This window comes from Notamacropus eugenii, chromosome 3, assembly GCF_028372415.1.
Source record: "Notamacropus eugenii isolate mMacEug1 chromosome 3, mMacEug1.pri_v2, whole genome shotgun sequence".
NCBI lineage: Eukaryota > Metazoa > Chordata > Mammalia > Diprotodontia > Macropodidae > Notamacropus > Notamacropus eugenii.
In genome coordinates this window covers 402683584-403232273 of record NC_092874.1, presented here as the reverse complement: position 1 = coordinate 403232273, position 548690 = coordinate 402683584, and the positions used below count along the sequence as shown (strand labels likewise).

The window sequence follows — 548690 nt, the reverse complement described above, 5'->3', positions numbered from 1 at the left end:
AATCTTAGTGGAAGAGCCAAAACTTTTTGTACAGCCGCCACCCCAGTTCTCCTCTTCTCTTCGTACGTGGATTATGGCAGTAGACTTAAGTATCTGCCTTTTTTTATTGTCGACCCAGCTGACAAGTTGATATCCCTAAAGCACAGATAAGCTTCAGTGACTCCATATTTCCTCTACAATAAGATAAAAATTTCTCTCATGTTTAACGCCCTTCTCAATCTGACTCCAACTGTCTTTCCATAATGATTTCATGTATTCCATATATTGTATGACCTACTTAGCTGATCCCTGTACATCCCATCTGTTCATTATAAATGAACTTTACAATGCATTTGCAAAGGCTGTCCCGCATGCCTGGAATGTCCTGTTCCCTTACCTTGTCTCTTGGAAGCCCTAGCTCTACTCCAGACTCAGTTCAAGTGCTACCTTTCCTTATCATGAACTTGGACAGATTTCATGAGGAGGCCCTGGCATGCATGGCATCCATGGAATCCCAAAGAGTCAGACACAATGAGTTATTAGCACCACCTACCTGCCCCTGCCAAAAATACCTTTGATTTGATACATGTGTAGATGTATACATATCTCTATATATGTATATATCTCTAGACATGCATATATCTCAATCTTCAGTATTATACATATCTTTATAAAATATATGTGTATACCATTTGAGTGTGTTAACCCCCAGTAGAATGTAAGGTACTTGGAAACAGTGGTTATTTTCATTTTTGTCTTTGTGTATCTAGGCCAGTGCCTAGGAGTAGCTGCTTTAACGAATACTTTTTGAATCAAATGGAATTAAATAAGATTATCCCATTCCAAAAATGAATTTTGATATAAAGAAATTATTTTACCCTTCTTTTAAAATCTTAGAATTTGAATGTGTTTTTAAAAATGATGTACAAGTGTTATTTGAATTTGTAAGCTCTTTAAAGAAAACAGTTTTAAAAAAGGGTAGTATGTGGGCCTCACAGTTACTTAAGAGCTCATTAAATGCTATATAATTACTAAAAGTATAGCAAATAAATATGTAATAAATAGTGGAACTAGTGAAAGAGGCAATCAGTTTTCAAACAGACCATCAGTGTTATAGTCATTTATAGCCTGTATAACTTTTTTTGTTTACTTTGCTCTGAGATTAAAGAGAAGGGGCAGAAATGCTAGAGAGATCAAATGAAATTTACTGCTTATTTAGCTGTTAAGCTAAATAGACTGAATATAATATTTTCAACTATGGTAGAAGGTCAAAAACTAGAGGAAAGTCACCTTCAAAGGCTTTTGTTGTGAAGGTACCCTGAACCTGCAAAGTTACCCTTGTGAACCATGAATACATGAGACTTCTGTTCAACCCAAGTTAATAGATTCACAGAAGTTAATTCTATTCAAACCTATTCAAGCAGGAGGGGAGGGGGAGCAAGGTGGGGATTAAAAATTAACTGATAAATACAGGGGTGGTTCAATATGAGGAAAAATCAAAAAGCACAGATCATTGAAAGAAAAAGAACAGAAATCATGATTATATCAATCCATGCATTTTGACAAAATCTGTTTTTGTTACCACTAGAAAGAATTGGAATAAATGATCCTTTTCTTAATATGATAAGCAGTTGCTGTTTGAAACTAGGAACCAGCATGACAGAGAATGGAGACAAACCAGAGGCCTTTCCATATTAAGAGCAAGGATCTCCATTATCCAAAGTGATATTTGATACAGTGCTAGAAATGCTATATGTAGCTATAAGACAAGGAAAGACGTTGAGAGAATAAGCATAGACAAAGAAGAAAGGAAATTGTCACTTTTTACTGATTATATGATGGTTTACTTTACCCTAAAGAATCAACTAAAAAGTTAATTGAAACAACTTCAGCTGTTACAGGATATAAAATAAATCAACACGAATAATCTTATTTATTTGCAACAAAACCTAACAGAAAAAGAAAGACGAATTCCATTTAAAATAACTACATAATTTACAAAATACTTGGAAATCTGCCTACCAAGACACACACAGGAACTAGATGAATACAACTACATGGTAGATGATTTTGATTATATAAAATTGTAGAAGTTTTTGTGCAAACAAAACCAATTCAGCTAAAATTAGAAGGCAAACAGTTAATTGGGGGGGAAATCTTTACGAAAAGCTTCCCTGATAAAAAGTCTTATTTCAATATCTATAAGAAACTAATTCAAATTTATAACACCTGTTTCCCTAATTGCCCCTTCAAAGTTCTTAAATTAGGGAAATGCAAATGAAAGCTCTGAAGTTTTACCTCATTAGTATTGCAAAGTTTATAAAAATGGAAAATGACATGTTGGAAAGTTTGTGCATAAAAAGGCCTATTAATGGACTACTGGGTTATGAATTAGTCTGGCCATTCTGGAAGGAGATTTGTAACTGTGGCCCTAATGCAGCTGAACTTACCCTGTAACCCAATTCTACAAGTACTAAGCCTATCCCTAGAGAAATCAAAGGAAGAAGAAAAGGAACCATGTGTACCAACATATTTTTAGTACTTTTTATTGTGGCAAAGAACTGGAAACTAAGGGGGTATCCATCAGAAGGGGAATGGATGAACAAATTATACTGTATGAATATAATGAAATTCTATTGCACCATAAGAAATGATGAAAGAGAGGGCTTCAGAAAAACCAAAGACTTCTAAGAACTGATGCAGAGTGAAATGAGCAAAACTTGGAAAATAATGTTTACAAAAACAACAATGTTGTAAAGACATCAAAGATTGACCTTTCTTGGCTCTAGAGCACCAACGATGAAGCATAATAGCTACTTCCTGAAATAGGAGTGATAGACTCAAGATTCAGAATGAGATAAATTTTTGTACATGGCCTATGTAGGAATTTGTATAATTTGACTATGCTTATTTGTTGGCAAGGGTTTTGTTTTTTTCAGTGGGGGCGGGTAGTGGTGCTAGAGTTAGAAGGGAGGAGGGAAAGAAAATAAATGATGTTAATTTTAAAAATAGAAGCAAAAAAGGAGAGGTAAGTTGATAATAGTAGGCTATAAGTGGGAAAAGGTGCTAGTTGTATTTTTTGAATCTCATTGTTATGTATGTTATATATTGCATATACTATATATTCTATAATGTTATTAACATGTAGTAATTATCAACATGTTTCTACTAATTGAAAGTAACACTATAAAAAGGAGAGGAAATTTCAAGTGGATAAATTTTTTAAAAATTGAAAAATCCATAGGTACAGGATAAGATGCAAGAAAAAATATTTTGTGACAGATAAAGGTTAAGCACATTACTGGCCATAATGTGAAATTGAAGTCAGTTTTCAATATATATACCACATAATTGAATGAAAGCTTAATATTGATTTGTTCCTGATCATTCCTGAAAAGAAGTGGTTAAGGGGAATGTGAGAAATAATCTTGGTCAGTTACACAGAATATGTGTTTGGACCTGTATGGAGGGCTAGCCTTGCCCATCTGGCCCTGAGACCCAGCGGTCAAATTTGGTAAACTTACCCTGTACCTTGCTTGGAACCAGGCTACCACTTCACTTCCAACTAGTTCTAAACTATGCTGCCTCCCCTATGGTCATAACTTCTTTCACCTTTAGATCTATAACTCACTCCCACAGAAGCCTGACTCTGTGAGGTAAATTTTTACTTTACCGTATCCGGAACCAGACCACCATGTCCCTGACCAGACATTTCTACCACTTTTTTTTCAGATTATCCATTTTTAAAAATTTTACTTATCTATTTTTAGTTTTCAACAGACACTTCCACAAGATTTTGAATTCCCAAATTTTCTCCCCATCTTTCCCCTTCACCCACCCCAAGACAGCATGCATTCTGATTACTACTTCCCTCAATCTGCCCTCCCTTCTCTCACACCCCTCCCTTCTCTTATCCCTATCCCTCTATTTTCTTGTAGGGTAAGATAGATTTCTATACCCCAGTTGCCTGTATATCTTATTTCCCAGCTGCATGTAAAAAGACTTTTTAACATTCATTTTTAAAACATTGAATTCCAATTATTATCCCTTTCTCCCTCCCCACCCATCCCCACTGAGAAGGCAAGCAATTCAATATAGGTTTTACATGTGTAGTTATGTAAAACACTTCCATAACAGTCATATTGTGAAAGACTTAACTGTATTTCTTTCCTCCATCCTATCCTGCCCCCTCATTTATTCTATTCTCTCTTTTGACCCTATCCCTCCTCAAAATTATTTACTTCTAATTACTCCCTCCTCTGATTTGCCCTCCCTTCTACCATCCACCCATCCCCCGGTTATCCCCTTCCTCCCTGCTTTCCTGTAGTGTAAGACAAATTTTCATACCAAATTGAGTGTGAACATTATTCTCTCTTTAAGCCAAATGTGATGAGAGTAAGGTTCATTTTTTCTTTCTCACTTTCCCCCTCTCCCCCTCCATTGTAAAAGCTTCTTCTTGCCTCTTTTATGTGAGATAATTTGCCTTATTTTATTTCTCCCTTTCTCCTTCTCCCAATATATTCCTCTCTCACCCCTGAATTTTAATTTTTTAGATATCATCCCTACATATTCAACTCACTCTGTGCCCTCTCTATGTATATGTATATAATCCCTCCAACTACCTTAATACTGAGAAAAGTCTCAAGATTTACAAATATTATCTTTCCATGTTGGAATGTAAACAATTCAGCTTTAGTAAGTCCCTTATGATTTCTCTTTCCTGTTTTACCTGTTCATGCTTCTCTTGATTCTTGTGTTTGAAAGTCATATTTTCTATTCGTCTTTGGTCTTTTCATTGAGAACACCTGAAAATCTTCTATTTCATTGAATGACCATGTTTTCCCCTGAAGTATTACATTCAGTTTTGCTGGATAGGTGATTCTTGGTTTTAATCTTAGCTGCTTTGACCTCTGGAATATCATATTCCAAGCCCTGCGATCATTTAATGTAGAAGCTGCTAGATCTTGGGTTATCCTGATTGTGTTTCTACAATTCTTGAATTGTTCCTTTCTGGCTGCTTGCAATATTTTCTCCTTGACCTGGGAGCTCTGGAATTTGGCTCCTAGGAGTTTTCCTTTTGGGATCTCTTTGAGAAGGTGATTGATGGATTCTTTCAATATCTATTTATTCTGGTCCTACAATATCAGGGCAGTTTTCCTTGATAATTTCTTGAACGATGATGTCTAGGCTCTTTTTTTGATCATGGCTTTCAGATAGTCCCATAATTTTTAAATTGTCTTTCCTGTATCTATTTTCCAGGTCAGTTGTTTTTCTAATGAGATGTTTCTCATATTTGTTATTTTTTCATTCCTTTCACTTTGTTTTATAATTTCTCGATTTTTCATAAGGTCATTAGCTTCCATCTGCTCCATTCTAATTTTGAAGGAATTATTTTCTTCAGTGAGTTTTTGGACCTCCTTTTACATCTGGTCAATTCTGTTTTTTAGGGCATTCTTCTCCTCGTTGGCTTTTTGGATGTCATTTGAGTTAGTCTATTTTTTAAAGTGTTATTCTCTTCAGCATTTTTTGTGGTCTCCTTTAGCAAGCAATTGACTCTTTTTCATAATTTTCTTGCATCACTCTCATTTCTCTTCCCAATTTTTACTCCACTTCTTTGACTTGATTTTCAAAATCCTTTTTGAGTTCTTCCATGGTCTAAGACCACTTAACATTTTTGTTGGAGGCTTTGGATGTATAAGCTTTGCTTTTGTTGTCTTCTCTTTGTATACTTTGGTCTTCCTTGTCACCAAAGTAAGATTCTGGTCTAATTCTTTTTCCTTTTTATTCTCATTTTCCCAGCTATTTACTTGACTTTTGATTTCTTTGTCATGATAATTATCTGCTTCCAGTGGGGGTGGGGGATCAGTTCCTTGATCCCCTCACAATTCGTGGGCCTAGAGCTCCAGAAACAGTTGCTGCCACTGCCCCTGCTGCTTCTGCTGCCATGGGCTCCTCCACCCTCTCTGCCATCCTGGGGCTAGGGCTGGGGCCAGACCACACTACTCCCTCACATAGGTCCCACAGCTTTTTTCCACTTTCCTTCCTATTTGTTCTCTGCATTTTAGGGTCATGAAGAATGGAAATCACAGGTGCCTGAGATTCAGTCCCCTCAAGGCCTGCTCAGGTCCTGTCTGTGCCAGCCTGGCCCATGCTGCATTGCTCTCTGCTGCCAGTGGGATGAGATAGATACTTCCCAGTGACCCTCCAGGCTGTCTTGGGCTGGAGATTTGCTTTACTCCATCATTCTGTGGGTTCTGCAGCTCCAGAATTTGTTTAGAGTCATTTTTTACAGGTATTTGGCTGGGTTTGTGGGAAGAGTGCTAGCAAGTCTGTGCTGTTACTCTGCCATCTTGGCTCCATCCCTATTTCTACCATTTCTTGATGCCAACAAACCATGATGTTGCCTAAATAGCCTAATCACCCTTTCCTCCAACTCTTGCTCCCCTTAATGTACTGTCTTCCTCTGTTAATCCATAAGCTCCAAGAGGATAGGGAATATCTTGCTTGCTTGTTTTTATATTCCCAGTGCTGGGAATGCCTGGCATGTAGTAAATTAAGAACTTAATATTTTTTAAAATTAATTCATTAATTGAACTGATAAGATATTATGGCAAGCATCAGAAAGATTTTTTTTCTTTATCAGAACTTAAGGAGAACTGGGAAATATTTCAGTCATGAAAACTATAATATCAAGGCTAGATAAATATCTATCTCTACCAGCTGCAGTGTGCTTTTCTTATGAATCTTGGTGCACAACATGCCATCTGAGGCGGCTTATAAGAACTTCATGGGAATTTGTACAATATTTTTTCAGGAAATAAAAGTGGATTGTATTAATTGTCCTCCACATGATCTAGATGGTAATAAAAAAGGTATCTTAATACTTGCAAAGAACTAATTGTGAATTGAAGAGAAAAGCAGATGATGACAAAATGATGAAACTTGTTGCATATGATTTTTTAAAATATAGAAATGTAGGACAGGTGCTGAAGAAGGATAAGCCAAGGATCTCTTCCTTCCTTGTTCCATTTGTGTCTGATTGATGAAAAAGGATGCTTCAGAATGTCAATTTTTGGTGTTTACAATGACTAACTCCATGATTTTAATTAAAATATTGCCCTCTGGGATTCTTTTCCTCCAGGCTAATTGTAAATAACACTGCCAATTATTCTTTCATATGCTCAGTGCTGAAAAGTATTTGACTTTTTGACTCTATGGTCCATATATCCCTCTGGCTAAGAAAGTAATACCTCAGGTCAAATATGTTGTTTTTGTTTTAGCTAACGTGCACTTATCACTGGCTCTCTGATCAGTATCAGCTCTATGTGGATGGAAAGTGAGCAAATTGGGGTGCTTTGAGATTGTTTTCTCTGAATTATGAAATAGCCATACCAGTCTGAAATTATGAACTGTGACTGAAAGCAGTTTCTTTAGTTTCATATGGCCTGATGTAGTGTTTGCACTTTGATTACTAAAGATGATAATGTGTTGTCAATGCTCCACATTTCTGCAGAAAAAAGACTCATAACTTTGAATAGCAAAGAAAGCATAAGAAATGGATTAGTTAGTTGGATGTCATGGCTGTACACCTATAATCCCTGCTACTGAAGGAGGCTGAGGCTGGTGGTCACTTGAGTTCTGAGCTTCAGTAGAACTAAAATGAATTGAGTGTCCATACTAATTCCAGAACCAATATAGTGAGTCCTGGGTAGCAAAGGACCAGGCTGCCTAAGGAAGGTTCAGAAAAGAAAGAGGGTTTAGCTTCTATATAGATGACTACTGCACTTAACAACCTAGGATAGCCAGAGCGTGCTGCAAAAACAAAAAACAATTCACAGAGAAGTTTAACCAAATTGTTAAGAGAGCTTTGTATAGTAGCACCAAAATGATTAGAAATGATGTTATAAAAAAATTGTAAACTCTCTTGGATGCAGGTTTGTGTACCATCTATGGTAGGCCTTGGGGAGCAAATAGAATTTTGAGGGAGAGTCCCCAGAATGACTTCTTAGGCTATAGTATGGATATGGCTTCAGGCTACATCGTTTCAGGTATGACAAGCCTTTGCTCCAGGGACATAATGCCATCAGTCTTACAAACTTATGAAAACACCCAGTGTGGGGGACATAGGACTACTCAGACCTGTTGATTTTCCCATACTGGGTCACCTTACTCCATGGGAATAAGAAAGACAGGGGAGGTAAGCACAAACCAGAATTAGCACCTGGACTATGACATATATCCTTGCTTTCTCTGTTCAACAACTGTATCCTTCTAAGTAAACCTACTCTTTATATCCCTTGCTTCTACTGGGTTAGCCATTTATGTCATTGTGGTACCTAAGTTTAGGATAGCTTCCTTGGCTTCATAAAATGATTGGAATAGTCAGCTAGAGGTGGAAATGGTTTCTTGGTTGAAGAAAGGGAGGGGCAAGGATTTTCTCTTTCCCTTCCCCACCTCCAAGGGTGGCCCAGTGGTGCTGACAACACCTGCTGACACAACAGACAGTTAAAAAAAAAGTCTACAAGCGGAATAAAGTGAGGTTCCCCACTGTTTCTGATAGGGCAGTGAGAGGGAGAGAGGAACAGATGAAATTGAGAGACTGACTGATGGCTATTACTAGAAGGGATTTTTAGTGAACTAGAAAAAGCTAAATTAGAAATTCAAGTTTCCAGAGCAGTAGTGCAGAAAGCAGAAGGACAGGAAATATATCTGTTAACAGCCAAAATGAAGGGGAACAATAATACTGTAGGTAGAACTAGGATATGGGTCAAAGACCAGTTTTAACACCTTACAAATCATGGTTGTTAAAGAAGAGATGAATGAGGAGTGAGGATACAGCTATACCCAGGAGGGCTTAGCTGATGGATGCTGAATGGAAGAATAATTGTCTCTCAATGGGGAGATGTAAAAAGGGAGACTAAGATTTAATTCAGGGTTACTCCCTTCTAGAGCTAAGTTAGTTTCAGAAAAAGAAACTGTCCAAATCTTGGAGAACTTTAGTAAAGTGGCTGATTTGCTTGTTTGACAGCATATTGATAATATTAGATGATGAATGTGATGGGGAGGTGGGGGGAGATTGCGTAGAAGGGGTTGTCCAACATATGTGATCTGCCAGAGATCCCTAGCCTAAATAGCTTTTTAAAAAATATATAATCTATTATTTCCTATTAGTCAAGCAACAACTGTATAAGCTGCTCATAGTAAGTTCATTCATTTTATTCCATAGTAACTGAATGATCTTACTGATTAAACACTTTATGGTGTGGTTAATTTCACTTCTGTTTTACATTGTTTATCAAAGCATGATTCTGAGTTCTCTCCTTTTTCTTCCCCATCTCATCTACAGAAGTGGAGTGAGTGGTAATATTATGTGTGTGTGTGTGTGTGTGTGTGTGTGTGTGTATGTGTATGATTGAAAAGGTTCCTGTCTCCTCAACTCAACCAGAAAGCCATGGAATCTCAGAGGTAGAAGGGACCTTAGAGTTCATCTGGTTCAAGGAATACCTGAATATGTTTATCTTCCTTGATTTACGCTATAGCCAAACATGCCTGCTTTCTGTACCTCTCTAAGTGACATTGCTGTATCCTACTTCTATGCAAGCTCTCTTCCATTCCTGGAATTTCTCTTTTTTTCTGGGTCTTTGAAGTCTTCCTGTGGATTACTAGATTCTTTCCACATTAGTATGGTGATGCTTTTATCTTTGTGTAGACAAAATACAGCTCAGTAAAAATTGCAACACAAAACCCTTTCATATTGAAAGTTCTTCCTCCTCCCCCTGCCTTTTGCCCTCCCTAACTCCCTTCAAGACTTGTGCCACCTTCTTTAAGAGGTCATTTCTACTTCTTTCAGTTGTGCATATCCTCTCTCACCAATTACTTTCTATCTATCTTGTATGTGTCTTGTATTTACTTTTTTGTGTTCTACACCTAGCAAAGTCCCTGCCACATAGTAGATTTATCTATCTATCTATCTATCTATCTATCTATCTATCTATCTATCTATCTATCTATTTATCTATCTATCTATCTATAAAATTATTAATTGAACACATGTCCTTTCAAGAGAACATAAGCTTTCTGAGGATGAAGATTACATTATAATTGTGTTTATATCCCCCAAATCTAGCACAGTGCTTGGAAAATGCTTAATAACGACTTGTTTTTTGTTTGTTTGTGTTTTTTTGTTTTGTTTTTTTGAACTGGAATCCTCTCTACAACATCCCTGGCAAGAAATCATTTAGTCTTCACTTGAAAATGTCCAGTGAACTCACTAGCTTCCAAGTGAGCCCATTTCCTCGTGGGACAGCTCTGATGACTAGAAAAATTTTCCTGATGTCAAGCCAAAATCTCTCTCTGTAAATTCTCTTGTTTCACGTTTTGCCTAGTGAGACCCAAAAGAACAATTTTAATCCCTTTTCTGACTGATAATCCTTCAGATATTCATGTTGAAAATAATATTCCCCCCAATCTCCTCTTCTCTAAATATACTAATTTCCTTCAAATAAACTTTATATGGCACAATTTTCAGTCCTTTCACCATCTTTGGTTTACTTCTGGCTATATTTCAGTTCATCATTATCCCTTTAAAACTATAGATTTAGAATTGAATATGATATTCCACATGTGGTCTGATAAGAACAGACTATATCTCCTTCATCTGGACACTATGTTTCTGTGGTTGCAACTCAGGAGCATCACATTACCATTTTTCACTGCCATGTTGATTCATGTTAAGGTAGTACACAAAAATTCCCAGGACTTTTTCACATGGTTGCCACATTTCACCAAAGTAGAACTTGTGTATTTGATCTTTTAATTCTAAGTATAGGATCCTACTTTTATCCTTGTTATATTTCATATTAAAGTCTAGTCTGTCAAGATCTTTTGAGTTCCTACTCTGTCATCCATATCAGTTATCCCTCTTTGTTGTCATCTGCAAATTTGATAAGTATGCCATCTATGCTTACTCATATGCTCATTTGCTCACTCACATCCATGTCACTGATAAAAATTTCCTGTTAGGTACTATTATTATCATCCCCATTACACTAATGCAGAGGAATGCTTTTACTGATATTGTTATTCGATGGTGTTAGAATCAGAATCTCATTTGGGTACAGTAAAAGTGTTAGAGAGATTCCTGGGTCGTTGCAGTGGACAAGTCTATCCAAATTGACATCAATTGCAACTCTCTGGGTCTAGTTATTCCCCCACTTCTGAATCTATTTATTTATATTATCATCTAGCCCATAGCTCTCCATTTTGTTCCTAAAGCTATCATGAAAAACTGTATCAAATACCTTCCTAAAATGTGGTCACAGCGTATTGTATATCTATAGCATTCCCTGATCTACCAGTCTAGAAAAGCAATGAAGTTAATCTGGTACAATCTGTTCTTAAGGAACCCATACTGGTTTCATTGATAAACTCTTTCAAAAGCCAAGATAGCATCTGTTCATTTCATAAACATTGCTTCATTTTTGAGATAATTTTCTTGTCGACCCATAGTGCTATTGTCAACTGTTGACCAAAGTTCACAGAATCTTCCAGGGAGATATATCTGGAGCCTTAGAGCATCGTGTAGGAGGCAGCAAAAAGTAGAAAGGATTAAGAAGTGTGGATGTGTTTATAGATGCATGTAAAAGATACATACATAATGCATATTACATATGTAATGTTTAAATGTTACATTCACAATGTCTAGATCAAGCCCTTTCTTTCCTGAACTATGATGGTCTTACACAACGTTTTTATCCTTTCAAGCCCACAGTGAACATTGATCTGGAAATTGAAGTCAGGAAGCTGAAGTCATATTGGTAGGCAACATGTAGAAATAAATGAACATAGTAGCCTAACCTAGGAACTCCTCTTACTGGGGAAAGGATTCACTATTCAATGGTGAGTTGGGAATTCTGGAAATACATCTGGAAGTAATTATTTTTCACAACAAAACCTCACACTGTATGGCACAGTAAACTCCAAATGAATATAGGACATAAATAGATTAAATCATAAAAAAAATCAAGAGAAGGGAAGGAGAGGCTCTTTTTATTGCAGCTATGAATCATTGTTTAGTCATTCAGTCTAACTCAACAAAGATGGAGAGGATCATAGTGGATAAAATGGAAACTTGGTTAAAAGTGAAAAGATTTTGTGTGACAAAATCAATGCTGTTAAAATTGGGAGGCAAACAGTTAATTGCAGGGGTGCCATGCAGCAAGTTTCTCCTGTAAAAGTCTTACATAAAGATACGTAGGGAATTGAATCAACTATCTAAGAATAAGAGTCATTCTCCACCAGAGAAATGGTCAAATGATACGAAATCGTATCAAATGATATGAAAAAAAAGCTGCTATATCTCTAAATCCATAGGTTTCACCTTATACTCATCAGATTGGCAAGGATGATGAAAAAAAAAAGGAAAGTGACAACAGTTGGAGGAAATGGGGAAGGACAGACACACTAATGCTCTTAGTAGCTCTATGAATTGGTCCAGTCATTCTCAAAAGCAATTTAATACTGTACATCTGCAAAGTTTCTAAACTGTACATATTTGCAAACCCAGCAAAACCACTATTAGACACATACTCCCAAGATGATATTAAAGAAAGGACCTATATATACAAAAATATTCATAGAAAACTTTTTGTTGTAGCAAAGAACTGGAAACTAAGAGGGATGCCTATCAGATATGGAATGACTGAACAAGTTATGCTTCACAAATTATTGCATTAATTTGCATACAAATTGTATACAATTTGTATGCAAATTAATTGTTTATATTGAACAAATTAACATTGTTCCATTAAAAAAAATTATTTGGGCATCCTCACAAGCTGTTAGAGCAGGTCAGGAATCCAGATTTTTGCTTTCCACCCTGCCCTCCACCCCTCTCCGCCTTTCCCACCACCTCTAGCACCCCAGCTTCCCAGCACTGTGTGTCTCTCACCCCTATCCATTCAAGTTGTCAGCTTGGACATTTTTGGGTATTAGGACTCAGTGAGAGCACAGATGCTGCCATGAAACAAAATTCCTAGGATGATAGCCTGAATTTAGTCACCAGCATGTGGCCAGAGTCCAGGCCCAAGGGACCCCCCCCCTCAGAGAAGAAGGAGGAGCTTCAACCACACCTAAAGAAAAGCAAAAAAAAAATAGGGATATGGGCTGTGAGGAGGAGGAGGGGGAGAGAGTGGATAATGTGAGGGAAGACAGTTCTATCCAAGAACAGCAGAGGCTTAGGGGCAGCTCAAAGGCCTAAGCCCTGCTAGCAAAGGGTCATGCTGCTGAATACATATACTACCAAACCCCTGAGGGATACTTGCAGGAGGGGAGCAGGCAGGCACCAGTCCCTGAACAGAGTTGGGTTTCCTGGAACAGAAGTGGGTTTCACAGTAAGTTAAGATCAATCAGTATTGCAAGAATCTTTGGTTCCAGTTGTCTGAAACTCTCTCTGAGGTTGAGGCTCCAGCCTCCTCTCTGAGGTACTCTGGGAAAAATCACTTACTTCCTCGGGGGCCTTCTTTCTTGTGTTAAATGGGAAAGAAAATCTTTGTATACTTAAAATGTTATATTAATGAATTTGAAGTGATTAAATTAAAAAAAATTATTCAAAGGATTGGCCCAGAGAAACTTAAGAAAATTTTTATGAGCTGATGCCAAGTGGAGCAAGCAGACTCTAGGGAACAGTTTCTATAATGACAGGGAGATTGTAAAGAAAAACAAATTTAAAAGGCTTAAGAGCAATGCCCAACCACAACTCTAGAAGACTGATGATGAAGCATACTTCCTGGCTTTTCCTGTTTTTTCATAAACATGTCATCGTTATTAATATACTCTAGAGCAACATATTGCCCTTTTAGTCACTTACAATTTTGACTTTTTCTAAAGCATGGTATTCCATGATTCATAATTATATAGAATGACTGGGAAAATACAAATGTTTAAAGGATGGACATTGGAGGTCAGAATTTTTAGCTTTGTTCATCATCTGTCTTCAGGGTCCATCCAAGATATCAAGGGGTGTGTGTGTGTGTGTGTGTGTGTGTGTGTGTGTGTGTGTGTGTGTGTGTGTGTGTGTGTGTGTGTGTGTGTGTGTGTGTGTGTGTGTGTGTGTGTGTGTGTGTGTGTGTGTGTGTGTGTGTGTGTGTGTGTGTGTGTGTGTGTGTGTGTGTGTGTGTGTGTGTGTGTGTGTGTGTGTGTAGATGGACTAATTCAATAGGCTGCCCATCCAAATGCATGCCACAGTCTGTGGGGAAATGCATTTTTTTCATCCGACTGAAGTGGCTGTGTAATGTTCTGAGAACTTGATCCAACTGGCATGGTGTATTCTGCACACAGAAACATCTGGAATACCTACTGTCTATATGGAATCTGTATAATACTGGCAAACACTTAGGTGCGCATATGTGCCAAAAAAAATTAAAAAAAGAAATAAGGGATGTATATGATCAGAAAAGGATGTGGCAACAGTAAGGGTCAACAGATGACTGGCCTGAATGATAAAGAGCTGAGCTATTAACCTGAGCAAGTTACTTTATCTCTCTCAGCCTCAGTTTCCTCATTAGTAAAATGGGGTAATAATAGCATTTACTTCACAGGGTTGTTATGAGTATCAAATGATCCTCACAATATAATTCACTCTGCAAATCTTGAAGCGCTACACAAATGTAGTCATTACCATTATCTTTATTATCAGTGTCTACAAAATAGTAAAAGACCTAGGAGGAGGTCTTTGACATGTTGATAGACTTGGTAGAAGATTTCTGGAAGGACATAGACAAGATAAGAAGGCATGGATGGTGAGTTGCAATTTAAACTACTGGGGGAACTGACCACACAAATGAAATCATGAATCTATTACAGTAGGTCAAGGGAGGTATTGGTATTGGTAAATTGACAATAAGTTGATTGAATGGATAGGATTTTTTTTGCATATGTCATCTACCATTAAAATTATTACTATAATTACCTTTAATTATAGTAAGCTACAATAGTTATAGGGAAGTTTGTAGCTGATTATTGATTGAGTCCTAAAGCTGGGAGTCAGTCCAGCCACTAGTCATTCTTGGTGGGGGATGGATATGAAAGTTTGTAGCAAAGCACATGCTGTTTAGTTTCAGAATAAAAGAAACCTTGACTTGTAATTTGTGAAGCAGTGTACAAATTCCTACTGATGTCAAACAACTGCTTTTTATCAAACTCATAATAAATAGAAAGCTGATGGGAAACTATGGAAAGGAAGTTCCCAAGCTCAGAATGTTAGGTAATTTACGCAAGGAAGTAAACATTTCTCTAAATTCAAATGTCAATGACATGCTCGATATCTTTTTTTCACTTGATGAGGAATAGAATTTAATATTTCATTTTTCCCCTCTTGACAAAAATAGAAATCCTTGAGCTAGTAGATGTACTATTAATTGTACTCTATTAGCTTATTCTAATGCAATTCTATTTTTGTATGCTGTGATGCCAGGAGTCATTGGAAGGACTCTCAAGAAGCTCTGATAACTTGACTCATAACCACCCTGTGAAATCAGACCCCTTTCATCAGGGAGGTACATTGTCAACAGAAAATGGTAAGTCCCTCAGTCTTTGTAATGATATTTTGCCCATACTATGCCCATCTTCTATTTAAACCATATTCCAATATTGTTCAGGCCTTTGAGAATTAGGATGAGATGTAATGAGAACCTCTTCTACACTACCACACTTCTCCCCAGCAAACAATGTTTAGGTGAGTTTTCTAGGCATTTCTTTTCTCTAATGACCTAAATAACTTCAACCTCACAATTATAAAATAGCTCAACTAGATGTTCGTTAAATAACTATGAGCAAATTGTTTGCCTCAGTAATCCAAAGCCTTATTATAATCAAAAAAGGCAGATGATATAATTTTTAGTAGTTTACAACTTTTGGAAACAATATTAATGAAAAAAACCTTTCTATTATCCAGCAAACTTTACCTCTGGGTCTTGAATCCTTTCTCCTTATTTCTTCTACTAAAGGCCAGTGAAATCCTGTTTTGTATTGCAGGGCATAGACTAAAAGAAAAATAATTACTATTTAATATGTCTGGAGCACTCAAAATAACTGTAGACAATATAAAATACTTGGGACTCTATTTGAGCAAATTATAAAACTCCACACAAAGTCATGTCTAAACAATAGACTGAGCCAATATAATAAAAATCACAATACTATCTAAATCACTTTATGTATTCATTGTCATAGTCACATGAAAAAAATGCTTCAGATCTCTTTTGATTAGAATTGCAAAGTAAAATAACTCTGAGGTGCCATTTTATATCCATCAAATTGGCTAAGATTTCAGAAATAGAAAATGAGAAATACTAGAGGGAATGTGGGAAAATATATCCCACCAATGCACAGTGTAGGGGAAAACTAGTCCCACCATTTTGGAGAACAATTTGGAACTATGCCGATAGAACTGTATAATCTCTGACCCAACATGACCACTACTAGATCTATAATAACGCACGCACGCAGACACACACATTTCTTTCTATCTATCTTTCTGTTTGGACATGGACAATACAGGAATTTGTTTCTCTCATTTGTCACAGAGATTTTGTTTTTATTTTTTTGAGGGGTAGGCAAGAGAGGGTATTGGGACAATTAAAAAAAATAAAATTTAAAGAAAAAATGAGTTTGGTGAAAATAAAGTCTTCAGAAGTGTGGTTTTGTCTCTGGCATTTGGATATATACTTCGGCTAGAAAATGTTTGAAGTCCACTATTTTCCTGGGTTACTTCTTATACTTTGATTTGCAGAGGCAACATTTATCTGTAATTACAGGCCATACCTCTTGCATATGACCTGTATTTCTCCCTCTAAAAACAAAACAAAATAAAACAAACACAGCCCTTTGATTTTCTGGAGAGTCACATAAACTGAAACCTCTGTAGGCTAAATAATTATTGTTCTCTTAAATAGTCCCTTTGAGGTGCCCACATTAGAAATCCTAGGTAGGTCACACTAGTCCTACCCTACATAGCATTTTTTTTCCTAATCAGATGACTCATTGGCACTGGAAAACAACATACAGCCATCCTCTCTGTTGACAAGGAATGCAGTTTATTTGCACAGAAATGAGGATGGTAACCTAGATTTTCCCAGTATAGCAACAGACCAGAGTTGACAGTTTGTTAGAAGCTTTTAAAGGTGGGAGTGTTAAATACAGAAAGCCCCATAGTCAAAGTAGGTGTGTGTTAGGCAAGTTGGTGGGCTAAGTAGGTAAAAGGAGTAATAATCCCCTTTAGGAACCAGTTGCCACAGCTGCTTTTTAAGTATCATCTTCTAGTACTTTGTGTAAGGTGTGTCTTCTCTGAATGAGAGGCTTCTGTTTAAGGTAGGAGGGTCAATCTTTGATACCAACCAAATGAAGATATAACTTCAAGACAAAACTTCAAGAATGTGCTTGTGGGCAAAATGGAGAATGTTTTCATTTGGTTTTGCTCTGGAGTTCTTATTAAAGCTCGAATTAAGTGGGTATTGGAGGGATTGTATATAAAGGAGAAGGGCTGGAGGTTTGACCATAGGAAATTGATTCCTACCAACTGAAACCTGGCTTTTAAGCTTCTTCTGTGTCCAGTTTTTCCATTATTACACCAATCAATCAATCAGTCAGTTGATCAGTATTCATTAAGTCATTTTACCAGGAATTGTGCTAGGCACCGGAGATATAATGAGTTAAATCCACTAAGGAGCTGACATCTGACACAAGGACACAGATACAGAATACATTATAAAGTGAATAAGGGGTTCAGAAAAGATTTCATGTAGAAGGTGATGTATAAGGGCCAACCTGAAGGAAAAGAGAATTCTATCAGCTTTCCAAATTAAATAACTGATCATCTACTTTTCCCCAAACCACACTTTGCCCGTGCAAGTACACAAATAGAAAAATCATTCAAATGACTTGGTTTACTATTCAGGGTAAATCATTACTTACTTTGGATCAGTTACGTTTTTCCCCTCAAAGCTGCTCTATACAATGAGACAGGGAAGTGAGAACTGCTACAAACTGGAGATTCTTTTGGTGATGTCAACAACTTACTCAACTTGGGTTTGTTTGTTTTCCTCCCCTAACTACTAGAATAAAGGCCCTTTATTTAAATCAAAGCTGCTTGTTGATGGCTGCCAGATGTTTGGGAACCTGCAAACAAAACTGAGTTCTTATCCTGGAACTGATTCACTAGCTCCAAAGAAACCATTATATTCTAGAGAAGGAAGGACTGAATTATTTTCTAACCCTTGCTATGGTAAGTCTTAAAGACAGTATAGCTATTTGTGGTGGGAAAAGTCTGGCCCATTATTATCCAGGCTGGCATACTTACATAGCTTGGCATGGAAATGGAAAGAGTCTTGGACTGATAGTCCTGAGATCTGGCCTCAAGCCCTTCCTCTACCATTAATTTGCTGTATGATTCTGAATTTCTTTGAGTCTTGGTGTAGTTGTCCTATTTCTTTCACCATCACTGTGAGAATCAAACAAGGAAATGAATTTGAAAAGTCTTTGAAAAATCTGACATTCTATAGTGGTGCAAAGCAGAGGCCTCTCCTGGCATGTTTGGTATGCCCCAAACAGTACCTCAACTTCTCCATTGGTTGTCAGGGATGGTGATCGACATCTCCATTAGTCTGAAATGTGACTTTGCAGTGACAGTACTTGTGGTACAGACTACTTGACCTCTCTGAGCCTCAATTTTCTTATCTTTAAAATAGGGATAATGTTACTAGTTGTACTACTGCCTTTGAAGGTTGTTGAAAGGAAAGTGTTTTGTAAACCTTAGCCCTGGGTAAATGTGTTTTCATGGATAACTTGGTGGGGAGAGGGTGTGGAGAAGAGGAAAGTTCTTCGAGTTTTTTGTTGATGTGACATAGTGCTTTTCTGCTTCTACCCCCTCAGGTATAAATACAGAGAGTTTGGGACAGAGCCTCTCTGTCTTATGTCCAGGCCACAATCAGGCTTTTGTTGAAATTCTGCTTTGGGTAGGGGAGGAGGAACCTACCTACTTTCCAAGCACTTGAAGACTCAGCATTATTTTTACCCAGCATTATTAATGAGGCATTGACAAGCCCCATTCCCCCCTACAATGCCTCCCCTATACCCTTATTGAAGTTCAAACTTTGGTCCTGTCTCAATAAATTCCCTAATTGTGTGAGGATCTTGTGCTTTTATTATGAAAAGCTTCCTACTTTTTAAAAGGCCACTTTTCCTGTCAAGATTGGATTCTTTTAAAAAGTTATTATTATTACTTCTATTTTAAGATTGCTTCTGACATCAACTATGGCCCTTAATGGGGGCCCTTTTCAAAACTGTTTTACAGTTGGGCTATTAGCCCAGCCTAACTCCCCTGGCCCCTTCCTCCAAAGTCAGCTGCTGCTTTCTTGGCTAATCTTCAACATGTTCAGCTTTATTTTATATGACTTCCCCTCTGGAATTCTGCAGTCAAACAAAATGTCCTTCTTTATAGCATGCTCTATCTCCTGTCTTTATGCCTTTGCACAGGCTGTCTCTCATAACTGAAGTGCAACCCCCAAATCACTATTGTTTAGAATCTCTTGGTTCCTTTAAAACTGAGCTCAAGCATTACCTTCTACATAATCCCATTCTGATCCTATCTGGCTCCCTAAACTACCTTATATATTTTCTTATATATCTGTGCAAAGCTATGCACATGTATGTGTTACTTCCTCTGATAGAACATTAAACTCCTTGAGAACAGGAACTATTTCATTTTTGTCTTCATATCTCCAGCACTAAATAATACTCCATGCCACATAATAGTGGATTCAGTAAAATCAGAGTGTTGTTACTATCATGCACAAGGGCACAGAGATGGCCTGTCTTGTATGTGGAACAATTAGTGGGTCAGTTAGGGATGGCTTGACGAGCTCAAGGAGAAAACTGGATTCTGTGATATTACATCACATAACCTCTCTGGATCTGAATTTCTTAGGTTATCTGTAAAATGGGGGGGGGGGGGGCGCTGTTTTTGAATTAGAAGATGTTTAACGTCTGTAGTTTTAAATCTTTGTAATAAAATTTTTTTGTTTCTATGCATATTAATTTTTTGTTAGGTGTTGTATTTAGAAGAAATCATTTTAAAAAAATTCATTTCTCAGTACTTGCAGTGATCCTCAGATGTTTCCTGCTGCAAATGTGTAGCTTTTAAAGCATGAATATTCTTTTGGTGATGCTGTATGACCACCAATCATGGAACATGTGACCTCTGGAGAGTCATAATTACAGATAATCCAAAGGACAATGGAAAATTGCATGGTATGTGTAACCAGGCTGTAGTATTTTACCCATAATGACTTGCACAAGGGAAGTGGAACAAAAGATATCCTAAAGGACATGTGTAACTGGAAAAAAATCTGGGGAACTCATGTGGCACTAATGATGACTGACATTTATAGAGTGTTACTTTCATATTTACGTACAGCACTTTAAATCTTACAAGGCATTTCAAGTACATGACTTATTTGGCAATTCAGAAAGTAAGAGGGCAGATGGGCAGGCAGTGTGAGGGTTGCACTGGTATTTACAAAACAGTGAAGGAACTAAAGGATGGCCTGTGGTATGTAAGGAGGATCCTACTCTATGGTGAATTTTCAGAATGTCATAGACAAGAATCATTCAGGATGACAGAGCCTGCATAGGTTTGTGGTCTGTGCTTGTGAAGCAGAATCCATGGTGATGAGACAATGGACCCATTGGGAGAGTAGGATTTTATTTTAGGACCTGATTATTCTTCTTTTTAAAAAAATTATTTTTAGTTTTCAACATTCACTTCCATAAGATTTTGAATTTTAAATTTTTTTCCCTTTCCTCTCACCCTTCCCCAAGATGGCATGCAATCTGATATAGGCTCTATTTATGCTATATAAAATATTAACATTTTCATATTAGTCATGTTGTAAAGAAGAATTAGAACCAATGGGAGGAACCACAGGAAAGAACAAACAAAACAAACAGAAAAAGAGAGCAAATAGTATTCTTTGATCTGCATTCAGACACCCAAGTTCTTTCTCTGGATGGGGATAGCATTTTCCATCACGTGTCCTTATATTTCTGAGAAGAACCAAGTCTATCAAAGTCAGTCATCGCATAGTGTGACTGTTCCTCTGTACAATGTTCTCCTGGTTCTGCTCACTTCACTCAGAATCAGTTCACATAAGTCTTTCCAGGTTTTTCTGAAGTCCACCTGTTCATCATTTCTTATGACACAATAGTATTCCATTACGTTCATATACCACTTGTTCAGCCGTTCCCCAGTTGGTGTTCATCCTTTCAGTTTCCAGTTCTTAGCCACCACAAAAGGAGCTATTATAAATATTTTTGTGCATGTGGGTCCTTTTACCATTTTTATGATTTCTTTGGGATACAGCCCTGGAAGTGATATTGCTGGGTCAAAGGGTATGCACAGTTTTATAACTCTTTGAACATAGTTACAAATTGCTTTCCAGAATGTTTGGATCAGTTCACAAGTCCACCAACAATACATTAGTGTTCCAGTTTTCCCACATCTTCTCCAATATTTATCATTTTCCTGTTTTGTCATGTTACCTAATCTGATAGATGTGATGTGGTACCTTAGAGTTGTTTTGATTTGGATTTTTCTGATCCATAGTGATTTAGAGTATTTTTTCATATGGCTACAGATAGCTTTAATTTTTTTATCTGAAAACTGACTTCATATCCTTTGACCATTTATCAATTGGAGAATATCTTGTATTCTTATAAATTTGACTCAGTTCTCTATATATTTTAGAAATGAGGCCTTTTTCAGAGACACTGACTGCAAAAATTATTTCCCAGCTTTCTGTTTCACTTCTAATCTTGGTTGCATTTGCTTTATGCAAAATTAGTATCATCCATTTTGCATTTCATAATGTTCTCTTATCTCTTGTTTAGTCATAAATTATTCCTTTCTCCATAAATTGATAGGCAAGCTATTCCTTACTCTCCTAGTTTGCTTATAGTATCGACTTTTATGTGTAAATCATGTACTCATTTTGACTTTATCTTGGTATAGGGTATATCACATTGGTCTATGCGTAGTTTCTGCCATACTATTTTCCAGTTTTCCCAGCAGTTTTTGTTAAATAGTGAGTTCTTGTCCTAGAAGCTGGAGTCTTTGGGTTTATCAAACAGTAGATTACTGTAGTCATTACATGCTGTGCCTTGTGTACCTAACCTATTCCACTGATCCACCACTCTATTTCTTAGCCAGTACCAAGTAGTTTTGATGATTGCTGCTTTATAATACAGTTGTAGATATGGTACAGCTAGGCCACCTTCCCTTACATTTCTTTCCATTAATTCCCTCGATATTCTGGACCTTTTGTTTTTCCAGATTAATTGTGCTATTATTTTTTTTAGCTCTACAAAATAATTTTTTGGTAGTTCGATTGGTATGACACTAAATAAGTAAACTAATCAAGGTAGAATGGTCATTTTTGTTACATTAGCTCAGCCTATCCATGAGCAACTAACATATTTCCAATTATTTAGATATGACTTTATTTGTGTTGAAAGTGTTGTGTAATTGTGTTCATATAATTTCTGGGTTTGTTTTGGCAGGTAAGGTCTCAAATATTTTATAATGTCTACAGTAACTTTAAATGGGGCTTCTTTTTCTATCTCTTGCTGTTGGGCTTTGTTAGTAATGTATAGAAATGCCAGTGATTTATGTGGGTTCATTTTATATCCTGCAACTTTGCTAAAGTTGTTTGCTATTTCAAGTAGTTTTTTACTTGATTCTCTAGGATTCTCTAAGTATATCACATCATCTGCAAAAAGTGATAGCTTTGTTTCTTCTTTGCCTATTTTAATTCCTTCAGTTTTTTTCTTCTCTTATTGCTAAAACTAACATTTCTAGTACAATACTAAATAACTGGTGATAATGGACATCCTTGTTTGAGACCTGATTATCCTTATGGTATTTGATTTACTTACCTTTCAAATGTGTACTTAACTTTAGTCTGCTGGGCCTTCCAAGTCTATAGCCTCTCTTAACAGGAACATTTCTGGTCCTTTTACGTCATAACTGAAGACAAAATTTAATAAAAGCCAAATTGAGCTGTGATAGTGTTCCCAGCCTACGTAGGCTGGGGGATGGTAGGCAAAAAGGCTTATTTGAAAATGAAGGTACTATGGATGCTGATACTTGAAAAAAAAATTTTGTTGTTGTTTTTGTCTATCAGTATATGCAAGAAATCTTTCCCAGGGAGGAAGATACTTTGCAGCTACAGGGCTCTGGTAACCATGAATTATGTTGCAAGTTGGTGGGCACAGATTGATTTGCAAAATGCCTATTATTGGATCTAAGAGGGAAATACCAGGTGCTATAATAGTTCAGAAAACAGTAGTCCAAGACTCTGATGAGGCATATGACACAATGCTGCCAGTGGTAGAACTGTCTTTTCCAGCTTGGTGCCCTTTCACTTCTCACGCCACTCTTAGTTCCTCTGGCCTAGAGCAGAGGTTCTTAATTTGGGGTCCATAAAATTGTAATATTTAATATTCTGATAATTGTATTGCTATATATTAATAACTAGAATTTATATAGCATCTACCATGTGCCAGGTACTGTGTTAAACCCTTTACAAATGTCATCTCGTTTGATCCTCATAACATCCCTGAGAGAAAGGTGCTATATTTATCTTCATTATACGGATGAGAAAACTGAGGCAGACAGAAGTTAAGTGGCCCAGGGTCACATAGCTAGTAAGTGTCCAAGACTGGATTTGAAATCAGGTCTTCTTAACTCCAGGCCCAGTGCTCTATCCACTGTGCTACCTAGCAACTTTAATATAATTGGATTCCTTTATGATCTTGTGAATTTTATGTATTTAAAAAAACTATTCTTATATTTAATATGATGGCACATGTGATTGCATGCTTTTTTGGGGAGGGGAGAGAGGAGGAATAATTAGAATTCAATATCTTTGACTTTGATTTGAGTGAGGGAGGGCTGTACAAGGTCATCAACCTCATTTTCTTCTCCTGAGCCATCTGGGTCCAGTGACCTGATATTCATCAGGACTACTGGAGATGGCCCCGATTGGCTATGAGAGACAAGAGAAAGAAGAAGTAAAAGATGACTCTTGAGGTTATGAACACAATAGGTTGAGAGACTGGAAATATCACTGACAAACATAGGAAGAAGGGTGAGCTTTGGGGAAAAGTTAGTAGTTCGATAACCTGTTGTCTCTTATGCAGATGTGATGGTCTAATCCATAGTGAATGAGAAAGTTTGACCAGACACACATATTTTTGTATCCTTTGGTAAAGGAGCTATCTTATCTCCTACCAGTCACAAAGGAGAGAGAAAAGAATAGGTCTCTGAAAATTCTGTTGAAAGGGCTACTTGATTCACTGTACTAACCTGTAATTTACTGGTGATCCTGCCTATTGCTTTCTATCTGGATGTAGCAAAGTCTATATTTACCTTGCCACCTGATTATTTAGGCAATGTTGTTAAAGGGGTGGGGGATTAAATTTAACTTGGCAAAGGCTAAATTAGGTTGCTGGGGCCATTTGAAAACTGCTGAGGCTGCCAATCCAATACTGATCCAGAATGTTGCAAAATAAATGGCATAGAGGGATGACTCTAGCAGTTCCTGACAAATAATTGCTGAGAGGTCAAGACCTTAAAGCACTCTAAGCCACATTGTACAGCCTGACTGAAACATTTAGCTGGATGCACAGGACAGTTAACAGACTTAGAAAGCATACAGTCTCAAGAGTCAAGCTACACACAGGCTGTGTGAACTGATGACATTGCCTGGGGAAGGCATAAGGAGGGGGAAGGGAATAGAGGTATTCTTTTTTGTAAATTTGATTTTATTTTTCAATGAAAAAATCTATTTTCTCTTCCTCCTACCCCATGCCCTGTCCTTCATTAGAAAAAAAAAAAAAGAAAAGAAAAAAAATGCTTGTAACAAATATGCATGGTCAAAACAAATTCCCTCAAAGACTTGTTGGCCAATTCCCAAAAAGTTCTGTCTCAATTTGCCCTTTAAGTTCATCACCTCTTTGTAGCATACTTCATCATTGGTCCTCTGGACTGTGATTGGTCACTCTGTTGATTAGAATCGTTAAATCTTTTAGAGTTGCTTGTCGTTACAGTGCTATTATTGTATAAATTATTTTCCTGGTTCTGCTTACTTAACTATGTATCAGTTCATACAGGGCCTCCCAGGTTTCTCTGACATCTTCCCTTTCATCATTTTTTATGACAATAGTATTCCATTATATTTATATAGCATACTAGGTTCACCCATTTCCCAATAGATTCCCCTTTAGTTTCCAGTTTTTGCACCACACAAAGATCTACAATAAATATTTTTGTATATGTGGACCCTTTTCAATAAAAGTATTCTTTACAAGTTTTTTTTTCAGAATTTTTTGGTCATTTCCAATTGTAACAAACCTATTCACGAAAGATAAAATATCTTTGCTCTTATGTGGAGAACCAAGGATTAGATGAGACACATTCCTTGCTCTGTTGAAGCTTTAGAAGCTCATAGAGGTATCTGACACACACAATGACCATAATTCAAAATAGTACATGAGTATTAAGGGGCAGAGTGGTGACATAGATAAAGGGTTGGTCATGGAGTCAGGAAACCCTAATTTCAAGTTCATTCTCTGAAATGATAGCTATATGACTATAGTGTTCTTTTAAATCCCATCCCTAGTCTATTTTTTATATGAACTCTATAACTGTTAATTCCTATCGCCTTGTCATGAGATAAAAATTGTAAAGCACTGAGTACAGTGCCTGGCACATAGTAGGTGTTACACCTTAATGTTAGATATTATTATTAAATGTTAGCCATTATTCATTGAATATATGTCCTGTTTTTCCATCTGTTTCCTTTTTCCCAACTTGGAAGGATCTGTCTTTGCCTCCTAAAATCCTATTCCTCCTTCTGGGCTTAATGCAGGTACTATCTCTTCCATTAGATATTTCCTCATTCCAGTTCATTGTAAATTCATTCAGGAGGGACAGTTTCAGTTTTGTTTGTCTATTCCCAAGTCTTAAAACATAGTAAATACTTAATAAATGTTTATTGAATTAAACCACAGTACAAGAGAATTCTCTCAGGGATTTTAAATTCTCAAATGCCATTAACTCAAGTGACCACTGGTTGTGTTTTCCCAATATTTTGGTTCTAGTGACTAGCTAGTGACCCAGTCTCATGTAATCACTAATCTCAATTAGCCTTTAGAAAGGAGTTGCTTCAAAGATTTAGCAATAACAAAAAATACAAACATTTTCCCCAAAAACCTGAGGGATTCTTCCCCCCCATATAACCTCAGTTTTGGGGAGAGTGAACTTATGCTCAGTCTAATTTCTACATAATATCAAGTTCATGTCCAGATGTGGCATGAAAGACAGATAAATATATGTCTCAGCTAGCTAATATATGTCACTGGCCTGGTTCCAAAAGTTGCTCTTGAAGGTCACTCCTTGCTTCTTGGGGCAGTGATGTTGCTCTGCCTGCAGTCACACTCTCAGATTTCTGGAGATTTGCTCTCTAGACCTTTCAAACTTCTAAGGTCAAAGCCTCTGCATTAATCTCTTTCACCTAAATTAAAACACTTGCGTAATCTAACTTGTGTGATCTTGAAAAAGTCATTATAGGTAACTAGGTGATACAGTGAGCAGAGTGCTGGACCTGGAGTCAAGAAGATCTGAATTAAAATCTGGCCTCAGATATTAACTGTATCACCCTGGGCAAGTTATTTGATGTTTCTGTCTTAGGTTCCTCATCTGCAAAATAAGGATAATAATAGTACCTAGTTCCCAGGGTTGTAATGAGGATACCATGAGATACTTGCAGAGCATTCTACAAACCTTAAAGCATGATGTAAATCCTGGCTATTATTATTTAGTTATTCCACATATATTTGGCTCAGTTTTCTCATCTGTAAACAGGCAGGCATTGAATTAGATAAACTCTTAAGTTTCCTTCCATTGCTAATATTAGACTTCTTTGGCTTCTGATTGCATAAGAAAGGTACATGTAGAGTGCTTTAGTGAGATAGGAGGGAATGATCAGAGTGGGCTTCATGGAAGAGGAAGTGCTTGAGCTTGTTTTTAAGGGATGGGTAGGATTTCAACATGTAAGGAAAGAATTGGGTGAAGAGATGGTGTTCTATGCATAGGAAATGACATGAGCGAAAGTCTACAGGTGGGAGAATGAGATTTGTGTAAGGGGAATGACATATCAGCCAAGCTTGACCACAAAGCAGAGAATATAGAGAGTAGTTGGAAAAGAAAAGACTAGAAAGGGGGCAGAGCCAAGATGCTGGAGTATAAGCAGAGACTGTCTTTAGCTCTCCCCCAAACCTCTCCAAATACCTTTAAAAATGACTCTAAACAAATTCTAGAGCAGTAGAACTCACAAAAGACAGTGAAACAAATTTCCAGCCTAAGACAGCTTGAAAGGTTGGGTGGGAAGGTCTGTTGCACCAGGATGTGAGAGGAGCATAGTCCAACCACAGTCTGTGACAGCACAGCTCTGGCCCCAGGAAACTAGGAGCAGGCCTTGGGAGTGACTGAATCAGAAGTGGCAGTGAATGCTTCTAGAGCTCTCAGCCCACAGATGGTAAAGGTGTTGAACAATTGGTCAGAAGGAGATTACAGGAGTCTTTACTAGCACTGAGGCAGGACTCTGTTGCTTTGCCCATACTTGGTTCCAGGTCCTGGGGGTGGCCCAGGGGGAGGAGAAGGAGCATTGGGGTAGCAGACTTTGTAGCCACAGCAGAATGAGGGATCCTCCTCACAATTCCAGGGCAGAAAAGAGTGCTTGTGGACTTATAGAACAGAGCACAGGCCAAGAGAGTAGTAAACACTTTTCTTTAAATCATATGGTCTTGGAAGAACTGAAAATTTATAGGTCCCTAGAAGTATCTCTGAAAACAGCTTCATAAAACCCCTGAAACTTGGAACAGTGTACCCTCCACCCTGGAAGCTCAGCCCTATTTTAACAAAGACTTAAAAGCCAACTAATAAGCTGGGAAAATGAGCAAACAATGGGAAAAAAACTCTGACTATTGAAAGTTATCATGGTGACAAGGAAGATCAAAACACATACTCAGAAGAAGACAACAAAATCAAAGCTCCTCCATCCCAAGCCTCCAATAAAAATAGGAATTGGTCTCAGGTCATGGAAGAACTCAAAAAGGATTTTGAAAATCAAGTAAGAGAGGTAGAGGAAAAATTGGGAAGAGAAATGAGAATGATGTAAGAAAATCATGAAAAATGAATCGGCCACTTGATGAAGGAGAGATAAAAAATACTGAAGATAATAACCTCTTAAAAAACAAAGTCAAATGATAAAAGAAGTCCAAAAAGCCAACGAGGGGAAGAATGCCTTAAAAAGCAGAACTGGTCAAATTGAAAAGGAGGGCCAAAAGTTGACTGGAGAAAGTAATTCCTTGAAAATTAGGATGGAACAAATGAAGGCTATTTCTCTATGAAAAATCAGGAAACAATAAAACTAAACCAAAGCAATGAAAAAAATAGAAGACAATGTGAAATATCTCACTAGAAAAACAACTGACCTGGAAAATAGATCCTGGAGAGATAGTTTTAAAATTATTAAACTACCTAACTGGAAGCCATGTTAAAAAAAAAAAAAAGAGCCTAATCATCTTTCAAGAAATTATTGAAGAAAGCTACTCTGATATTCTAGAATGAGAGGGTAAAAAAGAAATTAAAGAGTCCACCAATCACCTCCTAAAAGAGATCCCAAAATGAAAACTGCCTGGAATATTGTAGCCAAATTCCAGAGTTCTCAGGTCAAGGAGAAAACATTGCAAGCAGCCAAAAAGAAGCAATTCATATATTGTAGAGCCACAGTTAGGACAACACAAGATTTAGCAGCTTCTTAAAGGATTGCAGGGCGTAGAATATGATTTTCTGGAGGGCAAAGGAGCTAGAGTTACAACCAAGAATCACCTACCCCACAAAACTGAGTATGATACTTCAAGGGAAAAAATGGATATTCACTGAGATAGAAGACTTTTGAGTAGTCTTGATGAAAAGACCAGAGCTGAATAGAAAAATTGACTTTCAAATATAAGACTCAAGAGAAGCATAAAAAGATAAACAGGAAAGGGAAATCATAAGGGATTTAATAAGTTTATAGTGTTGACATTTCTACATGGTAAGATATTTGTAGCTCATTGGATCTTTCTCATTATTAAGGTAGTTAGAAGGAGCATATATAGGCAGAGGGCACATGTGTGGGTTGAATATGAAGGGATTATATCTAAAAAATAAAATTAAGGAATGAGAGAGTAATGTACTGGGAAAAAGAGAAAGAGAGAGGTAGAATGGGGGTAGATTATCTCACATAAAAGAGGGGAGGAGGTGAGGAAGAGGGAGTGAAACTTACTCTCATCAGAATTGGCTTAAAGAGGAAATAACATACATACTCAGTTGGTTATAGAAATCTATCTTACCCTGCAGGACAGTAGGAGGGTAGGGAAATAAGAGGATGAGGGGAAAGGTTGATAGAAGGGAGGTCCTGGTGGAAGGAATAGTCAGAAACGAAGGAATAGTCAAAAGCAAAACACTTTTGAGGAGGGACAGGATAAAAGAAGAGAGAGAACAGTATCAATGCTGGGTTGGGGGGTAGATGGAAGGAAATACAATTAACAATAGTAACTATGAAAAAATTTTGAAGCAGGTTTCGCTAATAAAGGCCTCATTTCTCAAACATATAGAGAAGTGAGTCAAATTTACAAAAATAAGAACCATTCCCTGATTGATAAATGATCAAAAGATATGAACAGTTTTCAAATAAAGTAATCAAAGCTTAGATAGCGATATGAAGAAATACTCTAAACTCACTATTGATTGGAGAAATGCAAATTAAATAATTCTGAAGTACTACCCCATACCTATTAGATTGCCTAATAGGACAGAAAATGTAAATGATCAATGTGGGAAGAGATGTGGGAAAAATGAGACTTTAATGCACCGTTGGTGGAGTTGTGAACTGTTTCAGTCATTCTGTAGAGCAATTTGGAACTATGCCCAAAGGGCACTACTAGCTCTGTATCCCGAAAAAGATTAAAAACAGAAAGGAAAAGGACCTGTATGTATAAAAATATTTATAGCAGCTCTTTTCTAGGGATGAAGAATTAGAAGTTGATGGGATGTCCATCAATTGGGGAATGACTGCACAAATTATACTATAAGAAGTGATGAGCAGGATGCTCTCTGAAAAACATGGAAAGACTTGCATGAGCTGATGCAAAGTGAAATAGACTGTGTACAAAGTAACAGCAATATTGAAAGATGATCAGCTGTGAATGACTTAGTTCTTCTCAGCAGTGCAATGATCCAGACAACTCTGAAGGACTTACGATAAAAAATGCTCTCCGTCCCCAGAGAAAGAACTGTTCGTGTCTGAATACAGAGTGTTCATGCTTCTTTTTTTTTTTTTACTTTATTTTTCTTGAGGTTTTTTTCTTTGTGTTTTCTTTAATAACATGACTATTATGAATATGTTTTGCATGACTACACAAGTATAACCTATATAGAATTGCTTGCCTTCTCAATGGGAGGTGGGTGAGGAGGGAGGAAGGGAAAGAATTTGGAACTCAGAGTTTTAAAAAATGAATGTTAAAATATTTTACATGTAACTGGGGAAAAGTAAAATACTAAATAAAAGTGTTTTTTAAAAAAGATAAGACTAGAAAGATAAGGTGATGCCAGATTGTAGAGCACCAGAGTGAGGGATCATTTTTTTAAGCAGTAGACAAAAAGGAGCTATTGAAGTGTTTTAAAGAAAGGAATGACACAGCCAGACCCATGCATAGGAAATGTTAACCTAGCCATGGTTAGGGAGAAGAGAGTAGGAGTGGAAATACTTGTAAAGAGGTCTTGCAGTAATTCAAGCCAGGGAGAATGAGGATCTGTGGTAGTTTGGTAGCCATGGGAATAAATACTCAGGCAATCAATAAACGTTTATTAAGGACCAGGCGCTGTCCTAAGCACTGGGGATACAAAGGAAGTTTTTGAAAGATAGATCCTGCTCTTAAAGACTTCACAATCTGGGGGGGGTGGGAGGCAGCATGCAAAAACTATATAGAAATGATATACATACACATATGTGTGTGGGGTGTGTGTATGTATATGCACACATACATATAGTACACTTAATATAGTATATTCTATATAACAGATGTGTATACATATACACACATATAACGTTATGGGGAGACAACATACACACAACCATGCACCAACTCTATGCACACATATATATCAAGTATGTACATATATAATATATACTGACATACTTAATATATAGTTATATAAGTATATAAAATAATATTTCTAATATTAAATATATGCAACATATTTAAAATAAGGTCTATCACATAAGTATGTGTAGTATATTATTTATGTAGGTATGTATTATATAAGGATATATGTGTGTGTATATAGTGTATGTATGTATGCTTCATATAGAGTGCACTATATTATATTATTGTATTGTACATATTATGTTAGGATATATCGTATACGCCTTGCACATTATAGAATAGATATATCAGTTAAGTATATATTATTTAAAGTATGTAAGTATACTTATATATTTTATACATGATTGTAATATATGTCTATATATACTTATATGGCGTATGTGCCATATGTAAGATATTAGATAACACATAGAGCATTAGATAACATATATAATTATCTGATATATAGTATACATACTTCCATATATGCCAGTATGTAATATTATATATTAAATATATATATTATATTTTGTTATGCCATATAAATATAATGTATAAATAATATAGAAATAGTTTATATTTATGTCATCTGTGCACCATTGCTTGCATGTTGTCTTCCCATTTATTCACACACATGCACACAGTCACCCACCTGCTGTATTTAGAATCTAATAAAATGGAGACCATCAGCTGAGGGAAGCCACTGGAATTAAAAGAGATTGGGAGAGGCTTCTTGTAGAAGGTAGAATTTTAGCGAGGACTTGAAGGAAACAAGCCCAGGAAGTCAAGAGGACAAGATGCAGAGAAAGAGCATTCCAGACTTGGACCGGAGTCAGAAGAGGCAGGTGGAGAGGGATTGCAGAAGTAGAATAAAAACTTGCTAACTAAAAAGAGGAAGGAAGAGAAAGAATCAATGATAATTCTGGGTAAAGGGTGGTACCACTTATAGAAATAATCTATAAAGAATTAGGTTTTTAAGGAAACACGAGTCACTTCTAGCTTGAGATTTAGTACTATCAAATTTAGAGCTAGATGGGGATCATCAAAGAGGGTTACTCTCTAGAGCTAGTGTCCTTTCCAGTAACTAGATCTATCACCTTGTATTCTATTTTACAGACAAGGAAACTGAGTCCAAGAACTTCAGAGCTAGTATTTGAGCTCAGGTCTTTTGACTTGAATTCAACATTTATCAAACCCCTACATTGTACTAATTATTATGTTATGCACTCAAGAAACAAAGAAAAAAAATAGTTCTTCCCTTCAAGGGACCTACATTGAACAATTCCAAATCAATCACTCTTTCTGTTATACCATAGGCAATTTAAGGTTCAGGTACCCATGGGACATCCAGGTAGAATAAACTAAAAGATACCGGAGTTACAGGCACTGGGCTAGGAAGAATAGGTGAAAGATTTAGAGATAAAGATTTTCAGTAAATGAATTACAGAATATTGTAGTTGGAAGGGACCTCTAGTCCAAGTTGTTCATGTATTTATCTGTCTTATCATCCCTACTAGCTCATAAATGTCTTGAATAGAGGGATTTTGTGTTTCATGTACTACCTAGCACGATTTGCACATAGTATTATTGAATCTTGAGAACATGTGAAAAATAAACATCATGTGAGGAGAGATGGACAGAGACAAGTGGACAGTATATACTTGTCGAGTCTCTGGTGGAATGTGCCATGGCAGAAATGTGGCAATAATGATTGGACACCTCAGGTCAAGATCAGCACTGACAAGGAGGAGAAAAATGTGAGAGTAGTTCTTCGAAGAAATTTTTCTTGCCTCAGATGGCAAAAGGGAATGGTCAGAGTTCATAAGGTGAATTTAGACTCTAAACTCCAGCTTCCTTGGGGCTGTTTCCATTCTCTCCCTCCCCTCCTCCAACCGCATGAAAAGCAGGCTTGGCAAAAGGAAGAACTTAAGCATTCTTGGCCCCAGTGGTAAAAATCTGGGGAAAGAAGGCTTTCTTATTTTTGCAAGCCTGCCTCTTTTCCTATGACTTGTTTTAATTGTGGACTTCTAAGATTGTGTTTCAAACAGGACAATCTACTTAAGTAATCCTCTGCTAATTGCAAAAGAAACTTGCTTTAGTGGGCTCCCCTGCATTGCAGGCTTCTTGAGTCTCTTGACGTTTATAATAATGTACTTCTAAGCTCACAGCATTTTACTCTCCTCCTTGGTGACCACTATGACAGAAGCTATATTCCCTTTACCCCCAACTTAGCTCCCTCTCTAAATTTCTTCTGCTTCCTCAGCAGAAGCCTTCTTCTCCCAAGTCCCTCCCCTTCCTTTAAATTTTCCCCCATTGAACTATTAGTTCCTTGAAGATAGGGGTTATCTTATTTGCTTGTACTTGTATACTAAACCCTTAGTATAGTGCCTTGCACATAGGAAGCACTTAATAAATGATGTATGTGTGTACTAATATGTGTGTATATGTATGTATGTATGTATGTATGTATGTATCTACACCAGAATTATCTAGTACAACCTTCTAATTTTATAGAGAAGAAAACACAGAGGTGAAATGACATTCCAAATTCCAGGCCTCCTGACTCCCTGTTTTCCTCTCTTTGCCCACCTCTCTCCTTGTTGTATGTATCCCAGTTGCTTTCTTATATATAATCTCATAGTCTCCAAGAGTTAGACAGGACAGGTGCTGTCATCCCCATTTTATACATGGAAAAACTAAGACTGAAGGAAGTTCAATCACATTGGAATCACTGGTGAAGCTAAGACTCTATGCCAGGCCTCTTCACAATTATAGCCATGTTTTTTTTCTATTATTTCATGCTGACTTTCCCTAGGAGCTGACTTCCTTATGTAGCGTGGATGAGTGAAGACAGCTATGTCAGTTAGGCAGCAAATATTTATTAGGCACCTATTGTATTCTTAGTCACTGTGCTAGATTCTGGGCAACCAAAAAGAATGAAATGATCCCTACTTAAATGGAAGTTACGTTCTAATGGGGAAGACAAGAAGCATGTGTGCGTGTGTGTGTGGCAAATATACATACAACGCGTAGATATATAAATATGTGTGTGTATCATAAATATAGATATATGAAACAATTAAATTCAGGATTGCTGGGGGGGGAAGACGCTTGTGGTTTGGAGGTATTAAGAAAGGCTTCATGTATAAGATAGTGGTTGAACTGCATCTTGGAGGAAAAAAGTGACTGTCTGAGGTGGGAACAGAAGAGTGAGCTGGCCCTCCCTCAGGAGCTAATGCCTCTCTGGTTAGCCATGACAGAAGAAAACACCAGTTTCCTTGTCCTTGTCCACCCAAAAGCAGGGTTCTGGCTTTGGTCAGATCTCATGTCTCAGCCTGTCCTGAAAGGATTCCTAGGGTGTGGTAGAGCTTTGTGCCTCTGGCTTTTGAGAAGGGCTTATCCAGACAGAGTGTGAGGGGCTCTTTCCTCCTTGAGAATGGGGCTCTTTCTTCCTTGAGAAATTGGACCTAATTCTGCCTGTGACTGAGAGGCCCATTTCTCAAACTGTAGAGGTACGTTGGTGATGTAGTAGATAGACCTGAGTTTAAATCCAGCCTGAGACATTTAATGTCACATAGCTTTGGCAAATCACTTAACCCTGTTTGCCTCAGTTTCTTCATCTACAAAATGGGCTGGAGAAGACATGGTAAAGTATTCCAGTATCTTTGCCATGAAAACCCCAAATGGGGTCACAGAGACAAGTGACAGCAACAGCAAAGCAAGGGCGTACCTGTTGCTTGCCCTCCCAGCCTGTAAGGCCCACACCCAGGAGTTGCATAACTACCAAACTACCATCCCAGATAGTGTAGGCAGGAGAAACTGTAGTAGCCTGCAAAAGCATCTTCTTGCCTCAGCTGAGAATATTGGATGGCTTCAGCTGAAAAGCCACAGCAGGTCCTAGCCCTGAAAGACCACACATAAGTGTTCATGCATCAGTAAGCCATTTGGAACATCTACCCTTTTCTTTTTGTACCTTAAATCTTTTCTACTTTGAAAAGTTCAGATTTGGAATTTGTTAATTAACTTTCAATATGTTCTCAATTGCAAAAGACAATAAGAACTTTCTTTAACATGATCCTTTACCAGAAATCATTGGATAGTTGACCTGAGCAACTGAAGAATGTCACCTTGTCCATCCCCCTTGCCTATGGTGAAAATGACATTCTAGAAAGAGAATGCAGAAAAAGGCCTTTTTGGGTGGTTTTACTTTTACCCATCTGGGGTATGGGAACTTTGTATATTTTATGAGTTAAACAGGTGGATGTCTCTGCGAATTTTTTCTGGTATCAGAGATTATACAGTTAATAATAAAAATGTTACCAATATTCTCCTTGTAATGTCCTATGGCTAAAAGTAATAACTATAAAAATCTCAAAAGAATTACAATTATGGGGCAGTTAGGTGGCATAGTGGATAAAGCACTAGCCCTGGAGTCAGGAGGACTCAAGTTCTAATCTGATCTTAGACACGTATTAGCTGTGTGAACCTGGGCAAGTCACTTAACAGTGACCTCAAAAAAAATTACAATTACAAAAAAAAATCTTAAAAGGCTATGAAAGGTTTCTAGTAGAATTCCTGGGGTATGTATGTATATGTTTGTATATCTGTATGTGCATTTGTATGTATATGTATGTATACATATGTATTCACACTTGTGTATATATAGAACTGTGTATACACACACACACACACACACACACACACACAGAGGTCGCTTATGTTATTAGTTACAACTTGTTTATAAGAAGCATGTCACCAAAAGACATTATTGAGAATAGGTGGGACCAGAAAAGAAGGTGGGTAAGTCATGTAGCAGCAGTGACAGAACAGATCAGCAACCTGAGTGGTAAGTCTGTAAGTAGTTAGTAATAGGAACTGCCTCCAGTTACTAATATATTCTCCCTCTTGAAATGACTTTTACTTAGATACTTTATATTTATTTGTACGAGGATTGCCCCCATCTTCAGCTGAATATAAATTCCTTGAGGCCCAGAATGGGATTTTTTTTTTTTTTTTTTGCTTACTACCATGCCTTACACATATGGTTAGGGACTAGACTTGTGATTTCATTGGTATATGGAATTTCTGGATGAAGAAACTCTCTGTGCCCATATCTGGGTCAGCACCTTTTATGTAGCATTGAGCTCCTCAAATAGCAAGAGATCCCTGCCACCCTAGAAAACTTGTAAAATGGGGGTAATAATAGAACCTCCTTCCCATTTGTGAAGATCAAGTGAGATAATAATTGCAAAGAGCATCCTGGATTACTTTGGGGAAATTGTGATATTACAGTGAGCATTGTGATATTGAATTTTTATTTATTTTCTTATTTTTCAGCCCAAACTCAGAAGTCTTATGATTTTGAGATCTCTGACTTAGAGCATTGAGTAACTTATCAAGGCTCACAAAGCTAGTATGTTACTTGAATGTAGGTTGTCCTACCTTTGAGGACAGTTGTTTAGTCCTTCTGCCATGATGTTTCTTAGTTCTGTCATTTACACGTGATTAAGAAATGTTCGTCAAGTTGATTATCATGGTACCAGCTAGACAGCATAAAATTGTGCCGGTAATCCCTCTAAATGCTTTAGAAGTTCAGACAAAAAGAAAAAAGAAAGGTTGAACTTCACAGAATCATAGATTTAAAATGAAAAAACACTTTGGATGTCATTTACTACAATGGCCTCATTTTATAGTTGAAGAAAGGGGCTCAGAGAGCCTCAGAAATTTAGCCTAGGGTCACATGGCTTATCAGTGTCAGAGGTGGGATGTGACCCCAAGTCTTTCATTTCAAAGCGAACATTCTCTCCACAACATTTCTCAGTTGTCAGAGGAAGCTTCCTGTATTGCCTGTTCTTTGTTGTCTGTCTAGAAATTGTACAAGATTAAAACATGTCCAGTTGAATCAAATGCCTCCTCTGTATGCATTTCAGCTTGTCTTTACCAGAGTTTGAGTTTTCTTTGTTTCATAGTGCTCAAATTATATTTCTGTAAGGGATAGTTTCCATATGTCATATCCCTGGGGATTTGAGTGGTTACTTGGATGATGGAATTGGGTAACTCAGGCCTCAGTGATGGGTGCCAGGGGGAGTGAATCTCAAAGAGAAGTCCTGAGTCATCTCAGGTTCAGCATAGTAATAAATAACAATAATAAAACAATTATAATGAAACAACAATAAAAACAACATTATTTATATGGTGCTTACTCGATGAGAGGCACTGGGCCATTACTATTTGAAATTCCTTGTTGGTTATATTTTGCAGCAGACATACATCTACCATGAGCCCTTCTCTGAGATGCTCATCTTGAAGTCTTCTGGGGGTAGTAGTATTTCAGATTTTATTGTCATGTAGCAATGCTAATAAAATGTTTGTATCTAAAAGATGGGCCTTTGATGTTATGGGGTGATTGGGGTAAGAAAAAGTACCTTGCAATTTCCCCAAAGCAATTCAGGCTGTTATCCTCCTTTTTCTCTACATTTCTTTATCCATTTGGTTTTTCCTTTGTGGATGGACAGGACAAATTCCTTTGATTGATTACAGAGTTCTTATAGAAGACTGCAATGCCTTGAGGCTTGATGCAATCATGTACAAACAAGAACATGGAGGACATGACCATTGACAGGGTCAATGGTCCTCCTGGACCTGGACTCAGCACTGGATCTCCTTCACCACACTGATGAACATTTTTGGGGAGCACATATCTCTGTTTTATGTTTTACCTGATGTTTACTATCAGAGAATGATTGAACAGGCTTATTTCTGTTATTATATCTTCTAAGGAATCTTGAATGATCATGAAATATGAGGCTGTTCGGTGCCATTTTGTTGTGTTGAAACTTCATAACCCCCAAAATATAAGCATAATAATAGGTTCTTATATATTCTACATCTTTCAGGCACTTGTGAGGTGGTGAAAATGTGGTCCCTTGTTGAAGATCGCTGGCAAAAACGGGCTTTTCCCCTACCAATCCTCTGTTTTCTAATTTAACTAATTAGTCAAATTAATGTTTAACTAATTTCCCTGTTTCCTACTAATCCTTTTATTAAGAATGCCTTCAATTTTTGTATAGATTACCTTCATAGAGTTTTTGTATAGCTAGAAGAGGTAGGTATACAGGTTGAAAGTTGTTGACGTTTTCTTGGTCACCTTTTAAAATCAATTAGGTCTAAATATTTTCCCATGCCTTTGGTGACTTTCCCTCCTCTGTTTTAGACATCTTGGAAACTCAGTGTCCCTCAGTGTGCTCACAATTATATTGCCTCCAGCACTTATCTTCTCTCTATATATTTGATTCAATTTTTTGCTTTTCCAAAATTTTTCTCTGTTTAGCGACATTTCTATTACGATTGTGATGACTTCAGACACTGTGATTTTAGGGGTTAGGGGCTCTATCTTTGATAGAAAAAACATTTTGTTGTAATAATTTTTACAAATCTTTTCCATTTTTTTATTTGTCACTCTCTCTTTTTATTCATGAACACTCTTGTATGATTTTGAGTATTGTATGTCTTGCCAGTCTTTATTTAGACTGGCTTTTGTTCACCAATGCTTTCTGCCTTATGAGACAATACTGTTTATAATCATCCATCATATTCTCAAGATCTTATGAAAGAGTTCAAGATATTATGGAAGAAACCTCAGGATATATCACACATTTAAGATAACCTGAGACCCACTGCATATGGCCTTTATGTCTGTCATCAAACCCAGGGTTTTTCATCAGCCCAACTTGTACCCCTCAGCTCTCTTTTATGCCTTCTTCTCTGCTAGAGTCCTCTGCATTATTCTCCCTTTCCTTTCTCCAGTTCATATTCTGGTGCATGGTGGGCAAGGCTCAGAGGCTGTCCTTTGTTCTACACATTCGTTCCCCAGGGGACCATGGTTGGAAAGAATGTTTCTCAGTGATACTGTTGTGCAGTCCTGCTCTAGGTAACAGAGGGAGCCTGGGATAGGAATTAGGGCAGAGCTGACCTTTGGCAAAGTTGGGAAAGAGAATATTTGCCTCTTTCCCCATTTCTGCTCCAGGCATTCTCTCATCTGGAACTTGCCTAAACTGACAATTTCTACACCGGCTCTCTGGGATTTGTTGTTTTGTCATGTTCCGTTCCTTCAAGAAAAAGTAACTTTCCTGAATCTTTGGATTTGGAGGCAGAAGAGTGGGATTTGACTCCCTGCAATCCTACTTAATAGTTATATGACCATGAGTATTCACTTACCTCTCTGGACCTCAGTTTTCTCTTCTATAAAACTGAAGGGGTTGACCTAAATAATCTCCTGAGACTCTTTCGGCATCTAAAATTGTACTGTCAGTGATTGTCCAACTCTTTGTGACCTCATTTGGGGTTTTCTTAGTAAAGATACTGGAGTGGTCTGCCATTTCCTTCTCCAGTTCATTTTACAGATGTGGGAACTGAGGTAATCAGTGTTAAGTGACTTACCCAGGGTGACACAGCTTAATAAGTGTCTGAGGCCAGATTTGAACTCATGAAGAGTCTTCTTGACTCCAGGTCCAGCACTCTGTGCGCTGTGGTGCCACCTAGCTGCTCTGAGGACAGCTTGGTATAATATAAAGAATACTGGGTCTGAAGTTGGAGGGCTAAGGTTAAAATCACTTGACTTCCTTGGGCTTCTGTTTCCTTTTTTTTCTTTATTAATGAAGGGGTTGGGGAAAAAATGGTCTGTGAGGTCCCTTTTAGCTCTAGAACTAGGATTTCTTTTTTTAATTTTTTTTTAATTTTAAAAAAGAAGTATATTTAAACAACTGGATTTTTGACTTGAAGGGAAAACTATCTAGTATCGATTTCTTTATAGTAATTTATCCCTACTGAGAGACAGAGCTTGCCCGACATGTAACAGCTACTTACAAAAAAGTTATAAAATCATCCTTGGTTTTACGGTGATAAAAGAAAAACATTAAAATTATCCAATCAAATAAGGTATGCAAGGATTTTTTTGTGGTTTTTGTTGTTGTTGTTGTTGTTGTTAAATAGTGAGAGCAAAACAGCTTACTGGAATATAAAGGTAAAAGTTGAATGAGCATACCACTAATGGAGAAAAGGGATATTTTCACAGAACCAGTTTATTTTTTACCCTCTGCATCCGTATTTGATGTTGATCAAAACATACCATTGACCATTTAGTTAAAAAAAAAATCCAGATAATGCCTGTGCACATACACCAGTTACTTTATGTTTAATAAAGGAATGGGGGAAGGAAATTTAAAAAGAGAGAAAACTATACTGAAGTAGTGAGGATGTGAATGAACCAAATCTTGGTTTTCTAATTGTGAATGTATTGTTTTCCTTGGGAGCACAGTTCTGGAGTAGAGTTGTAGATTCTCTTTTTTAGTAAGCACCTTCCTCTCTGCTGCTGGAATACATCAATTGTATCTTCATTCTCCATTTCCAACTGTGCAGGTGTGTCTGTTTCATTTTTTTCATTGATTTAAATCAGAATCTGATCTGCCTCATTGACAAACGCTGTCATTCACAATAGACTTTCTTTATTTTACTAAGTGGTGTGTGGCTCTGAATATAAAATCACTCCACCAAACCATCTTGCCCTGCCACCTTCAAATTAATGTGGTCATTGTTTTCAGTCTTGACTCCTTCCTTTGGCTTTTCGTAGGCCATGGGGAGTCCAGGGGGTCTCCTCAGCTGCAGCTTCACAAAAATGGCACCAGGATGGTCTACTCCCAGAGAAGAGGGTGGGGGAAGGGGGAGGGGAGAGAAGCAACAGCAGCAGGAGCAGAAGGAAGAGGAGGAAGAGCTAGAACTATGATTTCTGAAGGCCCCAGTTCTGTCTCCTGCTACTGATGTTACACCAGGCAAACCATTCACCCTCTCTGGAGCCTCTCTTTTCATCTGTACAATGATGAGGTTGGACTTAATGATTTCTAAAGTCCCTCTAAATCACTTAGCTGAAAGTGATCTCTTATCCCCTGGAGCTAGATGAATGATTGGACATGTAGCAGATGACTTAAAATACTCTATTCTTTCCTTCACTGTAAAACAGGATCTTTGAGACTTCCAAGGGGACAGTGGACTCATCTGATGCACTCCATGCATTTCCACTGGGCTACCTCAACCCTGGTTTACCATACTCAGAGCCTGGCTTACATTAGAAACAAAAGAGGATTAGAAAATGTGCCACATGGAACCATAGAATGTTTGCTTTGAAAGGATCCTCCTGTTTAGTCGTTTATCAGTCACCTCTGAATTTTTGTGACCCCTTTTTGAGGTTTTCTAGGCAAAGATACTGGAGCAGTTTGCCATTTCCTTCTCCAGCTCATTTTACAGTTGAGGAAAATGAGACAAACAGGGTAAAGTGACTTACCCAGGGTCACCACTAGTAAGTGTCTGAAGCTGGATTTGAACTCAGGTCTTCCTGACCTGAGGCTCTATACACTACTCTTACCTAGATGCCAGAAGGATCTTCAGAGGTCATTTAATCAAAACCCTCACTTTATAGGATGAAGGAACTGAGGGTCAGGGAGGCTGTGACTTGTCTAAGAACATGCATTTAATTTTTTAACTTTAATTTTAAATGCAATTTGTTATTTTTTATTAGCAAAATCTATTTTTTCTTCCTCCCACTTTCTCTCTCCACTGGGGGGAAGAAAAGAAAACAAAACAAATATCCATAGTCAAGTAAAACAAATTCCTCCCTGACCATGTCCAAAAAAGATATCTTATTATCTGCATTGGGCCCTCTTTCAGAAGGTGGGTAACATGTTTTTTCATGAATCCTTTGAATTCATGGTTGATTGTTGAACTGAAAAGAGGTCTTATGTCTTTCAAATTTGTTTTTACAGTTCTTGTTTCTGTATAAATTGTTCCCATGGTATTGCTCCCTTTGCTCTGCATCAGTACATACAAGTCTTCCTAGGTTTCTCTTAAACTGTTTTTCTTTTCTTAACAGTATAATCTCCAATACATTCACAAGGCATAATTTGCTCAGGCATTTCCTAATTAATGGAAACCCCTTTAGTTTCCAGTTCTCTTTGCCACTACAGAAAAAAATCAATGCAGTTAATTAAAGATAGAACTGAGCTCAGATTTAAGTCTCATGACTTCAGCCTAGAATTCTATTACAAAGCACTTTGAGGAGTCTTAATCTGCTTTTATAATCATATTCCATTGCTAAAGGAAGATAAGAGATGGTGCATTTTTTGAATCCCAAAAGATGATAAATGTAGAGAATCTAGCTCTTGTTTTTCTTTGACAAAATTGAATAAGTTCAGAGAAGCATTGAAAATGTCCATAATTGAAAATGTATTTTAGTTTGCCCAAAGGAGTAGGGCATAATGAATAAGGAGTTAATTTTGAACTCAGGAATAACCAGGTTTAAGGGATATCTCTGACCCATATTTGTCCCTGACCAAATCACTTAATCTCTCAGTGTTCTAAGTAACTCTCTCAAAGAAGGTGCTGGCCTACATTGATACGGCAGTTTTTTCATCTGAAAATTCCTTATATCACTGAACTCACAGGTCCAATCTCTACCCCTCCAGTTTTGGTATTGCCAAATGGTTGGCTGGCACTCTTCATCTTGGAAAATAAATAATTCAACATGTACATACAAATGGATATTTAACTTTTTTCAGTGCTCTGTTCTGATGTGATAATCAGTCACATAGGTCTGTTTTTATACACATGTGAGAATATGGCTTTCATTGGGGGAAAAGTGTGTCATGAAATCAATGACATTCTGTACTTATGTCAAAGTTGCAAACGCATAGACTGTGAGAATATTAGGAAGAAACCTTTTAATGTGAAATATGAAGAATTCAGAGAAGCACGTAAAGATGTATATGAATCGATGCAGAATGAAGAGGCAAGAAAACAATAAACTCAATGATGGTAGCAACAAATAAATAAGCAAAACATACGAAACTGAAATCTATGTAATTATAATAAACAAGGCTGCCCCTAGAGTAGAGTTGAGAAAATTCCTTTCCCACCCCATTTTGCAGAGGTTAGGGGATATAGTATATAACATTGAGCACATCTTATAGTTTAATTTCTTTCTTCTCTTTTTTTGTCTTCCTCCTCTTGATCATTTTCATATGCTTTACTAAACTATCCCTGCTCCTCAAGTGCTTAATATGCTCAATATGGACCTTAATTCATTTGACTAGAATCTTGCCTTTAACCGTTTTGTTTACAACAATGCCTGTATCACACTGAATAACATTAGAGACCCATCCAATCTTGCCATGGTAACATTTATGATGCATTCTCTGAACTGTGCTCATCCCCTTGATAGCTACCCCATCACCCTTCACATATATGGAGCCAAAGCAACAATACTATATTTGCGAAAGAGCCTAGAGGATGTGTATAATGCCCCTGTCCTCTTTTCTTTTGTCTTAGTCCTTTTGGTAAGTCACTGGAAGGTGATGGTGCCAGCCAGGGGTAGGGTTATTATAAGACTGCAGTGTGTCTTAGAAGTGATTGTCCTGTTTGAGGAATGAAGGGAAGAAAGAGCCAGGAATGAGCCAGAGCAGAATTCTTTGAGCTACCTGACCCAGATTCAGGCCTAATTCAGGCCTCTGCCAGAGGTGAGATAAACTGAAGGTCTCAAGATAGTAACTAAAACTAAATAAATTTGATTTTTCCGTTCTGACCTTCCCCACACTATGCTTCTATCTTGTATGGTCTGTGGTGATGGATTTGTAGCAACTTGGTTTAAAAAAAAATCACAAAGATTCAGCTCTGCAGAGCTAATGAATTCTTTCCTGATGTCCAGAAGTAACTGACCATGAGCTGTTTGCCAGTTAGGCTGAGCTATGAAACATCTGGCTATTAGCTGCTCTTTATTCTTCCTCATATTTTGTTTTATTTTGTTGAATGACTTTGGATGAGGCTGGCATTCTTCCGTGTGGGGGCACAGGCTCTCATCCTCCTGGAGCTCTGGACTCAGCTGTTCCTCCTACCCTTTCAGCCTGGAGCCATCAGACCTGCCCAGTCACCTCTTTTCCAGGACTTGGCACCATCAAAAAGAAAGGCCTAAGAATCCACTGCCTCTGTCAGATGAAAGCTAATGGCCATCTTAGAGCAGCCAAGTTCCCACCCCTTGGACAGTGCCAGTCAGAGAGGCAACAGATTTGGGATAGAGGTGTGGGGAGGGGAGCCTTGTGCTGGAGGAGGGTTTCCCTAAGCATGCAGCCTCTGAGCACACCAGCAATGTCCTCTTCTCTAAAGAATACAGTTATGTCAGCTCCTTGCAGTGACTGGTGGGGGAGAGGGTGGGCAGAGATAACCTGTCTGTTCCTCATTGTCAAGTAAGCTGACCCAGAAAACAGCAATGCAGTCCTTTCCCTGTCCCTGTCCCTGTTGTCTACATCACTTCCTTATGTGTCCCTTATGCATACATGGTATTGTCCCACTCATGGAGGTGGTTCAAGAATAATAGATGTAAGGATTGGGTTGAGTTCTCCCAAAGTTACTTACTTTGTAAGAACTTACAAAGTTCTTACAAAGAACTTTGATAATTAAAATTCAATGTTCACTAAAGTAGATCTATGTTGAAAATAAGCAATTTCAACATTTCCCATTAGAGTGGATTCCTACCTCCCCTTCTTCCCTTTCTCAAAAAAAGATGTTAAGTACATTGCAGGGGGAGGGTAATGAATGAATGAAAGGTGCTACCTGTTCCAGTGGTGTGTGTATGCATGGAAAAAGAGAGAAAAAGAGAGCCTTCTTCCTTTTCTGCCTTTTATTATTTACTTTTAGCATTCTTTTCTTTTTAAATTTTGAGTTCCAACTCTCTCTCTCTCCTACCTCTCTCCCACCCACTGAGAAGGCAAGCTTCACAATACATGTGAAATCATGCAAATCATATTTCCATATTAGCTATATCACAAAAAAGCAAAAATAAGCAGAAAATTATACTTCAATTTGCATTCAGAGTTCATCAATTCACCCTCTGGAAATGGATAGCAATTTTTCATCATGAGTGCTTTAGAATTGTCTTGGACTGTTGTAGACAAGTCTTTCACAGCTGATCACCATTAAAACATTGCTGTAATCGTGCACGGTGATTGCCTGGTTCTTCTCACTTCATTTTGCATCATTTCATATAGGCCTTGCCTCTCTTGTCAAGTCTTATAGCACAATAGTACTCTCACTTAGAAAATGAAAACCACTCAAGTATCTTTTCCAATAAAACCCCAAATGCAGTCAGGAACAGCTGAACAGGGACTGAACAACAACTCTGTCACAGTCATATATCACAACTTAGTCAGCCATTCCCCAACTGATGAGCATTCCCTCAATTTCCAATTCTTTGCCATCACAAAAAGAGCTATTATAAATATTTTAGGACCTTTTCCTTTTTCTTTGACGATGTTGCAGTGGTTGTTGTTTGTCCTTAGTTCAAGAAGAGGACCAATGACATCATGAACGCAATGTCTTGACTTTTGAGTGAATTGGATATAAGTGAGGCAGAGCTGTGCCAAGTCACCAGCCTCACTGTCTCCTCCAAAGTCATCGGAGTCCAGTGACAAGACAAAAGTCAAGATGATTGGTGATGGCCCAGCCATTGTAGTAGTATTGCTGGGTCAAAGGATATGCACAATTTTATAGGTCTTTGGGCATAGCTCCAAATTATTCTCCAGAATGGCTAGACCATCCACAGTTTATTAGTGTATTGATTTTCCCTCATTTGTCATTTCTGATAGGCATGAGGTGGTACCTCAAAGTTGTCTTAATTCGTATTCTCTAATCAATAGTGATTTAGAGCATTTTTTCATATGACTAGAAAGCTTTGATTTCGTCTTTGAAAAATGCCTGTTCATATCCTTTGACCATTTATCATTTGGGGAATGGTTCTGATTTTTATGAATTTGACTCAGTTCCCTATGTTAAATAGAGGCTTCTGAAGACAATGTCCCAACTCAGACCAGTAGTAGGCCTCTATAGGAGATTTTTTTTTGGAGGGAACAGGTAGAGACTTACTGGTGTCCCTCAGATCACATTGCCTTGTCCTATTATGTTTACCGGTAAGGTGGAGATATATACTGTTCACCCATAACTAGGATAAATACTTCAAAAAGTTTGATAATATTGTCTTTTCGCATTTGAAAAATACTTCTCTCTCCCTTTTTTACTTACATTTATAGAGTGCTTCAAGGTTTGCAAAATGCTTTATGTATATTATCTCATTGGATTCTCCCAACAATCCTGGGAGCTAGGTGCCATTATCCTCTTTTTACAGTTGAGGAAACTGAGACTGAGTGAGGTTAACTGACTTGCCCAGGATCATACGTCTGAGGTCACATTTGAATTCAGATCTTTCTGACTCCAGGCTCAGAGTTCTATCCACTGCACCACCTAGCTCCCTCATCTCTTGCGTACTACTGTCCACCACAGGCTTTCACTATAATACAGTGATTTGATTTATAATAGGAGAGCAACCTCTGTGTCACAGAGAGCAGATTTTTATGACATGAAGAACATATGCATTTATAAATATTAAAACTGAAGAGTGTCCACATTGAATCCTACTGTGATACTCTTTATGTTTACCAACCATCAATAACTGCCCCCTTAAACTACTTCCTCTTTTGGTATCCCTACATCAGAGAAGACTCCAAAGAAATTAGGTTACAAATCAAGACATTGAATGAAATGGAAATCATGGCTAAGGGATACATCAATTTCTACAGCCAACCAATGTATCAGTATTACAAGGTGCAGAAAGATAGTCTGAGCTGGAGAAGATTTGGGAGTTAATTAAAAGAAAAAAACGGTATAAACTTGTGGGTGTATATTTCACTTGAATGTTACCGTTCTTGTTACAGTTATAGTTCTTGTTCCCATAGATTCATCCTACCAATATAGGCTTCACACTTGATTATTTAGAGCTAGCTTTGATTCCTCAGGCACACAGTGCCTGTCATGAAGAAGGGATAAGGTAAAGAAAGTCTAATCCTTTACAATTCAAAAACTCACAATCACATACCTGTCCTCAGAAAGTAAAGCCAAGTTTATTTGGTTTATACAATTCTGTGGTTTCTACACATGCTTCCAAGCTGCCCTTCAACTGTGAGTCCTTTGCTATGTTTGTTTGGGATGCTGCTTTCTAGAGAGTGTCTGATACTACTTCATACTGTTTTCTAGACTTTGAAACTTTATGAGTCAACCTTTGGATCAAATTCCAAAATCAATATTGACTTCAGAGGCTTTCTCTAATTCTAATAGCAGCTCATTTCTACTGGAGAAATCCAAAACTGGGTAGTTACTGCTTTCCAGATAATCTTTCTTTTCAGTATATCTTGCGGTCTCCATTAGACATTATGGCCACAGCCTCCACCACATTAACCAAAGCCCATGTTTTTCAGTTCCCAATTTAAGAAGATAAAACTGGGAAGAAAGCATAGTCTTCAAAACTGTTCAAATACTTCCTCTCTCTAACTGGAACACAGAGAAAAACTAAAAAGACATATTCTTGTGATAACCATGATAACAATAATAGCTCCTGTGCTTATAAGCACTTACAAGTCTACAAAGCATTTTCCCTATGGCAATCCTATCCCCTTCATTTCATGATCTCCTTTTACATATCAAGGGGTAGAAGACTGGGAATTTACTCTCTAATCTCCAATTCGTTCTTACTTTTGGAAGGGAATAGGAGAAGGAATGCTGTCTCCTCAGGAGTCAGCCTGAAAAGCTGTGGCTCCTTTCAAAGAACCTAGAGTGAGACTTTGTCTATCTTAAGATACCTTCTTCAGTCCAGAAATGTTGTTTCTGTAATTGTAAATTTTCTTTCATATCTTTTGTTTTTACATCACTTTCATTTCAGAAGGAATTCTTCCTCCCACCTTAGCAAGGTGCCCCACAGCAGCAACAAAATAAAAGCAAAAAAATTAAGAGAAAGAAAAAAAACTTATCAAAATGAAACAGTACTTGAACTTTCCGTCTTTCCTCCCTCCTTCCTTCCTCCCTTTCCTTTTTTCCCTCCCTTCCTCTCTCCCTTCCCTCCTTCCTTTCCTTTCTTCATTCCTTTCCTTCATGCTTTCCCTCTCTTCCCCTTCCCCTTCCCCTTCCCCTTCTCCTTCCCCTTCCCCTTCCCTTCCCTTCTCTTCCTTAGACATTTACCAGTTGTGTGGCCCTGGACAAATCAATCACCCTCTCTATGCTTCATTTGCCCCATCTGTACAATGGGGATAATACTAGCACCTTATGTCTGAGAACTGTTGTGAAGGTAACATGAGATAATATTTGTAAAGAGCTTTTCTAACCTTAAATGCTATTTATTATAATTGTTATTATTGTTTTGTTAGTAGCTTCTCCTCCCTAACGAGGGCTGTGGAGAAGCCATCAAACAAATTCTATATGTCTGCCCAACATCATTCGTTCTGCACAACTGTTTTGTTTCATTTTTCTTTCAACTGAAGACAAGAATTCCAGATTGAGTATAGGGAGATAGGTGGCACAGTGGACCGAGTGCTGAGTCTGGAGTCAGGAAGACATGAGTTCAAATAAAGCCTCAGTCATTTACAAGCTCTGTGATCCTGGGCAAGTCACTTAGCCTCTATCATGGGGCAGCTAGGTGGTGCAGTGGATAGAGCACCAGTGCAGGAGTCAGGAGGACCTGAGCTCAAATCTCACCTCAGACACTTGACGCTCACTAGCTGTGTGACCTTGGGCAAGCCGCTTAACCCTAGTTGCCTCATCCTGGATTTATGTATCAAGTCGGACAAGGAACATATAATTAATTACATTAAGTATGGGGACGCTGTTTATATTTATTTACAAGGCTTCCTGTAAACAAGTTCTGCTTAAAGCACATAATCAACAATATTGTCCTCTGGTTCTGAAGTTGTTCTGTGAACAGGAGAGGGGACGTGAGTTGCCTTTCTAGAGGTAAATCGGTTTGGGCCAATCCATCTGTGCGCTTACCCTCGCTGTGGAACAAGCCAAACCTCGCTGACCCTTTCAGAGTTCTCAGGTGTTAACATCATGTTCTAACCACTGGGTTATAGCTGCTTTGTGTGTATTTGCTTGCAAGTTGTCCTTCCCACCCTTACCCCCAATTAGATCATAAGCTCCTTTAGAGCAGAGACTGCCTTTTGCCTCTTTTCGTATCCCCAGTGCTTAGCACAGGGCCTGGCACATAGTAGGTAGTTAATAAGTGTTTGTTTAACTGAAGCAATTCACTGCCCCACGACCTGCTGAAGTCAGACTTAAGAAAGAGGGAAAGTGCTCAGTACAGGACAGGATAATGGTGCCCTGATCAAATCATATCTGAAATGCCACCTTCAGGTTAGGAGAACTGCATTTTAGGGATGTGCATTGGCAAACCGGCTTACGTGCAGAACATGACAGAGACAATGAGGAGGCCGAAGACTATGCCATGAGAGGACTGGATAAAGAAACTTGGGATATTTAGCATGGACGGGGTGGGCAGGATAACTCTTTTCAAGTATTTGAAGGTTTGGGGGATAAAACTTGTACATTTAGGAACAAGGAGTGATAGTTACAGAGGTAGCTTTGGACTTTATAGAGTGTGTCCCAAAACTTTTGGTAGCTTAAATAGCTACTAAAAACTATTAAATCTTAAAACTGCACTAAGACTTTCAGGACAGTAAGAGGGGTGGGAGTGGGGGACTCTTGACCCATTAGAGCTGTCCCCAAATGGCATGAGCTTCTTTTGGAGGAGCGAGTTTGCCATCACTTGACATCTTCAAATGGAGCCTGGATAATCTCTTGTCAGAAATGTTGGAGAGAAGATGTCCTGTTCAGATACACACCAGATAACCGCCAATGTTCCTTCTAATGCTTAGATTCTGTGATGCTCTGATTGGAATAAAGGACTGGAGTTCTTTCACATTTCTTCTAAAAATACTTTCTTCTTCCCTTCAATCAAACCTCCTTTGTCTTTTCTTTCTGGCTGAAAGTATAGAGCTGAGTTCTTGCCCTCACTCACCAAGTTGGCAGCCCATGAAATGATCACACAGAGGCCCTTTTCTTCTCACTAGCTCTTGGTTTGAGCTTAGTCTTTCCTTCTCCCTTTTTCAGCATCAGCAGAATAGTTAGCAGACAACATTCTGTTCACTGGACAAATATTTTAAGTTTTCTGGGTCCATTTGGAAGAAATAATCTCAGTACTGGCTAAGAACAGCTCAAGAATCTTTGACGTCTGAGCTACCCACTGTACTTGACATGAGGGTAAATTTCCCAACAGTACTATCAACAAGTAGAAGGGGCTACCCCATGAGGTAGTGAGTTCCCTATCACCCCAATTGTTTAAGTGAACTTTTATGATTATTTGTTTAAGCTCTTCGAAGGTTGGGACTATTTCATTTTTATCTTTGTAGTCTCAGTAATTTGGCAAAGTACTTGGCATATAAATATTGATAATGGATAACATTTATATAATGTCTACTCTGTACCAGGGACTGTGAGAAGCACTTTACACATGTTGTCTCATTTGATCATCCTATTATAACTGAGGCAAACAGAAATGAAGTGACTTACCCAGGGTCACACAGCAAGTAGGTGTTTGAGATCACATTTCAACTCAGGTCTTCCTGACTCCAGCCTTTCTGCTCTCTCCACTATTCCACCTAGCAGTTGCATGTGCTTGTTGATTGATTGAGATTAAAGAGGTAATTCCTCTCAGGTATGGTTTAGACTAGATGTCTTCCTTTGTCCCTTCCAACTCTGTGATTCATATGATTTTGAATGAAGAAAACTTTTCTTATGCCTGACTCATAGAAAGAACTGATTATATGGATTCTAATAGAAAGGCCATTGGATGACACCATATATCATGATATTAGTAACTATGGCAGCACCAATATTAACCCTAAATAACCAATTTCTACAGTACATTGACAGCTTATATACATTATCGCATTTGACCTTCACAACCAGGTAAGAGCTATTATTGTCATCCCCCTTTTAAAAATTAGGACACTGAGGCTCTGAAAAGCTAAGTGACTTGACCAAGGTCCTATGGCTAGTGTGTGTCTGAGGCGAGATTTAAACCCAGATCTCCCTGTCTCCAGTACCAGTGCTCTATCCATTACTTTCTCCCCAAGAAACTATGACTAATGAATCAATTTCAGTTAAATCGATGCTTGTGCCAAACACTCTTATGCTTGAATCCCTAGGTTATCCACAATATACTTGTTCTCGAAGGTGGGAGAAGTGGAATTTTTCTGTAGACTCCTCTCACCTGTCCTTCCCTTCTGCCAGAGGGAGGAGGTGCTTTCTGGGAAAAGGCCATGGGCAGGGAGCAGGAGTAAAATGACTGAACAGAGGTGAGGGGTGGGTGAATGGATGTAGAAGTACTGTGGTGCTGAGCTATCTGTGTAAAGTGGCAAGGATTTGACATCTTGAGACGCAGGAGTAGCTGAGCCTCCTACCTCATTTCTTACTCCATGACAAGGCAGAATGCAGCAAGATGAGAGCCAATTGCAGAGCTGACATTAAGGAAGGGCAAGGTAAGGAGGTGCTTAGGTCAGAAACACTCCAGGGAGTGAGTTAGGAGGAGCACCACGAGAAGAGAGACATTGGATTACTTTGTATAAATATACATTGATTAGTGATAGAGATATAATCCTAGAAAGATGGGCAGAACACTTCTATAGGGTTCTCAACAGACCATCATCACTCAGTGCAGAAGCCATTGATCTCAGGTAGAGGTCCATCCTTCCCTAGCTGAAGTTCCAACTGAAAAAGAGGTTTTGAATGCCATTAGGTTCCTTACGTGTGGCAAAGCACCTGGTGCTGATTCTGTTCCAAGTGAGGTTTATAAGATAGGGGGTCTATTGCTCATACAAAAGATGACTGAAGTTTTCCAGGTTATACAGCAAGAGGAAGTTATCCCCCAGGAGTTCAAGGATGCCTCTGTTGTCCATTTCTATAAAAGATCAACTGTTCCCAACCCTTTCTGAAGCCATGCTAGTTCCAGGTAGATAACCATCTTCCAGTTGAAGGATCAGCCTATTAAGGAGGACTCTGGCAAGAATCTTGCCAGCAATGACTAAGAGAAAGACTCCCCCGCCCACTGTGATTGTCACAGGACAATCTACTGCTTTTTCCTTTATAGAAGTCATAAGGGGCAACATAAGGACATGCTCAAGGTCTGTCTTAAGAACTGGCAGAATAAGGTACTAGACACTGAGGTCCTTACTTAAGCTAAACTGCCAAGCATTCAAACTGTTTCAGAGAGCATGACTCCAATAGGCTAACCGCGTTGTTTGAATGCAAAATGTATGCTTGCCAAAAAGATTATTTTATGGAGAACTCACACAGGCCAAGCATTCACATGGTGTTCAGAAGCGATATAAGGATACTCTCAAGGTCTCTCTTAAGAACTTTGGAATTGAGTGTGTGAGATGGGACACACTGGTACAGGACCACTCAGCGTGGCATGCTCACATCAAAAAGGGTGTTGTTCTCTATGAGCAAAGCAGAATTGAGACAGCTCAAAGGAAATGCAGAACGCTCACATTTGGAGAATCAACCCCAAATGTTCACATGGACCCAACCTGTGTTAGAGCATTCTGAGCTCATATTGGTCTGATCAGCCACAGTCAGACACTTTGAACCCCGACTCTAGCACAGTGATGTCATGTTGGTCCTCTTTGACAGTGAAGGACAACAACCAAATAAATGTACATGTAACTCATGGCCCAGTGTCCTCCAAGGTTCTCAAATTGCCTGGGTCCAGACCTTAGGGGTCTGATCCAAGTGGCTCAATTTCTCTCTTTAGCTCATTCTTCTTACACTTGGGGTACTCCAGGAAAAATGTCTAGATATACTCATGTGTTAGCTTGCTTCTAGGTTTCCCCAGATGTGAGTAAAAAGATCCTTAACCCTCACATAGGTGCTTAAGGTATAAATACATATTGGGTAGGGACAGTCTTGATTTTACCCCTATAACAAATGCATAAGTTGCAAAGGATTCACAGGAGCCCATCAGCATTTTACATAAAGAACCCTGACTGTGCCCAAGCCAGTGGGCTACAGATGAGATCCTACTCCTTTAACACTATGAGGGGCCCCTCCAATCTGGACCCAAACATGCAATATACACCAGGTTCAGTTCCAGGGAAGTCAGATCTTTGATGAAAGGATTAGATATCCTTGTGATACACCATTCTCACCCTGACACTCTAGAGATGTTTACTTATAGCTTGTAGCTCATATCTAGGTTTTCCCCAAAGCAGGAAAATTGATAGATACTCGATATATACTTTCCCAATGATTTCCATGAGTCTCAACATGGTTAGAAATAACAAAACCACTACCTTCAATTTTTTATTGGTTGCAAAACCAACTTATAAGGACTTATTGACTTTGCTGACTATGAAGACCTGAATGTCTTTTTATATGGTCAGGGGTAAGGGTGGGGGAGTGTTGTGCAGTAATTCTATGTTCTGGATTGTAACATTGAGTGAGGCATGGTTTACTTATATTCCGTCTTCCTACTCTCAAGTCAGTTCCCAGAGAGTCCTCTATTTCCATAAGACTGAATTTCCTTGCCTGTGTGTTCTATTTCTCATTCCTTCAGCATATTGATAAACTTGATTTCAACACAACAAATGCTGGACAAACAATTAAACCTTTCTACAAAGTACAGTCCCTGAAAACAATGATTATGATGGGTAGTATGTGAAACCTTCTACTTTAGCTGTTTGCTATGTTCAGAGTGAGTGGGGGTGGGCAGCTAATTGACACTAGAGCATGGATAAAGCATGGTCTCTGAAGTGAGAAAGACCTAAGTTCAAATCAGACCTCAAACACTTGCTAGCTATGTGACCCTATGCAAGTCACTTCACCCTGTTTGCCTCAGTTCCTCATCAATAAAATGAGCTGGAGAAGAAAATGGCAAAGTACTTTAATATCTTTGCCAAGAAAACCCTTCACTGGGGTCACATAGAGTTGGACATGAATGAAATGAATTCAGCAACATATTCAAAGGGTCCATGGTTTGAATGAACCAATTGAAATGACTAAAAAGGAATAGACTCGCCAGTTTTCTGACTGTACTTTTCCTAAAGTAATTGTCCTAACGTACACACACATATGTATGTATATATAAAGAGTGTATGTAAATATATGTGTGCATATATAAAAAGTAGGTACATATATAGTGGGCATATATATACATTTGTGTTTATGTGAGTATACATACATATGTGTGTATGTGCCTACATACACATACATATATTTGCTAGGAACACTAGTGGTTACAAAGAATAAGACTTAGCCCTTGCCTTCATGGAAATTTTTTTCTTGGTGGGAAAGCAGAAGTCAAATTAGCTTTTAATAACAGGAGTGAAGGAGATCATTCCACACCACTCTTGTGTTGGAAACAGCAAAAACAATCCTCACTGCATCTGTATAGCACTTCATGTTATCTCATTGCTTCTCACTGCAGTGGTATGTTGGAGGAAGAAAAAGAGTCAATATCTCCATTTACAAGTGAGGCAGTTTAGAATTAGAGAGCTGAAAGGACAGCCTTTCAAGATAACCCTGATAGATGGTGGCGGAAGTCATGGCTTCTTCTGTGGATTTCGAAAAGACATACTATGGTCTACTGAAGAGATATACCCAGAGTTCACTGGGTGAGAGGGAATTGATAACTATAATAACATATACTATATATATGATTTTATAGCATATTCTATACTTTATGACTATAATAACATCACTATTTAAAGAAGTATAAAGAAGTATTTATATATTTTTCTAGATGCAGTAGTAGAGCAGAAAGAAGAAAAGCCTTTTTCAGTCCTCACACTCTCTGGCTCTATAGTAGATCAGGTGATCTACCAACCTCAGCCTACCCTCTGCAACGGGGATGACAGGTTTGTATTACTCTAGTGTAACTTTGATGTTTAGCCTGGGTGTCCAACCTGAAGCATATTGGTTAAGACTTGGAGAGAAAGATGAGGTTGAAAGAATGATTATTGTCTGCCTTCATGAGAGGCAAATATGACTTGAGAGCTTTGGAAAGGAGAAGCAGGGATGAAGGATGTCTCTCCTCTCCAAAAGTTTTGAACCAACTCTACAGATATGCATTATCAAATCATCGGTCTCTCAATCAATGAAGAGAGTCTTAGGCAAAATGTTTGACTCCTGAGTTTTATTTCATAGATATAAAATCTTTCTCTGATGTCAGGTAGTAGAACTAGCAGAAGTAGAAGTAGCAGAAGTAGACACTGGGTTCTTGAAGGCCATGCGAGTGGCTGGCAATTCCTATGAGCTTTATTATTTTTTTTTGACCCTGACTGGTCATTGAGCAGTTTATGTAAATGGAGGAGGGTAGGACTGGGTTCTCTGAGCTTTCTATATCCTGAATGTTTGAGAATCTCTATTTGGACACTATCAAATCTTCCCTACTTAGAAGACTTCAAAATTAACCAATCGATACAAACATTCAATTGAAAAATTATTGATAAAGCAGCTACTATGTGCAAGGCATTATTTTGGGTCCTGGAGGTACACAGACAAAAACAACCAAGTCCCTGCCCTCAAGGAGCTTACCTTGGGGGAAACAATAGACAAATAGACAAACAATAGACTTTGTGTCTAAGTAGACACAAAGTATGCTTAAGTAAACCCGATGTTGTTTGGGGTAGGTGAAGTATGAATAACTGGGGGCGTCAGGAAATTAAGTCCTCTCTTGAGCAAGCCTTAAAAAGAGCTAGGGGTTCCAAGAGGCAGAGGTGAGATAGAAGAATATTCCAGGCATGCAGGACAACCCATACAAAGGAGTGGAGGCAAGAACTGGAATGTTGTTTACAATCTATGAATTCCAAGTCACTAGTTCATAGTCTGATGTTGGATTAAAGCACCCCTAAACTATAATTTCTTTAGTATCTCTTGAGATGATTCCTAGATTATAACTCATCGGTGCTGTGAAGGTATCTATCATATCCCAGCCTGTCCTTTTAAAAAGGGGAGAGGGGAAAGTGGGACCCTATAAGAAAGAAGAGTTGTAGGACCAATTGATCGCATGTATGTGATTTTAAGTGCTAGAGTCAAATTTAATTTCAATCTTAGTTCATGCTTTATATGGTACTTCAGAAATTTAAACCACTCTGGACTCTTTCTTCACTCCCTGGTGTGTAAGAGGAGGAAAGATAATGACCATTTGCTATTTCAGGGAGGCACTGGGGTAGAGGTTTCATTGGCTGTTCCCCACTCCTCCAGGACTTTCCCTCCTTGTCTCCAGCTCCTGGCTTCCCTGATTTTGCTTCAAGTCTCAATTAAAATCCCGCATTCTGCAAGGAACTTTCCCCATCTACCTTTACCTCTGTGCCTCTGACACTACTCCAAATTTATCTTGTTTATACATACTTGTCTGAATGCTGTCTTTTCCATTAGACTGTGAGTTACTTGAGGACAGAGACTGTTTTTTGCCTTTGTTTCTCTGGCTCTGAGCTATAGTCCTGCCACATAGTAGGTATTTAACAAATGTTAGTTGGCTGAGTATAACAAACAGAGCTCTGAACTGAGAGTTAGAACCCTTGGTTCTGCTGTGGGCTCCTGCACAAATTACTTAAACTCTCTGAGCTGAACTAGACCCCTTGTAAAAGTCCCTTCCAGCTCTAACCTTTTATGACTCACTCAATTTACTGACTTGGCAAGAGTAGGGTGGTGGTTAGAATAGGGTAACCTCAGAGTCTGAAAGCCTGAACATTAGAAGGATAGTTCTGGTTCAGATGAGTAACTCTAAAGCAATGTATAGAATTGGCCCTTTTATAATTAGAAGCTTGAAAAAAAAATATGCATACATTAGACCAGGGATTCTTAATTGGTGTGTGTTTGTGTGTGTGTGTGTGTGTGTGACAGACCATTTTGGCAATTTGGTGAAGCCTGAGTATCCCTTCTCAGAACAATGGCTTGATGCCTACATTTCTAACCAAAGGAAATGCCAAATTTCAGTTCAAGGTTAGTGAAAATTAAGATGATTTCCCTCCCTCGTTAAATTTCACTGACTCCCTGAAATCTTAACATGGACCTCTTAAGGGTCCATGTGCCCTAGATTCAGACCTTCTAAATTGGAAGCAGATGTGGTTGATATCTCAAATTTAGAGCTGTAAGTGACCCTACTGGCCAAATTCCTCATTTTACAGTTGAGGAAACTAAGGACTAGGGAGGTTTGATGATTTACTCCAAGTTCCATAGGGAGTAGTATTAGAGGTTAAATTTGAGCCCAGGTACTCTGTTCAGAGCCTGCATTTTAAAAATGAAGTCTTTCTTGATCCCCTGTCCCCACCCCAATTACTATTTTTATGTTGTGCATATTTATGTAAGTTCTTGGCATCTTCCCCATTAGAATGTGAGCTGAATGTGAGCAGTCATCATATAAACTAAGTGCACCTAGGTGACACAACAGATAGAGCGCCAGACCTGAAATGAAGAAGACCAGACATTTACTGGCTGTATGAACCTGGGCAAGTCACTTAACCCTGCTTGTCTCAGTTTCCTCATCTGTAAAATGAGCTGGAGAAGGAAATGGCAAACAACTCCAGTATCTTTGCCAAGAAAATCCCAAATGGGGTCATAAAGAGTTGGTCACGACTGAAATGACAAACAAACAACAAAATCCCCAGCATCTAGCACATAGTGCCTAGCACATAGGAAGCATCTGATAAATGCATCTCTTCTGTTACTGGTTTTGGCCTGCGGTATTCAGTGACAGCTTTGGATTACATTCTTTTTTTAAAATTTTAATTAATTTGTTTTTAGTTTACAACATTTACTTCCATAAGCTTTTGAGTTTTAAATTTTCTCTGCCTCCGTCCCCATACCCCTCCCCAAGATGGTGTACAGTCTGATAGGGGCTCTCTATATGCATTCTTATTAAACATTATTCTGGATTGTATTCTTCTGTGAAGACCCTTGAAAGAGTTATGAGAGTTGCCCAGGTGACATCATGCTCACAGCCTACTTCTCACATTGGCACTGTGAGAACAATGGTAAGTAGGGAAATCTAATCTCTATGTAGCTTATTAAAAAGTGGGCAAGGTTCTGATTTCATCAGAGTTGCCCATGTTTTTTTTACGTCTCAGAAACCAAACAGGCAAGATAGTGGAGCAGTGAGGTGGAGGCATGGCTTTTGGTTAAAGACAATGTGGACACCTGAGATCTAAGGGACTGATTAACTTGTGCAATGGATGGGTGAGCCAAAGATGACACCTCCAGGAGTGCCGGGTATTTTCCCTATGAGCTAGAACTCACTCTAAGTTCTCATTGACTAAATTCTTTGAGAGATGAACAGGCCAAGTTATTGGGGATTTGGTTTCTGAAACTGGTCTCTTGAAATTGGCCGTGAGACAAAAATCAAAGAATAGACAGTGCATACCACTGTCCTTTGTTTCATTGATTTGTAGGGTGGAAAATAGAGGCTTGAAGTTAATTGCCACCATGCTATCTGAACAGAAGGCCTACTTCCAGTGTGTACAAAGAGGGAATTAACTGTACATACTAGGGATGCAAAAAAAAGGGAAAAATAGTCCTTACCCTCAAGGATCTTTCAGGGAGAAAACATGATGCGTATTTTTTTACAGAAGATTTTTATGGGATGGTTGGAAATAATCACATAAAGAAGGCACTAAGACTGAGGAGCTGTGTTACCTGATTTCTTCCCTTCTTTCCTAATGAAACAAATGACAATAATTTTTACTACATCACAATATATAACAATGTTCCAGTAATCATCAGTTTTGTCTCCCTTGCCTCCAGGGGTCTACTATAAGCATTTAGTAGCAGAGATTCCTGGAAGATCAGGGTTTAACTCTTCCATCAGATAATTACTCACTACATAACTGGGGGAAATCACAATCTCTCAAGCCTTAGTTTCTTCATCTGTAAAATGCAGGGATTAGTGCCAGGCATGGTGGTGTAGCTTCGAATCCCTGCTACTGGAGAGGATGAAGCCAATGGATCCCTTGAGCTTGAGGAATTCTGAGCTGTAGTAGCCCTGAGATAAAAGGGTGGGGTGGGCGTCAGGCCGCCCAAGGAGGGGCAAACTGGTACAATTTGGAGATGGAACACCTTATGGCTTTCTTGGGGATCAACAACAGAAAATTGAGCATGGGCTAGAGAGGCTTAGGACAACTAGGTGCAGTGCATAATGTTGGGATCTGGCCTCAGATACTTGTTGGCTGTGTGATCATGCCTCAGTTTCCTCCTCTGTAAAATGAGCTGGAGAAGGAAATGGCAAACCACTCCAGTATCTTTGCCAAGAAAACCCCCAAATGGGGTCACAAAGAGTTGGAAACTGCTGAAATAACTGAACAATAACAAAGAGACTTGGCCTCAAAAAACAAAACCAGCACCATACAACAAATGAATGAATGAGTAAACAAATAAATAAACATGAGAGGTTGGATTTGATGGCCTCTAAGGTCCCATCCATCTCTAAATCTTTGTGCCAATGAGCCTAAAACAAAATGGTTCCTGCCTCTAGGGCAGCTAAAGAGGACAGGAAGTGGGGAGTCACCAAAGTAGGAGGGAGACTATGATAATGGTCCATTACTAGGGTAATGGAACACTGTTTACATCCATTTTCCTATATAGTTGATATGATGGGTGATTTTGCTGAACTGTTTGTTTTCCTACTCTTTTATACTTTGTTGAAAGAGTAAGAGAGAAAAAAGACATATTGTGAGATGAAGCTGATGTCAAAACAAAAAATTGTAACAAAAGCTGAACATACATACGTATGTATGTGTGTATGTACACATGTGCATTTACGTACATACACATACATATATGTGCATTTTTTTAATCATAAGATTTATTATCCTGTAGAGAAGGTTACCATGCAAGGTTTGTGGTGGAATCTTTTCTCCTTGAAAATCCCCCCCTTAAAGTCATGGATCAGGGGGCATTATCTTCAAAGGGTCACACTTTTAAAGTGAACACAGTAGATCAAGCTTGCCCCCCACAAAAAAGATGAGAAAATGGACCCCCTTCTCTTTGCAGAGTATAGGAGTAGACTATTGAATACACTATCAGACTGAATTCATGAGTTGGTGAGTTTTGCTGAATTGTTTTTTCCTCTTCGCTCCTTTTTTCACTCTTTGTTATGGGATAACTCTTAGAGTAGGGTAGGGGATACAAGTATATCTGTATATAATAATATATAATGCACATAAGGAGGGCCTCAAGAATTTTACTTCAACTTTTCCTAATAGTCAATCAGTCTGCAGTTTTTCAGCCTTGCTTTCTGAAAGTAGGCAGACAGCCTAGTCCCTGAGATATAGGACAGATGTTTCAATGGGGTGGGGAAATGGAAGCTAGTAGCAATAAGACTTAGTTGCCCAAGGGAGAAAGTGGGTAACATGAGGGGGGCATCAAGCCAGGAAGGTCAGGCCCAAGAAAATAGGACACCCAGGATAGATATGGTGGTAGTGGTGCTTCTGCTGATTGGGAATCCTTTTAAGGGAGGGGCCCAAAAGTTATCAGTTTTGCTTAGAGCCAATGCACATGCACAAGCCAGTCCAGGACCTCCTGGAAGGGTGTTACCTCAGCACTGCATCCTGTTTTTCAACTGATGTTTAGGCTTCCTGAGAACTTGATTCTGGCCAAACAAGTTTCTGTCTGGCGGTAAATATTTTACTCTGAGGGAAAACACTAAGTGGTCATGGAAATCATGCCACATTCTCCACTGAGGACTCAACCAAAGGAAGGAGGTTTTAGTTACAGCAAGAAGGATTTGGTTTAGCTAAACAGCAGATATACCTGATAATGAGGCTTTGTTCTCAGGAGAGGGTTACAAGAGCCTTCACTGAAAACCCTTAAAAACCGATCAGGTAAATGGGGGCACTTTAGGTGTATTCTTGTTCTGGTCAAGGACATGCTTCCAAGGAAACCTGGTGTTTGATAGCAACAGGGCATTAGCCCATTAGGTCCATTTTTTTTCATCTCTTTAGTAGCCAAACTTGGTCTACTGTATTCACTTTAACAGTATGACCTTTTGAAGACAATGCCCCTGGCTTTGTTTCTGATCTATCAGTGATTTTAAGGAAGGAATTTTCAGGAGGAAAGGATGATTCCACCTCAAACTTGCATGGCAATCTGCTCTGGTGGATGATAAATAATAGGCCTAAAGTATATATGCATATATATATGTGCATATATATGTGTGTGTGTGTGTGTATGTGTAAATGTATATATAGACACATATATTTAGTTTTTATTACAATTTTTTGTTTTGAAATCAACTTCATCTCATAATATGTCCCTTTTCTCCTTCACCGTTAAAATATAAAAGAGTATGGGAAAAAAAACAGTTTAGAAAAGTTACCCATCATATCAACTATGTAGGAAAATGTATGCAAGCAGTGTTCCATTACCCATAATTCCCCTCATCTTCAAAAAAGAGAGAGAATTGAATTTTCTTATCTCTTTTTGGGGGCCAAGCTTGATGATTATATACTTTATGAATAATCTAAAATTCCTTTGTGTTAATTTCATCCTTTCAACAATATTATTAAATGTTTACCTTTTGGAGGAACCAGAAACAATATGGCATATGGATAGACAGTCTCAGATTCAGGAAGACATGGGCTCAAGTTGTACTTTTGACAAAGACTTTAACCTTTGAGTTTCCCCAGGCAACTCACTGAGATTATAAATTGCAGAGCATATGTGGCTCCCCGTTGATAAGGGGAGTTCTCTATATTAATTAGATCACATGTCATCAGGTCATAGGATTGTAGATCCAGATCATTAGAGGCCAACCCCTTCATTTTACAGATAAGAAAATTGAAGCTCAGAGCTGCTAAGTAACTTGGTCAAGGGCCATACTGCTAAAGTGCACCTGAGGCAGGATTTGAACTAAGTCTCCATTACTCCAAGCCAAGAATGCTGTCCACTTTGAGATGTAGTTAAAACCAAAACAATAAACCCCAAAGTCAACATGGAAGTTGAAAGTCAACATAGTAGCTAGAAGGTCAGACTTGAAATCAGGAAGACCAGGGCTCAAGTTCTGCTGCTCATAATATGCTATTGGATGAGTTATTTAACCCTCAGATACCCTCAAGGACTATAAATGACAGTCATACATTGAAAATTGATGAGAGGAGTTTCCACACCAAGAAATTCCTCATATTAGAAAAATCATGGATTTGGACAGTTTATAGCACTCTGTACTTACTACGTACTGGACTTGGGTTGTGAAGTCAACCTCCTCTCCACCCCCCATCTCCCTACCCTATCCAGAATGGGCAGATGAGAACAGTTCATTCCAACAGCCATGAAGGCAGCTGAAACAGCAGCTGTGGAGTGCTTAGAGCTTGTTCAGACTCTGAAGAAGCCAAGGTCATCCAGTACATCCTGGGCCATCACCAGTCATGCTGACTTTTGTCTTGTCGCTGGACTTCGATGACTCTGGAAGAGAATGAGGCTGATAACTTTGAACAACTCTGCCACACCTAAATCCAATCCACTTGAAAGTCAAGGCATTACCCTGTGATGTCATTGGTCCTTTTTGAAGACAAAGGACAAATGACAACAACATATGCTAGGCACGATTAAGCCCTGGGGATTACAAAGAAGTGAAAAAAAGATCATCTCTGTCCTCATGGAGTTTGTGGTCTAAAGGGAGTGATATGTGTATATAAGTGAATAACTTTCAAGATTTATACAGCGTAGCTAAACCTTAGAAGGAAAGGCTACAGCTACGTACAGCAATAGCGAGAGCCAGGATGTCCTCCTACCTCAGACACTTACTAGCTGTGTGACCTTGGGCAAGTCACTTTAACTTCTGTTTGCCCAAGTTTCCTCATTTGAAAAATGGTGACAATAATGACACCTACCTTCCAGGGCTGTTGTGAAAATTGAATAATATTTGTGAAGCACTTAGCACAGTGTCTGGTACATAGTAAATACTATATAAATGTTGGTAGTAGTAGTAGTAGCAGCAGCAGCAGCAGCAGTAGTAGTTAGCTGATGGGAGGGAGGGGTGGACAAAGGAAAGACCTTCTAAAAAAAGGGTTTCTAAGAAGTGAAGGAAAGAAAACATTCTAGTCATGGGGAACAGCCAGTGCAAAGATATAGAGATGGGAGATGGAGTGCCTGTCTCAGTGAATAGATGTAGTAGTGGTATCGTTGGGCCAAAGGATATTTGCACAGTTTTATAGCCCTTTGGGCTATAAAGTTCGAAATTGTTCTCCATAATGGTTGGATCAGTTCACAACTCCACCAGCAATGCATTATGATGCCAATTTTTCCTGGATTTGTTATTCATTTGAGCCAGCTTTTAATTAGGCAATAGAGAACTGGACTAAGAGTCAGGAAAACCTTTGTTCATGTCCTTTTTCCTGGCACAAACTGACAATATGACCCTGGGCAAGTCACTTAACCCCTCAAGGATCTAGGTAACCCTCTAAGACTAGAAGTCACAGAGAAGTTGCTGGCTTGGTTTGGTAGAGGAAACTTCCTGATCTGGGAGTTCCTTATATTAATGAAATCATACATAGGCATCATACCTGGGTACTTCAATTTACAAATAATCTCTATGGTTCCCAGTTCTTCCTCCTTTTCCTCAATTCCTGTAATAATTCATTCCACACAGAAAGATGATTTTGTCAACGTTCCCCCCCCCAACTCAGAGTTCCTCTATCACCAACTCTGCTCCCATTTCTCTCTGTGTCTCACTGCTCCTGAACCTGTTCTGTGTCCTCTCCAGAACCTCTAGTCTCCCTCCCCTGCCTGATCCTGCTTTCTGAGGCTTTAGTGTCACTTTCCTGTCTTCAAAACCTTGAGCTGTTAGCTAAGTGGTTTGACTACCATGTTCTAGAATCTTGAGTTCTTCGCTCTGTTTGCCCTATTGTGGTTCATTCTCTTGCAAAAACTCAACCTGAATAACTCCCAATAAATCCTTTCTTTTTGTAGTTTTTGTTTAGTAGTATCTGACTCTCCATGACTCCACTTGGGGTTTTCTTGGCAAAAATGCTGTAATGCTTTGCCATGTCCTTCTCTAGCTCATTTTGCTGATGAGGAAAATGAAGCAAACTGGGTGAAGTGACTTGCCCAGGGTCACATAGCTAGTAAGTGTCTAAGGCTGGGTTTGAAATCAGGGCTTCCTGACTCCAGGGCCAGTGCTCTATCCATTGCATCACTTTCTTTATGCTTCTACATTGGAGGAAATGACACGACAGCACTGGAAGTGTCCACTACACTGTGTGTTAACCAGTTTCAACCATGTCCTCACTTCTGTACAATAGTCCTACTTCTCCCTGATGAATTTTAACGTAACCTGCAAAGGTGTTCCAGAACTCCTGTCCTCAAGCAAATTACACCAACACCTTCCCACCTCCCTCTTAGTAAAGGCTTCCTTCACTGAAGAACTGAGGCCATCCCATCACAGACTCTGGCAGTATTGTGAACGATGAATTGGAAAAGGAGAGCTTGGATCCAGGAGGACAATCTGGAAAAATATTGTGGTGGTCCAAGCAGAGGCAAGTAGACTGGTGGTGGTATGAATAGCAGGAAGACAGCATGGGCTAGCAGATAGAGTTTTACATTTGGTATCAGGAAGGTGTAGGTTCAAATCTTACCTCAGATACTTATTAGCTTAATAAATAACTGTGTGACTTTTTAAGCTACTTGAGCTCTGGTTTCCTAATATGTAAAAGGAGGTTCAGAGATCCACATCTAAACAGATGATGACATGATCTTCACCTCTGATTGGCTTATCAGATCACTTTCCATTGTGACCACTATTGGGATGGGAATGAGAAACAGGAAAAAAATCATCAGCTGAAGGGGCAGAGGGAGGGCAGCCTCATGTAGGATGCTTACTCAGAAGTTGCTTGGAAGTATGCGGGAATAGAGGGAGCCAGAGATAGATTCTGAAAGATGAAGTGGAGGGAGATAAAGAGGAACTTTATCACATTATTCATTATATGTGGCCCATCATCAAGGCCATGCTGAAGCCAGCATGAACTGACTTGTGAGAACTGATTGCTACATTTTCAGCGTGAGCCTTTGTATCTCAGAAATTAGCAGATACTACAAATCAGGACTTGATTTCGTTTATTGTTGTGGATTGTCTAGGTTTAAAGAAAGTGATGGAGAAAATATTGATAATGTAGATTAAACTTAAAGAGTGCGATGCATACACCACCCCCTTCCAGAGAGCTGCTTGTTAAACAAATCCCAGCACACCTCTGAACATGGCTCACAATTTTGCTCAGACAATTCTGATAGTATATTCAACGACAGATCCCTAGAAGCTGAAATCTTCATTGTGCCTTTTTCTTTGCTGCTTCATCCTTTGTCTTTCCGCAGATCCACCCTTCACCTTATTCTGAATTCCTGGTAAGAATCCTTAAAAACAGTAGTAACAGCTCACATTTATATAAGGTCTACAAAACACCTTCCTCACAATAACCACCAACTAATTAACAAGCATGTAATTAAGCACCTACTATGTGCTTTATATTCCAGTAGGAGTATAAAGGGAAAAAAAATTAAAAATTCCTGTTCTCAAAAAGCTACTTTTAGAAGAGACAATGGATGCCTATATAACTGAATTTAAATATATATGTATATACATATACACATGCATATATATATATATATATATATAGATAGATATACACACACACAAATATATGTGACCACTATGTGCTAAGCACTATATAAATATTATCTCTACTGGTTCAGTCCTGTCCAACTCTTTGTGATCCTGTTTGGGGCTTTCTTGACAAAGATACTGGAGTAGTTTGCCATTTCCTTCTCCAACTCATTTTATGAATGAGGAAACTGAGGTAAACAGGGTTATGCAACTTGTCCAGGATCGCACAGCTAGTATGTGTCTGAGGTCAGATTTGAACTCAGATTCTCGTGACTCATCTCCCCATCCCCTGGGCCATCTAGCTGCCCAAAAAATATTATCTCATTTAACCTCAACTAGCAGTTGAGATGATCAGCAAAAGCTTCGGGTAAAAGGTGATGCTTATGTTGAGTCTTGACATAAGAAGAAGCAGAGGTGAGGAGTAGGAGAAGAGTAGGAATTGGGATCAGAGAATTAAGTGGCTTTCATGATTATACAGTTAATAGAGAGAGCTGGGATTTCATCCTGTCCTTCCTGACTCCAAGCCTATACAGCAAGTTCCGCAACATCTCATCTCTGCCAAAGCAAACCAGAAAAGAACATTTATTCTCAAATTGTTTACTGTCACCTTGGAAAGCACATGGAGTTCTTGAGACCCAGATAAGCAGGAATTGTCTTTGAATTTATATCCCTAGCACTTCACAGGCTACACTTGGCATCAAAGCATTGTCGTTGAGTCTAACCCTTTGTGGCTCCATTTGGGGTTTTCTTGGCAAAGATACTAGAGTGGTCTGCTGTTTCCTTCTCCAGCTGATTTTACAGATGAGGAAACTGAGGCAAACTTAAGTCACATGTCCAGGGTAACACAGTTAGTAAGTCTAGATTTGAACTCAGATAAAAAATATCTTCAAAGACCTTACATTCCAGTGGTGGAAGATAATACATAAAAGGTAGTTGACAAGATGCAAGTGTGTGGGGGGACATGGTAGTGAATAGTGAATAAAGGTTCTGGAAAGAAGTCACCGATGAGAGAAGGGGCAGGAGCAGAGAGAAGGAAGCAACTGAGTTGTGCTAGCCTGAGAATGACGAGTGGGTGAAAGGTAGTGACTGTGAATATGTCAACGAGGGCATTTAAGAGCAAAACAAACAGCCCACCTTAGTTTAGACGGAAGCTATGAAGTTGGTAGCCCATTATTAACAAACAGTTAAAGTCCACTGCCTCCCTAGATGCCTTTCTTCCCAATCACTTGTCTTCACTGCTTGGCTTAACCATTTTGTTAGGTTTTATTTTGCCTTTTTTGGTGGGGGAGGGGTGTGAGGGTTCTGTGTTTCATTTTCTGGTTTTATTTGTACTACTTTCTCTTGTTCAGGTAGAGCTCAGGCAATATTGCAAATTAAAAACAGATAGAAAAACATGCAAAAAGATGTTACTTTTGAGACTTTAAGAGCTTAGAATGAGGCCCCCCTCTCTATATATATATACTTTGCCCTTTTCAAATCTTAACTGGCAACACATACACATGGAAAAGCAAGGAATTCACTGAATCATAAGCACAGACAGCAGTTTTTACTTCTGGACATAGAGTACTTTCTCTACCTTTTATTTGCTCATGTATTTACATGGACAAGAGGTAGAAATTCTGAAGTAAACACTGGAGGAACTCTGAACATCAAACATTTTGGTGGTGGAAATGACCATTGCCTGGGCTCCAGAGAAACAAATTCAGGAATTATATGAATTAGTCTCTCTTAAAGACAGCTCTCTAAGACTATGGAATTACAGGGAAGATGCTGGTCTGCTATATTTAAGATAAGTCCTCACCTGGAGCTCCCTTATATAAAAATTATATTTTTTTTCATCATATAAAGATGAAACTAAAGGTCTGGTCAAAAAAAGTAGGGGTTTTTTGGGGGAGAGGAGGTCACCATAAGATAGAGTGAGTCCTCTGAACAAAGATACCAGGCTGTACCAGGAAGGAATGTGGAAGAAACACAGACCAAGCCTGAGGACAATAGCTTGCTTAGACTACCTTGTTCTGTATTCTAAAGGTTTTGGCATTTGAGGCTGAGTCTCCTTCTTAAGTGATAGGAAATCTTTAAGCCAAAACCCTGAGAGAACAGAACAGTAGGAAGCTTCTTCTGATCCTGGGGTCAGGTGTCTGCTTTCTTGAAACAAAGGAAAAAATAGAATTAGCTAAGGCATAGGATCAGGTACATAGCAGTAACTTAGCCAAGATATTTCAGTGGATCGGTATTCAGTAGCTTCAGGGCCGTACCCAGAATGTCCAACGAAGACTATAAGACAAAAGTAAATAGGGTAGCTGGAAGGCACCCAGCAACATCACGGGTATGAATTGTCCCTCCTATGAGTCCTAGCTACAATGCCACTTTTGGACCTTCTGTCTCCATCCTTCCCTCTGATACTATTCATATTTTGAGGAAAATATCTTCTGAATTTATATGGGAGATAGAATGTTTCTAATTAGACTATTTCAATAAATATCCTTGAGGGTAGAGCCAAGATGGTAGAATAAAAGGAGGGACTTGTTTGTGCTCTCCCTAAACTCTTCCAAATACCTGCAAAAATGACTCTAAACAAATTCTAGAGCAACAGAACCCACAAAATGACAAAGTGAAACAAATATCCAGTTGAAGATAAGCCAGAAGGTCAACAGGAAAGGTCTGTTGTACCAGTCTGAGAGAAGGACGCAGTCCAGAGTGGGCCATGCTGGCACAGACTGAGCCCCCCAGCAAACCCAGAGCAGGCCTCAGGGGACTGAATTATTGGCAGGTATGGCAGTTTCCAGACTTCTCAACCTACAAATGTCAAAGACAATTTAGAAGGTCTGTAGGAAGGGTCTGTAGGACCTGAGTGAGAAAGGAGCATAGTCTGGCCTCAGCCCAGGGTGGTGGCAGTGGCTATTTCCAGAGCTCTTGACCCATGGATGATGGAGGAATTGAGTGACTGCTGAGAGCGGGATTGCAGGGATTTCTTTGCTGACATTGAGGCACGATTCTCTTGCTTTCTTCGTACTTGGATCTGGGTCTCAGTCCTGGGTGGTGGTCCTGGGGCAAGCAGGTGCACTGGTGTGGTGGAGCCTGTGGTGGTGGTGGAGAGAGAATCCTCCTCACAATTCCAAGGCAGAAAAGAGTGCTTGTAGAAACTCACAGACCACAGCACAGACCAGGAGAGGAGTAAACACCTCTCCTTTGATCATACCACCTTGGAAGAAGAGAAACTTTACAGGTCCCTAGAAATATCTCTGAAAACAGGTGCACAAAACCCCTGAAGCTTGGGACAGTGCACCCTCCACACTGGAAGCTGAGTCCTACCTTAACAAAGAGCTAAAAAGTCAAGTAATTGGCTGGGAAAATGAGCAAATAGTGGAAAAAATAGACTATAGACTCTTAAGGAAGATCAAAACATACAATGAGATAGAGACAACAAAGTGAAAGCTCCTGCATCCAAAGCCTACAAGAAAAATATGAATTGGTTGTAGGCCATGGAAGAGCTCAAAAAGGATTTTGAAAATCAAGTAAGAGAATTAGAGGAAAAATTGGAAAGAGAAATGCAAGAAAATCATGAGAAATGCAAGAAAATCATGAAAAATGAGTCAACAGCTTGCTAAGGGAGACCCCCCAAAATCCTGAAGAAAATGGTTGGTTGGTTGGTTGTTGTCCATTTTTCTTGAGGAGGACCAAAATGACATCACTGTATTAGAGTCAAGTTTCAATGTGTCTGACTGTGGCTGATCAGACCAATACAAGCTCGGAATGTTCTACCACAGGTCAGGCACAAATAGTCCATGTGAACATTTGGGGTGGATACTCTAAATTGGCACCTCCTGTGTTTCCTTTGAGCTGCTTCAATTCTGCTTTGCTCATAGAATACAGCACCTTCTTTGATGTGGACATGCCATGCTAAGTGGTCCTGTGCAGTGTCTCCCATGTCACACAATCAAGAGAAATCTTGAGAGTGTCCTTGAATTACTTCTTCTGACTACCATGTGAATGCTTGCCCTGTGTGAGTCCTTCATAAAAGTCTTTTTGGCAAGTGTACATTTTGCGTTTGAACAACGTGGGCAGCTCATCAGAGTTGCACTCTCTGAAGCACAGTTTTGAGTGCTTGGTAGTTTAGTTCAAGTAACCTCAGTGTCTGGTACCTTATCCTGCCAGGTGATCTTCAGAATCTTTCTAAGACAGTTCAAATGGAAGCAATTCAGTTTCCTGGCATGGTGCTAGTATACTGTCCAGGTACCCTGGCATACAACAATGAAGCATACAACACCACAGCTCTGTAGGCTTTGTTTGGTAGTCAGTCTAATACCTCTTTTCTCCTACATTTTCCTTCAGAGCCTTCCAAACACCACACCAGCTCTGGCAATGCATGCGTCAACCTCATTATCAATGTGTACATCCCTGGAAAGTATACTGTCAAGGTAAGTGAACTTATCCACAACATTCAAAACTTCTCCATTTGCTGTAACTGATGGTTCCATGTATGGATAGTGTGGTGGTGACTGATAGAGCACCTGTGTTTTCTTAGTGTTAATTGTTAAGCCAAAATTAGCACAAGCAGCAGAGAATTTATCCATACTTTGTTGCATTTCAGCTTCAGAGGCTATATTGAATGCACAATCATCCACAAAGAGAAAATTATGCACCAACACTCCTTCCACTTTGGTCTTGCCTCGTAGCCTTTTCAAGTTGTAGGATTTACTATCAGTGTGGTAGATGGCCTTGATGCCGTATTCATTCATGAAATTGAAAGCATTTTGACAACATGGCTGAAAACATCAGGCTAAAGAGTATGGGAGCAAGCCCACAGCCTTTTTTCATTCCATTGGTGACTGGGAAGGCACAAGAGCATTGTCCATTATTGGAACCTGGGCAAGAGTATCCTCATGAAATTGATGTACAATGCTGATAAACTTCTCTGGGCAACCAAATTTTGACATAATTTTCCATAAGCCCTCACACCTAACACTATTTAAGGCCTTGGTCAGATCTACAAAGGTTGTGTACAGACCTCTGTTCTGCTCCTGGCATTTCTCCTGGAGTTGTTGGGCAGCAAACACCATATCAATCATTCCTCAGCCTTTTCTGAAGCCACAGTGGCTTTTAGGTAGATGACCATCTTCCAGGTGAAGGATCAGGTTATTAAGGACTCTGACAAGAATCTTGCCAGCAATGACTAAAAGAGAGATTCCCGCTTAAATTGTCACAGGAAAATCTACTTCCTTTACCTTTATAGAGATAGACAATGGAAGAATCCTTGAACTCCTGGGGAATAACCTCTTCTTGCTGTATAACCTGGAAAATTTCTGAAGAAATTTGCTGAAGAAAATAATACCTTAATAATGTCCTTGGTTTGAACTACTTGCATCCTTTCTTATTGTTGGAAGTATAACACGCTAGTGGGGGCTCTTGAGCTTCAATTTAGGTAATGCAGATCAACAGAATACCTTTAACCTGGGAGATCTGTCCTTCAGGGGTCCCAAATTACAAGAATGAGTTGCATATGGTTGCCCAATGCTACAAAAGGGGGAATCATAGCAGGAATAAAATGATAATACCTAACATTTATATGTGCCAGGCACTGTGCTAAATGCATTATAATTATTATCTTACTCGATCCTCACAACAATCCTGGGAGGTAAGTGCTATTATTATCCCCTTTTTTACAGATGAGGAAACTGAGGTAAATGGACATTAAATTATGTCCAGGATCACACAGTTAATTAGCGTCTGAGTGGATTTGAACACACATGTCTTCCCAACCCCAGGCCGAGTCTTCTGCCCACCGTTCCACCTAGCTGAGAGTGCAGAAAGTAAGTCTAGCAACAGTAAACATGGACTTTAGTTCAGGAGCTTGCCTGAATTTATACTTCCACATGTTGAAGAGAGGCTTGCTTTTGAGAGGCTGATGCTAGTTATCACTCAAACAACAGGTCCTTTCCTGTAGCTCCATTTAGTCTAGTGATGGCCCTAAACAAAATATGAAGGGAAATTCTAAGTGTTCCCTTTTGTGAGGCTGAAAATTTACCTCTATATTTTTAGCTGCTGAAAACTGCTGAGAGCCATTGGCTTTCCATTTTTTTGGCTAAAGCCATTAGGGGTGGAGGAAGTAAAGTTTTTCTAGGCCAGGGGTGGGTAGCCTGCAACCTCGAGGCCACATTTGACCTACTAGGTCTGATTTGTTCTGGGAAGTCTGGATCTGTGGCCTCAGGTTTCTCACCCTGTAGGTTAATACAATATAAGGAACTATCTTTAAACCTAGTCTTGGGAGATTTCCAAGTTTATTAATTTCATCGTCACAGGATGTTAATCAATATTCTGTACCTTTGACAGTCTGTCTATTACAACAAGGACTGAAAGTGCAGATCAGGGCTTGGCAAACTATGGCCTGTGGTCAAATCAGTCTGCTTCCTGTTTTTGCACAGCCCATGAACAAGAATGTTTTTTGGCTTTTTTTATACTTTAAAATAAACTTTAAACTTATTTTAATAAATCCTGGGGACAAAGGGCAGTCTGTTATAGAATTTCATAGTTAGAAGGAACCTTAGGGATCACCTGAAAAAGGCTCCCATTCCCATGCTGCTGGGGGTGGGTGTGGGAGAGTGCACCAGCCCTTCCCTCTACCCTTCAAGGGAGAGACTTGAAGGGGCCTGATTCCTTAGCAGACAGAAAGAAAGAGGAAGCATTTGTGGAGCCCTTTTCCTGACTCCTCATCCACATTTGGTGTCCACGTGTCACCCAGTTCTCCTTTGTGGCTCCAAGAAGCTATAGCACATACAGTGGCTAACCCTCAGTAAAAATATCTGCAGATGAGCTAACCCAGGGTAACTGAGTAGTCTCAAACTTATCAGTGGTTAAGGGGCTGTCTACCCAAGCATGTGAAGATGTCTGCCAGTGGAACAGGCAGATGAGAACAATTTATTTCGACAGCCATGTAGGCAGCTGAAGCAGGTGCTGTGAATTGTTTAGATCTTGATCACACCCATATGGAAGACGCCAAGGCCATAGCCAATTGTCTTGACTTTTGTCCTGCCATTGGATCTCAATGACTGTGGAAGAGGAGTGAGGCTAATGACTGTGTGACTCTGCCTAACTTAAATCCACTTCTCACACAAGTCAAGCTATCACCTGTGATGTCACTGGTCCTTTTCAAAAATGAAGGACAAACAGTAATAATGTCCTCTCTGCTCTATTCCCCTTTACTATTTCTTTCTTTCTTTCTTTTTTTTTATAGATAAGACTGCCATCGACACCAGACAAACTGCAACCCATGGGCCAAATCCTGCCAGCCTCTTCCTTCCATGCAGCCGAGGAGCTAAGAAAGATTTGTTTAAGGAGTTTGTTTTATGACGTGCTTTCAGAATTTTTTCTCCAACCTCTTTCCTCTGGATTCAATTCAATTTAATTCTTCAAGGATTTAATGAGTGTTCATTATGTGCCATGCACTATGGAGGGTCCTGAAATCTCAAAAAAAAAAAAAAAAAAAGGAAAAAATGGAAACAGCCCCTGTTTTCAAGCAGCTTATACTTCATCTACGTGGGAAGGGTGGTATATCATTTTATGGTTTACTGGTAATAAAACAATGACGTGGTGCTTTTCTGGCATTTGTCATAAAACAACTCATATTTAATCCCAGGGCTACTTTAGGTCATTGAAAGCTTCTGGGCCCTGTCCTCTATCTTTATTTATTGGGTAGTTGTAAGGTAACTTCAGTGGGGAGGGGGAAAGTCCTAACAAGTGGCAAGTTTAGGAAATGGGTCTTACAGAAGCTGAATAATTTGCCCTGAACTTTGAAGGGACCTGACTGATCTAGGGATTCCAAAAGGCAGAGGTGAGAAGAGAGCATTCTAAGCATGGAAGCCAAAGGCAAGGAGGAAGGATGTTGAACTGGAGAACAGAAAGTAGGTCAGTTGGGCTAAAAAAACCAAAAGGCTGGAAGCAGACTGTGATGAGTTTTAAATTCTAACCAGAGTTTGTTTTTTTTTATCTTAGAGGAAATAGGGAGTCATTGAAGCTTTTTCAGGAGAGGAGTGGCATTGTCAGACATCTAGCCTACCATCTACCACTAACTCCAGAAATCCAAAGGACCTTTTTTCCTGACTTTCCCAGACTTTCTCTATGATGTATGCCACAGAAATCTCCTTACCCTGGAAACTCACTTCACTCCTGGACTTCTCATGCTAGAAGAACCCTCTGCCCCCGAGGTTTCTTCCTCTGATGGTCTGGTTCTTCCCAGAACCTCCATTTTAACGAGATCCAGGTAGGTCATGTCCCTCTTCAGGCTGAGCTCCTTATGTTGGGCTTTCTTTACTGAGCAGTAAAGGCTTGTTGGTTAATAATAAACTGACTGACTGGCTTTATACACGATTGACTCCTAGACTTTCCTTAATTCCTTTATCTTTTTGAGATTCAGTACAGTAGAGCACCCAGAACAAAAGGGACCCAGAAAAGCCTCAAAGTAAAACAAACAAACAAAAACTCAGTCCTCCCTTTCCTTGTGTCATAGATACATCTTATCCAAAATGGCTATCTTGTGTGGATTACAAATAGGGCAAGGAAGATCCTCTGAAATTCTGTGGTTCTAGAATAAGGAATAGCCATCTGAGAAAATAAGCTGGTATCCTCAGGTAACAAACACAGATCTCAGACAAAAGGTGCTGCCAGTAAGTAGCTCTAGTTTCTGAAGGGTACTAGGTTCTATAACTCTCTGTATCACAGAATGGTTGGTATTAAAAACATATCTTTTTATGGCACCTGTACTTTAGTACAATCTATCTTTAGGTCTACTACAGGTAACAGTTCCTTTGTGTCCCAGAAATGTGAAAAGAGTTCGGGGCTCAATGGCAGCACAAGACTTGGGGTCCAGTCTCAACTCTACCATTAACCAAATGTGACCTTGGATCAAAACTAGCATCTATTGCCACACTTATTTTTCCTCCTTTGCAAAAGAAAGAGATTGAGCTCTTTGATTTCTCTTGCCTCTAAAGTCCCTCAGTGTAATCAAACATAAGCTCCTTGAGGGCAAGCACAGTTTCACTTTTGTCTTTGCATCCGGAACACTTAGCATAGCGCCTGACACATAGAGATGCATAATAAATGTTTCTAGATGAATAAGCAGTAGTCAAATACTTAGATCTATGAATGAATCAGTTTGGAGGTTTCTTCCAATGGTGCAGGTCACAGCCCAATAGCACCTATGCATCTTCAAGGACCCTTGTTCGTGTCTTCCCATACGTTTATCACAGGGGGCTCACTGTGCTGGAAGCCCACCCTGCTATCTCATGATAGTATAAAGCTACCAGTAGACTTCCCTGGTTGGCCACCTGCCCTCACTTACTGTTGACAAATGACCAGCCCATCTTCTCTTTTCATGCATTTCCCTGATGGTATCTTTTGCCTTTTGTCTTCTCCTTCCAAGTTCCTCAGTGTTTATATGTTCACATCCTAAGTTTAAACAAACCATATTCTAGTTATGAGATTTCATAGCAATTTTGAAAAAATAGGAATGAGTTTTCAAACATGAAATTATACCGTGGAATTAGACTTGTACATAGTATATAATATATGTGTATATGTATATAGTATATATTTATACATACATATATATAAAATATGAACTTGAAAAACATCAACAAACATGAACATTCCCATACACAAACAACAGAAAAGGAAAATTATACATGAAATCATGAATTGATATTACACACAATGCTATACTAAGACTTTGGAGACATCCTGTACAAGTTTATTTTCAAGTATATATTTAAGTAAAAGGTCAGCGTCAGTAGTGCCCTTCTAAGTTTGTGTCCCCTTCTGAATGTTCTTCTGCTCTATTTTGTATATTATTAATCTTTTATTAATACTATTTTCTTGCTTTTTTTATATCACTGTCATTCATCCCATTGACCTTTGACTCTCTCAGCCCTCAAAGTAAAAGCTCTCATAAACAGACTTGTAAAAATGTATTTAAGGCTAAAAGAGGAATGAGACATGAGTATACTTGGAAATCAGTTCTCTGGCTCCATATAAGCAGCTACTTACTGTGACAAGTCCTTCACTTAAATGATTATTTGACAAGATATAACTGTAAATTTTTTTGTGTATTGAGATCTAGCATTTCATTGGTATGGAGGAACTCCTGGTGTGGTAATTCTCCCCACCTATACAGATCAGTGTTACCTGAACATCTAATTTGGACATGAAGAGCTTAATTGATTTGCTTGGGGTTCCATAGCAAATATCAGAGCTTGTTCTTTTCTGACTACTGCCCTTTCTTCACTAGGCCATACTGCATTTCTGATTGTGACTATACAAGAGAAATACAATTTTATGCACTAAATATATGGAGAAGTTACTATTGTTCACATAAATTATATTAATTCAATCAAATTTTATGCCCATGTCCTAATGGCTCAAATAATTCCAAATCATTCTATTTAATGTGGTATAGTTTACTGTGCCCTGGGAAAGAGGATAATTTTATTTTATTCCATAAGAGCTACAGGAGCTTTGTTGTTCAGTCTTTTCAGTGTCCAACTCTTTGGGTTTTCTTGGCAGAGATACTAGAGTGGCTTACTATTTCCTTGTTCAGCTTATTTTTTTTAAATTAATTAAGTAATTTATTTATTTTTCTTTTTCAACACTTTTATGAGATTTTGAATTTTAATTTTTTCCTCCCTCACTCTACTCCACCCTTCCCAAGATCACATGCAATCCTATTTAGGCTATATATGTATGATCATATTAAACATATTTCCACATTAGTCATGTTGTGAAAGAAGTATCAGAACAAAAGGGAAAAACCACAAGAAAGAAATAACAGAAAAAGAGAAAATAGTATACTTTGATCTGCATTCAGGCTCCATACTTCTTTCTCTCGATGTGAATAGCATTTCCACCATGAGCGTTTCAGAATTGCCTTAGATCCTTGCTCGGAAATGGTGTCTAACAAAATCAGTCGTCTCTCAGTGTTGCTGTTATTATGTACAATGTTCTCCTGGTTCTGCTCATTTCACTCAGCATCAATTCATGTAAATCTTTCCAGATTTTTGTGAAATCTGCCTGCTTACCATTTCTTATGAAACAATAGTATTCCGTTACATTTATATACCACAACTTGTTCAACCTTTCCCCAATTGATGGGAATCTCCTCAATTTCCAATTCTTTACCACCACAAAAAAGAGGTGCTATAAATACTTTTGTACATGTGGGTCATTTTCCCATTTTTATGATTTCTTTGGGATACAGATCTAGAAGTGGAATTGCTGGATCAAAGGGTATGTATAGTTTTATAGCCTTTTGGGCAACCAGATTTCCAAGTTGCTCTCCAGAATGGTTAGATCTGTTCACAACTTCACCAATAATGCATTAGTGTTCCCATTTTCCCACATCTTCTTCAACATTTATCATTTTTCTGTTTTGTCATGTTAGCCAATCTGATAGGCATGATGTGGTACCTCAGAGTTGTTTTGATTAACATTTCTCTAATCAGTAGTGATTTAGAACATTTTTTCATATGACCCATAATTCTAATTCCATGGTATAATTAATAATCAGTGTGTTGTTTAGATCACTTGGAGGTTAAATGACTGCGTCAAGGTCACACAGCCAACCTGAGTCAGAGGTATGACTTGAACATAGGTCTTCTTGGGATAGATAGGTAACGCAGTAGATACAGTGGGGAACCTAGAGTCAGAAAGAACTGAATTCAAATCTTGCTTACTAGCTGTTGGTCAAATTACTTAACCTCTGTCTGCTTCAGTTCTCTTATCTATAAAATGGAGATAATAGTAAACTCCCAGAATTGTTTTAAGGATAAAATGAGATAATATTTATAAATGTTCTAGAAACCTTAAAATACCATATATATGCTAGCTATCATCATTATTATTCCTAGCATTGAGGCCAGCTCTCTATTACATCATCCATTATGATACATACAAACATTTATATCATTTTGTTAACCACAGATCCAATCAAATGCTGACAAAATGGAATCACAGATAAAAAGAATCCATTACAGCACACTCTTTCATATGGGAACTACCTTATGCTATGTAGGCCTTTCTCTGAAGATAGTGAAAGGCAAGTCAGTATTCTACACTGATGACTGTCTCCTTGTCTATCCACTGTGCATTATTCTTGGGAATTCATGAACTATTAATTTAAGGCCATTAATTGGAGAGGCCACTGATCTGTTGGGGGCAATTAAAAATTCCCACTCCTTCCCATCAATAACCACTTCCCTCTCTTGATTTGGTTCCATTTCTCTCAGTGGAGAAAAATCAGTTGTACACAACAACACTCTTGTCAGCTGCTTCCAAGAGAACTTTGTCTTTTTATCTTTAGACTTTTTATCTATATTGTTCTCATGAATGATCAGACTGGAAAACCCACTCCATTCCATTAATCTCAAAGTTGCCATTGCACTGTACTTCTCAACCACACAATTGGTTCTGAAAGTTGCGAGCCCCTAACTCTTGGCTCAATTGCCCCATTTGAAGGGCATCCACTGGGCCTACCCCTAGGCCAGCTAGGTGGCACAGTAGATAGAGATCTGGGCCTGGAGTCAGGAAGACTATCTTCATGAGTTCAAATCCAGCCTCAGACACTTATTAGCTGTGTGACTGTGGATAAGATACTTTACGTTGCTTACCTCAATTTCCTCATCTGTAAAATGAGCTGGAGAAGGAAATGATAAAGCACTTCCATAATCTCTGCAAAAGAAAATCCCAAATGGGGCCACAAAGAGTCAGACACCATTAACATGACTGAACAACTACAAAGAAAGCCCCCACTTTGGTCGGAGGGACTTGAAGGGAGGCTCAGTTTCCCTCCAATCTTAGATTTAGAGTTGAAGTGGACTTTAGAAATTACTGGGTACAACCTGCTTATTTTATAGATGAAACTTAGAGAGACTAAGTGATTTAACCTCAAATCACATGCTTCAAAAGGGAAGAGAAAGAGTTCATTTTTTGTTCCATATTCCATATTCAACACTCTGCTACACCAGAGACTTATAACTGTCACCTGGTCCTTCCTGACTTCCTTTCTCCATACCCCCCCCATCCTTTTTTGTTATTCAGAGGAGGGGAAGGGAATGAGTATTTATTAAGCGCCTATTGTATTCAAGGTACTGTGCTAAGTGCCTTACAACTATTATTTCATTTGATCTTCATACAACCCTAGGAGGTAAGTATGATTATTATTCAAGTGTAAAAACACTTGAGGAAACTGAAGCAGAAAGTGACTTGCCCAGATTCACACAGCTAATATCTGAGGTCAAATTTGAAGTCAAGTCCACTAGACTCCAGGCCCAGCATTCTACCCACTGATCTACTTCTCTGCTCCAAAGATGGGTCATAGGTGTAAGAGAAAGAAGCCCTTTTTCCCCAGAAGTCTACATCCAAGAAGGGGAACAATATTGCCAATTTAATAAATGGATTCACATGAATGATCTCAAATTGTTTATTCCAACCTCCTCATTTGCATAATGGTTAAGTGTCCAAGGACATAAAAGTAACAAGTGACAGAAGACGGATTTGAATCCTGGGCCTCTGACTTCTGATCTAATGTGTTCTGCCCTAAATTATTTTGTTCCCTGTAGGTTTTTTAGGAAAACACTCAGAATCATTCACTTTTCCCCTGCCATGGTCTTTTGGCATGAAACCAAAAGACAGCATGAAGAAGGTTGAAGCTCATTTTGCTGTTCAGTTGTTTCATTCATGACCCATACTTTGTGACTCCATTTGGGGTTTTCTTGGCAAAGATACTAGAGTGGTTTACCATTTCCTTCTCCAGCTCATTTTACAGATGAGGAAACTGAGGCAAACAGGGTGAAGTGACTTGTCCAGGGTCAAACAAGTAGGAGGTGTCTGAAGTCAAATTTGAACTCAGGTCTTCTTGACTCCAGGTCTGGAGTGCCACCTAGCTGCCCCAAGTCCAAGTTCACACAGCAAATAAACAGCCAGGTATGCTTTCCTAATAAAAATCATTTGGATTTTGAGGCGGAGTTCATTTCAAATCCAAGTACTGGCACATATTCTCTTTAGACAAGTCACCTGGTCTCTCTGAGCCTCAGTTCTAAATCCTAAATCCACCAAGACAGGGCCTTGGCTGATGACTATAGGACATGATGGCAGCAGTCCCGCTGTCCCCACCTTCTTGGCAGGTAAGTGAGATTCTGTTAACAGGAAACAAAACCCTTCATTCTACAATTAGATATCAGACTTAAAATGGAAATACTCCAAGGAGAAGGAGTTCAAGGTCTTACATTCATATAAGAGTCCAAGTATGGGTGTACTGAAGTCAGCTCAAACCAGCTGGCGAGAATCCGCTGTTAAATTTTCAGTGTGGGCCTTCATACTTTAGAAATAATGAAATGCTAAAAAGTCAGAGCTTGATTTCTTGGTTTGTTGATTTAAGAAAGTGGCAGAGAAAAATGTTAATAGTGCAGATTAAACTTAAAACTCTGTCAGAAATAATTGTTTTCCCTAGGTTACTGTCTGGGCATTCTAGAAGGGCACTGAATTGTACCTCTTCCTCAAACCATCCTTGTAGCAGCTCAGTCTTTTACATTATTTTAGCTTAGAAAGGTTTGACATTTTTTTTAACCAGGGACAGCTCTCTGTAGGGCAGCAAGGTAAGTAAGAAAGAGAGCAGAAGCTTCAATCAATTAATCCACCAGCACATATTGAGCGCTTTCCATGTTCCAGGCACTGTACTAAGCAAGTGTTGGGGATACAAGGACAAACATTATTGGGTATAAATGATTTCGATCCTTCCTAAGAAGTTTTGGGGAGAAGAAAGAACCGGGCCACCTATACGCTGAAGAGACGATGAGTTAATGAGTTGGATTTCACTTTGGGCTCTTCCCCCTCACAACCTATGCAGTCTTGTGCCAATCACGCACATAACCTCTCTGTTGCTTCGTCGGTCAAATGATGGACTTCGATTGGCTGAACTCCAAGGCCCTTGAAAACCTCTGTCATCTGTGTTCTTGTGGATACAGGGAGTGGCAGTACTGAGTATGGGAGCATTCATAGTATCCTCAGGGAAGGTGCGGATCACAGATTGAAGATCCCAGAATATTAGGGCTGGCAGGGGCTCTCAAGGTCACCAAGTTCAACCCACTTTTCTTTTTTAACAAAGAAGAAAAACTGAGTTCCAGAGAAGGGGAAATCATTTATCCAAATCCATACAACTAGTTACCCATCACACAGGGATAAGCAATCTTATTTTGTAACCCTTTGTAAGCCCAGCACAACGTCTGGCACAAGTCATTGAGGGAAGATGGCAGATTCATTTTTGTTTCTGTATCACCAGCACTTGTTCAGTACAGTGCCTAGAACATAGTAGGTGCTTAGCATATACTTGTGGATTAACTATTTGCACCTTCTGCTCTTTTTCTTACTCTTATACTCTCTGAAGAACTTTAGTATCAATTGTGAGACATAGAAGACAATGACACAGGACCACCCAGCATGGCTATGTTACATGTTGTTGTTGTGTCTGTCCTTCATTGCTGAAGAAGACTGTGCCATCAGAGAAATAATGACATGACTCGCACTTGACTTTGTTTTGAGTGAGGGAGGGCTGTGCAGGCCACCAGCCTCACTTCTCCTCCAGAACATCTGAATCTAGTGACCAGATATTCTTCAGGATGACTGAAGATGGCCCAGGATGCAATGGCCCGAAGGGGCCAAGGTCTATTTGGACACTCACTTAGGGTGAGGTAAGGCAGAGGCCTATGATCAAAGTAGAAATGAAGTAGCACAAGGGAAACGAGATGCAGAAATCTAAAGACATCTCCATCCCAAATGTTCAGATGGATTATTTGTTGCCTGATCTGTGGTAGAGCCTTCCAAGCTCACATTGGACTGATTGGCCACAACATACTGTGCCTCATCCCCAACGTTGTGATGCCTTTCTTCCTGTTCAAGTACAAAGGACAAACAAGTCTTGGCATTCTATAGACAGCTGTTCTCCAGTAGATAAGGTCAGCCCACTCTGGGAAATACCTTTCTAATCTAAAGCAATATAAAAGCATGAGCTGCTGCTCTAGCTATGAGGACAATACATACAATTCAGTGCCCTTCTGGAACGCCCTGCCTGCCCCTACTGACTGAGATTAAGTTGCATACCAAATTACACCACTGGGGCCACTCCCCATGACCTGGCCCATCCTTCTCCCAAAACACCAAGGGAGCCACAGTTGGGCTGATAACATCTACTGGACCCTGCCCTCCTTTTTTATTTAAATTACATCAAGACAGAATTTACTTGTTCTAAGTCTTTGGATTCAGGACTGAGGTCTGGGTACCTTTCCTTCAAACATACATTGTTGGGCTCAGTCCTTCAGTGGTTCACATCTGAGCAGACATGGAGGCCAGGATGGAAATCTTCTTGAAGTTCATCTGGTTTTATTTTCCTCAGAACTGTTTATGGTCCTGCCTCCTTTGTTGACTAAAAAGCCCAACTTCTTGCTCCCATACTTTTCAGCCTTTCTCATTGCTCTTATATGTCTTAGTACTTTTTAATATCTCATCTCTTTTAGACCCACAGTTCCGTCAGTCAATGAGTCAACAAGTACTTTATAACACTTACCCTGTACCTTGAAGGAGCTTTTATTCTATAAGGGGAAAGACAATATTTCTAGCTGAAAAGTAAGGGGGCAGGGAGAGGAAAGTGCACAAGTGGGGGCATATTTGCAAAACTCAGAGTTAAAAACAATGCTGAAAAAGGAATGGAAGGTGCTGGCCTGGGCCCTTCTTCAAAATGGAGGTTCTGGGAAGAATTTATCAACAGGAAAAGGGGGCCACAGGAATGGAGGGATGACCCAGGAAGGCCGCAGGGAATAAGGATCATAGATTTTGAACCAGAAGGGACCTCACAGGTTATCTAATCTCTCTCATTTTATTGATGCAGCATACAAGAGATCTAGGTTCTTTCTTTTTCCCTCCCTTCCCCCTCTCCACCTTTCTCCTGGGTGTCTCACAAGTCTTGCCTGATCCTTTCTGCCTTCTCCATTCTCCTGCCGGCTTTCTGTGTCTCAGAGAGTTGGTCAGGAATATTAGAGAGGGCCCTTTCTGTAATGCAGCAGGACAGGCCTTTAATACCTGGATTTACATGAATGGTCTCAAATACAGCGTGAATACAGCGTGAATACTTCCTCCCCCACCTGGTGATCCAAACTGCATTTCTCCAGGACTGACTTTTTCCTACAAGCACAATAAGAGATTTTAGACCCTGTGAACTTCCTGTCTGTTTCTTGTCTTTAACAGCCAAAGAATGATGTTTCCTTCCTTCCTTCCTTCCAGGTTCTGTTTGGAAATCCCATATTCTTCTTCCAGAACAGCATGGTCTTCCTCCTCTCCTCTCTTCTCTCTCTGTCTCTCTCTCTCTACTTCTCTCTCTCTGTCTCTCTGTCTGTCTCTCTCTGTCACTCTCTCTCTCTCTCTTTCTGTCTCTCTCTGTCTCTGTCTCTCTCTGTCTCTCCTACAGATCTTGCCTCAGCCCATTTACCAGGCAGTCATCCTGAAAGTCTGGGAAACACAAGAAGTACGTTGTCCCTGTGTTTTGAATGCCTTTCAGCTTTCCATGATACAATGTTTATCCGAAATGACAAACATCACAGAACAAAAATACTTGTCTTTCTAAAAGTCATGTACTTGTTTAAATTATCCCGACAAGGGATGTAAATCTTGCATTTCTTGGAACAGAAGGAGTGTCCAAAAATAAGCAAATGCCAGTTTTTTTCAGAGCCATGGGTGTCCCCTGAGGGAAGACTCTAAAAGTTGCAACCTGCTGGAGGTTACTTGGGTTCAGGCCTTCTGGCTCCTTGTAGAGATGTGAGCAGAATTTCTTGACTGCAGGAAGCAGAGACTTCTAGCCACAAATCCCTCGATAGGGTCCTTAACTGGAACAAGGATCGCTACACATCTCTAAGAACAAGCCCTCCACAGGCAAACAAAGGCCCCACCCATTGTCAACTGATCTCTCTTTTCCCTGAACCAATGTGCCTGACTGAAGAAGTTATTTCCTTTTGTTTTGTCTCCTAAGATGAGTTTTCCCACCTGTTAGCCAGACCTAAACTGTTCTGTGTCAGGCACCTTTGAAATGAGGGAACGATCATACACTCAGGGAATCTTAGAACCAAGAGATCAAACATTATGGGACAACTTTAGTGCCATGGAAAGCATATTGGGCCTACTGTTACAGCACCTGGGTTCAGAACCTGGTTTATACTTTATACTATCCGTGTGGCTTTGAGCAAGAACATAAACCCCTTAATTTTCTCATCTGCAAAATGGGTGGAGGAGAGGTTTCTGCTAGACCTCTGAGGTCCTTTGCAGCTCTCAACCTGTTAAAATTACATCTTTCCTCCTTCTTGTCCCTTCTCCCTTGCTATTTCACGGAATGGAAAGCCCAGAGAGGTCCAACAATTTGTCCAAGACTGCATGGCTGATTCATGGTAGAACTGACTCCTGGTCCGGTCTTTTCACCGTCCATGCAGGTACGGAGACTTGTCAGATAGGTTTATTGTGAACAAACCTACTTATTTCCCTATGACCACCAAAACTGTATGGCCTATTTTCTGAAAGTTTTCTGGTTTGTTTCATTTCTGTACCCAAAAAGAGACATTTCAAATCTTTTTTTTTGTCAGTTCCCTTTTCACCCACTCACATTCCCTGACCCAGATTTCCCCAACCTGCAAGATATTTGGAACAAGGACAAAGTATGTGTTTAGGAAAGAGAAGGGAGGGGAGGGAAGGGGAGATTAGGAGACTTTGTGGCTATCACAATCAGAATTTTAGGTCTGTAATAGATATTAACAATAATCTAGACTCTCAGGGTCCTTTTGCTTTACAGATAGGAAAATTGAGACCCAGAGAAATCACTGGACTTGCACAAAGCTATATATAGTCAAACCTTTATCCTGACCAAGACCAGAATCTCAGACTCTCTCCCCTGGCCTCCTAATCCTTTCCACTCTTCACCTCCAAATGCTTTTTCCTTGCAACTTTTTGAGTGTTGCCTTAACCTCAGAAGGCTAGTGAGCCAGCATCAGTAAAACCTCTAAGGTGCAGGTGTTCACTTGCTGGCAGATAGGAGACCAGTAACCTAATCACTCCAGTCAAATGAAGGCACAACACAGTACCAACTGGCCATTGAATAGGACTTGAACATTCGCAAAGTACTTTAAATGCATTTGATCCCTACAGAAACCCTGTGAGGCAGATGCTACTATTACTAACTCCATTTTACAAGGGAAGAAATTGAGACAGAGATATTACAGGACTTGCCCAAACTGAGGCAAGATCTGAACCCAGAACTTCTTGCCTTGAGGTCTAATACTCTAATCACTGCACCATACGACCTTACCAGTGTTCATTGGTAATTAGCTGGAGGTGAAACTGGCAATGGGACATTGGACCCCCATGCCAAGGAGCCTACATATATAGAGATGAGAAACCTGGGAAGGTGCTCTCCTACCTAGATGCTCCAAAAGAAAGAGAAGAAGGGAAATACTCATTCTAGACTAGACACTGAGCTGGGAGAAAGCAGAGCGTGATGGGAGACAGAAATGAGGCTCCTATGTGGAGTAGAAGCTTTCCAACTTGGACAGTGATATTACCCAATTGTATGTTTGTTTGGCATTATATTTAGACAGCTAGATGGTTCAGTAGATAGAGTCCTGGATCTGGAATCAGGATGACCTAAGTTCAAATTTTACTAGCTGTGCTACCCTGGGTGAATCACTTCTGTCCACTTCAGGCTCACCTGTAAAATGGGGATAAAAATAACACCTACTTCATAGAGTTGTTGTGAGGATAAATTGAGATAATATTTGTAAGGTGTTTATAAACCTCAAAGTGTTATATAAATGTTAGCTATTATATTGTTGTTATTGTCCATTTCCAGATCTCTCACATGTATCATTTCATTTGAACCTTACTACAACTTCATGATAGAAGCAGGGTGGAGATTTTCATTTTCATTTTACAGCTAAGAAAACAGATAGTAGCCGTGATCACAAAGGATAAAGTTGTTCTCAGCTGTCAAAAGCACTATCAAGGTCTTCTGTCAACTCAGGGACCCTGCATCGGTCCCATTTTCCGTCCCTCAAATAGCTCCCAGTGACTTTTTGAGCATCATGAAAGAGCAGTATAATGCAAAGAACACTGGCTTTGGAGTTGAAGGTCTTAGGTTTGAGTTCTTGCTCTACAAATTACTAGTTAATCACCTAATTTCTCTGAGCTACAGTTCTTTTCATCTACAAGATGGGGTTACTACTATTCTCAATGCATGCCTGAGTATATCACCAATGTGATACCCACAGCAGCCACTAAGAATATGCAATTGTATTTCCAGGGTTGAATCATGAAATATAACAAACTCTCTTCCTCAAAGATGAAACCAAGATATTTATTCAGATATCAGAAAGCCAATACACATCACCAATCCAGGGAGCACTCATATCCCCAAGCCTTCCCTCCATTAGGCCTCCCCACAAACAAACTCCTTTAGGCAAAATTCCTCCCTCTCTCACTCATACTAGCTGCTCTGCCTCAGCCCTGCCTCATTCTCTCCCAGCTCTGCCTCACTCTTATTTCCTGCTCCACCTCTCCTACTCCACCCTTTCAGCAAGTTCCTCCCACCGTGGACTCCATGTGACTCAGACTCTGTGTGACTCAGGCTCCATCACAGCAGTCAGATGGGTCTGAGCTCAAAGCAGGTCACATGGGCAGGAAAGATCTTCTCATTCCATTAACATTACAATGTGTGATTTCCAGTTTTTTTTGATAATGCACCAACTACTATTAGTAAAGCATTTTTTGATCGTGCACATACATGTGTACATATTCAATATATATATTTTATTTATAAATTGTATACATAGCCTTCATTCTACTACTACTATTATTGTTCAATCACATTTAACTCTTCATGACCTCATTTGCATTTTTCTTGGCAAAGATAATGGAGAGGTTTATTATTTACTTCTCCAGCTCATTTGACAGATGAGGAAACTGAGGAAAACAGGGTTAAATGACTTGTCCAGGGTTATATAACTAGTAAGTATCTGAGGCTGGATTTGAACTCGGGTCTCCCTAACTCCAAGTTTGGTGCTTTTTCCATTGTACCATCTAGCTGTCCAACAATAAAAATCATTTATTTAGTACTTACTATGTGCCAGGCACTGTGCTAAGTGCTTTATAATTAGTGTCTCACTAATTATATCCATTATATTGGCAAAGTTTTTTTAAAAAAAGAAGAAAAATGGCAATTGTTGGAGGGGTTGGGGGAGGAAAGGCTCATTAATTCATTGCTGATGAAACTGTGAATTGATTCAGCAATCCTGGGAGGCAGGTGCTATTACCATTCCCATTAGGAAACTGAGTTGAACAGTTAAATGACTTACTCAGGGTCACGCAGTTAGTGTTTGAAGTCACATTTGAACTCAGGCTTTCTTGACTCCAGACAGAGCCACTGTGCCATCTAGCTGTCCCCCAAATACTAGGTCTTCCCTCCTGATGGGGAAGTAACTTTGATCTGGTTCCTAAGGGTTGGCAACCCTTAGGAACCCTCCAGGACCTGCTCAAGCAGCATGGCCAATATGGAACATTTTGAAACTTCTGCTCCGCACTAGAGGAAGTGCTTTGCTAGATGCCACCATGTGGCCACCTATCACCTGGCAGCTGGGAAGTGGGGGAGTCTTAAGCCCCCACTCTTATTGCTAGACAGAAGGAGCTGTGTTTGTGGCATTCTGATTTGGAACTGCAAACGCATTTTCCCACAGAAACAATGTTATGAATAGTGTTTTGATGTAGTTAATAATAGCTCATTTTAAAAATGATACTTTGTGTCTTATGAAGAAGCACTTTCTGCTCAGGTTATTGCTTCTCCTTTCTAAGGCTTTTCTAACTCACAGTCTTTATCTTCTCTACCTTCTCATTTAGAGATTTCAGTATACCTACTGACATCTTCCTGAACATTCTGGCCTGCTGGTTCATCAGACTTCTCAGCTACCATGACCTACATCTTTTATTAAAATAAGATTTTATTACGAAGTTAAACACCAAGCATTTTCATATACAAAGCAGAATATAGCAAGTGGGTTGTGCATGAAACTTCTCCTCTTAAGTATTTAACTTCAACATGTAACTTTCCCTCTTATTTCCCTCTTCTTCCTTTTGGATATCTTTCTATTCTCCTTTGAGTATTAAAAAGTTGCTTCGATGTATCTTTAGCTCTTGGCAACCCTACTACTAGCCCTTCTCCTTATCTGTAACCTTTCCTCCTTCCAATTTAGAAAAATGGGGGAAAGAAAAACAAATGTTTTATAACAAATGCATACTCAAGAAAAAAAATTCCCACACTGGCTGTCTCTTAAAATGTGTACCTAATTCTGCACTTTGGATCCACCACTTCTCTGTCAGGAAGTGAGCAGCATTCTTCACTGGTTCTTTGTGGTAATGGTGAGTCAGGTCAATGTTAACCTTTCTTAAGTCTTTCAAAGTTATTTTCCTTTATAGTTTTGTTATTATTGTATAAATTGCTATATTCGTTCTGTTCACTTTGCATCAGTTCAAGTATGTCTTCCTAAATTTCTCTGAAAGCATCCATTTTTTATAAACAATAATATGCCATTATATTCATATGCCATACATAACCTGTTTTGCAGTTTATGGTTATCTCCTTAGTTTCTAATTCTCTGGTAAACAAAAAAAGTACTATAATTTTTTTGTGTGTTTTTCTTCTCTCTTTGATCTCTTTGTCAGATAGGCTGCATTGTCATATTGACCCTTTCGATGGGCCAAAAGGTATGAGTTTCGGGCCATAGTTGTAAATTTCTTTCCAAAATGGCTGAATCAATTCATAATTTCATCACCAATGAATTCATGACCTTTTCCTCCCCCAACTCCTCCAATAATTTTTCTTCTTTTTTTTAAAAAAAACTTTGCCAATATAATGGATATAAGGTTTCTACCTATTTTAATTGTTTTAACCTCAGGTTGTTTTAATTTATTCTTCTCTAATTTTTAGTGATTTGGAATATTTTTATATGACTGCTGATTGCTTTAATTTTTTCCTGTTAGAATTATCTGTTTATATCCTTTGACCATTTATCTATTTGGAAAAGGTTTCTATTCTTATAGATTTTTATAAGTTTATTCAAATAGCTTGGATATCAGATCTTTATGAGAGACACTAACTGCAAATATTTCTCCAGTTAATAGGTTCTCTTCTAATTTTGCCCAAACTGGTTGTCTGTGAAAAAACTTTTTAATGTTATTTCAATTTTTCCACTGACAAATTTGTGACCTTCTATGAGTTTTGCTATTTTTTGTTCAGTCATGAATACTTCCCCATCCATAATAACAAATGGTAATTTCTTTCTTACTCCTCTAATTTTTGTTATATTACTTTTTGTATATAACTACATCTACTTGGAGCTTATCTTGGTAGAGCGTCTAAACCTAATTTTTGCTTGGCTGTTTCCCAGTTTTCTCAGGAGAATTTGTTGAACTTACCCTAGTAGTTGAGATCTTGGCTCTAGTTCAGCCAGTCAGTGAGAAGTTGATATTTTTGTCTCACTATCACTTATCACTGCCTAACCCCAATGACCTCGAATTCTGAAATGCCTTTCCCTGATCATAATTTCCTGTCATTTCTTCTCTCCCTTTGTTACCACTCCTTTTAATCCCATTTTCTACTCTCAACATGTTCTTTCTACCTCTCCTATGCTTCCAGTCCATCACTTCTCCTTTACTCCCAATTTCCCATCCCTATATTCTTGACCCTATAACTCAACTCTGCACTGCCCTTTACCCTTGAATCCCAAGCCCTTTTGTTCCATTTCTACTCATGCTCTCCTTGTCCTCAACTCTGGGTCATCCCTGCTAGCTAGTCATTAATAAGTGTTTATTGACTGACCGCTAAAAAAATATAATCATGCCAAATGGTTTCATACAAATTCATAGTATCTAATCTAAATTGGGCCCTCACTGCTGTTGAGAACTTTTATTCATCTCTGGTTTACTTTTTCACATTTGTCACAGTGACTAGTCCAAACCTTCTTACCCGTCCTCAGGCCTAGCACCTTCACCCCTCTGTCTTATAGCAAATGACCATTAAATTGTAATTAATTAATTAACTTAATTAAAATTTCAGTCTTTACCTAAGAAAATTGACCATCCCTTATGAACTCCTTCATTTCCCAGCTATACTCAAGGCACAGTGGCATCTGCATGTGTCCTTTCTTTAGCTTCAGTCTCTGAGGGAGACATTTAGATTTTATGGTTTACAAAGTGTTTTATGATCTGCTATCATCCCTTCTCCCAGGTTCTAAATACCAACCCTTCAGTGACAACTTTTGGCTCTGTTCTCCAGACTTGTTTTTAAAGTTGTGGTTTCCCAAACTAGACACAAAACTATGAAACTGACAAAGAAGCCCAACGTGCTCTGTTAGTGAGTCCTTTAACTCTTTTTAGTCATTAGGGCTCTTATATTTCTCATAGGTCCTCAGAATCCTTTGACTTAGTATCCCACTAAACCTCAAATTCAAGATCTTCTCTCTCTTTCTCCCCACCAAAACTTAGTTGTTCTCATATGGAAACAAATGAACATAGTAACATATTGTTTGATAAACCTAAAAATCTGAACTACTAGAATAAGGATGCAGAATTTGATCAAGACTGCTGGAAAAATTGGAAAGTAGTCTTTCCAATTTAAATCAAGACTAGAATCACACACTATATGCTATAAGCTCAAAATGGATACATGACCTACATATAAAAAAGGCCACAACATAAATTAGAAGAACAAGAAAGGGATCACCTTTTGCATCTGTGAACAGGGGAAGAGGTGGTGACTAAAAAAGTGCAGTCAGTCAACAAGAATTAATTAAGCACTTACAAAGTGCCAGGTAGATAGAGGATCACACAAAATGAAATAGAGTTTTGAAATCAAAAAGATTTTCCCCCACAAACAAAATAGATGCAACTAAAATTAGAAAGGAAACAGCTGGGGAAAATACTTGCAGCAAGTTTCTCTGATAAAGATCCAATATCCAAGCAATGTAAAGAAACTGATTCAGATCTACTAGTATGAGAGCTATTTCCCCAATAAATAAGTAGTCAAGGAATATAAACAGGCAGTTTTCAAAGGCAAAAATCTAAGAAATCAACAGCTATATGAAAAATATTCCAAATCACTATTAATAAGAGAAATGCAAATTAAGACAACTCTGAGGTTCTACTTCACACTTATCAGGTTGGCAAAGAAAGTAAAAAGAAAAAAGGAAAATGAGAATTGTTGAGGGGTAGGGGGAATAGGAAGAAAGGCACACTAATGTACTACCAGTAGAGCTGTGACATGATCCAGTTATTCTGAAGAGCACTTTAGAACTATGGCCCCAAACAAACTCAGACCCTTTGACCCAGTGATAGCAAAAGTCACTAAATAGTACATATTATTTAGCCCAGTAATATCACTCTATATCCCAAAGAAATAAAAGTCCCACATGTACAAAAATGGTTATTGCAGCTCTTTTTGTTGTAGCAAACTGGGTAATAATTGAACAAGTTGTGATACATAAATGTAATAGAACCATAAGTGCCATGAGAAATTATATATAAAAAAAGAAATGATCAAAGGGGTTATTTTAGAGAAACCTGGGAAGATTTGAATAAATTGATGCACAGTAAAGTGTGCAGAACCAAGAGAACATTTTATACAGCAACAACAGCGTTATCAATAAAAAAAGTACTTAAGAACTCTTATCAGTTCAGTAACCAATTATAACTTCAAAACATTGATGATGAAATATTTTAGTTTCCTTCTGACAAGGAAATACTAAAAGCAAAGTACAGAACGAAATGTGTAGTTTTGAACATACCAAATGTATGGATTTGTTTTACTTGACTATACTTGTTTGTTATAAAGATTGTGTTATTCCATTTTGATTTGGAGGGGAGTAGATTTTTTTTGAGAGAGGAGTTAGTGATAAACTGACCCCCCCACCCCAAAAAGAATGAAATAAATAAAAGAATCTTTAAAGAATCTTAAAATGTACAGAGAAGGAAAAACAGAAAGTTCAGAGGGAAACATAAGCAGGATAGTTTTTAAAGTAATGTTTTGAATTTATTGTATGTTTCTCAAAAAGCAAGTTGAACATAACAGAGATTCATGATTTTACATATATAATCCTCTTTTTCCTTTATTATTAAGTACCTACTATTTGCCAGAAGCTATGCTAAATGCCGAAGACACAAATACAAAAAAAGAAAAGAAAATAGTCCCTGCCCTCAGAATGCTTCCAATATAATGAGGGAAAAGTACTCATACAGGGGCATGATGAAGAAGTCTAAAGGAGTACAACCAGGTTAGAAACAAAGAGATGACTAGCCTGAACCTCTCCTTACATGAAAGTTTTAGAAAGAGCTCCCCACCCCATCCTCCAGATGGATCCCAGGAGCTGGAGGTACTGATGACGTGTTAAAGAGTGGAGTAAACTTGCAGAATGATGAGGTTCCTGGGACATGATGAAGAAAATCCAAAGGAGTGTACTAGGTGGGAAATTGGGAAACAAAGAGATGGGTGCCCTCATTCAATGTCTGTCTGCCTGTCTCTCTTCCTTGTGTGCACAAGCATGCACACATGCACACACACACACATACACACACACACACATGCTTCAAAAATCCTTTAAACTTAGTTGCTTTATATCCTGTTCTCTTGGATCTTTCTGCTCTGCTTTCCTCTGCTAATTTGAAAACCTAATCCTGGCTAATGTATTAAGAGGGCCTCTTTTCCCAGGTAACATGTATTGTAGTAGTAATCTTCTGGAGACAGTCACTAATTTTATTTGTATTTATTCATTAAATGAACAAATATTCACTTTGTCTGTTACATGTAGAGCATCATTTTAGGTACTCTGGTCTCTACCCAAAGATGAGTAGAAAACAGGTATTCCTCCATCAGCATTGTCCCAACCAATCTCATTTCACAATCACGTTGTGAAGACATCCAAAACAAACCCCGCTATAATATTCCCGACCTCTCTCTGATGTTGGACCAATCCCTTATCTCCTCTCCAGCTTCCATTTCTATCTTCCCTAGACTGATTTCCATCTTTCCAATGCAGAGTACTTACGACTTCCTCTGTTCCAGTCCCACTAGAGAATGTCTGATTTTGTTCTTGTTATTTTTTAACTAGGATATATCAAGTAAATTTATTTATGTAAAGTATTTTTCAAACTTGGCTAGCTATTCATTGTTACTGTTGTTATTAGCTGAGAATAAGCATTTATAATAATAACCGCTGTTTGCTAGGCACTGTGCTAAGGGTTTTACAAATATAATCTCAGCTGATCCTCACAACCCTGAGAGGTAGGTGCTTGCTCTTGTTGTCTCCACTCTATAGCTGAAGAAATTGAGACAGATAGGGTTAAGTGCCTTGCCAAGAGTCACACAGCTAAATTTGAATTCAGGTCTTCCTAACTCGAGGCCTACCACTTTATCTGTTGAGGGCCAGGGTGGAGTGAGGTTGACAAGATCAGGAAAGACCTTCAGGGAATGGTTATTTGAGACTTGCTCATTATCGTCCGGAATGGCTCTCCTTGCCCCCCAGATGTGGCTGTCTCCTTGAGACAAACAAGAGAATTACAGAAAACAAGGGATATGTAAAATAGATGCCCTCTAGGCTCACGGTCTTTAAAGACAATAAGACTGGCCAAATCACTGGGACAGGAGACCAGCAGAATGTCATGTAGACTTGTAGTTTCTGTCTATATATACCCTAACCCTCGGATCAATAAACAGAATCTGTCTATCTTTTCCTGCCTCCTGTGTCTTTCTTCTTCACCACTTCACCAAGCCGTGTGGGGACACAGGCCGTCCGCTACATTTATCTGTATTACTACTGCTGTTGCTGCTACTACTACTACTGCTGCTACTACTACTACTACTACTACTACTACTACTACCTACTACTACTACTACTACTACTACTACTACTACTACTACTACTACTACTTCTATTACTGTTCCTGTGGAAATAATGTCCCTATTTAAAATGTCATGTTTTTGTAACCTTTTAAGGTATGCCCACAGGGGAACAAGATGAGTAAAAATATGTCATCCAGTAGGAATGTATTTAAAATAGGCAGTTACCTACTACCCTTACTCAAATAAATACTTGGGACAAGGAATAATTTTGATATGGTTTCATCTTGACAGCAATAGTTATGTGTGTAGATATTTCAGTGTTTCTGTAGAAGATGATTCATAATGTTTGGCTTTGATCGGATGAAATTGGGTTGAACTGGCTTTCCCACCTTAAGTTAGTTTCTCAATACTGGATTTTGTACCATACATGTGTTTCGTGGCTGTCTTTTGCTGTGCTTTTAATTATGCAGTCACTAAACCTGAATATTAATCTAAGGAAATTTGCAAAAGTTGTAGCTTTTCAACAGCACATTTCGATGATTGTTAAAGATGTTGCAGCGGCCATTGGTGAGGGTAAGTCATATACTGCTAAAATAGTTTTCAAGTGCCCAGTGAAACAGTGTCAGCCACACCAAAGCACAAAGGAAAGTGTAGTCAAAAATGAAAAGTAACATGAAAACGACTACAATCTATTGCTTAAAATAACCTATTTCATCTTCGGAAAAAAAGCAAAGATGCTCAGAGGGAAGTCACAGCTGTTGGAGTGGTTGATGATTCCTCTATGGTGCCACAGAAGCTTCTTCAAATTGGAAGAATTGTAAGACCAGCAAAAACAAAAACAAATAAAACAAAACAAAAGCAAAGCAAAGCAAAACAAACCAAAAAAACCCAGTTGTTGACTGCTACTGTTAGGGGGGCCGTCCCTTGTCATGGGCAAGACAATACAAAGACTACATTAGATTCTTGAAGACTGGATAAGGGTACTTTTGAATAATATGTCTAAATTAACTTGAAAGACTTTGATCTGATGAAGACATCTACCCAAAAATGTTTTGAGCATTTGTCGGTTCTTGAAGGCCTGTCCCCATTGAGGTAATGATGAACTTTGATGAATATAATGATATCCAGAGAAGCAAATAGATCTGGGATTACAGAAATTCCCAAATGGAGATGGAACATTGCATTACAACTTTGCTCTATGCTGTGCATCACAAAAAGTTAAGAAATTTATCTAAGAGATAGAAATAAACATGTCTCCATGGCCTGGGAAATGGCCTGGTTTAAATAAATATCCTTGAAAATCTATGGACTGTAATTGAGGCTAGATGTGGAAAAATGGACTGTTTTTCAAAGGTATGTGTAATATCCAATGTGATAAAGATGTAGTTTCAAGATGAAGAATTAAGGAATACATATCAAAATCTTGTGAACTTGGTGCCAAGTTATGTGAAACATATTAATTGCAGCAAAAATAGACATTACACACGCAAAGTGTTTTTTTAAAAGATACAAAAAGTTGCATATGTATTAAAATTATTTCACTTTCCTTGTCTATTCACATGCAATGACTATAGTGTCAGTTTTGACTGGGAATCCTGATCCTAAGTTCTTTTCAAAAAACATACCACAACTCATTCAAGTCTTATTTCTTCTTAAGCAAAATCCAGACAAAACTTCCTTGTGAATATCTACGGGATGTTTCCATTGGGGCAGTGGTGTTTTGGGAGTAAGAAGGAAGACAGGGTTGGAAATGAAAGGGGTAAGTAGCTCCCCATGTATTCTTCAAAGGGTTCAATCCATATGTTTGGGGCAACAATACAGAGGTAGCTTTAATCCAATTCTTTAATCCCAGAGATTGTTTAGAAATTGCCAAACTAGCCAGTATATGTAATCCATGTTGTTGTCCATAGAAAACACTGGCACGTCTTTTGGAATAAAAGGGAGTGACATACTGAGAAAACCCAGCAGGCAAGCCCTGGCACGTATGTCAAAGGGTGGTGTGCCAGATGGGGATGGACATCTGTTTTTGCTACCCATCAATCAATCAACTGATAATTAATGTCTGTTTAGAGTCTTGTACTATATGGTGTAAGAAATAATAAAACAAGATTCTTCCCCTTAAGGAGTTCATCATCTCTAATCTTAACAGCTAATTTGAACAAATTATTTTTCTTACTAGTTATTTCAACAAATGAAATGAATAGATGAAGATTTTTTTTTAAAAAAAGGAGAAATACATTGTAGCATGACTTAAGAGTTGTGCTGGCTACTTTGAGCTAAGTTTCTAGCCTGTCTGTGCTTTGCTGGAAACAAAAATTAAGAAGGTCATTAAACAAGTTAACAACATGAAGTGACATCTTCTATGACTGTTTAGGACTATGGTGTTATACATCTGATTTTTTCTGTGACGCCACAGTGGTTCATCATTCGCTAAACCATTTGCCATTTCCTTCTCCAGCTCATTTTACAGATGAGGAACTGAGGCAAACAGGGTTAAGTGACTTGCTCAGGGTCATATAGCTAGTGAGTATCTGAGGCTGGATTTGAACTCAGATCCTTTCAGGGGCCAGTACTTCATCCACTGTGCCACCTAGCAAAAGTCCTTCATCTTGAACCAGAACACATATTCCAGATGTTCAGGGGAACTCAAGTGAGCTCCATGGGCTTGCTCATTCATACCTCATGCTCCATGGAGTATGTGCTAAACAGAACAAATCAGAGGGAATGGCTACTGATTACCTCTGTCACACTTGTAACAAAGATTACAAAAGAGGAAAAAATCTTTTAAAGGTACTCACAATAACCAACATGTCAGCTATGTCTGATCCATGCAACATTCCATATCCTTGGTTCCTCACCTTTGCGATGAAGGAAGATAGATACATTTTCTTAAATTTTCTTCAAAGCCAATCTTGATCCAATAATTCTTTGTTTTTTTCTATTTAAAAAAGTCATGAAGTCATTTATTCTTTTATTCTACATCATCTACAGATTAAGAAAAGCCACAGTAGTTTTTCAACGTATAAACCCTTTAAGAGTGGAGGGCATTATACAGACAAGTATCAAAGTGAAGTCCAGTAATAAAGGCATATATCCAGTGCAGTATTTCAGAGGAAAAATAAAGCAGATATCATGGCCATTCTTATTTAGCTTCAATCTTTTTACAAAGTTCTACTTACAAAAATCTTTTTCAGGAATTTGACATAATTGGGCTATCATTTTCTTGTAGGATATACAGAAATGCATGAGTGGGAGCAAGACATACAATAGACTACAGTTTGGTTTTCCCCATTAAATTCCAGTCATAGGAAACTCTTCAGAGGGCAAGGACCATCCCTATTTTTGACTAACTCTTACTTCACTTTTCTTGCCTATTGAGAAAAAAAACCTAGCATCTCATATACTTCCAATTTCTCAGTGCATGTTCAAATGAGGGGATTCAATCATTCTTGAATTTGACCTCAAGGAGTATTTTGGCTACAGGAGCATTCCATTCAAATAAATTATAAAACAAAACCTCTCCAAAAATGGTGAATGAGAGGATAACATTTACATGCAAAATGAGCATTATTCAGTCTTGCTGGAATTTAGTCTTCTGGGTAGGTCCTCATGACTAGGAGATGGCAACAAAAAATGTATTTTTGCAGCTTGAAGTACATTTCTCAGGGAAACCAAAAGTATAGGAATAAGTAGACTAGCAGATTCTAAAAAAAAAAAAAAAAAGCAAATACTCATGATTTTTTGATATTTCTATGTGTGACTAGAAATTTCAGTGGTTCCATGATCTTTTTGATATAGGTACTTCATTCATTGTTGTAGTTCCAAATTCATGAAAGTAGTAGCTCATGCTCGTATAACGCTTTAATATTTGCAAGGCACTGTGCATATATTATCTCATTTGATCATCACGACAACCCTGTAAGGTGAATACTATTATTATTTCCAGTTTATAGCCCTTCCTAGGGTCATATAACATATAGCTAGGTGGTGTGGTAGATAGAAGGTTGGACCTTGAGTCAGGAAAACCTGAGTTCAAATCTGACCTCAGATCCTTACTAGCAGTGTGACCCTGAGTAAGCCACTAAACCCTGTTTGTCTAAGTTTCTTCATCTGTAAAATGAACTGGAGAAGGAAATGGCAAATCACTCCAAGAAAATGGCAAACCACCTTACCAAGACAATCCCAAATGGTGTAATGAAGAGTCAGACGTGACTGAAATGACTGAACAATATTTGAGGTAGGATTTAAACTTGGGCCTTACTCCTAATCCAGTTTGTCTATGTCATGCCGACCAAACCCATCCATGTCTTCTACATAGATGAGGAAAATGAAGCCTCGAGAGGTGGACTGAGTTACCCAAGTAGCTGGCAGAACCAGGATTTGAACTCAGGCTCCATGACTTCAAGTTCAGCATTCTATGTATAACGTACTACATACCCCTAACACTTGCTGTGCCTCTCTCCATTGCCTTTGGTTGAACCACAAGATTAATTCTTCTGAGACACTGTTTTTCTATGACTCAAAGGTATACAGTTTTACTACAAGAGTATTGATGTTAAAAGATAGATCTTTGTTTCAGGGAGAAGTCGAGAGTCTTTAAAGGCACTGGGCAATTTTCCAGAGGCAATCCAGACTGCTCTTTACCTTGCTCTAATAGTTCCTTTTAATAACTAATACAAAAAAAATAAAAACTAGGAATAGACAGTCTCTTTGCACTCTGTGCACTTTGCACTATACTCCTGTGTTTCAGTGCTGTCAACCCAAAGTCAAAGTTTCTTTCTTCTCTGGTGACATTCACAAAAGGAAGCAATCTATCTTTATTACTATGCTCTGCACTGAGGAAATTGTTTCTCTTTAAGTAGCAGGAAAGACATTTTGAAATCGGCTTTTTTTGGCTTGGTCACAGAGGGAAAAATCAAGGGACAAGGGAATTTTATAGCTCTTTGATTGGCACATCCTCTTCTCCCTGACCTGCTCAAACTATCATACTTTTACACAGTCACACTTTGGTTCAGGTTGGTGGACTCAGCTGCAGTCAGCCTGGGCTTCCCATCCTGACATGGTGAGCCACCAAATGCTACTCTTTTACATCCCCATCCTTTATCCTGACCCCTTTCCTTGTAGGACTCAATTGGGGTCCATTCCAGTTTTCACCCTTCCCTCTCTTGCTGGCACAGACCTAAATGAACCTTTAAGCACAGGTGAAGAAGAAGTAGAAGAGGAGGGGGAAATGAGGTGTGGGACTGGATAGAGAACAGGGTGATAGTTCAAGGTTATGACCATTCATGTTCCATTCTATAGATTATGGACTTGGTGGAAGAAGGGAGTACTTTATAATTATACCCAGATAAACTAAATTACTATGGACTTTTGAAAAGCAAACATTGCTGCAAGTCAATTATTAACTCTCTTAAGGAAGTGAATGAATGACTAACCATTAGTTTTTATTCCATTTCTGATATCATAAGGTAACTTTTACACTGTAATCCCTGTACTATGATGAGTTTGGCAGATTGTAACAGCATTCATACAACTTCCCCAAGAGTCTTTTTGACCAAGTCTTGATCTGTTGGCATAATTATATGGATTTTTCTCCCTTACCATTTAAAATGCTTATTTTCTCTTCTTGATAGCAGAAGCAGTGTAGCACAATAGGAAGAGGACTAGCCTGGGAATCAGGAGACCTTGGTTCAAATGCTAGGTCTGCCACATATCCGTTTAGGAGCCTAGGCAAGCCATTCAACTTCCAGAGGCCTCATCTGTAAAATGAAAAGTGTTGGACTAAATAATCCAGCTCAGAATTTGTATTTCTATATCTCTCATATCATTATGCTTATGAACATACTTCCTTTTGTTGAATGAGTAGGGAGGCATAAAGGCAGCTAGGTGGTGCAATGGATAGAGCACCAGTGCAGGAGCCAGGAGGACCTGAGTTCAAATTTCACCTGAGACACTTGACACTCACTAGCTGTGACCTTGGGCAAGTCACTTAACCCCAATTGCCTCATCCTGGGTTATCACCAGTCATCCTGATGAATATCTGGTCACTGGGTTCAGATGGCTCTGGAGGAGAAGTGAGGCTGGTGACCTTCATAGCCCTCCTTCACTCAAAACAAAGTCAAGTGCAAGTTATGTTATCATTTTTCTGATGGCATGATCTTCTTCGGCAATGAAGGACAAACACAAACAAAACAGGGAGGCATAAGGAACATATTATAAATCCCAAAGAAGGATTCAAAGAGGGAACACACCAGGGGATGAGAGACAGAGATAGAGAGACATACACACAAAGACAGAGAGATAGCAGATGTACCAAGACACAGAAAGAGAGAAACAGAGAGAGAGGAGAGAAAGGGAGACATACAGAGAGAGATGGGGGTGGATAAAGAGAGACAGTGCGTGCCTGGGAGAGGGAGAGAGCTGATCAAGAAACTAAGAATACTAAGAAACAAGAAGGCAATGCAGTACACAGAAAGAGCCCAGGCTCTGGAGTTAGAGAACTATCCGTGAAATTCCAATGATATTTATTACCTATTTAATTTTAGACAACTCACTTAAACTTTGTGGATCTGTAAAATAAGGGAGTCAGACAAAATGGCCTCAGAAACTTTTCTGCTCTGGATTTGTCACCCAGTGACTAAGAGTCAGAAGTTTGTTGTTCAGTTAGTCATGTCCAACTGTTCATGACCCCATTTGCAGTTTTCTTGGCAAAGATACTAGAGTGGTTTACCTTTCTTTCTTCAGCTCATTTCACAGATAACAAACTGAGGCAAACAAGGTTAAGTGACTTGCCCAAGGTCATACAGCTGCTAAATACGGGAAGCTAGATTTGAACTCAAGGAACATGAGTTTCCCTGACTTTCAGCCTAACTGAGTCAGAATACCCATCTCTAAATTCTGACTTTGCTTCACTTGTAGTACCTTTGTCATATCAGCTAATCTCTCTTTAAATCTAAACTTCCTCATCTGTAAAGTGGAATAATATTTGCACTACCTGCCTTATAGGGGTGTTTGGGAGTTCACATTAAATAACGATGAAAAATATTTTGTGACTTTAAAGAATCACATAGATGAAAATCATCTAGTACTAATTGTAGTAGTAGTAGTAGTAGTAGTAATAGTAGTAGTAGTAGTAGTAGTAGTGGCAGTAGTAGTAGTAGTAGTAGTAGTAGTAGTAGTAGTAGTGGCAGTAGTAGTAGTAGTAGTAGTAGTAGTAGTAGTAGTAGTAGTAGATAATGGTGATGGTTTGTGTGATTACTGATAGTAATAAGGGACAATCAGTCCCAGATTCTGTCAGCCCTTACTGAATAAACTCAGCTACCTCAAAGGAACTGCTTTGGAAAAAGGGATAATCTGATCTCTTTCTATATTAACTCTCCTGCTTTCTTCCTGGCTGAGCTTTAGACTCTTGATTTGCCAGCAGTACAGTATCTCTTAAAACCATAGGACTGAGGAGAGAACATTCTTGCCAAGTAATTCTTACCAAGGAAAACCAATGTATTAACACAAAGAAGGGATGACAGCTTCACCTTGCCCCCTCTCAGCATCGAGGGGCAGAAGACAGCGAGAAGAGGGTGGGTTGTCAGTGTCTACAAGTGACGTGAAGGTTCCTTTAAGCAGAAGCAGTATGGTGTAAGGCAGAGGGGTCAACCATGTTGCCAGCAACACTCCCTGGTATAGCCTAAACTGGATTAATCGAGAAAGAGTTCACAAAATAAATAAAAATACAACAAAACAGATAAAGTTAACATGTGGTTTTCAAAGTCAACATATACCCACAAGTATCTTTATGTAAGGCTTAGTGGCCTTATTTCTATTTGATTTTGACACTACTGGTGTAATGGATAGAGAGATAAGCCTTGGAACCAAGGTGTGTTTCTGGCACGTATAGACTGTGTGATCCTGGATAAGTCACTTAACTTCTTAGTACTCTAGACCAGTAGTGTCAAACTCAAATAGAAATAGCAGCCACTAAACCATACACAAAGCTCCCTACATATTGATTTAGAAAACCACATACTAACATTATCTATGTTTTATATTTTTATTTGTTTTGTTCAATATTTCCCAATTACATTTTAATCTGATTCAGGTCCCTTGTGAAGTATTCTGTGCTGCATTTAAGAATGTAAGTTGTAGAAAAGGTACTGACTGAATAGATAGAAGCAGTTTGCTCACCTGGAAGTCCTCAGTGTGAATGAGTCACTGGCACAGACTACATTCTTATCCCACTAAATTGGGATTTGGCTGCTATCTTGAATATAATCCAATCTTTCTCTAAAGTCATGAGGAAAAGTCATGTGATAATGCTGTTTGATGATGTTATACATAGACCTTGTCCACTGGGGTGATCCATGATGATCTTGACTTTCAGAAGGTTGTGTGGAAAACTCAGTTCCCTCTACATAGAACTGGCACTTAGGGGAGAAAGTGATTTAGGTAAATGACATTTCCCCCTCAAGTGACAGTTTTAAAGGTATGAGCAGTAAATGATCTATCCTCGGGTATGAGGGGTGGCAAATGCTCTTGTAATTATGGATAACTAGGGGACAGCTGACCAACTTAGTGGCTGAATCTTCTCTTAATTTATATTAAGAGGCAAAGGAATATAATCTTCTTGGGCTATATGCCCAGACCCCATACATGGGTGAGGATGTTTTGTGGTTGTTGTTATGTTTTTTGCCAGTTTGTTGGAGGGATATTAGGTGGGGTGGGGTTGCTACCATCTCAAAATTCATTAACTTTCTCAGAATTCACACACCTGTGTCATCTTACGAAGGTCGCTGAATCTCCATGGCTCTCAGTATCCTTATCTGCAAAATGAGGGAGTTGAAGTCATTGGCCTCTTGAGGTGCTTTAGTAGCAACTAAGTAGGCTTGGCACTCAAAAGTGTAATACCTTTCTGATTGTGTTGGCTAGCTATCACTGCCACTGAGAGTAGGAAGGCACCAAAGCCCTTAACCTCCTCTTGTCCTCAAGGACACTCAGAGGAAGAACAAATGGCAGTCAGCTGCTCAGTAAAGATATTTGGGTTCCAACGGGGCAGTGGCTGCAGCTGGTAATTCTACAGGGGTGACCTTACCCAGTCATTCATTCAGCATTCATTCAACAAATATTTATAGAATCTGTGAGTGACAACCGGAAAAACAAATGAGAGGGAGACTCCTAATATTCTCTTGGACGAACAGCAAGAACCTAGTGGAAAAATTCCACTGTGAAAAGAAAAGAGATCTGGCTGGCTTCACCACTTGGATGAATCATTTCACCGCCTGTGCCACCACATGGGGCTTATGCCACCTACCTTGAACTACACAAAGGGATATTGTGATGATAAAGAGGACAGAGTGCTCAAAGTGGATTTGTCACCTCTGAGCATCACTTAGGTTCCACTTGTTTTCCTTTGTCATAGAATTTAGAGCCTAAAAGGACCTCAAAAATCCAGGGATTCCCAACCTTTTCTTCTACCCTATCTCCTGGACTTTCAGTGGATTTTTCAATAAACTTCTGCAATATGAAAGGCAATCAACTCTAGAGTTTCCTACACATATGCATGTAAGAAATAAAATTAATTAATTTTTCATAAAGAAAATTAAGACTGGAATATGCTTTCCATAGCTTTATTGAATGGAAATAAATTCCCCAAAATCTCTGGGCAAGTCATAAGTCAGCTGATCTCAATTTCCTAATCTGGAGAAGAGGAATAAGAAAAGCACTCATCTCCCAGAGTTGTGAATATCCGGTAAGATAATGTTTGTAAAGTGTCTGGAAACTTTGAAGTTCTGTATAAATTAGTATTATCCTCTGGGAGTACACATATGGCAGGTAGGGAATTCCTGATCTAGTCTAATCCTCTCATTGTATAGAACTGGCAAGTGAGAATCAGAGAGATTAAGTGACTAGTCTCAAATTGCACTGGTGGAAGAGCTGGGATTGTAAACTAGGTCTGACTTTAGAGCTAGGTCTACTTCCCTCGGGTAGGCTGCTACTGTGATTGTGATATAGGGTGGAGGTGAAAAGTGGGCAAGTGAAAAGAAGCAGGATCATTCATGTAAATACAAGTACCATAGAAATCCTTGCCAGTGATCACAATGAGTCAAGAGTGGGAAATTCCGACTCCTAACAATTTACATTATCTCTAGTTGTTTGCAAATCTCAGACACAGCCCATAGAACTTCCTGCTTCACCTTGAGACATCTCCAGGAGCATTTCCGGAATGGCAATGACCTCTACTGGAGCAGCCCAGCATGGCATGCTCCATACTAGAGCAAATCTTAGAAGCAATTCCGATCAGTTTTTGTAGTTTTTCTTGAATGGTTGGTGAATTTTATTTGTTTATTGACTTGCTGTTAGTAATGGGCATTATGCCCTACCTGGATTAATTGAAGATCTTATAACTAGGAAGCAATATATTTCTGTACTTTAAAAAAAAAGAAATATGGAATTTGTTACTCATTTGATTTTCAAAGTCACTCAAATTATTTAATGAATAAGAATCTTGATTCAAGAATATGAAGGTTTACGCTAGGGTGTTATGCACTCTGTACTCATCTCCAGCTCTTGGCTTCCCTGGCATGCTTCCAGTTCTAGCTAAAATCCTACCTTCTGTAGTAAGCCTTTCCCAGTCCCTCTTAATTCCAATGCTTTCCCTTTGTTGATTATTTTCTAATTATCCTGTACATAACTTGTTGTATATGATTATTTGCATGTTGTCTTTCCCTCTAGACTGTGAGTTCCTGGAGAATAAAGACCACCTTTTACTTTTCTCTGTATCCCCAGGGCATAGTACAATGCCTGACACATAGCAGGTGCTTAAAAAATATGTTTATTGACTGACTTTGAAGGATACCTTAATGAAATACTGATATGATCCTATGCCTGAAACAACTTACAATCTAATTGAAGAAAACCTAGTAGAATAAGCAGACAGTTCAGTGTAGGAGGAAAAGTGTTTATAAGGGATAGAGACAGGAGCCATAAGTTTCTTAATTTAGGTAATTCTCCAGTGAGGAAACTCCCTTTACCAAGACAAGTCAGCACCTTCCTTGCAATTTATAGTCTTGGAGAATTGCCTAGGGTAGTGAGAAGTGAAGTGACTTGCCTACAGTCACACAGCTAGTTGTATCAGAAACAGAACTTGAATGTAGTTCTTCATAGCTTTAACTCCGGGTCTTTATCCATTATTCCACAGTGCAAAACAACTTTGGGTTCAAATTCCACCTCTGGCACTCACCAGTTGAGTGACCATGCCCAAGTATCTTCATATCTGGGAGCCCTAGGTTCCTAATCTGTAAAAAGAGGGCTAATAAATACTCATGTACCTATCTCACAGACTCGTCATGTGATGCAGATATGATATCTGACACTGCTATCACTCTGGTGCTGGCCCTCATCAACTCAATAGCCTTGATTTTTGCAATAGCCTTCTGGTCTATCTGTCTGACACAAGTCTCTTTCCACTCTAATCTATCTTTCATTCAGCCACAAAAGTGATTTTCTTAAAGTTAAAGTGATAGTACAACCATAATACCCACCCTACTCAATAAACTCCAATGGCTCTCTTTTACTTCCAGGATCAAATACAAAATCTTCTGTTCAGTATTCAAAGCCATTCATAACCTAACCCCCTCAGTTGTGGAACACCTTACTCTCCAACAGGTACTCTTTGATGCAGTGACACTGACCTCCTTTCTATTCCACAAACAAAATAGTCTCCCACTTAGTTCCAGACATTTTATGTGACTGTCCCTTATGCCTGGAATGCTCTCACTCCTCATCTCAACTGGCTTCCCTGGCGTCCTTGAAGTCCTCACTGAAATACCATCTTTTATAGGGAGCATTTCCCAACCCTCTTTAATACCTTTCCTTTGTCAGTTATTTTTTTTAATCCAGTACAATAGCTTGTTTGTACATAGCACTTTGCTTGTTTTCCTTCTCATTAGGCTGTGAACTCCTTGAAAGCAAGGACAATCTTTTGCATCTTTTTGTATCCCAAGCCTTTAGCACAGCAACTGATATACAGTAGGTGCTTAATAAATGCTTGTTGACTAATAATAAAAGTTATAAGCTGCTACATAAATATCAGTTATTATTAGAAAGCAAATATCTCCTGGATGTAAAGGTCTGTGTCCTCAGTGCCTTTACGTATTGTTGAGTTGTTGAGCAAATGAAATACTTGGAAATTAGAATTAGAAATTAGAAAATCAGAATTAGAAAACAAGGTTTCCTCTGCATGTTGTTGAGTCAAAACACAATAAAAATTCAGAGGAGCCTGGATGGTGGAGGAAAGCCTGGAGTTGGTCCTTGAAGGATGGTTGGGATTTGGATAATTAAGGACTGCAGAAAGGGTGTTTCACTTAAGACAAATGGAATAAAAGATGTGCTGGAGGCAGAATGGAGCATGACTGGTGTAATGGATCATGAGAAGAGCAAAATGGCAAATAAAACAGGGGAGGCTAATTTAGGGAGGAACTTGAAATTTTTGTGAGAGTATATGCTGCGGACTGATTTGGTGTGGTAAGTTAAAGGGAACAAGACCTTGAATAGGTAAGTGATGCTATTCTAGGGAGGTTATTCTGGGAGTGGTATATAAAATTGTGACAACAGAGTGTACTATGACCAGTATTTAAGAATCAAGTAATAAGGACAAAAGTGCCAATCAAGTGTTTGCTTCCAACTCTCCTGGGGACCTACCACCCAATAGGAGATGTGACTCTGGGATATCAGCCTATGTCCTCATGTTTCTTTGAGACTGTCAGTGAGGTAGCTCCAATTTGAACTTTGTTTCCACCCTTTGGAGAGTTGTGGGCTAAGCTTCCCTTAAATTGGACCCATGGTAACTTAGGAATGAAATGAGACACTTGCGGGTCAGTCCAACAGTTAATAAAAGGAGATTTACTTAACCATAGTATAAAAAAGATATTCAATAAGGATGCATCATTCAGCTCTGGTAGATGTGGTCATTCCTTGTCTCTATCCTTCCACACAATATAGGTTTGGTCTGTTTGGCAGATTATGATGTTGGACTTGGCAATGGACTTGGCACATCTGCCAGTTCTGAAGAGCCCTAACTGTATGTGGTTGAGCCTTTTTATACCCTTATGTGACTAGAAAACCACATAAAATAGGCTTGAGGTCACCAAAAGCTGTGTCAATTCAGACTTGTCTTGAACTTTAGCCTCCTGGGCTACTCAAGTCTTGATGATAACTGTCTTGTCTTTTAGGACAAGAACTGACTTGTATATTGTGTATCTAATCTGTTCTGCTAATTTGTTTTTAAACCAGTACCAAGTTATTTTTACCTATTATTGCTTTGTAGTAGTACTACTGCCTTGAAATCTGGTAGTACTAGGCTCCTTTTACTCACACTCCTTTTTCATTATTTCTCTTAAGTTTTTGACCTTTTTTTTCTGTTCCAAGTGAACTTTGTTTTTTTCTAATTCCATAAAGTCATCTTTTGGTAGTTTTATTGCTATGCCATTGAATAAGTAAATTAATTTAGATTATATTGTCTTTTTTATTATCTTGATTTGTCTTATCCATGAGAGCAATGATTTTTTGTATAAACATTTGTTTGTAGTTGTATTTATACAGTTCTTGTGCATTTTCTCTTGGAAGGATATCTTATAAAGTATTTTATGCATTATACAGTCATTTTAAGTGAAATTTCTCTTTTTATCCCTTCATCCTGGGATTATACAGGCATTAGCTATTCTCATGATTTGAGTGGATATGTTCTATACCCTGCAAGTTTTCTGATTTTGTTAATTGTTTAAATTCATTTTTTTAGTTAACCCTTTAGGGTTCTTTAAGAACATTATCATGTTGTCTTCTTTACTTGTGGTTATTCTCTCAATTTCTTTTTCTTGTTTTATTGCCATAGCCAGCATTTCTATGATTATACAAAATAAAAGTAGTGACAATGGACATTCTTATTTTAATCTTAATTTATTGGAAAGAATTCTAACTTCTCTCTGTTACAAGTAGTGATACCTTTTGGTTTTAGATGTGCATATATTAGTTATCATTTTAAGAAAAAGTTTACTTGTCCCTATGTTTTCTAATTGTTGATTTTACAAAAATGGGTGAATAAGTTGGGAGATATAAATATGATGGAGTTAGTATTGTGCTATAGTAAATAAGGAAATAGTTGATTTAAAAAAGACATGGAAAATCTTATTTGAACTGATTTAGAGCAAAGTGAGCCAAAACAAAGCAATTGATATCATACAATAACATGCTATTATAAAACACACAATTTTGAGAACTTTTATAAGCTAATGAAGAAGGAAATGAGAAGAACCAGGAGAACAATATATGCAATAATGACAACACTGTAAAAACAAAAACTTTGAAAACTGTAAGAACCATGATCAATACAATTATCATCCATGATCCCAGAGAACTGATGAAGAAACAGAATGAGACATATATTTTTGTATACAGTTAATAAAAGAATTTGTTTTGCTTGATGATGCATGCATATTTTTACAAGAAATTTGTTTTTCTTTGTTTTTTTCAATACGGTGGGAGGTGAGAGGGAAAGAAAATAGATTTCACTTAATTAAAAAATAGATATGGGGAGGCTGGAATATTACATGTGCTTTTAGATGAAGTCACTATTATTAATTTTACTTAACTGTTTTAATTTTTTACAAGAGATATCCCCAAATGGGAGCAGTCTGTAAATATCAGTAATGTAAAAACAAAACATATCAATAAAACAGATTTTTAAAAAAGAACTAGTTAGACATACATGGCTAAAGATGGGATGGTATTAATCTGGAGATGTAGGAACCTGGCACAAGAGTGGTACCTTGTTTCTGTTTTTAGTCTAGGTTTTGGTGGATTATCTATGGCTTAGCTCTCATTATATTTAAGGAATTCTTCCCTTACTTCCCAGCCCTACTATGCTCCTATTGAAGTTCGTGCAGATACATCATTATATAGAACTTTTAAATCAGAATGTTAGAAATGAATAAAAGCTAATAACATCGGTGGACCTTCCACAATCCTAAGCCCATGTAATCAGCCCATCAGTGATAGGCAGATCAAAATCCATTAGGTTCAGTCTCTCCTTCCCTATACCTCATAATTCTGTGGGAAGTTGCTAAGGACATTTGTCCAGGGATTTTTCTTCATGCAAAAAACTCCATACTGGATCACTGTCTACTCTGTTAGGATTCCCATAGATGCAATGCAGGAAAATCAGAGCTCCCAGTTTTTCTCTCCCAAGTCTGGCACAGGTGACTGGTGAAGCAGATTTGTGTCCAGAGTTGACTTTGCTCTCAGTCTTCTGATCTCTTTGGTGTGTGCTTTTAATTTTGTCTATCCCTTTCATAGCAGCCAAGTCTGATGGGTAGAATTCCTCCCATAAGACACAAACTGCCTGGGTCTCACAGTCTAGCCCAGGCAGAGGGAGGATGGTAGGCTCTGCCAGCTGGGTACCATCTGTTCTTCTTTCCATCCTTCTGTTCAAAGTTAATACTTTTTAAATGCCTCATCCCACCTTCTTCTGTCAGCACAAGAATATGTATACTCTTTGACTGTACCCAGACCTGGAGATGTATGTGGAGATGTTACACATGTGCTGGAGGGTCGAAAGATCTAGCATGAAGCTATTGAGCAGTGAGATGATGGAGGCCTAATTTAGATTAATATCATTAGGAATAAAGAGGAAAGGACAAAGACAAGAAACTTTTTAAGGGAAAAAGTTATAGGACAAAAAATGTGGATTTAATGGGAGAATAAGAGAAGAGGCAAAGATGATTCTAAGATTCCTACATTACTGTAGGAATGTAGGAAATGTCATTTGTCATTTGCATATATGGCCCTGGCAAAGTTACTTAAATTCATTCTCAATTTCCTTATCTGTAAAGTGAAAAAATTAAACTAGATCAAGAGTTCTTAACCTTTTTTTTGGATTACAGGCTCTTTTGGTAATCTAGTGAAGTCTATGGACTTCTCAGGATACTTTTAAAAAATGAATGAAATAATACACAGAATTACAAAGGAAATCAATTTGTTAATTGTTGTTATCAAAATTTTTTTTCAAAAAAAAAAACCCAACCAAACACTTCATAGACCCGAGGTTAAGAAGCCCTGATGATCCCCACAGAGCTAGAGAGAACTTCAAAACTCACCTAGCCCAAACCCTCATTTTACAGATAAGGAAATTAAATGACCTGCCCAGAGTCACATAAGTTATAGGATTCAGGGGAGGAATGTGAATTATTTAAGTCCTCTAATTACATATTCTTTCCACACTAACATGCTACCTGCCCATAAGACAAGAAGGATGGTAGGACAAGGGATAGAAATGAAATAGCTGAGAAGGGGATCCCATCTGGAGCAGAACAGGAACATGATCATTTAGTTTCAGACATATTAGATTTAAGATGATAGAAGGGTAGCCAAGTGCAATAATTTATGTCACTACTTGGAGGTGAGAATTCAGGGGCAGAAGTTTTTGTATGTAGGAGACATTTTTTTGCGGCATTCATAATTCAAGATGTCACTAAGCTTGATGTGAGTTTTCAGTTTGTATCATATATTATATTTCAGCTTACATGTATTATGTATAATATGCATGTATACAAATTATGTATAAACTGTTTTCAATGTAAATTTCCACTTTATATTCTGTTCAGTTTATTTTTATATTATACAAATGTGCCATAAGCACAAAGAAAGAAAGAGATCCCATTCTTTTTAGCACAATGACATTTCAGAGAGGCTTTCTATCTGAGTATTAACTCAACCTAAAGTGCCATCTTCTCTTGCCTAGTTTGAAATCTTACTGTCATATCTGCAGATTCCTATAGTGGTGGTCAGAGTGGTGGTGATGGGGAAAGGGACAGAGAGAGACAGAAAGGGAGAAGGAGAGGAAGAAGGAGAGGCAGAGGGAAGAGAGAGAAAGGGAGGGGCTCAGGTGTGGGAACAGGGGAGATAAGAGAACCCTAAAGCGCTAGAATTGCAAAAGGTATTCCATAGGACTATATGAATGCCCAAAATAACAAACCCTTGCAGAGGCATCTACTATGGATAGTCTTCTCATTAAGAATCTTGGTCATTTTGTATAAACAAAATATCCAGTAACTGTGAATTTGTTCTTTATCACACAATCACAGAATATCAAGAGTTGGAAAGGACCTCAGAGGCCTGTAGTCTGGCATTGAACGAGAATCTGCTCTCTAACATCCACGGTCAGCTGATAACTAGCCTTTGCTTGAAGATTTTCCATTGAGAGGGGAAGCCCTATTCCCCAAATAGTTCATTATACTTTGGACGCTTCTAATTAGCAGGCATTGTACCTTACATCCATCCTAGAATTGTCTCTTTGCAAGTTCCACCCATGATCTTTAGCTCTGCTTTCTCAGGCCAGGCAGAATAAATCTAATCCCTCTTTCTCTGACAGCTCTTAAAGTACTTGAAAAGGGAAATAATATTAATAGCAATTAATAATATTAATTAATTATATAGCCCCTTTAAAGGGCCAAGTACTTTATAAATGTTATCTCATTTGATCATCACAATAACCCAGGGAGGTAAAAGTGCTTTTAATATCCCCTCTTGAATCACTTTAAGGGTTGTCACATGGTTTACTAATGAGAATCAAATCAGATGAGATAAGACATATATGTTTTACAAACTGAAAGGTGCCATGTAAATGTCAGTTACAATTACTTTCATTATGGCTGTCAAAATCACCCAAAATTGTGCTTTCTCCTTCATCTTGAACTCTAAAATTCCTCTCTGAACGTAACATCCCACCTCTTCTTTTGCCTCAGTCCTTTAAATCTCTACAACTCCTCTACACCTCAGTTCTCTCAGACTCTAAACCTCCACTAAATCCCTAAAATTTGTCTTCCCTGGGTCCTGCACAACATACACCTTTCCTAGTTCTCCTGGTCCATCATCGTATTTCCTTCCTTCCCAGTCTCAAAAATTGCAAGTATATACTATTCTCTACCTTTAAACTTTTTGCCCCAGTGTCCCTACTTTGCTGCTAAACATCAGTCTTGAGATGCCTCCACCATGCCATTTCATTCCCATGCTGTAGCCTACTCAAACCAAAGTCCTGACTGACTCCACTTCACACTGCTGTCATCTTATCTCAGCTGGGCCCTCCTCTGGTGTACAGGCATTCTTTTATTCTTCTCTTATGAAATGTTCTCATCCTCCCTGTAGGAACAGTGAATTGGAGGTGACTCTGCTCCAAGGTAGCTTAAAAGTCATGTTGGCCAATTAAGTCAGTGCGAAGGGAGGCTTTTGTGGGGTCACACAGGTAAGGAAGGTCCACAGAGTCATAAAAATAGGGAGTAGGGACTTGATTTGCAATTTCATTGGCATACGGAAATTTCAGGTGAGCAAACTACCAATGTAGGTTGGCACCTTCATTGAAACATACAGTTTTAGAGAATTACCTGGAGGATTAAGAGGTTAAGTGGCTTGTCCAAGGTCACGTAGTATGTGTCATAGGTAAGACCTGAACCCAAGTCTCTTAAACACAAGGAATTGCAGTTGGAAAGGAAACTGAATATCTGGGATGGGGGTGTCTAACTGGAGTCAGGAAACAATAATTGGCAAACTACAAATCAGAGTTTGATTTATTATTTTGTTGGTTATCTAGATGTAATATAATAGAGAAAATTTTAATAATGCAGACTAAACTTAAAAATGTATTGAGTATACAAATTTACAACTTTTCCTAATAATTTTTCAGAGTTCCAAACTCAATCTGAGATGAATTGGATATCATTTTTGGATGAGTTGGATGAGTACCACCACCACCACCAATTCATTCATCATCATTATTATTCATTCAGTCTTTACTGTCTCACAAGGTTTTAATTATCATCTCTATGTCAATGACTTACAAATCTATATCCAGCCCAGATCTCTCCCCAGAGCTTCAGTCTTGGATCACCAAATGCCTGTTAGAAAGTGAAATTAACATCACAGAGACATTTCTAACTCATCGTGTCCAAAACTGAACTTGTCTTTTCCTCCAAACTCACCCCTCTATGAAATTTTCTGTTCTCCTTGAAAGCACCAACATTCTTCCAATCTCCTAGATTCATTACTTTATTCTCCAAATTGATCCCTCCCTGTCCCAATCACCCCACATATCCAATTAGTTGCCACATTTTGCCATTTCTACATTCACACCACTTCTCAAACCAACCCCTTTTTGCACTCACATAGCTGCCATCTTGGTTCAGACCTTTATCATCTCTCTCCTAGATTATTGCCATATTGGTTACTGTATCTCAAGTCTTTCACTATTACAGTTAATCCTTCATACTTTTTACCCACATATTTCCTTTAACACAGATCTGACTGCATTACTCCCTTCTAAATCAACTCAAGTAAATATATAGGTCATATAGTTTTGACCAGAAACAGAAGATCTTAGAGATACGGATGATGTTCTCATCATTGCTAAAACCCCTATCTTCAGGGTTTCAGAAAAGGGCACGTCTAGGAAGTAAATAGCCAGTTCCTGGTCTCTGAGGATGGATTTCAACTTGTTGATTTAACTTAAAATATGAGAATTAGTTACTCTTTGTCAGTACTGGTAGAAATAAATTGATCTAGTGTCTTGAGCAAAGGGACAAGAAAATGTAACAAAGAAGGTATTGAGTATATCAATACCTTCAAGTATTCAAGTATCAAGTAAGGTCAAAGACCCCTGCCAAGTCACAGTATATAAGATACAATATGGGAGGAAGGCTAGAGAGGGCAGCTATGCTTAGGAGACAATAAACAAGAGAAGAATCCACAAGACATCTCTGGCCTCAGACTTCTACATAGAAAACATAAGTATGAGCAACAGACATAGGAAACTAGAGGTCTTAGCACAAGGAAGTGAATTGATCTTCATAGGTACCAAGGAGGTTTGGTGTGATAGCACTGCATATACTAAAGACCACCTGGAAAGATGGAAGAAATAGATGCCCTGACACCCCAGTGGGCATAGATCAGTGCATGTGCCATATCCCCTCCTTGGTTTGTCATGCTGCTGGTATTTTGGGAATGTATATAATTGACCTCTTTTCCAATGGGTGCCCTATTAAGTATCTGAGAAGCAGCAAAATACTAACCAATTCCCTCATGACCCTGATAGATATCCAACTAACAAGCTGCTTCATTCACTAGCCTGAGAGCTCTGGAAATATCTTTCATCTCCAAAAAGCCAGATCATTTCTGCTGTAATAGGAAATTTACTATATTTACTTTTGTAATTTCCCCCGTTTCCTTGCATCTGCTTTAGAATTGAAATTGCTGCAAAGGGGAGGATAGAGTGGTAGTGGGGAAACCATGGGGTAATATGACACAAATTTTGGCAATTGGGCATATTCACTTTAGAGCCATTTAATGTTATAAATATGAAGTACAAAGAGACATGGATCTAATACTGTAATCACAGAATAGAGAGTTTATTGTTGTACCATCAATAGCCACAATCCTCCTTGGAAACAAGCGTTCAAAGCTGACTAAAGGATGTGGGAGGGGGTGTAAACAGTTTTTGGTCGGTTTTCCATTTGTTATCAATAAACATTACTTAATAACTCTTTGACCACTCTTACCAAACCTTCAGATCTGCAGCTGTTGAAAATCATAGGCAACCAGTTTTTACTTGGGGTGAAACAATTACAAACCTTCCCACAAATGAAGCACACAATTAAATGTGGGCTGACAATTGAGCATGCTTGATACACATCATTCATGGCCTATATTTTTTCTAGTTCAGATGAAAACTTCAAAACAGGAAGGCCAAAATTCCAGATTGGAGCCACATCCTGAATCACGTTCCTTAAACAAGTCCCATCAGGTTTGTTTTGGGTGGTCAGTTGAAAAAGAAATTCAAAGCCCGGATAGCGTGACTAAATATCCTGGGTTTTATGGGGGGCATTTTCTTTCTTTTTTTGACTTTTTTTTTCTCTCTGTTTTATTTATTTTGGCCTTCAAAGGAAATGAACACACATTTGATGCCTCTACATGCAATTTCAAGAAACCCAGGTTGGAAAGTGAGTAAGAAAAGCAGTTGAAGGGGTGAAAACATTTTCTCCAAATAGATCACCAAGGTCCAACACCATGGTTGTGAGTCATATGAGATCCCTGGTTTCATGGAGGAACCCAAATCAAAACCTCAAGGTGTTTTCTCGGTGCACTCTGGGAAGCAGAGTACTGCCTATTATAATGAGTGTTTTGAACTGTTTAGAGGGGGTTGGGCCACTGGACCTACAGTGAAAAAACAGTTTTGATCCTGACTTTCTCCTGAATTAGGCAAATTGCTCAACCATTCCGAGTCTGTTTCCTGACCTGTGAAATGGGAATGAGACTTCTTGCACGACCTACCTCACCAAGGTGTTGTGTCAGAAAGAATTTTGTGAATTCAGACGAAACAACAAATCACTGGAGAGGAATTAGATTTTTGGAGGCTACCATCATCCTGTTCCATTCCATTTCCCACCTCTACTACACAGAGATCACAGAGGGGTCAGCTTCACCTGTCTAAATGGCACTTTGAGGCTGTTAAATCTGGAAAACATCTCTGCCTACTTGATACTCCCCTAACAGACCTTCAGCTTACATCTTATCATTAATTCCTTAACTCTTGGTATCGAGGTGCTTACTCCTTTGTATTTCTCTGTCTCTCATATCATTATGCTTATGAACATACTTCCTTTTGTTGAATGAGTAGGGAGGCATAAGGGCAGCTAGGTGGTGCAGTGGATAGAGCACCAGTGCAGGAGTCAGGAGGACCTGAGTTCTAAACCTCACCTCAGACATTTGACACTCACTAGCTGTGTGACCTTGGGTAAGTCACTTAACCCCAATTGCCTCATCCTGGGTCATCTCCAGTCATCCTGATGAATATCTGGTCACTGGATTCAGATGGCTCTGGAGGAGAAGTGAGGCTGGTGACCTGCACAGCCCTCCCTCACTCAAAACAAAGTCAAGTGCAAGTCATGTCATCATTTCTCTGATGTTATGGTCTTCTTCGGCAACAAAGGACGAACACACCCCTAGTAACAATACCAATAACTAACCTTTATATATTGCTTTAAAGTTTGCAAAATCTTTTACATCTATCGTTGCATTTTATATTAATAACAAACCTGTAAAGCAGGTGGTATTTTTATCCCTATTTTATAGATGGGGAAACTGAGTCTGATAGAGGCCTACAAGTATCTGAAGTAGAATACGAACTCAGGTCTTCCTGACTCCCAAGTTGCCCCCATCCCCTCTCCCGCCTAGTTGCCTCCATTCTTCTACTGCTACCCTTTCTTCCCTTGTACTGGGAAGTCATAGAATTTTTTTTTTGTTTTTATTTTAAAAGAGATTAGTAAAATGATGTGGGGGCAGCTACGCAGGGCAGTGGATAAAGTGCTGGGGCTGGAGTCAGGAAGACTGCTTTTCCTGAGTTCAAATCTGACCGCAGACACCTACTAGTTATATGACCCTGGGCATCACTTAACCCTGCTTGCCTCAGTTTCCTCGTCTGTAAAATGAGCTAGAAAAGGAAATAGCAAACCACCCTAGGATCTTTGCCAGGAAAACCCCAAATGGAGTCACAGTGTCAGACACAAGTTAAATGACTGAACAGCAAAAAAACACTGGCCTCAACCTGCCTTATTTGTTTTTCCAAGTGGTTTTTCAGCAAAAAGTATGCTTCTGGAGGGTAGGGTGGGGAGGCCCCTTCCCCCCCTCCCCTTGCAGGAATCAATTTACAGTTTTAATAAGACCAACTTTTCATCTCTACCTCTGTCTGTCTCTGTCTGTGTCTGTCTCTACCTCTCTCTGTCTATCTCTGTCTCTGTCTTCCTCTCTCTCTCTCTCTCTCTCTCTCTCTCTCTCTCTCTCTCTCTCTCTCTCTCTCTCTCTCTCTCTCTCTCTACTTCTCTCTGTCTCTGTCTTCCTCTCTCTCTTTCTCTTTGTCTCTGTCTCTCTGTCTCTGTCTCTCTCTCTGTCTCTCCTTGCTCTTCCTTTCTTTGATTGCCTCCCTCCCTCCCTCGCTCTCACAGTCTTGGACAGTTACCCGGAGCACTCAGAGGTTAAATGGCTTGCCCAGGGACACACAGTCAATATGTATCGAGGATAGACCTGTAAGGAAGCTCTGTAGCCACTACACCATGCTGCCTTTCATATTTTGTAGAGAAATATCTATCTATCTATTTTTAAAAGTCTTGGTAGGTTAATAATGCTTAAGCATTTGATATATTTTGTCATTATTGTCAATTATATTCGTCTTCATTAAAAAATTCTAATTTCTACCTTTTGTCAATATTATAGTCATTCCTAGGGAACTCTCCTCTCCCCTTCTGAACCCTCCATTGTTTTAAATTTTTTCATCAATTTCCTACAAGTTACGGATTGCCAACTTTTACCAGCAATATTTGATATAACTATTTTCTGCACGTTACATTTTATATATATGTATTTATGTATATATTTGTGCATGTAAAAACCTTTTTGATTTTATCTAATTGGAATTGTCCGGCCTCCTATACTCTGTTCGATTAAGAAACCTCCCTCTACCTACTGTTTGAAAAGTCCCTCCTCTTGTTCTCTAATTTTAGAGGCTGTGAGGCTAGGGAAAATTTCTAGCATGCCATGTCTGGTCTTTTTGCTCATTTGGCCCTACCTCTAAAACAATATTACCTGTTACATTGAGGTTGCATATCCATTTTGAACATATTATACATAAGGTGTTGATCTATCCAAATTCTACAAAATTGCTTTCCAGTTTTCCCCAATTTTTTTTGTGGATATGGAAAACTTTATCCAGTAATAACTCCTAGGATTTATCAAATTCCAGATTACTGTTTTTGATTGCTTCCATTTCTTATTTATCTCTTTTATCCCTCTTTGTAGTACAATTTGAAGTCTGGTCATGCTGCATGTACTCCTTCTATCTGTACTTTTGCTCATTATTTTCCTTGAAACTCCAAACCTTTGTCTTTAAATGAATGTTGTTGTTGATTTGCTTAGTTCTATGAAGTATCTGGGACAATTAGGTGACACAATGGATAGAACATTGGGAAACCAGGAAGACTAACTTTCCTGAATCAAAATCTGATCTCAGACTAGCTGTATGACCCTGGGTCAGTCACTTAACCCTATTTGCCTCAGTTTCCTCATCTGTAAAATCATGTGGAGTAGGAAAGGGCAAGCCACTCCAGTATCTTTGCCAAGAAAACCCCAAATTGGGTCATGAAAATTTGAACATGAATGAAAATAATGTATCCATTTGATAATATTGATATAGCACTCAGTCTTTAAATTAATTTATCTTGTATTGATATTTTCCTCCCTGAAATGCTAACCCACTTCTATTTTCTACTACAGTACCAATTTTCACATTAATATTGATGCCAATAATAATGCCCATTTTCACATGCCAGTTTCACAATTACATTGATTCTTTGGCTCATTGATGCTTTCTGTTCCTTCAGCATTGCTCAATGTGTGACATTTATTTTTAAAAAATTCAAGTAATGAACAAACAAACAAAAAATGTCCCATCACATATTACCGGTCCTGTCTATTCCCAGCCACATGAAAACAAATATTGAATTTCTTAAATATTAAGAAATCATTTTAAGTCAGTTTGTGTGCTGAATCACCCGTTCGTCTCTTGACTCTTGAAGGAATGACTTGAATTCTTCCCTTTTGCGGAATGCCCAATTATTTTCTTTGATGCCTAGGTTCAGCTTTGCAGGCAACACATTTAGGTTTGTCAACCAACGTTCTTTTATTTTTGGAATATTATATTCTAATTTTCTTTGGCCTCTTATAAACAGGGAGTTACCCTGTTTTAGTCTAACACAAGTTAGTTCTCCTTAGGTTGTAAAAGGAATTTGTTGTTTGATGTTGGAATTCTTAAATTTGATTATAATATGTTTTGTTGAGTTGAATTTTGGATTTGTTTCTGTTGGTGAGATTTGATAGTCCTAAATTATCCTTCTTCCTGGTGGGGAATGTACTTAATGGTTATTATTATCTATATTATTAATTACGATATTGTTTTCCTAACATGAACCTGATAAAAAGCCATCTTCCTCTACACTTAGGAAAGCTTTATGAAGCATTGAGATTATTTTGTTGTTTGCATATTTGACAGAGTTCACTTACCAATCTGTTTGGTCCTGCTGTATTTTTTTAAAAATAGAACTCATCAATGCTGTTAAATTTCTCCTTCTAAAATTAGTTGATTTAAATTGTTTCTTATTTTTAAATTTTTCCTTTTGTTATTCTGAAGTTGACAGATATCAACAAATAATCACATTTTCACATACAAAGAACAGAAAAAGGAGAATATATATGCATATGAAACCATAAGCCTCTATTATATACAACTTTTTAAAAAGTATATATTAAATTTAATAAGATATTTCCATCATGGTCCCGCATGTCAGGATGTTTTTCTGTTCTCTTTTGTGGATTGTTTAAATGTTTCATTGACATTCCTTTTCTTTTTTCAATTCATTTTCACTTTTCCCTTCTTTCTTATACCCTCTACCGCTTTACCAATCGAACAAAAAGGAAAGCCTTCTTTTTAAGTATAGTCAAACAAAAGAAATCCATGTCGTGGCTTTTTCTGTAAATGCTGTCTCCTAGTCTAACACCTCTCTGTTAAGAGGTGGGAAACACTCATCACCAGGTTTCTGCAGCCGTGGTTAACACTGTATATATCATAGGTCTTCAATCTTTCAAAGTTGTTTTTTTTTACCATGCTGTTCACATTGTATATACTGCATAACTTAACTCTTCTCATTCTACTCGCTTCACTTTGCTTCATACAAGTATTCTTAGGTTATCCTAGATCGATGTCTTTGATCATTTCTTATAGAGCAATAAAATCCCATTGCATTCATATAATTTGTTCAATCATTTCTTGATGGAAGTGATGGGAACTCACTTTGCTTCTAGTTCTTTGCTATGACAAAAAGTGCTGCTATAAATATTTTTGTTCATCTGGGTCTTTTCCTTCTTTCTTGGGGGAATAGGTTTATTAGAGGTATTCTTGGGTCAACGAGTACAGCATTTCTCATTTTGTCTACTGAGGTATTTTGTATTTTTGGTAATATTAATTCATTTCTCTTAGATTCCCTGTTTTGTTGGTACACAGCCATGTACAGTCTCTGATAATTTTTGATTTCTTTTGCTTTCGTTGTGATTTTCCCTTTCTTCATTCCCAATAGAATATGAACACTGTGAGGGCAGGCACTATTTTGTTTTATATTTTGAATATCTGTTGCCTAACACAGTGCAAAACAGGAGGCACTTGAAACTCTTTGTTGAATTGAATTTCCTATTTTTTAATGTGATTTTTATAACTCCTCTTTTTTGACAAAATTTAGCTGATAATTTTTTCAGTGTTCCACTGATGGTGTCCCTGTGAGTGTATGGGGTGGTGGTCCCTTGTGTCCTCATTCCATCTAGCCACTAAAAGTCAGATTAGCTTTTACACAGAAATATTGACTTCAGAAGAGATAATTATAAGCATACACATTTACTCCTAGCATGTGGAGCTTAATCCTTCTCCCATTTTGGCCTACCTGGGTCTGAGGAGGAAAAGGGAATTAGATTGCAGAGTTTAGCTTGATGCCTATGGAGTACAGTCCCAGTGTCAAGTCCAAATACCCCTCAGGCTTGAACCCCTGCCTTCTCAAAGTCTCCACACCATCTGGCTGGCTATACCATCACCCTACAATTCTGACTCCAAGTCCAAACACCCAGTTTTATGGGGATCACCTCTGACTCCTGAAACTGAAACGAAAATCTCCTAAGCCCATTTCTCTGGGCAATGGTATAAGGAAGAACAGGGAAGGGAATTCCTTTCCCTATCATCAGCTCAGATCATGGCACTCATGCTCAGGGCGAAGGTGACCTTCCCCATTTGGACACAGCAGAGGAAAGAGATTAGCAGAAAAGGAGATTAACCAAAAACGAGGAGTCAAAAAAGCAGCAGAGAGAAACCAACCAGCTCAGTCTCACCACAGGGAAAACACTCAAGGAGGTTTCATGCCTTATCCACATAGTAGGGCATGCAGAAGACTTCATATTAAGTAATCTGGACATGGTCCAAATGTCCTACAAGGGCACCTTCATGTTAGTAGAACGGGGCATGGCCAGACTAGCTTGGGTTACATGTGCGTGCACACACATGCATGTGTACCTGGAGTCAGGAAGACCTGAAATCAAATCCTGCCTCAGACACTAGCTCTGTGACATTGGCAAGTCACCTGACCTCTCTAAGCTTCAGTTTCCTTATCTGCAAAATGGGAGTAATAGCAGCATGTACCCCACAGAGAATCAAATGAGTTACACACACACACACACACACACACACACACACACACACACACACACACACACACTCAGTACAAAAACTTCAAGCGCTATATAAATGCTAGATGCTCCCATCATCATCATCATCATCGTTACAGTGCAGTAAAATCCTCTTATATTTGCATACTATAATTAGTAGGGGACTAGAATAGTGATAGGGTCCAAACCCAAAGGAACGTTGCTAATGGTGGCGTTTCATACACAGTAATAGGAGAGGTCCAGGCCACTAAGAAATATTTTGTGGGAGGTGGCTTTCCCAGTGCCCCTCCAATTTTGTTACAGAGACAGCTATTTCACCCACTGGATAGGCTTGGCAAGCCCAAAGATTAGCATTTCCCAGAGTCCATTGACTCCTCTGCTGTGATGGGACTTAAGAAACTGGAAGCAAATTAAGGATTTCCCAAGGTAAAAGGTGTTGCTTTCAAACAACCAAGGGACAAGTTCCTCTATTTCTTCAAATCCAAGATAAAAGAGGCTCAGCAAATAGGATTATTCCTGTGGTTCATTTCATTCTAATAAGAATCAAAATTGCCTTCTGAAATTTTGCAGCCTAAATGGACTAGGTTAAAAGCTAGAAGAGGCACCTTGGAAACTACCTAGTCCATTCCTCTCATTATAGAGATGAGGAAATTGAAGCGTTGAGAGGCTGTGACTTGCCCAATGTTACAGAATAACGAGTAGCAGGACTTGGGCTTGGATCCAAGTTCTCTGACTTCAAATCCAGAATGCTTTTCATTGCATAAAACAATTTCCAGAAGCCTCTGTCAAATGCATCTAGAAATTTGGCATTGTTGTTTAGAATTTAAGGCGTCTTACACTTACAACCCCTTCAGGGCTTCTTAATCATAACTCACAGTTTAAGAAGCATTGGATGACACTCTAACTTCTTTACATAAGATTACATGAGTTTATAATGATATTAATCCCCTATTATAAGAAGCCTGTTTCACGGTAAGCAAACTCTCCTTATTTCATCAGCTATTTTACATGGTATCAGTGGCAATGACTACTGACTTAAAGGGAAATCTTACTGACTTTATTTAAATGGAAACATGAATCAGCCCTAGCCTGTTGAAAGGTGATTTCCTTTTGGTGATGCCTGCTAACCAAACTCACCACAAATCTTCACCTGTGTTTCAGATGAGGAACTATTGCAGAGATTTCCCTCCCATAGCCCTATGCACATTTAACAGGAAGGAGACCAATCAGATCTACCTGGCTGAATCACTTATTTCACAAGAGAAAATGAAAAGCTGGGGGATGGACATGTAGAGAAGGGGCAAGAGCAAGAGAAAATTGAGACAGTGAGACAGAAAGCAACAGATAGATGAAAGAGAGAGGTAGCCAGTGGGAGAGAGAGAAACAGACTTTTGAGGGGAAGTCACACAAATAATAATGGTCATATGGCTCATTAACAGAGCTTGATACAACGGGAGTTGATTACTCAGTCCAGGACTAGGCTTTGGGAATTGGACACTGGGGAGCATGAGGAGACTTGTCATGCAATAGGTCCCAGAGCAATGGTTCTGTTTCAACCTCAACCTTGGCAAGACATAAGAATTAGGCAATGAAATCAAAAGCTATGCTGGGTTAAGTAGAGAGGCCTAAAATGTGAGCAAGAGGCTGCTGAGTCTCCCAAGAAGGATCCTCATAGTCAGGGCATGTCTATACTCTTTTAGGAGAAGTAAATGCCCACTGTAAAAAAATTGCCATTCTTTATTTTTTTATATTTTTGAAATTTTATTTTTAAGCAAAAAATATTTTTCTCTTTTCCAATTTTCTTCTCCCCCACAGAAGAAAAGAAAAACAAACACTTCTTGCACATATGCAAAGTCAAGCAAAATAAATTCCTGAACTGGCCATGCCTAAAAAAGTATATCTCATTCGATTTCTTTTCTTTATTGTACTAAGTAATCTAGGAGTTACCAAGGAGCTAGAGTTCACCTCGTAATGGATTAATACTTTACCTCATTAATATTCCAGGCAAATCTGCACCATGATTTTTCCATTCCATCTCTATTGAGTTTACTTAATAAACATTCATTATGAAACCTCCATGTGCCAGGCACGGGGATACATGAACAGAAAAGAGATAGACTGACCTCAAGAAGCTTGTATCGTAGTATGTTATAAAACATGTGTACAGGTAAGTAAACATTAGGTAATTTGAGGAGAGAAAATAATAACTGAGGGGATGAGGGAAAGTTTTACAAAAGAGGTAGCAACTGACCTGAATCTTGAAGTGCACATGGGCAGAAGGGGACCTTTGTGAAAGATAATAGGATATAGTCAGCCTGATGAGTCTAAATGAAGATATTCTGTGATCTTATACAGCAGGTAGCTGTGCTGGAGTATTAGAAGGACTAGATGGGCAGAAAGACAATTTAGGTCTTAAGTGTGACCAATGTGTGACCTTGGGTAAATAATTTCCCTTCTCTGGGTTTCAGTTATTTTATTTGTTAAAAGAGTTTGTGTACTAGATAGCAAGGGTGTTGTGAAACTTAAATGTGATAACAGATGTAATACAGTACTTTCCAAAACTTAAAGCACTGCTACATCAATGCCAGTTATTTATTATGAAAGATTCTGAAAGGGAGATTTGAGGAACAGGTGTATTGCAGACATGGTGGACTTTGCTTGAGCAAAGGCACATAAGTTAAGAGATGATATTTTCCTTTTGAAAAGCAGGAAGGCCATTTTGGCTGGAATATAGCACACATACTATAAGATAAGGCTATAAAGGTAGGCTACATCCAGATATTGGGAGGGTCTTAAATGCTAGGAGTCTAGAGGCAGTTAGGTGATGCACTAGGTAGTTAGGAAGACTCATCATTCTAGAGTTCAAATCTGCCCTCAGACATTTACTAGCTGTGTGACCCTGGGCAAGTCATTTAACTCTGTTTGCCTCAGTTTCCTCATCTATAAAATGAGCTAGAGAAGGGAATGGCAAATTACTCTAGTATCCTTGACAAGAAAATCCCAAACAGGCTCATGAAGAGTTGGATATAGCTAAAATGAATAAACAATAAACAGCAAAGACTCTAGGCCTCTCTTTCCAATATGCAGTATTTTCCTTTTCTTTTTATCTGTCCCTATACTCCCTGCATCTGCCTTCTTAAACCAGTTTTTTGTTTATGAATTCCTTCCCCAAACTTTCTTAATTCTAATGCCTTCCATTTGTTAATTACTTCAGAGTTATTCTGTCCATAGCTTATTTGTACAAATTTATTTGTTTGTTGTCTCCCTGTTAGAATGGGAGCTCCTAGTCAGCAGAAACTCTTGCCTGTCTTTGTATCCCCAGACACTATGCTGGGCTCATAATAGGCAGTTGATAAACATTTATTAACTGAGTACATTAGTGACATCAAGATGATGGAGTAGGGTGGAGAATAAGAGTGGAGGAAAACAGGCAGATAGAGATTACGAAGAAAAACTTAAATTTGGGGAAACAGGGATCTGATGCTTAAACACATGGAAATGGAGAATATGGGAAATGGGAATGTTAAGCTTCACTCATCCATTCCCAATCCATAGGTTAGGTATAATGCCCCATTTACAACAGAATTAAATTCTATTTATCATTGTTGATTCATTTCTTACAACGAGTTTGCATGAATCAGGAAGCCCAAGTATATGACCAAGTCATATGTCTTGGTCATGAGTTCAATTACATAACCCAAGGCAGAATTAGTCCATCCTAAAGATTTAATGAGTTCCTTTTACATGGTGTGAGAAATTGCTGGAAGGGTGGCAAGTATTAAGATAACCAAGTTTCTTCTACAATTCCTGGCATATGTTGTTGCTCAATCATTCAGTCCAATTTTTCATGAACCATGCACACTAGGTCCTTCCGTCTTCTAACTCTTGAAGTCTGTCCAAGTCCATGTTCATTGTTTCCATGATACTATCTATTTCATTCTGTCATCCTCTTTTCCTTTTTCCTCCAATCTTTCCCAACATCAGGGTCTTTTTCCAATGAGTTCCCAACTTCTCATTATGCAGCCAAAGTAGCTAAGCTTCGGCTTCAGTATTTAAACTTGAAGTGAATAGTCTGAGTTATTTTCTTTAAATATTGGCTGATTTGCTCTTCCTGCTCTCCAAATGACTGACTCCCAAAAGGTCTTGTAAGAACCACAATTTGAAAGTGTTGCTTCTGTAGCATTCAGCTTTCCTTATAGTCCAATTCTTACAGCCATAAAACAATACTAGAAAAACCATAGCTTTGACTATAAGGACCTTTGTCAGCAAGGCTTTGTTTCTGCTTTTTAATATGCTATCCATATTTGCCATAGCTTCCATTCCAAGGAGCAAGCATCTTTTAATTTCATGGCTGCGGTTGTCATCTCCAATGATTTTTTAGCTCAAGAATATAAAATTTGATACTGTTTCCATTTCTTCTCCTTCTATTTGCCAGGAAGTGATGGGACCAGTGGCCAAGATCTTAAATTCTTTTTTAAGTTTCAAGCCAGCTTTTACACTCTTCACTTTCACTGTCACTAAAAGGCTTCATAATGACTCTTTGCTTTCTGCCATCAGTGTTCTATCATCTGTATATCTGACTGTTGACATTGCTCCCAGCAACCTTAATTCTAACTCTTGATTCATCCAGTCTGGCATTTTGCATGATGCGCTCTGCATATAAGTTAAATAAAATGACAAGCCTTGTCCTATTCCTTTTCCAGTCTCAAGCCAATCAGTTGTTCTATGTTTGGTTCTACCTGTTGCTTTTTGGTATGCCTACTGCTTCCTTAGGAGACAAGTAAGCTGATCTAGAACTTTCATCTCTTTGAGACCTTGCCACATTTTGTTGTGATCCATACAATAAAAGATTTTAGTGTAATTAATGAAGTAGGACAGATAGTTTTCTGAAACTCCCTTGGTTCTCCATAATCCAGCGAATACTGACAACTTCATCTCTACTTTCTATGACTCTTTAAAAACCAGTCTGTTCTGGCAATTCTCAGTTCATAGATTACTGAAATCTAGCTAGCAGAATTGTTTTTTTTAAAAAAAATTTAATTAATTAATTAATTTTTAGTTTTCAATATTCACTTCCCTAAGATTTTGGGTTCCAAACTTTTCCCCATCTCTCCCCTCTCCTACCCCAAGACAGTGTGCAATTTGATATAGTCTCTACATATATATTCATATTAAACATATTTTCACATTAGTCATGTTGTAAAGAAGAATTAGAAACAATGGGAGAAACCATGAGAAAGAAGAAACAAATAAAAAAAGATAAAAGAGAGAGAGAGCAAATAATATGCTTCAATCTGCATTCAGACTCTGAATAGAACAGCATAGTTCTTTTTTTTGGATATGGATAGCATTTTCCATCATAAGTCCTTTGGAGTTGTCTTGGATCCTTGTATTGCTAAGAAGAGATGTCTATCAAAGTTAATCATTGCACATTGTGGCTGTTACTGTGTACAATGTTCTCCTGGTTCTGCTCAATTCACTCAACATCAGTTCATTCAAGTCTTTCCAGGTTTTTTTTGGTCTGTTTGCTCATCATTTTTTTTATAGCACAACAGTATTCCATTACATTCATGTGCCACAACTGGTTCAGCCATTCCTCAACTGATGCGCAGCCCTTCAATTTCCAATTCTTGGCCACCACAAAAAGAGCTGCAATAAATATTTTTGTACATGTTGATCCTTTTCTCATTTGTGTGATATCTCTGAGATACAGATTTAGAAGTGGTGTTGCTGAGTCAAAGGGTTTGCACATTTTTATAGGCCTTTGGGTATAGTTCCAAATTGCTCTCCAGAATGGTTAGATCAGTTCACAACTCCACCAACAATTCATTTGTGTTTTAATTTTCCCATGTCTTCTTCAGTGTTTATAATTTTTCTGCTTTGTCATGTTAGCCAATTGGATAGGTGGGAGGTGGTATGTCAGAATTGTTTTAATTTGCATTTTTATAATCAATAGTGATTTAGAGCATTTTTTCATATGACTATAGATAGCTTTAATTTCTTCCTCTGAAAACTGCCTATTCATATCCTTTGATCATTTGTCAACTGGGGAATTAGTTGCATTCCTATAAATCTGACTCAGTTCTCCATATATTTTAGAAATGAGGGCTTTATTAAGGATGCGGACTATAAAAATTGTTTCCCAGCTTTTGACCTCCCTTCTAATTTTGGTTGCATCGACTTTGTTTGTGTGAAATCTTTTCAATTTAATGTAATTAGAATTATCCATAATTTCATAATGTTCTCTGTCTCTTGTTTGATCATAAACTTTTCCCTACTCCACAGATCTGACAGGTAAATTATTCCTTGATCTCCCAGTTTACTTATAGTTTCACCCTTTATGTCTTAATCATGTACCCATTTTGACTTTATCTTGGTATAGGATGTGATTTTGGTCTATGCCTAGTTTCTGCCATACTGTTTTCCAATTTTCCCAGCATTTTTTGTCAAACAGTGAGTTCTTATCCCTGAAGCTAGAGTCTTTGGGTTTATCAAAAAGTAGACTGCTACAATTGTTAACTACTGTCTTGTGTACCTAACCTATTCCACTGATCTGCTACTCTATTTCTTAGCCAGTACCAAGTAGTTTCGATGATTACTGTTTTATAATACAATTTAAGATCTGATATGGCTAGGCTACCTTCCCTAGCATTTCTTTTAATTAATTCCCTTGATATTCCAGACCTTTTGTTCTTCCAGATGAATTTTGATGTTACTTTTTTTAGCCCTATAAAATAATTTTTTGGTAGTTTGATTGATATGACAATAAATAATTAAATTAATTTAGGTAGAATTGTCATTTTATTATATTAGCTCAGCCTACTCATGAGCCACTGATGTTTTCCCAATTATTTAGATCTGACTTTATTTGTGTGAAAAGTGTTTTGTAATTGTGTTCATAGAATTCCTGGATTTGTTTTGGCAGGCAGATTCCCAAATATTTTATAATGTCTACAGTAACTTTAAATGTGATTTCTCTTTCTATCACTTGCTGTTGGGTTTTGTTAGTAATATATAGGAGTGCCTATGATTTATGTGGGCTTGTTTTATATCCTGCAACTTTGCCAAAGTTGTTTATTATTTCAAGTGGTTTTTCACTTGATTCTCTAAGATTCTCTAAGTATATCAACATATTATTTGCAAAGAGTGATAGCTTTATTTCTTCTTTGCCTATTCTACTTCCTTCAATTTCTTTTCATTCTCTCATTGCTAAAGCTAACATTTCTAGTACCATATTGAATAACAGTGGTGATAATGGGAGCATCCTTGTGTCACCCCTGATTTTATTGGAAATACCTTCAACTTATCCCCATTATATACAATGCTTGCTGATGGTTTTAGGTAGACCTACTTATCATTTTAAGAAAGACTCCATTTATTCCTATGCTCTCTTAGTGTTTTTAATAAGTTGTATTTTGTCAAAAAAATTTTCCTGCCTCTATTGAGATAATCATATGATTTCTGCTAGTTTTGTTATTGATATGGTCAATTATGCTGATATTTTTCCTAATATTAAACCAGGCCTATATTCCTGGTCATACCTGGTCATGCCTAGTCGTAGTGTATTATTCTCCTGATAAGTTGCTGTAATCTTTTTGCTAATATTTTATTTAAAATTTTTGCATCTATTTTCATTAAGGAAATTGGTTCATAATTGTCTTTCTGTGTTTTGACTCTTCCCAGTTTAGGTTTCAGCACTATATTTCTATCATAAGAAAAATTTGATAGGACTCCTTCTTTGTCTAGTTTCCCAAATAATCTACATAGTATTAGAATTAATTGTTCTTTAAATTTTTGATGGAATTCGTTTGTAATTCCATCTGGCCCTGGAGACTTTCCTATGAAGTTCATTGATGGTTTGTTCAGTTTCTTTTTCTGAAATGGAGTTATTTGAGTATTTTATTTCCTCTTCTTTTAATCTGGACAATGTATATTTTTGTAAATATTCATCCATTTCACTAAGATTGTCAAATTTATTGGCATGCTATTGGGCAAAATAATTCCTAATTGTTGTTTTAATTTCCTCTTCATTGGTAGTGAATTCACCCTTTTCATTTTTGATACTGGTAATTTGGTTTTCTTCTCTCTATTTTTAATCAAGTTAACCAAAGGTTTGTCTACTTTATAGGTGTTTTTTTTTTTATAAAGCCAGCTTTTAGTTGTATTTATTAGTTTAATAATTTTCTTAATTTCAATTTTATTAATCTCTCTTTTGTTTTTCAGTATTTCTAATTTGATATTTAATTGGGGATTTTACATTTGCTCTTTTTTTAGCTTTTTTAATTGCATGCCCAATTCACTGATTTCTTCTTTCTTTATTTTATTCATGGAAGCATTCAGAGCTATAAAACTTTCCCTAAGAACCACTTTTGGTGCATCTTGTAAGTTTTGGTATGTTATATCATTATTGTCATTCTCTTGGATGAAGTTATTGGTTGTTTCTATGATTTGGTGTTGGACCCACTCATTTTTTTAGGATTCATTTGTTTAATTTCCAATGAATTTTTAGTCTATCTTTCCATAACCCTTTATTACATATAAATTTTATTACATCATGATCTGAAAGGGATGCATTTAATATTTCTACTTTTCTGCTTTGAATTGTGAGATTTTTATGCATGAGTTCATGGTTAATTTTTTGTGTAGGTACCACATACCACTGAGAAAAAGGTATATTCCTTTCTATCCCTATTCATTTTTTTCCAGAGATCTACCTCATCTAACTTTTCTAAAATTATATTTAGCTCCTTAACTTCTTTCTTGCTTATTTTTTGTTTAGATTTATCTAGTTCAGAGATGAGGAGGTTGAGGTCCCCCACTAGTATAGTTTTGCTCTCTATTTCTTCCTGTAGCTCCTTTAACTTCTCCTCTAAGAATCTGGATGCCATACTACTTGGTGCATATATATTTAGTAATGATATTACTTCATTGACTATGGTACCTTTCAGTAGAATGTAGTTTCCTTCCTTACATCTTTTAATTAGATTTATTTTTGCTTTTGCTTTGTCTGAGATCAGGATTGCAGCCTTTGCTTCCTTTTTTTTTTTTTTTTTTACTGCAGCTGAAGCATAATATAGTCTACCTTTACTCTGCATGTATCCCTCTGTTTCGAATATGTTTCTTGTAAACAATATATTGTTTTTAATCCATTCTGCTATCAGCTTCCATTTTATGGGAGAGTTCGTTCCATTCACATTCACAGTTATGATTATTATCATATATTTCTCCGCATTCTATGCCTGCCCTTGTTTATGCTTTTTGTTCTCCCTTCTTCCTTTCCCTCCTCACTAGAGCTTTGCTTTTGGTCACTGCCTCCTTCAGTCTTCCCTATCTTCTATCTCCCATCCTCTACTTTTCTTTCCCCTTTCTCCTCCTATCGCCTTTAGGGCAAGTAAGATTTCTATACTTTAGTATGTTATTCCTTCCTTAAGAGAAATTCAATGAACATAAAATTCAGATAAGACTCATTTCCTTCCCTTCTTTTCCTCCACTATAATATGTCTTTGTGCCTCTACATGTGATGTAATTTACCCTTTTCTGCTTCCTCCTTTCCTCTTCTCTCATTACAATTCTTTTTCATCATTTAATTAAGCTTTTTATCATCACATCAAAGTCACTTTAAACCCACTCCCTCTGTCTATGTATATCCCTTTTAAATGTCATAATAAAGATAGAGTTCTCAAGAGTTATAAGTATCATCTTCCCATGTAGGGATGTAAAGAGCTTGTCCATATTGAATAACATGTTTTTTTCCCTTTTCTGTTTAGCTTTTTATGCCTCTCTTGAATCTTGTATTTGAAGATCAGATTTTCCATTGAGCTCTGGTCATTTCATCAGGAAGGTTTAGAAGTCCCCTATTTCAATGAATGTCAGTCTCCTGAAAGATGAAAGATTATGTTCAATTTTGCTGGGTAGTTGATCCTTGGAGAAGTCCAAGTTTCTTTGCCTTATGGAATATCATATTCCAAGCCCTCTGATCTTTTTTATTCCTTTGCCAAATTTTATTACTTTTGTTAAATGCTCAGTATCAGAGATTTTCCTCAACAGCTGAGCTTGAATTTGATGTCATTCAGATTTGAACCTAAGGGCTACTGATAGGACAAGAGGATATTAATGTATAGTCCTTAATGTACGCAAATAAACCAGCTTCCATTCTGACCAGTCCTTGTTCCAGACTTGGGTCCACATTTTCTGGTGTTGCAGTGGGAGCCACACTAATGTTATGACTGTTCATTTGCTCACCCTCACGAACTGTGTTCCCTGAGTCCCTACACACTTACATTGCATGGCCCCAAGCAGGTTCTCTGTCCTCTTCACTATAGAAACTTTCTCTAAATCTTCCTTTCCCTCCTCTACTTTCCCCCATAATCCTATTCCTTCACCTCATACTTTATTTATTTATTTTTTTAATGTTCTACAATTACTATCATAAAACTTAGATTTTTACCCCCCCACACACACCTACTCCCCACCACCCCCCTCCCTCCCCAAGACACCATACAATTCTATATACTTTCTTATTGAATACGTTTTCACTATAGTCATGCTGTGCAGATGAACTAAAATAAATGGAAGAAATCATATAACAAATCAAAACATAATACACACACACACACACACACACACACAAACATGATCTGCTACATTCTGTGAATGAATTGCATAGTTCTTTCTCTGAGTGTGGAAGGCATTTTGCCTTAGAAAACCATTGGGAATTTTTTTTTTTAAGTTCTAGTGTTATTATGAAGTTCCAAGTCTACCAGAGAAAACTCTCGCACGCTGTGGTCGTTGCTGTGCACAAAGTTCTCCTGGTTCTGTTCCTTTCACTCAGCATCAGATCATATAAGCCCTTCCAGGCCTCTCTGAAGTCTTGTTCATCATTTCTTATGGTGCAATAGTACTCCATTATATTCATATACCACAATTTATTCAGCCATTCCCCAATTGATGGACATCCCCTTGACTTCCAGTTTTTGGCAACTACAAAGAGTGCTGCTATAAATATTTTTGTACATGTGGGACCCTTTCCCATTTTTATGATCTCTTGGGGATACAGTCCTAGTAGAGATATTGCTGGGTCAAAGGGTATGCACATTTTTGTAGCCCTTTGGTCATAGTTCCAAATGGCTCTCCAGAATGGTTGGATGAGCTCACAGCTCCACCAACAATGAATTAGTGTTCCAACTCTCTCAGGTCCTCTCCAACATTTATCATTTTCCTGTTCTCTCATGTTAGCCAATCTTATAGGTGTGATGTGGTACCTCAGAGTTGTTTTGATTTGCATCTCTCTAATCAAAAGTGATTTAGAGCATTTTTTCATATGATTATAGATATCTTTAATTTCTTTCTCTGAAAATTGCCTGTTCATATCGTTTGGCCATTTATCAATTGGGGAAGCCCTCTGATCTTTTAATGTAGAAGTTTCAAGGTTCTGCATACTCTTCACTGTGGGCCCATGATATTTAAGTTGCTTATTTATGGTTGTTGCAGTATTTTCTCCTTGACCTTGTAATTTAGGAATTTGACTACAATGTTGCTTGGCATTTTTAATTTTGGATCTCTTTCAGGAGGTGATCAGTGGATTCTTTTGATGACTATTTTACCCTCTGGTTCCAGGACCTCAGGGCAGTTTTCCTTGATGATTTCTTGAAAGACATTGTCCAGGTTATTTTTTTATCATAAATTTCAGGTAGATCAATAATTCTTAAATTATCTGTCTAAGATTTATTTTCCAGGTCAGTTGTTTTTCTGAAGAGGTATTTTACTTTTTCTTTTCTTTTTTCACTCTTGATTTTGTTTGACTGATTATTGATGTCTCATAGGGTCATTAGATTCCACTTGCCAATTCTAATTTGTAACAAATTGTTTTCTTCAGTTAGTTTTTGTACCTACTTTTCCATTTGGCCAATTCTGCTTTTTAAAGAGTTGTTTTCTTTAGTGTGCTTTTTTTTTCATTTTATCAATTGTATTTTAAAGGACTTGTTCAATTTTTCTTCTACCTCTCTTATTTGATTTTTAAAATCCTCCTTAAGCTCTTCCAAGAAGGCTTTTTGGCCTTGAGACTGGGTCATATTCCCCTTTGAGCTGGAACAGTGTTCACTTTTAAAGTTGATCTCTGCTTCAGGGGTACAGTGGACACTGTTCCAGGCTTCTAGTGATGAGGACTAGTGTCCTGGTTACTGGTTTTGCGTACTCAGGTGCTGGCAGCTGGAGGATGGTAGTTTACCTGGTACTGAACTGGAACTGGTGGTGGTGACTGGTTTGTACTTGATGTTGGTGCTTGCCTGCTCTACCACTTTGGGCTCAGGATCCTCCACTGGTTTGCTGAGGTGGAGTTTGCCACTGGCTTGCTGGGATGACTCACATCTGGTCTCCTTCAGTCACAGAAGGAAGGAACTTTCCTTCAATTCCCCTTGCCTTCCAAGCTAAAAGATTATTGTATGTTATCTTTTTTGCTGGCTCCTATTTCAAGACTTTTCCTGGGGTAATATTCTCTGGGTTTTTCAAGGTCAACAAGGGAGGGTAAGAGTAACTGACTGTTTACTCTGTCATTTTGACTCCTGGACATCCAAATAGGAGACTTTAACACATTCAGTCTGTGGGCTGATAGCGTCAGGAGCAGCCACTGCTATTGCAGCTGCCAATTCGGTCACTCTCAAAGCCTGTTCCTGGTTTGCTGGGGCTAGGGCCATATTGGCGTGCCTTACCCTAAACTACAGTTCTCTCTCACTCAGTTCTGACAGACCCCTCTCACTGACCTTCTAAGTTGTCTCTGGCATCTGTGTGCTGAGAAGTCTGGAAACCACCACTGCTCCCAGTGATTGAGTCCCTGAGGTATGCTCTGGCTTTGCTGGTGCTGGGTCTGCATGGAGCCGCCTGTACTACATTGCCCTCCTCCCTTAGTCCAGTGCAACAGACCCTTCTTGTCAACTTTCCAGGTTGTCTTTGGCTGGAAATCTGCCTCACTCTTTCTCTTTGCAGGTTCAGCCACTCTAGAATTTGTTCAGAGTCACTTTTTAAAGGTATTTGAAAGGGTTTTGGTGACAGTTCAGGTGAGTCCCTTTGCCATCTTGCTTCCACCCCTCTGCTACCAGGATCTTGAGGAGAATCTTGTTAATGTGTGAAATAAGTGGAATTGTTTGGCAATTTGATCTTTCCTTGACATTTTCTTTCTTTAGTACTGGAATGTACACTGGTCTTTTACAATCTAGTGGCCACTGTTGTGTTTTTCAAATTTGTTGGAATATTGACTGCAGCACTATAAGAGCATTATCTTTTAGGGTTTTAAATAGCACAGCTGGAACTCCACTACCTTCACTAGCCTTGTTGTTAGCAATGCTTCCTAAGGCCCATTTGACTTCATTTTTTACTACGTATGGCTTTCAATCAGTAATCACACCATTGTGGTTATTGGTAATGTTAAGATCTTTCTTGGATAGTTATTTTGTACATTCTTGTCACCTCTTTTTAGTCTCTTTTGCTGCTATTAAATCACTACCAATTTCATCTTTTATCATGCCAATTTTTGCATAGAACCTTCTCTTGATATCACTAATCTCATTTTTCCCCAAAAGAGGAAACTGAGGCCTCTGGAGGTTAAATGTTTAGCCCAAGGACACACAAGTAGTAAATGCCAAAGGTGGGATTGAACTGAGGTGAACCAAACTCTAAGTCCAGAACTCTTTCTACTGTACCATTTGGTTTCTCTGGAGGTTATCAGCTAGTTCTCTAGTACTTTGTAGCGTATAGGACTGTCCTAACAGTACATCTCACTTAGAAGATTTCTCTAGCAAAGAAATCACTTTTCCAGGAAAATATTTACTAGCACAGAACAATATGCTTCAAATCTGTCTTAGAGAGATGGTGGAAGGGGTAGTTTTTCTGCTTTGCAAAGATTTTTCCCCATAGTCTTAGACTTGGGATATCTGGCTTCCAAGTTCAGACATATCATCTTTGAAGTAAAAAGTGAAGCTGAACTAAAAAGAAATAACTTCTGTCTCCCAACAACTCTAGCTAATGCCCCAGTTTCTAGACTCTTCCATAAGAAAAACAGTTTACCACATGTGGTATTTCCCTTAGGGTTAATTCACAACAAAGAAGGACTTTGATCATGACACATACTGCCTTTAACAAAGGCCAAAAGTTTCACTTAGAAAAATCTTTTTTGATCAGGAAATATGTACTTTGCCATGATTTAGTGGAGTCCTTTGAAGAAAATGTTCATGAAGGACAGAACATCCAATGACATGGCTCATTAAAGTATTTTCACAGGAAGGTCAATGACCTGAGATTCAACTAGAATCACTCATTGTGTAGCTTATTCTTTGTTCTAAGTAGGAGACTTTATTCCACTCATAAACTTTTTCTATGAAAAGTATTTTGGAATTTTTGTTCTTTTTCAAGAGTGGGGTCAAGGATTGGGATGTCAGAATACATGTAAAACTTTTAAGGGTTTTTTTCATACATTACTATACTGTAAACCTATAAAGTAAGTGTCCTAGAATTTATCAGAGCTAAAGACGGTATTATAATTCCCATTTGATAGAGGAGGGCAGTGAATAGGGGTAGATTAAATGGCTTCCTCATAGTCAGACAGTTAAGATAGGACTAGAGCACTAATAATCTGACACCCTCACTTTTTTCACCAGACCACAGGTTAGAAACCTTTCCAAAATAGAGTGGCAACTTGATTTTGAGATGGAAGTTGGGAGCAGCCAGAGAGTATAAGTAGTTTTGAGGATGCCAGGGACTCCACTGAGTACTCAGAAAAATCCCAAAGTTCAGAGGAGGGAGAGGGTGAATATACTGAGTATTTTATGGTGAAAAAGTGATACAGGTCATAAAGGGAGTAGAAGCAGAATTTCATGATAAAAAACACTGAGCACATCTACCTCTAAAATTCCATGATTTTTTTCCCAAGGGCTCCCATGCTGGGGTTGAATAAGATGGCAATTTAATACCCACTTTTAGCTTCTGTTCAGCATTTTTTCAGCACTTGGTAATTCTATATCTAAATTAATACTGACAATATCATGGGAAGGAGCTGGATAAAATCTCTGAAGTCAACATTTCTATTTCATTGATGGAATTACAGACTTATTGGAAAGAAAAGGCCTCTAGCTACGTGGTAGCAGGTTAGCCTCTTCCATGATAGAAAAATTAATAATTTCCTGGAGGGTTTGTACACCAAATATGCCTCGTTTATCCAGCACTGTCTAGGAAGTCAATATTCTACATAAGTGAATTTTCCATAAATCTGAAACTGACACCTTTAAGTGTCAAACCTTTTATGCATTTTTCACGAAAATCTTTCTGGAAAGACACCTCCTTTGTCCCAGCAATCCTGTGAGATAGGTGCTACTATTATTCCCACTTTATAGTTGAGGAAACTGAGGTAGAGATAAAGTGATTTGCCTAGGGTCACAAAGCTAGTGAGTGTCTGAGGCAAGATTTGAAGCTAGGTTTCCCTGATTCCAGGTGTAGTGCTCAGACCACTAAGAAACCTAGCTGCACCTACTCAGAGAGTAAAGCCTATGAGCTTTTCGTGCATGAGATTTCTGACAGTGATTTCAGCTGCTTACAAACATTTTTTTTTTTACTTGTTTCTTAGTTGTGTCTTCCAGATAGTTGAGGTTGCCCTAAATCTAAACTCGGGATACATGGTCACTTGGAAGACATTTTCGATAGCAAAGGCAGGGCCTTAATTTACATAATCTCTCGCAATATCCTACCTTCTATGTAATTAACAGAGAACATGGGATCCACCTCAAGTTCATCAAGTTAATCTTGTTCTGTTTTCCGGTTAATCTGACCACACCCCCATGCTGAACGCTCCATTATTTTTAATTTCCTGAACAGTCTCAATAATTTGAACTATATTCTCCGGAATTTGCTTATATTCTATTAATTCAGTGTTTGTCATGACTGATAATTAGATTGCAAGAATGGTCCAATGGAACAAGTCCTGGAATGAGAATGGGGAGATGAGGACTCTGACACTGACAAGTCACACATCCTTAGGAAAGAGATACTTGGAATCCTGGATTCTGGAGCTGGAAGGGAATCCTCCAATATATGAATCCTTCCATTTTAAATCAGAAGGTTGAGGCTAACACTGCCAAAATTAATTCACACTTTTAATGCAAATAACCAAGGGAATATTCATAGACCTTGCTAAAATAATAAAAATTAATTTTAAAAACAAAAGATTTAGAATATCAGGGGAAATAATGAAAAAAAAGTAGGGACAAAGAAGAATCAGCACTTCCAGACCCGACTTATATTTTAAAGCAGCAGTCACCAAAACCATCACTAGATGGTTAGTTAAAAAATAGAGATCAATGAGTGGAACAGACTAGACAAAGGAAAATCAGAAAGAATTGAACTCAATAACCCAGAATTTGATAAAGTGGAAAACCTAGAGAAAAGCTTCCTATTTGATAAAAAAGCAAAAACCAAAACTACTGGGGAAATTTGAAAGCAGTCTGGCAGAAATTAGGCTTAAATCAACACCTTACACCATATTCCACAATAGATTCTAAATGGATCTACAATCTTAATATTAAAGAGCATACTATAAGAAAAATTAGAAGAGAAACATAGCTATGAGTAAGAGATATTTTTGACCAAACAATAATTAGAAAAGATAAAATAGATAATTTTGATTACAAAATTCAGAAACAAAATTCTCAACAGACAAAATTAGCATACCTAGAATAAGAAAGGAAGTGGTTGAATGGGGGGAGAAAAAGAAAGGGCACTGAGTTAGGAGGTGGAGTATCATGAGAGAAACAGCAAGAAGGCAGTTATTTCTGTATTGTAAAGTTCTTAGAGGGGAGTATTGTGCAAGAAGACAGGAATGATTGTGAAGGGCTTTGAAAACCAACAAGAGGATTTTATATTCGAACCTTGAGGTAATAGGGAGCAAATGAAGTTTTTTGAGGGGAAGTGTATATATGAAAGGGTTAGCCCTGTACTTTAAGGAGATCACTTTAATAGCTGAGTGAAGAATGGATTAGAGTGGGGAGACTTGAGGTGGGGAGACAAATCAGAAGTTTATTGCAATTGTCCAGGCATGAGGTGATGAAAACCTACACCAGAGTAGTGGCTATGGGAGTAGAGAAAAGGGAACAGATGTTGTCAAAGTAGAAATGGTAAGATTTTGCAATGGATTAAATATGTAAAACAAGTGTGAGTGAGGAGTCCACGATGACATTGAGGATATAAGCTTGGGTGATTAGGAGGATGATAGTACCCTCAAGAAGTTCAGGAAGCCCAGAATACAGGAGGGTTTGGGGAACATGCTAAGTTTGAAATGTGGTAGGAGATAAGGAGTCTGAGAGGTAGAGGTAAGGACAGAGTGCATTTTAGGCATAGGAGGAGGTGGACTGTTTGAATATAAGAAGGTAGGTGGTAGAATGTAGAGCTAACAAGAGTAAATGTCAATTGGGACAGAGTGCTTACAGGGATTCATTCCCCTGTGTAATGGGCAATAAAGATGGAAAAGTAGATTGGGGCCAAATTGTGGAGGGTCTTAAATGCCAGACTGATCTGAATTGTATTTGCAAGCAACAAGGAATCTCTGAACATTTTTGAGAAAAGGAATAGTATGGTTAGATCTGTTCTTTAATATTTTTTTTTTTTTGGCCACTGTGTGACAATTGCATTGCAGAAGAGTACATTTGCCTACAACAGCCATAAAATAGATGACCTTTGACCAAGAACACGCATGTAGCATGTCATCATGTAGGTCTTTCTAATGTCTCCATTAGATGGTAATCATGGCAGAGTGGACAGTACTTTCCCCTGAAATTCAGAAAGTCTGGGTTTTAGTCTGGCCTCTACTGTTGTGCTATTTCACCATTATGTGACATTTCAACAAATCTCTTAGACTTTTTACAACTAGTAGGATCAAAGAAGTTCTATCTGATGAGTATTGAGGAGAAGGTTGAGGTCTGAGAAAACTCCACCTTCTCTAGGAAGTCCTTTCGTTGCATGTGTCTTGGAGAAGCTTGCTTCTAAAGATGAGATGGAAAATATGGGTGAGGGACAGCATCACACAGAATGAGGAGCAACATGAAATAATTTTGGAACAGCAGGTGAAGGACTTTAGATGCCAAAGAGAGGAGTTTGTATATGCTCCTAGAGGTAGGCTGTAGACTGACCAACTTCTTTCTGCCACCCAAAATCAGTGTGATAGGAAAAGACTGATGATGGCTCAAGTAGAATTTGGACATGGGAATCTATAGAAGGTGCATTCTAGGGCCACTGCAGTAATCATCCCATGCACATGTGTATGTATACGTAATTATGATGTGTGTGTATGAATAGGTATGTATGTATGAAAACCCATCTTCTGTAAGAGGTTTTTCTGTGTACTTTTTCCTCCTACGCTACTAGTGCCTTCTCTCTAAGATCACTTTTCTCTCTTATATGTACAAATATACTTATACACACACAGAGGAGAAAAGAGTTTATTAAGTGTCTACTATGTACCTAACACTGTGTTTACACATACCTCATTTGATCCTCACAACAACCCTGGGAGATGAGTTCTATTCTCATCCTTATTTGACAACTGAGGAAACTTGAGACAAAGGGTAAGTGACTTGCCCAGGATCATGTAGGGTCAAATAATGGTGTATATACCAATCTTTTTACATGCTGTATTCCTCTTAAAAGAATGTAAACTTCTTGAAGGTAGGATTTTTTTTAAAAAAACTTTTTGCTTTGTCTTTGTATAACAACACTCAGTCTAGATTCTTTCACATAGCAGGCATTTTAATGTTTATTGGAATGATTTGGATCACTTCCCCGCTTTGGATTTCACAATATGAACCTCAGAGTCCATCCAGTTCAACCTCCACCTTTACAGATGAGGAACTTGAGACCCAGGGCAATTAAGTAAATTTTTCCAAGGTCCCACAGGTAACAAGAATCAGAGGGAGAAGAGGAACCCAGATCCTCTGAATGAACCCAAAGCTAATTTTGTCATCATAAAATAAGAGAACTGAACTAGGTTATCCTTCAGGTATCTCCCAAATCTAAGTTACACAGAATTTCATGACTCACCTTTAAATCACCCTTAAATTTTATGAGTCACCATAATTACTTTTGCCACTTTTGGGTTTTCCGCCTAACTAACTGATAGTAGCTAAGCCAATTTGCAAAGCAAATTTCTTCCTGCAGGAATAAGTATATTTTCTTTTGATTCAATAATGAATTCTGAAGTTTCTTGCTGATGAAAATTTTTATGCAACTTTTTATCAATGTGTAAACAATCAGAGAAAAGCAGGCAACATAGACAATAATTAAATTACTTGTTCTCTCTGTAACAGTCCCGTTCTTTGTGTGCAAAGATTTGACAGACAATTCATTCTATGATATGAGCATAATAATAGCTACCATTTATATAGTAACTCAGTCAAAGAGAGAACTCTGAAAGACCTTAGCTTAAAAAGGCCACAGTCCCCCACTGCATTCCGGGCCATCTCCAGTTGTCCTGACCTATATCTCACCATTGGACCCAGATTGCTCCAGAGGAGAAGGTGAGGCTGGTGACTTTGCACAACCCTCCCTCACTTAAATCCAATTTCACTTGCATGTCATGGCTTCACCTCCCTGATGTCATGGTCCTCTTTGAGAATGAAAGAGTAACCACAGTCAAACCAGGCACTGTGCAAAGTGCTTTGCAAATATTGTCCTATTTGATCCTCAAGACAACCCTAGGAGGTAGGTGCCATATTATTTCCATTTCGCATTTGAGGAAGTTGGGGCAGACGGGTGAAGAGACTTGCCAGGGCCAGGGACATAAAGTAAAAGCACATATTTGAACTCAGGTCTTACTGACTCCATATCTAGTGCTCTACCCATTGGGCCACCTTGCTGCCTCAAATAATATAGCAACAACATGATATACAATCTGTTTTAATGGAAATACCCCTCCACACATACGGACCTGAACCATACCAACCTGGTTCTTTAAGTTCCATAATCTCTACTGACAGATCCAGCTTATATGTAGACTTGAAAAGGTTGCCTTTAGGATGTTCATATAAAGAGTCTGCAGGACCATGTTGTTCCTCTCTGTCTGTCTCATCTTATTATTATAAAAATACAATCTCCTACTGGTCTACTTAATTCTTTTACCTGATACTTACTCATTACCACACTCGGTGCCTCAGATGATCTTTTAATCATTCATTCCTTGGCTCCCCATTGCTCATGCCTTTCCTCTGAGATTACCTTCCATTTACACCATCCTTATGTTGCATATATACAGTATATACTTTGTATTTACATGGCTATTTGCATGTTGTCTCACTTATTAGAATGTGAACTCTGTGAAGGCAGGGATGATGTCTTTGCTTCTTAAGCATACGGTGCTTAATAAATGCAATTTTATTTGACTATTTTTAATTTTTTCCTCTAAACTTAATTCTTTTAATTAGTTTTCAAAACTCTTCCTGGTCATCTGAAGCAGACAGATGTTAGACCTGGCAAATCTATTCCTTATATCTGATGATACTTGTTCTACTTACCTCACAGATTTATTAGGAGGATCGTAGATTAATAAATTTAGAGCTAGATGAGACCCCAGAAGTCATCTGACCTACCTCCCTTGTTTCACAGATGAGGAAACTAAGTCACAGAGTGGTTAAATGAAATGGCAAAGGTCACACTAAGCTGGGATTTCAACTCCGGTCCTTTTATATCAAAATCAGAAAACGGTTCACTGTACAACACCATTTTTTCAATAAGATATTTAAGCTTTTTGTAACTATGACCTCATTTACCAACATAAGCTCTTAAAACTGCAATGTTATTGTTATTCTAACTCACATCGATCATGCCATTCTACAAGTTCATCATGATAGAATATTTAGAAAGTTCAGACTGTGGAGCACTTGCAGCATTTGCTTCTTCGTAAAAAGATGGGCACAGTAATACAGAGTTGGTGGCTCTGTGAATTAGTCCAACCATTCCGAAAGTCAATTTGGAATTATGCTAAGGAAGTGCCTAGAATGTCCAGACCTTTTGATCTTAAGATCCTGTTGCTAGGTCTGTACCCCAAGGTCAGTGATAAAAGAAAAGTTCTCTTATTTTCCAAGATATTTATAGCAGCACTTTTAGTGACTGTGATTGCAAAGAACAGGCCACAAAGTAGATGTTTACCTGTGGACGTAGTAGCTAGGCACATTATGGTACATAAATGCATTGGAATATTACTGTGCTACAAAAAAAAAAATGATGAACGTGATGGCAATAGAAAAGAATTGGGATTTTATGAACATGCAAAATAAATTAATCAGAACCAGGAAAATAAAATACCATATGATGACAACAATGGAAATAGAAAGAAAAATAACAAAGTAGAATACTGTGTAAGTATAATCCCCACATTGGATAAAAGAAGATCTTGGCAACCTTGTTCGCAGACATAGAGGTCTATGGAGTGAAACACTGCAAATAATGCCAGAAGTTTTTTTTGGTATGTTGGCTAGTTTTGCTGAACTGTTTTTTCCTCTTATTTTATTCTTTGTTGCAAGAGATCGAGTATTATAAGGAACATATAGAGAAATGTGGATGATATGCAAACTAAATATGTCAAAATTTTTTCAAAGGGAAAAAAATGGCTTTTTCCAAAAGGAAATAACTTGTGTAGTTATAATGACCAATCTTGGTCCTGAGGAAGAAAGGAGAAAATGTTCTTCCCTCCTTCTCTTTATTTATATGAACATCACCTTATTTCAAACCCTCCTCACCTCTCTCCTAGAGTATTGCAATGGTGTCTAAATTGTTCTCCCTGGCTTGTCTCTGCCCTTTGCAGTCCATTTTCCACATAGCTGCCACAGTGATTTTCCTTAATTGAAGATCTTACCACATCACTCTGCTACTCCAGGAATTCTAGCAGCTCCCATGGTCTCTACCTCCTTTATTTGACCTTTAAAGCTCTTCGTGACTGTCTCCAAATTATCTTTGTAGCCTCATCTGATATTACTCCCCTTTCTACATTCTTTGGTCCAACCAAACCAATCTTCTTTCTGCTCCTTCATACATGCCACTCCATCTCCCATCTTCATATCTCTCCATTGTCTATTCTAAATGCCTGCCCTTTGCCTGTAATGCACTCTTTCCTCATTTCTACCTCACAAAATCTCTATCTCATAGAACTCAAGCACCGCTTTCTAAATGAAGCCTTTGATTCACCACAGATGATGGCGGATCTCTGTGTGGTATATAACTTCTTTGTATTTATTCATTCTCTATATACAGAATGTCCACTGTGCCACCTAGATTTGAGCCTCCCCAAAAACCTGAAATGAGTACCACCATTATCCTCATTTTACAGATGAAGAAACTGAAATGGAATTTTAGTTAATTGCTTAGAATTGTCTTTATAGATGTATATGTGTGTATATATATACACACATATATACATATGACATGATATGATATGACGTGATGAGATGTGATGTGACACAATACAATATGATATAATACAATAATTGTAGAATCTTCAGCTAGGAAAACTGTTCTTGACTATTTTTTTCATGCATTCTTTCAGAAATTTAGTGAAGCAAATGAACCTCTTTGCAGAACAATAGCTTTAAAAAAAACTTTATAATTGAAAGAAATTCTAAATTTTATTTAGAAGCTAGGAAAAATAAAGACGTGATTTTTCCCCCCATTCAAGTTAACATATTATCCATGGACTATGGATCCAGGTTAAGGACCTCTAATAGAGAAGGACCATCGAGGCCATCTAGATGAGGAATATGAGGCCCAGGAGGCTAAGGGATTCACTTAAAGTCACACAGGCAGTTGTGCTGGAATTGAACCCAGGACCTCTGACTCTAGAACCAATGCTAATTTGCACATACCATGCTCCCTTCTCTAAATGCTCAATAAATAATTTTTTGATTGATATTTGTATATGTTTGTTTCCTCTGAAAGAACAGAAGCTCTTGAAAGAAGGATTGTTTCATTTCTTTTCTACTTTATTTTTTGTATTTGTATCCCTAGAGACTACAACAGAGCTTGAAACTTTAGTTACTGCTGTTGCTGAGTCATTTTCAGTCATACCTGACTCTTCATGGCCCCATTTGGGGTTTTCTTGGCAAATACTGGCCTGGTTTACCATCTTATTCTCCCTCTCATTCGACCGATAAGGAACCACGGCAAACAGGCTAAAATGATTTGTCCAGGGCCTCACAGCTAATAATTCTGAGATTTGAACTCATGAAAATGAGTTTTCCTGACTTCCGGTCCACCACTCTATCCACTGTGCCACCTAGCTGCCTTGAGTCACTTAAGCAATATTTGTTGATTGATAATATTCCCATTTTACAGATGAGGAAACAAAGACTCAGAGAGCTAACTTTTCCACTGTCACACAGCTAAACAAATGTCAGAAACTGAGATTTGAATTCAACTCTTGTTGGCTTTAAGACCAGCACCCTGTTCCTATACCGCATCACGAATACACTTTCTAGTCTAAGAAAAAGCATCAATGAGGGCTAAATGAAATCTAATAACACAGGCCATGTTGCCAGCCTCTATGTGGCATGGCTAACGCCCCTTGTCAGGGAAGGCCTCCATTATATTGAAATATGCTAGGAGTTCAAAATGCTAATAAGGCAGAGATTATACCAAATACTTTCCTCACCAGCGTGCAGGTATATGGGATTGTACCTTTAACACCCCATTCCTTTAACTTAAGGTGCTGGACCCTGTTGAGATGCTTTGCACACTTTAGAGTAATGATCTTTTACAATCATCATTTTATGGTTGAGAAAAACAGATGATTTATCTGGGGTCACACACCTAGTAAGTGTCAGCTCTAGGAATGAAACTCAAGTCTTCAGATTTCAAGGCCAATGCTCATTCTACTAAGTCACATAGCTTTTCTTTTCATTTCATTTCAATTTTTTCTTTCTTTCTTTTTTTTTTTTTTTTTGGAAATAGGGATTAATGACTTGCCCAGGGTCACACAACTAGTAGGTCTCTGAGGCTGAATCTGAACTCAGATCCTCCTAACTCTGGACTGGTACCCCACATGACTTTTCATAAACAAACAGATATCACTTCCAAAGCAGCAGTTTTTAAGAACATCTCTATGAGGCATGTTAGAAAAGGGGGAAATAAACTGTGTTTCATTCCCTCCATCTCTTAGATCTCCACCTCTCCACCATCCACCTCCTACAGTTGTACTAGAGGGAGCTGAAGTGGTAAGGCTTCAGCAGTTTATTTATTTATTAGCTTAATTGCAGTTCTTTTTTTAAATTAATTTTATTTATTTTCAGTGTTCTGCAATCACTACCATATAACTTAGATCTTTTTCCCTCTCTCCCTCCTCCTTCCCCCCTCCCTCCCCAAGACAGCATACAATTTTATATAGGTTCTGCATATACATTCCTATTAAATACATTTTCACTATAGTCATGCTGTGTAGAAGAATTAAAATGAATGGGAGAAATCATATAACAAACCAAAATGTAATACACACCCAAAAAAGTGATCTGCTACATTCTGTGATTGAATCCCACAGTTCTTTCTCTGGATGTGAAAGGCATTTTGCCTTAAAAGACCATTGGGAATTTTTTTAAGTCCTTGCATTGCAATGAAGTTCCAAGTCTACCAGAAGAAACTGTCACACACTGTGGTCGTTGCTGTGTGCAGAGTTCTCCTGGTTCTGCTCCTTTCACTCAGCATCAGTTCATATAAGTCTTTCCAGGGTTCTCTGAAGTCTTCCTGTTCATCATTTCTTATGGCACAATAGTATTCCATTACATTCATATACTATAACTTATTCAGCCATTCCCCAATGGATGGGCACGCTTTGATTTCCAATTTTTGCCCACCACAAAGAGTGTTGCTATAAATATTTTTGTAAAAGTGGGACCCTTTCCCATTTTTATCATCTCTTGGGGATACATTCCTAGAAGCACTATTGCTGAGTCAAAGGGTATGCACATTTTTGTAGCCCTTTGGACATAGTTCCAAATTGCTCTCCAGAATGGTTGGATCAGCTCACAGCTCCACCAACAATGAATTAGTGTTCCAACTCTCCCACATCTTCAACATTTATCATCTCCCTGTTCTGTCATGTTAGCCAATCTGATAGGTGTGATGTGGTATCTCAGAGTCGTTTTGATTTGAATCTCTCTAATCAATAATGATTTAGAGTATTTTTTATATGACTATATAATTTCTTCCTCTGAAGAATAATAATTCTGAAGAATTTCCTCTGAAAACTGCTTGTTCATATCCTTTGACCATTTATCAGTTGGGGTTGGGCAGTTTAACTGGTGCCATTTTATCCAACTCATCTTGCTCCAGTTTTCACCAATTCAAAATACCCAGCAAAGTCCCTGTGCACTGTGGGACATGGCCCTCTGCCCATGCTACCTGTTTTTCATGGACAGTCACAAGTTTGCTAACACAATGGAATTTGCTTTGTAAACCCTACCAAATCATGAAGAAATGGAAACTTCCCTGAACAGTACCCCCACCCCATCACAGGAGAGAATCAAGAACAAAGGGGCTAAAATGGATCCTTCCCTAGCTTCACTTGTCAGAATCAAGAGTACATCCTTCCTAGCTAATGTCACTTATGTAATGGAAGTTATTTATAGAAAACCTAACAGATAAATCATAATAACAAGGACACAAAGTAAGTTGACTTCTCTTTTCAACTCTGAAACCTTTTGAAAGAACACATTTGTATTTGAATCAGATCAAGTGAAAAAAAGACAGTTAAATGACGAGAGTCCGTGAGACCATAAGGTTCCCCCTGAACCCCTGCCACTTTGAGGCTTTGTACCAAGCTTATTTAACCTTTATTTAACTTTTTAAAGAAGGAATGGGTACAAGTGCAATAACAATAGCTTATATTTATGCACTGCTCTAAGGTTTTGCTGAAAGCAGTTTACACATATTTTCTTTGTTTTTCACAACTTTGTGAGGTAGTTACTATTATTATGACCATTTTACAGATGAGGAAGCTAAGACTGAGAGGTTAAAATGACTTGGCCAGGGCCAGAATATGCACTTCAATCTTTCTGACTGTCATAAATCTTCTTTGGTCAATGTCCTATTCATTTATTCATTAGAAATGAATATATTAAATGTCTAGGCATTAGAGAGATAAAAACAAATATAAAGGGGCCCCTGCCTTCAAAGAGCTTATATTCCACTGGGCAGAAACAATATGTACATGGATAAGTAAATACAGTATACGTGCAAAGTAGGGTAGCTCAGGGTCACAGTGGATAGAGTGCCAGGCCTGGAGTCAAGAAAACTCTTTTTCTGAATTCTTCTTAGGGGAAAGGAGCAATTGCTTTTGTATTATAAAGAATTTTATGTATTTCTGAGAAACATTATTTAGGTACAAATAGTCACATTGTATATTTTTTAAGCATTTTAATAGTCATAATTTATATGTAATTGGTGATCAGAAGCTGAGATCTAACAGTACTGTATCATGAATGGTTAAAATTCTATCACTATATAATACATTATTTTACACAGTTAAGGAGTAACAAAGTTAAGAATGCCTATTATTATGGAAGTAGTTTCTTTACATTTAAATACTGTATTTACCAGCAGCCTAATACATACTGACAACCATGTCATCTTGCCATAGCTTAGAGCTTGTCTAATTAGAGAATTTGTAAAGTGATCATAAAATTACTAGGAAGTTGAGATTGATTTGAAGCTTTTAATGATTATCTTATGTCAAAGAAACCATTGTTTAAAGCCTGGACCCCCTCATACATTGAAGAAGTCCTGGCTTTATGGCTGCTCTGGAATGTTCTGTGTCTTCTACTGACTAAGGAAATAAACAGGGGTTCTGAAGAGGAGGAATCTGTGGTCATGGTGTGTGAGGGGATGATTAAAAGCTTTGTGTGCTAAAAAAAATTTAGTAGCTGTGTGACCCTGGGCAAGTCACTTAGCCCTGTTTGCCTCAGTTTTCTCATCTATAAAGTGAGCTGGTAAATCACTCCAGTATCTTTGTCAAGAAAACCCCCAAATAGGGGTAGTGTTGGACACAATTGACATAACTGAATATCAACAACAGGGAATATGCAATGTAAATATTAATTGCCAGGAGGTAGGAGAAGGCAATCAGCAATGGGGGAAGCTCAGGATTGGCCTGTATAAAGACTGTTTGCCAGGGATCCCCAAGTGGTACACTGGTCCAAAAGGGAGTGAATGACATTCTTTTCCTCTGTCCAACCCATCTACTCTTCTCCAGCTCAGCTGTACCACAACCCCATCCATATAGTTTCTCAGGTGAGTTGAGGAAAAATTTCTAGGAGTCACCATCTCTTGGTGCCATTTCCTTCTTGTGCAAGATGAAGGCAAAACTTTCAGAGTTCTCATCCTCTCACTTGTGCCAACATCTCCTTCTTTCTGGTTCTTTCCTTTCCACATCAGAAATCAGTTACAAGTTCTAATCCTCTCCCTTTCATAGTTCCTCCAGCAAGGATGTTCTCATGTGCCTGTCATTCTTATAAGACTTATGACATGAGTAAACAGAGGGAATAAGAGGAAGAAATGAAGAGATCTACCAGGCTACAGTTAGATACCTTAAGCCAGTGATATTAAATTGAAATAGAAACAGAATCCCTGATGATGGAAATTAACTTAAAAAACCACAAATTGACATTTTCTCTCTTGTATTTTATTTTGATTTATTTTGCCAAATATTTCCTAATTACATTTTAATCTGGTTCCACAACTCTTGGGAGCTTTGTTGACCCCCTTTCTGCTTAAGATACAGTCATGTGGCACAATGGATAGAGAACCAATGTTGTAGCTAATACAATATGTCATTAAGTTCAAGGTCCTCCTCTAACATGTAACTGAAACATAATCCTGGGCAAGTCACTTAACCTTTTAGTTCCCCCAATCAACTCTCTAGGAAAATAGGTTGCAGAACAGTTATAGATCTTCATTTGGAGGGAGAACAGCAGCTGCCAACACCAGTGAAATCCCAGGTCTAGATCCTCCCCAAAAAACCCTATAATAATAATAATAATAATCAGTAAGTTCTATTATTAACCCCTATTTTACAGATGAGTAAACTGAGGCCTAGAGTGGTTTAAGTGACTTGCTGAGGGTGACATGACTAGTGTCTGAGGATGAATTTGAAATTAGATCTTCCTGACTTCACTATACCACTAAGCTGTCCATAGTATATCCAGTAGCTAAACCTACGTCTGGCTTAATTTTCTAGGCCATCCCTCTCTCCCTACCACCCCTATACCACACTATCCTTCTCCTCACCACCACACCCACATACCATCTCCCTATGAAGAAGTAGGATATCTTTGTGAGCTCTGGGGATGCTTAGGATTTCAGTTCTATCATAAGCTCCTATCCAACTTTCTCCTCCTTTTACATTATGCTCTGTGGAGTTCTAATTCTGTTCTAAACAACTGCCCTTCATCTGAGATTTCTTCCTTTTATGTTCCCCTCATCTCCTGTATTTTCAGAATTCTGATTCTTCCCTAAAAATCCAACATTCCTGGCCACTCTTGCTAATAGTAGATATAGAGCACCTTTTCTCATGACTCCTGACACATTCATCCAGGACAGAAGTAGATGTACTTTTTGATGCCGTTTCCAAGTCCATCCCCTTCATTCAGTGGCCTCTCTTCCTTTGGGGTTTACTCCATTCAGACATCTCACCCTAGCTATATCCTAGGAGTTACTATATTATTTCTCAAGGAGTTCTCTTCCTAGGTCATAGCCTATCACTCTTTTCAAGTCCCTGAACTTCATGCCTGGGGCCCTCAACTTACATGTGGATGTCCCTCCAAATTCCCTTGCCTGATTCAAATTCCTCAGCTCCTGTGAGCTCCATCTTCATTCTAACTCAATAACAATGGTCATAACCTTCATCTAGTCAACATACACTAATACATAGTCTCCATAATCCATAGTCATGAAATTACTCTTTTGACCATAAACTCCTGTGATCTCCCAGCTCTCCTTGCACCTTATTCTTTCTTATTCTCTCCATCCTCTACCCTAGCTTAGATCTTCCTGATTTTCCAAACCATCACCTCCTTATAGTCCTCCCTTCATATCCTAAACCCATTAGTTAGCTGGTTCTGTTTTACACTGCCTCTTACCTTTGAATCTGTAATCCTATTTTCCCATCTCCATTAATCTCTTTCCAACCCCCCCCCCCCAATAAATTACTCTTACAATCTTGTCTTTTCTGCTCTTTCTCTGCATAGGTGGCACTGGAGAAAATAACACAACTGGATGAATTGGATCCGCCACAAATTTATGTTATTCAACATCAGTTGGGTCCTTCTTGACACATGGTCCTCTTCAAGAACAAAGGACAAACACAACAACCTGTCTAGTATCTAGTATTTAATATTTAGTACACAGTAGTCACCTAAACACATTTGTTGATTGATGTGTATATCAATATTAACATGATGTTATACTTTAGGTGATAGACCTACTATACTCTGCTTCAGATCACATCTTGATATTCCATTCATTTCCAGACACCTCAATGTAAGAAAGATGTTGGTAAACTGGAAAGTAGACAGAGAAAGTTAACCAATTTGGTGAAAAGTCTTGTGCCTTATGAGGATCAGCTAAGGAACTGTGGCTTTATAGACTACAGAAGAGAAGACTGGGTGAATATGATACCTATCTTTAAGAATCAGAAAGGCTGTCATTGTTCTATTTCATGTCAGCATAAATAATGAGTGAACATTGAAAATAATCAAATTTAAGCTTGATGTTAAAGTGAACATTTCTAACAAGTAGAGTCAACCAAAAGTATAATGAAGTATTTGAGAAATAGCAGATTTTCCCTCAGTGGAGTTCTACAGAGGTTATATAACCACTTATTGTGTATATGATACTGAGGATACATTTTCAGCTTAAGGAAACAAGGGCAGCTAAATGACACAATGGATAGAGCTCCAGACCTGGAATCAGGAAGACTTCTCTTCCTGAATTCAAATCTGGGTCTCAGATACTTACAAGCCGTGTGACCCTGGAAAAATCACTTAACCCTGCTGGCCTACATTTCCTCATCTACAAAATGAACTGGAAAGGAAATGGCAAACTATCCCAGACTCTTTGCCAAGAAATCCCCAAATGGGGTCAAGAAGAGTCAGACATGACCAAAATGACTGAACCACCACAAAAGTCAATGAAACTCCTTCAGATCATGAAATTCTGTCTGGGTGACTCGTACTTTGGTAAAAATTTTAGCAGTGATCACGTAAGTATTTGTCAAAGGAAAGGGAAGGGAACAAGGGACCATTCAAAGCACTTCAATCCTTTGATGCTGAGCAATATGTGGCCAGTCAGAGGTAGCTAAGGCAACTCACTACATGGTCCATGTACCAAACAAGAGACAGAGAGCATTATGGAATGTAAAATGGATAATTTTTATTACATTACGTTAAAAGGGGTTTGTACAAACAAAACTAATGCAATTAAGATTTGAATAAAAGCAGGTAACTGGAGTGGGAGAATTTATAGCAAGTTTGTCTGATAAAGGCCTTATCTCTCAAATGTATAGAAACTGAATCAAATTTATAATAATACAATTGACAAATGGTCAAAAGATATGAAAAGGCAGTTTTCAGAAGAAAAAATCAAGGCTATCTGTAGTTATATGAAAAAATTTCTAAATCACTACTTAGAGAAATACAAATTAAAGAAATTCTGAGTTATCACTTCACACCTGTCAGATTGGCTAATATGGCAGAAAAGGAAAATAAAAGGGTTGGAGACAATGTGGAAAAATTGGGACACTAATGCACTGTTGGTGGATTTGTGGATTTCATTCTTGAAAATAATTTGAAACTGTGTCCAAAGGACCCATGTGTACAAAAATATCTCTTTCTGTGGTGGTAAAGAATTGGAAATTGAAGTGATGCCCATCAACTGGGGAATGGCTGAATAAGTTGTGGTATATGATTGTGATGAAATACTACTGTGCCGTTTGTTATATGAAATGATTGACAGGATGCTTTCAGAAAAACCTAGAAAGACTTACATGAACTGATATGAGGTGAAATGAGCAGAACCAGGAGAATATTATACACAGTAACGGCAGTATTGTAGTGATAGATTGTGAATGACTTGGCCATGCTCAATAATACAAAGATCCAAGACAATTCCAAAGGATCCATGATGAAAAATGCTATCACTCTCTAGAAAAAGAACTGATGGAATCTGAATGCATATCAAAGCTTACCTTTTTTTACTTAATTCTTTTCTTGTCTGTGTTTTCTTTCACGACATGACTAACATGGAGATATATCTTTCATGACTGCACAGGTACCACCTTTATCAAACTTCTTGCCTTCTCAATGAGTGAAGAGGAAAAGGAAGGTGGGAGAGAATTTAGAACTCAAAATTATTAAAAACAAAAGTTAAAAATGTTTTTACATGTAATTGAAAGAAATAAAATATTTAAAAAATTTTAAAAGAAAATAAAAAAATAAAGTTCTTTGAGAGCAAAAATAAAAGAAAGAAAGAAAACAGAAAAAACTGAGATTCATAAGGTTTAAGTTATTTCCCCAAAGGCACACAGCTGCTCACTCAGCCCTCAGTTCTGATTTTAATCAAGTTCCATGTTTTTTTCACTATGCCATGCTGTCTCTATAATCATAAGTCAATTCTGGGTCTGAAGACCATGGTAAACTGCAGCCTGATATTATATCTAAACTTAGGGTAGTTTAGTAAACCACAGCAGAAAATGTGTGGTTTCTGAATCTGAATGTAAATATGTAAATACTAGAGACTGCAGGGACCATCATACTCAGGTGCTATGTATCTGAATCCCTCATCTATCTTTATTTCCTCTCTTTGTTTATCTTTTGCAGGAGGACCTGGTCAGATTCACTAAAGTAACTAGGTAAACAAGCCTAAGATAGAACATACCCTGAACTACTAGCAGCTTTGGAAAATTTTTCCTGTTCTTGTTCAAAAGGGTCAGCCTCTTTCTTAATTTTATGATGCAGACCCTCATGTGATCTGAGCCCCTTGGATCTGATCAGTTTCTTTTTGTATTTAAAACCATCCATGTTTGGAAAAAGATAGGCAGCTGGTGTGGTTATTTTTAACTTTACAAATAATCGTGAGAAGCAAATGCTTTGGGGGAAATTAGTCACGGTTTGCAAAAATAATCTTGGTTAATGAGCCTCTGAGCAGGCCAGTGGCCAAAAAAGAAAAAAAAATACCAATAATGAGGTATAGAAATGTTCACAAGCTCAGGAGGAATTCATTAACTTGAATGCTAAAATACAGATGTCACATGAGAAGGGAGTCTTACATCTGATATCATCTACAATCCGACATGAAGTGTGTTTCAGTCTAATTAGTATTATGTGTTGTCTGAGAGAATCAAGGCAGTTACGTGGTAGATGAGCAAGGATCAAAGCTGGAATTTTGAGGTCTCTTGTAAGAGATACTGCATATAGGAAATCTGACTGCTTCCAATTAGATAGAAGCAGTGTGATATCGTAGAAAGAAACAAGATTAGACAACTGATTGGATATGTGGGGTTGAGGAGAGTGAGAAGTCAGAATGACACTGAGGTTGCAAACATGGGAAAATGGCAGTCTTTACAATGGAAAGGTAATGAATTTTATTTTGGGCATGTTGAATTTGAGATGTCTAATGGATATCCTATTTGAAGTATCCAACAGTCACCCAACAGGTGATGTGGGATTGGTGATCAGGAGACAGACTAGAGCTAAACATCTCAGAATAACTGCTGAGGGATTATAATTTAACTTATGAGAGCTAATGAGATGGTTAAGTGATAGAGTTTGTTGAAGAGAAGGCCAAGGTCAGAGGTTTGCGGTACACAGAGAGTTAGTGGGCATATTATGAATAACAATTCAGTAAAGAAATCTGAGGGGGAGAGGGAGAGAAAGAAAGAAAGAGAAAGAGAGAGAGAGAGAGAGAGAGAGAGAGAGAGAGAGAGAAGAATATCCAAGAGGGGAGGGTGATTAATAGAGTCAAATGCAGCAGAGAAAAGGAAGAAAGTTAAGAAAAAGGTCTTAGATTTGCCAATTAATATATCATTAACAACTTTGGAGGGAGCAGTTTCAGTTGAATGATAACGTTGGAAGACAGACTGGATGAAAAGGAGAGCAGAAGAAATGGAGGCAGCCAGTATAAATGGCTTTTTGAAGCAATTTAATTGAGAAGAGGAGAGATAAAGCATGACAGCTAGCAAGGATGATAGATCTAGTAAGAGATTCTTTTTTTAAGGGTAGGAGAAACTTTGGCATGTTTTTAGGCAACAGGGAAGAAAGCAGTAGGTAGGGACCAATTGAAGGTTACTAAGAGAGTAGGGATGATTGTGGGAGCAATCCACTGGAGAAGACGAGAGGGGATGAGTTGTGGCCATGGCAAGGTGAAGGTCCACCAGAGACTGGAGTGAAGGAAGAGAGAGTAGTGGATGATGTCAGAGGGATCTGAGATGAGAAGGATAAACAAGGCAGTTAATGCATAGCAAAGAATGAGGTAAGGTGACCAATTGAAAGGGTAGATGGTAAAACATCTTCATAACTTGTAAAGGAATGGCAGTGTAAAAACCTTTTCTTTCCATGTTCTTTAGGAATTTAACACCAACTTTTCTTTGTCATTACCCCTTACCTATTGTGATTCTGTCACCCAGTGTTGGGGTGAGCGAAATCAATTCATTTAGGTGTCTTAATCTTTTCCCCTCCCTACAGTCAAATTTAAGGCTTAAAACAAGTTTTTCCCCCCCATAAGTTTGACCACAGGGCCATATTAATCTATATAATAATTCTAGGAAGCCTTGGCATTTTGAATAGAGTTAGTCTCAAACCAACTTGAAGATTTGGGTTCAAATTCAACAAGTCTGACACACACTGGTTGTCTAACCCTGACACAAATATCACAGTACCCCACTCAACCCTCTAAGACTATCAGTTGTAAAGTAGGTACTAATTTGCATTGGTAAAAAGTTTTCTTAATGGGAATTCCCCATAAGTATGAGATCATAAGTCTGGTTCAAAAATAATTCTAGAGAATTATCTGATAAGTCAGAGAGGCTCTGTGAACTGTCAGTGGACAGAATGGCCACCAAAGTTGTAAATAGGGTAAAACAATCAGGGCTTTGACTAGGGTGTCGAACTTTAGAGAGCACTGTCAGTGTCTCCACTCTTTCAGCAGGTAGAAGTAGCTGAGTTTCCCAGTGAGATCTCAAGAATAATTAGTTAAATTTGGTAAAAAATAGTTAATTTGGTAAAAAGTAAGCCACCAGATAGGCCATTTTTCTCCCTACCTTTGTTTCCCCATGTTACTAGAATAAACACCCTAGAAGAGCTCTTTAATGATTCTGACCCTATCCTACTCCATCCTCTGCAAACAGCCTACCCAAATAGGGGCTTAAGGGAATGAGGCTGGTAAGTATGAGTGTGTGAGAGGGGGCGCTGATCAATCTTATGTCCCAAGAACTGAAATCTCAATCCCCCAAAAGTTATTTGAGGGTGTCTTTCCTTTTGTTTGGCCCAGGAATGTCTTTGTTGTCCACATCACTGAAATTAAAGATCTTTGAAGTATTCAAGAAGTAATTTAAGAAATTAGAATGACAATAAGTGGAAAATTACATTAACACAGTGGATAATTTATGTAGGAGAAGAAGCAAGAGGTAGTATTATGGAGTGGGATTCAGAATCTGAGTTCTAGTCTTGGCTTAAAACCTCAGTTTCCATATCTGTAAAGTTAGAAAATGAAACCCCTTCTAACTCTTACATGTATGAATTCATGACTCTCCTCTAGAATCTCTTATTTGGAAATTTTTGCATAGGTTCCAATTCACAAACTGATTTTCTGACTTTATATCATAAGGGAGTTTTGTGTCAAATCTTAACCAAGTTATTTAATATTGACCAAAAATTTTACAAATGAGTATCATGAACCTTCCTGGATTGTTGTGTGTCAGGGATCTTATTAAATGCAAGAGATTAGGAGTAAGCCATTAGGGATTTTGAATACCATAATTTCCTGAGAGAACTTAAATCAATGACATGATAAACTAGCTCATAATCTAGACTACATTTGTTTTTTAACTAGTTTTGTAATTTTACTGTGATAGGGAACTTCCCGGGGAAACTTCATTTACCAATGCAAATCTACATCTGCTCTGCAAGTTAGTCTTAGAGAGTTGCCAACATTTGTTGTTTTCTTTCTTTGTCAAATTTGCCAATCAGATGAGTATGAGATGGAACCTCAGACTTGCTTTTAATTTGTATTTCTCTAATTGTTAGTGATATGGAGCATTTTCTCATATGGTTTTTGATAGCTTGGATTTCTTCCTTAGAAGACTGTATGTTCACATTCTTTGAACATTTATCAACTGGGAGATAGCTCTTAATCTCATAAATTTGAATCAGTTTCTTATATATCTTGGAAATAAGATGTTTATCGGAGAACTCAGAAAGTTTTCTTTTTTTTTTTTTTTTGTTTTTTTGTTTTTTTTTTTGTTTTTTTATTAATTTTTTTATTTTTTTAATGTTTAACAATCACTGCCATACAATTGCGATTTTATCCCTCCCCACCCACCCCCCACTACCTCCCTCCCTCCCCACGACTGCATACAATTCTGTATAGATTCTACATATACTTTCCTATTGAGTATATTTTCACTATAGTCATGCTATGTAGTCAGACTAAGATAAATGAAAGAATCCGTATAACAAATCAGAACATGATACACAAACAGATACACATACACAAACATGATCTGCTACATTATGTGAGTGACTTCCATATTTCTCTCTCTGAGTGTGGAAGGCTTTTTGCCTTGAGGTCCACCATTGGGATTTTTTTTTTTTTTCAGAAGTTCTTGTGTTATTACAAAAGTCTAAGTCTACCAGAAAAAACTCTCACACACTGTGGTTGTTGCTGTGCATAAAGTTCTCCTGGTTCTGCTCCTTTCACTCAGCATCAGGTCATATAAGTCCTTCCAGGCCTCTCTGAAGTCTTCTTGTTCATCATTTCTTATGGCACAATAGTACTCCATTACATTCATATACCATAATTTATTCAGCCATTCCCCAATTGATGGACATCCCCTTGACTTCCAGTTTTTGGCAACTACATAGAGTGCTGCTATAAATATTTTTGTACATGTGGGACCCTTTCCCATTTTTATGATCTCTTGGGGATATAGTCCTAGTAGCGATATTGCTGGGTCAAAGGGTATGCACATTTTTGTAGCCCTTTGGGCATAGTTCCAAATTGCTCTCCAGAATGGTTGGATGCGCTCACAGCTCCACCAACAATGAATTAGTGTTCCAACTCTCCCACATCCTCTCCAGCATTTATCATTTTCTTGTTCTGTCATGTTTGCCAATCTTATAGGTGTGATGTGGTACCTCAGAGTTGTTTTGATTTGCATCTCTCTAACCAATAGTGATTTAGAGCATTTTTTCATATGATTATAGATAGCTTTAATTTCTTCCTCTGAAAATTGCCTGTTCATATCCTTTGACCATTTATCAATTGGGGAAGAAAGTTTTCTTTAAATTAATTTTATTTTCCACTGTATCTCTGCTTTATGTGATAATACTGCTCAAAATCATCTCTTGTCCTTCACTTTACAAGTGACTATATTATAATTTGGTTTTTAAATTTAGCAGCTTACACTTTCCATTTGGCAAATTAACTGTTAGTGCTGATTGGCACTTCAGAGCTCTTTTGGCTTCTTTGTTGTGGCAATTAATGACCGGCAGTGATGTCATTTTAGTTGTCCTTTCCCCATTTTTGATGGGGAATTACTTGTTTGAATAGTTCAGGTTTATTTGTTTCAAGTATACACTAAATCCTTTTCTTGTTATTCTTTCTTGTTTTCTTTTTTGTTTTTTTTTTGTTTTTGTTTTTTTTTTACTAATTCTGTTCTTTGCTCTGACAAAGCAATGGTTTATTAGCAGCAAATCTTTTCTGTTAAAGTATAATTATTTTCTTTTTTTCATATAAATTTATTTTCAGTTTTCAATATTCACTTCCACAAAATTTTGAATTTCAAATTTTCTCCTCATGTCCTCCCTACTCCCACCCCAGGACAGTGTGTATTCTGATTGCCATTTCTTCCAATCTGCTCTCTCTTCTATCACCCCCCTTTCCCCCCACTTATCCCTTCTCTTCTGTTTTCCTATAGGGTAAGATAGATTTCTATACCACATTGCTGATATATCTTATTTCCTAGTTGCATGTAAAAACAACCTCTAACATTCATTTTTAAAGCTTTGAGTTCCTCATTCTCTCCTTTCTTCCCTCCCCATCCACCCTCATTGACAAGGCAAGAATAGAATTCTATAAAGGTTATACATGTGTGGTCATGCAAAACACCTCCATAACAGTGATGTTGTGAAAGACTAACTCTATTTCCTTCTCTCCTGTCCTGTTCTCCATTTATTCAGTTCTCTTCTTTGACCTGTCCCTGTACCAAAGTGCTTGCTTCTGATTACCCCTTCCCCCAATCTGCCATCCCTTCTATTATCCCCCCTCTCTTATCCCCTTCCCCCCCGCCACTTTCCTTTAGGATAAAATAAACTTCCATACCCAATTGAGTGTGTATGTTATTCCCTCCTAAAGCCAAATCTGATGAAAGGAAGGCTCACTTATTCACTCTCATCTTCCCCTTCTTCTCCTCCATTGTAAAAGCTTTCTCTTGCCTCTTTTATGTGATATGATTTACTACATTCTACCTCTTCCTCTCTCTTTCTCTTAGTACATTCCTCACAACCCTTGATTTTCTTTTTTATGTATAATCCCTTCATATTCAGCTCATTCTGTGGCCTCTCTCCTCTGTCTCTCTGTCTCTCTCTCTTTCTCTCTCTCTCTCTCTATATATATACACATACATACATACACATGCACACATACACACACATATATATGTACGTATATATGTATATGTATTCCCTCCAACTATCCTAATACTGAGAAAGGTCTCATGAGTTACAAATACCATCTTTCCATGTAGGAATGTAGACAGTTCAACTGTAATAAGTTCCTTATGGCTTCTCTTTTCTGTTTACCTTTACATGCTTCTCTTGATTCTTGTATTTGAAAGTCAAATTTTCTATTCACTTCTGGTCTTTTCAACAAGAATGTTTGGAAGTTCCATGGGAGACAATTCTTGGTTTTAATCCTAGCTCTTTAGACCTCTGGAATATCATATTCCAAGCCCTTTAATCCCTTAGCACTGAATCTGCTAAATCCTGTGTTATCCTGATTGTATTTCCACAATACTTGAATTGTTTCTTTCTGGCTGCTTGTAATATTTTCTCCTTCACTTGGGAATTCTGGAATTTGGCTACAATATTCCTAGGAGTTTTCTTGTTAGTATCTCTTTCAGGTGAAAAGTGGATTCTTTCCATTTCTATTTTACACTCTGGTTCTAGAATATCAAGGCAGTTTTCCTTGATAATTTTTTAAATTATATAATTTATTTATTTTTCAGTTTCTAACATTCACTTCCACAAGAATTTGAATTATTGTATGAACTCTGTATGTTTTAATCTTCCTCATTACCAATGACTTAAGATCTTTGCCAAGAAAGTAAAAATCTATAGTCTGTTTCTTTTTCCCCATTTTCCCAGCCAATTATTTGACTTTTGAGCTTTGTTAAGTGGAAGGCTCCAGAAGCAGACTCTGCTTCAGTATGGGCTGCAACCATCCTGGGGCTGGGGCTGAAGCCAGGCAAGGGATGGGATTGGACTAGGGTTAGGGCTGGATCAACCTCCCATCTCAGCTAGGTGAGAGTCCCTTCCCACTGGACTTTAAAGCTGTCTTTGCCTAAAAATGCCCCAAAAGGGGGAAAAAAATAAGACTATAGAAGGTTACTTTCTTGGTGAACAGGTATTTTCTCCCATCCTTTTGGATGAGGAAGAACAATGCTTACCACCAGAGGAAGACATAAAAGTCAAGGCTTCTGCATCCCAAACATCCAAAATAAATATGCAATGATCTCAGATCATGAAAGATCTCAAAAAGGATTTTGAAAATCAAGTAACAGAGGTGGAGGAAAAATTGGGAAGAGGTGAGAGCGATGCAAGAAAATCATGAAAAGCTAGTCAACAGCTTGCTAAAGGAGACCCAAAAAATGCTGAAGAAAATAACACTTTGAAAAATAGGCTAACTCAATTGGCAAAAGAGGTTCAAAAAGCCAATGAGGAGAAGAATGTTTTAAAAAGCAGAATTAGCCAAATGGAAAAGGAAGTTCAAAAGCTCACTGAAGAAAATAGTTCATTAAAAATTAGAATGGAACAGATGGAAGCTAATGACTTTATGAGAAACCAAGAAATTACACAGCAAAACCAAAAGAATGAAAAAATGGAAGACAATGTGAAATATCTCATTGGAAAAACAACTGACCTGGAAAGTAGATCCAGGAGAGACAATTTTAAAATTATGGGACTACCTGAAAGCCATGATCAAAAAAAGAGCCTAGACATCATCTTTCATGAAATTATCAAGGAAAACTGCCCTGATATTTTAGAATCAGAGGGCAAAATAAATATTGAAAGAATCCACCAATCACCTCCTGAAAGAGATCCAAAAAAAGAAACTCCTAGAAACACTGTAGCCAAATTCCAGAGTTCCCAGGTCAAGGAGAAAATATTGCAAGCAGCTAGAAAGAAACAATTCAAGTATTGTGGAAATACAATCAGGACAACACAAGATCTAGCATCTTCTACATTAAGGGATTGAAGGGCTTGGAATATGATATTCCAGAAGTCAAAGGAACTAGGACTAAAACCAAGAATCACCTACCCAGCAAAACTGAGCATAATATTTCAAGGGAAAAAATGGTCATTCAATGAAATAGAGGACTTTCAAGCATCCTTGATGAAAAGATCAGAGCTGAAAAGAAAATTTGACTTTCAAATACAAGAATCAAGAGAAGCATGAAAAGGTAAATAGGAAAGAGAAATCATAAGGGACTTACTAAAGCTGAACTGTTTACATTCCTACATGGAAAGATAATATTTGTATCTCTTGAAATTTTTCTCAGTATCTGGGTAGCTGATGGGATTACACACACACACACACACACAGACACACACACACACACACACACAGAGCTAGAGAGCACAAGGTGAGTTGAATAGGAAGGGATCATATCTAAAAAAGTAAAATTAAGGGGTGAGAGAGGAATATATCGGGAAGAGAAAAGGAGAAATGGAATGGGGCAAATTATCTCTCATAAAAGAGACAAGAAAAAGCTTTTTCAATGGAGGCAAAAAGGGGAGAGGGGAGAGGAAAAAAGTGAAGCTTACTCTCATCACATTTGGCTCAAGGAAGGAATAATATGAAAACCTATCTTACACTACAGAAAAGTAGGGAAGAAGGGGATAAGCAGGGGTGGGGGAGATGATGGAAGAGAGGGCAAATGGGAGGAGGAAGCAATTAGACATAAACAGTCTTGGGGAGGGACAAGGTAGAAGAAAGAATAGAAGAAATGGGGGGCAGGATAGGATAGAGGGAAATATAGTTAGTCTTATACAACATGACTATTATAGAAGTCATTTGCAAAACTACACATATATATCCTATATTGAATTGCTTGCCTTCTAGGTGGGGATGGGTGGGGAAGAAGGAAGAAAGCAAAGTTGAAACTCAAAATTTTAGGAACAAATGTTGAGAATTGTTCTTGCATACAACTGGGAAATAATAAATACAGGTAATGGGATATAGAAATTTATCTTGCCCTATAGGACAAAAGAGAAGATGGGGATAATGGAAGGGAGGGGTGTTAGAAGGGAGGGCAGATTGGTGGAAAGGGTAATCAGAATGCATGGCATTGTGGGGTGGGAGGAGGGGAGAGATGGGGAGAAAATTTGGAACTCAAAATTTTGTGGAAATCAATGTTAAAAACTTAAAATAAATAAATAAATAAATGATGTTAAATAACTTTAAAAAAATAAAGCTTTTGTAACCTGGCAAAAAAAGAATAGAGATGCAAAACATAGTAACTAGTAGATCCTATTGTATCCTTAATGTTTTTGTAATGGTGATGAAGCTCCTACTGTGCATTAATAATTAGAAAGACCAGGATATTAACATTTTGTGTTGCATCTCCCTTCTCTGGCTCACCAGAAGGGCAAGGGTAAATTTAATAAAAATCTAAAATGCTGACATAGTTGCAGATGGACCATACAAAAGGTTTTAATGAGCAATCCCTTCACAACCTTGACTTCACTGTGAATCCATTTAGGAAGAATGAAATTTCATTGATGTTCAGTTATTGACAGAATTAGTGTCTGCTTACCAATGTTAAAATGCTTGGTCCCAGTGTAGTTATATGCTTAGTGTTTCTAATATGGTAAAAGTCCCAAGTGCTTAAGAAATAAGAAACGGTTTATCTCATTTTCATCACCTCTTCCTCTCTGAGGATGGCAAATAGGTTACCCTTTTTAGCTATTGAGTCAAATTCTTTCCCCAGATCATGTGTCAAGTGTGCGCAACTGGAAAATAAATTCTTCATCCTCTCAGCTCCTAAGGTATATAACCAGAGCTAGAGGAAAAGAAGAAATAATAAGAACTAAAATTTACTTAATAATAAAACTTCAGACTTACGATAACAGGATATGTTGAGGAAAGTAAAGCTTTCATCACATATTCCAGCAATACTGTGTCACTTTAAATGTTTACACATCAAGAAATAAGAGGGCAAGGGAGAAGTAAAATAGAAAGGAAAGGACATTTCCTTTTTAAAAAATAAAATTTTATTGATATCTTTTTTATATTACCTAAATTTCTTATTGTGTCTTTTCCCCTTCCAGCGATCCATTTCATACAACAAACATGTTGAAGAAAGAAAAAAAGGAAGAACAGGAAAAAATTAGGAAAAGAAATCATAGGAATGGGGATGGGGTTGTCTTTTCATATCTCATATTTAGAGCCATGTCGTTCTTTGTAATTTTACAATATTAATTTTTGATGTGTGTGGTTCTTATTCTTTCCATTTACATTGTTGTAATCACTGTGTATTTTGTTTTCATGGCTCTGTTTACTTCACATAAGCTCATGTATGACTTTCCACATTTCTCTGATCCTTTATGTTCAACATTTCTTACAGTACAGTAATATTCCATTACATTTATATACCCAAATTAGTTAAGCCATTCCCTAATAATGATATCTACTTTGTTTCCAGTTCTTTCTGGTTACAAAAAAAAATGGTGCTATAAATAATTTGGTGCATAGAAAGGTCTTCTTATAGGCAGTTGGGTGGTGTAGTTGATAGTGCAACTTGACGTCTGGAAGACCTAACCAACTTTCTAACTGTGTAATCCTAGGCAAGTCACTTAACCTCTGTCTGCCTTATTCAATTAAATGGGTTTAATAGTAGCATTTACATGCCAGGTATCTTGTAAGGATCAAATAACATATGTAATGCACTATATAAACGCTACTAGCAGCCGCACCAGCAGCACAATCAATTATTTCCTTGGGGCACATGTCTAGTAGTAGAATCTTTGGGTCAAAGCATAAGAACATTTGAGTCGATTTATTTGCATAATTCTAAATTAGTTTCTAAAATGTTTATAATGATTCACAACTGGAGAACATTTTCAAGCAGGTGATCATCTTGCAGATTTCAAAAGTCTAATACTCCATCCAGTGAATAACACTGGGAAAATGGTAAAGATCTCAGCTAAGTTGATATCATTGAACTTCTAAGAGAAATAAAGGAAACAGAAAGCAGCCTCCTAAAGGTGTTTCAGACAGCAACATTTATCTAGAAAGCATCATGAAAACAGTTACAGATAAGAAGGAGAGGGATATATTGTCTTAGAAGTCAATGGCAGCTGTTTAATTTTTAATTGGCCAATATACTTGTTGAGAACGCCATAAAATTTCTACCCTTCATCAAAATCACAAGATAATAGACTTAGATTTGGAAGCGACCACTAGAGGCCATCTGGTCCATCCTTCATTTTATTGATAAAAATGATAATAGTTTACATTATATAGTACTTAAAGTTTCAAAAAGCATATTACAATCTCATCTGATAAAGCAAACCTGTGAGGTAGGTGCTGTTCTCACCTTCATTCGACAGATGAGAAAAATGAAGCCAATAGAGTTTAACTGAAATTCCCAATGATACACAGGTAGTGGACCTGACATTTAAGTGAGCTCAGTCCCTATGTGTAGAATTTACCTAAAACGTGTTTTCTTGCAGTCTCTCTTCCTATGCACTGTCCTTTTCTTTCTCTTCCTTTTCCTCTTTCCTGGCATTCTTCATGGTAGTGATCAAGATGGGCAGGTCCATTGGAGGGCAAAGTAAAAAGGTTCAGTGTGACTAAAGTTACAAATTCTCTGAATTCTAGTCTACTCAGTTCATCATGCTTTAGTAGGCTACCACAATCCAAGTCAGAAGATGTCCAGCTAACATGGGTTTTACTGGCTAGATTCTTCCCTTCCCTTCCCTTCCCTCCCCTCCCCTCCTCTCCCCTCCCCTCCCCTTCCCTTCCTTTCCCTTCCCTTCCCTTTCTTTTCTCCTGTCCTGACCTGTCCTCTCCCCAAACCTTAAACCCACTACACTCTGAAACTAGGACTCCAATGGGCCCCTGCCTAAAGTGATTATCAGTACTAACTGTTGCTGTCTCCCTCCCAGCCTGATGTCTTTCTTTTGCTTGATCTCATTAAAGGGACCATGCCCTGGTTACTTCTTAAACAGGCCTATTCAATAAGTGAGTGTTACCTCACCCTAAGTGAGTACCTGGAGGGGACCAAGGTCTTCCACTTCATCCTGGGTCATCTCCAGTCTCCTGATGAATATATGGTCACTGGATTCAGATGGCTCTGGAGGAGAAGTGAGGCTGGTGACCTGCACAGCCCTCCCTCACTCAAAACAAAGTCAAGTGCAAGTCATGTCGTCATATCTCTGATGGTGTGGTCTTCTTCGTCAACAAAGGACAAACACAATAACAATAAGTCAAATATTTGGTAAAGTCTTTTCCTCAGAATCATCTCTACTATTTCCTAAATCAGAAGTGTTAAGTTTGATAGATTAAAATTAATTGAAATATGTTTAACAAGAAAAAATAGAAATACAATATAGATTATGTTAGTTCATGGTCTTTTAAGTCAATTTGTGGGTTGTAAATGTCAGTTTTTATTTGTTTGCTACACTGTTCTAGATGGTTTGGGCTCTACAGAATAGTGAAATGGTAAGCTCCAAGGGGAAAGTGATCATACACTCAAGTTCACAAAGTCTATATTTTCCAGTAGGAATTTTACAAATTTTTTTTTAATGAATTAATCAACAAGAATTTGTTAAACATCCATTCTGTGCCAAGCACTGTATTTGGCATGGAGTATACAAATACATGAGCAACATTACCAATTTCCCTCCCACCTTCTCCACAAATTCTAAAGCAAACTGAGCCATAAATTTGCATCTGGGATAAATACCACAAAATCCATTGGGACAAACAGTTTAGGGCAGAAAGAAGAGAAAAAACTTGAATCTTGGGATACAAAGTCTTGTTGGGACAGAGAACCACCGGAATTAGGACACTGGCCTCCATAGACATGTTAGAAACCATAGGACATATCAAGTCTGTGACTAGGGTGACTACTACATGTAGAAGGAGCAAGGTATGTTGGATAATCTGGTAGTTTCCTCTTTTAGTTCATTATTACTGCTGACTAAACTCTAAGCTCAGTTATTTCCCTCTCTTGAAGTGCATATGTCCCCAAGTTCCATTCACACCAGCCTATTAATGGCTCTGTTCCCAAGACCATCCCACCTCCACATAATAAAATCAAAATTTAGGATTAACAGAGAATCTCAAAATTGCAATGCTCTCAGAGGTTATCTCCTCCTACCTGAAACATGATTTCCTTCCACTGTATCTCTGACAAATGGTCATCTAGACTTTATATGAAAACCTGCAGTGACAAACTCACTTCTACTGTAAAACAGTTTTAGTTGTGAGTTTTCTCTCTCCTATCTTCCTCCATATCCTCTGTATTAATTTTTTTGTATACCTAGTTATTTACATGATTTCTCCCTCAATAGAATGTATGCTCCCTGAGAGCATGGATTATGTTTTTAAAAAACTTTTTTTCTATGCCCAGCACAGTCCCTGACATATGGGTAAGAGATTAATAAATGATTATATTGAACTGAAATCTGTCTCCTTTTACTGCTGACCAATGATTAAATCTTTCTGCTTGCTGGAGCTAAGCAGAATAACTTTATTCTCCTTTTCCTGTGGCAGCCTTTGAGATAGTTGAAAGCAGCTATCATCCTTAAATGAGAAAGGTAATCTGAAGACCATGTTTTATTTTGAAAGTAACCTAAGTCACAGTAAACCTCTTTTCTTCCCCTCAGCTTCTATTGAATTTGGCCATCTTGATCATTTATTGTCCAATTATTCCAACTGACCAGAGGTAGAGAACCTGCAGCCTTGAGGCCACATGTGACCCTCTAAGTTCTCAAGTGTGCCCTTTGACTGAATCCAAGCTTCATGGAACAAATCTCCTTAATAAAAGGATTTATTCTGTAAAACTTGGACTCAGTCAAAAGGCTGTACCTGAGGACCTAGAAGACCACATGTGGCCTTGAGACTGCAGATTCCCCACCCGTGCCATGGACTATAGCATGCTAATATTATCTGTGAAGTTTCCTTGGCAGAGACACTGAAGTAATTTGGCATTTCCTTCTCCAGTGGATTAAGGTAAACTGACATTAAGTGACTTCTCCACAGTCACATAGCTAGTAAATATCTGAGGCTGGATTTGAACTCAGGTCTTCCTAATGCCAGGTTCAGCACTGTATCCACTGAGCCACCTAGCTGCCTCCTACTTTAATCACTACCATTATGTGTGTGTGTTTGTCTTTCATTGCAGAAGAAGACCATGTCATCAGAGAAATAATGACATGACTTGCACTTGACTTTGTTTTTGAGTGCAGGTCACCAGCCTCACTTCTCCTCCAGAGCCATCTGAATCCAGTGACCAGATATTCATCAGGAGACTGGAGATGACCCAAGATGGGGCAATTGGGGTTAAGTGACTTGCCCAAAGTCACATAGCTAGTGAGTGTCAAGTGTCTGAGGTGAGATATGAACTCAGGTCTTCTTGACTCCTGCACTGGTGCTCTATCCACTGTACCACCTAGCTGCCCTAATCACTAAAAATTGAGGGAAAGAGAAAAAGGAAGGGTAAGAAAAGGACAGGACAGAACATGAAAGGAAAGGGAGAAGGGAAGGGAGAAAGTCTCCTTCAGTACTTTCTTTATCTTTCTCCTTGGGCCAGTCAAACTTCTTGGAACTAGAGGGCAGTTAACCAGAGACTATCTCTACCAACACTCCATGTTTTTCTTAGATAAAATTTTTCTTATATTTTAAGGTAGAAATTACATGGTCCAATGAATAGAACACTTGAGTTGGTATTAGGAAAACCTGAGTTCAAAACCAGTCTCAAACATTTACTAGATGCGTGACCCTGAGCAGCAAGTCCCTAAACTACTGCTGCCTTAGTTTCCTCACCCATAAAATGTGGAAAATAGTGACTCACCCCCCACCCCTATGTTGTTGTGAAGAACAAATTGTTAGATGAGATAGATTAGTTTCCTAAGATTTCATTTTGTTTTAGTCTGGTTGTCAGAACCAAAAAATTGAAGGTTCTCTTTCAGGATTTTGGCTGTTACCCAACTTAGTGCCCAACCTCTGAAAATCATATATAGCTTTTGTTATCTTAGTATAGTGAGAACAGGCTGGGGGAGTCGATAGAGAACTGGTCTTAGTTGCAAGAAGTCCTGCCTGACACGAGTTGTGTGATCCTAGGGAGTCAATTAGTCTCTCTGTGTTTCAGGTGACTCCTTCAGACTATACATCAGAAAAGGTGCCATCCTGCATTTATAGAGGAAGTTCCTCCCCTGCATCTTCTCATACCAATGCAATCAAAAGTCTAGTCAGAAAGCCTTTTCTATTTATTATCCTTGATAAGCAGCAGGGGAAAGAATGATGAATCAGGAGTTGGGAATTTTGAGTTCTAATCCTGTGCACATGTAAAATAGAAAGGAAGGACAGTTCTGGAAAGGAAACACCAAAGAAATCTATCATGATTTCCAGCATCATTTCTCTGAGCTTGTCCTGTCCGATTCATTCGAGTGAATGAATTCAACAGACAACACCTGATGCCTAATAGGATGCCTGGTGAATGGAAGATGTTAAAATCCTGACTTCAAGATTACTCAGAATTTCTGGGTGCAAGTCCTCAAAAAGCCTTCTCAGTTCAGTGCTACAAAGCCTGTTCCTGGGCAACCCATACAATGATACAGTTTCCCTAGAAGTTTAAGTATATGAGAGGAAAGTGTTCCACATGGCAAAGAATGCATACCATACAATGCTTCTGGGGCACCAGTCAGGTGAAAGTAATGACTGAGAGAGAACAATGTACAGGTCAATCAATGCTGAAGATCTTGGGTAATATGGGGCTGTAGGATTCGGTCATGTCCCAAAAAAGCACTCACGGAGGCAAGATGGCTTAGTGGGAAGAGCACCAGGCTATGAATTTGTAGGGAAGGAACAAGCATTTATTAAGCATCTACTATGAGCCAGATACTGTTCAAAGTGCTGGGGATACCAATAAAGGCAGAGGAGAGTCCCCATTCTCCAGGAACTCACAGGATAACGGAGGAGGCGACATGCAAACAACTATGTGTAAATAGTTAACAGAGGGAAGGCGCTAGAAATAAGAGAGGTTGACAAAGGTTTCCTGTAGAAGATGAGATTTTAGCTTGCACTTAAAGGAAGTCAGGGAATCAAGGAGGCAGTGAAGAGGAAGGAGGGGAAAATGCCTGGAGTCTGGAGATGGAGCATTTTGGTCATACTGTCCCTTAGCAAAACTGCCTCAAGCTAGATGCAAGCAGGGTCTTGCGTTTTTGCATCTTTTTCTTTTTGTATGATTGTATAACCCACTGTTGAGAAACACTATATAACTGGAATAGCATTGAATGGAAAAAGCTGGCCCGAGTAAGAGACTGAGGATCTGAAATCCTCTTCCCTATATTACCTACCCTGCCAGTTTCTATGTGACTCTGAACCCCTACTCCACTTTTTTTCCCATGATTTTCCTTTCTGACAAGAGATAATGATAATACTGGCTAGAATGGTATCTAATACTAATCTAATCAAAGCAGGAAGTGTTTGCTACATCTCATGGATCTGATTTTGTTTTTGACAAATCTCAAGTACTGCAAGACAGCAAATTTCTTGTCTCTGTAAAATTTGCATCCAGCCTTTGGTTTCTTGATTTCTCTTGGTCCCATTTTTAATAGACATCAATCAAAATGCATTTTTTAAGTGATTACTATGTCCCAGGCACTATGCTCTCAACAGTCTCTTTCTTCAAGGAGTATACATTTTGATGGGGGAGGAAACATCCAAATAACTAGACACAAGATAGACACAGAATATATTAAAAGCAAGCTCAGAGGGAAGGCGCTAGCAGCAAGAAATTGTGGGAAAGATGGACTCCGTTCTGCTAGGATCTGAGTTGAGACTTGAAGAAAGATGGGGAAATTAAAAAGTGGTGATAAGGAGGGAGAGTATTCCAAGCATGGGGAACAGCCAATGAAAAGGTGCTGAGTTCCAAACAGAGTCGGGAGATGTGTGAGGAAAAGCAAGGATGCCACTGTAGTTGGATTATAGTGTTCTTGACGGGGAGTAAAGAATAAGAGTGGATAGGTAGGATGAGGGCCAGAGGGACTGATATTTGATCCTGGTGTGACAGAGAACAGGAGATCTCTATGGTTATGGAATATTAGAACGAAGAAAAATCTTAGAGATCATCTAGTCCAACTCTAACTCTGCATGTAAGAAATAAGGAAACTGGGTTCCAAATAGGGAAAGGATTGATCATCTGTTTCTCATTGTCACATCTCAGGCAATCTTTTAATTAGACTGGGACAGGAGAAGAGGAAAAGTCAGGGTGCCTTGCCCAATTTGGGTTTACATACACAATTCTTTTTTAATTTTATTTTTTATTACAAGTAAAAACATTTAATGCTAAAAAGAATTTGAATTCCAAATACTCTTCCTGCTTTGCTCTTTGAGAGGGCAAGCAACATGTAGTCAATATATACCCAATTCTTAAGGGGGCCAAAAAGGCAGAGAGAATTCAGCAGCCAAGAAGGCACACACCCGTTGGTATGCTGATTTCTTAAAGACTTATCTTATGACCTCGTAGTCATGCTGAAATTCTTCCAAATTCCCTCTCTGGCTTTGCCAACTCAGTATCAAGTTCCTGGTCATATGATTAAATTACATTACTGTAGGTACATTCTTTCAGTTCTCATGATATATCATCTGAAACTTAGTTGGAACAACTAAGCAAAAAAAAAATAATAAGGCAATACTAAAGTGCAGATCCCAACTCCACCCTTTATGCCTCTCTGCCAACAAAAATTGATTAAGCTTGCCAAGCATTGTAATAAGCACTGGAAATACAAAGAAAGGCAGAAATATGATCTTTAATCTCAAGGAGACAATATGAAAATATGTATGATATACATAAAATTATATATATGAATAAAAAATTGATTTTAATTTAAAATTTATATTACATTTAGTTTAATTTTAATTTGAAGTTTGTATATATATATGTATATTATATGGTATAACAGAGTAGGTAAAGATAATCTCAGAGGAAAGGCAGTGGTTGGGAATAGGGAAAGGAGAGGAGATAATGATACATCCTGAAAGGTCTCAAGGTTGATGTCTCAAAACTCAGATCAGACTAAACAGGTGTCCTGATTGGAGCAGGGGTGGGGGTGGGGTGGGTGGGGAAGCATGGAACAAGGAGATCTCTTGTATAGGAAAATAAATAAGGCAATCTAGTCATCTGACCTGGCATGAGGATAAATTAAGTTTGCTAGACCTGGAACCAGATTCCAAACCTCTATATTCATAGAAGGGAAGACCATAATCTCATGATCTGTAGGATTTTTTCTCTTTTATTGAGAGCATGTTCTTCTTTCAGAAAAGGGTGCAAGATGAATGGATGGAAAAAGGGGGAAAGAATGACAACTCAACCTGAAGTCAGGGAATACAAAGTCCCAGAAAATGACTCTTCCCTATGTTTCCTTAGCTACATTCATCATTTAGAGCATTCAGCATTTAGAGTGAACATTTCTTTGTGAGACCTCACCTGACCTTCATTATCGCTTCATACTAGATGTGTGTGAATGTGTGCACACATTTGAGAGCATGTATGTGTGCTTCTCTCTATCCCTACTCTTAGTGTAGGGGGATATATATGTATATGTATATGTTCCCTCAAATATTAAGACTTTCCAGTCATCGAATCTCTTCAACAATCCAAACTTTCTTTGCAGTTTGGGCACTGAACAGGGATGGTCACACCCTTGAACTCCCTGACTTACCCAAAAGTGTCCCTGAATTCAGAGATATCTTTTTCTGTCCATCTCTATCTTTGCCAAAGGTATCCATTTTATAATCTCCCTAATTCATAAGCTCAGAATTACTCTCAACTGTTCATTCTTGCTCACCCCTTAGATCCAATAAGTTTCCCAGTATTATTTTTTTCCTTAATCCACAAAACCTCTCTCTCTCTCATTTGTCCCCTTCTCTCCATTCACAGAGGCACCACCCCATTTCAAGACCTCTTCACCTCTCATCTGGATTATTACCTTCTAATGGGTCTCTTGATCTTAAATCTCTTTCCTCTCTAATTCATTCTCCACACAGTTCCCTGGGATATTACTATTTTAAAATGGGTAGGATTATATCACCCCCTTTTCAAAAAGCTCCCGTATGTTCCTATTGCCTCTACAATGGAGCTTCAGCTTATCTTTCCAGGCTCATTATATATTGCTCTCCTTCATATAATCTACATTCCACTCTTTTCACTTTGCCACCTAGCCCCACTCATGTATTTGACACTGAAAGTCCTTCACAGCGCAGCTCCAAACTAACTTCCTCAACTTCTTATAAATTGATATAAACACTTTACAGTCTGGCCAGGCTTGTCTTCTTGTTGTTCTTTGCATATAGTTTTCCTTCTCCAGGCATTTCTGTAGGCTGCCCCCAGTGCCTAGAATGCAATCCCTCCTCACTTCAGACCCTTGGTGTCTCTAATACCTTTCAAAGCTTTGGTTCAAATGCGACCTTCAATCTAGGGCTTTTCTTGACACCTTCCAGGCTCTGCAACTAGGACTTCCTCATTAAAACTTACCTAGTATTTATTATGTATCCGTGTCATTTTCCCTTTAAAAAAATGTAAGATCCTTGAGGTCAGGGGCTGAGTTTTTGTGTCTTTACATCCCCTGTGCCTAATTCAATGCCTGGCACATCACAGATGCTTACTAAATAATTGCCTAATCTTGCTTTAAAAATGAGGCCATTCTCTTCATTTCCCTTTTCTTTTAGTGGTGGTACTATTTCCACAACTTTCTAGACTTGTAACCTCCCTAGACTTCTCTCCCAGATCCCCCATATTTGTCACCAAGTCCTTTCAAATTATTTCATAGTATCTTTTTCATAGCTTGTTTTCTTTGTATTCCCCCTTCCTTAGTTATCTCAAATCAACAGCTTTTTTGTTTTGCATGCTCAACTCTCCTCTTCCAATACATCCTGTTCAGGGACTGCCAGATTAGTCTTTCTCCAGAACTATTGCCCTGCTTAAATACCATCAATGATCTTTTTGGATAATTATTGGATAAAGTTCAAACTCCTCTACTATCTGGCCCCAACTTACTTTTCTGATCCTTTCTTGCTCCACTAAATTGATCCTAAATGTCAGCTCATCTAAACTATTTGTCATTGCTTGTTATCTGACATCTTACCTCCATGTCTTTGCATGTGTCATGTCCACTGCTTGAATTGTCCTCTCCCATTTCCACCTATTAAAATCCATCCTACTTTTCATTCAAGGAGTAGATCAAATGCTACTTTTTCAACAAGCCTTTCCTAGAACCCCAAGTTGGTAGTGATTCCTCCATTTTCTGAACTCCTATAGCTTTTCTTTTACTGTTCCTTTGACATATATATATACTCCATCCTTTTATAATTATCTATAAAGGTCTTTATCACTTAATAGAATATTGGCTACTGAAATGTTTTTTTCACAGATGTGTTTTTTTCAAGTTAATGCAAATACGAGACTGTATTATAAAGGGAATAATTTCCAGGATGAGGGAAGTGATAATTTTCACTCTATCTTGCCTCAGTCAAGGTAGATCTATAATATTGCAATCCATTCTAAGTGTACCATTTCTTTCTTTTTAAAAATATATTTATTGATATCCTTGGACATCATCTTACTTCCCTCCCTTTCTCTTCCTGCTTTCTTTCTCTCTCTCCTTTCATTTCCATTGCTTCCTTCTTTCCTTTCATGCTTTCTCATTTTCTCTTTAAATTGGATCTCTATCTTATTCAAGTTAGAAGTACAGTGGTCATTCTTGGGCCCAAACCCACAGAAGCTTTGACCTGCTCCATCTCTGACCTGAGCCTTTGGTCAGCCTGATTCCTCTCCCTACTTTAGATCTAGCTTATCAGGCCACTGGACCCAGATGGCTCAGGAGAAGACAGTGAGGTTGATGACTTGCGCAGCCCTCCCTCAGTCATCACTCTAATTCAGTCCCCCATCATTTTTGACTTAGAATATTTCTGACTTGCAACAGATTTCTACTTGGATTTCCATCTTCAGTCCTCCTGCCTCTTTTATCCATCCACACAGCTGCCAAAATAATCATCCTAAAGCACAAGTCTGACTTTGTCACTCAAGGACCTCAGTGGCTCCCTATGTTAGGATAAAATGCAAACTCCTCTTGCATTTAAATACCTTCATAATCAGGCTCCAGTCTACCTTTCCTGTCTTATTTCATATTAGAATAAATTCCCTTCATGCATTCTATGTTCTGGCCAAACTGGCCTGCTTGAGGTTCCATATACAGAACATTCCATCTTTTACTTGCAATCTTTGCATAGGCTGTCCCACATACCCAAAATACAATTTCCTCTCACCCCTACCTTACAGAACCTCTACCATTTCCCCCCGCTCCTTTCCTCTCCTCATTCTTGCTTTATACTGGGCACCCCTATTCTTCCTATCTTTTTATACTGTGCCTTCATACTTCTATGACACCTACTGTTGGAAAACCTTCCTAGACTTCCCTAATAAGTGTTCTTTCCCTCCTTCTCAGATTATCACATAAATATTTATTTGTTTATCCATTGTATCTTCTTGGTAGAATGGAGCCACTAGAGTGATGGGAAAAGTTTGTTTCTCTTGTCACTGTATCCCCATTATCTAGCACAATGCCTTATATTAGTGGTTTGTGGTTGTGAAGTCAATTTTCAGTCGTTTCTTCATGACCTCATGTGGAATTTTCTCAACAGAGATAATGGAGTGGTTTGCCATTTCCTTCTCCAGCTCATTTTACAGATGAGGAAACTGAGGCAAATAGGATGAAGTGACTTACCCAGCTTCACACAGTTAGTAGATATCTGAGGTCAGATTTGAACTCAGAAGAAGTGTTCCGGACTTTAGACCACCTAGCTGTCACTAGTTTGTAGTAGGGGCTTAATAAATGCTAAAGAGATCGACTTAGATTAAATTGAATTGAAAACTACCAGAAGATCTACAGAGGCGAAGTTTCCTCCAATCAGCTTCTCTCCTTTCCTGTTCTTGGCTTCTAGCCAAGAGCATGTTTGCATCTTGTTCCAGATGCAAAAATTCCTAATTAGAGTTCTGTGTCCAGGTTACACCAGATGGTCTCTGAGGTCCCTCTAACTCTGAAATGCCATTATTTTGATAACAAGCCCTAATTTCTTGAGAGTTTCCCTGATTTATTCACTGGTCTGACAGGCTTAGGTCCTGTCACCAAAAGGGATCATAGCAGGAATTCCTGTTGAGTGGAACAGAATGTTACTGCACACACAGACAAATTAAGACAGGGAGACATAATTTAAGAAGGTGGGGGTGGATCTGACACTAAAAGCCAAAGAAACGCTAACAGTTGATGCCAGGCTAATTCATTCTGAGTAGCTTCTTTGGTTCTGACATGACCGCAAACATTCACGTGGGAATGGAAACTTTAGGGAGCAACATGTCAAAGCAGCTCCCATCCCTGACATTAGCCAATGCTTTCTATCAAGTTCACAATCAGTGCCTTAAGTAAAGAGGTATTCTGCAGTCTATTCACCTTTGTCTGGACGATGTGTTTGCAATGGACTCTCTGGATAAATCCTGTCTAATGGCCTTTAGATGAATCTCTGGGTGGCCAGGATGTGGGAGAGTCAGCAAAAAATAACTTGGGGTTCACTATCTAACAAGGGAGCAACCTGAGGTGGATATCATAAGATGCTTTAACACCTCAGGCTAAACTCAAAAAATGTAATTCAACAAGTATTGGCGAAGCACCTACAGCAATAACAGTGATCTCTCTAGATTATGCAGGGAAATGGTAGACACTGTACAATGCACCACTGCAAGATTTAAAATCTAGGACCTGCTGAATATCTAGCAAGATATAGTCTGGAGCTTAGAATTATATACCAGAATGTAACTATCATCCATGCACTGACATGGCAAAATCTTCATACTACAAATTGAGAACTCAAAGTACTATGGGGAACTCAAAAAACTCTACTGGCACCAAAGCATTAATGAAGAGGGAATTGTTGTCATCAGTTCCCTGGACATAACATTGATTCATAAAAAATTAAGAACATTTCCATCCTAAGTACTCATAATCTCCAAGAAATATGCAAAGAAAAGCTTTTAAAGTATAAAGACATAACCCAACCAGGTGGCACAGCGGATACAGCTCTGGGCTTGAATTTAGCCCCAGAAAAAGGATCTTCTCTGCTATAATTAGTCCTTTTTCAGTGCCTTTTGGATGCCTACATAGGTGGGTAAGATAACTGCTTTTAAAAACTGAGTAAATAATATTAGAATGTAAATTGATCCTCCCTAACTTACTGAAAGAAACTTTGTCACAGAAACAGACAAAGTAGCAGAAGTGCTATTAGCCTTATCTTTTTATGTGTTTTGATCTTTTGAGGGGAAAGGAAGGGGATAGACTTATAAGTGTCTACTATGTGCCAGGTACTGTGCCAAGGTGCTTTACAATGATTTTCTCATTGGTCCTCACAATAACCCTGAGGAGTAGATGTTATTATTATCCCCCATTTTACAGTTGAAGAAACTGAGTTATGTGAAGACTAAGTGACTTGCTTAGAGTCACAAAACTAGTTTGGATTTGAACTTAAGTCTTCCTGATTCCAGGTCTGGCTCTCTAGCCACCTCACTGCCCAGTTAAAATAAGAGATGAAACTGGAAAGCTACTAAAGTGTGAAGAAGGAAAATATTTGCAAATCTTCACTTAACATCAAGTACAGAAATTATACCTAATGATGAAACATGATAAAAACAGCATGAATATGTCTAATGATTTTGTAAAGGAGATGGGCCATATTTAGATGAATTGCAGAAAGCTCTTTTTTTTTTCAGTTGGACAGTATCAATCAACAAGCATTCATTAAGCTCCTACGACAAGATGACCAATTACACTATAAAGAGTAATTTTTTTTAAACTTGGATTTGCTCTATGATGAACAATAGACGTAGAAATTACAAAAACACTTCTGGACCTCCATATAACAGTATGTGTGGGATCATTTCCTTGGTATGAAACATAGGAGAAAGGGCAGAGTGGCCAGAAAACACCCTTAAGGACAGAGATCAAGCACCACTATGGCAGAGGTGGTTTGAGAGACTGAGGATCTATGGAAAGACTTTAAAAATTACCTCAGTATCTAGCTGATATACACAGTAGATCACTTAAATCCAAATACATATTTATACATTAAAGGCAACAAAAATGAAATGTGGGGAAAAGAACCCATAAAACAAGAGTATATCAGAAGTACTAGCTTTCCCTTCATCAGCAAAAGAAAGCAAAAGTCAAAAGTTTGAGGTGATAAAAGCAGTCAAAGCAGCACAGAGATCAAAATATACAAGTCAACCCCAATCTTACACTTTATGATAGAGGCTCAAGAATTAATGAAATCAGAGGTGAGAGACAAAGAGTGACAAAGGATGTGGAAAGTGACACGGTTTCAAGAAATCCACCTAAACGGAAATGCAAGCTGGATCAAACAAGAAACAGAAAACGTGGGCACTGTTAGCACAATCAACCCCAGAATAATACCTCAAGTGAAATGACTGAAATTCTATCATCTCTACAAAACTGGAAAATAGCAGGCAGGGTCAGATAAAATTAATGATTACTGGATTAAACATTTCACAGTGGCACATGAATAATAATGATCATAATATTAACATATTTAAAATAAATTACATTTATATTTATACACTTATACATATAATAAATTAAATTATATATTTATATATAATATAATTATATTTATTTATATCTAATATATATTATATTTATGTTCTCTATATAATGTTATAATCATATTAATAATATTATTTATAATAACTATTTATAAATTAAAATAATAGTAGAAATAACCAATATTTATATAGCCCTTATGTGTTAGGGACTGTGCTAAGTGATTTACAATTATGATCTTTGATCCTCACAACAACTCTGGGGGGTAGGTGCAAATCATTATTGCTCATTTTACATGTGAGGAAACTGAGGTAAACAGAAGTTAAGTGACTTTCCAAGGGTCACCCAGCTATTAAGTGTCTGAGGCTGGATCTAAGCTCAAATCTTTCTGACTCCAGGCCCACATATGTGAGTCTCATGATTGTTTCACTCACAGAAGAAATAGCTTTTCAGACCTGAGTGCCTCATCCTTTTTCCTGGTCTTATCCTGAGATCTGGGTGAGGTCATTTTATTTTGGATTGCTTGGCAAGTAGGAAATATTTAAATGCGTATTGAATAGAATCGGAGACTTGTAGGTCCAGCAATTATAGCCAATTTTGCTTGCCTAATGATTTGGAAGTCAGTTGTAAGGTAATTTCATCTATCCCACTCACAATATTTAATATGTGCTATAACAAATAACAGTAGGAAATTGAAAAGTGAGGCGACTCACAAAAAATGAGTGGCAGTAGGAAGGACTTAGTTGTAGTTCAGTTTTAAAGTAAAACCCTAAAGAAGGAGGGTGCCTCGTCCCTTGAGGAAGTCACTGATCTCAATTACTTTTCTTATATATACCTATTTTAAGATGTGTTAAGCCACATTTTTGAAAGACAGCTATCTTTCTCTGCCATTGAAAAGTGAGAAGAGAATTTTTGAAGTAAAATAGTTGTCTTTCCCACTAAATTATATCCTTACTTAAGTGTACTGATATGCTGGTCAATGTTTAACACCTGACTCTCCAAAAATGCAGGACTCACTTTCAAGTTTAATGCACCTTATTAATATTTTCTCTTTTACTTTCTTTAAGTCCTAAGATAATCCACAAAACAATAAATCAAGCCAAAAAAACAATAAATCAAAGCTGGATTTGTGGTATAAATGCTCACACTGAAAATTTAACAATCATCTCTTGACTTTGCTCCAACAGACCCCTGCATCAGATTCTCCTTATGTTTTCTATGCTTAGGGCTAGATGTAAGCAAGGAGGAAATGCATGGGAATGTAGTAATACCTTTGTGTTTTTGTAATCTGAATTTCTCTGATTGTCAATAATTTTGAACACTTTTCATATCAGCATTGCTAGCTGTCATTAAAAAAAAAACTATCAGCTCATATCCTTTCCCTCCATTTCTATTGGGGAATATCTCTTAATTTTACTTGATTTGTCAATACTGTATTGATTTTGAATACCAGATCTTTTATTTGTATATATTATGTATATTTGTATCCATTTTTAATGTGAATATTCCCCCTACCCATCCATATTTTTCTTCTTATTCTAGTGGCACTGATTTTGTTTGTGCAACAATCTCTCAGTTTTAGATAAATAAAATTGCCCATTTTGCCATCAGACTTCAAGCCATTCCAAGGGCCATCTCCAGTCATCCTGATGGATATCTGGTCACTGGATCCAGTTGGCTCTGGAGGAGAAAATGAGGCTGGTGACCTGTACAGCCCTCCCTCACTCAAATTAAAGTCAACTGCATCATATCATCATCTCTCTGATGTCATGGTCCTCTTCAAGAATGAAGGACAAACCTCAATCACAACTTTCTTCCTTTTGAAATCTTGACCCTTTAGTTAAGCACTTTCATGTTACACTGGCCTCTACCCTTGAATTCCTAATCACCACTTTTGCCATGACAAATCCAGGCTCTAAGTGGTCCAATTTGCTGCTTCGAAACATAGGTTCCCAAAGTAGGGGATACTGCCCCTTGGGGGGCACTGGAATGATCCAGGGGGATGGTAGTAGCCACAGGTGAAATTGGGGGGCATTGAATAAAAATAAGGGGGTGGTGGAAGCATAAGGGAAGAAGAGAAGAGAAGAAAATTTTGAAAAAAAAATTCATACGTTTCATCTGTTGTACAACAGATTTAAAGTCGTAGTGATTACTTCATTTTCCAAATAAACACACAAAATGCAAAACACAAATGATGACTGGTCAGTAGTCAAGTCCACCAACAGGTCTTAACAAGCAAGTGTTGGCAGGCAAGGCATTGCCAGGAAGCCCGGCATTCGTTGGCCGAAATATGTGTATGTAATGACTTGTTTACAATGTCATACTATACAGTTAGCAAAATTTCAATGCAGGAAAAAACCCACAAATTTACAATAAATTATTAAGTTTATGATGAGTCTGAGGTGTAAAGAGCCAAAGCCTACTGTAAAAAGAACCTGACTATTCTTTCAGGTGATCACGCTCCCCAAGGACCAAATCTAGTTCAAGTTTAGGGATTGAGAGAGTGGCCCCTAATTTGAGAGGAAGAGGGCAAGCGTGTCAAGTCCCCCTAGCCTAGCACTGGTTGATATTTTCACATTATGACTTGTGTAAAATTTTGACTCCTTCATTTTGTTCCTCTCATTATTTAGGATATTGTTGGTTTCCATTTTGTTTTTGTATCTTTGTTTATATTTTCTGTATTGGTTACAATTTTTGAGTTATGTTCTGCATGGAATTTATTCAATATTTGAATATTTTTGAATGTTTTTATGCCCTAGAATAAGATCCATTTTTGTAAAGGTGGCATGTAGTCATAAAAAATGTACATTTTCTAAGATTCTGATTGAATTGCCTCCATAGGGCTATCAAATTTTTTCCCCAAAATTTTGTTCAAATCTATTATTTTTTCTGTCTTTTTTCAATAGTTTAGATCACAGCAAAACAGTCAATAGCTGGGATATATTCTGCGTATGTCAACTGTGGTACCAAGTAATTCAAGGGAATATTCATTTCCTTGGATCCAGTCTATTTCCCAGTTTCAAAACCATCTTAAACAGCCAGGAATCTGTATCTATATTGCCATCTTCAGGACACACATTGTGAGACTGCCTTTTACTTTATTTTTTATTTTGCATTGAACAACCAAAAAATAAAAAGCATTTCTATATACAGAGCAGAAAGGTAGATAAAAGGACTGTATGCAAAAATGGTGAATCTCCTTATCTTATCACTTGTAGGCTTTAAAAATATATATGATAAATTCTACACATTACTTTCAAAACCATCCTACTTGTCTTGTTTCCTCCTCAGTGTTCTTCTTTATTCCTTTATGCATTTAAAAATGTTGCAACAGAGCTCTTTCGAGGGACATCAATATTGATGACTCCCCCAACCCCCTTCCATTAAAAAGAGAGAAAAGCAAAACCAATTAAAAAAAAAACACTTGAAACAGATAAACATAGTCAATTCAAACGAATCTATACAGGACCATGTCCAAAACTACGTCTTTCTTCAGTTTGAGTCTATATCATCTCTGCCAGACAGTGGATAGCATTCCTCATCACAGATTCTCTGGAGATGTGGTTTGACATTACATTAATCATAGTCCTTCAAAGTTAATTTTTTTTACAATGTTGCTGTCTCTGTGTAAATGGTTCTCTTGCTACCCTCTGTATCACCCTGTACTACACAGGATTCTCTGATATTGTCTCCTTGGTGATTTCTTATGTCACAACAATATTCTATTACATTCATAGTCATTCCCTAATTGATGGAGACCTTCACCTTGGATCCTAGTTCTTTTCTTTTTATCCTTCTCTCTCAAAGACCAGAGTTTGTTTTGTTTGCAACTATTTCCTTCTCAGTGTCATCCTCCCTTTTAACTACTTCCAGACTGCCTTCCAAAGGAGTCAGGAAGACTTAAGATCAAATCCAGCCTCAGACATTCACTAGCTGTGTGACTCTGGGTAAGTCACTTAATCTGTTTGCCTCAATTTCCTCAACTGTAAAATGGAGATTTCATATAGCACCTACCTCAAAGGGTTGTTGTAAGAATTAGAAGATATAATTGTAGGGTGCTCAGCTTGGCACACAGTATATTATATATAATTATAATAAAAAAATAATAATAATACATAACATATGTAGTATATAATATACATAATATATTCATATGTATATTTCTCTCTTTCTTTCTCTCTCTCTCTATATTTATATATGAATGTTAACTATTGTTACAATTATGGGCCCTGAGAGCTTAGAGTGTGTGCAAATAGCAATTGTTTCTGTTTTGGCCAGAAACCCTGAGGGTCTTCTGGACTAGATAAAAGAGGCCATTCTCTACCTCATTTCTTATCTAGCCTTAAGCACTAAATGGGCACTGCCTCAATCAAACTGAGACCTGGGCAAAACCATAGCTTAAAAAAGCCAAGCTCCCCTTGCCCCTAGCTACGTCCTGGGCCATCTCCAGTCTCCTTAATCTATATTTTGCCACTGGACCCAGATGGTTCTGGAGGAGAAAGTGAGGCTAGTGACTTTGCACAACTCTCCCTCACTTAAATCCAATTCATTGTAAGTCATGACATCACCTTCCTGATGTCATGATCCTCTTTGAGAATGAAGGATAAACAGCCACTAGTAGTTGAGAAGGAATAACAGGTCCTCTGCACATGAGTAACTAACCTCCTTGGATACTGTACAAGATACATGGTAGAAACAGCTTAGAGTGAACCTGAGACCACCATATTGTAGCAAGGTGACTATAATTGTACTACCAACTCAGATCTGTATTAACCTCTGTAGGAGCAGCACTCAGGGAACTCTGGTTTCATTCTCCTGATAATATGTAAATATGGTGGGAAATATGACAGGAAAATCAGTACATCTGAAGTCAGAGAATCAGAAAGTTCTAACACTTACTATCCATGTGACCTCAGGAAGTTCAATAAACTTCTTTAGGATACAATTTCCTTATCTTAAATATTAAATATTTTCTTATCTTAAATGCCAAATGAGGGAAGGTAGATAGGATGATGTCTCTGGTCATTTCTAGCTCCAAATGGATTTTCCTATCAAACCACAAAGCTTATGAGCCCTGAGGGAAAGTCATCTACTTCAGGAGAGAAAGTTGACTAGTAAACAGGTAGCAGGCATTCATGAGTTGGCCACTTATTGGACGTCAAATACCTCCAATTAATTGAGGTTACAAACTCGATAGTTTCCTTGTTGACAGGCAAAAGGAAATTGCTTTGGAAACACACTGGAAATCTCCAGTATTTTGCTGTCAATTCATGCAACCTAGATCTGGGAGAGATGGAACATGAAAATGTAACAGAAAGTAAGAGAAATCATGAGAGTTGAAAACATTAACTGAAAGAAAAGCTTTGCCTTTTCTATTGCTTTGGGCAGGTGGTGTTTTCATTGGGGTATAAGCTTTTAAAGATTTTCCAATAAGCAATAAGAAGTTAGTTTTTTCTCAAACAAACAGGTTCATTCCACTGAGCTGTGGATGGTACGTGGGATGCAGAGGGAGATGGCTGCCTACCTTTTTTTCTTAAGGCTTAAAATATTTTATTTGTAAAAATGTCATTGTAATGTAATAGACAGGGATACAGTGGAAACAACTCGATTGCCAGGGGAATCAGAAAACCTGCTCTGTCCTTTAATTTCCATTTCCCATTGCCAGTCACAGTCTCTTTGGATCTGTTTCCTCATCTATAAAGTAAGGCGGTTGGACTAAGTGGCTTCTAAGTTCTCCTCTGTTCCTAAAACCTGGGATTCTAAGAATATTATCTAGCCCACCAAGCTTTTCTGTTAGAAATGCAGAGTCCTCCCTTCCCTGCCCTGCTGCCTGTAGGAGATGAGTGATAATGACATGGAGGAGGAGGAGAATATTGCTATCTTTGACAATGAGCCGATCAAGAAGAACAAGGCTCAGTCCTCTGAAGCTAAAAAACTTATCATGAGCCAGCACGAAGAAAATGAGGGATAGCCTTGGCCCCACTACACAAACACTATCTGGATAAACTGATAGAACAGAAGTTCATTCTCAGGAAGGTGCCATTTATAATCTGAGCTGGTAAATTTCCATGGCCCCAGGCACTCTTTGGGCTCCCAGCACCTGCACAAATCAGAATCCCCCAAAGCACTGCTGATGGGAGTCTCTGGTAAATATACTGAAAGCCTTGGATGTGACAGCAAATTACAGAGCAGCTGCTTTGGAAAATGGAGATGAAAATGAGGAACCTAATTAAAAAGACAGATAAAGGAGACATTGTTTGGCAGTTGCCAAGGCAGCAAAGAGTCTGTTCTCTCAACCACTCTAAATTGCTAGAATGCTGTTTATAGTGACTGCCAAAGAACAATTTAAAATTATTTGCATTTCCAGTTGTTTTAAACACAGCTTATAAACCATTCTGCGTGTGTGTCTATCTGTCTGTCCATCTGTCTCTGTCTCTGTTTGTCTGTCTCTTTCTCATTATCTGTCTCCTCTTTGTCTGTCCCTGACATGGTGGTCTCACTTCCTTCCTCCACACCCTGCATGTATGCACCAAATCCAAGCCAGCTATAATAATGAAAACCATGTTTATTCAAAAAACAAGACTGGTTATACTGCAACTGGAAAATAGCACGAGAGGAGTATCCAACCTGTGAGACAGCTAATAAAATGAACAAATTATTATAAAACATTATCACCATGAGCCAGACCTTGAGTGTTTATTTCCTGTGGAACAGGGAAGCCAATAAAGGGATCACATTTTACATTTAGATAACACTTTTCATCAGAGAGTGCAATTTTATCCTTCCAGTCCTATGATTGATGAATTTTAAGAAATAAAATAAAATAAAGGGTATCCACATCTTACTATCAGTGCATGTGGAGGATGGCAAGGACTGAGACCCAGATTAGTGTCCAGTAAACTTTTACCTGGCATTTATGAACCACTCAGATAACAAGAGATATTTTTATATCCTTAAAAGCAGTGTCACCCAGTTGAGTTTAGAGACAAAGTATTTTAATTTTCTGGTCTCTAGACCTCATTTGAAGGTTCTCATCTTTGGGCCTTCCTTCCCTTCTCCTTCCTTTCCCTCCCCCTTCCCACACTCCATTTTCAAAGGGAGGGATACCACCACAAAGAAAGGCAAAGGCCCTCAAGGAACTTAGATTCTAATGGTGGGGACAACATGTTAATAACTAGGTAGCTATGGAGTAGATGGAAGGCAATGTTAGAAAGGAAAGCATTAGCACTTGGTGGGCCTGGGAAAGAACTTCTGAATAATGGAAAATTTGAACAGAGATAGGAAAACTAAGAGAAAACATGGGAAACAGTCATTGCAAAGGTATGGAGATGGGAAATCAAATGTCACGTTGGACAATAATCAACAAGGCCAGGGCAGGTAGATTATAGAGTTAATGGAGGGGAGGAAAGTGGAAGAAGACTGAAAACGTTAGAAAGTTAAGAAGAGACAAATGATGAACAAAGTGGGTATTAGAAAACCACTGAGGCTCATAGAGTAGGCAAGCAACATGGTCAGACATGTTAAAAAAAATCACTTTGGCAGCGGAATGGAGGATGGAACATGGGCAGAAGGACAGATGAAGTCTATCTGCCTCAAAGTGGCTCTCACTGCAAGTTACTTAACCTTAAAATCTCCCCTATGAAATCCCCACCTATCAAGGAGTTGTCCCATGGTGGGGAAGGGTGGGAATCTTATCCAGTAATTCTGGGAGAGAACTTCTCTTTCTGTATTACAAGTCCTAAGGATGGAGATCAGGATCCAGAGGAACGAAAACTAGGGTGCTCTCATGGCGAATAACAATCAAAGACTTAACTAACAATTTTTGTGCCCTGGGCAAGGGGTAGGAAACATACCCAGGTAGGAAATGGGTCTACAGGTCAACTTCCTAAGAAGAATTCAGTTGTGAAGGACACCCTAGGACAGAATGGAGTTGGCACATTCCACCATCATTTCCAGAACCTCCTCTCCTCTCCTCCCATCCCTCAATTTTCACTCAACAATTTCTCTTGCATTGAAATTCAGTCAATTCTCATTTATCATCTAATCCATATCCTGGTGGCTGTAATCTACCAACTGTCAGATCATTCTCTCTCCATTCTCAATACATTCAGTGCTTAGGTCACAATCTTCTTTTCTATCCCCATTCCTTCCTTTATGTTAGAAAGACATGGGTGTTTTCTCCAACACCCTAAACTTCCAGTTCCTCAATCTACTCATCATACACATATGTATACATATATAATATATATGTACACACACATATATACACAATACATATATAAACACACATTTTATATATTTATATATGTATATAACATACACCCCACACATGTATCCAAACAATTGCCAAGTGTTTCAGTTCTCCTTCCACAACATCTCTCACTTCCATTCTCTTTTCTCTACATACACACATGACCCTAACTGTGTCCTCTCATCTTTTGGCCATGCTATGGTAATACTCTCCTGATCAGTAGCTCTGCCTCAAGCTTCTCTTCACTTTTATCCATTTTCCATACATCTACTAAAGTGATTCACTCCCCCAAACTACAAGTCTCTCTCTCTCTCTCTCTCTCACACACACACACACACACACACACATACACACACACACCAATCACCTGGTAACTATTTTGCATGTATTTTGTATGTAGCTATATTTGTACAAACTGTCACTCCCAGTGGAATATAAGCTCTTTGAGGGTAGGGACTGTATCAATAGACTTCAGCACCCTCCTATTACCTTTAGCATCAACTACAAACTCTTCTGTCATTTAAAGCTCTTTACATGTTTGCCCCAAAATTTCTTTATAGCTTTATTACGTATTATTTTCCTTCGGGAATTCAGTTGACTAAATTAACCTTCCTCATGCACCTTCTTTTGTCCCTATGCCCTTACATTGGCTGTCCCCAGTGACTGGTTCTCTCTTCTCCTCTGCCTCTTAAAATCCATATATTCCTCTTGTTGTGGCTTTTCCTTCATTTTCAAAGAGGGTCATGGCATCGGGGAGGTGTGCCATGACACACAGGAGAATTGGATTTAAGGGAGGGAGGCTCACTTTCTCCTCCAGAGCCATTTGGGTCCAGTGACCAGATATAGATCAGGGTGACTGGATGCAGTGGGGGACCTTGGCCTTTCCAAGCTAAGGTCTTTCCCAGGTCTCAGTTTGACAGAGGCAGTACCCATTTAGTGTTTAAGGCTGGGTAAGAAATAAAATAGAGAATGGTCTCTTTTACCTAGTCCAAAAAAACCCCCTCAGGGTTTCTGGCCAAAACAGAAACAGATGCTGTTTACATTCACTCTGAGCCAATCAGGGTCCAAACTATGACCAAGTAGGGCTTGGCCTGGCTGAGCTCAAGGACCACCTTCTACTTGAGGCCTTCACTGCAGTACCTTCCCAGCTGCTAGCCTCCCCCACCTACACCCCCCTCCCCCCCACACACATACACAAAATCATCTGGTAACTATTTTGTATATATTTGTATGTAGCGGTCTTTGTACATATTGCGGCTCCCAACACAGTGTAAGCTTTTTCAGGGTAAGAGCTGTTTCATGTTTTTCTACCCCTGGCACCTAGCACAGTGCTGGACATATAACAGATACTTCATGAATACTTTCTGATTGTCTGATTGCTTGAAGAAGTGGGTAGAATAGAGCTGGGGGCCTCACTTGGGCAGGAAGGGGTGGGGCAGAAAGCCTGCTCTCAGAATGTTTCCTATTTTAATTGTTCTTGCTCCATTGTCCATCTCTATAAAGGTAAAGTGAATAATCACAGGGGACTCTCTCTCTCTCAGTTACTGCTGGTAAAATTCTTGCTAGAGTCCTCCTTAATAGGCTGATCCTTCACCTCGAAGATGGTCATATACCTGAGAGCCAGTGTGGCTTCATAAAGGGCACTCAATATGGTGTTTGCTGCCTGACAACTCCAGGAGAAATGCCAGGAACAGAACAGACGTCTGTATACAACGTTTGTAGATCTGATCAAGGCATTCGACACTGTTAGTCATGAGGGTTTATGGAAAATTATGTCAAAATATCATTGCCCAGAGAAATTCATCAGCATCATACGTCAATTTCATGATGGCATGTTTGCTCGGGTTCTGGATAAAGGACAAAGCTCTTGTGCCTTCCCAGTCACCAGTGGAGTGAAACAGGGCTGTGTGCTTGCACTCATGCTTTTTAGCATGATGCTTTCAGCTACGTTGTCAAATGCTTTCAATGAGGATGAATAAGGCATCAAAGTCAACTACCATACTGATGGTAAGTTCTTCAATTTGAAAAGGCTACAAGCCAAGACCAAAGTGGAGGGAGTGTTGGTGCATGATTTTCTGTTTGCAGATGATTGTGCACTCAGCGCAGCCTCTGAAGCTGCAATACAACAAAGTATGGATCAATTCTCTGCTACCTGTGCTAATTTTGGTCTAATAATTAACACCCAAGAAAACACAGGTGCTCTATCAGCCACCATCACATCATCCATATGTGGAACCATCAGTTGCAACAAATGGAGAAGTTTTGAATGCTGTGGATAAGTTCACTTACCTTGGTAGTATACTTTCCAGGGAAGTACACATTGACAGTGAGTTTGATGTACGCCCTGTCAGAGCTAGCTCAGTGTTTGGGAGGCTCCGAAGAAAAGTTTGGGAGAGAAGAGCTATCAGACTGACTACCAAACTGAAGGTCTACAGAGCCATTGTGCTGACCTCTTTGTTGTATGCCTGTGAAACATGGACAGTCTACCAGTACCATGCCAAGGAACTGAATTGCTTCCATTTGAACTGTCTTAGGAAGATTCTGAAGATCACCTGGCAGGATAAGGTGCCAGACACTGAAGTCCTTGCTCGAGCTGAACTGCCAAGCTTCAAACTATGCTTCAGAGAGTGCAACTCCATTGGGCTGGCCATGTTGTTGAAATGCAAAATGTACACTTGCCAAAAAGACTATTTTATGGAGGACTCGCATGGGGCAGGCAATCACATGGTGGACAGAAGAAACAATACAAGGATACTCTCAAGAACTTTGGATTTGATTGGGGAACCTGGAAGACACTATAACAGGACCGCTCAGCATGGTGTGCCCACATCAGAAAAGATGCCATCCTCTATGAGCAAAGCAGAATTGAAACAGCACAAAGAAAACCTAGGATGTGCAAATTTGGAGTAACCACCCCAAATATTCACACGGACTATCTGTGCCCAATCTGTAGTAGAGCTTTCTGAGCTCATATTTTTCTGATCAGCCACAGCTGGACACACTGAAATCTCACTTTATCATGGTGATGTCATTTTGGTCATCTGAGAATGAAGGACAACAACTAACCAACTATTCTCGCTAATCAGGTGCTAAGTTCAGCTGTTTCTACACCATCAAAAAACTGCAAGTGTGTCCAATTCCTCTAAATTTTGACATCATGGGACTATCATCCTGTCCAAATTATGACTTTTATAAAAACCTTATATAGCGCTTTATTATAAATAGTGTCTTTTCTCATGAGTCATTCTCTTGTGTGATCCTCATAAACAACCTGGTAAGACAATGAAAGTCCCATTTGGCAGATAAAGAAACTGAGGCTCAGAAAAGTGAAATGACCTGTGTGAGGTCCACACAGCTAGGAAATATTAGAACTGGAATTTGAATTCATGTTTTTTGCCTACAACTATTCTTTTCCATGTTCTTTCTGCTCATGTCTCCAGGGTAGAGTTCTTTGGCCTCCTGAAATTCAATTACAGTGCCCCTGCTAGTGGGGAGAATGTGGAACTCTGGTACATTGAGAAAAGGTTGCAGCTTTATCCCAGTACTACCAAGGAGCTCTTCTAGAAGATTGGGACCATTTCTTGATATTATCTCCTGACTGAGGCAGTTTGGTATAGTAGAGAGTCACCTTGAGTCTTGTCCCTGACACATAATTTCCTTGGGAACCTAGGGAAGTCACTTAATCTCTCAATTCTTTAGGCTACTTGAGGGAGAGAAAATGCTGATCTGCCTTAGAAAAGGGAGTTTCATTGTTAAGAAACAGTAAGTACCTACCAGTCATTGTATAAACCCTCAGGATAAATAAAAGGGGCAAAAAACAGTCCCTGCTCTCAAGGGGCAGTCTAATGGGGAGACAACATGCAATTGTGTACAATCCATGTATATATACGGGATGAATTAGAGATCAGCTCAGTGGGAAGGTTGAGCATTAAAGAAATCAAGAAAGACTTCTTGTAGAAGGTGGAATGTCTTGCATAAAGAACAACAAGGAGGTTGATATCCTGAGATTGCAGAGGACATGGAAAGGGGTAGGGTGTAAGAAGACTGGAAAGTTAGCATTTCTTTTTATCCTGGAAGTAATAGAGTCACTGGAGTTTACTGGAGTGCTGATGTGATCAGACCTTTTCTTTAGGAACATTGATTTCACAGCTGAGTACAGGATGAACTCACTCTGTACCAATAAAATCTTTAGTCTGATCTCCAGTCTCACCTCCATGCTCTATGAATCCTTCTTCCAACTTTCTGCCAAGCATCTTGCCTCCCTAGTAACCTTCACTACTCACTATGACAGTATTTAATAAATGTCCCTCCCCTCCCAAATTGTTAGCAACCAGAATTACATACACAGTTACATACACAGTACACTAGACCAAGTTTGTCTTTAAACGTCAGTTCCCCAGATATGTGCTATTGCTCTTCCTGGATGAGTTGATGACTCTCTATCTGTATCTAAAGTTGCCTAGAAAGTTTTGCTCTTTCATAGAATTGTGACCAAGGATTTCCTTTCTTGATTGTCACCCTTGAATGGTATGGATTCATTTTGGTCAGATCCTGCTTGTCATTTTCAGCCTGCTTCACTTTCAGGATGCACTTGAGGTAGATTCTGTGTGATTCCCAGAAGAGATTCCTGACCCCAAAGCTGGTTGATTTTCTGGGAAAGAAAAAGAGAAAAGCACATGAACCTAGATGGCCATACTTATTGACCTGTCAAGCCTTTATCAAAGCTGCACTCCTTTGACTCCCAGGAGTTAAGTGAAAGGGCAAATGGATGTTCAGAGCTCCTGAAATATAGCTCATGGTATTTAGATGAGACCTCAACCTTTTGCAGACAAAGCTAATGGACACTTTATATAATCTGTAAACCAAATGACCTCAGCTCATTTTCCTTTACTTTTCTGAGATCTCAAGTAATCATGCCAGTAAAAACAAACAAGCATTCCCATTTTATGGTACTCTGGGAGGAAACCATACTTATCTCTGGATGCTTTGGGTTTTAAGAATTCAAGTTCCTTGAAAAAATAGAAGTGCTTCAAGGGGGAAAAAAAGAAGAAAAATATCTGAAAAAGAAAAAAAGAGTTCCTGGTCTGTGAAGGTAGGATGTTAGAAGAAAATAACTAGAGAAAAGGAGGCAGAGGTAGGATTTCTTGAAGCTTACTAATAATTCACATGGAAGTACTGATTTCTTGGACATCAGTAGGAGGGTCAGGGACATCTCTGCTACCAAGAAGTTGGGGACAGAAAGGGTAGCTTGAATACTTTATGGGCAAATCGAGACTCAAATAATGATAGATGAAAACTTGACAGACCGAAGGGTGAAAGGCAATAAAATGGTGAATTTTCATTAATTTTGAACTGCTTAGGAGAAAATGGCAAGAGCTATAATTTAGGAACTCTTTTACCTGGGACAAAAATGTTAGAGGTAGAATCGGGGGCCAGTTTGATGGGGTTTACATGATAGGAATGCAAGGACAGTCCAATTGCAGACACAATCAATCCAGGAGAGGTGATCCCTTCTATCAGAGTGTTGGACTGAAGACTGAATAACTGGAAAAGGCAGTAAGCAATAGCAAAGAACCAACAAGAAGAGGTCATGTCAGACTAGCCTCATTTCCCTTTTTAACAGAAAATGACTTGTAGATCTCCTAGGAAGATGCTATAGGAACCTTTTACATAGATTTCAGCAAAACATTGAACAAAGCCACTTACATACTCCTTGTGGTTAAGTTGCAGAGAGATGGGCTAAACAACAGGATAGACATGTTCAGAACTGGATGAATGATTAAACTCAAAGAACAGTCATTAATGATTCATGTAATCATAAAATTAGATGTGAAAGAAGCCTCAGAGAGTCATCTATTCAATTCACTCATTTTAAAGGTGAGGAAACAGACCCAGAGAGGCGAGATGACATAGGTTCTAAGGAGCAAAGCTGGGACTTAATTTCAAGTTCTCTCCAAATCCAGCATTCTTCCCATCATCCCATTTTCCCCTCACCCAGTTGCACTCCTCTGAATCTCTCCATTATGCTTCTGCAAAACCTTCCCTCACCTTTTTTGCCTCCTCTTTTGTGTGGCTTCTCCCATTATAATGTAAACTCTTACAGGTAGCAACTGGCCTTCTTTTTTGTATTTATATTCTTATTTAGCATAGGACATGACTGAAACAACTGAATGACAACTGTCTGGATATTTGTAATATCTTAGAGAGCTGGATGTCAGTATCATGCATCACATGATTCAAATCAACAAACATTTATTAAGCACCTACTGTGTGCCAAGCCCTATGCTAAGTCCTGGGGATACAAAGAAAGGGAAAAAAAAACAACCCAGTTCCTGCTCCTACAGTGTAATCAACAAATATTTTAACAATCATTTATTAAAAGCTCAGATTTATTAAATGTGCAGAGCACTGTACTAGGCATTATGGAAAGATACCAGAGATAGGTAAAACATGGTTCCTGTTCTAATGGAGGTCACAAATCAAATAAATGGATTTTTGTCTGAAAATGTAATACTTCTGTTATATTATGTGTATATCTATGTAATATATATTGTATATTTAATATGTAATAATATACAAAATATAATAATATAACATATATGGTAATTTTGCTATAAGAAATAGCAAGAGAAGCAACATGATAAAATAAAAAGAGCCCTAGCTCTAATGGAGTTTGAGGACCTGCATTCAATCCCATCTCTGAGATTTACCAAATAGGTAGTGAAGTAAATAGCATGCTGGATTTGGAATCAAGAAGAGCTGAACCAAATTCTACCTCTGACATTGAGCTGTGTGATCCTCAGTAAGTCACTGAAGCTCTGTTTGCCTCGGTTTCCTCAAATGTAGAACATGGCTAATAATAGCACCTACCTCACAAGGTTGTTGTGAGAATCAAAAGAAATAAAATTTTAAAGTGCTTCACAAACTTTAAAACGCTACATAAATTTTAATTTTTTTTTATTATTATCACTATCACTTTTCAGTATATCATCTTGGAAAAGTCACCATTTCCCTGGGACTCAATTTCCTTATATGGAAAATGAACAAATTTAGAGTAGATGGCCTCTAAATTCCCTTTCAATTCGAAATCCATGATCCTGCATTCCTTATTTCTCTACTATATTAGCTATTTAGGCCTGAGGTTCTACATATTGATTTCTCATGTCCAATTCTATAGAGAGAAATCTATCTATAACATTCTGAGAGAATCTCTTTGTGGAAGACTGTGGACCTTCACATAGAAAGATTTCAAATTTTGTTGAATTATTGTGATATTAGCACTAGTTTGAAACAAAAGCAGACCTGGGATTTAGCTCCACAAATGTTCTTTAGAATAGTATAATTATGAGAGGAAGGAAGGAAGTAGACAGTTAGGACAAGAAACTCCTTTACTGCATAAGGAAATGGTCTTCAGTTTTGTTTAGCAAGAGATTTACAAAAAGATGTTCTGTGGTCCAGTCTTGCTTTTCTCTTTTGGCGTCTCTAACGGGGAAAGTGTTTTTGTCGTATTTAATATCACAGACATTTTTCATACCGGCTTCCTTCAAAAAGCCTTGTGGTTTCATGTCATAGAACTGTTCATCTAGACCTAGGAGAATAACCACAAATGCTAACATTTGTAAACCTCTTACTATGTGCCAGGTCCTATACCTAAACCTTTACAATTATCATCTCATTTGACCCTTACAACAATCTTGGGAAGTGGATGCTATTATTATCCCCATTGTAAAATGGGGAAACTGGGGCAAACAGAGGTTAAGTGACTTGCTCAGGGTCACACAGCTAGTAAATGGCTGAGGCCAAATTTGAACTCAAATCTTCCTGACTCGTGTCACTTAGTGGTACGCTGGTAAATATTTAAAAACAGGCTCACCAAAAAAAAAAAAAAAAGCATTAATCTGTATTATTAACATTTTCTGTATTACTTTCTTAAGTCTAGACAGTCAGAAAAACAATGTATCAAGCCCTGATTTGCTAATTTCCAAGGTGTAAATGCTTACACTGGTAATTTAACAATTGGTTCTTGCAAGCCAGTTAGACCTGGCTCCAGCACACCCTGGACTAGAGGCCATATCCCTTCCAAATGAGGAAACTGAGGCAGAGAAAGGCTAAGTGCTTTTCCAGGTAGTAAAGGGCAAAGCTCTGACTCAAAAGTTACATCTTGTCTATGAAACATACTGCTCAAGACCTGTTGTATCCACTCCAAACCTGACTCTGTCTGCCTTTCTCTTTTTCTCTAATTGGGAAGGTATTTCTAACATTTAATGGCCTAGCCATCCTTCATACCTACTTCTCCTGGAGAGACATGTAGTTTCAAGACAAAGCAACATTAAGCTAGACCTAGAATAGCAATGATGATGATGAAGATGGCAGCTAGTAGTGGAATTGTGGTCAATGTTTTCTTAAATAATATTTTATTCTCCTCCACTTACCTGTAAAGACAATTTTTCACATTGATTTAAAACATTTTTTGAGTTCCAAATTTCCTCTCTCTTTCCTTCACCTCTCCCCCACACCCAAGATGGTAAGCAATTTGATATTGGTATACAAGTTCAATAATGCAAAACATATCACCATATTATTCATATTATGAAAGAAGACAGAGACCCAAAGTGGGGAAAAAACACACAAAAAATACAGAAAGTAAAAAATAATATGACTCCATTGGGGGTATTCTTGGCAAAGATACTGGAGTGTTTTGCCATTTCCTTCTCTAGCTCATTTTACACATAAAGAAACTGAGGAAAAGACGAGTGATTTACCCAGGGTCACATAGCTAATAAATGTCAGAAGCGATATCTGAATTCAGGAAGATGAGTCTTCCTGACTTCAGGCCAAGTACTTTATCCACTGGACCACCTAACTGTCCATGTCTGGACAACAAACAGCACAAAGCTTTTCCAGGAACTATCATTATAGAACAAGGTGATGCCTATGTATAGGAGAATTCCTGTGGTTCAGGAATGGGATGTCTTGGATTGAGAAAAGTATTGTAAAACTCTGAAAGGAACTCTCAGTAAACATACTGTTATTCCTATACTTTAACTCCCTTAAGATACCATTGTGGTGGCCACCATAGAATTATAGGTTTCAGAACTGAAAGAAACCTTAGAAATTAACTTGTCCCACTCTTCATTTGAAGTTTAACTTCCCTTCCTTTACTCTCCTTCCCTTACTTTTTCATTGGGCGAGTCACTTAACCTTTGTTTACCTCAATTTTCTCAACTGTAAAATGGGGTTAATAATAGTATCTCTCAGGGTTGTTGGAAGAATAAAATGCAATTTCTTTTTTATATTCTAATATATTTATATTTATTTGTTAAATGTTTTCCAATTTTGGAATTAAGATATGACCTGTAATGAATTTTCCAGATGACAGAACCCTCCCTCTTCTGAATGGCAGAACATTATTTTTTCCATTTTACTTGTTCTGAAGCAAAAAATTTACTTCTTTGCCTTCTGAAACAAAGTATAACAAACATCAATTGATTTCTTCTTGAAGTCCTTTGGTTGTAATTCTAAACATCAGTTATTGTAAAGTGTCACAACATAGCCATGTCCTTAATCGCATTTTTTTCCTTTTATATGTATTTATTTTATTTTTAATTTGTGGAATAAAACAAGCATTTCTATAGCACAGTATAATGAAAATGATGATTGCACATGAAACTGCAAATCTATTATGTATAACTTACTATTCCTCTTAAATATGTAATAAAGTTATCATGTAAATTTCCTTTTTTTCTTTCCTCCCTCTCCCACCCTAGAGATGGTTACCACTGGACACAAATAGGTATATATGTATATACATGCACACACACATATATACATATACCTATATGTATATGTATGTATGTGTTAAATAAAATGTAATGTATACATTATTATATATTATAAATGTAAAATTATTCTATACATACTTCTATTTATCAATTCTTTCTCTAGATGCAGATAGCTTTTTTCTTCACATGTCCTTTGTAGTTAATTTGGATATTTGTAATAGTCAAAATGACTTAGTCACTCATAGTTGTCCTTAAAACAACATTGTTATTACTGTATACAGTGTTCTCTGGGTTTTGCTCATTTCTCTTTTCACGCCTTTCTAAGACCACTGAGCTCATCATTTCTTACAGCACAGCAGTATTCCATCACAATCATATACCACAACTTGTTCAGCCATTCCCCAACTGACAGGCATCCCTGCAATTTCCAGTTCTTTGCTGCCACAAAGAGAGCTGCTATAAACATTTTATAACATATAGATTCTTTTCTTTTTTCCCTAATTATTTTTGGAAATAGGCTTAGTAGTGGCATTGGTGGGTCAAAGAGCATAGGCAGTTTAATAACTATTTGTTCATAATTCCAAATTGCTCTCCAAAATGGTTCGATCAGTTCACAATTCCACCAATAATGAATTTGCATTCCAGTTTTTCCACATCACCTCCAACAGTTGTCACTTTCCCCTTCAATCATTTTTAGCCAATTTGGTAGATGCAAAATGAGATCTCAGGGTTGTTTTAATTTGCATTTCTCTAATCAGTAATAATTCAGAGCGTTTTTTCATATGACTATAAATTGTTTTGATTTCATGAGGTTTCCAAAATCCTCTAAAAATCCGAAAGTACTATATAAACCTTATCATTTTTATTGTTTTTCCTCCTCCTTGACCTTTTTTTTCTCCTTGTTAACACAATAAGGAAGGAAAATCATCTGAGTTATAAGGGTTAAACAGGCAGTAATCACTGCCAATAGTCCCTAGGGAGGCCACCTACAGTAAAAAAGAAAAGCCGAGTGAGGGTGCCTTATATTGCAGTTTCAGAGCTGAGAGAGAAAAGAAAGGTATGGGGTGGGGTGGGGTGGAACAGAGAGGCTGGGAGAGACAAGTCTAACGAGGCAGCTAGGTGATGCTGTGCCTAAAGTGGTGAGCTTGGTATCAGAAAGATCAAAGTTCAAATTTTGCCTCAGACACTCATTGGTTGCATGATCCTGGCAAGACATTTAATCTCTCAGCTTCAATTTCGTCATCTGTAAATGGATGCTAATAATAGCACCCGCCTCAGAGGGCTATTTTGGAAATCAAGTGAGACAATGAGAGCTCTGTAAACCTAAAAGAACGACATAAATGTGTGCTATTATTAATAAGACTTGTGTAACAAAGCAATGCAGCCTTGATGTCTGTTGTCCCTGGGGAGTCTTCCCTGTACATCTCTGTGATCTTTGTTATGTGTGTCCTTGGGGAAGTTTTATGTACTTATTTGTGCTGAGAGCTGCATGAGGACTTGGGCACAGAGAACAGTAAAGGTTTTGGCTGATGACTGTGCAGGGAGGTCAGTGACATCAGCATCCCTTGGATACCTCCTGGAATCTCCTCTGTTCTCTTCTGGGAACTTGTTAGAGTCTGTTTCAGGAATCAACATTCTTCCCCTCATAGTCTTTCCACCTCTGAGCCACATTTCTACCATCTCAGTTTTCTCAGTCACCGCTGTCAGTGACACAATATTAGTAAGGGGGTAGTGAGAATAACTGGTGAGAGGGGAGGCTGGATTAGGATTATGTCAGGGGCAGTGGCTCCTGGTCAGATTGTGCCAGATTGCTTCATTATAGAAAGAAGTAAGAAGGCTGGCTAAAAGAGGATTCACAGTTGGGAGACAAAGGGGAGCTGTGAGAGATGAAAGGATTGACTCCCAGAACCTGACTGACTCTCATGGGTAGACAATGAGAGTAATCAATCAATCAAACACCATTTATTGAGTATCTATTGAGCCCAGCATTAGAAGCTATACCAAAACTATACAACATGATTCTTGAACTCATAAAACTTCTGATGAAGTTATGGAAAACTGATTAACAAGATCGATTAAAAAAACTGGAGGAAACCGTACAGGAAAAATAATTGACAAGATCCTCACATCATAAATACAGAACTAGAAGAGACCTTATAGATCATGTAGTTTGACTTTACAGGTAAAGAAATAGAAGATCAGAGAAGTTAGGTGATTTACTTAGGTGATTTTCATAAAGACAGCAAGCTTCAAACCCAGGTCTTCCAAGTTTAGTAATTAACCAACATTTAATTAACCAACATTAAGTACTTAATACATGCCAGATATGGGCAGCTAGTTGGCACAGTGGAGAGTTGGATCTGAAATTAGGAAGACTCATCTTCCTGAGTTTAAATCTAGCCTTAGACACTAACTGTGCAACCCTGGGCAAGTCAGTTCATCCTGTTTGCCTTAGTTTCCTCATCTGTAAAATGAGCTGGAAAAGGAAATGGCAAACCACTTCATTATCATCACCAAGAAAATCAAATGGGGTCATAAAGAGTTGAACATGACTAAAAAAATGATTCAACAAATCACGTGCAAAGCTTCCTGCTAGGCATCATAATTAAGTGCTAATGTGGTAGAGGGACAGATGGTGGTAACTGGCTGTTCAGTGATGAACATGTAGAAATCAGACATTAAATATTTGATATTCTAACATATTTATTTTTATATTTAGACATTTTAGAAAAATCTATAACAGTGCACCCAGAGGAACTCCCCAGTGTGACTTGAACCAGATTAAAATTTAATTAGGAATTATTTAATACAATAAAAAAATACAACAAAACCTAAATAACATTAATATGTGATTTTCTAAGTCAATATACAGCCCATGGGGATCCTTATGTGTGCTTTATTGGCCGCATTCCTATTTTAGTTTAACTCCACTGGTATATCCTACAAAAGATTTCTTAGATTGCTTCAGGAGGAAGAGGGTAATTTTTATTTTACAAGTAGTTCAAAGAATAGCAGCCCAGCAAACTGCCAGGCATTGTGGGAATTTTCCCGGGCTGCTTTATGAAGGTCATCCAAAGCCATCACCTTGTTCTCCTCCTCTCCAGTTTTGGCTGCCATATCCCTTCCCTTATGTGGACTGATGAGGGAAAGAGACAGAATCTTGTCACCTCTGAAGGAAACTTGTCTTAAAAGCAAGAGCCAGCTGGCTCTAATATTAGAGCAGTTGATCCTTTTAGATCTTAGCAGACACAACCAAAAATCCAGAGTAAAATTGCCAAAAATAAATAGACTTTATAAAAAGCCCAGAGGGTGTGTCTCAAAGCAGGGTAAAAAACCTAATTATTTAAAGGATGAAGTAAATTTGTTCATCTAGGAGGCACTGTGGTATAGTGGAAAGGGCACTGGTTCTGGAATCAGAGGACCTATGTTGAAATTCTGCCTCTTTTACTTAATGTTGGCTCGTTTGGGGAAGCCACTTAACTTGTCTAAGCCTTCAGTTTGCCTCATCTATAAAATGGGTTCCTTCCAGCTGTAAATATATTTTACATTTATATGTAATTATATATATGTGTATATATTTACATATAGGCAAATATATGTACATATATTTACTTATCTATATTTATATACATATATTATATTTATATATATACATACATACATATATATATATATATATATATATATATATATATATATTTACCTCTCTATATAGGTAAATATATGTACATATATTTACCTAGGAAGGTAAACTTGGGCTCAGGAATAATGGAGTAAATAAAGAATTTGTGAGTTTGAGCATGTCATCAATCTATGGATTCAGATGGAAATCAAATCACATCCTTGCAAAAGCTCAAATGTCAACATATATGTGGGTAAGAGAGGATGCTTTTTTCTCATTTTAAAACAAAAAATAGGGGGTGGAGCCAAAATAGTGGAGTAGAAAGATGGACCTGCTCTAGTTCTACCACCATAGCCTATAAAATAGTGGTAAAAATGACTAAACAAATACTAGAGCAAGAGAAGCCACAAAACGACAAAGTGAAAGAGATTTCCAGTCCAAGACAGCCAGGAAGACCAACAGGAAAGGTCTATCATACCAGGCTCAGAGTGGAGCACAGCCCAGCCTTAGGTGTGTGGTGAAGTATGGACAGGACTGAGGCAGGTTTCAGGGTGCAGAATCATGGGTAGCACCTGAGGTTCCCAGATTTCTCAACCCACAAATGCCAAAGACAGCTCAAAGGTCAGGGAGAAAGCTCTTTCACCTGGGTGAGAAGGGAACCTGGGCTGGCTCTACCCCCAGTCCCAGGGTGGCAGCAGCCACTTTTGGACCCCTTGGCCTAAAGACCCTAGGGGAATTGAGCAGTCAATCTGAGTCTCAGTTCTGAGTGGCAGTCCTGGGATGAGGAGGAGCACTGGCATGGTGGAACTGGTGGTGGTTGTCGAGAGGGAACCCTACTCACAGTTCCAAGGCACAAAAGAGTGCTTGTGGTTGCTCCCAGACCAGAGCACAGGCCAGAAGAGGAGTAAATTCCTCTTCCTTGATTGTGCCACCTTGAAGAATTGAGAACTTACAGGTCCCTAGAGTACACCTTCCACTTGACAAAGGACTCAAAAGTCAAGTAACTGGCTGGGAAAATGCCCCAAAAGGAGGGAAAATAAGACTATAGAAGTTTATTTTCTTGTGAGAAGGTATTTTCTTTTGGATGAGGAAGAACAAAACATACCATCAGAGGAAGACATCAAAGTCAAGACTTCTACATCCAAAACCTCCAAAAAAATATACAATGGTTTCAGGCTATGGAAGAGCTCAAAAAGGATTTTGAAAATCAAGTAAGAGGTGGAGGAAAAATTAGGAAGAGAAATGAGATGCAAGAAAATCATGAAAAGTGAGTCAACAGCTACTAAAGGAGACCCAAAAAATGCTAAAGAAAATAACACCTTTAAGAATAGCCTACATTCTACAGTATAACCATACTCGTCTTGCTGTTCTTCATTCACAGTATTCTGTCTCCTACCTGTATGCCTTTGCATTGGTTGGCACTCCCTGCCACAATCCCTAGAATGTATTCCCTCTTCTCCTTAGAAATCTTTTTTTTCCCTTCAAAATTCCACTCAAACCTCACTTTCCACAAAATGCTTAATATGAACCTCCAGGTTCTAGTTCCTTCCTATACTTTAGAGTTGTCTTGTATTTATTTGGTATATATTTTGTGTATTAATTTATAATAGGTATACATGTTATCTACTCTGATAGACTATATCCCCAGCATATAGTGGCAAACAGTAGGTTCTTAATAAGTTAAGGGCAGCTAGGTTGTGCAGTGGATTGAGCATCTGTGCAGGAGTCAGGAGGACCTGAGTTCCAATCTCACCTCAGACATTTGATGCTCACTAGCTGTGTGACCTTGGGCAAGTCACTTAACCCCAACTGCCTTATCCTGGGTCATCTCCAGTCATCCTGATGAATATCTGGTCACTGGATTCACATGGCTCTGGAGGAGAAGTGAGGCTGGTGACCTGTACAGCCCTCCCTCACTCATAACAAAGTCAAGTGCAAGTCATGTCATCATTTCTCTGATGGCATGGTCTTCTTTGGCAACGAAGGATGAACACACACACACACACACACACACACACACACACATACATACACACATGGGTTCAATGTCATTTCTATGCAGATGATTTTCAGATCTATTTATATCCAGCTCTAACTTCTCTCCAGGACAGGTCTATGGCACAGGGTTCTACTTAGGCACTGGTATGAACAAACATGTTGGGGTATAAAAGAAAGCCTTCTTTCCTGAAGTAGTTTACAATTTGCTCTTAACATGGTACTTAGAACTCTGACTCTTTCTCTTGTAGTCTTGGAACAAAGACCTGTGAGAAAGAAAAGGGAGGAGACATCAATGGAATTTAACACTGCTAGTCTTGGGCTTATAAAAGAATCAGTGCATCCACCCCCACAAAATATACATAGCCTGCTGGGAAAGCACACTGTAGAAGCATTCCCCTGGGCATTAGCAGATGGCTTTAATTACCACTTAGTTGCATCATCAGTGGAATTCTTCAGCCTACTATTTGGGATTCCAGCCCTCCAAACAATAGCCAAGTCTCTCTAGCTAGTGGTTAAAAGAAAAAAAATCACAGGGCACTGGAGATGGTAAAGACTTTAGGTATGGCATGGTAGCTAATGAGACAGATCCCTGGAAACTTGTAGGAAAAGCCACCAAAACAGAAGGAGGAAAAGTAAACTAAGTGGTGGACACTTTCGTGGGTTCAATCAGCCCCTAGGCTGTTAGACAAGACAGATTTCTAAGAAAGAACCACATTTCACATATATTTACTTTTACTTATTTTTCATTGTTTTAGAACAGTTGACAGTTCAGTACTCTTCTATGAAAGGGTCAACCACCTTTCTGTCCTTAGCTGGTTTTGTCTTTTCCTTTTCTCTCCGTTCCCTCCCTTGTTCCCCTCCCCCAACCCTCTTAGCAAAGATTGTTTGAAATTCTTGGTTTGGATTTCTGCTTCTATTGAGAAAGTCAGTTAACTTCTCTATGTTATAATCTACCATGAATGAGATATTATTTTGTACCTTATGATCCATGAATTTGTAAGCTGTGATTTGAAATGGAAGTGGAAAGGTGAGCTGCCATTTTGTATCATAAGAAGTATGAGAGCATTCAGAGAGAAACTGGATTTCTTATCTTTGAAATACCTTGAACTGCTTATTACTTAAAACATAACTCAGTAGTCCCACAAGCTTCATTTTGTCATGCTAAAGGTGAAATGTTCAACTTTCCATCAGAAGACAAAAACAGGGTGATTTTTGCCCCCAATTCCTTGGTGAGAGTACAATGCCTTACTCTGTTTAGAGGCAAATTCCTATTTGTGAATATTCATGCCTCACCTTTTCTTTCATTAAAGTTATACAGCAATCATTTGCTTGGCAGGTGAATCTTGGTCTCTGACTGTGAGTGAGTACACTTTCCAGACTGAATGGACAGTGACTAATTGAGAGAGAATGTTGTGTTTAATGTACCCCAGATGCTTGGCTGTAGATTGTAAAGCTAAAGAAATGTATAGTGAACCTAAACCTTACACAATCAGAGCTGGGAGACTGAATGTTAACTTTGGGGAGAGAAATTACTAAAATTATTTTAAAATAGAGTTTTGGAACAGACAGAACACTAGATTAGGAATTCAGTTACTAACAATTATCTGGGGCCTTGGGAAAGTCACTTTGCTGCTTTGGATCTCAGTCACCTCATCTGTAAATTGGGGTGGGACTAAAAAGTTGCTAAGGTTTCCTTCAGCTCTAATCATCAGGTCATCTAGTCAAACTTTCCCCCTGCATTCCAAAATTTCCTTTACAATATCCCTGCCAGGTGGTCATTTCACCTCTTCCAACATTAATTTTTACCTCAACACAATGTAAATTTCTTTCCAAATGAGCACCCCAACTGCCCTTTGCAATTCACTAAACAAGACCAAACTGAAGGTTCTACTGCACTTAATTTTCTCAATTAAGCCTTCTGCAAAGTTGGTGAAACTCTTCTGTTGAATGCCAATATACAGGATGTCATAACAATGGGACTTGAGGGCATACCAGCTTTTTTGTATGTTTCAGAACCACAGAGAGGACATTCAAGATCTCTGAAAACACAACCATATTATTGTTGGTGTCTAGTTTATATACGTTCTTCCATAGGGGCCTTTCAAAATCTCCAGGAGAGGAGGCTACTTGTTTCTCAGGGGTACAAAAAAATGAAATTAAAATAATTCATAGAAGTTGCACATATCCCAACACTAACAAAGGGAGACAGAACTGAACTCTCTTATCTCCCTCTGGCTCGAATAACAGCAGAATTGCATTATAAGACTAATTTCTAGGGAGAAAAAAATGCATCTTTACTTAGAAGCACTTATCGTATTATAATGTCTTGTGTTTCTGCGAACATGATTTGACCTGTACCATGACTATACTTGTTACGACAGTGTTACGATGGGGTAGAAAACCACCCTTCTAACAATAACAAACATCATTGCTGAGATGATTTCATTAAATATCTCACATGGAGGAATGCATCTAATTGAAAGTTAAACAAGAAACGTCACCTAACAATGAAATAGGTGCATTTTCAGAGACAACTATACTGTATCAACACATTACTAACAGCCTAGTGGATAGGGAGTTTGCCTCAAAGTCAGGAAGACCCAGTTTCAAGTCCCATCTCTTACACATACTGTGTGGCACTGACTAAGTCATTTAATATCTCACTGCCTTAGCCAATTCTCTAAGACTATATGTTGCTGACTAAGTACCAATCTGCATTGATAGAGGGAGTTTCCACACCAGAAAGTTCCCTATACCATATAAATCACAGATTCAGTCCAAAAGGAAATCAACATGTAAGTGTACTGTCCTTCATGTTCAAAGACAGGTTCATGAAGCTGATTAGAGTGTCACGTATTCTTAAAATCTCACTATTTTCAATGCCATGGGGTCCTGCATCTTAGTCAAATAGGGAACCTGGGTCACTGAAGGTTAAAATTTTGGTGTACTAAAATATAGGAATATCATTTTTTTGGAAGGAGGAAAGGCAAGGCAATTGGGGTTAAGTGACTTGCCCAAGGTCACATAGCTAGTAAGTGTCAAGTGTCTGAGAACAAATTTGAACTCGGGTCATCCTGACTCCAGAGCTGGTGCTCTATTCACTATATCACCCAGCTCCCCCAGGAATATTTTTAACAGACCACTTTGAGTGTAACCCTCATTTGGGGTGCTTGAGGACATGGAACTCACCAAAAAGCCCCCAATTCATCCAGAATTTGTGATTCTCTCTCCAGAGATGGGTACCAAGAGCTCTGAAGTGGCCAAAGAAACTTGCCCTGCCTAGTCAGAACTCTTTAAGGTCTAAAAAGGACTTCTTAAACTTTTTTACACTCAAGACCCTTTTAGCACTTCTTAAACTGTGGGTTACAACCTTATGATCTGAAGTTTAAGGAGCACTGGTCTAAAGGATAATAGGTCTAATAGCCAGTTAATCCACTTAGCAGCTCTGAACTGCTTCATTATATGTATAAGGCCACTCAAAGCCTAGAATGATTGTTGCCAGTCACATTTACATATCTTTGTTCACCTTACAGTGTCTCTGTGTATTATTTGTCTTGACATCTCACACAATAAGTAGCACAGTGGTTTATTCATAATAGCTACTCAGTAAATGTCTGTTGGGTTGAACTGAGATCAGGGAAATCTGCCTGTCTGCTCTGCAGAAACTATAAAGGTGAATTCCCATAAAATACCATAAGAATGTAGTATAATATAATGATTTCATGTACAGCATATAGCTGCAAGATCACAACCAATGGAAGTAAAAATGGACATCACACAACTGACACACTGATGAGGGCTGGAGAGATAGAGTTACAGGAACTCCAAGAATGAAATTTCCTGCGTAGGGCATCTGGAAAAGAATTCACGGATTCAAGCATTGTTGAGGTCGAGGTAGTAAAGATTTATTATGTTTTTCAGTGGGCAAGAGTTCTTAGGGAAACTGCGATTTGAATGGGGTACAGGTAAAGTGTATATAAGGTATTCTGTAGTAAAATATGTGCCAAATATGCTAACTAGGTGATTCAGGGCGGGATTAGGGAGTGGTTAAGGAATGATTAGTTCTTAAAGGAACATGCACTTTTGGTATCTAGTGTGCAGGTATTTTACCTAGAGTTCATTGGGAAATGGCCCAAGGAGGGGCTACATGGAGGTGTGATTTTAGGCCTGAAACATCACTAAGTCATCTAATGGTCTGGGCTGACCCAGGAAAACCAGGCTGCTCTCATCAATGTCTTGTTAGACAACATAAATGTAAGGTAGTATACATAAGTCTAAGTCTAGGATACATGTGATTGATCAGTGAGTAGTAAATGTCGTTATGACCCAGTGCATAGTCAACTCAGCCAGTACACAGCTGGTTCAAACTAATAAATTCTGCAGCTGGCTACTGTAGCAAGAAGGGAGATAATGGTTGTTGCTGGGGCAGACTGTCCTTGGACTGGGAAGAAACTGACTGGGATTGTGTTTTAAGGCTAGGAAGAAATATGATTTTTAAAGAGAAATGTGATTTTAGAATTGGGGTCCAAGCACATGCACCCAAACACCCCACCAACTATATCATAAGGAAACATGAACTTTGAGATATTTTCTTATAGAATTTGATTGCATTAAAACACCTACCTCCTTTCATATAATTTCCTATCAGACCAACACCATGAATCTTTGAGGTGGGTAGGAAAGGGCAAAACTTGGGACAAAACAAAGCTAACTAGTCCCCATGGGGATGACCTAGTCATTCACACAGTGCTCTGATCAACTCAATTCACAATAGAGGTGACAAACCGGGCCCTCTCTGCCATAGGAACTTTTGACACTAACAGAATTTAACATGAAGTTAGGAATTGGATGTCACTGAATTGAAGCCCCAGAAAAACTATCCAGACATTCCAGACACGAATTATTTCTCTTTCCCTTTATACCATCACAATAAATAAATCAGTTTTTGAAAACTCAGATGACACTCAATTAGCAAAGATGATAAAAGAGAAATAGTCAATACCAGAAGGGCTATGAGAAGTTGGGAACATGAAAACATTGTTGGTGGACCTACGAATTGATCAAACCATTCTGGAAGCAATTTGGAATTATTAGAGATAATTAAACTAGTAACATCCTTCAACCCTGTGATACGAGGCATGTATGCCAAAAAGGTCAAGGACAGAAAGAAAGATCCCATATATATTAAAATACTCATTTTTATGGTAGAAAAAAACAGAAGACAAAGTAGCTGCCCCATCTATTGGGGAATGGTGGAAAGAAATAATGCTATATGAATGTAAAGGAAAACTATTACATTGATAAGAAATAAAAAAGAGAAGGAAACCAGAAAAGCATAGGAAGAATTGCTAATGAAGAGTGAAATAAGCAAAACCAGGACCATACATAAAAGCTACAATAATGTAAATGAAAACTATATTAAAAAGCAATGAGACCTGTAATCTAGGTCCACTGATATGAAAATATGAGATGCTAATCCAGAATCTATCAGTTATTGACACTGGACAACTAGAGTTTCTGAAATTACTTGGTGGAGATTTCTGAAAAGAAAGCATTTGAAGGAGAGAAGCTGGGTTAAAAATGGTTCAGAATTTGCCTTCCATCTCACAAACACATCCTCTGCCCAGCCTGGGATGAGATGATGGCACTGTTGCTAAATTGGTGACGGGAATATTTGCTGCACTGATCAGATCATGTTTGGTAAGAGAGCCCAGCTGCCCCTCAAATGCAACTTCCTTTTCCTCTAGGAAAGGAAACAGCTGTCATTAATTGCCTTACTCCTCCAGGGTTTCATCTCAACTCTTCCTAAAAAGACCCTAAAACAGGAAAAGCCAGTTCTGGTTTTAGGGTGCTTAGTTGACAGCAGCATCTACCTCTACTACCTACCTCTCATTCTCTCTCCTCTTGGCTTTCTGTTCTTTTCCTTGATTTCACTTACTTCTTCTTATATAAAGACAATAGCAGCTGCTAATCTGTGTTCTATGTTTAATGTTATCAGGGCCATTATTTGTTTGTTTTGGCTTTTATATCCCCAGCACTTAACACGGTATCTGGTACATAATAGGCATTTAATAGATACTTGTTTACTTGACTTGGGTAAATATGGGTAAAACAGAAGACACATCCAGCTTCTTTGAGAGGAACAGGAAGGGGCCAGAGTAATCAGAACTACAAGTCTTATGGCGTTTATTTGAGTTAATCTTTAACCAGATTAAAGTGGATTTATAGGAGAGAGTATAGTGATTAATAATTTAAAGTGAATCAAACCCTTTGAAGTGGTAGAAGAGTATTTTTGATCCGGTGAGAACCTTACGTGCATTTCCACATGTACCGTATAGGCTCTCTATCAGATCCTTTACTCGTGAATGCTTTGTTTTAATCAGTAAATAAATGTTGATTAAGTGCCGACTCTGCCAGGCTCTGTGCTAAGTGCTGGAGATACAAAGAAAGGAAAAAGACAGTCCCTTCTCTCAAGGAGCTCACAGTCTAAATGGGGGAGATAACATGCAAACAGTTATGTACAACCAAGCTACACAGAGCCAACAACCCACAGAGAGAAGGCACCCCCTTCCACTTTACAACAGGTGATGGAGTCAGCAGCAGCAGCTTAATAACTAATATTTACATAGCACTTACTTCATGCCAGGCACAGGGCGATGGTAATTATTTTACATGTTCCTCACCAGAACCCTGAGATGATCACTATTTTATAGATGATGAAACTGAGGCAAACAGAGGTTAAGTGTCTTTCCCAGGGCCACACAGCGAGTAAAATGAGTGACTGAATCTGAATTTGGTTCCTCCTGACTCCAAGCCCGGAGTGATATCTACTGCACCACTGAAATGCCCACATCTCTCACAAATATCTATATTACTCATAGGGACACTCTCAAAAATACATACATTCATAAATGCAAATACATGTAAATATGTACATATTTACATACATCTGAATATAGGTATAATATATTACATGCTGGTAGATATCTAGTCACTATTACAAGAGAGCTGAGGATAAAGCACATTTCCCTCTTTGTAGAAAAGAAGGGGAATGCAGGTGCAAAATGTTGCATATACACTAGAATATGGTTATTATGGTGGCTGGTTTTTCTTTATTACTGGGAGAGTTGGTTGGGGATGGTATGTTTCAGGAAGTGACTACAACTTAAAAAACAAAAAGCATGGATTTTTTTTAAAGAAAGTAAGGATACTAAAAACTGTAATGAAATGGGAAAAATTAAAAGTCATATAGTTAAAGAAAGTACTTGAAGATTCATTATTTTTTATCTGTAAGTCATCTATAAGAAAAGGTATGGTTCTTTCACTTGCTTCCTGTGATATTTGCATCTAAAAGCAAACATCAGGCAATTCAAAGGAAAGTTTTACTGTGGACAACAGAAGAATTAATATTAAAGGCAGTATTATCATTAATTAGTATTAAAAGCAGAGATGGCCCTCAAAGTGCTTAATTCAGATTTTCACATAAGCCTTTATCTAAAACTCACTAGGTAGAGAAAAATAAAGTAATAATAGAGAAATAAATACCTAATGATTTCCTCTCTATGGCCATATAGTTTTTCTGTTGTTTTTTTTTTCCTTTCAAAAACCAAATAGTTAATATAGTGGAAGGAGGAGGAGGAATGCTAGATGTGGAGTCAAAGGACCTCATTTTGAATATCACCTCTACTACTTACCATCTGTGTGATCTCGGGCCAAGTTAGGTCACCTCTCTTAGGATTTAGTTTCTTCATCTGCAAAATGAGGGAGTTGGACTGCATGACCTGTAAGGTGTCTTTTATTCACACTCTCCTTAGTTCTCCGCAATCTGGCTATCTCATTATTCAACGGAAACTTCTCTCCAAAGTTGCCAATTCATTCAAATGGTCTTTGATCAGTCCTCACTCTTGTTTTCTCTATTGCCATATTTGAGATTGTTGACCATTCCCTCCTTCTTTTCTGATTTATATTCCATAAAGAAATTGAAATAATTTTGAAATAAAAACACAAGAGTCAAGAGAAAGGGATATTATAGTCAAAATATGGAGCTTCCAAATAAAAGAAGAAAAAAAATCCTGCAAGCAGTCAGAAAGAATTCAAGTATGAAGAATCCACAGTTAGGCATCACACAAAGCAACCACCATTATAAAGAAGTGGAAAGTTTGGAATATGATATTTATGAAGGTAAAAGATCTTGGCTTACAACCAGTAGATTATCCAGAAAAACTGAGTATGATTATATAATGATGAATCTTTAATGAAATAGAAAAATTCTAAGCATTCTTGATTAAAAGATCAGAGCTGTGTAGAAACTTTGAAATTCAAAGACAGGAGACAAGAGGAAAACAAAAAAGGCAAAAATTAGTCATAAATCATAAAGGAATCAAATTTTAACATGGGAAGATGATACACATGCCCCCTCAGAACTCTTATCTTCATCAAGGGTCTCAACAAGAATCTGAATTAAAGACAGAGGGCCTAAGAATGATTTTCAAAGTAAAGGTAAGGAGAAATGAATATACTTAGTAGGGGAGGAAGAGGGGAGAAATGAAAGGTGATAAAAATGTTCTCACATAATCCAGGTGCACACATAGAAAACTATACAAATGAGGAGGAAAGGATGGGTAGTATACTTGAACCTCATTTTCATCTGAACTGGTCAAAGGAGAGAAAAATACGTATGCTTAGCTGGACACAAAAAGACATTCTGACTCAACAGGGAAACAGGAAGGAAAGAAAATAACTAAGAGGAGGGGAGAAAAGGGAAGGTACCTTAGTCCTAGCAAAAACGCATTCTAACTTTAAAGATGGATTGTGTAGGAAGGAAAGAAGAAAGAAAGAAAGAAAGAAAGAAAGAAAGAAAGAAGAGAAAGAAAGAAAGAAAGAAAGAAAAGAAAGAAAGAAAGAAAGAAAGAAAGGAAGGAAGAAGAAAGGAAGGAAGGAAGGAAGGAAGGAAGGAAGGAAGGAAGGAAGGAAGGAAGAAGGAAGGAAGAAGAGAAGAAGAGAGAGAGAAAGAAAGAGAGAAAGAAAGAAAGAAGAAAGAAAGAGAAAAAGAGAGAAAGAAAGAGAGAAAGAAGGAAGGAAGGAAGGGAAAATGAAGAAGGAAAGAAGAAAATCTATGAATGAGTTGCAGGTAAGGAGAAAAAAGAAGAGAGGAAGGAGAATAGAAGCAGAATGAATTAAACCTAGAGAACTGGTGTTGAGACAACTCCCTCTCTCTCTTTCTCTTTCACTACCATTTTCTTTATAATGAGGGGGAAGGAAACAAAGAGAAACTAAACTATAAGCAAATTGTATTACAAAAATATGCAGTCATGATTGCAGATGTAAATGGGATGAATTCACCCACAAAATGAAATAGGATAGGAGACTGGATTAGAAAAGAGACTCCAACAATGTTTTTTTTAAAACATTTGAAACAGGAAGATGCATAGAGTCAATGAAGGAACTGGATAAAAATCTATTATTTTTCAGTTTGAGTAAAAAAGGCAGGCATAGTAATCATGATTTCAGATAAAGCAACAGCAAACATGGACTTAAAAGTTAAACAAGAAAATTTATTATGTTAAAAAGTATCATAGATAATGAAATATATCAATACTAAGCCTATGTGAATCAAATGGCATAGAATCTAAATACTTAAAGAAGTTAAGTGAATTGCAGAGATAAATAGAGAGTAAAATTATAATATTTGAGTACTTCAATTTGTCCCATTCAGAGCTAGATAAATTTAACTAAAAGATAAACAAAAGTTGAGGACCTCCATAGAATTTTAGAATTTTAGAAAAGTTAGCTTTACTAACTGAATGGCCATAGAAGAGAGTATACTTATTTCTCAGCTTTGTGTGGGCACCTTTACAAAAACTGACCATATTAAGGCATAAGATACTCATAAACAAATGCAAAAAGCAGAATTATTAAACAAATATTTTACAGAATACAATTCAATAAAGTTATATTTAATAAAAATTAAAGAAACACTAAAGGAATGATAAAAAATTAACTGGAACCTAAGTAATTTAATCTTGAAGAATGAAGGGGTCATAGTATCAATTGACAATTTCATAAAATGGGACAGGTCAATTAATTAGGCATGGAACCAAAAAAATTTAGAAAACAAGAATTAAAATTCCACAATTAAATAACCAAAAAAAGGGAAGAGATTAAAAAAAATTGAAAGTAAAAAACTTCACTGCATTAATAAATAAAACTAAGAGCCAATTTTTTAAAAAAATCAATAAACTAATAAAATATATCATTAGTTAATTTGATCTCTTTAGAAAAGAAAGGAGAAAATCAAATGACCACTATCAACTGTAAAAGGTCTATTGACAAACGATGACATATAAAAGAAATAAATAGAAATTATTTCATCTAATTCTATGTTAATAAAAACTGGAAATCTAAACAAAACAGACAGACATTAACAAAATATATAAAGGCCCACATAAACAACCACAATGATAAAGAATTAAAGGACTTAATCTCAGAAAAAAAGAAACTTAATAAGCCATAAGTAAGCTTCCAAAGGAGAAAAAAATCAAACAAACCTGGGACTATATTGATTTATGAATGGATTCTATCAAACATTTAAGGAACAACTAATTCCAATACTATAAAATCTGTTTGAATCTGGAGGACTATATTATCAAGAATCTTGAGAGAAATCATGAAAAAAAATGGAAAGGAAGGGACCTAGACATTCCAGATATCAAAGGGTACTACAAAAGTATAACCAAACCAATGTGGTGCTGGTTAAGAAACAGAGAAGTTGATCAGAAGAACATATGGGTACACAACATACAAAAACAAATAAGTTCAGCAGTTACAGAAATGAAATTAAAACTACTCTGAGATTCTACCTCATACTCATCAAATTGACAAGGCTGAAAAAAAAAAGATGACAAATGATGGAGAGACTGTGGGAAAACAGCTACATTGATGTACTGTTGGTACCTTGAACATAGTAGGTGCTGAATTATGTCCAAAAGTTATTAATCTGTGCATACCCTTTGATCTAGTCATACCACCTCCAGAGTTGTGTCCCAAAGAGATCAAGGAAAGAGGAAAAGATACAGTATGTGCAAAAATATTTCTAGCAGTTCTTTTTTTTTTTTTTTGCAGGAGCAAAGAATTAGAAACTGAAGGAGTGCCTATCAACTTGGGAATGGTTGTACAAGTGTTAGACTTTTAAAACTTCTTTATTACCTGATCCCTTCCTACATTTCCACTCTTTTTCCACCATACTCCCCTCCACATATTCTTAGATCCAATGACACTGACCTCTTTACTAATCTTTGAACATGATACTCATATCTCTCAACTCAAGAGTTTTTTTTACTGGCTATCCCACATGCCTGCAAGTCTCTCCTTCATCTCTACCTCCCGACTTCCTTCAAGTCTCAGCTAAAGCCACATTTTCTGCAAGACACCTTTCCCAGTCATCCTTAATCTTAGTGCTTTCTTTCTAACACTACCTACCCCTAATTAATTCTATATAGATAGAGGGTTTTTTGTACCTGATTTTTGCATGTTTTCTCCCCATTAAAGACCTTACACAGTACACATGGAAATGTACGTCAGTTTCTGGCTGCATCAGAAATATTCTTTTATCACATCATAGGGTTTGATTCATTGTAAGCTATAAATGTCTTTATGCTTATGATGGGGTGCTTCAGTGCACATGCTTAGAACCCAATTCTGAAATCCCATTTCTCTTTAAAAATCACATTTCTCCCTAGCCTCAAAACACAATCCCAGGCAATTTCTCCCCAGTCTGCCCAGCAACAACCATTAACTCCCTTCTTGCTATTGTAGCCAGCTGCATCTATAGAATTTATTAGCCTGAACCAGCTGTGTGCTGGTTATGGGGTCATAGCGACATTTACTACTCATTGACCAATCATATGTGTCCTAGACTTAGACGTACGTATATTCCCTTACATTTATCTTGTCTAACAAGACATTCATGAGAACAGCCTGCTATTCCTTACTCAGTCCTGACCTTTAGTTGACTTAGTGACATTTCAGGCCTACAAGCACACCTCCATGCAGCCCTCCCTTGGGCTATTTTCTGATGAACTCTGGTAAAATACCTGCTCAGTAGATACTAAAAGTGCATGTTCATTTAAGAACTAACCACTCCCTAATCCTGCCCTGAATCACCTAGTTAGCATAATTTGGCACATATTTTATTATGGAATATCCTATATAAACTTTACCTGTACCCCTCTAAGGTTCCCTAAGGACTCTTACCCACTGAAAAGTGCAATAAATCTTTACCTTGACCTCAACAATGCTTGAGTCACAATTCATTGCAGGTGACCTGGTCCTATAGTCTTTGGAAGTCTCATCCCTTGCCCTCCAGCCCATATCCCTTACACTCTCTCCTGAAGTCCACTTTGATTTAAAGATTAACTTAAAGTGACACCAAAAGTTGAGAGCAGTTCTTTGTTCTATTTTTCTTTCCTTTCTTTGTGTCCCTAGTGAGTAGGACTGTGCCTAGTACACAGCAAGTGTTTAATAAATCCCAATCGACTGACTGACAAATATACTGATTAGAATATTATTATGCTTTTGAAAAAGTGATAAAGATGGTTTCAGAAAAATCTGAGGTTTAAATGAACTGGCATAAAGGGAAGTGAGCAGAACCAGGAGAACCAGTTACAGGATAACAACAGTATTGGAAGGACAAATAACTTTGAAAGACTCAGGAAATTTTGATCAATACAACGACTAACAAGAACTCTAGGTGACTCACGATGAAACGTGCCACCTACTTCCTGATAGAGAAACGATGGACTCAGAATGAAAAATGATACATATTTTTCTGGATGTAGCCAATGTGGGAATTTGTTTTGCTTGACTACATATGTTTGTAACAGGTTTTATTTTTCTTTCTTTTTCAGTGGGGGTGAGAGAGAAGGGAGGAAGAGTAGGCAGATTTTCATTGATTGAACAAAATAAAATTTAATTTAAAAAAACTAAGCAGTTCATTATCAGAACTTCAAATGTTATTTACCAATTGTATGATGTCAGATGAGTCATTTCATATTTCTGGACCTTACTTTCCCAATCATAAAATGGAGAGGTTGGACAGTGATCTTTGAGAGGCATCAGAGTACCAGAGAAAGAACACTACTGACTCCAGTCAGAGGATCTGTTTTCAAATCCTACCAATCACCTACTAGCTCTGCAATCTAAGCAAAATCACTTAATCTCCTTAAGCCTTATTTTCCTCATCTGTAAAATGAAAGGATTGGATTAGATGGCCTCTAATGAGTATCTAGTCACTTTCTTTCAGTCACTAAGTCCTGTGATCTTGATAATCACAGTGATGTTTTTGTGTTTTTAATCTTTCATGGAAAACTCAGTATTGCTATTTCCATATTTCTACATCTGTACCTATAGGCCCCTGGGAAGTGACTATCTTAGGTGTTTATAGATAGGTTTCTATATATAGGTGGCACAGTGTATAGAACACTGAGCTGGCAATCAGGAAGTTTCCTCTTTGTGAGTCTGAATCTGACCTCAGATACTTTCTAGCTGTGTGACCCTGAGCATGTCCTTTAACTCTGTTTGCCTCAGTTCCCTTATCTGTCAAATGAGCTAGAGAAGGAAATGGCAAACCGCTCCAGTATCTTTGCCAAGAAAACCCCAGGTGGGGTTCACAAAGAGTTGGACGTAACTGAACCGAACAACGTGTGTGCATCTATATATATATATACGTATACTCATATAAGCACAACACATACAGAGATATTAGAGATATACCAATATGCTACTTTAAGTGCATATGTTATTTTTAACAGTGTATATATATAGATATATTTTGCATATTGAATGTCATATATATACAACTATTGAGCAGAAACAACTAAAACTTTATAAGGAAATGGGATTTCCCATTTATTTAAAACTGTTTTTCAGTTCCTTTTCTGATCGTGAGAACAGATTTCAGATACATGTTATCATGTAAGAAGGCTACATGGGGTTATTAATAAATGGACTAATATTTGTAAGGAGTGAAAGCTATATAAATAAATATACTTTGTTTTATTGTGCTGGCAAAAGGTCCTCAAATTCTATTTCCACTTTGGACTACTGGCACATGTCACAGTCTCCTCCTGTACAGGGCCCAGCTTAAGTTACACTTATAAAGGTTAATGATTTGACCAAGCTCATTGTTATGAAGGTTGGCAACCAAAAGGAGAGACTTTTTTGGTACAGTCTCTTCCTCCCATACTCCCAAAAGCATTGGTTTTAGAACAGGGAGTGTGACATGAGGGAAAGCCTGGTGTACATTAAGTCAAAAAAATCTGAGTTGAAGCCATGTCCTTAGCATAGAGGTCCCACTGTTGTTTCCTACCCAGGAAGGCTGGGAAGTTGACCTATGGCAAAATTAGGATTCAAAAGTAGATTGACTCTACTCCTATCAAATTGACAGACCTGCCTTAACCCTGAAGTCCTCATCCACAATTGTAATTGCAAACAAGCTAGAAAACAAAACATTGTTTAGGATATCAGGAAGGAGACAAAGTCACCTTTACTACTCAGTGGACTAGAAGATTATTGTCCTGAGGGGAGGGGACAGGAGACACACACACAGATACACATATGCACTTGGCAGAAGGTTTCACTATGCCATTATCAGGAAGACATCAAGGGGAGGGATAGTGTATAAGCTTATGGACTGACCGCTGAGTCAGACTAAGGCATGTCAGGCAGAGTCATCTATGAGCATATCAGCACATTAGTGCCAGGCAGAGAGAGGGAAAACCAGTAGCTGCATTAAAAATACTAAACACTGAGAATTAGATTGATTCAGACAGATGGTTAACTTTCCCACTCCTCTGCATTTTCAGTTCCTGATCTGGTCCTGATTTCCAGCACAGGATTCTGGTTTTTGCAGCTGGTCTTTCCATTCATCTCAGTCCCTTTCATTTAGGGACCACAGATATTCATACTTTACTTTCTGGTTCAGAGTTGTTATCTTCACGCTTCAGATCTACTTCCTCTGTCTCAAGGAGACACTACCCTCCTCTCCCAACCTGTCCCCTAATTTGCCTGTTCATTGACATTTGTCAGTATGTCTTAGGCATCTTTCATCCCTCAAGTATCTGTGATAGCTTCTGTCATAGATATTTCCCTATACACCAAAGACAAGATCATTGGGCATAGACTCAGAGCTGGACAGGCTCCTTAGTAGGTTGCTTAGTCCAGGTCCTTCTTTAACAGATGAAGAAATAATAATGACCAATGTTAAAGTTTTGCCAAGTTCTTTGCACATGTTATCTCATTTGAGCTTCACATCAGTCCTGTGAGACTGTTGTTATTGTTAAATCATTTTCAATTATGTCCCCATTTGGTGTTTTCTTGACAGAGATATTAGAGTGGTTTGCCATTTCCTTCTCCATCTCATTTTACAGATGAGGAAACTGAGGCAAACAAGGTTAAGTGATTTGCCCAGGTTCAGTGTCTGAGGCCAGATTTGAACTCAGGAAGATAAGGCCCATATCCAGGCCCATTACTCTATCCACCATGCCACCAGCTGCCCTGTGAGATATGTGATATTATTAGCCCCATTTTGCAGATGAGCATACTGAGGTTAAAAGCAGCTAAGCTCAGGGTCACACAACTAGTATATGCCTGAATTGGTCTAGTCTTCCTAACTCTAGGTACAGCTGAAGGTGCCACCTATACTAGGTAAGGTAATATTTACTCACCTGGAAGTTCCCTGTACTAAAGAAGTCATAAATCTAATCCCTATGAAGCTAAGATGGCCAACAGGAGGCAGTCTAAGTCATGTCAGTACATCCACCATGCACCTTATTTAAAACTAGGTGTATGAGAAGCAGAGTGGCATAACAGATCGAGTATAGGACCTGAAGTCAGGAAGAACATGGTTCAGATCTGACTTCTTATATTAGCCATATGACAATTCACATAACCTCTCACAGAAAGGAAGAGCTAGAAGGGACTTTGCAAGTCATCTAGCCTAACCCTCCCATTCTGCAGGGAATACACTGAGACCCAGAGAAGCTGAGGCCAAGGTTACATAGGCTAATTAGCAGAACCACCATTTCAAATCAGATTGTCTGACACCAAATGTATTGTTTTTTTCCATTATACCACATTATAAGCTCATAAATGCTAGCCTGGCTTTAAAGCATACAGGAAAAGAATCTTTGTTTTGAGGGCTGACATTTCTGCCAAATCTGGCAAATGAAAGGAAAAGTTGGAGGACTCAAAATGTAGTCTAGGCATATACTACTCCAACAAGCGTACATACTTCAACAAACTCATTGCAATCTATGTAACATCTTGACCAGGAAGAGTTCAACTACACAATCTGGACAAGGGGTGAGAGGAAATGAGGAAGGCAGAAGAAACATACCTTCCCTTCCCCGTTATTTCCCTAATGTAATTATCTCATATGAATGCATATGCCAAAAAAAAGGAAGAATAACTCTAATTTTGTTTATGATCTGTGAGTCCTTTGCATCTTCTCCATTTTTTGTGGGGTAAAATTAAGACAATCTTGTGTCTGATCATATATGATTGTATAGGAAAATGGTGAAGAACATGTGTGTGGAATAGGCCTAGACATGTTAGCAAGTCAACAAACATTTATTAAGTATTTACTATGCTTCAGAAGCTATGCTAAGCCTTAGATATAAGCTATATTCACTGATTTTCCTAGAGTAAACTTTGGGTGGGCAGCTAGGTAGCACAGTGGATAGAGAGCTGTGCCTGGATTCAGGAAGACTCATCTTCCTGAGTTCAAATCTGATCTGATATTTAATAGCCTATTTAATAACCCTGGACAAGGAACTCAGTTTCCTCATCTGTAAAGTGAGTAGGAGAAGGAAATGTCAAACCACTCCAGTATCTTTGCCAAGAAAACCTCAAATGGGGTCACAAAAGAGTCAGACACGACTGAAAATGAATGAGCAACAAACTTTGGGTGTAGGCCTAAAAAGTTAAAGAGAACCGTTATTTTGAAGAAGCCCTTTGAGATGAACCCTGGACCATTGTGGGCTCTGGGTTTCACAACCCACTGGACTGCATCACATTCTTTATGGTAACTGTGTTATTCATAATTTTCCTTCATGGTTCACATAAATCTAGCTGTTCTATTCCCCTTCTTCAAATATTCATGTATATATTTACCAGTTACACAGTGTATCCCTCCCCCTAGCACAATGTAAGCTCCTTAAGATAGGAACTATTTTACCATTTTGTTTTCATACTTATCATTGCCTCGTATAGTACCTTGCACACAGCAAGTGCTTAATCAATGCATATTAGCTTGGATTGGATTATCAGGTCTGTGAAAAGCCATCACTGCTCCCTTCCTCTGTCACACACTCCTTCCATTCCTTCTAATTAAAAGTCAATTCAACAAACTTTCATTGAATACCCACTATGTGCAATGTAATATGCTATACATAGGAGGATAAAATGTTCAATAGGCTACAGTAATTCTCAGGGGGAATGGAAGGAGGCAGGCATTTATTAAACATCTAGTATGTGCCGGACACTATACTAAGCACTTTATAAATATTATATTATTTGATCCTCACCACAACCCTGCAAGGTAAATGTTATTATTATCATCCCCATTTTACAGTGGAGGAAACCAAGGCAGACTTGCTCAGGTTCACACAGCTAGTAAATGTCCAAAGGCTGGATCCGAACTCAGATCTTCCTGATTCTGGCTCAGTATTTTATCCAATGAACCACTTAGCTGCCTCAGGGGGTTCCAAAATATGAGGAAAACATGTACACAAGTGTCTAGCATACAGAGTAGTGTGAAAGTACAGGATGGGAACAAACAAATACACAACCTGAGTTCAAAGGAAATCACTTCTGACTGGCAATCCAGGAAAATGACATGGAAGAGACGGAAACATAGGTAGACTGAAAGATGGGTAGTATTTCCTTAAAGGAAGATAGTAGAAGAAGGCATTCCAAGAGTACAGAAGGGTGTGAGCGAAGTCACAAAGGCAAGAAATGTAAGGACATGTTTTGAAGAATACCAAGCAAATTATATTGACAAGATTGTAGGGTACATGACGCTATGTAATCTTTTTTTTTTTTTTTACCATTGGTTTGATTCCACCCTTTATTTCTAATAAATGGACTCTATTCTAGTCTCTCCTTCATTTTCTTGGACAAACCTCCCATTAGACTGTGAGCTCCTTGAGACTACAGAATGGCTTTTGATTTTCTTGCTATCCCCAGCATTTAGCATAATGCCTGGCACATAGTAAGCATTTGCTGAATAACTTCCCATAACAATTCTCTACATATTAGAAGAAAATTTAGTAATAATATCTACTATACCAAATGTTTATATGTTAAGCTCCAACCTGTTTCTCATACATACCATGCTACTAAGAAAGACAGAAGGACTAAAATGACCACAGCAGCCACGGATGCCAATCCCACACCCATCATCTGTGGCAAAGCGAGAGATGAATCTGGAAAACAAAGGCACAGACATAGTTGAGCATCAACTAAATATATAAAAATTCAATGTATTACTCAAACCACTCAAGATAAAGAACTCACTTATTGAAGACAAAGAAATTCAAGGCAAGATTCCTACTCTCAAGGAACTTATCATCTATTTGATAAAGCAAGAAATGATGAGATTATTTTTCAGATACAAACTTGTATATTCAAATAATCTTTCAAAGTTTCGTCTTGGGATATAAGTGCTACAATGTTGCCAAGATTAAAATATTTTTGGAGCATTCCTTTAGGAATTGTGCTAAGTATTATTGCTATCTGTGTTAGTCCCCCTACAAAAGAATAAGAAAGAATAAGACTCTTGAGTGCAGGAATAATGCCTTATCTACCTTTTATATCTCCCCCAGGATCTAATATATTGCTCTCCATGCAGTGGGTGCTTAATAAAAGTACTGCATGTTGCATATTCTCCTCAAGATGGCAGTCTGAGAGGAAATAGAACATCCCAACTCTCTCTAGCAAGAATAAAAATAGAAAATAAGAATGAAAAAAAAATCGAGAAACTACAGTAGCTACATTTGGTTAGCCCATGTCTGCCTACATATACTTTCAAAAATGTTTAGCCAAAAAGTCCACCCCAGACAGAGCACAGAAGCTTTCTAGCACATGGACCAGGGGCAAGCCAGGAACTATACTCTAAAACTCATGAAACTGTTTGTGCCCTTTGACCCAGAGATATTAAAAGTCTGTATACCAAAGTGATTGAGGATAGAGGAAAAAAAGACTCAGAAGTACAAAAACATTTTTGCAGCTCTTTCTGTTATAGCAAAGAATTGGAAACAATGGGAGTACAGACTAATTGGGAAATGGCTAAATAAAAATGACATACAAATGTTTGTTAGGTGCCTAATTGTGTGCCTGTAAAAGTGTTTTTTAACATGACCAATAGCTTTGACATTGCTTCATCGAGTTATCTTCCAGGTCCATCACTTTAGTTTGCAGAGATCTCAAGGGTTATTCAAATTTTGTAGTTTGTTGTTGTCATTTTTAACTCTGTTTTTCTCCCACAGTCACATGTTAGGGTCACACAAGATTTCTTACAAGTTCAACCACAGAGTGACTGTTTTGTCTTTTTGTACCCAATATCTAGTGCAATGACTTTGTACAAAGCAGGAACTTAAGAAATGCCTATTTCAACCATCAACCAATCAACCAATAGCCTAAGCACTGGTGATAACATCAAGTTAAGTATTAAAATGGGAGATTCATGCTCTCCAAAGATGTTTGCTAATGGCTTCTGCTACAGAAGCTCCAAATGTATTCTCTAGATGTACTGACTGCATAATGCATGATAGCATTATATATGTTATATAATATCTGTATAATACCAGACATGGTGCCTGCTAACATCATAGGGCTTTTTCAATAAGTATTATTAAGGAGAACAACCTAACAGAAAAAAATCAAATGGATACATATGACTGTAGTCCAGATTATGAACATCTGACAGTCAGTCCTTTGAGTTAATCGAATAGCATATATATTTGGTACAGGTACAACTAGACCCAGAAGCGATCTGGAAGAAGAGGAGGAAGAAGTGATAAATTTGAGAAAGTGCAAAGCTCTCTCAAAAATCCCTAATAACTCTATTGTTAAACTCCAGCTTTTCAACATAAATGTTTTCTTGGCAATACTGTATGGCTACCAATCTTGGAACATCACAATCTCTAAAGTAGTAGTTCTCAAAGTGAGGTTCTGAGACCTCTTTTAGTTTTCATCATTTGCAATATCTTTCTGTTTTGAGGTGATGAGGATGCACTTTGGCTTAAACCCTACCATGTCACTGAGAAAATTAAAAGAAGATGTTTCAGGCTCTGAAATACAGATTTGAAAGTCATCTACACAGAGGTGATAGCTAATTCAATGAGTAAATGAATAATCTGAGTGGGTAGATGTATCAACAAAAAAAAAAAAGGATAAAGATAAGGACAAAGATAGTCTTGGGAAATGTTCATAGTTAAATGTTAGAAGAACAATCAGTAAAAGATCATAGACTTAAAGCTAAAAGAGCCCTAACAGGTTATCAAGCCTACCTCTTCAATCTATAAATGAAGAATCTGTGGCCTGGAAATGTTAGCTAAATTTGAGATCCAGAAATGTTAGTTGATTTTCCCAATATCACGCAGGTAGGAAGGGATCTAGCAGGGACATGAACTAGGGACTTCTGACTCTAGAATCAGTGCCTTCTCCATGGTACCACATTGCCTCAAATAAAAAAGAGAAACAACTGGGAAGGTAAGAAGGAGAAAGTCTGGATAATACAGAAACCAAGAGAGGAGAGGCATTCGAGAGTGTGGCCAACAGTGTATAAACACTGCACAAAGAAGATTAGCAAAATGGTCTTTGGGTTTGGTTGGAAGGAAGCCATTGGTTATGTGAGGAAATTTAATTCTTTGGAATATAGAGTAATAGAATCTGAGAGCTGAAACAGCTGCAGAGGCCATTTTGTCCAACTCATGTCAGTATAAGAATTATTCTACAATTATTCTACAATTCTACAATTCTGATCATCCACATTTTGTTTCTTGGCTTCCTTCAAGACTTAGCTCAAAAGCTACCATCTGCACAAGTCTGTTCTGATCCTCAGTTTGGGGACATCCCCAGTCATTGCCAGTTCTTTCCTCCGATATTAGGTTCTGTTTACACTGTATATGTATTACATGTAGCTATTTCCATGTTGTCTCCCTCATTAGAATATAAGTTCCTGGAGGATAGGGAAAGTTTACCATTTTTGTATCCCTCATGCTTAGTAACATGCATCAAATATAGTAGGCACTTAATGAATGGTTGTTGATTGAATGTTTGTTGAATGGTTGCAGATCTCCAGTGACAGAGCACTTACTACCAACTAAGACAGTTCATTCCACTTCTGAGTGGCTCTAACTTTAAGGAAGTTTCCCCTTACATCAATGCAGAATTTCCCTCTCTGTAACTTCCATGCATGATTCTTACCTATGTCTTTTGTTGCAAAGCAGAGCAAACCTAATCTCTCTCCTATGTAATAGTTTTTCAGATATTACAAGATGCTTCATTTCCCTCCTAATCTTCTAATCTCCAGCTTAAACATCCCAAATTCCTTCAACCATTCCTCACATGATATGATGTGAAAGTCCATCACCATTTTCACCATACTTCCCTAAATGGTCTCCATTTGTCATTGTTTTTCTAATTGGTCAAATGTATATACAGCTATCCCTTTCACATCTGAACTTTCCACGCTGCAATTTTGATATATCATGGGTCAGCATAAGAAATTAAATGGAATTTTGGGGGGAATTTTGCAGAAGTCACAGACAACACGCAAAGGACAGCAGATGACACAGAGCACGTGACCTATATAATCCAAATTTTACAATAAGGTACTGCAAACACTCCATAAAAGAAAAAGAAAAAAAATCCAGACTCCTTCTCTGGTATGAAGGGAGGTCCAAAATATTTTACATGGATTTTCCAGATTGCAGGGACACCAAATCCTTAATTTTCGCATTGTGAAAGGGATAACTATACCTTTTTTTGTTTGTTTCTTTTATCTACTGTGTGTCCATTTCAAAGCATCTACTTCATTTTGACTCTCTGATCAGTAATATTTAGAAGTTCCCTATTTCAATAAAAATCCATTTTTCCCCTACAGGATTATATTCAGTTTTTCCGAATAGGTTATTATTGTTTATAATCCTATGTCTTTTGCCTATTGATGTATCCTATGCTAAGCTCCCCTTTTTTCATAGTTGCAGGAGACAAATCATGTATGATCTGACTGGGACTCTTTGGTACATGAACACTTCCTTTCTGGCTGCTTGCAGTACCTACAAATTGACCACCATGTTCTGGTAGTTTTCATTTTGAGTTTCTTCTGGGATATGACCAATGAATTCTTTTTTTATTTTTACTTTTCATCTGGTTTCAAGCGATCTGAGTAGTTTTAATTTATGATTTCTTGAAATATACTATCCAGGAAATTTTTTAAAGGAGGGAATTGATTTTCAGATAGTCTGATGATTCTTAGATGATCTCTCCTGTTATCTAGGTCGTTTAAAAAAACACACATTTTTTATTTTCTTCTGTTTTCTTCTACTATTTTAATTTTCATTGAAATTTTTGTTGTCTCGCTGAGTCGTCATATTCCGTTTAGATTATTTTAGCTTTCAGAAAGTTCAATTCTTGAGTAAGGTTTATTATCATCTGTCCTAAGGTAATAATTGTCCTTGCTGTTTTTCTTCCCCTTTTGTATCTCACTTCATCTCTCCCAGGAACTCTTCCAGTACATCTTTCTAGGACATTATTTTCCTGAGTCTCTGCTTGAACTTGTGAAGGAGTTACTTACTTCCTCTGGGTTTACTCTTAGTGATATTCTTAGTCCAAGATATCTATTCATTGTATTTAGCATTTTCTTCCATTAATTCATATCCAGAAGCTTCAGTTTCTGGATTGAGGGCTTGTCCTTAGATCAAACTATATTCCCATAGTCCTGGATGTTGTATGTGGGCCCTACCTCAACCTGAAGTCAGTGGTAAAGACTAAGCTCCACCAACTAGAGGAAGGTCTGACCTTGTCCCCTCTTGTGGCTTGGGCCCAGTCTTGGATGTTTGGTTGGGCATGAGCTGTCTGGACTGAGTCAGATGTGGCTGTGCCTAGGTGTTGATCTGGTCCTGTTTCTTGCTCTAAATGGGCCCTTGGGTCACCAACACTGTGTATTGTCCCTAACTCCTGTGTCAGATTAGGATGGGGCTGTACTTCTGCCCTGGTCTACCCCTATGTCCTGACTTAGATGGGACTAGGGTCCCTCAGTATCACCAAAATGGGCAATGGGGTTGACCCTATCTCCTACCTCAGATAGAGACCCCTGAGTTGTCACATCTTGGTGATGGTCCAGCCCTTACTCCTGCCTGGAATGGGGGTTCCTGGGTTGCTCCAACCTGTATGCTGCTCTGAGTCTTTCTTCTGCCAGGATAGGGCTTCTAGGTTTGCTGCACTGTCTTACTCTGGACCTCTGTCTTGCTATGAGACCATCCTATTTCATGCTTCACCTTCCACCTATGACAATTAGTTTCTGTTTTACACTTCCACAAGATTCTGGCAGTCCTGTTGAGTAGTTCCAGACTGGATGGAGGAGTTTATAGCTGATTCTTTTTGGTTTTCTTCATCTTTGTTCCTTCCGATACATTTTTAGATCTTCATTAGGGTGTTTGTGGGAGATCTGGGCTCTTTTAACCCTAACAGAGTGCCATCTTTCCATGTTTCTCAAGTGCAGGGGATTGCTTGAGGATTATTATCTCAAGGAAATTCATGGTCATAAGATAACAAGTCGACTTTCTTTTTATACCTGGGATGGCCATCTTTACGATTTAGCTGATCATCCAACTAACATTTAAAAAAGAAAATTTTGATCCCAAACTTCCCTGTAACAGAGTTGAACCCCAGCACTACCAGCAGTATACTATCAAGGCTGATATTCACAACTCTCCTCAAGTATGAGATTCATGGCAAGAGACTTTTACAACTTTTTGTAATGATTACATTGGTCTCAGGTAGCACTAATGCATTTTGGAAGAAGCAGGGAACTCATCTTAATAAGACCCCTGGAACGCTCTAAAAGCAGAAACTGTGAAGTTATTTATAGTCAAGAGCCTGGTGAAGAGAGAGCCTAAAAACTGGAAACCAATAACCCAGTGACTTAAGGAAGCAGTGAAAATGATAATGTCATGCCTTTCCTATTAGGATCTGGGTCTCTTAACACCTGGGAGAAAAAACTATCTTGAAAGGAGTCAATTTGCTGTGAATATCTCAAATTCAATTTCATTTCCAAGCTGCACCTGCATCTCATGAGACCTCTGCCCCCCTTCCCTGTCCACTTGGCTAGGCTAATATCTTGTATCTAGTAGCAATTAAAGTGAGTCTAGAAATCTCAAGGGGCTCGTTGCAGTACCTCTGAAAGAAAAATATTTCCAAGCTAAGCAACTGAATAACAGACATTATAAGAAGTCATCCCTGTTGAAGAGCTCATGCAAACACCTGAACCCCAAATAGCACCAACGCAGGAAGAAACTTGTGTGACAGGTTCTATTTCATTTAGTGATTTTAAAGTATTTAGCAGAACAAAGATCGGGTCCCTTTTAGAAACCAAGGTGTAAAGTCAAGAAACCATTCACCCCAACGGAACTTTAAGTGAGTTTGAAATGTGTAACAAATTCAGGGACTTTCCATGTATCCATTGGGATCAGGGAATTCAGAGAAGCTTGGAGATCTATGCATTTGGGTCATGTGGTCCTCACAAAGAGAAATAAGAGCCCATTAGCATTAATACTTGGAGAGTGGTAACAAGGTATTAAGAAATCAACGATCATCCTTCTGAATTTATGTGGAGACAAATGGAAGAGTTCAGAGAGACCAGGGATCATGAAAAGGCTCTGGAGCATCCTTAGAGTTTTCAGGGAGATAATGGTCTTTCTATAGGTAAAAAAACGCAAGCAATGTTTACCTAAGCTGAGTTTATAAACAGGAAATACTAAGGGTACTTAATTAGTACACAGGAGTTACTATTTTTATCTATTCTTCTGATAATGTTATTTTAATTGTGAAAATAAAACAGAAATCATTTCTTCTTTTGTTCTTTTGGTGGTAGAATGTTTATATTTGTGTAGTGAGGGGAGAAGGTGACACTGAAAACTTATGATTGGATGCAATAGAAAGTTTACATGGAAGAGATTTTTTTTGGAATATATTTCATCCCCAGTCCAACAGAGCCCAGACTCTGGGAAAGCTGTTTGTAATGTTTTGTTGAGACTTGAGGCTTTACTGCTCATCACATTCTCTGGGACTTTAGTCAATCAATCAATAAACATTTGTCAAGCGCCTACTATGTGCCAGGTACTTTGCTAAGCACTGGAGACATAAAAAAGAGGCCAAACAAAGTCCCTGTCCACAACAAACTAAAAATCTAATGGGGGAGACAACAAACAAACCTATCCTCACAGGCTAGATACAAGATAAACAAGGAAATAATTAATAGAGGAAAGGCAATAGAATTAAGAGGGGTTGAGGAAGGCTTCCTGTAGAAGATGGGATTTTAGTTGGGGCTTAAAGGAAGCCAGGAAAGCCAGGAAACAGAGAGAGTCAAGGAGGGAGAATATTCTAGGCCTGGAGAAAGCTAGGGAAAATGCTCACAGCTGAGAGATGGAGTATCTTGTTCATGAAATGTTTAGGAGGCCAGTCACTGGAAAAAAGTATGTGGCCATTGAAAGAAATATTCTTCTCCTTGTCAAAAACATATTGCTCCATAGTTTTGCCTGTACTTTAGAGGAGTAACACATCATTATGGGGAAACCAGGATTTATTTTTCTTTTAGTATTTTTCAATGAAGTCTTTGCATGCCAACCAAGGGCATAAGTGGATATGAATCTCCTTCAGGTCTTGGGTCATCTTGAACCTAAGATCCCATGCTACAGCTGCCTCCATCTTCCCCAGTTTCCCCAGAAATCATTTCTTGGGGCTTACTTGGGAGAAGTAGCATCCATAGTAGGAAAGAGCACTGGACTGAGAGTCAGAAAGCCTCCTTCAAATTCTGACTACCATTTATTATTATCTGTGTGACTATGAGCAAGTCACATTCTGCTCAATTTTTGTATTTTTTAAAGCAAAGAAAAAAATAACATTATTCCAAATTTTTGTGAGGTTTAATTGAGATAAAGTATGTAAAGTGTTTTGAAACCCTTAAAGTCTATATAAATAGAAGGTTTTTTTTAATTAATCAATATATGTCCAATGTCTTAAATGTAAGAGAAGGAAAGTGTATTTACCTAAGACATAGGTCTAATTATGAGACCTATAGTGCTGAATTGTCTACCTTGAGAATTTATGTGTCTAAGGCATAAGTTTGCTCAAAATTACAAGATAACCAGTTACTTAAGATCTACTCAGTTCAACAATAGCAGTTACTTATTGTATATGGCACAAGCCAGAGAACACTGAAGTGAGTGGAGGGACACAATATGCCTCAGTGATTTGGAAATAAATAATTGGATAATTTATAAGTCAATAATTTGAAAAATATGAACACCAGAATTTTTCTGTGATTATAGGACTAATTTAAGTTACCTGATTGTCAAAACAACATGAGAATTGGTTTATTAAGCTTAAGCTAAGACAGGGTCGTTCCCAGAGAGGAACCGGAATCTGAACTCAGAAAGATGAGAGAGATGAAGTGGCAGAATTTAGAGTTGTGTTATAGAGAGGTCATGATATTACTGAAAATAGGTTCAACTGAGCAAAAGAACAGCTTGGAAGCAAAAACTTAGAGATGTCACCCAGCAGATCAGCTAGTCTGACAAAGACATGCACAGCACGGTGTTAGAAAAGCACAGCATGGACCAATTCAACTTAGCAGTGGAAGCATCTGCTCAGCAGAGAGGTTATGTTCATCAAGGACACATTTTATCAGCAGCCTGAGAAGAAAGGGAACACTGACACTTGCAGTCGGGAGTTGTGAGTTACCTATCATATAACTGTTCCTCATTTTTGTGTTTCCCTGCCAGTTTTATATAAATGTATATTCACTTTCCCCCCACAGATAGTGTGTTGGTAGGAGAGTGAGTTCCAGATTTATGTATAGACTGTGATGTATTTATTATTCATGAGCTTCTCATATGAATATTTATGGTGCTATTATTACTGCTTTCACCTCATTGTTAAGTAAATGGTTATATTTGAGGTCCCAAATGTGTCATCATTATGAGTAGCTGGTTTTGGGTAAACAGGAGCTGCTAAAATGATCTAGAATAAATGAGTTGTGGGGAAGCAGGGCTGAGACAGTTTAAAACACAAAACAGCTTCCAGGTCAATCTCTTCTTTCAACTTTAAAGTGTACATGTCCAAGGTATATATGTTTGTTCAAGAAGTTAGGAAGTTCTGGATCCTGTGAGAAAAACTGTCAGCAAGGGAAGCTTCTTCATGGGAGAAGATAACTACAGACATGAGAAAGGGTCCAAAGAGCCAGAAGACATGAACTTCGAGGGAGACAGTGCAGAGCTGAGGTGAAATTTAAATGCCTAATCCATAGGCCTGCAAACTGCTTTGTGTTCTGATGCAATTTGAATTGCAACTTAAATTATAGCAATTTAAAGTTCTAAATCCTGTTTAACATTTATGTTCAGTTTAAATTGCTAAATCCTTGTTCTGTTAATGGACACTGTCTTTTGTCTATCATTAGCATTGCTTTTGTTTATAGGAAATAAATAGATCTTCAAAACCTGCTTCTTATTGTACCTTGAAGACTTCTGCACTTCTTTTCTGGGTAAATTCTAGGCACGAACTACAACCGAAACTTTAAATAATTTGTCCCCAGGAAATTGGTAGGGGGGTTTAAGGAACTGAAAAATGTGAGAAAAGAAAACATAGCTCTCCTCTCATAAGAGAGCTAGCTCCCTCAGTATTGAACCTAGTATCAAAAGCATGTGTAGGCTCAGAGTAGAGGATCCCTCTTAATGGATAAGGGAATGAGAGCAATGTCCCAACTCTCAGGGATGAGTTTCCATGTCTAACATTAAAGAAACACTGCTAGGTCCAAAGGCAATGAGCACTACAAGAATGGTGAGTTCTTAATGCTTAGTTATTAGTTCCTAATGATAGGACAAATGAGTTTAGTTCCAAATGAAAGTAAATGGTCATTAACCACCCCTCTTGCAGACCAATTTTTTAAGCTTTTATTTAGTATTTTCTTTTCTTCCTGTTGTGTATAAAAACAATTTTTAACATTCATTTTTAAAACTTTGAGTTCCAAATTCTCTCTTCCTCCCTCCCACTCCTCCCCCCATTAAGAAGGCAAGCAATTTGATATGGGTTATACATGTGTAGTCATGCAAAACATATCCATAATAGTAATGTTGTAAAAGAGAAGAGACAAAAAAAACTCAAGAAAAATTAAGTTAAAAAGCATACTTTCATTTGTATTCAGACACCATCAATTCTTTCTCTGGGGATGAATAGCATTTTTCATCCTAAGTCCTTCAGAATTCTCTTGGGTCATTGTATTGAGGACAAGAGCTAAGCCATTAACAGGTGGTCATCTTACAATATTGCTGTGACTTTGTACACAGTACATTTCACTTTGCATCAGCCCATGCAAGTCTTTCTAGGTTGCTCTGAGAGCATCCTGCTCATCATTTCTTATACTACAATAGCATTCCATCATCATCATATACTACAACTTGTTCAGTGATTCCCCAATTGATGGTCTTCTCCTCAACTTCTATTTCTTTATTCCCAGAAAAGAGCTACTATAAATATTTTTTATACATACAGTACTTTTCTTTTTTGGTTTTTGGTTTTTTATCTCTTTTGAGATTCAGACCTAGTACTGGTCAAAGGGTACTGCATGGTTTTCTAGCTCTTTGTACGGTTCCAAATTGCTCTACAGAATGGTTGAATCAGTTTACAACTCCACTAATGATGCATTAAAGTCTCATTTTTCCTCTCTCTCCTTCAACATTTGTCATCTACCTTTTCTGTTCTATTAGCCAATATCTAAGAGGTATGACGTAGTACCTCAGAATTGTTTTAATTTGCATTTCTACAATCAATAGTGAGTTAAAGCATTTTTTCATATGGCAATAGATAGTTCTGATTACTTCATCTGAAAACTGATCATATCTTTTGATCATTTATCAACTAGGGAATGGCTCTTATTTTCATAAATTTGACTCAGTTCCCTATATGTTTAAGAAATGAGGCCTTTATCAGAGAAACTTGCTTCAAATTATTTTTTCACAGTTATTATTGCTAATTATATTTCCCTCCATCCTATCCCCACATCCCATTTATTCTATTCTCTCTATACTTTCACCCTGTCCCTCCTCAAAAGTGTTTTGCTTCTGACTACCTCCTCCCCCAATCCGTCTTCCCTTCTTTCACTGACCCCTTATCTTATCCCCCTCACCTCTTCCTTACCTGTAGGGTAAGATAAATTTCTATACCCAATTGAGTGTGTATGTTACTTCCTCTATGAGACAATTATGATGAGAGTAAGGTTCATGCACTCCCCTTCATTTTCCCCCTCTTCCCCTCCATTGTAAAAGCTTTTCCTTGCCTTCTTTATGTGAAGTAATTTACCCCATTCTACCTTTCCCTTTCTATTTATCCTACTGCATTGATCTGTGAACAATTGATTAAGGGTGAGAACCTCTTAATTTTATTTTTTAAATATCATCCCTTCACATTCAACTCACACCTATGTGCACTCTGTCTATATTTACTCCTTCTAACCACCCTAATAATGAGAAAGGTCTTATGAGTTACAGGTACCATCTTTCCACGTAGATATGTAAACAGTTTAACCTTAGTAAGTCTCTTATGATGTCCCTTTCCTATGTACCTTTTTATGTACTTCTTTTGAGTCTTGTATTTGAAAATCAAATTTTCTATTTAACTATGATCTTTTCATTAAGAATGCTTAAAAGTCTTCTATCTCATTGAATGTCCATTTTCTCCTTTGAAGATTTATACTCAATTTTACTGGATAGGTGATTGTTGGTTGTAATTCTAGCTCCTTTGCCCTCTGGAAGATCATATTCCAAGCCCTGCAATCCTTCAACATAGAAGCTGCTAAATCTTGTGTTATGCTGACTGTGGCTCCATCATACTTGAATTGTTTCTGTCTGGCTTCTTGCAATATTTTCTCCTTGATCTGGGAACTCTGGAAGTTGGCTATAATATTCCTGGCAGTTTTCATTTTGGTATCTCTTTTTTTGGAGGCAATTGGTGGATTCTTCCAATTTCTATTTTACTCTCTAATTTTAGAATATCAGAACAGTTTTCCTTGATAATTTTTTTGAAAGATGATGTCTAGGCTCTTTTTTTTGGTCATGACTTTCAGAAAATCCAATCATTTTAAAATTTTCTCTCCTGGATCTATTTTCCAGGTGAGTTGTTTTTCGAATGAGATATTTCATATTGTCTCCTATTTTTCTTTCTTTTGGTTTTGTTTTATTGTTTCTTGATTCCTCATAAATTCATTAGCTTCCATTTGCTTCATTTTAATTTTTAACCTTAGTAAGTCTTTTATGATTTCCCTTTCCTGTTTATCATTTATTTTCTTCAGTGAGGTTTTGGATTTCCTTTTCCATTTGGCCAATTTTGCTTTTTAAGGCATTCTTCTCCTCATTGCCTTTTTGGACCTCTTTTTTACCATTTGTCTTAGTCTGTTTCTGAAGGTGTTACTTTCTTCAGTATTTTTTTTGTCTCCTTTTACCAACCTATTGACTTGTTTTTTATGATTTTCTTGTATTACTCTCATATCTCTTCCCAATTTTTCTTCTATCTCTCTTATTTGATTTTTAAAATACTTTTTGAGCTCTTTCATGACCTGAGACCAATTCAAATTTTTTGAAGGCTTTGGATGTAGAAGCTTTGACTTTATTGTCTTCTTCTGAGTTTGTATTTTGATCTTCCTTGTCACCATAGTAACTTTCAATTGTCAAGTCTTTTCCCATTGCTTGCTCATTTTCCCAGTATGTCAGTTGACTTTTAAGTCTTTGTTAAAGTAGGGCTCTACTTCAGGATGGAGGCCTTTGTATTCCAAGCTTCAGGGATTTTGTGCAGCAGTTCTTCCAAGGTGGTATGATCTAAGGAGAGGTATTTCCTACTCTTCTGGCCTGTGCTCTGCTCTGTGAGTGATCACAAACACTCTTTTGTGCCCTGGAACTGTGACAATGATCCCTATTCCACTGGGGCCATAAGTTCTGGTGTGCTAGTGTTCCTCCTTGCCCTAGACTGCCACCCAGGATTGTGACCTGGACCTGAGTATGGGAAAAGTAACAGAGTCCTGCCTCAGTGCTACCAAGGAGACCCCTGTAATCTCCTTCTGACCAGTTCTTGTATGCTCTTGCCATCTGTGGGCTGAGAGCTCCAGAAGCAGCCACTGCTTCTGCTGATTCAGTCATTCTACAAGGTCTGCTTCTCATTTTCTGGTGCTGGGGCTGTGTGAGTGCAGCCTGTGCTAGACTGCTCTCCACTCTCGCCCAGATGCAGCAAACCTTTCTTACTGACCTTCTAAGTTGTCTTAGGAGTTTATGGGCTGAGCGGTCTGGAAACCACTGCTGCTGCTGCTGATTCAGTCACTCCCAATGCCTGCTCTGGTTTTGCTGAGATCTGACCTGCTCTGAACTGTGCTCCTCTCTCATCCTACTATAACAGACCTTTCCTGCCAAACTTCAAAGTTGCTGTGGGCTGAAAACTTGTTTCACTCCATCCTTTTTGGGTTCTGCTGCTCTAGAATTTGTTTAGAGTCATTGAAAAAAGGCATTTGGAAGGGTTTGGGGGAGACCTCAGGTGAGTCTCTGCCTTTACTCCACCATTTTGGTTCTGCCCCCTCAGTCAGACCAATTATTTTAAGCTTAGGCTGTGACTCATATCTAGGGCTCCCTGAAAAAAAAGTGGGGGGGGGGGGGTAGAAAGGTACTCAAGGAATTAAACTTCCTTAAGCCTCAGTTCCATCACTTGTAAAACAGAGGATACTAGTAACTAGAATGGACAGCCCAGAGGTGCAGTGGATAAAGTATCAGGTCTGGAGTCAGGAAGAATTGAGTTTAAGTATAACCCCAGAAACTTACTAGTTTTGTGACCCTGGACAAGTCACTGAACTCTGTTTGCCTCAGTTTCCTCATCTGCAAAATAAGCAGGAGAACAACTCCAGTATCTTTAACAAGAAAATCCCAAATGACGTCAAGAAGAATGGGACACAGCTGAAATAACTGAACAACAGCAGTAACTGGAATGCCTTCATCACATGGTTATTGTGAGAATCAAAAAAATTCTACATAAAGCATTTTGCAAACCAAAAATCATCACTATATCTCTACATAGTCTGCTAAGTGGTACAACAGATGGAGCAATGGACCTAGAGTCAGAAAGACCTAACTTTAAATCCCTGCCTCAGATACTTCTTAGCTATGTGACCCTGGGTAAGTCACTTAACCTGTCTGCTTCAGTTTCCTCAGTTGTCAAATCGGGAAAATAATAGCACTTACCTCACAGGGTTGATGAGAGGATCAAATGGGATGATACCATAAAACATTTTGCATTGTTGTGGTTGTTTTTCAGTCATGTGACTCTTTGTGAGCCCATCTTGGGTATTCTTGGCAAAGATATTGAAGTGATTAGCCATTTCCTTCTCCAACTCATTTTACAGATGAGTAAACTGAGGCAAACATGACTAAGTTACTTCCCCAGGGTCACACAGCTTCTAAGTGTGTGAGGCCAGATTTGAACTCATTTGTTCCTGACTTTAGGCCTGGTGCTCTATCCATTGTGTCACCTAGCTAACCAAAGTGCTATATAAGTATAAGTTAAAATTATTATTAATCAATCAATACTAGCTATTATTATTTTTCCTTTTATTGGCCTAAGCCCTCCACTGTTACTCTGTTTGAGAGTGCACTAGGACCTGTGAAGAAGGAAGGTTACCATATAGAGCGGGTCAAGAAGCACAGTTTTAAGAAAGAATGTGTTTTGGTAAAAATCATGAAACCTAAGCAAGTTTGGGACAATGAAGGAAAATGGTATCATTTTAGAAGCATATAACAGTAACACTCTCAAATTTATATAATGCTTTGCAGCCTCTCCAACTCTGTTCCCATAACAACCCTTGGATAGGGAGTTTGAGTAACCTGAAACATTAAAAAGAATGAAAGCTGAAATGCATCATAATCTAGAACTCAAACAGAACTCAAATACCAACTAGTCCAACCTGCTCATTTTGTAGATGGCGATAAGGAAACTATGATATAGTTATTCACACTAACTTACTGTGGTCTTATTAGTTGTTTGACCTTGAACTCTAGGCTTCAGTTTCCTCATCTCTAAAGTGGGGATAGCAATGCTAGTACTACCTACAGACATACCTTGAAGACATATAGGTTATGTTCCAAACCATCGAAATAATGCAAGTATCACAATAAAGTAAATCACATGAATTTTTTGCTTTCCCAGTTCATATAAAGGTTATGTTTACACTGTACTAGAGTGTGTTAAGTGTGCAATAGTATTATGTCTAAAAAAACCCAATGCATATACCTTAATTAAAGAATACTTTCATACTAAAAAATGTTAACCATCATCTGAACCTTCAGTAAGTCCTAATCTTTTTGTTGTGGAGTGTCTTGCCTCACTCTTGATTGATCAGGGTAGGGATTGCTGAAGGTTGGGGTGACTGTGGCAGTTTCTTAAAACAAGACAACAATGAAGTTTGTTTGACTCTTCTTTCACTTGAACACTTACAGGCTATTGTAGGGTTATTAATTGACCTAATTTCAATATTGTTGTATCTCATGGAATGGGGAGGTCTGAGGAGAAGGAGAGAGACAGAGAATGGCCAGTCTATGGAGCAGTGAGAACATACACAATATTTAGTCTTATAGGGGTGCAATTCAGGATGCCCCAAAACAATTACAATAGTAAAACTGAAGCTCACTGATCACAGATTATCACAATACACATAATAATAATGAATGTGAAAAAGTCCCATATATTGTGAGAATTATCAAAATTTGACATAGAGACATGAAGTGAGCACATACTATTGGAAAAATGGTGCAAACAGATATGTTTGCCACAGGGTTGCCACAAACCTTCAATTTATAAAAGACACTATCTGTGAAATGCAATAAAACAAGGTATGCTTTCATTTCACAGGGTTGTTATGAGGAAAGTTTTGGTAGTCTTCAAAGTGCTACATAAATGTAAGCTATTATGTCTTTAATCCTCAATTTATTATTATCTTTTTTTCTGGAGGCAATCAGGGTTGAGTGACTTGCCTAGGGTCACATAGATAGTAAGTACCTGAGGTCGAATTTGAATTCAGGTCTTCCTGACTACAGGACTGGCCTGGCGCTCTATCCACTGTACCACCTAGCTGCCCCAATCCTTATTTTACTAAAGCTCAGAGCAATTAAGGAACTTGTTGAGTTATATATATAGTTAAGTGACAGAGCTATGAAATGAACCCTCATCTTTTGAATCTTTATCCAGTGGTTCTTTCCTTTATCACCCCACACTGCATCATTTTCCCAGCACTTACTTTCCAACATTAGGCAAAGACAAAAATTGTGTCAGAGCTTAGCAAAGAGAATCCATACTGGCCCTGAATTTCTCCAAGATTCTCTGATGAATTGCTACCCTGAAGTAGGAGTCACCAAGACATTACTCAAAAAACCATTGGTCATTTGCAAAAATTGGAGAAAAAGGAGTTCTACCAAATTCTTTTTATGATACAAATATGGTGCTTATACCTAAACAGAGAAGAGCCAAAACAGAGAAAGAAAATTATAGATCAATTTCCCTAATGAATATAGATGCAAAAATTTTAAATAAGATACTAGCAAGAAGATTATAACAACTTATCATGAAAATAGTACACTTTGATCAGGTAGGACTTATATCAAGAATGCAGGGAATATTAGGAAAACTATCAGCATAATTGATCATATCAACAACAAAACTAACAGAAACCATATGATTATTTCAATTGATGCAGAAAAAGCTTTTGACAAAATACAACACCCATTCCTGTTGAAAACACTGGAGAGCATAGGAATAAATGGAGCCTTCCTTAAAATAATAATATAATAAAATAATAAGTAGTAGAAGGAATTAGAATAGGCAAAGAAGAAACTAAGTTCTCACTCTTTGCAGACAATATGATGATATACTTGGAGAATCTCAGAGAATCAAGTAAAAAACTACTTGAAATAATAAACAACTTTAGCAAAGTTGCAGGATACAAACTAAAGTCACATAAATCATCTCCATTTTAATATATTATTAACAAAGCCCAATAGCAAGAGATAGAAAGAGAAATCCCATTTAAAGTTACTGTAGATGATATGAAATATTTGGGAGTTTACCTCCCAAAACAAACCCAGAGACTATAGGAACATAATTACAAAACATTTTTCACATAAATAAAGTCAGATTAAAATAATTGGGAAAACATCATTTGTTCATGGGGAGGCCAAGCTAATATAATAAAATTGACAATTCTACCTAAATTAATTTACTTATTCAGTGTCATACCAATCAAACGACCAAAAAATTATTTTTTAGACCTTAAAAAAATCAAAATTCATCTGAAAGAACAAAAGGTCCAGAATATCAAGGTAATTAATGAAAAGAAATGCTAGAGGAGGTAGCCTAGTCACATCAGATCTTAAATTGTATTATAAAGCAGCAGTCATGCTACTTGGTACTAAGAAATAGAGGGGTAGATCAGTGGAATAGGGTAGGCACACAAGACACAGTAGTCAATGAATATAACAGTGATAAACCCAAGGACCCCAGCTTCTGGGATATGTACTCACTGTTTGACAAAAACTGCTGGGAAAGCTGGAAAATAGTGTGGCAGAAACCAATAGACCATATACCATAAACCATAGACCAATGCCTGACACTATACACCAAAATAAAGTCCAAATGGGTACATGATCTAGGTATAAAGGCAGATACTACAAACAAATTAGGGGAGCAAGGAATAGTTTATTTATCAGATTTATGGACAATGGAGAAGTTTCTGACCAAACAAGAGATAGAGAACATTATGAAGTGCAAAATGGATAATTTTGATTACATCAAATTGAAAAGTTTTTGTACAAAGTCAATGCAACCAAGATTAGGAGGAAAGCAGAAAACTAGGAAAGAATTTTTACAACTAGTGTCCATGATGAAAGCCTCATTTCTAAAACATATAGATAACTGAGTCAAATTTACAAGAATACAAGCCATTCCCCAATTGATAAATGGTCACGGGATATGAGCAGGCAGTTTTCAGAGGAAGACATTAAATTACCTATAGTTGTATGAAAAAAATCACTATTAATTAGAGAGATACAAATCAAAACAACTCTGAGGTACCACACCTATCAGATTGGCTAACATGACAAAACAGGAAAATGATACATGTTGTAGAAGATGTGGGAGAGTTGGGATACTAATTTATTGCTTGTGGAGCTGTGAGCTGATCCAACCATTCTGGAGAGCAGTTTGGAACTATGTCCAATGGCCTATAAAAATGTGCAAACCCTTTGACCCAATAATACCGCTTTTATATCCCAAAGAGATCATAAAAATGGAAAAAGAACCCACATGTACAAAAATATTTACAGCAGTTCCTTTTGTGGTGGTCAAAAAATGGAAATCAAGAAGATACCCACCAATTGGGGAACGGCTGAAAAAGTTGTGGCATATGAACGTAATGGAATACTATTGTGCTATAAGAAATGACAAATAGGTGGACTTCAGAAAAACCTGGAAAGACTTATATAAATTGATGCTGCTCAAAGAGAGCAGAACCAGGAGAACATTGTACACAGTAACAGCCACAGTGTGCAAGGACTGCTTTTGATAGACTTAGATCTTCACAGGAATGCAAGGACTTTAAACATTTCCAAAGGACTCATGATGCAAAATGACATCCACATCCAGAGAAAGAATGAAGCGCACAATTTTCTTCTCTGTCATGTTTTGTTTTGCTCATGGTTTCTCCCATTCATTTTAATTCTTCTGTGCAACATGATTAATGTGAAAATATGCATAATAGGAATGCATACATAGAAGCCATCTAAGATTGCATGTCATCTTGGGGAACAAAGGGGAGAAAATTTGGAACTTATGAAAGTGATTGTTGAAAACTGAAAAACAAATAAATTAATACATTTGAGGAAAAAAATCATTGGTCAGCATCACAGATTTAGGGCTAGACGGGATTTCAGAGGTCATCCAATCTGGTCCACCTTCCTCATTTTACACCTGAGGAAACTGAGGCCCAGAGAGGCCAATTAATTTCATAGGTTCATAAGTTTACAGAATTGTACAAGTAAGTTGTAAAGCTAGCACTGGAACCCAGGTTCTCTGACTCCAAATCTGATTCTCTTCCTACTGTACTCCTAACAAGAGGTCAAGTTGAGAGGGGTGGACAAACATTGATGGTAATAGAAACAACTAATACCTATGCATCTCTTTAAAAATTGGGGAAGTTCTTGACACATGCAGCATCTCTTTCCGCAGAACAAGGAGTCAGTTTGGTATCTTACATTTAAAAAGCAGTGGAATTGTCTTCAGAAGATATCAATCTTTTAGCTAACTTCCTTTTCTTCCACCAATATTCCTAGCCAGTCCCTAGATGGCAGAACCAAGACTATTCCAAAGCCACCTAGAATTTTCACAATAGGCCAGTTTGCCATAAATAAATAAATACGATCAGTACATACAACAGAAAGGTATCATCTATTTCTTCAATAATGCAACAATTCAGCAGGCATTTATTAATTACCGGTTATGTGCCAGGGGTAAGGAAAAAAAAATAGAAAAAAAAGAAATAATATCTGTCCTCAGTGAATTACATGCCATCAGTGGGGTACAAAAGTTTTACAAATAAATAAATATAAAACATTTTCCAAGTAATACACAGTAATTCTGTGAAGGAGAAAATACCAGGAAGGAAGGAGGGGAGCAGATCAGGAAAGGCTTTATACCAGAAGTGGCAGAGGGGGTTGTGCTTTGAAGAAAATCAGGGATTCTGAGGCCAAGGTCGACAGAGGGGGGGGTGGAGGGGATGTATGCCAAGAATGGGGGAAGGAGGACTACTTTCTCAAAACCCAAGGAAATTTTCCTATCCAGTCTGAACTAGTTTTAAACATGCAGAAAAGCTACTACTTAGAAAATCACACATCACAAAGACATAATGAATACTCAGAATTACTTTTAAAGGCTGAGAGATGCTTTTCCACAGCCAAATATAAAGGACCAAGTGAAATGAAGAAACTCCCTAAAATAATCCTCCACCAATTTCATGCCCTAAGGCCAAAGTCTTTTCAAGTAAATCCTTTGGGTGTGACTAAATTTCCCAGATGAATTAGATGCTCTTTTCAACCCTTAACTGTAAGTGCCTCTGTGTAAATGAGTAACAGCAGCACTTAAACTGGAAGAGAATTGGGGGTGGAGGGGAGGAGAGCAGTGGGGAGGGGGAAGTGAGGCAGCAAATGGCCTTACCTTTCACTTCAGCCCACACTACACAGGACTGTCTTCTCACCTACAAAGGAAAATGTATCAGAACAATCATCGTTCCCAGAAACCATTATCACATTGTACCGGTTACCCTGGAATTGTGAGGCATGGCAAATTCAACAGGGGCTATACAACCCTTCAACATAAGTATGCAATCATGACTACATGTACCTCCATGAAGACTTTTGTCAGATCCATGGTACAGTAGATATGTGTCAGACGTGGAGTCAGAGGATCTGGATTCAGATCTTAGCATCTGATATCTCAGTACCTGTGAGACCTTGGATAAAACATTTAACCTCTTGGAGGTTTCATCATTTGTGACATCAGGGATAGGGTGGGGAGGCCCTGAGTTCAAATCCTTCAAACTTCCCTACTTATGTGACCTTGGGAAAGGGATAAACTCATCCTCAATTGTTCACTACTTGTAAAATAAGTGGGTTGAATTATATGGCCTCTAAGGTCCTTTCTACATCAAAGTTATGATCCTCTTACCTGGGCTATCAATTTCCTAAGACCCCCACCCCTGTTTGCTATCCTTCTGCCTAGCAGAAATAACAAATACCATTACTAGGTCTGTTTCCAAAGATGATTAGGGAAAAATGGAAATGAACCTACATGTTGTAGAATGTTTTTTGTAGCTCTCTTTGTGGTGACAAAGAACTGGAAATCGAAGGGATGCCTGTCAACTGGGGAATGGCTGAACAAACTGTCATATATGATCACGATGGAATACTACTGTGCTATAAGAAATGATGAGCTCAATGATTTTAGAAAAACCTAGAAAGGCCTGAACATAATATGAAATAATGAAGATTGAGATGAGCAGAAGCAAGAGAAGGTCGCATTGTTTTTAATATTTTTTATTTTTATATTTATATATATATAAAAATAAATTTATATCTATTTTAATATTTTTAATATTTTTGCATATTGTTTTTAAAACAAATTATTTTGACTATTATAAGTACCCAAGTTAACCACAAAGAACCTATGAAGGAAGATGCTATCTGCATGCAGAGAAAGAACTGATAAATAGAAGTATGTATAGAATGATTTTACATATACATACATAATTGTGTCTAATGGTAGCTATATTCAGGGCAGGGTGGTGGGAGAGGGAAGAAAGAAAGGGAAAAAGTTACATGATACATATTTTAATATATTTAAACTTCATGACATATTTAAAAGGAAAAGCAAGTTGTACATAATAGATTTCAATTTCATGCAAAAAAAAAAGATGCTTGTTGGTGGGGGAAAAAATAAAAAAATAACAGAGGGTAACCAGAGTTCAGAAGACTATTAGTTAAGACAGAAAACTATCAGGTCATGAACTATAACTATTCCTTCTATTCCCTCCAGCTCTGTTCCCTACCCCATTGTAATGGAGACCTGAGGCATAAAGAAAGATGAAAGGATAGGAGTTTATGACCAGTTAGAGAAATATTTCATTTCTTTCTAAATCAAGGAAGCTGAACACTTATAGATTAATCGTGAGATCCAGGGTAACTATCCTTGTTCACAGTTGAGGCAGAGAGGAGAATGTCTTGGTACTTGAGGAAACTGAGGACCTGGGAAGATTAAGGGAGCATCAATATGATCTCTGAAAGGCAGAAATTAGGAAGGAAAGAAGACAGTAAAAGACATGCTGAACTCCTTGAGAAAAAAGGGAGAATGACCTGGAAGCCAGTAGATGGTCAGCACTATGATCTGCATAGAGCAAAAATTGTCAAAGAAGGGGAAAGGAAGGGAATTAGTATTTACTGTAATATATCATTATATATTAATATATTATTACATCATAATTTATGATTTTTATAAGTATAATATTTATTACAATAAGTATTTACGTGCCAGGCATTGTGCACTTTTACAAATATGACTTCATTTGATGTCCACAACAGACCTGGGAGGTAGGAGCTCCCATTTTACCCATTTTACAGTGGAGAAAATTGAGTCAAACAGAGGTTAAGTGACTTGCCCAGGATCACACAGTTAGTAAAGGTCTGAGGTTAAATTTGAACTCAGATCTTTCTAACTCCAGGACCAGTGCCTAGTTACCTTAGTAGAAACCATTCTCAAGGTAGTAAGAAGGAACAGAGAAGCTCAGTGACTTGACCAGGGTCACACAAATGGTAAATCACCAAAGCAAGATTCAAACCCAGATCCTCTAAATCCAAATCCAACGATAATCATTGAGTCAGGAGTGGTTGGGCTCTTCCAGGACTTTTCATACTGCCTTCTTAATGAGAAATCTTCTGAGGTCATTCTTTCACCCTCACAGAGGCCTCCAATCTTTGTCCCCTTCAGTACATCCTCAGATCATTACCCTGCTCTGACTTCACTTCCTTTCTTCCCAACCTTGATCCCAGAGTTAATCAATTCCATCCTTCATCCTTCAATCCCTTACAATCTTGTCCTATTATTACTTATCACTTGCTAAACCCCAGGCTTGTATTATTCTCACCATCTCACTATAGCAAGACAACCATTTTATTCTTCCTTAATCCATTCAGTAGCTCACAAACTACAAAAAGTATTCTCAACTTTCTTTTATCTCCTACACTTCCTTCTGTCTTCACTCTGTCAGCTGAGATCCTCAGCTCTTACTTTACTGAGGAAAATTGAGTCCATTAACCTCTTATTTTTCCCCCTCTCTTCTCAAAATCCCTTAATATCAGCCCCAAATTTTCTACATTCCTTTGATCTTTACTACTGAGGTTACCCTTCTTCCCTCTAAGGCCTGGCCCTCTTACATGCCCTTAATTACATCTCTTTCTGTCTTCTCCAGAAGACTGGTCCTTCAATCTCTCCATATCAACAGATACTGGCTCTTTGCAATTTTTTTTTGGTATCTCCAGCACTTTAGTGTCTGGCACATAGAAAATACTTAATAAATGCTTTTTAACTGATTGACTGAGCTACTTATTGCTTCCTTCCCTACTGCTTTCAAATATACCCAAATTTCTCCCATCCTTAAAAAAAGTAAAAACCTTCACTAGATTGTGCCTTATCCCAAAACTATTGTTATATATCTCTCTTTCTCCTTTCCTCAGTGATAATCCTTGAATTCTCATCCTCTTGCTCATTCCTCAACCCCTTGCTTCCAATCTCATCACTCAGATGAAACTATTCTTTCCACAGATCCAAAGTTCTCTTAATTGACAAATCTGATGGTCCTTTCTTAGTCCTTACCCTGCTTGACCTCTCTGCTGCACTTGACTTTGTTAACCTTATTCTCCCCATGGACATTTTCTTCTTTCTGGGTTTCATACTACTTCCCGTTTTCCTTCCTAACTGCCTAACCATTTCACTGCCACATCATGCCCCCTAACATTGGGAATTCCAGAAGGTTCCATTCTTGGCCCTCTTCTTGATGACCTCATCAACTCCCTTCACTTCAATGATCAATTCCATGTAGATATTTTCCAGAGCTATACATCCAGCCTCAGTCTCACTAGAATTTCAGTTTCACAACACCAATTATCTATTAGACATTTCAAACTGGATGTTCCTGAGACATCTCAGACTTAACATGTCCAATGAATGCAAACATTTTCCCCTATGCCACTTCTGAAATACCCACTGTTCTGCCAAACTTCCCTATTTTGTGGAAAAAAGCTGCCATTCTTCTAGTGTCCCAGGTTCATGACTTCAGTATTATATTCTCCTCACTCTCCCTCATCTCTCATATCCAGTCAGTTGCCAAATCTTGCTATTTCTATGTCTACATAATCTCTTAACTCTGACCCATTTTATCTTCTCACCATCTTGGTTCAAATTTTTATCCCTCACCTAGACTATCCCAATAACCTTATAATTGACCTCCTCACCACAAATCTCTCCCTATTCCATTCCATTTTCCAGTGGTTTGCCTTAGGCCCAGACCCTACTCAGTAAACTCCAGTGGTTCCCTATTACTTCTAAGACAAAATTTAAACATCTCTTTTAAAGCTCATCACAATCTGCCCCCAAACCTACTTTTCCAGGTTCATGGTATATCACTTCCCTTTTTACATTCTGCAGTCTAGACATACTGACTTTTTCTCTATTCCCCCCACACATTTCCCCATCTCCTGATCGCTGTGCCTTTGTACTGTCCAGTCCCATGGTTGGAATACATTCTTTCCTCACATTTTCCTTCAAGATACAGCTCAAGCAGCTTCTTCTGCAAGACGCCTTCTCTGATCCGCACCCCTCCCCAACTGGCGTTGCCCTTGTATTTCGTTTTCATATATTTATTTTGCATTTTCATATACATACATATATATAGATATAGATATAGATATAGATATATAGATATACTTGCTACCTCCTCTGTTAGAATGTAATGAGGGCACATTGTTTCCTTTGTATTTGTATCTGTAGTGCCTACCTAGAACCTGATACATAACAAGGACTTAAAAATGCCTGTTTGATTTTTAACAGAAATGTTTTATTTTATCAGTTTACACCATCAATGATTGCATTAGTTTTGTTGTTAATATGATCAATTATGCTTATTATTTTCCTAATATTGAGCAAACCCTGCATTCCTCCTATAAAGCCAACATGGTTAAAGTGAATAATTTTTTCAATATGTTTCTGAATCCTCATTGTTAATATTTTATCCAACATTTTTGCATACATATTGCATACATATTCATTAGAAGTATATCTATAGTCTCCTTTCTCTGTTTCATGTTCATCTGGTCCAGGTATCAGAAACAAATTTGTCTAACAAAAAGAGTCTGGTAGAATGACTTTGTCTATTTTTTGCATACTATGTAACTATAACAGTTAATTATTCTTTGAATATTTGATAGGATTCACTTGTAAATCCATATGGGCCTATAATCTTTTCCTTTGTGAGTTTATGGTTTGTCAATTTCTTTTTTTAAGACTGGGTTGCTTAAATTTTCTATTTTCATTCTCTTAACCTAGATATTTTATATTTTCTAAATATTCATCTAACTATTAAAGAGAGCAATTTTGCTGACATATAATTGGACAAAAATAACTTCCATTAATTTTTCATTGGTTATGAATTATTTTTAATCTTTGATTTGGTTTATTTGATTTTCCTTTATTTAAAATATCATATTAGCTAAGGATTTTTTCTGTGTTAATCTTTCCAAACAACCACTTCTTAGTCTATTTACCAACTCAATGGGTTTTGGTTTGTTTGCTTTCAGCTTTGTTTATCTATTTTTTGATTATCTGTATTTCAATTTTTGTGTCTTTTTAATTTTTTAAACTATAACTCCCAAAGCATCTTTTAAATCTTGACTTTGGCACTGAAGTCATTGGAATAGTAAGGCATACATGAACTTGGCTTGAAAGATCGTATTAAGTTCTTCATACAATTCTATTTTTTTCATCCTTTGCAACAGATGGCACATAAGATTTGATTAAATGTATGGGGGTTTATTTTCTTGTTTCAGAAAGAGATTACCCAGGGGAAGATGAGAGGAGGGAAAGGAGAGAAAAGAGATTGAAGAGGCACCAGACCCCAAAGCACAGATAGTGAGCACACTGTGTACAATATCACCAGAATCATATTTGAAGCATTTCCAGTTTGGAAGAACCTGCAAGAGCTCATGTTTTGCTAGAATAACCTTTGAGAAATAAGGGTGGTGTGGAAGAAATTTTGCAGGGAACTAAGCAATATCATGCATGCACGTGCACATGCACATGCACATACACACACACACACACACACACACATGCACACACAAAACTATATCCTAATAGGAAGGAAATGTTAATGTGTGTTAGACCTTCTAGATCAAGGTCAAAATCAATACCCAATTAGAAAAATAGACAAAAATGAGGATCTAAGATTTACAACCTATCCTGTCTAAGAATTCTGGGAAACAGAAAATGATTGAAAGATAAGACAATGATTCTGTCCTAAGTTCTGAAACGTGTTTGACTGACTCTGCTCATTGCCGGCCCAAACAGCCCAGAAATGGGCTTGCACTGGCAAATTCTTGATCCCTTTGACAGACAACAAAGCAAGGAAGCCAGGGGTAAAGTATTCGCTCATTTGTAAAACACTACAAAGGACGTTAAGAGGAAATGACATCATGTAAATGAGTCTGCTGAAGACTTTATGAGAGACCAGGCTAAGCCTGAGTATCACAAAGGGAGGGATTGATGACAAGTGTAAGCCCTTTGATCCTATTCATATAAAGACACATGCACAAATAAATACAACACAAAGAATTTGCCAAGTGACTCAGTGGATGGAGCATTGAGTTCAAATCCCACCTCAGATACTTATTAGCTGTGTGACACCAGGCAAGTCACTAAATCTGTCTGCCTCAGTTTCCTCAACTGTAAAACAGAGATAATTATAGCACCAGTCACAGAGTTGTGAAGATCAAATGAGGTAATATTTGGAAAGCACTTAGCACAGTGCCTGGCACAAAGTGGGTGCTATGTGAATATCTATTCCCTTCCCTTTCCTTCTGTAAGAGAGGTACAAAGTGAAATGTTAGGATTCCTAAGGAAAAAAGAGATCATTAGCAGCTGGGATGACTTTGAGGGATTTCTACAGAGAGGTATGGGATAGGAAAATGAGTTGTGGGGATGAATGAGATCATGGAGATAGAGAGTAGAAAGAAGATGTCTAGGTAGATAGAATACTAGGCAGTTAAGTGGGACTGTGGATGGAATGCCAGCTCTGGATACAAGGAGACTGACCATCCCAAGTTCAAACCTGACCCAGAAATTTACTAGTTGTATGATCCTGGATAAGACATTTAACCCTGTTGACCTCAGTTTTCTCATCTGTAAAATGAGTTGAAGAGGACATGGCAAACTACACCAGTATCTTAGCCAAGAAAAACCCCAAAACAAGGTCATGAAGAGTCAGATATAACTGAAATGAATGAACAGATAGAATATTTATTAAGCATTTTCGGCCAAGCACAGTACTAAGGTGGGGTAGAAGTAAGGATACAAATGCAAGAAAGACAGTCCCTACTCACAAGGAGTTTATATTTTAATTGGAAGCAGGAGAAGGACGCTGGAACAGTTGGAAGGGAATGGTACCCACATGAGGGCAAAGAAGTTGTTGAAGAGCATGAGAAAGCTAGGGAGTCAAGTCAGGATGGGAGGGAAGCATGGCTGGAGTCTCTCCTGAAATAGTGGACTGGGCTGGAAGTCAATTATCAGGAGAGAGGGCCAAAGATGAAACCTCAGGGAACATTTGAAGGTCTGAAGCAGAAGGAAGGGGAGTCCGTAAAGTAAACATGGAATATGCAGTCACAGTGATAGGAGGAGAAAGAGGAGATAGTCCAGCATTACAGAGAACAACAGACAAGAATATTTCTGGAAGGAGGAGGAGGTGGTTGGCAAAGGTCAGCAATGACTAAAGCTGAATGACACGAGCAGAATGCAGGTCACTGAATTTAGCAGTTAGAAGGGAAGGAGGAGAGACGAGGTAATGCTACAGGAAACATTCTGATATGGAGAGGAGGGGAGAAGCAGAGTTGCCCGTAAGCTAAGATTGCGTAATTGAAGTCAGTTGCTTCTCACAGATGTGTCATGTTATGACCAGATTTTTTTTAGTTTTGATTTTCAGTAATCCTAGAGTTATGAGAACTCATGTTACAGGACGTTATGAGTCCAGTAAAGTAAGAGTCATCTCCTAAGAATCAAGGGGGAATTTGGTGTAATGGAGGAGAGGGAGGGATAAGGGTTTAAAGAATACGGGGAAAGATTCCACAGCATTTCACAATCATTTTTTCAGAAGGATCCCAACTTATATCAGTCACTGACTTTTAATTTATCTGATTTTTTTGAAGTTCCTGACACTTACATATGTGTTTATGTATAACCATCTTCAGCATCCATCCTAAGTGCTGTGAATCTGATCTGTCTGACAAATAAGTTACTGGCACTGAATTGTGTCTGAAATGATGGATTTTAATAAATCAGTGTTTCTCTTTGAACAAAAATCTCCTGATCCCACACTCTGGATATTTCCCTCTCTTCTGCGTTCTTACTTATTACACTGAGCAGAAAGGAAGGCATTACCTTTGATTTCCCCAGTTTTCTGGCTTCTGTTCCTAAAAAATATCATCATCATCTTTTCCACAAAAATAAGCCAAGAAAAGCAAATGACTTCTTTTTTTTAATCCAAAGAACAGTAGCCAGAACCTACTGCAACCTTTCTTTTGAGATGAGGAGATGAAGACACAGGGAGTTTAAACAACTTCCCCACTCCCACAGCTTGGACTGACAGGGGAAATTCCACACATAACGGCAACTATGACGTCATGAAAGTATTTAGAGAAAAGTTTATGATATCCTCTCTCTTGTAACTCACTGAAAGTATGCAAGTATGAATTCCTTATCTGTATAAGGAAGGGCCATGCCTTCCCTCTTGTCATCTGCATGCATATGTATTTTCTATTTCCTGTCAGCTTACTGTGTAGCGACAAAAAGCCTTTTAAATTTGTCAGTGAGCCAGAACTGAACATGCATATGAGTGACTAAATGGAGTGCAAATTTGCTCCCTTCCCCAGTGGCAAGTAAAATAAGAACTGCTTGCTACAGGCACCACGTGGGAGGAGAGAACGCTGCAACAAAAATGGCAGCTTCCTTATTTCCCCACCCAGGAGTCTCTGTCTCTCACCATCTTAAGTGAATTAATATAAAAGATATTAATTGGATTAATTAATTGATTAAATTTAATTAATTAAAAAATTAATGGATAAATTTAGGACCTTTGGAGCTTCAAAAGGTTGATGGAACCACCCGAGGTTTAACAACCAGAATTGCTGCCAAAGTCTTCCAGTAGATGCAGTAAGTCAACAGGAAACAAAGAGCCCTTTGCATCACAGATTTTCAGAAGGAGGCTTACCAAGCCTCCATGTAGCCAAGTGCAGCAGATGATCATGTTCTAAATTCTGGACCCTCATTGACCAATTCTACTCTTAGACCTGTTGATTGTAAGATGGTCTCTGAATTGTTTTGATGTGAAAGGATGAACCAAATGGTCTTTGGTGGCTTCTTACAGATCAACCACCAGGATATCTCTAAGGTCTAAACAGAAATTTAGATCCACTCTAGGTCTGGAATTGGTAGAAGAAAGAACATTACAGATACACAAAGTATTTCTTCCTCCTTGTTGCTCCTTCCCAGTTTTCAAGAAGGCAGAAATTACTGGATCCTCTGCCTAATGGTGTAGTGGAGGGTATCGTGAAGCCTCTCTCTTATCCCATGAGCTTCTTATTTGGCATTGCCACCCATTGGACCCATGTTCTCCACCTAATGGCCATAGGATTATTGGGAGAAAGGAGCCTATATTTATAGCTAAAAGAAATTTTAGAAACCATCAAGTCTAATCTCATCATTTTATAGATGAGAAATATTGTGCCATATAGCTAGTAAATGTTCAAGATGGGATCTGAACCGAGATCTTTCAAATCCTCAGTACCCTCTGATCTTCTGATTGGAGGGAAAGAGGGCAGAGCAAAGAACTCCTCCCAAAGTCTCCATTTAAACAGGAATCCCAGACCAGCAAACACTTTTTTCCCTTTATTTCTTACTAGCTACCTTCATTGAACTGGACACTTCTACTACTTCTTCTCCAACTTTTCTAGCTTTTTAGCTTTCTTGTAGGTCATCTTCCCCCATTAGACTGGAAGCTCCTTGAGGACAGAAAACATTTTTCTTTTTTTGTATTCCCAGAATTTTAGCACAGTGCTTGAAGTAGAGTAGGCACTTGGTAAATGCTTACTTTTGATGATTCCAGACACTAAGCCCAGTGCCCTAATCACTGGTGATGCCCTGTACGCTTAACTTCCCATGTACTTATCTGTGTAAGTGCTATGTCCTTGAGGGCAAGTCTGTTTTGGTTTTTTATCTCAAGGACCTATCATGGTACCTTGAACAAAGCAGGTACTTTTAGTAAATACTAGATATGTTGAATTGTTGAACTTCAGAATTGAATTCTGAGACCTCAGAGATTATTTAATGAGGTTGAATCTGATACTTTCCTCCCTTCCCCTCATTTTTCAGCTTAAAGCTCTCTTAAATTAGATCATCTAGGTTCCAAGCTCTTTTCTTGGCGCTTCCTGGATGTACCACATCCCTTGCCAGGCACCCAACATTCCTGTATATGAAGCAATGGTTCAGAAAACCACGCTACATCCTGTTTTCCTGTCATCTTCATATCAAATTGCTGGCTTCTCAAATTTAATTTCTCTTCTAAATGCCCTATATTACTATGGCATTGCTGATAAAAATACCACGTGTGCCCTCAACTCCTTCAGTTTTCTTCTCAGCTTTAAAACCCTGGAGGTCTGGAGTTTGGAAACAGGACACCAGCTCTCTTTTACAAATTCAGATCTTGAATAATTCATGTCCCAGTCCTCTGATGGTATAAGGCAAAAGGTATTTCTGAATGTAATATTATAATCAATGGTCACCAGATTTCCTAGAAAGGGAATATGGTGCCATATAAAGACCACTGGACCTGGAGTCAGAGGACCTGAGTTGGAATTTTGGCTCTGCTACTTACCACCTTTGAGACCTTGGGTAACTTAGTTAACCTCTCTGAGCCTTAGGTCCTTTAGTTGGATAGCTTCTGAGGTCACTTTTAACTCTAAATCTAAGATACTAGCACATGCCTGACAACCACATTGCCCAGTCAAGACCCTATAACAGATGATCCCACTTAACTCTTCATTACCAGACTAAGCAGTGAGAACTATTTCCACACTGAACCCATGCCCCATAAATAGACAGTGAACAGAAATGTTCAGTATTATGTCTTTGTCTTCTTATGACTTTCTGGGTGGGAAATTTGGATCCACTTTACCTACAGTATCAAATGAAAGAAAAGTACATAGGATAAGAGAAAAGCTTCATTATACCCTCTACTTATTAGTACATTGTATAAGGTAGAGCAGCTAGACAGGTTGGGGAGTTGGGTGGAACAGTAGATAGAGCACTGGGCCTAGAGTCAGGAAGAGTCATCTTCCCAAGTTTAAATCTTCATTCTCAGTTTGATAGGAAGACAAATGATCAGAAAAGGCAGAAAAGGAAGAGGAAAATTGAGGCAGTTGTTAGCACTAACCAGAACAGCTCTCTGATGCTTTCTTCTCTCCCTTCTCTCCTTGTTCAAAATACATTCTTGAGGGTAGACTGCATATGGACAGGAGGAAATGAGAGGCCTACTTACTACAAAACTGTGAGGGCAAGGAAGTATTTACATAGCTTTCCTTTTCTGACTACCTCAATAAAGATGGATCAAGATCGAATTGGGATGTTGAGAAAACACTTTCATTAGGGATGGAAGAGAACTTCTTTAGGTCAGTGTCTTCACAAAGAACCATATGAGGTCTCCTGGGTAATAAAATATAATTATCATTATAGCTCCTAGGAATTTCAAAGAACATTGGAGTAAGTATTAGAAGATCTGGATCCAAGCTTTGGCTACACCACAAAATAATCATGTGGCCTAGGGCAAATTACTGAACTTCCCTTCACCTCAGTTTCCTTAACTACAAAAAAGGAAGAGAATTCTAAAACTGCTAAGATTCCCACAGTACAGCAAATGTGAAAGTACATATCAAAGTCATATGAAACTCAAAGACTGAACATATGTTTCAGGAAATTACAGTGGTTTTTGACTAAGATGCCCATCTCAGATAATAGAGAAGTAAATTACTTTTTAAAAAATCCAGAGCTTGAAGTGACTAAAACAGTAATAACTTTTAACCAAGAAATTCCACTGTTAAGAATATACCCCAAATGTCAAACAAAGGCCCCATATATCACAAAATATTTATAGTAGCACTTTTTGTAGTAGTAAAGAACTAGAAACGAAGAGCATGCCCATAAATTGGAGAATAGGTAAATGTAAATGGAAAATGCAAAAGGAAAGAAAAACAGAAGCAAAACTGAACATTACAATAATGATCCAAACATCTGTCAAGAGGACATGAAAAAAAATGTACCTCCTTCCCTTTGAAGAAGAGATTGCCTATGGATACGGAACATTATGTACACTGTCAGATTCAGTTGAAATGCTAGTTAATTTTACTGAACTGTTTGTTGCAAAAGATGGCTTGTTGGGCAGAGGTGAGGGCTATATTAGAAATGAAGGGGATTGAGAGGATTTTGGGAAAATGGAAGAGTAAGTCAGAAAATTCCAAGCTCTCAAGATTTTTCCCCACTAAAGAGTTAAAATAGTTCTTTAGGGCTAACAAAGTGTGGGTGGAGATAAATAAGAATGGGGCACAACTTGGATCTTCCCGGGGCAATTTGAGAAGATCAGAAGAAAAATCTCAGGAGGAGGTTTGGTCTCTGTGAAGAGTAAACACCTCCACGCTAAGGTCCCTTTTAACAAGCATCAAGCCCTGGGGTTAGTTGGTTTGAGAGGCTGCCTTGTTCCCAGGCACAGAAACTTTCACCCCTGGGATAGTGAGGAGAGTTGGGCATTTGAGCCAGGAAAGATTGAGGGAAATTCTGATGACAAGGAATACCACACCTACCTGTGCTGAGAAAAGGAGTTGGGCAAGAAGGATCCAGCACACATCTGGTGAGTGCAGAAGCAGTGGAACAGAAACCCCCTGGCTGTGGGGACTTACAGGAGGTTGGAGGTTCCAGGAAAGAGAGGAGAATTGAAGACCTAGGGCAAGAGGCACCATTTCCCATACCCCAGGGCTAGAGGTGATTAAAAAAATTAAGCTATTACTACAAAAAATACACAGACAAAGGAGAGAGAATTCAACCATAGAAAATTATTATGGGAATAGAGAAGACTGGAGTTCATCTTCAGAGGAGAATACTGAAGTAAAGAAATCCCCAAAGAATAACATCAAATGGTCACTTGCCCAAAAAGAATTCTTAGAAGATCTTTAAAAAGAGTTTAAAAACCAAATGACAGAGATGGAAGAAAAACTAAAGAAAAAAATAAGAATAATTCAAGAAAAACAAGGAGGTTATGAAAGGAAAGTCAAGCAATTAGAAAAGGAAATCCAGAATGTTAAGGAAGAAAATGACACCTTGAAAATTAGAATTGGGCATAGTGAAGCCAGGGAAATTATAAGAGATCAAGAAATAATTAACCAAAATATGAATAATAAAAAAATAGAAGAGAAAGTGAAACATAAGAAAAACAACAGATTTGGAGAATAGAGCCAGAAGGGAAAATATAAAAATAATCAGACTAAATGAAAGTTATGGTCAAGAAAAGAATCTTGATACAATAATACAAGAAATAGTTAATGAAAAATTTCCTGAAACATGGGAGGAGGGGGAGTAGAAGTAGAAAAACAAATTCATCGATCACCACTTAAAAGAGATCCCACGAAGAAAACTCAGGAACATCATAATGAAATTCCAAAACTCCCAGCTCAAGGATAAAATATTAAAAGCATCAAGATTAAAACAATTTAAATATAGTGGTGCCACAATTAGACTCACACAAGATCTAGCAGCAGAGATATTAGACGACTGCAGGTTTTAAAACATAACATATCAAAGAGCAAAAGAACTAGGGCTCTGGCTGAAAATATCCTACCCTGCAAAGTTAAGTATTATTCTGAATGAAAAAAAAAAATGGACATTTGATCAATTCTTGGACTTTCAAGAATTTGTTAAAAAAAAATCCTGAACTTAATAGAATATTTGATATACAAGAACCAAGAGAAATATAAGGTACATACCAAAGATTGATTATATCAGATTCCTAAGGACAGACTTTACTTTTCATATATATAAAATGCAAAATGTATGTCTAAGATTCTTATTAATAATTCACTAGCTCATAAGTAAGATTGGGGAAAACCTGAGAAGAATATGAATTTAAAAAGTAAAACCATTTAAGAACAGCTAAAAAGAGTATTTTATACACCTCATTTGAATGAGGAAGAATCAATACAGGGGAATTAAATGGGGGAAGAGGACTAGTAGTTCTGGTATCCTACTTTCAACAGGAATGGGTTTAAGAAGAAACAATACATAAATACTTAGAAGAGTAGAAAAGTCTTCTAAATTCACAAGAATTCAGGGCCACAGGGAGTGGGGAGAGGTTAAAGGAGGAATCTTTAGAGGGGAGAGGGGAAGGAATAGGTAAAAGAGGGGTATATAAAGGTGCTTAGATTTATGGGAATGGGAACATAGGGCAGGGATCCTTGGAAGGGGTAAGTAACCGGAGAGCAAGATAGTGGGAAGAAGTAAAGTAGAGGAGGCAGGAGGGATAGGAAACAAGAGATATGCACAAACATGAAAAGACAAGAATCAGGAGTAGAATATGTTTGGGAAAGCATATGTCTATACATGTATGTATATATGTATATGTGTATATATCTGTGGCTATAGAGAAACATATCTAACCTTTATGGTAGACTTCTGGTGGGATGGGAGGAAGTGGAAAAAAGAACAAAGTAAATAGTGCACAGCAGAGAACAAAAGAACTCACAACGAAGCAAAGAAAAGATGGACATTTTTCAACACAAGTATTATTTATCATACAGACTTTCTTGAAATGAAAATGTATTGTTTACATAATTTGAATCCTCTCAAGTTCTGCCATGCACATGACATGCTTTTTTTTTTTAACTTTGTATTTAAGTTTCAATATTTAAATTTATGTTATGTTTTTGATTCTTTTCCATATTTATGTTCTGGCATTTGAGTCTACAATAAAATTTTACAAAAAGAAAAAAAAAAGAAATGAAGGTGATGTAAAAACAAAAAATAACAGTAAAGAGTAACCATCCCCTCAGTGTCCCCAAAATCTCAGAGTTTAGACTTCATAGAAATAAAATCCATAATTTTTGAGGATTCTGAATGTACCTGATTCCATTCACTGTTGATCCGCAATATAATGCAGTAATCATTTCTTGGTTTCAAGGGTGCATTGTAAAACTTCCCATAGTACAGTCTGTCACCAAGAGAGATCTCTCGGGCATCAGGGATGTCTTTGGCCAGGATTTCTGCAGCCACATATCCCTTGGTACTTGAGTCATTGCTAAAGAAAGTGGTATCTTGTATAGAATCACAGGGAAACTTGCTTTGGAGAGCCAAGGGCAGCACCAATACTTGATATGAACTAGAATTAAACAGAAAAGTACATATCAGATCAAAGACCCATCTGATCTTACTAGACCAAACATATTTCTGGGGCTCAGAAAATCCAGGCATTATTTCAGAAAACAGTGCAAAATATTCCTACCAGATTGTGAATGGGAATCAGAGTCAATTCTGATCTTAGATACTAGGAGAGTTTTTTCTTTAACTTGTTTGTGTATTTTAACACAAAATTTACAATGTCTGAACTCATGTAGTCCAACATGAACCTCCTCATAGTTATTAATCTCCTTTTCAGATGCCAAAAACACTAAAATAAGAAAAAAAAACACTCGCCTTCAACAAGTGTCCTTTGTGTTCTAAAGTTTATTTAATTAATAGGTTTCATGTGGTCAGAGAGAAAAGCCCTGTTATAAAAATGGACAGCGTGATTACACCTATCAAGTTGGCTAACATGACAAAATAGGAAAATGATAAATGTTGGAGAAGTGGGAAAACTGGAACACTAATGTATTGTTGTTGGAATTGTGAACAGACTCAATCATTCTGGAGAGCAATTTGGAACTGTGTCCAAAGGGCTACAAAAATGTGAACACCCTTTGATCCAGCAATAGCACATCTACTCCTGTATCCCAAAGAGATCATAAAAAAGGGGAAAGGACTCACATGAACAAAAATATCTATAGTAGCTCTTTTTGTGGTCACCAAGAATTAGAAATTGAGGGGATGTCCATCAATTGGGGAATGGCTGAACAAGTTGTGGTGTATGAATGTAATGGAACACTATTGTGCTATAAGAAATAATGACCAGGCAGACTTCCAAAAAACCTGGAAAGACTTGCATGAACTGTGAGTGAAGTGAACAGAACCAGAAGAACATTGTACATAGTAATAGCAGCATTGTGCAATGAGCAACTTGGATGGACAGCTCTTCTGAGCAATGCAAAGATCTTAAGATCGTTCCAGAAGACTCATGATGGAAAATGCTATTCACATCCAGAGAAAAAAATGTGGAGTCTGAACGTAGATCAAAGCATAATATTTCCTTTCTCTCTCTCTTTCTTTTCTTTCTTGTGGTTTTTCCCTTTTGTTCTGATTCTTCTTTAACAACATGACTAATGTAGAAGTATGTTTCATGTGACTGCACATGTATAGGCTATATCACATTGCATGCCATCTTGGGGAGGGAAAAAGAGGTGAGGGGATTTAGAACTCAAAATCTTATAAAAGTGAATGTTGAAAACTAATAATTAATTAATTGTAAAAATCACAAGAAAAAAGGATAGTGTAGCTACTTGAAGATAGGCAATCATAGGGACTGGAGAAGGAATAGACCTTAGAGAACATCAACTGAATCTCTTCATTTTACAAATCAAGAAACTGAGGCCCAAGGAGGTTAAGTGACATGTTGAAGATCATATAGTACAAATGGGATTCATATTCAAATTTATGATACAAATTCATGCTCTTTATTCTGTATTACATTTAATCTTCCAAAAGGAACTAGTCAATCCCATGGGCTCTGAAAGAAAGCTCAGCATGATCTCTAAATGAGAGGCAGAAGGTTACAGGGAATACAGCCCTGGCCTAGGAGTGAGGAAGATTTGGGTTCAAGTCTTGCCTCCGAATTTGTGACTACAACAAGTCATTTAACCTCTGTAACCCAAGCAACTTTCTAAGAGGATCTGTAATACCCAGAGTTTCTTCCATTTCTGGAAACACAGTTTTTTCTCTGGGGATAGACAGCATTTTTCATCATAAGTCCTTCATAGTTGTCTTGCATCACTGTATTTGATGAGCATAGTTAAGTCATTCACAGTTGATCATCTTAAAGTACTGCTGCTATTTTAGATATGGTACATTTCACTTTGCATCAACTCATGTAAGTCTTTCCAGGCTTTTCTAAGAGCACCCTGCTCATCATTCTTACACCAGCACAATAGCATTCCATCATAATCACATACCACAATTTGTTCATTCCCAATGGATGGGCACCCCCTCAATTTCCAGTTCTTTACCACCAGAAAAGAGCTGCTATAAATATTTTTGTACATATAGGTCCTTTTTTTATTACCAATTTTGGGATACAGACCTAGTAATGGTATTGCTAGATCAAAAGCCCTTTGGGCATAGTTCAAAATTGCTCTATAGAATGACTGAATCAGTTCATAACTGCACCAATGGTGCATTAATGTCTTATTTTCCCCACCTCCCCTCCAACATTGGTCATTTTCCTTTTCTGTCCTCTCAGCCAATCTAACAGATAGGAGGCATGTCAGAATTGTTTTAATTTGCATTTCTCCAATCAGTAGTGAGTTAGGGCAATAGATAACTTTGATTACTTCATCTGAAAATTGATCATATCTTTTGATCATTTATCAACTGGATAATGGCTCTTATTCTTATATATTTGACTTAGTTCTCTATATGTTTGAGAAATGAGGACTTTATCAGAGAAACTCGCTTCAAAATTTTTCAGTTACTATTGTATTTCCCTTCATCCTATCCCCACCCCACATCATTTAATTCTATTCTCTCTCTCCCTTCACACCGTCTCTCCTTAAGAGTGTTTTGTTTCTGACTGTTCCCTCCCCAATCTGTCCTACCTTCTGTCACCTAACCCTTTTTCTTATCCCCTTCTCCTTCTTCTTTCCTGTAGGGTAAGACAGATTTCTATACCCGATTAAGTGCATATATTATTCCTTCTCTGAGTCAGTTTCGGTTAGAGTAAGGTTCACTAACTCCTCTTTATTTCTCCCATCATTATAAAAGATTTTTCTTCTTTTATGTGAGATGATTTACCCCATTCTACCTCTCTCTTTTCCTTTCTCCTAGTGCATTCCTTTCTCACCACTTAATTATATTTTTAGATAAAATCCCTCCATATTCAATTCACACCTGCATCCTCTGTCTATATATACTCCTTCTAATTGCCCTAATAATGAGTAATTTTTCATAAGTATCATCTTCCCATGTAGGAATGTAAATGGTTTAATCTTATTAAGTCCCTTATGATTTTCTTTTCCTGTTTACCTTTATATGTTTCTCTTGAAAATCAAATTTTCTATTCAGCTCTGGTCTTTTCATCAAGAATGCTTGAGTAGGGAAGGTGGCCTAGCCATACCACACCTTAAATTGTATTATAAAGCAGAAATCATCAAAACTACTTGGTACTGGTTTAGAAAGTGTGGTGGATCAGTGGAATAGGTTAGTTACCCAAGACACAGTAGTCAATGGCTATAGTAAACTACTGTTTCATAAACCCAAAGACCCCAGCTTCTAGGATAAGAACTCACTATTTGTCAAAAACTGCTGAAAAAATTGAGAATAGTATGGCAGAAACTAGGCATAGACTAATATCTTACATCATATACTGAAATAAAGTCAAAATGGGTACATGATTTAGATATAAAGGCTGATACTATAAGCAAGCTAGGAGAGCAGGGAACAGTTTACCTGTCAGATTTATGAAGAAGGGAAGAATTTATAACCAAACAAGAGATAGAGAACATTATGAAATGCAAAAAGGATGATTTTGATTACATTAAATTGAAAAGTTTTTGCACAGAAAAGCCAGTGCAATGAAGATTACAAGGGAAGCAGAAAATGGAAAGAATTTTTACAACCAGAGTCTCTGATTTCTAAAATACATTGAGAATTGAGTGGAATTTATAAGAATAAAAGTCATTCCCAAATTGATAGACTATCAAAGGACATAAACAGGCAGTTTTCAGATGAAGAAATTAAAGCTAATTACAGTCATATGAAAACATGTTCTAAATCACTATTGATTAGAGAAATGCAAATTAAAATAACTCTGAGGTACCATATCACACCTATCAGATTGGCTAATATGACAAAACAGAGAAATGGTAAATGTTGGGAAAGATGTGGGAAAATTAGAACACTAATGCATTGTTTGTGGAATTGTGAACTCGACCATTCTGGTGAACAATTTGGAAATATGTCCAAAGGGCTATAAAAATGTGCATAACTTTTGACCCAGAAATACCACTTCTGGGCCTGAATGCCAAAGAGATAAATAAATATGAAAAGGACCCACATGTATAAAAATATTTATAGCAACTCTTTTTGTGGTAGCCAAGAATTGGAAACCAAGGGGATGCCCATCAGTTGGGGAATGGCTGAACAAGTTGTAGTATATTAATGTAATGGAATACTATTGTGTTATAAGAAATGATGACCAGGCAGAGTTCCAAAAAACCCTGGAAAGATGTACATAAACTGATAGCTGACTAAGGTGAGCAGAACCAGGAGAACATTGTACACAGTAATAGCAACACTGTACAATGACCAATTTGGACCAACTTGCTCTTCTTAGCAACGAAAGATTCTAAAACAGCTCCAAAAGACTCATGACAGAAAATGCTATCCATATCCAGAAAAAGAACTTTGGAGTCTGAATGCACATTGAAGCATACTATTTGCTGTCTTTATTTCTTTTTGTTTTGATTCTTCTTTCTTGTGGTTCATCCCATCAGTTCTAATTCTTCTTTACAAGATGATACCTGTGAAATATGTTTAATATGAATGTATATGGAGAATTTATATCAGATTGCATGCTGCCTTGGGGGTAGGGAGAGAGATGAAGAAAATTCAAAACTTAAAAGCTTATAGAATTGAATGTTAAGAAATAAAAATAAATTAATTTTTTTTAAAAAAAGAATATTTGAAAGTCCTCTATTTCAATGAATTTCCATTTTTTTCTCTTAATGATTATACTTAGTTTTGCTAAGTAGGTGATTCTTGGATGTAATCCTAGCTTCTTTGCCCTCCAGAATGTCATATTACAAGCCCTCAAATCCTTTAATGTAGAAACTGCTAGATCTTATGTTATCCTCATGGTAGCTCCCCCATACTTAAGTTATTTCTTTCTGCCTGCTTCAATATTTTCTCCTTGACCTGGGAACTGTGGAATTTGGATATAATATTCCTGGCAGTTTTCATTTTGGGATCTCTTTCAAGAGGTAATTGGTGGATTCTTCCAATTTCTATTTTATCCTCCAATTCTAGAATATCAGGACAGTTCTTCTTGGTAATTTCTTGAAAGATGATTTCTAAGCTCTTTTTTTAACCATAGCTTTCAGTTAGTCCAATAATTTTTAAATTATCTCTCCTGGATCTATTTTCCAGGTCAGTTGTTTTTCCAATGAGATATTTCATACTATCTTCTACATTTCATTCTTTTGGTTTTGTTTTACTTCTTGATTTCTTGTAGTCATTAGCTTCCTTTTGCCCAATTCTAATTTTTAAGGAATTGTTTTCTTCAGTGAGTTTTTGTACCTTCTTTTTCATTTGGACAATTCTACTTTTTAAGTAGATCTTCTCTTCACTGAATTTTTGTGCCTCTTTTTCCATTTGGACAATTTCTTCTCCTCAATGTCTCTTTTGTACTTTTTTAAAACCATCTGGTCTATTCTGTTTTAAGGTGGTATTTTTTCAGTATTTTCAGTCTCCTTTATCAAGCTGTTGACTCATTTTTCATTATTTGCTTGCATTGTTCTTATTTCTCTTTCCGATTTTCCCTCTACCTCTCTTATTTGATTTTCAAAATCCTTTTTGAGTTCTTCCATGGCCTGAGACCAATTCACATTTTTCTTGGAGACTTTGACTTTGTTATCCTCTTCTGAGTGTATATACACTGATCTGCTCTATAGTTCTCAATGACACCAGAAAAAGAAAACAAAAATATTGGCCTTCACCAACTATTTACTGCATAATCATAGATCTCTTAAAACCCAAGTTTCAGTTGCATTTTTTAAAAATTCTAATTTATTTACTCATTTTTGGTTTTCAAAATTCATTTCCACAAGATTTTGAGTTCCAAATTTTCTCCCCATCTCTCCCCTCCACCCACCCCAAGACAACGTGCATTCTGATTACCCCTTCCCCCAATCTGCCCTCCCTCCTATCACAGCCTTCCCTTTTCTTATCCCCATCCCCTCTATTTTCTTGGAGGACAAGATAGATTTCTCTACCCCATTGCCTGTATATCTTATTTCCTAGCTGCATGCAAAAACAATTTTTAACATTTGTTTTTAAAACTTTGAGTTCCAACTTCTCTCCCTTTCAATTACATTTTTAAAGAGGTAGGGGCAAGGAGAAGATAATGGAAAAGCACAGAAATATTACTAGCATCTCAGTTCACAAAGAGTTTTACATGTGTTATGGCCTGTGAGCTTCACAACAACACTTTGAGGTAGCTACCATTGATACCCCTTCCTGTTGTTCTTATTGTTGAGTTGCTCTGTTCTGCACAACTCTTCATGACCCCCATGGACCATAGCAGCCAGACCCTTCTATTTTCCACTATCTCTCAAAGTCTGTTCACGTTCATGTTCATTGCTTCCATTACTTTCTACTCATCTCATCCTTTAACATTGACTTCTCCTTTTGCCTTCAATCTTTCCCAACATCAGAGTCTTTCCCATCTTCTCATTATGTAGCCAAAATATTTAAGCTTCAGCTTCTAGTGAATAGCCTGAATTAATCTATTTAAGTATTAAGTATAAATTATTTGAATATTTAAGTATCAATTTATTTAAGTATATTTAAGTAAGTATTAAGTCTTTAATTTATTAAGTATTTAAGTATTGACTGATCTCACCACCTTGCTGTCCAAGGAACTGTCAACAGTCTTCTCTAGCACCACAATTCAAAAGCATCAGTTCTTTAGCATTCAACTTTTCTTATAGTTCAGCTCCAGTCCCTACATTGTTACTGGAAGAACTAAAGTTTTTACAGATAAGGAAACTGAAGCCTAGAGTCATATGGTAAGTATATGAGGTAGGATTTGAATTTGGGTCTTCTCGACTCCAAGTCTCAGTTTTCTATCCTTTTTATAACCTGGCATTGTACTCATCCCTACTGTGTAAACTACAGGAAATACCATCTTAACACCCATGTATTAGGATTTGTCTGCTGATTGCCATTTTCACAAGGCAAACAATGCCAGGCTTCAACCAGGTAAAGGGAAGCAGCTGTCTTTAATCATAATAACAGCTAGCATTCATAACTTTAAAGTTTGCAAATCACTAATCTTACTTGATCTTCAAAACAACTCTGTGGGGTAGGTGCTATTATTATTCCCATTTTACAAATAAGGAAACTTAGGCAGACAAGGATTAAGTGACTTACTCAGAGATGGCACAGCTGGTAAGTGTCTGAGGCAAGATTTATACTCAGGTCTTTCTGATTCCAAACCCACACTCCTTCTACTATGCCACCTAGTCTTAATTCTACCACTCCTTTAGGATCCCATCTACTTTGTCTTAAGAAAACACTACTCTTGGGGGCAGAGCCAAGATGGTAAAAGGAAAGCAGAAACTTCCTTGAGTTCTCCCCAAAATCCTTCCAAATACTTGTAAAAAAATGACTCTAAACAAATTCTAGAGCAGTAGAACCTACAAAATGGCAGAGTGAAACAAACTTCTGGTCCAAGACAACTTGAAAGGTCAACAGAAAAGGTCTGCTGCACCAGTCTGAGAGAAGAGCTCAGTTCAGTGTGTGTCGTGCCAGCCCAGACTGAGCCCCAGCAAGCATGGAGTAGGCCTCAGGGAACTGAATCACTGCCAGCTGTGGCAGTTTCCAGACTTCTCAACCCACAAATGCAAGACATAATTTAGAAGGTCAGTAGAAAATTTCTGTTGGTCCTGAGAGAGAAAGGACTATGGTCTGACCCCAATCCCAGGGTGGCAGTGGTGGTGACAGCAGCAGCAGCTACTTCCAGAGCTCTTGACCCACAGACAGGGGAGGGATTGAGTGGCAGATCAGAGTGAGATTCCAGGGATCTCTTTGCTCGCACTAAGGAAGGACTCTCTTGCTTTGTCCTTGTTTAGATCTGGGTTGCAGTCCTGGGTGGTGGTCCTGGGGCAAGGAGGAGTGCTGGCATGGTGTAGCTTGTGGCAGCTGTGGAGAGGCAATCCTCCTCACAGTTCCAAGGCAGAAAAGAGTTCTCGTGGCTGTTCACAGACCAGAGCACAGACTGAGAGAGGAGTAAACATCTCTCCTTTGATCACATAATCTTGGAAGAACTAAATATTTGCAGATCCCTAGGAATATCTCTAAAAACAGCTGCACAAAACCCCTGAAGCTTAGGACAGTGTACTCTTTACTCTGGAAGCAGAGCCCTAACTTAGCAAAGAGCTGAAAAGTCAAGTAATTGACTGGGAAAATGAGCAAACAGTGGGGGGGGGGGGGGGGGAATCAGACTACAGAATCTTACTTTGGTGATATGGATGATCAAAACATACAACCAAAAGAATACAACAAAGTCAAAGATCTTACACACAAAGCCTCCAAGAAAAATACGAATTGGTTGCATGCCATGGAAGAGCTCAAAAAGGATTTTGAAAGTCAAGTAAGAGAAGTAGAGGAAAAATTGGGTAAAGAACTGAGAGTGATGCAAGAAAATCACAAAAAACAAGTCAATAGCTTGTTAAAAAATAGACTAATCTAAATACCAAAAAAAGTCCTGAAATGAGGAAAAGAATTCCTTAAAAAACACAATTGAGCAAATGGAAAAGGAGGTCCAAAAGCTCATGGAAGAAAATAATTCTGCAAAAATTAGAATGGAGCAGATGAAAATGAATGACTCTATGAAAAACCAAGAAATTATAAAACAAACCAAAAGAATGAAAAATAGAGGACAATGTAAAACACCTAATGGGAAAAACAACTGACTTGGAAAATAGATTCAGGAGAGAGAATTTAAAAATTATTGGACTACCTGAAAGCCATGATCACCAAAGAGCTTAGACATCATCTTTCTAGAGATTATCAAAGAAAACTGCCCTGATATTCTAGAACCAGAGGGGAAAATAGAAATTGAAAGAATCCACCAATCACACCCTGAAAGAGATTCCAAAAGGAAAACTCCCAGGAATATTGTAGCCAAATTCCAGAGTTTCCAGGTCAAGAAGAAAATATTGCAAACAGCCAGAAAGAAACAATTCAAGTGTTGTGGAACCACAATCAGGATAACACAAGATTTAGCAGCTTCTACGTTAAGGGACCAGAGGGCCTGGAATATTATATTGCAGAGGCCAGAGGAGCTAGGATTAAAAATAAGGATTACCTACCCAGCAAAACTGAGTATAATACTTCAAGGGAAAAAATGATTATTCAATGAAATACAGGGCTTTAAAGCATTCTTGATGAAAAGACCAGAGCTGAATAAAAATTTTGACTTTCAAACAGAAGAATCAAGGCAAGCATGAAAAGGTAAGCAGGAAAGAGAAATCATAAGGGACTTACCAAAGTTGAACTGTTTACATTTCCACATGGAAAGATGATATTTGCAATGGAGTAAATTATCTCACATAAAAGAGTCAAGAAAAGGCTTTTACAGTGGAGGGGAAGAGGAGGGAGGTGAGAAGGAATGGGTGAACCTTACTCCCATCAGATTTGACTGAAGGAGAAAATAACAAGCACACTCAATTGGGTATGAAAATCTATCTTACCCTACAAGAAGGAAGGGGGAAAGGAATAAGAGAGGAGGGATGATAGAAGAGAGGGAAAATGGGGAAGGGGTAGTCAGAAGTAAACACTTTTGAGGTGGGGCAGAGTCAAAGGAGAGAATAGAATAAATGGGGAGCATGATGGAGAGAAATATAGTTAGTCTTTCACAACATGACTATTATGGAAGTGTTTTGCATGATTACACAAGTATAAACCACATCAAATTGCTTGCCTTCTCAATGACGGTGGGTGGGGAGGGAGGAAGGGAGAGAATGGAGAACTCAAAGTTTTAAAAACAAACATTAAAAATTGTTTTTGCATGCAACTGGGAAATAAGATATATAGACAATGGGGTATAGAAATCTATCCCTACAGGAAAATAGAAGGGAAAGAGATAAGTGTGTGTGGGGTGATAGAAGGGAGAGCAGATTGCAGGAAAGGGTAATCAGGATGCATGCTGTCTTGGGACAGAGGAGGGGAGAGATGGGGAGAAATTTTGAAACTCAAAATCTTATGGAAGTGAACGTTGAAAACTAAAAATAAATAATAAAAAAGAGTAAAAAAAAGAAAACACTACTCTCTCCCTTGGGATAGACAAACTGATTTCTTTTTTATCAGAAATGTAATTTCATAAGTATACGGAGCTCCTCTACCAAAGCACGTCCATAACTTCTGGGCAACTTAGTGTTCAAAGGCAATGAGTAGTTCAGTGACTTGCTCAGTATCATATAGTAGATGTTTAAGGCAACACATGAACTTGGGTCTCCTTGATTCTGACTCTAACTCTCAATACATTACTCTGCAATTCCTTTCATGAAATACAAGTTTAACATTGATTGCAAAACTTTATTCAAAACACCTTTGGACATAGACTATCTGTAGACTAATGGAAAAGCAGGAGAAATAAGAGTCTATGTTCCAAGAGGCAATGTGGTACAGAGAAAAACCCGAATTCTAGGACCTTAGTTCAACACCTGTCTTCTACTTATGACTTTTGTGACCTTTGGCAAGTCATTTAAACCTTAAGCCTCAGTTTCCCCTGTTGTAAAATGACACTGAACTAGATCAATGGTAAGAAACTTATTTTTGGAAGAGCCCTATGGGTGGCATATTGACTTAGAAAATTCCAAATTAACATCATATATGTTTTATGTATTTTTATTTGTTATACATTTTTCTCTATTATGTTTTCATTTGGTTCTGGCAACAAAGGAGTTTGGCAGGCCTCTGATATAGCAGCATACAGAGTGTGATAACTCTGGACAATACTAAATCTATAATTCAATCCTGCCTTTGAGACTCTATTTCCCTGGGTCTTAATTTTCTAGATAGCTTCTATACTTCGTTCCATGATAAAATCTAGGATTCTATGATTCTCTAATCCCACACAATGTTCCTATATATCATCCCATGCCTTCTTTCTCACCTGTCAGTGTCATGAGAATTATCACTTAAGACAGTGGTTCTCAAACTCTGTGGTCTCAGGATGCTTTTACACTTTTAAAAATTATTGAAGACCTCTAAAAACTTTTATCATAGATATTATATTAATTGATATTTACCATATTAGAAATGAAAACTGATAGATTTTTAAAATATTTATTAATTTATATCAAAATAACAATAACAAACCTATTTAATGTTAACATACTATATTTTATAAAAAATAACTATATTTTACAAAAAATAGTGATTAGAGTGGCATTATCATATATTTTTTGCAAATCTCTTTAATGTCTAGCTTAATAGAAGATAATTGAATTCTCTCATATGCTACTGTATTCAATCTGTTGTGATATAATGATCTGGTTGAAGTCTACGAAGAAAATCTGGCCTCACGCAGGTAGTTGGAAAAGGGAAGGGTATTTTAATAAACCCCCAAAGCTTTGTATTATTATGAAAACAGTTTTGACCTCAGGAGGCACCTAGATAGTTCAATGGATAGAACATGGGGACCAGAGTCAGGAAGACCTGAGTTCAAATCTAGTCTCAGCACTTACTAACTGTGTGATCTTAGGCAAGTCACTTAACCTCTGTTTGCCTTAATCCATTGGAGAAGGAAATGGCAAACCACTCCAGTATCTTTGCCAAGAAAATCGTAAATGAAGAGTAGGACATGACGACAACAAAATGTGCCAGGTACTAAATATAAACAAAAGGAAAGGCAGTTCCTTCCCTCACATAATTTATATTCTATTTTAGCAAGACAAAACATAAAAGGGAGAGGAAAAGCCTGGAGAGGGGTAATAGAGTTGGAAAGCACCTTGGAGGGAGCTTGGTGAATAGCTGGTTTGGGACAAAATGTAGAATTGGAAGGACTATCAAAAATTAAAACTCCAGTCTCTTAAATCCAGAGTTATTTCATTAAAATAAAGGAGATTATTAAGTATTCCCTCAGAACTTTTATTTGTTATACATTTTCCCCAATTATATTTTCAGAATTCACAATTATATGAATTTGGTGCGTGGGGAAGAGAGCTGCTCAGTCTTCCCTATCAGATAGGGTGCAATATGGGAAATGTTTTAATATTAGCTTTTATAAAGGAATATGGCCTCCATGCTAAGAAATCCTTATTTCCATGGCCCCTAGATATTTATTCTGTGGTAAGTCAAGTGTCATGCATTACAGTAAAGGCTCAAGGCTTCTCCTGGGCAGTAACATGTGATCCAGTACAATTTCAGAACTTGCCTAGGGTGCACAGATGTCTTGTCCTAACCATGCAATATATCATCTGCAGTTCTTTCTGGAGACTGGAATTCATTATCTAAATGGCTCAGAGCAAATACACCACAGGACAGAGATGAATCATATTAACAACATTTTGCAAATCTTAGCAGCTACATTTTGTGTACACTTCTTAGCAGGTGAAATCATGCTGCTAACTCGCCATGCCTTGTTGGCTGACTCTTCAATAGAGATGTTTTTCAGTGAGTTATCCATGGATGTTTTGTTTTGTTCTTGGTGATTTGTTTTGGTTTGTTTATGGCTTTATCCTTTTAGACTAAGCATACTTGGTCAAGCATTTCTCCCATGGTAGGAGACACCAAGATCAAGGGTGAAGTTCAGGGACATGGAACCAAAAAGGGAATTGTTGCACTTAAGATCACTGGCCTACTTAGTACCATTCTCTCACCACTTCAGCCATTTGCTCCAAAGAGCCATAGTTACTGACCTGATGGGTCCATTTTTGTCTTCTGCTTTCCACAGACTCAGGGGTGGTAAAGGACCTCCTTGTACTGCAATAAATTCAATGTCTGGAATGGGAGGCTCTGAAATAAACAGGTGAAAGAATCATGTGTTTACAAAGGGCCTTTCACTGGAAAATAGAGATTAGATTTGTTTGGGTAGCCCAAAAGAGCTAGAAAGTTAGGAGCTGCAAAAAGGAAAATTTAGAGAAGTTTTTTTTCTTTTCTATTTTGACACAGAGAAAAACTTCCTCACTTTCTGACAGATATTGACTCAAGATGCATGAGACATACATTTTTACTGAGAAATTTGTTACAAGAATTTTTTTTCTTTTTCAAAGGAAGAAGGGAAGGAACAAACAAACAAATAAAATCAACTTTCCTTACAGCTAGAACTATCTTAAAGTGGAATGGACTGCTTTGGGAGATTGTGGCTTCCCCCGTCATTGGATGTCTTGAAGTGAAGGCAAAATTTTGTAGACAAGATTCCTACATTTGATTTGAAAAGGGATACCAGGAATAGGAGGCTGTGCTGGCTATTTAGGATGTCAAGGACATCTGTCTGAGGTTGGTAGAGAGACCAGATAGGGCCAGGATTATTTCCCCTCCTTTTTTTGCCCTCAGATAGTATACCCACTATATCCCTATTATGTGCAGACATCAGAGACAGTGCCTGCTCATGAGCCAAGAACTTCCCCCAAAACCTAGCAGCAAAGATCCTGGTGACTGATCATGGGGAACTTGAAGATTCTCAAAAGCAAAGCCTTGGCAGGAATCTGAAGTGCTCATTAACAGCATGTCTTGGGACTATTGGAAACCCACATTATAAGTCATGACTGATAGCACCAGAATATGTGGTGGGCGGGGAGGGAGAGGGATAAGGGATCATTAGACTATTTCAGAGTAGCCAGAGAACACAGAAAAAAAATCAGACCAGTTATTTTAGCAAACGAAACTAAAAATTCTACAGGGGAGAAACAGTTTTTTATTTTTCACACTTAAAGAAGACCAAAATAACATCACCATGATATAGTTTATCTCACCATGGTAATGGGGAAATTAGAACTTATGAGAAAATAAAGTCTAAAAATCTATAAGCATACTCATCAAGTACCTCTAAGAAGGTGATCTATGGCTCAAAAACAGTGGGCCATTAACTGGAAGTTCAGTTTAAAATAATAAGAGATTATAAGAAAAAAATGAAAACATACATAAACCAGCTCCTTTCAACTCTGCCAGATGGTACATATTCAGAGGGAACTTGACCTGACCTAAGATGAAGTTTCTAGAACTCCATGAACAATTTGACTACAATGCAGATGGCCAGAAATTGCCAGATAAAGATGGAAAAACACTTTTTGGAGCTATTAATTTTTTAAATTGCAAGTGTGAGCACAATAATTCAAAATACATAAATACCTGTGAAAACATATAAAAGTACCAGGTGTCTGAAATAAATGTTGCATCCTCTGATTTAGAGGAACTGAATCTTAGACTGTGTGATGTAAATATTTTGCTAGAGACTGACTGGTTAAAGGATCTGTTCTAAACCTGTAAAGGAAAACAAACTCAAATACAAAATGATGCATCTATCAAAGTGAAATTTGTAGAAGAAAATAGGGTAAAAGTATTGCACAACTAGTAACTTATTTTTCTCAGTACCAAGGAAGTTTACTTTGCTGGGATTCAGAAACAGTTTGACCCACTCATTCTTTAGGATTAGTTTGTTTAGTTTCCAATTAATGTTTAGTCTATCTTTCCATGGCCCTTTATTACATATAATTTTTATTACACCATGATCTGAAAAGGAAGCATTGACTATATCTGCCTTTCTGCCCTGGATTGTGAGATTTTTATGCCCTAGTACATGATTAGTTTTTGTGTATGTGTCATGTACTGTTGAGAAAAAGATACATTCCTTTCTATCCCCCTTCAGTTTTCTCAAGAAGTCTATCATATCTACCTTTTCCAGAATTCTATTCACCTTCTTAACTTTTTTCTTTTATATTTTGAGGTTGGATTTATGAAATTCAGAAAGGGGGAGGTTGAGGTCCCCCACTAATATAGTGTTGCTGTCTATTTCTTCCTGTAACTCCCTTAACTTCTCCTTTAAGAATATGGATGCTATACTCCTTGGAGCATATATGTTTAGTAATGATATTGCTTCATTGTCTATGGTGCCTTTTAGTAGGACATAGTTTCCTTCCTTATCTCTTTTGATTAAATCTATTTCTATTTTGCTTTGTCTCAGATTAGGATTGCTTTCCCTGACTTTTTTACTCCATTTGAAGCATAATATATTTTACTCCACCCTTTTACCTTTACACTGTGGGTATCCCCTTTCAAAGGTGTTTCTTGTAAACAACATATTGTAGGATTACAGTTATTAATCCATTCTGCTATCCTCCTCCATTTGATGGGAGAATTCATCCCATTCACATTCATAGTTATGATTGCTATCTGTGTCTTTCTTTCCATTCTATTTCCCCCTCCTGTTTATGCTTTTATTTCTCCCTTCTCCTCAAAAGAGTTTTACTTTTGACTACCACCTCCCTCAATCATCCCTCTCTTCTATCAGCCCCCCTTCACTTTTCTTTCCCCTTTCCCCTCCTACTGCCTGTAGAACAAGTTAGATTTCTATGCTTAACTGAGTACGTTGTTCCCTCCTTGAACCAAATCCAATGAGAATAAAGCTGAAACAACACTCATCTCCCTCCCTTCTTTTCCTCTACTATGTTTTTGTGCTTCTTCATGTGATGTAATTTACCCTTTTCTGCCTTCTCTTTTCCTATTCTCCCATTACAATCCCTTCAGACCCTTTAATTACTTTTTTATCATCACATCAGTTAATTTATACCCACTTCCTCTATCTACGTATATCCTTTTTAAATCTCATAATAAATATATACCATTCTCAAGATTAACAAGCATCATTCTCCCATATAGGGATGTAAACAGTTGCCCATATTGAATAACAAGTTTTTTTTCTTTTTTCCCCCATTTACCTTTTTATGCCTGTCCTGAGTCTTGTATTTGAAGATGAAATTTTCTATTAAACTCTGGTTTTTTCATCAGGAAGGTCTGGAAAACTTTTATTTCATTGAATGTTCATCTCCTTGCCTGAAAGATTATGCTCAATTTTACTGAGTTTTACTTGGTTGTAGTCCAAGCTCCTTTGACTTACTGAATATCATTCAAATCCCTCCAATCTCTTAATGTAGAAGCTGCAAGGTCTTGTGTGGTCCTGACTGTAGTTCCTCAATGTGTGAATTGTTTCTTTCTGGTTGCTTGCAGTATTTTCTCTTTGACCTGATAGTTTTGGAATAGGGCAACAATATTCCTTATCATTTTCAATTTAGGATCTCTTTCCAGAGGTTACAGGTGGATTCTTTCTATGATTATTTTGCCCTCTGGATCTAGGACTTCAGGGTAATTCTCCTTGGTGATTTCTTGGAAGATATTGTTCAGGCTCTTTTGTTCATCATGATTTTCTGGTAGACCAATAATGCTTAGATTTTCTCTCCTGGGTCTGTTTTCCAGGTCAGTTGTTTTTCCAATGAGATATTCTACATTTTCTTCTATTTTTTCATTCTTTAGATTTTCTTTGACTGATTCTTGATGCCTCATAATGTCATTAGCTTCTTCTTGCCCAACTCTAATTTTTAACACCTTGTTTTCTTCAGTTAGCTTTTGTATCTCCTTTTCCATTTGTCCATTGTTCCCTTTTAAGGAGTTATTTTCTCCCGTTAAGCTTTTTATCTCCTTATTCATTTGGTCAATTGTACTTTTTAAGGTGTTGTTCCCTTCAGTGAATTCACTTATGTATTTCTAAAATTGTATTTTTAAAATTATTGGTCAATTTTTCTTCTACCTCTCTAATTTATCTTTTAAGATCCTTCTTTAGCTCTTCCAAGAATGCTCTTTTGCCTTGAGACCAGTTCATATTCCTTTCTGAGGTTTCAGATGTGGGTATATTGTCAGTGCTGTCCTCTTCTAAATTCATATTTTGATCTTCCCTGTCCCTGTAGTAAGATTCTAAGGTCTGATATTCTGATTTGCTTCTTGCTCATGTGATTGTCTTTTTCCTAACTTTTAAAGTAGATCTTGGCTTCTGGGGCACAGGGGGTTCTGTCCCATGTTTCTTGTGCTGGGAGCTTGGGGCTTGGTTACTAGTTTCCTCTGCTGTAGCCTCTGGTTTTGTCAGTTAGAAGCTATAAAATGCTGGAACTTACCTGGTGCTGAGCTGGCTGGTGTGTGCCAAGGCCGAGGTCAAGTGAAGTCTTTCTGAGTTTCCCCAGGGTTACACTGAAGTCCACAGAGTGAGGTGTGGGGGAGGAGTAGTCTGATCACAGGAGGTCTCCTCCTTCCCTAGAGCTGCTCTAGAGCACTAGCAGGTTCAGCAGCTGATTAACCCCATCTGTGCTGGTATATGCCCAATTTCCCTGGCTGTGCTAAGGCATGCCTGGGGTCCTGGTGCTGGTGCTTACCAGCTCCACCCTCTGGGGCTCAAGATCTGCTGGGTAGCTGAGGTGGGGTTGTCTGGGACAACTCCGGTCTTCCACTGGTCCCCTTCAGCCACAACAAGAGTGACTCTTCTCATTGATCTCCCTAGCTTCCTAAACTGAAAGACTGTTGTGCCCCTTCTGCTGATTCCTATTCCTGGATTTTTCTTGGGGCACTATTCTCTGGGTTTTACAAGGTCAACAAGGGGAGGGTGAGAGCACTTACAGTTTACTCCACCATCTTGGCTCCTGGAAGTTCAAGTGACTTTCAAACATTTAGTCTGTGGACTGTTATCCCCAGGAGTGGCTGCTGTTAATAAAACGGGGAGGGAAAGAGGTTCTGCGGTTCTCTTTCACTCAGGTCCGCTAGATTCCCACCTTCTGCTGGGAAGTTTGGGAATCCACACTGCTGCTTCTGATTCTGTCTGCCCAAGCCATTCCCACTCTGCTATGACTGAGTCTATGCTGGTGCAGTCCACATGCTCTGCACTCCCCCAGCCCCATGTAACAGATCCTTCCCATTGACTTTCCAGGCTATCCTGGGCTGGAAATCTGCCACACTCTGTCTCCTAGTGGATTCTACCACTCTAAAATTTGTTCAGATTCACTTTTGAGAGGTTTCTAAAGGAATCTGTGGTAGAGCTCAGGTGAGTCTGTGCTTTCACTCCACCATCTTCCCTCTGCCCTGCCCCCCCCCCCCCCAAAGCAGTTTGAACAGATATTTAAACAGTTCAACATAAAACTGAAAACTGGAGTGGATGCCTCATTCTGGTATGATAAACCATAATTAACCTGAATAAAGGACCACTATCATCTACTAAGATTTAAAGCACATGAGGGGGCAGACAGGCCTTTCAAGGATTCTTACACAAACAGGTGCATGGTGGGTGGCTTTAATCCAAATGCGATTTCTAAAATCCAAATGTGGTTGAGGACTTCTGGGAGCCAAGATGGTGGAGGAAGCAGTAAATCACTCTCACTCTTTTTTACTGACCTCTAAAAAACCCCAAAATAGCATCCCAGATAAAATCCTGGAACAACAGAAGCAGTAGAAAGACAGGGAAAAGCAATCTTTTATTTTTATTTCTTTAATTCATTAATTAATTTTTAGTTTTTAACATTCACTTCCACAAGATTTAAATTTTCTCCCCATCTCCATCCCCCTGCCAAGATGGTATGCATTCTAATTTCTCCTTTCCCCAATCTGCCCTCCCTTGTGTTACACACATACACCCCTTCTCTTATTCCCATCCCCTCTACTTTCTTGTAGGGCAAGATAGATTGCTACATTCCACTGCCTGTGTGTCTTATTTCCCAGTTGTATGTAAAAAACAATTTTCAATATTTATTTTTATTTTTTCTCTTTTTATTATGTTTACTTATTTTTAGTTTTCAACATTCATTTCCACAAAATTCTGAGTTCCGAATTTCCCCCATCTCTCCCCTGCCCCCACCCCATAATGTCTTGCATTCTGATTACCCCTTGCCTCAATATGCCCTCCTTTCTATCATATCTCTTCCTTCCCTTATCCCCTTCTTCTCTCCTTCCTAGTAGGGCAAGATAGATTTCTATACCCCATTACCTGTATTTCTTATTTCCCAGTTGTATGCAAAAACAATTCTCAACATTCATTCCTAATACTTTGAATTCCCACTTCTCTCCCTTCGTTCCTCCCCACTCATCACCACTGAGAAGGCAAGCAAATCAATAAAGGCTGTATGGGTGGAGTTTTGCAAAAGACTTCCATAAAAGTCATGTTGTGTAACGCTAACTATTTCCCTCCATCCTGTCCTGTCCTCCATTTATTCTATTCTTTCTTTTGATCTTGTCCCTTCCCAAAAGTGTTTGCTTCTGATTATTCCCTTCTCCCACTTGTCCTCCCTTCTATCATCCCTCTCACCCAACTTGCTCCCTTCTCCTCTACCCTTCTGTAGTGCAAGATAAACTTTCATACCACACTGAGTGTGCATGTCATTCCCTCCTTAAGCTAAATGTGAAGAGAGTAAGCTTCCCTTTTTCCATCTCACTTCCTCCCTTTTCTTCTCCCCTGAAAAAAGTGTTGTCTTGCCTACTTTATGACTGATAATTTGCCCCTTTCCATTTCTCCCCTTTTCCTCTCAATACATTCCTCTCTCAAAACTCAATTTTATTTTATTTTTTTGTTTTAGGTATCATCCCTTCTTATTAAACTCACCCTGTGCTGTCCGTATACGTGTGTGTGTGTGTGTGTGTGTGTGTGTGTGTATGCATAATCCCTCCAACTACCAAAATACTGAGAAAAGCCTCAAGAGTTACAAATACTATCTTTCCATGTAGGAATGTAAACAATTCAACTTTAGAAAGCCCTTTACGATTTCTCTTTCCTGTTTACCTTTTCATGCTTCTCTTGATTCTTGTGTTTGAAAGTCAAATTTTCTATTCAGTTCTGGTCTTTTCATCAAGAATGCTTGATTTCATTGAATGACCATTTTTTCCCCTGAAGTATTATACTCAGTTTTGCTGGGTAGGTGATTCTTGGTTTTAACCTTAGCTCCTTTGACCTCCAGGGTATCATATTCCAAGCCCTCCAATCCCTTAGTGTAGAAGCTACTAGATCTTGTGTTATTCTGTTATGTTTCCACAGTACTCAAATTGTTTCTTTCTGGCTGCTTGCAATATTTTCTCTTTGACCTGGGAACTCTGGAATTTGGCTATGATATTCCTAGTCATTTTCCTTTAGTGATCTCTTTCAGGAGGTGATCAGTGGATTCTTTCAAATTCTATTTTGCCCTTTGGGTCTAGAATATCAGAGCAGTTTTACTTGATAATTTCATGAAAGATGATGTCTAGGCTCTTTTTTTGATCATGACTTTCAGGTAGTCCAATAATTTTTAAATTGTCTCTCCTACATCAAAAGCCTCAAAGAAAAATATAAATGGGGCTCAGGCAATGGAAGAGGTCAAAAAGGATTTTGAAAATCAAGTAAGAGAAGTAGAAGAAAAATTGGGAAAAGAAATGAGAGTGATGCAAGAAAATCATGAAAACCGAGTCCCTAAAAGGAGACCCCAAAAAATGCTGAAGAAAATAATGCCTTAAAAAATAGACTAGGGGCCGGAGCCAATATGATGGAGTGGAAAGACACATATACTCTAGCTCTTCCCCCACAGCCCATAAAATACCAGTAAAGAAAGACTCTCAACAAAGTCTAGAGCAGGAGAAGCCACAGAACAGTAGAGTGGAGGAGATATCCAGCCCAGGGTGACCTGAAAGGCCAACAGGAAAAGTCTGTCGCAATGGATGTGGAGGGCAGCCCAGCCCAACCTTGGTTGGATGGCGCTGGAAGGAGGACCAGAGCAGGCCTCAGGGGTGTAATCCTGGGTAGCAGCAGCCACGGTTCATAGATCCCTCAACACACAGCACCAAAGATAGCTTCAAAGGTGAGTGAAAGGGCTTTTTCACCTCCCTGACAAGGGAGCAGGGTCCTCCCCTAGCCCTGGTCCCAGGTGGTACAGGGGTGGCAACAGCAGCAGTGGGTGGTGGCTGCAATGCCTGGGCAGGCAGCAGTCAGTATCTATTTTTGGATAAAGCCCCTGGGGGGAACTGAGCAGCTGATCTGAACCTCAGCCCTGAGTGACAGCCCTGCCCCTGCCTAAAGCCCCTGGGGGAACTGAGCAGCTGATATGAATCTCAGCCTCAAGCCTGGACAGGGAGTAACATCTTTCCCTTGATTGTGCCACCTTGGAGGAACTGAGGTCTTACAGGTCCCCAGAGTACACCCTACTTTTGACAAAGGACCCAAAAGTCAAGTAACTGGTTGGGAAAATCCCAAAAAAGGGGGGAAAATGACTATAGAAAGTTACTTTCCTGGTGAACAGGTACTCTCTCCCATCCTTTCAGATGAGGAAGAACAATGTTTGCCATCAGGAGAAGACATAAACGTCAAGGCTTCTGCATATAAAACCTGCAAAATAAATATGCAATTGTCCCAGGCCATAGAAGAGCTCAAAAAGGATTTTGAAAATCAAGTAAGAGAGGTGGAGGAAAAATTGGGAAGAGAAATGAGAGTAATGCAAGAAAATCATGAAAAGTGAATCAACAGCTTGCTAAAGGAGACCCCAAAAAAGGCCAAAGAAAATAACACCTTTAAAAATAGGCTAACTCAATTGGCAAAAGAGGTCCAAAAAGCCAGTGAGGAGAAGAATGCTTTAAAAAGCAGAATTAACCAAATAAAAAGGGAGGTTCAAAAGCTCACTGAAGAAAACAGTTCTTTAAAACTTAGAATGGAACAGATGAAGACTAATGACTTTATAAGAAACCAAGAAATTACAAAACAAAACCTAAAGAATGAAATAATGGAAGATAATGTGAAATATCTCATTGGAAAAAGAACTGACCTGGAAAAGAGATCTAGGAGAGACAATTTAAAAATTATGAGATTACCTGAAAGCCATGATCAAAAAAAGAGCCTAGACATCATCTTTCATGAAATTATCAAGGAAAACTGCCCTGACATTCTAGAACCAGAGGGCAAAATAAATATTGAAAGAATCCACAGATCCTGAAAGAAATCCAAAAAAACCTCCTAGGAATATTTTAGCCAAATTCCAGAGTTCCCAGGTCAAGGAGAAAATGTTGCAAGCAGTCAGAAAGAAACAATTCAAATATTGTGGAAATACAATCAGGATGACACAAGATCTAGCAGCTTCTATATTAAGGGATTAAAGGGCTTAAAATATGATATTCCAGAAGTCAAAGGAACTAGGAATAAAACCAAGAATCATCTACCCAGAAAAACTGAGTATAATACTCCAGGGGAAATAATGGTCATGCAATGAAATAGAGGACTTTCAAGCATTCTTGATGAAAAGACCAGAGCTGAAAAGAAAATCTGACTTTCAAGCACAAGAATCAAGAGAGGCATGAAAAGGTAAACAGGAATGAGATATCATACGTGATATACTAAAGTCGAACTGTTTACATTCTTACATGAAAACATAACATTTGTAACTCTTGAAAGTTTTCTTAGTATCTGGGTAGTTGAAGGGATTATACACACACACACACACACACACACACACACACACGCAGCCAGAGAGCACAAGGTGAGTTGAATAGGAAGGGATCATATCTAAAAAAATAAAATTAAAGGATGACAGAGGAATATATTGGGAAGAGAGAGGGAGAAATGGAATGGGGTAAATTATCTCTCATGAAAGAGACAAGAAAAAGCTTTTCCAATGGAGGGGAAAAGGAGACAGGTAAGAGTGAAAACATGAAGCTTATTCTCTTCACATTTTGCTCAAGGAAGGAATAACATGTACACTCAATTTGGTATGAAAATCTATCTTACACTACAGGAAAGTAGGGGAGTAGGGAGTAGGCGGGGGGGTGATGGAAGGGAGGGCTAATGGGAGGAGGGAGCAATTAGGAGTATATACTCATGGGGAGGGACAAGGTCAAAGAGAGAAGAGAAGAAATGGGGGACAGGATAGGATGGAGGAAAATATAGTTAGTCTTACACAACATGACTATTATGGAAGTCACTTGCAAGCTACACATATATAGCCTATATTGAATTGCTTGCCTTCTTAGTGGGGATGGATGGGGAGGGAGGAAAGAAGAGAAGTTGGAACTCAAGGTTTTAGGAACAAATGTTGAGAATTGTTTTTGCATACAACTGAGAAATGAGAAATACAGATAAAGGGGTATAGAAATTTATCTTGCCCTACAGGACAAGAGAGAAGATGGGGATAAGGGAAGGGAAGGGTATTAAAAGGGAGAGCACATTGGTGGAAGGGGCAATTAGAATGCATGGCATTTTGGGGAGGAAGGGGAGAGATGGGGAGAAAATTTGGAACTCAAAATTTTGTGGAATTGAATGTTGAAATCTTAAAATAAATAAATTTTAAAAAATGGACTAACTGAAATGGCAAAAGAGATCCAAAAAGCCAATGAGGAGAAGAATGCCTTAAAAAGAAAAATTGGACACATGGAAAAGGAGGTCCAAAAGTTCACTGAAGAAAATAATCCCTTAAAGATTGGAATGGAACAGATGGAAGCTAAGGACTTTATGAAAAAAATCAAGAAATTAACAGAAAAAAAGGAATGAAAAAATAGCAATGTGAAATATCTTAGTCAAAAAACACCTGACCTGGAAAAGCAATCTTTTATCTTGGAAAATTTGGAGGATTGACAAGAAAGGTCCATTTCACTTGGAAAAAGGGAACACAGTCTGGGCTGGGTGACATCCCAGAAAGCCAGCAACAAACCCTACCTCATCAAATCAGTGGGAGATACTGAGCCCCAGGGTGGTGGAGTAGGCAAATCCCAACACCAGGACCCCCACATGCCTAAGAGGACAAGGGAACTGGTGGAGTCTAGGTCAAAGAACCACTATGTACCATGCAGCCCAAAGCAGGCAGGCATCTTCCAGTAATCAGACATCCCCCTGCTTCAGCTCAGCTCTAGGTGAACAGATTTCCTCCAGCAGCAGAACCACTCTATGCTTCAGCACAGCCCTGGAGAAAAACAGAAAAACCCCACCTAGCCTCAGCACACACCAGCCACTAGGACCCTACTTCAGCACCCGGTAAGCTGCCAGATCCCAACAGCCTCCAGCTTCCAGCAAATAAGGCCCCAGCACACAAAGTCAGTGACCAGGCCCCTGGCTCCCAGAACCAGAAACTTGAGAAAGTGGTCCAGCAGGAGAGCTCAACTTTATTATTTTATTTTTTAAATTTTAATTAATTCATTTGTTTTCAGTTTTCAACAATCACTTCCATAAGTCTTAAATTTTCTCTCCCTCTCCCATCTCCCTTCCTAAGAAAGCATGTAATCTTATATGGGTTCTACACATACATTCCTATTAAACACATTTTCACATTAGTCATGTTGCATAGAAGAATTAAAATGAATGGGAGAAACCATGAGAAAAAACAAAACATAACACAAGAGAAATAGTCTGCTTCATTCTGCATTCTGATTCCATAGCTCTTCCTCTGGATGTGGAAGGCATTTTACCTCAAGAGTCCTCTGAGATGTTTTAGGTCCTTGCATTGCTGTGAAGAGCTAAGTCTGTCAGAAACAGTCGTTGCACACTGTGGCTTTTACTGTGTACAATGTTCCCCTGGTTCTGCTCATTTCACTCAGCATACTTCAGAGAAGTCCTTCCAGGTCTCTCTGACTTTAAAAGCCAGAAAAAGGCAAACAAAATGAGCTAAAGCAGAAAAGAATACTGACCACAGAGAATTATTATGATAACAGGGAAGATCAAAATACAAACTCAGAAGAGGACAACATTGTCAATATACCTACATCTGAAACTGGGGGCAGCTAGGTTGTGCAGTGGATTGAGCACCAGTGCAGGAGTCAGGAGGACCTGAGTTCAGATCTCACCTCAGACACTTGACACTCACTAGCTGTGTGACCGTGGGCAAGTCATTTAACCCTAATTGCCTCATCCTGGGTCGTCTCCAGTCATCCTGATGAATATTTGGTCACTGGATTCAGATGGCTCTGGAGGAGAAGTGAGGCTGGTGACCTGCAGAGCCCTCCCTCACTCAAAATAAAGTCAAGTGCAAGTCATGTCATCATTTCTCTGATGGCAAGGTCTTTGGCAACGAAGTATGAACACACACATCTGAAACCTCAAAGGGAAACATAAAATGGTCCCAAACCCCAAAAGCCTTCTTGGAAGAGCCCAAGAAAGGTTTTACAAGTCAAATAAGAGAGGGAGAAGAAAAATTGGGAAAAGATATTAGAGTAACACAAGAGAGAGTAAAACCTTGGAAAAGAAAGGACAAAAATAATTTAATCCTAAAGAACAAATGGGTCAAACAACAAATCACAGAACCAATCAGTAACTTCATCCAAGAGAATGACAATAATGAGACAACATATCAAAACTTAGGGGATGCAACCAAAGCAGTTTTTAGGAGGAATTTCCTATCTCTAAATGCTTACATGGATAAAATAGAACAAGAGGTGATTAATGAATTGAGCATGCAACTAAAAATGATAGAAAAAGAGCAAATTAAAAATCCCTAATTAAATACCAAATTAGAAATTCTGAAAATCAAAAGAGTAATTAATAAAACTGAAATTAAGAAAACTATTGAACTAATACATACAATTAAGAGTTGGTTTTATGAAAAAAACATTAAAATAAACTTTTGGTTAATTTGATTTTTAAAAAACGAAAGAAGAAAACCAAGTGACCAGCATCAAAAATGAAAAGGGTTAATTCACCACCAGTGAAGAGGAAGTTAAAACAATAATTAGGATCTAGTTTGCCCAACTGTGTGCCAATAACTCTGATGATGCTAGTGAAATGGATCAATATTTACAAAAATATAAATTGCTCAGATTAACAGAAGAGGAAATAAAATAGTCCCATTTTGGAAAAAAGAAATTGAACAAGCCATCACTGAATTCCTTAAGAAAAAATATCCAGGCCAGATGTGTTTACAAGTGAATTCTACCAAACATTTAAAGAATGATTAATTCCAATACTATTTAAACTATTTGGAAAAACAGGTGAAGAAAGAGTCCTCCCAAATTCTTTTTATGGTACAAATATGGTGCTTATACCTAAAATGGGAATAACCAAAACAGAAAAATAAAAATGGATACACTATTTAGACATAAAAGGTGATATTATAAATAAATTAGGAGAGCAATGAATAGTTCACCTGTCAGATCTATGGAGAATGGAAGAATTTACTAAATGCAAAATTGATGATTTTGACTACATTAAATTGAAAGGCTTTTGCACAAACAAAGCCAATACAATCAAGATTAGAATGGGGGAAAAAATTTTATAGCCAGTGTCTCTGATAAAAGCCTCAATTCTAAAATATACTGAGAACTCGGTCAAATTTATAAGAATACAAGTCATTCTCCAATTGATAAATGATCAAAGGAAATGAACAGTCAGTTTTCAGATGAAGAAATTAAAGCTATCAATAGTCATATAAAATGCTCTAAATCACTATTGATTAGAGAAATACCAATTAAAATAACTCTGAGGTACCATATATATATCTATCAGATTGACTAACATGACAAGATAGGAAAATGGCAAATGTTGGGGAAGATGTGGGAAAATTAGAGCACTAATGCATTGTTGGTGGAGTTGTAAACTGATCCAACCATTCTAGAGAGTAATTTGGAACTATAATCAAAGGGCTATAAAAATGTGCATACTACAACATGGGGGGGCGGAGCCAAGATGGCGGAGTGAAAGCAACGACTCACCTAAGCTCCTGGAAAAACTCCTATGGATATATCTGGGGGGAGAGTCTGACCAGATTTTGGAGGTGTAGAATCCAGTGGGAGACGGACTTTGACAGATTCGGAGCCCAGGCTGGACTGGAAGGTCCACGGGAGGGATCTGTTCCGCGGGGGTAAGACCCCGGCGCACAGCGCAGCGCGGTCTGCACGGCAGGGCGGAGGGGACCAGAGGAGCCCGAGAGTGGCGGGCAAGACCACCGGAGCAGGAGATAAGCCAGGCCGAGCCGGTGAGAGCCGCTGAGTGCCAGACATCAGCGCAGCAGTCCTTGAAATCTTCAGCCTGAAGACGGACTTCGGTGGGTCACTACTTGAACTTCCAGGAACTGGGATGGCAGAGTGATCAGTAAGTGCTCTCTCCTCCCCCCTGATGACCCTGAGGGAACCATAAAATTCTTCCCCAGATTAATCCTGGATCAGCAGGAACAGCAGAAGGGGGCGGGTGGTCTCATAACACCAGAGGCTGGAGAGGTGGCAAAGGGGGATTCTTCCTACCGTGGTGGAGGCTATCTGGAGGGACAGACGACCCAGGGCAGAGAAAAATTCGCACTGAGACCCAAGCAAGCCTCAGCCCGGGAGACAAGCCCCAGGAGGGGCGGGAACACGCATTAGCCTCTAGGCGTGCCCCAGCCCTCCAGGGGAAAGGGAAGACAATAGGGAAGCTGGGATCAGCATCCCCGGACCTTGCCTTTGCCTCAGGCCAGCTGAGGAGATATCCTGAGACCAGACCACACCTCCCACACACCTATCAAGCTAAACCCAGGGTTGATCTGGGAAACAAACAAAAAAAAAAAAAAGCCTGCTTTTAGCCTAGACAAACATCAACTCAACTTAAAAGATCTGTATCTTCTGACTGAAAGAACCAAAAGCTACAACACTCAGCCAACATCATGAATCGGAAAAAGCAGACGAAAAGTGAAAAAACCATAGAATCTTTCTATGGGGATAAGGACCAAAACACAAACACCAAAGAGGTCAGAGCTGAGACTGTGCTTCCATCTGAAACCTCAGATGGGACTATGAATTTCTCGCAAGCACAACTAGATTACCTGGAACGTCTGAAGAAGGATATAAAAGAAAAACTGGCCAATGATTTTAAAACCATAAAAAAAGAATTCACTGATGAGAACATCAATCTGAAAAAGAAAATTGAAGAAATGGAAAAGGAAGTTCAAAAATTAACTGGAGAGAATAATTCCCTAAAAGGAAGAGTTAATCAAACAGAAAAGGAAACTCAAAACCTAATAGGGAAAATTGATCAGATGGAAAAGGAAACCCAAAACCTAACTGGGAAAATTGGTCGAATGGAAAAAGAAGTACAAAAATTAAATGGAGAAAATAGCTCCTTAAAGGGAAAAATTGGCCAGATGGAAAAGGAGATGCGAAAGCTAACTGAAGAAAACAATACGATCAAGATTAGAATTGGGCAAGTAGAAACTAATGACTCAATGAGGCAACAAGAATCAGTCAAACAAAATCTAAAGAACGAAAAGATAGAAGAAAATCTAAAATATTTAATTGGAAAAACAACTGACCTGGAAAATAGATCCAGGAGAGAAAATCTAAGAATTATTGGCCTGCCAGAAACCCATGATGAAGAAAAGAGTCTGGACAATATCTTCCAGGAAATCATCAAGGAAAACTGCCCAGAAGTACTAGACTCAGAGGGCAAAATAGTCATCGAAAGAATCCACCGTTCCCCACCGGAAAGGGATCCCAAACTCAAAACCCCAAGAAATATAGTTGCCAAATTCCAGAGCTACCAAGTGAAGGAGAAAATACTACAAGCAGCCAGAAAGAAACAATTTAAATATCAAGGTCACACAGTCAGGATCACACAGGACCTTGCAGCTTCTACATTAAAAGATCGAAAGAATTGGAACCCAATATTCCGTAAGGCAAAGGAGTTGGGACTCCAACCGAGGATCAACTACCCAGCAAAGTTCAGCATAACATTTCAGGCAAGGAGAAAGTCATTCAACGAAATAAGGGATTTCCAGAGCTTCCTGACCAAAACACCAGAACTCAATAGACAATTTGATCTTCAAATGCAGGTCTCCAGAGAATCATAAAAAGGTAAACAGAGGGGAAAAAGCAAAAACAAAAACTTGCAACTCAATTAGGGCAATCTGTTTACCTCCCTGTAAGGGAAGATGATACCTGTTAATCTTGAGAACTGTGCAGCTATTATGATAAAAGGGATATATGTAGAGGGAACGGGCATAAAGTAAATGATGTCATGTCAAAAATATGATTTAAGTATGAGAAGGGAATGTAATAGGAGGTGTGGAAAGGGGGAAGCAGAAAATGGCAAATTATATCACAGGAAGAAGTACAAAACTATAGTAGAGGGAAGGAGGGGAGGGAGATGAGCATTGTTTGAGAGGTACTCTCATCTGATTTGTTCAAAGGAGGGAACAATAATCTTAAGTAGATAAGCCTAACTAGCTCTATAGGTAGTAGGAGGGGAAGGGGGAAGAAAGGGGAGGGTGGCTAAAAGGGAGGAAAGAAGCAATAAGAGTAAAGGGGACTAAAAGGGAGGGGGGCTAAAAGAAGGAGGGGAAGGCTGCAGGAGGAGGGGGAGAAAAGTGAATACTATTGAGGAGGGGAAGGGAGACGGGAGAGTTAAAAGCACAAATGGTGGGAAAGAGGGTGGAGGGAAATACACAGATTGTAATCATAACTGTGAATGTGAATGGGATGAACTCTCCCATAAAACGGAGACGGATAGCAGAATGGATTAAAAGCCATAATCCAACAATATGCTGCTTACAAGAAACACATTTGAAACGGGGGGATACACATAGGATAAAGGTCAAAGGATGGAGCAGAATATATTGTGCTTCAGCTCATGTAAGAAAGGCAGGAGTAGCAATCCTAATCTCAGACAAAGCGAAAGCAGAAATAGATCTAATCAAAAGGGATAAGGATGGAAACTATATCCTGCTAAAAGGCACCATAGACAATGAAGCAATATCATTACTAAACATGTATGCTCCAAGTGGTATAGCATCCAGATTCTTAGAGGAGAGGTTGGGGGAGTTGAAGGAAGAAATTGATAGCAAAACTATACTAGTGGGGGACCTCAACCTCCCCCTCTCTGAACTAGATAAATCCAACCTTAAAATAAACAAGAAAGAGGTTAAGGAGGTAAATAAAACTCTGGATAAGGTAGATATGATAGATCTTTGGAGAAAATTAAATGGGAATAGAAAGGAATATACCTTTTTCTCAGCGGTACATGGAACATTTACAAAAATTGACCATGTACTAGGACATAAAAATCTCACAATCCAGTGCAGAAAGGTAGAGATAATCAATGCATCCTTTTCAGATCATAATGCATTAAAAATTACATGTAATAAAAGGCCATGGAAAGAGAAACCAAAAATCAATTGGAAACTAAATAATCTAATTCTAAAGAAGGATTGGGTTAAAGAAGAAATCATAGAAACAATCAACAACTTCATTCAAGAGAATGACAATAGTGAGACAACGTACCAAAACTTATGGGACACTGCAAAAGCAGTTATTAGGGGAAGTTTTATATCTCTGAATGCTTACATAAATAAAATAGAGTAAGAGGAGATCAATGACTTAGGCTTGCAGTTGAAAAAGCTAGAAAAAGAACAAATTGAAAATCCCCAAGTAAATACCAAATTAGAAATACTGAAAACCAAAGGAGAGATTAATAAAATTGAAATAAAGAAAACTATTGAATTAATAAATAAAACCAATAGTTGGTTTTATGAAAAAACTAATAAAATTGATAAACCTTTGGTTAATCTGATCAAAAAAAAGAAAGAAGAAAACCAAATTACTAACATTAAAAATGAAAGGGGTGAACTCACCTCCAATGAGGAGGAAATTAAAACAATAATTAGAAACTACTTTGCCCAACTTTATGCCCACAAATTCGACAATCTAAACGAGATGGATGAATATTTTAAAAAATACAAATTGCCCAGATTAACAGAAGAGGAAGTTGAATACTTAAACAACCCCATCTCAGAAAAAGAAATTGAACAAGCCATCAATGAACTCCCTAGGAAAAAATCTCCAGGGCCAGATGGATTCACAAGTGAATTCTATCAAACATTTAAAGAACAGTTAATTCCAATACTACATACACTATTCTTGAAAATTGGGGAAGAAGGAGTCCTCCCAAATTCTTTCTATGATACAAATATGGTTTTGATACCCAAACCAGGAAGAGACAAAACAGAGAAAGAAAATTATAGACCAATTTCCCTAATGAATATAGATGCAAAAATTTTAAATAAGATTCTAGCAAAACGAATACAGCATCTTATCACGAGATTAATACATTATGATCAGGTAGGATTCATACCAGGACTACAGGGCTGGTTCAATATTAGGAAAACTATTAGCATTATCGATCACATCAACAACAAAGCTAACAAAAACCACATGATTATCTCAATAGATGCAGAAAAAGCTTTTGACAAAATACAACATCCATTCCTACTAAAAACATTGGAGAACGTAGGAATAAAGGGAACTTTCCATAAAATAATATGCAGTATCTATCTAAAACCTTCAGCAAGCATTATATGCAATGGGGATAAGCTAGATGCATTCCCAATAAGATCAGGGGTGAAACAAGGTTGTCCATTATCACCACTATTATTCAATATGGTACTAGAAATGTTAGCATACTACAACATGACTAATGTGAAAACGTGTTTAATAGGGATGCATGTGTAGAACTCATATAACATTGCATGCTATCTTGGGGAGGGAAGGAGGAGGGAGGGGGAGAATATTTGAAAATCATGGAAGTGATTGTTGAAAACTGAAAACAAATAAATTAATAAATTTTTGGAGGGGGAAGGAAAAAATGTGCATACCCTTTGATCCAGCAATATCACTTCTATGTCTATATCCCAAAGAGACTATAAAAATGGGTTTTATGTACATGTACAAAAAACATTTATAGCAGTTCTTTTTTGTGGTGACCAAGAACTGGAAATTGAGGAGATGCCCATCAATTGGGGAATGGCTGAACAAGTTGTGATATATGAATGTAATGGAATACTATTGTTCTATAAGAAATTATGGGCAGGGTGGCTTCAGAAAAACCTGGAAAGACTTGCATGAACTGATGCTGAGTGAAGTGAACAGAACCAGGACAACATTGTATACAGAGACAGCAATTGTGTGATGACCAGCTTTGATAGATTTAGCTCTTCTGTGCAATGCAAGGATCTATGACAATTCCAAAAGACCCATGATGGCAAGTTCTATCCACATGCACTGAAAGAACCATGAAGTCTCAAAGTAGAGAGAAGCACACTATTTTCTCTTTTTTTTGTTGTTTTGTTTCTTTCTTGTGCTTTTTTTCCCCTTTGATTCTAATTCTTCTTTACAACATAACTAACGTGGAAATGTGTTTAATACGAATGTACATGTTTGGCCTGTATCAGATTGCATGCCATCTTGGGGAGGTGGGAGGGGAAGAAGAGGAAGAATATTTAGAACTCAAAATCTTACAAAAGTGAATGCTGAAAACTAAAAATAAATAAATATTTTAAAAAGATCCAAATGCAATTTCTTCTCCTTGGCTATTTCAGTAGCTTAAAACCATCTAATATAGCTATAGTCCTGAAAAGATACGAATCTGTGGTCTTCCCTGTGCTTAGCACAGTGCCTGGCATACAGTAGGTGCTTAAAAATGCTTGTTGACATTCATTTCTGGTCAAAGAAATGTGAATCAGTTGCAATTTTTCCAAAGGGAATGATTTGCATCAACATCTGATATTTGGATATGACTATATTTAAACATCTCTAAAAGATTCATTTCCATCTTTGTTTTAAAGAAGAATGTAAAATTAGTTTTGCACAGTAAAATTTTTAGGCATTTATGCAGTATCCAATCATTGGAAGTAGCTGTAATCAATGGGAAATTAACTTCTGGAATTGCAGCCGATGCCTTCATTAAAGATAGCTGTATATCACTGGAAATTTCTTTTAAAATTTTTAAAGGAGCAAGAATCATGCTGCCATTTCCATGAAGATTTCAAGCAAATAATTTTTAATCATCATTGACTGCATAGTTTTATCAGTGATTAACAAATATCAGATTTGGGGCAGTGAGGTGGTGCAGTGGACGGGGCACTGACCTTGGAATCAGGAAGATGCGAGTTCAAATTCAGCCTCAGATACTTACTAGCAGCGTGACCTGGGGCAAATCACTTATCTCAGATTGTCTCAAAAAAAAAAAAAAAGTAAGATTTAACAAATAATTAGTTTAACAGAAGAAAACCAGCAGTTGTTTTGTTGAATTTCAGCTTTTTTATATGGGTAGACTTTGGAACGGAGATTCTCAGGCGTTTCTAGTCTAAAAATCTGTGTTAGAAAACTTTTTAAGTAGTGCTGTCCTTTGAGTAAAGGAAATTCCTGGACATGTTTCACCATAGCAATGCTAGCCTTGAATCATAGAAAGGTGCCTTCTTACATACAGTATCTTCTCTGAACAAGTGTACAAAATCCACAGGGGTAGTCTCTTTCAGACAAGGTTTGCTGTTTCTAGCTCAGAAATGGGCACTGTATACATGTTGAATTTCTTTTTAATCATTAGACTAAACTTTATGGAGTTTATAGAGAAATCAATTTAAAATTTTAAGTTGATTTCTTTTGAGGAATTATGGAAAGGGAATTTATTTTTCTCTTTGGTAAAGGGGCAATTTGGGGTTGTAGTGGGGAGGAAGGAGACAATAAGTAGTGCTAGTTGCTGGTTGACATGATAGGACTGTTTTCCTTCATGAGAAGTATATTCCCTATTAAATGTAAATTCTGTTAACTCTGTCACAGACATAAATTAATATTATTGACAGATATATCTTGTGCATATCTATTTCTTTTGTTTTACAATGAAGTATTTAAAAATGGGTATTATTCACCACTATGTGGACTATATGATTTGTTATATATGCTGAGAACTTTCAGCTAGTTTTTGAATTAATATGCCGGTTTTCAATGCCCTGAAAAATACAACACAACTTAAAATCGTAAACTTATTTGAAATCATTCCTTACTATGTATTTGTATTCTGCCACAACCCTATTTCATTCTTCTGGTAGAATTACTCCTTATGATAATGCATTCTCTAGACTGTGCCTCAGGGTAAATCTTATCTTCTTATTAAAGATATCTGCTAAAAAAGGAAGGGGAGCTGCTTTCTGTTCATGTTTAGATTAACTTAGATGACTTCTGTGTTCTCTTCTAAATTAATTCTGTGATTATTTATTTTGTATTCAAATGAAAACAGCAAAATCTAGAGTTTAGCCTTTCACAGTAAATTCAGAATGATAATAGTAACACATGTATAGGATATCCCAAAAGCCTTCATAGAATTCACTGCACTGATTTTTTGGACACTCTTTATACTGGACTTTGAAGTTTATTTAATTCATCAAGGATTTATTGAGTAGCTATACATGGCAGACACTCCTGTTAAGCACTCTTCCTTTTTCTGAATATCTAATTCCAACATTTTAAATGAATCTTTAGTCAGTGGACAGTATTAGGGTTCATCAAATGTAACAGGTTTGCAAAACATTAGAACTTCTATATTTTTAAAAATTTTGATCATTAATATTCACATGGTTGAAGTCATTTTGCATGCTTTATTCTGAATCACTTCCTATATCTTTGTGTTTTTATTTTTCTTATTTGTCATTTTTTAAAGGACTGTAACATTTCATTATATTTATATGTTACAGTTTATTCAGTCATCTCCCTAACCCTCAGGCATACAAAGAGCAGGCATTAATGTGTCAATATCATTTTGGAGGATGGGATCTGTCCTTGGACCTATATAGTATAACATTTTCTTTGAAGTCTTGAATGAAGGCATGCTTATCACACTTGCATATGACATGATGTTGTGTCAGACAGCTAACAGTGAGTGACAAAAAGATCTTGAATAGGTAGAACAATTTCATTAAATAGGGTGACAATTAAGAGTAAGATGTAAAGTGCTACCCTCATATTAAAAAATCAGCTTCACATAGCATAGGATGGAGGCAATACAATCAAACAACAGTTTGTGTGAAAAAAGACCTAGGGATTTTAGGGGATTGCAAGTTTAATATGTGCTAAATGTGTGGGGATGGTGGCCAAAAAAGCTAACAAGACCTTTGATCGCACTGAAAGACAAGGTGTTCTAAACAGAGGAGATTTATGGAGAGTTCCTCTGTGCTCTGTATAGGCCAGACAAGACCTCAAGCATGGGCTCTTAACCTGAGGTTTCCAGATGTTCACGACGCTCATGAACTTAGACGGGAAAAAAGTCCACCTTAATTTTCATAGAAGAACTTAACATTTCCTTCAATTGGTTAGAAACATAATTCTGAGGAGGGTTCCATAATGAGCTTTATCACGCTGCCAAAAGGGTCCATGCTACATGAAAAGGTGAAAAACTCCTGCTTTAAAGTATAATGATACTTTTCAAACACATTAAAGGAAGAACATTGACAAACTAGAGAATGTGAAGAATTGACTGACCAGGAAGGTAAAGGGACTGGAGACCCAGCTTTGAGAGGATCAGCTAAAGGAACTAGGAGAATGTTTAGCGTGGAGAAGAGAAGACATAATGGGGACATGATGGGTGGTCTTGTTTTTCTTTTTACCTTGTCATACTTTGTTTCTGGTTGGCCCCCAAAAATAGAACTAGGAACAGTGGATCAAAGTTAAGAGGTGGGGGAGGGGAAAAAGGTAAGCATTTAGTCTCCAAGAAAAAAATCCCCATCAACTAGAGCCACCTCAACCTGTCTCGGGAGGGGACAAGTTCCTCTTTACTGCAGGGGAAAACCAAGCAGAGACAGTATGCCCATTTGGCAGTTTTACAGAGGAAACCAATGATCAGAGGGTCTTTTGAATCACCAGTAAAACCACTTACAACTCTGAAATCCTGGTTTTTTTCCTGTTACAAGTGAAGCTGCTCTGATGATTTTTTTAATACAGATAAGGTATTTTTTTCTTTTTCAGTAACAACATGAGATCATATTTCTAGTAGTGAAATCCCTAAGTCAAATAGCATTATTCAGTTGTTGGGTTGTTTTTTGTTTTTTTCAGCTCTTAACTGACTGTACTTCTTCCTGCATAGGACATAAAGGAAATAAATGGTAAATAGAGAAGTACCCTCATTTAGCTACCTAGGATTATAACTTTTGACCTGAATGGGACTTGAGAATTCACTTAGTTAAATTCTCTCATTTTTCGGATAAGGAAACCAAGGACCAGACAGATACCGCAACTTGGCTATGGACAAACAGCTAGTACAAACAGTACTAAAAAGGATAGCTAGGGTTAAATCCCAGGCTCACATAACCAGCATGTGTCAGAGGTAGGATGTGAACCCCAGAGTTGGTTTAAGACCCAGATTTCCTGATGCTAAATCTAATACTATTTCCATTGTACCAATGAATCCATCAATGTAGGCATGCCATCATCAGTGCAGACTGCAACCTATTCACACCTTCTTAAACTGTGCAATCCTTATCAATGTTCTTCCTAAATATTACTCAGAACTAGAGATGTTTCTCTACTTGCAATATTCCATGCAATGCTTTGGCTGTTATCCCTATACAGCCTTGAAAACTGATTATATCTTTTGGTCATTTATTAATTGGGGAATGGCTCTTATTTTTATAAATTTGACAGTTTTTCTATATGATAGAAAAATGAGGTTTTTATCAAAGAAGCTTGCTTCAAATTTTTTTTCAGTTACCATTACTAACGATATTTTGGTTATAAATGTGAATAGTGAATTCACCATAGTGAATATTCACCATTCACTGCTGTTCTAGAATTTGTTTAGCATAATTTTTTACAGGTATTTGGAGGGTTTCTGGGGAGAGCTCTGGCATGTTCGTGCCTTTACTCCGCCATCTTGACTCTGCCTCTCTAGAGTTATTTTAAATGGTGTATTCTTTACTATTTCTTTTTGCAGAGTTTTGTTTGTGATATAGGAATGCTAGATTTATGTACATTTACTTTATATTATGCTACTGTGCTAAAACTGTTTCAACTAGCTCTTATACTCTTGATCCCATGTCTTCCAACTTTCTCCAGGATTGTGCATTAGCAGTCATTCACTGTCTTTTGCATCATCAATTTTCACTCTACTACTAGTTCCTTCCCACTAATGTACAAACATGCCTGGGTCCCCCCTAAATTAAAAAAAGCCTTCCCTTGATGCTTCTAATCCATCCAACTACAATCTCATTGCATTTTTCTCTTCACTGCTACATTTCTTTAAAACATTGTTGAAGGGGTATATATACATCAGTTGAGGAATGGCTAAATAAACTATGGGATATGGATGTAATGACCTCTGCTCCTGACTTTACAGACTTCTTTCTCCATCATTCCCCAGCAATCTTCTCACCCTAGAAGATCTGGGAGGAACTGATCAATTAAAAGAAAGCCTCTTATCTCTCTTCACCAGATGTGGGAGGATCCTCCCTGGGCCCAGGTCTGCCATGTTTACTCCTTCATCTCCCTCTGTACTCCACTCCTGACTCCCTGGACTTCTTTCTCCACCAGCCTTCTCACCCTGGAAGATTTATCAACCCCTGTAACCTTCTCATCCTCGAAGATCCTTTTATTCCTTCAGTTCCTTCCTCTAACTTGTCCATTTTCCCCAGAACTTCCATTTTAAGGAAAGATGTTCACTCCTTCATTAATCTCTTGGCTCTGCTCCTGATTCTCTGGACTTTTTTCTTTACCATGCTCAACTACCTTCTCTCCAGTTTCATTTTAAGTGTTATCTCCTTCTTTTAAAAAGGAAATGTCTTGAGGCTAGGGACTATCTTTCTTTTTGCTTGAATCTGTATTCCTAGTTCTTGGCAGAGAGCTCCATTAGACCAAGGCCAATGTATGAATTTTTTCTGCTTGATGGTTTATAGCTTACAAGAGAGGGTTCTTAAAAACTGAAGGTGGAAGAAGGAGAGGAAATGATGCGTAGGCTACTGTGAAAGTGACGCATTAAAGACAATAAGAGAATCAATACATTTTTTTCTAATGGCATGGAAAAGAACAAAAGTTCAGAGGGAAACATAGAAGTATGAAGGTTTTGGAAGCAATATATTGAATTTATTGTAAACTTTAAAAAGAGCCAATCTGTACATGGTGGAGATTTTTGTTTTCATACACTCTGGTTTTGTTCTTTCTTGAGTGTGGAATTACTCAAGTTTAGAATGTCCAAAAGCTAAAATAAAAAGTCAACAACCGGTTCCTCTACCTCTTCACTACCTACCTTTCTTCAACCTACTGTCTTATGCTTTCTTGCTTCAACACTCTAATTTTGCTCTCTCAAAAGTCACCAATGATGCCTAATAATTAAGCCCAATACAGTAGTCTTTTCTCAGCTCTTATCCATTGACCTTTTGGATGCTTCTGACATTGTTAGATATCCTCATTTTCTAGATAATTTCTCCTCTTTTGGTTTTAAGACATTATATTCTTCCCGGTCTTCTGCCTCTCTGACCATTTCCTTCTTGCCTCCTTTGCTAGCTTCTCATCTTCACAACTGTTTAATCAAAATGTCATTTCACATTTCTATCCCTTGGCCCCTCTTCTTTTCTCTCTGTCCTAGCCTCCCTCAGATTTTTTTTTTCTGCCCTGCTTATTTATTCTTTTTTCCCCCCAAAATGGGACACTTAACTCTTCTGTCTCATGTAGTTTCCATTTATGATTTCTTGAAATAGAGCTCTGGAAAACCAGGTTTGATAAAGCCCACTGGCATTCAAATGGAACTACCTGACTATGCTTTTAAACCCAAATCACTCTGGCTCTCACTGATTGGCAAATGGTAGGTCCTAGCCCAAGCCTCACTTGCTCATTGTTTGGGTTTTGATGCCTTAGAGGAAATGTAAATAGCAATTGTTTCTGCTCTGGCCAGAAACTCTGGGGGGTCTTCCCCCTCCCAGATTGATTTTTTTGCGAAGGAAAACTAGGCCATCTTTTGCCTAGCCTTTAACTTTCTTACCTCACCTTTAATTATTGAATGAGTGTTGCCTCAGACAAACTAAGACCTGGGAAAGACCTTATCTTAAAAAGACCAATGTGTCCCACTGCACCTGGAGCCATCTGCAGTCATCCTAACCTATGTCTTGTTACAGGACTCTGGAGGAGAGATTGAGGCTGATGACTGCACAGTTCTGCCTCACTTAAACCCACTTCACTTGCAAGTCAAGACATCACCCTCCTAATATCACTGGTTCTTTTTGAAGGAAAGAGGAACAGAGAGAACAAGAATAGCTCCCTCAGTTCATTCCCATGGCATTTAACTGATGCTTTTTTATAAACAATTTCCAAGTATATGCATCTGATCCCAACCTCTAAACTTGTTGGTGGAGCTGTGAACTGATCCTACCATTGTGGAGAGCAATTTGGAACTATGCCTAAAGAGCTACAAAAATGTGCATAACCTTTGACCCAGCAATACCACTTCTAGGGCTGTATCCCAAAAGAATTATAAAAATGGGGAAAGGACCCACATGTGTAAAAAAATATTTATAGCAGCTCTTTTTGTGGCGGCCAAGAATTGGAAATTGAGGGGATAACCATCAATTGAGGAATGGCTGAATGAGGTGTGGTATATGAATGTAATGGAATACCATAGGGCTATAAGAGATGATGAACAGGCAGACTTCAGAAAAACCTCGGCTTCCATGAACTGATGCTGAGTGAGGGGAGCAGAACCAGGAGAACATTGTACACAGTAGCAGGCACACTGTGCAATAACTGACTTTGATAGATTTAGCCCTTCTCAGCAAAGTAAGGAACTAAAACAGTTCCAAAGGACTCATGATGGAAAATGTAATCCACATCCAGAGAAAAAACTATGGAGATGGGAATGCAGAGCAAAGCAGACTATTTTCTTTTTTTGTTTCATTTTGTTTTTCTTTCTCATGGTTCCTCCCTTTCATTATAATTCTTCTAATTTCACATGCCTAATGTGAAAATATGTTTAATAGGAACGTATATGTGGAACTCATATCAGATTGCATGCTGTCTTGGGGAGGAGGGAGGAAAGAGAGAAAGAGAAAATTTAAAACTTATGGAAATGAATGTTGAAAACTAAAAATAAATATACTTATTTTTTTTAAAAAAAGAAAGAGCAGTTTACCAACTTTTGGGCATTTACACTGACACATGACCTGATTTCCTATCCTTAGGCTCATAATTTTTATTATTCACTAGGAGATACTACAGCCATAGATAGGGTTGTTGTTATCCTTTAGTGATGTTACCCTCATACTCTCTTTTTCAAAATTTATTTCATTTTTAATTTATAGAATAAAATAAGCATTTCCATAACAATACATTAAAATTATGATTGCACATGAAAATACAAATCTACTATGCACTATTTGCTACTGTTTTCAAATATACAATAAAATTATCACGTATATTTTTTTTCCCCTTTTTTCCCCTCTCTTTCCCCCACTCTCGATATAGCTACAATTACACATAAATAGGCATATCTAGCTATCTATCCACAAATAAGCAGATAAACACACATACATACATGTATATACACATACACACATATGTATGTATATGTATGTAAAATTATTCTATGCATATTTCAATTTATCAGTTCTTTCTCTGGATGCAGATAGCATCTTCCTTCATATGTCTTTCATAGTTAATTTGGATATTTAAAACAGTCAAAATAACTTATTAGCTCAAAGTCATTCTTAAAGCAATGTAGCTGTTACTATATACAATGTTCTCTTGGTTCTGCCCATTTCACTCTTCATTATTTGATGGAAATCTTTCCATGTTTTTCTAAAATCATTGAGCTCATCATTTCTTACAGCACAGTACACATCATAATCACTGAATACCACAACTTGCTGAGCTATTCCCAACTGATAGGCATCCCCTCAATTTTCAATTCTTTGACATCACAAAGAGTTGTTAGAGACATTTTAGAACATATGTTCTTTTTCTTTTTTCCCTAATCATCTTTGGAAATAGACCAAGTCTATTTGGGCTTTCTAATTGAAATTAATTATTTTAATTAATTCTAATTTTAATTAATTAATTCTAGTGGAAAATTTCAATTTCATATTAGAGGCAGCAGCAAAGAAAAGCAAGGAAGAGAAGCCAGAAACCAAAAGTATTTCAGAGGTTCTATATTTTTTGATAAGTAACAGAAAATAAAAGTTACAAGGCTAAGCTGATAAAAAAAGACAAAGTAGCACAGACAAAAAGATGAACACTTCCATATTGAAGAAAACCTTTACTACAGATCTCTGAGAAATAAAGAAATCAGATGTGAAGGAGAATGTTGAAAATGTCTGATACCAAGAAGTCCAAGACAATGAAAGCATGAGCTGGCTCAAGGAAGAAACAGAAAGCTTGCATGCTTTTAATATGATTACATGATTACATCAAGAGAGGTGACTGAAACTCTTATCTTCTCTGCAAAGCTGGTAAGCAGTGAATCCAGATAAGAGCCACAAATGACTGACTTAAATACCTCACAATGGGGCACATATTCCTTTTTTTTGTATTTATTTAGTACTTAATTTTTCCCCAGTTACAGTAAACAATAATTTTCAACATTTGTTCTTAAAACTTTGAGTTCCAAATTCTCTCCCTTCCACCCTTCCCATCCCCCCTCATTGAGAAGGCAAGCAATTCCACATATGTTATATATGGTTGTCATGCAGAATATATCCATTATAGTCATGGTGTAAAAACAAAACATAGATTTAAAAACTCAAGAAAAATAAAGAAGGTGAAAAAACAAAAAACAAAACAAAAAAGTTACTTCAATCTGTATTCAGACACCATCATTTTTTTCTCCGGGTTTGAAGAACATTCTTATCCTAAGACCTTCCAAGTTATCAAGGATATATTGCTGACAATAGCTAAGTCATTCACAGCTGATCATCTTACAATATGCTGTTACTTTGTACCCAGTACATTTCACTTTGCATCAACCCATGTAAGTATTATAGATTTTTCTGAGAGCATCCTCTTCATCATTGCTTATAGTACAATAGTATTTCAACACAATTACAAACCACAACTTCTTCAGCCATTTGCCAATTGATGTGCATCCCCTCAACTTCCAATTCTTTACCCCAGAAAAGAGCTAATATAAATATTTTTGTACATATGTGTCCTTTTTCTTTTTGGTTTTTTATCTCTTTTGGGATATAGATCTAGTAGTGTTTGCTAAGTCAATAGGTATGCATGGTTTTATAGCCCTTTGAGTATAGTTCCAAATTGCTCTATAGAATGGTTTAATCAATTCCCAAATCCAACAACAGTACATTAATGTCTCATGTTTTCCACAGCCCTTCCAACATTTGTCATTTACTTTTTTTCTCCTATTAGCTAATCTAAAATATATGAGGTAGTACCTCAGAATTGTTTTAACTTGTAATTCTCCAATCAATAGAGAGTTAGAACAGTTTTTTATATGGCTATAGATAACTTTAATTACTTCATCAGAAAACTGATCATATCTTTCGGTCATTTATCAATTGGGGAATGGTTCTTATTTTTATAAAATTGACAGTTTTCTATATGTTAGAGAAATTAGGCCTTTATCAGAGAAGCTTGCTTCAAAATCTTTTTTTTCACAGTTACTATTGCCAACTGTATTTCCCTCCATCCTATTTCCCCTACCTCTGTTTAGTCTATTCTCTCCCTTCTTTCATTCTACCTTTCCTTAAAAGTGTTTTCCTTACATTGTCTTCTATTTTTTCATTCTGTTCATTTAGTTTTATAATTTCTTGATTTCTCATAGAGTCATTAGCTTCCATTTGCTCTTTTTTGATCATAGCTTTCAGGTAGTCCAATAATTTTTAAACTGTCTCTCCTGCATCTATTTTCCAGTTCAGTTGTTTTTCCAATGATATATTTCAAATCGTCTGCTACTTTTTCATTCTTTTGGTTTTGCTTCAAAATTTCTTGATTTTTCATAAAGCTAGCTTCCATTTGCTCCATTCTAATCTTTAAGGAACTCTTTTCTTCAGTGAGCTTGTGGCCTTCCTTTTCCATTTGTCCAATTCTGCTTTTTAAGGCATTCTTCCCTTCATTGTCTTTTTGGACTTCTTTTGCCATTTGGTCTGGTGTATTTTTTGAGGTGCTATTTTCTGCAGTGTTTTATTGGATCTCCTTTACCAAGTTTTTAACTGGTTTTTCATGATTTTCTTGCATCACTCTCATTTCTTTTCCAATTTTTTTCTCTACTTCTCATAAATGATTTTCAAAATCCTTTTTGAGCTTTTCCATGGCCTGAGACCAATTCATATTTTTTTTGTAGGCTTTGGATGTAGAAGCTTTAACTCTGTTGTCTCCGTCTGAGCTTGTGTTTTGGTCTTTCTTGTCACCAGAGTAAGTTTCTATAGGCTGAGCTTTTTCTGTTGTTTGCTCATTTTCCCAGCCTACTTCTTGATTTTTTAACTCTTTGTTAAGGTAGGGCACTGCTTCCAGTGTGGAGGGCTCACTGTCCCATGCTTCAATGGTTTTGTGTGGCTATTTTTAGAGATACTTCTAGGAATCTGTAGGTTTTCAGTTCTTCCAAGGTGGTATGATCTAAGGAAAGGTGTTTACTCTTCTCCTGGCCAGTGCTCTGGTCTTTGAGTGACCACAAGCACACTTTTCGGCCCTGGAATTGTGATGAGAGAACCCTCTCCATTGCCGCTGCAAGTTATGTTATTCTAGTGCTCCTCCTTGCCCCAGGACTATGACTCCAAGGCTGGGCAAAGCAACAGAGTCCTGCTTCAATGCCAGCAAACAGACCCTTATAATCTCCTTCTGATCATTTCTTCATCTGTGGCCTGAGAACTCCAAGAACAGCCACTGCCTCTGCCTCTGTCCCTGCCACCACCACTTCCACTGCTATTTCAGTCACTCCCAAGATCTACTCCTGGTTTGCTGGTGCATGGGTTATATTGGGGCCAAGGCTGGATTGTGTTCCTCTCTCACCCAAGACCAGCAGTCATTTCCTATTGACCTAAGTTGTCTTTGGCATTTGTGGCTTGAGTAGTCAGGAAACTGCCACAGCTTCCAGTGATTCAGTCCCCTGAGGCCTGCTCCAGGTTTGCTCTGCTGGCATGGCCTGTGATGGACTAAACTCCTCTCTCAGCCTGGTACAATAGACTTTTCCTGTTGACCTTCTAGGTTGTCTTGAGGTGGAGATTTGTTTTACTTCCTCTTTTGCGGGGTTCTGCTGCTCTCAAATTTTTTAAAGTCATTTTTACAGATTTTTGGAGGGTGGTAAAATGCCTGCTTTTACTCTACCATTCTGGCTCATCCCCCTTGGGGAAGGGGGTATATATGTTACCAGCATTTTACCAGCTTCCTCTCAGATACAAAGCTATTCCCCCCCTTTCTTAATAGAAGGCATCACAAATCTATTACACTCCAAATAGAAGCCAATTACATTTACATGCTTTGTTATTAAGCATTCAAAGTTTGTATCACTCAAAAAATCTATAAACACAAGGAAAAAACCATAAAAGGCTGAGGAGCAAAAAAGATGCTTCCAAAGTCCCAGGAATATAAAGAATAAATTGTTATCTATCAAGTAATTTTTGAATAAGCTGCCCCAAAGTACACTTATTTATTTTTTTAAAAAAGTAAATTTATTCTGCTTTTGCTGATTAATGCAAAACCTCTGACTCAGTTTCATGCTTTTATGACTTATTAATATGCTATAACTATGTATCAAAAACCAAGAATAATGACAATGCTAGCATATTTGATGTCCAGATGGAAAATCCTTTCCTATTTAAAGCATTCCAACTTCATAACAATGCCAAGAGCAATTAATAGAAAAACAGGAGACCCTTTTTCAGGGAGATAGCTTTAGTTCAATTTGGTTTTACCTAGCCTTAAATCCATTATCATTTCTCCTAAGCAGAACTAAGTGTGACTTCTTTTTTATTCGTCACCTGGTATATGTGAATACACTGAGTTATAATGGCTGTAATAAAAAGCAGACAAAGCAACCCACACTAAATAGTTTGTTCATCTTGTAGAATCTCCATGATATCAAAATGCCACTTGGTCTCAATAAGGTGTGTTTGTCCTTCATTAGTAATTTTTTCTATTTTACCCAGGAACCCTGAGGGTCTTTCCCTCCCAGTTTGATTTTTTTTTTTTTTTTGGATTAAAGGGGCCATTCCTTGAGTAACTTAAAGAAGTGTATTCATTGAATGGGCATATCTCACTCAAAGTGAAAATGTGATAAGACCTTAACCTGAAAGCGCCAGGGTCCCACATTGCATCCTGGACCATCTCCAGTCATCCTGATGAATATCAGGTCACTGGACCCAGATGGCTCAGAAGAAGAAAGTGAGGTTGATAACCTTTTCACAGCCCTCTCTCACTCAAATCAAAGTCAATTGTAAGTCACATCATCATCTTGATGTAAGTATAAAATATTTAATGCATACAAAGAAAAGACAGAGACTAAAGACTTTGAGCTTGAAACCAGAGTTTACATTGAATCAGTGGATAAAGGCAACACTTAAAAATACCTTTTTCTTGGGGCAGCTCAAGGAAGATGGTGACATGAGCCAGAATTTTCTACTAAAGAACTTTTTGCATTTAAATAACCAAGATATTGGAGTCTAAATCTTCAAATTTTGAATACATCTTGACTATTTCATGGCATTATTGAACTGGAACTAATGTTAAGGCACACATGTTCTAGGCCTAGTTATTGAGCACTTAATAAAATGGGCCTCCTTTAAAAATAAAACAAAACAAATGAACAAACCTTGGTCTCCTCCAAGGAAGACACACTGAACAGAAAGCTATCAAAGGGAAGGTTGTAGCTGAATACTTTAAGAGGTATACTGGTATCCTGAAATCAAAGCTGAATAGCAAGAATGTATTGAAAGAAATTATGCTTGTGAAAGATTAGTATTAACATACACTTCTGAAACTCTAAAATGGACCATAACAGATTGGGAAAATGTCCTCCCCACCAAAAAAAAAAAACAAAAAACCAAACAACCCATCCAATACCAACAAAATCCAGGACCTATCACCCTCAGGCAGCTCTAGAAAGATGAACAGCTCCTGCCAAAATAGAGGAAGAATATTTGAAAGCCATTCTCAAAGGGCAGGAAAACTAGGTTAAAAACCCATGGAAATACTTTTGAAGCAGGCAGACATTATTTCACTGAGCATATAACAGATACACACCATCAGACTTGTCAACTGCCTCCTATGATTATAGTATTTCTGGATGGACAGTATGAAATGGCTAAGATCCAAAAATGAAATCAACAGGCTTTCCACAGGTAACATCTAAGAAGCATCAATATTGTTGTACATTTTCCAGTTATTATCCAACTTTTCATCCAAACAGTTTTGGAGTTTTCTTGACAGAGACACTGGAACAGTCTGCCATTTATTTTCCAGAGGAAGAAACTGAAACAAACAGGGTCCCAGGGTCACACAGCTAGTAAGTGTCTGAGGCCAGATTTGAATTGAGGAAGATGAGTTTTCCTGACTCTAGGCTCAGCACTCTATCCACTATCCCACCTAGCTACCCATGGATCATAAAACAAATCACTAAATCACATAGCTTTGTTTGTGGATATCAAGGAAGGGAGCAAAATTAAGATGACAATTCAGGACCAGGTCACTGTCATCCAAATTTATAGAATGTTTTTGCTTAAGGAGCCTTGGCATCAGCCAATAGAGACTACACAAGGAAATAGCAAAAACTGTGCGTCACAAGTTGTTAAAAAAAAAAGAAAAAGAAAAAGTTGGCATCTCCTAAATACACAGCAAGTCATGGCATGATGTCTAGACTTATAAATCAGAAGCCTGTACTCCCTCTCATAGATTTAGAGGTGACAAATCCCCATAAACATACGGTCTTCAAACTATCCTGGACAACTCCACCTATGACCTGTACTAGAAACTACTATCATCAGAGTCAGAACCGCTGTGCATAATCTCTCAGACATAACACACACCTACAAAACCTTAAGTATAACATTTTAATTGATTCCACCACATCAAATATCTATAATCTTCAAGATAAATGAAACGAAGAACTTTAAAAATACAGAGAAAAAACAAATTACAGCAAAGTTAAATAAGAACAGAATGAAGTATTTCCCATCTCTAGTGTTCTGTTGCTAGTACATCAAGGATACTTCTGGTGACCCTCCAGATTCTGAGGATAAATCCTTTTTTTATTACAATTGGTACACAATTATAATACATATTACGGGCAGAGAGGTGGCACAGTAGATAGAACACCAGGCCTGAAGTCAGAAAGACTCATCTTAATGAGTTCAAATCTAGCCTCAGACACTTACTAGCTGTGTGATCCTGGGCAAGTCACTTTACCCTGTTTGCCTCAGTTTACTCTTCTGTAAAATGATCTGGAAAAGGAAACAGCAAATCACTCCAGTATCTTTGCCAAGAAAATTCCAAATGTGGTTATGAAGTGTCAGATACTACTGAAAAATGACTGAAAAACAAATTACATATTGCTACTATGTTATGATATTATATTATCATTTCATAATAATCCTTATTACTTTATTCAGCTACAAAAAAAACAGTTATTTTATCCCCTTGTAATGTCTCAGGGCACCTTCAAATAAGATGGTGGTGGCAGTAGTAGTACTGATGATAGTGGTAGTAGTAGTAGTAGTAGCAGTAGCAGCAATAGTGGTAGTAGTAGTAACTGCTTCCTTGTTTGCAAAGTGGTGTGTGTGTGTGTGTGTATTTTAATTCTATTTACAGTCCTGAGATTCTTATAAACTGTAAGTTTTATCTATAAAGATAAAGAAACTGAGGCTTAAACATACCCAGGATCACATAGGTAGAAAGTTTCTGAATTGGGATTTTAGCCCAGGTCTCCTCTGACTCCAAGCAGGGCACTCTTCCTATTGAACTACTTATATTTCCATTGTAATAGAAAGTCTCATATTTGAATAGTGTTGTAAGACTGAAGGAGGCTTTTCTAAGAGGCTAAATGACTTGCCTATGATCACACAGCTAACAAATAAAGCGTTTTAAGCCCAGTTCTCCTGACTTCATGTACTGAGTTCTATACTGCATTGCTTTCTCACTTCTGTCTCTTAGGATTCCTAGCTTCTTTCAGAGATCAGCTCACTACAACATACTGCTGTCCTGTTGACTTAAAGAATTCAACTTCTTGGGAAATCTGTCTTAGAGGAGAACCACCACTAGCTTTCATTCCTGATGTTTGGAAAGTTCTGATTTCCTCTTACTGGGTCTCTTTCTGCCTCCATGCCTTGCCAAAGAGTGGGAGCCACCTGTCAGATTGGCAAAGATGACAAAAACAAGAAAAAGAAAATCACGGAGGAATGGTAGAAAGACAAACATGTCAAGGCACAGTGGCTGGAGCTATGAGCTGGGACAATGCAATGTTGGGTGGCATTAAGAGAGCTCCACTTTCCAGGATTAGGGATGGGATGGTCTCACATCCTAGCCTGTAAACCACACCCTGATCAGACCAAATCTGGGACAGTGGGTTCACATGTGAAGATCACATTTAGGAAAAAGAATGAACATTCAGAAGAAGGCATGCAGAATAATGGAGTGCCTTATGAGGACTGATTGACGTAAACAGGAATGTTTAGTCAGAAGGGATTGAGATTGGGAAAGAGGAAAAGAAAGCAAGAATGATAGCTGTCATTAAATACTCAGAAGTCTGCCAGATGGAAGAAGGAACTGAAAAATTGTTCTCTTTGGCTCCAGGGACAGACCTGGAAACAATGGGTGGAAGTCACAAAATTAGGCTTGAAGGGGGAAATCCATATAATTAGAGCAGGGTTTCTCAACCTGGGTTCCATGGACCACCTTCCCTCCTACCAAGGGATCCACAGATAAATTTCAAGGAAGGAGGTCTTTGAACTTAGAAAGGGGGGCAAAAATCTGTATTTTCATTAACCTCTAAATGAAATTTAGTATTTTCTTCAATTATGAATTCAAAAAAATTATAAGGGGAAACCTTTGCAAGACTGCCAAGGATTAAGAACGTCTGAATTAGAGCTCTCTAAAAGTGGAACAGATGGCCACAGAGCTAGTAGGCTTTCTTGGAAGTCTTTAAGCAAAGGGTGGCTGACCACATGTCAGACATATTATAGTGGGGATTCTTTTTCAGCTACAGGTTGGAATGGATAGCAACTGTTCTCTTCCAGCTCTGTGATTCCCACCTCTGTGATACTACCTATCATAACTGCCACTTACACGTGGCACTCCAGCAAGTCCAAAAACACATTTCACACCAGGTACACTATTAAGCTGCTCTGCCTAACAAAGGGAGGGAATCATGGAGCTAACCCAGAAGACATTTGTTTCCAGTTGACTCAGTCAGGCCCTTCTTCCTGTGATTTGGTCACCTCTCTGTAAACCATATGAGCCAAGGGTGCTAAAATGATCAATTCATTTGAATCCCAGAACAGTCTTGAAAAGAAGCATTTCTAGTAACTGCACTGGTTTAGACTAGAAGAATATAAATAGGATAGAATATATAGAATAAATAGAAATAGAAATCAAAATCTGCCAGACTACAAACGATATGGTTAGCTTTAACCAAGCAAAAGAGCTCAAAAACAAGAAAGGCATTGAACTCAAGGTCCCTTCCTGTCCCAGAAAGGAAGCCCCCTCCAAAGATTCAACATAAAGAGAGTCAGTTCTTCAACATTTACAACAAAACAACAATGTAGTTAGCCAAGCCTTAAACTCATATTACGGGATCTGGAAAGTCCAACAGTTATTTGTACGAATGAAGTGCCACAGAACTTGAACACTGAAAAGGATGTTAGAAATCACTTTGTTGAAACCATACAATGAGGATCCAGAGTGCTGGGTTCCAAACTGAACTTATTTTACCCCTGTATGGTGCATATATGAATATGTACATGTCCTGATTTGTCAAGAAGACATCCTGCTCTAGGGAAAAAAAAACCCCAATTCCCTTAATATTCTCCATCTATTCTCCCTAGACAAGAGCTAAAAATAGATTTATAATTCAGCCTGTGTTTCAAATGTGTTGGTCAGATTGTTCTTATCCCACCCTTGCTAGGAAAGATAAAAGATGAATACAGGAGTAGTAACAAGTAGATATGTCATCTAGAGAATTGTTCAATCCTATTTCCACAACAAATATCTCATCCCTGCCTTTCATTTCACTCAGGCCATAATAACCTCTCTATTAAACTACTGAAAAAATTCCTAACTGGATTTAGCTTCTAGTTTCTCAACTCTTTAATCCATAGTCCCTACAGCTGCCATAACAATCTCCCTAAAATACAAGTGGTGTAGTGTATAAAATGCCAGTACTAGAGTCAGAAAGACATGAGTTCAAATCCAGCCTCAGACACTTATTAGCAATCATGACCCTGGGCAAGTCACTTAACCCTATCTGCCTCAGTTTTCTCCTCTGTAAAAATGAGCTGAAGAAGAAAATGGCAAACCAGTATCTTTGCCAAGAAAATCTCAAAAGGGGTCATGAAGAGTCAGATATAACTAAAAATGACTAAATAACAACAAAATAAAAGTTTTGTTGCCCATAGGATAAAATGCTAACTTTTCACTTTGGTATGTAAGCCCTTACCATTCTGCCTCTAATTTACCTTTGGACTCAGACAGCCCGAGTTTGAATCCTGAATACTACCTGTGCAACCCAGGGCAAGTCATTTTAACCTCTTTAGTCCTTAGTTTACCCATCTAGAAAATGATCAGATTAAATTAAGTGATTTTTAAGGTCCCTTCCAACTCCAAATTCTATGATCCTGTGTTTCCATTCTGATTACACATCACTTGCTTTCACACACTCTATTTCCATCAAATTTTGTTGTCCTTTAGTTGCTTTAGTTGTGTCTGACTGTGACCCTATTTAGGGCTTTCTTGGCAGAGATTCTGGAGTGATCTGACATTTCTCTCTGCGGCTTATTTTACAGACAAGGAAACTGAGGCAAATAGGGTTAAGTGACTTGCCCAGGATCACAGCTAATATGTGTCTGGATTCGAAGGATATGAACTTACAAAGGATTTGAACTTACAAAAATGAGTCTTCCTGACTTCAGGCCCAGCACCCTAATTTACCCACTTGCTATTCCCCAAACTCAATATCACATTTCCCACCTCCATGCCTTTGTACAGGCTGTCCTAGAATGCATGTCCTCTTCACTTTTACCTCTTTAAATCTCTGGCTTACTTCAAGGCTCAGCTCAGGTGCACCTGTCTTGTAAAAGGTATTACTTGGCTTTCATCATTCCCCTAATACTTATATTCTCTTCTTCCTCAAATAATTTTGTTTATCCTTGTTTACAAGGTATCCCCCTCACCCACACCAACCCTTGCCCACATCCCCAGGAGAATGTGTTTTGTTGACAGTTCTTTGCTATGAAAAAAAGTTGCTGCAATAAATGTTATTAGGCATATGAGTTATCCTTTTGTTCTTGACTTCCTTGGACTATTTGCCTAACACTAATATCAATGAGTCAAAGAGTATGTATAGGTGGGGCCAAGATAACAGAATAAGGCAGGGATTTGCCTGAGTTCTCCTCCAAATCCCTTTAAAATGACTTTGAACAAATTCTAGAGCAGCAGAACCCCTAAAAAGATGGAATGAAACAAATTTCCAGCTGAAGACAACTTGGAAAGTTGGCAGGAAATGTCTGTTGTACCAGGGTGAAAGAGAAACAGTCTAGTCCAGGTTGGGTCAGCACAGACCAGACCCCACCAAATTAGCAGCAGGCCTTGGGGTGACTGAATCAGCAGTAGCAGTGACCTTTTCCAGACCTCTCAATCCATAGAAACCAAAGACAATGTAGAAGGTAAGTAGGAAATGTTTGTCACACCAGGATGAGAGTGGAGCACAGTCCAGCACAGGTTCCACCAGCAAAGCCCTAACCCCAGCAAACCAGGAGCAGATCTTGTGAGCCACGGAATTAGCAGTGGCAGCAGCTGCTTCTGGAGTTCTCACTCCACAGATGATAAGTGGGTTGAACAACAGTCAGAAGGAGAGATTATAGGGGTCTTTTTTGCTAATGCTGAGGCAGGACTCTGTTGCTTTGTCCATACTCAGATTGAGGCCGTAGTTCTGGGTGGCAGTCCCAGGGTGAAGAGGAACATTAACATAGAGTTTGCAGCAGTGGTGTAGGGGGACCCTCATCACAGCTCTAGGGCAGAAAATAGTGCTTATGTTTGCTCACAGATCAGAGTACAGGCCAGAAGAGTAGTAAACACATTTCCTTAGATCACACCACCTTGGAATAAATGAAAACCTACAGGTCCCTAGAAGTATCTCTGAAAACAGCTGCACAAAACACCTGAAGCTTGGGACAGTGTGCCCTCCACACTGGAAGCAAAGCCCTACTTTAACAAAGAGTTAAAAGTTAAGTAATAGACTGGGAAAACAAACAAACAATGGAAATAAAGCTCTTGACTATTGAGTTACGATGGTGACGAGGAAGTTCAAAATACAAACTCAGAAGAAGACAATAAAGTCAAAGATCCTACCTCCAAAGTCTCCAAGAAAAATGTGAGTTGGTCTTAGGTCATAGAAAACTCAAAAAGGATTTTGAAAGTCAAGTGAGGGAAGTGGAGGAAAAATTGGGAAGAAAAACAAGAGTGATTCAAGAAAATCATGATAAATGAGTCAACAGCTTGGTAAAGGAAATGCAAAAAGATACTGAAGAAGATAATACCTTAAAAAACAGACTAGGCCAAATGGTATAAGAGGTTTAAAAATTTAAAAATCATACCATAAAAAATAAAAATGACACTTAAAAAAACACAAAGTACACATTTAGAGTTTATGCATACTTTAATGATTTTAGGAAGCCTATTTCCAAATTGTTTTTCAGATAGGTTGAACCAACAGGGTTTATCTCCCCCACATCCCCAACAATTACTGTTTTGCTCATTTGATTATGAAGTAGAACAAGTTCTTTCAATTTGCATTTTTCTTATTATTAGTGATTTGGAGAATTTCTTTTAAAATACAACTGTTTACAGTTTCATATGCAATCATCTTTTTATTATATGATATTATGATCATGTTTATTTTATTCCATAAATTAAAAGATAAAAGGTATTTTAAAGTAAATGTATTCATGTATGTGTGTATACATATATACATATGTATGTATGCATATATATATGTATATAAATTATTGATACCTTGTTTCTCTGCATTTAAGAACTGCCTATTCACATCCATGGACAAATTATGTTTTGGGAAATGGCTCATTCTTATGTTGTATCAACAATTTCTATATGTTGGATTTTAAACCTTTATTGCAGAAATCTTCTTTGAGATTTTTTCCCCAGGTAATTGTTTCCCTTTGATTTCTGACTTTACTTATGCTTTCAGTTTTTTTCAATTTTCTGTAATATAAATGTCCACTTTATCTTTTATGATCACCTCTGTCCTTTGTTCAGGTAAGGATTCTCCTATCCATAGTTCTTAGAGTATCTCCTTCTCTTCTTAGTCTTCTGCAATATGATCTTTTATACTTAGGTCATGTATCCATTTGGATATCATGATAGATGGCATAAAATGTCAGTTGAAACTCAGTTTCTTCCAGGTTAGTTTCCAGTTTTCCTGGTAGTTTGTTTTTTTTTTAGTGAACTAGGAAGTCTTTACATTAGTTAAGTAGTTCGTACCCTTGAGTTTATTGAGCTCTATGCTATTATATTCCATTTGCTTCAGGACCTTTTTGATCTTATCTGTTCCAATGATCAGCTTTTCTATTTTTCAATCAGTACCAAATAGTTTTAGTGATTCCTACTCTCAAGTATAATTTGAGATCTGGCAATATTAATGCTACTTTTTAAAAAAAAAATTGCCTTAAGATTCTAGACCCTTTGCTTCTCCAAATGAATTTTGACATAATTTTGACTACTTCTATAAAATAATCACATGGAAGTTTGATTTATATGGCACTAAATCTATAAATTAATTTAAGCAGTATCATTTTTATTATATTACCACAGATCAACCATGTATATAACCCATGATCATTTCTCCAATTATTTCAGTCTTCCTTTATTTCGGTAAAAGAGTATTCTGTAGTTTATACAGTTATTTAAATCCTGACTGTGGTATGGTAGATGAACTCCCAGATATTTTATATTTTGTATTAATTTGAATAATATTTCTTTTTCTATCTCTTCCTGACAAGTTTTATTAGTGACATAGAGAAAGGCTAATTATTTTTGATTACTTTAAAACCTGATAACTTTACTGAATTTATCATTTCAGTTAATTTTTTAATTGAATCTCTAGGGTTCTCTAAGTAAATTATAACACCTGCAAAATGTGACCTTTTTGCTTTGCCTCTACTTATTTCTTCATTTTTTTGTTGTTTCTATGCTTAGCATTTCTGAATAATGGAGATTTTTGCTTTACCTCTGATATTATTGGAAAAGTCTCTAGCGTTCCTTTACTATAGGTAGTACTAACTCTTAGTTGATATTATTTATTATTTTAAGGAAATGAATAGCTCTGGAAGAGAAAATGAGGCTGGTGACTTTGCACAGTCCTCACTCACTCAAAATAAATTCAATTGCAAATCATGTCATCATCTCCCTGATGCCGTGGTCCTCTTAAAGAATGAAGGACAAACCACAATTTATCCCTATGCTTCTCAGAGATATCAAGGGAATCAATGAAAAAAAAGGGAGTGAGACTAAGGTAGTCAAGTAGATCTCAAACTATATGACAAAGCAGTAATCATCAGAACATTTTGATATTGTATAAGAAATAGAGTGGTTGATGAATGGAGCAGACAAAGTACACAACATATAAAAGCAAATGACCATAATGATCTAATGCTTGATAAATCCAAATATCCAAGCTTTGGGGGGCAAGAACTCACTATTTGATAAAAACTGTGGAAAAAGCTGGCAAGTAATCTGGCAGACCAGTATCTCACAACATACACTGTAGTAAACTCAAAATGGGTACATGATTTAAACACAGAAGGTACCAGGGTGGGGAACTTGCAGCCTCAAGGCCACAGGTTCTCTATGTCTGGGTAATACCATATGCAAATTAAAGAAGCATGGAAGAAATTACCTGTCAGATCTATGGTTAAGGGAACAGTTCATAAATAAGAGATAAAGAGATTCATGAAAAGTAAAATGGATAATTTTGATTACATAAAATAAAAAGGTTTTACACAAACAAAATCAATTGCAGCCAAAATTTAAAAGAAAGTAGGAAACTGGGTTAAAAAAAAATTATAGCAAGTTTTTCTGATACAGGTCTCAATTCTCAAATATATAAAGAACTGAGGAGAATTTATAAATATAAAAGCCATTTCTCAATTGATAAATGGTCAAAGGATATAAAAATGTTCTAAATCATTAATAATTAGTGAAATGCAAATAAAATAAGTCTGAGGTATCAGTTTACATGCATCAGATTGCCTAAGATGTCACAAAATGAAAATGATAAATGCATAGGTACACTCTTGCCCTACCAGTGGAGCTATAAACTAATCTAACCATTCTGGAAAACAATTTGGCCAAAGGGCTATAAAACTGTGCATACCCTTTGACCCTTTACTAGGTCTATAATCCAAAGAGATCAAAGGAAAAAGAGAAAAGACTCACGTGTAGAAAAATATTTGTAACAACTCCTTTTGTGGTAGCAAAGAGCTGGAGACTAAGGGAAAGCCCATCAGTTGGGAAATGGCTGAACAAGTTGTGGCACATGAAACTGATGGAATATTATTGTGCTGTAAGGAATGATGATGGGGATGATTTCAGGAAAACCTAAGAAGACTTGTACAAATTAATACAAAGTGAAATAAACAGAACCAGGAGAACAATAATAGTAATAGTGTAAAGAAAATCAACTGTGGAAGATTAAGTAATTCTGATCAGCACAGTGATCCACCAGAATTACAAAGAACTCATAATATAAAATGCCATCTACCTCCTTAGAGAGAACTGATGGTCTCAAAGTGAAGATTGAAGCATATTTTTATTTCCTTGTTTGTTTGTTTTTTTGGATCATAGCTAAAGCAGAAATGTTTTGTAGGACTTCATATATGTGTGTATATATAAATGTATATGTATATATATACATATATACATATATATGGCACCTTATTTCTTGACTTCTCAATGGGTGGAGTAGTAGAGGGAGCAGAGAACTTGGAAGTGAAAATTTAAAAAAATACAGTAGAGATAATTTAAGAATTATTGGATTATTTGAAAACCATGATCAAAAAAAGAAAAAAAGAGCCTGAACAGCATCTTTCACGAAATTATCAAGGAAAACTGTCCTGATCCCCTTGAACCAGAGGGTAAAATAGTCATTGAAAAATCCACTATTCACTTCTTTGAAAAAGATCTCAAAATGTAATCTTGCAGTCAAATTCCAGAATTATCAGACTGAGAAGAAAATACTACAAGCAACCAGAAGGAAACAAATCAGCTACAGTCAGAATAACACAAGACTTAGTAACTTCTATATTAAAGAATCAGAGGGTTTAGAATGTGGTATTCCAAAAGGTAGAGGAGCTTGGATTACAACCAAGAATTAACTACCCAGCAAAACTGAACGTAATCTTTCAGGGGAAATGATGGACATTCAAATAAATAGGGGAGTTTCAAACTTTCCTGATGAAAAGACCAGAGCTGAACAGAAAATTCAATCTTCAAACACAAGATTCAAGAGAAGCATAAAAAAACTAAACAGGAAAGAAAAAAAATATGTAATCCAATAAGGTTAAACTGTTTACATCCCTATACAGTTAGATGATAACTGTTACTCTTGCGAACTGTCTATCTATTAGGGAAATTAAGAAGGAATAGACATACACAAAGGGTGTGAATATAAGTTGACTTTGATGTGATGATACAAAAAAAATTAAGGGGTAGGGAAAAAAGGATTGCATTGAGAGAAGAAGAAAGGAGGAGGCAGAATAGGGCAAATTATATCACATGAAAAAGCACAAAAGACCTATTGCAGTAGAGGGAAAGAAAGGAGGGGGATGAGCATTGTTTGAACCTTATTCTCATAGGATTTGGTTCAAAGAGGAAATTACTCAAGAAAAGAAACTTATCTTACCCTATTGGGAAGCAAAAGGGAAAAGGGGAAAGAAAAGGGGGCAGTGATAGAAGGGAGTGCTGACTCAGGGAAGCTGTTGTCTGAAGCAAAACTGGTGAGGAGGGACAGGGTGAGAGGAGAGAGGAAAATATAAACAAGGGGAAAATAGGATAGATGGAAATACATAGTTAGCAATAATAACTGTGAATGTGATGTGTGATGATCAACAATGATAAGCTTAGCTCTTCTCTGCAACACAATGTTTCAAGACAATTAAAAAAAGACACATTGATGGAAAAAGCTATCCACACCCAGAAAAAGAACTACAGAGTCTGAATGCAGAAAGAAGCATCCTATTTTCACAGTTTTTTGGTTTTTCTTTCTCATGGGTTTTCCCTTTTGTTCTGATTCTTCTTTCACAATATGACTAATGTGGAAAATATATTTAACATGATTGTACATGTATAACCTGTATCAGATAGAATGGTGTCTTGGAGAGGGGAGAGGGAAAGGTGGAACAAAAATTTGGAATGCAAAATCTTATGAAAATGAATGTTGAAAACTATCTTTACATATAATTGGAAAAAATTAAATACTATTAAGTGGAGAAAAAAGAATTTTTAAAAAATAACCACATCTGTGCTAAAAAACAGTTTTGCCTCTTGGATATGGCTCATCTCATTGCTTAGATAAGAGAAGAGCAGGACTCAACTAATGACGAAGTAAACTACCCAATTCTTGGGGGAAAATAATGGATACAAGGTACAGAATAAGACATGGTTGAATAATATTGATGTGGAATTTATTTTGTTCAACTGTACATATTTGTTGCAAGGGTTTTTTCTTTATCTTTTCTTTCAATGGGGAGAAGTAGAGGAGGTAGGAGAGAAGAAAAAGAAATTCTTAGTTGAAAAAATAAAATTTAAATAAAAGGAAATGGATCCAAGAATAGCAGGAAAAAATGAACTTATCAACTCTCAGCAGCAGCTCTCACTGTCACTTCTTGATATCATCATCCACTCACTGATAAATAACTGAAACTGAGGGACAAGGGAAGAATTGGTGTTGCAGGTTGGCACAATAGGAGCACATGCATGGTGACAGCAACAGGGACAAGGTAATGGCAGCAAGGACTAGATAATTAACAGAAGGAGTTAGACAACAGAAACAGTAACACAAGATCTTGAAAGAGATGAAGAATTACGTAAGATTGAGTCTTACTAACATCCAACATCAAAAACTATTGTCTAGCTACAGTCCTATACTTACTTCATAGTTGCATGGTCTAGACTACATCTTTTTTCACATGAAGTCCTTACATGAAATTGAAAAGACTCTCTATAGGTGTTTGTTTCTTTATTAGTTTTGTTTCATCTTTGCCTTGATCTCCTAGGCTGTTCATTCTACTGCAGAGATTAAACAAGTATGACTTTGTACTTGTTTAAATGATTTAAATCTCAGCCTCTAGATATCATGGATACAAGGGACTCCTCCCTGAAACCCCACTGAAGAATCATCCCACTGATCAGCAGCATGAACAACACTGGAAAGTTGTACTCAGCTGAACCTATGCTTAATCCTAAGTGAACATCTACTCACTTCTATATCCATACCCTGCTATAACTATGTAAATTCCTTCTTGTTAAATATTGGGTGGATTACAAGTATCTCATTTCATTCTAAAATCAGGAGACTGGCCTGAGTTAATCCCAACCCATTACATACATAATAAGCACTATTATGCTCTATTTAGAGGCTGAGATTTAAATCATCAAGACAAAGCATTTGTTACGACTGTGGAATAAGCATTTTATATTTCTACATGTTTTCTGAGAATCCAAGGTAGGTATTGGGCCCATCCTCCAACTGTGATCAGTTTCTCTAAGAGATCTGGAAGAGTTGACAGAAACTCCTTCTACAATGGCACCAACACTGGCTAAGGACCTAGGGCCTCCAGATCACTCAAATTTACAAGACCGTCTCCAAATCTGGACACATTCACCTTGAGATCAATGCTTAGTTAAGAAAAGGCAAAGAGGCAGCCAGGAGCCTGGCCTAGAGCTCAATTAGATAAGCTCCAGGTTTGGCTTGACATGGAAACAGTTGACCTGCTGTTGGAATAGAAAAGGGGCTTCCCTGACATCTCATGAAAAGTCCCAGAATTACAGGGTAACCTATGGAGGGTTGCTCATGAGAAGCTCCAGAATTACATGGTAGCCTGTGGAAGGTTGAAGTAAAATACAACCAGGGAAGGAGTCACTCCTTTTTTAAAGATCTACTGAGTCAATGGTATCTCTCAGCCAATAAAGGGATTGTTTCATCATTCACAAAGTTCTCAGGAACCGAGTCACATATGGCTGGTCAGAATCAGCTAGTAGATAATGGTCCCCTCAAAATGGGAACCATGTGGTCCACTGGAAGTACCAAGGAAGTTCTGAGCATTCTCTGTGCAATTCCTACTTACTCGGGCATAATGGATTTTCTTCTAGCCTTTCCTTCCTGATTTTAATGCAATTTTTTCATTTATTCAACAAACATGTATTAAACAACATTCTAAAAGACCAAAAGAAGGAAAAGTGTCTCCAATGTATTCCTGCCTTAGTGTTGAAGGGGGAACACAGGAAAGAAATCTCCATCAAATACTTTTAACTGCAGTTTGGTTTTTGTTTTGTGATAAAACGTCAGCCTCCAATCATCTCCATGCTGTCCTAATTAAGTCTCAGCTTTACCTTTACATAGTCATCTAGGTTATACAATGGATACACACTGGACTTGGAGGCAGGAAGATCTGAGTTCAAATGCTTCCTCAGACACTGTACTAATTGCATAGCCCTAGACAAGTCATTTAGCCTCTGTAGGCCTTAATTTTCTCATCTTTAAAACATGAGGATGATAATAACATCTGCCTCTCAGGATTGTTGTGAGGATGCCATGAAATAAAATTTATGAAATCCTTTGTATAACTTAAAACCCTATATAAATTCTAGCTATTGTTATCACTATATAACCATATTACTAATAAAATGACATTTTACTATTTGTAATAAAATATTTTGTTTTTCTCATGCAAAGATAAGGGAAGTGTGTGCATGCAGGATGGAAGGGGAGTAGGGAACAGGTGTCAAAGAAAAAGGCCAGCAGATTTATAGATTTGGGTAGGAAACAGTGTGGATACTTTACATGGAAGAATGTGTAACCAGAATCATTAGCTTGAGGAGAGGAAAAAAGGTGTGTGTATCAGGAAGGGCCAGAGCAGTCTGTTATTCACCCTATCAAGAGATATGGTCTGAAAGGCGAGGCATTACAAACCTATGTGGCTCTATCTGGAGTACCCATTCACATGAGAGATGAGTCAGACAAATTAGGACTCAGAATACCTCTCTTCCCTAGTGAATGAAACATCTGTTTCTGTCTTTCAAAATTCCTTAAACTCTTCCTGTCTTGTGATGTCAGTAATAAATCCAGACAACTTGTTTTATTCCAGTTCCTGTCAGCCCGATTGTTGTTTAAGGTAATGAACCGGAAAGGGAAATTGAGTTCACTATTTTCTCCAAATTCCAGTCTCAATTTTTATTTTATTTTTTTACCCAACAATTCTGGTAACATGAAAGAGTTTAAGACTTTAGGAAAATATGTTTATATCCTGGACAATTATGAACAGATAGATATACACATATATGTATATGTACATTTTCAAATATAAATAAAGTCCCAGCAATCCTCCATTTTCTGGCAAAAGTTAATACTTGGAATTTTTGTTTTTAAATTTTAAAGTATTCCAGATTCAAAAAATACCACGGCCAGTTCTTTAGTGAGAACTTACTAAACCTCAGCAACTCAACAGCTTCTCCTAGTGGTGGAAAATATAAATATTGAAACTAATGCATCTAATTTAGGGAGGTTTAGCCAACAAAGTCCAGGAGTATCATAGAACATATTGCTGGATCACAGGAAAATATAAGCCTTAGACCTTGAATCTTGGACATCATCTAGTCCAAAGTCCTAATTTTACAGTTGAGGAAGCTGAGGACCACAGAGGTGGTAAAGTGATCTTCCTAATATCACAGCAACAGTCAAATTAGAACAAAATCAAATTAATAAGCAAAGACGTATAAATAACTCAGAAAACATTGGCACATATACATTCAAAGTCATTCTCTGAAAGTCTAGTCCCATTTTGTCAAACTAGAGCTCAAGTGAGAGGCAGTCTTAGGGTGTTCTCTTTTAGCAAGAACTATTACTTTTCTCATCTAGGCTGAGTTACCCAAATTTTACTATGCTTTTCAACCACTTAATAACCCAAGAGGAAGTGGATTTCTTTTTCCTAATTGCCAATTCCATATCACTAACTATATTGCTGCACTTCTTAAACACCACTGCCCCTTTCTGGTTGTTCTAAGATTAGTCTCTCTGTAGCTAACAAGTCTTTTCATCATCATCAGCATCCAACCAGTAGGTGAATTACAGCAAATGGGAGTTATTGTTTTTAAAGGAGCATCTGCTATCACAACCATGAATGCATTCTCTTGCAGTTTTTGTTAGAAAGACTAAAAGCATGGTAACAACCAAAGGAACACAAGTAGAGCTCCCAAGGAACAACCCTAAAGAGCAGAAGTCAAAACACCATCTTTGCAGAAATGGCTTGAAAAAATTAGTAAAGATTATTGGAAGATTACTGGTCCACTCAGGAGAAAACTTAATCATCTCATTACCCAATTTAAGGTTATAAAAAATAAATATGCAGAATGAAATCCAGAGACCAAGAGAATAGGAGAGAATCTAGATTTTCTTAATTAGCAACTGAAGGCAAAAGTCAATATTTTAATTAAGCAAATAGGAGAAGACAAACTGGCAAACAAAATAAATAAGTTGACATCAATCAAAACCTTAATCCTGAGGAGAGAGAGAACTCCTGAAGAAGTATATGGGGGGGGGGGGAGGGCGGAACCAAGATAGCAGAGTAAAAGCAGGGACTTGCTTGAGTTCTCCCACAAACCCCTTCAAATGCCTATTAAAATGACTAAAAAACTCTAGAGCAGCAGACCCCACAAACTGACAGAGTGAAACAAATTTCTAATCCAAGACAACCTGGAAGGTCAACAGGAAAGGTCTGTTGCACCTGTTTGAAAAGAGCACAGTCCAGCATGGGTCATGCCTGCACAAACAGAGCCAGAGCAGGTCTCAAGAGAATGAATCATTGGTAGCTGTGACAGTTTCCAGATTTCTCAATTGATAAACACCAAAGACAACTTAAAATGGCAGTAGGAAAGGTCTGCAAGACCTAGGTAAGAGAGGAGTGCAGTCTAGCCCCAGCCCCAGAGTGGCAGCAGCCACAGCAGCAGCTGCTTTCAGAGCTCTCAGCCCACAGATCATGGTAGGGATCAAGCTGCTCATCAGAGGTAGAATGCAGGGATTTCTTTGCTGGCACTGAGGCAGGATTCTCTTGCTTTGCCCATGCTTGGATCTGGGTCTCAGTCCTGGGTAGCCATCTCATGATGAGGAGGAGCACTGGCATGGTGGAGCTTATGGTGGTGGTGGAGAAGGAATGCTCTTCACAGTTACAAGGAAGAAAAAAGTGCTTTGTAGTCACTCACAGACCAGAGCACAGACCAGGAAAGGAGTAAACACCTTTTGTTTGATCTTACAACCTTGGAAGAACTAAATGTTTACAGGTCCCTAGAAATATTTCTGAAAACAGCAGCACAAAACCCCTGAAGCTTGGGACAGGATACCCTTCAAACTGAAACCAGTGATCTACCTTAACAAAGACTAAATATTCAAGTAGTTGGCTAAGAAAATGAGCAAATAGTGGGGGAAAAGTTAAACTATAGAATCTTACTTTGGTGACATGGAAGATCAAAGCATATAATCAGAAGACAACAAAGTCAAAGTTCCTGCATCCTAAGCTTCCAAGAAAAATATGAATTGTTCACAGGCCATGAAAGAGCTCAAAAAGGATTTTGAAAATCAAGTAAGAAAAGCAGAGGAAAAACTGGGAAAAGAAATGAGAGACATGCAAGAAAATCATGAAAAACAAGTCAACAACAGGGGTGGAGTCAAGATGGCAGAGTAGAAAGATGCACATACACTAGCTCTTCCCCCATAGCCCATAAAATAACTCTAAAGAAAGACTCTCAACAAATTCTAGAGCAGTAGAAGCAACAGAACAATAGAGTGGAGGAAATTTCCAGCCCAGAGTGATCTGAAAGGCTGATAGGAAAGGTCTGTGGCACCAGACATGGAGCAGAGCCCAGCCTAGCCTTGGCCAGGAGGCATGGCACTGGGAGGAGGACCTGAGAAGGCCTGGGGGCAACAGAATCCCCAGAGGCAGTAGAAGTGGTTTGCAGATCCTTCAAACCACAGGCATCAAAGGTCAGCGAGAGGGTTTTTTCAGCTGGCGAAGAAGGGAGCATAGTCTTCCCATAGCTTCAGCCTTAGGAGGTGGCAGAGGTCGAATTGGGCAGCAGCAGCCCCCACAGCAACCCCCACAGCAACCTGCTTCCATTGTTGGATCCTAAAACCCCAGGGGGAACTGAGCAGCTGATCCCTACCTTAGCCCTCTGTGGCGGCTCTGCCCCCATCTAATGCTTCTGGAGGAATTGAGCAGCTCATATGAATCTCAGTCCCCACTACTGGATTGGTGGAACTGGAGGCCAGGTGGCTGTGGAGAAGAAATTACTACTCACAGATTCTGGGCACAAAGGTTTCTGGTTGCTCCCAGAGCAGTCTACACCCTTCATTTTGCCACCTTGGAGAAACTGAGATCTTACAGATCCCCAGAGCATACCCTACTCTTGACAAAGGACCCAAAAGTCAAGTAACTGGTTGGGAAAATGCCCAAAAAAGGGAAAAAAATAACACTATAGAAGGCTACTTTCTTGGTGAACAGATATCTTCTCCCATCCTTTCTGATGAGGAAGAACAAGGCTTACCATCAGGGAAAGACATAAAAGTCAAGGCTTCTGTATCTCAAACATCCAAAATAAATATTCAGTGGTCTCAGGCCATGGAAGAGCTCAAAAAGGATTTTGAAAATCAAGTAAGAGAGGTGGAGGAAAAATTGAGAAGAGAAATGAGATGCAAGAAAAGCATGAAAAGCGGGTCAACACCTTGCTAAAGAAGACCTAAAAAAATGCTGAAGAAAATAATACCTTTAAAAATAGGCTAACTCAATTGACAAAAGAGGTTCAAAAAGCCAATGAGGAGAAGAATGCTTTAAAAAGCAGAATTAGTCAAATGGAAAAGGAGGTTCAAAAGCTCACTGAAGAAAATAGTTCTTTCAAAATTAGAATGGAACAGATGAAGACTAATGACTTTATGAGAAACCAAGAAATCACAAAACAAAACCAAAAGAATGAAAAAATGGAAGATAATGTGAAATATCTCATTGGAAAAACAACTGACCTGGAAAAGAGATCCAGGAGAGACAATTTAAAAATTATGGGATTACCTGAAAGCCATGATCAAAAAAAGAGCCTAGGCATCATCTTTCATGAAATTATCAAGGAAAACTGCCCTGAGATTCTAGAACCAGGCGACAAAACAAATATTGAAAGAATCTACCAATCACCTCCTGAAAGAGATCCAAAAAGAGAAACTCCTAGGAACACTGTGGCCAAATTCCAGAGTTGCCAGGTCAAGGAGAAAATACTGCAAGCAGCTAGAATGAAACAATTCAAGTACTGTGGAAATACAATCAGGATAACACAAGATCTAGCAGCTTCTACATTAAGGGATCAAAGGGCACGGAATATGATATTCCAGAAGTCAAAGGAACTAGGACTAAAACCAAGAATCACCTACCCAGCAAAACTGAGTATAATACTTCAGGGGAAAAAAAATGATCTTTCAATGAAATTGAGGACTTTCAAGCATTCTTGATGAAAAAACCAGAGCTGAAAAGAAAGTCTGACTTTCAAACACAAGAATGAAGAGAAGCATGAAAAGGTAAACAGCAAAGAGAAATCATAAGGGACTTACTATAGTTGAACTGTTTACATTCCTACATGGAAAGACAATATTTGTAACTCTTGAAACTTTTTTCAGTGTATGAGTTGTTGGTGGGATTACACACATACACACACACACACACACACACATACACACACAAACACAGAGAGAGAGAGAGAGAGAGAGAGAGAGAGAGAGAGAGAGAGAGAACACAGGGTAAATTGAATAGGATGGGATCATATCTTTAAAAAATGAAATCAAGGGGTGAGAGAGAAATATATTGGCAGGAGAAAGAAAGAAATGGAGTGGGGCAAATTATCTCTCATAAAAGAGGCAAGTAAAAGACTTTTCAGTGGAGGGAAAAAACAGGGAGGTGAGAGAAAAAACATGAAGCTTACTCTCATCACATTCGACTAAAGGAAGGAATAAAATGCACACTCATTTAGGTATGAAAACCTATCTTACAATACAGGAAAGTAGGGGAGAAGGGGATAAGCAGGTTGGGGGAGATGATGGAAGGGAGGGAAGTGGGAGGAGGGAGCAATTAGAAGTCAAAACTCTTGCAGAGGGACAAGGTCAAAAGACAGAATAGAAGAAACGGGGAACAGGATAGGAAGGAGGGAAATATAGTTAGTCTTATACAACACGACTATTATAGAAGTCATTTGCAAAACTACACAGATATGGCCTATATTGAATTACTTGCCTTCCCAAAGGGGATGGTTGGGGAGGGAGGAAGGAAGAGAAGTTGGAATTCAAAGTTTTAGGAACAACTGTTGAGTATTGTTCTTACATACAACTAAGAAATGAGAAATACAGGTAATAGGGTATAGAAAGTTATCTTGCCCTACAGGACAAAAGAGAAGATGGGGATAAGGGAAGGGAGGGATGTTAGAAGGCAGGGTAGACTGGTGATGGGGGTAATTGGAATGCTTGGCATTTTGGGGTGGGGGAGAGGAAAAATGGGGAGAAAATTTGGAACCCAAAATTTTGTGGAAATGAATGTTGAAAACTTAAATAAACAAATTTAAAGGCAAAAAAAAAGATTATTCCAAGTGGTAAAAGTGATTGAAAAAGTGAGAAGAATGTCTTAAAAAGCAAAATTGATAAAATGGAAAAGGAGGTTCAAAAGCTTACTGAAAAAATAATTCCCCCAAAATTAGTATGGAGTAAATGGAAGTTAATGACTTTATGAGAGAACAAGAAATTATAAAACAAAACCAAATGAAAAATAGAAGACAATGTGAAATATCTCACTGGAAAAGCAACTGACCTGGAAAATAGATCTAGGATAGATAATTTAAAAATTGTTGGACTACCTGAAAGCCATGATCAAAAAAGAGCCTTAAAAAAAAGACATCATCTTTCAAGAAATTATCCAGGAAAACTGCCCTGATACTCCAGAACCAGAGGCAGAAACTGAAAGAATTCACTGATCACCTCCTGAAAGAGATCACAAAAGGAAAATTCCTAGGAATATTATAGCCAAATTCCACAGTTCCCAGGTCAAGGAGAAAATATTGCAAGCAGCCAGAAAGAAACAATTTAAGCATTGTGTTAACACAATCAGGATAACACAAGAGTTAGCAGTTTCTGTATTAAGGGATTGGAGGGCTTGGAATATGATATTCTGGAGATCTAAGGAGCCAGGATTAAAGCCAAGAATCACCCACCCGGCAAAACTGAGAATAATACTTCAGGAGAAAAAAATCAATATTCAATGAAGTAGAGAATTTTCAAGCATTCTTGATGAAAAGACCTAAGCTGAATAGAATATTTGATCTCCAAATACAAAAATCAAGAGAAGCACAAAAAGGTAAACAGGAGAGAGAAATCATAAGGGACTTATTAAAGTTGAATACATAGAAAGATGATACTTATGACTCATGAGACCTCTCTCAGTATTAAGGTAGTTGGAGGGAATATATACAGACAGAGGACACAGGGTGCATTGAATATGAAGGGGCAATATCTACAAAATAAGATTAAGGGGTGAGAGAAACACATACTGGGAGAAGGAGAAAGGGAGAGGTAGAATGGGTTGAATTAGCTCACATAAAAAAGACAATAATAAGTTTTTACAATGGAGGGGAAGACAGCAAAGATGAGAGGGAATGAGTGAACCTTAATCTCATCAGATGTGGCTTAAGGTGGGAATAACATACACACTCAATTGGGTATGAAAATCTAACTTAACCTAAAGGAAAGTAGGGAAGAAGGGGACAAGAGAGAGGGGATGATAGAAGGGAGGGCCAATTGGAGGAGGAATCATTCAGAAGCAACACTTTTGAGGAGGATCAGGATCAAAAGAGAGAATAGAATAAATGGGAGATAGGATAGGATAGAGGTAAATATAGTCTTTCACAACATGATTGTTATGGAGGTGTTTTGCATGACTGCACATGAATAACTTGTATCAAATTGTTTGCCTTCTCAATGAGGATGGTGGGGAGGAAGAAGGGCAGAAAATGTGGAACTCAAAGTTTTGGAAACAAATGTTGTAAATTGTTTTTACATGCAACTGGGAAGTAAGATATACAGGCAATGAGATATAGAAATCTATCTTGCCCTACAGGAAAATATAAGGGAAGGGGATAAGAGAAAGGGGAGGTGGTGATAGAAGGAATGGTAGATTCAGGGAAGGTGTAATCAGAATGCATGCCATCTTGAGCTGGGGGAGAGGAGAGATGGGGGAAATTTTTGGAACTCAAAATCTTATGGAAGTGAATGTTGAAAACTAAAAATTAATCAATAAAAAAAAAACTATATGGAGGCTCTAGCTTCTCTGCAAAACTGGAAAGGGAGAGGGGGTAAAATAAGATCCATAATCATTGATTGAAATGTGGTACATGAAACACTAACAGTAAATGCAAGCTTCTTCTGAGACTCAAAGCTGATTCCATCTTCATAACAGTCATCACATATCTATTACCAAAAGACCAGAATACAAGTGACTCCTCCTAACAGAAGTCAATTATATATTTGTGTCATAGACTATCACTTTTTAAACACACACACACACATAAACACACACACAATAAAACAATACAATGATCAAGAAACAACAAAAATCTTCCCAATAGTCCCAGGTGTACAAAAAAGCCTAACATTATTGATTAATTCCTAAAATCAAAAGTGTCATAATACTTTTACCATCTTTATTCATTTTTCCAAAGCTTCTGACTTATTTATACACTCTTGTCTTATTCGTGTGTTGAAGATATTGAACACAGACATGAGTATAAAGTGAATGTTAGAATATTTAATGTCCACATAGAAGACTATTCTCTCTTTAAATCAAAACAGTTTCTAGTCAGAAAGACTACATGGATCACTATCCCAGTACTAGGTGCAGGACCAATCACTGTTTGGCAATTCCAATGCTCATTTTCCATGCCAGGGTGCAATTCCAGGAGAGAAAGGAACACTAACACTTGTGGTTGCAAAGGTGCAGGCTCCCTACCTGGGTAAAGACAAAAGTGCACATAAGGAGCACAGTGACCACACATCTCCCCAGCTTATACCACCTTAAAAGCACTGAAAACTTAAGAGACTCCCAGAATTTGCTGTGAAAATACAACAAAAAAGCCTAAAGCCAGTGATTCTCTCCCATACCCCAGGTGAGCAGAGCCCAATTCTAACATGAATTTCAAAGTCAAGAAACAGGTTAGAAAAATAAGGAAATTATTTTTAAAAACCTTGTACATCAAAAACTACTATAGTGACAGGGAAGCTCAAGAAACAACACACACAGATAGACAGACAGACAGACAGAGAGAGAGACAGAGAGAGAGAGAGAGAGAAGGAGAAACAGAAGAAAAAAGGATGAAGGTAAATGCAGAATTGCTTATTATAACTGAAAAACAGAAGTAGACAGCAAAATGGATTAGAAACCAAAATCCAGCAATATGTTGTTTACAAGAAACACATTTGAAACAATAAGACACACACAAAGTTAAAATAAGGAACTGTAGCAGAATCTATTACGCTTCAACTGAAGTAAAAAAAGCAAGGGTAGTAATCATGATCTCAGACAAGACAAAAGAAAAATAGACCTAATTAAAAGAGGTAACCAGGGAAACTACATTTTACTAAAAGGTACCACAGACAATGAAGTAATATCAACACTAAACCTATATGCATCAAATTACATAGAATTTAGATTCTTATAGGAAAAGTTAAATGAGATATAGGAGAAAATAGTTAAATTATACTAGTGGGGAACCTCAATTCACCCCTCTCAGAACAAGATAAATCTTACCATAAGATAAAAGAAGTTAAGGGAATTAAAAAAAATTTTGGAAAAGTTAGATATGTTAACCCTCCGGAAAAAAGTAAATGAGAATAGAAAGGGATATACCTTTTATCAGCTATACATGAGACCTTTACAAAAACTAAAGCAGAAATATTAAATGTACACTTTTCAGACCAAAATGCAATAAAAATTAATTCAATAAAGTGCCCTGAAAGCATAAATAAAAAATTAATTGGAAACTAAAATAATCTACTCCCAAAGAATGAATGTCAAAGAACAAATCATAGAAACAATAATAATAAATAAATAATATATAACATAATATTATTCTATGTTCTATATTATATAATTATTATATATTATGTAATAAAAATACAATACAATAAAAAATTTCATTACAGAAAATGACAAAAATGAGACAAGGTACCAAAATTTATAGGATGCAGCCAAAGCAGTACTTAGGGGAACATTCATGTCACTAAAGGTTTATATCTATAAAAGATAGAAATGCCAGGCCAATGAATTGGGCATTCAACAACAATAAAACCTAGGGGAAAAGACAAATTAAAAATCCCCAGTTAAACCACAACACACACACACATTGGATAATTCCCTTTCCTTGCTTCCAAAGTCATTTGAGGTGAAAATGTTCCTCATCCAAAAAGTAATTAATTATTAAGACCTACCAGTTATCTGGGTCATAAGGGAGACCAACACAGGAAGTCCAGAGGAAGCAGCCATAACGTTTACTGTGTAGTTGGTACCCGGGTACAGTTCCAGGCAAACTTCAGGAGCCTGACTATCAGTAGTCAGGTTAAATGACACTTTCTGGTTAAATTCCTTCTGATACCCTCGCTGACCCCATATGTGGAACTGTAACAGAAAAGTTCAGGAGGTAAGATGCTGACAGTGAGTAAAGTTCCTTATGTTTTGTGTAATGCTTTACACACTTCTAAGTACTTTTAAGTACTCAGGCCCCAATACCACCTGGCAAAATCAGGGGTTCATCATCTGAATGCCCACATGCACACATCCCACTTTTAACTTTTCCTCAGAGGTGGATAATCAAATCAATATCACTATTATTTGAAGGATATGACAATCTGCTGCCTTGTGACTCCACTTAAAACTGTTATCCTAGACTGTCTGGGCTGCCTTGTGACTCCACTTAAAATTGTTATTCTAGACTGTCTGGGCTGAAACTCCCTCCTGTCATCACCACTCCTCATACCCATCCATGTCAGCCCCATTCCTTCCCTATCCCTCTCCCATTCTACCTTACCTTTTATTATACTTTCTGGGCCTTTGGCTTTCTCTTATATTAACAGATGGCCCTCCATATCAGAAATATATCTTCTCCCAGAAATTTGTATGTATGTATGACATACTATACATACACATCTGATATATATACATGTGCGTATGTATGCTATATACATAAAATTGTATATATTATTTATCACACACATACACTGTAATCACCTTGAGGACAGAGATTGTTTCATTTGCTGTATCTCCAGTACCTAGCACAATGCCTGCCACATATAGGTGCTTAATAAGGACTTATTTAACTGAATTCCAAGTGCTTTCACATAAATCATTTCCCTTGATCCTTTATAGCAACATAGAGAAAGGGATGAGGTGGTATTATTGCTGCTGCTACTACTACTTCTCTTTCCTCTTTTCCTTCTTCTTTACCTTCTTTCTCTTCTTCCTCTTCTTCTTAATATAACTGCCAGCATACAGATGAAGAAACTGATACCCTCCCTCCCAAGAGGTTAAGTCACTTTCCAAAATGCAGTAGGTGCCAAGTGGCAGCTCTGTATTCCATGCTTCCCAATCTGATGTTCTTGCCATCATAACCCTCCCACCCTACCTCCCTCCTAGCCTGCCATTATATCCTTTGAGGATATAAATACCTATATAATACCACATACCTATGCATATATGTATAAATACAAATACGCATTCACACATACGCATCCCCTCTCATAAGAACTACAGTTAAAATGTCAGTCATTCAGAGTGTAATGTGGAAGAAAGTGTGCTGGATTTGGCATCATAGGACTTTGGGTTCAAATCCCAGTTCTGCTCCTTACTGCCTGTATGACTGGGCAAGTTACTTAACAACTCTAGGTCTCAGTTTTCTCATCTGTAAAATGGAAATAACATAAAACAGAGATAATGATACCACTTATCTCCAAGGTGTTGTTATAAGGATAAAATGAGAAATATAGCACTTAACAAATCTTACAACACAATATAAATGCAAGTTGTTATTACTGGTCATATAATTATAATAATATATGACAATATAGTATATGGTGTTATCACATACTATAATGTGATATAATATTAATGTAATTGCTGTGATAATAATAATTATGATCATTAACATCTTCACCCTGTATCTGGAAAAGGCAGATCATGAGAGAACACAAGTCCACATCAGGGAAATATAAGCACTTCTCTATTTCTTTTCTGTATTCTCACCCATATCTGTTTCTTACCCCTTATCATTGTCTAAATTTATTTTTAAATTTGTTTTTAAATGTTTTATCTAAAATGTTTAGTGACGATCAAAAATCCAACCATTTAAATTTATAAACAAATTTAAAATACTTGTATGCAAAACCATAAATTCCATTATTTAAAATTCATTAAAGAAAACATATATATCAATTTAATAACAGTAATAAAAATGTTTGCTCTTTATTTTATGATCTCAGTTTTGTTAGCCTGTTACTGTGTATAAGAGTTATGTGTTAGGCTACAGTTGTGCATAATTGATCTTCCCTTTTGTTAGAGTTCATTTCTTTGTGCTTGCCTTGCTCATAGCAATTTGTTCATTTTCTAATTTCTTTATCGGAAAACTCAAGTTATTCATCTTATCTTTTATTAATATAAGTATTTAATCATATAAATTTGTTATTGAGTACAATTTTAAAAGAATCTCAAAACACCATAACCCTATTGTTATTGCATTGTAACCCATTTAAGTTCTTTTGCCTTTCTGATTTTACTTATAACTTCTTTTGTGCTCTTGAACATAATCAATTTTTGCACATTTTTCATGTGTAGTTGAAAAATTGTATATAATACTTTTCCATTCAGTCCTTCCCGTGTCTTACAAATCACGTTTCTTCAGAATGCCACTCCAATCATGATTCCTTTTTTTATTTTAGTGCACAATTCATTATATTCTATTAGTACAATGTTAAAATCTTCTGTTATTGTTGATTTTATACCTATTTCTTTTTTGCAAGTCAATTAAATTTGCCTTTTAATTATTTTACAATTAGGTGTGCAAATGCTGAATAGCAAAATTTCTTGAAGATCAGTACCTTGATGGTACCTTTAATTATGATACAAATTTCTTGGTTTAGATTTTAATTATCTCTAATTTGAATTATGACTTGTTAAATATCATTGCTGCTTTCCCCAGGTTTTCTAGGAATAGTCAAAAAATACTAAATTTTAGTCTATCCTATGGCATTAAAATACATGTACAACTCTTGGCACTAAAAATGTTTCTGTAGGCAATAGGAACAGAAATTTAATCATTTTTTAGATGGGAATTGAATCCATTAACACTTATGGTTTCTTCAATACTTCAAAGATCTGTGGATTCATTAGTATGGGTACCCTCTTCATTACTGCACATAATACTTAAGACTTTCATATTTGAATTCAGAGGCTTGCCGCTCATAAAAAATTCATTACCTTATAGTCAACCTGGTGAATTTGGACAGGCTGGTTCTCATGCAATAGATATTACTAAGACCTCTATTTCAAAACTTTCCAGTTTGCTCAGAACTGTCAGCCCTTGCCCTGTCCTAAATTATAGGCCACATTGAGAACTATCTGTTGGATATCTACTAGATGTCTGGCAGTCATTATTATCAATTCAAGGTCCAAAATGAGCTCTCTGTTTTCTGCCTTAGACCTGCCCCTTCCTCTAACCTTTCTTGTTTCTGCTGAAGGAACCACCCTACTCCCATTTGCCCAGGTTCATAATCTTGGAGTCAGCCTTGATTCTTACTTCTGCCTCACTGCCCATAGTCAATAAGTTGCCAGGTTGCATTGAATCTACTGTCACAATATCACTTGTCTCTATTTTTTCTCACCAATGATACAGTCACTATTCTAGCTTAGGTCCTCATAAACTTTCATCTTTGAGAAGTCCAAATATTGAAAAATTTGCATCAATGATCTGCCTTCTGATCAGTAATCAAACTCAAAAAGAAATGTAAGCCACTAATTCATAAGTAAGGATCCTCGTGGGACAAATATCAACTTATTTTTCAAATGTAATGTCATCTATGCTTTGTTTTGTTAAATATGTCCCAATTACATTTTGTGATCTGCCTGCTTGACAGCCTATGCTCTTGATCTATCATTTTTCTCTCCCAAATATTTTCTAGTAGTAACTTTCTGATTTTTTTTTGCTTATATTGTCCCTTCTACTCACTGTATTCTCCAGTAGAATAATTATGTTGTTGTAGTTCAGTTATTTCAGTCATGTCTGACTCTTCACGACCCCATCTGGGATTTTCTTGGCAAAGATAATGGAGTGGTCTGCCATTTTCTTTCCCAGCTCATTTTACAGATGAGGAAACTTAGGCCACCAACAGGGTTAAGTGACTTTCCCAGGATCACAAAGCTAGTAAGTATATGACACCAGATTTGAACTCACAAAGATGAGTCTTCCTAACTGAAACTCTATGCATTGTGCCATCTAGCAGCTCCAAAATAAGTCTGCTTTTCATAAATCCACTGTACATTTGGATGACTATTCCTTTTTAATACTTTGTTGATATGCCATGTTTTTTAATACTACCTACAGTTTCCCAACATATTTCTCCTTCACCTCCACCCCCCAAACCATCTCTCCTAGAGAGGAAACCTAACAAAGAAGAAAAAGAAGGGAAAAAACCAGTCCAGCAAAACTAGCAAACACACTGAAGAAGTCTAACAGTATATGGTGTTCTGAGTCTGCAGAGAAAGAGGGTTGTAATAAGATACATTCTTCTATCTCTTCTCTGTGCCAAAACTTGGTCATTTTACTTTCAGAGTATTCAGGTTTGTTTTGTTTTGGCTTTTTCCATTTCCATTTTCATTGTTGCAATCATTATACTATTCTCCTCTTCTGCCTACTTAACTTGTCACACTTTTATGTAAGTAAGACAACAAAGTCATGATCCATTACATTCATGCACCACAACTTTTTCACTATTTTCCTAATTAATAGGAAAACACTTTGTTTCTGATTCCTTACTACTACAAAAAAAAATGCTGCTAACATGACTAATGTGAAAATGTGTTTAATAAGAACATATGTATAGAACCCATATAAGATTGCATGTTGTCTTGGGGAGGGAGAGAATATTTAAAACATATGGGAAGTGATTGTTGAAAACCGAAAACAAATAAATTAATTTAAAAAATAGAAAAAAAGAAAAATGCTGCTATTAATATTTTTTGTACATAGGGTCTTTCTTCTTATCAGTGACTTCATTGGCATATGTCTAATAATGGAGCTCTAGGTCGAAGAGTACAGACATTTATTTTAATCTTTTTCTAAGCAAATTCCAAATTGCTTTCCATTGCTGGGTTTCTAAAAAGTTGAGTCTCATCATCTCCTGAGAATCTCTAGTCATATTCACTTGTTTCTTAATTTCTTCTTGTGAATTCTTGCTGGTTTCATTTTTTTTGGCTTAATTGCTTTATTGTGCTTATTACTGATTTGGGGGCACAGTGGATAAAGTGCCAGTCCTAAAGTCAGGAACACTGGAATCCAATCTCAGACTCAGACACTTACTGGCTGTGTGACCCTGGGCAAGTCATGCTTGCCTCATTTTCCTCATCTGTCAAATAAGTTGGAGAAGGAAATGGCAAACCACTCCAGTATCTTTGCCAAGAAAATCCCAAATGGGATCACCAAGAATTGAACACGACTGAACAACAACAAATTGAATTTGTTGCATTTTTTAAAGATCTAGCTTTGTTTCTGGTGCTACTGCTCATATGCTTCAAAATAATTTCCTTCTAGCATTTCTGTCTTTACCTCTTATAATCCACATGTTCTGGTGTGGTTTCATTTTGTAATTGGAGTTCTTCTTCAGTCTGCTCATTTCTTTGGATGGTATTTTAAATTTTCTTGAGAATTGTTGTTAGGTTCAATTCCTTGAGTGTTTCCATTCCATTCTTTTATAAAGATATTAAAGAAACAGGTTTCCATGCCACCTTTCCTCCTACCTCTTCCTAGAAATCTCTGCCCATTCTGCCAGAGATGAGCAATCTGCCCTTTTCTCCATAAACTAACTCCCTTTACTCTAAATTCCTTAATTAGAAGTAATCATCTCACTGTTCTCACTTCTTGCCCCCTTGTTACTAACAGCCCATCTTCTTCCTTCTCTTTTTACACTTTAGACATCCTCAAATAATATTCTCATATCTCTGGGCAACCAGTTCAGTGCTAACCTTGGTAGGAGTTATTAATATAGACCAAAATATTGTTATGAAAAAACCAGTCCACTTAACCTTAATCCTATCCTAGCACATATCCTCTACACACACCCTCACCTTTGGCATTTCTCTATGAAAGTATATGGAAAATACTGATTCTTCATTTAATGAGAGATTGTGTGTGATTAATTTAACACTGTCCTCTGACATTCCATTACCCATTGATAAATTCCAGTGGTTCCCCGTTAGCTCCAAGATCAAATATAAAATCATCTGTTTGGCTCTTAAGTGCTTTAGAACAAGATCAACTCTTTGCTTTTCAGCCTTAGTACACTTTACTTCTTTCCACACACTCTACAATCTAGTAACACCAGCCTCCTTATGGTTCCTCACACAAGATACCTCAAATCCCAACTCCCAAAACTGGGCATTTTCATTGGCTATCCCTCAATGCTTGGAATTCTCTCCCTCCATCTCCACCTCCTGCCTACCGTGGCTTCTATCATATCTCAATTTCAGCTACTACCTTCTATAGGACGCCATTCCCAAACTCTACTAATTCTAGCATCTTCCTTCCGATTTGTTGCTGTTTGGTAGTTTTTTCAGTTCTACCTGACTCTTTATGACCTTATTTGGGGTTTTCTTGGATAAGAGACTGGAATGATTTGCCACTTCCTTCTACAATTCATCTTACAGATGACGAAAGTGAAGCAAACAGGGTTAAGTGACTTGCCCAGGGTCACACAGCTTGTCAGCATCTGGGGCCAGATTTGAGCTCATAAAGAGGAGTCTTCGTGACTTCAGGCCCAGCACGCTATCCACCTCCTGCATATATTTTTATATACAGTGGCTGACTGTGAGCTACTTAAGAACTAGAATTAATTTTGTATACCTAGCACTTAGCACTTAGTCTGACACATAAACACATAGTGCTGACTTGACTTGAATACTCCAGTCCAATGGCTGAAATGGAATTCACAGGATATTTCTAAATTTGTTGATATTTTCCAGGCTTTATTTAATTTTGTAAGAAATTCACACCTCCCACTCATGGCAACATTTAGATAAATTTTGAACTTACTAAATACATCTCCTCTAAATCAGCCATCTTCGCATTTCTCTTCCACCTCAAGCAGGTTTCATTAAGAACTGAAATGTTACTGATGATTTGATTTACTGAAAGAACAAGAAATAAATGAAGAAGCAATTTATGCTCCACTCAAAAACAAACAAAAAACAACAACACACAATTATTCACAATTTTTAATCAAATAACTTTTCAATTAGTTCTACAGGAACAAATTCAGCTGTACAGAATGAACTTGTTTAATTCAGTGTGAGTTGTGTCAGGGGAAGAGATGCGCAGTTTGTCTTTTTAATTTTACTTATGTAAGCTCAGTCTCAGTAAAAGTCATCAGGCTGAAAGCTGTCTATACTGAGGCCCCCTCATCAGTGCAAGCTCCCACCAGGCAGAGTAAGCAGAGGTTCTGTCCAAGACCTTAGACAATCCCTGTTCCCTCAGATGAGAATGGCAGTTGAATTCAATTAAGAACCAAAGTACAGAGGGGATTAAATTCAATTCAGCAGACACAATACATGCCTCTGAAGGGAAACTGCTGTCAAATACATGCTAACTACAGATTTTCAAGCTACTGGTATTGAACACTGCAAGATCACCTCTGGAAGTTGGATCTTTCATTTGGTGCAGAGAGGCAGCAGATTATAGTGGATAAAAAGTTGGCCTTAGAGTCAAGAAGACCAGATTCAAGTCTAGTCTTCAATACAAACGTATCAAATGGCTGTGTAACCCTTTGTTGCTTGTTGTTCAGTTGTGTCCAACTCTTTGTGACCCCACCAGGTACTTCTATCCCCCACTATCTCCCAAAGTGTGTCCAAGTTCATGTTCATTATTTCCATGATACTATCTATCCACCTCATCCTCTGCCATCTCCTTTTCCTTTTGCCTTCAATCTTTCTCAACATCAGGATCTTTTCTAATGAATCCCATCTTCTCATTATGTGTCCAAAGTATTTAAATTTCATTTTCAATATCTGACCTTTCAGGGAGCAGCCTGAATTAATTTAAGTATTGACTGAAGGCATTTAACTTCTCATGACCCCAGGCTTCTCTCTTACATTATAAATCCAATAATAATTGCTAATTTACACTAGTAGAGGGAGTTTCTAAACTTGGAATTCCCTCTCCAGGAGTGGGGAACCTGCAGCCTCAAGGCCACATGTGGCCTTTAGGTCAGGCCTTTGGACTGAGTCCAAGTTTTACAGAACAAATCCTTTTATTCAGGGAATTTAATCTGTGAAGTTTGGATTCAGTCAAAGGACTGTGTCTGTGGACCTAGACGGTCACATGTGGCCTTAAGGTCACAGGTTTCCCACCCCTGCCTATTAATGAAGTCACAAGTCATAACCAAAAATCACAGGGCCTTTCATAGAACAACAACAAACATACTGCCGCCCTATATCTTTTCTGACCACCCAAGCAGACTCTTCTTAGATTCTTCCTTACTCTCTGGTCAGTCGCCCAGAATAAAGATCAGATCCAATGGAGCCTGAAGTCAGAACCAGTCCCTTACCAACCTCACCCACTAGCTTGAAGAAGGAAATGGCAAATCACTCCTTTATCAAGTAAGATAATATTTGTAAAATGCTTAGTAGGTGCATAGTAGGCAGCCAATAATATTTATTTTTCTCTCTTCCTTCTATTCCAATGATATCACCTTAATTACCTTATGTCTATACTACTAGAAGAGCCGCCTAACTCTACTTCTCCCTCCCTGTCCCCAACCCCATTCCCATTTAATCTGTAATATGTATCACTAACAGGTTAGCCTCTTTATGACCCTATTTTTGGGTTTTCTTGGCAAAGATACTGGAATAGTTTGTCATTTCCTTCTCCAGCTCATTTTATAGAAGAGGAAACTGAGGCAAACAAGGTTAAGTGACTTGACCAGGGCCACACAGCTAGTAAGCATCTAAGGGAGGATTTGAACTCAGGTCTTCCTGACTCCAGACCCAGTGCTCTATCCACAACTTGACCTAGTTATCCATATAAATGTTAGCAATCTATTATTATTCATTCCCCAAGGCTGAGATCAAAATGCCACATTTTCAAAGCTGCCTTCTCTGATCATCTCAGTTATCCTTTCACTTTATTTCTCTCAAATTTTATACCATTTCTAGGAGATCATAACCTTCTGCCTTGGAATACTGCATTTTAGTCCTCCCTCACTTAAATCCAATTCACTTGCAAGTCATGGCAAAACCACAGAACCGGACCCTCTCCTTGAAAAAATTTATTATTATTTCTCACATGGTTCATATGAACTGGGTCATACTCTCCATTTCCCCTCTCTTTATTTCTGGGTTACAAACCTGCTGATGCTAAACCAATTTGGCAGAGAAAAATGAAGTACTTCCCATAGATGTGTTAGAAAATACAATACCTTCCTGATGTCATGGTCCTCTTCAAGAATGAAAAACAACCATCTATGAGCAGTTCTAGCTGCCTCACTGGGGACCCAACTGACCAGTTCCAGGTCGGGAATGCATCTCCCTTCCTCCTTCTCTCCCTCTATCTCTCCTTCATTTGTTCCTCACTTCCTTCCTTCCCTTCCTCTTTCCCTCTCTCCTCCCTCCCTCTGTCCATATAGGGTGCTCTGCCCAAAGGAAGGTAAATTTTGATTGCTGAAACCTCACAAAATATCTTGGAGTTTATGGAGTATGATTTGTTTCTTAAGGACCATGACTTAAACCCAAATCGTTCTGGCTCTCGAGAATGACCAACCAGAGGTCCTAGCCACAGCCTCACTTGGTCACTGTTTGAGCCCAGATGGCTCAGAGTGAGTGTAAACAGCAATTGTTCCTGTTTTGGCCAGAAACCATGAAGGTCTTCCTTTCCCATTCTTTCTCTCATTTCTTACCTAGCCTTAATCACTAAATGGGCCCTACCTCCATCAAACTGAGACCGGGGAAAGGCCTTAACTTAAAAAGACCAAGGTCTCCCACTGCATCCTGAGACATCTCCAGTCACCCTGTTCTATATCTTGCCCCTGAACCCAGAGGGCTCTGGAGGAGAGAGTGAGGCTCATTTAAATCCAATTCACTTGCAAGTCATGGCATCACCTCCCTGATGTCACAGACATCTTCAAGAAAGCAGGACAAGCAGCTCCAACAATGGCATACGAGTATAGCTGTCACCTCCCCTGTGTATTCAGTGTTGGAACTGTGTAATGTTCAGCTTCGTGCTACCTACGACAACAGCCTGTATGCAGCAAGCATTCTAAGTGAACAAATGATCCAATGCGAGGAACAGCCGACAACAGATTGCCCTATACTCTGGTAATAGGATACTTCACATCAAACTGGAACTCACTAATAAAGATGTGGGTTCGATGTTCGAAAGCTAATGACCATCTGTTCTTGACTTCCTTACTTCAAACAGGACTGAATCTACTTGGCCAGCATGACATTAAGACTGCTTCTTCCCCTCCCCACCCTGCTCCCAACAGCAAGGATTGCCAAAGTGATTTCCAACACCGAAGCAACGGGGAAAAGGGCTGGTGTTTAAACTTGTTCCGTCCTTGCTCTGCTATGTTCAGAACGTTTCCAAAATTCATTAGGGAACAGTTTGGGCCCCTTTTTGGGGGGAAAAAACCAGCTTCTTAAGAAACAAGCTTCAAAGCTGCTTCTGAAAGCAGACAGGGTTATGTAATACTGAGTTTATTTAAACAATTTTTCCCATGTTAATTAGTCATTAGAGAGGGGGAAGAGATCCCACAAGAGTGAGAGACTCGGTGAACTGAATTTCAGAAATGGAGATCAGAAGGAGATTCCTGATAAAGGAGAAATTTGGTTCTAGAAGCAGAGGGACACAAGATTTGAAAATGTAAGGAAGAAAGAAAATCAGCATTTGTAAAGGACCTATTATATTCTTGGCACTATGCTAAGCACTTTACAAATATTATCTCACAGTACTTGAACTCTTTGACTACTTTAAGTATCCAGCTCAAGAGTTGTAAGTAGTGATTCTGGACACAAGACAAGCACAGTAAAATGTGGTCTGAGCAAGCAGCATGAAAGCAATCTGAAATCAATTGAAGAAGAATTTTGTTGAGGGAGAAAGACGGAGGACTCCCTCCTGGGAGTTTGGGATTAAGACCTCACAGTGAGGAGACAGAGCCTACACGAGCATCACATCCTGTGAATGGAGACTATTTTAACTTTTTTTTTCCTTTCTGAAATTGTTACCTGTAATAAACAAAAATCTAAGTTGATCTTACAAACTGATTTCAAAACATCCTTGGAAAACAACGCTTTCTGCTAAAGATGATGTGTTCTACAAAAGGGTTATGGGAAAATTGCCTGCAAACAAGGCAGAAAATATCCAAAAGAAAACGAATTATTTTAACTATGTGTCAAGTTTAAGTGTTTCTACCTGCTACAGGAGTGCACAGTATCATAGCCCTCTAAATATCAAGACCCTGAGGAAAAGCTCTGACTGCCTTTCTCAAATTATAACTCTACCTACCTCATAGAGATATTTTAAGAACAGTGTTTTGTAAACATTAAAATGCTAATTAAGTGTGCGAGGCAGTTTAGTAGATAGGGAGCTGGCCTTGAAATCAGAAATATCTAGGTTCTAGACTTATGGATATATACCATGTCTGTGACCGTGGGCAAGTCTCTCAATCTCTTGGTACCCCAGGCAACTCTCTTAAAACCTTGAATTGAGGTTGAGTTGCTTATCTGCACAAGTGGAGGGTAGACTCCACACTGGAATTTCTCCCACACCAATAAAATCACAGATCTGGACCCTCTCCTTGAAAAAACATTATTATTTCTCACATGGTTCATATGAACTGGGTCACCCACTCCATTTCCCTTCTCCTAATTTCTGGATTACAAACTTGCTGATGCTAAACCAATCTGGCAGAGAAAGATAAAGCACTTCCCATAGGAGGCATGTTAAAAAATACAAGTACAGTCCGGGGAGGCTCACCTACTTTAGCCAACGTGCAATCACTTCTGGCAGCCTCTCCCCACTTCTGTCCTATCTCAGAAACACACAGGTCAAGTGCTTCCTTTTTTTATCTCTGCAAGGTCAGCCATTTTTTCAGTGCCTCCTGATGTAATATGGAACACAATCTTTTGTTCTGAGAATTCCCTACCCCTGACCCCCCCATTCCCAGAAAAGCAATGAGAAATGAGAAGAAGCCTGCCCTGTGGCTAGTTAGGTCACTGGCCAGCTTTGCCTTTAGGTTTGCATGCTGTGAAGCTGTAAATTTTCTTAAGGTAAACATGTACTGTCTTCAATATTAACACACCAAAGAGGGATTCCTTAGGGAAATAAGTTGAGAAAAAGAAAGGAGAATCTCAAGAGATCCAGGGAAATGTACCCAATGAAACAGAAACTAGAAAAGCAAAATGTTCACCAAAAAAAAAAAAAAAAAAGATAGACTGCATATGTATGTATGTGTGCGTAAGAGAATGAGTCAGATTCTAACAGCTTCATTTTCTATTTAGTTCCAGCTTTCAAATTGGGATTTTTTTTTAAGAGGGAGCAAAAAGAGCTCAAATGCTGGATATAAGAGATCAGGATTCAGGTATGTCTCGAGATTCCCACTATGTGGGAGATTTAGAGGACAGAAACAAATTCCTTTTCATAAGAAACTAAGACTTTGAAAGTAGTCTTTACCAAGCAGAGACAAATGAGGCATCTCTTCACTCTTTCTGTACCCCCAAAACTATATCCTACTTACTTTTCTACCTCTTAACCTAATCCCATGACCTGTTTCACCCAACCCCACTACCCTCCTGTTTACAAAGATCTAATGATCACACCCAATGAGCCTAGCTCCAATCTATGAAAATCACCCTACTGTATATTACTGCTCTACATAGAATTCTTGGACATCAAATTGGCTTTCTTATTGTTCTTCAAACCAAATACTCCATTTCCCACCTCAATGCCTTTTATCTTGAGCTGTCGCCCCATACCTCCTCCTCACAATCATTTCTTAGACTCTTTAGTAAGATCAGTTTTCCCCTAATAGAGCTTCTTTCCTCCCACTCACAAAGTGGGGAGCCTTAACCTTAATAAAAGATAAAACTGCCCTCAGACTGGCCCAGCTTTCTTGATACAACTTTCTGGTCATTGAACGGCATACAATTTCCCAGGCATATTAGGGGTCTGTGTTCCCTGACCATGGTGGTTTTCTGAAAACCACATGAGTCACCATGTCCTTTGCTGTATCCTGTCCTGATAACCATCCTTGGGAGATCCATGGGGGCTGTATCCAGAGAATCTAAATGCCACTTTATTCTTGTTGCATATTCTTACTTTGCTGGGGAAAAATAAACCTCCATTTATTAATCACTTAGTGACTTGCAAGTGCCTCATTTTATTGCAGCAATCAACTTGAACTAAGGCTATAACCACGAGAATACAGGAATTAGAGCCATTCCTTTGTCACTAGTTTCCTTCTGAATTCAGCCCAAGCCTTTCCTTCTACATGAGATTTTTCTTGATTCCCCTAGATATTACTGACTTTCCTAAACTCACCTTGTTTTTCTTTTGTATAGGTATTTTTGTATACATATATAACTACCCTTGTTATCTCCATGGACAGAATATAAGCTCCAGGAAAAAAGGGACTGCTTCCATTTTGCATGGTTCCTAGTACATAGTATAAATTTAATAAATACTTACTGAATGAAGAGAATCCAGTAAGTCTGAATGGTCTGAATTCTTTATCTATTTTCAAGCTGCAGAGCTAACCAAAGAGACAATTTCTAAGCTACCTTAGGTCAAAAAAAAGTTATGTTCTGGGGAAACCAAGAAAGTCGAGTTTATTGCTACCTTCTCCCATGCTATTTGATTTAACAAGCATTTTTTAAACATCTTACTGGTGCAAAGTACTTAGTCACTTGGGGGATGGAGGAAAGATAAGCATTTAATAATAACTGAAGAATAGCTAACATTTCTATAGGACCTACTATGTGTCAGGTACTGTACTTATTTCATCAGCTAGTAGTCAAGAAGATCTGAGTTCAAACTTCCTAGCTGTGTAACCCTGGACATGTCACTTAACTTCTCTCTTTGCTTCAGTTTCCTCATCTATAAAATGGGGATGGTAATAGAACCTACCTCTCAGGTTTGTTGTCAGGATTATGAAATAATAATTGTAAAACATTCAGCACACTAAGTCCCCTGCCTATCACACAGTGGGCACTATAGAAATGTTAGTTATTATTGTTATTACCATTAATATTATTATTATAGTGTTAGGAATTACCTGTAACAAATATCTTTCTTCTGACAACTTCAGAGTGATATTAAGTTTACTTATTCTTATAACTGTTCTGGGGAGATCAATCAACAATACATATGTGCTTGGCACTAGGCGAGACCCAAGTAAAAAGAATGAAACAATTTCTATTCACAAGGAGCTTACATTCTAACTGGGAGAGATGACAAGTACACATAAACAAAAATGCAACATAAATAGAAAGTGAATGAAATACACATATACAGTACTTAAACATAAGATAGATTGAAAGAGGGCACTCACTGTTGAAAGAGATTAGGAAAGGCTTCAGACCTTCGATGCCTAAACTTCATCTTTAAGGAGAAGAAGGACTCCATGAGGAATAGAAGAGGGGAAAGTATGCCCCAGGAATGAGGGACGACTACTGAAGAGGCACTGAGACAGGAGACAAAAATGTTGTGACTGAGAACCAGAGAGAAGATCAATTTGGCTGGATCAGGTGTTCAGGATGGGAAATAATGTTCAATAAGTCTGTAAAGATAGTCAGCAGAGGGCAGGAATTCATGTATTCATTCAATAAGCATATATGAAGTACATAAAGGATGCCATATAAATGTTAGCTATTATTAATATTAATAAATTATATTATGTCTTGTCCCTACCTCCCTACAAATGACTATTACAGTGCTTTGCACCAATAAGATGTTTAGGTGTACACGTTTTGTCCGACAATGGAGATACCAAGACAAAAACAAATACAGTTCTTGCCCATGGAAGCTCATATTCATGATCCAGAATTTAACACTGGTCTGGATTTTTAACAGATTTCTTCTCAATCCTTCACTGACCTTGGCCCTAAAGGTGGCTAAATCTTGAGATTGGGGAACTAAATATTAGGGATAGATAAATTCAGAAGGGCTCAGGAATATTTCATCAAAGCCTATGAGGGCAAGTGTCTTCCCCTTTAAAGATAAGAAATTGAAGGCTGAATTCTGAAGCAAATTTTATTTCCTGATGAGCTGCCCATCAGATTTCTCAATCCCAACAATTCCTGGTGAGAAAAACAACATAAAATTCATATTTAACGTTAGCTCAGAAAACCTCCATGTTTCTTTAGATACTATCATGAGTTACATGTCCCAGAAGTGCATTTTTGTCAAATTCTGATGTAACCACGGTATTTCCTTATTATCAAAATAACTCTTGAACCATGTCAAGATTTCTACTCTAACTTCCCTTAGAAGCTCCATTTCAAAATCTCAGCATGTCAGGATATGTAAATTTGGGAGCAAGCAAAAGAATGTTTATATGAATTATATATTATCTCTAAATTATCTCCATATGGATTATCTCTAAATCTAAATCATCTCATAAAATTTTGGCAAAAAAAAATCTTTTAGCAGTCACGTAGTTCCAACTATCTAATTTTACAGATGAAAGAACTGAGAACTGCAGAGTTAAAGTGAATTCCCTAAGACCAAACAGCCAAACTGTATCATAGCTGGGAAGAGCATTGCATAGTGGATAGGGTGCTAGCTTTGAAGTCTAGAAGACCTGAGTTCAAATCCCACCCCAGACACTTACTGGTTCTGTGACACTGGGCAAATTAACCTCTCTAGACCTCAGTTTCCTCATCTAAAGAAGGAAGAGATTAGACTCTGTGGAATCTAAGTTGTCTCCCAGCTCTAAATCTATCATCGTATGATGCCCTGCATATTACACTATACCACCTTAAACAATTTAACTTCCTGTCATGAGATATACAGAAGAGAAAGATGGGAGCACCTACCTGATCTTGTTGTTGCTATGATGATGTGTGCCGAATATTTTGAAAATGCCTCGGTGGTGATATTTACTGTGTAATAAGTTCTTGGGTACAGATCTAAACACACCTCTGGAAATCTTTCTCTCGTAGTAAAGTTAAATGATACCTCATGATAAAAATTACTCTGATACCATCTTTGTCCCAGGACTTGAAACTGTTATGAAATTGAAAGAATAATGCAATATTAAAATTCTGGTTGATTCTAAATATCAAGAACTCAAGAAAGATGAAGACAAAGCAAGAAAAACATTTCCTTTTCTTCCCACCCATTCAATTTCATTTTCATTGTTGTTTAGTGGTTTTCAGTCATGTCTGTTCATGACCCCATTTGGGGTTTTCATGAGAAAGTTATTGAAATGGTTCACCATGTCCTTCTGCAGCTCATTACAGATGAGGAAACTAAGGCAAACAGGATGAAAGTGACTTGTCCTGGATGACACAGCTAGTAAGTGTCTAAGGCCAGATTTGAACTCAGAAAGATAAGTCTTCCTGACTCCTGGCCCAGCTCTCTACCCACTGCATTACCTAACAGTTTGTTTTTATCCTAGGCTTGTTGAAAAAAAAAATTGGCAGGACCTACAAATATTTTAACCGACCATTGAGATGGGCATCAGGACTACCTAGGTGTAGGAAAGCATGGGAAATTTGTGAATATGAATCAGTGAAGAAGCATGTATTAAGCATGCATAATATGCAAAACAATGTGCCAAGCCCACTCTTGGCTCTCCCAGAGTTCCCTTTCTAAAGAAGGAAACAAGACAAATAGGAGGTGTCAGTTGTAGATCAGAAGGAAAGGTCTAGTGGCCCTTAGGTTTGGCAGAAAGGCAGATAATAATAATACATCTTTTTTTTAGTGTAATTTCCATTAACAAAATTGCTTAAGTTTCTAATGCTGAACCACTTCATGTATCAAGGATTTTGGTGTTTAATGTCCCACAGTATTTGTTAATCTTTCCTTCCTTGCTACCTGTCCTCCTTGTGCAATCATGAGACCAGAGGGATTCTTAAGAAGTTGTTATACAGTCAATCCTCCCACGCACTAACTCTGACTCCTGATGTCTCCACTAAACTGAGTTTCATTCCAACAAATGAGAAGACCAGATAAGAAAATACTTTTTAGTTCTTCTAAGTAATCCATTCTCAGGTACAGAATTTATTCAGATGACAAAGAAAACAGAAAGTGTTTTTCTTCTGGGAAGGACATGAACTGACAAGATGAAAAGGAGCATGGAAAGTTATGACACTTCTCAACAATCAATCAAAAAATATTTATTAAGGGCCTTTTGTATACCAGGCACTATGCTAGGCACAAGGGATATAAGTACAATCTCTGCCCTCAAGAAACTTATATTCTAACATTAACAATAAACAAAAAAAAAAAACCACCCAAAACCTGCCAAAAATTCTTACAAGAAATTTAAAACTCACACCAAAACCATAATAAGCATACCAAGGATGGTTCCAATACAATACACTATTATAATAATGGTGCTGATGACAATGGTGATAATTATGATAATTATTAGAGAATCAAGAAGGAAAATATCAAAAACCACATTTGCAGTGGTAATAGAAATAATTTAAGAATAAGCAGTCAAAAGAAGAATTGAACTCTAATTTTTTTTTAAATCTTGAAAGATATTAAATGCTTAGTGGGGAAGTAGTTGAATGCTAGACTTGGAATTAGGAAGACCTGAGTTCAAAGACCTTGACCCTTGACCCTAGGGAAGTCATTTAACTGCTATGTGCCTCAGTTTCCTCATATGTAAAATGAGCAGCTTCAATTTAAGGGTCTTCAAGGTTCCTTTCAGCTCATGATTGGTGATCCTATGAAACAAAAAAAATCTTGATGACAAAACTTAATAAAGTGAAAAATAATAGAGAATTTTAGGTATTAAAGGCTCTAACTAAAAACAGGATCACATAATAGAAGACAAAATAGCAAATAATAGTTGAAGTGGGGGAAAAACCCAGAAAACAATTCACTTGGGGAAATAATTAGAAGTGATGCAAATGAAAATGATAAATCTGAAGCACAGATAAAGAAGAAAAAAACTCAAAATTGCTGAGTTCCCAGAAAATTTCTAAGAAGAAAATAATTCAGTCACTATATTTCAGGAAACTACCTCCCCAAATTCCCAAAACTATAAAAAAAATCAGTTTCCTAACAAAGCATCAACAGAACCCCAACACAGAAAAAGGCAAAAATCCAGGTACATCCACAAGCTTCAAAGCATAAAGAAAAAATTTATTCAAGAAACAAGAGAAAAAGATAATAATAAAAACATGTCAGGAAATACAGTTTTTCCACCAAAACAAAAAAGCTGGAACATAAAATTTAAGAAAAAAGCTAGCCTTCAATCTCACAATTCGCCTCCTAGAAAATCTATAGAAAAATTCAAAAATAAATCATGGACCACAAAGATTTATTATTCTAGGCACTCTGGTCTCCAGATGTTTCTCTAGTTCAATTGCAAGGCTCTTTTGAGTATGTTTTTCCCCCTTTAAGAATTTTTTTTTTTTATGGTGAACAATAACTATACCACTGTTAATTGTTAAATTACAGGATTGTAAAATTGTTCTTGAAAGAAAAAAGTTAAGAAGGAAAGAAAAGACAAACTATGATTAAATACGTTAAAGGATATAGGTAAACACAGGAAAAAAGAAAACTCATAAAATTAACACCATTAAATATAGGAAAACGAGTTCTTTTGAGTTTGACTTTAAAATAATAATAGCTAACAGTTATAAAGCACTTATTGTATGTCAGATACTGCGCTAAGGGCTTTCCAAATATTATCTCATTTGTTCCTCACAGTACCCCTGGGAGATAGGTGTTATTATACTACCTATTTTACAGATGAGGAAACTGAGGCAAACAGAGATCATGTGACTTTCCCAGGGTCACACAGCTAGCAAGTATCTGACGCCATACTTCAACTGAGCTCTTCCTTAATCTGGGCCCATTAGCAAAACAGAAAAGTTTATATCCAGTTCTGACAAACAAATGAACATTAAAAGAACGGCTAAAATGAAGTTAGATATGACAATTAATATAATTTTTTAAAAGATTGAACTCCCTCTATCAAAAGAGTTGTAGAGGAAAATCAAAACCAGAATTGAACAGTATGTTCTTTAAAGGAATCACACATTCCTCAATTACGGAATGACTGAACAAGTTATTGCATGTGGATGTGATAGGATATTTTTGTGCTGTGAGAAATTATGAAGGAAAGGGTTTTAGACAAAGCTGGAAAGTCTTATATTAACTGATGCAAAATGAAGTGAGCAGAACCAGCAGAACAATGGATATAGTAATAGGAATACTGTAAAAAAAAAAAATCAACTGTGAAAGACAGTAACTGATCAACACAATGACCCATTTCAATTCCAAAGCTCTCATGATGAAAAATACTATCCACCTATAGATAGAGAGCTGGTAGACTAGAGTACAGATTGAAGCATACTGTTTTCCTTTTTTCTTGCTTTTTTGGGGGGCAAGGGGAATATGGCTAAGGCTGAAATTTGTTTCACATGACCTCATATTTGTAAAGGGTTTTGTATTTCTTGACTTCTCAATGGGCTGGGGAGAAGTTGGGAATAAGGAATGAACTTGGAACTGAAAATAAAATAAAATTGATATTTAAAAAAATAAAGGAATTATTCCTAATGCAAAAAGAGGCACATAGATTTAAAGTGAAAGAATAGGTAGTTTTTATATTCTAAAGTTAGATATTTTTAAAATGTGGAGTTGCATTTGGTGATACAAGGATGATATAAAATCCAGAAAACATCAAAACAAAAAATTCAATCATGTTTTAAGACACTATTGGAAATGAGAGCATATTGGTTGTGAATATATAAGCATCCATTATTTTAACAGTTATATTTATAAAAGAAAAGCTCAGTCTTGAAATAAGAAACAAGACTGAAAACAATATGAGATTTTAAAACTCTAATAGAATGTTTTAAAAAATTAAACAAAATGGTAGATTAGAAAGAAGTTGCACACAGTGTTCAAACAAACTTAGAGCAGTACATATATAAGAATTGCCAATGGGGAAAAAAATAAGGAATATATCCCTTTTTTTCAAATACATATTGAATTGTCACAAACTTGATTATATTCTTCAGAGAAATCCTAGGAAAATGTAAAAGGACATCAATTTTAAATGATATTTGAAAGGCTATAAAACTCTAAGTAAACACTAATACTATAATCAAAGGTGATCATATTTTTTGTTTGCTACGTACTTAGAATTTGTATTCTTTAAAAGCTGTAACTGAAATAGTAAATCAAACTTATTAAAGTCTTTTAAAAATACCAATTCTAAATAACTAGCAAACAAACAAAAAAGGAGAAAAATACTAAATTACTCAAAGTAAACGAGACGAAGAAGGGATCATAATGAATCTAAGATAATCAGTCGGTTAGTGAATACCCATTCATTAAGAGACTACTATGTACCAAGCACCGTGCTAAGAGGTAGATATATAAAGAAAGGCAAAAGGTAATCCCTGCCCTCAAGGAGCTCACAATCTAATGAGAGAGGCAACCTGCGAATCATTATGTAAAAGCAGGTCATATAAAGAAAAAATAGGAAATAATCAAGCTTAGAGAAGGCACCAGAATTAAGAGGGATTGGAAAAGCCTTTCTGTAGAAGGTGGGATAGACATCTAGGTGGCACAGGGGATGCAGCACTGGGTCCAGAGTTCAATTTTGGCCCCAGACACTTACTAGCTGTGTGATTCTGGGCAAGTCACAACCCTATTTGCCTTGGTTTCCTCATCTGTAAAACGATCTGGAGAAAGAAATGGCACACTATTCCACTACCTCTTCCAAGAAAATCCCAAATGAGGTCATGAAGAGTTAGACACAACTGAAAAAAAATGACTAAACAATAATAAAATCCCATACATGCCATGGCATGAGACATGAAGAGCTGGCCTTGGAATCAAGAAGGCCCAGACTCAAGTCTCACCTCTAACTGGCCATGCCCCTGGACAATTCACTTAACTTTTCACCACTCCCAAGCAACTCTAAGACTATAAATTGCAAAGCAGGCTTCAAAGTGCAATGCCAATGAAATCACAGGTCTGGGCCAGAAAGAAAAAGACTGAAAGAGAGAAACAGAAGAACAGAGAAAGACAACAAAGAAATCATACTAGACTGTTCTCAAGATAGAGAAATATGTTATCTTCCACCATTCTTTTTATGAGGCTAAAATGGTTTTGAGCTCCAAGCCCAGCAAAGATAAAACTGAAAAAGTATAATGTCATCATCGTTAATGAATGTTAGTGTTATTATGAACATCACATTATTGATACCTATAAAATATTAATTAAAACATTAGAAAATAGTACACAATAATATATTTTAATAAGTAGAATGTCCAAGTAGGAGCTTTGCCAGAAATGCACAGATGATTCAATATAGGAAAACAGTGAATATAATAAATTAAATGCAAGTACTTAAAGGATATGTGATTTCATTGGTATATTTCCCTCCAGATCAATTCCTCTAGGGTCTAGTGGATATATACTATAGAGCTGTCTGAGAGACTGAAGTTAAGTGACTTGCCTCGTAACCCTAGTAACAGCTAATGGAAGAAGTCCCACTGAAACCCCAAGAGGCTTACTCTAGGTTGCCTCTTAAAATAAAAATAATACATCCCATCAACAAGAAAAATCACATCAACAAGAAAAATTATACCATTATGCAGAGTAACAGAAGTAGATTTACAAGAACAACATGAACTACGGTTACATATAGATAACGATGGCAACAAAGCTTTACACAAAAATTGTCAGAAGGGGAAACAGCAAATAAGATATTGTTATTGTTTTGTTAAACTATACACTTTTATTTTATTAAAATATAGTTTGGATTTATGGTTTTATTTGGCATTTTATTTAATTGTTTCTTATTGTTAAAACTAGAATTAAGTTTATGATTAAAAAAAAACTTTTCCTCAAAAAATAAAGAAAACCTCAAGGATCTCCTTGTCACAAATTCACAAGGAGATATCTTCCAAAACAAATTTTCACAAAAATACAGACCAGAGAGTAGAGAAGGGAGAGAAATTTATTCAGTTTCCATGTGCCTTCTGCTGTTTCATAGGATCAAAAATATAGAATTAGAAGAAACCTTGGTGATCATCAAATTAATCCCCTTATTTTGTAATTGAGGAGACTAAAACCCAGATAGGAAAAGTGTCTCGACCAATATTACATCAGTGGACAAATACAAGTGTAAAGTGAGGATTTGAATTCATATCCTCTGACATCATCTTCACTCCACTTCTATTGTATCATGCTGCCTCACTAGCTCTGGCCCCTGGGAAAATACTGATTTATATGACAATGCTTTATGTATGTTATTTCATTTGAGACACTTTTACCTTTCTCTCTCCTGTCATCTTAATAACTCATTTTCTTCTCTGGAACAAGCACAACCACAACAATATCAGAAAAGTCATTATAATTCCCATTGTTTTTGAGATTTGATACCTTTTGGGGGTGTTCTGTTTAATCCTGATCCTGTCAATGAGACATCCATTTTTTTTTAATGAAAATTATTTCTGTTTTGAGAATATGTGGAAAATGTCATGACAATTCAACGCAATTCAATAGGTGCTTCCTATGAAATGCTTTCTACGTGCTAGGCACCATGCTAGGGGGAGAAGGAAACAAGTATTTATTAAGCACCTACTATGTGCCAGACACCGTGTGGAACATTTTGAAAATATCTCATTTGATCCTCGCAACAACCCTGGAAGGGAAGTATTGCTATTACTTTTTCTCATTTATATTGAGAAAACCGAGGCAGTGAGAAGTTAAGTGACTTATGGCATATTTGAACTCAAGCCTTCCTGAATCCAAGTGCAATAATCTATCCAGTGCACCATCTAGCTACCTCTGGGCACTGGGGACATGAAAACAACTCTGTCCCCAACAGGTTGATATCCTACTGACAAACCCTGAGATAATTAATTGGAGGCATTATACTAAATTTGTATCCATAAATCTACAGGGATCCATTACATGAAAGGAGGACCTAACCACAAGAGTGATTACAATCTGATTTTTAGCATGTGGTAGCCTTGCCCTCTAGTGGACATTCCACAAAACGTGCTCATCATCATAGCTGAGTTCTTAATGAAGCTACTTTAAGATTTGAGTATAATAACAAATTTAAGGCGAGAAGGAGCTTTTTAAATTCATCTCATCTATTCCAACACTTCTCCCAAATGGAGGAAGACCTGTGCCTAATACACTTAAAGTCATTACAAACATGAAAGTCGAGGTTATACTTGGAGACACCCCACCCAAAGGAAAGAGACTGCCTAGGAGTTATCCTTTTTGTGTCCAAAGGTCCTTTCCCGGGGGTCCATTTGCCTGTACCTTATAATCCCCTTCAGTAGGCTTTCTTAACCTGGGCTCTGTGAATTTTTTAAAAAATATTTTCATAGCTGTATTCCAATGCAATTGGTTTCCTTTGCAATCCCACGTATTTTATTTATTAGAAAATATTATTCTGCAAAGGGGTCCATAGACTTTACCACACTGCCAAAGGAGTCTTTGACACACAAAAAAAGGATAAAAACTCCTGGTGTGAAGATAGTTTGTAGAACAGAATTTTAAAGGTCTGTGTTCAAAACCAGCTCACACATTTCCTAGCTGTGTGACATTGGGCAAGTTGGTTAACTTCTCCCTGCCTCAGTTTCTTCATCCATAAAAATGGGTTATAATAATAGCACTGGATTGTTACAAGGATCAAATGAAATCATATTAGTAAAGTACTTTGCAAACCTTAAAATACAATACAAAGGCAAGCTATTGTCCATCTCACTTTTGGACAATTCTATATCAGCCATGTGATGATGAGCAAGTCTCAATGCCTCAGACAACCTTCCAAAACTAAATTGTGGGATAATTTGCTACTCTGTACCAATGGATGGAGTTTCCAGGCTAAAGCTTCCCTACATTAAATCACAAATCCCAACCAAATTGTTAAGACATCATTCTTCATATTAATTATAAATAGCCTCTGTGACTTCAGCACACTGACCCTAATTCTTGACTCTGGGGTCACGCAGAGCAAACCTAATCCATCTTCCATGACAGCTCTTCCAATGGTGGAAGATAGCAGCTCTAACACTACAACCCTATGTCCTTCCTAAATCTTCCCTTCTACAGGTTCATCTTCCTCAGGCCTTTCAATGCCACAGTATCTAATCCTTTCACAAGAGATTGTCCTTTGCTGCACTCACTGTAGTTTGTCAATGTTGTTCTAAATGCAGGGTTGCAGAAGTGGATACTATACTGTGATAGTGTCTCCAGGCTGTCACCTTCTTTGTTTTTTGTATACTATGCCTTTAGTCATACAAACTAAGACCCCATTGGCTTTACATTGAACTGATATTGAGCTTAAGCTAATATTGACTTAAGCCTTTCAGTTCAACTTCTGTTTTCAAAGACTGGATTGCACCCTGCCAACACAGCAGTATTCTTACCATCCCTTACTGGTTGCTAGGTAGGTTATAAGGATAAATACACAACACTAAGCAAAGGACCCAGCAGCTAATGAATGATTTTTAGTGGATAGGGATGTCAGCTGCTTTGAATTGCATCATAATTCCACTCCAGTTGCTGTAGTGTACCCTCAGGTTGCTTTCCCTCCTTTGTCAAGAAATTGTACACCTGATTCAACATCTTCCTCACCTCCCGCATTTATTTAATCTAGCGGACTTCAATACTTACTGCTCTCCCCTAACAGCTGGGGCCTCTTGTTTTCTCACTGTGTATTCTCTCTCTTAGTAACCTCAGCAACTCCTATGGGTTTAAATGATCATCCCTGTGCAGTTGACCCCCAGATCTATATATTCAGAACCAGACTCTCTCGAGTTTCATTCCTATCACCAAGAGAACATTTCAAATTGGATATTTCAAAGACATTTCAAATTTAACATGACTGTAATATGATTCATTATCTTTCTCTCTACAACCCACCCTTCTTCAAAACATCTCTCTCTCTGTCAAAGGTACCACCTTTCTTTCAGCTCCTCCCTCGCTCTTATCCCATGCATCCAATAGTTGGTCAATATTACTTTTTCTGTCTTCATATTTCTCTCATTCATCCTTTTGTCTCTTCTCATATAGCCACCATCTTAATTCAAGTGTTCACCACCTCTCACCTAGATGATTGCAACAGCCTATTAACTGATCTCCCTGCCTCAGGTCTCTCTTTAGTATATTCTACAAACTGCTTTGGAAGTAACCCAGCTCAATAAACTAATGGTTCCCTATTGCCTCTAAGATAAGATTTAAACTCCTTTGCCTAATTTTTAAGGACTTTATAAACCTACCTTTCCAACTTCATCAGATAGTACTTCCTACCCCTCCCCCTACCCAATAGAGAGGCCAATAAAACCTGTTTCTCTGTTCCTCACATTTAGCATTCTTCCATCTCCATATTTTTGAACTGGATGCTTGGCATAACTGGAACGCACACCCTCCTCACTTCTGCCTCAAAGAATCCTTCTTTTCCTTCAAAATCAAGCACAATTTTCTATATGAAATTGCTACTGATCCTCTAACTGCAAGTGTCCTCACTTTCTATCTTGTATTTATTTATTTTCATCCTCTTTATATTTATGCTGTATATCTATCTGTCTATATGTATATGTTAATTGTGTATGTTTGTATGTTACTTGTCTCTTTTATAAGCCCCTTAAGAATGGAGATCATTGACAGGGTTGTACTTCGGGAGCAACGATAGCAGAATGAGAAGTAATTCACTCTCACTCTCCCTAGTGACATCTAAAAATTCAGAAAATATTAGCTCTGGAAAAGTCCTAGAACAACTGAGCCAACAAAAAGATGGGGTAGAGCAGTCTCTTAATCTGGGAAGCTTCAGGGATTAATGGGAAAGAGCCTCTTGCTCTGGTAAAAGGGGAGCAGTACAGAAAGGAAGGCATCCTAGCAAGCCAATGGCAAGCCACACCTCAGCAAACCAGGGGGAGATCCTGAGCCCCAGGGTGGAGGAGCAGGCAAGTGCCAACACCAGGATACTGAGTGACTTGGTACAGGCAGGGCAACCAGTAGACACCTCATGCAGCTGTACGCAGCCTCCTTTGGGCATAGTTCCAAATTGCTCTCCAGAATGGGTGAATCAGCTCACAGCTCCACCAACAATGAATTAGTGCTCCAACTCTCCCACATCCTCTCCAACATTTATCATCTTCCTGTTCTGTCATGTTAGCCAATCTGATAGGTATGATATGGTATCTCAGAGTTGTTTTGATTTGCATCGCTAATCACTAGTGATATAGAGCATTTTTTTCATATGACTATAGATATCTTTAATTTCTTCCTCTGAAAACTGCCTGTTCATATCCTTTGACCATTTATCAATTGCGGAATGACTTGTATTTTTGTACATTTGACTCAGTTCTCTGTACATTTTAGAAATGAGGCCTTTATCACAGACACTAGCTACAAAATTTTTTTCCCAGTTTTCTGCATCTTTCCAAATCTTGGTTGCATTGGGTTTGGTTGTGCAAAAACTTTTCAGTTTAATGTAATCAAAATTATCCATCTTGAACTTCATAATATTTTCTATCTCTTCTTTAGTCAAATATTCTTTCCTTCTCCATAAATTTGATAAATACACTATTCCTTGCTCCACTAATTTGTCCATAGTATCAATCTTTATACCTAGATCATGTACCCATTTGGACTTTATTCTTGTGTATGGTGTCAGGCATTGGTCTATGCCTAGTTTCCACCACTCTGTTATCCAGTTTCCCCAGCAATTTTTGTCAAAAAGTTGAGTTCTTATCCCAGAAGCTGGGGTCCTTGGGTTTATCAAACAGTAGATTGCTATATTCATTGCCTACTGTGTCTTGAGTACCTACATATTCCACTTGTCTACCCTTCTGTTTCTTAGCCAGTAACAAGTGATTTTGATAATTGCTGCTTTATAATACAGTTTGAAATCTGGTACCACTAGGCCACCTTCCCTAGCATTTCTTTTCATTAATCCCTTTGATATTCTGGACCTTTTGTTCTTCCAGATGAATTTTGATATTATTTTTTCTAGCTCTAGAAAGTAATTATCTGATAGTTTAATTGGTATGGCACTAAATAAGTAAATTAATTTAGGTAGAAATTGTCATTTTTATTATATTGGCTTGGCCTACCCACAAGCAACTGATGTTGTTCCACTTATTTAGATATGATTTTATTTGTGTGAAAAGTGTCTTGTAATTGTGTTCATATAGAGCCTGAATTTGTTTTAGCAGGTAGACTCCCAAATATTTTATAGTGTCTATCTCTTGCTGTTGGGCTTTATTAGTAATATATAGAAATGCAGAAGATTTATGTGGGTTTATTTAGTAACCTGCAACTTTGCCAAAGTTGTTTATTATTTCAAGTAGTTTTTTACTCGCATCTCTGGGATTCTCTAAGTATATCATCATATCATCTGCAAAGAGTGATAACTTAGTTTCTTCTTTGCCTATTCTAATTCCTTCAGTTTCTCTATCTTCTCTAATAGCTACAGCTAACATTTCTATTACCATATTGAATAATAGTGGTGAAAATGGACATCCTTGTTTGACCTCTGATCTTCTTGGAAATGCATCTAGCTTATCTCCATTGCATATAAAGCTTGCTGAAAGTTTTAGGCAGATACTGCTTATTATTTTATGGAAAGTTTCATTTATTCCTATGCTCTCTAGTGTTTTTAATAGGATGAGTGTTGTATTTTGTCAAAAGCTTTTTCTGCATCTATTGAGATAATCATGTGGTTTCTGCTAGTTTGCTGTTGATATGATCAATAATGCAAATAGTTTTCCTAATACTGAACTAGCCCTGTATTCCTGGTATGAATCCTACCTGATCCTAATGTATTATTCTCGTGATAAGTTGCTGTATTCTTTATGCTAAAATCTTATTTAAAATTTTTGCATCTATATTCACTAGAGAAATTTGTCTATAATTTTCTTTCTCTGTTTTGGCTCTTCTTGGTTTAGGTATCAAAACCATATTTAGCATCCAAATTCTTGGAGAAGTTAAAGGAGTTACAGGAAGAAATAGATGACAAACTCTACTAGTGGGCAACCTCAATCTCTCCCTCTCTGAACTAGACAAATCTAACTACAAAATAAACAAGTTAATAAGTTAAAGAAGTTAAGGAGATAAAAAGAAATTTATAAAAGTTATATATAGTAGACCTCGGGAGAAAAATGAATGGGGATAGAAAGGAATATACCTTTTTCTCAGTGGTACATGATAACTTACAGAAAAAAAAAGTTATCATATATTAGGTCAGAAAACCTCACAATCCAATGCAGAAAGGCAGAACTATTACATGCATCCTTTTCAGATCATGATGCAATAAAAATTACAAGTAATAAAGGACCATGGAAAGATAAACTAAAAATTAATTTGAAACTAAGCAATTGAAGCCTAAAGAATGGGTTGGTCAAAAAACAAATCATACAAATGACCAATAATTTCATCCAAGAGAATGACAATAATGAGATAGCATACCAAAACTTATAGGATGTAGCAAAAGCGGTTCTTACAGGAAGTTTTATATCTCTAAATGCTTATATGAATAAAACAGAAAAAGAGGAGATCAGTGAATTGGGCATGCAATCAAAAGAGCTAGAAAAAAAACAAATTAAAAATCCCCAATTAAAAAACAAATTAGGGGGTGGAGTCAAGATGGCGGAGTAGAAAGACACACATATGGAGGCTGCCCCCACACAGCCCATAAAACACCCATAGAAAGGGACTCTCAACAAATTTTGGAGCAGCAGAAGTGGAGAACAACAGAGTAGAGGAGATTTCCAGTCCAGGGTGACCTGAGAGACCCAAAGGAAATGTCAATTGCACTGAATGTGGAGCGGAGCTTGGAACGTGGAGCCCAGCCCAGCCTTGGCCTCACGCATAGGGCTCATGAACAGCCCTCTGGGGTGGAATCTCCAGTCGCGGAATCCCCAGTCCCAGAAGCAGAGGGTCCGCAGATCCCTCAACCCACAGGTCAGTGATGGGGTTTATTCAGCTGGCCAGGAAGGGAGAAGGGTCTTCACATCAGGCAGGTGGCAGGAGTTCTCAGGGCAGCCCCTACAGCAGCCTGAGACCATAGCTGGATCGTAAAAACCCCTGGGGGCACTGAAGAGCTGAGTCTTACCTCAAATCTGTGTAGACACCCTGAGGCAGTTGTTCATTGTCTCACACTAAATGGAGGCCCTGCCCCCACAGCTTGACTGAATCCCACCCCCACCAGTACTAGCATGGCGGAACTGGAGGTCAGGTGGCTGTGGAGAAGAACCTCTGCTAAGATTCTGGGCACAAAAATCCTTCCCTGCACCCAGACCAGCACACACTTGACTGTGCTACCTTGGAGGAACTGATATCTTACAGGTCCCCAGAGTATACCCTACTCTTGACAAAGGACCCAAAAGTCAAGTAACTGGTTGGGAAAATTCCCAAAAAAGGGGAAAAAAATAAGATCATAGAAGGTTATTTTCTTAGTGAACAGGTATCTTCTCCCATCCTTTCAGATGAGGAAGAACAATGCTTACCATCAGGGAAAGACATAAAAGTCAAGGCTTCTGTATCCCACACATCCAAAATAAATATTCAATGGTCTCAGGCCATGGAAGAGCTCAAAAAGGATTTTGAAAATCAAGTAAGAGAGGTGGAGGAAAAACTGGGAAGAGAAATGAGAGAGATGAAAGAAAAGCATGAAAAGCAGGTCAACACCTTGCTAAAGAAGACCCAAAAAAATGCTGAAGAAAATAACACCTTGAAAAATAGGCTAACTCAATTGGCAAAAGAGGTTCAAAAAGCCAATGAGAAGAAGAATGCTTTCAAAAGCAGAATTAGCCAAATGGAAAAGGAGGTTCAAAAGCTCACTGAAGAAAATAGTTCTTTCAAAATTAGAATGGAACAGATGAAGACTAATGACTTTATGAGAAACCAAGAAATCACAAAACAAAACCAAAAGAATGAAAAAATGGAAGAGAATGGGAAATATCTCATTGGAAAAACAACTGACCTGGAAAACAGATCCAGGAGAGACAATTTAAAAATTATGGGGCTACCTGAAAGCCATAATCAAAAAAAGAGCCTAGACATCATCTTTCATGAAATTATCAAGGAAAACTGCCCTGAGATTCTAGAACCAGAGGGCAAAATAAGCATTCAAGGAATCCACTGATCACCTCCTGAAAGAGATCCAAAAAGAGAAACTCCTAGGAACATTGTGGCCAAATTCCAGAGTTCCCAGGTCAAGGAGAAAATATTGCAAGCAGCTAGAAAGAAACAATTCAAGTATTGTGGAAATACAATCAGGATAACACAAGATCTAGCAGCTTCTACATTAAGGGAGGGAAGGGCGTGGAATAGGATATTCCAGAAGTCAAAGGAACTAGGACTAAAACCAAGAATCACCTACCCAGCAAAACTGACTATAATACTTCAGGGGGAAAAAATGGTCTTTCAATGAAGTAGAGGACTTTCAAGCATTCTTGATGAAAAGACCAGAGCTGAAAAGAAAATTTGACTTTCAAACACAAGAATGAAGAGAAGCATGAAAAGGTAAACAGCAAAGAGAAGTCATAAGGGACTTACTAAAATTGAACTGTTTGCATTCTTACATGGAAAGACAATATTTGTAACTCTTGAAACTTTTCAGTATCTGGGTAGTTGGTGGGATTACACACACACATACACACACACACAGAGACAGAGAGCACAGAGTGAATGGAGTAGGATGGGATCATATCTTTTAAAAATGATATTAAGCAGTGAGAGAGAAATACATTGGGAGGAAAAAGGGAGAAATGGAATGGGGTAAAATATTTCTCATAAAAGAGGCAAGCAAAAGACTTTTTAGTGGAGGGAAAAAGAAGGGAGGTGAGAGAAAAACATGAAGTTTACTCATCACATTCGACTAAAGGAAGGAATAAAATGCACACTCATTTTGGTATGAAAACATATCTTACAATACAGGAAAGTGGGGGACAAGGGGATAAGCAGGGTGGAGGGGATGATGGAAGGAGGGAGCAATTTGAAGTCAACACCCTTGGGGAGAGACAGGATCAAAAGAGAAAATAGAAGCAATGGGGGGCAGGATAGGATGGAGGGAAATATAGTTAGTCTTACACAACACGAGTATTATGGAAGTCATTTGCAAAACTACACAGATATGGTCTATATTGAATTGCTTGCCTTTCCAAAGGGAATGGGTGGGGAGGGAGGGATGAAGAGAAGTTGGAACTCAAACTTTAGGAACAACTGTCAAGTACTGTTCTTGCTACTAGGAAATAAGAAATACAGGTAATGGGGTATAGAAAGTTATCTGGCCCTACAGGACAAAAAGAGAAGATGGGGACAAGGGAAGGGAGGGATGATAGAAGAGAGGGAAGATTAGTGATAGGGGCAATTAGAATGCTTGGTGTTTGGGGGTTGGGGGGAGGGGACAAATGGGGAGAAAATTTGGAACCCAAAATGTTGTGAAAATGGATGTTAAAAATTAAATAAATAAATTTTAAAAAGAAAGAAAGAAAGAAAAAGAAATTGAACAAGCCATCAATGAACTCCCTAAGAAAAAATCTCCAGGGCCAGATGGGTTTACAAGTGAATTCTACCAAACATTTAAAAAATGATTAATTCCAATAATATATAAACTGTATGGGAAAATAGGTGAAGGAGTCCTACCAATTTCTTTTTATGATACAAATATGGTGTTGATACATGAATCAGGAAGTCAAAACAGAGAAAGAAAATTATAGACCAATCTCCCTAATGAATAAAGATGGGAAGATTTTTATTGAAATATTAGCAAAAAAAATGCAGCAAATTATCTCAAGGATAATACACTATAACCAGGTAGAATTTATACTAGGAATGTAGGGCTTCAATATTAGGAAAATTGTTAGCATAATTGAACATATCAGCAACAAAACTAACAGAAATCATACGATGATCTGAATAGATGCAGGAAAAGCGTTTTGAGAAAATATAACACCCATTCCTATTAAAAACACTAGAGGACATAAGAATAAATGGAATCTTCCTTAAAATGATAGGTACCATCTATTAAAAATCATCAGCAAGCATTATATGTAATGGGGATAAGATAAAAGCATTTCCAATAAGATCAGGGGTCAAACAAGGATATCCATTATCACCACTGTTATTCAGTATTGTACTGGAAATATTAGCCTTCTCAATAAGAGAAGAAAAAGAAATTGAAGGAATTAGAAGATGTAAAGAAGAAACAAATTTCTTTGCAAATGATATAATGGCATACTTAGAGAATCCGGTAAAAAATTATTTGAAAGAATAAACAACTTTAGCAAAGTTGCAGGATATAAAACAAAGCCCAACAGCAAAAGATAAAAAGAGACATTCCATTTAACGTTACTGTAGATGTTGTAAAATATTTGGGAATTTATCTACCAAAACAAATCCAGAAATTATATGAACAAAATTACAAAACACTTTTCCCACAAATAAAGTCAGATCATAATAATTGGAAAAATATCATTTGCTCATGGGCAGGCTGAACTGATATAATAAAAATGACAATTCTACCTCAATTAATTTACTTATTCAGTGCCATATCAATAAAACCACCAAAAAATTACCTTATTGAGCTAGACAAAATAATAACAAAATTCATCTGGAAGAACAAAAGGTCCACAACATCAAGGAAATTAATGAAAAGAAATGCAAGGGAAAGTGGCCTAGATGTACCAGATCTAAAATTGTATTATAAAGCAGCAATCATCAAAACTACTTGACATTGGCTAAGAAATAGAGTGGTGGATCAATAAAATATGTTAGTAGTCAATGACTATAGTAATCTACTGTTTGATAAACCCAAAGACCCCAGCTTCTGGATTTAGAAATATTTGACAAAAACTACTGGGGAAAATGGAAAACAGTATGGCAGAAACTAGGCATAGACCAGCATCTTATACCCTATACCAAGATAAAATCAAAATGGGTACATGATTTAGATATAAAAGCTGATACTATAAGCAAACTAGGAGAGCAAGGAATAGTTTACTTGTCAGAACTATGAAGAAGGGAAGAATTTATGACCAAATAAGAGATAGAGAATGTTATGAAATGCAAAATGTATGATTTTGATCGCAATAAATGGAAAAGTTTTTGCACAAAGCTAACACAACCAAGATTAGAAGGAGAATAGAAAACTGGGAAAGAATTTTTTCAGCCAGTACCTCATTCTAGAATATATAGAGAACTGAGTTGAATTAATAAGAATACAAGTCATTCCCCAATTGATAAATGGTCAAAGGATATGAACAGGCAGTTTTCAGAGCATAAAATTAAAGCTATCCATAGTCATATGAAAAAATGCTCTAAATCACTATTGATTAGAGAGATGCAAATCAAAACATCTCTGAGGTACCACATCACACCTATAAGATTGGTTAACATAACAAAACAGGAAAAGGATAAATATTGAAGATGTGGGAAAATTCTAATACTAATGCATTGTTGGTGGAATTGTGGACTGATCCAAATATTCCGGAGAGCAATTTGGAACTATGCCCAAAGAGCTATAAAAAGGTGCATACCCTTTGACCCAGCAACACCACTTCTAGGTCTATATCCCAATGAGATCATAAAAATAGGAAAAGGATTCACATGTACAAAAATATTTATAGCAGCTCTTTTTGTGGTAACAAAGAATTGGAAATTGTGGGGATGCCTATCAATTGAAGAATGCCTGAACAAGTTGTGGTATATGAATGTCATAGAATACTATTATGTCCTAAGAAACGATGAGCAGGCAGACTTCGGAAAAAACTGGCAAGACTTATATGAACTGATGCTGAGTGAGCATCAGCATCATAAATGAGCAGAACTAGGAGAACATTGCACACAGTAACAGACACATTGTGCCATGATTGACTTTGATAGAGTTAGCTCTTCTTAGTGATGCAAGCTTCTAAGACCATTACAAAAGATATGATAGAAAATTCTGTCCACACCCAGAGAGAGAGTCTGAATGAAGATTGAAGAATACCATTTTCTCTTTTTTTGTTGTTGTTGTTTTATTTTGTTTCTTCTTTCTCACTCATGATCCCTCCTATTGGTTCTAATTCTTCTTTAAAACATGACTAATAGGAAAACATGTTTAATATGAATTCACTGTACGCAATCTTAGGGAGGGAGGAGGTAAAAAAGGAGGAGAAAATTTTATACTCAAAAGTTTATGGAAGTGAATGCTGAAAACTAAAAATTAATTAATTTACAAAAAAAAGAATAGGGTTTATTTAATTCTTGTTATTTTTATCCCCAGCACCTAGCAAAGTGCCAAGGGAGGACATAATAGGTGCTAGCTAAATAAATGCTTGTTGGTTGGATTATTGATTCATTTTCAGAGAACAAAAAAGAATAAGAAGGGTAGAATAAGCTTCTCTTTCCCTTTCACCATAGCTTAGCTGGGGCTGGAGTTGGAGCATCAATTGGGACTGGTGAGATTCTTTTTCACTATCTCCAAGAAAACTCTAAATGTGTACCCTTTGACACCATTTATATTCTGGCTAGTTCCTCCTATATACAAAAATAGGAGTCCCTTTTAAAATGAAATTATTCCCCATTTTCTCTTCATCATTTCTCTACATGAAATTTCTGATTTTTTTTTTAAAAGGCACACTTTTATGTGGGCACATAGTCCTTCAAGAAATTACTGAAATTCCAAGTTTAGATGGCTATTTTACAGAAAAATGAGTTATGATCATTCACATGAATATTAAAAAAAACAAAATAAGGAATGTAGGCTCAGAGTTACTGAAATGCAGGAAGCATCTGATTTCCTTGTTCAGAACTCCTTTCTTCAAGGGAATGGGAAACTTCCTAACTTAGTCACTAAGTCTCAATAGATAAGTTTTGGGGAATTGTCTAAGACAAAAAAGTCAAGTAAATTGTCCAGGGTCACGTAGTCAAAGACAGGATTTAAAGGCAAGTCTTTCTGAATCCAAGTTTATGCATGATACCACACTGTGTCTGAGTTCTAAACCTGTTACCAGCTATTAATAGGCATATATGATAGCATTTACAAAATATTTTGAGATTCTCAGCTCCAAGATTTTCTCCTTAAGGGCAGATTATAGGGCATCTTATTTACTTTTGTATCTCCCTCATTATCTAGCTACATGACCTATGGTGGGTATCTAGTTACTATGTGTTGATTGATAAAAGAATGAGTGAATGGCTTATTTTCCAATTAGTTCAAAAGAAGACTATCTTACCTGGTACATTTGCTCTTCTGCAGAATCTCTAGGACTCCTCTCCCATTTCAAACAGGTTTCATTAAATACTGAAACATCAAAGGATCCATCATCATCTGCATAGTGAAAAGAGAATATTTTTAAAAATCATCACTTTTGCACAAACTATCAGGGTTAAGTATTATTCAAACCCATGGCCATTTGTCACTGGAACAGTGACAAGAATTGGCAAAGAAGCACTGCCTCCTTTGACAGGGAAGAGATATAAAGCAAACCACTATTTGTCTAGCTTCCACAGGGTGTCCTCCCAGGTTTGACACATAACTCCAAATTTATATTGTTACCACAAACTATGTGCCTTCTCTTCTTCCACTGAAATGTCATTCCCAATACCTTGGGCCTGACTTGGCATGGCCTCTGGTTTGTTTTCTCATGTATCAAAGTGGAGACAGACCTCATTTTCCCTGAGGAATTCTACTCTGGACCCTGATGACTGCCTTTAATCATCATAACCTGTTGGCTCCATTTTCCCCTACACTCTAAGGCTCTCCTCTGACTTAGTTGAACTCTATAAGAAGGGGGAAAAATCCATCTACATTTTGACCAAGATGAAAACTAGTAACCAATAGTTAAAAGTATATTTACTAGAACCCTCGGAATGGGTTAGTTTTAACTCTCTGGAATGACAGAAATCATGCCAGGTAATTGAATGAAGCAGTACATAGAGTACTGAACTTGGAGTCAAGAAGACCTGAGTTTGAATCCTACCTGACATTTCAATCAATTAATCAGCAAACATTTATTATATGCCTATTGTGTACTACATACCATGCTAAGTGCTGGGAATACAAAAAAAAGGCAAATGATAGTCCCTGCCCTGAAAGAGCTTACAATCTAACAGGGAAGACAACATGCAAACAAATATGTACAAACCACATACAAAATAAATGGGAAATAATTAACCCAGAGAAGGCACTGGAATTAAGAGGGGCTGGGAAAGGCTTCTTGTAGCAGGTAGGATATCCCTTGGAACTTAAAGGAAGCCAGGAAGGTCCTAGGAGGGAGAATGTTCCAGACATGTGGGACAGCCCAGAATCAAGAGATTCCATCTTTTGTGTCTTGTTTGTAGAACAGTCAGGAGGCCAGTGTCATTGGATCAGAGTATATGTCAAAGAGTAAGATATAAAAGGAATGGAAAAGTAGGAGGTGACTAGACTATGAAGGGCTTTGAATGCTCAATGGAGCATTTTGTATTTGATCCTGGAGACAATAGGAAACTGCTAGAGTTTACTGAGTGACATGATCAGACATGTATTTTAGGAAAAATCACTTTAGTAGCCGAATGGAGGATGGATTAGAGTAAGGAAAGATTTGAGGCAGGTAGACCCACCAGCAGGCTATGGCAATAGCCCAGGTATAAAGGGTTGAGGGTTTACACTCGAGTGATGGCAGTTTCAGGGCGAATCTGGGAGATGTTGCAAAGGTGAAATGAGAGGCCTTGGCAACAGCTTGGATATGGGGAGGGTCCTACCCCCATAGTGAGGAGTCCGGGATAACTTGGAGGTTTCAAGCCAGAGGGACTGGGAAGATCGTGTTACCCTCTACAGTAATAGGGAAGGTGGAAGGAAGAGAGGGTTTAGGGCAGAGATGAGGAATCTGCTTCCTCAAAGCCACATGTGGCCTTCTAAGTCCTTGCATGTGTCCTTTTGACTGAGTCCAAGTTTTACAGAACAAATCCCTTTATTCAGGGGATTTGTTCCATGAAGTTTGAATTCAATCAAAGGACTACATTTGAGGACCTAGAGGATCACATGTGGCTTTGAGGACACAGGTTCCCCACCCTTGTGCCTAGGCAAGCCACTTAACTTCTCAGTCTCAGTTTTCTAAACTATAAAACAAAAAGGTAATAATAGTTATGACACCTGCCTTTCAGAATTGTTGTGAAGGTGAGTTGAAAATGTTATGTAGTGATTCACAAAGCCTAAGACGCAATATCAAATGTGAATTATTATTATTAAAGGGACAATGAAACGAGATTCTTTTCCCAGGCAGAGCATGACTCAGGAACCACTCAGCTTTGTACTATGGAAGTAAATCAAGATGAAGACAGACCTGATTTCAGACACAGCATGGAAAAGTCATTTTATGCCTCCTACTAGTCTTGTACTCCCTTTGAATGCTCCATTTTCTTGTCTTTGAGTAGGCAGAACATGGTGCCTGAGTGATGAATCAGAGCAAGGCTGCCATAAAAAAAGCTCTGCAAAGCCCAGCAATCACACAGCTAACACTAACACTGAAGCAAATTTTGCAACAAAGGAACATCACATTTTCTTCCCCAGGTAGAAAACACTTCAATTTCAGCCAAAGACAAAAAATAGATTGGTTTTTTTCCCCAACACCCTGTGTGTTTATGAAAGGTCAAGATAGGATTTTGATCTCTCCATTTTATTCCCTCCATTTATTCTTATAAGGAGAGAGAGACAGACAGACAGACACAGATACAGAGGTACAGAGAGAGAGATAGAGACAGACACACAGACACAAACACAAAGACACAGATACAGAGAGATAGAAAGAGATCAAGACAGAGACAGAGAATAATGACAACAATAAGTCATTCTAGAGACAGAGTTGTCTACAGAATTTTAAATGTGACTAAAGTGGTGCAAGACAATTGCTTAGTTGAAAAGCCACCATCACAGAAAAAGTAAAAGGATAATTTTATTTAAAAAATAACGAATCATAGCAAGTTCAAGTTTTCTCCTATGTCCTTACAACTTTAACATTTTACGTAGGGATTTAATAAAACGATAAAATATTCTAGAACCTATGCTCAAGAATCACCTCTATCTATCTGATTATAACTCATTCATTTCAAACAATATAATCTTTCCACCTTCAAAATTGGAACATTGCCCAAAATGCCATAAGAAAAACTAAAATCTACCATAATCAAGAAAAAGTGCCCTAATTTTCCATATTTCTACCCAAAGCACTCTGTAATATTTTTTTGCTCTTTTATTTTCTCTTCCACTTCTCTCTAGAGAATTTTCTTTTCTCCTCTAGTTTTCATGTTGACCATGTACATTGCTTTTCTGGTTAGTTCATCTGTTGTATCGTTTCAAAAGTTGACTCTTTCGGTTGTCCCCACCTACAACCTTAATTCTTTATAACCTCTCCATTTTTTCCTTTTCTGTCTCATAATCCTGTATTACTATCAGCTTTGGAACTCCAGCTTCCCCAAATGAATGACTTCTCAAACACTTATCACTGACTTTCCTAAAATATGTTTATGAATCTCTTCTCTCTTCTCATAGCTTGCACCAAACTGTCAGAGGAACAAAAAAGTCTAAAACCTAGTACCCCAAAACTAACTCCCAGACAGACATCACTAGCCTGTAATCTAACAAAAGAAAAATATCAAGGTAGCATGATATTTGGGTAGATTTTAAGAACAAATCTCTTTTTTTCCTGTCTTCTTAATGATCAGACTCAATTTCTACCCAACTTATAGGAGCTGAGGGAAGGGAGGGGTAGAGAAACTCTCTCTGTAATAAAATAATCCTAGCAGTATTATTCATAATAGTAAAAACCTGGAAATAATCCAATTTCCAATGATTGGGAAATGGCTAAACAAATTATGGTACATGACACAAACGAAATATCATTATACCATAAGAAATGACACATATGGGAATAAGGAAGGTGAATCATGGGAGTTCCTCATGAAATTGAAGAACTCTCCAAACACCCTGATAAAATTATAGAATATGGGTCATTGTTAGCCCTGAAGAAATTGAATAAGTTTACCAATCAGAGTGATGAGATTACTGGTTATGGACCGTTATTTTGAAGACAGTTTATAGGATACAATGCTTAGCTAAATGATGAGTAGCAACCTTTTCTCATTGTATATAAATGCAAGCTGGCCCAACTCTCCGAAGCTTGTTGGATACTGAATATTCTCTCTAGCTATTCTCTTAGCGTTCTTGCAAAGTGAAACAAAAAAAGTGGGAATTTCTCCTTATCCCCCCAACTTTACTTGACCAGAATCTGCACTAGTAAGTTATAGGAGAAGCCCATAGCAGTGGGAGTCCTGTGCTTGCATGAAGCTTGAGTTCAAAATTCGAACACTTCAACCTTCTAGATGGGGGTACGTGGTGGGGATGAATTCCCTACGTATTTTTATCTTAGAATCCAACCTTTGAGGAGGGAGGAGAGATTGCCTGTGAAGCACCAATTTTGAATAGCTGTCTCATGGATAACTCTAAGCTCAAGAGTTCCTTGGTTTAAGACTCTGACACTGGACCCAAATTCTCTACTGGAGAGATAAAATTTCTGAATGAATCCTGTTCCTTGAATAAGGAATAAGACTGTCTGCATGGTTCTTGTATTGCATCCTACCTGGAGAACAGAGCCAGCAGTTCCAATGAAAAGAGAATGTGCTTGATTATTAAGTTCCAAAGAATGTTTAACCTTCAGTGGGAGTCTAACTATAAGGTGATACTAGCAGTTCTGCTGGGAAAATAACAAAAAGTTACCCTAAAAGCAATCCTAAGTTCAGTTCTCTTTTGAGGGAGGGGCACTGATGAGCTATATGTTTTATGCTTCTATTCATGGGCTCTTGTGAGTCCTTGGGGTTTTATGCATTTTCTTTAGAGAGAAATAAAGGGCCTATAGCCCATAATTATATTGTATATTGAGTACCTATGGAGGAATGAGGGATACTGCCACCCATCTTTGAGATACCCTAGACATGGCTATATCTAGGTTTTATCTGGAAGACTTTCCTGGACCGGTCCAGGTAGCGGCAGCTGGCCAAAAGGATAGGATCTGACTCTTTGGCGTCAAGCTCCCAGGATGAAGATCAATCCATATGGCTTAACTTAAGAAGGTAGATGGGTTGCATGAATAATACCCACCCCCAAAACAAAAGACTTATATGAAGTGATAGAGAGTAAAGAGAGTTGGACCAATATAACCATGTGCATGGACTACAACTAGAGAAACAATTATAACAGCAATAAATTCCAGGGGGAAAAAAATCACATCAGGGAAATTCAGAAGGGGATATAGAAACAAATGAGATAATTTAGGAAGATTGCATTGGAAAGAATGCTGGATCTGAACTGAGGCAAACTGTATATTTTTTAAAATCCTGTCTCTTCTACTTTTTACTTAAGTGACTTGAAATAAGTTTCCTTCTCTAGGCCTCAGTTTCTTTATCTGTAAGATAAGGGGATTGGACTAGATGACTTCTAAGCTTAATATCCTAAAGTATTACCCTGGGAGTAGTCTTAGGAGTTGGTGATGGTTTCTTGTAGTAAAGCTCATGAGGTGCTATTGTCTGCAATGAGTATCCTGGTTTTTCCAAGTCCTTTCCTCCCCTTTGTGAAGTACTAACAAAGTTCTCCTTGTGGGCTTATCAGAGAACATTGAATCTATTTTTTTTTTCATCCTGGCCTGTCTATTCCTATCTCCCAATACAGACACTGCTGCCAGAAACTGCTGTCTCAAGGATACTGCTCAAATGTAAATAAAAAAAACTCCAAACACTCTAATCTTCCAAACTTCACAAGGTCCTCCTCTGATCAAAAGAGGCCAAGGACAAAGCCTTGGCCAAGTCCCTCTCTTCCTCCTCACCCCCAAGTGATTCCTTCTCCAGGGCATGGTTGAAATGGCTTCTACCACTAAGCTGAAAGAAGATTAAATCCCTGGGTTCTGAACTGGCTCATTATTTTACAGCTAACTAGTCCAAAGGGCATGACCAAATTTTCACAACCAATTCAAACACTCTACCTATGTAATGTCACTCCAGTTTATTCAATGACTTTCAAAGATATCTAAATTGACCAAGGATCTTTTCACATTTAATCTAAAGATTATGAGTGATTGATTCCATAGAGATGTGCTCTCCCCTGATAAATGTATCAGGTCACAGAAGTTTTCATTTCCTTTAAGGGAATTAGAGGTGATCTGATTAACTGACTCAGTTCAAATCCTCCATCCCCTTGAGGTGGGTGCATGTGCCATACACACATGCCTGCAACATGCACACACACATACACACACACATGCAGATATACACCAGTATTTAAATATGTTTATTGATGATTCCAGATCTAAATTTATGATCCTCTGAAATGAAATGCAGAAAGGGAAGGAGTAGAAGGTTTTTGTTGTTCAGTCATTTCAGTTGTGTCTGACTCTTTGTGACCCCATGTGGGATTTTCTTGGCAAAGATACTGGAGTGGTTTACCATTTCCTTGTTCAGCTCATTTTACAGATGAGGAAACTGAGGCAAGCATGGTTAAGTAATTTGCCCAGAATTACACAGTTAGTAAGCATTGGAGGCCGGATTTGAACTCAGAAAGATGAGTCTTCCTGACTCCAGGCCTGGCATTCTAACCACCATGCCCTCTGACTACCTCAAGTCACCCACTTGGAAGACTTTAATTCAAGGACTAGATCCTACTACTATGTTTGTGAAGATAGCTATGGTCTGGCCCCTGTACTCCTACAGATTTCTTGTTGTTTGTCCTTTGTTTTCCAAAAGAATCAGTGATATCACAGGGTGCCTGAACTGGATTTAAGTGAGGCAGAGTTGCACAAAGTTGTCAACCTCACCTTTGTCCAGAGTTATTGAAGTCCAGGGACAAGACAAAAGACAGAACAACTGTCCATGGCCCAGGATGCAGTGGATAACCTTGGCATCTTTGACGTCTGACCAAGGTTTAAGTGCTCCACAACACCTGCTTCAGCTGTCTTCGTGGCCATTGGAACAAACTGTTCTCATCCCATTTCACTAGGGGAATTCTTCACATGTTTGTGTGAGTTGGGGGCAGGGGTCTACTCTAAGAATGCGAAGACTTCCTATAGAATTCTATTTAACCCCTGAATAAATCTGTACTTAAGCAATGACACCTTCAGGGACTGAATTTGGACAAATAAGGAATGTGAAATTACCCACTGTGGTTTGACATATTGTTTAAAAGATATAACAGGAGAAAATATTGCTTTTTTGCTTATGTGCACTCCTGCTGCTACTCCCCGCCCTCCCTAATTACTCTCAGGCAAAGATGTCAAACACAAGGCTGGTGACCTAGGCAAAACCTTTCCTTGAGCGTGTCCCAAACCAGATGGAAATGTAGTTCCTGGCTGATTTTAATATGTTCATGTATTAATTTTTTTAAAAGAAATAAACAACGTGTGGCTTTCCAAGTCAATATATAGCCTGCAAGGATCCATATGGATAGTTTAGAGCGACTACCCTTCCTTTCTACTTGAATTTGATACTACTGCTCTAAGGGAAAGTTTTAGCCATTTAGCAAACAATCTAATTAAGCATTTTTTCTCCCATCGCATTGTTTAGGATTGCTATTTCATGATTCAAAAAATCTTGCTCTTTTTTGGACACAGAAAAATAACGGCAGTCACCAGTATATTGTCAAGGAGCAGAAGGAAAGACTAGCTCTAAGATCAGAGATTTAACACTAGAAAAAATTTCAGTCACCATCTACTTCTATCCCCTTATTTTATAGGTGAGGAAGATGAGAGAAGTAATTTAACCAAAGTCAAGTAAATAATTAGTATAGGAGCCAGGATGTGGATACATGTCCTCTGAGGTCCACTGAACCAAACGGCCTCTCCAAGAGAACACAGCTCTTTCACAAACTACTCACCACACCAGGCTGGTGAAAAGCTTGGTTATCAAATAAACCTGGTTTCCTTGAGCCATCTATAATACGTATGTCTGGCACACAGGAAACATTTAATGACTTTTTATTGGTTGATTGAATAGAAACTACACTAGATACAGGCCTTTGAGGAGTCATAAAACTGCAGATGTTCAGAGCTGGAAGAGACTTTATGGATCATCTAATCCAACCCCTTAGCTTGAAAAATGAAATCCAAAGAATGGAAGTAACTTGCCCAAGGCCATAAATACTCATAATGACAGATACTGAACTAGAACCTCAGGTCTTTGGATTCCAAGTCCAGGGATTTTCTCATTACAGCATGCTGAATACTTAAAAAAAAAATAGAGTCCATTATATGTTATCATATTCAATTCAGTAGAACTTCATTATACTATACTTCCAGGGATATGTTGGTATATGTTTAACAACTGGCTCTCCATTTTTAAAAAATATTGTATATACACCACACACTTTTAAATTTAATCTACATTATTGACATTTCCTTCATCAATTTCTTTTTTCCTTTTTTTCCCTTGAGGTACGTGTCTGAGGATGGATTGGAACTTAGGTCCTCCTGTTTCTAGGGCTGCTGCTCTATGAACCATAACATCTGGCAATGCCCATCATTCTCTTAAGCCTTGACTAGAGGTATCAAACACACTGCCTGCAACACTCCCAGAGGCAGTCAAACTAGAAATTGGAAAATATTTAACAATATAAAGATACCATGCATGAATAATATTAATGTGTAGTTTTCTAAGTCAATATGCATATGGCTATAGGGGTTCTTATGGACATCCAGTGGCCCCCATTTCCATAAGACATTTGTAGTCTAGGTAATCAATAACAACAACAACAAAATCAGGTCCTTTTCTGCATCTTTGGCCAATTTCCAAGGTGTAAAAGGCTCACAATGAAAACTTAACAATCAGCGGTTGAGAACCAAAACAGCTGGGTCCATCACACCCCTGCATACCTCATTATTACATATACTAAATAATAGAACATAAGCTCCTTGAGGGTAGGGACTATTCATTCTTATGTATCCCCAGTGTTCCAGCTCAGGGCTTGGCACCTAATAAATGTACAATAAATGTTTGATGAATTAAGTTAAATATAATATGAACATATACCTACCCCTCAAAAAAAACTTGATATCAGTATATGAGGTGCTCATGGTGAGAATGAGCAGGCAGCAATATAATAAATAAGAAATTTGAAAGAAGAACCAGCGTTAATAATATCATCAGGAATATGCATGCATTAAAAAATGAGTGTAGAATAACAGGACAGTCAAGATGCTCCATTTGTATCCAGATGATGTCAGAAGAAATATAGGAATGCTCCTAGTAAGTTAAGTGAACTATAGGAGCCAATAGTCACCTGGAAGAGCAGGCAAAGATAGGATGCAACTGGCATCATTGGAAGGCCCATATAAATCGATAAGAATCATAGATTCATCTGAGTACCCAAATATCAATAAAGCACTATATAACAAAATCAAACAAAATTGTTCAGTTTTATATTTGGTATAAATGGTGAGTTTCACATGGGGCTTAGAAGAATATATGGTTCTAATAGAAAGCACGAAGGAAAAAAAATGTACTTGACTCTTTTATAGGTCAATTTGGAATGCAGCTTGATAATCATTTAATATCAATTTAATAACTTCAATAAGGGCCAGAGCTTGAATTAATCAATCAGAAGAAGAGCCTGGACTCAACAGCTTCTTTGTTCTCTGAGTAAACTCGGAGAATATCTCTTCCTATGTAAACAAGGCCAGACTTAAGAGAGTTTTTTTTCCTCTGTTTATAATCATTAAGGACGAAACTCTTAACTTGAGACACTATCTCAAATAATGGGACTTTTTCCTTATCTTAATATTTTGCAGACCTATACTATGTTATAGCATGTTAATGATTAAAAAAACACAGATATCCATGGTGGTAATTTCAATTGACAATTTTTCAACTCTTTTATCTTATTGTATTGACCACCTATTCAACTAAGAAAATTCCTTTCTCATAACATGGTTAATCATATATGGAGATCATAAAATTGAATGACCTACTTAAATTAATTTACTTCTTCAGTGCCATACCAATCAAACTACCAAAAATTACTAAAAAAAAGTAATATCAAAATACATCTGGAAGAACAAAAGATCCAGAATATCAAGGGGACTAATGAAAAGAAACACTAGGAAAGGTGACCTAGCCATACGATATCTTTATTATAAAGCAGCAATCATCAAAACCACTTGGTACTGGTTAAGAAATAGAGGGGTAGATAAGTGGAATAGGGTAGGTACACAAGTCACAGTAGTCAAGGACTAGCAATCTACTGTTTAATAAACCCAAGGATCCTAGTTTCTGGGATAAGAACTCATTATTTGACAAAAACTGCTGGGAAAACTGGAAAATAGTGTGGTGGAAATTGGATACAGACCAATGTCTGACACCGTACACCAGAATAAAGTCCAAATGGGTACACGATCTAGGTATAAAGGTAGATACTATAAACAATCTAGGGAAGCAAGGAATAGTTTATTTGTCAAATTTATGGAGAATGGAGGAATTTATGACCAAACAAGAGATAGAGAACATTATGAAGTGCAAAATGGATAACTATGATTACATCAAATTGAAAAGTTTTTGTACAAATAAAGTTAATGCAACCAAGATTAGAAGGGAAGCAGAAAGCTGAGAAAGACTTTTTACAAGAAGTGTCTGTGATAAAGGCCTCATTTCTAAAATACATAGAGAACTGAGTCAAATTTACAAGAATACAAGCCATTCCCAATTTATAAATGGTTAAAGGAAATGAACAGGCAGTTTTCAGAGGAAGAAATTAAAGATATCTATAGTCATATAAAAAAAGCTCTAAATCACTATTGATTAGAGAAATGCAAATCAAACAACTCCGAGGTACCACATCACACCTATCAGACTGACTAACATGACAAAACAGGAAAATGATAAATACTGGAGAAGATGTGGGAAAGTTGGAACAATAATTCATTGTTGGTGGAGCTGTGAGCTGATCCAACCATTCTGGAGAGCAATTTGGAATTATGCCCAAAGGGTTACAAAAATGTGCACACCCCTTGACCAGCCATATCACTTCTAGGGCTGTATCCCAAAGAGATCATAAAAATGGGAAAAGAACCCACATGTACAAAAATACTTGTAGCAGCTCTTTTTGTGGTGGCCAAGAACTGGAAATCTAGAGAATGCCCCTCAATTGGGGAACGATTGAACAAGTTATGATATATAAATGTAATGGAATATTATTGTGCTATAAGAAATGACAAACAGGTGGACTTCAGAAAAACATGGAAAGATTTATATTTATATGAGCTGAGTAAAGTAAGTAGAGCCAGGAGAAATTGTACACAGTAATAGCCACAGTGTGGGAGACTGTTTTTGAAAGACTTAGCCCTTCACAGCAATAAGGACCTGAAACATTTTCAAAGGACTTGTGACACAAAATGCCATCCACATCCAGAGAGAGAACTATGGAGTCAGAATGCAGAATGAAGCAGACTGTTTTCTCCTTTTGCTTTTATCATGGTTTCTCCCATTCGTTTTAATTCTTCTATGCAAAATAACTAATGTGGCAATGTGTTTAATAGGGATGCATGTGTAGAACCCATATAAGATTGCATGCTATCCTAGGGAAAGAGGGGAAGAAAATTTCGAACTTATGGTAGTGATTGCTGAAAACTAAAAAATAAATTAATAAATTTGGAAGAAAAAAGTAAATTTGAGTGATACAGACATGCTAAGTTGGGATTGTTCTAAAACATATTTAAGACTGGTCATTCTTTTATCAGACAGTCAGAACTTATGTTTTGGCTTCATGCAGCACGTATCTGCCAGCTTTAAGGGAATAAACAATATGAATTTACATATCACCTAATCTGTTTATGTCCTTTAACCGAACTTTCAGGTCAACAGGCTCTAATTTGTGAGCTAAAGGGAACAATGTGACTGTGGTTGGGAAAAAGAAATGACCTTTTTACATGGAACTGTAAAAGAAATGAACAGTTTCTATGAGCAAAAAGAAGGCCTGCAGGCAAAACTTGTCAATCTTAACTGAGTATAATTTAGAAGGAACACCCACCTATACCAGTTAAGTGGTCATTTAACAGAAAAGTAATTGGTGAGAACCCTGAATATCTGTTACATAGACCTAAAGAGTGGCAAATGGGCTTGTAATCAAAGACAAAGGGGACATCATGGGAGTTAGGATTTTTTTTTTATTGTTTTTTTAGTTAATTAATTGGCAGCCAGGGGTAAGAATTAGACCTGGGTTCAACACACACACACACACACACACACACACACACACACACACACACACACACACTAATCCCACTCATTCAGATCAGAACTTTGCTGATAATTTTTAGTCTTCAAGAGTTGTCTTGTCCAAGCTTACAAAATTAGAGTTTATCAGAGAAAGAATTTAAACTCAGATCCTCTTAACTTCACTGCTATGTTGTTTGTCTTTCACTCTCTAAGAGGACCGATGACATCCATTGGTGTCTGGTCTTTTTCCTTTTCTCAATATTTTGTAGACATATACTATGCTATGGCATGTTAATGGGAAAGAAAACACAGATATCCTGGGTGGTGATTTCAATTGACAATTTGTCAACCCTTTTATCTTATTGTATTTACCACCTACTCAACTACGAAAATTCCTTTCTCATAACATGGTTAATCTTATAGGGAGATCATAAAATTGAGTGAGGCAGAACTATGCAAAATCATCAGCTTCATAGGTCAGAACAACTGATAGTGGCCCTGAATGCAGTGGGAGACCTTGGCCTTTTTAAGCTAAGGTCTTTCCCAGGTCTCAGTTTTTCTTCAGCAACACCCATTCAGTAATTAAAGGCTAGGTAAGATTTGAGGCAAAAGATGGTCTAGTTTGCCTTCTCAAAAAAAATCAGTCTGGGAGGGGAAAGAAGACCTTTCCTCAAGGTTTTTGGCCAGGACAGAAACAATTGCTATTTACACTCACTCTGAGCCATCAAAACTCAAAAGCAAGTAAGGCTTAGGCTGGGACCTAGTACTGACCAATCAATGAGAGCCAGAGTAATTTGAATTTAAAGGTATAGGCAAGTAGCTACAGTTGAATCCCAATGGGCTTTATCAAAGCCTGATTTACCAGAGCTGTATTTCGAAAAATTATAAATGCAAGCTATGTGAGACAAATTGCACCAGTTTAAAAATAACATTAATAGAATAAATAAGTAGGGAAGAAAAAATCTAACCTCCAAACCCCAAGATCTCTTGTGAATTACAAGCAATTAAAATTTATATTCCTTTGGGTAAAGTAAGTATGTGACTACCCATGTGGACAGAGGGAGAAGAGCAGTAGGAGGAGAAGAAGAAGGAAGGAAGAAGGAAGGAAGAAAGGAAGGAAGGAAGGAAGGAAGGAAGGAAGGAAGGAAGGAAGGAAGGAAGGAAGGAAGGAAGGAAGGAAGGAAGGAAGGAAGGAAGGAAGGAAGGAAGGATGGAAGGAAGGAAATAGCATTGCCCAAATGGAACTGGTTAGTTGAGTTCCCAGTGGGGCAGCTACTAATACTCACAGATTGTTCTTCATCCTTCATTATCCATTAAGTAAGGTTCTTTCTCTGTCAGTACTTGAGTCAGGATGACCTGAGTTCAAATCCTACCTCAGACACTTAGTGTCTGTATGACCTTGGAAAAGCCATTTAATCTGTTGGCCTGCCTCAGTTTCCTCAACTATAAAATGGGCAACTAGATGGAGCAGTGGATAGAATGCCAGTCCTTGAGCCGGGAAGACTCATCTTCCTTAGTTCAAACCTGGACTCACACACTTACTATCTGTGTGACCTGGGCAATTCACTCTGTTATCTACACCAAGAAAGCCTCTTTGTGAACCCATTAAGGGTTTTCTTGGCAGAGAACCACAACAATAAAATGGTGATAATAATAACACCTACCTTCAGGCTCATTGTGAGGATCAAATGAGATAACATTTGTAAAGCAGCTGGTGCATTATATGGCACTTAGTAGGTGCTACATAAATGCTAATTATCATCACCATTATTATTACTAGTGACTAATATTACAGCATTTTGTAGAAAGGCCTCTAGTACAAAAATCTTATTTATTTTGCATACTACCTTTACCCACATTCTGCAATGTGCTTCTAAGGGGGGTTCTATTTTTCTATAGATCTAGATCTCTGTTCTTCCAACAATGACACACTACCACGGTTCATTCAGGACTCACCATTATCAGGCTCTTTAAGCACCTCAAGGCAGCAAAAGCTAATGGCTAAGGTATCTCTTTTTTTTAAGCCAAGGCTTCTAATATTCACTTCTAATCAACAACAAAAATCCACACATTCTATCAATCAGTCAGCCAATAAACACATTTTAGGGTTAAGTATCTACTACTTACCAAGCACTGTGCTAAGCACCAGGATACAAAGAAGGGCAAAAGACAGATCCTGCTTTCAAGCAATTCACAGTTGAATGAAGGAGAAAACATGTAAACAATTATGTAGAAAGAAGATATATATGAGATAAATTGAAAAAAATCAACAGAGAGAGGGCACTAAAATTAAAAGGAGTTGGGAAAGATATCCTGTAAGAGCTAAAACTTGAAGGAAGACAGAGAAGCCAGGAGACAGTCATTATAAGGGAAAGTATTCTCCCACTTCCCAATGTGCTCTGGAGCTGGATCATCTAAGTCAAGAAGCCATATCCCACCCCCAGACACTCTAGGAGCTTCCCTACATTACCCCCACTTTGATAGAAGGGAGTAGTCTATAACCTCAGGGTCACCCATTAGCACAACTTCTCTACCACTTACCATCTGTTTGGATCCTGACATTTACAGGCACAGAGAGCCTAGGAAACGTAATCCTAATGGCCACGGTATAGTTGGTACCCTGATGAAGATGCAGGCAGACCTCAGGCTCCTGACTGCTTGTGGTAAGATTCAACAAGTCCTCATGGACAAACTCTATCCCATCTCGTTGCTGTCCTTGAATGTGTATCTGTGGTAGGAGATGAGTTGTCAGGGTGCTGGATGAAGAAAGATCACAGAAACTCTTTTTCTTGAACTCTGACTCCTGCCCTCTCCACCCCACCCCACCATACTTCATTCCACACCAAACTACTTAGCTGAAGGAGTTGTCATGAATGAATTGGTCACCAGGCATCCATGTATCTAAAAACAGGATCCCACAGAGTGATTAGTAAAATGTTCAATGTTCATTAATTTGATATTGATGACAAATCATCTAATACTAGAGGGTTAATAAAGTCATTTCTGTGTAGCCAACCCTTTTCTTCTAAACAAAAGATGACTCACAGTAAAGACCTTTGCTATATTGTTCTGTAACCCTCTACCAGCAGGTAAAGAGTAAGCTATTCTAACTTCCAGCTCTCATTCGGGGTTGTGGGGCATATGATCTCAGGAATAAATATTAGTGAAAATACCATAATGCAAGCAAACAAATCTCTTTTTTTAACTGAATACGTGCCTAAAGAAAAGATGTAGGAGAACAAATATAATGTTGTTGGTCAGTTGTTTTTCAGTTGTATTCAATTCTTCATAACCCCATTGGGGTTCAAAGATACTAGAGTTGTTTGCCATTTCCTTTGGCAGCTCATTTGACAGATGAGGAACTAAGGGAAACAGGGTTAAATGACAGCTAGTAAGAGTCTGAGGCCATATCTGAAATTACGAAGTCTTGGCCCAGTACTCTATCCTGCCCAACAAATACAACAGTGATTTTTTAACAGTTAAAATAACAGTTTCACTGAGCAACAGTTTAAAAAAATCAATAACAAATATGATACTAATTTTTAAAAAAACTTGTTCATTCTTTAAAATTTTCAGTAGAGGCTTGGCATGGTTACCTATACCTATACTCCCTTCAACTAAAGCTATTTCATCACTTGAGCTCAGTATGGTTAAGGCCAATCAAAGATCGGCATTAAGTCCAGTCCATACAAATATGAGGGACCCCCCCCCACACACACACGTACATGTCATCCCTCACAGGAGCATGGAGACACAAAGCTGCCAAAGGAGGGGAAAACCAGTAAGGTTTTGGAAATGGAGCAGGTCAAAGCTTCTGGACTGGTTCATAATGGGGTCAGGTTGCTATACTTCCAGCCTAGCCAAGATAGGGAGAACCCACTTAAAAATAAATGAATCAATAGATAAATGAGTGAATAAACATTATAACATTTTAATAATATTAAAATAAAAATTGCAATACAAACTGGCATATGAATTCCCTATATTAATGATTCACTTTTAATAGTAGATCTTTCCTGAATCCCTCAGTTATTAGAACTGGATTCTATAGAGACCATCTTCAGTAGGATTTAATCCTGCATCTATAGTTTTCAAAGAACTCTTGCTCCTCCTCTCCATTTCATAGAATTTGGAGCTATAATCATCATCAAACACATCTAAATACATCTAACGGGATGGGGTGGGGAGGATTCAGTTGCATAGATCAACCAAATCACCCCCATAGAATTTAAAGTAACTAACAAGCTGCTGTATTTTGATCCTTTTATCACGTGAGCTAGGCTTTAGACAAAATGTGGGAAAATGTCCTTCATCTGAGATGTCCTTAAAAGCCCTACCCCAGTGCTTTTCATTGTGTATCTACTTGTGGTTTAGTCATTTTTCCAATCCCACCCTACTCTTCATAACCCCGTTTGGGATTTTCTTTGGCAAAGGTTCTAGAGGGGTTTGCCATTTCCTTCTCCAGCTCATTTTAGAGATGAGGAAACTGAGGCAAACAGGGTGAAGTGACTTGCCCAGGGTCACACAGCTAGTAAGTGTCTGAGGTTGGATTTGAACTCAATTCTTTTTGACTCCATCAAAATACTATGTATCTACTTATATGTATACACATTATTTCTCTCCAGAAGAACAGAAATCCTGAGAGACTGTTTTGGTTTTGCATCAATAGTAGGCATTTAACAAATGCTTGTTTAATTGATAGAGATAGGAACTGGACCTACGAATTCATTAGTACCCAAGGTGAGAAAATTCATCAGTTACTTCTCAGCAAAACTTCTAGCCCTAGAGAGTTACGTAGAACATCAAAAGGTTAAAGTGACTTGACATTCTGCCTCTAGGATTAGACTAAAATGAATTGAAACAGTGCTGGGATTGGACAGCGAGTGGATTAGGAAGTTCCCCTAGGAATGGGGTCTTAATAAATATGGTCCTAATCACTGTTACACTTAATTAAGCCTGTAATTAAATTTTGACTCCAATATGACTTCTTTTCTACAAGGAAGAAAAACCAATTGTTTCCCTTACCAGATAAACCATCTTCAAGTCCTCTCTTTCTGGACTCACTCTCCACTTCACACAGGTGTTATTAAACACAGATACATTTGTAATGAATGCCTTTTTTTCTGTATTAAAAAAATAATACACAACAATCATCAATGTGGCCTTGAAAAATCCTAGTAGAAAACCATGGGAGAATGACCTAGTTTATTTGTATCAGCAATGTTACTAATATTCACGTTAATGATTTGATATTCATCAACGCAAACTAACCCAACAATTGAACACTCCTAAGTAATCCATGAAACCTGGGTAGGTCACATAAGTATTGGCTAGGGTGGAAAAGAATGATTTCCCACCTCCCCCATCTCCCCACCCCCCACTGATGAGAAGTTTCTGCCTGTGATTAATCTGGCAGCCCACTGGGGGCCACTGTGGTTCCAAATACCCTGAAGCTAAAAGGGAGCTTAGGTTGGGCCTCCAGATGAGTCAGCACTCCCACAGAGTATCTCATCCTTTTCTCTGCTCACACTAATCAAAGGGGCATCATGATTTGGAGGTTAATTCCAAGGTCAGTGATAATTCTAAGAAAGGCAGAGATAGAAAAAGCCCCACTACCACTCTCCACAGAGAGCTGGCTCCCACAGGCTAGAGAGCTGAGCCTAAGAAAATCTGTTAAGGTAAACACTAATCTCTCTACCATATTCCTTGACCTTGCAGGTTTGAGTACTTTGTTCCAGCTCAATGAGGAGTTCATTAATTTCTCTGGATTTTCATGTTTGTTTTTAAATAGAGGCCCATGTCAAACAACATTATACTTACGCCTAAGTTATTTCCTGGTACCATACTAAGCCTCTCTGAAAACTATGGTAACTTCCTAGTGGCCTGAGTTAAAGCAGCATCTATAAGACACCAGCCAGTTCCCTCTCTGGGATTTAGCTCTAGACGTGATTCATAATTTCTTTAAAAATTAGTGAAAAACACCGATTTGTTATCCTTGGATCACAAATATCCCTCTTATCCCTCATTTTACCAAAGAACAAAATTCCAGGTGATGCTAGTTTGATTTTTTTCCCATCATACAAGGAGATTACTCTCTAGAGGTTTTAAGCTGGAACATGTAAAATTTTAAATTATATATACATATATGTGTTTGTGTGTGTTTGATTACTGTATTCCTTTTGTATTACTGTATTCTCTTGTAATCTCACATATTTCATTTTATCCACTAAAAAATGTTTTTCTGAAGGGGTCTATAGGGCTTCACCAGATTGTTTAAGGTGTACACATGACACCAAAAAAGTTAATAACTCCTGATCTAAGATATATCACCCCAAGCAAATCTCTTTTCAAGGTTTGTCCCCAAGGGACCTATTCTAAGATACTTCCAGTACTCTTATATGTAAACTCAGTTATCTTGTGGTCAGTACCAACCACACTACTAACTGAACTCAAATCCATCCAGCCATCTTAGAGTAAAAGCCCATTAAGCAAGGGCTACTTTGAGCTCTACGTACAGAGTGCCACCTAACAACTGATTATAGAACCAGTATCACTGTTTTTCTACGGCACACATCACCTCTGAGGCTGGCTTCTCCATTCACAGTGAGACAAGGATACTTTGTCTGGATCTCCTCTTTGCTACCCTCACACCTTGTACATTGTATTATATTTATCAGTTTCCATTTGCTTTCCCATCCTAGGTTTCCCCAGAGAAATTAAGCTCCCTTGAGGTCATGCATTTTTACCTTTGCATCGTCAGCATCTAGCACAACCCCTTTGTGAATCAGACATTAATTAAATGAGGCAGCCAGGTGGCACAGTGGACAGCCAAAGATTTGAAGTCAGGAAGACCTGAGTTTAAAATGCTACTTTAGACACTTACTATCTGTGTAACCCTGGGAACTGTGTCTGTTTTCCTCATCTGTAAGATGAATATTCTATAAATGTAACACCTTACAGATTTGTTGTAAGGATCAAAGGAGGTATTTGATATGTATGTATATGTCAAGTGACATATACATGTTCACTATTATTCTTACAAATAGTTATTAATTATTCAATAATCTCTAAGATCTCTTTCAAATTCTCACATCTGATCAATATACAACAGATGTCCAGAAGTAGCAGTTTATGTCTCTGGGGTTCTGGGTCCCCCTGATCATTCTCACATGACTCTGTTGCCTCACTGACCATTCCAGAGAACAAAAACCCTGCAACCCAAACCACTTCCCTTTTGATGAACTACTGAAAAGAAAGGCCCCTAGCATGTCAGTTTACACAGAGAGCACATGAATCTTCTACTAGGAGGCCCCTCTCCTGAGGAAGGAAGCCAAAGAAAGAAGAAAACCAAACATAAAAGATGCTCTTGCTCTCTGTCTCTCTCTGTAACTGGCTCTGTGTCTCTCTGTATCTCTGTCTCTCTCTGTGTGTCTTTGTCTCTATTTCTCTCTCTTTGTCTCTCTCTCTTCCCCCCCTCCATTCTTCCCTTTAGTTTTTCACTAATGACAGCTGCCAGTGTACAAATACCACCTGCTCCCGGCTTGTCATGCAAGCTCTGTGGAAATGGAACCAGAATGCTAGGAAAAGTTAGCATTGAGCATTTCAAAGACCCTTTTTCTTGGTTTAATCTCCATCTCAGAAGAAAGGGTCAGAATTGTTTTCTCAGAAATCTCTCAGTGCCAACTGAAACATGCTTGCTTCTTTGTGACTCCCAAGTGTAGATTTAATCAGAAGGGGTGCTCAGAGTTCCAAATTAGAGTGAGGTTAGGCCCTATTGAGCAGAAAATCCAGTTGGCTCAGCTATGCATTGTTCTGTCCTTATCTGGCTAAAGGACATCTTTTTCCCCACGAAGACTTTGTCCTCATTTACTGACCTGTGATCTGCATACTCACTTAAAGGTTTGTTGCTAAGGGTCCTAGAATCACCTGAGTTTTTTTTTTTTTTTTTTCTAAAACCTCCCTACTGACTGTTGCTTAGTTTCAGCCTTTCCTCTGGGTATCTTGTATGACAGAACTTGTAGGACAGGGCTTAGTTTTACTATGACCTCCAGCCCGCATACACTAATCTCAAAGGATTTGGTAACCACTCCTCCTAAACATCAGAATCTGATAGGGTTTAGGTGTTACTATATAGAGAATAATATAAATCATTTTTCTAAACAAGCACACCAGACCTCATATATCCAAATAAAGACTTCCCTTCAAAATAGTCCCTGTGAGGAAACTATACATTTATTCCAACAGCGAATTGACACTGAGTGGTGAAGTGGGTAGAACCCTGGACCTGCAGTCAGGAGGACCTGAGTTCAAACTTGATCTCAGACACTACCTGTGTGATCCTGACTATAAGTCATTTTACCTCTGTTTTCTTAAGTTTCCACAACTGTAAAATGGGAATAATAGTACCTAGCTCCCAGGGTTGATATGATAATCAAATAAGATAATAATTGCACTTAGCCCAGTACCTGGTACGTAGTAAGTGCTATATAAATGTTAGCTTTTGTTTTTTGTTGTTTGATATCCAAATGTTAGTTACTATCTGTAAAACGGGGATAATAACAGCACTTACCTCCCAGGGTTGTTACGAGGATCAAATAAGATAATATTGGTACAATATCCGGCACATAGTATGCACTAATATAAAACACTAGTTATCTAATTCTTCTTTAGATTTACCTGCAAAGGTTACCTAATTTCAGAGGTGGAAAAATCTCTATCTTTTTCAGGGTAGACATGATTTCTGGAAATAACCTAAAATCATCCTGGAAGAAGTCATATAGGGGCTCAAACTGAGTGGCATGCAGGTAAATGTTTAACAACCAGCTTCCCAAGAAAATAAATGTACACCTAACACACTTATAAGTTTAGTTTGCATCATTAACATTTCTCCATTAACATTAATTTATTAATCATTAACCTCCTAACTCTGGACAATCAATAAAACAATAAATCATGCCCTGAGTTGTAACATTTACTCATTTTGCAGATATAAATGCTAACACTGAAAATTTACTAATCAGCTCTTGTGAGCCAGTTGGGACTGGCTTATTTGATTTTCGGTCAAAAACAAAGTCTGAGAAAAGAATTGAAAACAAAGTCAGTACCTATCCATTGGGAAAAGCTAAACAAGCTATGATAAATGAATGTAAAGGAATATTACTGTGCTATAAGAAATTCTGACTGTGATGAATATAATGAAGCTTGGAAAGAGCTACATGAATTGATGCAAAGTAAAGTAAGGAGAGCCAAGAAAACAATGTACACAATTGATTATGACTATGTAAATTACAAACCACACAAAAAAATGAATTGTGCAAAATTACAAAGAACAAGCATGACTCAAAAGCAGAGGTATGAGAAGTTAGCCCCACACTACCCCTTTTCAGAGAAAAGAGGTTCATGAGTATGTTGGTTATGTTACCCATATTTTCAGACTTTTTTGCTGTATTGATCAGTCATGCTAATTGTTTCACCTTTTGCTTTCTTTATCTTTAAAATATTCTTTGTTAAATAAAATAGCAGCCTGGGAGGGAATAGGTAGAAATAATGATACTAGAGGAAATTATAGTGATGTTAAAAATGACATCAATAAAAATTTATTTTAAGAAACAGAGTCTGATTAAGTTACAAGACTAATTTTCTTGTATGCTCATAATCTGGTATTTAATCTTTTTTTTCTTTTTGTCATGTTTGACTCTTTGTAACCCCATCTGGGGTTTTCTTCGCAAAGGTACTAGAGTGGTGTGTCATTTTCTTCTCACGCTCATTTTACAGATGAAGAAACGGAAGCAGAATGAAGTGACTTGCCCAGAGACACACAGCTAGTAACTGTCTGAGTCAGATTTGAACTCAGGAAGATAAGTTTTCCTGATTCCAAGCCCGGCACTCTATCCACTATGCCACCTACATGCCCAATCTGGTTCTTAAGCCAATCCTAAAAAGGCACTGCAAAAAAAGAAGAAAGTCTGAGCAACACCAGCATCACTGGAATAAAAGTATAGCCTTCCATGGTGATTACTTTGATAAATAACGCTCATCTAAATAGAAAGGTTCTAGTATATTTGTTACAAAATCATTGATTTTGCTACAAGGTCAATCTTGTTATTTTACAGTCTGACATCATAGGATGGACTGTGCAAAGCTATCACTTATACAGGGAATCATTCATGCATTTATTTATGTAACTGTATCCATTTATGTAACTAGCCATATACATGGGAAGAGGAGAAGTTTAATAAAGACCCTAGAAGCATTTTTTTCTTTCTTGTTTTGTACCCTTTCCTTCCTTCCTTCTTTCCTTCCTTCCTTCCTTTCTTCCTTCCTTCCTTTCTTCCTTCCTTCCTTCCTCAGCAAAGCATCTATAATCAGGGCTCAGGACAAATATTACTGCTCTAAGGGTGCAAGGGGAGACTTTATGGTTAAATGTTCCCCATTTCAGCAAAGATGTCATCCTGAAGGGAGCTGGATGGGGGTCATCATCAATCTTATAATTATTAACCAAGGTCATAAACATCAAGAACCAAATTAGTCCGACTGAATAAAAGCCAGGCATAGTCTTATCAAAAGAGAATCGAGCCTCTTTGATCTGGAGGTACTGTATCCTGGCTCACCAAGCACGAAGCCTCCACCTGGGTTTTCCCAGACAACTGATGCTATTACGCAATTTCCAGGTGTCTGGAGTTTCCAGTTCAAACTGGTCTTTAAACCACCACTACCATTCCCCTGACTTCCCTTCCCCCCACCAAAACAAGAAAAGCACCACAAAATAAAACAAAACACTGCATGTTAGCTCTTGACTGAAGTTTGAGCTCCAGACAAGGCAAGGATCTTCATTACTGAATCAATGAAAGAGGGTCTGAGTGACATCCACTAAGTAACTAGATACAACGCAGGGTCAGCAGAGATAAATAATTCAAACTAGTTTGGCACTAAAAAAATAAAATGTAAAGAGAAAGAGATGAGTGGAACAGGGGTCAAGAAAAGGGTAACAAGTGGAGGGAGGGGAAAAAAGAGAACATAAAGAAAAAGGGGGAAAGAAAGAAAAATAAGGTAAATCATAATAGTACACATATGAATAGCATGGAACAGGTTTTTTTAATGAAATTTAGAGGCAGGACTTAGGATAAAAAGAACATAAAAGAAAAGAATGAAGGACAGAAGAGGATGAGCTCAAAGAAAAAATCTTGAGAATTAATCCGACCATAGGTCCAGATACCAACTCACATCCAGAGAAAGTCTGCATCACACCAAGAGGGGGGAGACAATAAAAACAGAAATCAGCATCACAGCAGTGAGTATAACGGTGGAAATAGCACTTAATTTGATGGCAAAAAAAAAAAAAAACAAACCCCTGAAGGTTTTGAGTCACAATTCGAATACTTGTAGGCTGTGTAACTTCAAACCAGTCAATTAAATTCTGAGTCCCAGTCTCCCCCTTTGTAAAATGGGCACCATCCAAATTGTTATATGATCTAGTCACGGTGTGATCATACTTGTCGTATGAATTACAACTTTATACTACATATGATTTATACATATGCATGAGATCTTACTTGCATTATGAACTACATTGGAGTCGTTGTGAGGAAAGTACTTTGTAAACTGTAAATCCAAAATGTAGCTTTTATCATTACTCTTAATAATGAGTTTGGCTAAATTTCAATTGAACTGTGAGTCCTGTCTGCCTCCTTAAGGCGCTCCTTACTGCAGCCTGTGTAGTAGATATTTTCTCTTTCTTTCAGTGAAAGGTCTTACATTAATCCATGAAAGCTGTTGCAGCCACACATTTTGTTCAAGGTAGCCAGGCTGCTAAGGATAATTATAATTAGCAGTTTGTTCTTCAAAGTGCTTTATAAGCATCAACTAATTAATATGTTACTATCTCTCATGTGGATCCCCTCGTTTTATATTAAGCATGACTAATGCCTGATTCCCAGTGAACGGAGAGCCCTTACAGGGGCTCAAGTTCTGGAGTGGGAGTCAGGAGACTTTCCATCTCTGGCCTTGATTTACGGCATGCTCCTCATGTAGAAGAAATGAGAGAGGCTTCCACTACACTGCTAATCATTTGAGGTCAGTGTCATAGAGGGTAGTTACCATACTGTCTCACAAACTAGACCTTGGTACAGCAGTCCCAAAGAGAATTATAGATTGGTCTGATCCCATGTGGCTATATATCCTTCTACAAGTTACTTTTTCTCAGTCTCTCCAACTATGAATATTTTCCTCTCTGCCCACTCCACATTCTTTACTAGGCTATTTTGAGGATGACCAAATATGGGATTTGCAATACTTCTCTATGGAATGATTCAGACAGAACCTATATATTTCATGAAAGTCATTCTACATGTATTAGAGAATATAGTTTTAAGGATAGAACAATGAGTTCTGTTTGGAGATTGAGTTTGAGACATCTATGGGACATCCAATTCGAGACATGTAATGGGCAGTTGGTAACACATGAGTGAAGCTAAGAAGAGATCCCAGGACTGGATACCCACACATATGTATGTATTATGTATGCATATGTGTGTCTGTCTATGTATGTATGGAGGGGAAAGGAAAGATAAAAAAGATGAGAGAAAGAAAGAGAGGGACAGAGAGAGAGAGAGAGAGAGAGAGAACATTGAACATGTAGAAGCTAAGTAAGATAGCACAGAGCAGGAAGGGGAAGAAGAATGTTCAGGACAAAGTCTTACCCATAATTAGTGGGAGTAACATTGATGAACAAGAAAGGAGACTGAAAAGGAGCAGTATCCCAGATAACAAGAGAATCTGGAGAGAAGAGTATCTTGAAAGCCTAGAGGGGAGAATATTTAGGAGGAGAGGATGGTTAATAACGGTAAATGCTTCAGAGAGGGCAATTCTGATGCTAGACATAATAGAAAAATGCCTTCAGCTTTTCCTCTTTAGGGAAGAATCTCCCTTTCCAGAATCTAACCAGGGATTATAGGCCACACACTAAATTAAGGCAATTACTTGGAAATCAATACCTGGAAGATGGCAGAGTAGGTCAGAAAATTCCAAGCTCTCAAGATTTCCCCCCACAAAAGAGATAAAATAGCACCTCAGGACAAACAAAGTACAAGTAAAAATAAATAAGAACGGGGTCCTCCTTAATCCCAGGAGGAGGTTTGGTCCCTGTGGAGAATAAATACCTTCAGGCTAGGGTTGGCTTGAACAACAAGCAGCCAGCCCTGGGGTTTGCTGGGTTGGAGGCTGCCTGGGCCCTAGCCCAGGAAATTTTACCCCTGACAGTGAGAGGAATTGGGTGCTGAGCCAGGGAAGATAGTAGGAACATCTGCTGACAAGGAACGCCAGATCCAGCTGTGTTGTGGAGAGTGGCAAGGGCAAGAAGGCACCAGCTCATGCCCAGTGAGTGCAGAAGCGGTGGGGCAGATACCCTTGGCTGTGGGCACTTACAGGAAGCTGGAGGTTTGGCTTTGATTCCAGGCTAGAGGGGAGAACTGAAGCTCTGAGGCCAGAAACACCATTCCCCATCACTAGAACTAGAGATAGTTACAAAAAAATAAACTATTGCTACAAAAAAAAATGCACAGGCAAAACAGAAAGAATCCAACCATAGAAAGTTATTACGACAATAGAGAATAGAGAAGACTGGGTTTCATCTTCATCTTCATCTTCAGAAGAGGATATTGAAGCAAAGAAACCCTCTTCCACCCCCAAGGAGTAACGTCAAATGGTCACCTGCCATTACACATACATATATATGTATGTCTGTATGTACATATACATACGTATGTGAGTATCAAAGTCTTCTAAATTCAGAAGGACTAAACAGTAAGGGAATAATAGGGAGGGAGGAGAGGACAAGGGAGGGCTCTGGGGCGGGGCTGGGGGGTGGTGGTGAGGGAATTGGTTAAAAGTAGGTTACAGAAAGATCACTGAGAATGGGGAATAAGAAAGGGATTTGGGGGAGGATAAAGGAGGAATCTTTAGAGGGGAGGGTGAGGGAATAGGTTAAAGGTGGATATAGAAGGGCGTTTAGATTTATGGGAATGGGAAGATAGGGGAGGTTTCTTGGAGGGAGGCGTAGGCTAAGTAACAGGAGGGCAAGGTAGAAATAAACTCAAGGAGTCAGGAGGGATAGGAAATAGGAGATACCCACAGATGACCAACATTGACAGACTTAGCCCTTCTCAGCAAAGCAAGGACCTAAAACAATTCCAAAAGACTCACAGTGGACAATGCCGTCCACATCCAGAGATCAAAGCAGACTATTTTCTATCTTGTTTTGTTTTTACTTTCTCACAGTTCCTTCCATTTGTTCTAATTCTTCTATACAACATAACTAATGTGAAAATATATTTAATAAGCAGTATAAGTAGAGCCTATATCAGATTGCATGCCATCTAGGGGAGGAAAGAGGGGAGGGAGGTGGAGAAAATTTAAAACTTATAGGAGTGAATGTTAAAAACTAAAAACAAATTAATTATTTTTTAAAAAGAGATAAGCACAAACATAAAATCAAAGATCAGGAGTAGAATTTCTTAGGGAAAGTATATGTCCACATATATACATTTGTATGTATATGTGAATGTATATATCTAATATAAATACATCTACACTTACTTGTAGCCTTAGTGGGGAGGGGAGGAAGGGGAGAAAAGAACAAAATAAAAAGTGCACAGCGGAGAACAAAAGAAAAGATGGACAGTTCTTAACACAAAGTGTAGTATTTATCATACAGGGTTTATTGAAATGAAAATTTATTGCTACATATTTTGAATCCTCTATGTTCTGCTGTGCACATAACATGCTTTTTTTCTTTTCTTACTTTGCATTTAAGTTTCAGTATTTGTGTGTATGATATGTTTCTTTTTCTTCTCTCTATTCTGTATTTGTGTTCTGGTGTTTGAGTCTAAAATTAAAAAAAAAAGAAATTAATACCTGACTTTGTCCCTCCAATCTATACTATAATTCCACACACCAAACGTGTGGGATTCCTTCAACAAACATGAATCATAAGATAATGGGATCATAAAGTTTGAACTGGAAGAATCCTTAGAGACAATCTGGTCCAGCCTCCTCATATTACAGATGAGGAAACTGAGTCCCAAAGAAGTAAAGTGACCTACCCAGGATCACAGATTTTAGAAGCATCAGAGCTGAGATTCAAACTGACGTTTTCCCACTGTATCAAGTTGCCTCCCCATCAAATTGAATAGCCACAGTGAACCTAATACACTAAGAAATTTATTAATATTACTATTATAGTAAACATTTATACAGGACTGCAATATTTGCAGAGTGCTTTATATCTCATTTATTCTCACCACAACACTGTGAGGCAGGTGTTTTTATTATACCCATTTTATAGATGAAGAAACTAGGGATAAGAAAAGTTAAGTTAAAGTAACTTGGCAAGGGCCACACAGCTGGTAAAGTATCTGGGGCAGAATTTGAACTCAGGTTTTTCTGACTCCAAGTGTAGAGCTCTATCCACTATTCTACCTAGTTAACACATTACATAAGAGGGATTTTGTTATCCTTTTTTAGAGTTTAGTTTCTCAGGATCCATGGCCATGACAATGTCTTGTTTCCAAGTGTTCGATGATAACTCCCAGAATAGTTCCAAGGACCCTAGATAGTAATTCCTGGAATCCTAGGGACAGACAGTCCTACTGAGGCTGCGTTGTGAGATATGGGGTGACATAATGTGATATTTGCTATGCTTGTGTAGAATTACAATATTGCTACAGTTAACTTGTGAGGCCATTGTTAGCACTATGCCTTCTTTGTCCGTTGCCCCATGAAGCAAGTGGGCACTGGCCAGTGAGGGGGAAACCACAGGTAATGCATAGAGGAACGCATATATCTGCTTCAACTGACTCCCACTGAGGCTTGAGGGAATTTAGGGAAGTGAAGGAGCTGTGCTCGTCTCGATTGACCCCCATCGAGACATAGGGGTAGTTGCTCCCCTTGCTCATCTGCTCCTGCGAGAAGAGTGATTAGGGAATGCTATAGGAGTAGTGTTTCCACTATCAGTAACTCTCCTGAGAAGCGTGGACTATAGCTGATTATGAACCCCTCTGAAGGTGTCTGCTATCTGACCAGGTCAAGACTGAACCTGTTAGAAGCTGGAGACTGAGAACTCCAGTGCCTCCTTTGTGTTATCTGTGAAACACACATACACATATGTGTATCATGTATATATACATACATGTGTGTGCATTCATATATTATATATATATACACACACACATACACACTGTGCCACCTATCATATAAGATAGACACATACTTGGGGAGGCTGGGAGAGAGAGAAGACTTTTCAAATAGGTATAATTTTGGAACCCTCCCATTTCCACACACATAGGCTTTATATTTTTTCCAAGTGACAAGAATCAAGGTTGGGACACAGTTCATACCTGTGCAATGAAAAGTGTTTTTCTTCCAGGTACCTTCAGCTGTGCAAAGTGAGGAAAGATTCCCTCCAGTGCTCTCAAAACCATCTATACAAGTATAGTAGACCACACTTCCCACGTTAGAACTGCAGTTCCCCACAAGGATGGCATGCTGAATCGCTGGTGGGCTGCCGCACTCTATCTCTGCAATAGAAAATAACACACATATTTACATATTTAGATATAGATATAGACATATATATGCACACACACATATATATAAATATATATACACACATATACATACAAACACATATATATGGAAAGAGAGAATGAATAAAGGAAAAAGAGAGCCCTCATTCTTATTTTTAATTATTTTTGTTTCATTAAATATTTCCCAACTACATGTAAAAAAAATTAACAATCATTTGTAAAAATTTTGAGTTCCAAATTCTTTTTCCCTCCTATCATTCCCCCCTCTTTGATAAGGCAAACAATTTCATATCGATTATACATGTGAAGTCTTGCAAAACATTTCCGTATTACTCATGTTGCAAATGAAAACAAAAACAATAATAAAAATAGAGTAAAAAGTATACTTCAATCTGCATTTAGAGTTCATCAGTTCTCTCTCTGCAATTGTATAGCATTTTTCATCATTAATTTTGGAACTGTCTTGGGTCATTGTCTTTATTAGAGTTTCACAATTGGTCATTCTTATACTATGCTATTATTGAGTACAATATTTTAGTTCTCACTTTACTTTGCATCAGTTCATATAAGTCTTCCCAGGTTTTTTGAAACCTTCCTGCTCATTATTTCTTATAGCATAGAAGCATTCCATCAGAATCATATACCACAATTTGTTTAACCATTCCCCAATTGATGGTATCTCTTTAATTTCCAATTCTTTGCCACCATAAAATGAGCTATTACAAATATTTTGGTACAAATAGGTCCTCTTCCCTTTTCTCTGATCTTCTGGGGATACAGACCTACAGTAGTATTGCTGGGTCAAAAGGTATGGACAGATTTATAGCTCTTTGGGACTATTTCTTAACTATTCTTTAGATGGTTGGACCAGTTCACAACTCCATCAACGATGCATTAGTGTCTCAATTTTTCCATATCCCCTCCAGTATCTGTTGTTTTCCTTTTTTGTCATGTCAGTCAATCTGACAGGCATGAGGTTTAATTTGCCTTATTCTCATCAGTTGTGAGTTGGAGCATTTTTTAAATGTGATTTCTTCTGGAAACTGCCTATTCATATCCTCTGACCATTTATCAAGTAGGGAATGGCTTTTATTTTTTAAATTTGGCTCACTTTCCTATATATTTGAGAAATCTCACTCTTTTTCCCCCAAAACCTTCTTTCCCTGATACAGTTGAGGATATTACAAAACTCCTATTGTCCTAGTTTCAGTCTCGGGATCATCAATGACACCCCAGTCTCACTAACACCACAAATCCAAATTTTGTCATGTCTATCTTCATAGAATTTTCCTACACATCCCCTTCCCTCTACTATGATAGCCCACCTTGCATAGCCTCATCACCTTTTGCCTCGACTACTAAAAAGCCTCCTATATACATAATATATCCATATATTATGTATAAGTATATGCATATATAACATACATATAACATATTATGTGTATATTTAAGTATATGTATGTATTGTGTTTGTCCTTCATTCTTGAGGAGGACCATGACATCAGGGAATGATGACATGACTTGCAGTTGACTTGGATTTGAGTGAGGGAGGGCTGTGCAAGGTCACCAGCCTCATTTTCTCCTCCAGAGCCATCTGGGTTCAGTGGCCTGATATTCACTAGGATGACTGGAGATGGCCCAGGATGCAATGGGAGACCCTGGCCCTTCTAGGGTAAAGCCTTTTCAGGTTCTCATTTTGGGTGAGGTAACACCGATTCAGTTAATAGACCTCTTTGAGCATTGAGTCAAAATGAAAGCAATGCAAGAAAATCATGAAAAGTAACTCAATAGTTTGCTAAAGGAAACCCCAAAAATGCTGAAGAAAATAACACCTTTAAAAATAGACCAATCCAAATGGCAAAAGAAGTCCAAAAAGCCAATGAGGAGAAGAAGGCTTTAAAAAGCAGAATTAGCCAAATGGAGAAGAAGGTTCAAAAGCTCACTGAAGAAAAATTCTTTAAAAGTTCTTTAAAAATTAGAATGGAGCAGATGGAAACTAATGACTTTATGAGAAACCAGGAAATTACAAAACAAAACCAAAAGAATGAAAAAATAGAAGACAATATGAAATATCTCATTGGAAAAACAACTGACCTGGAAAATAGATCCAGGAGAGACAATTTAAAAATTATGGGACTACCTGAAAGCCATGATCAAAAGAAGAGCCTAGACGTCATCTTTCATGAAATTATCAAGGAAAACTGCCCTGAGATTCTAGAACTAGACTGTAAAATAAATATTGGAAAAGCAATGAGTCAAGGGATGGCCCCTTTAATCACACATGCAAAAAAAAATCAAAGTGGGCTGCTGGCCAAAAGAGTTACTGTTTACTATTTGCATATATGTACATTTGTGTATTTAACAAGGAGTTGGCAAACTCCAGATCCCTGTTGCCTACATATTTTTATTTATTTATTATTTTATTTTCACTGGAAGGTCAAATACTGAAGGTCAAGCTTAAATACTCTGGCCACATAATGAGAAGACAGGACTCACTGGAAAAGACCCTAATGTTGGGAACAACTGAAGGCAATAGGAAAAGTGAATGACAAAGGATGAGACGGATAGCTAGTGTCATGGAAACAACAAACATGAACTTGAACAGACTTTAAGAGATAGAGAAGGACAGAAGGGTCTGTTGTGCCATGGTCTACAGGGGTCATGAAAAGTCACACATGACCAAACAACTAAACAACCACAACCAAAATGTAGGGTTTGTTTTTCTTTCTCAGTTGGCGGGGAGGAGTGGGAAGGAAAGAAGGTGGATTGTTGTTGATTGATTGAAAAAAATTTTAATTTAGAAAAAGAAAAGTCATGGCTCTTATCTTGATCATTTGAATTCAAATAGAAACTGTCTTAGGCCACGATTATCTTGCAACTATTCTTTTATGTCTAATTTTCTGTCATCTACTGCACACATAGATAACTGAAAAAGCTGCTTTTTGTAAGTGAATAAAAATATTGAGATGCAAGTTCATTTTCTGTGGGCTAACTGAAAGCATATAATAATTTTTATTGTTACTATTACTATTCTGGACCTGTGATCCCTAAGGATTCTAACACAATATCTGTTCCTGATTTGTTGGGGGGAATGAAGTCACCACATAGCCACTGGACAGAGGTTTTGAAAAATAATGAATAACGGTATTCCCTGAAAATGAAGGAAGGGCAAATATCATTCTCATTTTTGAAGAAGAAAACAAAAGTTCCTAGAAATTACAAGCAGAACAGCTTAACATTATACTGTGGGAGATTTGTTTTTTAGGGTTTTAGGGTGGTGTTTTTGGGTTTTTTTTGGTACAGACCTATGAATTCAGCCATTTTGAGAACTCCTAGGGTAGAAACTTCCTTTAGCAGTGAAGACGGACAATTCATTTGTAACTTATGTCTTAGAGTTGCCTCTGGGGAGATGAGAACTTAAATGACTTGCCCAAAGCTGGACTGAACCCAGGTATGTCTTCCTGACTCCAAAGCCAGCCCTCTAATCACTATATCATGCTGTGTCTCATCAACCTCATCATTATTTGTTACTAATTTTATTTCAGAGAAATTTAAGCTGAAAAGTTATTATTTTATAGCTTCTTATTGAATTTCTTGGGTTTGGCCATATAAATAATAAATCTTTATTTTAGAATCACTTTTGCATTTAATAATATCTAGCATGAAAACTGAATTTTTTTCTTCATCTAGTATTTCAATAGTTGGCAATAAGAATAAAGGCGATTTTATTGCAATTATCATGAGAAAATAAGGTGAAGGTGGTAATTTGCCAGAAAGCACATCCTCCAGAGTAATTTATTAACCGTGGCAACAGTGCTAATGAGGTTATTAATACAAAAAATGTCCACTTCCCCTTAAGGCAACAGAAAGGGAAAGAAATTACTTTCTGACTTTTTGCAAATTATTCTCAAGTCTTACATGAATTTTACTCAATTTAATGACTGTTGATTAACTGTTTGGTTCCTTCAGATCATATTCATAGGAAAAATTCAATTAGAGGAGGAAGAAAAATTTCCATTTCACACAGGAACATTCATTGTTAACAAATATAGATCTAAAAATGGAAGCAACCCGGATCACAGCATTTTAGATGCCACGATGGGGGTGATGGAGTCTGGGGTGGGGGCGGGGAGCAGTGCTGACAACAACTAAAATGAGGAAATCATCATCTCTCTTAACAGTTCTATTTGTGGTAGATTTTCTGTTCCACATGTTTGTTTATATGACTTACAGTGCAAAGAAAAATGGGCAAAAGAATTTTCTAAAATAATAAAAAATAGGTTAAGCAAAATGAAAATTAAAATGTTTAATCATGAAGCATGGTATAGTCTAGAAAGTACTGAATTGGGAAAAGATATAGGATCTACTCTCAGAGTCACTACTAGTTGTAATGGCTTTGGGGACCTGTTTTTCTAAATTCTCATCTAAAAAATAAAAAGATTTGTATCATCCCTCAGTTCCTGGAAAAGAAAAAAGGAAAAAAAATTTGCCTTTTCTCTTCTTAAATCCTATTTTCCCTCTCTTTTTCTCCCACCACCCTTTCAAGCCACTTTCAGAGTTCATTCCACCTACACAGAACACAGGTAATGTTTTTTTTCTTTAGAGAAAAATATATTTCGATTATGTGATGATTTATTATATGTACATATATACACACATATATATTTTATTGATCTTTTAATCTAACCACTAAAAGATCTTTACTTATACAAAGTGAAAAATTTTGTCTTGACAATAAGTAGCTCACGTAGTTCCATTATAATAAAGCTAAGGATACAGGGCTGTGTCTTAATGCTCCTAGGAGATAAGTCATGAAAGCACTAAATAATAAACATACCAATTATGACAAACACTGAGACAGCATTTTGCATGGGAGTCAGGGTCCAACAGTTATTTCAACATAAGCCTACAAAAAGCAAGACAGAAATGTTGCTCCCTTAAGAGATAGCCCAGAGTCACAAAAATCAAGGTTACATCAAGAAACAGGTGAAATACATCCACTTAAAAATAATGTCATGAAAATATATAAATATAGTTGGAGTTTTAAAAGATCATAATGCCTCTAGAATAGTGTCCATACGTGATTTTCCTACCTTTTCCAGTTCCATTTACTTTGTAATGAGCTATTGGTGCCCCATTTATGCTTTGCTGCTGTTATATGAGAGTAAATACAGTAGATGGGTCACATTAATTTTCTGTGATTGATCTAAACCCTGATGGCTTGAACTGTTGCCTAATGCCACTACAACTTATCATTGACTATTCAGCAGTAATCTCTCCCTAATACAGCCTTAGAAACATTGCTGGTTATTCTTAGCATTTATTATACGCCTTAGCTTTTCTCTTCTTTAGCAAAGTGTTGGCCTTTTAGGATCATACTATGTAATCTCAAGTGACCTTGCTTTGCTATTATCTTCTCTGTGTGTATACAAACACACGCACATATAAATATATATATGTTTATGTGTATACATACATATGTAAATATGTATTCATATATGTATGTATTTATTCGTTTATTTTTAGAGGCAATGGTGACTCAGTGGACACAGCACCAGGCTGGGAGTCAGGAAGACTCATCTGAGTTCAAATCCAGCTTCAGACACTTACTAGCCATGTGACCCTGGGCAAGTCACTTAATCCTATTTGCCTCAGTTTTCTCATCTATAAAATGAGCTGGAGAAGGAAATGGCAGCAGTCACTCCAGTATCTTTGCCAAGAAAACCCCAAATGGGGTCACAAAGGGTTGGACACAACTGAAATGACTGAACAAGTCAAATATAAAAAATATAAATGGGTTGATGCATTCTCCATAGAGGCACATCAGTTCATTTAGACATGCAGTATCGGTATAGTATGCCTAGTATGGATCACGACAATGTAAACCCTCACACAGGGTGCAGGCCACCACTCTCTCTGGACTGTCTCAATCACCCTCCATTTGCTCAAACACAAGGAGGTTCAAGTTCCCAGCAGTCCATCACCACTCTACACTCAAACTCTCTCAGGATCCTAGGGATAATACTGCTGTGAGGAAATACACTTCCCCTATTCATAATTATGCCTCTTGAGCCCCCTCGCCCCCCATCAACAAGAATCAATCACTCACAGTGATGACACCAGGACTTTACATTTTTGGTCCATTCAGGAACATCCACACCACTCAAAGCTGCTTCTTCTAGGCCTATGCCTGAGGGACAAATCCAATTAGCTCACTGGTGGTACAAAAAGAGGCAGTGAGCTGGTCATAATTTGCTGATATCTGTTTCAGTCCTGCTTTCAATTCTTTTTCCCCTCTACTCTTGAATGGATGACGCAGAAAGAAAGCATAGAGAAGAACATAGAAAACAATGTTAGGTTAAGTTTATCAGGTTGGTGTCCTCCGTTGTGATCCACAAGCTCTCTGGTGCAGCAGCTCTTTGACAGCACCGAATGGGCTCTCTTGTTTTTTCCATACGCCCTTCATACATGACCCTGGGACTTTTAAATAGTGCCTTTTGCTGTACTAATGCTAGAAATCAAGTCTGAGAGAGCAAAAGAGGAAGAAAGTGCTCTAAGATCTTCCCTCAAAGATTAGTAAAAGTCTTTCACTAGACATAAGCAATAGTCACACTTCTTCTAGCTAAGCTTAATTGACTTTATTTAATTACTTTTTGTCCTCCCCCACTGAAAAAGAAAACCTTTTTAAAAATATGCAAAATGAAGCAAAACAAACTGCCATATTGATCAGCTCCACAAATATCTCTTATTCTACATATTTAGCCCATCACCTCTTTGTCAGGAGGTGGGCAGTTTTCTTCACCATCAGCTTTCTGTAATCTCGGTTAGTCATTAAGCTTAAGATCATTTAGGATCAGAGTCCCTAAGTCTTTCAAAAGTGTTCATGTTTGCAAGGCTGCTGAACCTTACCCGGTTCTTCACTCTTACTTAGTTCATACAAGTCTTCCCAGTTCATCTGAAACCATCTCTTTCATTGTTTCTTGCATCACAATAGCACTCCAAAACATTCCTTTATCATTTCTTCAATTATTCACCCAATTGATGGGTATTCACTTTATTTCCAGTTATTCGTCTCTACAAAAATGATCTGCTATAAATATCTGTGTACATTTCTACATATAGGATCTTTTCTTCTTTCTCTGAAATAGAGTACAGATGAACTAGAGTACAGCTGGGTCAAAGAGTATGCATAATTCAGGAACTTTGGGCACATGGTTTCAAATAATTTTCCAGAATGGCTGGACCATTTCACAGCTCCATTGAAGCAATGTACCTGTTTTCCTGTAGTATCCCTAATGGCTGTCATTTTTTTGGTCAACTTTGCAGTCAGATGGGTGTGAGGTAGAATCTAAGAATTGTTCTAATTTGTTGGAGCATTGTTTTATATGGTCATAGATAGCTTGAATTCCTTCCCTTAAGAAATGTCTTCTCATAGCCTTTGATAATTTATCAATTGAGGAATGGCTCTTATTCTTATACATTTAATTAGTCCCTTATGTGCCTGGGAAATGAGACCATTATCAGAGAAACTTGCTGCAAAGAATTTTTTTTCCCACTTAAAAATTTACCTTCTAATCTTAAGCTTTTAAAAACTTTATATAATCAACATTGTCCATTTTATTTACTATGATCGTCTCACTTGTTTAGTCATGAATCTTTCCCTATCCACGGATCCAAAAGGCAATTTCCCCCTTGTTTTAGCAAAGTGTTATGATATCCCCTACAACCCATATTGAGGGACATCCTCTCCCAATTCCACCCATAAACACAAATGCAGAGGCAGTCTCTCAATCTCCTTATAAAGCAAAGGAGTTTTGTTACTATTGTACTGAACTTGATATATACTTTTTAAAAAACTATACGTAATAAAAGTTCACAGTTTTACATAAATTTTTTTTTGTATACTGAATATTAGAATAATGGACTCTTTTGTCACTTGTTAAAAAAAATTAAAGGTTCACAATATACAATATGGGTAACCCATATAGAACAACTGTTTATTTTTTCCAAATGAGTCTGCTAGGTGGCACAATAGAAAGAGTGCTGGAGTAAAAAGACCTTATTTCAAATTCCATCTATGACTCTTTTGCTAGTTGTGTGACCCTGGACAAGTCACTTAACCTGTCTGCCTCAGTTTCCTTAACTGTAATGGGGGGGGTGATAATAGCACCGGCTCACAGGATTATCATGAATGAGATGATATTTGTAAAGCACTTAGTGTAATGCCTGGAACACAGATTCAGATTTCCTTCCTTCCAACACAGAAATTGCCTAAAATGCAAAGCACGTATGAATGCTGAGAAATCATTCTACCAAGAAATATAGCAATGCCCAGATGTGAATCCTGGCACTAATATTTCAACAGATATTAAAAATATCAATATATCAAAAAATGACTAAGGAAAAAACCCTTTATGAAAAGGCTAGACATATATTTTGTATTCATGTTCACCTCAGCCCTCTGCTCTCTGAGCAGCCCACAAGGCCTGGATTTCCTGGTCAGTCAGGACATGGCTTTCCTCAGTACTTAGCTACAAGATGATCCTGACCACAGTCATCCTCCTCCAAGAAGGATGTTAAGGAAATCACCTCACTCTGGGCAGCTGGCACTGGGTTCAGGAACCTGTCATCCACCAGGTTACTGTCCTTGACTGGCAATGTCCACTTCTGGTCCATAAGTGGTCAATGATCTGCACTCAAGTAATGAAGCAGAAAGACTCCAGGGTCAGTCCTGGCTCCACCTAGGAAAGCAAATTGACCACCACTGCCATCTTCCCCTCAAGGAAGTTTCCAATACCTGGGGAGATGTGGAAGTGAGAACAGTAAGAGAAGAAAACTCCTCCCTTCTTGCAAGAAGTCCAAGGACTAAAGAAAAAGATAATTAAGGTATCCAGAGAGATGATCCAAAATAGGTGGGCTCATTTCTCCTTGATCTTCTCAAAGACCACATGGTATGCAACTCCTCTTGACTCTCATCTTTGTCACAACCTCTCCAATTGAAAGGAACAATCAGGAGTTTCTATGCCATCCAAGCAAACACATGTCCCTCCACACAGAGACAGGAAGTATCGCCAGTTCTATGGCAAAGGTTCACACCCTGTGATTTTATCAAGTGGACTGGGGGACTGAATTAGGAGTACCCTAATCAATCCTTCACTAAATATACTCTATATTCCAACCAAATTATACCACTTCTATACTTCTGAGTCCTCTCTCTACACATGCCCACAGATCCTTCCTAATGCCTGGGACCCAATTTCCCTTAATCTCCATTTTCTGAAGAAAGAGAAGAATTTCAAGGCCCAGCTCCAGGCTGCCTTCCTTGACTTCCCTCAGGTGAAAGTGATCCCTTCTTTCAATTTTCTTCCAGTACAGCTTCTTTATCTGTAGATATGATGGCAGTATCTCATATGTTTGTTTTAGATATACAGGAAGATAACATATATACATATATAACATGTGCTTACAAATCTTAAAGTGCAATTTTTTGCTAACTTTGATTGCTATTATTATTAGCTTATATACCCTAAATATTGGTAAATAGACCATATCCCAGCCCTCCATCCAGTTGGAAGCTCCTTAAGGGTGGGATTGTGTGGTTTTCTGTAGCCCTAGCTCCCAAGGAAGTGACTGTCACATAAAAGGTGTATGAGAAATTGTTGTTAAGCAGAATTGAATTGAGGTCTCCCTAAGGCTCAGGTCTGGGATTGGGATTTACCCTTTGTGAGGACTTCATTTCCTCACATGATTACTATTGTATAAACAGAAGCATAAACTAGATCCAAAGTCCTTAAGCTGCCATCTCCAGCTGGCATCCTTCCCCAAAAGGAACTCAAGAGGGATTGTTGCTTTCTAGGCTAGGGACTCAGCCACCCCCATGCTATTTCCATGAATTTCCAAATGGACATAATCAGGTAATGACTTTTAAGGGGGCAAATGTTGCTTCTTATGATAATGGAGACTCCAGGACTTTGTCTCTAGCCCTCAAAAGGAGCTTGTAGACTGGGTCAGATGGAGGACACCATATGTGCCACAGCTGGCAAACACACTGAATCCCCAAGTGGCAAAGTGCTTCCGAGAAGGCAGGCAACGCCCTTTGCACAGCCACAGAAGGGTTTATTGTTGAATACAGAAGCTCCTGTCTGAAACATCTGCTCTGCCTGAGATCACTATATTATTATAGTGTCATCCTCAGCAGTCACTGTGACTAGGTTACATGCCAGTGGTTTCATTTGGAACACTCAGTTTGTAGGGCTTTATAGCATGATGCTAAAAATATATCCCTAGTTGGCAAACAGCACAGAAATAAGAACCCCTAATGAAGTCTGAAGGAAAGATGGAGCAGATAGACAGGAAGGTTTAGTGGGATGTGGAAAATTAGTTCAGAAAGTAGAATCAATCATTGAAGCAGAAAATAAATGGTTAAAATATATCAATAACTTTGTTCTTAAAGCACATAAAATTATTATTTCTGCACTAAATTAAATTGAGAAGCTTTTATTCTATTAAGGTAGCATGGAAAATGAATGGATGGTTGGTGGAACTGTAAACTGGTCCAAGTATTTTGGAGAGAAGTTATGCTTAAAGAATTATAAAACTGAATACCCTTTGACAAAGCAATACCACTACTGGGTCTGTTTTCCAAGGTGATCAGGAAAAAAGGACAAGAATCTACATGTTCTAAAATATTTATAGCAGCTCTCCTTGTGGTGGCAAAGAATTGGAAATTGAGGGGATGCCCATCAATTGGGAAATGGTTAAACAAGTTGAGGAATATATTTGTGATTGGAATGCTACTATTGTGCTGTAAGAAATGATGAGCTTGTTGATTTTAGAAAAACATGGAAAGATTTGCATGAAATAATGAAAACTGTAGAGAGTAGGACGAAGAAAACATGTATACCATAATAGCAATACTTTTCAAAGAAGAATTGTGAACGATCAAGTTACACTGAGTATTATAAATACTCAAATCAACTATAAAGCATCTATGAAGAGAGATACTATCCACCTCCAGAGAAAGAACTGATCGATAGAAGTATGTATAGTATGGTTTTACATATATTAATAAATCTCAATCAAATGGTAACCTTCTCCAGTGCATGGTGAGGAAGGAGAAAGGGATACATTTCAGCATTGAAAATGTAACAAAAATAAATTAATTTTTTTTTAAAAAGTAAAGAAGATGAATGAATGAATGAATGAATGAATGAATGAATGAAGCAAGACATTGGGGATACAAATATAAAACTGAGATAGGCCCTCCAGGGTTTAGATTCTAATAGGAAGACACGACATATATAGGAAAGCAAGGGTCAAGGAAAGAAATCTGGGGAGTTACAGTGATGGTAAATGGAGTCAAAGGGCTGTCATTTGTCACACCCCACCCAATGACTGTTTTTCAAAAGAGAAATAAAAAGGAAAGAGTCTAGAGGTATGGGGAGGGAAAATGGATGTGCTAGGTAAAAGGATAGATGGCAGGATGCCAGTAGCAGATAGGCTCTGGTTTCCTAGAGGATGAGATAAAATGACAAAAGCACCACATTTGGAGCCAAAAGACCTGGACTCTAGTCCTGAGTCACTCATTAACTAGCTATGTACATCCTAGCTGTCTAGATTAATAGACTTAGAAGGAACCCTTAGAGATAACTTATTCCAAACCCCTTATTTCAGAGCTGAGGAAACTCAGACCCAAAGAGGTGAAGAGAGACACTTAAGGTCACATGGCTAGGTAAGTGATCCAAGGTTCAGCTATACCACTCTCTAGTACTTAAATACTAAATAGTAATTGTTCATCTTTTACCATGGAACCCTGAGGGTCTTTTCCTCCCAGTTTGATTTTTTTTTTTTATTAAAGGGGCCATCCCTTGAGCAACTACTTAAAGAAGCCTATTCATTGAATGAGTGTATCTCACTCAAAGTGAGAATGTGATAAGATCTTAACCTAAAAGGACCAGGGTCTCACCTTGCACCCTGGGCCATCTCCAGTCATCCTGATGAATATCAGGCCATTGGACCCAGATGGCTCAGGAGAAGAAAGTGAGGGTGGTGACCTTGCACAGCACTCCCTCACTCAAATCCAAGTCAACTACAAGTCATGTCATCATCTTGATGTCATGGTCCTCTTTGAGAACGAAGGACACACAACACCAGTCTCTGGGCTTCAACATTTTCTATGAAATGAACAAAGCCTAGATGATCTTAGATTCTCCAGTTCTGACATCCTACATTAGAAGTCAAATGATTATCCTATTTAACAAAGTAATCTATTTTCCTTCCAGAAATACACACAAATGTTGGAGATTTGGGGGGGTGGGGGGAGTATATCTTCAGCACTATTATTTCCATTTAAATACTACATTTTAAGCAATACAGGTAAAAGAAAATATGGATTGAAAAACATTTGCACTATTATTAGACCCATCAAAATTATGCATCCTTGGAAATCTAAACTGTAAGTGGGACTAATATTTCAATGAGGTCAGATGTGACAGCTTTTTTCTAAGATGCCACAATGACCAGAAAAACTAGCTCTTTGTCATGGGTAAACTTGCTCTAAAATGGCTTCAAGCAAAAACAAGCTGAAAAACCTGGTTGTTTTTCAGGTCACAAGATTTCTTCTCCCTAATGGAAGTTTTGGGAACAAATTATCTGCTTAGATTATCAACCCAATACTGGGTCCAGTTGTAATCAGATAAGAGCAGTAATGAAGGTCCCTAAAATCAAATGCCTACTCAGGGAGGGAAGGAAAGGGAATAAACACTTATTAAGCACCCACTATGTGCCAGGCACTATGCTAAGCATTTTACAAATATTATCATTTGATTTAAACAACAACCTTGGGAGGTATTTGCTTTTATTATCCCCATATTACTGTTAGGGAAACTGAGGCAGATAAAGTGACTTATTGAGGGTCATACAGCTACAAAGTGTCTGGGGGCAGATTTGAACTCAGGGCTTTCTGACTCCAGGCCCTGCACTCTACATCTACTATACCACCCCCTTCAGGGGAGGTAAGAAGAGCTTCTCAAAACAATCTGGGTCAGTGTAGTAATAGTGTACAGAATGCTGGATTTAGAGTCAACAGCTGTGTTTGGATCCTGCCTCACATGCTACAAGCTGTGTGGCCCTCAACAAGTCACTTAACCTCTGGGTCTCAGTTTCTTAAAATGGTCTCTAAGATCCCTACAAACTCTAAATCTATGCTCCTATGAAAGAATTCACTGTGATCTATGACTCTATGATTAAGTTGTGTGTAGAAATGTCATGGGAATTTGAAGCAAGGCACCTTTCCTATTCTTTTGGAAACTTTAATTTCATTTCACAGAGTAGTAGGGTAGAAAGAGCAGTGTCTCTAGAGTTGGAGGATGGGGGACCTGGGTTCAAATACTCCCTCTGATATTTATTACCTGTATGACCCTGAACAAGTCACAATCACCCTAGGCCTTAATTTCCTCATCTGTAAAATGAGGGGGTCGGCCCAGATAGCCCCTGAAGTCCCAGCTGTAGATTTATGATCTTACATTCTAATAAATGAGTAACATATTTTTCCTATGATTTCTTTTACTCTTCTGATTCTTCCTCTTTGAAAGTAGGAGGCACCAGGGAAATAGCTACAGAAACCAGCCCTAGGCTCCATGGACCCATAATATTCTTCTTGTCAAGTCTGTCCCCATTATTTTCAAAATGCATCTCTCCCCAAATGACTATGATCTGCAACTACTTTTCAAACTGGGTCATGCTGAACCAAATTTCATCATCTATGCTTCTCCATCTCTAAAAGAATTTATTCCTCTCTTACTCAGGAATTTTTATGAGTACTGGTTTGTTTTTTGACTTTTTCTTTTTGCATTTATGATGAACGAGTCTCTCCTAACACAAACTAATTTTTCATTCTTCCACACGCCCCAACACACATTCCCTGACTTTTGGCAATTAATCATCTACTATTTATTATGTACCTATTAAGTGCCAGGAACTCTTCTAATTGCTGGAGATACAAAGACAGGCAAAAGATAATCTGCTGTCCCTCACAGAGCTTGAAACATAAGTGCTTAATAAACACCTTTTTATTCATTCATTCATTTAAGGGCAAAAAGTACTTGCATTCTTCTAGGAGTGAGAGGAGGTAAAACATGTACTCAGATAAGAAAGACATCCTGGTTTAGTGGAAAGAGTAAGAGGATCTGAGTTCAAAATCCTATCTAGGGTTTCCAAGGTTTCTCCTACACTAAGTCTATGATACTACAGTAGGTATAGCACAAAGACAACTGAGGAGGAGGTTGGCAAGCTGGGTGGTCTTCATGAAGAAGGTAGAATACTTCTGTTCAGTCATGTCTTATTCTTTAATCTTATTTAATATTTTATTTTTTCCCAATTACCTGTAAAAACAATTTTAACATTCTTTCTTTCAAATTTTGAGTTCCAAATTCTCTCCCTCTCTCTCATCCCATTGAAAAGGCAAGCAGTGGTCATGAAAAACACATTTTTATGTAAGTCATTCTGTGAAAGAAAACACTGATAAAAGTAACAGGAAAAATAAAGAAAAAAGTATCTTTGATCTGCATCGAGGCTCTGTCAGTTCTTTCTCTGGAGATGGATAACACCTTTCATTGTAAGTCCTAAAGAACTGTCATGGAGCATTGTATTGCTGAGAACAGCTAAATCATTTACGGTAGATCATCATACAATACTGCTTTTACTGTGCACCATGTTCTTCTGGTCCTGCTCATTTCACTTTGCATCAGTTCATGTAAGTCTTTCCAGGTTTTTCTGAGAGAATCCTACTTAACATTTCTCAAAGTCTCAAAAGGACTTCTTGGAAGTCCTCAAAAATACTCAAATACAATAGTATTCCATCAAAATTATATATAACTTGTTCGGCCATTCCCCAATTGATGGACATCTCCTCAATTTCCAATTCTTTGCCACCACTAAAAGAGCTGCTATAAATATTTCTGTACCCATAGGTCCTTTTCACTTTTGTTTTCGTTTCATTTTGTTTTGTCTCTTTTTGGTACAGACTTAGTAGTGGTATTGCTTGGTCAAAGGGTATGCATGGTTTTATAGCCTTTTGGGTATTAGTTCTAAACTGCTCTCCAGAGTGGTTGAATCAGTATACAACTTCACCAATAGTTTATTAGTGTTTGAATTTTCCCACATTCCCTCCAACATTTGGCAATTTCTTTTTCTTTCATATTAGCTAAGTGAAAGGTAGTAGCTTTGTAAAAAAAATTTTAATTTGCATTATTCTCATCAATAGTGACTTAGAGCATTTTTTCACATTACTATAGGTAGTTTGGATTACTTTGGAAACTGCTTGTTCGTGTCTTTTGATCATTTATCAATTGAGGAATGGCTCTTATTTCTATAAAATGTGATTGTTCTCTATGTTTGAGAAACGAAACTTTATCAGAGAAACTCAATGGAAAACTTTCTTCACAGTAAAGATTATCAACTATTTATTTCCCTCCATCCTATTTTCCCCTTTTATCTTACTCTCTCTCTCCTTTTACCCTGTCTATTCTCTAAAGTATTTTGCCTCTGATTTTTATCTCCCCCAAAATGCCCTCCCTTCTATTGGCTTTCACCCCTGCCCCCATTCTCTCATTCCCTTCCCTTCCTACTTTCTTCTATGGTGAGATAGATTTCTACACCCAACTGGGTGAATATATTATTCCTTCTTTGAGCCACTTCCTATGAGAGTAAGATTCATGTGCTTCTCTCCCCACTTCCCTCATTTCCCCCTCCAGTGTAAAATCTCTTGGAGGTCTCTTTTATGTCAGATAATTGACCCCATTCTACTTTTCACTTTCCCTTCTCCCCATGCATTCTTCTTTCTCATCCATTAATTTTATTTTTTTTAGATAATCATACCATCACATTCATTTCACACCTCTACTTTTTGTCTGTTTATACTCCTTCTAACAACTCTAATAATGAGAAAGATTTTAGAAGCTATAAATATCATTTTCCCATGTAGGAATATAAACAGTTTAATCTTATCAAATCCCTTTTGATCTCTCTTTCTGTTTACCTTTTTATGCTTTTCATGAGTCCTGTATTTGAAAGTCAAATGTTCTACTCAGCTCTGGTCTTTTCATCAAGAATGCTTGGAAGTCCTATATTTCATTAAATATCCATTTTTCCCCCTGAAGGATTATATTCAATTTTTCTGGGTAGATGACTCTTGGTTTTAACCCTAGCTCTTGCCCTCCAGAAGATTATATTCCAATCCCTTTGACCTTTTAACACAGAAGCTGCTAAATCTTGTGTTATCCTAACTGTGACTGCACAATATTTCAATTGTTTCTTTTTGACTGCTTGCAGTATTTGCTCCTTGATCTGGGAGATCTAGAATTTGGCTATAATATTCCTAGGAGTTTTCATTTTGCAGTCTCTTTCAGGAGGTGATTGGTGGAGTCTTTCAATTTCTATTTTACCCTCTGGTTCTATAATATCAGAGTTGTTTTCCTTAATAATTTCTTGAAATTTGATGTTTAGACTCTTTTTTTGAGCATGACTTCCAAGTAGTCTAATAATTCTTAAAGTATCTCTCCTGGATTCATTTTCCAGGTCAGTTGTTTTTTCCAATGAGGTATTTCACCTTTTCTTCTATTTTTCATGCTTTTGGTTTTATTTTATTGTTTTCTGATGTCTCATAAAGTCATTGGCTTCCACTTGCCCAATTCTAACTTTTAATGGAATTATTTTCTTCAGTGAGCTTTTGGACTCCTTTTTCTATCTAGCTAATTCTTCTTTTTAAGGAGTTCTTCTCTTCAGTGAATTTTGGTATATCTTTTTGCATTTGACCAATTATGCTTTTCAAGGCATTCTTTTCTTCATTGTAGTTTTGTGCCTCTTTTATCATTTGGTCTAGTTTATTTTTAAGGTGCTATTTTGTTCAGTATTATTTGTGCCTCCTTTACCAAGCTGTTGACTCTTTTTTCATGATTTTCTTGCATCACTCCTTTCTCTTCCCAATTTTTCCTCTATCTCTCTTACTTGATCTTCAAAATCTTTTTGAGCTCTTTCATGGTCTGAGACCAATTCATATTTTTTTCGAGGCTTTGGATACAGGAATTTTCTTCTGAGCATGTGTTTTGATCTTCCTTGTCACTATAATAACTTTCTATTGTCAAAATTTTTTGTTGTTGCTTGCTCATTTTCCAGACTATTTCTTGACTTGTAATTCTATACTAATAGGAGGGGGGGGGGGGGGGGCGCTGTCCCAAGTTTCAGGTTTTTTATGTAGCTCTTTGCAGAAGTAATTCTGGGAACCTATAAGTGTTTGGCTCTTCCAAGGTGGAGAGGGAGTGTTTACTACTCTCCTGAACTATACACTGGTTTGTGAGCAACTACAAGCACTCTTTTCAACCCTAGAACTGTGACCAGGCTCCCTGAGATCCTGTGGCCACAACCTCTACTGTGCTAGTGCTTCTCCTCCTACTGGGACTAAGACCCAAGACTGGCACCCAGATCCAAGTACAGACAATGCAACAATGCCCCTGGTGCTGGTAAAGGGATCTCAGTAAATCTCCTTCTGACAGCTGTTCAACCTCCTTACCATCTGTGGTTTGAGAAGTCTGGAAATTACTACAGCTGCCACTGATTCAATTACCCCAAAGTCTGTTCCTGGTTTGCTGGGGTCCAGTTTGCACTGGTGCAGCTTGTTCTCCTTCACCAGATGAAACAGATATTTCCTGCTGATCTTCTAAGTTGTCTTGGGCTGGAAAACCGTTTCACTCTGTCTTTTTGTGGTTTCTGCTCCTCCAGAACTTATTTATAGTCATTATTTAAAGGTATTTTGAAGGGTTTGGGGAAGAACTCAGGTGAGTAGTATGGCAACAGTGATACCTTTGTTTCACCCCTGAAATTATTGGAAAGAACTCTAGTTTATCTCCAATAAAAATAATGGTAGTTTTTTGTTTTAGATATGTACTATTTATTATTTCAAGAAAATTCCTTTCATTCCTGTTTTCTAGTGCTTTAACAAAAATGGGTTGTGTAAATTGTCAAAAAGCTTTTTCCACATCTACTGATATAATCATGATTCAAAATTTTTTATCAGCATGGTTAAGTTTATAATTTTCCTAATATTAAAATAACCCTATATTCTGGTGTAAATATCACTTGGTCATGATATATAAGCTCTATGATAAGTTCTTTTAGCCTCTTTTCTAATATGTTATTTCAAAATTTTGCATCTATGCTAGTTGGGGATATTGGCCTGTAGTTATCTTTTCCTATTTTGATGCTCCCTGGTTTATGTGTCAAGACCATATCTGTATCATAGAAGGATTTCGGCAGGATCCTTTCTTTTGCTGTTTTTGCAAACAGTTTATGTAATATTGGAACTAATTGTTCTTTGAATGTTGTGAATTCATATGATCCTGGAGGTGTATTCTTTTTAAGTTCATTTATGGAGTGTTCATTTTTTCACCCCAGGTGAATTCATCCCTTGCATATTCACAGTTATGATAGTTATACTTTTGTTTTCCTCCATTTTATCTCCTTTTCCTTTTCTTCCCTCTGTTCTTTCCTCTTTGTTTATTTAGAGTTGTCCTTTAAAAAAACTTTTGCTTCACTGTCCTCTAAGTTTATGGTTTGTTTTGTTTATGACTATTATGTCTGAATATTCTCTTCCTATTATTTCTCTTCTCTTGTTTTTGTCTGTATCCCTGTTGAGTTGACATAAAACTCCTTGTTGTATATGTGTATTGTTGTTGCATTTTAGAATGTTGTTGCATCTTGAATAAATCTGAAATATTAATGGGAGTATTTGTTTTGTTGTTTGGCAATTTTTCAGTTTTACCTGCCTCTTCATGACCCTGTTTGAGGTTTTCCTGGCAAAGATGCTGGAGTGGTTTGCCATTCTTCTCCACCTCTTTTTACAGATGAGGAAACTGAGGTAATTCAGGGATAAGTGACATTCCTGGGGTCACCCAGCCAGTACATATCTAAGGTCAGATTTGAACTCAGGAAGAAGAGTCTTACTGACTCCAGTCTCCAGTACTCTATCCACTGTACCACCTACCTGGGAGTAACCTTTTATAAAAGAGATTGAAAAGGAGTGTTGGTTCTATGAAATCAAATTTATTTTGTAATCAACAAACAATAAGCACAATGAGATCTTACATTTTCCCATATCTTTCAGTCAACTGTGAGAATGTAAAGATGAGATTCATGGCTGAATATTTTCTGCAAAACTTTGCTTGTTCTCTAGTCATGCCTTCATCAAGGATATCTTCAATTCATGTACAGAATAAAGCGTTTGTATAAATGCACAAATCAACATATACATCAATTCTGTCACTTTTTGAAATTAATAAGGTCCAAGATTTTTCTATGCCTTTGGTATCTTCCCCTCATTCAGAGACCTTTTAAACATGTCCCCCAATATCTTCAGAATCATTTTACTTCCAGCAGAAATCTCTAGTTATATGTGATCCAATTTGCCTACTTTTCCCATCTTTGTCCTTGTTGGCATCATTATTATTTCCTCTATAGGCACCTCAGGGACTGTGATGCTAGAATACAAATGTTATGGTTCCATTCCATTATCCTCAATGGAGAAAAGAGTATGTTATAATAACTTTTAACAATTTTTTCCATTTTTCTTCCTTCTGTACTCCTCTTTCCATTTTCATCCTTATAATCCTTTAGGATGACTTGGTTTTTTTGGATATCTTGCCCAGCATTCTTTAAATTGGCTTTCTATTCTACTGCATCTCTCTGTTTTATGAAATGACATTACTCATGATCATCCATCATCCTTCTTCATGAGATTTTATAGATGAGTTTATACTCTAACCCAGTGCTGCTGATGGCAACTGTCATCATTTGTTAATCTATTCCATTTGTTGACTAAAGTAGATTCTAAAACTTCCTTTGATCTTCTTATTCTAGCAACTAGTTTACATTATTTTAACATCTGGATTAAGTTATTATTGCTGTTTCATTTCAGTCATGTCCAGCTCTTGGTGAAGCCATCTGAGGTTTTCTTGGCAAAGATATGGTAGTGGCTTGCCATTTCCTTCTCCAGGTCATTTTACAGATGAGGAAACTGAGGCAAGCAGCATGAACTGACTTGTCCAGGGTTACAACAACTGTCTGAGGCTGGATTTGAACTCACAAAGATGATACTTCTTGACTCCAGGTCCAGCACAATAAAACACAGAAAACATTACCTTTTAAGATTAAGATAATAAGCAAGCCCATTTTTATGGGTCTGTCACCACTACTTTAGCCAACTTTCTAGAATTGTAAATTGAAGAAAAGGTATTGACCTGCATTGGTAGAGGGAGTTTGTTCATCCAAGAAGTTCCCCATATCAATGAAATCACAGACCTAGTCCATATTTCAGTAACATATTAAGGAGCTGTTTAACATTTTAAAAATACAATAAGGTGTATCAAAAACTAATGCGTTACTCACCCATCTGTATGACTATTTAAGCCCTAACGGATAACCAGCCACCATTAATACTGTGTCAGACTAGATGACCTCTCAGGTCTCTACTAACTCTACCAGTCCTTGACAAAATGATTTGCAATTATTTCTCTTGACTAACAAGAGATTTGCAACTGGAGGGTTTTAAGAACATAATAATAAAACTGCCAAGGAAAATGATTCATGAAGAATTAGGGAGTTAAGCAATGAAGCCACACGCACCCACAGTCCTAAAAAACCAATTACACATCTGAAAAAAGACTTTTTCCTCCTCAGGACAAAAGGAACCAATTTGAAGAATATTTCTTTAGTCATAATTTAAGTTTATGTCTACAGGAAGCCAAACTAAAACAAAGTTAGCATTTTGTCAGGTGATTGCCTTGGAAAGAAACCACAATATTCATGGTATGTAAAACAATAATAATAGATGAAATTTACACAGCACTTTTAAGGTTTGCAAATGACTATATCTATATATCTATTTACGTCTATATTTAGTTTTATCTATATCTAATCTATATCTCTATATCAATCTATCTCAAATCTCAGTTGATCCTGGCAAGAACACAGTGAAATTAGCACTACACAAATTATTATTCCATTTTACAAATGAGGAAACTGAGGCTCAAAAAGGTTATGTGATATCCACACCACAAATATGTGCCTCTCCTAACTCCAGGAACAGCATTCTTTTCACCACACCTGCACTGCCTCTCAAAAGAAAGAATATTAAACCTTCCTCCTTTTCCTTCTCCCTCCAAAAAAAGTTTATTTACTAAAAAACAAAACTGCCTACTTTGTCTGTAAGTACTCCATTTGGCTTCCATACTTTCCTTTTATGAACTTCTTAATTGCCAAACAATCCCACAGAAGGAACTGAAAGACAAAGCTGTTAATGTGCAACATAATTAAAAATCACCAAGCAGGGAAATAAGGAATGATTTCTAAGGGCAAAGTACTGGCAAAGAGCATAATTGTGTAATAAATACATTAAGCTGAGTCCTACAACTATTGTCCTCTAAGGAAATTACCATCTTTAGCTTCAAACAAGAACTTTTATTATCAAAAGTCAGTGAGGGAGAATAGGCATGATACAAGGCTGAAAAAGCCAATAACCCAAGAAGGGAAGGGCTAAAAAGTAGACATGTTCATCATTTTGCTTTAAGATTCACAGGGTGTTCCCCAATTAATAAATGGTCAAAGGATATGAACAGGCAGTTTTCAGAGGAAGAAATTAAAGATATCTATAGTCATATGAAGAAATGCTCTAAATCACTTTTGATCAGAGAGATGCAAATCAAAACAACTCTGAGATACCACATCACATCTATCAGATTGGCTAACATAACAAAACAGGAAGATGATAAATGTTGGAGAAGATGTGGGAGAGTTGGAACACTAATTCATTGTTGGTGGAGCTGTGAACTCATCCAACCATTCTGGAGAGCCATTTGGAACTATGCCCAAAGGGCATACCCTTTGACCCAGCAATACCACTTCTAGGACTATATCCCCAAGAGATCATAAAAATGGGAAAGGGTCCCATATGTACAAAAATATTTATAGCAGCTCCCTTTGTGGTGGCCAAAAACTTGAAATCAAGGGGATGCCCATCAACTGGGGAATGACTACATAAACTGTGACATATGAATGCAATGGAATACTATTGTGCTATAAGAAATGATGAACAGGAAGACTTCAGAGAGACCTGGAAAGACTTATAAGAACTGATACTGAGTGAAAGAAGCAGAACCAGGAGAACTTTGTAAACAGCAACAATCACAGTGTGTGAGGAATTTTTCTGGTAAACTTAGTTCTTCACAGCAATGCAAGGACTTAAAGGATTCCCAATGATCTCTTAAGGCAAAATGCCTTCCACATCCAAGGAAAGAACTATGGAATTTGATCACAGAATGAAGCAGATCATTTTCTTTTGTGTTATGTTGTGGTTTGTTTTATGATTTCTCCCATTCATTTTAATTCTTCTATGCAACATGACTAAGGTGAAAATGTATTAAATAGGAATGTATGCGTAGAACCTACATAAAACTGTATGCCACCTCAGGGAGGGAGTGGGGAGGTGGGGGGAAGAGGGGGAAAATCTAACATATATGGAAGTGATTGTAGAACACTGAAAACAAATAAAATAATTTTTAAAAAGATTCGCAGGGTATTTTACATGTACTATCTTCTCTGATCCTCGTAACAACCTTGTGAGGATCTACAAAAGTGTTAGTATCCCCATTTTACAGACGAAAAAAACTGAGGCTGAGAGAGGTTACGTAACTTGCCCAGGATCACACAGCTAGTAAGTGACTGAAGCAAGACCTAAACTGTATTTTTCTGAACTCCAAGTCTATGTTTCTACCCACTCCTCACTTTGCAAATCTTAAAGCAGTGGTGTCAAAGTCCAAAAGAAATGGGAACCACTAAATTATACATATAGATCCATGTGGGTTGCATATAGACTTAGAAAACCACATATTAACATTTGTGTTCTATTATATTTTTATGTATTTTGCTAAATATTTCTCAGTTACATTTTAATCTGGTTCAACATACAGGATTGTTGATCTACAATGTTTGACATCTTTGCCTTAAAGCATTATATTAATAAAAGCTACTGTGATCACCTTCCTCTTCTAATGAGATAAAATACACAAAGGGCATTGCAAACCTTAAGGTGCCATATTACTATATTATTCTTAATATTAATATTATTATTATTTTCTCTGTATCTCCCCTAGTACCTATCATGATCTTCAGAGGTATGCCTGTAAACATTTAACAACCAAATCTGTAAAAAAATGCACCTTCAACAGATTTAATTTGTATTATGAATACATTCTCCATCATTTTCTTGTCAAGACAATCAATAAAACGAGAAATCATGCCCTGATTTTGTAGCATTCACCCATTTCCAAGGGGTAAATTTGTGCTCATGCTGAAAATTTAACAACTAGCCTTCTCAAGCCAGTTTGAACTGGCTGCAGCACACTCATGATGGCACTGCCAAGCACTTAATAGGCACCCAGATCAATATCTCCAATTTTCCCAAACAATCTCCATATAATCTCCATGTTCTTTAGTCCTCTCTCCATCTTGATTGTCCTTCTCAGGACACCCTCTAGCTTGTCTATGTCCTTCCTAACATTGGAAAGGCCAACTGATTAGTGTGCTGCAGAAGCAATCTGACCGGTACAGAGCACAGACAAATTATCGCCTCCCCCTTCCTCTACACTGCACCTCTCCTAAAGCTGCCAAGGACTGACATCTCTATCGTCTCACACTGCTGACTCATCCACTAAAACTCCCAGATCATTTTTAATAATAATTGTTGTCTAGTCATACTTCTCCCTTCCTGTGCTTGTAATGGTGATTTTTGGAACCCAGGTGTAGGACTTCACATTTACCTCTAATAAATGTCATCTTAGACTGGCACAGTCACTAGACTGTTGACATCTTTTTGCATCCTATCATTCAATTAGGTGTCCCTTCCAACTCTGTGCTATCTCCATATTTGATAAGCATGCCATTTAGATTTGATCTAATTCACTGACAAAAATGTAATAAAATAAAAAATAAAAAAAGGAAATTGCCAAGAATATATCTGTGGAGCCCTCCAAATTGACGCTGACCAATTTACTGCTTGTGATAGGTGGTGTAGTGGACAGAACACAGAGCCTTCAGGCAGGAACACCTAAATTCAAATCTGGCCCCAAACACTGATCAGTTATGTGATCCTGGGCAAATAATTTAACCTCTGTCTGCCTCAGTTTCCTCATCTCTAAAATGGGTCTAATAATAGGTTGTTGTGAGGATCAAATTAGATATTTGTAAAGCACTTAGCACAGTGTCCGGCACGTAGCAAACACTTAATAAATGCTTATTTCCTTCCTACTTTTTTTGTCTAGTGTTTCTCCACCAGACTGCATAGATCTCTCCTTCTTGTCTACAAAGATGGCATGATAGACATTATTATATGTTTATTTTAAAACTATGATATACCATTTCTACAGAATTCTCCTAATCTACCAGTCTAGAAACTCTGTCAAAAAAAAGGAAATAAAGATGGTCAGATTTGACCTGTTTTGATGAAGTTCTTTCTTTGTCTAAACACTCACTATTACTTGTAACTATTAATACACTCTTGAATTTGGTCAGAGATTAGAATCAAGTTCACTTCTCTATATTCTACAGACTTTGCCCCCGTCTCTTTTTTTGGAAAATTAGGACGCTGTCCTTTCTCCAGTCCTGAAGCACCTTTTCTGTTCTCCATGATCTCTCCAGGTTCACTGGAAGCACGCTCAGTAATTGGATCTGCCAGTTCTTTCAGTAACCTGAGATAGAGTTCATCTATGTCTGATGACTGGGACTCATCAAGGGCTCTCTGTCTCACATTTATCTTGGGTTTCAACCTCATGCTAATCATTTTTGTTCTTTATTTTATACCTTGACTGAGAAAATAGGAACATGAGTTGAATAGTTTTGCTTTTTCTTCATTAATTATTGTTCTCCCTGGCTGTAAGTCCCAACTAAAACCTCATCTTCTACTGGAAGTCTTTCCCAATCCCTGTTAATTCTAGTGCCTTCCATTTGTTAATTATTTCCTACTTATCTTTTATATAGACTGCTTTGGAAATATTTGCATGTTTTCTCTCCCATTAGATTTTAAGTTCCTTGAGGGCAGGGGCTGACTTTTGCCTTTTCCTGTATCCCCAGTGTTTAGCACAGAACCTGGCACATAATGGGTGTTTAATAAATGTTGATTCATTGATAGGCTCTTCTATCAAAAGCATAACTTCTGCTTTATTCTGGATCTCAACATAACTTTTTTTTATTCCCATTTTGTTAACCCTGGCATTTAATATCAATCTCAGATCTTCTGGAACTTTCTTCATCCTGGCATGGTTCTCACATTTCCCTTTCCATTCTTTTTCATTCATTCTAGCTACTTGTCCTGGTTATCATATTTAAAACATGACTTCTAAAAATTCAGGTTGGATGACTAATGTGGAAATATGCTTTAATATGACTGCACATGTATATAGTCTATATTGGATTCCACGCTGCCATGGGGAAGGAGAAGGGAAGGAGGAAGAGAAAATTTAAAATTCAAAACCTTATAAAAGTGAATGTTGAAAACTAAAACTAAGTAAATAAATATTTAAAAAATAAAATAAAAATCCAAATTGGTTGATGTTCCCTTTGTAGACATAGAAGTCTCTTTAGAAAGTTTCTCCTTTTCTTCTTCATCAGAATTTTGCTAGGATCTTCAGAATTTTGTTTGTGAGAGTTTTCTGTTCTTATTAAGCTGACTTTCCCTAAAGAATTTTAGGCCAAGGGACTCAAGTATCCAGATATCTGGAATTCTCTATCTGTCTGTCTGTCTCTCTCCATCTCTTCTCTCTTTTTACTCACTCTTTCAAAAGAAAGCAGTTAATAATTTAAAAGGAAAGAATTGATTGGTGGGAGTAAAAATTATAGGAATCAAGAAAGGAAGTTTCTAGAGTCTGTGAGCAAGGAGAAGGAATCTAGGTATAGTATGATATGCACCGTAGATTTGGGGAAAGTAGCTGTCAAAGGATTCAGAGGATAGATAAGTAGTATCTGCTTTATAGAGTAAAGTGGTCAAAGAAAACTTGGAAACGCTCAATAATTAAATTTGTAAGACACAAAAGGAAACTATTCCAATGAGGACATACCATGGAATTTGTCTAAAGAGAACTATGTGGATGCACAAGTAATCCAACAACCAACTTAGATTTTTCAAGGAAATTCACAGAAGATAGTAGCAAGGCTAAGCAACAGAGGATGGATATAAGAATGGGGCACAGTCCTACAAAAAGTGTCAGGAATGCTAAAGATATGAATAAATTGAAGCTGTCAAGAGAAAACAAGGACAACAAAAAGGGGAGGCTTTGGGGTTTAGGGTTTTGTTTCTTTTTTCTGTTTTTAGCTACATTGGGAGAAAATGGATTTTTGTATGGAGTGGATGGGATGATAACAACTGACAACAGATAGAAGGCAGAGATGCTTTTTTCCTGTTTTCTCTGCAGTGGAGAATTTTCTTTAAAGTGAAAATGACAAAACAAAAATGGCTAACAGGGAATTGATTCCTGAGATGAGTAAAAAGGTACTCACCTACTAGTGAATTCAAATCACCTAGCCCAGACCTCTGAGGGTGGAGACAAGATGGCAGAGTAGAAAGATGGACCTGTGGAAGCTCCCCCACATAGCCCATAAAATACCTATAAAAATGACTCTGAACAAATTCTAGAGCAGCAGAAACCACAAAACGATAGAGTGACAGAGATTTCCAGCCCAAGACACCCTGGAAGGCCAACAGGGAAGGTCTATCATACCGGGCGCAGGGCGGAGTGCAGTCCAACATGGGCAGTGTGGCTCGGCAGGGACAGGATCCAGAACAAGCTTCAGGGAGCCACTAGCAGCAGCAGTTCCCAGATTGCTCAACCCACAAATGCCACAGACAGCTTCAAAGATCAGTGAGAAAACTCCTTCACCCAGGAGAAGAGAACGCAGTCTGGACTGCTGACAGCAGCCACTGCAGCAGCAGCATCCATTTTTGGAGCCCTCTGCCTAAAGCCCCTTGGGGAACTGAGTGGCTGATCTGAATCTCAGCCCTGAGTGGCGGCCCTGGGGTGAGGAGGAGCACTGGTGTGGTGGAGCTGGAAGTCTTTGTGGAGAGGGAATTCTACTCTCAGATTCTGGGCAGAAAAGTTTTTGGTTGCTCCCAGACCAGTGCACAGACCAGGAGAGGAGTAAACTCCTCTCCCTTAATTGTGCCACCTTGGAGGAACTGAAAAAATGTACAGGTTCCCAGACTATACCCTCCTCTTGACAAAAGGTTCGAAAGTCAAGTAACTGGCTGGGAAAATGCCCAAAAAAGGGGGAAAAAAAATAAGACATAGAAGGCTACTTTCTTGGTAAACAGGTATTTTCTTCCATCCTTTCAGATGAGGAAGAACAATGCGTATCATCAGAGGAAATCAAGGCTTCTGCATCTAAAACTTCCAAAATAAATATGCAGTAGTCTCAGGCCATGGAAGAGCTCAGAAAGGATTTTGAAAATCAAGTAAGAGAGGAAGAGGAAAAATTGGGAAGAGAAATGAGAGCAATACAAGAAAATCACAAAAAGTGAGTCAACAGCTTGCTAAAGGAGACCCAAGAAAATGCTGAAGAAAGTAACACCTTTAAAAATAGGCTAAGTCAACTGGCAAAAAAGGTCCAAAAAGTCAATGAGAAGAATGCTTTAAAAACAGAATTAGCCAAATGGAAAAGGAGATTCAAAAGCTCATTGAAGAAAATAGCTCTTTAAAAATTAGAATGGAGCAGATGGAAGCTAATGACTTTATGAGAAACCAAAAACTTACAAAACAAAATCAAAAGAATTAGAAAATAGAAGATAATGTCAAACATCTCATTGAAAAAGCAACTGACCTGCAAAATAGATCCAAGAGAGACAATTTAAAAATTATGGACTACCTGAAAGCCATGATCAAAAAAAGAGCTTAGGCATCATCTTTCATGAAATTATCAAGGAAAACTGCCCTGATATTCTAGAAACAGAGGGCAAAATAAATACTGAAATAATCCACTGATCAAATCACCTAGCCCAGATGAACTATATCAATGGATCCTGAAAAGATATGTTGCCTTACGTGATATTTGAATGATCATGGAAAACAAGAGATATCATGGGATTGGAGAAAATAAAATTTTGTTCTGATTTTGAGAGAAAGAGAAGAAAATAAAGTCTTCTGAAAACTATAGGCCAGTGAGATTGATTTCAACATTTAGAAAATTCTAGAACGGATGGTTATTTTAGAAAGATAGTTAGACCATCTCAAAAAGGAAGACATGATTAGAAAGAATCAGCATAGCATCAAGAATATGTCATTCCTCTTCCTTTCTGACAAGATCATTAAATGAAGGAAACTCTATAAACAGTGTACCTGTACCTTAACAAAGCTTTTCTATTCTTATGGAGAAGATGGAGAGAGATGGATCAGACAATTAGACAGCAAGATAGATTCAGAACCAGTTAGATAAAGAAAGAAGAGCTGTTGTTTTTCTATTTCTATTTCAATATGGCAGGAGGTCTCTAGTAGAGTACCCAGGAATCTGTGTTTGGCTCTGTGCTGCTTAAAATTATCATCAATAACTTCAATAAAGGCAGAGGTACTAGAGGGATAAGGAACTATGAACTACAAGTGCAGAATACTATAAATGCCCTTGGAAAGTGTGCTTTTGCTTTCTTTGTTGCAAGGGACAGTTGTAGAGTAAAAATAAAGAAATCAGGAAATTATAATTGCATTAAAAAGCATTAATAAAGCAAAAAACATTTATGAGGGAAAAGTTTATTTGGGGTTGGAGGACAAATTATTTATAAGTTCTAGATCAAGGTCTCGAGGCCACAGGTTTAACTGAATCCAAACTTCACAGAACAAATTCCCTTAATAAAAGAATTTGTTCTGCAAAAGTTGGACTCAGTCAGAGGGTTACACTTGAGGACTCATGTGGCCTCAAGGCTGTAGGTTCCACACCCCTGTTCTAGATTCTTTAAATATATTAAAATTGTATTGTGAAAAACCAAGACAAATAAACATATTGCTTTTTAATCCTAAAAGAAAAGGCAAAGTCATATATAAGAGTTTCATACTGATGAGACTCAGAAATCGTTATGGGGAACATAAAAATGTTAGTAACATAGGTAGGGAATTTTTAGCTAAGTCTAAGGCAATATTCCTGAGACATTTTAATCCTGATGAAAAGGGATTCCAAAAAATGGAGATGATTTACAGTGCCTTTCCTCATTTTTTGTGTTTTGGTAGAAAGAACACTGTAACTATTTATCAGGTGCCCCATATTTTTACCGTTTCCTTCACTAATTACCTTTTTATCACTGGGTAAGTCACAAGCTCTCTCAATCTCAATTTCTTGATGTGAAAAATAGCGATAGTACCATCTACTCTCTTTCTATCAAAGTATTTTTAACCCAGTAAAACTGCTAATAGGTCTATACCTCAAAAAAAAAAATCAAAGAAAGAGGAAAAAGATCCACATGTACAAAAAAATCTTTTAGGAGTTCTTTTTGGGGTATCAAGGAACTGAACATTAAGGGGGTGTACCCATCAACTGGGGAATGGCTGAACAAATTACAGTATATCAATGAAATGGAATACTATTCTGCCACAAGAAATCATGAAGGAGATAATTTCAGAGAAACCTGAGAAGATTTGTATGAACTGATGCAAAGAGAAATGAACAGAATAAGGAGAAAGATAGATAGATAGATAGATAGATAGATAGATAGATAGATAGATAGATAGATAGACAGACAGACAGACAGACAGACAGACAGACAGACAGACAGGCAGGCAGACAGACAATATTGTAAGGACAAACAATTTTGAAAGACTTAGAAACTCTGATCAATACAATGACCAACCATGATTCCAGAGGATTCATAATTAAATATGCTATCCACCTCTTGATAGAGCATGCAAAATAGGACATTTTTTTAGACATGGCTAACAAGGGAATCTGTTTTGCTTGACTATATATTTTTATAATCAGTTGTTTTTCTTACTTTCTCAATATGGTGGTGAAGGGTGGGAAGGAGATTATGAGGACCATAAAGTAAAACTGTATTTTAAAAGTATTTCAAAAGGTTATTAGGAGATCCTAGATCAACAGCAGAATCTCATCACATTTATATAGCAATTTAAGAGAGAACTAAGCATAATGAATATCGAGTCAATCTCTGAGCCCAGAAGACTTGGGTTAAAGTTCTCTCTCTGACATATATTGAATGTGGGACCCTGGCAAGTCACTTTAGTGCATTAGGCAATTCTCTAAGTAACAGAAAATTGCTAGCCTGCGTTGGTAGATGGAGTTTTCTCACCTGATAGTTCCCTATACCAGTGACATCACAGGGCAGGTCCTTTTCCTTTGAAAATTAACAAAGTACTTCCCTCCCAATAATTTTGTGACCTAGGTAACGCAGATAATATTATTCCCATTTTACAGATGAGGAAAATGAGGTTCAACACGTGCCCATGGTCATACAGCTAACGTCAAGCTAAAAGTACCACGCTTATGTGAGTTACAACTATTAAAAATAAAATTAATCAGACCTGGAAAACTTTAATATGCTTTTCCCTCAGCCCATAAGAGGGAGATTTTTCCATTTACAACCTTTGAGTCAACCTGGGAAGCTTCTGTAACTATTCTGGTGAAACTTGTCTGTCCCCAGAGAAGCAGTTACATTCCTCAGGGAAACAAAGGATTTCAGAGCATACCAGCACAGACCCCAATTTTGTAAAGGAAAAAAAGCATATGGGAAGAAACACCAAGTGGTAAGTAAGCTAAGACAGACTATGAGGCTGACAGAAGTAACACTGAGTATGTGGAACCAAGGCCCTCTCATTTTGCACTCCTTGACTTGTACAACAAATTGCAAAGGTTTTTCACATCCACATGAGTCTGACAGCAGGAAGAAAAAGAGGAAGAAATAAACAAGGCAAGGCTAAGGCAGAAGACAGACTGCCCCCAGAAAAGTGAACAATAACTCGAAGGCTATGGAAACAAGAAATGTGCCTACTGTGGCGACATAAGAGGGCACAATTAGGATGCTAGGATGCTAGAATCTAGGATGCTAGAAACAAGCCAGGCAAAGATGGTGTCAGGTTCTACTAACACACTGGTGGCAATTAAGTACTCCTAAGTTACCAGGAGCAACATTTTTTTCTGATACCAGCTCAAAACACTGGTGACTTTTTCTTTTCCCAGCTAAAACTAATGAATCAGACCACATCTGCTGGCTCATAAGCTCAAGAGGCACATAGAGGAGGGGGAAGTCAGAGGAGAGGCTCACAGGAAGGAGGATTTATGTTACCAACTTCAGGCTCCAGTAGTTACCAGGAAGTTGGGCTCAGATTCTGCCTTTGCAAGTCTACCATTAAAAGCGCCTAGGTAATTCTGAGGAGAAAATGGGCAAGTCATTTACATATTCTCTGCCTCAGTTTCCTCATCTGAGGCAGCTAGGGGATGTAATGGATAGAAAGCTGGACTTGGCATCATGAAGATCTGAATTAAAATATTGCTTCAGATACTTAATAAAGGTGTGGCCCTGGACAAGTCATTTAACTCAGTTAGTCTCAGTTTCCTCATCTTAGAAAAGGAGATAACTTTAGCGTCTACCTCACAGGGACACTCTAAAGGTCACATAAGATAATATATGTAGAGAGTTTTTCAAACTTTACAATGTTATATAAATACGAGCTATCTATTAATAGTATTATTAATTATCTGTGAAGTGAAGAGGTTGGACTTAATAACTTCTAAGATCCCTTCTAGCTCTAGATTTATGTCCCTATGAATGCCAAACTGGGCTGGAGTTAGACTACTGGAAGTATTCTTAAATCATCCAGTGACATCAGCATCAAAGAGGCAAAACAGATTCAGGGCTGGGAGTCCAGTTCGGACAATAACTCCCAGTATACCATGGGAATAAAACAAGCATATAAAAGCTTCCAGTCTAATAGGTATTTCTGGCACAAAAACTAGCCCTGCGCACAGTAGGAACCTGGGAAGTATCTGCTGAATGTTGTCTGTTACAGTGACTTCCAAGTACAATTTCCTCTTCATTCACCATCCCCTCCCCCAGCAAACTCAGGTCTGACCCACTCACTGAGGTGCATCTAAAGGACTCCATTCATTTGTTTCTATGCCTCCACTCTATCAGGGCTAGAGTCACATTTTCAAAGAGCTACCCTCAATCATTTTAATCCAAACCGTTCCTCTAAAAATCTATAATCTACCAGAAATCCTTCCAACGTTGATATTTCATGGTTCTAACATCAATAGGGGCATGGAAATAATATGTGTAAAGAACTTCCTACTCCCTCAACCACATTCTACGAAGGAAGGGAGCATCTAAGTGGTTTAATGCATGGAGTGCTGGACTTAGGAGTCTGGAAGACCTGAGTTTGAATCCTGTTCCAGATACTGTGTTACCTTGGGCAAGTCACTTAATTACTCTCTGTCTCAAGCTCCTCATTGCTAAAATGGGGATAATAATAGCTTAGTGAAGAGAGTACCAATAGAGGACCTATAGAGTCACTTGCTGGAGTCAGGTAAGACTCATCTTTTTGAGTTCAAATCCAGTCTCAGATACTTGCTAGCTCTGTGATCCTGGGTAAGTTATTTAACCCTGCTTGCCTCAGTTTCCTCATCTACAAAATGAGCTGGAGAAGGAAATAGCAAACCACTCCCATTATCTTTGCCAAGAAAACTCCAAATGGTGTCACAAAGAGATGGACATGACTGAAAAACAACTAAACAACAACCAAGCAGGGTTGTTGTGAGGATCAAATAAGATAACATGTGAAAAGTACTTTATAAATCTTACAGCAGTATACAAATGCCAGGTGACATTAGCTATTACTAAGGGGAAGGATTTTCAGTGTGGAAGGGTGCTGGTTTGTTTTTTTTTTTTTGGAAGCTTTTCAATTTTCGCTACTGGCAGCAGATGAACTATAAACCTTCCTCCTTTCATGTACAATTTCCTCTTGACTCACTGCCCCTAAGGAATGTACTGACCCCTCACCTTGTGCATTCAAAAAGCCCTCCATTTTTTTAAAATTTAGCCTACATGTGACTATGATTATTCATTTGTTTCCATGCTCTCATCAGTGTTCAAACCATTAGCGCTGGAGAAGATCCTAATAGATTATAATATTTAGAGTGAATTTAAAATAAATCCTACCTTAGAAATCAGTTAGCCCAAGCCCATCATTTTATGGATGAGAAAACTCAAGGCTAACGTGATTAAGTGATTTGCCCAAAGTCACAAATGTATTAAATGGCAAATCTGGGATCAGAAGCCAAGTCCAGAATTCATGCAACATGAGAGCTGGAAGGCTCTGACGAGATTATCTAGAACAACCTACATTTTATGGATGAGGCTCAGGAAGATTGATGTTAATAATAATAACTTGTTGATGTACTATGTAGATCTATATTGAGAGAGAGAGAGAAAGAGACAAAAAGAGGGAGAAATTGATAGAGGAGAAAGTGATAGAGATAGATAGAAAGAGAAGTAGACACACATAGAGAGAAATAGATACAGAGACAGATACAGAGAAAGAGAGAGCGAGCAACTTGAGTTGTGCAAAGTTCTTTACAAGTATCTCACTTGATCTTCACAACTAGGGAGGTAGGTACTATTATTATCTATATTTTATGGTCAAGAAAACTGAGGCAAACAGAGGTTAGAGAGACCTTACAAGAATTACACAGCTAGTAAGTATCTGAGGGAGGATTCAAACTCAGGTCTTAACTCCAAATCTAATATCCTACTCACTACTCCACCTATAAGGTTAGTTTGGAACAAAGGTAAGACAACATCCTAATTCTCCTGATTTCCAGTTTGAAGTTCTAGGACACCATACTTCTTTTTCTTAGTTTTAAAACAGCACTGCTTAAGCACCTATTTGTAAATGTATAAAGGAAACTGAAAGGATGTGATTCTTGTTTCCTAGGAAATCATACTCCAAAAGAGAGGGAAGGACCATGTTATACCATGCTTAGAAGAATGCCTTGGACAGGAAATATTTTGGAATAATGCTGACTCTCACTTCATTCCCCTGCATCTCCACCTCCCCCCCCCCCCAAAAAAAGATGATATGAATTGTCTGTATTCAGAAAGGTACAGTAGGAAGAATTCCAGATTTGCAATCAGAACACCTGGTTTGAATCTCAGCTCTTCCAGTGACAATCTGTGTAACCTCAGACAAGTTTTGCCTCAGTTTCCTCATCTATAAAATGAAGAAATTGTTTTTTTAAAGGGCACTGCTGAGGGCATTCCTTTAGTTCTTTTGATAACGGATCACACAGGTCTAATGGAAAGAGTATTGTTCTTCAAGCAAGTTTTGAGCTTAAGTGTCAGATATGACACTTACTAGCTATCCTTAAAGGCAGGGACTGCATCATTTTGCATTTGTATCACCATCACCTAATACTATTGTTGTTGTTCAGATGTTTCCAGTTGTGTCCAACTCTTCTGACCTCATTTGGGGTTTTCTTGGTAGAGATACCAGAATAGTTTGCCATTTCCTTCTCCAGCTCATTTTACAGATGAGGAAACTAAGGAAAACAGGGTGAGGTGACTTGTTCAGGATCACAAAGCTAGTCTAAGGCCAGATTTGAACTCAGGAAGATGATTCTTCCTGACTCCAGGACTGGTACTGTATCCACTATACTACCTAACTCCCTGAAATTTAATAATTTAATCTAATTTCACTGAACACGGAGCTTGCACGTAACAGGTGCTTAATAAATACTTTTTGATTAACTGAGTAATCCTGGGAAAATCCCTTCAACTCTGTCTTGTATTTATTCAGAATGGTGCAATGGAAAGAATTCCAGATTGAGTCTGAATACTACTTGAGTTTTCTCTTTGTAAAATGGGTATGATAACATGGATACTGCCTGCCTCAAAGAGTTATTGTAAAGTAAACTTTCAAGAGCCATATAGATGTAAGCCTTTATAACAAATGCTTCTGGAGCTAAAAGATGATTCCAACTGCCACTCAAATAGACACAAAGGGGATCCATTGAGAGAGACAAGCCCAATCCACTCAAGTGAATTATCAGGCCACTCACTAAGTGACAGATGAGATTTCTCCCATCCTGTCCCTAGATAATCCACTCTTGGTGACAGAGACTCTCTGTTCTGGCTCTAGAAGGACTCAGATGTATTTAAGATTATTTTGCATCCCTTTCCCTTTACCTCTGCACATGAGAGATGGACCTTCCCACTGTCCTTGGGCATTGCAAAAAACAACAGGGTTGCTGGTCTCTGGCACGTACCCCTTCCAGCATTTGTACCCAACTAGACTTCCAAATGTGGTGCTGTTCAGAAGAGTTGGATAAGCATTTGGGAATGAAGGCAGAACCCCACAGTCCACAGCTGCATTACAAAGAAAAGAAGAAAAAAAACAAGGACTGGAGTGAGAAATGGATTTGTGGGAGAAGGAGAACACAAAGGAGGAGGAAAATAAAATGAGAACATTAGAAACCTAAAGTCATGATCTGAAATAGGTTTAATGCTGGAGATCCTCCCCTTTTCAGAAGTCAAAGATTTTATTTGGATTTCAACCAATCAGTCAAGAACTTAAGTGCCTACTATGTACCAGGTATATAAGCATTTTTGATATCACAACCAAACCAAAAGAGTCCCTGTGCTCTCGAGTTTCAGTTCTGCTCAAGAAGACAACAAGGGCACATATAAGTGTGTACAAAATAAACAAAAGGTAATTTGGGAAGATACAAGAGGGTGTAAGGATCCAGAAAGGTTTCATAGTGCTTGAGCTGCATTTTGAAGGGAGACAATTGATTCTAGAAAATGAAGGTAAGGAGAAAGTGCATTCCAGACCTTAAGGAAGGCCTCTACAAAGGCACAGAGTGAATGTCCTTTGTAAGGAACAGCCATCATGACTAGACTGTTGTGAGCAAAGGCAGTAATTATTCATATTTTTACACAAACATTCTTTGGAATAATTTCTGTCACACACTTGAATTAGAGTTGGACCAACTCAGTTAATTGGGGGAGGGAAAAGGATTCTGCCCATTTTCTTTTTTGGCTCCTTAATCACTCTACTAAAAGGCTTTCAGCAAAGTGAGGAAAGCAATATTTGATTTAGAAGTAATGAGGCTGGTTTGTTTTATTTTAATATTTGCTTTTAAAATTTTAAACAAACAGAACTTATACATCCAGCAAAGAGTTCATAACTTGAAAGTAGTTACCTGGAAGTCATCCACTCACTCTAAAAATCATATTTTCAGGACTCTTTTTAAGGGAGCTGCTTTTGAAGCCAGCAGCATATTCTTTTGAATATCCCAATTCTTTTGAATATCCCCAATAGTCATTATCCTCTAAGAATTCTTGAGTCAAATTTTGTGAATCGGTAGAACATAAGGCTGTATCTAGCTATGGTCAAACCCAAGGACTGATGAAACAATTTAATTACTAATTTAACTATCAAACTGAATAATGAAGCTGAGTTCCTTCTTTGTTATGTTGATTCTTGTTGGATCCATGGACCTTCTCAATGTGGGTACTCCTTCCAACATACAGATCACAGTCCATTTGTGCCTGCCCATCCTGTACAGTTCTTGTCTCTCTACTACTATAAATCCACCACAGACTCCAAGATGCTGAGGGCATTCTTCTAATTCTTTTCACATAATACAAACACTAATGGAGCATACAGGTTTGTCCTTGTTTTCATTAAGTGAGGTTTTCACTTTCTGACTCCATCAAATCTAGCAGTCCATCCCCTATACCACTTTTAAATTTTGAGTCAAATTTAAAAGATAGTATTGCTTATGAAGGGGTAGCTAAGTGGCACAATGCTGAGTGCCCAGCTTAGAGTCAGGAAGATTTATCTTCCTAAGTTCGAATCTAACCTCAGAAACTTACTAGCTGTGTGACTCTAGGCAAGTCACTTAACCCTATTTGCCTCATTTTCCTCATCTATAAAATGAGCTGGAGAAGGAAACCACAGACAACTCCAGAATTTTTGCCAAGAAAACCCCAAATGGGGTCACAGATTGTTGGATAAAACTGAAATGAATGAACAATAAAAATTGTGAAAAGAATAAGATAATCAAATGAAAGTCCTATTTATGGAGGATTCCCTTTTATTCCATTTGATTACCAACTTCTATATTCTCTCTCCTTTTTGACCTTCTCCTGAAGAGAATTCTTCAGCAGGAAGCCTGCAGATTCGTCAGTTGTAACCTACCCTCTCTTTTGTCTCTAGGACCAAATAAAACTCCACATACAGAAAGAGATGCCCATTTTTCCAGACCCTTCCACAGAAGTATGCAGTTGCCTTTCCAATTATTTACAACCACATATTATCCCACTCTACAAATTATAGCTAATGGCCCAAGCGCTCTCATCCCCATGATGTCTATACAAGTTTCAAAGAAAAAAAAGTATCCTCTTCCTTCCATGGTTATGGACAACTGGGACTCAGTTGCAATTTAACATAGGACAAATGCTCCCCATCAGTCATTTTATTCATTCCTCTATATTAGCATGAACACAAAGGCTCAAGGCCTGAAAAAACTGGGCAGTCCCTGATATCAGACAAATTTTTTAAATCAAACTATGTGCCTCTACAAATTTTAATTAAAAATGAAATGTACCCCCAGGTCCTGTTCACTTTTAGACAATGATGTCCAATAAAGGGAGGAAGGTGGTGTAGTAAATAGAGTGTTGAAGTTGGATTCAGGAAGACTCAAGTTCAAATCCCACCTCAAACACCAACTAGCTATGTGTCCCTGGACAAGTGTTTTAACCTCTCTCAACCCTGGTTTCCTCATCTCAAAAACAGAGATAATAATAGCACTGATCTGCCAGGATTATTGTGAGGACCAAAGAAGATAACATATCTAAAGCATCTGCCAAGTCTGAAAACGCTATTTAAATGTTAGCTACTATTAACATTACGATGATGGTGAGAGTGATGATGATGTTCCCGGTCTTCAGATGACTTGGAAGCCTGGGTGAGCTTCCAAAATTCACGTGGATTGTCATGAACTAGAAAAATTAATAAGATAGCAGAAAGTTATCTAGTACAATGTTTTACAATACAGAAAGAACTTTCACGCATAACTGTTTTATCTGATCCTCACAATTTAGGTAAGGTAAGAACAGCAAGTATTTCCATTTTTCAGAAAGGAAAACTGAGGCTCCAATGAGTTGTCTCTTGCGCAAGGTCATATGGTATTAAGTAGTGGAGATAGAACTAGAATTTAGGTTTTTGAAATCTCAATTATAGCTAGGGGCAGTCAAGTAGCACAGTGAATACAGCATCAATCCTAAAGTCAGGAAGATTCATTTTCCTGAGTTCAGATCTGGTATCAGACACTTAATTGTCTTACTGTGTGACCCTGGGCAAGTCACTGAACCCTGTATGTCTCAGTTTCCTCACCTTAAAATGAACTGGAGAAGAAAATGGCAAACCACTCCAGCATCTTTGCTAAGAAAACCCCAAAAGGGGTCATGAAGAGTCAGATATAACAGAAAAATGATTAAGCAACAACTGATTAAATTCCAATACTGTGTAGAAAAAAGGAAGCAAGGAAAAGAGTCACCAGTCAGGCATCTTCAATGAGGCAGAGCCACCCCATGAACTCTTGAATACTTTAAAAAAATCACAATATACAGGAATGTTAACCCTTTTCCATAAACAGAAAATTGCGAAAATACTGGTATGAAATTCATGTGGATTTCATGTGAATTATTCCCAGGCTGTTAATGTTTCTTTATGTGAATACATATGCAAGCTGCTAAATAATGAATGAATGAATGCATGAATAAATAAACAAATGAAATGAAAAATTAAATTTCCTGATTAGTGAGTCTATAATAGCTAGCCACAACATGCTAAGTGCCTAACCCACTCACCCCCTCCCTTTTTATCTTCCACCTATTGCAATGGAAACAATAAATAAATCAGCATTGACAGTCCTTCCCAGCAGCAATGATAATCAGTTTTTCTTTGGCTCCCTCCACTCCCATCATCCCATAATCACTGCGACTTCTAGGTACTAATTAAGTGTATATTGACTGAATGACAAAACATCCTTCCCAACCTCTGTCCCCAGCACTTAGCACAGAACAAGCAGAGAGCTTTTAAAAATTATTTTTCATTCAAGTTGAGTGTTTATTCCAGATGTTGAAACACATTTCCCTATTTCTGGTAAAGAAATGGAATCACAACAGGTGTGGAATGTTGCATACATCCAATAGCCATTTTGTTGGAGATTTTTGCTTAATTATTCTTCTTTGTTACAAAAGAGGGTTTTCTTGGGAAGGATATATTGGGAAATTGTTGTGATATTAAAAAAAGACTTGTTTTCTTTAATTAAAATAAAATAAAATGGCCCATTAGGAAATCTGTCTTGCAAGCATCTGTTCTGTTGGACAAGAAGTCATAGCCATAAGCAAAATCCATGTTTTTTCTAATCCATATCCAACATGAATGGTGCTTATGAGAAGGAGATTTTTCTGGTGAAATTGTGGAAAGAAATGAATGCCAAGAGACTCAGTTTCTGGCTTGATGAGCACTGTGTAAAATCGTGGAAGTCAGCGTAGTACAGTGAGAAGAGCACTGAAGACAGGTAAACTATAAGAAAAACTAGTTTCAAACACTCCCCACCCCCATTTATAACTCACTGTGGAATTTCATCCATATGGGCCTCAACTTCCTCACTTGTAAAGTGAAGGGCTTTACACTAGTGATCATCTCTAAGGTCCCTTCCAGCTCTAACATGCTATGTTACCTTGCTTGCAACTGAATGCAATACAAAAATAACGTGTAGGGAGAAGATTCAAATTCAGACTAGGTCTGAATCTCAGCTTGGCCACTTATTAGCTCATGAGCAAATCAGTAGGGGTTTTGTTTTCAAGAAGTTCACATTCTAATTGGGGAGAGAGCATTAAACAATTACATACCTACAAAAATTTATGGATGAAGTGCTGGGCCCGTAGTCAGGAAGAATCATCTTCCTGAGTTCAAATCTGTCCTCACACACTTACTAGCTGTGTGAGTGACCCTGGGCAAGTCAATGTGATACAATGGGTATGAAAATTAAAGGCACAGTTTGAGAAGAAGCCTGGAGAGGCAAGGAAAGAAAACGTAATCAAAGTCTTGTGTGAAAAAAAGCACAGAAGGAAAGTACAAAACGCTGTAAAAATCAAAAGGAGGTGCGAATCACTTATGGCTGAGAAAAAGGTAGGAAAGCTTCCTGGAAAAGGTGCATCTTAGCTAAGTTGGAAGGATAAGCAAATTTCACCAAGTAGAGAATGGACCAGGGCATCACTAGCAGGGGAGAACATTGTAAACTGAAGTAGAATGTTGGGAAGAAGTGGAATATGTCCAAGGATTAGCAAAGGAGTCCAGCATGAGGAAGTTTTACAATGAGTTGAATGGGAGAGTAGAGAGTCAGCTTTAGAGCCAGTGGACATCTAAGTTCAAATCTTGCTCCTAATACAAATTAGCTGTGAGATTTTGGGCAAGTCACTTATAATCTCTCAGTGCTCTAGGGAGGCAACTCTAAGCATCATCATAGAAGCTGATGATCCGATTTGTAAAGGAAGTTTCTTTACTTAGGATTCCCTCTACCGATGAAATCACAATAGAGAATATGAGAAGAGCTACCATAGGAGGTAAACTTGGAAGGGTCAGTTGGATCCAAATAATGTTGTTTTGTTGGTTAGTCATTTTTCAGTTATGTCCAACTTTTCACGACCCTGTTTGAGGTTTTCTTGGCAAAGATACTGGAGTGGTTTGCCATTTCCTTCTCCAGTTCATTTTATAGATAAGGAAACTGAGGCAAATGGGGTGAAATGACTTGCCCAGAGTATTTGTCTGAGGCCAGATTTGAGCTCAAGTTTTCCTGACTTTGGGCACAGCACTCTATCCACTGTACCACCTACATGGTCCAAATAACATGGGACTGCTATGTCAAGTTAAAAAAGTATAGATTTTATGTAGTCAGCAATAGTAAGCATCTTAAAAAAGCCAGAGTCATATCTTCTACTTTTACTATCATCCTTACTGTACTTTTTACAAAAGTATTTTACAAAACATACAGTAGATTCTCAATAAGTATTTGTTTACTTCATTTGATCAATTCAAGTCAAGCAAAACAGGTAGATAAGGAAGGAATGGGGAACCAACCATAGGCTGTGAGTTCTGAGGGCCATGACATTTCTCCTAAATATAAATTTGTAAAAAAAAAAAAAAATATATCTTTTTGTCTGAATAATAAAGAGGTACCTTTATTCCACAGTCCCTCTCACCTTGACAGTGTATCTTTGGGGTCTCCCAGGTGCCACCAACAGTACAACTTGTCCCACTCTCTTCCTGGTCACTGTAAAATCCTTCTTTACAAGCATAATGAACTTGGTCACCCAGTCTGGAGGTATATTTTCCGATGACATAGCCATTTGGAATCTCTGGAGGTGTCCCACAGTCTATTTCTGTAGGTAAAATCATGCCAAATTGGTCATTGTATGAATTCTTCAAAGGCAAAAAGAAACTCTCCTCCCAAATTAATGAATTCACTCTGGCTTGACCCCTTGGCAATATTTCCACAATTGTCTGGGAACTCTTAAATCTATGTCTACGTTCCATTCTAACTTCTCACAGGAACCACATGTTCCTGTACATGTGCACATGCATGTTCAACTACTGAGACAAGTCTGATTAATATGGACTAACGGGCAAGGACAGTCTGACAATGAAAAATCAGAATGATAAAAATTTTTGAAAACACAATTTTATTATTTTCAAGGTCATACTTAATATACAACCAATTGCTAGCTGCTAAAGGTAATACAGTGGATGGAGGGCTAGACCTGGAGTCAGAAAGGCCTGAGTTAAAATGCTGCCTCAGATGCTGATTAGCTTCGTGGCTCTGGGCAAGTTCCTGAACCTCTGCTTCACTTTCCTCAACTCCAAAATGAAGCTAATAATCACATACCTCCTAGAGTTGTTGTCAGGATCAAGTGAGATATTTGTAGATTACCAGAGTGCCTGGCACACAGTAGGTTCTATGGAAATGCTTTTTACTTTTCCCCTCTATTATTCTAATGTTTCAAAGTATAAGCCTTCTAAAACTGCTGCAATAAATTAAAATAAATTAGTAATTAGAAGTATCCACTTACAATAGGGATCTGTTTCACTGACATCATTTCACAGATGCAGGATGAGAAAGCTCACCGTACCATTGCAGGCCGGCACCTTCTGTACAATAAGTGATCTTAAATGTCTGGAGCAGAGGTGTCAGACATGCAGGACGCCACATGCTACCTACAACACTCCAGAGGGAAGCTGAACCAAGTGAAAATGCAATTGGGTAATATTTAATAAAATAAAATAAAAATAAATATTTAATAAAATAAAAATGCAATAAAACATATGTAATGCTAACATGTGGTTTTCTAAGTCAATACGTGGCCTGTGGGGATCTTTCAGTGCAGTTTTGTGGCCTCCATGTCGATTTCAGTTTAACAACACTGCCCTAAAGCACCAAAAGGATTAAGTGACTTTCTCGGGTTTATACAGCATGTATATACATATATATACTGAAGGGAGAACTTGAGTTCAGGCCTTTCTGACTGAAGCCAGTTCTCTGTCCTCTAGGCCACACTGCCTCTCCCACTGGGTATACTAATAATTAACATGCCATAGTTTCCTAAAAATGGCTTATGATCTGGGGTTGGTTAAACACTCCACCTGACACCTTGCTGTAACTGTTTTCTTTGTAGATTTTGCAAAGGACAGGTAAATCACACATCACGTATATACTCAAATGATTATTAAGAGAAATAGATCAGAGCAGACAGATGTCCCCATGAGTCCATCCTCACCTCCGAATATTACATACCTAAGCAGTGACCCACCTGTGCATGATGTGCCACCTCTCATAGGGTAGAAAGGTTGGGTTCCATTTGGGGGAAGGTATCCATCCTTGCAATAACATTCATAGCTTCCAGGAGTATTCACACACTGTCCCCCAGGCCCACAAGTGTCTGGTACTTCACATTCGTCCAAGTCTTGATAATCCAACAAAAGTAAAGGAGGAAAGGAGAGAGATCAAAAAGAAAAAAGTGGAAAAAATCATTATTTTTCCATTCTACATTGTTTCACAGAGGAACATACTTGTTACCATCATTTCACTGATTTTAGACTTGTCTCTCTAACTAGATGGTAAGCTCCTTCAGTATTGGGTCCATGTCTTACAATTTCTCTTGGATCTCTCTATGGCAGAAAATATGTTGCAGACAATAAATATGCAGAGATTGAACAACATATTTTGACCAAGTTTAATTTACCTAAATGTGATTCATGAGATATTGTAATCAAAACTTCCATTGCTACTATGCGTGTACTCTTTTCTCCACCCCCAATTTCACTCCAGTTCTGGAACCATGAACCATGATCAAATCAACTTTCCCATTATTCCTTTAAGGGGTACGTCAATCTACTCCCCAAAGATTCCACTCCTCATCAATGAAACTTTCTAGACCAAAGTAATGCTCCCTGGGTACCACAGTACCCATTGCTTCCCCCATTAGAATGAAAATAAGCTTCTTGAAAGCAAGTTCCTTAGGTTTCATGCCTACTGGCTCTGAGTCAATCAGGAGTCAAGTCTTCATTATATACTCTGGGAGCTTGGTATTTTGCTTTGGGCATTCACTTATGAGAAGGATGTTTGATTCCCTGGACGGGACTCTGAGTAGCTGTTTGTTAAGAGTCCCCCACACCTGACTACTCAGAGGTTGGTGCTCTCCCATCCTATGGTGTATGTAGCTGGTTGTATTACTTTGTTCAGACAGTAGGAGCCCTGTCTGTTGAATCTTTCTGCTAATCTCTCCGCTTGTATTTTTTTTATATTCAGGCTGTTGACCTTTCCCCTGAACTAGTTAATGACTTGTATATATTTAATTACAGGATTGCTAACCCCATCTGAAGTTGTCTTTCCTTTATAAAACAAATCCAAGAACCTGTGCCAGCAGGCCATCTTGAGCATGCTAGGATTCTCTCTAATATAACTGCTCAACATGCACTGATCATATTTAAGCACTGAATAATAGTAACAGGGGCAGCTAGGTGGCACATTGGAGTCAGGAAGACTCATCTTCCTGAGCACAAATCTGACCTCAAACACTTACTAGCTGTGTGACCTTGGGCAAGTCACTTAACCCTGTTTGCCTCAGTTTCCTCATATGTAAAATAAACTCGAGAAGGAAATGACAAACTAGTCCAATGTCTTTGCTAAGAAAACCCCAAATGTTGTCACAAAGAGTCAGACACAACTGAAAACTAGGAAATTGAGGCATACAGACTTGCCCACAGCTAGCAAGTGTTTGAGACCAGATTTGAACTTGGGTTTTCTTGGCTCTAGGTCCAACATTATATCCACTGCACTGCCTATGGACTTATTTCTTCCCCAAAGACATTCTCCACTGAAAGACAACATCCTTCACAAATTCTGAATGGAATAGAGTTTTGATTGATGAAAAAGTTTTCCAGGTTTGCAGATGATATTATATTGAAGTCCAGAATACTACAGGATTTCCTTATTAAAATTCAAGGCAATTCAATAGAAATCAGTCTAGACATACATAAAAAAACATTAAAACAAGTGAAGTATGCATAATATCCACCATGCCCCAACTCCCTTCTCAACCTGGATGATCCTTAAACTCCTATGCTTTCTCACCCTAGAAGACTGCTCTGCCCTGTGGCTCTCTCCTTCCATTGGTAAGTTCCTCTCAGATCCTATATTTTGAGGAAGTACCCAGGCCCGCCATATTCATTCCTTCACTTATCTCTTGGCTCCACTCCTGATTCTCTGGACCTTGCTACCATGCTCCACCTGATATCTTCTCTACCTTCCCTGTTTTCAACTCCCTTTTTACATATTGTCTTTCTACCATTTGAATAAAAGCCTTTCTTTTTGCTTTTTTTGTATCCTCAGCACTTAGCACAGTGCCTGACACACAGTAAACTCTTAATAAATGCTTGGTGGCTTGACATATCACCCAGATCATTGCTGTCAATGGGATGGACAACCCATCGAATTAGTCTATCTGAATATGCATCTTGGAAAAGACACTACACAGATAAATAATGAGCTAGAAACAGATTTGAAGAGAAAGAAGAAACTGGGCTGGATCACCTAGAGAAATTATACAACATTTTCAATTATCTTTGGCTCTTCCAATATTCTTAACATGAACAGCTCAATGGTGATGGTACATACTGATAAACCATGGATCCCTGCAATCTTAATAGAATCTCAGAAGATCCAAAGAAAGGATAACAGTAAGATGCTGAGTGTTACTAGGCAGCAGCACATTAACAATGATGACTGGCTTGTGACAAGTGGTATAAGGAAATGACATAAAGGACATGTGCCCCGAGAAAGAGAGGTAGGAAGGAAGGGAACAAGCAATTATGAAGCACAAACTATGTGCCAGCCACTGTACTAAGCAGTTTACAAATATCATCACCTTTGATGCTCACAACAGCTCTGAGTGGAAAATGTTATTACTATTCCCATTTTACAGCTGAGAAAAACTGAGGCAGAAAGAGGTTATGTGATCCTACAGCTAGTAAGTGATTGGAGGCCAAATTTGAATTTAGGTCTTCTTGACAAGGTTCAGCACACAATCTACTACCCCGTAGTTGCTACCAGGTGGACTTATCATGGAGCAAGAGGGAAGGATAACAGAGCCTGACTATTTGTGCTGGGACCCATAAAATATGAAAAGTATCAGAGGCAAGCTTCTGATGCAGAATTCTCTACAGGAGATACAATGATTTATACTAGGAAGATATAAACAAACATTATACAGATGAAAGGGCCTGGATGGATTATGAGCTGCTGCTTGGTAGAGAGAGAGTGCCCACAATGATGAGATCACAGATTGAAATACAATTGAAATTCAGATAAAATGGTGTCCAGTTACCCAGAAAAGAAATTTTTTTTCAAGTCACCACAAATCACTGGGCAAGCCTGTCTTGAGTTGTGGTTTTAATGACATAAAACATGATAACTCCAGTCCACTTATGTCTCTCCCTTGGCTAAGCAAGGAAAAAAAATAGGAAAAATAAATAAACCTGATAAGCACTGAAAGGTAGGAATTTAGGGACATGAGGGGGAGGAAGTCAGGAAAGGAAGGGAGGTAGAGAGGTCAGGAGAGGGTCACCTTTGGTTTCCTGGAACTCTTGGTTAATATTTTCAAGAGGCATAAACCTTGAAACCCAGCTGTGCCCCAGAATGATTTTATTATAAGACCAAAGGGATTGGAGAGGAGGGAGTGTGAAGAGGATGGGGCAGGGAAAATAACCACTGGTCATCTTTTTCTTTCCCCATTAGTTTTTTTTTTCTTTAATAATAGTAGATGCAAAGCTTTTCAATGGCCTTGAAGGGGAATTCTGGTTCCAAATAGTAGAGAAACACAGATAGAACCTCAATAATACTGAGATGGAAGAGGCAGCTATCCTTGAGTGTCTCTCCTTCCACTCTGCCCCCAATACAAATCAATGAAAGTTTCACTGTTGTCATGGTGACAACCACTTGCCGACAGAACCTACTTGGCATCATCCCAAGCTGGCCATCTGCAAAGAGGGGGAACGATCTAGGAGGATGGGCACCTGAACGGCAGGGTTTCATGTTGGCATATACTCTGTCAGGGCATGAGTTATTTTGGCATTTAACACACACACAGAAACACACACACACACACACACACACACACACACACACACGCTGTCCAACATCCAATATTTTCTCCTCATGCTCCTCTACAGAAACACTGATAATACTCATAAAGATAATTACACAGTACTTTAGGATTTCCAAAATATATCATTTCATCCTCACAGTGAACCTAAAAAGTAAGTACAATAGATCTCATTATCACTACTTTAAAGATCGGTAAACTGAGGTTTGGCAGCAGCTCGCTGGAACAATGAATAGAGCACACAGCCTGGAGTCAGGAATACCTCAGTACAAATCCAGCCTCAGACACTTTGTCACTGTGTGACCCTGGACAAGTTACTTAATCCTGTTGGCCTCAGTTTCCTCATCTGTAAAATGAGCTGGAGAAGGAAATGGCAAACTACTCCCAGTATCTTTGCCAAGTAAACTCCAAATGGGGTCACAAAATGTCAGACACAACAAACAAATGAACAATAACAACCACAAAACTGAGTCCTAGAGAAATTAAGTGATTTGCCCGTTGCCACACAAATATCAAAAAAAGTCATTATCAGAGACAGGACTTGAACCCTTCTCTCTCCTGTCAGATGCAATACTCCTTCCACTATAGTCCACTATAATTTCCAAAATCTCTGCTCCAAGTTTACTTTTTTTTTTTTTATTAGAATGTAGTTTTTCCCAGTTAGAATGCCTCTCACTATTTCTCTGACATTCTTCAAGGATGCCTAGAACCTCAGAGAAAATCAGGCCATGTCTGTAAGTCAGGATGGACGGACTATCCTACAGATTTGTAATTAACAATACTGTTCCCTCTGGCTCTAAGCCTCCCCAGAATATAAACTGCCCCACTTATTACCCAGTACTGTCCCTCTACTACATGAGCCCATGGAGTCTTCTATAGCCACTTAAAAGACCAGGGTCTCCTACTGAATCCTGGGCCATCTCCAGTTGTCCTGATGAATATCAGGCCACTAGACCCAGATGGTTCTGGAGGATAAGTAAGGCTGGTGACCTGCACAGCCCTTCCTCACTCAAAACAAAGTCAAGTCATCCTTTCCCTTATGTCACAGTCATCTTCAAAAACAAAGGACAAACACAACCTGTGAGCAGAAAAAGTTACCTGAAGGGGTACTCAGCCAGCTGGCTAACTCAGCTCGTCCTCTCCCTCTCCCTCTCATTCTCCTCTCCAAAGGAAGATAAATTTTGATGGCCAGAAGCTGCCCAGTTAACCTGGGGTTTACAGGCTAGATTTCTTTTCTCTTTTCTTCCTTTCCTTCTTTTTTTTCTTTCTTTCCTTCCATCCTTCCTTCTTCCTCCCTTCCTTTCTTCCTTCCTTTCTTTCTTTCCCTTAAACCCAGTCTACTCTGAAGCTCATAGATTGGACCACAATAGGTCCCTGACCAAGCTCCACTTAATGACTGTACTTTGGGCCTTCCTGGCTTAGAATAAATGTCAATGGTAACTGTCCTTGGAACAGCAATTCTGAGGGTATTCTCCTCCCTGCTTGACTTCTTTTCTTTTTCTTTCTAATTAAAGGGGCCATCCCTTGACTCATTTCTTAAAGAAGCCTGTTCACTGAATGGGCTTTACGTCACTCTAAGTGAGAACCTGATAAAGCCTTAGCCTAAAAGGGCCAGTATCTCCCATTGCATCCTGGGCCATCTCCAGTCATTCTGATGAATATCTGCTCACTGGACTCAGGTGGCTCTGGAGGAGAAAGTGAGGCTGGTGACCTTGCACAGACTCCCTCACTCAAATCAAAGTCAAGTGCAAGTCAGGTCATCATTTCCCTGATGTCCTGGTCCTCTTTGAAAATGAAGAACAAACCACACTGTTCCCATATTTGAATTCTGCAACCAGAAGAATAAGACATAGGCAAGGAGCTGGGCTTTTGCAATATCATTTAAACATCAGTGCTAGCTGGGAGAAGCTGGTCGCAATAGGAAGGCATTAAGATAAAAAAGAAAGACCATTACAAGAAAGTACAAGTGTTGTCCAAGAAGGCAAAGCCCCACAAAGAAAATGAATGAATGACAGTCACCTCCTGGTGACTGTCCCTTAACCCATCCCTGCTGCCTTTCTCTGCAAAGGCCAGCCTATGTCCATATCCAAATTAAGGCAGAACATTAACAAGCAGAAACATCCATTTAGAATGGAGGCAGTTAAAATCACTTCATCACTGTCTACTTCCTGCTGTTCTGCAATCTGTGAGCATTCAAAGACTGCCCATGAGATCAAGTTGCCACCCAGCTGCCTTTCAAAACTTCACCCTGGAGTTGTGTATCCATCTGTACCCTGACAGACAGCCTTTGTCAATATCAAGAAAACGAATGGTGATTCTTGCCAGCTGCTGATCTTTCGCATTCTGAACTAGAACCCAGAGCTAGTGAAAGACAGAGAGGCACAGGCGATAGGAAATAGGCAATAGTGATAGGGACTGAACCCATGATTTCATTACTATGGGGAGCTGGACAAGGAGGCTAACCCCGCCCAATGCAGGTAACGCCTTCTCTGCAATTAGTGGTCTTAGAAAACTGATTAGAGCACTGAGAATTTAAATGTTTTGCCCACAGTCAGACAGCAAAGAGATAAGACTTGGTTTCAACTACAGCTCTCTATCCACTATGGCTCATGTGAATGACAGAAATTTATCAAAATAAACCTGTTTTAGGGAGTCTCTAGTGAAATGGGCTGAGTAGACCTCTTCCAGGTAAATGTTCTACATATCGCCTTTCCCAAAAACAAAAAGGAAGAAAAAAACACCACCAGGAACTCACCAAGGGGAGGAATACAAGCAAAAGGCATCTATAACACCATGGCAAAGTCTTTAAGGAAAATAAAATCTCATTAATTCATATTAATTGAGGGAAGGCTAAGTTTAGTAAAAGATATATATTAGGGTTTGGTTGGTTGGTTGGTTGGTATTTTTAAGAAAAATACTGCTTCATTACTTTCAAATGCATGCAAAAGTAATAGAATTATTACTAATTATTACTAAGGCCTGCCTGGTAGAGATTATCCTCAAGTCCTGCTCATAGGACTTGCTTTACTGACTGACTAAACACTGACGTGACTAACAAATCAAATACTTGCACAATATGTATGCTTCTGAAGTTCTTGCTAAAAGTTTGTAAAATATATTATTAACACTGTTTAGATAGCCCTGTTTACATAAAGACTAGAAGCATAAGCTTTGACTTAGCCCTTGTAGCAATTAGCACAAATGTCAAATTAATAAGATTTTATTATACAGCCATTAAGAATGGGGTCAAAGGGGAAGAAACTGAGATCCTTCTATCCTGGGGATTTAACAGATTAGTCAGAGGAACTGCTAAGCAGCTAAAACACATCTAATGTTTTTTAGAGTACTTTATTCTTTCCATGCCTTCACTGTCCAAGAAGTCTGTCACAACACAGATAGTGACTCATAACTCACATGGTCTTGACTTGACAGTTGATCTATCCCTACATAAGTGCCTTAGATGATGGATATAAATCATACCATAAACCTTCAAGTGACATATACAAATGTCAACTGTTATTAAAAGGCAGGCAAAGTGCACAAATCATACCTCTAAACAATATCTCAGATACTATACCTACCACAAAGAAGACCATACTGATCACTGTGGAATTCTGATGTAATGTTGCAGTTTCACCAAGTGAATTCCCTTTTTCCATCACTATGGGTCCTATATTTCCCTATGCCCATCCCATCATCAATTGCATCTGAGCAAGCTGGCAACTGCCCAAGTGAATTTACGTCTTAGTCTTCAGAGAACCACAGTTGTTGCTGATATCGTAGAAATGATGCCAGTTTGGGGACAAAATGAACTGGAAGGCTGCTGAGGTTCCTTCCAACTCAAAGATTCTGTGATTCTAGGACAAACAGGAGGCCCTAAGAGTCACTAAATACAAGTGATCAAGTCTGGTTATCCTCTCAAAACCTATTTATCTTCAGATCTTTCAGGAAGAGCCCTTCTATATTACTCAGGTGATGAGTTCTAAGGAAGGATTAGAACTTCACCCTAATGAATACAGTCTTATTTGCTGTTGTGAACACCTCTTCTCTGTATGATATCCACTGAATCCCCAAGAATGGTGGGTAATCAAGAGGAATTCAGAGACCAGAGAAAGTATGCCCAGATTCAGAACTGGAATGGAATGAACTTCAGAGATTATCTAATTCAGCTGACAATTCAAACAAGAATCCTTTCTCTAACATCCTCAAAAAATGGTTATCCAGTCCCAACTTGGAGACCTCAGCAAAGGACAACACACCACTAGCCAGGGATAGGTTACTTTATTCCATTTTGTCAAGACTCTAATTGATAGTAAGTTTTTCCTCAGAAAGCTGAAATCTGCCTATCTGAAACTTCAACCTATTGAAACTTATTGCATCCTCTGGAGGGAAGCAATCAATCAATATTTATCAAGTGCCTACTATGTGCCACACACCACACTAAATGCTGGATAATCAATGCTAATTCGTCCTTCATATGTCAGTCCTTCAAAAACTAGAGGATTCTGCCACATTTTGCCTTGGTCTTCTCCATGCTAAACACTTTCAGGTGCATCAATCAGTCCTCATAAGCCTCTGACTATTCTTCTAGTTCATCAATACTCTTCTTAAAATGTGGCATGTGGAACTGAGAACAATAATCTAGATGGTTTTTATCTAAATAGGGGAGAATACAGTGAAACTATAACCTCACTCATCCTGGATATTTTGTTTCTCCTAATTCCATTTAACATGCATCAGCATTTCTGGCCACCATATCACGCTGTTGATTTGTTGAGTTTATCTTTCCACATAGGAATGTAAACAGTTCAACCTTAGTAAGTTCCTTATGATTTCTCCTTCCTGTTTACCTTTTCATACTTCTCTTGATTCTTGTGTTTGAAAGTCAAATTTTCTATTCAGCTCTTGTCTTCTCATCAGGAATGCTTGAAAGTCTTCTATTTCATTGAATGACCATTTTCCCCCTGAAGTATTATACTCAGTTTTGCTGGGTAGGTAATTCTTGGTTTTAATCCTAGTTTCTTTGACTTCTAAGCCCTTTGATTCCTTAATGTAGATGCTGCTAGATCTTGTGTTATCCTGATTGGATTTCCACAATACTCAAATTGTTTCTTTCTGGCTGCTTGCAATATTTTCTCCTTGACCTGGGAACTCTGGAATCTGGCTACAATATTCCTAGGAGTTTTTCTTTTCAAATCTCTTTCAGAAGGTGATCGGTGGATTCTTTCAATATTTATTTCACCCTCTGGTTCTAGAATATAAGGGCAGTTTTCCTTGATAATTTCATGAAAGATGATGTCTAGGCTCTTTTTTTTCACCATAACCCCATAATTTTAAAATTGTTTCTCCTGGATCTATTTTCCAGGTCAGTTGTTTTTCTTTTTTCTTTTTTTTGTGAATTGTATTAGTTTTAATTAAAAAACAAACTCCACCAAAAACAAAAATAGATTTCTTCTTTGTTTAGCTAACTATACACACACACACACACACACACACACACACACAATAACCTTTCAAATATATATTATAGTGGCAGCAACCTCCCAATATTAGACAAAAGGGAGAGGGAACGACTGCATATATAAATACTATAAAACCCATCAGAATAAATAATGTTGTCACCATAAATAAGTGGCCCCAGGTGACGCAGGGAGACTTGGATTTGGTCTGGTTAGGTAGAGTTTGAGCACCAGGGCTGGGGAGATCCCCGTCCAGGGGAGACTTGAGGAAGCCTTTTCACAGCATGAAGAAAGAGGGGTATCTCTTATTCTGATCCCCCTCTTAATAGAGTATCTCAAAGACAGTACAGTTTTAACCTAGTAATGCTTACAACTGAATTAAGACTTTTGGAACACACTGTAATATATACACACATATATATGTGTGTATATATATACACATATATGTGTACATATGTATGTATGTATACACACTTATATGTTGATTCAGTATGCTACATTAAATACCCATCCCCAGAACACCTCTTTGAGAGTTTTTGCTTGTCATAGGGACCTGCCCTGGGAGACTAGGCAATGGGTGAATGCTCTGGGGACTAAGGAGATGAGGCACCTCCACATCTGGGCACACCTGGCAATGGAAGGGGAGAGAAACTTCCTGATCTCCTACTCAACTAAGTTTGGAGTAACAGGGGTGTTCAGTCAGACACAGAAAGCCGGTTAAAGATGGGGAGCCCCAGGGAATAGTCAGGGCTAGGAGGTGAGAGTTAGAGGAGGCAAAGGCTCCACCCACTGCCACCTCAAACACTGGGGAGTCAGACCCCCCCCCCCCCCAGGCTGCTTCCTCCACTACTGGCCTGATCATCTGGCTCAGAGCTCAGGGAGTGAGCAGAAGGGCTTCGGGCCAGCCCCAACCCCAGCCCCAGGCTCAGGGCATCCCTTGTGGGCCCCCATGTTTCCATGGTCTGGAGGCAGGAGGAGCAGCAGCTTTCTCCCACTGTGGCTTCCCAGGGCACTGGACCAGGGGCAGCAGAGAAGGCAGAGGGTGAGAAAGGGACCTCCCTGGGGGTGGTGGGCAGTGGGGGCAGAGAGGAAGGAAGGGAGAAGAAGCCCAAGGGGGAGGGTAGGTCTGGCACACCTGGAGGGCCCAGAATGGGAGAGCCCCAGCATCAGGAAGAGGGGATCCCAGAGAAGCTGACACTCTGGTGGGGGAGGGGCAGGTGACCCAACACCACAGACAGAATTTCATGTGGAGAGTGGATGAAATGGCGATGGTTTCCATAGGGGCAAGCGCCCATGACTAAGAATTTGCAGCACAGCTCCATCTTGTATTTGGGGTGGTGGCTGGCTGGCCGTAGCTCTCCAGGTCCATGGTCAAACTGGCACTTGGAACTGTAGGTGCATTTGCCACTCTCTGAGAAGGTCCACCACAACTCCATCTTGTATCTGGACAAGGAGGCCGCCATAGCCAGGGACATGAAACGAGCTTCAGAGGGCGTGGTACTGGCAGCTGGCACAGCTCTGGGTAGCAGAGGCTCAAAGCCCTGCAGCAGGGACACCCAGGCCTAGCCCTCCACCAAGCTAGTAGAACAGCCTGGGAGCTGGGAACCCAGCAGGGCCAGGGCTGTGGGGCAGAAGGCAGCTCTAGGTTTGCAAGGCTTGGACTCCAGGGGCTTCGAGAGCCCCAGCCTAGATGAGAGTCCAGTTCTCCTTGAGCTGCAGAGGCCAGCTTCAGACTCAGAGACAGGAGTTTCTCGTAGAGGGTTTTATTTTGCAATTTCTCGGTTTCTCATAAAGTCATTAGCTTCCATCTGCTCCATTCTCATTTTCAAAGAACTATTTTCTTCAGTGAGATTTTGAACCTCCTTTTCCATTTGTTAATTCTTCTTTTTAAAGCTTTCTTCTCCTCATTGGCTTTTTGGACCTCTTCTGCCATTTGGTAAATCTATTTTTAAAGGTATTATTTTCTTCAGCATTTTTGGGGACTTCTTTAGCAAGCTGTTTACTTGCTTTTCATGATTTTCTTGCATCACTCTTATTTCTCTTCCCAGTTTTTCTTCCACCTCTCTTACTTGATTTTCAAAATCTCTTTGGAGCTCTTCCATGGCCTGAGACCATTGCAAATTTATTTTGGAGGTTTTGGATGAAGAAGCCTTGACTTTGATGTCTTCCTCTAATGGTATACTTTGTTCTTCCTCATCCAAAAGGATGAAGGAAAATACCTGTTCACCAAGAAAGTAACCTTCTATGGTCTTTTTTTCCCTTTTTTTGGCATTTACCAGTTATTTGACTTTTGAGTCCTTTGTCAAGTAGAGGGTATACTCTAGGGACCTGTAAGTTCTAGTTTCTCCAAGGTGGCAGTCAAGGGAGAGGAATTTACTCCTCTCTTGGCCTGCATTCTGGTTTGGGAGCAATCACAAGCTTTTCTGCCCAGGATCTGCGAGTAGGGTTCCCTCTCCACAACCGCCTCTAGCTCCACCATGCCAGTACTCCTCCTCACCCCAGAGCCACCACACAGGACTGATATTCACATCAGAGGAATGATTCCCCCAGAGTCTTTAGACAAGGGCTCCAAAAATGGACATTGCAGCCTCCTGGGGCCCATGTTGGGGCAGGACCCTGCTCCCTTCTCACTCAGGTGAAAGAGCTTTCTCACTGACCTTTGAAGCTGTCTCTGGCATTGGTGGGTTGAGGAATTTGGGAACCGCAGCTGCTACCTGGGATTCTGGGCCCTTATGAAGCCTGCTCCAGTCATGTCCCTGCCATGCCATGTGACCAAGGCTGGGTTGCGCTCTGTGGACTGCACTCTGCTCTGAGCCTAGTGAGACAGACCTTTCCTGTTGATCTTCCAGGCTTCCTTGAGCTGGAAATCTCTTTCACACTGTTATTTTGTGGCTTCTGCTGCTCTAGAATTTGTTTAGAGTCATTTACACAGGTATTTTATGGGTTTTGCGGGGAGAGCCACAGCAGGTCCATCCTTCTATGCAGCCATCTTGGCTCTGCCCCCTTAATCTCTTCATCTTGTTCACAGGGAACATATGGGAATCTATAAAATGATTTCTATAAAAAAAAAATTTGCTGAAATCTAAGTGTATTTATCTACAGAATTTACCTAATCAGGGAACTCTGTCAATAAAGAAAAAAAAAAGAGATTTTTAAAAACTAAAAAGATAAATTAAGTAGGAAAAAAATTATGAAACATCTCTAACAAAAGCCCAATATCCAAGTGTACTGCCAATGCAATACTCATAGCAGTAACTATGAATATGCATGTATATTTCCAGGGTAAATTCACAAAATATAAATAACTCTTCCTCAAAGATGAAATCAAGGTATTTATTCAGATACCAGAAAGCCAAATTCACCATAGTAACAAAGAAGTTTATACATGTCATCAATTTACAGAACACTGACATCCCCAAGCTTTATCTCCCAGTAGACCTCTCCATAAACATGCTCTCCTCAGCAAAATTCTTCCCTCTCCCACTCGTGCCAGCTGTTTTGCCTCAGCTCTGTGCCACCTTCTCCCAGCTCTGCTTCACTATCACTTTGTGCTCCACCTATTGGGCAGGTTCCTCCCACCATGGTTATGTGATTCAGGCTCCATGTGACTCAAGTTGTGGGCTAGGCCAAAGCTCAAAGTAAGTCACATGGGCCTATTGAGGGGCAAGGAAGATCTTCAAATTCCCTTAACATTACATCAAGATACACAGGGAATTGACACGAATTATATATAAGACCATGAGTCATTTCCCCAGTAGAAAAATGGTCAAAAATACATAAATAGTTTTCAGAAGAATTGCAAGCAATTAATAGCCACAGAAAACACAATTCAGATCACTAAAAAGAAGAGAATTATAATTGAAATCAGGACTGAAACTTTCCACCTCACTCAAAAAATTGGCAAAGATGTCTAAAAATAGGAAATCATCAGTGCTGAAAGGGCTATAGAAAGACAGGCACACTAATATACTGTTGGTGTAATTGCTTATTAGGGCAACATTTCTGGAAAATGACTTAGAATTTATTTAAGAAAAAGCACTATCTTGCTTGTGTCCTCAACAAAACTACTACTAAAAATATATCCAAAAGAGGTCAAGGACATAAAAAAAATCCCATTTGTGTCCAAATTTTCATAACACTACTTTGTTGATAACAAATAGGTGGGAACAAAGTCAATGCCCATCCATTGGGGAATGACTAAACAAATTGCAACATGTGAATATAATTCAATCTTATTGTACAGAAAAAAAATTAAAAAGGAGTAACTGAAGAAAACTAAGAAGAATTTTACAAACTGATCCAGAGTGAAACAAGAATCAGAACAATATATAAGATGACTAAAATTATGTAAATAAAAAGGGCACAATGGAAAACTATATGGTACAACAGGTAAAATATGTGACTTGGAGTCAAAAAGATCTGGATTTAAATCCTATCCTTGGCACTTCTTTGTTGGGTGACCATGAGCAACTCATTTAACTTCCCCAGTGTCAGTTTCCTCATCTGTAAAATAAAAATAACACCTGGAGTCCCCCTCACCTTACAAGTTTAGTGAAAGAATCAAAAGAAGTTAAAGAATGTAGAAAATAATTTTTTCAAGAGCAAAATAAGTATTATTACTTTGAAAAAACACATCAAATGGAAGCCAGGCTCTGAATATTTGCAATGACTAATCTTGGTTCAGGAAAACAGGTAATGAAACATCCCTTTCTATTCTTTGCAGAGATGAGAAAGATTACAGAATGTGACATCAGATGCAATCGTTCTGTAGATTATTTTTGCTTAACTGATTTTCTTTTTAAAAAGACAGAAAAACAGTTTCCCAGGGTATTGAAATAACTCAAGGATATAACTGCCCAGATGTTGCCTATGATTTTTGAGAAACCAGAGAAAAAGGAAATTTGGAGTTGGATAAATATGATCCCATGATAGGTAGGTGGCACAGTGGGTACAGTGCCAGGTCTAGAGTCAGGAAGACTCATCTCTCTGAGTTCAAATTTGGCCTCAGACACTATGTGATGCTGGGCAAGTCACTTAACTCTCTTTGCCTCAGTTTTCTCAGCTGAAAAATGAGCTGGAGAAGGAAATGGCAAATTGCTTCGGTATCTTTGCCAAGATAATTCCAAATGAAGTCACAAAGAATCAGGAAGTGGATGAAATGACTGAACAACAAAAAAAATGGTCCCAATTTCAAAAAAGGAAATTCTTTGAATTATCAGCTAAAGAGCTTGATTCATATTATTAACAAGATAGTCTGTGATCATTAAAAAGAGAAACGGTTATAACACGGATATATCAAGAATGAGTGATGCCAGAATAACCCTATTTCTTTTTAAATAAGCTTATATGGATAAATAACTTGTAAAATGAGCTTTTGATGCCTTTAATTTTTATATCACAATAATTTCTGGATAGAGCCCCTTCTCCCATCATAGAAATGAAACCTGTGAATTAGATAGTGTAATTATTATCATTATCCCAGTTTTAGATAAAGAAATGAAAGTTCAGAACTGGAATCACTTCTACACATTTAATATCAGATCTAGAACTCATATGTAGATCTTCTCACTCCAGGTCCATCATTTTCCCCACTCTATCATGAACCTTAAACCCACTCTACAAAACAAGAAAGGAGTGATCACTTAATTTAATTTTATTTTATTGGAGATTGTGTTAAGCGACTTGACCAAGGTCACACAGTGAGTGAGTGGTTACTTTAAACTAACAGCAGCAACTGCCTCCAATTTTACCTTCAGCTCCATTTCACACATCCTATCACTTGCCACCCCCTTAAGCATATGAGTCATGAAGAAACTGATTTTTTCTTCCTCTTTCTTCCGAACAGAATCCCTAACCCTACAAAAATCTTCACATCATCCAGCTCTTTTAAAATGACCCCAAAATAAAACAAAAACCCCAACTATAAAGAAAGCTTCCACTGTTTTGTTTGCTCTTGGGGGGAGGGGTTGTGAAGGGCCCCTCAGATGTGGTAGATATTTTTATATATAGCAAGCCTCAAATTGAGTGGAATGTAAACAGGATAAAATAAAATCTTGTAAGCTCCATGGTTCTGAGTTCTTGCTATGTTTGCTATTTTTTTCACCCACCAAGTCTAATTTCACAGCAAGTCATTTGTGCATCCAGGTGGAAAGTCATTTGTTATCAAAGCTATTCAGGATATTCTGAAATGGATTTCAGCTAATTCCCATATTCATTCCAAGAATAAATCATACTGTACCTGCTATGCCCCGGTACCAGTTAAAAGGATAAAATAAATAGAACTTGTCATTTCAGTCAAGGAAGAAATGAAAACATGGTTCTCTTCTTTTTCATTCTTTGATTACTTTAAAAATTCTGCCATATTTTAAGATCACTTAAGATCTTAAGAAGCACTTAAGTAACCTCTGTGAGCCCCTCATAATCCTGGTTGGTTACTTTTTTCTGTCTTAATATTATCATAAAAAAAAAAAACCCAGAAAACCAGAATGATATAATACATGATTCAGTTTTCACTGTCATTGTGAATACACTGAATATAATTAGTATGTGACCCATCTCTTATCCATACCCAGAGATGTTTGTGACCTTAGGTAAGTCTCTTGACCACTCTGAAATTCAGTTTCCTCTTCTATAAAATCAGGTGGCTGGACTAGAAGATCTTTAAAGTTCCTCCTAGCTCTAAATCTATATCTTGCCTAGAGAAGCTGTGGATAGACTGAAATTCCTCTTCCTCACTCAACTTCTTTCTACAAGTTGACCAGGAACACATAATATTTTAAAGTATTTTTTTACTTATTTCATTAAATATTTTCCAATTACAAGCAAAAACATTTTTAACATTCATTTTTTAAAGATTTTGAGTTCCAAATTCTCTCCCTCCCTCCTTCCAATCCCCCTCCTTGAAAAGGTAAGCAATTTGATCTCAATTCCAGGAACATATTATTCAACATCCCAAGATGTCAGTTCAAATGCCATCCATGAACCAACTCCACGTGGCCTCATGTATCTTGTTATAAAGCCCATCAAAGGCTATCTCTTATGAGGGATATGGGTATCAGGCTTAATTATAGAATAAACAATTTTAGATTGAACAGGCAAGTATTCTTCATCATATAATACCTTTCTTTTAAAATATATTTTGCATCTAGGCTCTGGATCAGTGCCAGTGACTGTCAATGACTCATCCAGAAATACCCAAAGGAACAGATACACTGTGTGAGCTCCTGACTACCCATTCCATAGGATTATCCACCAGGATCCCCACAACAAACACTGAAAGAACAGAACAGAACAACAGACCATCACTGTCAAGTTGCTGAAAGCTCTTACCTAGTATTTCCTCCCCCTCATTTTCCCTTATATTACAGGGTAAGCCAGAAGGTCTAATACATTTGATTATTGCATGCCAGCCCTAATAATAGCACAGAACTTCCTCCTTTTCAACCCAGGTGTGGCGGTAGCCTCTTGAGATCATCTTTGCACTGCAAGATGCCAGCTGTGTTTCTCCACTCTCAAAGCCAGTCCCTAACACTGAAGGGACACAGTGACTAGTCACTGAAGGGACACAATACATTCTATTTTTGCTTCCGTTTCCCCCACCATTTTGGAGACTGAAGGGTGACTAAATGAACCCCATGACCTTTGTCCCAGTAGACAGAGGACCAGACCAGTGGTTTCAGTAATGTAGGGAACTCCCAGATGATGAAACTCCCTCTATTAAAGCAAGTTCACACATTTTTCTGCAATTTATAATTTGATGTATGTAAATCTAATGTATAATTTTATTATATATTATAACATTAAATATATACTGCATATTATTATAAACATATAATTAGATATATTATTTTGTATCATATGGACATAGTAAATATATTTAGTATATAATATAGATCTAATCTATAATTAGATTTACCTAGAGCACTAAAATACTTTCCCAGGGCCACAGGACCAGTAGGTATCAGAGGTGGAACTTGAACTCAGGTTTTCCGGACTCCAAAGCCACATATCAAATATACCACTGTTGCCTCTCAGATCCCCTCAAGATGATCCCCAAGGTATCACTTCTATGATTCCAGCATTCACAATGCCATTGCCAAGATGTAGAAACTTCTGGGAGCTTCCATGTACTATGATTGAGCAACAAAGCAAAGGCTATGGATCTTCAACTTGTTAAGGATCTCTTTCCATAACAGAAACCCATGAGAGAGCACAGCTACTCATGACACAAGTGGTACTAGATGAAATCCGATCTTTGAGCTTTTCATTACTGTTCATACAAAGGGGAATGAAGAGGAGGGGTGAAAGGAGGAGAAAAAGACACTCCAAGGCAATCCTCAGTCCAATCTCTCACCTTTCCATTGGGCTCCTTCCAAGTGTATGCCTGGTGTTTAAGCCTTCAGTTGCCACTCTCTCCTAAACTAATTTTCTTACTTACCACCTCATTTACCATCTGCACAAAGATGAATACACTCACCTGGAATTCACATAGTGCACATAACCACTTCCACGCTAACATACCAACAACCCCCAGGTTAGCTTTCTAAATATACTCCACAGCATTATAGTTATTTGTTCCTACTTGCAAGAATGGGAGATGGGGGAGAAAATCTTAGCACTGAAAAACACCTGCTTCTGTTTTCTTTCAGCTCCATGTCTCCCCTAAGCTCCTCACCCAGGTGTTTTCCATTTACCTGTACAAAAAGTGCCGTCATTGGGAATGAAAGTTCTGTTGTTGTTTGTTGCTCGATATCCTTCCAGACAAATGCAATAAAAGCCTCCAAGTGTATTGTGGCATGATGCTTTATTCCCACAGACCACAGTAGCTCCGAATTGACACTCATCCTTATCTGTTGACACATTCCAATGTACAAAAAAAACAGATTATAAAGATATACTGTGCAGTGATGCTATATTTAGAACCACTAAGATGGGTTTACTAACCTTTTCTTTTCATGGCCTATATGAGAAATAATTCATGTGGAAAGGGCTTAGACACAAGATTACAGATTCTCATGGAAAAGAGCTTAGCAATCATTTAGTCCAATCCTCTAATATTATAGATGAGGAAACTGAGCCTCAGAGCTTATGAATGGCTCCCCCAAAGTCACATGGGTCAAGCAGAGTTCTTCTGACTCCTAATCCAATACTCTTGCCACTGCAATATGATGCCCAGCAAAAATTTTGTTCCCCTTAGCATCAGAGAAGAGGTAGAGGACCAAGGGATGGATCAAAATTATAGGGAAACAAGGTTTAGTTCAATATAAAGGAAAAACTTCCAAATAATTAGAGGTGTCTAAAAATAAAGTGAGTTACTTCACAGGTCTCAATGAGTTCCCCAACCCTAGTGGTATTCAAACAGATCAGTGATCTCATATTTTCCTAGGATCTATATATATAAGAATATAAGTTCCATTGGGGTGGGTCCTGGATCATTCCAATTCTTGTGTCTACAGTGCCTAAAACAGTGCCTTATACATAGCAGGTGCTTAATAAATGTTTGTCATTAAACTGATCATGTAAGTTGTAGAGGCAATCTTTACGCCAGGTAGGGGTTGAAGTAGCTCATCTCTGAGGTTCTTTCTAATGCTGACATTCCATGATGCAATTAGATTGTCTTTTTCCAACTCATTCTTTATACCAGATGAGAAACTAGTTATTCACTGCCTTCCTATCACTTTGGGGAAATGGAATTCAAGTTGCTTTTAAACTAAAAATTGGATTTCGTATTGGGAGATTTAGAGATAAGAGACCTTAGAAACTATGTTTCCACCACCCTTCTTTATACATATGAGAAAAGTAGGCACACAGAAATCAAGTGACTTTCCCAAGATCATACAGCTTTTAAATGGAAGAGCCAAGATTCAAACCCATTTCTTTATGACTGTAACTTGCATCCCCTTCCTAGTGGACCTAGTGGCAGCACCATGCTACCTTTCCTTATCCCTCCAGAATAAAAACTTATCATGGGGAATATTCTTTAAAAGTTTTTACTTCAGAATAAAAAGGATTTGCATGAACAAATTCAGTCGTCCAACACTCCTAGATAAGGAATCCCTTCCATAAATCCCTTCCCCTCTCTGGGTCTCAGCTTTCTCATGTGTAAAATGAGGGGATAGACCCAGTGGTTCTCTTGGGCCTCTTCTATCCTTATTATTCTGTGATTATATAAACATTCTGCTCCTTTTCAACTCTTCAATATCAGAAAATTTAGGACTTACCATGACACTGGGTTCTCCCATTGCCCACAAATCCATAATTGCAAATACAGATCTCCTTCCCATCTCTCTGCTGACAGGTAGCATGTACGTGACAAGTGGCACAGACATCTGAAACTGAATCATAGATCATATCTTTAAGGAACAGAAAAACACCCCTAACAACTCAGCTTGTGATTCCCTACAAATGGGCACTAGAATTGTGTATAATTGAGCAAATCCAGCACTGTCTGCTACTCTCTATAGGTAGACAAATGTATAATTCAGAAGGGGTTAAGGAGGAGCAGCTTTTTGCTACCCGCAGGATTCTACATGCAGGGCTAAGTTTCTGGGGGAACACCCTGATGATAGATGCTTAAGAAGCATATGCGTCAAATCGTGGCTGCGTATGAGGAGCCAAGCTGAAAAATGTGCCTGTAAGGATCAGAAATGGGAAATTGCCTCAAAGGCATCATGAGGGCAATCAAAATTTATTCTTTCTGTGGTAAGGATGAGTTACTATTGCCTGAGAATATGCCTACATCTCAATGATATATTTCTAATAAAAACCTCTCACTCATATTTTTAATAAAAAACCTAGACATTAACCAGGCTACTAATTACCATTAGAAACTAACATAACACTTGATTCCTCTTGTATCACATTTACATTCTGCCTTGTATGATAGTTATATGTATACATGTGCTAAAGTCCCTTTCCAAACTAGAATGTAAGTTCTTTGAGATCAGTAACGGAAGACACCCAACACTTACTAAGGTAAGATAAGTTCAAGAAATAAACCTAAACAAAAAGAACCTCATAACAACTATAGGAAGAGCTTCAAAGAGGAAAATAATGACTTCACCACAAAGACTAAAATAGCAGTTGCAAAAAATAAAAAAACTCAAGATTAAAAAAAATATAAATTAGAAATGAAAGGAGGATTCAGAAGGGGAAAAAAGAAAGGAGAATAAATTGGTTAGAATAGAAAATATAAGAAAATCTTACCCAAATAATGGACTCCCTGAAAAATAAAACAGAGCAAAGAAAACTAATCACTCTATGAGATGAGAAGAATAATAATAGTCAAAAGATTATGAAAATAGAAGAAAATATAAAATATTTACTATCCCCAAGAAAAGAATGTATGTGTATATATATATATATATATATATATATATATATATATATATATATATATATATATATATATACACACACACACACACACACACACACACACACATATATAGAGGGGGGAGAGAGAGACAGAGACTAGGACATCACATTTCAAGAAATGATCAAAGAAAACTGCCTATATCCATTAGAATCAAAACAAAAAGAATGCACTAATCATCTCCTGAAAGAAGACCCACCCTTAAAATACCCAGAACTAACACTGTCAAAACCCAGAACTTCCAAGTCAAAGAAATAATACCGAAAGCAGTAAGAAAGAAAGAGTTTAAGTACCAAGGAATCAAAGTTACTATCACACAAGACTTAACAACAATACCTACAAAGAGAAGTCATAGTATGTGATATCCCAAAAGGCAAAAGCCAAGGGTTACAACAAGAAGTAACATCATGTGGGATAGAAGGAATAAGCATTACTTTCACCATTTTTCAGAGAGGGAGAGGATATATGACATTGTAGATGGAGAGCTGGTCTTCAGGAAGACCTGAATTGAAATTCTACCTCCAACACATACTGGCCTCATGAATCTGAGAGACTCACATAACTCTCCAATACTCCAGGCAAAGCTCTAAGATGATAAATTGCAGAGAAAGAGCTAATTTGCCTTGGTAGTTTCCACATCCAAAAATTTCATGAAATCATACATCTAATATCTAGCCCTATTCATTTAATTCCTATGTGCCTTAGTGAATGAACCCCCAGATATTTTATACTTTCAATATTTTAATGTATTTTCATTTTAAATTTTAAATGTAATTTTGTTTTCTAATTCTACAGGATTTTATAGGTAATAAACAAAAATTCTGATGCATTTTGTAGGTTTCATCTCCAAACTTACTGGAGTAATTAATTTCTCTATTTATTTTAGTTGAATCTCTAGGGTTCTCTTGTATGCCATCTTATCACCTGCAAAGTCATCATTTTATTTTTTCCTTGCTAACATTTATTCTTTCAATTTCTATAAAAACACTTTACAGAAATAAAGATATTTCATCAGATAACTGGAAAAATATTACTTTTTCGTGGTTTGAACATGCCAATAAAATAATACTACCTAAATTACCAAAGGATTACTTAAAAGAAAATGACATAGCTCTATAATAAAATAATAATAAATTATGTGATAATAACATAATAAAATTCATCTAAAGTAATAAGAAGTCAAGAATCTCCAAGGAAATTATGAAAAAAGTGGAAAAGAAAGAGGTCTGACAGTACCAAATCTCTAATTATAATACAAACTAGTAATCATCAAAACTGTTTGGTACTGTTAATCAATGCAGAGCAAAAGCAACTGAAAGAAGTAGCATAGCATTCCATACGCCAAAAATCACAAACTAAGGATTCACTATTAAAGAAAAAAAGGTTGGGAAAACTGGAAAAATCTCAGAAGAATAATGCTTAGATTCACATCTCATACTATATACCACAATAAATTACAAACAATTACGTGACCTAGATATAAAAGATAATATCATAATTAGAAAGTTAGATGAGAGTGGAAGGAGATGCCTTTCACAATTGTGAAGAAGGGAAGAATTCTTGACAAAGGATGGAGAAGATCACAGGATATAAAATGGACAGTTTTGATTACATAAAATTGAAAGTTTTTATATAAATAAATGCAGTTAGCATGTGAAGGAGGAAAATTAACTGGAGAAAATATTTGCAACAAATTTCTCTGATAAAGGTCTAATAGCCAAGATCTAGAAGGAATTAATGTGTATCTGTATGTTGTAAGTATATACTACTTGAGTTCATTTTGAGTGAGGGAGGGCTGTGCAGGTCACCAGCCTCACTTCTCCTTCCTCCACAGCCATTGACAGGAGATGAGCCAGGATGAGGCAATCGGGGTAAAGTGACTTGCCCAAGGTCACACAGCTAGTGACTGTCAAGTGTCTGAGGTGAGATTTGAACTCAGGTCCCCCTGACTCCTGCACTGGTGCTTTATCCACTGCACCACCTAGTTGCCCAACTCACTAGTTACATATCACAAAAATGTAATACTCTGATGTCTCATGTTTCCTCACCAGAGGGAAAAGGTAAGAACTGAGAGAAATGGATCCTTCTTATTGGGGATGAGACAACAAAGTAAAATTCTAGAGTAGCTAAAGTTCATTTTTTATTTTTGATAAGTCCTCTGTCATGGCATCAATCATACTAGGGCATTCGGAGGCATTTTTTCAACTGGGGACAGCTACCTGACTCCCAGTTAGTTATAATGACATATATAGAGAGAGAGATATACATATGAATAAGAATCATTTCCCAATACAGAAATGTTTAAAGAACAGGAACCAGTGGTTCACCAAAAATGAACTGCAAGCTCTCAACAACCAAATAAAAATGCTCCAAATTACTAGTAATAAAGGAAATGCACACTGAAGTAACTCTGCTATTCCCCCTCATAAGGACCACATTTTTTAAATGACAAAAAAATATGGAAATTGTTGGAGGGAATGTGGGAAGACAGGCAAATCAATGTACTATTCGTTGAACTATAAAGTGAAAGCTTGTGTAAAGTTGCAAAACTGAGTATCCCCTCAAATGTAGCCATACCATAACTAGTCTTTTACCTCAAAGAAATCAAAGAAAGAGGGGAAGAATTCATATGTACAAAAATATTTATAATATTTTTAAATATCTAAATATTATTTAAAATATTTATAACAACACAGTAGCAAAAAGCTGAAGCAAAGTGGGAATCCACAAAGAGGGAATGGCTGACAAACTATGACATATCAATATGACAGAATATTATTCGCCATAAGAAATGAAAGGGACAGATTCCAAGAAACCTGAGAACACATTTGTGAACTGATGCAGAGAGAAATGAGCCAAACCAAGAGAACTATTTATAGCTCTATGGACCAGCACCACAACATTTAAAGAAAAATTATTCTGAAATACTTAGGAATACTGATTAATGCAATCACCAATAACAACTCCAGAAGACTAATAATAGAGCAACATCTTTGTGGATTGAACGTGTGAAATGAAATATTTTCAAATGGAACCAAAACAACACAAATTTGTTTTGCTTCATTATACTTATTTGCAACAAAAGAGGGTTGAGAGAGATCTACCATGTTGGTGGGTAATATTAGTAATACAAATATTCATTAAATACCTACAATATGCAAGGCACTGAGGATATACAGAGAAATAAATAGTTTCTTCCTTCAAGTATCTTACATTCGACTGAAATGACACTTTGAGACAATTACTACAAAACATATACCAAGTAAACAGTACTAAAAATTGGGGAGCATAAGCATGGATCAAGAAAAACTTCCTAGTGTAAATGGCACCTGAAATGAGCCTCAGAGGACCTAGGGATTCTTAGAGGCAGAAAAGTGAGGAAGGAGAACATTGGTTGTTGCCCTTTGTCTTGGAAGAGGACCAAAATGACATCACCATGATAAAGTGAAATTTCAATGTATACGACTATGGCTGATCAGAAAAATATGAGCTCAGAATGCTCTACCACAGAGACTCCATATGAATATTTGGGGTGGATATCCCAAATTTGTGCATCCTGCATTTACTTTGTGCTGTCTCAACTCTGCTTTGCTCAAGGAGTTCAGCACCCTTTCTGATGTGGGCATGCCATGCTGAGTGATCCTGTGCCAGTGTCTCCCATGTTGCACAGTCAAATCCAAAGTTCTTGAGAGAGACCTTGAAAGTGTCCCTGCATCTCTTCTTCTGACTACCATGTAATCGCCTGCTCCATGTGAGTTCTCCATAAAATAGACTTTTTAGCAGGCATACATTTTTCATTCAAACAACATGGCCAGCCCATCAGAGTTGTGCTCTCTAAAGCATAGTTTGAATACTTGGCAGTTCAGCTCGATCAAGTACTTCAGTGTCTGGTACCTTGTCCTGCCAGGTGATCCTCAGAATCTTCCTAAGACAGTTCAAATGGAAGCAATTCAGTTCCTTGGCATGGTGCTGGTAGACTGTCCATGTTTCATAAGTATATAACAACGAGGTCAGCACAACGGCTCTGTAGCCCTTCAGTTTGGTAGTCAGTCTAGTACCTCCTCTGTCCCAAACTTTTCTTCAGAGTCTCCCAAACACTGAGCTAGCTCTGGCAATGCATGCATCAACCTCACTGTCAATGTGTACTTCCCTAGAAAACGCACTACCAAGGTAAGTGAACTTCTCCACCGCGTTCAGAACTTCTCCATTTGTTGTAACTGATGGTTCCATGTATGGATGGTGTGATGGTGGCTGATGGAGCACTTGTGTTTTCTTGGTTTCTATTATTAGGCCAAAATTAGCACAGGCAGCAGAGAATTGATCCATACTTTGTTGCATCTCAGCTTCAGAGGCTGCATTGAGTGCACAATCATCTGCAAACAGAAAATCATGCACCAATACTCCCTCCACTTTGGTGTTGGCTTGTAGTCTTTTCAAGATGAAGAATTTACCATCAGTGTGGTAGCTGACCTTGATGCCATGTTCATCCTCACTGAAAGCATTTGACAACATTTCATTTCAATTGTCTTAGGAAATTTTGAAGATCACCTGGCAATATAAAACACTGAGGGCTACTCAAAGTAACTGCCAAGCATTCAAACTCTGCTTCAGAGAGCACAGCTGCGATGGGTTAGTCATGTAGTTCAAATGCAAAACATATGTATGCTCTAAAGACTATTTTGTGGAGAACTCACACAGGGCAAGCATTCACATGATGGTAAGAAGAAGCAATACAAGGACAATCTCAAGGTCTCTCTCGAGAAGTTTGGAATTGATTGTGTGACATGGGAGCCACTGGTACAGGACCATTCAGCATGGTGGGCCCACATCAGAGAAGATGTCATGCTCTAAGAACAAAGCAGAATTGAAACAGCTCAAAGGAAAAGCAGGATGCACAAATTTTGGGTATCCCACACAAAATGTTCACATGGACTATTTGTGCCCAACCTGTGGTAGAGCATTCCAAGCCCGTATTCCTCTGGTCAGCCACACTGACTGAAACGACTTTAGCGTAGTCATTTTGCCGTTTGACTTAGATGTCATTTTGATCTTCTTCAAGAATGAAAGGCAACAACCAACCAACCAACCGACCACCGCAAAAGTAATAACGTTATTTTTAAGGTATTGAATGTTATCAAAGGTTCAGGAAATTCAGAGCCAGTTGAAAGAAGACAATAGAGAAGAGGGAATATCCTTTTCTGAACCAGACCCAGGGCTCACAGCAGCCAAAAAAGGAAAGTAATAGAGAGAGTAAGATATAGGTGAATTTAGCTTCTACTCTCAACAATCACTTACCAGAAGAGGAGTCTTGAAGGTACAATTTCTCTCCCCAACTCCTGAATCAGAGGAAGTTATGCATGAGACACATTAGTGGTTAGAAAACCTCCCAGACCACAATAGGTATAAAATGTTGTATATAGTTTCAGATGTGGTTTCTGTGATGGTTTTGTTCAACTTCGCTACCTTGTAAGGAGAGCTCTTCTAAGAGGTAACAGTAGTTTTTCTTTAAAATGCATTATTACAAATATTTGTAAAGCTTATTAGACCCAAAACTGGGGTGGGAAATGATGGAGGAGGGAGATGGGAGAGTAGGTCTGCCTCCTTCCTTGACTGGGAGTGTTGGGTAGAAGCCTCACAGAAGCCAACACAAAGATAGTTAAGAACATAAACAGAAGAGTCTATAACATCTAGAGTGGCACGTATCAAAGTTGGCACTAATACATTTGTAAATAGAGTTAGACCTATTAGTTTTTAGTGTACTTTCACTGGCTGAAAGCTTGGGTTTTAGGATCATTCATTTAGAGATGAAAGGAACCTGGGAGATCATCCAGTCTAGTCCCCTTATTTTACAGATCAAGAAACAGACCTCCAAAGGCTAAGTGACTTGTCTAAATTCACATAGCTATTAACTGTCAGAGTCAGGATTAAAACCCAATTCTTCTAATTCCAAATAAAAAATTCCAATTAAAAAAACCAATCATAGTACAGTACCTTTTCTTTGAAAGCCAGCTTTCTTAGTAGGCACTACAAAAAAAAAAAATGCAAATAAGGATGGATGTGTGTATTCAAAGACATAACCACATATTGGCTTGGCTTCATACAATAAAAGCAGATTGTTACCTATTCCTCATTCCTGTCCTTCACCTCAACCCTATTTGGGCTAGATGCTAGCCCAAGATATATAGATTCCTAGCCCAAAACAAATTTGGATCAGAATAATTTCTAAGTCTTACATAATTCTTAGAATCTGGGACTTCTGGGAGCCAAGATGGCAGAGTAAGAAGTCACTCTCACTCTCCTTCACTGACCTCTGAAAGCTCAGAAAATATTGAGCCAGGAAAAACCCTAGAAGAGCTGAGCCAGCAGAATGGGAGGCATATCAGCAAGCGCTACCTCAGCAAAACAGGGGGAGATCCTGAGCCCAACGGTCGTGAAGCAGGCAAGTGTCAACATCAGGGACCCCTCCAACAAGTGCCTCAGCAGTTCCCCTCAGGCAGGGGAACCAGTAGGCACCAGCTCAAAAAACCACCACGTGTACCACAGGAAGGCTTCCTCCAGTAGCCAAAACTCCTGGTGCTTCGGCACAATTCCAGGAAGCACAACTCCAGGAGGCACATCTCCAAGCTGACAGACATCCTCCAGCAGCTAAACCTTCCAGTTCTTTAAAGAAGCCCAGGTGAGCAGCATTCTCCAGGGGCCAGACACCCCACCCCGACCCCAAGAGTGTCAGTGTTGCTGATCCCAGCTCAGCACCAGGTAAGTTGCCAGACCCCTTACAGCCTCCAGCTGCTAGCACCTGAGGCTCCAGCACACAAAGGCAGGGACCAGGTCCCAGGCTCCCAACACAAGAAGTTTGGGTCAGTGGTCCCTATGTTCCAGTAGCAGAGCTCAACTTTAAAAGTCAGGAAATAGGCAAATACCATGAGCAAAATGCAGAAATATACCACGACCATAGATTCGTACTATAGGGACAGGGAAGATCAAGGCACAAATTCAGAAGAGGACAACATTGTCAATATACCCACATCTGAAACCTCAAAAGAAAATATGAACTAGTTGCAAGCCCAAAAAGCCTTCTGGATTTTAAAAGTCAAATAAGAGAGGTAGAAGAAAAATTGGGAAAAGAAATGAAAGGCATGAAAGACAGAGTGTTAGATGTGGGCTGCTATAAATATTTCTGTATATGTAGTTCCTTTCCCCTTTTTATGATCTCTCTGGGATACAGACCAAGAAGTGGTATTGCTGGGCCAAAGGGTATGCATGGTTTTATAGCCCTTTGCACATAGTTCCAAATTGCTCCCCAAAATGGCTGGATCAGGGATGCAGCAAAAACAGTTCTTAGGAGAAGTTTTCTATCTCTGAATGTTTACACGAATAAAATAGAGAAAGAGGAGACCAATGAATTGACCATGCAACTAAAAAAGCTAGAAAAAGAACAAACTAAAATCCCCAAGTAAATACCAAACTAGAAATTCTGAAAACCAAAGGAGAGATTAATAAAACTGAAATTAAGAAAATTATTGAAATAATAAGTAAAAGTAAGAGCTGGTTTTATGAAAAAGATCACTAAAATAGATAAACATTTGGTTAATTTAATTTTTTAAAAAAAGAAAGAAAAACAAATTACCAGTATCAAAAATGAAAAAAGATGAATTTGCCACCAATGAAGAGGAAATCAAAACAATAATTAGGAGCCATTTTACCCAACTGTGTGCTAATAAATTTGGCAATCTTAGTGAAATGGATGAATATTTACAAAAATATGAATTGCCCAAATTAACAGAAGAGAAAGTAAAATACTTTAATAATCCCATTTCAGAAAGAGAAATTGAACAAGCCATCAATGAACTCCCAAAGAAAAAAATCTCCAGGGCCAAATGGATTTACAAATAAATTATATCAAACATTTAAAGAACAATTAATTCTAATACTGTGCAAACTCTTTGGGAAAATAGGCAGAGGAATCCTACCAAACTCTTTTTATGATACAAACATGGTACTGATACCTAAACCAGGAAGAGCCAAAACCGAGAAAGAAAATTATAGACAAATTTTCTTAATGAATATAGATGTAAAGCTTTTGAATACAATATTAGCAAAGAGATTACAGCAACCTATCTCAAAGATAATATACTATAACCAGGTACGATTTACACCAGGAATGCAGGGCTGCTTCAATATTAGGAAAATTACATAACTGACCACATCAACAACAAAACTAACAGAAATCATATTATTATCTCAATAGATGCAGAAAAAGCATTTGACAGAATACAACACCCATTCCTATTAAAAACAATAGAGAACACAGGAATAAATGGAGTCTTCCTTAAAATGATAGGTAGAATTTGTCTTAAACCATCAGCAAGCATTATGTGTAATTGCAATAAGCTTTAAGCACTTCCAGTCACTTCAGGAGTGAAAAAAGGATGTGCATTATCACCACTATTCAATATTGTACTTGAAATGTTAGCTTTAGCAATAAGAGAAGAAAAATAAATTGAAGGACTTAGAATAGGTAAAGAAGAAACAAAGCTATCACTCTGTGCATATTATATGATGATATACTTAGAGAATCCCAGAGAAGCAAGTAAAAAATTCCTTGCAATAAATAGCAAATTTAGCAAAGTTGCAAGATATAAAATAAACCCATATAAATCATTGGCATTATTTTATATTAGTAACAAAGCCTAACAGCAAGAGGTAGAAAAAGAAATTCCATTTAAAGTTACAGTAGACATTATAAAATATGTGGGAGTCTACCTGCCAAAACAAACCCAGGAATTATATGAACACAATTACAAAACATCTTCCAGATAAACAAAGTCAGATCTAAATAACTAGAAAAATATGAGTTACTCATGGATAGGCCAAGCTAATATAATAAAAATGACAATTCTACCTTAATTAATTTACTTATTCAGTGCCATACCAATTAAATTACCAAAAATTATTTTATAAAACTAGAAAAAATAACAAAGCCCATCTAGAAGAACAAAAGGTAAGGAATACCAATGAAAAGAAATGCAAGGGAAGGTGGCCTACCTGTACCAGATCTTAAATTGTGTTATAAAGCAGCAATAATCAAAACTACTTGGTACTGGCTAAGAAATAGAAGGATAGATCAGTGGAATAGGTTAAGTACATAAGACACAATAGCCAATGACTATAGTAATTTACTATTTGATAAATCCAAAGACTCCAGTTTCTGGGATAAGAACTCACCATTTGATAAAACCTTTTGGGAAAACTTTAAAATAGTATCGCAAAACGTAGGTACACACCAACATCTTACACCCTAAACCAAGACAAAGTCAAAATAGATACATGATTTAGATGTAAAAGGAGATGCTATAAAAAAATTAGGAAATCAGGGAATAGTTTACTTGTCAGATCCATGGAGAAGGGAAGAATTTATGACCAAACAAGACATAGAGAACATTATGAAATGTAAAATGGATGACTTTGATTAAATTAAATCGAAAAGTTTTTGCACAAAGCCAATGCAACCAAGATTAGAAGGGAAGAAGAAAGCTGGGAAAGAATTTTTACAGCCATTATCTCTGATAAAGGCCTCATTTCTAAAATATATAGAGAAATGGGTGGAATTTATAAGAATAAAAGTCATTTCTCATTTGATAAATGGTCAAAGGATATGAACAGACAGTTTTCAGAGGAAAAAATTAAAGCTACCTGTAGTCATATGAAAAAATGTTCTAAATCACTATTGATTAGAGAAATACAAATTAAAACAACTCTGAGGTGCCACATCACACCTATCAGACTGGCTAACATAACAAAACAGGAAAATGATAAATGTTAGAGAAGATGTGAGAAAATTGGAACACTAGTTGGTGGAGTTGTGAACTGATCCAATGATTCTGGAGAATTATTTGGAACTATGTCCACAGGACCATAAAACTGTGCATACGCTTTGACCCAGCAATACCACTTCTAGGTCTGTATACCAAAGAGATTGTAAAAAAGGGGTAAGGAACTACATATACAAAATATTTATAGCAGCTCTTTCTGTAGTAGCAAAGATTTGGAAACTGAAGGTATGTCCATCAGCTGGAGAATGCTTGAATAAGTTGTGGTATATGAATGTAATGGAATACTACTGTGCTGTAAGAAATGATGAGCAGGCAGACTTCAGAAAAACCTGAAAAGACTTACATGAACTGATATTGGGCGAAATGAGCAGAACCAGGAGAACATTGTACACAGTAACAGCCAAGGGATTGACTTTGATAAACTTAGCTCTTCTCAGCAATGCAAGGATCTAAGACAACTCCAACAGACTCATGATGGAAAATGCTATCCACAAATACTACTATGCTATAAGAAATGATGAACAGGAAGACTTCAGAGAGGCCTGGAAGACCTTATATGAAATGATGCTGAGTGAAAGGAGCAGAACCAGGAGAACTTTGTACACCGTAACAACCACAGTGCGCGAGTAATATTTCTGGTACATTTAGCCCTCACTGCAATGCAAGGACCTAAAATATTCCCAATGGACTCTTGAGGCAAAATGCCATCCACATCCAGAGAAAGAACTATGGAATTGGATCACAGAATGAAGCAGACTATTTTCTCTTGTGTTATGTTTTGTTTTGGTTTGGGTTTTTTTTTCATGGTTTCTCCCATTCATTTTAATTCTTCTGTGCAACACCACTAAGGTGAAAATGTATTTAGTAAGAATGTATGTGTAGAACCCATATAAGATTGCATGCCATCTTGGGGAGGAAGGGTTAGGTGGTGGTTCTCTGTGCTGGTGTCTGCCAATTTCCCTTGCTGTGCAAAAGCAAGTGGGAGGTCCTCATGTTGGCACTTGCCATCTCCACCACCCTGGGGCTCAGGATCTCCTTCTGGTTTGCTGAAGTGAGGCTTGCCACTGGTTTGCCTAGATGCCTCCCTGTACTATACTGGTTCCTGTACTGGTTCCCTTCAGCCACAGCAAGAGGGACCTTTCTTGTTAATCCCCCTAGCCTCCAGAGCTAAAACAGTGTTGTACCTTGTCTTTCTGCTGACTCCACTGTTCCAGGATTTTTCCTGGGGTGGTATTTTCTGGATTTTTCAAGGTCAGTAAAGGAGAGTGGGAGCAACTTACTGTTTACTCTGTCTTCTTGGCTCCCAAAAATTGGTGGGAGCTCTTAAGCTATGATATTGAGGATGTACTTCAAACCTAGGCTAACTTTTACTTGTGTCTATGTGTAAAGAGAGGGTAACTAAGTGGTGCTGTGAATAAAGCACTGGGCCTGGAGTCAGGAAGATCTGAATTCAAATCTAGTCTCAGATACTCTTGCCTCAATTCCTTGTCTGTAAAATGGAGAAAGAAATGGCAAACCACTCTAGCAGCTTTGCCAAGAAAGCCCTACTTAAGAGTCAGACATGACTGAACAACACCAAAAATGTCTGAAGAGATAGATTAGATGGTATACATTCACATAAGGCTTCAAAGTTTACAAAGTTCTTATCTCAGAAAAACCATATGAGTGAATGAAGTAATATTTGTTAGCCCCTTAAGACTGTTTCTACCCTTTGTTGAATCAGTTTCTTTCATGCCACCAACATTTGTTAAATACTTACTACGTTCAATACACTGTATCAAACAAACAAAGATTACTAAGACACAGTCCTGACCTCAAAAAATTTCCAACTAGACCAAAGGTCCAAAAGGATCTTTCATCTTTAACTAGAATCTGAGCCTAGTCTCTTCTTTGTCTACATGGCCTCAGTGATGAGCATGGTGATTCCTAGAATTTGTCTGCATTAAACTAAATGGACTTTTTGTGGGTTTAAAAAACTGCACTCCCTACTGGACCTCTCACTAAGTTCCCACTTCTAGTCTCAGGGACCTCGTTGAGTCCTTTCATTCAGGTCCAATTCTCCGTAACTACTTTTGGAGTTTTCTCCGCAAAGACACTGGAGTGATCGGCCATTTCTTTCTCCAGTTCATTTTATAGATGAGTAACTGAGGCAAACAGGGTTAAGTAATTTGCCCAGGGCCACACAGCTATTAAGTGCCTGAGGCTGGGTTTGAACTCATAAAAGTCAGAGACGACTTACTATGAACCTAAAACATATTCAAGTACCTTCAGGTGCAATTCTACATACTGCTCTAGGCGTGGGCGCTCTCTCTCTCCCCCTCCCTCTCTCTCTCTCTCTCTGTCTCTCTCTGTCTCCCTCTGTCTCTCCCTCTCTGTCTCTCTCTCTCTATCTCTCTGTCTCTCCCTCTGTCTCTCTCTCCTTTCCTCCCTCCCTATCTCTCTCTTCTCTCTCTCTCTGTCTCTCTCTGTCTCTCTCTCTGTCTCTCTCTCTATCTCTCTGTCTCTCCCTCTGTCTCTCTCTCCTTTCCTCCCTCCCTATCTCTCTCTTCTCTCTCTCTATCTCTCTCTCTCCCCCCCTTTCTCCCTCCCTCCCTCTCTCTGTCTGTCTCTCTCTCCTTCCCTCTCTCTCTCCCTCCCTCTCTCTCCCTGTGTCTCTCAGTCTCTCTCTCTTCCTTCCTTCCTTCCTTCCTTCCTTCCTTCCTTCCTTCCTTCCTTCCTTCCTTCCTTCCTTCCTTCCTTCCTTCCTTCCTTCCTTCCTTCTTTCCTTCCTTCCTCCCTCCCTCCCTCCCTCTCTCTCTCTCTGTCTTTCTGTCTCTCTGTCTCGGTCTCTGTGTCCCCCCTGCAGGGGTGTCCCCAAACCTGGGAAGTGACTTTCCAAACTCCTCTCATTGTGGATCAATAATAGAAAAAAATCCCTTAACATATACAATAACAATAACAATTTCTGTCATAGTAAGAAGAAAATTGTTCTCATAGTCTTATTATTTTTAAATATAGGCATTGTATATTTAAGGCTTTTTAAAAGCTTTCAAGGTCCTACTCATTCAGACTTGCTAATTAACACCTCTATGTAGCTTCTCAGTACCTTTATGGATTCATTTCACATTTCTGCAGCAGGGCCAGACCTCCAAAACCTGGGCAATGACTCAGGCAGGAAGTGGGAGGGAGGAGAGTGGCCTTAGGCCAAGATCTCACTATAGAGTCCCACCCTATCTCACAATTACACATCCAAAACAGCTCATTAGCAACCCTAATGAACCTGAGTCAGAGATCAGGATTGTGACCAGTTCAAGGCACTTGGCCACAAAGGCCACTCACCAATCTGGATTATTTCTTGAGGCTAATGCATACTAACTAGGGATTCATCCTTTCCCCCTCTGCTCTTGTGTCACCCTTGTGTCAAACTCCCCTCAACAATCCAGTGTGCTGAATTTGCACTGTATCACACATCTTTATTGCCTCCAGCCCTTTCTTTATTAATACATCAACTCATTACTGTGAGACTGTCTCATCAACCCTCTCCCCTCTCCTTTTTTAAATGTAGTCAATGAACAGCTACAAATGTCCAATAACCTTAGAGAGTAACCTGAGAGCACTAATAGTTGCCCACGGCCACATAACCAGCATATCATAGGATCAAAACATCATAAAATCTAGAGTTGGATGTCCCAAGTAGGACTTGATTCCAGGTCTCCATGATGCCAAGGCTGGTTCTCTATCCCTCAGATACACTGTCTCTCTAAGGCTACCTGAATAGCCATTCTATACTACATACCAGGTCATGCATGCCAGGCTGCTAGGTCATAAAGTCCTGCCCTGTAGGCTAAGATATGACACATAGTTCAAGGACAGTTAACAAAACATTTCCCAGAAGCCCAAAACATGTCTAACAATGGCTGCCGGGGCCTTTATCAAGGCCTCACCCCTACATTAAACAAAGTTAAATACACAAGCTCGCTACACTTCAGTGGTGATGGGGAATGTGTCAACTCTAACAAAACCATACTGGAGAGACCTTGGGATCTGAGCAAATTTCTCAGAGTACTCAGATCTGTAGTGTTAGCAGAATTCCATGTTTGGCTGATATTGAACTTAAAAAAAAAAAAAAAGACAAAGTGCTGTTTGTTTGTTTGTAATATATATCTGATATTTGTACAGTTATAATGATTTTTAGAACAGGATGAAGAATGTAGTTAAGAAAATGCCATTTCTCAAGAAATTTATATAACACGAGAAGGCTTTTACAAATCCTATATGATATTTAAACATGTACATAGCTACATACAGATTATCACTGTCCATGTCTGTTACAAGTGAGCCCGTTTAGTAAGCCCCAATAGTGAGAAAACATGCCCACCTTAAATAAAGAACAATACCTGTTGTGAAATCAGGGAAGCCTTTATTAATCTTTACATCCATTCCCCCTGAATGGATGCATAGCCTCCCTGAGTAAGGTTGCAGGAGGACTACAACACGTGCAGAAAGATGGGGCTTCTTATACTGTTTTCTGAACTTTGGATCTCTCGCGACACTGTCCCCTGGCCATGAGACTCCATGTTCTCCTCTCTAATAGGCCCCTCCTCACATAGCTCGTCAGGCCTGCGTATTAGTTTCTGACCTCTAACCTGTGCATGCTAGGCCACAACCCTTATCACCTAGGAATGTGGGCAACAGAACTTCCTTACTTCCCACAACGTCTATCTACAAAGATGCTATAACCATTGAAATTATATCATATTAAGTTTAATGTAATTAATTTAAATTAGTTTCTTTTAATTAATATATTTTCTACATTATAATTATATACTGCATATGATATATTTCTATATAAAATATAATAAATGTATAATGTATGCATTATATAAAATAAATTATATATACTATATTAAATATGTTAGATATTAATTAATTTTAATTTAAATCAAAATTAATATATTTAATTATGTTATAGTTTTTCTCTAAAGTGTGTGTGTATGTGCGTGAGCGTACGCATGTGTGTGTATACTCTGACAGGCACAATTTTTTTACTTATCTTTCCAGGATCTTCCATGTCACTTCCCATTGTCTCTTCACCCTGCTCCCACACAGATATCACCTCTCTCAGGTTTTTAGGTCTTCCTTGTGTGTCATCTTTCTCCATTAGAGGGAAGGTTCCCGAGGGCAGGGACTGTCTGATTTGCTATGTCCAACACTTGGTACAGGGCCTGGCAATAGGTGGTGTTCACTCACTATTTACTCATTATTGTTAAATACCCACCCTGTTTATAGTTATTTATGTGCACGATTCATCCTCATTGAAGGGTTAGCAAGGGCAGCTAGGTGGCACAGTGCCAGGCCTGAAGTCAGGAAGACTCATCTACCTGAGTTCAAAACTAACCCAGACCCTTACTAGCTGTGTGACTCTGTTTGCCTCAGTTTCCTCATCTGTAAAATGAGCTGGAGAAGGAAATGACAAACCACTCTAGTATCTTTGCCAAGAAAACCCCAAACGGGGGTCACAGAGAGTCTGACACAACTAAAATGACTCAATAACAACAACAGAAGTATTAGCTCCTGAGGGTCTTGCTTCATTTTTGTAACCCTGGTGCTTGGCACAATGCCTTGCACCTAAGGACTGCTTAATGATATTTGTTGAAATGTTACTATTACTGTGTTTCAATGGATCTGTGATCTCAGTTCAGTAGATGCTGCCACAAACACAATTTGTTGTTTGTTATATGGTTATATGGTTATATATTATACGTTATAACTATCACCACCTCTTCATTAGGTTTCAGATAACCCATGATTTTTACTCTTTGGAGACTGCAGTATTCTATGTTTTATAGCCATATAGAAACACTGGAGGAAAATCAATATTAAAAAGATGGATTTTTGTTTCAGAGAGAAGCTTGGGATCACTGAATGCACAATTTCTCAAATGAAATCCAAGTCAACATGCTTTCTATTCACTTCTAAGCCCACCTCAATATCACTCAAAAGCATCTATAAGAGAAAGACAGACACAGAGAACCTATCCAATTACGTCACTATCTAGATAAAAGATTCTTCATCCACTTGGTTTTTACTATGTGGATAGTCAGGCTGTACTCTTGAATATTTAAGGATTTTATTTAAGGAGGCCCTGCTATGATACAGGCTTTCATATAATCAGTATCATACCTTTCTTCTATTTCAATCTTTTGCAAGACAACCTCTATGACAGTAGAAAATACCTTTAGCAAGCTTGTGTCTCCTGTTCTTCAGCCTCACTCACTTAATGTTAGTAATCAGTAGCTCAAAGTTATCTCTGTTGTTGCCTCTGGTAAAGAAACATAATCTGATCATATATATGGGAGGCATGCTTTTGCACAGCCTTGGAGAGCATATTTTGAACAAATCAAAAACGTTTTTTTTTAATAGTCAACAAATAATAAGCACAATTCTCTACCCCTTGCTGTCAATTGGAACTATAATGACATAATCTATTATAGAATATCATCTTAAAAAAAAGTCTTCTTGCTTGTTTTTTTATATTTTCATCAAGGATATACTCAGAACATACATAGATTATTCTTATAAAGATTTGCTGATGATGAGAAACTAATCATATTGATCTGTAGTTATTAAAATCATCTCAATAACTTTTTATTAGTAATATGCCTTTAATAGTGACTTTTTCTAATTATTCAGTATCTCCTACTTTTTCAGAGGCAACTACATGATGCAGTGGATAAAGTGCCAGACCTGAAGTCAGGAAGACTCATCTCCATGAGTTCAAATCTGGCCTCAGATACTCAGATAGCTGTTGTGACACTGACCAACTCACTTAACCCTGTTTGCCTCAGTTTCCTCATCTGTAAAATGAGCTGAAGCAGGAAATGGCAAACCATTTCAAGTTGCCAAAAAAACCCTAAATGGGGTCACAGGGTCAGACATGACTAAACCTACTGAACAAAAACAAACTTATTTCAGCTATCTTGAGAATCAATGCTCCCAAAATAGTGTTATCTAAAGTATAACCCTGTTATCATTATTACTAAGAATAAGGAATCTTATTGAACCCAATAATGCCATGTCTTTACCTTCTCTAGCTAATTCATTTGGCAGCCTCTAAAGAATCTATTTAAAACATCTCTGAAACCAAACCAAATACTCTGCTGAACTGCCATTTTTGCTTTCTTTAAAAAAAATAAAAATAAAAATAAACTTGTCGCAGAGAAGGCTTGCTGGCACAGGGGAGGAATATATTTGGAAATGAATATAACATAAAAACAAAAGGCCTCAATTTTTTTTAAAAAAGGAATAAAATCAAATAGCTCTCTTTCCTAAAACACTTCATTTATAAATCATTAAATATTGCCCTGGTTTATGTGAATTATATTTAGAAAGCAAAGGACATTTATATTTCTGTTTGCTGTTATCATGAATGATAAAGCTAAGTGAGAAAAAATTAATAAATCAGATGCTGTAATGAGAGAAAAAAAATTTGGGGAGGGCTTGAAGGTCAGACTTCTATTTTTGATCTACTTCTATTAGCTAATGGATTTTTATTATTTGTACCGTAGTTAGTAATACCCATGCTTCCTGACCAAAAAAATACCACTTAGGCTAATTAAATCAGTTAAAAGCAACCACATATGGAAGGTTAGCCATGTGATACTGGGAGTGTCACTTTAATTCTCTGGATCTCACAAAATAAAGGAGTCAAACTGGATTATCTTCAAGGTCTGTTCTAGCTCCAGTATTCTATGAGACTACAGTACAGAATATATTTGTGGTACTAAAAGATCAATTTTCAATCCCCCCACCACCACCATCTTTACTGGCTCATCTCAAGTCTTTTATAATTCCTAAAGACCTCCTACCTAGACCCTTGCTTGATCTCCCTATCCTCAGAAATCCTAGAAGATTCTGAACCACATACAACAAAGCACTTAAATATACAATATCGGGTTGCTTATTTTGTTTTATATTTCTATCGTATATATCAAATCCCCATATGATAAAGAATTAAATGTGGCTTCCCAGTCAGGCCACATAAGTAGGGAACAAGCATGTAGACAATTTATTTTTAAAATATCTGAGGGTTTTGGTGGACTGCAAGGTCACTATAAGACAATAGGATGATGAGGCAATTAAGTAATACAATCTTTTGTGTTTATTGTTGTCATTCAATCATGTTCAGTCATGTCCAGTTCTCTGCGACCCCATTTTGAAGGGTTTTTTGATAAAGATGCTAGACTGGTTTGTCATTTCCTTCTCTAGCTCGCTTTACAGATGAGGAACTGAGACAAGAAGGTAAGACTTGTCTAGGATCACACAGCTAGTAAGTGTCTGAGGACAGATCTGAACTCAGGAAGATGAGTCTTCCTAACACTTAACTTGGCACTCTATCCATTTCACCATCTAGCTGTCCATACAATACAACCTTAGTCTGTACTAATATAAATAGAGTATCTAGAATGAGACAGAGAGGTTTGTGAACTCATTTTCATATTTTAATAGGTTTATTTCAATATAGTTGGATTCCTTTGTAATCCTTTACATTTAATTTTATGCATTTAAAAACATTATTCTGAGAAGGGGTTCCTAAGCTAGACTTTCACTAGACTGTGAAAGGAATCCATGACACAAAAGAAATTAAGAGCTTCTCTAAGACTCTAAATTATAATTGTGATTCATTGTGCTAGAACAAATTCCCACACCAATAAAATCACAGGTTTAGGGGTGATTAAATCTCTTGTTAACAGGAAGCCAACAAATCCTAAATACACAAATGTAAAAGGAAAGTCACCTTTTGTGTGATAACATCACCTAGAACTATTTAAATAATACGTAAAAATAAGTCAATGGTCTGGAGCCTTCTGTTACACCATAGAAAATTGCCAAATAATGCAGCACTACTCACATAGTATGATATAGCCAAATTGTTCTCAGGGATTTTTCAAAGCACTAGCTGATAAAACCTTAGTAAGAAAATGTTTTTAAATGAAGACATTCATCCAGGACCTGAGAAAGGAAATGTGCCACCTAGAAAAACTTCTTAAGAAAGTCCCAGAAGGTTAAGAAGGTTCCAACTGAACAACTAATGTTCACCAAAACCAGATGACATGGCACTACCTACCAAATGGCTACATCCAAAACCAACCAGAGAGGCTCTTGTCCTTGTCAAATGAACATGTAACTGATGAAGATGATAACTCCAACACACAGGAATGTTATATACCCAGAGAGCACTCAAAGTTCGATGGACATCAGAAGAATATCTTTAGCATTTCTTTCAAAGTGCAAAAAATGTCATGAAGAGTAAAAGACAAGGAGAGAAAACTACCTTCCAAACAGCTCTTCAGCATAGAACTCAAGAACTAAAGGAGTCTGGATGTAATTTATAAAGTTTTCAGAGATTTCTATGGTCCCATGAAACCCTGCATGTCTACACAACACCCACTTTAGCTGAATTTTCCAAATAGCAAGTACTTACTACCCAATTATCTAGAACAGTGGTGTCCAACTCCAATAGAAATCATGCCACTGATCCCTCCATAAGGATGCCAGCAGGACACCATATTGACTTGATTTTAAAATGTTATATTATCTATATTTTACTGTATTTTTATTTATTTTGTTAAATATTTCCCAGTTCCACAGCTGACTATGACATCTGTTTAGAGAATGGAGAAATATTTCCTGAAGTTTTTAATCTTCCTTCTCTGTGGGGCACTGACCTGCCCTTTGAGCATGGATAACAGTTATTTGACTGTGCCTCAAGTGTAAAAGCAGAATTCTTCCTGTTCTCCATCCTGGCTGGAAGTGAGATCCTGCCTCTGTTCTTGCCAGTTATTCTCAAGGGCTATGCCCAAGTGGGATGAAGTGTTCTTTTTCAAAACCAAAAAACGTTTCACTGGGAAAACAAAGAAAAGGGATCTAAAGAGGCTGATAGTAATTCTTACCTGCATCAGGAGGCTGGAGAGTAGAAGGCTGGGATACGGAAAAGAAAGGGGGAAAGAACGATCACTGAATAACTTAAGCTAAGGAACAGATATGAGGCTCTTTCCAAAAAGGACCCTCTGACAAAGAAGAAGCTGTTTGTGTTCTAAGAGATAAGGATACATGGGTGCTATCAAGTAAGACATCAAGGGCAGGAAACAAATCACAAACTTTGAATTGTGGAGGAATGCTATAGTAGTGATGGTAGACCTCTACTATAAATACACTCTCTGTGACAAAAGCTGAGCAGTTAAAATTTCTTGACTTGATCAAATGAGATAGCATGTAAAGTGTTTTGCCAACCTTAAAGCACTATTTAAATGGTAGCTATTGTTACGAATGATTCATTTCATCTTTCAAAGGGTCATGGAATTTTAAAAGGGGGGTACTTTTATTCTGGATCTGACTCAAAAAAAGAGGGAACTGGTTATTGGGGAGGAAGTGGAACACTAAGAGAAAAGGATCACCTCTTAGAATGTGACGACACAGACAAAGTTGAACACAGTTTAAAAGTCAGTCTAGAAAGCTCTCCATAATGAAATCCTGAAGGCCCGAAGAAAAAGAATTCTGATGAGGAGAAAAAGGGCATTTGTCTACAGAGGCTAATGTAAATATGCTGGGAACTTACCAACCATCTTATGCTGTTAAGCAACATGTAAAGCAGATAAATGCAAGGTCAGGAAACATCAAAAGAGTATAAGAGGGATGCAAGCCTATTACAGTCACCTCAGGGTTACCAAAATTCAGAATGAGCCTAGTCTGCTAAGGAAAGCTAATGAAAACATATGGGTGTTTTTTAAGTTATGCTGGCAGAAAAATGGAGGATCAAAGTAGGGAGAGGACAAGCACTTGGAAGAGGTAAAATTGTGATAATGGATAATTGAGACATAGCCATATTATGTGACTTTAACTTTGCTTGTTTTCTCCACCAACACAAGTGGTGCAGAAGAATGAACAATGAATTTGGAGTATGAATCCCAGCTCTGCCCTACCTGGGTAGCCTTGGGAAACTCATTTAATTTCTCAGGGTTTCAGTCTCTTCATCTTTGGAATGAGGAATTAGACTAGATGACCTCCAAGGTCCCTCCTAGCTCTAAATCTATGATCTTTGGACTGGAAAAGGCAGAGCAAAATTAAATAGTTAATGCCCAAAAGTAAATAAACAGAGATCACCTAGCTGCTGTTGATAAGTTCAAGAGACTAATTTATTATTTGGCAAGAAACTGAATTCTGATAGATTTGATTTTTGAGCCACTGCTAGAACTCTTTGAAAGATGATGGGAGGGAAGAGAGATACACTATGGGTTTGAGAATGGTAATTGCGGTCTTGATTTTCAAAACAGGAAAGAGATTGGAGTCTGCAAATTATGAGTTTGGCTACCACTGAAATTGACTTCCTTCCCTAGGAAAAATTAAAGCGATATTTAGTTAACAGAAAAGTAAGAAGTGATCTCAAACAGTCAGAATTACTTCAAACAAAGTCATTTATCAAAACGAAGTTTTGACAACAAAACAGGTTATTCCAGATTAATCTGATTGCTTTTTTAACAGCATGCTAGACTAGATTTGGAAAATATTTGGGAAACACTTTACCTAGATTTCAGCAAAGTATTTGACCAATTGTTTCATTAAGTTAGTCTTAGGTAAAAGATGGAGAGTGGGAACCAAATAGACAAATTCAGAACTGGCTGGACCCAAAGGATGGTTGCTAATATTTTGATGTCATTTTGAAAGGAGGTCTCTCTCATGGAGTACTCCAGGGATCTGGCTTGGCCTCTGTGCTATTTAACTTTGTTTTAATGACTTGGACAAAGTGACTTTTGCAAGTTTACAGATGATCCAAAGCTGAAAGGACTAACTAATGCACTGGATGCCAAAGTTAGGAGTCAAAAAGACTTCAGTAGGCTACGCTGGGCCAAATCTAAGAAGACGAATTTTAATGGAGATTAATGTAAAGACTTAGACAGTTCAAACAATTAACTTCACTATTTCAACATTGGGAGTTCTGGCTAGATAACTAAGTGACTTGAAGGCATTAGGATACTACAAGCTCATTATGAGTAAACAGTGTGGTTTGACAATCAAGAAAGCTAATGCAACTGCATTGAGACACAGGGTGCCCAGAACTAGAAAAGTGATGGGCCCCAATACAATGGCCTGGTCAAACCGCATCAGTAGCACTGTATGTATTTAGGGGCCTTGTACTAAAGGACAGTGACAAGCTAGGGAGCAAAGCAACTAGAATATTGACTGATCTTGAATTTATACCATATGAGGACTGGTTGAACAAATGAGGATGAGAGGAAAAGGGAGCTACTTTGGGAAGTTAAGATTTAGGGAGGATAGGATAGTTGTCTTCAAATATTTGAAGGACTAATACATAAAAAAGAGAGATTAGATCTGTTCTACTTGGTTCCAAAGTGTAAAGCTAGTAACAATGGGTAGAAGTTGCCAATAAGTGATGTTGGTCTTAATCAAACAATGATCACCCTGGCCCCCATTACCTGAAGGCCAGGTATGTTATATTTCACCCATCCCTAGAGTTCTCTGGTACTTTAAGCGGAGTTGAAGGTATCTAGTCTCCACTATTAGCTCCAGTCCCCCTAGCAATTCAGTCAGATTAGTTTTTAGAAAGGAATGTTCATTTCAAAGGTATAATAAGAAAAAAATACGAACATCCTCCCTCCCCTAACACATGCTAACATAATTCCCCCACACCCTCTGCACACCACCTTAGTGTCTGGGGAGCAAAGGGGACTTAGGTTCATAGCTTAGCTTCCTTCCTATTTAGCACAGTCTCACTAAGTTCTAAGTCTAAACCCACTTTGGGATATTTTTTTTTAAGTCCCCAGCACTCTGGCTTCTCAGAAGTTTCCTGCTGGGCTACTTAGCTGCAGCATGCAGACCAGAAGCCTGTGCCCAGGGTCTCCATAATTCAATTATGCATCTGGTAGAGATTTTACTGCCTGAGTCTAGAACTAAAAAAGGATAAATGAAGCAAAACAAAACTTCAAGCTCATTTCTCAGGGCCACAGGGTGAAAAACAGGGTAAGAAAAAGTAGCTCTTCCTCCCTCACCAAGTCAGTTCATGGTGCTCTTCCTATGGGTGAACACTACCTTTACCTCTCTGGATGATTTGGAAAAGAGAAGCAAGACCATCCTAGTCTCATAGTTTTAAAGACCCTATCTATTCCAGCTACTCAGCCAATGGAAAGAAGCTACTCCCACCCACATGGCAGAAGAAAGGAGGATAAATTCCCCTAGTTACAGACCCCTGGTATTTTCTACTGGGCTGCCTCCATGTTAGGTGATCTAGGTATATGCAAAGCAAAGCCCTGGTTACAGTAAGAAATATCTTCCAAACAGAGATACCCCAAAGTAAAAACAGTAACAAAAAAGAGGTGAGCAAGAACACATCAGCATCAATTGATCTCCAACGATAACAGTCTATGCATGTGTTAAGAATGAGTTTAACTTCCACTGGCATCCAATTAGTCAGGCTGCTAATTCAGGATGCTGGGATGGAATGAGACACTTATATGTCACTCAACAGTCAACAAAAGGAGGATTATTTGGCCATAGCATAGAAGCATATTTAACAAGAATAGTTTATTAACAGTACTCCCCTCATCTCCATATCAAAACACATCTGGTCAACAGAGAAAGGTATGATGGCTCATGTGGTCTTGGGACATCTGAAAAGTTGGAAGAGTTCTGACTCCAGACCTTTACATGCTTTTAGATGACCAAGAAGACATGTCAATATGACAAGAGGCTGCCAAGAAGCTGAATCAAGGAAGGCACAGCTTAAGCCCTGATCCCTTGGTCAAACAAGTCCAATGGATAGCTTTGTCACTTCTCAGGGAAAAACTAATCTAACTCATGTTGCCAAGAGCATGGGAGAAGGGAGAAGAAAACACTAGTGGTTTTACAGCATACACTTAGGTTATCTTTAATAAAAGTAAAATAAGAAAAATAGTCAGTTTTTCACAAAAGATTTTTTTCAGAACAGATCACATCTATGCAGTCATATAAATGGAGGAAAGGTGTATGAGTTCCCAAAGAAAAAAACTTGACTCAGAAGATGAAAATAAAACCTTAAAGGACCTCATCAAACAAATTGACAGATACCTTGTTTGAAGAGATCAGATACAATTTTATGACAGATGAGATCACAGGGATTACTTTATTAGCAGTTAGATGTCAACATCAAGGGAGCCATGATTCAGGAAGACTAATTCTCCCCAAAGTATGGAAAATGTCCTTTTCAACATCCAGACACAAGAGAGATTCCTTACTGGATGGAGGTTTACTATAGACTCTGCTCCTTGCAGATGCGGAACCAACTGGTCAATTCTAGGTGAACAATGCTATTGTTTTGTCCTCCTCTTCCCCGCTCCTCCACTCCTGTCCACATTGGGGATTCATACCCTTATACGTGGGCACTCTGTCCAAAGGAATATAAATTTTGATTGCCTTTACTTCACAATATATATTTTATGGGCTATATTTCCCCTTCCCCCATTTATTTATGCTACCACTTTTTTCTAAAAACTGAAACAATTAACTCCTTGGTCTCATTTAGTTTTCATATATGATTTCTTAAAGTAGAGCTCTGAAAAAACAAGCTTTGATAAAGCCCAATGCAATTCAAATGAAGCTACTTGGCAATGCCTTTAAACCCAAATCACTCTGGCTCTCACTGATTGGCCAAGAATAGGTCCCAGTCCAAGCCTCACTTGCTCACTGCTTGGGTTTTGATGGTTCAGAGTAAATGTAAATAGCAATTGTTTCTGTTCTGGACAGAAACTCTGAGTGTCTTCCCCTCCCAGATAAATTTTTTGTGAAGGTAAAGTAGGCCATCATCTGCCTCAATTCTTGCCTAGCCTTTAATCACAGAATGGGTATTGCCTTAGACAAATTAAGGTGAGAAAGGCCTTTGCTTGAAAAGCTCAAGGTCTCCCACTGCATCTTGGGCCATTGCTACTATCCTGACCTATGTCTTGCCACTGGATTCCAATGACTCTGGAGGGGAGAGTGGGACTAATGACCTCACACAGCCCTGCCTCACTTAAATTGAATTGGCTTCCAAATCAAGACATCACCCTCCTGATGTCATTGGTCCCCTTCCAGAACAAGGATAAACAATTAAGACTAGAAACACTAAAGAATCTTTTCATTGTGATTCACAGTCACTGAAAAGAAATCATCCACAAAGGAAAAACAAAGGTGCATTATGATATGCATTTGGGCCACCAATAATACTTCTGGTTTGGATGTATACTACAGGTGGAAAATGAGTTAAGTATGAAACCAAAGAGAAGAAACTGGGCAGGATCACATTTGGGAAGTAATGCCAAACTTTCATCAATCCCAGGTTGGCAACTTCTGCAAAAGACTCTCTATTTTAACATTATATTCCTTAAATGATATGTTGTGACTGCTAATCATGGAATACAAAGAGCTCAGAAGAATTATAATTGAAAATAACTCAAAAGGGAATAGAAAGATGTGAAAGGGTCTATTCTTACCCCCATTCATCACATAAAGCTTAGAATCAATTAAAGAGGCAAACTAGTTATGAACAAGAATTTAATCAGTTTGGGAAGAGCAAAGTGTTTTGATCATTGGATGAAAGCAGATGATGACACACAAAATATCTTGGGATTGGCTGAAGAGAATCAGCCACAAGTTATATATAACACCCTAAGCCAACAGGGAATCTGAGAGTCCAACAGCTCAGCATTCAAGCCTCGAGTGCTTCTGAGCTCAAGAGCACCTTGAGGAGGGAGATGATCAGGGTCTGTATCAGAGAGCAGCAAGAGGGTGAATGATCCCAGAGTGAATACTACACTCTGATTCTTCTTCCTCTCCACATTGTCAAAAGATCTGGAGTTCTTGCTGTTAACAGTGTCCACCAGAGTCAACAGCAAAATTCTCCCTGAAACAAAGGCTAATGGCAGTTTCTACACACGGGGGACAAACTAGAAACACTGAAGAATGGAAGCTTCAGGGTTCTAGGAAAGCACCAACCCTCAGAGGCCAGAAAACAGCTACTACAACTAATGGAAGCTGCATGAGGACTCCACAAATAGAGAAAATGACTTCCAATGACTAGGAGTTGTTTTGGTCACATGTGCTTTCTAAGTTTGAGCTCACTCTTCCCAAGGATGTTCAAGGGGAAAGTGTGCTCCATACCACATGAGTAAATACCCTTCCTAAAAGCTGATTAAGTCTGGCTGGATAACATTCAATGGGGAGAATACTAGATGGAGACTTATGAATGTGTAGAAACTCCAACGGCTCAGGGTTGTCCTTAAAACTTAGGGTGGTAGCTCCTGGAGAAATGCTACAGATACATGACAAATTACTCTACCAATAATAACTTTCATTAAAGAAGTGGCTCAAAATATACCAAAGTCACATACGGGAAAAAAAGTAACTCAGTTGTGTAGTGAGGGCCAAGGAAAAGAGTTAGCTCAGGTGCAATACTTGTAGGAACAAAATATTAAAAGAACTAGAAGGAGGTCTCCAGTCCCTTGGGCAGATGCACTTATAAAGGGATAGGTTTAGAACTGACTTTTGAGAGGCTAATGTTAAATTTTCGGTGTGAGCATTTATACCTAAGAAACAGGTAAATGTTACAATCTGGCTTGATTTGATGTTTTAGTGATTCTCTAGGCTTAAGAACGTGAGGGAGAAAATATTAATAATGCAGATTAAACTTTAAGATGTTTAGCATACTTCTTTTCCCCCAGAGAACAATTTGTTAATCATTTACCAGCACACCACTGAGAAAGGTATGGCAAGAATTGAATAGAATGAGAAGTTGGAGAGGTTGTGATATGCATTCAGTGAGAAAATCATAGATCCATAGAAGTCACTGCTTAGACTTGGAAAAAAGAAAGGTCATGCATGACCCAACAGATTAAGATAACAAGATTCTTCAATTGCCAATATCCATGAGGGTTTTCAGGAAACTTTCTTCAAGAGCTAGTCAGACATTTCTATGATGCAAGGGTTTCACCACTCAACTGAGCCAAATCTAAGCACCCTAGGCAGAATTTAAACAGTCAATTTAAATGTCAAATAGGCACTGACAACCAAGCTAAACATTCCACTGTTGAAACTGATGCTGCAATCACTTCTTTTTTTATTATGCAAAATCAAATTTATGTTGGCTAAAGATGTCAGCATCTCCATTCTCCATCCTAAGATTTTCCCATGAAAAGGTATGCTGTCAGAATGAAATTCTGTCACATGTAAAACTTGAATTCATATAATGATTTGGGAGTGGGGTAGACCTGTGATTTCATCATGTTGGGGAACTCCAGAAAGAGAAACTCCCTCCACAATGGACGGCGTATTAGTTAGAACTGGGAAAGTTGCCACCAAGAGGTTAAGGAACTTCTCTGTGGAGAAACAGCTGGGATAGATAGATAGACAGAGAGACAGACAGACAGACAGACAGACAGATAGACAGAAAGAGAGAGAGAGAGAGACAGAGAGAGACAGAGAGATGATACAGAGATAGAGAGATAGAAAGATAGATTAGATAGATAGATAGATAGATAGATAGATAGATAGATAGATAGATAGATAGATAGATAGATGGATGGATGGATGGATGGATGGATGGATGGATGGATGGATGGGTAGGTAGGTAGATAGATAGGCAGGCAGGCAGGCAGGCAGGCAGACAGACAGACAGACAGACAGACAGACAGACAGACAGACAGACAGACAGACAGACAGACAGACAGATAGATAGATAGATAGATAGATAGATAGATAGATAGATAGATAGATGATGAATGAACTTCCTGACTCTGAAGCTGGTTCTCCTTATGCCCTACCTCTCTCCCATAAGAACTGACATTTGTTCACCCAAAATCAAGTACACCTCACTCATTCTAACTAGGGTAATTAGACAATATGAATTAATGAAAAACGAATATTTAAGAAACAGAGAAACGGAGAACCTTAGGTGTAGAAGGAGTTCAACAAGTCCAGGGCACTGCCATCATCTACAACTGAAGAAAAGATCCAGGTCTTCTGTTTGCCAGGCCAGGCCTTATTCTATCACACCACAATTTTGCTGCTTTTTTATACAAACAGTAATTTGAATGATAGTAGCAAGATATTCTCTACATAAAGTCCTTGGGGTTTTACGAACCAAGAACAATGATTTGTATTTGGCATATGAACAATTCTGTGAATATAACTGGATAATTCTCAGGGATACAGAAGCAATGTCTTGGAAAAGCTAAAAAATCAAGGTTTGTCCCCAGTGATTGGGAAATGGGCAAATAAACTCTACCACGCAATACAAGGGAATATTACAAGGCAATGAATTCTAATTGCAAAGAATTTGAAGAAACCTGGGGAGACAGCAGGAAGTGAAGAGCTAAAAAACATGCAACAAACAAAGCCAAATACACCGTGTATGTGTGTGTGTGTGTGTATATATATGTATATATATACATATATATGTATGTATGTATGTATAATTATGACAACACTAAGAAAACAACGATCCTTGAGGCAAATACAATGATGGTCAATGTTGGCATCTTACTCTGTCAAGGTAAAGTTCACATTCTTCCTTTCTCTCAATATCATTAACTTACAAAAGTTGAAAGTGGCATGTACTAATTGAGATAGTCATGCTAATTTAGGGCAGTTTTGCTCAACTTTTCGGGGAATTTCTTTTTCAGTGAGGAGTTGTTAGGATGTCTGTTGGGAAGTGTTTATTGTATGAAAACAATGTATATTCATTAAGTTATTTTTAAACAGCTTGTTTTCTTAGAAAGAGCAAACAACCCCCTTGCCGTCTGGTTTGTACCATGAGTGAATGAATGAATGAACGAACGAATGAATGAATGAAAGAATGAATGAAAAGCATTTGTTAAGCACTTACTACCTGCCAAGCACTGGGAACAGAGAAAAAAAACAAGATATCGGTGCTCTCTATCAAGGATCTCAGACTTTCATTGGGGAAGCTAACACTTGATAGGACACTCATTTTCAGGGCAGAGAGAAAGGCCTGGGTGTCCTAAGGGTTCAGCAGTGGGGCAGATGATAAGACTCAGGGTGTCTAGGCTACAGTGCTAAGGGTCTAGATGAGCATAGAGACAGGGCAAATGTAAGGCCTAGAGGATCTTCAGAGGCAGTGGCAGTATAGATGGCATGGCGTGATAGTGTTCTTTCTCACCAGAAGGAATAAAGCTGGTGACTCACAACTCATTCAAAGCATGTAAAAAGGCAAGCAATCTGGATAGGTTTAGGAAAGCAGACTTAAGATATCAGAGCTAGAAGAAACTTTAGAGGTCATCCAACCTCTCATTATACTGATAAGCATAAAAGCCAAAGACAGGTAAAGGAATTTGGCCAAGGTTCCAGAAAACCCAACTTGGATTCAACATTTTATTTGATCCAGAAAAATTCAATGAACTCTGTCTCAATCTTGAATTCCTCCCTTACCTATGCATAGAAATTCCAGACTCCAAATTGTTTTCTATACTCAAAAGCTGAGCCTTTTTCTTAAGGATATTTTTTTCTACTTCCCCTCCTGACTCTCCAAACCTAAAGTGAAGCTTTACTATATCCATTCTTCACATAGATCAAAGGCAAATGCTATCTTCACAAATTTCAAAGAAGTATAGTACCCATAACTGAGGCTTTACTGAACATCATCAGGCCAATCCTTACATTGTCCATCATACCCAAAGCGTTATCTTCAATCAGTTTATTCCTTCCAAGAAAGATTATGCAGATACTTCAAAAATTTTACAAATGCAAGTTGCCACTGTGATCAGGACAATGCCATAAAGGGTTTTCAAGTTAAGCTGCATGAGCTATTCTCGTAGTCCAACAAGCTGAGTTAATTAACACAACTATATTTAATATATTTGGGGCGTATTTGTGGCAAAAGATTAACCTTCCCATATGGGTGAGTCCAGACATTGTGGGAATTTACAAGACTCCTTATTAAATTTCAAAATCTCTACAGTAATCCTAATAGACTTCAAAGAGGATACGGAAGATGACCAAGTCACACAGTATTTCAAGGTTGTCCAATCCTCTCATTTTATAGCTGAGGAAACCAGGGCCAAAAGAGGTGAAATCATCTGAGTAAGGTAACACATGAAGTCAGTGGCAGAGCTGACTCAGGCTGGATAGGAAGCATGATATAATGGATAGAGTTAGTCAATCAACAAGCATTTATTAAATATTTATTATACACCAAATCAATTCTCTGCTGCCTGCGCTAATTTTGGCGTAATAATTAATACCAAGAAAACACAGGTGCTCCATCAGCTACCACCATACCACCCATACATGGAACCATCGGTTGCAACAAATAGAGAAGTTTTGAATGCTGTGGATAAGTTCACTCACCTTAGTAGTGTACATTCCAGGGATGTGCACACTGACAATGAGGTTGATGCACACATTGCCAAAGCTAGCTCAGTGTTTGGGAGGCTCCAAAGAAAAGTTTGGGAGAGAAGAGGTATTATTAGACTGACTAGCAAACTGAATATCTACAGAGCCATTGTGCTGACCTCGTTGTATGCCTGTGAAACATGGACAATCTACCAGTGCCATGCCAGGAAATTGAATCACTTCCATTTGAACTGTCTTAGGAAGATTCTGAGGATCACCTGGCAGGATAAAGTACCAGACACTGAAGTCCTTGAGTGGAATGGGCTGCCTGGGGACAGAATGGGTTCCCCTTCCCTGGAGGTCTTCAATTCAACCAGTCAAGAATGTATCAAGTGCTTCCTAGGGGCAGCAAAATGGTGCAGTGCCTGGGAGGCAGCAAGATTCCTCTTTGTGATTTCAAATCCAGCCTCAAATATTTACTAGCTGTGTGACCCTGGGCAAATCACTTAACCCTGTTTTGTAGCTCCTCGTCTGTAAAATGAGTTGGAGAAAGGAATGGAAAATCATTCCAATATCTCTGCCAAGAAAACCCCAAATGGGGTTTTGAATCTAAAGACAGAATCCAGTCAAAGGGTTTGAGGACCTAGAGTGCCAGGTGTGCCCTCAAGGCCACAAGTTCCCCACTCCTGTATCTCGATTAAAAAAAAATTTCTGAGGACTGTGACAAACAACAGTCATTTCTGGAAATGAAAATTTGTAAAATTGCTTTTTTTTGAAATTTTATTTATTTTTAGTTTTCAACATTCATTTCCACAAGATTTTGAGTTCCAAATTTTCTCCCCATCTCTCCCCTCCCCCCAGACCAAGACACCGTGCATTATGATTACCCCTTCTCCCAATCTGCCCTCCTTTCTATTACATCCATCTCTTCCATTATCCCCATCTTCTCCCTTTTCTTATAGGGCAAGATAGATTTCTATACCCCATTATCTGTATTTCTTATTTCCCAGTTGGATGCAAAAACAATTCTCAATGTTCATTCCTAAAACTTTGAGTTCCAACATCTCTCCCTTCCTCCCTCCTATCCGCACTGAGAAGGCAAGCAATTCAATATAGGTCACACTGGTGTAGGTCATGCAAAAGACATCCATAATAGTCATGTTGTGAAAGACTAACTATATTTCCCTCCATCCTATCCTGCCCCCCATTTATTCTATTCTCTCTTTTGTCCTGTCCCTCCCCAAAAGTGTTTACTTCTAATTACTCCCTCCTCCCATTTGCCCTCCCTTCTATCATCCCCCACACACCTCATTTATCCCCTTCTCCCCTACTTTCCTGTAGTGCAAGGTAGATTTTCATATCAAATTAAATATGCATGTTATTCCCTCCTTAAGCCAAATGTGAAGATAGTAAGCTTCATTTTTTCCTTCTCACCTCCCCTCCTTCTCTCTTTCACTGAAAAAGCTTTTTCTTGCCCCTTTTATGAAAGACAATTTGTCCCATTCCATTTCTCCCTTTCTTCTCCCAATATGTTCCTCTCTCACCCCTTAATTTTATTTTTTTTAGACATCATCCTTTCCTCTTCAGCTCACCCTGTGCCCTCTGTCTATATGTATATAATCCCTCCAACTACCCAAATGCTGAGAAAAGTTTCAAGAATTACAAATATTATCTTTCCATGTAGGAATGTAAACAGTTTAACTTTAGTAAGTCCCTTATGATTTCTCTTTCCTGTTTACCTTTGCAAGCTTCTCTTGATTCTTGTGTTTGAAAGTCAAATTTTCTATTCAGCTCTGGTCTTTTCATCAAGAATGCTTGAAAGTCCTCTATTTCATTAAATGACCATTTTTTCCCCTGAAGTATTATACTCAGTTTTGTTGGGTAGGTGATTCTTGGTTTTAATTCTAGTTCCTTTGACTTCTGAAATATCATTCCAAGTCCTTCAATCCCTTAACGTAGAAGCTGCTAGATCTTGTGTTATCCTGATTGTACTTCCACAATACTAGAATTGTTTCTTTCTGACTGCTTGCAATATTTTCTCCCTGACCTGGGAACTATGGAATCTGGCTACAATTTTCCTGGGAGTTTTCCTTTTGGTATCTCTTTCAGGAGGTGACTGGTGGATTCTTTCAATATTTATTTTATCTTCTAGTTCTAGAATATCAGGGCAGTTTTCCTTGACAATTTTAAGAAAGATGATGTCTAGGCTCTTTTTTGATCATGGCTTTCAGGTAGTCTCATAATTTTTAAATTGTCTCTCCTGGATCTATTTTCCATGTCAGTTGTTTTTTTCAAGCATTTCACACTGTCTTCAATTTTTTTCATTCTTTCGGTTTTGTTTTGTAATTTCTTGATTTCTCACAAAGTCATTAGCCTCCATCTGTTCCATTCTCATTTTTAAAGAACTATTTGCTACAGTGAGCTTTTGAACCTCCTTTTCCATTTGGCTAATTCTGCTTTTGAAAGCATTCTTCTCCTCATTAGCTTTTTGAACCTCTTTTGCCAATTGAGTTAGCCTATTTTTCAAGGTGTTATTTTCTTCAGCATCTTTTTGGGTCTCCTTTAGCAAGGTGTTGACCTGCTTCTCATACTTTTCTTTCATCTCTCTCATTTCTCTTCCCAGTTTTTCCTCCACCTCTCTTACTTGATTTTCAAAATCCTTTTTGAGCTCTTCCATGGCCTGAGACCATTGTATAATTTTTTTGGTGGTTTAGGATGCAGAAGCTTTGACTGTTATGTCTTCCTCTGATGGTATGTGTTGTTCTTCCTCATCCAAAAGGATGAAAGAAAATACCTGTTTACCAAGAAAGTAACCTTCTATAGTCTTTTTTCCCCTCTTTTGGGCATTTTTCCCAGTCAGTTACTTGACTTTTGAGTCCTTTGTCAAATAGAGGGTATACTCTGGGGATTTATAAGTTCTCAGTTCCTCCAAGGTGGCACAACCAAGGGAGAGGAGTTACTCCTCCCCTGGCCTGTGCTCTGTCTGGGAGCAACCACAAGCACTTTTCTGCCCAGGATCTCTGAGTAGGATTCCCACCAGGTCCATCAGCCAGTGCTCCTCCTCACCCCAGGGCTGCCACTCAGGGCTCAGATCCAGATCAGAGGCTCAATTCCCCCAGGGTCTTTAGGCTGAGGGCTCCAAAAATGGACTCTGCCACCACCTGGGGCCTTGGCTAGGGCAGGACCCTACTCTCTTCTCACCCAGGTGAAAGATCTTTCTAACTGACCTTTGATGCTGGCTTGGTGTTTGTAGGTTGAGAAATCTGGGAATCACAGCTGCTACTCAGGATTCTATGCCCTGAAACCTGCTCCAGTCCTGTTCCTGCTGCGTGGTGCAGCCAGGGCTGGGCTGCACTCTGCTCTGAGCCTGGTGCAACAGATCTTTCCCGTTAGACCTTTCCTGTCAGCCTTCCAGGCTGTCTTGGGATGGAAATCTTTTTCACTCTGTCGTTTTGTAGTTTCTGCTGCTCTAGAATTTGTTTAGAGTTAGTTTTTACAGGTATTTTATGGGCTATGGGAGGAGAGCTACAGCAGGTCCATCTTTCTACTTTGCCATCTTGGCTCTGCCTCCTAAAATTTCTTCTATTCCACATTGAATCAAAATCTGTTTTCCTTTAACTTCTGCTCTCTGGAGCAACAATAAATAGACTTTAGACTTTCAGCTGTTTGAGCACAATTACATCAGAGTAAACTTTCTCAGTTCTCTCAACCAGACTTTATGAAACATTGTGTAGTGCAAGCAACACCTGTTATATGGAGGTTGGGCTGGTTTCCTTTTAAGTGTACAGAGAGGGCATCCTTGGGTTTTAGTTTGTTAAGGAAATTAAAGTTTGAATCACTGGTATAGTTTTCTTTCTGCCCAAGCTATGAAAAGTCCAGCCCCATGGGGAGTTACCAATCTGGAGGTTTAGTAGAATTTTCAATATGTAAAAGAAACATTTTTCTGACCTTGTGATACTGCTGATAGGGTGATTGTGGAAGTAGAGGCAAGTAATGTTTTATTTCAATTAACGCAGAATTTATATCCTTTTTAATGCTGTCTTGAGTAAATTTGTTCTCATTTCATTTTACTGTCTATAAGTAATGTGTTACTTTACAATCCTAAGCCTTAATTATTCACTGGACTGGACTGTTAGGCCTGATCCAGAATATTTGGCATTGGTTGCCTAAGGTGGATTGCAATAATTTTGAATTTCATTTTGATATTAAATAAATAAAATGGGTAATCGAATCAGGTGACAGAATGCCCAGATATTATGGCTGTAGTACTGTCAGGTGTATATGGAGAGCCCTCTCTGGGATAACAAGGAATCCTTCAGTAATTGTGCAAGATTAGACCAATGGATGCTTAAGGAACTTGACCAGGGAAATAGAAATATAGCAAAGACTAGTATTCTTTGGCTTTTGCTAACAGTTTTAGGAAAGCTGGATCATCAATAAATAGAAAAAAAGAAATCATGGTGTTGTGTGGGTGTTCAGTACTTAAGAACAGGAACCAAGGTTTTAAGGCTCATATCTAGAAGGGAGAGGACAAAACTAAATTGAACTATTGAAAAGTTCAGTACTAGTGGGGCAAAAATCAAGAGGCTTCAGGAGGGGAGCATGGATTTTGACTTAAAGATCTAGTTGACCGAATGTGTTAAATCTCACTAAGATTAGGACTATAAGGAAAGACAATGGGAATAAGAGTGACAATGAGAATTGGGAACTTCTCTGGTACTATGAAAACCTTGGATGGATTCCATTACCTGTGATACCACCCTCTCCCAAGGAGTTCCTCTAAAAGTGACTCAGAGGGTAGACAGGCTTTCATCACTAGGGAACTTGGAAGATTACTGGGAAAGTCTGACCAGCAAGACAGTGAGTCATTAGAATGATAGTCAATGAGAGTGTGGTCTAAGAGCACTAATAGAATTTTTTTAAAGTATGGTGTTCCCACAGGTTAATGAGTTTACAGAGTATTTACTATTGCAAAATTAGGTGAATCAGCTGGATGTGCTGGGTGGCTATCCAAGCAAATAGAGCCATCAATAGAAACTGGAGATAAAGGGAAAAGGTGTAGGCTGCCATATTAGATGGGCAGGAAGTGATAATATTTCCTCCTGGAAGTAGTTTTGAATATGACTCTTGAATGGGGTTGACAAGTAGAAGTATTATTCAAATTATATTGGAACATGAAAGATCATGGATTTAAAGGTTCTTATGCTCCACTCAAACTTGGGACATTCTCCCAAAGTCCTCATTCCACCAGACTGTCATGGCAACCAAACCTAAGGGGCAACTGAGCTGAGTACACTTAGGGGAAGTGTTACAACTCCCCTAAGGCGTGGACTATTCTAAACAGGCTAAATAGACACCTGGGCTACTCCTGTGTCTCAACATGTCTCCAGCGGTACCCTAATTTCAGTCAGAAGTTCTTAATGGAAGAAGGAACTCTTAAATTCATCGTCTTTAATGTTCCAATACAATTTTAATAATATCTTTGTAGGCTAATACTTAATCATCTGCTTGTCAAAGGAAGGAACATTCTTGCTCAAGTTGTGTTCATTCTTTCTTTTCAAAGAAAACCATTACATAAGAGAAATGAAGTTCAATGACTTGAACTTGACTTTGTTTTGAGTAAGGAAGGGCAGTGCAAGGTTACCAGCCTCACCTTCTCCTCCTAAACCCTCTGGATCCAGGGAACAGATATTCATCAGGATAACTGGAGATGGCCCAGGAAGCACAAGGAGACCTTGGCTCCTTTCGGGACAAGACTGTACTATGGACAATGCAGTTACTTCTGCTCAATGATTTTACATTCCTTGTGCCAATCAGAGCTTCTGCCCTTGAAAGATCACACATGGTTCTCACCCTACCTGTGGTTGGCAAATATTGGCCCTATCCTCCTATTTCAGGATAAAAGTTTTGCCTTTATTACAATAGATCCTTATTCAAGACATAGCATTACAAAACCAGTTAAATTTACCACCATAGCCATCATTCTAAAAATCTTTACAGAACATATACTTCTTCCTTATGGAGGTCCCTAAACTATTACCTCTGATCAAAGGTCCCATTTTATTGCCATGTACATCCAAGGTTGGGCCCACCACTATTACATTCACTGGGTTTCCCATGTCCCATACCATCCTCAAGCTGTTGGCACTGTTGAACACGGAACCAGACTTTTAAAACAATAGCTTCATCATCCCACCCTTGGTTATTAGGCCAGGGCGTCCTACCTCCCAGATGCTGTGCCTATATTAAATCAATACCAAAATAAGAAGGGAAATGGTTCTGGGGCAGCAATCTCTTGGCTCCTAGAAAGATTTTGGGGACTAAGGAGTTAAAAATTTGGCAAATACTTTGGGGTAGATATGTCCTCTACACTTCAGCAAAGGGTTTTTAATGTCTCTGATGTACATTAATATACCCTACAAACAACTCCAGATAATAGGAAGCATAAGCAAAATTCCTTCATTGGTCTTCACCCCAAAGAGGAGAACTGTTCAGGTCAGTACTCTCCAGGGCAGTTCAATGATCACCTCCTATGCATCAATACAAATAAAAATCCCATCTGTCCCATACTTCTGTTCTGTTCCTCAAACTCCAGCCATGCAACTCATCGCTCAGCCCACAGGGAAGACTTGCCAGGACCCCCAGACCTGAGGTTATCCCCCATTACCAGATTAATAGCTGCTCAGGTCTAGTCATGAAAAAAAACAATTTTTACATCATTATAGGAAAGCTGAATTTGCCTGGAACAAAGAGAATCCTTTAGCTCTCTGGATAAAGCTGAGAAGGAGTCTTCACCCAGGCATCACAGAAGAAGGAGTTTATTCCTGTAATGGCCTGTTGGGCAAAAATTCTGCTCATGAGCCTCCTGAGAAAAGGAAGATTTTGGCAAATGGAATAGGGTAACTAAGCTGATGGCAGTACAAAGTGAGTCTTGGGCTCAACTCAAGCTCCTGGGTATGTTGCATGACTGTGGCTCATAACCTTTGAACTATCTTGTGACACATGTCCCTGACCTGTAGGAGGAACTGTCAATGATGCTAGAGGCATCATTGGCCTTGATATTCCTAGCATTGGTTTCATTCATCCTCACTTTATTTTGTTTTGTTGATTGGTTTTACATTGGAAGATCCATTAAGAACTTCCTCTGATAATATCTGCACTGTGTAGATTGTACTTTTTAAAGCACTTTTTAAAATAGCTTTGTGTTCTTTTTATTTGCATTAAGCTCTTCCATCAGTGCTGCTTATGCTAGGCTTTGCCCTGAGATCAAAACTGTTTTAAGACCATTTTAGTGGTGAAAGGTCACCTAGAAATTTGGGGGACACTTGGCCCAAGGGGAAGGATATGGTAGGAACATTTCATGTTTTATGATCTGGTTTTCTTTTAAAGAGACGGTTAGATCATCTATGGGTTTCGACTAGTCCAGGGAATTCAGGTTTGAATAACTGGTTTGTCTTCCTTACTACTCAAAGTACAAAAAAGTCTAGCCTATGGGGAGTTGGTACTCTGAAGATTTAATGGAATTCCCATTCTCCTACACAGATTCTTTTCTGACCTAATGTTGGAAACTGGAGGTAAAGGGGAGTACCATAGTAGTTCTTAGTAGAACTAAGACCTGTTTCCTTTTAAACCATATTCTAACTAGTTTATATGTCATTGTATGGTATGTGAGTATTACAGTGCATTCCAATCTTGAGCCTGAATCACTGGAGAAACCTGAGCTAGGTCTGGCCCAGAACACATGATTTTAGGATCCTTTGAACAACTTGACTGACATTCTCTAAAGCGTGGCATCTACCAATATAATAAAAGGAACAATGCTACCTAAACTAATTTACTATTCAGTAAATTCACAAGATTCAAACAAAAGAATATTTTATAGGACTAGCTAAAATTCATGTAGAAGAAGAAAAGGTCAAGGATCTCAAGGGTAATAATGAAAAAAAATGAAAAAAAAGGAACCTATCTATACCTGATCTCAAACTGTTTTACAAAGCAGTAATCATTAAAATGACTTGGTACTGGATACAAAAATAAAAGGGAGGTTGATCAGTAGAAAAGATCATATGCACAACATACAGATGTAAACAAAAACAGTAGCCTAGAGTTTGATAAACCCAAAGACACCATTTACTGGGGGGGAAGGGAAGGTCATTATTTGACAAAAACTGCTGGTCAGTAAGTCTGGCAGAAATTAAGTTTAGATCAAACTTCATACCATATACCAAAATAAGCCCCAGATGCATACATGATTTAGATATTAAAACGGTAAAATAGATGGAGGAAGAAAAGAAATTACCTTTCAGATCTATTGAGAGGGGAAAAGTTTATTCATGACAAACGTATTATTGAAAGGATCACACAAGACAAAATGGTAAATTTTGATTATACTAAATTTAAAAGCTTTCACATAAACAAATCTAATATAGTGAAAATTATAAAAGAACAGTAATTGGCAAAAAAAAAATCTTTGCAACAAGTTTTTCTGGTAAAGGTCTCATTTCCAAGATATATATGGAAATTATTCAGATTTATAAGATGAAGATCCATTCACCAACAGATAAAAGATCAAAGGATACAGAGAGTTTTCAAAGAAAGAAGTCCAAGCTATCACAATCATTAAAAAAATTCTCTAATAACTAATAATCAATGAAAACATGAATTAAAGGAACATTCTACCTTACATCTATCAGATCATCAAAAATGGCAAATGCTGGAGAAACTGTGGAAGCAAAGTAAAAAAATTGATATACAGTTATTGGAGCTGTAAGTTGGTCCACCTCTTGTGGAAGGCGATTTGGAATTATTCCAAGGAAGTTACCAAACTGTGCATACCCTGTGACCCAGCTATACTGTCACTAGACCCATACCCCAACAAAATCAAAGGAGGAAAAAGGTCTACACATATGTTCAAAAATGTTTACAACAACTCTTTCTATAGTAGTCAAAAATTGGAAACTAAAGGGATATCTTCCTATTGGAAAATGGGTAAATAAATTGTGATATGTGAATGGAATGGAATATTATTATGTCACCAGAAATGATGAAATGAACCATTTCAGAGGGAACTGGGAAACACCTTATGAAATAATGAAGGGCAAAGTTAGCAGAACTCGAAGACCAATTGATACAATAACATTATAGAGAAAAACAATTTTGAAAGACTATAGAACTCTGATCAATGTAATAATAAACCACAAGTCCAAAAGAACAAACATGCCATTCTCCTCCTAAAAGGGGAAAGGCAGGTGTCTTTTCAGACATGGAAAATGTGGGATTTTGGCTTACCAAACCATAGAGTGATGGATTTGGATTGGGGATTTGGCTTTTTTTTCTTAATAGGGAGGAGATTTAGTGAGAGGGGCAGATTTTTTTTTTACATACCTGTTACAGGATCCAAAAGACTTAAGATGAAAAAAGCCATCCACCTCCAGAGAAAGAACTGATGGTGTTCGAATGCAGATTAAAGCATATTTCTTTTGTAACTTTATGATTTTTGGAGGTTTTTTGGTCTGAGTTTTGTTTTGCAACATAGCTAATGTGGAAATGTTTTGCATCGCTACATACATATAATCTATATCAAATTGCTTGTCTTCTCCCAGAGCAGGGAGGAATGTGAGAGGGAATTCAGAACTCAAAATATTAAAACATGAATATTAAAAAAATTTTCACATATAATTGAGAAAAACAAAAATCAACCACAAAACATATGTATAAAGTAAAATGAATACAAATATAGCACATATTATATATTTTGTTATATGTTATATAATATATTCATATATTATATGATATGTAAATTTAAAAATCAACTACAAAATGTGTTACTAATTTGTTAGTTTAGCAATTTTAATTTAATTTTGTTAATTTAGTAATTAGTTACTAATGCCTGTCGTTTGACAAAATAATTAAACAATAAGCATAAATAAAAGTGGGGGGAAGTAGTGTCTGAAACTAACACAAGGCACCAGTACAGAACACAGCAAGTTTATCACCTCCCTCGATTTGGGTGCTATCTTTATATCAGCTTAAAATTGTATTAGCTTTCCTAACAACTGTATTATACTCATGTTGACTCATAGATCTCATGGTTAACTAGTGGCTAAATAACAATCTGTCAAACAATTAATTGTTTGCCTCAACTTCTTATGCATAATTAATATTAAAAGTCCACTTGTAATGTCTGACTAATGAAAAACTAGAAAACAATCAATTAATTTAGCAATGGCAACAGACTGTGAACAAGAACCCCATTTGGTTTGATTTTGCTTTCCCAGGATACTTTGCTTAAGGTCATAAAAAACAAGACCAACTCCTCATCATCCTCTATTAATACATTTTACATAAAAAGTGACTTCCCCTCATAAGCCCTATCAGCAGGCTTATAAACCCCAAAGTAGTTCCTTCCCACGTTATCAACCTGGAAGTATGCACCAGCTGTCTTACCCATGTTACCTGTCTTAGAGGAATAACATGGCAAGCACTGAACAGCTAGTTCTAAAGGACAAGTGTTTGTGCAAAACCAAAAGAGTAGAGCATTCTTTTGGGAAAAGTCTGCACAATAACAGCGCAGGTGGTTCTTTGGGAACCGAACTGATAATAGTACAGAAATAATACAGAACCGACAGCATTAAACATCTACCTGCATGATATTATTAAACAGAAGAAAAGTATTATAGTTTGAAAGGTCTTTAGATATCATTGACTCTAATCTTATTTTGGGTAGCAGGTGGCACAGTAGATCAACTGAGCACTGGACTTCGTGAGTTCAAATCCAGCCTCAGATGTTTACTAGTTGTGTGACCTTGGGCAAGTCACTTAACCCTCTTTGCTCCAGTTTCCTCATCTGCAAAATGAGCTGGAGAAGGAAACAGCAAACCACTCCAGCATCTCTACCAAGAAAACTCCAAGTAGGGTCAAAAAGAGTTGGGCACAACTGAAAAATGATTTAACAAATCTCCTTATTTTAGAGATTAAGTAGTTAAAGTCCAGAAAAGTTTAAATAAAATTGTTGGCATGTTATTTCCCCCATTAGACTATGAGCTCCTTGAGCAGTAGCTGTTTTTTCTGCCTTTCTTTGTACCCCCAGTGCTTAGCACAATGCCTGGCACATTGTAGGTGCCTGATAAAAATGCTAGTTACTAGCTCACTAACGCAGCAGACCAAGATTACATAGCTAATGAATGGCAAAGCTAAAATGAGAGCATAGATTTTCTTTGTCCAATGTATTCTGTTCATTTAAACACCTTGCTGCCATTCATTTCAGCTCCTCTACATAAGGGGGAAAACAAACAAAAAACCCTTTCTTACCTCATCAATGATGTTTGAAATTCCACAGAAAGTAGTTATTTCTTTAGATTCAGATTTAGTCCCCTATTAAAATGTAAATATTCCTAGTATGGGTGAAAGGTATCAAGGAAATTTTACCAACTTCTCATTGTTACAGTGGTCATCAAATTACTTGGGACAAGCAAAAGTTTCGATATGGTTTTATTTTGAGACAGCAATATTTATTCCTGTGTAGTTTTATTGACAACAGGCTGATTCAGAACATCTGACCTCAACCAGATGAAACAAGACTGAGTTAATTTCCCAAATTTAATTACTTCTCTGTCAACTGAATGTTGGATCTCATGCCATTGACATATATTTCTTCTTTCTTTTTTGACATGGTTTTAAGAACAGATATGAATAACCAAGATTAAAAGGAAAACAGAAAGCTGGGAAATAATTTTTACAGCCAGTGTTTCTGATAAGGGCCTCATTTCTAAAATATATAGAGAACTGAATCAAATTTATAAGAATACAAATCATTCCCCAATTCATAAATGGTCAAAGGATATGAACAGGCAGTTTCCATAGGAAGAAATTAAAGCTATCTATAGTCACATAAAGAAATGTTCTAACTCAGTATTAATTAGAGGAAAGCAAATTAAAACAACTCCAAGGTACCACTTCACACATATTAGATTAGCTAATATGACAGAAAAGGACAATGATAAATGTTGGAAAAGATGCGAGAAGATTGGAACACTAATGCATTGTTGGTGGAGTTGTGAACTGATTCAACCATTCTGGAGAATAATTTGGAACTGTGCCCAAAGGGCAACCAAACTGTGCATACTTTTTGATCTAGCAATACCACTGCTAGGTCTGTATTCCGAAGAGATTATAAAAATGGGAAAAGGATCCATATGTACAAAAATATTTATAGTAGTTCTTTTTGTGGTGGCAAAGAAATGGAAACTGAGAGGATGCCCACCAACTGGGAAATGGCTAAAACATGCTGTGATATATGAGTGTAATGGAATACTATTTCACTATGAGAAATGATGAGCAGGCAGATTTCAGAGAAACCTGGAAAGACTTACATGAACTGATGGTAAGTGAAGTAAACAGAACCAGAACACTGTCACAGCAACTGCAACATGGTGCTATGATACATTGTACTATGATAGACTTAGCTCTTCTCAGTAATATGATAATCAAAGACAATTCCAAAAGGCTCCTGATGGAAAATGCTAACACATCCAGAGAAAGAGCTGTGGAGTATGAAGCATACTTTTTTCCACTTTTTTTTGGTTTGTTTTTTCTTTCTCATGGTTTTTCCCTTTTGTTCTAATTCTTCTTTCACAACATGACCAATGTAGAAATATGTTTAACATGATTATACAAGTAGAACCTATACCTGATTGCTTGCTGTCTTGGAGTAGGGGGAAGAGGAAAAAGGGAGAAAAATTTGAAACTCAAAATTTTACAAAAAATCAACATTGAAAAGTATCTTTACATATAATTGGGAAAAAATTAAGTATTATTAAGGAAGAAAAAGGAATGGATACTACTCTAAGTAAGCTGCAGTATTTAAAGAGAACATTTCAATAACTGAGATATTACAGCTTCTGCTGGTGTAGAAGTCAAATGTTGCAAAGATCATTCAAGCCACCAATGAGCCAGGATTGTTTCCCCCAGAAACACAAAGGAAAATGTGTTAGAAAGCTAAAAATGAGGACAAAAACTGACAAATTATTATTGTGAAACAGCTTACAAATCTGAATCATTTCCTGTACTACACACAAAAGTAAGACATTGTCCTTGATTCCAAGGAACTTCAAATTTAGCAGTAGAGATAACAAATCCTGATAAAATAGCTATAAATTAAGGCAGAAAATGAATGGACAGCAGTAAAAGTACAGATGAAGTGCTATGAGAGCAGATGCTAGGGAAAGTAGGGAAGGTTTCACGGAGGAAGTAGCATTTGCTCTGGGTCATGAAAGAGATGTGGAAATGTTGACAGGTGGAACTGAATGCAGGGGATCAAAAAGTATGAGCAAGGGAACTCAAGTATGGGAAAAAACTCACATCTTATACTTTCTGCCCTCCCATAGTCCCTAGCATTTTGCTTACATATAGTGAGCATTCAACAAATGTTGGTTAAGTCAGTCAACAGTCATCATGCATCTATTAAGTGCTTACTATGTGCCTGGCACTATATGTGTATATATATTTATTCCATACATATGTACATACATATATGTATGGAATAAATATAAAAAAACAATATATTCATATATTTATATACTACATATAATTTGTATATTATAAACATGATACATACGGAATTACAGAAATTTCCAAATGGAGATGGAATACTGCAGGATACCCTTGTATCATGTCACATATCTTGAAAGTTTAATTTATCTAAGATAGTGAGATGTTTATAGAGTTTAGACAGATAAATGTGTGTGTATACGTATATATACACACACATATATTTAGTGATGTATATATAAAAACTGTATATACATACGGTATATTACATATACCGTATGTATATAGAAATGTATAATTATAGATATAGATGAAGACATAAATGCAGTTATATATACACCACATTCTAAGTGTTTTGTTATTTCAAGATATACAGTTCTTATAAATCATGATATCTTCTTTCCTAGATGTAAATTTCTTATACTGACATTCAAGGCCCTGTCAAATATGGTTCCAACTTGTCTTTCCAAGTTTCTCTTCAACCATTCTCCTTCATGCAATCAACATTTCAGCCCAAATGTTGAACTCACAGTCCCCCTTTTCTTTTCTTACCCCACCTTTTCCCAGTCTTTGTTCATGCTATGCCTCATCTACTGCTGCCGAAATGAGGCAGTGTACTACAATGGAAACAGCCCTGGTTTGGGAAGCAGAAAACCAGACATATCCTGCTTTTGTCACTGTGTCACCTTGGCTTTGTCATTTAATGTGGCTGGGTCTAATTGGCAAAATGAGTGGGTTGGACCTGATGCCTTCTAAGACGCCTTCCATTTCTAAATCTATGATATCAGACATTACCATTGCTTCAAGACTTGACGGAGCTGCCTCCTCCACTCTAATGTCAAGCTGAAAGTGCCCTCCCTCTCCTCAAATTTCTCATAGCACTTGGAATCTTCCCTTGCATTCTACTTGGTTTTGTTTCTTATTTATGTAGCCTTCTTAACCTCATCTCCTCAGACTAAAAGCCCTGAAAGACAGGGACTATGTCTTTATGAACCTCAATTTTTAATTAGTTCATTGAACTGTGTGACCACCACAAGTGATTTAACCTCTGTAAACCTTAATTTCTTCATCGGTCAAATGGAGGTAAAAATTTCTGTAGCATCCATGGCAGTGGGTTGTTATAAGACTCGAATGAATAAAATATGTCAAGCATTTTGCCAACTGTAAAGTGCTAGATAATTTCCAGTTATTATTCGGGGGTCTTTCAAACTATACTTCTTTAACAGTTGGTTTCTATTATTTTTTTTATCAGGTAATACACCTTGGGAAATAATTGTAATGTTACTATAAGAAAAAAAGGAGAGAGATAAAGAGGGGTGGGAGGAAGGAGACAGACAGACAGACAGGCAGGCAGAGATCACATGAACAAAAATCGTCTTGCTCCAGAGGCATGGGGGTCTTTGAAACCGCACCTGGGTCAACAGAGTCGGGTGAGTGGCATTTCTTCCACCTCCAGGAGCTCTGGAGATGGGTGTGTCTGCTCTACCCACCCACCTGCCCCGGGCTGCACGCGCTATAAACAGCTCAGGCTCTGACCCTCGGGAGCCGCCCTAGCCTCGATCCGCCCTCGCTGATGCCCAGCTGCAGAGAAGCCAGCTCACTTACCCGGGGCGCCCAGGGCGCGGCTGGCTGGGCGCAGTAGCTGCGCCAGCAGCAGCTGTAGCAGGAGGAAAAGCCGGACCTGCTGGCCCTGAAGGAAGGAGAAGGGGCCGTTAGTGCGGACGCCTCTCCCAGGGTCCCTGCCCTCACCGACCATATCGCTGGGTTCCCTGTTCTAGGTTGGCAGCGTCTCTTTGGGGCAAAAGCAGGGCCTTATGTATCTCGTCCGGACTGGGGACTGGGCTTCTCCTGAGCGGTCTGATAAACTCTCCTCCGCCCCCCGGGGAGGGGTAGCCCAGGCCTGTGGCAGTTTCCGGACTCGGGAGGGTTCAGGGTGTGAGATGCAGGGCGGGGTAGGTGAAGAAAAGAGGGGGAAGAAAGGGCGCCCCTCACCCACCCTTTGGATGACTCATGTCCCCTTGGTACTTCTCATTTAAAATTACTATTAGTGGGCTTTCCTATTGCCAAAACCCTTTCTGATCCATCCTTCCTAGCCTCTCACCTGCCCTTTTCTCGCTTGGGAGCGGCTCCTTTTTCATACATTCATGTGTGCACACATATGATACATTGTTCCCCCATTTCCCCTGAAACTGACATTTCCTCTTTCATAACCAAACCATCCCCTGACCCCTCCTCCCTCTTGGCCCAGTTCCAGGCCAGCATGAGTGGTGGCCCTGATAAGGGCTAAATTTGCTCTCCTACTTAAAAAATACATATATTGCTGTCAAGAAAAGGTTAAAAATAAACTATTCCTTACTATTTTGTGGCAGTGTCCAAAAAAAGAGAGACAAAAGCCGCATTATATTTTATTTCAAAAATGATAGGTGCCATGGTATCTCACAACAGCCTAGCTTGACCTCCAGGACTAGTTGAGAAAATACAACTCCCATCCCCCTTGGCACCTATTAGGAAACAATGGCAGGGGAATGGTCCATACAGAGTCAGACCCAGCTGTTAGCTTTGCAGAATTACTTTTTATTTTCTTTAGTTTTTAATTTTTATTATAGGGATTAGTTCACTGTGGGAAGAAGAAAAGAAGAAGAGATATTGAGGAATAAAGATGCAGTAAATACAGAAGCTAGTAATGAAAATAAGGTTTTTTTGTTGCTTTGGTTTTTTTAAACAGCTCTCTGTGACCTTGAGGAAGTCATTCCAACTACATGGGCCTAAGATTTCCCATCCTTTAAAATGAGGAACATTAGAAAAGATGGGATCCAAGGTCTGTCCCAAATTTAAATCCCATGATTTTATGGGTGTGTCTCGCACACACAAAATAAAACAATAAAACCCTAGTTCCAAAGAGATGGGGGGCATGTGGTTTTTCTGCAGTATTGACACTTTAGCTCACAGGTGCAGAACATTTTATGGTTGCAGAGCTCAATGTCATTTGATCATCACAAGAAGGTTGGGGGAGGGGAGGAGTGAAGATTGTTCTGAGCGTTATATTTTCCACTTTTTGTAAGTGAAGAACTTGAGGCTTTTGTTAAGTGATTTACCCAAAGTCACATACAAATTAAAGGCTGAGCTAGATTACAATTCAAAGCTATTTCCCCCATATCAAGCTCCTTCCAGACTGAGGGTTCTCTGTAGTTTTTTCAGTATATATAAAATGTGTGTGTGTAGTTGTGTGTGTGTGTGTAGCTATAGATATTACAATTTACTAAATGTGCAAATGGTGTTTATGAGAACCATTCTGAAAATCTCCGACTCTACCTTGGACATTTTAACCAAGCCTCTGGGGCAAGTGTAGAATAAGTAATGGAGATTTAAATATCATAGATGGTGTCTGTTGGATACACTCTTCGCAGGGTATATTTTAAATTGGATTTGGAAAATAGGTCGCTGGTCACCTAGGCAGCCTAACACCTGTGAGCACTTAATAAATATTATATGGTGCTGATAATGTGGAAGGAGAGTTTAGGGTTCAATAAAACTGGTACCCAAGAAGAAAAATATTTCAGCAATTTTTCTGAAGATATTTTTCCCCTTTGTAATAAAGGTCTGAGCTCCAAGCAAAGACATATAACTTCAAAACAGCTTTTTCCACACTCCTGGTTAAGCGGCTATTATGGTGTTCAGTCTTTTTCCAGTCATGTCCAACTCTTCATGACCTTTATTTGGGGTTTTCTTGGCCAAGATACTGGAGCAGTTTGCCATTTCCTTCTCCAGTTCATTTTACAGATGAGAAAACTGAGGCAAACAGGATAAACTTGCCCAGAGTCACACAACTTGTAAGTATCTGAGGGCAGATTTGAACTCAGGTCTTACTGATTCCCAGGCCAGTACTCTATATCCACTTTGCCATCTAGCTGCTCTTAAATTGGTATTATAGGGTCACAGAATGGTTAATTAGGAGCTGGAAGGAAACAGAGTCCAAGCTCCTCATTTTATAAATGAAGAAACTGACACCCAGCAAGGTTAAGTGACTTGTCCAGAATGAGACAGCTATTAAGTTTCTTAAGCAAGATTTGATTCCTGATTCCATGGGGCAGCTAGATGGATGAGGCAGCTAGGTGGTACAGTGGAGAGAGTACAGGGCCTGAAGGGAGGAGGACTCATCTTTCTGAGTTCAAATCTGTCCTCAGACACTTAATAGGTGTGTGACCATGGGCAAGTCACTTAATCTTGTTTGCCTCAATCTCCTCATCTGTAAAATTGGCTACAGAAGAAAATGGCAAACCACGCCAGCATCTTTGCCAAGAAAACCCAAAAGGGGTCACAAAGAGTCAGCATGACTGAAACAACTAAACAACATCTTCCTGATTCAAAGTCCTGCAGTCTCTCCACTGTGAAATCCTCTTGGTTAAAACAGTATTAAGCCAGGCATGATAGGAAACCCCTTGTAATCCTTACTACCTGGGAGTCTGAGGGTGGTGGATTTACTTGAACTCAAAAGTTCTGAGGTTTTATAGGCCTAAAGCAGATCAGTTGGGCAACAATATAATGAGCTCCTAGGAATAAGAAACCACTAGTTTGCCTAAGGAGGAGTGAACCAGCCCAGGCTGGCAATGGAGTGGGTCAAAATTTCTCTGCCAATCCACAGTAGACTCATCCTGAGAGGGGCCACTGTACTTTCAGCCTAGTTGAAATAGGGAAGACTCGTCTGAAAAAACATATTTAACCATGACTACCCTGACCCCCGCTTGCCTAGAAGTTACTTTTCACACCTTCCCCATAGTTCTAATTAAGGGGATTGGGGCATGTCTGGGATCTCTGCCATTGACTCTAACACCTACAGATGGTGGTCCCCAACTGTAGGGGATCCCCTGCATCCCAGTTCCATTTAACAGCTTACCAGTTACATTGATTTTTACAAGGAATATTTACTTCAAAAGTATAAGGAAAAATACACAAACATATAACCCTCTCTGTTGTACCACATTATACTCTGAAGATGGGAAGGAGATTAGGTTTATAGTTTAGATCACATCTTAGCATAGTTCCAAGTTCCACATTCAAAGCTCCTTTGGCCTTATCCCAATCACCATGGCTTCTTATGGCTTTCCTAATGAGCAGGATGGTTGTAACATGCAGGCTGGAATAAGGCTTCTAAAATCACCATGACTGGACTATAAGTTCAGGGAAGATTCTGCCCGCCCCACCCCCACCCCCCATGACTGAAGAAAAATGAAGGAATAAGACGAATGCCCCAAATTCATTTCTTAGAACCTTAGGGCACAAAGGCAAAAGGCAAGTAGGTGAAAGCAGTCTTTTCCTCCTCATGACGCCTTCACTCACTCTGAATGCAGCAAGAAAGGGAGAGTGTCCCAGTCTGAAATTTTTGAAGATGCAGTCTTTTCTGGCTTCACAGTCAATCCAAAGAAGGTTCTCTCACCCACATGGTAAGGAAACTCAGGATGTCTTCACCCAGAAGGGTGTTTCCCTCCCAGATTGATTTTTTTTCTTGAGTAGGCAAACAAGTCATCTTTTGCCTCATTTTTCACCTATCCTTAAATCACCAAATCACTGAATGGGTGTTGCCCCAAACAAACTGAAACTTGGGAAAGACCTTAGCTTAAAAAGGCCAAGGTCTCCCCACAGAATTTAGAACCATCCCTAGTCATCCTGACCTATGTCTTACCACTGGACTCAATGACTCTGGAGGAGAGAGTGAGGCTAATGACTTTGCCCAATCGGGTCTCACTTAAATCCAATTCACTTGCAAGTCAAGACATCACCCCCTGATGTCATAGGTCCTCTTCAGGAGCAAAGGACAAATCACAACATCAACAACAATCAGTCTCCATGGTAGGAGCTCTGGGCATGAAACAAAAACCTCCATTACATAGATGTTTGCAACAAGAAAAGCTCAGATAAGCTTAGTCCCCACAACCAATCTATCCCTTCTCCACCATTTAGCAGCCATACCACCAGATACACCCAGAAGCATGGATGAATCTACAAAAGGAATATACAGCAAAAGCAGGCATCAAATCCAGGTCTCTGATGAGATTCTTATGGTCAGTAGACTAGGAATGGTCAAAGCATAAGAACACAATGTTAGGAAAAGCACTGATCTAGTCTGAGCTCTACTACCCACTCTTGGCTTCAGTTTAAAATGTTAGAGCTAAAAAAGACCTTAGAGATCATATAGTCCAACCCTCTCATTTTAAAAGTGGGGAAACTAAAACCCAAGAGAAAAAAAGGTTTGCAGGGTCACTCAGCCAGGTTCTCTGGGCTCTCAATTATGTGTTTATTCTGCAATTATGAAAGGACCTATGATTATTATCTGTGTATGGCAGAAGTAGTGTGACTGACATGGTCAATACCAGCACCTGCTGCTCTTTCCACATTGTGCCTGCATGTCAATTGTTAGGTTTGAGGCTATCATTGATATCTTTGTGACATTTGCTTAGAGTAGGTCAATAGTTCTCAACCTCAGAATCTCTTTTGAAAAAAAAAGTTAATAGCCTCTGGGGGAATTGAGCAGCTGATCTGAATCTTAGCCTTGAGTGGTGGCCCTGCCCTCACCTAAAGCCTCTGGGGGAAATGAACAGCTGATCTGAACCTCAGCCCTTGGGCATGGCAGAGCTGGAGGTGGTTGTAGAGAAGGAATTCTACCACTTGCAGATTCTGGGCAGAAAAGTTTTTGGTTACTCCCAGACCAGCACACAGGCCAGGAGAGGAGTAAACTTGTCTCCTTTGATTGTGTCACCTTGGAGGAACTGAGAACTTACAGGTCCACAGAGTATACCTTCCTCTTAACAAAGGACTGAAAAGTCAAGTAACTGACTGGGAAAATGCCCAAAAAAGGGGAAAAAAATAAGACTATAGAAGGTTACTTTCTTGGTGAACAGGTATTGTCTTCATCCTTTTGAATGAGGAAGAACAATGCTTACCATCAGAGGCCTCCAAAATAAATATTCAATGGTCTCAGGCCATGGAAGAGCTCAAAAAGAATTTTGAAAATCAAGTAAGAGAGGTGGAGGAAAAATTGGGAAGAGAAATGAGAGCAAAGCAAGGAAATCATGAAAAGCCAGACAACAACTTGATAAAGGAGACACAAAAAAATGCTGAAGAAAATAACACCTTCAAAAATAGGCTAACTCAATTGTCAAAAGAGGTTCAAAAAGCCAATGAGGAGAAGAATGCTTTCAAAAGCAGAATTAGCCAGATGGAAAAGGAGGTTCAAAAGCTCAATGAAGAAAATAGTTTTTTAAAAATGAGAATGGAACAGATGGAGGCTAATGACTTTATGAAAAACCAAGAAATCACAAAACAAAACCAAAAGAATAAAAAAATGGAAGATAATGTGAAATATCTCATTGGAAAAACAACTGACCTGGAAAATAGATCCAGGAGAGACAATTTAAAAATTATGGGACTACCTGAAAGCCATGATCAAAAAAAGAGCTTAGACATCATCTTTCATTAAATTATCAAGGAAAACTGCCCTGATATTCTAGAACCAGAGGGTAAAATAAATGTTGAAAGAATCCACCAGTCACCTCCTGAAAGAGACCTGAAAAGAGAAACTTCTAGGAACATTGTAGCCAAATTTCTGAGTTCCCAAGTCAAGGAGAAAAATATTGCAAGCAGCTAAAAAGAAACAACTCAAGTATTGTGGAAATACAATCAGGATAACACAGGATCTGGCAGCTTCTACATTAAGGGATCAAAGGGTTTGGAATATGATATATCAGAAGTCAAAGTAACTGGGATTAAAACCAAGAATCACCTACTCAGCAAAACTGAGTATAATACTTCAGGGGAAAAAATTGTCATTCAATGAAATAGAGGACTTTCATGCATTCTTGATGAAAATTTGACTTTCAAACACAAGAACCCAAAGAAGCATGAAAAGGTAAACAGGAAAGAGAAAACATAAAGGACTTTCTAAAGTTGAACTGTTTACATTCCCACATGGGAAGATAACATTTGTAACTCTTGAGACTCTTCTCAGTATTTGGATAGTTGCAGGGATTATACACACACACACAAACACACACACACACACACACACACACAGACAGAGAACACAGGTTGAGTTGAATAAGAAGGGATGATACCTAAAAAAAATAAAATTAGGGGGTGAGAGAGGGATATATTGGGAGGAGAAAGGGAGAAATGGAATGGGGCAGACTATCACTCATAAAGAGGCAAGAAAAAGCTTTTTCAAAGGAGGAGAAAAGGGAGGAAGTGAGAGGGAAAAAGTGAAGCTTACTCTATTCATATTTGACTTAAGGAGGGAATAACATGATCACTCAGTTTGGTATGAAAATCTATCTTACACCATAGGAAAATAGGGGAGAAGGGGAGAAGTGGGGTAAGGGGCATGATAGAAGGGAGGGTAAATGGGAGGAGGGAGTAATTAGAAGTAAACACTTTTGGGGAGGGACAAGGTCAAATGAGAGAATAGAATAAATGGGGGGCAGGATAGTATGGAGGGAAATATAGTTAGTCTTACACAACATGACTATTATGAAAGTCTTTTGCAAAAGTATACATATATAGCCTATATTGAATTGCTTGCCTTCTCAGTGGGGATGGCTGGGGAGGGAGGAAGGAAGAGACGTTGGAATTCAAAGTATTAGAAACAAATGTTGAGAATTGTTTTTGCATACAACTGGGAAATAAGAAATACAGGTAATGGGATATAGAAATCTCCCTTGCCCTACAAGAAAAAAGAGAAGATGGGGATAAGGGAAGGGTGGGGTGTGATAGAAGGGAGGGCATATTGAAGGAAGGGGTGCTCAGAATGCAAAGCGTTATGAGGTGAGGGGAGGGGAGAGATGGGAAGAAAATTTGGAACTCAAAATTTTATGAAAATGAGTGTTGAAAACTAAAAATAAATAAGCATTAAAAAAAGAAGAAAAAATAGTTAATGGATCCCCACATGATAATAACTGTACTATCAGTTATTATGAATTCAATAGCATATTTAAATCAATTTGTATTTTATTTATACAACAGCATTTCCATACATTTAAAAGAGAGTAATAAGGTTATGACATATTATTTATTCAGTCTACAAAAGATATATTTTCTTATTTATTATGGTACTGAATCACACTGCCTATTGTGTTGAAGCTAAATTAAAAGCAAAAAGGCAGTGTTTGGTGCTTAATGTGTATTTTCAGTTCCCTTGCAATAACCTCATCTCTGTAAAAACAATCCCTTACCGAGAACTTGCACAAATACAAGCAGGCATACGGTGGTCAGAAGAAGCGATACAAGGACACTCTCAAGGTCTCTCTGAAAAACTTTGGAATCAATTGTGAGACATGGGAGACACTGGCACATGAATGTCCAATATAGTGTTTTATGAGCATCAAAGAAGGTTCTATGTTTGTTGAGCAAAGCAGAACTGCAGTAGCTCAAAAAAAAGTGAGTTACACAAATTTAGAGCCATCTCCCTCCCAAATGATCATACAGACTATTTGCACCTTATGTGCTATAGAGCCTTCTGAGCACATGTTGATCTGATCAGCCACAGTCAGAAACACTGTACCTTGACCACAATAGTGATGTCATTTTGGTCATTTTTCAGCACAAAAAAACAAACAACAATAAGAAAAATAATCCCTGCCCTCAAGAAGCTCACATTTTAAAAGGGGAGAAATTATGCAAACAACTGTACATGCAAGATATATGCAGGTTACGTTGGAGGTAATATCCAAAGTAAGACACTGGCAATTGTGGTTTGGAAGAGGAACCAATAAATGTCTCTTGCAGAAAATAGGATGATTTCTTCAAATAAGCCTTGTCCAATGACTTTTTTGTGCCTTTCCTTGGGCTGTTTCCTCTGCCTTCAGCGTCTCCCCTCTCTGTATCTCTGTCTCTCTTTCTCTGTCTCTGTCTCTCTCCTGATGCCTTCTCCTTCTATTTATATACCTCTCTTCTCACCAGGGTTCAAGTATAGGGTAAATGGCCATTTTCTTAGTAATGTTATAGAGCTGCTCAGGGGATTTGATTAAATGGATTCTAATTCTCTTCCAACTCTATGTTCCCATCATTCTAAGTCAGTTTTATTAAAATAATCTTGGTTGGTTGTTGTCCTTCATTCTCAAAGACAGTCAAAATGACATCACCATGGTCTGATCAAGGTACAGTGTGTCCAATTGTGGTTGATCAGACCAATACAAGCTCAGAAGGCTCTATCACATCTTGGGCACAAATAGGCTATATGAACATTTGGAGTAGACTCTATTAATTCGTGCATTTCACATTTCCTTTGAGCTGCATCAAGTCTGCTTTGCTCATAGAACACAGCACTTTCTATGATGTGGTCACGCTATGCTGGGCAGTCCTGTGCCATTGTCTACCATGTCTCACAATCAATTCCAGAGTTCTTCAGAGAAACCTTGAGGGTATTCTTGTATCACTTCTTCTGGCCTACTTGAGGCTGTTTACCTTTGTGTGAGTTCTCTGTAAAATAGTCTTTTAGACAAACATATGTTTGGCAGGTGAACAATGCACACCTCAAAGATATGCTTGATGAAGGTTTAAGAAAGGAACAGGCACGTACTGTACAAGGTATGTATACTACAGTAGCTATCATGACAGTCAAAAATTGTTTGTGTAGAGACTATAAGGTCCCGTTGAAGTTTGCTGTTTGTTGATTATAAAAAGCATTTAATTCCGGTCAAGCAAAAAGTGATCTTTTAACAATAGAGATAACTCTTTTCTACAACCCTCTCATTTCTAATGCCAAGAGAGGCATAATCCAGAAAGCTGGGCACTCCAGAAAGTTGTTTGCCATTGTGGAGGATATCCATGCCAGAGCTCAAATGGAAAAGCAACTGTTGATAATGAGGTCTTTCAGATGCTCCTGCTTGAAAATGGCAAGCTAGGTAGTACAGCAAATAAGAGTACTAAATCTTGAGTCAGGAAGACCCAAGTTCAAATCTGACCTCAGACATTTACTAGCTGTATGATCCCGGGCAACTCAATTGGCCTCTGTCTGCCTCAAGTTCTTCCACTGTAAAATAGGGATAATGATAGCTTACTTCCCAAGATTATTGTGAGAATGAAAGGAAATATTTGTAAAGCACTTAGCACAGTACAGGCATATAATAGGAGCTTAATAAATGGTTATTTCCTTCTTTCCTTCCACACAACATTGGACTAATTGAATCAAGCCCTGGAATATTGCAAAGCATACTAAATGTAATCTATAATCTCTCGAAAACGATTCACCCAACTATTCACATAAGAAAAAATAAGTGGATGAGAAGTGTGTATAATCTGGATTATGATATGCAGTAGGATGGACAAACCTTAGATTCTATTCATACGTATACATACAATGGCACATATAAAATTGTCATATATAGGGCACTGTAAATGGATAATGAGTTAGACCCAGAACAGGATGAGAAGGCAGGTCTGGATAACATTTAGGAGACCATACAGCACCTTTCATGACCCCAGGCTTCTCCTTCTAACAAAGCCCATCTTTTAAACAACAACATTCTTACAGTGATGACATACAGTTATAAGTCATGGAATACCACAGTCTCCAAAGAATTAAAGTTGAGTGAGACCAAAGAGTGATGGAAAGGTATGGAGGAGGGGTGCCTAGGGAGGAGGAGAAGTAGACGGCAAATACATTACATATTGCACAGAAGTGATGATGTAGAGGTTATCATCAGAGAACTGTATGGTTAGGAGGGAAAACAATAAACTATGGGCCAGTCACAAAGCAAGACTGAGAAATAGTCAGTAGGCTCTCTTTATGGTCCGTTAGAATCCATGCAATGTTAAGAGATCTAGAAGAACATCCCTCCCTCACCCCCAGTACACTGGGCAGACCTCTTGCAGAGAATTTGTGAGGGGACAGATTGGACAACCATTGCTGGATAAGCAAAGCATGGATGGATGGACAGCTGAATCATTGGCAGGAGTAACGCTGTTGATGAAATCATGGGTGCATCAAAATATACAGAGCTGAATGATGGCAGAATTAGTAGTCAGGTCCTTCCATCCAAACACACACAGAGACAAATGCAGTACTATGTCCCAAAGCCCTTTATTTCACGTCCTTACTCTTAGATACAAAATGTCTCTACTTTGGACAGCTCAAGTTGATAGGGTTGGGGGATTTTCCCCCCTTGCATTGACCTGCAATCTGCTTCTCTAAGGATCCTATAATTAATTATTTAGTGAAAAACCATTTATTAAGTGCTTACTTTGTGCATGCTAAGCTCTAATAATAGAAAAGGAATATTCCCTCCAAATCTTCACACGTTGAAATCTTTTTCTTCCTTCAAGGCTAACTTTTCTCTGTTCTCCACTTTAACTGATCTCTTCTTCTTCGTACTTTTTTTTGTTTTTATACGACCTACATTTCCTAAGCTTTCCTCTCCCTCCTCCAGAGCACCATCCCTTTTAACAAAGAAGGAGGGGAAGGGGTTGGCAGCTTAGCATAACTAAAGTCTAGCATTTTATATTAGGCATTCCAGATGCATAGATCCTTACTTCTGCAAAGATGGGAGGGAGGTACACTTCTCATATCTCTTCTTTGAGGCCAACCTTGGTGGTTATGATTTCATAGCATTCACTTTTGATTATTTTGCTACTGTGGTTCTTTTCCATTTACCTCACCGTCATGGTGTATACCGTTTTCCTGGTTCTGCTTACTCTATTTTGCATTGATTCATGTACATTTTCCTATGCATCTCTGGATTTGTCATATTCATCATTTTTTACAGAGCCATAATATTCCATCCCATTCATGTACCACAGCTGGTTTAGTGTATCCCTTTCTGATGAATATCTATTTTGTTTCCAGTTCTCTGCTATGATGAACAAAAGTGCTGCTATAAATATTTTAGTATATATGGGGCCTTTCTTTTTATTATTATTCATCTTTGTGGCCTTGGATTCGATGTTGAATTAAATACAAACTCAAACCTCCAGCTTCCCAAATGGATCTGTTGATTTCATTGATGGATTCAAAGTCTCCTGATGTGCTTTGATCCAGGACACATGTTAAGATTCAATCATCTGCCATTCAGAAGGATGCCCAGGTGAGCTGGTGCCTCCCACAACAATAGCTCATTACAACAAATACCATAGATGGGTTTTTTGGACAGTTTGGACTGTCCCTCCCCAACAACTGCCTCTTTATTCCCAGGTTCACATACTTATTGCTTTGGTCCACAACTCTCACTGTGTCTCTGTCCTCAGACTCCTCTGATTTCTTAGAACACAGTGACTGCTTCACTCTGTTATAGGACATGCCTTTGGTGGCCTTTATGACCAGAGACTAAGTTCTCCTTGAAACAGAGAACTCTCTGGTCTTGCTCCTCCACCAAACACACTAGTGAACAGTTGGCCCCAGAACCCCAGAACCTGGCCTCCAGACTTCTTTAGCTGGTGCCATAGAATATTTTTGGAAGCCCTATCCCTGACAATTCACCAGATGTGTAATTCTAGTGGTAGATATCCATGACAGCTTTCAATTTGGTATTGCCACTGTGTTCCTATCTGGTAAGGCCGGGTTGTCTTGGTACACACTGACATGTGAAATCAGGCCTCTCCAGTCTTGTCATTTGTCCTTAACACTACAATGCCAGTCCACGATCAATTGTTTGTTTTCCTGCTGACTCCCAAGCACATCTGCTCTGAGATGATGTTTCCCTTGGTGACTATCTCCCTGGATAACTGTCTCCAGGCCTTCTTATCCTTCTGTAGCCTATAAAACAAGACAACACAGTTCCCTGCCTGGTTCACAGAGTTGTGTTAATAGGTTTAAACACTGATATGAGAATAAGAAGCTTTGTATTAATGCCAAGGAAGGTTATGGAAATGGACACTGCATTAGCCAGACCAGAAGACGTGGCCTTTTAATTGTCTTTGAGAGAGGTTTATGAATATACTCTAAGTACACATGAGGGCAATTTTGAAAATTAAATTCCTTCTTTTTTCCACATTATGGTAACCTGCTCATCAGCACAGTTTACAAATGCCAGGCACAACTCTGTGAAAATGGCCTACTCATTAAAGCTTTGAAGGGAACACATGCCTCACAAGAGTGTCTGTAACATCACCCTACAGACAAAACACAGGTTATGAAACTCCATCTGCAGGGGTGGTTAGTTGGCTCTTTATAATATGTTGCTTCTAAAATCCTACATGGAGGCCAAAACTGATCAGATCTATTTTTGTCCTAGTTCCTAGGACCATGGGGATAAAGCTCAAAGGTATATTGCAGATGAAGTTATGACACTGCCCCCCCCTCTCCATTTTATAGGTGACTTAGCCAAGGTCACATCTGTAATAAACAGCCAAGAGAAAATTCAAACCTAGACAAGGTCCTCTAACTTCAAATCCAGTACTCTTAACGCTTCACACAAAATTATAAAAATAGTTTTTATCTTTACTAACCAACCACCAGTATCACTAACTGTAGCTACTGGTATCATTTGCCCTAGTGGTAACTTTATATACCTGCCCTCTGCTCATCCCAAATTATAGGGGTCTCTAGAACCAAGGAATACGAAAGCTGGATCATAGATTTAGAATCATAAGAATCCATAGATAAGTCCAACCCCCTCATTTTACGGAGGAGAAAGCAGATGGATGCTTAAAGAGGTAAGATAATAGTTCAAGGTAATAGGACTAGACATTATTATTATTAAAAGGCTCCACTTTTAATTTGCCAGTATTTTTGTACTTTTTTATTGAATTAATTAAAATTTATTTAATTTGTACTTAATTTGCCAGTATATTCATGACACCCAAATGCTTGGCAACTTGAGGATGGTGGTATCTGGTTGATAGCAATGAAACTCAGTAGCGATCAATCTGAAAATAGATTATCCCTTTCCTTTGACAAAAGTAGGCACCTCTTTGCCTGCCCTAGTGTCTCCAATGTAAAGGATACTAATAACAAGGGTTTGGATTATTTAAGAAACCCTGAATCTCCTAGATCTGAGCTAATTACTACAGAGAAAAACCACATTAATGAGGACCCTATTAATCTGGAATTTGTGACCAATGAAACATAAGCAAAGATGACATTTGTTTTTATATAATGAAAAGTGGGTTTGATATGTAAAGTAATACTATAAACAAGAGGTATAGTGTCTGCTTAAGAAAATGAAATCTTTCCCAGAATCTCTCATACTTTAGCAAAAGCTATTTTTATGTATCACATGAATATGCTAATTGCAAATTATTCTATTCTATTCATTAAAACAGGTACTTTACTTAGTAATAGAGTACTTTAGTAAACATTATTCCATGTTACTGTATAATATTATACATAAACTTTTTTTTAATGCCTAAGAAGCGCTGGGATTATATATACCATGGAAGTGACAGTTGTTCGTGTCTCTTTCATCATGAGACCTCTGTACCCTTGGCCTTCCAGTCCCTGACTCCAGTCCACTAAGAGGGCAAAGACTCCTTTACTCCAGAATTCTAATTAGAAATTTAGTCTTCCAAATTGATACTCTCCACCTATGGCTAACAAATTCCTACCTCCAGCTCCTCACAGGTTGTGTTCATCCTTCATTTTTGAAGAAGACCATGCCATCAGAGAAATAATGACATGACTTGCACTTGACTTTGTTTTGAGTGAGGGAGGACTGTGCAGGTCACCAGCCTCACTTCTCCTCCAGAGCCATCTGAATCCAGTGACCAGACATTCATCAGGATGACCTTGGCCCTTTAGGCTAAGGCCTTTTCAAGTACTCACTTAAAGTGAGGTAACGCTCATTCAGTGAATAGGCCTCTTTAAAAAGTAGTCAGGGGGATGGCCCCTTCAATAGAAAAGAAAAAATAAATAAATAGACAAATCATTCTGAGAGGAGCAGGAGCCTCAGGGTTGTTGTTTCAAAGAGAAACTGTTAGTATTGACATTCACTCTAAGCCTGGAGGGTCCAAAAACAGCCATTGAGTGGAGCTTGGGCAATCCATGGGCTTCAGAGTGCATGGGGTGTAAGGGTTTGGGGGGAGACAAGAAGGGAATGGAAGGGAAGGGAAGAGAATGGAAGGGAGGGGAAGGGAGAGGAGGGGAGGGGAGAGGAGGGGAAGAGGGGGTAGGGAAGCTTCTGGCCATCAAAATTTACCTTCTTTTGGAGAGGAGAAGGAAAGGGAGAGGGCTAGGTTGAGAGACAGAATGAGCTGAGTTACCTAGCTAGCTGGATTCTCATTTAGGTAGCTCAGTCTACTCACAGGTTATATTTGTTCTTTGTTTTCTAAGAGGACCATGACATCAGAGAAATGATGACTTGACTTGCACTTGACTTTGATTTGAGTAAGGGAGGGCTGTGCAAGGTCACCAACTTCACTTTTTCCTCCTAAGCCTTCTGGATCCAGTGACCAGATATTCATCAGGACCCTGTAATTAAAGATAATTTTCTGCTGAAGTGAAATCTTTTCTTCCAGCTTCATCATCCCATACTCTTATCCCTAGCCAGCAGAGCTCTACCTCCTCATCTGTCGTCACCTTATTGAACTCTGAAAACCCTTAATACATTCTCCTTTCTCTAAGATTCCTTAATATATCACTTTCCTGCTCATGAAACCTTGACTTCTTCTGAAGACTCTTAACACTCCACACTCTGCAACTCTAGCTGTTATTTTTCTCAAACATTCTCACACACAGGGCTAGGAGAGGGAGCAGACGTACTACTTCCTCCTAGTGCCACTTCAGGATACTCCCAATGTTACCTTTCACAGAAGACTCCCTCTTCCTTTGAGGTTCATTTCATCTGTCTAGATCAGGGCTTCTTAAACTTTTTCCATTTGTGACTTCTTCAGAACTTCTTAAACTGTGGGTCGAGATCCCATATGGGTCTAGATGCTAGATCACTTTCTAAAGATCCTTGTTGTTTTCCGCATTTTACCATCTTGTCATTGTCTCTCCTTTCTCAAAGGGTTAAGTACTCCTAAGAATTGATTGCATGACATGGGATACGCTAGCAAAGGAACACTCAGCATGGCATACCCACATCAAAAAAGACACTGTGCTCTGAGAGAAGCAGAATTGAAGTAGCTCAAAAGAAACTCAAGATGTGCAACTTTGGAGAATTCACCCCAACCGTTCACATGGACTAGTTGTACCCAAGCTGTGGTAGAGCATTCCAAGTTTATATCGGTCTGATAAGCCACAGTTGGACATAATGCCCCTTGACTCTAACATAGTGATGTAAGAAGGAACGACAACAGCCAAGTACCAGGCTCCCAGGCTCCCCCTCCTACCTTCTCATTTTGGGCTATTGAAAGTCTTGCTATTTAGGTAAACTACCTCTAGGGGTGTGCTACAGTCTAGTCGTATGAGAGCTGATCGTTAAATTTTCACTGTGAATATTTACACCTCAGAAACCAGCAAATGCTACAAATGAAGGTTTGTTGACTGTTTAAACTTAGCATGATGGAGAAAATGTTAACGGATCAAACTAAACTTGTGTGTTTTGTATATATTTCTTTTCCTAGGGAGACAATTGTTCATAAATTTATCATCACAGCACTTCCTTCCTCTATTTCAGAAGTTTTTAATTTTCTCAAAATTCATATACCCCTTTGGTGGTCTGGTAAAGCCTATAGACTCCTTCACAGAGGAATATTTTAAAATACATAAAACAGAATATTTCGGATAACAAAAGAAACCAACACTGCTGTCCATGTTGAGCTAACATATCAAAGCAGAAGCCAGAAATTAAGGAGGAGATCAAGATCTAATCCTTGGTCTGGGTCCAGCCCCAAACCCAGATCCACATTTAGCTCCCTGTTTCAAGCCAGGGTTATACAAGAAGGCAGGAAAACCAATAACCAGCTACCCCACCCAGAACTCATAAGATCACAGATTTTAGAGTTGGAAGGAACCTCAGAGGTCATCTAATCCAAACCTTTCATTTAACTAAATAAGGAAACTGAAGATTGGAGAAGTTAAGTGACTTGTCCAAGATCCCATATTATGAGCAGCAGAAACAAGATTTAAATCCTGGTCCTTTGACTCTAAATACAGTGATTTTTTTTTTTTCCATTGCACCACATTAACTATATCAGGGGAGTAGCAACAACAACCAAACTGCTTCAGGGATAGGACTAGGGCCCAGTCAACCCATCTAACGTGTGAGAAGCAGCAGATCCTGGAACTGAAATAAAGTCCCCATCTTAGAAATGGGGCTAAAGACATGAATAAACAGAAGAAAATTCCCAATACAATAGAAAAGCACTATGAGTTAAGAGAAACCCAAGGGATAACCTCAGAAGAAAAGAATAATTCCATGATAAATACAAGTGGACATGCAACTTAAAAATTAGAAGGGCAACAAAAAGTAAAATAACAGCTAAACATTAAAATAGAAATTCTAAAAATTGAAGAAGAGAAATTTTAAAACAAAAAATTGAACTAATTTGATCAAATAAGGGAAATTGACTTAAACTCAGACATGAAAAAAATTCACAATAGGTAGAGGAAATTATTGAAAACTATTTTGCTCAATTATATATCAACAAAATTGATAAATGAAATGAATATTACAACTATGTAGGTAATTTAAATATTTCAATCTCAAAAAAGGAAATTGAACAAGCCATAAATGAACTTCCAAAGGAAAGAAAAAGAACCCAGACACAGGTGGATTTACAAGTTAACCCTATAAATATTCAAAGAATAAATAACTTCAATGTTACAAATGTAATTATATCTGTATTTTAAATATATTGTTTATTAATTTATTAAATATATATTATAAATATTGTGTTATATAATATATTAAATACATACATATATATTCAGAGAGAGAGTTTACAAAAATATAGAAAAGGAAGGTAATTTATTCAGTTATTTCCATGAAACAAATATGGTTCTGATACACAAACCAGAGGGAGATAAAGTGGAGAAAGAAAATTGTAAATAATTATCTCCAGTAACTATTAAGGCAAAAGTATTAAATATTAGTAAAAAGGAACCACAACATATTTAAAAGATTATCCATTCTTTTATCTGTAGCAATTTGTCCAAGACACATGTCTACAAAACAGCAGCTCAGGCAATAAACACTCATTATCCAGTTGACTTTTAGTATGGATTGTATGCCTGAACTTAAAAAAAAGATTATAGATTTCATTGAAGAGGTTCTACAATGTTTCAGGGCTTAATATAATGAGTCCAATATCAAACACAAACAAGAACTTCTGGAAAACTTAACTATTTTTAAGGGATCTTAACTATATTTAAGGGATCCCTCTTCCATCTGGGCTTTGATCAGACATGTTACATGGCAGTGGCAAACACCTTTATATGAGCATATATTTATTTCCCTGCTTTATTCCTTCTTCAACACAAGAGGATCTCCAAACTTAGCTCTGTACATGTTTCAAGTAATATTGCATAATTTTGGCAAACCCATGAAAGATATCTTGTTGAAAGAATACCTTACTAATTGTAAATATCTTGACTTCCTTGACCAAGTTTTGTTTATCCTTACTTACCTCTATCCCTAAAACAGCACTTTGCATTGCACTAATAAGTGTTTGGGAGATTGCTGTTGAATAAATGTAATGAAGGAAAAAACTGTCATTGAGTTTTTCTGAGTTGAGTGTTTTCTGTGATCTAGTCATAAGCAAAATGCTTACTTGTCCTTCAGAGAATCCACAGAAAACCAAAGATCAATATGGCACAATAGCAGGCAAGTAGGAAAAAAAGCCACAAATGATAGTATAAACCATGAAAAATTATAGAGATGTGCAAATCACCCTGAAATGTCACGAAACACCTGGAAATAAAGGCAGACTGAGGAGAGACAGGATTAAGTTACCAGTCACCCCTTAACTTCTCTTTCTACCCCACCAAAACAAACCAAAATAGAAAACATCCATGGGGAGAACAGAGATCTTTAGGGGAAATTCCACTTTCATTGAGAAGTTTAGTAAGCTGACAATGATAAAATTGGGAGTAGCTATATGCTAGGTTGGCTTACTCTCACTTACCTGTTGAGATCACATTTTCCCGAAAATCAGTGTGGGTTAGGAGAAATAATAACAGATCATTTACTCTTGCCTCTCATAGCTCTCCTGTTTGATACAACGTGGTAAAAGAACTAGATCTGAGATTAAAATAAAAAATAAAGCTGGAATAGACCTTATCAATGATCATATCCAAGCCCTTCATTTTATAGGTGAGGACACTATGGTACTGAATGGGGAAGTAATTTCCTTCCTTTCAGGTTCAGCAAGATGAGAATGCAATACTAGATCTCCTCAAAGATGTCCAGTTTTCCTTTTACCATCACACAGTGCTTTACTTCCCCTACTCCCCAACACATTGAATTAGCTCTCACAAGTTTTGTATTGGTTTCTAATGTAAGAAGCTTGTTCAGAGGTCTTCAACATTTCTCCAGTTTGGCGGGGAGAGGAAGGGGGATTGATACTGCCAGTCCTAGTAGATGAACATAGATATCTCAGAGGTGGGAGGCATTTGGAGAACTGGGACTGGGAAAAGGGATAGGCATAGAGCAGTAAGAATGATAAATATTTATCATCCCTTAGCCAGAAGCTCCATAATGTGAAGCTATCTGATTGCCAATATTGCCATAAGCCAGACTATGACATGAATGTGGAAAAGTGGAGGTCACAGTGAATATAAAGACAGATCAAACTAGGCAGAAAAAAATCAAGCTCCAAATTGCAACATTTGCTTGTGAGCTTATATTCCTCTACCATTGTGGATATGTGGAAGCAGCAGGAAAGGCCCAGGTTGATGAAGCTTGAACCCAGAACCAGAAAAGCAAATTCTGCTGCCAGAAGACAGTTATCTAATACCCTTCTGAAGTGATTTATCCTGTGTTGCACCCCTGTGATGTGGAAGAGGCAGTCAAGTCACTTCTAACTTTTCATCTGTTGCCCTGCCTGGTTTCAATTCCATAGAACAAGAGGACCCTTCTAGGATAAGCTCAAAATCTCACCACTAAGCTGCTAACTCAAGCCTTGATGGACACCACCTCCCTCAGTCTCCTCTGCCTTCTGATTGGAGGGCTGGAAGGTGAAGTACCAAACTCCTCCCAAAGCCTTTCCTTATAGAGGGCAGAAAGTGGACTCATCTCACTCCACTTTGCATCTGTTGAATTACCTAGTTTCAACTACAGGGAACTAGAAGACTATCTTTTGCTATCTCATTCTCTGCTTCTTTTTGTGTATTAATTCCCCCCTTTAGATTGTAAACTTCTTGAGGGTAGAGACTCTTTCTTTTTATTAATTGTATCACCAGAATAGCACAATGCCTGGCATAAATATATATACATATATATATATGCAACTGTTTGGAGATGGGCACCAGGAACTCTTTTAACCCTTTGTTATTTGCCTTATCTTTTGCTTTGGGTAACCATATGTTGCTTTAGATTAACATGACTTGTTGGTCTTGTAAAAGCAACACTGGTGAAAGTTTGAGGGACGTGGTTTTAAGCAGATGCTCAGTGTACTTTCATCTGTTGCCCTGCCTGGTTTCAATTCCATATTCAATTACCCTTCTAGGATAAGCTCAAAATCTCACCACTAAGCTGCTAACTCAAGCTTTGATTGACGTTGGGGTAGCTGTCAGGAGACTCCCAATTAAAGGAGATCCAGGTTATGTAAATGTTAAAACTTCCACAGCAACCAGAATATATTCAGTTCCCCAACCCCTACTTACTGTCCTCATCCTTTATCCCAAGAGTCCTAGAAATTCTTGATGTTTCCTGCTTCCTTTAGGTAGATAAACCAGGATGGTGACAGAAAACTCTCAGCTAGTAACATGGAACATGTTAAAAGAGCTCTCTTCCCACCTCCCCCCCTCCTCAAAAAAAGTTTGCCTTGTCCTTTCAGGAGAAGAAAAATAGATGTTATTACGTACAAATTCTATTTTCTCCTCCACAAGATCATTTGGCACACATATGGTGCTGATATTTACAGTCATATCAAACATTAAATAGATTTAGGGTAGTCATATGTAGTGAGTACATGTGTTAAAGCTAATATAAGTATTTTCCTCAGCCATTCAGGATAAATGACCTTTGAGAATGACCTGCTCATCTGTTCATAATGCAACTTGCTTTCATAGGGTGCTCGCTGCTGGAAAATGGATTGTAAATTTGACAGAACATAGCCTGTGTGCCACCACCACCACCACCACCACCTCCAACCTTCCTACAGGCAGTCAATGCTCACTTGAGTCTCCTCTACTTTAAATCAGCTTAATTAAAAAGGGCTTTCTGGTACCTCCAAAGCAATAAAGTTTCCTAGAACAAAAGTACCAACTGAGAAATGACTGGCCAATGCTCTTCTGCCCTTATCCCAATGCTTTTCTATTTATTGTGCCTGGAGAAATGGTCTTTTTTGTCATCGTATCACACCTGCAATGCTACCAATTAACCCGTGGGGGACTGTTCCAGGTTCAGTTTCAAAAATATAATTACACATACTGCAGTTAGAATATGCCTCGTATATGTTAAGCACTTAATAAATGATTACTGACTGATAATTATGTGTAATCCAATTTTTCAAATATCTACTAATATAAATGGGGTAAGATGGTTTGGAGGACAAGGATCAGAGAACAAGAAAGAAAAATTTGGTAACACTCATTTTATTTCTGCTAAGTCTGAGTTTCCCTGTGTTCCAGATCCATTTTCTTAGCAATGAGCATCAAATGATCAGGATGTGACTTGGTATCGGAAACATTATTTCCAAGCCAGAAGATGTACTTGATGATAAGAAGTTTTACAAAACCAGAGAGGAATATGATCTAGCTCTTGACCTAGTAGCAGAGCCAGGATTAGGGTTAGGCAGAAACAGTCAGCTTCTGTCAACATGCAACAGAGTAAAAGAGGAATTCTTTAATAATACTTTCAATAAATGTTTGTTTTGATGTTAAGTGACTTGCCCAGGGTTACACAGGAGCCATCAACTGAGGGGGGAAAAGTAGAGGCCCATCAATTGAGAGCAAAAGAGGCTGTATTTCATGAGTACGGTTAGGTACAGGGACCAAACCTGTGATTCACTGGTACTGGGAATTCCCAGATAAGGAAATTCTCTCTATCAATACAGGTGGGCACCTTCTCTGCAACTTATTATCTTAAAGAGTTGCTTAGGGCTCTGAGAGGTTAACCTAAGGTCACATAGTCAGAAGTATGTGTCAAGGCACATGATAGAATATTACTTCACTATAAAAAATTGTATCAATCAATAAATATTTATTAAGCTCCTTCTATGTGCCAGGCATTGTGTTAAGCACTGGGGATTCAAAAAGAGGCATGAGACAGTTCCTACCTTCATGGAACTTACAAGCTAATGGGAAACATAACATGCAAAATATATACAGAGAGAGAGAGAGAGAGAGAGAGAGAGAGAGAGAGGGAGGGAGGGAGAGAGAAAGAGAGATACACAAAGTAATAGGTCCTCTACAAAACTGAAGAACAAACCTGCAAAGCAAACCTATATACCAGGTAAATGGGAAATAGTTAACAGAGGGAATACAAGGAAGGATGGGAATATGAACGGAAGCAAAGTGAAATAAGTAGAACCAAAAAACTGTATATATACAACGGCTGCACCAATATAAATGGAAAGAAAAACAACAAAATTTAAACAATACTAAATAATCATAATGATCAAGTTTAGTTCCAAAAAAAAGAGAAAGGAGACTTCACTGATTATGGATATGGACTATTACATACGCAGTCATACTTGATTGATGTATTGATTAGTTATATTGAAGTATTTTTTTCATTCTTTCTTTTTCTTCCTTGTTATAACGGATAACTCTTTAGCTGAAGTTGGGGAAGGGATACATTGGGATATGAAGATGATGTAAATAAAAACAAGAGATGTCAACGAAAAAAATTTTTAATTACTTTTACCTTGAAGTATGATAATGAGTGGGCAGCTAGGTGGTGCAATGGACATAGGCTGCGCTTGGAGGGAGGAAGATTTAAGTTCAAATCCATCCTCAGACACTTACTAGCTGTGTGACCCTGGGCAAATCACTTCATCCTGTTTGCTTCAGTTTCCTCATCTGTAAAATGAACTGGAAAAGGAAATGGCAAACCATTCCAGTATCTTTACCAAGAAAACCCCAAATGGGGTCACAAAGAGTTGGACAGAACTGAAAATGACTATACAACAATATTATGTTGAGTTTGTTCATTTAAAAAAAAAGATACCTACTAGGAGAGGCCATCTCCAGCTGTCCTGATGAATATCAGGCCACTCGATCCAGATGGCTCAGGAGGAGAAAGTGAGACTGGTAACCTTGCACAGCCCTCCTTCACTCAAACCAAAGTCAACTATAACTCATGTCATCATCTTGATATCATGGTCCTCTTTGAGAATAAAGGACAAACACAACAACCTAGTAGGAAGCAACCATTTGTCCTAACAAGAAAAGTCAGCAAATCTGAGACACTTGTCTTTTTGTGTAAAAAAAAAATAACATTTTTAAAATTTGACAACTTTTTTAAGCATTTCACCTTGAGACAGCTAAAGAATCTCTGTGGAAGAAAATGTTGACATATGTGATATTGGGGGAATCAAAATTTTTAGAGGTTTTTCTTGTTTTTAATACCAAAAAATACTTAATCATTAGAAAAATTTACATTTTTCTAATACTTGAGTCTAGAAATCTGCACATTTTGTAGCATATTACTTTATCTATTCTCATATTTTTTCATATACACATTTTATTCTCTTTGTTACTTGTCCCATGAATTTGAGGATTCAACTAAGTTTCAAGACACTGAAAGCAAGCAGGTGAATTTCTCAAATACTCAATTGAGTCTATAATCTCAAAGTTTTGGGAGTTCTCTCCAATAATTAATCAACAAACATTTATTAAATCCCTACTATTGCCAGCCACTATGCTGGATATATAAAAAACAAAAATGCATAGTTCGTGCCCTCAAAGAGCTTACATTCTGTTGAAGGAGAGATGTATATAAGTAAATAAGCATGTACAGAAAATATGTAGAAAATAAATAAAAGTAATTTTGGGAGCCACAACCAGGTGGTTCAGTGGATAGAGCACCAGACCTGGAGTCAGGAAGTCATCTTCCTGAGTGCAAATCCAGCCACAGACACTTACGAGCTGGGTGACCCAGACAAGTCACTTAACCCCATTTGCCTTAGTTTCTTCATCTGTAAAAATGAGCTGAAGAAAGAAATGGCAAACCAGGATCTTTGCCAAGAAAACCCCAAAGGGGGTCACGAAGAGTCTGACATGCCCGAAATGACTACACAGCAACAAATTTTGGGAAAGAAATTGGAGCTGGAAGGATCAGGAAAGATTTTTCATATAGAAGGGATGCTTTAGCTGAACTTCAAAGGAACTAAGAGATTCTAAGAGGCAGAGGTGAGAAAGGACTAACTTTCAAGCATGAGAGACAACCAGTGTAAAGGCATGGAGATGAGAGAGGGAGGGAGGAATGTATAGAACAACAAGAAAGCTAGGGAATGATGTGCAATAAGGCTGAAAAGGTTAAGTTTTGAAGGGCATTAAATGTCAGACAAAGGCATTTATATTTGATTCTAGAGTCAATAGGGAACCCTTGGAGATTATTGAGTAGAGGAGTGATATGATGGGACCTGTGCTTTAGGAAAATCATTTTGACAGCTGTGTGAAGGGTGGATTGGAGAGAAGAGAGAACTGAAGCAGGGAGACCAATTAAAAAGTTATTGCAATAATCCAAAAGAGAGGGGATAATCCAAAAGGGAGGCTTGCACTAAAGTAGTGACTAGATGAATAGACAGAAAGGAACATACATAAGAAATGTGGAATTAGGAGCAAGATTTTGTAGCTAATTTTCTATAAGTATTAAGTGAAAGAGGTTAAGGATAGCACTAAAGCTGCAAAAGTAGGTGATTAGAAGCTAAGGAGGGAGAATGCAAGCTGTCTCCTCCCAGAAGCAGAATGCCTCCATGTTAGGAGATCTGAGCATGTTCCAGCCTCATTCCATTTATTCTCAAAGTAATGGAGAACCACTCCTGAACAGGAATAACTAGTAGCTTTGTTGTTGTTCAGTCATTTTCAGTTGTGTCTGATTCTTTGTGACCCCATTTAGGGTTTTCTTGGCAGACACTGGAGTGGTTCACCATTTTTTTCTCCAGCTTTACAATGAGGAAACTGATGTAAAGAGGGTTAAAGACTTGTCCAGGGTAAGAGCTACTTTAGAAAATCACCTTAAAATCTAAATGGAGAATGGGTTGGAGCTGGGAAAGACCCCAAGACAGGAAGACCAGTTAGAAGGGGATTGCAACAGTTCAGAAAAGAGGAAATGTGAACCTGTTCTGGGGTAAGATTGACTTAGACTGTCTCCTCGTAGTTTGTGTTCAATATTGGGACAAAAAAAAAAAAAATACATGCAGATTATCCAATAGTTGACAAAGGATTTACTTGTCCATAAAGCAGGAGAAACCTATTGAACAAGGATAAGTGTTGAGGATACCTTAAGTTCATTCAGATGAGTGATGCTCCCTAGTCTGAGTTGCCCATCACAAAGTTATCACAGAGTGCCTAGAATTCCTTAAGGCTATTTCGTACTCAGATAACTAGGAAGTGATATAAGTAGACTGAACCTTTAGTTTCCTGAACCAATTAAGTCTTGAAGAAAATACCTTTTTAAGGAAAAACTATCCTAATTCTCATGGGTCAGAGGTTCAGGTATTGCTCTTACTATAGGACTTGAACTAGGGTCATGGCTATGGGAACAAGGAGGAAGCAGGAGGAAGAAATGTTGTAAAGATAGAAATTACAAGATTTGGCAATGATTACACGTGTGAGGTAAGAGGAAAGAGTAAAAGAAAACTCCAAGGTAATGGCCAGTATGACTGAGAGGATAGGAACATCACTGCCTCCTCCTTACCACATTGATTCTGTCCTCTACCCCAGGGGATACCCCAACTCCAAATTCCACTACAGTAACCCTGACCTTGAAACCAGCAGGGAGGGCCTCCACTATGCCTTATTCCATCCCAACTGAAGAATCAAAAAATGTTTCCTGAACTATATAATCTCTTGCATGAACTTTATATAAACCTAAGAAGAAATATTCTCTTTATTACATGGTTATTTATGAATATAGAGAAAGATGGAAAGCCAGGCATTACATTTTCTGAAGTAAATATGGGGTTGGTCTAAAAAGCGATCCTAATCTCAGACAAAGCAAAAGCAAAAATAGATCTAATCAAAAGAGATAAGGAAAGAAACTATATCCTGCTAAAAGGCACCATAGACATATATGTACCAAATGATATAGCATCCAAATTCTTAGAGGAGAAGTTAAGGGAGTTACACAAAGAAACAGACAGCAAAACTATCCTAGTGGGAGATTTCAATCTCCCCCTCTCTGAACTTGATAAATCTAACCTTAAAATAAACAAGAAAGAAGTTAAGGAGGTGAATAAAACTCTGGATAAGGTAGACATGATAGATCTCTGGAGAAAATTGAATGGGGATAGAAAGGAATATACCTTTTACTTAGTGGTACATGGCACATACACAAAAACTGACCATGCGCTAAGGCATAAAAACCTCACAACGCAGTGCAGAAAGGCAGAAACAGTCAATGCATCCTTTTGAATCATGATGCAATAAAAATTATATGTAATAAAGGTCCATGGAAAGATAGACCAAAAATTAATTGAAAATTAAATAATATATTCCTAAAGAGTGAGTGGGTAGAGGGTAGAGCCAAGATGACAGAGTAAAAGCAGGGACTTGAAAAAGCTCTCCCCAGTCAAATGCTGTAAAAAATGACTGTAAACAAATTCAAGAGCTGCAGAACTCACAGAATGATGGAGTGAAGCAAATCTGCAACCCAAGAAACCCTGGAAGGTAAATGGGAAGCATTTATCATGCCAGGCTGGGAGCAGAGCACAATCTATAAGGGCCATGCTGGCACAGATGGGACTTGAGTAGGCCTACAGGGGACTGAATCACTGGCACCTGTGGCAGTTTCCAGACTTCACAACCTCAAAATGTTGAGGGCAAATTGGGAGGTCAGAAGAAAAAACCTGTGGGATTTGTGTGAGAGAATAGTGTGGTCCAGCCCCAGAACTAGGATGGTAGAGAGGGTGTAGGAGCCTGTGGCAGCTGCAAAGTAGCAGGGGCAGTGGCAGCTGCTATTTCTGGAGCTCTAGGCCCACAGATTGTGGCAAGATTGAGTGGTTGACAGTACACCCCCTCCCCCAATGGAAGCAGAGAACTACCTTGACAAAGACCTCAAAAGTCAAATAAATGGCTGAGGGAATGAGCAAAAACCAGAAAAAGAGTCTGACTGTAGGAAGACCAAAACATACAAACAGAGGAAAACAAAGTCAAAGCTCCTACATCCAAAACCTCCAAGAAAAACATGAATTGGCCTCAGGCCATGGAAGAACTGAAAAAAGATTTTGAAAATCAAATAAGAGAAGTAGAGGAAAAATTGGGAAGAGAAATGAGAATGATGCAAGAAAATCATGAAAAACTAGTGAACTGCTTGCTAAAGGGGACACAAAAAATGCTGAAGAAAATAACATCTTAAAAAATAGACTAACCGAAATGGCAAAAGAGATCCAAAAATGAGGTGAAGAATGCTTTAAAAAGCAGAATTGACCACATGGAAAAGGAGGTTCAAAAGCTCACTGAAGAAAATAATTCTTTAAAGATTAGAACAGAGCAGATGGAAGCTAATGACTTTATGAAAAATCAAGAAATTATAAAACAAAACCAAAGGAATGAAAAAATAGCAGACAACGTGAAATGTCTCACTGGAAAAACAACTGACCTGGAAAAAAAGATCCAGAAGAGACAATTTAAAAATTATTGGACTACCTGAAAGTCATGATCAAAAAAGAGCCTAGACATCATCTTTAAGGAAATTATCAAGGAAAGTTGCCCTGATATTCTAGAACCAGAGGGTAAAATAGATATTGAAAGAATCATCAATGCACACCTGAAAGAGATGCCAAAAGTTAAACTCCTAGAAATATTGTACCCAAATTCCAGAGCTTCTAGGTCAATGAGAAAATTTTTACAAGCAGTCAGAAAGAAGCAATTCAAGTATTGTAGAAACACAATCAGGATAACACAAGATCTAGCAGCTTCTACATTAGGAATCAAAGGGTGTGGAATATGATATTCCAGAGGTCAAAGGAGATAGATTTAAAACCAAGAATCACCTACCCCGCAAAACTGAGAATAATACTTCAGGGGGGGAAATGGTCATTCAATGAAATAGAGGACTTTCAAGCATTCTTGATAAAAAGTCCAAAAATTTGACATTCAAATACAAGAATCAAGAGAAGCATGAAAAGATAAACAGGAAAGAGAATTCATAAGGGACTTACTAAAGCTGAACTGTTTATGTTCCTCCATGGAAAGATAATATTTGTAGCTCTTGAGACTTTTCTCAGTATTAGGTTAGTTGTTGGGATTACGTATATACACAGAGAGCACAGGGTGAGTAGAATATGAAGGGATGATATGTAAAAAAATAATATTAAGAGGTGAAAGAGGAATATATTGGGAAAAGGAGAAAGGGAGAAATAGAATGGAGTAAATTATATCTCACATAAAAGAGGCAAGAAAAAGCTTATTCAATGTAGGGGAAGAGGGGGGAGGTAAGAGGGAAAGAGTGAACATTACTCTCATCACATTTGGCTTAAGGAGGGAACATGCACGCTTAATTTCCTATGAAAATCTATCTTACACTACAGGAAAGTAGGGTTGATGGGGATAAGCAGGGGATGGGTAAGATGATAGAAGGGAGGGAAAATGGGAGGAGGGGGTAATTAGAAGTAAACACTTTTGAGGAGCTACAGGGTCAAAAGAGAGAATGGAATAAGTGGGAGGGCAGGATAGGATGGAGGGAAATATGGTTAGTCTTTCACAACATGACTGTTATGGAAGTGTTTTCCATGACTACGTATGTATTACCTATATTGAATTGCTTGCCTTTTCAGTGGGATGGGTGGGGAGGGAGGAAGAGAGAGAATTTGGAACTCAAAGTTTTAAAAAGAAATGTTAAAAATTGTTTTTGCATGCAACTGGGAAATAAGAAATACAGGCAGTGGGGTATAGAAATCAATCTTGCCAACAAGAAAATAGAGGGGAAGGGGATATAAGAGAAGGAACGGATGTGATAGAAGGGAGGACAAATTGTGGGAAGGGGTAATCAGAATTCACACTGTCTTGGGGTGGGCAGAGGGGAGAGATAGGGAGAAAATTTGGAACCCAAACAATTGTGGAAGTGAATGCTGAAAACTAAAAATTAATTAATTAAATTTTAAAAGTTCAATAAATAAAAAAGGATGAGTAGGTCAAACAAAAAAATCATAGAAACATTCAATTACTTCATTCAAGAGAATAACAATGATGAGACAACCTACCAAAACTTATGAGATGAAGCAAAGCAGTTCTTAGGGCAAGTTTTATATCTCTGAATGCTTACATGAATAAAATAGAGAAAGAGGAGATCAATGAATTGGGCATACGACTGAAAAAGCTAGAAAAAGAACAAACTGAAAATCTCCAATTAAAATGCAAATTAGAAATACTGAAAACCAAAGGATAGATTAAAAATAGAAATTAAGAAAACTATAGAACTAAAAATAAAGTTAAGAGCTGGTTTTATGAAAAAAGAATAATAAATTGATAAAACTTTGGTCAATTTGATTTAAAAAAAGAAAGAAGAAAACCATGGATCAGAAGTTTGTGTATTGCTCTTACCACAGGAATATCAGTATCAAAATGAAAAGAGTGAATTCACCTCCAATGGAGCAGAAATTAAAACAATAATTAGAAATTGTTTTGCCCAACTGTATGCTCATAAATTTGACAATCTTAGTGAAATGAATATTTACAAAAATATAAATTGTCCAGATTAACAGAAGAGGAAGCAAAATACTTAAATAACCCCATCTCAGAAAAAGAAATTGAATAAGCACCAATGAACTCCCTTGGAAAAGGCCTCCTGGGCCAGATGGATTTACAAGTGAATTCTTTGAAACATTTAAAGAACATTCCAATACTATATAGACTATTTGGAAAAATTAATGAAGAAGGAGTCTTACCAAATATTGTTTATGATACAAATATGGTGCTGATACCTAAACTGGGAAGAGCCAAAACAGAGGAAGAAAATTATAGACCAATTTCCCTAATGATTATAAATGCAAAAATTTAAATAAGATATTAGCAAAAAGATTATAGCAACTTATCACAAGAATAATAAACTTTGATGAGGTAGGATTCATTCCAGTAATGCAGGGCTGGTTTTATATTAGAAATTGGATATTTCTAATAATTTCTAATATATAAAAGTACATCAAATCAACAGAAATCATATGATTATCTCAATAGATGCAGAAAAAGCTTTTGACAAAATACAACACCCACTCTTATTGAAAATACTGGAGAGCATAGGGATAAATGGAGCCTTTCTTAAAATAATAAGTAGTATCTACCTAAAACCATGAGCAAACATTAAATGAAATGGGAATAAGGGAAATGCATTTCCATTAAGTTCCATTAAGTGAAACAAGAATGTCCATTATCACCAATGTTATTCAATACAGTACAAGAAATAGTACCATATCATCTTTACAGGTGATATACTTAGAGAATCCTAGACAATCAAGTAAAAAATTACTTGAAATAAACAACTTTAGCAAAGTTGCATAATACAAAAGAAACCCACATAAATCATCTGCATTTCCATATATTACTAACAAAGCCCAACAGCAAGAGGTAGAAAGAGAAATCCCATTTAAAGTTACTGGAGACACTACGAAAGATTTGGGAGTCTACCTGCCAAAACAAACCCAGGGACTATATGAACAGAATTACAAAACACTTTTTGCACAAAGTCATATTTAAGTAACTGGAAAAATATCAGTTGCTAATGGGTAGGCTGAGCTATGTAATAAAAATGACAATTCTACCCAAATTAATTAACTTATTCAGTGCTATATCTATCAAACTACCAAAAATTATTTCATGTAGCTACAAAAAATAATATCAAAATTCATCTAGAAGAACAAAAAGTTCAGAATATCAAGGGAATTAATGAAAAGAAATGCAAGGGAAGGTGGCCTACTCATACCAGATCTTGAATTGTATTATAAAACAGCAATCATCAAAACTACTTGGTACTGGCTAAGAAATAGAGGGGTAGATTGGTGGAATAGGTTCAGTACACAAGACAGAGTAGTGTTTGATAAACAGTCTACTGTTTGGTAAACCCAAGGACCCCAACTTCTAGGATTAGAACTCACTGTTTGACAAAAACTGCTGGGAAAACTGGAAAACAGTATGGCAGAAACTGGGCAGAAATCAATGCCTGATACCACATACCAGAATCAAGTCCAAATGGGTACACGATCTAGATATACTGATACTATAAATAAACTACGGGAGAAAGGAACAATTTATTTGTCAGATTAATGGAGAATGGAGGAATTTATGGCAAAACAAGGGATAGAGAACATTATGAAATACAAAATGGATAATTTTGATTACACTAAATTGAAAAGTTTTTGCACAAACACAGCCAATGTGACCAAGATTAGGAGGGAAGCAGAAAACTGGGAAAGAATTTTTACAACCACTGTCTGTGATAAAGTCCTTATTTCTAAAATATATAGTGAACTGAGTCAAATTTACAAGAATATAAGTCATTCTCCAATTGATAAATGGTCAAAGGTTATGAACAGGCAATTTTCAAAGGAAGAAATCAAAGATATCTATAGTCATATAAAAAAATGCTCTAAATCACTATTGATTAGGAAAATGCAAATCAAACTAACTCTGAGGTACCACATCACACCTATAAGATTGGCTGACATGACAAAACCAGAAAATGACAAATGTTGGAGAAGATGTGGGAGAGTTGGAACATTAATTCATTGTTGATGGAGTTGTGAACTGATCCAACCATTCTAGAGAGCAATTTAGAACTATGCCCAAAGGTCTATAAAAATGTGCATACTCTTTGACCCAGTAATACTTCTTCTAGGACTGTATCCCAAAGAGGTCATAAAAATGGGAAAAAGAACAGACATGTACAAAAATATTTATAGCAGCTCTTTTTGTGGTGACCAAGAACTGGAAATCAATTGGGGAATGGCTGAACAGTTGTGGTATATGAATGTAATGAAATATTGTTGTGCTATAAGAAATGATGAACTGGCAGATTTCGGAAAAACCTGGAAAGACTTATGTGAAGTAATGCTGAGTGAAGTGAGCAGAGCCAAGAGAACACTATACATAGGTACAGCCACAGTGTGTGAGGACCGTTTTTGATAGACCTTCACTGTAATACAAACACCTAAAACATTCCCAAAGGACTCATGATGCAAAATGCCATCCACATGCAAAGAAAGAACTGTGGAGTCAGAATGCAAAATGAAGCAACTATTTTCTCATTTGTTAATGCTTTGCTTTGTTTTTCTTATGGTTTCTCCCATTTGCTTTAATTCTTCTATGCAAAATGACTAGTGTGAAAATGTGTTTAATAGGAATGTATGTGTAGAACTCACATAAGATTGCATGTCATCTTGGGGAGGAAGGGGAAAAAAGGAGGTGAAACTTTGGAATTTATGGAAGTGATTGTTCAAAACTGAAAACAATAAATTAATAAATTTGGGGAAAAAATAAAAACCTGGTAATCACAACACTAAATACAAAAATTATAGATGAATTTCTCTAACAAATATATACATAACATTAAATAGAACACTGACTAACAATAAAATGGGCAAACTCCTCTTGTTGAGTTAATATCTGGCTTCAGACACTTACTAGATGTGTGACTCCACAAGTCACTTAACCTTGTTTGTTTCACTTTCCTCATCTGTAAAGTGAGCTGGAGAAGAAAATCACAAACCATTCCATTATATTTGTTAAGAAAACCCCACCCCAGTTGATAAATGGTCAAAGGATATGAACAGGCAATTTTCAAAGAAAGAAATCAAAGATATCTATAATCATATGAAAAAAATGCTCTAAATCACTTTTGATTAGAGAGATACAAATCAAAACAACTCTGAGGTACCACATCACACCTATAAGATTGGCAAACATGACAGAACAGGAAGATGATAAATGTTGGAGAGGATGTGGGAGAGTTGGAACACTAATTCATTGTTGGTGGATCTGTGAGCTCATCCAACCATTCTGGAGAGCAATTTGGAACTATGCGCAAAGGGCTACAAAAATGTGCATACCCTTTGACCCAGCAATATCGCTACTAGGACTGTATCCCCAAGAGATCACAAAAATGGGAAAGGGTCCCACATGTACAAAAATATTTATAGCAGCACTCTTTGTAGTTGCCAAAAACTGGAAATCAAGGGGATGCCCATCAGTTGGGGAATGGCTGAATAAGTTGTGGTATATGAATGTAATGGAGTACTATTGCACCATTAGAAATGATGAACAAGAAGACTTCAGAGAGGCCTGGAAGGACTTATATGATCTGATGCTGAGCGAAAGGAGCAGAACCAGGAGAAATTTGTGCACAGCAAGGACCACAGTGTGCGAGAGTTTTTTCTGGTAGACTTGGAACTTCGTAATAATGCAAGAACTTAAAAAAATAATAATAATAATTCCCAATGGTCTTCTAAGGCAAAATGCCTTCCACACTCAGAGAACGAACCATGGAATTCTTTTGCAGAATGTAGCAGATCCTGTTTGTATATGTGTGTGTGTGTGTGTGTGTGTGTATGTACTATGTTTTGATTTGTTATATGATTTCTTCCATTTATTTTAGTTCGTCTATACAGCATTACTATAATGAAAACATATTCAATAGGAAAGTATATGTAGAATTGTATGGTGTCTTGGGGAGGGAGGGGGGTGGTGGGAGATAGGCAGGGGGTAAAAATATAAGCTCTTTGGTAGTGATTGTAGAAAATTTAAAAAAATTAATTAATTAAAAAAAAAAAAAAAAGAAAACCCCAAATGGGGTCACAAAGAGTTGGACATGACTAAACAACAACAGAATAAATCAACCCATTTTAAAAATTATTCATTGAGCAAATTTATACTATGTATGAAAGGCTGGTTCAACAGTATAAAAAATACCATTATTAAAAACTGTGCTAACACAAAATATCAAAAAGATATGAGCATATGATCAGAATAGGCCTTTGATAAAATACAGCATCCATTTATATTCACAATAATTTAACAGAATAGGGGGGTGGAACCAAGATGGTAGAGTAGGAAGACAGACCTGTAGAAGCCCCAACATAACCCATAAAATACCTGTAAAAAATGACTCCAAACAAATTCTAGAGTAGCAGAAGCCAGAAAAGGACAGAGTGAAAGAGATTTCCATCCCAAGACAGCCTGGAAGACTGACAGGAAAGGTCTATCGCACTGAGCGCAGAGCACAGGCCAGGGTGGGCCACATGGAGTGGCAGAAACAGGACCTGGAACAGGCTTCAGGGTGCCATAAACAGCAGCAGCAGCAGTTCCCAGATTTTTCAACCCACAAATGCCCAAAGGCAGCTTCAAAGGTCAGTAAGAAAACTCCTTCACCCAGGAGAAGGGAACATGGTCTGGACCACCAGCAGGAGCCACTGCAGCCGCACTGTCAATTTTTGGAGCCCTCCTCCTAAAGCCCCAGGGGGAATTGAGCTGCTGATCTGAATCTCAGCCCTGAGCACGGCCGTGGGGTGAAGAGGAGTGCTGACCTGGTGGAGTTGGAGGTGGTGGTGGAGAGGGAATTCTACTCACAGATTCTGGGCAGAAAAGTTTTTGGTTGCTCCCAGACCAGTGCACAAGCCCTTGATTGTGCCACCTTGGAGGAACTGAAAACTTACAGGTCCCCAGAGTGTACCTTCCTCTTGACAAAGGCCTCAAAAGTCAAATAACTGGCTGGGAAAATGCCCAAAAGAGGGGAAAAATAAGACAATAGAAGGTTACTGTCTTGATGAACAGGTATTTTTTTCCATCCTTCCAGATGAGGAAGAACAATGCATCCCATCAGAAGAAGTCAAGGCTTCTGCTTCCAAAACCTCCAAAATAAATATGCAATGGTCTCAGGCCATGGAAGAGCTCAAAAATAATTTTGAAAATCAAGTAAGGGAGGTGGAGGAAAAATTGGGAAGAGAAATGAGGGCAAAGCAAGGAAATCATGAAAAGCATGTCAACAACTTGCTAAAGGAGACCCAAAAAAAGGCTGAAGAAAATAATACCTTTAAAAATAGGCTAATTCAATTGGCAAAAGAGGTCGAAAAGGCCAATAAGGAGAAGAATGCTTTAAAAAAAGAGAATTGGCCAAATAGAAAAGGAGGTTCAAAAACTCACTGAAGAAAATAGTTCTTTAAAAATTAGAGTAGAGCACATGGAAACTAATGACTATGAGAAACCAAGGAATGATGAAACAAAACCAAAAGAATGAAAAAAATAGAAAATAGTGTGAAATATCTCATTGGAAAAACAACTGACCTGTAAAATAGATACAGGAGACACAATTTAAAAATTATGGGACAACCTGAAAGCCATGATCAAGAAAAGAGCCTAGACATCATCTTTCATGAAATTATCAAGGAAAACTGCCCTGATATTCTAGAACCAGAAGGCAAAATAAATATTGAAAGAATCTCTCCTGAAAGAGATCCAAAAATAAAAACTCCTGGGAATATTGTAGCCAAATTCCAGAGTTCCTAGGTCAAGGAGAAAATATTGCAAGTACCTAGAAAGAAACAACTCAAGTATTGTGGAAATACAATCAAGATAACACAAGACCTAGCATCTTCTACATTAAGGGATCAAAGGGCTTGGAATAGGATATTCCAGAAGTCAAAGGAACTAGGATTAAAACCAAGAATCACCTACCCAGCAAAACTGAGTATAATACTTTAGGAGGAAAAAATGGTCATTCAATGAAATAGAGGATTTTCAAGTATTCTTGATGAAAAGACCAGAACTGAATAGAAAATTTGACTGTCAAACACAAGAACCAAGAGAAGTATGAAAAAGTAAACAGGAAAGAGAAATCATAAGGGACTTTCTAAAGTTGAACTGTTTACATTCCTACATGGAAAGATAATATTTGTAATTCTTGAGACTCTTCTCAGTACTTGGGTAGTTGCAGGGATTATACACACACATACATACATACACACATACAGACAGAGAGCACGGGGTGAGTTGAATAAAAAGGGATGATATTTTTAAAAAAATAAAATTAAGGGGTAAGAGAGGAATATACTGGGAGGAGAAAGGGAGAAATGGAATGGGGCAAATTATCTCTCATAAAAGAGGTAATATAAAGTTTTTTCAATGGAGGAGAAAAGAGAGGGAAAAAGTGAAGCTTACTCTCTTCACATTTGGCTTAAAAAAGGAATAACAAGCACACTCAATTTGGCATGAAAATCTATCTTACACTACAGGAAAATAGGGGAGAAGGCAACAAGTGGGGTGGGTGGATGATAGAAGGGAGGGCAAATGGAAGGAGGGAGTAATTAGAAGTAAACACTTTTGGGGAGGGACAAGGTCAAAAGAGAGAATAGAATAAATGGGGGACGGGATAGGATGCAGGGAAATATAGTTAGTCTTACACAACATGACTATTATGGAAGTCTTTTGCAAAAGTACACACATATAGCCTATATTGAATTGCTTGCCTTCTCAGTGGGGATGGGTGGGGAGGGAGGAAAGGAGAGAAGTTGGAACTCAAAGTTTTAGGAATGAATGTTGAGAATTGTTTTTGCATACACAACTGGAAAATAAGAAATACAAGTAATGGGATATAGAAATCTCTCTTGCCCTACAAGAAAAGAGAGAAGATGGGGATAAGGGAAGGGAGGAGTGTGATAGAAAGGAGGGCATATTGAGGGAAGGAGCAATCAGAATGCAAGACATTATGGGGTGGGGGGAGGGGAGAGATGGGGAGAAAATTTGGAACTCAAAATTTTGTGGAAATAATGTTGAAAGCTAAAAATAAATAAACATTAAAAAAAAATAAGAGCTAAAAAATTTTAAAAGAATAGTAAAAGCAGGATTTTTCCTCAACACAATAAAGGTGTCCACTTGAAACCAATAGGTGATGTCATATACAATAGCAAAATATTGGAAATATTAGAAGCTTTCCTCGTAGTAACACAAGCTATCTCAGAAAGTCTTAGTGAAGTTTTTTCTAATTTATTAATTTTTACCTTTCAATATTCACTTTTTTCTTTTTTACTTGCACAATGTCACAAAGCTTGTAAGTGTCAAGTGTCTGAGGCTGGATTTGAACTCAGGTTCTCCTGACTACAGGACAGGTGCTCTATTCATTGTGTCACCTAGCTGCCACACAACATTTACACATATAAGATTTCAAGTTCTAAATTTACCCCTCTTTCCCTTCTCCCTGCCCAAGATGGCAAGCAATCTGATATAATCTATACATGTACAATCTTATTAAACATATTTCCACATTAGTCATATTGTGAAAGAAGAATCAGAACAAAAGGGAAAAGCCACGAGAAAGAAAAAACAGACAAAAAAGAGAAAATAGTATGCTTTGATCTGCATTCAGACTTCATAGATCTTTCTCTGGATGTGTACAGCATCATGAGTCTTTTGGAATTTTCTTAGATCACTACATTGCTCAGAAGAGCTAAGTCTAACAAAGCTGGTTGTCCCATAGTGTTGCTGTTACTGTGTACAATATTCTCCTGGTTCTGCCCCCTTCACTCAGCATCGAAGTCTTTTCTGAAATCCTCCTGCTCACCATTTCTTATGAAATAATGTTATTCCATTTCTTAGTCAACTTTTAAGCTATTAAAGCTTAAACCAGTTTAATTTTAAGCCATTATTGCTTCATATTGCACCAAGACTTTTTGTGATAGTGTTTATTACTACTACGAAAGCTAATATTTCTCCATTGCATGTAATACTTCCTCTTGTTTTCAAGTAGATACTTTTATTGTGTTAAGGAAAAGATTTTCTGGAAACACTTGACAGATGCAAAATAAGGTTGCTAATTTTTATTGCTTCTGTTTGACATGGCAATCATGATAAAACTAAGGAATTACAGGAATTAATTACATAAATAGGAAATCTGAAACATCATTTTTGGAGATACCATGATGGTATTCCTGCAAAACCCAACTGATTCAATGAAGAAAATGAGAAGATAAATGGGTTAGCAAGGTTGCAGGACATAAGATTAAGCAACATAAGAGTCATTTGCATAACGTTTCCCCACCCCTTCCCTCCAAAACCACCACTATTCCAAATTTCCCTACTTTTTTTTTGAGGACACTACTATCTCAAGTTTGTAACTTCCTCTTTTCCTTTCCCTCACTCAACGTTTCCAGTCAAATGCCATATCTTATGTCTACCCTCACAACATTCAGGGAAAGAAACCTTGTTAAATTTTCAGCATGAGCATTTACAAGTTAGAAATCAGCAATTATGATAAATCAGGGCTTGATTTATTGCTTTCTTGGTTGTCAAGACATAAGAAAGGGTTCATAATACAGACCAAATCAAATACAAAGAGCCTGGTTGTTAAATATTTACCAGTAGACCTATTTTTCTCCACTAACATTACTTGAGCCCAGCAAGAATACAGTAGAGAACTCAAAGAATGAAGTCATCACCAGACTAGAGGCCTGGTGACTGGAAGCCAACAATCACAACAAATTAACAACTGGCATTTCCACAGCACTTCAAGGTTTGCAGAGTACTTTATATCCATTATCTCATTTGAGCCTCACAACACCCTGACAACATCTCTCTCAAATCTGACTCATCTCTACTCACACAGGAACCATCCTAGTTTAGAATGCCTGGACTATTGCAACAGCCTCCCAAATGGTCTCCTTGCCTCAGGTCTCTCCCTTCCCCCAATCTATCTTCCATACAAATACCAAAGTGATTTTCCTGAAGTGCAAGTCTGGCCATGTCATTCTCTTGCTCAATAAACTTCAGCTGCTTTTGAAAAAAGACCTTGGAATTTCTAAAATATATAAAGAACTGAGTCAAATGTACAAGAATACAAGTCATTCCCCAATTGATAAATGGTCAAAGGATATAAATAGGCATTTTCAGAGGAAGAAACTAAAGCTATCTATAATCATGTGAAAAAATGCTCCAAATCATTATTGATTTGAGACGCAAATCAAAAAAACTCTGAGGTACCACATCACACCTATCAGATTGGCTAACATGACAAAATAGACAGATGATAAATTTTGGAGAAGATGTGGGAGAGGTGGAGCACTAATTCATTGTTGGTGGAGATGTGGGCTGATCCAACCATTCTGGAGAGCAATTTGGAACTATGCCCAAAGGGCTATAAAAATGTGCATATCCTTTGATCTAGCAATACTGCTTCTAGGGCTGTATCCCAAAGGGATTATAAAAATGGGAAAAGGACCCACATGTACAAAAATATTTATAGCAGTTCTTTTTGTGGTGGCCCAGAATTATGGGGATGCCCATCAATTGGGGAATGGCTGAACAAGTTGTGGTATATGAAAATAATAGAATACCATTGTTCCATAAGAAATGGTGAGCACGCAGATTTCAGAAAACTTATATGAACTGATGCTGAGTGACATGAGCAAAACCAGGAGAACATTGTTTACAGAAACAGTCACAGTGTGTGATAACTAATTTTGATAGACTCCTCAGAATTGCAAGGACCTAAAACAATTCCAAGGAACTCATGATGGGAAAATCCCATCCAAATCCAGAGAAAGAACTATGCAAAGTGAAGTGGACTATTTTCTTTTTTGTTTTATTTTGTTTTGTTTTTCACGATTTCTTCCATTCATTATAAATCTTCTATGCAACATGACTAATTTGATATTGTGTAGGAATAGGAATATATGTGTAGAACCCATATCAGATGGCATGCCATCTTGGGGAGGGAGGGGGAGAAAATTTAAAACTTATGGAAGTGAATGTTGAAAACTAAAAATCAATAAATTTTAAAATCTAAAGAAAATTTAAAATTCCAAAAAATTCCAAAAACAAAGCTATAGCAAAAGTAAACTACAAAGTTTCTGGAAGTTAACTTCCTTTATATGTATTATCTAAATTTTTATGTTATCTTTATGAAGCTAATTTATAAAACTGCAATCACAAAAATAAAAGAGGTTCTAAATAAGTGGAAAGAAATTCAAAATTCTGGTATGGATCAAATCAACCTAAATATGGTGTTTCAACATTTGGAATGTTCTTAATAAACATGGTGTTGCTTGAGCCCCACAACAGGTCGGTAGGTACTATAGGTCTTATCTCTAAAATGAGGGTGATGGACTAAATGGTTTCTCAGGTCTCTTCTTCTATGACTTGTCTAGGATCACATAGCTTAGAAGATCTGGGACCAGGTCTTCTGATTTCAGGCCATGTTTCTTTCCCCTCTGTTAGAATAAAGTACTAGACTTGAAGTCTTATGGTGTGAACCTGTCCACAATTTCTCTCCAAACTTCCATTTCCTCATCTATAAAAGTGAGGAGTTTGGACTTAAATGACTTTTAGGTACCCTGTCAGTTTTTAATCTATGATCACTATTTTCCCTTTTATTGCTTAGTATTTTTGTTTGGAGCATTCTACCTTGGTTCTCAGTAGTCATTGCACTCATGTCCGACTCTTCATGACCCCATTTGGGATTTTCTTGGCAGAGATAGTGGAATGGTTTGCCATTTCCTTCTCCAGCTCATTTTGCAGATGAGGAAAGTGAAGCAAACAGGGTTAAGTAACTTGTTCAGGGTAAGTGTCTGAGGTCAGATTTCAATTCATGAAGATGAGTCTTCCTGATTCTAGGCCTAGCACTCCATCCAATAAATCACCTAGCTGTTCTATGTATTCATAGTTAAGCATAAAGAGCATTTTGGCGTTTCCACATTTTTTTTGATGTTTTCAATTTTGCTGGGAAATAGTTGAATTCAAAGAAGTTTTTTTTAACTGACATCACTGCTAATGCTCAAAGCCCAGGTTCTCAAGGAAGGGCTGGAGATAAAGAAAGAGGAATGAGCGAGGGCTGGGCAGTAGGAGTTCTCTGATAACATCCTTCTCCACCCTCAACTTTCACTTTTCAGTTTACTTTCATTCCTCCCTATTCCTCCTAGGGCCAAATTGGCTAAGATGTCAAATTCCAGAGTCTATCTACAGTGCCTCCTAATCAGTTACATGAAAATGATTCTCAAGACTGTTGCTGCTGATTTCTAGAATGTGTTGAAGGTGCCGTTATTCCATTTTATAACTCTGAATAACCTTCAACCCCATTCTGCCTGAACATTCATCTCCCATGACTCCTCTTTCCAAAAAATGAATTAATTTAGCCAGTGAGAAACATTGTGTCAATATGGTATTTATTTAATCTCATGTTATTCAATTTCATGAAATTTCAGAACTGGGACAGATAATAAAGTCCGACTCTATAATTTTTTTTAACATGAAACTGTGACTCTGTTCCTTACAGCTTTTATTTTTCTTTAAGTATATATTAAATTTAACATGAAAATACCAATACTGCCCTGCTGGTCTGAACTTCTTTCTGCTCTCTTCCATGTATTTTTAAATGTGTCTTTGATTTGTTTTTATTTTTTATATCAATATCCATTCCCCCACAAAAATAGACCTATTTTGTAACAAGTATATGGTTAGCCTAAACAAGTTCACATACTGGTCATACCTGGAAATGTAGGTTTCATTCTGAAATTTTAGTCTATCATCTAAAGCAGGTTTTATTATCAGTCTCTGTCAAAAGTGGACTTTTTGTCATTCTTCTAGAGTCATAACTGGTAATGTAATTGATCAGAATTCTAAAATTTTTCAAAGATGCCCTAGAAATTGTTTTCCTCGTTCTACTTACTTTACTAAGCTTCAGTTCATACAAAATCTCCCAGATTTTTTCTAGTTCATCTCTTTTATCATTTCTTACAGTGTAATAAAATATCAATTCATTTTCATGCCATAATTTGTTCAGTCATTCTCCAAATGATGAGCACCCACTCACTTTGTTTCCAGTTCTTTGTGACAATAAAAAGTGCTATATTTGAATATTTTTGTACTTTTTGGTCCTTTCCCTCTTTCTTCAGGGCAACATTAGGTGGCAAGGTAAACGCAGTGCTGGGCCTGAAGTCAGGAACACCTGTGTTTACATCCTGCCTCAGACACAAAGTAACTGTATGAGCTTGTGCAAGTCATTTAACTAACTCTCTTTGCCTCAGTTTCCTTATCTGTAAAAATGGGGATCATAACATTATTTATTTCTTAGGGTTATTGAGGAACAAATGAGACATATGTAAAGTGCCTGGCACATAGTAAGTCCCGTATAAATGTTAGATATTATTTCTTTTATCTAGTAGGGATATCACTGTGTATGCATAGCTTAGTGGGTATAGTTTGGGTATAGTTCAATATTGCTTTCCAGAACAGACAGCTGCATAGCTCTAATAAAAGTGGTGCACTTCCTCTCCCACAGGCCCTCTAGCAATGATCATTTCCCCTTTTTAATCATCTTTACCAGCCTAATGAGTTTGAGTAGAAACCTTGAAGTTGTTTTCATTTGCATTTCTCTTCTTACTTGCTGTTCGGAGCTTTTTTTTCACGTGGATGTGGATAACTTGCATTTTTCTTTTTTTGCTATTCGTTGCATCATTTTTCATCGTTGTTGAGTCAACTAAGTCATATCTATATCCATATTTAAGTCATATCTAACTCTTTGTGATCCTGTTTGGAGTTTTCTTGGCAGAAAAACTGCAGAAGTTTACCATTTTCTTCTCCAGCTCATTTTACAGTTGAGGAATTGAGGTAAACAGGGTCAAGTAGCTTGTCACACAGCCAATAAGTGTTTGAGATTGAACTCATGAACTTCATGAACTCATGAAGATGAATCTTCCTCATTCCACGTACTGTGCCACCTAGCTGCCACTTCTTCTTTTGAAAACTGTTTATTCCTTTGGAAATCATTCTTATTCTCAAATGTTTGTATCAATTCCGCATGTATCTCAGATATCAGACCTTCATCAGAAAATATTGTTGGAAGTTTTCCCCTCTTAACTATTTCTCTTCTAATTCTAAATGCATTGATTTTGTTTGTACAAAAACTTTATCAAATCAAACTTGACTATTTTATCTTTTATCATCCCTTTCTCGTTTGATCAATTCTCTTTATCTGTAACTGAAAAAAAATCTATTTTCCATTTCTTCTAATTTGTTTCTGATGTGACCTTTAGTCACTAGGACATGTATCCATTTGCAGTTTATCGTGGCATCATTGTGAGATGTTGATCTAAGCATAATTTCTCCTAGTCTATGTGACCATTTACCGAGAAGTTTTTGTCCATAGTTTAGGAGTTGGTGTCTTTGGGTTTACCAAACACTGTGCTATGTTGGATTACTTCTACATCTTGTTTGCCTAATCTATTCCATTGATCAATTTTTTGAAAATGATACCAAATAATTTGGGTGATTACTCCATTTCGTATAATTTGAGATGAGATATTGCTAGACCCCTTTCCTTTCTCCTTTTTTTATTGTCTCTTGAGATTCTTGACCTTTTATTTCTCCAAATGCATTTTAATATTTTATAATTTAACATTTAATATTTTAATTTTATATCAATTTAATATTAATACTTAATATTTTAATTTTATCTAGTTCTATGAGGCAGCCTTTTGGTAATTTACTTGATAGGACACTGAATCTCAAAATTAATTTAGATAGTATTGTCATTTTTGTTACGTCAGCACATCCCAACTATGAGAAATTAATATTTCCCTAATTATTTGTCTTCCTTTATTTCTATGAAAAAGTTATTTTCATATAATTCCTATATATATCTTGGTGAGTGGATTTCCAGACATTTTATACATTCTCTAGTTAATTTGAATGAATTTCTTTTTCTATCTCTTCCTGTTGAGTTTCCATAGTAATATACAAAAAGGCTAATGATTTATGTGTTTATTTTATATACTGCTACTTTGCTGAAGTTATTGACTGTTTCAATTAATATTTAGTTGACTTTCTAAAGTTCTCAATACAAACCATCAACCACTGGCAAAAAAATAATAATTTGCTGCTTCTTCACCTATGCTTACACCCCCCCCTCTCAATTTATTTGTCCTTTCACTGAATCTAGAATTTTAGAACCACAATCAATAATAGTAGTGATAATGGACATCCTTGCTTAATCCATGATTTTATCAGAGAGGTCTCTAGCATTTTTCTCAGATATCATCTCCTTAGCTAGCTGTTTACTTCCAGAACAATATTTTTCTTTTGCAACCCTTGCTTTCATTGGGCAACAATGAGGAAAACAAATAGGGTCTTTTAGTTTCTTGCTCATGAATTCAGTTCTTTCCAGAATGTGGAATCCTCTGAGAAGGATAGTTTTGATGTCTTGGAAGATTCTGTCATTACTTGGAAGCATGACCACAGGAAAACAACAGGCTTCTATTCTCATCAGGTTGACGGTATTTTTGAGCTAGGAATACTTCAATCTCTGGGTGACCTCTGACCTAGTAACTTCTTTGGGTCTACTTCTTCATTCCTTGGAGTACAAGTAGTGGCTTTCTCCAAAGACCATCCAGCTCTTCCTTCTTCAAGAAGAGCCTCAAATCTATTTTTTTTTTAGCTTCAAATGTATATGTAGTCATTCTGAAGTAACAAAAACCAAATAAAATGAACATTTCCATAGACCAATTGGAACTTAAAAAAAGGGTTATACAGGAAACTGTAAATCTCTACTAGTATAGCTTGTTTTTTATTTTTAAATAAACATATTTATAATAAATTAAATATATAACACATTCAACATGTAGCTTTCAAAACTGTCCTCCTGGCCTGTTCTTTCTGACTTTCCTTTCCTCTGTTTGTACATTAAAAAAATTTTTTTTCAATGATCCTCTTTTCTTTTTTTCTTTTTGACAATTCTATCCTTACTCTAACCACAAGTTAGAAAGAAAAAAGAAAGAAAGGAAGGAAGGAAGGAAGGAAAAGCAAAGCAAAATCCTTGTAACAAATATATATATATGTATATATATATACATATATGTATATATGTATATATATTGGTGAGCAAAACAAATTCCCACGTTGACCTGCTACTCTTCAGGCTCTCCAACCACCTCTTCCACTTCTGATGCCCTTTTCCCCCAATTGAAGCTTTGCTTCTGGTTTTATTTTGTTTTGTTTTTTAGGAAAACAGAATTATCCCTAATAATTCAGAGTATGAGGTTGCGTCTCTTTTTCACCTATAAAAATATAACAAAATACATCAGGTGATTCCAATGCCCCATTATAGAACCAGAACACAATATTCAAATAATCAATGTGTCTACTATGTGTCAGGTACTGTATTAGGTGACTGGGATACAAAGACAAACATGGTGAATAATCCCTATCCTCAGGGCATTTATACCCTTACCAGGGGAAAAAAAAACTTGTATATATGTAAGACTATGCAAAGCAAATAAAAGTTAACTTCCCTCACAGAATGTGAGGCACTAGTAGCTAATGGAGAGTAATTAGGAAACACCCTATGTAAGAGGTGGCTCTTGAGCTGATTCTTTGAGGAAAGTTACAAATTTGAGGTAGTTATGTGGTACAGTGGGTTAGAGAGCTGGACTCAGGAAAAACCTGCATTTAAATCTAGCCTCCGGTACTTAAAAGCTGTGTGATCTTTGGCAAGTCAACTAATCTCTGACTACCTCAGTTTCCTCATCAGTAAAACAGACATAATACTAGCAACTATCTCCCAAGGTTCTTATCAGGATAAAAGGATTAAATATTTGTAAAACGCTTTGAAAACTTTAGAGCACTATGTGAATGCTAGTATTAGCATTATTCAAAGACGTGGAAGTGTGGAGAACTAAGTGGGTTATGTATACTGAGGTTGAAAGGGTAGCTAAGTTGGATTCGGTTATAATGTTAAACAGAGGAATTTGTGTTTAGCCCTAGAGGTAATAGGGAGCCACTGAAATTTATTGAAGAGAATGATGTAATTAGATTTATGTGCATGTGTATTTTGTCTGCATGTTTCTGTTGGACAACACGCATTTATTAAGTACTGTTGTGTGCAAGGCACTATTTGTGAGGCAGAGTTTGTGGTTACAGTGGAGAGAGGATCTTCCTCATAGTTCCAGGGCAGAAAAGAGTACTTCTGGTCACTCACAGAGCAAAGCAAAGGCCAGGAGAGTAGTAAATACCTCCCAAACCATCTTGGAAGAACTGAAAACTTACATGTCCCTACAACCTCTGAAAACAGCTGTGTAAAACCTCTAAAGTATGGGACAGTGTGCCCTCCACCCTGGAAGCAGAGGCCTACTTTAACAAAGAGTTAAAAGTCGAGTAATAGGCTGGGGATATGAGCAAACAATGGAAAAAAAAATTCTGACTATAGAAAGTTACTGTGGTGAAAAGGAAGATCAAAATACACACTCAGAAGACAACAAAGTTTCGGCTCCTATATCCAAAGCCTCCAAGAAAAATATGAATTAGTCTCAGGCCATGGCCTGAAGAGCTCTAAAGAGATTTTGAAAATTAAGAGAGGTAGAGGAAAAACTGGGAAGAGAAATGAGAGTGATGCAATAAAATCATGAAAAGCCAGTCAACAGCTTGGTAAAGGACACACACACACACACACACACACACACACACACACCAAAAAAAAAAAAATACTGAAAAATATAACACCTTAAAAAACAGACTAGGCCAATTGGTAAAAGAAATCCAAAAGTCAATAAGGAGAAGAATGCCTTAAAAAGAAGAACTGACCAAATGGAAAAGGAGGTCCAAAAGCTCACTGAAGAAAACAATTCCTTAAAAATTAGAATGGAATAAATGGAAGCTAATGACTTTATGAGAAATCAAGAAATTATAAAACAAAACCAAAAGAAGGAAAAAAATTGAAAACAATGTGAAATATCTCATTGGAAAAAGTTGACCTGGAAAATAGATCCAGGAGAGATAAATTAAAAATTATTATTTAAAAATACCTGAAAATCATGATCAAAAAAGGAGCCTAAATGTCATCTTTTAAGAAAAACTGCCCTGATATTCTAGAACTAGAGAGCAAAATACAAAATGAAAAAGTCCACCAATCTCCTCCTGAAAGAGATCCCAAAATGAAAACTACCAGGAATATTATAGCCAAATTCCAGAGTTCCCAAATCAAGGAGAAAATGCTGCAAGAAGAAAAAAATAATTCAAGTGTCAGGGAGCCACAGTCAGGACAATACAAGATTTAACAACTTCTACATTAAAAGGATTAGAGAGCTTGGAATATGATATTCTGGAGGGTAAAGGAGTCAGGATTACAATTAAGAAATACCTGTCTAGCAAAAGTGAGTATAATCCTTCAGAGGAAAAAATGGACATTCAATGAGATAGAGGACTTTACAAGCATTCTTGATGAAAAGACCAGAGCTAAATAGAAAATTTGACTTTCAAGTACAAGACTCAAGAGAAGAATAAAAAAGGCAAACAGAAAAGGGGAACCATAAGGGACTTAACAGAGTTAAACTATTTACATTCTTATATGGGAAGATAACATTTGTAACTCATAAGACCTCTCTCATTATTAGGGTAGTTAGAAGGAGTATATACAGACAGAGGGAATAGGTATGAGTTGAATATGGAGGGATGATATCTAAAAAATAAAGAGGTGAGAGAGGAATGCACTGGGAGAAAGAGAAAGGGAGAGGTAGGGTGGGGCAAATTATCTCACATAAAAGAGGCAAGAAAAAACTTTCACAGCAGAGGGGAAGTGGCAGAAGATTGGGGGAGTGAACCTTACTCCCATCATAACTGGCTCAAAGAGGGAATAATATACACACTCAACTGGGTACAGAAATGTATCTTAGCCTATAGGAGGGGAAGAGGGTAAAAGAAGGGGTGTGTGTGTGTGTGTGTGTGTGTGTGTGTGTGTGTGTGTGTGTGTGATCAAAGGGAGGGCAGATTGGGGGAGGTGCTAGTCAGAAACAAAACACTTCTGAAGAGGGATAGGATGAAAGGAGAAAGAGAATAGAATTAACAGGAGGGAGGGAAACATATAGTAATATATAGCAATAGTAATTGTGAAAAAAATTTTGAAGCAAGTTTCCCTCAGAAAACTGAGTCAAATTTAACACATTTATTATTTTATTTCTATTTATTTAAAATAAAAAAAATTATGTAAATAAAAATAAGAGCCTTTCCCCAACTGATAAATGATCAAAAGATATGATCAGTTTTCAGATGAAGTATCAAAGCTATCTACAGCCACATGAAAAAACACTCTACATCCCTTTTGACTGAAGAAATGCAAATTAAAACAATTCTGAGATACTACCTCTTACCTATTAGACTGGCTAAGAAGATAGAAAGGGAAAATGACCAATGTTGGACCATGGACCAGATGTGGGGAAAATGATGCTTTAATGCACTGTTGGTGGAGTTGCGAACTGATTCAACCATTCTGTAGAGCAATTTGAAACTATGTTGATAGGGCTATAAAACCCTGCAATGACCTTTGACCTAGCAATACCACTACTAGATCTGTATCCCAACGAGAAAAAAAAGCAAAGAAAAGGACCTACATGTACAAAAATATTAATAGCGTCTCTTTTTGGGGGATAAAGAATTAGAAATTGAGGGGATGCCCATCAATTGAGGAATGGCTCAACAAATTGTGGTATGTGATTATGATGCAATACTACTGTGCTATAAGAAATGACGAGCAGGATGCTCTCAGAAAATTCAAGACTTGCATGGGCTGATGCAAAGTGAAATGCACTAGGTACGAAGTAACAGTAACATTGTAAGATGATCAGCTGTGAATAACTTGGTTATTTCAGCAATACAGTGAACCAAGACAATGATGAAAAATGCTATCCATCTCCAGAGACAGAACTGGTGTTTGAATACAGATTGTAGCATACTTTTTACTTTCTCTTTGAGTTTTTTTTTCCTGTTTTCTTTCATAACGACTACTATGGATATGTTTCGCATGACTACACATGTATAACATACTAAGTTGCTTGACTTTTTCAATGGAGGGGGGTTGGGGAGAGAGGGAGACAATTTGGAACTCAAAGTTTTAAAAACAAGTATTAAAAATTGTTTTTACATGTAACTGGGGGAAAAAATAAAATACAAAATAAAAAATATTTAAAAAATTTTTTTACTGATGCCTTTTGTCTTTGTTACAATTATTTTCCACTTTGACCCCAACTTTTGGAACAAATTTAAAATAAGCAAAAATAACAACCAAATAAGGTATATTCTGTCTTAATAGCACCCTCACCCCATCCCAACCTCTACCATGAGGAAGAAATGTTTCACTTTTTTTCTTTTCTGGACCCTCATTTACTTTTCCATTACTCAGAGTTCAATTTCCTGATAGTAACCTTTTAATTTGCATTTAGAGTCTGTGTGTGTGTGTGCGTGTGCATGTATAAAATATCTTGGTGTGCTTCATGCCACAAGTTCATACAAAAATCCTGCAATTCTTTGAATTCTTCATATTTGTCAAGTCATCACTCACTACACAGTGATATTCTACTCTGTTCATATTTCAGTTTTCCAGCCCAATCCAGTGAATGTATTTTCCCCCCATTCACTCTGCTTCCCCTAAAAAAGTATTGCTACCCAAATTAGTAAGTCTTTATTACTATTTCACTTTCTGTTTCATACTATAGTATGTTTACATTTTTATTATCCCCATTGGACAATAAGCTCCTTGAGGACAGGGACTTTGTTCTGTTTTCTACCGCAGTAGTTCTTCTACTTGTGGGCCAAGGACCCCTCTAGAGCCAAAGAATGATTCCAAGTCCAGGATTCCATTCCACAAATTTGCATTGTTAATTTCTTATTCTGTAGCATGAACGCTTCACACACATAAGTATTAGTTTTTCAAATGTATGTAGATGATGTTCTAATTATTAAAATACAAATTCATTCAAAAGATGCAATGAATTCATAGTAGTAGCCTTTTGTCATGTATTTTCTAGGAATAAATGAATTCGGAATCATTTGCAGGGTAGCAGAAAAATAATTTGCAAGTAACTTTATATCATGTTTGTAAGAAGCTTTCTCATTTTAGGAATGAGGGAGGGCATCTGAGTGAAATTTTACCAATGGAATAAAGGAATGGAGACAGTTAAAACTTCTCTTCAGTTGTTTTTTAGTCATAACCTGACTCTTCCTTTTTTGGTAAAGACACTGGTTTGTCAATTCCTTCTCCAGCTCATCTTCTAGATGAGAACTGAGGCAAACAGGGTCATATAGTTAGTAAATGTCTGAGGCTGGATTTGAACTCAGGAAGATGAATCTTGACTCCAGGTCAAGAATCTATCAACTGTGCCACCTCGTTTGAACCTAGCAGCTTGCAAAACCAAAGGTATAGTCAATATTTAAACTGAGCTCTTCTTATCTTCTTAACTATTATTTCCCTCCGCATACTCTCTGATCCAGGGACCGGCCTCCTTGCTGTTCCTGGAACAAGATATTCAATCACCCAACTCTGTATTTTTTCACTGAATGTCCCCCATGTCTGGAATTTTCTTTCGCTTCTCTGCCTCCTGGCTTCCTTCAAGTTTTAGCTTAAATCCCTTTTGTAAGCCTTTCCTTCTTAATATTGTTATATCCTCTGAGATATCTTGAATTTATCCTGTATAGATCATATGTACATAGATCAGTAGTTCTCATTTAGTCTCCCCCATTAGATTATACGCTCCTTGAGACAGGGACTGTTTTCCCCTTCCTTCGTACCCCAGTGCCTGGCACATATTACGTGCTGAATAAATGTTTAACTGACTTTTCTGCTAGTGTTTTTTGTAAGTTCCTCAGCTTAAACTGAGGAACTACATTTAGGGGAAGTAGGGCTGAGAACAATTTTTGTGGCAGACACATATCAGTAATATTAAAGGATCTCAGAACTGGAAGAAACACTGGGGGCTAGTTAGTCCAAAATGGTAATGCAGCCTTCCAACTGCCTCTCTCCATCTCAAATCCATTCCTCCCATTTCTTCCCTTTGCGGCCAAGGATAAGCCCAAACCTAATCCTTTTCCCACATGACAATCCTTAAAATAGCTGAAGAAAGGTGCAATACAACTCTCCCCTCCTCCCTCAATCTTTTCTCTAGATTAAACATCCCAGAGTCCTTCAACTGATTCTCCTTTGAGAATTTCCTTTGATTTCCAGCCAACTCACTGTCCTGGTTGCCTTCTTCTGACCACTCTGCAGTTCAATGTCCTTAGTATAACAGCACCGCGAGGTGGCACAGCAGATATAGAGCACATTGATGTAGATATATAGAGAGAGAGAGAGACAGAGAGAGAGAGAGTAGATATAGGGTTGGCATCAGGAAGATCCGAATTCAAATTCAGCCTCAGATGCTTTCTGTGACCCTTCAGCCTGTCTGTTTCACCAATTATAAAATGGGAATAATGGCACCAAGTGTTGTTGTGACATTTCCAAAGCACGTAGCATAGTGTTTGACAAAAAAGTAGTCACTTAATAAAAGCTTATTCCCTTCTCTTCTTCTCCCCACTAAAACGTGACCCAAACATACCTCCTGTGTTCTGCATACTATGGGGTCTAAAATAATACTGACTCTTGTTAAGATAGTCTATAGTTCAAAATCATTTTATTTTTATATTAGAAGGAAGTTGGGGGAAATAAATCCTATAGTTCAGTAACCCAATCCTATAGTTCATAAAAGCAATGATCCCAGAATATAAACTTAAAGAATAGTAATATCTATGAGAAGCTGAATTGGAACAGCAGAAGAGACAGGTTGGAAAGACACGTAAAAACAAGCATGCAAGAAGAATACTGTAATTGTGATTCTTGTATTTGGACCCTCAAGCACACAATTACATTAATTTCTTAATTCTTCAATTACTGCTATAAATACTATACCTTAAAATGAGGAAGTCCGATATGGTGTTTGTCTTAACCAATAACAGAACATGTTGCTTATTTCAAGATTCTGGTGCTGTGGTCTATTATGGCTCACATTTTCTTCCATGTCATTTGCTTATAATTCATAACTTCTGGTAAAAATATCCTTCCTATGGGTCTAAACTTAGTATGGCAATTTGTTTCACTAATAATATGAAACATAAGCTATACCATTAAAAAAATTCTGAATTACAGAATTACAATGGCCTGTTAAAATCTCTCAGAGAAATTAAGGAAGTTAAGGAAAGAGGATATCTTTTATAAAGAAGCACTTAGTTTTCCTAAATTATTTTGTTAGCAGTTTTCAGAAGACCTCTTCCCTCAAATACCTAACACCACACAAGTATCTCCCACCCCAGGGAGGGTAATACAGGAATAAACACTTCTTTCAATCTTGGTCATAGGAAATCAAGGGGTGT

At 37.9% G+C, this 548690-nt stretch overlaps 1 protein-coding gene and 1 pseudogene across 1 annotated transcript; both read right to left on the bottom strand.

Annotated features, from left to right (window-relative positions):
• Positions 1-185680: 185680 nt before the first annotated feature.
• On the bottom strand, positions 185681-497280 carry SUSD1 (sushi domain containing 1). The gene is made up of 17 exons (XM_072598065.1): positions 496967-497280; positions 450472-450585; positions 448945-449100; positions 430941-431093; positions 429336-429515; positions 387788-387967; positions 376422-376519; positions 373938-374124; positions 359405-359499; positions 340058-340247; positions 331065-331159; positions 324202-324388; positions 267452-267548; positions 254565-254820; positions 239748-239787; positions 219571-219664; positions 185681-190431 (listed from the first exon to the last, which is right to left on the bottom strand). Coding segments are annotated over exons 1-17 (2274 nt in total). The 5' UTR covers positions 497118-497280; the 3' UTR covers positions 185681-190430.
• Positions 440947-448905, bottom strand: LOC140531164 (mRNA decay activator protein ZFP36 pseudogene; annotated as a pseudogene).
• Positions 497281-548690: the final 51410 nt, after the last annotated feature.

Bases quoted from the DNA above. Each gene is read 5' to 3' on its own strand.
- SUSD1 (XM_072598065.1), bottom strand. From the start codon at position 497,117: ATGGTCGGTGAGGGCAGGGACCCTGGGAGAGGCGTCCGCACTAACGGC. The intron at 359,500-373,937 runs GTAAGTGGTAGA...TTCACTATGCAG, and splicing joins TGTCAGGATCCAAACAGATG to ATGATGATGGATCCTTTGAT. The intron at 340,248-359,404 runs GTAAGATAGTCT...ATTTCATAACAG, and splicing joins CAGAAGAGCAAATGTACCAG to TTTCAAGTCCTGGGACAAAG.